The 575,185-nt window shown below is 45.5% G+C and overlaps 4 protein-coding genes across 5 annotated transcripts; 3 read left to right on the top strand and 1 right to left on the bottom strand.

Moving 5' to 3' along the window:
• The first annotated feature begins 295 nt into the window (after positions 1-295).
• Positions 296-103,563, top strand: IQCA1 (IQ motif containing with AAA domain 1). The gene is made up of 21 exons (XM_058809287.1): positions 296-346; positions 717-787; positions 1,836-2,160; positions 5,311-5,424; positions 7,753-7,935; positions 8,658-8,729; positions 20,711-20,883; positions 45,098-45,182; positions 51,266-51,385; positions 55,335-55,410; positions 62,716-62,822; positions 63,003-63,095; positions 70,758-70,819; positions 73,256-73,338; positions 75,691-75,798; positions 78,187-78,383; positions 87,860-87,946; positions 90,501-90,678; positions 93,541-93,779; positions 98,400-98,447; positions 103,468-103,563. Exons 1-21 carry the CDS (start codon positions 296-298, stop codon positions 103,561-103,563), a joined length of 2,568 nt encoding a protein of 855 aa, XP_058665270.1.
• A 9,006-nt stretch (positions 103,564-112,569) lies between these two features.
• ASB18 (ankyrin repeat and SOCS box containing 18) lies at positions 112,570-124,964 on the top strand. Its single transcript, XM_058809923.1, has 5 exons — positions 112,570-112,953; positions 114,416-114,683; positions 121,396-121,894; positions 123,181-123,294; positions 124,708-124,964. The coding sequence occupies exons 1-5, from the start codon at positions 112,644-112,646 to the stop codon at positions 124,891-124,893; spliced, it is 1,377 nt and encodes a 458-aa protein (XP_058665906.1). The 5' UTR covers positions 112,570-112,643; the 3' UTR covers positions 124,894-124,964.
• A 9,646-nt stretch (positions 124,965-134,610) lies between these two features.
• On the top strand, positions 134,611-136,371 carry GBX2 (gastrulation brain homeobox 2). Its single transcript, XM_058809849.1, has 2 exons — positions 134,611-135,109; positions 135,296-136,371. The coding sequence occupies exons 1-2, from the start codon at positions 134,611-134,613 to the stop codon at positions 135,817-135,819; spliced, it is 1,023 nt and encodes a 340-aa protein (XP_058665832.1). The 3' UTR covers positions 135,820-136,371.
• Positions 136,372-157,796: 21,425 nt separating this feature from the next.
• Positions 157,797-479,379, bottom strand: AGAP1 (ArfGAP with GTPase domain, ankyrin repeat and PH domain 1). Of its 2 annotated transcripts, XM_058809285.1 has the most exons (18): positions 479,120-479,379; positions 377,054-377,112; positions 372,816-372,903; positions 358,626-358,711; positions 354,959-355,100; positions 351,181-351,315; positions 332,384-332,511; positions 326,384-326,539; positions 321,154-321,246; positions 282,553-282,657; positions 270,889-271,057; positions 257,956-258,117; positions 239,698-239,859; positions 199,356-199,510; positions 197,190-197,280; positions 190,730-190,952; positions 159,331-159,586; positions 157,797-158,068 (listed from the first exon to the last, which is right to left on the bottom strand). In XM_058809285.1, the coding sequence occupies exons 1-18, from the start codon at positions 479,280-479,282 to the stop codon at positions 157,865-157,867; spliced, it is 2,577 nt and encodes an 858-aa protein (XP_058665268.1). In that variant the 5' UTR covers positions 479,283-479,379; the 3' UTR covers positions 157,797-157,864. The 2 variants fall into 2 exon arrangements, with proteins under 2 accessions (XP_058665268.1, XP_058665269.1); XM_058809286.1 differs by lacking the exon at positions 257,956-258,117.
• Between the last annotated feature and the right edge of the window lie 95,806 nt (positions 479,380-575,185).

The following is a 575,185-nucleotide window of genomic DNA, read 5'->3' on the forward strand; positions in this document are numbered from 1 at the left end:
GGCACTCAGGGCTGGAGTTTGTCCTGTCCCACCCCACACGTCCCTCTTGCAGCACAAGCCTTGGGTCACTCTGACCTCCAGGACTGGCAATGATAAGATCAGCTCACAGAGCTCCAGCATTTATTGTCATGCACAAACAATGCTAACATCTGTCCAGCTTTCTGGTCAGGATAAATAAACCAACACTCCCCCAATGCAAGGTCTGCTTTCAAAGCTCATCCAACAAAGGCATGGCTTTCTGCTGTTCTCATCCCTCTTTGAGAAGCTCTAGGAACAGCAACTTGGTTCAGCAAGGATGGGTCTAGACTGCACCATTGAAGCCTTCATTCCTGGGATTAAGGAGCAAGTCAGCTATCCCTGTTTCCATTGCCACTGTTTTCCCCCAATGAATGAATGGTTTTCTCCCAACACAACCATGGCTGAGCGCAGAAGGAATTTCCTTGCTCTGTTCCTAGAGAGGCATTTTCAAAGATGTAGGATTTTTTAACACTTTTCACTGCCAAGAGTCTCCATCTGGCAAAGGAGAACAGGACCTGAAAGTGTCTTCTCTGCCACAGGTGTTATTAACACCCTTGCATGGCAAACCTGCTGTTTGAGCCCTTCTCTGAATAAAAACCTCATGGCTCATTTCTTGCTCCTTTAGGCTTATCCCCCAGGACATTCTGATTTGCTTTTCCCATGAAAAGCCACTGACAGCCAGTCCATGCTCACCTCAGAACTCCACCTATTCCTACCAAAACTACCAAGTGAGCAGCATTACTGCTTCTGGATATGGAGATGGCCTGAGGTGACAGCTTCCATGCCACATAATCCCACGGCCACCAGACCAGACATTTAGCAATTCCTTGGACTGCAGCAGTTGCTACCACAGAAATAAATCAAATTATTTTCCTTACCTCACATTTGAATTAGGGCCCCCAGCTTCACTCCAGCATTTGCACCAACCCCACCCTTACCCTGCAGTTAATGCCAAGCAACCACTTCAGAAAGGCAGAACAGCTTTAGAAACACAAATTGGTCCAGATCCCAAAAGTGCAGAGCTTCAAATAGTCCTTCTCCCTTTTAATAGGGAGAAGGACTATTAAAATGCCTATTAAAAGGCATTGGAGGGAGACACCTTTTCAATTAAACCATCTTCTCAATTAGCACAGCTGAATAAAACTCCTGGCACTGTTGGGGGTTGTAACTTCAAGCATTTGAAGGATGCTTCAAGCCTTTTAGAATGAAGTTGGAAAGCTTTAAAGTATTAAGCTTGTTTTAATAAAACAAACCCAGAAACTTCTGCTAATGGTTTTCAAAATACTTTGTAGTTAAAAACTGTCACAGACATATTTTCTGAAAAATCCTTTGCTAGGATTTTTTCTCCTGAGGAGCTGAGAAGCCTCAGAGGAAAAGAAAAACAACAATTATCTGCTGCTGTGGAATGCAACAGGTGGATCTGTGGTTGGTCCATGTGAGTTGTTTCTACTTGATGACCAATCACAGTCCAGCTGTGTTGGGACTTTGGTCAGTCACAAGATTTTATTATCATTCCATTCCTTTCTTTTCTAGCCTTCTGATGAAATCCTTTCTAATATTCTTTTAGTATAGTTTTAATATAATATATATCATAAAATAATAAATCAGCCTTCTGAAACATGGAGTCAAGATTCTCTTCCTGAGATGAGAAACAGGGGGCCCCTGTGAACACCACCACAAAAAACCTCCTTATGAATGTAATGGCTGACACTTCCAGGCTCGCTCTGTGAGAAATCCACATCCTCAGAGCCCTGGCTCTGTGCGCTCACTCCTGCTTTCATACCCGGCTGACACGAAATTCTCCTCTTCCCAACCAGCACTTGCTGCCAGATATGGGCAGACACCCAGAAAGAGCTGGACGCCATGCTGCAGAGAGAGAGAGAGGAGTTCCAGGAGCCCCAGGAGGACCCTGAGGAGGTGATGAAGATGCTGGCCACGGCCTACGTGCAGTACCTGGCCATCCTGCGGAAGCTGGACGAGGCCCACGCCCCCCTGATCCACCAACAGAAGCGCGCGGCCGTGCGGCAGGCGCTGGACGGCGTCATGGGCCGCATCCTGGAGATCAAGGGGGAGATGGTGGCCCTGGAGAAGTGCGAGTGCCACTCCATGGCTGCCGTCCTCAAGGAGCTGCAGCGAGTGCCGGTAGGGCTGCTCCACAGGAAACATGGGTTCTGTCTGTCTGCCTTGTATTTGTAACCCTGGTTTATTCTGCTGCCTCTCTGGGGCCACCAGCAAACTTCCACATTTTTCACACCCCACATGGAGCTGGTTCATGAGAAAGATGGGTTCTCTTGGTAGGCCTTTTATTTGTAACCCTGCCTCCTGCCTCTCTGGGGCCACCAGCAAACTTCCAAGTTTTTCACACCCCACGGGGAGCTGCTTCACAGGAAAGATGGGTTCTCTTTGTAGGCCTTGTATTTGTAATCCTAGTTTAATTTGCTGCCTCTCTGGGGTCACCAGCAAACTTCCAAGTTTTCACACCCCACGCACCTGATCTTCCATGCAGAGGGCAGGGAAAGGGTGACACACAGTCTGAGGGTGATCACAAATGATTTCAGGGTTCTGGAACATTTAGTAAGGGATTCTGGGGCATGATCCTGATACTTCCAGTTGAAAGCAGAGATATGGAAAGAAGCAGATGGCTCCCCAGCTGGTGTCAGCACCATAATTTTGAGGGTTTTGACAGTGCAATGGCTTGTGCAGTGCCAGGAGTGCTGGCATCAGTTGGCACCCACCTTTCTCAGAAGGGATGGGAGTCTTTGCCTGGCAGCAGGAGGGTGGGCAGATGACCCTTTGTGGTCCCTTTTCAATTTGACCCACTCCATGGTTCCATATTACAGCATGAATTTGTATTCACAGAATCCCAGAATGGTTTGGGGTGGAAAGGACCTCAAAGCCCATCCAGTGCCACCCCTGCCATGGCAGGGACACCTTCCACTGTCCCAGGCTGCTCCAAGCCCCATCCAGCCTGGGACACTGCCAGAGATCCAGGGGCAGCCACAGCTTCTGTGAGCACCCTGTGCCAGGGCCTGCCCACTCTCACAGGGAGGAATTCCTTCCCAATATCCCATCTAACCCTTGTCTCTGTCAGTAATAACTTCACAGCTTTGCTGTTAAGTGTCAGGAGCTTGACTCTGCCAGATTTTAATGTGGGGTGAGATAGAAAATGGGCCACTGATAAGTAAAGTGGAGTCCACTGCAGCCTGCCCTTCGTGGCACGGTGAAATCAGCACCGTGAATATGACAATGAGGCCAAGCGTGGAAGCTGTGCTTTAAAAGCCGCAGGAAAAATGAGCTGGCAAAGAGGGTTACTTCTCTCGCAGACAGCTCCATCTATTGTCACATTCAGGTACCGCTGCTTTGCTAAAACCAGCTGAAATTCCTGCTTTTTGTGCTTTAAAATTCCTGCTTTTCATAGGATGGCAGCTCCGAGATAAATTGCCCAGTATCATTATAGCATCACTCTGAGATGTGCATCGTGTTTCTGTTTGCACATCTGCAAATTTAGGAGAGGATTTGCCAGGAATTTCCACCAGCCCTTTCCCTTCAGCATTAAGCACTGTTTTAAACTATTTTAAACACATCTCCAGGGAAAACAATCCTTCAAATCATATTTTCAAATCCTTAGCCCTGCTGTTTTCATGACTCAGCAGTAAATCCATCTGCAGCAAAAAGTTGGCAAGTCTGAGGAGTCATGCCTGACATCTCCTCCAAAACAAGCATAAATTCAAATTCCTGCACCACACCTTAATTTTAAGAGGGCATAACATACCTACCTACCACAAAAGAAATCAATCACTGAGGAGATTTCAGGTTTTTTCAAAGAAAATTTTTCCATGCTAGATAAGAATATAGATTTATGGGGTGTTCTTTTGAAAAAAATATTTAAACATTCTTGGTAACATAACAAAATTACTGGACAAATAACTCCTGTTTCTCAAGGATCTGCCCAGAAAGGATATCTGCTGTCATTCCTTTCCTTTTACTGTCAGTGCTAAAATCCTGCAGGAGTGAAGGCAGAGGACACAATATTTTATATTCTGTGTGATGATATTGCCTGGTTTGTACTGTGTCACTGCAAGGCCAAGCTTTCCTATTTCCCCAGTTCTGTAAATTGTGTTTTTGTGCAGTTGCCTTCCAGCATCCAGTCACTCCATTTCCTGGGGTAATTGTGAAGGTATTTGGATCCATAAATCCCATGTGGAGCTGGGAGTGGCTAAAAAGCCACACATTTGACTTGAGGTTAAACATCCCAAGCCTGACCTTTCAATGTTGGGCCCCAAAAAGAGATTATGAAGAGAAGCAGGCTCCCCACCCCTTCCAGCCCTGGCACTGGGGGTTTGAGCTCCTTTATCCAGTCAGTAAAAGTCACAATGCAGAATCACTTGGAATTAGAGAGGTGAGACATCAGAGATAATCCTACACTGATTCTGTTCCCTAAAAATCCTCTCATCGTCCAGGAGGGTGTCCAGACAAACCCTTGATTTCTTAAACCTCCAGATTTTAATCCACCCAGAGTGATTTGCACTCAGAGTACAGCATAGAATCATTTCCATCAACTGCCAAGGGTTGTTGGAAGGTGCAAACAGGGAGCTTAGCAAGACAAATATTTAGAAACTTTATCAGAGCAGACCTCTGCACTGATAAAATCATCAGGGATCGGCACAGCCCGACTTGGAGGCTTTCTTGTGGTGTCATGGTAGGGATGTCCCTCAGTGTGCAGCTGAGGGAGTGAGGAATGAAATTGGGGGAAATGCAAATCAGTTGCATCTTCCTAATTACAGAAATTTTTTAAGAAGTGTCTGAGATACCACAGTTACAGAGTCTGTCTACAGCTCAAAATATCTATAAAAAACTCTAGAATTATGCTTTGGTTCCTTATAATGGTAAAAAAAAATGGCAAGAGAGCAGATCTATTTTTCATGTTGATTAAACCAAGAAGTGGGATGATCACACAACCATAGGTATTCAGCTCGGTGGAAATCATGTTTAAATTTCTAGCAGCCCTGCCAAATATTTTAGCAATTTGATAATATAATTGAGCCATTATAAGAAGAAAGATTTCTGGGCTCACATGGTTCACAAACTGGGTTGATTTATTTGTTTTTGTTGAATTAGGTCTAAAGTAATTGAAAAATAACAGCAGCTGTTACAAAGGTCAAATTCCCCAGTACTCAAAAAAATACTCAACAACCTCTGTCCTTATTTTATGACTTTGTAGAGGTGTTCAATTAATCAGTAATGTGATTTAAATATGGTCCTAAAAAGCATCTTGTGACTTTCTTCCTCCAGGAAGACATAGAAATACCCATCCCAAAGTATTTCATTCAAGAAAACCTGGGAATCCTGCAGTACAGGGAGAAATACCTGCATGAGATTTTGCTGAATGCTGGTTTGATAGAACAGGTAAATGTACCCCATACCTACATATTGTGCTTGGTTTGTTTAGTTCACAGCCACATGTGTCTGAGCACGAGACACTGAGGTGAGAAGTGCTTTTACAGCAGTGAGGAAGTAAAAGTGTGTTTACAGATAAGGCACAAGCAGAAAGAAACCTTAGATTTCCCTGTCAAACAATATCCAGTCACATCTCAAGGCTGGGTAAGACTGGAATGATTCTACTCTGCTTTCTGTGTGTGAGAGTGTCAGAAAGAGCAGCACTTTGGCCAAGTCAGTGCTTTATTTGTCTAACTAACCCTCATCTTGTAATTAGTCCTACTGATGCCTTGAGAATGCTGACATAGAACAAAGACTAGACAGAGCTAAAGAATAAAGCAGGGATTTATTAGAAGGCCTCAGTGGATCCACCTTGGGCAGCACAAGAGCCCAGCCAGGGCTACACCCAAGATCAACCCAAAATGGCCACAAAAATGGACAACTGCTCGCAGGGTCTCTAAATTTTCTAAGTTCTGCTCCATTTGCATATTGGAGTTAATTCTCCCGTTACAGCTTTAGGTTATGAATCCCATCCTTCTTGTTTTTCTCTCTGCAGTCCACGTTGTTTATGCTCTTGGGCCTGAGATTTGGATCATTTGTGCTTGGTCCCCAGCTAAAGAAGGAATTGTTTTGTCTCCCTACTCTGTGAGGAGAGCTCACCATCCCCTAATATGAAACTCAGATTAAAGCAGTGTACGCACTAAAGCAGCACAGAATCTGAAAAATATAAAAGCTAAAACTTGAAGCATCACTACTGAAACCAAGCTGTCCTGGCCCAGGATTCCTCACTGGAGCAGGCAGAACTCAGAGTTCAGGTCAGCACAACTGCTGGCATTCACTTGTTTGTAACCTCTGAACAATGAGTGCAGTTTCCCCCGTGCAGCTACAGAGCTGCAGCTGCTGGGAGGAGCAGAAAACTGAGTTTTGGCAGAGCAAAAGTCATTACAAACAAATACATAAGCACTGCAGTGAGGACTGCTCTGAGTTTGATATACTTTTGACCTTTTGGGAGTGGCATGTTGACCCCTGAAGTAAACAACTGTGCCTACATGCCTGGATAACTTGGATTCATGGGTGTTGTAGCCATAAGAGACATTGCTGATGGCCCACTTAGTCACAGTGCTGCCCTGAATTCTCCAGCAGTAATTGTGCCTGTTGATCCCACAAAACAACAGAGGGAAAGTCTCCAGGGATGGAAGCAGCCCCAGGCAGACTGCAGAGACAGAGCACAGGCTTCCCTGCTGGGAAGAGGCTTTGCTGGGCAGCTGCAGAGCTCCCCTCTTTGAGTTCTCTGCTCTCCTGCTGTTGCTCTGGAGAGATCCTGTTTCAGCACAGTTTATCCTGGAGCCTTTTTGCTCCCCAGAGTTCTGTTCTTGCCCCTTTCCAGCGTGGCATCCATTAGGGATGAGGTTGTCTAGTGAGCAGCCAGCTCAGGCAGAGCACCAAGCTCTGGCAGGGTCCAGGCTGATGCAGGGAGCCAGGGGATTCAATAAACAGCAATAAAATCACCTCACCCAGTGCAAACCCAGTGTCCTGTGCTGCACTTCCAGCTCACTCACCACTGGGATTGCTGCAGGGCTGTCAGCACCTCTGCACCTCATCCTCTCAGGAAATCCTGGCTGCTGTGTAACCAACTGGAGCTCTCCATGTCCATGGCACTGCTGTTAGGAGCAGTCCAACATAAATCAAAACCAGCAGAGTTCATCTCAGGAGTCTGCTCTGCACATGGTTTATGGGATTCTTTTCAGGAAATCTAGTCTGTGTAATTGTGTCCTAGAAAGCCCTGCTGAAAGTAAGTGCTACACAATATAAATATAATAATTAAATATGAGCTGCCTCCAGCTGGGAGATGAACATCAAGAAACACTAATTCAGTTTTTCCATGGGGAGCATGAGGGGTCTCAGGAGTGAGAAGGGGGAGTCCCTTCTGTTTTGATCCATTTTTCCCCTCTGACTCAGAGCAGCCCCTCCTTCCATTTTCAGATAAAGAACTGTGATCCCAGCAGCACCTCCAGAAACCCTCCCTTCAGAAAAGGGAAGGAAAACATTCCCCAGCCTAAGAAACTCTCCTTTTGGAGGGACAAAGCCCCATGGTTGTGCCTTTCTGCTCAAATGGATCAAGTTCAGCAGGGCTGCATGAGCCACTGTGGCTTCCCAGCAGAGCAGGTTTTCCACCTCACACATCAACAGGAGTCTCTGCTCTTTGTTTGCTAAGATACCATTTTCTAACTGAGGCAGGCAATTTACAAAACATAACTTTGCTTTGCTGATTCCCTTTTTTTGGCTGTGCTGTTGAAGGAAGTTGTCACAGCCATGACACTCGAGGAGGCCATTCGAGTGATCCAGGTGGCAGAACGGGCTCGCCAGGGCCGCGCTCGAGCAGCCTTCATGAGGAGAATTTTCCTTGAAGAGAAAAGGCAAAGTAGAACACAGGAGCAACAGACTAAAAGTCTAGATGAAGCTGCCACTTGCATTCAAAAGGTGAGTTTCTTGTGTAGCAACAATTCTAGCAAAGCCAAATGACAGTGTTTTGGTCAGGAGAGCAGCTGTAGGCAGAAACACAGCTCACACGATGGAGAGCTTTCTGAAATGATCCTTTTTAGGGTGTCCAGCAAGGTGAAATATATCATTTAAAATTAAAAAAATGAGACAGGACCCCCAGATGTAAGATCAGTGGAACCAGTCCTGCACTGGCAATGCAGGATGACTTTGTAACTTACACGTTGTTTTTCCATTCTGATTTTTATGACCTCAGTTGCTCTTTCTGGCTTCCCCTTGGAATTCAGTGCATCTCTGAATCCATGCCTTTTTCTGTGATCTCCAGGGGAAGAGTTCATCCCATATCTGGAAAAAAGGACAGAGGGAGGTCAGTGCTAAATTCCACAAAGAGTTCTTGCACATGAATAATTCAGACAATTCAGCCTGATGAGAGCAGGAGCTCAGCCTAAATCTTATGTCTGAACTTCATGAAGCAGTGGCAGTTTTTAGAAGCCACCCAGAGCAGCATGAGGAGATAACAAACCTCAAAATTTGTTAAAAAAAAAAAAAAAAAAAGAATAGCAGATGGCAACCTGTTAAAAAGCAATAGTTTCAATGGTGTATTGTGCCTTTCCTTCCTCTATTTGTTTTTTCCTGTGTCTGCCCCAGAAAAGGAAGCTGTACCAAGGCCCATTTGTCTGATCAGAGTTTTGTTTACAACACAGGTCTGGCGTGGGCACAGGCAGCGCAAGGAAACAGAGAGGCTGAGAGAGGAGGAGATGATATTTCTGGGCATGGTAAGTGGGGGTGTGCCTCCAGAGCACAAAATGCCACACTCTGTTTGTTCTTCAGGCTTTTATCATTCAGCCCAAGAGGAGAAATTAATTTCTATGATTCCTCCTATTTTAAAAGGAGTCTCCAAGGAATACAGAGCTCAGCTGAAATGATAAATGGCACAGGAGTAGCACAATTTGTCTTCTGCTGAATGGGTTTGTGCTGTCCATACATTCTCCAATGTGTGTGGCAGATGTGGAAGCTGCCTGTGGAGAATTTGCCCTGGGTTCCAGGGAATTTGACCTAGGCATGATCAGCAAGGAAGTTTTGTTAATCAGCTTTTCAGTCCTGATTTCAAGAGTGGTGAGCTGCCTTATGTCTGGAGTAGAATTCATGAAGGTTGGAAAAGCCCTCTAAAACCATCAAGTCCAAGCATTAACCCAGCACTGCCAAGCCCACCCCTAACCATGTCCCCAAGTGCCACATCCACACATTTTTGAACATTTCCAGAGATGGTGATTCTACCACTTAACTGGGCAGCCTGTTGCAATGCTTGACAACCCTTAGAGTGGGCTAAAATAATTAATTTTTTCTAATATCCAATTAAACTAAAGAAGCAAAATCTTTTTCTCCCACCCCTTTGCAAGCCACTGCCTGTGTATGTCAAGAGCAGGGAAGAGAAACCTAAGAACTGGCATGTTAATCCATCAATATTTCTCTAAGTCCATATAAAAATAATCAAAATCTGCCTCACATCACACTGCAGAGGCACAGGGAAGTGAACAGCTGCCCATGGTGAGTTAAAATGCACAGGGGTGAAGGAGAAAAATCAGAGCATCCTTTGCACTAGGAATCTGTTCCTCCCACCCCCTTCCTTGCAACAAACACCCCAAAAATAAGATAAATTCTTTACTGTTGACCTTTTTTTGCCCCCCTCCAAGTTTTTGGAGGCATTAACAGGTGTCAAGCCTCACCCAAGTCCAGCTGCAGTAGCACTGTTGGAGTAACTCTTTTTTTGGTTTAGAGATGGGGTAACTGAGAGGTGTTTAAAAACTTTTTATTTTATTTTTAGTTTTATGTGAAGGATGAGATAATACAGATGTTATAATTTATGTTATTATTATTAGAAGCTAATTATTTCTTAATTATAATACATTATAAGTGTATCCTTCTGCTATCAAATTTTAAACATTTTCTACAAATCCATTTTTCACATAGCACAGTTGTACCAAGCTCTAGTAGCCCTTGTACCAAGTTAAGTTCTACTAAAGCAGCAGCACATCACAGAAACATCCAGCACTGCTCTGCATTTGTTAAGTTTATTTGTGCTTCCATGGTCTACAGTTCTTAAGTGATTAATTTATAAACTAATAACTTAATTTTGATTTAAAACATGCTTTCTGCTTTTCCCAGGCAGTTTGGGGGATTTTCTTGCCCAGCAATGGAGTTGCCCTTAGCTGCTTTAGAGGGTTCTGAAAACTGATTGTGCCTAGGGAATACATCTCACATCAGTTAAAAGTACCATTAATACCTTACCTTTAGGGAGGAAAATGTACATTTATCTAAGCTTTGCCATGTTAAATACAGGTAACACCTTAGGGATTACTCCTTTAGTATCTGCTGGTCTCCAACAGCTAAACAGAATCTTGGGTGCCAATTCTGCCTCTGTTTAAGACAAAATTCTCAAAGATTTTAACCAGTGCAGACCTAAATACTTGGGATGTACTGAAAATGAGTTGGAAAGGGCACCTTTTGCAGAACAAGGGATTGTTTCCTGTCAAATCCCACGATGTTTCTGTCGAGGAAGGAAATGTAAATCTGGCATCAGTTATCTGAGGATTCACAGCCAAGCCCTCATTTCATGGTGGCCAGTGTGGGAGGAACTGGAAACTAGGATGTGAACGGCCTGGTTTATGGGGAGCATAATGTAATCTATATCATCAGAGGGATGAGGGGAATTAAAACCAAACACATCGAGTGCATTCAGTTCCTGACCTCCTTTAAAAAGCAAGAGAATTGATGTTTGCTCCTCTGCACTCTGACTCATTGCTCTTTATCAAGTTTATAATCAAAGCATGTTGAGAGAAAAAAATGATAACTCTAAATAAAAATTTAAAAATCCTGTTCTTCTTTCCAGGGTTTTTATATTCCCTTTTCCTTTTCATGCTGCATTCCCTTCCCTGGTCTCCAAAGGAGGCAGACATTGGTTCCCACTGATAGATAGGCAGGGAGCTCCAAAGGTCAAGTCCCTTTGATGTATGATCACGTCAGCCCTCTAAAAAATGACCACAGATCTTCATGTGTAAATATGTTGAATTTGCTTTTCTAATGCTTCACGACTTAGATAAATTAGAAGACCCAACCATCCATTACTCCAAGTCCATCCCAAAGGAGACTCGACTTTTGTTGCAATAAATATAAATTCTCTTATAATTAGGGCTTTTTTAAAAAAATGTCTGTGTTACTTTCAGACAAAGACTGCTTTGCACAAAGAGCTGATCCATCTGAAGTTCTTTGTAAAAGATTTCTGGGAAAATTCAGTTGTGTTGGCCTAAAAAATAGGAAAATAAGTGTCAAACCCAAGAATTGTCCAGTATTCTGCTTTATTCATTGTTATTTTCTTTACTCTCTACTTGGTTCACAAAAAATTTACGTGTCTTTTCTGGAATTCGATTCTGTTTCATCTTTTGCTTGATGACAGAGAACAAGCCTATGGTAGAGAGATTTTTCTTGGCTCAAAAATAAAGCCTCATTATTATTATTATTAATTAAAGCCTAATTGCAGAAACAGCATGATCCCCTCAGCACCCGTTCTCCAAAGCCCCGATAAATCACACTTTGCAGTCCCAGTTTAATTTGCGAAGAGAAGCAAGCCTCCTAAGAGCACATATATCTTGATAACTGTATCCTGAGCTGCTTCCTGATCTTCCTCACATTCCTGCCACAGGGCTGTTTACTGCCAGCTCCAGCACGACCACCAGAACCACTGCTCCAGGCACAGGCTTGTGTTTAAACCACACTGATGTGGCAAGAAAACACATTGAGCTGTCTGAAAACACAGACGTGCTGTCTGGGCAAACCTGCCTTTCCTTGCTCTGCTTTACCCTCCCAGCTCAATTCAACACACCAGCTTTTTAAACTGCCCTGTTCTTCTGGCATTTATAGATTCCCTGTCACTAAAGCCCCCCCTTCAGAGGTTATGATTGTTGAATTTTGCTGCAGAGCTGTGTGACCTGGCTTTTGGCAAGTGCTGTGTCTCAGGCTAGTGCAGACTGCTCCTGCATCCCCCTCAGCACTCTCCTGCAGGAAGTTATACTTTTAATCTCACAGCACAGGCTACTGGAAAGAGGAAAGGCTGGGTTCAACCTAAAACATTAGGATAAACAGCTTGCCATCAGACTGATTTATGGGAGGGTAGGAGGATGTTGGGGACTGGAGGAACAGTTGGTTTAAAGCAATTAATTGGGAAGAACATGAAGCCAGCAAGTGCCCAGGTGGCCAAGGGCACTTTTGTGTACCTGCCCTGGGCTGGGCACTGGTCAGTCTGTTATTTTCTTTACTCTCTACTTGCTTCACAAAAAAAATGTATGTATCTTTTCTGGAATTTGATTTTATTTCATCTTTTACTTGATGACAGAGAACAAGGCTATGCTGTGTCCAGTTCTACCTTGTTCTTCTCAAAATGTTCTGGAAGTCAGGCCAAAAAATTCCAGTCAATGCTTTGGTAAATCCTCTGTTGTGTCTGGAGGAGTTAAAGTTTGCCACGTGCCTTATTTTGTCAGGCTGTTCCAATGTTGGCAAGTAAAAGTTGTTATTGGAGCTCCTGAGAATTTTGTTGTTTCTGCACACCCAGAGTAAATCACACTACCTTCCCTAAACCTGCTGAGCAGGAATTAGAGGAGTCCAGGAAAACAGGGTACAGAAGGACAAGTCTCTCTCTCCACCTGCAGTGCTCTGATACATTTGCCCCCAAGCTGCTTCTCCCTGGGCTGGGCTGAGTCAGAGCAGCCCCTCCTTCCATTTTCACCAGGAGAACTGCAATCCCAGCAGCACATCCAGAAACCCATCCCTTCAGAAAAGTAAACATTCCATAGCTTAAGGAATTCTCCTTTTAGTGGCACAAAGTCTCATGGTTCCTTCTGTCATTTTTCTCAAAGGGATACAGTGCAGCAGGATGCATGAGCCGTGTGGAGCCACTGTGGTTCCCACTGGAGCATCAGGTTTTCCTCACCACACCAGATCCAGCTTCTCCTAAAGGTCCTCATGGAAACACATCTCCCTGGATATCAGACTTCCAACACATTGCAGGACAAGCCAAACCCCAGTTTAGGGTCTCACGGCTGTGAATTTACTTTTACAGAGGTCTATCCTGAAATTCGAGCCCTTTCCAAAGAGTTGGAGGAGTAACACCTGCTGCTCTGTGATTCTCTGACATGGTATTTCCAACATCCTTCCTTCCTCCATATCCAAGGCCTGCCTGGATGGGACTTGGAGCACCCTGGGTTAGTGGAAAGTGTCCCTGCCCTGGCGCTTTAAGATCCCTTCCAACCCAAACCATTCCACGAGCCTTTTCACATGAAAGGATCTGTGTGGTGTTAAATAAAAAGCTTTTCTCTCCTTCGTACCTCTTTTAAACATACCCAAATTTAGGCATGTTGTCTTGGTTAACGCTTTATTTATATCTGAAAAAACAGGCTGCCAAACATTCCTCCTTCTCTGAATTCCTGATAAATATAATTCATTTCATCCAGTCAGAAAGGAAAAAAAAAAATCAACATTTCCCAGAATAGCTTTCTGTGTAAACATTATAGACTATGGCTAAATAAATATTACACAGGATTTAACAAAGTACAAACTCCATCAAGTGAAATTTAAAATATTTCATCAGCTCTTGAGAGTGGGCAGCTACAGCAGTGGTGCAGATCAGGCCTGGTTTTGCCAAGTTTAAGATTAAAATGAGTTTTGCTTTCCTGGGTGTCAGCACAAAGTCCTCTGTTATTTCACATCTCAGCAGTGATAACTAATCTGTCCTGTTTTCAATAGAAATGTTAAGCCTGCTTATTTTTGAAACAGAAAGACTCTGGGAAGCAAGAATTCTAAATAATTTGGCTTTCATTGGCTGCAGTCACACTAACAATGAAATCACTGCCTTTCAGAGCCCAAAACATGCTTGCCATGTTTAGTCAAGTTTAACAGCATGCCCAGGTATCATATCAGAAATAAACAAAACCCAAATTATGTAAACTCATCTGGCCCTGCATGTAAACCTTCAAATTTTCTTTATCTTCCTAAAAGGTGTTACATGTAAATATATTTCTAAATATGTATGATATGAATCTCTAAACCAGCCATTTTCAGTATTTTTTTAGCAAGGCCTCTTACTACAAATGATTTGTTTGAATGCATATGACAATAACTTTAATTGGCAAAGCCATTGGAGTGAGTCAGAGAGTAGGGAAGCTTTAATGAATGCAATATATTTTGCTTACTTGTTCCTTTTTTTTTGTGCCTAATTTAGGAATTCAGCCATATAATTGATGTGGCTATCACCATTTGTGTACTGTGGAACCTCTATTAATACAATTTTCATTTGGGGGGTTGAAACTGGATGGGCTTTAAGGTGCTTCCAACCCAAACCATTCTGTGATTTTATGATTCACAAGATAAGAGACCTCTTTAAAAATCTATTCTTCCCTCAGCCAGACAAATTATATTGAGGAAATAAAGCAAGGACATAGCTCAATCCTGCAGCAAACTTTTAAATGCAGTTTGGATCACAGTTCAAAATTCAGCAGAATCGTATCATAGCATCACAGAATGATTTGGGTTGGAAGAGGCCTTAAAGATGATCTCATTCCACCCCTTGCCATGGGCAGGGACACCTTCTGCCTGAAGAATAAGAGTTGTAAGTAAAGAACAAGACCCCAGCTTCTCTGACAGTAAATTATTTTAGTCTTCATGCCTGTGTAATCCAAATGGATAAAAAAAAGAATTTCACTTTCACTGGTTAAAATAAGTGACTATTACAACTACTTACTTTAAAAATATCTGGAAATTAAGCTTCTCCCCCAGAGAAGCAAACTGTAAATGTACTGAAAAAAATATTGCACAACTGGTCCATCTTTTGAAATCTTACGGTTGGGGGTGATGCTGGCTGTGGCAGAACATTTCCTGGAGCCCCATAAAGCCACAGAGCATGTGCTTCAGCTCTGCTTTTCCAGGCCTACGACAAGAAGCTGTCCTAAATTAAGTACCCAGCAATAAAAGCTGCAGTAAATCTACCTCTCAGGCATAATAGGGACGTTGGCCTTCCAACGTGGAGGGAAATGAAATGTATTTATTTCACTGCCACCGAGCCTCTTGCCCTCCTGATGGAACAATTGAGGAGCAGTTAGTTCCACAGCAGGGCCTCCTCCTCCTCTGTGAGGAAGAGCAGCCCCAGGATGCTCAGGCAGCCTGCACACCTCTGGGTGTTTCACAAAGAGCAGTACAGGCTCTGCTGGGGAGCTGGCTCAGCACCAAGGCAGGGCTTTCCAGCCAGGAAAGGGATCCCAGCAAGCAAAGCCCCGAGGTGGGCAGGGAACACAGGCCCAGTTCTGTGGAACCATAGAGTGCTTTGGTTGAGATGGGCCCTAAAGCCCATCCAGTGCCACCCCTGCCATGGCAGGGACACCTTCCACTGTCCCAGGCTGCTCCCAGCCCCATCCAGCCTGGCCTTGGGCACTGCCAGGGGCAGCCACAGCTGCTCTGGGCACCCTGTGCCAGGGCCTGCCCACCCTCCCAGGGAGGAATTCCTTCCCAATATCCCATCTAAACCCACTCTCTGTCAGTTGGAACCTATTCCCCCTAGTCCTGTCATTCCAGGCTCTCTCCAGTTCCTTGTAAGCCCTTCAGATACTGGAAGGGGCCCTGAGGTTTCCACACAACCTTCTCTTCTCCATGCTGAACATGCCCAGCTCCCTCACCCCGTCTCCAGATGGGAGGTTCTCCAGTCCCCTCATCACCCACATGGTCCTTCATCCCAATGACTCACCTGGCAGCTGTAGGAAATGTCTTCTCCCTTCTGCTGGTGCATCATCCCCTTCCCTAAAACCTGAATTCTTTTGGGGAATGAGTAAAGAACAGAACAGAAGAATCTTAGCAGCACACTCGTGACTGATGAGTTGAAATAAAATTCTCTTTTAGACAAATGTCCATTTTGCCTTATTAATTTAAACAAGGATTTTAAAGACAAAGCCCATCAAACATTAGATAAGCCTTTTAAGTTAATGGACCATGTAGTCCTATTTTCCCACAAACTCAGGAATCTTCATAATATGTCCTATTTTTACAGCAACATCAATTATTAATATGTACACTTTTGCTGACAGAGGACCACACTAAAAATGTGAGTTTCGTTATCCAGTTCTGGGTCATTAACTGTGAAAAGCTTGTAAATATAATGGTTTATTCACATGGGAAGCCTTCATTAAGATGCATTATTTTACAACTGATGTGGCAGCATTGCATTATCAAGTTCACTGTCTCCATCTAATATTTGTAATTTGTTTCTAAATGAGTTGCTGTTTGTAGGGCAAGTTAACAAATTTGAATTTCACATGGCCAGAGAAATTTCTTAAAGATGGGAAAATGCTTCTTCCCCCAAGGAAAAGCTATTTATTAGCATCTTCCTGGAGAATGCCTCCCTTTGATTCAGAAGCAGGAACATTAGAGGCGTGGAGAGAAGGGATGTTAGAGATAAATTGGCTTTTGTCTTCCTTCCATGCACATAAGAGGGCTGTGGAAGCACACTCAGATAACTTCAGAGCTCCTTGAGAGCCTTGTGGAAACATGGAGAGTTCTTCCATGATGCTGCATGGCACAGGTCACAGGCTGGCCAGCAGGGGTTCCAGCATTCCTTCTGGAGCTGTTGGAATTCATCCTCTCTCTTGGCACTCTCCAGCCATTTCACTTCCTATTCCCTCTTGCATCTTCAGATGGCCAAAGCTTTTTCAGACCTGTTTCCTTCTGAGCTCGGCTGGCTGGCAAGAGAACAGAACCTCCAGCAGGGCTGTTGGAGAGATTCTGTCTCCTTTTGAAGGCCCAGGAGCACCTGGAGATGAACACAAGGCACACAGGTTGTGCAGTTGGCTCCTCCTAACCCTGAGACAGCGTTAGGAATGTGTTTTATGCTGAAACCATAAAATCATGGAATGGTTTGGGTTGGAAGCACCTAAAAGCCCATCCAGTTCCAACCCCCCCAAATGAAAATGGTGTTATAGAGGTTCCATGGCAAACAAAACCCTGAAGCTGGTGAGGTTCATGCTTCTGTGATTATGTCAAGAACACTGTGGACAAAATAAAACAAGTTTACCAGAGCAGCTTTCTTCAAAGCTGGAAGGTATCACCTATGCTATTCATAGCTTATTTTCTTCTTTTAAAGTGTTTTAATAGTCTAAAACATTTTCTATCATCATTTACTTGACAGAAGAAATGTATTTTCTGTGGAAATTCCTGACAAATGGTAGAGAACTGACAGTTCCACCCTCTGCGCATCTTGTTGTATCTCTTTAGCAGCTCCCACTGCCCCAGTGTCTAGGTCATGTTGCTAAATTCCCTTCCACACTTAGTTTTGTCTAGTTCCTCTTCTTATTCCCTCCCTAATCAATTAATTCACTTCCTTGAGCATCCACACTCTTGGATCAGTTCTTACGTTTTTAACATAGTTCCGATTTCACTTGGCCCATGTACACATAAATTCTTCTGATGTCTCCTCATCATTGTTTTCCTCAAGTCCATTCATTTTTTGTTTACATGACTGCATTGATTTCAAAGTGACAGAACAGAGAGCCAAGCCAGCTGTATATGCACCTGTGCTGTTTTATTTAAAAACCAAGTGCCCATGGCATGATGTCCTCACTGCCAGCCAGTGCTTTCCTCCTGGTTCTCCTCTCCCAGAGCAGGAGCCAGCCTTGGGTTCCTGACCCCTCCTGCTCTTCCCCCATGGACAGGGCACTACTCTGTGTAAGTTCCTCATCAGCCAGCCCTGAGTCCTTCAGGCCTCATTTCTCACAGCCAGATGTGCTCCTTGTGTCCTGCTCCCATCACAGCTGGAGGGTGTTACTGCCAAAGAAGAAATCAGGAGGACTGGGGGAAAGAGAGAGTACAGCCTTATTAAATTCAGTTCTCTTTCATGCATTTCTTTGGGGAAATATTGAAGGTGAATGGCTGGGGTCTTGTTCTAGAAGTAATTCTCATTTCTTCTTTTTCTTCTAGTAAAATGGACTGTGAAAAACAAAAAATTAAAACTAAATACAACGGAGCTTCTCATAAGCTGTTCTGCAGGTTTATGTCTGTACTCCAGCCTTGGTGCTGAGTACAGCTGATAAACTCCTGTTAGCAGATGTATTGATAACTGAATGGTGCTCAGACAGGGAACTGGACAAATATTTACCCAGGGCTGAGCTGGGTTTTGCCAACCAGAACATTTCCCATGGCCTTGTTGTTGTCAGCATCTGAGCCAGCTGGTTCAGAGCTACCTGGGCTGTGTCCACAGCAGCTTCTTGACATCATATATGGGCTGTAGCAATTCTCTTTTTGAGATAAGAATTTCCTAGTGCTGATCTCACACTGGCACCTCCTGTTTGCCACTTCAAACAGCTCTTACCTTGTCTGGTTTTGGGGCTGCTGAATAAAGTCACAGTGGGACAAACTGGTCATGCAAGGCCCCCTCAAGGTGCAGTGGAGAGCAGCTCAGAGGAGCTGCAAAGCATCTGGGATGGCGGGGAGGAGCTCTGCTGCCTGTGCTGCTGCTTCTCCCCACCTTGCTCTGCTCCCACTGCCCTTGCTGTGGCACTGGCCCTCAGCTGGCTGATCCACCTTGTTATAGTGGGAAATTAGTAACTTGAGGAGGTGGGAGGAGAGGAAAAGACACAAGGGATTATTTTCCAGTTTTTAGGGAGCTGAAGTGGCTCACTGCAGGCTCAGGTGAGTGCCAGAGCCTGGGCAGAAGGGAGGGATCATGCACCCAGCAGCTGAGGTGGTGCAGGATCCCTCCCTTCCCTGCTCACCTGGTGACATTGCACCTTTCAGTGCGCAGGCTGTGCTGGAGAGGAGCCTGTCTCTGTCCATCAGCCTCCCTAAAGCTGCAGGCACCCTCATGCCCATCTGCTGGGAATTTCTCAGGAATCCCCTGAGGATTGCTGTAACAAACAGAGGAGTTGGTTTTGTATCTCAGTCTGGAAAACAGGCCCTGTGGGGGCTCCTCTGGTTTCCAAAGGAGCCCCTGAGAGAGCAGCATCACATCTGGGCTTTGTTCAACATCAGGAAGGCAGGCAATGGTGAAATACAAGTAAACACTGCCAATAGTAGCTGTGTTATACTCATAAATAGGTGCTGGTGAGGGAGAAGATTGGAAACACAACTTCCCTGAAAACCTGGAATGGAGCAGAGGCAACATCTCAGGGTAAAAGGCAGCATTTGGGGTCACATACTCAGGGAGGGAACATGTGCAGCCACCTTTCAGAAGCACACTGCTGTTCTTATTTCCTCCTGAATATTTTCTCCCTTGACCCATTCCTGGAGCACAGTGCAAGTCACACATCCCAGATGCAGTAAATTGCTTTTCTGAATGGGGCCTGTGTGCTTGCTTTGGACAGTGGGGGATCCCTCTGGGTGCTCAGAAACCAAAGTTGCTTGGCACTTATTAGTGATTTTTGGAACCTGGTGGAAGCACAGAAAACCAGGGAATAACAGATCTTAAATATGAGCTGGCCAAAGCTTTGACAGAGCTTTTTGTCTTCATGGGAGGCCTCAGGAACTGAGGAGCAGACCAGAAAATACACCAGAGCAAGAAGAATGCATTACTGAATCAGTTTGAGATGTGCCAGTTAAGGACAATTTCTGTATGCCCTGAAGTTGAAAGATCAGAGCAAAATTATATTGTTTTTTTTTTTTTCATGCAAACCAAGCTTTTGTTCACATATGCTGCCACCCATGTCAGTTACAAACTTTGAAAAGAAATAAAATTGTACTACAAAACCAGATTGTCATATTTTCTCCTCTTTTCCCTTCTTAAATTTGTCATATGCCATCAGACAATATGATTCATAATTCCCAAGTACATGAAAAAAACAATTTGTTCCAGAATTAAGAAAACCTAAAACCACAAAGCCAGTTCACAAGTTGATTTTTAAAATAGATTTTCCTCTACACTTACAAGGTAGCAATAGCTTGTAAAACACAGGGAACATCTTAATTTTATCAATGATTACAAGCTGAAAAATGCAAAGTTTCAGCCCACCCACACAGATGGGTTTTTTCATGCTTCTGTATTTGAATACCAGAAAGACTTTCATTTTTCTCCCTCACACTACATGTGTAAAATCAATCACAGAGCAGAAGTTATTGTAGGACTTGAAACTGGCTGAGAAGCCCTTCTTTCCAAGGTTATCAAATAATGGGAAACTTGGGGAGCTGTGATTTTTGTTATAGTGTTGGGGGGGGGGGATGTTTATTCCTTTTTTGTTGTTGTTGTTCCTCAAGGGAAGTTGATTTCCTAAAGGAGTCTGACCAGCTGCAACAAAATACCAGGAAACCACTGACCAAGCAGTGTGCATATAAAAATTTCAGTGCACAAATTAAAAACAATACTGGCTAATTAAAAAGCTCCAATGGGAAGTCCAGACATTTGAAAATTCAATTAAAAAATTCTCTGGCACCCTTCTGACATGGATAAAGCTGGCATTTGCAGAACAGCAGCTCTCTCACCTGTCGCATTGAGATCCAGGATCCCACGCTGCAAAGGTTGTTTTTGTACATTGCAATGTTGTTAATTAATGCTGAAATACCAACAATAGACCATTGTGTGCATCCAGGCACTTTTTATGAGCACAGGGTTGGTTTTTTTTCCTGGCTTCCTGCAAGTAAATTAAGGCTTAAGCTCAGATTCACTGTCAACCTGGCATTCCAGTAAATATTAAATTTCTTTTCATTCATACCTTTTATTTTCTCCTCTCCTTTTCAGAGCCTGCCTCCCGAGTTGGAGGTAATGATCAGCTTGCAGAAAACAAATGTCCTGGAAGGTGAATTCCAGGAAAGAGCAAACTACTCCTTCACACATGAGCTGAGGGCAGCAGAGGGGCCCCACATCAAGGAAACCTTCCAGGAGGAGATCACCCAGTGCTTCCTCGAGTGCAGGTGAGCAGAAACACTGACCCCTGAACCAGTCCATTTGCCCCCAAGTGTCCGGTTTTGAGTTCCTACAAACTGCAAAACCGATCTTTAAGGCAGTGCTGCCAGTCCCAGGTGAGGAGTTAGCTCTGCACCAGCTGCAAAGCCCAAATGCTGAGCTGGAGGATTCCTGACCAGGGAGACCAGAGCTCCTGCCAGGGCTCAGAGGTGCTCCTTCAGTCACTGGCTGTGGGTCAGAGCCACAAATATTCAAGTGGGACACCTTCACCTTGCACATTACCTTGGGCCCAGTCTTTGGAATTGCAAGCAGCACACTCTAAACCTCAGGAGCAGTGACTTTTCTCCCTGAGGTTTAAGAGATGAAACTCACTCTTCCATGAGGTGGAAGGACCATTATTCGCCTGATAGCAAATCACATCACGTCACTGGCACTGCCATCCTGCTGCTGGTATTAGCCATGAATCTGAAACACTTTAGTTCTTGAGGCCTGACCTTGGAGCCACTGCCCCAAATGGAACCTGACTCTGCTGATCTCAGGGAAACTTCACGTCTCAGTAGAGTTAAGCATGTACTTACACAGTTTTAAACCCTCTGCTGACACCTCTGCTTCTCTCAGGGAGTTTACTTCAGCCAAAGAACTTTTGAGACTGGCAATTCTGACACTGGGAACTCTTGCCCTAAGGAATATGGGCTGGTTTGATAATTTTATGGGATTTACCCCATCCAGAGGATCAGTGTGTGAAAGTAAATTGGGAAGCAGCTACCAAAACTTCCAGGATTTGGCAGCAAGGCTTCATTTGCTCTGCATAAAGCTGCTCTGCAAACTGTTTTTGTGTCTTGAGCTGCTCAAGGATGTTACAGGGCTCATATTTGTCTTGTGGACCAGTGTCATGCCCATTAATCATTGAGTGTTTGCTCGGGGTACTGGACTTGCCTTCAGCATGCAGTTTCCAGTGGGAAACAAATGCATTCTGATAAAATCCTGCCCTGTTTGTTCCTTGACTCCTTCAGTCAGGTTTGGGCAGCTGTGCTCCAGTGAAGTGCTTGTTAAAAAAGAAAGAATGATCAAAACCAGCACTCTCACAGGTCTGCCACAACCTATTTCTCTTCTTTCTTGCACTTTTGCCTCTTACAGACTCTCAAGACTGCAGTGTATTTTTACTCTCCTTTGGAAAGAGCCGCTGGTTTTACAAACCTCAGTTATTGCAAAGCACTTTCCCATTCCTTAAATCAGCCCTCTCCTAGGGCCTGCTCTGCACACTCCTTGAGCTGCCATTTCCTGCCATTCCCCACAGCTCCCAGCATGTTCTGAGCTACAGAAAGATCTTATTCCCTTTGCTTAATATTCCTCACCTAATAGTCATTCTCTACCATAGGTCAATTGTGTCCAATTAACTTGGCTGTGGAGCTGGGGGAGAACTCCCTGAAATACTGGAACCAATGGCAATGTTTCTGTAGCAGATTAGCAGGGAGCAGGCAATCTCCCAGAGAACCAGGCTGAGCCATAAACCTCTTTTAAGACATTATGAGACACTATTAAAAGTTAAATCTGGTCCACAGAGACCCTTAACAGCAGGGCCAACCAGCAGCCTAAGCCATCCAAAGGATCATTTGAGGGAGCTGCAGCCATGGTTCAGTGGAGGGAGGTGCAGAGGGGTGGCAGAGAGGGCACTTCATCAAAACTCCTGCTGCCTGATTCAGGGGCGCCCTCAGCCTCATGTTCCTGTCTAAGGTGGCATGTAAAGTGCTGAGCTTTCTTTTTGCAGCCCTTACAAGCAGGATGGGACTTGCTTGCTACATTTATATCTCAACTTCCGGTGAGACTCACGGCTAGAGGCACACCAGTAGCCCAGCATGTGAACATACCTGATTAAGCAAGCTCCAAGGATTCCTTTTTCTGGTCTGCCTAGTCAGGCTCAGTAGTCTTGAATCTCATCTAGATTTGAAAATTAACAAAGATTAAAGGAGATGCTGGAATTTAAGCACCACATTAACTGTTCTTGGATAGTTTTATGGATAATCCCCTGAGCAAGGGATTATACTAGATGGGACTAAGATACACCCACAGGGTGCTTAGAGATAAGCCTCCAGTCAGGCTTGCTCTGCTGCATTTGAGACAGAGTGAGAAAACAGCTCCCTTCCAACCTTGTACAATAACCCACCCATCTGAAACAATATCATATTTTAACCATTAACCATTTCCTATCAAAATGGTCTGATTAGGCTTAAAACTGCTTTTAGGCTCAAGATGTGCCGTTCTGTGCCTGCCTGAGAGCAGGGTCATTGCAGTGGGACAGTGGGACTGCAATCTGCAGGTGGCACAGGGACAGTGTCACACCGGTTGCAGTGAGTGATCAGAGAAGCCCAGCGTGGTTTGGGCTGGAAGGGACCTTAAAGCTCATCTCATTCCACCCCCTGCCATGGGCAGGGACAGTTTCCCCTAGGCCAGGCTGCTCCAAGCCCCATCATACTCCCTGCTACTCTCTCCTTGCAATTTAACTCTCTGTCATGACCCCTAAAAATCATTAGTGCATGGTTCAGCCAAGCCCAGACAGCTCTCATTGATAAAAGCTCTTGTGGTGATTTAGCAGATGAAATCCTGCCCCTGGTGAAGGCAGTGGGAGAGCTGCCATCAGCTGCAGCACAGGCTGGCCATGGCCCAGTGCTGGGGCTCATTTGACTCTGGCTGAGTGAGGCAGTGATTTACAGAGCTGAGAGGAACCAGAGCGAGCTGCTGAGCCCTGCTTCTCACAGCAGGCCTCTTCTTATTGTGACCACAATCACTTTCCCCTCAGACACATTTGTTGGCATCCAAAATAGGTTCAAAAAAAAAAAAAAAATCAGCTTATTTCTCCACAAGGGGAGTGTGTGTATCCTGCAGAGCCAGGCTTTCCTGCCAGAGAGCTGGGAGCTGTGTCCTGCTCAACAGAGGGCCGGGCCTGAAGTGTCAAGGTTTGCATTAATTATTACCTGCCAGGATATAGTTTGGCTCTCCCCTAAGCCAGTCTGACAGATCAACAGCTAATTGTAGCTTGTAAATTATTCTTCAACTAGGTTTTTTGACAGAGTTTACTATTTTTTATAGTCTATTAAATAAATAGATAAAGGGGAACAAAGATTCTTTTGAATAAATTTTGCTGTGTGGAGTAGAAAATAAAGCCAAACTTCCATATTTTATCTTTCACTCTGAAAGGACTGTGATAGAAAATACAATTAGCAGGCATTGTCTTTTAGCACAGTTACTCTTAGAGTACAAAAGGAATGAGCACATATTAAATTTCTCAACTTGTAAGAGCTGCTGTAAATATTTATCGCTTTCATTGCACAAGGGAGCAGCTTCAGTCATTTCAAGACCCAAAGCAGCTTCTTAGGAAGAGAGGTTATAATAAAAGCCAAGGAAAGCAAAACCCAAAGGAATGGACTAAATGAAATTGTTCCAGTTGCTTATATCAATCCTACTGCAGAGGAGATAAAATAATTTTGATATAACATTGCATTTTTCAGTCTTACCATCCATCCTTCAATTTACCTGGGTTGACTTCTGTGGAGCTGCTCTTTTTGGTTTGCAAATTATTCACATAAAGCCTTCCAGATTTCCATGTTGTTATGGTTTGGGCCTGGCAAAGCCAGAGCCCCCATGAGTACACCTTCTCCCCGGTGTCTGCTGTGAGATGTGACCAGGAATAAGCAAAGCAGGCTCCAAACTTAAACATAAAGAAAATTTTATTAACTAAGCTACACACAAACAATTACTAAACTACACACAAAAGAAAAGAGAAAAAAAAAAACCAAGGAAAATGAAAACCTCACAAAAACACTCTCCTCCTCCTCCCCCCTAAATTCCCAATACAATACATCCTCCAAATCACCAATTCTAGGTCCAACACCACCCTTTAGATTGCTCAGACTTTCAGCTCCTCAAGAGGAGAGGGAGTCCTTCCATGTGTCGTGGTGGCCTCTTCCGTCCTTGTTCCGGTGCTCTCACCACCGAACAGGGATCAGGGCTGCTTCCAGGGTTGTCTTTTTTTAAGGCTGCTTTGACCAGTTCCAGAAAAACACAGTATCTCACCTTCTCACCTTTGCGACATCTATCCCCCCCATATTTTATATACCCCCTGGGGCCGAGGGGTACCCACACTGAATCTTCTCTGGCACTGGGACATTTCTCCCCCTGGACTCAGTCTCTGTATCACACGGAAACATGGCTCTGTCCATGGCTACACAAAAGAGTCCAGCATAAAATGCCACTCCATCTTCTCCCTTCTTTCAACATCTCTCACTCTCTCTCTCTCTGGTTCAGACCCCCATCACTGGTTCATTTCCTTTGTCCTCCTCCACTCTTATCACACGTCTAGGAAGGGTTAATGTTCTGTAGGGTTTTCATTGTCCAAAAGGGGTTAAAAACTCCTCCAGGCGGCTGGACTCCTGGCTGCACCCCCCCCCCCCCCATCTCCTCAGCTGGGCTGCCTGCTGCCAGCACATATTTACTGAATTTCAAGGTAACGACACAGGCTGCACTCTCTCTCTCTTTCTCTATCTGTCTCCGGGGGGGGGGGGGGGGGGGGAAGGCTGTCCGATGTCTCTTAGGGCTCTTCCTCCACCCTTCCATCCTCCAAGGCCTCCTCACTCCCATGTCTGTCCAGGCCCGGGCCTACCGCATGGCTGCCCCTCCCCCGCCCAGCGGCAGCGGCTGGACGGGGGAGAGCTCCGACCTCGGTCCTTCGAAGTCCCAAGAGAGCCTCCCAGGGCCGAAGCTCTGCTTTTAACCCCTGGGTGTTCTCGGAGGTGTGTCCTAAAACCCACTGGCTACCCCAGGTGCCAATATCAAAATCCAAGCACCCATTGGTTTGACCAGAACATCCCAGAATTCCCACTTATTCCGGTCAAACCACCACACATGTGGCCTTGTCCAGCCACACTAGAAAAGAAAGATAGTTGTTTATAAATGCTGTGTGAAGAAGCATTGTACAGTTTACCTACAGACCTGCCCTTCTTTTATTTTTTTTTCCAACAGCAGGAGTACAAATGATCCAAAATTAGCAGTTGCTATGATTCTATAGATCTGAGTCTGGATGGTAATCACTTGAGTCCCACACATTCCATCCATTCAATTAATAACAAAGTTTCATATTAAGATACAGCAGAGCTGGGGTTTTAGCTTCAATTTCCTTTCCTGTTCCAAACCAAACCCATTTTTCTGTAATTTCACATTTAGGGTTTTGTGCTGAATATGCAAAGGCAGTCATCATCTTCTGAACTCTTTGCCCAGAGAATAAACCAGTTCCCAAAGAACGAGTCTTGTTAGAGTCATCCCTAAAATGAATTTCAAAAAGGGATGGGCAGAAAAGGGGAGAAGGATCCCTTTATTATCCAGAGAAATACAGCAGTATCTTTGTCTAAGACAAGTCTTTTCTGACAGAAATCAATACAAAGAATGAGAAATCAAGATGAGATTTTTATTACCAGACATGGCCTCCAGAATCACAGGGGAGAGCCTCATGCACGGGCTCTGCTGTGCTGTGCCTCATGCCCTCGAGCTGTAACAAATTACTCCATGAATTTCTGGCAGGATTTATCCACCACTGCTCAGAGCTCTGGGGAGCATTTCATCAGTGCCATCACTGACCTAATAACAGGGGATCTAAGTAATAGCAACTTTTATGGAGGCTGTGTGTTATTCCCACAGATTTGGGGATTGGTTTTCGGGAGGGAGGAGGCAGTGAGGGGTAAATGTGCTTCCATAATAGGTTTACACTTTACTGATTAGCTTTGAATGATCTTCTTGCTCTGCCTGCTGACTCGAGTACTGTCAGAAAAGGAATTGGCCAAGCTTCATGGTGAGTGAATGAGACTCCTCCTGAAGCAGGGGGGGTTCCTGTGCTTTATTTATTCATTTTGAACATTCCTGACAGCCAGCCCAGGCTTTGATGCAGAGGGAAGAGAAAGAAATAGGAAGTGATGGTGTTTTGTTTCCCTTTTTTCCTCAGCCTGTTTTGTAGAGCTGAGTTTACTGCCAATATTCCTGTTCCTGGGGCTCCCTGGGCAGCAGGGGCTGGGGAAGGGGGAGGCAGGAGGGAGGTGAATGGAGAGAGAGGTTTTTGCACTGAAACCCCACAGAACAGGGAAAGTGTTCATTTGTGTTGATGCCTTGTCAAGGCTGACCTAGAACAAAGACTAGACAGAGTTAAAGAATAAAAGTAGGGATTTAGTAGGAGGCCTCAGTGGATCCACCTTGGGCAGCACGAGAGCCCGGCCAGGGCTGCACCCAAGATGAACCAAAATGGTCACAAAATGGGATGACTGGTCACAGGGTCTGTCACTTTTATAATTTCTGCTCCGTTCTGCATATTGCAGTTTGTTGTCCCACTACAGCTTTAGGTTATCAAATCTCATCCTTCTTGTTTTTGTCTCTCCAGCCCACGTTGTTTGTGCTCTTGGTGCTGAGATTTGGATCATTTGTCCCTGGTCCCCAGCTGGAGCAGGAATTGTTTTGTCTCCCTGCTCTGTGCAGAGAGCTCAACATCCCATAATATGAAGCTCAGAAGTACACACTAAAGCAGCACAGAATGTGAAAAATAGAAAAGCTCAAACCTGAGGCATCAGTGTCAGGCACTGCCCATTTCCCACTCCATGCACTCTGCTTTTTTGGAGTCAGTGGTGAAGGTGCCAGGCCATCCCTCAGCAGGGAAGCCTGGCCAACAGGGCAGAGAGGGATGGCACCCCAGCAGTGCCAGCAGCAGCACCCCCTGCTCTGCTTCCAAGGTGTAACAATTCCTGCCTTTAGTCCAATACAAGACCAGGGAATCACGGCTCCAAACCCAGCCGGGCTCGCAGCGCTTTCCAGTCCCATCTGGCTCACCTCAGCCTGCCAGCACTGCTTTCCAACAGCCCAGGAGTGTGGATTGCAGCCTCCACACAGCATGGCTGCCACTCCTGGAACAGCTGATGGGAAATTGCTTCAAAACCAGGTTTGGTGGCACAGGCCTCTCCAGCAGACAGTTGTCCAAAAGCAAGTGCCGGGCTTAAGATCCTTGGAACACAACCAGAGACATGGAGCCCCTTGATCACAGGCCTCTTTCCATGCAATGCCCTGTGAGTCTGGAAGAACCATCCCCTTCTTCTCTGCCACTCCTGCAGGGCATTCCTGCTGGAGGAACTCCTGCAGGAACTCCTGCTGAAATTTGTATTTACATTAAAATACATACTATGTAAACCTTCTAAAAAATTCCTTATAAATCCATTTCCCACACTGCAGGGGCATTCCTGCTGTAGGAACCTACCCAAAAAAATGCCTCTTTGGTATTTGGCACTTGATATTCAGCACAGAGAGGAGTTGCTGCCCACAAGAGCTGTCTGTAGATGGCTGAAGAACCATTCTCTTTTCACCTAATGAAAACTCTCATTACCTGTTTTCCCTGTCATCATTGTCACATGCTCACAAACCACTTGCACATGGCATTCCACCCAGGAGCAGAAGTTACCAGCTAGGAGCAGCTGTGAGCTCATGGTAATAATCAGGATTTGGGTATAAATAAGTGGTTGTCTGCTAATTCCACCAGACAAGGATGAGGTGAACTAAATTAGAAAGAGATCTGTACCTGCGCCATGTTTTCTCCTGTCCTCACCTGGAGTTGAATACATATTCCCCTGCGCTCTTGTACTTTGTGCAGTTTACACAAACCAAATTCTTCTGGGAATAGCACAAAACAAGCAGATTCTCCTTCTGAATTCCTCTGCAGGGTTGTGTCTCTTAGCCAAATCTCCTGGTTTTCCTCAGGAGAGTGAAGATAAGCTCTGAATTATGGAAATGAAGCTCTGAAAGAGGATGGCGCAGCCTGGAGTGTCCTCTGCCCAAACACTTGGTCTTCCTGCAGAAGTAAAGAAACATTGTTAGAAGAGGCAATATCTGGGGGATAGGGTTTCTGTCAGTAGTTTCACCTCTGTTTTCTGACAGAGCTAGCAATCCCAGGTTTTGCCAAGGCAGCAATCCCTGTATCCCAACAATGAGTGCTGGTGCTCTCTGAGTGCCTCTGTCCCCTGCCAGGAGGCATTTCTGCAGGGACAGCTTCTACTCAGCATCCCTCTCCCTGAGCACAGCCCAGCCTGCTCCCAGGTGCTTTTGGGAGTTCAGTCTCCAGCAGGAACCCCCCAGCACAGGCTGCCCAGGACCCAGCACAAACATCCTGGCAGGCAGAGCCTGCTGAGCTCCTCGCTGCAAGCAGCCATGGCAGTGACTTAAAGACCATCTGTGGGAACTGAAATGCTGCCTCTGGGCTCCCGGCTCAGACAGCCTCCAAGACTGATTAATTAAGATAATTAGGAGCTGTAAACATTAATGGGTAATGTTCAAGCCTTTCCTAACACGTTCTTAAAAGCTTCCACTGTGTAGTTATCTGTTGACTAATTTTGGCAGGCATCTTTAGGGCTGGAGGGAGCAGGGGGATGGAATGCAAATGCACCACTGGCTCACGGGAGGAGTGAACCAAAGCAAATAACCCACTGGGTTCCTTTAATAGAAGGGAAATAAGTTATCAGAAACAAGAGAATTGTTTGTTTATGGCAGGGGAGAGTGGAGCCAACAGCTCTGCAACCTGTTTTCCCATAGATTGGAATCAGCTACCTAACCTGAAAGCCATTTAAAACAAAACAACAACAAAAACCCCTTCAGGCCTTTCTTGCTTATGGGATCATCTTTTTAGAAGCGTGAACCCCTCTAATTCCAAAGGAGGGACAGCTGTTATGAAGTCCACCTGCAGTTAATCCACTTTACTGGGTGTCCATGGATTTACAGGAGGCAGGGGACACCTCTGGAAGCTTCTGTGCAATGGCAGAAGTTGCCTCCTTCAGTGCAAGATCAGAATTTACGAGAGTGCTGACATTAATGGAGGCAGCTCCATGGCTTTGGGGGGCACCAGCAGGAAGCCCCTGGATTCATCTATTCCCCACACACAGATAAATCTTGGCTGCAGCTATCTGAAACAGCAAGGCCACTTGGACCCTGGTGTCACATCTCCAGAGAGGCATTGATAAGATCACCAATTCTGCTTTCTAAATCACCACAAACTCCGAGATAACCTTTTATTTCCAGTTTGACACCTGGATTTATGATTGCCACCTCTGTGCAGTGATTGAAAACACATGCAAAGGGCTCTTTGCAATCCTGGATTTTGCTCATTCAACTATCCAAATTTCTAAGGAACGAAAAGAAGATTCTTAAAGCAGCATAGGTGCAAACTGAGCTCCCCAAGGGGTTTTCAACATAACAAGTCATGCTCCTTATTTAATCACCAAGTGCACCAATGCTGCACATAAGCACATCTTCACCAGCTTTCCAAACACTGTGATTCCTTTCCAGAGAGACACTCAGCCATCTCAGATCACAAAGCCCTTAGGGACCTTCCCTGACTGATCTCTCCTTTTCCTGAGAGGTTTTGCATTCACTGGGAAGAGGGTCAGGTCCTGATGTTATTTAATTGTCCTCATTCCAAGCAGACTCCCATTGACTTCCACAGGGATTCAGAGAATAAGACATTGTTGGTTTTGAGCCTTTTTCAAGGCTGTTACAGCCAGGCAGAATCACAGTCTTGTTCTCCAAGCAGTTCACCAATGCAAAACCAGGGAAAAACACATTTCAGTGCCGTGGCACTTTGGGCTTTCTGCCTTTGCAGGAATGCTCAGAACTTCCAGCATTTGTGAGCTGATACCCAGCTCTCCATCAGGCAGGATTTGCACTGCACACCTCTTGCCACACTTGCACACAAATGATGCAGAAGCAACATGAAAAGCTCATTCAGATCTCAACAGCCCCACATCAGCAAAGTCACAAGCCCAGTTCTACAGAATCCTCAACCTGCTTGCTCTCAAATCCCTCTGCCCAAAAAGGCTTTACCTTTTCCCCACCCCATTCCTGCCCTAGTTTCTGTCTCTGTAGTTTTCAGCTGTAGACCAAAGGCAAGATTGTCCTCAGCCTGTGTGAATTTTTACAGGGATAGCAGAGACATTTCTGTTCCAAAAGGCACGAGGACCAAAGAAAAAGGTAAAACTCCTGTGAGCAAAAAGATGGGTCCAATTATAGACATTTTCATTTATTTAGCATAATTATTATGCCTTTAACTATATTGATCCATTCTCACAGACCTGCCTATCCTGAGCACTGCTCTGTAGAATAACTCCAGGCTTCCCAATTTTTGATTTGTAGCACTCTAGAAGCAAAACTGACCATTACAAAAAATTGAGGCTAGATTCCCTTTCCTGCTTTCTTCAAATGGCTGCAAGTGACCCACGGATACCCACAGTCCACTGACCTTGAGGCTAAGCCTCCTGCTTAGAATTAAAGCTCCTAAAAATATTCCCTCCTTTATACATCCAAAAGTCTGGAATCAGCTAAAGTAAATAGCATTAGTCTGAGCTGGCCCATTTGCACACAAGAAAAATAAAATCTGGTGACTAATTAGTTCATTTTCCTAAAGCACTTCATACTCATCTCCATAATACTTAGGAATTAAAAGTCTGAAAATGCAAAGTGTTCCCAACCTAATGCAGCAACCCCCCCAGTGAAATTCCCAAGGACACTTCCCAAACATTAGGTTTATTTGTTGTCATAGATACTCACCCAGACACAAACATCAGTGGCACCCAGGGACTCACACTTGCCAGCAGCTTGTTATAATAAAGCTCTACATGTCTGAAAGGCAGGATTGGGCTTTTTTAAAAATTTTTTTCCTGGAAAATCCTGCAGGCTGTGCCCATTCAGTGAGTGTGTTAAGCTGCTGTCCTCCTCTATTCCTTTCTCAAGCAGAGTCCTAACACAGCAGGCTGGGTTTCTGAAGGCAGGAACAGAGCAGTGGGGTGTTTCAAACTGCTAACTGGGGCCTGATGTTCACCTTGGAGCTGGCTTCTCTTTCAGGAATCCTGCTAGATACCTACTAGGCTTGGCCCAGGGGAACCTGCTCTGCCATCTGATCTGCTCTTGGTTTAACCAGCACAGCCTGGTCCTAATCAACGAGAAAGAAAGAAAGGAAGAAGGGAATGAATCCCAAGGGGAAGGGGAAGAGACCCAGCCCAGCTATTATTTCACTCTACTGTGACAGGGAGAGGTGTCTTCTCCAGCAAGTTAATACAGAGCAGGAGGAAGAAGCAATTTTTCCCACTTCCCCATTTCCAACAAGCAAAGATCTGCTGGCATATAGAAACAAGAAACAGGCAAAGAAAAAAGAGCCAAGAGTCCCACTGGTGCCTGGTAGAAGCACTGAAGAGCCAGTGGCTGGCAGAGGAGAGGTGTTTAATGGATATTCTGGGAAGAGAAAGACTGAGGGAAAAGCTCAGAACTAGGGAGAATAAAAATGAGCATGAAGCACAGAGCAGTGGCTCCCAAGCTGCAGCCCTTGCTCCACAGATGGATCTCTTTGGAGAAGCAAGCAGAGGAGCTGGAAAAGGCATTTTCAGCCTTGGCTCTGTAGAATGCAAAGAAGAAAGGAGGCAAGTGGGGTAAAAAAGAACCGTGGCATGGACTGACACAAGCAGAGCAAAGGGATAGCAGAAGCAGCCACGAGGAGCTGGAGAGGCAGAATCAGAAGAGAAGGGATGAAAGAGGCTTAAAACTGGGGGAAAAAAACCCTATGAGTTACCATTTTGATAAATAGGCACAGTTAGGACCAAAGGCTGACAGAAAATAGGAAGTGTTTCCAAGGCAAAGACAAAAGAGCAGTTCCCAAATGTCTGTGGCAGGTGAATATATTAAAAAAGACTTGATTGCCAAGAGAACAGATTTGACTTGGAGAAGATGAAGGAATCAAGTTATGGCTGGAAATGTGGCTGTGGATGACAGCCTGTTATTCTTTCCCCCAAGAGAAGAAGGATATGTTCAATTCTGAAATCCAGTTGTTTCCCTGTTTTCACTGGCAGGGGCTTTTTCCCACTTTTCACCCTGAGGACCATGGCAGGGCAATGTCTGCTGGAGCACGAGGCTGATTCAGGGCACTGTGGCTCCAGTGTGCCAACAGGATTATTTAACAGCCTGCTGACAAGTTCCTCAAGTGCTGAATTCCAAGTGAATTCCACACCCAGCAGAGAAAATTCCAGGCTTACTCTGCAAATCCAAGGAGCCGGAGCTGAGGGGGAAGGAGGACCCAGGCAGCAGGAGCAGGTTATCCCCTAAACCTCAACATCTCCATGGTGGAATAGCTGGAACAGGCTCTAGGTGACAGCAGAACACTGGCTGCAGTCCCAGGGCTGGGAAATATGGCAAGCACACTTGAGACAAAGCTTCTTCAAAAATTATTTGATAATTTCCCTCAAGAACTACCAGGCTGCTCCTTTGTTAGCTGGGCAGTGTGTGTTGGTGAGCACCTAGGGAAGCTCTTGCCAGGGGAAAATTCACATTAAAGCCACTCTGTCCAAATCGTGTACTCAGATTCAAGGCTGGAAAGGTTTGATGGCAGTATTTCTGTGGGCAGAGCAAGAACTTGCCTGAAACCTGAGTCACATCCATTCCTTCCAGAGCCAATGTGTTTCAGTTTTACTGGGAATTTCAGCGTGGGGGAGATTAGTCAGACTCCATCAGGCAGGTTGTTTTTATTATCCAGGTCAGAGTCCAGGGCTTTTAAGTCATGCTGCATTGCAGCTCTGTGCAGAGACAACAGAAATTCTAATTATTTATAGGCATTTACTCTAAAAACACCCAGCTATTATGGTTTGTGTGCTGTGTCAGACAGGCTTAGGATCATCCTAGGCTGAATAAAAGACATTTAATGGCATATAAGGGAGTTTAGGTGGTTCTTCTTAGGCTCTACTTGTACAAAATAACTATATCAACAGTAATAATAACTAAATCAGTAAGATCTTGTGCCAAATACAAATGTGTTTGAATTTCCCCATCCCTGGAAGAGTTCAAGGCCAGGCTGGACAGGGCTTGGAACAAGCTGGGACAGTGGAAGGTGTCCCTGGCCAGGGTATGGGATGAGATGGACTTTAAGGTCCCTCCAACCCAAAGTACCCCTTGATTCCCCCAATTGAGCAGAGGGTGTAGAAGCATAAAAAAAGCTGGTTCAGTATTTCCTGAGGCATTTATGGAATAGCAGGAAACTTGCTGGCCCTGAAATCTGTTCAAATACTCCCCTGTCTCTTCCCAGAGCCCCTTACTGCCTCAGTGATCCTTTGGTGGCTTGAAAAGGAAATTTACTCTCCTGCTTTGTGTTCCTCATCACACAGGGAAACCAGCTCTAAAACAACTCTTCCCAGATTTATTTTTTTTTTCTGGAAAGCCTCTCTAATCCAGCATCCAGTCCTGAAGCTGCTGGTTGAAAGCCTGGCTGTGAGCTAAAGCCAGTGTAGCTGCAGGACTCCTCCAAGCATCCCAAGGCAAAGCACAAATGTTCCAACATTCCAGAGCCAGAGCTGTGCCATGTGCTAAGGTGTACTTCCATCACAGGCTCAGCTCTGGCTCTGGAATTTTAGAATCCTCCCACCTCCATCCACTCCTGAAAAACCCCATCTGACACATGGCTTTGTCCCTGTCCCTGTCCCTTGTGCCAGGCTGGCAGTTTGGTGGAAGCGGCTGATTGCTGCCTCTCCCACGTGTGTGCCTGCATCCCCTTCTGCCCAAATCTCCCATCCTTTGCCCCAGGGAGCTCTGCTTTCCTGCAGTGAGGCCATCCCAGACAGCTGATGCTCTGCAGAGGCCTGGCAAGCGGCACAGTCACGTCTCCAGGCCTGGAAAACAACACCAAAGATTGAGCAAAGCTGCCCTGCAGGGCTCACCTCCCGACTGCACGTCCCACCCCACCTTGCCTGTTCCACCACTTTGGGGAAATTACCTGTGCTTGTGCTCTCTGCTGCTTCCCAGAGCGGGCTCCAGCTCCAAATTCCCAGAGAATATCCCTTTCATCCCTGGTTTTCCAACCTCTTTGCCACGTTGCCAGCAATTCTCAGCAGCACCGACCCCATCTACCAAAGAAATTGTTTAAAAGCACATTATTAAGCCATCATTTAAATTAACAATAATAAAAAAGCTGCACTTTGTGCTTATTTTTGATTAAATCTGAGTGTATCCCACTGAGTAATGTGCAGAAGGAATCAGTCATTTGGAGAGGCAAAAGGTATTCAACTCTATCAGTCTGCAATTCCAGCCAATTTTGAGAAACTATAGATCATGTACCAGAGCCACACCAAAGAGGTACAGGATTAGAACATCCCAATTTTTCCCTCTCAAAACTAAAAAGGTGATAGTTAAGGAACTTGGCACCTCCAGGCATTACAGTGTGTTTCTTGGACTGCAGAGATGACTGGGGTTTTGAGCTAAAACTCCTGATAAATGGCTGCTCTTAATACCATGCCTGGCTTAGAGCTGAGCTCATCTGGAATGTTTCTCCTGGTCTTTTCCCACACTTCTAAAATGCCAAAGTAGAGGTTCTAAATTATTTTTCTTTCTAGTGAGCTCTTTGGTTATCAGCATTGGCCAGGAGTGTAAACATCTCTAATTTTATAGATGGATTCTGCAACATTCTCCTGTTTTCCCTGGTTTTACACTCTGTGTACACCTGATGGGGATTTGTTGCAATAAGGCTGCAAAAGCCACTTGGGATGTACATGGAAAAATCAAGCACCGAGACTGCTTTCATCTGCATGAAATTGCCTCAGAATTATCATTAAATAGCTCATTTATGCTTTCACATAAACCACAGAGAACCAGATCTCTTGAGGTGGACAAGGAGCTGTCCCTGAGCCATGAGTGTTCCCTAAGGGACAAGAAGGTCAGTGGTGCATCAGGAAGAGAACTCCCAGCAGGTCAGGGTAGGATCCTGCCCCCTGCCCAGCCCTGGGAGGCACCTCTGGAGTGCTGTGTCCACTTCTGAGCTCCTCAGGACAAGAAGCTCCTGGAGGGGTCCAGCAGAGGCTGCAGAGGTGATGGAGGGATTGGAGCATCTCTGGGGAGGAAAGGAGGAGCTCAAGAGTAGCCACAGCAGAGAGGGGACCTCTGTAACGTGTATAAATATCCAAAGGGCGGATATTTATATGTCTGGATATCCCAGAGCATGGAGCAGGCTCTGCTCCTCCATGGGGCCCAGCAGTGGGACATGAGGAGCAGGCAGGTGCTGATGCCCAGGAGTTCCACCTGAGCAGGAGGCAGAAATCCTTCCCTGGGCAGTGACTGAGCAGTGAACAGAGCATCCAGGGAGGCTGTGGAGCCTCCCTCACTGGGCATATTCTGTGACAGTGGTCACAGGGGTTCTTGGATGAGGGAAGAGACGAGAATGTTGACTCCATGTTTCAGAAGGCTAGATTTATTATTTTATGATACATATATTACATTGTAACTATACTAAAGAATAGAAGGAAAGGTTTCATCTCAGAAGGCTAGCTAAGAATAGAAAGGAAAATAATGATAACAAAGGAGCTCTCTCAGAATCTGTCTGAGATAGCTCGGCCTTGATTGGCCATTAACTATAAACATCTAAGATGGCCCAATCAAAAATTCACCTGTTGCATTCCACAGCAGCCGATAACCATTGTTTACATTTTGTTTCTGAGGCCTCTCAGCTTCTCAGAAGGAAAAAATCCTAAGAAAGGATTTTCACAAAAAGATGTGTACGACAATATTCCAGAGCCATCCAGACACAATCCTCTGCCCTGTGCTCTGGGATGACCCTGCTGGAGCAGGGAGGCTGGACCAGACCTTCACTGTGGCCCCTTTTGGTATTCTGGGCAGTGAAAGAGAAAGCAGTGTCTGGTCATTCCTAAAAACCATTTTCAGCTTCTCCTTTCCCACTGACATTTTCCTGCTGCATCACAAGTGCTTCTCAAGGCAGTTCAGTCTTAGGTGCAAATAGTGATTCAAATTTTAAATGAAATTCCAGCCACTCTCCCAAGCAGTGATGCAGTGCCTGATGAACCTGGTCACACTCTGTCCTTTGGAAACTCCTGAGGTTAAACTCCTGTGTGAGTGGGACAGCCATGGCACAGTGGTTGGCATCATTTTAATCCTGAGAGGCAAAAAATGAGTTCTGCCAGCCTGGGCTGGATTTCTGCACTGATACCACAGCTATAAGGCAGAGATAGAAATACTGAAATGTATTGAAATACTGAAATTTGTCTGATGCCACCTCAGATCCATCCATTTTCATCACCTTGCAAAAATTACATCAATGAAAATCACATCATTTACCCACAAGCAGGGTCGTCTAATCATCATATCACTCCTACATGTCCTCCTTGTTGGAATGTTAGATATCTAGTGTTGGAAAAAAGGATGAAAGCACAGAGCTTCTGTGCTCCTCCCAGGCTCCCATTCCCAGTTTTCCAGGCAGATATAAAGGGTGTCCCTTTGCACAGCACACACAGGGAGGCTGGCACACCCCGGGAGCACTGCGTTATCCTCAGTTTTAAGTGATGGGCCATGGCAAAGCAGGGTGAAGCAGCCAGGTTAGAGCCTTCTTCCCCTCCTGTAGAGATGCATTTTGGTCCACCTTGACTTCTGAGAAGCAAAAACATTTGCTCAGATTTCTCATAAACAAATCCCATAAAACAAAATGCTCTCTTATACTCCATTTCACTCCAAATCCCAAAGAAACTTGTGATGTTGGAGGGCAAGTTATTTCTTTTGGCTGGCCTTGCTAGAAAAAAATGGCATGCTTTATTTTCCTCTTTACAGGATTCATATTGTGTTAATAAAGTACTCTTGATTCCCTCTGGCTGACTCTGCAGGAAAACTATTCTTACAAAGCTTCTAGTCTGGGTTAAAGTAATCTTGCTTAAAACTGCCCATAATTGTTTCAGTCTCTCAAGTTGAATGCTGAGCACTGGAAATTCTGCCAAATTTGAGCCAGGACTGGGTGTTCTGTGCTGGCAGGATAAGCTGACCAAAGGTAAGGAATTCAGTAAATGCAGTGGGAGTTGACCTGGTGTTTCTTTGAGCCAGCTTCTGTATTTCTGACCTTGCTCTGAAGAGACTGGAAAGACACAAGAAAATCAAACCAGATGAGAGTTTAATGGGAGCTATTCCATCAGCGAGGCCCCAGCCCTGGAGCAGCCCCTGGGGGCTGCTCTCCTGCTCAGCAAGGGCTGCTCACCCTGTTCCCCTGTTCACCAAGGGCTGCTCTCCTGTTCACCAAGGGCTGCTCTCCTGCTCAGCAAGGGCTGCTCACCCCATTCTCCTGTTCACCAAGGACTACTCTCCTGCTCAGCAAGGGCTGCTCACCCTGTTCCCCTGTTCACCAAGGGCTGCTCTCCTGCTCAGCAAGGGCTGCTCACCCCATTCTCCTGTTCACCAAGGACTACTCTCCTGCTCAGCAAGGGCTGCTCACCCTGTTCAGCAAGGGCTGCTCACCCTGCTTTCCTGCTCAGCAAGGGCTGATCTCATGTTCAGCAAGGGCTGCTCTCCTGCTCAGCAAGGGCTGCTCTCCTGCTCAGCAAGGGCTGCTCACCCTGCTCTCCTGCTCAGCAAGGGCTGCTCTCATGTTCAGCAGGGACTGCTCACCCTGCTCAGCAAAGGCTGCTCACCCTGCTCAGCAAGGGCTGCTCTCCTGCTCAGCAAGGGCTGCTCCTCCTGTTCAGCAAGGGCTGCTCACCCCACTCTTGCTCAGCAAGGGCTGCTCACCCTGCTCTTGCTCAGCAAGAACTCCTCACCCTGCTCACCCTGCTCTCCCACAAAGGCTGGAGACAGCCACCAGGAAGCTGACCTTGGAAAGGAGCCTGGGGACAGCCAGCCTGGGAAAGAGGGGGAGCAGCCCTTCATCCTTGGAGGAATGCGCCCTGGTAAACACAGGGTGATCAACAACTCCAAAAGAGTTTCCTTCTCCAAAGGAAACACACTTGAGGAACTTCAGAGCTAGAAAACCAGGCATGGGGTAGTGCTGGATGTCAGTTTTCCCTGCAGGGGCAGGCGTGGGACATGCAGGTGTCCTCAGATCCATCAGGAGATGCTTTCAATGTTATTCCACACCTTGCAGCTCTGCCCAAAGCTGTTCTGCACTGCAGCAGTCAAGCCAAAAACCCGAAATAACCTTCCAGGGATCTGCTTTCCAGCCCCTTTAATCTTCCCATTTCCATGCTTGGTGGGTACATTGAGTATTCTCTAGGTTAGTCTGAACCTTCAGCACAGCTTGGTTGGTATCAGCTCTTGCCAAGCAGTTCAGTTCTATCAGCCAGGGTGTGATTTCTCCCAATCCTCAGTTCATTCAAATGGGAGATCTGAGAAAACTTTGGGCAACAATTTTTGAGTGTGTGGAGGATCATGCAAAATCAGAGCACCAGAATGTTCCATCAGTGTCAATATTACACAGTTTTTCTTCAGATTGTAGCAGGTTTTCTTTTAACTTAAGCTAACATTGGAAGAATAAGTGGCTTTGGTTTTCCTTGGCATTATTCATGCCCAAGCTGCCTTTTATTCCCATTCAAAAACCTAGGAGCCATTTGCAGTGCTATCATCCATGTCTCCAATTATCTCAAGGAGAAAAACCTAATCCCATTTTAAACTAGCAATGATTTGTCAGAATTTTGAAGATAAAAAAAAAAATTAAAAATCCTTTTCCCTTGGGGTTTTACAGCAGGAATCAGGTTAACCAGGAGTCCTGGCAGAGAAATGCCCCAGCCCATCTGAAGGGGAACAGAGATTCCCATTTTTCCATTACATCAATTACTTATTGCTATCCCAAAAACACCAGAAGGATCCTTGGAAAGGTAATAACTTCATGACAAAGCAGAACAGACTCTTTTGCTGTAAGAACTCAAGCAGCTTATGAACAACTGCACTGGGTCAGCCAAAGGTCTACCTTTCCTGGCCAGTAACACCACGTGTAATAAAACTATCAGGGAGAATTACCACATTCCTCATTTAGCTCTGTCCCCTCCAACAACTGTTCCCAACTATTACTTGGCTTTGAAGTTCCCTTCTCCCATTTCAGATCTAAGGCAGGCACTGGGGACTCAAAAGACCATTCTAATTATGATAGTTACTATAATAAAGGATATCACCTTTCCCCACAAACCTTGCCTCCTGATTCCTCCATGGGAATGCTTTCCCTTGCACATTGTTGGCCTCACTACACTTGATCTTCAATTTTCAAAGCTGAATATTTATGCAGAACAATAAAGTTTCTGATCCTCCAATTACCCTGCACTGAAATGCTTCCATGCATAACAAGCACACGTACAAGCAAACACTGGGAGGATCAGGACCTGAGATAAAACATCAGTTGTAATGTTGTCTGTGTCCAAACTCATTAAAGATGATAAGAAGCCCGTGGAAATCAATCTCACTTTAGAAGTAATTCTGTATTTGCCATGGTTATTTTTTCTGGAAGTGATTTTCAAAGAGCTAAAGAGAGCACAAATACAAAAGGGGAAAAAAAAGCATCGCAGCAAAGACACCTAAAATAAACCAGCACTGCTATTTAAGCACTCTGAGAGAATCCATATCAGGTGGGATTACAGAAACAGGCAAGAACTACATAACTGAGGAGGGTTTTATTTTTTTAAGAGCTCCCCCCTCTTAGTTTGTGTCCCTTTTCTGCACAGAACACCCCTGTGTCCCTCCACTCGGAGCCTTCACCATCATTCATGCCTCCTCTTCTGCGCACAGCCCGCATATTTTCTTCCCTTGAGAAGAGTTAAACGCTCTTGTTCCTCCAAAGAACAATTTATTTTTCCTGACAAGGCCTTTTATGCAATTAGCTGGAGAAGCCATAGCCAAAAAGAAAGAATAACACATGTAAAACCACGCTAGAGAACAGAGTAGGTAGGAACTTGTTGAGTCTATTACCAGACAAAATGTTTAAATCAATGGTGTGCTCTCATAAATCAAAAGCCATATTTAGTCCTAACTACAACCATCCCTGAGCAATGTGGAATAGAGAGAAAACACTTTAGAAAAATTTGAAGCTCCTAAATGAGGAAGGGAGGAAGCAGCAGATGAGAGAAGCACAGTGCAGGGTCATCTCCCAGACAAAGAATTTATTGTACAGGTGAGGATGGAGGTGCCACAGCACTGAGGGCTGAGCAGAGCCTGCCAATCACCCCGACTCGTCCCAGCCTGGTGGTGATTTGGAGACATTACAGAACCATTTGAACCTAGTTAAAACTTGGACATTTATGTGGGGTTTGTGCTGTACAAATATTGAGCCCAGAAGAGCCAGAACTCTTTGCTACAGATCACAGACAAAAGGATTTGCACTGCAGACCATAAAAGATCATTCTTTTTCAATTACACTTGACAGGTCTGAGTTATTGTAAGAGGAATAGGTTTGGAGCAGTAACAGTGAACCAGAGAACATAATGTAATTTGAGAAACAGCACAAAAACCTCATCACATCCTTTTCCTTTTCAGCTGGGAGTGCAAGATCATATCTTTTCACCCCTCCATCCTTGTTCATCCCTTTACTCTGCCACTTGAGCTGCTTTGATTCAGATTTAGGGCCCCCATTAATCCCAATTAGATGGCTTTTCTGTAAAGCTGCTTTCCAACCCCTGCTCTGCTTCCGTTGACAGGATTTCACTGCTTTCCAGAAAAGTGATGGATTTCTCACATACCACAATTTCTAAAGGTCCCTTCTTCAACAGCATCTTCCTCAGCACAGAAACCTTGAGCAGTTGTGTTAAAGCAGTGGCTCTGACCCAAAGAAGGATCTTCTTGCCTGCTGTGAGCTCCAGCACTCCTCATTTTTATTTGCAGCAGTGCAAGCAGAGGCTGCTGCCCGGTGTCTGGGAGCAGAAAACGAGGAGCAGGTCACCCCCAGGAGCCATCCTCAGCTCCTGAGCCATCCTGCAGGCTTTGGGCTCCTGAGGGCCTCCCCAGGCTGCTGCTGGGGTTTGTCTCACAAGGAGGAGGTTTCCTCCTAGCCCTGTCCTTCCATCTCCCCTTCTTTACTCTGTTCAGCCACCGAGTCCTGTCCCACCATGGGATTTTATAAACTTCATTTGTTCCTTCAGGCAATTGTTTTTTACTGGAACTGCGTCCTCCCTAAGAAATCCAGGACAATTTGCTTCTGCTTTTGCTTGCAGTGCTTAGCACGTTGTCAGCACTCCCACTGAAGCAATCACACTGAAAATAAGAGTTGCTTCTTCCAGTTCTGGCATTTACACATTTTTATGAGATGCTGGAAAAGTACAGTTGGATATTTTTCCCCCTTGCAAATGCTGAGACAGTAATAAGTAACAGATTCACAGAGTTCTGACTCGGATCTAGGTGTCTCTGACATGTACCATGGCTTTCAAATATATTACACACTCTAATGCTCCTGTTATCAAGAGCTTAAGCTTTTTACATCCTCCTCTCCCCATCAGCAGTGGAACCAGGGAGGATTCTCATCACAAAGCTCCCCTGCACACTTCCCACAAAACAAAGCAGCCTGCTGGGGCTCCAGTTGGGAGCAACTTCTTGCATCATCTGGGATCATTTTCTTACCCTATTATTACCTCTAATCACCAATACTTCAGTGTTTCTAGGAAGTTTCAAAAGGGGAAGGCAGTTAAAAATTATTTGAACAAATAATATTGTGAAGCAAGCTCAGAATCCTTCCACAGTGTTTGGGAGCTCCTCCTAATTCAAGAGCTGTTCATGGGACACACCTGGTAGGACCCTCTTCAGCCCTAGATGAAGTGCAGCTTATCTGATGGCACAAAGATATAAGAATTTAAGATTATAGAGTGGTTTGGGTAAGAAGAGACTTTGAACACCATTTAGTCCCACCTTCCACTAAACCAGGTTGCTCCAAGCCCATCCAACCTGGCCTGGGACACTTCCAGAGTTGGGGGGCAGCCACAGCTTCTCTGGCTGCTCATTTTATCCTGGCGTTTCCAACTGCAAACCAAGGAATTTAGGTGCAGTTGAATCCAAATGAACATCCTAAGATAAATGCATGAGGCAACCCATTGCGATGGCTCTGAGTAGAACGCTGCCAGAAAGTAAAGGGGGAATGAAAATTGAGATTCATTATGTTTAAAGTGGACTTTTGACCAGGAAGATGAATGGCTGCATTTTTCTGGGCAGATTTACAGGCCAGATGAATCCCTGGTTTAACCTCTGAACTCAGTGGGTTTCATGAAGGGAGGAATTTGCCAATTGGGGGTCATGCATGTGAATTCCCAGGCATTACAAGATTGAAGTTGTGGTCATTTCAACCCAGAAGAGAAAGAGGAAAACCCACAAGAGGGTGGGTAGGGAAATAAAATTTAAGAGTGCTGCTTCCAGACCGTCAGACAGCAGTGGATACACTCAAGAAAAAAGCAGATGCCCTGGAAGAATTAGAACATCAAACTGTTTGGTACTGTCTGCTCTGAGGTCCCTGATGACCATGGAAAATCGCATCCTGCAGTGTCCTCAGCCAGAAAATCCCAGCTATCCCTGACTGCTCAGTAAATGCCTGACCCTCTTTCCATGGAAAGATGGACATTGTCTTCTCCTCACCTTGTTTTTTGACATAAGCTGAAGTTGCTACCAAAAAAAAGTGAGAGGAGCCACATCACCCCAAAGAACTGCACCCTCTCAGAGGAGGAGAATCACACAGAAAATAGAGATTATAAACTAGAAAACCCTTCCCAATTTCAGAATATGGTAGAATTTCTACAGCACTCAGATGTACTCAGCATACATCCCCAAAGGTAAATATCACAGAATGGTTTGGGTTGGAGGGAACCTTAAAAAGAATTTAATCCCATCCCCCCTCCATCTCTAAGAGCTGTAAATGATTTAAAAGTGAAAAAGGGAGTACAAATACCAAATGTAACATGAATAATTATTGGCAGCTGGCCCTGGTATCATGTTCAGTGGTCTCCCAGCTGATTCTTCACCCACAGTGCATTTGCCTTTCTTTCCTCCCAGCTGGCACTGAGGTAGCTACAACCTCAATTACAAATTTTGGGAAGTTTTTTACTGTTACCAGACTTGTAACAGCGTTTAAGGCTTCGCTTAATATAAAACTGAGCTATTTTCTGGCTGTCTGCAAAAAATGGAACACAAGCTAACATTAAATAATAGATCAGGCAGGGTTTTGAGGCCAAAATCCCATTCTTAATGGATTTTTAAAAAACACACTGACAAGCACAGCCCTTTGTTGATGCAGGCTGGTTTCTGGGAATGCAGTGACCAAGGATTTGCATCTGTTTGCATGTAGAACTTGTAACTGTGGAACAAGCCAGGGCTCCCAAGCACAGATGAATGTTTGTTGATTCTGCCCTAATTGGTGTTGCATTAATAGCAGCAAGAGATTCCAGCCCTACACGTGGTGCTACAGAAACAGAACAGATGCTCTGTTCCAATGATCTCAGCTTAAAACTGAGCCTGCAGCTTAACACCAGCCTAGCAAAGTCCCTTAAGGTACCAGTTGTTTAAAAAAAAAAAAAGAAAACATTTTTAGGAATAGTGTTGACCTTTCTGAGCTCTTTTCTTCTCCAGGGAAATTTAATTTCATTTAGAGGAAATATAACCATGCTGTTTGAAAGTATCACAAGGGGTTTTCTGCACTGTCAGAATTTTCTTTGGAACAGAAAAATCTTCCTGATATTACCAAACAAACAGAAAATCTTACAAATATATTCCACCAAGCAACAAAAGGGAAAGAAGTTAAAGGGTTTTATCAGTATAAACGGCCTTGGGGCTGAAGTTATTTTTTGTATCTTTTAATCCCTTTCTGAAAGGTCTGGGAGCTCCCTGTGTTACCCATGAAACCTTCCCACAGTCACAACTGCCCCTTCCCAGCTTCCATCACCACCAAGTCCACTGGAAATTTAGGAGTGGTAATCCTGACATTTAGAGATTAAATCCTGATTTAAGCAAAATAACTCTTGAAAAAAAAAGCCAAAATGGATGTTGAAAGCAGAGAGCTGGGCTATGAACATGAAATAGTGTAAAATAACATAACAACCATTCCCAGAATTATTTGGGTTGGAAGAGACCTTAAAGCTCATCCCATTCCCACCCTGCCATGGGCAGGGACACCTTCCTGTGTCCCAGGGTGCTCCCAGCCCTGTCCAACCCAGCTCTGGGCACTGCCAGGCACAAACACTTTCATCTCCATCTCTCAGCTAGGCAGGAATCTGCAGTTTTAGGAATTTCCCTGAGAATTTGCAGTTTTTGTTGGGCCATGGGATAAGAGACACGGATTGGTCTTAATGAATTTACAGGGCAGAAACCACTGCCATAAGAAGCTTCCCTGCTATCTAACATCTTTATCAACCAGGTGAAAAATGATGAACTCTAATTCCTCTTCCACTTTTGTTTCTCCCACAGGCATGTCACAGGCAGGTTTCCTGACTATCCCCTTGAGAAGGCAGGTGGTTCCAAGGCTATTATTGTTGAAAAACATCCAGAGGAGGTACTGTCCCTCTTTTAATGAAAAAAATCTCATGGGGTTGCAGAAGGATTTGCTACAAAACATGTCTGTTTATTTAAGTAGCAATTTTCCCTAACAGTGGCTCCTGTTCCCCAAGACCCTTATGGTTAAAAGCTTTTTGTTGCAAATGAAAGAATGAAGTTTTTTCCCAGGGTGTTTTCATCAGGTGCTAAAATCTGTTCCCGTTTGGGCTGTGCAGCCACTTAATCACCACTGAAGGTGCTCAGGTGATGGGAAAGAAGTAGAGAACAAGAGCAGAGGAGAGTTTCCAGTGCAGGCAGGGCTAAGCCTTGATTTACTGCCAAGGCTCATTAAGCAAATTGAGCATCCCAGCAAAGGAAGTATCTCAGTTTATCTTGTGTGTTGTAGGTTGTTTTTCCTGGTAAATCCCTCTCCTGATTTCTCTGGCTAATGGAAGTGGCTGATAATCTCTTCCTCTGATCACTGGGTGTCACACAGGGAAAGTGATTAAGCCCAGCTGAAGGCAGTGCTGAGCGCTTGGAGCCTTTCCCACCCATCCCGAGGAGCCAAGGGGGTCATGGCTCTGGTGGGGGAGAGCAGGAAGCAGGACTTGGCCCCTGAGTCAACCACTGTGCTGGGCTAGCAAAACTAAGAGGTCAAACCCCAAATTCTGTGGTCCTGAAAGCCCCATCCTTGAGATTGTTGTGTGATTTTTCTGCAACTGGTGCATGGTAAAAGAGGATTTTTGTAGAATCACAGAATGGTTTGGGTTGGAAGGGATGTAAAAATCCTCTCATTGCAGCCACCCTGACACTTTCCAATAGCCCCGGTTGCTCAGAGCCCCATCCAGGCTGGCCTTCAATGCTTCCAGGATGGAGAATTTTGGATCCAGTCCTCCCTGGGATCCCTGGGGCACACAGCAGTCTCTGTGTGGTTTGGGGGTGTAAGGACAGCACAGAGCACAGCACTAACCATCAGCCAGCTTTGCTAAAAACACAGCAAAACTGCTGCAAACAGCTCCCTGTGCCCCACTAAAACTGGGTTTGGGGCTTGCTCCTGCTTTAACCAAGTTCAGGGGATAAACCCTGCTGGGCTCTGCTCTGCTGAGTTTGTGAGGTTCCCAGGATGAGGTGAGAGATGAGAATCTGACTCCATGTTCTCAGAAGGCTGATATATATTATATTATATTATATTATATTATATTATATTATATTATATTATATTATATTATATTATATTATATTATATTATATTATATTATATTATATTATATTATATTATATTAATGCTATACTAAAACTGTACTAAAGAAAGAGAAAGGACACTGACAGAAAGCTTAACAAGAATGAATAATAAAAACTCATGTCTGATGCCTCAGTCTGACGCAGCTGGCTGTGATTGGTCATTAATTAATAACAATTCACATGGAACCAATCAAACATTCACCTGTTGGATAAACAATCTCCAGATCACATTCCAAAGCAGCAGACACAGGAGCAGCAATCAGATAATTCTTGTTTTCATTCCTCTCTGAGGCTTCTCAGCTTCCCAGGAGAGGAAATCCTGGTGAAGGGATTTTTCAGAAAATGTGACAGTGACATTTCTGTTCAGGCAGGCAGAGGGAAGGAGACCCTCAGTGAAGTTTTCAGCCTCCAAAGCAGAAACTCCTGCCAGAGTCCAGAAGGTTTCGTTGGGAGCCACCCAGCAAGTGGGGCTGAGTGCTGGGGAAGGGTTTGGGGGATGTGGTGCCAAACAGCTGCCAGCATCAAGGATTAACACAGCTGGGGAGGAAAACACAGCAAGGAATTATGCTGAGCAATACAGGATATGGAAGTAGATTCTGGATAAATGGGTTTAACCTCCCTGTCATGCTCCCTGCTTTCAATTCCCACCTTCAGCTGTTTTGTTGCCTTTCCTGAGCATCTGCTTTTTCTTTGCATGAAAAAATGGAAGCCAAAAGTCTGGAGAGGTTGTTTTACTCCTCATTTTCCCTGCACTCTGGAAAAAAAAAAAAACCTTCCTCTATTTTCCTAACAAATTTTCACTATCAATTATCTGATTTTCACCAATTTTGGGGCCTGTTTTTTTCTCCCTTTTTAGCCAGCAGAATGTGTGTCACAGCCTCAAGAGATCTCCCCAGTGCAGCTGGCCAGAGAAAGTTCAGTGCAATCATGATTTTACCTGAATGCCAGACAAGTAAAACATTTTTTCTTCCACTGAGTCAGCTGCATATTTAAAAAATCCCTGAGGCCACTGGGTTTGTTCCACACACTGGTCTGCTGGGCAACGTAGGGAAGGAAATCCTGGCCCCATGGAAGCTGATGGGAGTTTTGTCCTTGACTCCAGGGGGGACAGGAGTTCACCTCGTGTCTGTCTGAGCTCCTCTATGAGCAGGGGTGGGTTACTCCCAAGTCAAACTCCATGAAAAATCAAGACTGAGCTGTATTTAAAAAGGGAGCGTTTTATAAGGCTTCAGTAAAGACACTTTGGGGAAAATAAAATACAAATTAATCACTTCACGAACCATTGCTGCATTATTATACATTCTATATTTCTTGATCCTTTGACAACCCTGACCTTACTTGACTTTGTGATGTAGCTGGCCTTCTGCACAAACTGCTTCCATGACATTTTACAAATACCTTCCCAAAGACATCCCAATGCACAGCACTTGGTGCTTTAGTCAGAAAAAGAAGTGCTGTCCCTCGAAAAGAAGATTTTTCTCTACTTTACTTGCTCTTCAAGAGAAATTTAACATTCCAGGACATTGGTGTAATCTCCCTGCATCTGTTCCAGATTTCTGTCCCTAATGGTTTTTTATGTTTTGCTCCACAGATAATCATCAGTTGTGACAATTTTTAGCTTTGCCCTTATCCTGCTGCCAACCAAATTAGGGTCTTTCCCTGTAGCTCATTAAGTCTCATCACCATGAAAATAAGCCAAGAGAGTTGCCATTTCACAGGCACTTCCCCCTCTCCCAGCTCCTCATTTTCAATATTAAATGACATTAAAAAACAAAAAGAAAGATGTCAGAGAAAGACTAAAAGCCTTTAAATATTCTGAATATTTCTAGTTAACCATGCAGGAGGGAAGCTCTACTTGGCCTCTGTTAAATTACACTCACCTACAGACATCAACCTACCTACCCCAAAAAATCCCCACCAAAAGTCTTCCATAAAGAAGAAACATTTCCTAGATTCCAGCAAAACTTCTTTCAGTAGAGTTAATATTCCAAGAGAGGAATTTTCCCTCCAAGGAACACTGGGCTGTGTCCCTGTGCAGTGTTAGAGCCAGGCTCTGAGGCTGCTCTCACCTGCACAGCAGGAGATCCGGCATTCCCAAACTCACTCCAGCCCTGCTTTTCTTTTGTGCCCACAACTCTGAAAGGCAAGAAGTTCAAGTAAGGTTTTCTTTCAAGGAATAAGGGACGGTTTTATTCCTGAGGAAGAACTTTTACCTGAGCCAACACCAAAACTTCCTGAGTCTGAGGACAGCAGAACAAGTGAGTCCTGCTGGCAGCTGAAGTTTTCTTATTCTCGGCTCATATAAACCAGCATTAGACATTTTCATTCACAGGCTACACTCTGGTTTAGTGCCCAGTTCTTCCCCTGCCTCCAAAAAAAAAGGAGATTTGCACTGCAAGACTCTAGAAACTGATATAGGAATACAAAAGTCAATTCAACTTTCATGGAGCATCAGTTTTAAAGGAAAATGTCTTTTCAGCCACTGAAGAAAATGTTACTGGAGAAGAATCATCACTGGTACAACAGGAGTTCTAAGAAGGACTGGGAAAAAATACAAAGAGGCAAAAATTCATCTGCTCCTATTGAAACACAGTCTCTTCCTCAGTATTAAGTTTGCTAACCACTTTCTGCATCATTTGAAAACTAGACAATCTAGCAAAGAAAAGGGGAGTCTGAAACAACTTAAGAAAATATCTACTTCTCTTTCCACCATGAAGTTTTCTCCAGAGCAAAAAAAAAAACCCTACACTAAAATGTGGGTGACATGCCTACTAATCTCAAACTAACCTTTGCTTGCCATTCCCTTTCTTCCCTCCCATTTTGTCAGATTGTTCAGGCATCCTCTTGCTGTGGTATTTTCTGGGTCTCCAGGATGAAGGAGGAATTGAGAATCAGACTCCATGTTCTCAGAAGGCTGATTTATTATTATATTATATTATATTATATTATATTATATTATATTATATTATATTATATTATATTATATTATATTATATTATATTATATTATATTATATTATATTATATTATGCTATACTAAACTATACTAAAGAAAGGATACAGACAAGGTTTAACAAGAATGAATAAGAAAAACTTGTGACTGACTCAGAGTCTGACACAGCTGGACCATATTGGTCATTAAGTAAAAACAATTCACATGGAACCAATCAAACATTCACCTGTTGGATAAACAATCTCCAGACCACATTCCAAAGCAGCAAGCACAGGAGAAGCCACCAGATAATTATTGTTTTCATTTTCTCTGAGGCTTCTCAGCTTCCCAGGAGAAGAAATCCTGGTGAAGGGATTTTTCAGACAATATGACAGTGACACCTTGCAGCTGGAGGGGAAGTGGTTCTGGATAAAAGAGCAGAAGCCACTCAAGGTTGGACACAGCTTGCCCCAGCTCTGCAATGCTGGAGCTGCTTGGAGCAGAGCTGGAGGAGCTGCAGCAAGGCCAGGCAGAGGCACAAGGACACCTGAGCTGCCCAGTGCCATCTCAGCAGGTTCATGAGAACACAAACTCTGGCTCACCCCTTCCAGCATCACTGCTCTGTGCAGAAACATGAAAGCAGAGTGTGGATGCACTGAAATACTGCTGCAGAATGGCCCTGCTGCAAAGTGGGACCTTTTGTCAATCCCATGTGTTTGTGCAGGTATCCAGAGGTGCTGGGCATGGTTCTGCTTCCCCTCTGCAGGCAGAGCAGAGGTGACAGGGCTGGGTTCTGGCTGTGTAGGAGCACTGCAGTAAAGGATACACTCAGAGTAGCTGTGTTGGTTTTGGATCCAACAGGCCTGCTGGGACACTAGAAACCTATTCTGAACTCCAGTCAATCTGTTAATCTATCCCAGGGAATGAAATGCTTCGCTGCTTATCAGCACAAGATGTGACTGAGCAGTGCTCAGGGCTTGAATTACCATATTTAATTAAATGTAAGGTACTGAAATGCTCGGGGAGAGCCACTAATGGAACTGCCACTAATGGCTGCAAAGCACAGCCCTTGTCATTGTCCCCCTCCAGCATCCAGTGCTCAGTACATTAAAAGGTATACTTGAGAAAACAAATATTTTCACTGTTACAGGAAAAACATCCTACAGATGGAAATGTTTTATTTTGTACTCTTTCACAGTACTGCCAGTATTAGTGGTCCATTAGTAAACTTCAATGGGTGTTCTGATTTAGACTCGTTAGTAAATTATCTTAGAATTCCTCTCAGGGACAAGAAAGCTGCCTAGAAACAACAGAATGGTGGAAGCAGCAAATTTTTCCCTGCCTTTTTCAGATAATAAAGTATAATTGGCCAGGAACTAAAAATATGGGAATTGATGGAGCTGTACCCAGCTATCAGCTGCTTCTTGCTGGCAGGGATAAAGATGCTGAGCTATCCCTGTGTATCTGTCAGGGTTTGTCACAATATCTCCATCCAATCTCCTTCAGCCACTAGAACAATTTCAGTCTTTAGCCATATATTGACATTAGACACACCTCAGGGCAGCCTCTCAAAATCCATCCCTGTAAAAATCAATCTGCCTTACAAACACCGGGACAAATTCATCATCTGGGTCTGAGATAATTCATTATGAATTCATCATCTGGGTCTGTGTCCAGAGGGAACTTTGAGTTGTGTATCATTAGAATATTCTGCTTCTAGACAGCTTCAGGAGCTGGTCTTACTCCATAAGAGCCCCCATGATTTGGGACAGAGAAATCAGCCTTTCCCTAATGATAAATTGGGATATTCAGCACCTGTCCTGGAGTTGGGCAGCACAAAAAGGCTTCTCTGGGATGGTCTGGAATTCAGAGAGTGCAGCCTGTTGGATATTGTGTTTTCCCAATCCCATTCCTCCCTGCCTCTTTCAGATCATTGAGGAGCTGGCTGCCAAAAAGGCACAGGCAGAGGCACAGAAAAATGAAAAGGATAAGAAGAAAAAAGAAGCCAAGGAACCTGCCTCAGAGAAAAAGCCAGAAGTTGAAAAGCCGGTAAGGAATGAAAGCAGGTTGTGAAGCCTCAGGTGTGGGCAGGGACTGGAAAGTGACATTAAAGTGGTCACCAGAGCTCCAGGCTCAGGTTCAGGACACCAAGAACTGGCTGAGCTTGGTCTCTCTCAGCCTTCCCATGACCTCAGGGATTCTGGGGAACTTTTTACCTCTCATATTTTAGGAATGGCCACAACTGAGCTCAGTGAGAAGAGCTGAGGACGTGCAGACTGTCAGGGACATCAGTGAGAGCAAAAATCCACTTTGGGGCTTTGAGATCATTGCCAGGGCACAAAGTGGTAACCAAGCATTCCCTGGTCCTCTTTCCATAGAAAATCCAAGCTATCCCTGACTGCTCAGTAAATGCCTGACCCTCTTTCCATGGAAAGATGGGCATTGTGTTCTCCTCACCTCGTTTTTTGACATAAGCTGAAGTTGCTACCAAAAAAAGGTGAGAGGAGCCACATCACCCCAAAGAACTGCACCCTCTCAGAGGAGGAGAATCACACAGAAAATAGAGATTATAAACTAGAAAACCCTTCCCAATTTCAGAATATGGTAGAATTTCTACAGCACTCAGATGTACTCAGCATACATCCCGAAAGGTAAATATCACAGAATGGTTTGGGTTGGAGGGAACCTTAGAAAGAATTTAATGGTGCAGAGGAGTTCATCACTGCCACCCCTTGCAAAATTAGGAATTAAAAACCTCAGAGCTTGTGTGGATTTCAAACCAAGTTTTAAACCCCATCAGCCATGCATAAATAAAGCCATGCATTTTCCATGTCCTCAGGGTAGGAACTAGTTTTGTTTCAAATGTCAATAGACACCACTTAATGTACAATATACCCCCTGAAATGTTTGAGGTAAAGGGCTGCTTTCACAAAAGACACTTGCAGATTATTTCAGGAGCATCTTCACAGAGCAAACCACCTGTGGAACAGAGCAGTGACCAAAGGGCATCTTCAAAAGCAAGCTGTGCAACAAAAATGGTCAGCTTTTGCTGAAGCAGCGGCTTTTGTTTCTCATTTACCTCCACAGTATAAACAAAAGTTAAAAGAATATATATTTTTTTAATAAGGGTCATTAATCTCTCACTAAATATGTGGAGGAGAAGGGTGAGTTTTCTAGGGCAAAGCTTACTCTTCACTGCAAGTTTTACACAAATTAATTTGAAGGCCTAACCCTAGAACAAATATATTTCCAAAAAAATGCTTTTCTTGGACAACATCCATTAATCTGGCCAAAGCTCTCACAACATCTAGCCAGGAACCTAAATTACATGAATTTAGGAAGCATCAGTCAATTTAATTGGAAGGTAGATACCTGCATGTCAACTTGTAAATGAGCATCTTGAAAATACTATTTGGGGGTTTGGGGTGTTTTGGGTTTTTTTCTTTAAATAAAAATGTAAATGAAAATACAAAAATGTAAATGAAAATACACAGCAGACTGAAGGAAGAATTACATGAAAGTTTTTCAAGGTCTTTAAGCCTGATTGCTTAAGTTTGGTAACTAGGAAAGGTTGTGACTGCTCCTGTGCAAACCAAATTTTTAAGTTCTGGTCACACATGTCTTCAGTCAGTCCCTTGTTACTGTGACAAATTTGCTGGGTGACACTGTCTCAGCCCTGGTGAAACTCTTGAAACTGGATGGCACCTTACCCATCTGCTTAAAAACCTGACTTGCCCAGGATAAAATTGGATTCCTTCTTGGTTTTGCACATTTCTGAAGGTAAGAACCAACAACAGCAGAAATGTCTCGATCCCCCGGCAGCCTCTGCAAGGCTGTTTTGAATTGGGGTGAAATAACAGCGTGGAGCTCTGGGGTTTTATAACTTCATGTCATTTCCATCTCCTCAGCCATCACAACTCCTGTCAAGTAAAATTCTGAGCCATTATATCAGGTTCTCTATGGTTCATTGAGAAACAACAAAGGGAACATTCTCTCCAAGGTTATAGCACTGACAGGGGGAAAAAAAAAGAGTGTCTTAGACCAGTTGAGAAGTATTTGGAAAAGTTCTAACAGCAGGACTCTTATTAAAATAAGTGTAGGCTATAAGTCATAGGGATGCAGGCAGAAAAAAGCTCTGCTCCCAACTTCAGCTCTTAAAGAAAACAAAAGTTGGATCCCAGAAGGAAATTTAAGTATTTCTGAAAAGCCTGATAGCAATCTTTACAAAGAGTATTTGATATCAAAGGAACTTCACTTTTTCTTTTCTCTGCAAGGTGCTGATTTGATTTCCTTAAGGAAAAAAACAACCCATGCCTCCATCCCCCAAAAAATCCCTTTTTCCAAAAGCAGCAGCAGTCTGGACTGCCTCACCCAGCAACCTGCTGGAGCTTGTCCCACTGAATGGGAGCAAGGCTGTGCTGTGCATCCCTGAATTTCACCCAGAAATGTCAAATGGTGAGGCACATTCCCGTCCCTGGTGAAACCTCTGAGGGAAATCTCCAAAGGAAATGTGCACAGTGAAGCTAATTCAGTTTTCCCTGCTGTCCAGTGGAAATCACCTGGTGTGGAGCTAGCTTTGGAAAGCCTCAGAAATAGATTGAGGCTCTTATTTCCACATTTCTTAATTAATTCAGATTACATTGCCTAAATTCAAACTTATATTGCTGGTTCAAGGGGCCTTAACTCATGTAAAACAGAACAAGCATGGACTCAATCCACTGAAAATCAAAAACTATATGAACTGGCTTCAAAGGAAAAGTTCTTTTTATTATGTTGACTCTTAGGCTGTTAATTGAGGCAAGAGAAAACAGAGCAGCAACTGTCCCTAAGACACAAGAGAGTGGGTTTGATTAAAATCAATTAAATTGACACAATGATATCATTGACATCAGTGTCTAAAACCACTGAAGCAAATAACTAAAACAATTCATGGGCTTATTTATAACAATAAAATGTTGATGTGTCCTGTGGTATTGAGAGGCTAAAAATGACTAACCCATTTTTAGGCTGGTTTGGGGGGAATAGGTTTGTTGGGTTTTTTAATAGTTGACACATTTCCTCTCAGAACATTGTGGTTGAATCATTTTCTATAAAATACCATGGAAAAAATGGTAAAAGAAGGATTCTGCCCACTGCAATGATCCAAGGATGAACCACACCCTGTGAAACTGGGAATACATTGGAGTAACATTGAGCTCAAATCCTTGAACTTTTTGTTATCCTTTAAATAAAGTTCTAAAACAAAACAGTTCTTGATGTTCAGTCAAGAACCTCCCAAGTCTCTTTCAAATGCATCTATAGGGTAGAAGTGATAAATGTATTATTTTCCTGTCCTTCTGGGCCCATACTGGAATTACTGTAATGATACTTTAATTAAAAGCAGATATTTGATAACTCCCATAATGGGGCTGCAGCTGTACCTACAGGTAGCAGATATTTCCCTAATTACAGAGCTAATTTAGGGAGTGTTTAGTTTTAATCATCCCACGAGCTGCTGATATTTTATCTTGCTGATAACAAGTGGTTTGCAGGTTATTTAGCAAAATCCTGATCCTGTTTGGTATAAATCCACATACACCTGCTCCCAAACAGTGATCTAATCTCTCTTTATCAACTGCTACCTTACTCACATCTTGAGACTTATGACTGATACAAGGTGAAGAAACTTTGATAATTTTCTGGGAGGTTTTTCCCTCAGAAATACTGCTTCAATTAAATGAAACTGTTTCAGGAATGTGGCAAAGTAACAACAAAAATGGCATTTAAATGAAATTCCATTTCAATATTGCAAGTCGCCTACCTAAATTACATCTTCAAACAAGCTGGAGTTTAATTCTTGTTTAATTTGGTGACTTCAGCTGATAAAATGACTAGTGGAAAGTGTCCCTGCCTATGGCAGGGGGTGGAATGGGAACTTTCAGGCCTCTTCCAACCCATTCCATAATTGTGTGAAACAATGCTGTCAGCAATTCCTCTCTTCACTTTCCCCCCAATCTAGGTAGTGGATGAAGGCTGGAAAATGGCTCCAAGCAATTTCCTTTTGATGCTGGAGGAAGGAAGCTCTCAGTACCAAGGTCAGTAGCAAAAGATAACAATTCCAGCTGGAATGCTCTCCCAGATCAGCTTAATGGCAGTATCATTCCTATAAGGTCAAGTGGGCAGCTGCCCAAACTATGGAATGTTATAAAAATTAGGATGTTACATTAAAAATGGTGTTTAGGAAGGGAGGCTCTCAGGACCTCAATTCTTCCAAGGAATCTGTCAAAACCATTGAGCTAATCATGCAGGAAGGGACATTTCTGTGGGTGAAAGTGGACAAACTCGAAGCAAAGTGCTTCAAAAAGCAAAAAAAAAGGCATTTTAGGATTTTCTGAGAGCAACAAGGATGACATCAGAATAGCCAATAATTCAAAAGCAGCAGACTGTAGATGAATTTTTAGCATCAATGTTTTCATACTCCTGTAATTCTACCTGTCCTGTGTCCTCCAAGAGTGAGAACTCAGGGAAGAGTCCATGGATTCCTTCACAGCTGCTCATATTATTTTTTATTATATCTTTGAATAGAAGGAGCATTTTCCCAAGCAGAGGCATGAAACTCTGAATGTCCTTGCTTCATGCCAAGTGTGTGAAACTAAAACATAATTCAGACTGAGCTAGGGGTCTGCCTGGTTTTTCACCTGGAGAAAGCCCCAAAAAGCAGGGATTTTTTAATAAAAACCATGAAAGGGCATTTGGTTCTTTTCCAGATCTCTTCTATCCCCTCCTCTGCTTTTGATATTTCTGTTTATCTCTTCAGCACTTGTACTCAGTGCTCAGCCTGATCCACACATGAATTAGGAAGTCTTGCACTTGTCTAAAGTGGAAAATGAGGTTATTTTTATCTGAGGGTATTTCTGCAGATCCTGTTCTGATACAATGTGGAAAAATATCTTTTCTGCTCTCCACTCTTCAGAGCTAGTGCCTTGCTAAAATCCCTCATATGAAAAGTCTCCATTATTCCCTCCTGCTGACAAATTACTGGTGTCAAGTTTTCTGCCTGGTTTCAGCTGGCTGGAGAGAAAGAAGTGAACTTAAACTTACTAAATGTGCATCAGTAGTTTGGCCTGACCTCTGACTCGTAACAATTAGGATTTTCTTACACCTTATAAATCACAGAGCAGCTTTCTGGCTAAAAAAAAAAGGAGCTTTGCAACCCATCTGCTCTCAGCTAGCACGTCAGAACCCTGCTGAAGGCAGCAGGAGCTTTAAATAAGCATCAAATCCATCCAAACTCCTTTCCTGAGCTGGCCAAGCATGAAATGGCACCTGGAAGTCAAAGGCAGCCTTGGCAAGAGTGGGGCTTCCAGCCAGGCAGTGCCCAGGGCAGGGCAGGAGGGGTTTGCCTTGGAGGGAACATGCCTGGCTGTGAGCTCAGCTCAGCTGTGGCTACCAGAGTTGTCAGAACCCGGGACATCCCTCTGGCTGCCCTGCAGGATTCCAGACCCTGGCAGGGGGCTCAGAGACCTTGGCACAGAGTCACAAACACCTGTGCCTTTGATTTAGCCCATGGAAACAATGACCAACCTTGTGTGAGGAGTTACAAACCACAAGGGTTTGAGTAGAGTGATAGTGAATTTATCACAGGGTGAAAAAGTAGAATTTTGGGGATTTAGAATGGGAGTTCAAGAGGCAAGATGGAGGAATCTGGGCATGTCCTGTCCTTCTTCTCCTTCTTCTTGTCCTCCATCTTCTGCTGTGATGGTGACACTTTTCGATTGGTTTAGAGTAGAGGCAGACTGTCTAACATAGGTGATAGGTATTGGAATCTCTGCTGGTCAGAGTGACCCCAAGATGTGTCAGAAAGTCTCTTTTCCCAGCCTGGCTGTGGAAGGAGGAGTCAGGACTCTTCTGTTATCTTCTCAAGGTTGCTTATTTTTTCTTATCTATAAAATTCTTTCTCCTGGCCTGCTGAGGTCCATTCAGCAGGTCAGACTGACCACCCTCAGGGCAGTGTTATCTTTTTATAATAAAAACTATGTGTACATTATTTACCACAACTTACCAATACCTATCACCTATGTTAGACAGTGAGCTTCTACCTTAAAGCAATCCAAAAGTGCCAACATCACCCAGAAGATGGAGGCCAAGAAGAAGGAGGACAGGGCACGCCAAAATTCCTCCATCTTGGGACCCTGAGCCCTCATTCTAAAACCCCAAAAATCTATTTTTCACCCCATGAGAAACTATTATTCTACTGAATAATTGTAATTCCTCATATAAAGGTGGTAATTTGCTCCATGGGTCAAAATCAAAGGCACAGGTGTCCTGGGCTCTGTGCCAAGGTCTCTGAGCCCCCTGGCAGGGGCTGGAGCCATCCAGGACAGCCAGAGGGATGTCCTGGGTTCCAACAGATAGGTATTGGAAAATTATGGTAAATAAAATACACATGGTTCTTGGTATAAAAAGCTAACACCACCCCAAGGGTGGTCACTGTGCCACAATCTGACCTGTTGGACAGATCTCAGCAGGTCAGAGAAAGGAGTAGATAAGGAAAATTAAACAACCGTGAGAAGCAGAGCTGAGGAGCCTCAACTACTTCTTTGGTTGTGGGGCTGGGAAAAAAAAGAGACTTTGTAATACCTCAGGGGTCATTTCAACCACAGAAACCTGAGAGGAGTGAGGAATAAAAACACCACAGTGGGGACTTTGACAGCAGTGGAGACTCCCAAATTTCACAACTATTCTCTATGAGAAGCCAGGGGGTTAGAAGGGGATGGGGGATTTGTCACCAAGCTGTATCTGAACACCAGGACACCTGCTCTGAGCCCTGCACACACAGAACTTTGGGGGGTTATCCCCACGGTGTGAGTGCCTCTGTGGCTCCCATTCCCAAACACAGAACTTTGGGGGTTATCCCACAGTGTGAGTGCCTCTGTGATTCCCATTCCCAAACACAGAACTTTGGGGGGTTATCCCCACGGTGTGAGTGCCTCTGTGGCTCCCATTCCCAAACACAGAACTTTGGGGGGTTATCCCCACGGTGTGAGTGCCTCTGTGATTCCCATTCCCAAACACAGAACTTTGGGGGGTTATCCCCACGGTGTGAGTGCCTCTGTGGCTCCCATTTCCCAGTTACGCACCCCACACCTCCAGCCCATCCTGCTGGGGCTGCCAGCTGCTCCCCAGCTCTGAAGGCACATGAGAAGGAGCCCTTTTCTGCAGAGAGCACAAGCAGGAGCCCTCAGAGGGGAAAAGCTCTCTTGCAGGCTTCAAAGGATACCTGCAGCTCTGCCTTAGGCACAGGAGGAGTCTGTAGCTGTGCAGTTCAACTTCAGGTGCAGATATTTTTTCCTGGTGAACCAGGTCTATTTGACACCACACTTATTTTTAGTAATTAGCTGGTTTAGCCTTTTAGTAATTAGCTCGTTTGGGCTTTTCATTGCTGGGCACTCACACAATACTACCTGGGTGTTGTCCAAAATGATTTTATTTTTAATTTGACTATGGATCCTTTGAATCAAATTCTTTCATCAGAATCAAATCTACAAAAACATCCACCCAGAACACCACAGACTCTTGTATTTTTAATTTTTGGGCTGCTTTCCTCTCAGTAGCAGAATTATGCAGGAAAAAATAGGTCTGAGTTTGGACTTTCTACTGAGAACTTTTTTTCCCTAATCTTATACAGAAATAGGTCACTTGCTATCAGCATTGGCACAGAAGTTGAAATTTGTTAGTGCAGAAACCTTGAAGACATGATTGAAGCAACAGAGCCTGATTAAGAAATGTTTGTATCAGGACTAATTCAAAGCTCCTGTTTGTATCAGGAGTAATTCAAAGTGTGTCTAAAGTTCACCTAAATGACAGCTGACCAAACAACAAACATCTTTGTTTTGTCACAGCCCCCAACACTTAATTTGAAGAAAGTGTACCCATCCCATGAAATTAGTGCTTTATACCTAGCTTTCTTAAATATTTTTTTAAAATTTAGATCAGTTTTGACAAAAATCTAAACATTTCACTCTGTTTTTAACTCTTTTACCAAGCTAGAGCAGCTGCCTAAACATCACTGGAAGCCCTTTATCCTCCTAGGCTATACCTGGCCATTTTTCTAGTGGCTAAACTCCACTTGCCAAGCCCTAAAACATTTATTTTGAATGATGTGGTTGGAAACAGCCTCTTTGTGTGGCATCTCCTGTCACACTGGAATAGCCAGAGTTTACAGGGGGCAGATGTAAGGCTGAGCCTTTTCCTCCCTCTGTATTTTTGCAGTGTATTTTTGCAATGTGAGGCAACAATGTGCTATTTTCCCCATTTTACAGATTATATTTATGATTTGCTCTGTATCACAGAGGATATTTGAATTCAAATACTCCATGGTGTGCCCAAATATTCCTTGAAGGTGTGGTGATACTCTGTATTTTTAACCAGCCTTCAAAAGATTCAAATCCTTTTGCCAGGAGGTTCAAAGTGGCCATTTCAAGAGAAGCTTCATGATTCAAATAAATATTTTAGAATTGTTATTAACAGGCTGTTCTGTGAAATTCGGGGATATTGGAGTTCCCTACTGGCCTGCAGAGCTGGGATGCAGATTTAGGAGTGCTCTGGGCTGCCTTTGAGCCCTGAGCCAGCCCTGCATATAAAACAATCCCAAAATAAGCATACACTATTTTAGAAAAGGTGACATCAATTTCACTGCACACACACAGGCACAGAAATAGCTCCTGGAGCTGGCTGACCCTGCCTGTAACAAAATACCAGACTCTGCTGACCAGCCAGTGAAAACATAACATCCTTAGCCTCCTGACCCTCCTTTAAAATTAACTTTGAAACATTTTGTTGATCTATAAAAGAATAACAGAGCATCTAGCACCTATGAGTTATTGATCTCTCTACTAAAATTAAGCCCCTCTAACCCAGTGGTTAATATAACACTGAGATAACTCATTGCCAGGTAATCCCAGGGTCTGGGGGGACCCTCCCTGCTTTGCCTGCAGTGGGCATTAACCACTAATCAATCTACAAAATGACAATAAACAATTATGGGGGAAAAAAAAAAAAACAGAATAGAAAAACCTACAGATCCCACTATGAAAAATAAATCTCCAAAGCCTGGTACTCCTGTGAAAACATAGCACTGGCAACCTGCTGACCCAGTCAGGAAAGTGTTTAAAAATTCACATAACTCCTATGTAATGTCCCCTTTCCCCAAGGCTGGAATTCCAGGCTGGAGGAGCTACCTCATAACTTGGGCAAATCAGCTTTTCCTGCTGCAATATTACATGCCATCTGTCATGCCCTCTGATGACCCACAAGTAATTTAAAGAAATTAAATGTCTGTACTTTGGAGTTTCTTCCATTAACAAAATCTCCCGTCCTCCTCCATCCCCACCATTCTCAGTGCTGAAATTAAGATTACTCACCTGCAAGAATTAATCCCTCTATGAACTTTGTAAAACTCCAAATCCTCTGCCTGAACTGGGCCCTGAAAAATTTTTGGGGGGGATGGAAAGAGCAGCCGGTCTTGGATTAATTAAAACTTGGATGTTAAAACCCTTCTGAATTTGCACAGTGCCTTCAGCAGGCCAGGGCTGCAGGGGAGAATATCAAATATAATATCTGTACAAATAGAATATCTGTACAAATAGAATGTCTGTACAAATATAATATCTGTACAAAACTGATTCATACAGGAGCCAACATCTGAAAGTGGAAAACTGTCATTTCAAATCATCAGGAAATTGAATTAGCACACAGCTGCAGATTAGCTGTCATTTAGGAAGATACAATCAGGGCTTGAAAGGCAAGATATGAATTGTCTTCCTTCAAATTATCTCAAGGAGTGTAGGAAAAAAGGTGTTTGCATTAAAACCAGCACTTAGAGAACTCAGATATGCACTGAGCTCGTCAGACTTCATTTAGTTTTCTTTCTAAAGAGCAAATTGCAGTTTGCCTCAACAAAAATAACGAGCTGCACCTCAGGATCATTAGGTACTTTATCATAAACAGCTTTTTTTTCGTCCCCAGTTCCACAAATTCACTGTGAGTGGGTGTTAGGTCTCCTTGTTACTTCTCCTTTGCACAGCACTTTAAAACAGAGGGGCTGGATCAGGTGGGTCTTGTCTCTTTTGGGCTTAACTGCCTTTTAACTTCCGAATTGAGCTTAAAATCTCCTTAAAAAGTGAAGTTTCTGTGTGGCCTTGCATCCCTTGTGGTCAGCTGCAGGTTATTGCTCTGTCACCCTCACTGTCCCCTCCTCTCTCCCACCTCCAGGTGCTCAGTGCTGGTTTCATTCCCATTCCAGTGCCCCTATTCCCATATTTCAGCCTCCTGGGAATGACTACAAAGGGCAGCTCCACAGGTTGCAGCAGCTCTAGCTGAGCCATGGGGAGAAATATGTGGGTTGAATTAAAAAAAAGAGGGAAAATCAAAAAAAAAAGGGACATTTGTGTGTTGAATTAACCCCCTTCCTTTGGTCCCCAAGCCAAGTGACACTGGTGGAGAGCACATCCTTCAGGGCAGGAGCCACCTCTGTGCCTTCTTCATGGAAAAGATTGAAGCCTTGTGCTGTGAAATTAAATGAAATAAATAACTTTTAAAAAATAAAATAAAATAAAGTAACATAAAATAAAATAAAATAAAATAAAATAAAATAAAATAAAATAAAATAAAATAAAATAAAATAAAATAAAATCAGGCACGGGACAGGGTTCATGGAGATTGAGCACTCTCCAGGCTCTCAGCTTCACAGCCTCACTGTTCCAAAATCCTCCTGAATTCTGATCCCATTCTGCAAGCCAAGGCAAAAGCAGAAATCCCTTAACCTCAAGATTTGCAGATCCTAACACAACAGGGTGTTGTGGGGTTGTGAGGGTCCCCAGGACGAGGTGAGAGATGAGAATTTGACTCCAGGTTCTTAGAAGGCTGATATATTATGATATGATATATGATATTATTTATATCATATCATATCATAAGAAATGCTATACTAAAGAAAGAGAAAGGAGACATCAGAAGGGTGGACAAGAATGAATAATAAAAACCCCTGACGACTCAGAGAGTCTGACACAGCTGGACTGGGATTGGTCATTAATTAAAAGCAATTCATATATTTGGATAAACAATCTCCAGGCCACATTCCAGAAGAGCAAAACATGGAGAAGCTGAAGCTTCCCAGATTCTCAGGAGAAAAATCCTGACAAAGGGACTTTTCAGAAAATCTCATGGTGACAACAGGTCTCTGAACTTGGTGAGGGTCCCTAGAGCCTGCTGCTTTCCTGCAGCTCATCATTTAATAAAAGCTGCCTACAACCACCCTTTCTTTTGCCTCCAGAAACAGTTGGAGAAACCAATGCCTTCTGTAATTTCTCCCCCTTTTTTTTCTTTCTTTTGGCTAACAGTCTTTTGGGAGAACAGAGATAACAAAGCAGATTTTCTCCAGGATCATGACCCAGAGCTGATCAGAGCAGGGGAACGGGGAGAAGTGGAGGAGGAGATCAGAGTGCAGGTGAGCTTATAATAGCAAGAGGACACTGCTCACGTGCATTACCTGGGGAGATTTTTCTCCAGCTGCAAGAACTGGCCCTGGCACAGCCCTTCCCTCCCTGCAGAGTCCCTGCTGCCTGTTCTGTGCTTGTTCAGCTGAACAGAAAGCTGAGGAAGGTCCCTCTGTGTTTGTCTTGGGCAGGTCGATGAAGTGATGCAGGAGAAGCTGCTGAGAGTCAAAGAGGCTGTGGATGGAGAGACAGGTCCAGGTCAGGTCAAAGCTGTCAAAGAGAAGGTAAGAGCAGCAAGGTGGGGAATTGAGGGGCAGCCTCAATTCCATCAGTGCAAACCTCAGGGACAATCATCAAAATGCCCCCCCTAACATTTACTGAATCTCACGTCAGGAACATCTGAAAATCTCTTCACCTGTGGCTATTTCCAGGGCCTTCTCCATTAGCTTTTTCTCTTTAACTTGTATAAATATTTCTTAGGGCAAGTTGAGCTGTTCCAGAGATAAATCACTACAAGGTATTTCAGATTTTCACCTTCCTGAAATCCTTGGATACAGTCAAACAGCAAAATGGAAGCAATCCCTCTCTTTAGCCTGACCAGTTCAGATTTATAGTTTTCCAAGGAAAACAGGGATCTGGAGGCCAGTGAGTTTTCCAGCTGCTGGCTGTTTTCCTCCTGAATAAGACTGGTTATTATGTTTCAGAACCATACACCCAAAAAATTCCCTCTGAATGTTTTGATGTAACATTTCATTTGTCTGTAACACCACATAGATCACACACAGCCAGGTACTCATTATGTTACTACATCCTCTTGAAGGGTTTGGGAATTTGCAATTAAGCCAAGTTTATTTAGGCATAAAAAATAGGTTAAACCCTCCCCAAAACACAGCACATGTCATGTTCACATCTAGTTTTACAGCATTATCATATGAAGAATTCCACAGCTTGTGGTTCCTTAAAATTCCTTACCAAAGCATTTAAATGAGAGATCATGTCAGTGCAAAATCACTCAAAGCTTACAGCCCACCACTCAATCAGCAGATCCACTTAAAACCCTCAGGGCAAATAGCCAGCCCTAATCTCATGCTGTATTTCATTTCTGTAATACCTTTTAGCATGCAAATACTTGCTGTTGCTCTACTTCTACTCAAATTATCTTTAAAAATGCTCTTTCACCTGACAAAACTCGAGGGACTATCTAATAAGAAAAGACTGGGGCAGCTCTGAAAGCTGATCCCAACTGGATTCCTAAATCTGCTTCAAAAATAGGGGGGGGCTTAAGGCAGACAGACAAAATATTGCAACAATCTCCCCCAAGTTTTCATGGGCAGCCACATTTAGATCAGCTGGTCAGTGCCCTGCTGCAAAATGTCCCACTGGAATTACAGAGCTTTATCTTAGGGCTGGGTTGGGTTTGTTTTTTTCCCTTCAGTGTACTGTTGGAATAGCTTAGGGTGGAGGGAGATTATTTAACTTTTATCTTCCCAAGTTGTGCCAGTAGCCTGAGAGAACGAGGCAGGGAAAGAAGCACTAATTAGATAATAGAAATTCCTTAAAGATTTCATCTAAAATAACCCCACCCAAGCCAAAACAGTTCTATTTGAGGGATGAGGAACCAAAGGAAAGGTGCAGTTTAAGTCAAAACACATCTTGCCTGTGCAAAACCATTTAAAATGTCCATTCAGCTTTGGCAAAGGCTTTTTCCAATTAGTGTTTGCATAAATATCTCAGCCATAAACCAAACCAGTGCATACCTGTGCACACAGACTGCAGATCTGCTTCAGGATAACCTGCTCTAGATAATAAGAATAATATGAGCTGGAAAGTTTTGGAAATAGCTCATTAATTTATTATTCAACAAAAAAAAAATCTCAAGTTTTTCAAGCAACATTTGAAGTTCCGTATGTCTCCCCTCAGCTATGCAGCACAAAATAACAGGTTCAGGTTTTCATTGTAGCCAGGAGTGTGGCTGAGATCAGTGTGAAACATCCCCCTGCCAAAAAAACAAAGGGGATATTCTGCATTCTCAGGAGAATTCAACATTCTTTAGAGGAATCAGACCTTCTCCTGCACTCTGGCAGTGGGCAAGGGGCAATGAAAGGGGAATTTCTTCAGGAGAGCTTTTACAGGTGGAATTTTGTGTCTAGAGACCATTATCCCAAATTCCTGATGCCATATTTGGCCATTCCCTCTGTTTTAGGGAGGGATTTCTTCTGCTCTCTTTGTCAGGGAATAATCCCTACCAGAGCTTCTGTGCCTTCCCAAGCCTTAAGATGAGTAGTTCTCAACTCAGAAAATTTATGTCAAATCCATATTAAAACCAAAAAAGTCTGCCTGACCCACAAGAACCAATCTGAGTTTTAAAATCCCTTTTGTGGGGAATACAGCAAGGACATTTTGGAACTGCAATCTGAAGGGAAATTTCAGTGTTCCAGACATCTCAGGTCTTAGATTTAAGAAAAACAAGATATAACATCTTCAGGCCTATCCAGAACCACTCCTTTATTTCCATGAGCTCTTTATCACTGATTCCCAAACCTTCAAACACCACTTACTGCTAAAAGCTGACTCTTAGCCCTACCAAGAGCTGCTCTTAGAGCTCCTGAAGATAAGAGGAGTTTCTTTGCAGTGTCTTCCTTTACCAAAATACCCCATCCTCCTCCATCCCCACCATTCTCAGTGCTGAAATTAAGATTACTCACCTGCAAGAGCTATTCTCTCTATAAACTTTGTAAAACTACAAATCCTCCATTTGGCAGCTGTGTGGAAGAACAAACCTGGGTGAAAAAAATTGTTCTTCTCATGACAAGTGGGTCTCCAGAGCAGCAGACTGATGTGGAAATAGCAAAATTAATTAGATTGCAGCTAATAGTCAATAAAGCACAGTGCTGTTACTGGAGTCACAGATCCTGTGTGTGGTGGTGTTCACAGGGGTCCCAGGATGAGGGAAGTGATGAGAACCTTGACTCCATGTTTCAGAAGGATGATTTATTATTTTATGATATATATTACATTAAAACTATACTAAAAGAATATTAGAAAGGATTTCATCAGAAGGCTAGCAAAGAAAGGAATGGAATGATGATAAAATCTTGTGACTGACCAGAGTCCCAACACAGCTGGACTGTGACTGGTCATCAAGTAGAAACAACTCACATGGACCAATCAAAGATGCACCTGTTGCATTCCACAGCAGCAGATAATTGTTGTTTTTCTTTTCCTATGAGGCTTCTCAGGAGAAAAAATCCTGTCAGAAAAGATTTTTCATAAAGTATGTCTGTGAGACCTGTGCCTGTTTCCAAGCTGGAAGCTTCCCACCCCCAGGGATGGAGCAGAGTGCTCTGTTTGAGACACACTTTGCTTTCCTCTGATTCTTCCAGACAGCCCCTGGTCCCGTGACTGTCATTGGGAAGGGGATGGGGACACAAGAGGAACAGAGGAATTGGGTCAGCTCTGCTGTAAACTGCATTTTCAGTTTCAGGCCAGGCTGAGGAAGGGCTGGCAGGGAGATGTCCTGTGAGGGAGGAACATGGCAGGCACTGATCTGGAAGTTACATTTAAGAGCTTATCAGAGCTCTTTCTCCCAAGCCCATTGTGCTGCTTTTCCTGCTCTGCTCCCCCAAGGATTTATTGCTGATCCCCACTGCAGGTAAAGCAATGCATTGGAAATGAACACACCCACACAGACACAAAGGCATGGCCAGAATTCAGGGGAAAAAAAGAAAAAAAGACACAGAAAACCCAGGAAAAGGGGACATGAGAAGCTAAGTGTGGATAACTTGCTTCTGGGCTAGGCCTCAACACAGCTTTGGAGGTTCCTTTTTGGTGAAACTGGGTAGAAGCAAGAAAACCACAAGTGGCTGTGACAGAAATACTGACAAGAGGTATAAATATATCTGTAAATATAACTATATATATATATATATATATATATATATATATATATATATATATATATATATAAATATAAATAATTATAAAAGATAAATATTATCTTTTTATATATCAATATATTATAATTATTATAAAATTAAATCAATATATAACTATATACCATTATAATATAAATGTATATATGTGTGTAAATATAAATTTATATATGAATACATATTATATGGATATTATATATTTATAGGGATATAGATATAGATATAGATATAGATATAGATATAGATATAGATATAGATATAGATATAGATATAGATATAGATATAGATGGAGGCCAGGAGAGAAGCTGGGTGAGAACTGAAGAAAGGCTCGGTTTGAAGGCTCTGATTCCCAAGCCCTGCTGGATTTCCTGTAACTGCTGCACCCAGAGCCCTCAGCCAGCTGTAGGAGCTGTCACCTCTTTGGATCCTAAATCCAGCAGGGAAGGCAGAGCAGAGTCCCTCATTCAGCAAGTTAATGAATCAGTGGGAGCATCTTTGTCTGAGCATTTTGCAGTGTCAGAAGCTGCTTGTTTTATCTCAGCCCTGCCAGAACGGACTTCTCAACCCAGGCCCAGTGCAAAGCTTCACTTGCTCAACCTCCCATCTTAAACATCTCACATGATCCAAGGAATCCCCTAAAAAACTGCATCAGCTGCTGCTGTTTCCCTTAAGCCACAGGAGCACTTCCCTCCGGTCCCTGTTCCCCAAGGGAACCTACAAGAACGACAGAGAGGGACTTGTTACAACAAGGGACAAGTTTTACTCTGATATTTTCTGAAAAATCCTCTTTGCCCAGCATTTTCTCCTGGGAAGCTGAGAAGCCTCAGAGAGGAATCAATGAAACCCCAGTAATTATCTGATTGCTGCTCCTGTGTTTGCTGCTTTGGAATGTGGCTTGGATATTGTTTACCAACAGGTGAATGTTTGATTGGTTCCATGTGAATTGCTATTAATTAATGACCAATCACTGTCAGCTGTGTTGAGGCTCTGAGGAGTCAGACACCAGTTTTTATTATTTCATTCTTGTTAAGCTTTCTCTTTCTTTAGTACAGTTTTAGTATAGCATTCTTTAATATAATATCATAAAATAATAACTCAGCCTTCTGAGAACATGGAGCCAGATTCTCATCTCTCACCTCCTCCTGGGAACCTCACAAACACCACAGACAAGGAGGAATGGCTTCCAACTGAGAATGGGTTTAGATGGGATATTGGGAAGGAATTCCTCCCTGTGAGGGTGGGCAGGCCCTGCAGAGGTTACCCAGAACAGCTGTGGCTGCCCTGGATCCCTGGCAGTGCCCAAGGCCAGGCTGGATGAGGCTTGGAGCACCCTGGGATGATGGAAGGTGTCCCTGCCCATGGCAAGGGTGGAACTGGGTGATTTTCCAAACCAGCCATGCCATGATTCCTGTGGTGGCCATAACTGCAGCCAGGACTATGAGATCACAGCCAAAGGGTGTCACAGATCCTCCAGTTTCATCCATTCCCCTCAGGGACACATTTGGACAGCCTCTCCCTCCTGCTGCCACCCCAGCAGCAGCCAGGGCTCTGGAATTGGGTCTGAAATCAGGCTCTTGTCTGCTCCAGCCCCTGAGCTGCCCAAAACGTTTTGCTGGGTGGGAGAAGGCACCCCCTGGGCACAGGACAGAGCCCAGTGTCCCTGGCAGCTGGCACCTGGTGCAGCTCACTCTGTGGGGTCAGCAAAGCAGGCAATCACCCAGTCAGGGCATGGTGCACAGGAGCTCAGCTGGCACTTGAGGCAGAGCAGCCAGAGATTTCCATTCTAAATGAGCAGCGTGTTCACATCCATTAAACATTATCATTTCCTAAATAAAAGCAGTTCCCAGCAAGACATTTTGGAGACAAGCCATTGTCTACAATTCATATTTGCTCTTATCACATCTCAGCCTGTGCCAAATTCCCCACAAGTGCTGTTGTTAATTAGGAAAACACATTTTTCCTCCACACAGTTCATTTTTGTTTTGCTCTGGAGTTACTTTATTGGTGAAGCTGCCTTGAGGACAATACCAGTTGGCCAATAAATTCAACATATGCTTCGTGTCTTTACATAGGTTGAAACGAGCTTTTCTTCCCAGTCAGACACAAATATATGTAATTTCTGGCTTGTTGGAAGAGAAGTTAAAAAGACAAAACAGGAGGAACAGCAAAAATAAACCAGTGACAGCCTCAATATTTCCACAGTTGTTAAAACAGCATGGCGTGTGCTTTCTTCTTCCCATTCCTTTTCTTCAAAACAATATCCCCCTGGCACATTTGGACGAATATTTGCTGCCAAACTTATTTATGTAAAGAAACCCAAGGTTTAGTTCTCCAAATACAGAGTTGTTTGCTTTATCCTAACCCAAACCATCTCCTTTTCTCAGTAGCTGATCCATGTGGTGCTGGGCTTAAGCTGCATTTTCATCTGCATTATCTTTGTGGCATCACAAACAGGAACAGGTGATTGAACCACAGGTTCCTCACATTGTGTCTATCTTGAAAAACCTGAAATTGATGTATTCCTGAAGGCTGCTGATCCATTCTATGAAAAAGCCCAGCATTTTCCAGATAATTGGATAGGATTTTTTTCAAACTCAACAACACAGCCTCCAGAGCTCTGCAGAAGTATTCACTCTTATAAAAAAGGCAAAGTAAATTACTGTATTCCCAGGAAAGTGAACATAAACTTTTGGAAAGAATAAGCTGTCTTGTTCAACTAAGCATTTAAGCACGTGCTTAAATTTAAGCTGTTGGAGAAATCCCCTGGTGCCCCAAGGTTTCTGTGTAAACAGCTCCACTGGAGCAATGCTGAGGTGCTTTAAGGAGCTCAGACACCAGTGGTGGGCACTAACATGGATTAATGATGCCCTCTCCACACTACTAATTATCCCTAACCATATTTATGGCTCCTGAGCTGTAATTAATGGAGGGGCTTGACAAGCCTGAGTCACATCTTCCTTTTTTTATGTTTGCAAGGAGTTTTTTTTTTTTTAGGGTGTAAAGAAATGAGGCACACGAGTCAAAATCTTTCTGTGGTGAAACTGTGGTGAAAAGATGAAAAGAGCAGGTTGTGTTTTTCTGACCTCTTCCAGCTTCTTCCCTGAGGCATTAGGGAGGAGAAGGATGTCCAGTGGTTAGGAGGGTAGCCAGAGTCTCAGGAGCTTTTCCCCTCAGTATATATATACTTAATATATATACTTAAGTTTATATATATATATAGATAGATAGATAGATATAGATATATACTTTATATATATACATGCTTAATATATATACTTAAGTATATATAGATAGATAGATATAGATAGATAGATAGATATACTTAATATATATATTTAAGTATATATATTAAGTATATATATACTTAATATTTATAAGTAATCTATTTTAAGTAAATATATATTTACTTAAATATGTATTTACTTAAATATATATTAAGTAAATTTATATTTACTTAATATATATCTGTTTTTTAAAAAGGTGTAAACAGTCTCTGGAGCAGCTACTTGGACCCCACACCCTTTTCCTTCCTGCTTCCTTCTTGAGCAAGGGCCATGTCTCCCCTCAGCCACAGAAGTGGGTTCCAGAAAAATCATGGAATAAGAATCACACAACTGGAAAAGGTCTCTGAGAGATCATCAAGTCCAGCCCTTAACCTGCCCTGCCAAGGCCACCACTAAACCATGTCCCCAAGTGCCACATCCACACAGCTTTTAAATTCCTTCAGGGCTGGGGCTTCCGCCTCTGTCCTGGACAGCTGTGCCAATTAAAAAAAAAAAAAGTTTAATATCCAAGCAAAAGGAAGGAGAGAAGCTTCTTCCCTCGGAGCAAAATGACCCTGGGATGCTTTGCTATGTAGCAGTGGCACTGCTGGTTAAGGACATGGTTTTTCCCTTTGGGCTACATTCATACACTGAAACATTGGCTGTTCTGGCCCTCACTTGGCTTCAGTACATCCAAAAATATTTATCTGTTCTAAATTCACTAACTCCTGCTTGCTTGTGTGGTCCTCAGGTAAGCAAGGCAGCTGTGAAGAAAAAGGTATCTGAGCTGGAGAAAGATCTGACTCCTGGCAGGTGAGGAGAACCTCTCTGCATTACATCTCCAGTATCAGCCTTGGTTTTCCTCACCTTCACCACAAACACAGATTAAAATCCCCATTGTGCTGTCACACACCAGCAGGAGCAGTCCATGCCCTGCAGGCAGGTGAACTGCAGCTGGCAGAGCTCAGCACATGCAGCATTTCAGGAGGAGACGGGCCCTGGGTGCCTCTTCCCCCTCTCTGCAGGTGCAGAAGCACCTGGCTGCTTTGGTGGCTCTCAGATTTTCCATCCCAATAAGTGAGGCTGCAGACAGTCCCCAAATCCCCTCATGGCTGAGCTGTGGTGTCCATGCCATAAATCAGTCCCATGGATCAATCAGGCCAGACCTGGCCTCCTCTTGTGGACCCTTGCTCTTTGAAGCACTCTTATTTTATTTGGAGGATCTGAGAGGAGTTCTCCTTCTGCCCTGCCATTTTCAATGAGTGATGTGTTCCCTGAAAATCCAGCCATTTTTCACCTGTACACATCACCACAGGCAGCAGCTGATCCAGGAGCAGGGCTGGAGAACAGCACAGTGCCCAACACAATCAGTGAAATTCACCCCCAAAACCCATTTGTGCAAGAACAGCCAGACCTGGACTCCATTATTTGGGTGCTGGCCCCACACAACCAGCCAATGATCTCTTTACCTGCTTTAAAATATATTTTAAAAATTAAAAAACACCTCCAAGCAGATATTTAAAATCCATGTCTCATGGACTATAACAGAGCAGGACCTCTCCTACAGAACAGTGCCAAAATCTGGTATATTCCCTGCTTTTAAAACTGCTCTTGCACATACCTGCTTCTTTAGATATAAACTTACCACACAGCCAGCTGAAAACATGAGCTTTTTAGTAGCTGGCATTTTATCTGGCATTTTGGCTCCCTGCTTTGCTCTTCCCTGCTGAGCATTTCAGAAATAACCCAGAGAGGGGCTGAATAACAGATTCAAAATGTCCCTTTTGGTCCAGTGAAGGGGGCACAGGGGGCTCCAGCCAGCCCAGACTGGTCACATCCCCCTCCCCTAGAGGGGACATGCATCATTTACCTGGCACAGTAAAAATAATAAACCAGGAAAAGTAGAAGTCCTGTTCCCACCAGAGCTGCCAGGTTAGTCCCATTCCAACTTCTGCCTGGTTTATGATGCATTCCCAACATAAAACCACTGAGGATGAAAGCAAGAGTCAGAGCAGCAAAATCAAACTTGTTGAAGGTGCATTAAATTTTGGATTTGCTTATTGCTGCTCCTACATTAATTGTGCCACTAAGACTACATAAACATAAAACTCCTCAGCTGAAATGGAAAAAAAGGCTGCAGACCTCAAATTATACCTGGAGGTTTATTAGCCAGCTGAGAGGCACTATTAAATATATTTATTGTAGCCAGACCAGGACATCCCAATTAAGATAGGTGAGAAAGACAAAATAATTGAGGGGAAAGAATGTGAAAAGTGTGGAAAAACACTGAGAGATCTAAAAAGACTAAAATCAATATTGTTTATGCTGTCAATACTTTGAGAATTTCTGACAGGTTTATTCAGTTTTCATCATCCTGGAAGCAGTATTACTCCATAAAACCAAGGGCCAGAAATGTCCTTGAAATTAATACTTAGAATTCCAAAAGAAAGCATAGAGAGGATCCACATCAAGAGAAAATCACACACAATTTTAAGTGTTTTAACTCCTTCATTATTGGGATCTACTTCCAGCCACTAATGGAGATAGGGAGAAGCTTCTACTGGGGAACTCTTGCCCATTTGATCAATCCCAAACTGGTTTGGGTTGGAGGAGACCCCAAAGCCCGTCCAGTGCCACCCCTGCCATGAGCAGGGACACCTCCCACTGTCCCAGACTGCTCCAAGCCCTGTCCATCCTGGCCTTGGACACCACCAGGGATGGGGCAACACTTCCACTGGACATTTCTGCCCCAATCCCCCTCTGACCACAACCCTGCAGGTGGTGGATCTGAGCAAAGCATTCCCAATGTGCTCCCAGAGAGATGAGGCTGTCTGTTGCCAACACAGTAAATTCCAAGAAGAATTAATGAATTAGTACTAATTGGAGAGCTGGGTGAACAGGTATGGTAGTGTTAGGATTGCCATTATTGTGTAATTTAAAAATAATTTCCCAGTAATTGATATTAATGAATGAGTCCATTACACAAGTCATAACTGATCTGGCATCACCTGAAATGGGTAAATGGAGTCAGCAGGAGAGGGGGACCCAGCCTGGGAGGGAGGGAAAGACATTGCTCAGCACGAGACAGAAGCTGTGCTTATTGATTTCACACTGATGGCACTAATCATGCTCCTCTGAGCCACAGAGGGCATTTATAAAGCTGGGCAAACAAACAACACCCAGGCTGGCTCAGGTCTGAGAGCACTGAGCCTTTCCTGACCATTTCTGAGTGATGTCTCTTGCCTGCAGGAGCATTGATTCCCTGTACCAGCAGCTTGCAGAAGAAAGATTGCTCATCCAAGTCAAGAATGTGAATCTCTCTGACTACATGGGTAAAGTACCCCTTTCAGAGAAAATGTAGTGTTTGATCAGACCTCCAGCCATTCCACCTTCACTGACCCCTATTTTCAGTCAGGACTGAGTTCAGGTCACTGCACTTTGAATATCTAAGGCCAGGTATGCAAATCAAGGCTGCTCAGGAGCTTTCACTTCTGCTGCTGAATTCAGGCAGGACCTGTTTGCAGAGCTGGTGTTTGACTCCAGGCAGCAACAGCAGCAGCCTTGAAGGGTTGTGGATGTCACAGCCACTCTGAGCTGGAACCACAACACCCTTTAAGGAGCCCTTGCCAGGCAGTGGCAAGACAGTGCCAGTCTAACAGAGCAGGGGTCATAATCCATAATGCAGAATATTTCCCAGAGAGCAGCAAAAATTGTACCTCCAGCTTTTGTTGTCTTTTGTAAAGGCTCAGCCCTTTCCCTGCACCTCCCTGACTGCCCATGAACTTTGAGCAGTGCTTTGAGGCATATCTGGCCCTTCATGTGAGTAAGAAGTGTCTCTGCCTAGTTCTGCATTTCACACTCCTCTTGTCTGGTTTCTGTTAGCTGCAACTGCAGCCAGACCTGGTTATCTATGCTCTACAGAGAAAAAAAAAAAAAAGGGGTAAAAAACCCCAAACCCCACTTTTGCAGACTTTAGAGGTGTCTAACACCATGCCCACAAACATTTGGTGACACACAGTGAAATCACAGCATCTTAACAGCAAAAAAAACCCCAAGATTCAGCTATGTCAAAGGCCATGGTTTGAATTTGCTGCTATCCAGAAGCAGAAGTGCTACAGGCTGAGAGTACAAGGCCAAGGCAGAAAAGACAAATTCTCTCCTATCACCCCAAATGCCATGTTTATATAAACTCTCAGAAGCACCAGTTCAGCCTGCAGAGCCTCTGCCCACCCCTCTGAAGAGCTGTGAATTCTGTCAATTGAGTGTCCCATCCACTTCATGCTAATTAAAGACCACCAAGTAAAGGAAGATTTCCATTCTTCCTTTGTTCTCCCAACCTATCAAGGTCACTTTTGTCCAACAAACATTCCCCCACCACAAATGCTTTTAAAACAGCACACCTCCAACCATTTTTTGAAATCCAGAAAAAGTCTTTTGAAGGTTCCAAGGACACAGAGAAAGAAGCCTTCATCTGCTCAGCCTTCCACGGCTGGAGTCTAAGGAAGGTCACTTCCAGTTCCTGGGGAAAGGACAAAGAGTGGAACTGTGCTACCCAGCCAGTAAAGGCACTGAAATGTCCCCCCTCTATGACAAACTGACATCACTGAACTAATTTTCTTGGTGACCTTATCTAAATTAGTCAGAGAATATCCACTGTGATTTATGTGCAGTTGCAATTAAACCCTTTGATGCCTTCTAATTAAATCTGTGAAGATTAATTCCTATCCCGTTCTTTTGATTTCTCCTTAAATAAAAGATAAAACCTGAAATTAATTTTATTCTTCAGAGGGGAGGGGGCAGTTGCACCAGGCCTTGTCTGCCTTTTTCCCCCCAAATTATACCTCCACTTTTGCTCTTACCCACTGCTAATTTGCCTCTGCTCCAGAGGCCTCTTGCCCTCTGCCTTTTTATCTCCAGTAAAACATAATATATTATTATTTTTCAATAATAATCACCATAATCACATGTAATTTATGCTAAAAATAATCACTGACTGCATCACAACTGCTTTTCCTGCTTGTGGCCCATCCTCCTGTATCTTTGTTCTCCAACATTGCTTGGATATGGGCTTTGACAGGGCAAGCAATGTGATTATAGCTCTGCAACCAGAGCCAAGGCAAGATCCTTTCAGCTCGTGTCAGGGATTTTTAGTTTCCTTGGGTTGTTTTGTGGAGGTTTTTTTGAACAAAAGAGGGGAAAAAAGAAGAGGTGAACTGCAAAGCAGAGGGCCCCACCAAATGAGGTGACACAGCGAGGAGCTGAGATGGGACCCAGCCAGGGAAAAGCTTGTTAAAATAGCTTTTCCCCCTTTTTGAAATCCTTCTGAGAGCTCATGGTTCACTGGGATTCTAGCCCTGCAAAATCCCAAATCCAGGAATGCTTTGCCAGCAGCGTGATTTATGGCGCTGCTAATGATTCTTCTCCACAAAGTTCCTTTCAAAGGTTACTGCAAACCGTCTGCTCTCTGCTGAACAACTTCCACAGCCTGCTCAGCTCCAATTTCCCTCTGCACTTCACCTTTCTCAGGGCCGCATTCCACCAGAAGGTTGCCCAGCCTGAGTCCCTGAGCCTGGCACTGCTGAGTGTGTGCCCCAGCCCTGTGCTGTGGCAGCTCCCCATTCCCTGAGTGATGCTTTCTGCAACGACACTGGCACATTTGCTGAGCTCCTGCTTCCTCCTCACAGGCTACTACGACTGTCTGGGGACCCTGCTTCGTGAGACAGGGGCCCAGCCCATGCCCTCCATCCCAGAAGTCAGGCAGCTCGTGGCACTCTATGGAATATTGCCCTTGGGTAAGAGCACACCAGAGGGCAGAGCACTCTGAGCCTTTGCTCCCTGCCAGGAACTGCATTTTACTGCCTTTGACAAGGTTGATTAGTGGCAATCTGAAGCATTTTGCAGTCTAATTGTTTTTCAATGAAGCCTTCAGAGTGAGGGCTGGATCCCTTGAAGAGTGCATGCCCTCCCCAGCCCATCTCTGCCTGCATGGCAACAGTTTGTGAATGGCAGCACATCAAGGGAAACCACTTGGGAAAGATAATAGCTCAAACAAGCTCCGGTGATCAAAATTAATCAAGTTAAGGCAAGGGCTAAGGTTGCAATTTACCTTTTACAAGCTGGCTAATGTTACTGGTGCTGCACAGTGCAATCGTTGGAGGAATTAGCCTGGATACATTTTGTACATCACAGAAAACAGTTGTAAATGCCCTCGCAGTTTTAATGCCAGGCTTAGCCAATATCTAGCAAGGCTTTGCTGGGTCAGGTTGTTTGCTTTTAATGTAAAATCTATCCCATTTTTCACTTGGGAATGGCCTTGTGCCAAACTCCAGTGATTGCAAGAAGTGCCTGTCTCGGGGGGCCTTTATCAAAACCTCGTTTGAGCCCCTTTCCACTCCTGATTGGATTTTCCAGCTTCAATACTTCACTTGCCTCCTTTTCCATTCCTGAATGGAATCTCAGTGGATCTCAGGGAGATTTTAACTCCTCCAGGCTGTGTCAGTGTCTGCTCAACCCCCTGAGAGGGCAAAATCACCAACATCTGCCTGCCTCCCACCCTGGAACACAAAGCAAGCACAGAATTTCTGTTTTCCCTTCCTCCCAAAGTGCTCAGGTTATTCTCTCCTCAGCCTGGATGGGGCTCTTCCCACCTGGAGCAACGCCCTCAGCTGGTTTGGCGTAAGGCTGAAGGTCTGACTGCAGTCAGCTGAGATTGCTAAGCAGTTATCTCTGTCTGCACAATGTGTTTCACTTATCCCCAGACTCCTCCAAAGCTGTGTTTTGACACCATCTGATCTAGGGAAATCAAGCCCTGAGACACCCCTTAATCAGGAGAACCCATAAATTTTCTGCCATTTATACATTGGTAAAAATTCTAGGGAGAGGAGACCCTGGACTAGTTAAACAAACAAAAGGTACTTGCAAGAGCAGTTTGAAAAATGCCTTTGAGTAACAAAAGCCATTACATGAGCCAAAAAAAAAGGTTCAGGAATGGTTTCACCTATGGGGTGATCTGTTATGGATGACATTTCACTTAATTGGTCTCCAAACTAGTTCATCATGAGATAATTGTGTATCACAGAAGTGAAAGTTTTTCTCAAAATAGCCACCTGATGGCAAGGAAAGCCGCAGCTTAAATCGCATTAAGAAAATTACAAGCAGCTGAAAGGAGAAAGAATAGTAGAAGCTATACTTCATTTTTAACACAGAGGAGTCTGCTGCTCCCCTCCTAATAAATCTTTGTGCAATAGTAATGGATTGCTGTGGAATGACCAAAAATTAATAAAGCCTGGGTGGCTGACAACTTCCTACACCCTGCACCGTGCTGGAATAAGGGCATTTGTCTCTGTGCTCAGTTCCCTGCCATCTATTTGGGATGTTAAACCATTAGGACACAGATAACCACCCTGATTGGATTTGTTTTAAATAGCAGCCATCCCCATTAAGCCAGAGGGCTTCTCCAGGCTGAGGCAAAGGCTCCCTCTGCAGCCCATCAGTTTTGGGGCCAGTTTCACTCCCACAATCTGGTGGACACCAGGCTGAGAGACCTCCAGATGCTGTGGATGCTCCCAGAGATTTTCAAACACATTTAAACAGCACCACTGTTGACACAGCACATCTTTAGGCATCGAGGCAAAGGGGGCATGGACAAAACATTTGACATTTCCTGCCACTTGCACCTCTGGAGGTTCCCCTGTCCTCAGTTCATGTGGTGGCAGCTGCAGGGAAGACAAGTTCCATCCCCATCAACCACCTAAGCCTGTCTGTGCTTGTGTTTTCCCAAGGTGAGGCTTTCCCAGGTGATGGATCATATTTGTCACAGCCAGAGTGAATTTACCTGGAGCAGCCATGGAGACAGAGTGGGAATGCTGAGCAGGCACAGCAACCCTGGCATTCACATTTCCTCTACTCCCAAAATCATTCTTTTAGCTCACAGGTGAAGTTTTCCCACCAGGAGGTACAAACAAGGGTGGGTGAGTCTTGTTCCAAAAAGAAATGTTAAATCTGCTGGGCTCTCAGCTCAGGTTATACAGAATTGAACTCAAGAGCACTCATGCCATAGGAAGGAAACAATTAATTCATGTTATCAATTATTTATGGTGAATAAAAAAGGAGGAATCATTCCATTACCTTTATGGCAGATTTAAATGAAAGCAATAATAATGCCTTATGACTTTTTACAGGTTCCCAAACTGTCCATGAGAATGCTCCTCTGGTGAAATCCCTGCTGCTGGCAGGACCTGCTGGTGTTGGAAAGAAAATGTTGGTCCATGCCATCTGCACAGAAGCAGGAGCCAACCTCTTCAGCCTCACTCCTTCCAACACTGTGAATTATTCAGGCAAGGAAGGCCTCATCATGTTGCTTCACATGATTCTCAAGGTGGGCAATTCTCTACAAAGGTGGCCCAGTTCTTTTGTGGGACAAACAGGGAATGGTAGTTCCTCCATAACAAGCAACATACACAGCTTGGGCAAAGCTGCTTAGCCCAATTTGGAGTTCCTTCCCTGCCTTCAAGTGTTCAGGAGGAATTTCTTGGTGGAAAGGGCTGCCCAGGGAGTGGTGGGTCCAAGGAACAACTGGACGTGGCACTCAGTGCTCTAGACTAATTGAAAGGTGGTGATAAGTCAAAGGTTGGACTTGATTTTTGAGGTCTTTTCCAACCAAAATGGTTCTGTGATTCTGTGAAACCACTTGTTGACAGCCAGTGTGTGCAGCTCTGCAGAGGATTTAATGCCCCAGGAGAAATCACTGGGAGCAGCCATATTTTTCACATTAAGATTTATGGGAGCTTTGTGTTACCTTGAATATGAAAAGCAGCACAGATAAAGAAAATTCTGTTCTCTGTTTATGTGCACATCAGCCAGGAATGCTTGCCACGCAGCATTTAATCAAATGCTAGGCTGGGGGTGGTCAGAAATTTCCTCTCTGGGGCTGTTGCTGGACAAGAGCTCTCTCCCCTATATTGCTCTCTGTTTACCTATCAGCAAGGTCTTCAAAAGAAGGAATCCTGGTTCAGGATTATAGGAACAGAAATGTATGAGAAGTCTGGAAATGAAAGCAGGCATATGAACTGTGAAGAACACAGCCCAAACCTTCCTCCAAAAAAAAAAAATTAAAAAATACACTATCCTGGCAAGATTTCTTCCAGATTTTAAATGCTCAGTATTTCTGCTCTGCATGGGAGCTGGTAAACATTTCCAGACAAAAAAAAAAAAATTAGGAAAAAGCCAAAGGGAATATTTTTCCAGTGCCAGTGGTCTACTAAAATTGGCCTTGCTGGGGATTTATCAGCTGTATTTCATGGAATCCAGTGTTGGAGCAGGTTTTGTGACAGGTGAGCAAAGCCACCCCTGAGGAGGTGGTGCCAAGGGAGGAGTGGCAGTGCTGTGATCACACACCTGTGGTGCCGTGGCACTGGCACTGGGCCTGGCACTCCCTGGCACGATTCAGAGCCATGATCCTGAGCTAGCAGCCCCTCCTCTCTGCACATTTCACCTTTCTGCACTCCATGTCTGTGCCCTCACCCATGGCAGAGCTCAGCTCTGGCTGCAGGCCAGAGCACAAGGGCTTTGGGCACAGGGGAAATGAGGGAAGCCTTTGTACTCCTGGACAAGGTTCCAGCTGAAGATAGCAAGGGATTTTTTGGATACTTGCATATAAATACTATGAACAATAAGAGGAGCATGCATAAGATGTGTATTTATACACTTTAATAAGAATATACACACACGTCACGTATTCGTGTGTGCTGCAGGTACATTCAAACCCTTGCATTTTCCCACATTAATTAAAAATAACTGGAAACACTTCTCCAACTCCTTCCTCAAAACCATGGGGAGCAGTCCAAGCTTATTTCCCTCTACTTAAATTCTTGCAAAGGACAGTGACACTTTGGTGAGCCCCCATGAGTTCCTGGGATAGAGTCGCTCACAAGCCCATGGAATCAGAGCTCTCCAGGGCTGTTGTGTTTCCCCAGTTTGAGGCTTTCCCAGGTGATGGATCATATTTGTCACAGCCCAGGATAAATTTACCTGCAGCAGCCATGGAGACAGAGTGGGAATGTGTTGTTGGTTGTGGGTTATGTACAAATCACAAACAGGATGGGATTGCTAGGAGCGTGTCTTGAGTTGTTTTGTTTTTTAGCATCAGTTTTATTACATGGTTATGACAATGGGAAGATGCCATCAGTTTACATTTCAGGCAGCAGACTAAGAACTTAATGTTGCGACTTACTTTAAAAGTTGTTTGACTAATCACATAAAGTAAAAGCATATTGACAGTAGTTTTATGCAATCACAATAAGCACACCTCTTACAGCTTTCCCAAAACCCTCTAATTTTATAAATTCTCACAGGAATGTTGAGCAGGCACAGCAAAGGAAATACAGCATCCCTGGCACCCTTGCTTACCAAAAGGTGACTTATTCCAACTGCAGCACTGCTGCAAACCCTGCTGCTTGAACAGCACAGGGTTTCTCTTTCCTGGGTGTTCAATCCTTCCCTGTCAGGGTGCCCAGAGCAGCTGTGGCTGCCCCTGCATCCTTGGAAGTGCCCAAGGCCAGGTTGGATGGGGCTTGGAGCAGCCTGGGACAGTGGAAGGTGTCCCTGCCATGGCAGGGGTGGCACTGGATGGGATTTAAGGTCCCTTCCCACCCAAACCAGTCTGGCCTGTCCTAGCAGCATCCAAATCCACTGTGCTCTATTTGCATTCCCAGTTCCTGTGGTGGTCTCAGCTCTCCTTTCACCTGCTGTCCCCATGGCTGAGCATTTCAGCTCAGAGCCTGTAGGTTCTCAGAGCCAGGCTGGAAACAATCCTGCCCCCACAGAATTTCCACCTTTTTATTCCTGACAATGCCAAATGTGCCTCGTTCCCCCCTCTCTCTGCTCCAGTCCAGCAGCACTAACTCAGCCAAATACCTGCCTGTACCAGCAGGAATATAGCAAACACCTTAAAATAATTAATTATTCCCTGTTATTGGGCATTTATGAGACCACAACTGGACTGCCAAATCCAGCTGTTTGGGGCTAAAATAAAGTTGGAGTGAGAGGGAGTTTAGCTGCTGTTTTCAGGATTTTCATGGGATAACACAGAGAACAGAGTCAGACTTTGCCCAGAGTGCACAGAGATGGGACAAGAAGAAATGGGCACAGGTAGCGACAAGGAAAATTGTTTGTGTATTAAGGAGAAAGTTTTATGAGGAGCTAAAGGACAAGGAATCTCCTATATCCTGCAGGAATTTACTGCTACCCAAGCTGAAGGAAACAAGACACGTTCAAAACAAATTCCTTGACAAGAGAAAGCTGAGCACTGGTAACTGCCCTCCCCAAAAAGTTCATTTTCCACCATGGTACAAAAATCTGTTTATTTGGTTAATGTAAGACTACACTGGACAGTGGCACATGTGGCAGACAAACCATGGAAGTTGTTGGTAGCTTGCAGCTGATAATTTATATTTAATATTCTCAGCTCTCAGTCTTACCTGACCCATCACAGTACCCCCCATCTGAGGGCCCTGTGTGCAGAGATCACTGAAAATGCCCCAAATCTCCATAATCAGGCACTTCTGGGCAGCTTTTCTTTGGAAACAGCAACTGTTGTCATGGCAGCTTTGTACTCCAGCTTCCCAGAAGTGCCTTTATGGAGAGTTAGTCAAGCAAAATGCAGACCTGGCACTGCAAGCTGTGAGTGAAGGACAGGAAACATGACAGCTCTTTGCCTATTAAATTCTCATCCACACAACCAGGATTTAGTAAATAAGGATTTATGGTGCTCTGTGGGATAGGTGAAGTTACCTCACACTTTTGATTACCTGTCCTATGTGCAAACAAAAGAGTTTCTGTAATGAAAGGAAACTCTGGAGAGCATAAAATGACCATGAGGAAACTTTCCCTCCATGACTGAAGTGTTGGCTGCTGGTACTTGTTTGGTGGGAGACGCCCTAAACAAGTGAATAGGATTGGGGAAAAAATGAAAATTTAATTTGTTTCAGATGCAAAAGCAAAATTCTTTTTCCCCCCCTCCCTTTCTCAGGGAGGGGACTCACAGGAGACACAGCAGCCCTGATCCAAGAGAGGCTCGAGTGTGACTCCAGGCAGGCATTTTAATGTCATCCAGAGGAAATGACTTCTCATAGCAGAGCAGAAACACCAGCGTTTCAATCTGCCTGTTCAGAGATGGAAGGGAGGTGGATATTGAATAGGGAAACTATTGAAAGAGACTGCAAACACAAAGCTTGAGCAAATCCTGCCAGGGCAGCTCTGCTTCACAGCAAAAAGGGGAGGATCTGTGTCGAGCAGAGAAGCACTTCCCAGAAATTACCCCCCCCAAAAGAAAACTCACTCTTGAAGCATGAAGCAGAATATTCCACATTGTAATGTTATTTATTACAATAAAATATATTTATGTATTTTATTATAAAATGAATATTGAAATATCATATATAAAATAATACTGAAATATTATTTATTTCAATGTAATATGTAATGATTTCAATGTAATGAAATATTATTTATTTAATATTTCAATGTTAAATATTATTTATTTCTAATGTGGAATATAATAATATGTATAATATATAATATTTTATATTATAATAAATATATATTATGCATTACAATATAATATTATAATAATGTAATATTACCCAACAATTTAGTGAAATATTATTTACTTAATATTTAAATAGTAAATATTATTTATTTCTAATGTGGAATATTATAATAATATGTATAATATTATATATGTTATATAATATCTATAATAATAATTATATATTATACATTATAATAAAATACAATAATAATGTAATATTATGTAACAATTTAATGAAATATTACTAATTTAATATTTCAATATTAAATCTTATTTATTTCTAATGTGTAATAATAAAATAAAATAAAATAAAATAAAATACAATCACATTATATATCTTAATATAATAATATTATATTATAATATTATATATCTTAATATAATTATATATTATCGTATTATAGAATTATATTATATTATATTATATTATATTATATTATATTATATTATATTATATTATATTATATTATATGTATGATGTAATATTATATACAATAATAATTATACATTATACATTATAATATAATACAATAATAATATAATATTATGTAACAATTTAATTAAATATTATTAATTTAATATTTCAATATTAAAACTTCTTTATTTCTATGTAATATTTATGTAAAAACTTATAATTTCTATGTAACAATTTAATGAACTATTATTTATTTAATATTTCAATATTAAAACTTCTTTATTTCTATGTAATATTTATGTAAAAACTTATAATTTCTATGTAACAATTTAATGAACTATTATTTATTTAATATTTCAATATTAACTGAAATATTCCACCCTGGAATATTCCAATTAAGCCCCATTTCCCAGCCTGAGCTGCCAGCTTGTGCCAATTGGCTCTCCTATGTCCCCATAAAATCCTGGAAAGATGCAAGGAAGGGCAGGGAAGGAGGCATGGAAGCAAAATCAGACTCAGAAAGGAGCACGGGCAGAGGGGAGAATGCCCAACCCAGTGACACAACAGCGCAGGTAGTTCAGAGCTTTAGCTGCAGGCAATGAAATGCCAAGCAGGGGGTTGATCACTAGCAGAGGGAGCCATCCCCTCTGCGGGCACAGAGCACACACAGAGCTCATTGTGCCCCGAGCCACACCTGGGGAAACCTCCGCAGAGCAGCTCTGGCCAGGCTGAAAGGTTGGGGAGAGGTGGCCAGGAGGAAATGCCAGCAGGGGAGCTCTGTGTGTATGTGTCAGCTCGGTGTGAGCTGTGCGGGGCCACAGAGATTAATATTGTCCAGAAATATTTCAGCACCATCAGTGCTGGGGGATTCTTATCAGCCTCTTTGGGTCTGCTCTTTAGCCACTCAGAGCTGACTGTACAAGTGTTACACCCAAAAAAGGGATGTGATGCAGTTTATTTAGATTAAATGATACAACTCCAGCATTTAGAGGCAACAGAATTTTGAAGTCTGCCATTAATTTAATTTTTTCCCACTGATTTGTGTTCATTTGTTCATAAGCACTGCTGTATTGTCAGCCAGACCATTGTTCTGGCAGGTTGAGGAGCTTGTCCTGGTACACTGACAGAATTCTGTGTGTGTTTAGCATTTCCATGCCACAAGACTCTCCCACCACAGCTAAAATTTGGGAACAGTACAATGAGTGTTTCTTCCAGCATCCAAAACAATTCTGCTCTTGGTGCAGCTCAGCCTGCTGGAATTCTTAGATCCTTGAAGTGTTAAGTATCAAACAGTGCTCAAATATGCAATTATTTCTGTGAGAAAGCAGCTTGAACTTGTGTTACCCTAAGGTTAAAAATTAAATTTATCCTTTTCAAGTCATTTTCTGCCTCACAAACCAGAATGCAGTGGCATCATCTCTGTAGCACAGGAATATTTACCTGGTGATGCTCCGGCTGATCAGGTCTGATCACAGCTTTCAGTGCAGCATTTCTGGGGGTATAAACTACAGAGCACTAAGTTTTTCAGCAATAACTTGAGCTTCCAGAAAATCTTGGGCCTTCAGAAAAAAAATTCCATCAAATCCTTCAAGTTTGGAGGAGCCTTGTGCAATATGTCCTGGGCAAGAATCACATTCCTGCATTTTCAAGTGTAACAATTTAACTGTTAAACTCTGGCTCCCAGGTTTGAAAAGCTGAACCCAAGGCTTTCAAAAGTGCTGTTTGATCTTTGGTGACTCTTGACAGCAGGATGAGAGGGATTTTTATTTTTTTTTTCCCCATAATGATTTTCCCAAAGAGCAAATCTCACTCAGTGTGGTATTAGAAGGGTTAAGGGGCCATCTGCTGGCAGCTCCAACAAATTGTGGAATTGCAGCGAAGCTAATAAAATTTCAATTACAAATTAATTATGTACAGTGCATTTAATTATCCATGGATTCAAACTGTCCGTGGATAATTCAAATGGAGCATTTCACAGGGGGATATACAGGCAGCTACAGATCTGCCAACAATTTAAATTAGATGCCAGTGGATTCTGGGGGTCTCATCTGGATTCCCAAGAAGAAACAGCCAGGCTCAAACACACTGTGTTGAATTGGGTTATATGAGTGTCTATTAACACCTGACAAATCATGGAATGGTTTGGTTGGAAGGGATTTAAAGCTCATCCAGTGCCACTCTGCCATGGCAGGGATACCTCCCACTATCCCAGGGTGCTCCAAGTCCCAATGTCCAGCCTGGCCTGGGACACTTCCAGGGATCCTGGGGCAGCCACAGCTGCTCTGGGCAACAAACACATGCAGGCCATTTTCTCCATTTAGCTCTTTGCCTCAAAACAGAAAACACAGGGAATTCTCTCTTTAGGGGCCAAAACTGAGGTTATTCATTCTATTTCCACTTAGTGGAGAAACAAAGGGGGCAAAGAAGATGAAAGATGTGACCACACTGAGCATTATCCTGTAAGAGTTAAAAGGAAGGTATAATCTGGTTTCAGACCTCAGGGGGCTGCATTTCAGGGAGGATGCTCAGCACAGAAACCATCTCCAAGCCAAACAAGGAATACCTGCACCTCCCAGCCTGTGGTGACCCCACCAGAAGGACAAAGAGAGACACCAGCAGTGTCCAACATTTGCCAACAGCATTTGTAGCCTCTGTAACCTTTCCCCGCCCTTGTTTCCCACTGCAGCAGCTCCCCATGAATGTGATATCTTTTCAAATAAGTTGGTTTTATTTTTTTCCATCTTCACTATTAGCATTAAATGTTTGAGCTTCTGCCATCCACCAAAGGAAAAAGCTCAGGAAGGACATGGACCTGTTGAGTAAGCCCAGAGGAGGCCACCAATCTGACCAGAGGCATGGAGCACCTCTCCGACAAGGAAAGGCTGAGACAATTGGGATTGTCCAGCCTAGAAAAGAGAAGGCTTGGGGGTCACCTTAGTGCCCCTGTGAAGGCTGACCAAGAACAGAGGTCAGATAAAGAATAAAGCAGGGATTTATTAAAAGGATCTCCTCAATGGACACACCTTGGGCAGCACAAGAGCCCAGAGAGGGCTGCACCCAAGATGAACCAAAATGGTCACAAAAATGGATGACTGGTCATGGGATCTCTAACTTTTAAAAGTTCTGCTCCATTTATATCTTGGAGTTAATTGTCTAATTACAGCTTTAGGTTATCAAATCCCATCCTGCTTGTTTTTTTCTCTCCAGCCCACGGTGTTTGTGCTCTTGGGCTGATATTTGGATCATTTGTCCTTGGTGCCCAGCTAGAGCAGGAATTGTTTTGTCTCCCTGCTCTGTGCACAGAGCTCAGCATCCCCTAATATGAAGCTCAGACCCACACACTAGAGCAGCACAGAATGTGAAAAATATAAAAGCTCAAACCTGAGGCATCACTTCCAGTGCCTTAAAAGGCTACAAGAAAAAGGGAGAGAGGCTATTTACAAGGGCCTGCAGGGACAGGACAAGGGGGAATGGGTTTAAACTGACAGAGAGTGGGTTTAGATGGGATATTGGGAAGGAATTGTTCCTGTGAGGGTGGGCAGGCCCGGGTACAGGGTGCCCGGAGCCACTGTGGCTGCCCCTGGAAGTGTCCAAGGCCAGGCTGGATGGGGCTGGGAGCACCCTGGGACAGTGGCACAGGGGTGGAATGGGATGAGCTTTAAGATCTTTTCCAGCCCCAACCATTCCAGGATTCTACAGTCCAACTGGACTTGGAGGTATCACCTGACATATTCTAGAACTGACCAGCTGCCACCATCAAAGTGTCACACACTGAAGGTGGCACTGCTCCCACTTCACCCCACCAGCAGCACAGCAAACAAAGTGACCAGCCCTTGTTCCCCGTGCTCTCTCCCATCCCCAGCCCACCCCTCCTGCACTCCCACACTCACTCTTTGAAGCACAGCCACCAAAATGAGCTGCAGTGCTGTTCACAACTCAATTCCTCCTGCCTGGCTGCCAATCAGCCAGCAGCCTGTGATGTACACAGCCCCTGGGTTTTGTCAGCTGCCTTCCTGGAAGCAGCAGCTTCAACTAGGGGGAATTAAAGGAAAAAAAATAAAAAAAGCAAAAGGCAGGATAGAAAGAAGCTGTGCCTGTCTCTCTCTCTCTCGTTACCGCTGACTCCTCGAGCCGTCACTTTTTGTTGCTGAGCAAACTCTGAGAGCCACTGGAAAGTGATTAAAATTTGGCAGCAGAGTGTCTAAACCTCTGGAATGGCTCAGCCTCTGGCGTTTCTATAGCAATGGGGAAGAGTGCAGGATGTGGAAAAAGCCTGTAGCGTTGCTGCCATCCTGCTGTGAACCAGGGGTATCGAGCCTCCCACTTTGGAGCAGGAAAAACCAGTTTTGGGCAATGCCCCCCCCTCCCCCCCCACTCCTTCAAATTTAATTCTTGGGCTCACTGGAAATTAAATGTTTCAACCAGAAGATTGACAAACTGTTTTGCTTAATGAAGAGTGCCCTCCCTCTCATGCAGCAGCCGTGCCTTGCCTGTTTCACCATCCAGAAAAGCAGGGTGGGATCCTAAAGCTGCCCTTGGACCATGACTTTCCACTGAACACCAAATCCAGGCTTCCTCTTGCAGGAGCACAACTGAATGTGTGCTGAGAAATTAAAGATAAGCATAACAGACAAAATGATCCAGTCTGGGGTGGGCTCTTAATGCTCCATTCCTAACTAGAAAGAGTTGGATTTGCCAAGCACTGCTATCTGTGATTGCTCAACATTCCCAGGGATAAAAAATGAGCCAGGCTAATTGAGCTGCTGCAATCTGGATACAAAAGCCCAGTGACAGGCTCCCAGGTATGAAATTGCAGCTGCTTTAATCAACTCTTTGCCTTTTCTCCTAGGTGGGCAAGGAATTGCAGCCTTCAGTGGTGTGGATTGGAGACACAGAGAGAATATATTCCAAAGGGGCAACGAAGGGAGAAGATGAGGTGAATTCTTCTTTATTTCAGTGCAGATAATTTCTCCTGTTGCACTACAGCCCACACAAAGCACATACCACTATGGCCAGACCTGCCAAAGCTTGCTTGATAATAGCTTGTCTCACTAACTTTTTTTTTTTTTTTTTTAGCTTGTAAGAAAGTCTTGTGACTTCTTAAGAGCCCCCAAGAGGTCACATTTCTCTCTTCCACCTATCCTCGCTTTATTTAAAAATAGTCCAGTCACTGCTCATCAGTGCCCTGGAAAGTAAAAGGGAATAATGGAGAATTTCAAAATATGAGGCAAAAAGCTAAAAGTTGAGATGAGCTTAAATTGTTCAGCTCTATTAATTTGAGAAATTGGATGGAGCCAAAGTGAACAATAAAGTAACAAGGATAGATTTCCACTGCAAAAACAATGAGCCTGTGTTAAATAGTTACAATTACAGATTATTTTCTTTGGGTTCTCAGGAGTCCTAATGCCACTGCTTCCATTCCTTCCTCTCCTGTGGGGCTTCCCCATTGGAAAGAAAATTAAAATTCTGCCCCATATTCGCAGCAACCACACCACCCCAGTTCCTGTTGCCTGCAGAATATTTTGCTATTAGAGCTTTATGTGAAAAATTGAACCTTTTTTTCTTAGGGTGTCTGTGGGGTGGTCACAAGAATGTATTTTGGAAAGGCAGCACAAGGCAACCCAAACTTGGCTGGGGCTGTTCCTTCTGCCAGGGCTGGGTGAGGTGGTGGCTGTGCAGGGATCCTTAGGGGTGATGCCTCAGGTTTGAGCTTTTATATTTTTCACATTCTGTGCTGCTCTAGTGTGTGGGTCTGAGCTGCGTATTAGGGGATGCTGAGCTCTGTGCACAGAGCAGGGAGACAAAACAATTCCTGCTCCAGCTGGGCACCAAGGACAAATGATCCAAATATCAGCCCAAGAGCACAAACAATGTGGGCTAGAGAGAGAAAAACAAGAAGGATGAGATTTGATAACCTAAAGCTGTAGTGGGACAATTAACTCCAATATGCAAATGGAGCAGAACTTTTAAAAGTTAGAGAGCCCATGACCAGTCATCCCATTTTGTGACCATTTTGGTTCATCTTGGGTGTAGCCCTCTCTGGGCTCTTGTGCTGCCCAAGGTGTGTCAATTGAGGAGATCCTTTTAATAAATCCCTGCTTTATTCTGTAACTCTCTCCAGCCTCTGTTCTAGGGCAGCCTCTCAAGGCATCAGAGGGACCCTTAGTGGTCCCCACAGTGGGAGGGAAGCTTTCTCTTGGGCTCAAACCCTGACAGAAAATGCAGATGGGGACTAAAATTAAGATTAGGGGCCCAAAATGGCCTGGATTACTCATGATCCTTGCTTGCTTTGCCATCTGTGTAGAAAACTTTCTTGTCCTGCCCACTTCAGAGTCCAGGTCTCTGGCCCTGGTACCCATCCCAAGACCTTCCCCCTTGGTGGGAGTCTGTTGGCTCCAGGCTTGGGATCCCACACATCCCAAATTGTTCACAGCACACCCAACACTTAGAGGAGAGAGCATGGACCTGAGAGGACAGGCAGAGTGCTGGAATTTTGGAGAATGGTTTGGGTTGAAAGGGGCCTTAAAGCTCACCTGGTTCCACCTCCTGCAGGGCAGGGACATCTTCCACTAGAGCAGGCCCATCCTAAAAGATGAGCTAAGCTCAGCCTTCAGAGGCCAAAGCAAGCATCAGTCACTGTGCTCAGCCCAGGGTGACAGAAATGCACAGCATGACCATGAGAAGAAAAGGAATGGCCCACCAAATGTATTGTGTTAAGACAAGCTTATTTAGGAGAAAAAAAGTGCTACTCTACCCCAAAACTTGTGGGAAAGCTTATGGATTAATACTAATGACACCACAACAATCTGGTGAGGCTTCTCCAGCCAATATTCACTTGAACATTATCAAATATAAATAATATTTGATATAAAAGGTTCTCCAATAAAAGGTTGTGCTCAATACTCATTTGCTCTGTAAGCAGCAGTTAAAAATGTGTTACAAAGTCAAGCAGTAAATTATTGCAAAGAAATGAACCCTGAGCTCCCAGAACCTTTGTTCTCAGAGCCTCAGCAAAGTTTAAAAGCACAGCAAAAAAAAGGGGAGTGCATTTTTCACACTTAGAAGTCAGAAAATCATAACCTCCAAGAGCTGGGAGGATTCCAAACCAGGTTACAATTTTCTACCTGTCGAGGTTCATCAGGTGTGCAGGTCCCTGCAATATTTCTCCTTGAGCTGGAAATAAGGATTTCCTTCTTTAAATTAATTGTTTCCTGCCTGCCTTTGAATAACCAGACCATAAATTCAGTAGTGAAAGGCACTGGCACAAACCAAAACAAAAACAGAAGCAGAAATCAAGTGTTTATCTGAATTTGAGGAGGCAGAATCTTCCTACTTGTGTTGATATCTCACCAGCTCACACCAAATACAACCAGAGCACTGAAAAAACCCCAAAATCCTGTTGCAGGCAGCAGGTCCAGCTCCAGCTCATTAGCTCTGAGCTGTCATCATCCTTAACAACTCTTTCCTTCTCCTGTTCCCACGTGCTGCAGGTGAACTTCAAGCGCCTGGCCAGGCTGCTGCCCCAGTTCCTGAGGACTCTGAAACCCAAGGACAGGGTTCTGCTCGTGGGAACCACCAGGAGACCCTTTGATGCCAATGTGGGACCTTTCTGCAAAGTCTACCAGAAAATCATTCTCATCTCAAAGCCTGACTACCTGACAAGATTTGGCAAGTATTTCAGTCATCCTCGGGGTTAACCCCAGTGCTTCAAATCCCTGCTTGTTGCCTGGTCATCCTCAGAACTGCCCTTCAGCTCAAGTCATGCCCCTGGTGTGTCTCAAGTGCTGGAAATGTAGGTTAAATCAATACAGGTTCCTCCAAAGGCCAAATAATAAAAGTGGAAGCTGGGAGAATAATTTAAAATACTCTTCACCACCAATTCACATTTTTCCATGAGTTCTCAGCACACATTTTATATTTTAATTTTTTTTAACACATTGCTTCTGAATTTCTGGTTCCAGTTTGCAGTTCTGAATTTCCAGTCTCCATACTCCAAACAACACAGCTTCTCAGCCTCTCCAAAACCAAAGCACGTCAGGAGGACTAAATTTTCTCTCTCACAAATTCCACTTTTTGTACTTACAGATCACGAGATAATTGTACAGGCATCCATGATTTTGCATGTTTGGTCTATCAAATGTTTACAGTGATAAACAAGCCCTCCCAAATTCTGTCAAAATCATTGAATATTCCATGTACTGAGACTCAAAGCTTTCAAGGAAAACAGGTTTTTTTTCTAATAAAACAAACCTCCAATGTTCTGAGGTTTTAAGCACCCTGAAATCTGCAATAAACAGCAATAAAAGAAAACCCCTTTGGGTCAGGGACCTTGGCACACAGGCACTCTCTGCTCTGTCCAGTGCCACCTTGTTACAAAACTCTGACAAACACATTGTGCAGTCCAGTTCCATCCTGCATCCCTCAGGGGCAGCTCAGGCACCCAGGTGTTGCACATCTGGGTGAGCCCGGGACAGAGTTTGGCTGCCTAGCACATTGCAAACCTCTCCCAGGTTGCATCATTTTCCTGCTGTGGATGGGAAATGGTCACCAAGCAAGGGAACAAGTGTTTCATGTTAGGTGACAGCTCCGAGGAATTGCTGAAAGATAAGGAGACATGAGCAAAACCCAGAGAAAGGAGGTGACAGCAGCTGAATTGAGCTGTGCTCACTTCTGGGGGTTGAACTGCCACATTCTGGGACTGTCACCACTAACCTGGAGTCCAAAAAAATGGCCAGCTCAAGGGATTTCAACTGCACACTTCAGAATGCCCAAAAAAGCTAACTTGTGGCATTTTAAAGCAGAATAAATGTGTGGCTTTAATTCTTTGATGTTGCCCTTTTTCAGACAGTGCCTGGCTTGTTCTTCAGCCCCAAGCTTCCCTGAAGTTCTATGGAAATAGGATCTTCAGCTCCCAGTGCTGTCAGTTTTCAGTGCCTGACACCCCCTTTGAGAAGGAAAGAAACTTGTTTTGACAGAAAAATAATGACATAACAAATACTTGTAACACACAGTGCACAGCTACCTGTGTGCTGCAGCCCTCCCTCTGGTTACAGAGCAGAGGATTCCAATCTGTGCTCAGTGGGAGCAGTAAATATACAATGGAAATCATTAAACTGGAAGATTCACAATCCCATACTGATTTCTTGCCATTAATCACCCAGCAAGGCAGTGCCTTGTGTTACACACCTGCACCAGGAGCTGCAGCACACAATATCTGCCTGTGTGCATCAATTCCTCTTTTATGAATTAGTGATTCAGCCAATATTTATTGAGCACAAGCACGAGGCAAGTGGGAGACCACAAATTGCTGGAGTGAGAAATGCAGAGCAGAGCTGTCAATAGTTATGGGCTCCAGTCCATGGAATTGATGTCCAGGGGAGAACAAGGCAGCTTTTCCAGCAGCACCAACCTCCACCCAACATCTTCATGCTACATCTGAGCATTCAGGCACAGCAGAACTCAAAATGTCTCATTCAAGGAACTTTTTAACCTCTTATCCATAATCCTCCTAATCTTTTCCAAATATTTCTATGTAATGCTTTAAAGCAAAGCCTGAGGAGACCACATCAAAGTTCTCCTAAATTTCTCTGAAATAGAGCTTTACTCAACATAAAACAAAGCAAAAAATTGGTATTATTCCTATTCTTTGGGAACAAAATCTCAGCCACTTCACAACCCCAAAGAAATCAATCAGGTCACAGAAGTTCACAGCTAAAAGATACAACCAAGTTCACCTTTCAAGTAACCAGCAAAACCCCAATCACAGAAAATTTGCACCTTTAAACATGTGCCTGATAGCTGGAAGCCTTTGGGACATGGAGCCCCTCAGCTCAGCAGGAATAAGCTGTGATGAGGGTCAGAGAAATAAAAACAGGCTGGTGGTAAAGGTATTAAACTCTGCACATCCAAATGGGAGCACTGGCCAGGTTCTGTGGACACACACAAGTGGTTCTTTCCCTTCTTACACACATACCCAGCCCACTCTGTGTGCCCTCAAGGACTTGTTGAGAAACACTGACTGGTGGCTAAAATTTATCAGTAAGCATTTAAAAGCACAAATGCTGCAAATCTGAAGAGAAAAGAGAGCACACCAAAAAAAAAAATTGAATTTTGGCTTTCCTGATCAATAGTCCTTATTTTTTTGTTCCAGTATCAAAATAAATAATAATAAAATGTTATTATATTTGAACTGGAAATAAGGATTTATTCTGGAAATAAGGATTTCCTCTTTAAATTAATTGTTTCCTGCCTGCCTTTGAATAACTAGACCATAAATTCAGTAGTGAAAGGCACTGGCACAAACCAAAAATTCTCAGTAAGGGTTTAAAAGCACACATGCCTAAAAGCCCTATGCTGCAAATCTGAAGAGAAAAGAGAGCACACAAAAAAAATTTTGAATTTTGCCTTTCCTGATTGATAGTCCTTATTTTCTTGTTCCAGTAATAAAATAAATAATAATAAAATATCTTTCTCCTGCTTTCATTGATTTTCTGTCTTTGCATTGTCTCTTTTGCATATCCTGATGCTCAGCCCTATGGAAGCACTACATTCTGCAGGGTGGTGGGACCCTCACCAAGCTGCTGAACCTCAACTGCCTGGCCCACATGTCAGATGGCTATACCCAGGGCCACATTGTGGAGGTGGTGCACACTGTGCTGACTGAGCTGAGGCTGCTGCAGATGGCCAGGAAGCCCCTGAGGACTGTTGAATTTGTCACTTCCCTGGCCAGACACGACCCAGTGTACAATGAGGAGGAAGCAGCGTTCCAGGTGAATTCTCTGTTTCACGTCTTTTGTCATTTGTCTTGGTTTGGAAAGACAGGAGTCTGCTAAGGAAGGCAGGAGGCTCCCCTGAAATGGAGAATGTAAACCCTCCCCAACCCCTCTGAATTGCTGTAAATTTTTAATTAAGGGGCTCTCAGGCAAAAATATGGGAGCAGGAAATAACAGTTCTTTAATAGGGAAGAAAATAAAAGGATAAAATAAACAATGCAGTACACTAGAACAACACTGACAGAGTCAGAACCCAGCCTGACACCCTGTGGGTCAGGGTGTTGGTGGCAGTCCCATTGGAAATGTGGCTGCAGCCCTCCTGCAGTGTCAGGGGTGGTTCTGTTGGAGCAGGGATCCTGTAGAGAAGGATGTATTGTTCCTCTGAAGATCCAGGGGAAGGAGAGGCAGCTGCTGTTCCTCTGGGAATCCAGTGGAGAAGCCGTGCTGGTGTTCCAGAATCTCCAGATTATATCTGGGTAGCAATGCTTGGCTCCTCCCTATGGGCTCACATCTCCCAGTGGGATGCTGTAGTTCTTATCAGCCATGCAGTGACATTCAATAGCTGTTATCAGCAGGTGTCTCCCCAGAGGGAGGAGTGGGTGTGGAAGAGATAAGGAAAAGTGCCCACTTGACAAAAGACAACTGCCATGCAGATGGTAGCAGAATACATCGTGCCTTGCAGTCTGGGACACATCCCCTGCTATGTCCAGCCACACTTGGTGCAGGGACCTGCTCACTGTGCTGGTGGGTTGGCACCTCACCATTTGAGAGGTGATTTAGAGCTCAACAGCACCAAAACCCATCTCCCCCAAGCTGGATGTGCCAAACCAGTCCTTATTTTGGCAGCACAGCTGGCGGAGTGCTTTGGTGAACCTGCTGCTGTTCATGTTGAGCAGAATTTTGTCCACATGCATGGATAAAACACACAGGGGCCATCAATTCCATGCATTTGTCCTTTTCCTTCCAGAGCTGAGGTGTTCAGCAGGCATGGATACATCACCTTGAGAAAGCAAAACACCTGGCCATTCAATATCCATTCTAAGCCCTTCTCTTAAATAATTTCAAAAATAATTTCTTTAGAAGTTTTCCTTCCAGGCTTTAAAATAAATGAGTTTCTGCCTCAAGCTCCATCCCTCAGGGCTATAAAATCCTGAGGGCAGAACTGAGAGAGTTTGAGGTGTATTTTTTTCACTGGCACAGGGTGCTCAGAAAAGCTGTTGCTGCTCCCTGGAAGTGTCCCAGAGCAGGCTGGATGGGGCTTGGAGCAGCCTGGGATAGTGGGAGGTGTCCCTGCCATGGCAGGGGGTGGGATGGGATGAGCTTTAAGGTCCCTCCCAGCCCAAAGCAGTCTGGGATTCTGTGATTCCACACATGCCTCAAGTACCCATGGATCACCTTCCAGCCTGATAAATGCTACAAGGTCCTTGGGCACTGGGCAGAGCCCTGCTGTCTCCCAGTGAGGTGAGACCTCTGGACTGCTCCAGGAGATCCCAAAAGAGCTTTCTCCATCCCATGGCCCCATAATTCCTACTGCTTATAGGAATTATTTGGAATAATTCCTGTAATCTAATTTCAGCCAGGAACCTTTCCTGGCTGGGAGGTTTCCTTGTTGTCCTGCTCCCCCCAGCAGCTCCCACCACAACCAGGATGCTGATTCCCACAGTGTTCTCCAAGGCTTCTCCCACTGCTGACCTAATGACAGTGCACATTTCTCCCAGCCCTGCTGAGTACTTCCCAATTTCCATTTAGAGCCATTTGGCTCACTCAACACATGCAGAATTTGTGATATTTGGCAAATTACCCTTTTTTTTTTCCTCATGCTTGCTCACTAAACCAATATCTCTCCTCAGGGAAAGGCTAATGGTTCAGTGTTACAGCAAAGAGGAAAAAAAATACTCCATCATTCCCAGCTCCAAGTAGTAATCCATTTGTACCCTGAAACATGAGAGCAAGTATTTAGTGTGAGTTTAACTTGAAAATATTATCCCAGTCACTATAAAATGTTCCTGTTTTGTACAGCACAAAGTGCCCAGGCAGCCCTTCATTTGGAACACAGCTCAAATGATCCTGTCCTCAGCATCCCATGGCAATCATCTCCTTGCTTTAATTACAGCCCTTAAGAAAGTATTTCCTTTTATCTGGTGGAATTTTGTTTCCCTTTTAAATGTCATGGAGCCTTGCTGCAGCACCTGTGATATGGCACAGGGGAGCAGGATTGTCAAAATAGCCCTGTGCATTAATTAACTCCAGTAATCCCCATCTCTCCTCACACAGAAACCTCTTTTCCCAAGCTTCCAATCACTGCCATTTCTGGACCTTTCCCTTTGCTTTGCTGTGTCCCCTGTGGAAGTGGGGCAGCTAAAACTCTGTGTTCCAAGTGAAGATTAGCCCTGTGATGAATCTTGGGTTTTTCTTCCCTGAAAGCATGAATCTCCCAGTCTGACATTTATATTCTGCCAGTGTTCCAAAATGGATATAAATAATGCAAAATTTGGTGACAATGTGATTTCTGCCTTCCATTTACTCAAATTTCTGCCCCAATTACCCATTCCCATTTTTTGAAATTATAAATTAGTGCGCCAGGGTGGTTGATATAAATCCTTACACAGAAAACATTTCTGGAGAGGCAAAGCCAGCTTACCACACCAATTCTGCCTGGTAGTGACTGGACCAAAATCATGGAACGGTTTGGGTTGGAAGGGACCTTAAATCCCACCTTGTTCCACCCCATTCCATGGGCAGGGACACCTTCCACTATCCCAGGTTGCTCCAAACCCCATCCAGCCTGGCCTTGAGCATTTCCAGGGATGTGGCAGCCACAGAAATACCTAAAAGAACCCATTCCAAAGCCTGTGGACATCATTCCTCCAAAAGCCAAATATTTTAACACTGATCAGTCACTGCTGCCAGTAACTTCCATCCCCAGTGCAGCTGCTGGTGATAAATGGACTTTAATTTTAGCTGTGTCTGAGGAGCTGATTTCATGGAACAGCTCCACCAGCTAAATAGACAAAAAGTTACTGTTGTGCACTGAAATATTTGTGCAAAGAATTGGGAAGAGAACAAAAAGAGACATCCAGGGTCTCTTGGCTTCTGCTGCCAAATGCCTCAAGTCCTTTGCCAGTGACCCAGAGCTGGCAGGGAGATGCTCAAACAGCCCTTTCCACCCCACCAAGCTCCCAGAAAGCTCTTGGCAAGGCTTTCCCACCCTCTCCACCTCCCACAGAAGGTCTGGAGGGTGTTACAGCCAGGAGACAAAACTGAGGGGCAAATAAAATCTCTGTGGCATCGTGGAGTCTCATCCAGGGCCAGAGACATCACTGGGCTCTCCCAGCTTCCCTCAGCTTTTGCCAGGGAGCCCAAATTCACAATCCCCACCTCATCCCTCTCATGGGAAGGACCAGAAACAGCAACACAGCCCAGCTCTGTGCTTCTCCCAAAACCTGGAATAGTTTGGCCTGGGACTGAGGCAGCAAAATTCAACTTCACTGAGAGCCAAAAGTTTAACTTCACTGGGGTTCCTGCCCACCACCATCCACGCCCTGCCCAGATGGGGGCACCCAGGAGGCTGGAGGATGTTCTTATCAGGGTTTTGAAGGTGAGGAGCTCAGCTAATTCAGATCATTAAAGCAGAACTGCAGTGGATGTTTGAGCCCACCTTGAGAAGGTGGCACCAAGAAGGACCATCTGGGGTCAGGAGAGGGACATGTTGAGTTTTCCTTCCCTATTCCCTTCCAGTACCTCTTCTCCCAGCTTCTCTTCCTGTAACACACACTGGAGAAGGCAAATTCTTCAGGGATGCCTGAAGAGGCTCAAGCTGGGAGCAGGGTTTGGGGCAAAGCAGATGGAAAAGGCAGATTTTGCAGGATGCCACACTGGGAGGGAGCTTGGAGATGACCTGGGCAGAGATGTGAGATTAAATAGCAGCCCATGGTCAGGAAGGAATTTTATCAATGCTTGGCACAATCTGAATCTCTGGTTTAGGCAGGACTTTGTTGAGTGAGGTTCCTGTAGGGAAGAAGGAGTAAGGAAGGAGTAAGGAAGGAGTAATTCCCACCCAGGGCTGCCTTCAAAGCCTCCCCTTATCCTTCATTCCCCATCACTCTGACACAGCCTAGAGCTGCCTCCCTGACACCAGGAGCTGGGCAAGTGTGCAGAGCAGCTCCAGCGGAATCATTTACAAGTCACAGGCCTGTGAGCAGGCATCTGAAAGCAATAAACAGGTTCTTAATGCTGGGGGTTTGTTTGGCTTCCTGAGCTCCCTCATGGAAATCAAAGCTGTCTGCATCGATTTGCAGAGGCACGAGGAGGGGATGATTTGTCTGTTGCCAAGTCTGGAGCAGAGGGAGCTCTGACAAGAGCTATATTCTCTGGAAATGGGGGTTGATCATGGAATTTAACATTTCCATAACTATAGCAACACAAATGGCCCAGCTAAGTATTGCTGTTAATGAGACTCAGCTCAATCAATTGCTGCACTTCTTGGGATAATCATGTTCTCAAGAGATCTGAGGCTTTCATTTTGGCTTCTCCACCAGCCAGCCTGGATTTTAAGAGGTTTGGGGATTTTTTTTTTTTTTTAATTTTATTTTATTAAATGCTTTTTTCGTTCTCCAGGCCTGGTATGGCAAGACCCCGCTGGGGAAAGCGTGGCTCGCAGAACATGCAACAGATGAAGAAGGAAAAGGAAAAAGAAAGAAAAGGAAAGGGAAAGGAAAAGGAAAAGGGAAAGGGAAAGGGAAAGGAAAAGGGAAAAAGTAACTTCCTCAAGGATTTTTCACCTGGCCATACCAGTCACAACTCTATTTCTCTGTGAAGGCATGACAAATTAATGTTATAGGTATTCCAGGGAAGAGAATTCCTCTCTGAATGGATTTTTTAAAGTTAAAAAAGGGGAAGAAAATCAGATGAGATGTAACATGTAGCTCTCAGAGGATAAAGAGTTAATGACCACTGACTTGCTCAAGCATTATTTATTCTAAGAGATTTTAGGGGGCAGAAGGGTTCATTACTCAGGCCTGTAACATGCCATCAACTTTTAGGCCATACTCATTTATTTCAGCAAGTAACTCTCCTTAAAAATTGATGTCACTTTAATGTCTTTCATTACTTTAATATCCTATATGCTTTATAAAACTAACTGTTTTATATATCTGTGGGTCTAAAGCATTACAGTCCTCAATAAAACCATTACAGCTCTAAAGACTGCTTTTTAATTGGGATGGATTAGGAGGCACTTGGTGCAATCCACCACAAGCTGGATATTTACACAGCTGCAGGAGGAACAGCACTTGCACCTTTGGAGGCCTTAGCACAGACAAATTCATATCTGTGGGTATCAGCAGAAAAAAGCCAAGCAGCTAGCTGGTAATTTGGGTGGATGGCCACCAAAATCTGGTTTTAATCTATTTTGCCATAGAAAGTAATGCCTGATTAGCTTGTTTGCATAAAAAGCAACATGTTTGTTGTTTAATGCACCTTGTTTACTTAAAAATCAGCAGTTTTGAGGGCAAAGGATTTATAAGGACACTCTAAAGCTTTGGGACACCCCATAGGATGCTGATGGAGGCAGCAGCACCTTCATGACAGGCACAGGAGGGCCTGGGAGGATCCCTGGGTGTAACAGACTGCACAGAAAAGGATTCAAGCAGTTGTGTCACTGTGAACTGGATGGGTCTGGTTGATAAAGGGAATTGTCTCCCTTTAGGCTACCCCAGCACACAGGATGGAGCCACTCCAGTTTGGGATTTCTCTGCTCCTTCCTAGCTGTATTTCACAGTCTGGTTCAGGGCTCCCCATGGTTTCACCCTTCCAACCTCGAGGCTGCACCTCCAGCCCCACCAAGGAAATCCAAGCATCAACAGAGGGAATTCTTGTTCCATCTCCCCTGTGGCACCCCTCAGGGCATTCCTGATGGACACCAGCCCTTCCCCCAGCAGAAATCCAGCTGCTGGAACATCCACAAGAGGGATATAATGTGGGATAACCCACACTAGGAGCTGCCAGCCCCTGGCTTCAATCCATGGCAGCATGCAGCTGCAAACATCAGCCTCCCATCCCTTCTTCTTTGTGGGTGCCCAAACTCAGCAGCACACCCCAGATTGATCAAATAGGGCACTTCTAACTTCATCCTTGGGCAGAAAAGCTCCAAAGAGCTGACAGGCTTGGTGTTTAAAACCCCCTCATCTCTGCTCTCATGCACAGGGAAACTAATTTGGGTAATTCTGCCCTCAATCTTGCCGACAGCAGAGCCCTCCTCTGCACACCAGGGCTGACAGCAGGGCTGGGGTGATGGAAGGAGCACATTTCAGGAGGATGTAAGCAAGCCCATTAACTCATATTTCAGCAGCCTCACTGCAATCTCAATAGCAGAGCAAGAGCAGCTGACTGGCAGCATCCATCTCCGGGGCACAGCGAGGGTGCTGAGCTTCCACACACCTCCAGGTTTGGCCAGATAGGCACCAGTTCATGGGGAAAAAACAACAAAAAATAAAATTAACCAAACCAAACCAAATAAAAACCAACCAACCAAACTAAAAATGAAAAAATAAAAAAACCACAAACCAAAACAAACAAAAAAACCCAAACAAAAAACACAACAAAAAACACCCCCAAAAATCCCTAAAAAAACCCCACAAAACCCCTCAACCCACCCCAAAAAACTACCCCCAAAAAACAAAAAAAACCCCAAAACAAACCCAAAACCCACCAAAAATCTCCGCCAACCCCCCCAAAAATTCCCAAGAAACAAAAAACCCAAGAAACAGAAAACCCAAGAAAACCCCCAAAACCCACCAAAAGACTCCCCCACCCCCCCAAAAAAACCCCCACCGCCCCCAGAAACTCTCCCAAAAACCAAAAAAAAACCCAAAACAAACCCAAAACCCACCAAAAAGCTCCCCCAACCCCCCCAAAAACCCCAAGAAACAAAAAAAAAACCCAAGAAAACCCCAAAACCCACCAAAAGACTCCCCCAAAAAAACCCCAAAACCTCCCCAAAAAACTGCCTCCAAAAGGCTCCCAAAAAACCAAAAAAAACAAAAGCCAAAAATCCTCCCCCAAAAATCCCCCCAAACCCCCGCAAAAAAAAACCCAAAAAAACCAAAAAAAAACCCAAAACAAAAGACAAACAAACAAACAACAAAAAAAAAAAACTCCCCCCACCCCCTTAAAAAAACCCACCAAAACACAAAAAAAACCCAAATAAAACCAAGAAATAAAAAAAGGGAATGTCTCCTTTAGGTGTAGCTTGCACTGGTGGCTGCTTGCATTTCTTTCTCTCTGAGAGGATCCAGAAGCCCCAGCTGGTTCAACAAACAGCTCCAGGGGTGCAGGAGGTGACAAAGGGATGGGGAAGTGTCCCAGGCCAGGTTGGTGTCCCTGCCCATGGCACAGCGTGGAACTGGATGAGATTTAGCGTCCCCTCAACCCAAACCATCCCATAAAGCAGAAAAGCTCTGCCCTCCTCTGTCACATTTTCTGGAAAATTCCTTCACCAGGATTCTTCTCCTGGGAATCTGAGAAGCCTCAGAGAAAAAGGAAAACAATATTATCTCATTTGCTTCTCCTGTGTTTTGCTGCTTTGGAATGTGGTTGGAGATTGTTTATTTAACAGGTGAATGTTTGATTGGTTCCATGTGAATTGTTTTGACTCAATGACCAATCACAGCCAGCTGTGTCAGACTCTGGCGAGTCACAGGTTTTTTATTATCATCTTGTTAAGCCTTCTGTAAATATCCTTTCTCCATTCTTTAGTATAGTTTAGTATAGCAATATATTAAATAAAATAAAGAAAATAATAAATAATAATTTATAAAATTATTAATATATATTATATATTAATAATAAAATATTAATGTAATAAGATATGTAATTTTATTTATAAAATAAGAAATAAAGTAATAAATAAAATAAAGAAAATTTTAAAATAAATAAAATAAATAATATGAAAATTTTAAAGTAATAAAATAAAACAAAATAATGAAATAAAAATAAAATTAAAATAGAATAATAAAATGAAAATAAAATACCAAAATGTAAATAATAAAATATGAATAATTAAATAAAAATAATAAAATAAATTTTATTGTATTTTATTATATAAAATTAATTTAATATCATATCCTTCTAAGAGCATAGAGTCAGATTCATTCCTCCCTGCCACGAGAATCCCCAGAAAACACCACAAAAGGGGAGCTCTGGGGGACAGCAAAGAGGGGGCCAGGCTGCTGGTGTGGAGGTGGCAGCAATCCAGCAGCAGCAAAGCTGAGAGGAGAAGCTGTCATGCTCATTTATATATGGAAGTGATCTAGAGAATGATCAGCTAAATTATTTAAATGTCCCATTACTATTAAATTACTGGGCATTCATTGTAAGAACAGTCATAATACAGTAACTAATTTGGTATTAATGTGAATGTCAGCGTTTCATTGCAGTTATTTTGTACTTCATCATCAGATAATTTACCAATAAATTAATTGCCTTAATTGCTTCCTGCAAACTCGGGAGAACTACATATGACATGACTTTTAGAAAAGTCTTCATGCTCATTCCCCCACCCTCTAATTTTAACCACACCAAGCAGGAACCCCTCTTTGGAACACCCAGGAATTTCCTGCCCTGTGGATTTTAATGTGCTTTAAATGCAGCCCCCAAGGCCATGCCTGGAGTAGGACACAGGGAATGGCTCCCACTGCCAGAGGGCAGGGCTAGGTGGGATATTGGGGAGGAATTGTTCCCTGGGAGAGTGGGGAGACCCTGGAATGGAATTCCCAAAGAAGCTGTGGCTGCCCCATCCCTGGAAGTGTCCAAGGCCAGGATGGGGCTTGGAACACCCTGGGACAGTGGAAGGTGTCCTTGCCCATGGGAAGGGCTGGAAGTAGAAGAACATGAGCTGCTCTGCCTCCTCTCCTCACCTGTGCCAGCCCAGAGATGGGATCATTGGGATTGCCCCTGCCTGCCTGACAGCTCCAGCCCTGGGCTTTTGCTACTAGAATATTTTCTGAACAATCCCTTAGCCAAGATTTTCCTCCTGAGAAGCTGAGAAGCCTCAGAAAAGAAACATAAACAACAATTATCTGATCGCTTGGAATGTAGTCTAGAAGTTACTTACCATAAGTTACTTACCAACAGGTGCCTCTTTGATTGGTTTCATGTGAATTGTTTTTACTTAATGATCAATCACAGTCCAGCTGTGTCAGACTCTCTGATCAGTCACAGGTTTTTGTTATTCATTCCTTTCCAGCCTTCTGAGGTCTCCTTTCTCTTTCTTTAGTATATAATTTATTTAATATAATATCATAATATAATAAATCAACCTCCTGAGAATATGGAGTCAAATTCTCATCTCTCACCTCATCCTGGGGACCCTCACAACACCGCAACAGGGATTCACCAGCAGCACTGAAACTCTGTTCTAACAGAACTGCCACCCTCCTTCCCCAAGGAGCTCACAAAAAGTTTTCTGCTGTTTTCTTCCCCAGGAGATGAGGGGGAAAGGCTGCACTGGGAGCACAGTGGGGAAGGACAGCTCCTTCCCCTGTTTCTGGCTGTAAATGTTTGAAATGAGTGCTCGGGGCTCTTCTGCAGAGTGCAGCAGGCTCAGAGCTCCGGCACCACCAGGGATGGATCAAAGGGACTGCAAAGCACTAAATCTTCATTGATGCTGATTTCCCTGTTTCTGCAGCACGCCAGGCTGGCAGCTCCAGGTGGGAACAAGCAGGGAACACATCCCAGCCTGCCTGAGCCCAGGCTCACAGCACCCGTGGCAGCCCGGGATTGAACCTGCCATCAGAATTAAAAAACAAGCCGAGGTTTCTCAGCAAAACCCCCCAAATCCGGTAACACAAAGTGAAGCTGACTGTTCTATTAACTCCCATCCTGCATCAGCAATTTTCTAAAGTGTGGAAACATTATAATTGACTTTTCTGCTAGTAGCAAAATGTAATTTTTCCTTAATACTCCCCAAGTCAGTAACGCATTTCAAAAGCCTCCGATGCCACTACCACAACAGGACTTACAAATTAGCACATTTTTAGCTTTTCATTAAACACAATGCCCCAAAAAAAAAAAAAAAAAAAAAAAAAAAAAAGAAAGAAAGGGAAAAGTCTTCTGGTATTAGGGTTTCTCTCCTCATTATTGAAAGTACTGTGACTTTGGAACTTCTGGCAGCAAATTATAATGCACTCAGCCTGGGGCCATTGTAAATCAGGGCTTCAAAAAAGGTGTCATGTAGTCGGGCCCTCTTCAAGCACTGAAAATATCAGAGTCTATTTGAAAACACCTTCTGTAGTCTCTCACTAGCCTTGCAAATCAGCACAGCACTGGGTAGAGCTGCCTTTTTTTTTTTTTAATTTTTTTTTTTTGCCTCATGGCATCAAGCCATTTCTATTCCGACCAGAAAAAGAGGATTATTTCGTGCTGGGATTTCAAATTAAAAAAAAAAAAAAAAACCTTACACCTAAGATAACAAGCTGCACAAAATCCCCAAATGGTTTGGGGCTCTTGTTGGGGTTTGGACAGCGCCTGTGGGGCTGTCACAGCCCTGGGCTGAAATCCCTTTTTTGGTATAGTAGGGAAAGCCCCAGGGGATGTGCCAGCATGGAGAGACCCCCATCCCACCCCAAATTCCCCCAGAGCAGGTGCCACCCTGGGGCAGGGCACTGCCAGGCTCTGCACACACCTGCCCAACAGCCTTAAAGCCAAAGGAGGGAAATGCCAACCCCAAATCCTTCCCAGCTTCCCCCAGTCCTCTGGAAAATTACTTATCCCACCCCTAACCTCCTCTGAGCATCCCCAAACAAACACACTCAGCTTCCTAAGGCTGGAATCTGCTCTCCTGACAAGTGTGAAGCATCAAGCTGCTCCAATTAGCAAGAAAATCATCATTAATGACACAGCTAAAGCAAAGGGGGAAAGAAGCCCAAAATAAAGCTGCTCCCTTCCAGGATGGTGTGGGGTTTTCTGAGACCCCTGTGGAAGGGAGGAATGATGAATCTGACTCCATGTTCTGAGAAGGCTGATTTATTATTTTATGATATTATATTAAAGAATGTTATACTAAAACTATACTAATGAATACAGAAAGGATACAGACAGAAGGCTAAAAAAAAAAAAGATAATAATGAAAACACGTGGCTGCTTCCAGAGTCTTGACAGAGCTGGCTGTGATTGGTCATTAAATTAAAATAATTCACATGGAACCAATCAAACAATCACCTGTTGGATAAACAATCTCCAACCACATTCCAAAGCAGCAAAACACAGGAGAAGCACATTGGATAATTCTTGTTTTCATTTTTTCTCTGAGGCTTCTCAGCTTCCCAGGAGAAGGATCCTGGGCAAAGAGGATTTTTCCAGAAAATGTGACAGTGACAGGAGGGCAGCTCCAAACCAGCATTTCCTAACAGCCTTTTCCAGTTTCCTTGCTTTAGGATGACCCTAAATCAGTTTTCCCAACCAAGAAAAGGCAACCAGGAGTGATGGAAACATGGGAAGGGGGGAAGGCACCCACAGCAGCACAAAACAAGGAACGGAGCAAGGAGAGCCTGGAGAAGACAGCCAGGTTCAGAAACATGGAAAAACGCACTCAAGGAACTCCCCTTGTCCTGGAAGAGCCACAGCTTCTGCATGGATAGAGCTGGGCTGTGTTAGCAGGAAGCAAAAGGATTTTCAGTGTTGCTTTGGCCACCAGAAACCAACAAAACCCAGGGAATTCTGGCTCCAAGGCTGTTGTCCTCTCCCTCAGGGTGGTGGGAAGGTCACTGGTGTGGGCACACCTGGCCCCAAAGCTGTCCCATCCTCTCACAGGACCCTAAAGCAGGTCCTGCCCTGAGCCACCACTCCATTTTATGGAATGGCTCAGTGGGATCACGAGCAAACGGGAAGCCCAAATCACCTGCTGCCCCCACAGGACAGACATTCCCACATTCCCACCCTAGGCACAGCACTGTCTGTGGGATTCTGGGGAGCAAGGAGAAGCCACCGTGCCTGACCACCCACGGAGGGGGATGCTGGCTTTCTGAGTCAAGATAACTGAAGTTCAAACTCCAGGAATCAAAATCAAAAAACCCAAAACCAAACAAACAAAAAAAAAAAAACAAAAAAACCCCAAAAAACAAACTCAAAAACCCACCAAAAAAACCGACACAAAAAAAACCAAAAAGGAAACAACAACAACAACGAAAAAAAAAAAACCACAAAAAAAATCGACACAAAAAACCCAAAAAAGAAAACAAAAACCCCACAAAAAATCGACACAAAAAACCCCAAAACAAGCAAACAAAACAAAAAAAAATACTAAATTAAAAAAAAAAGAAAACCAGAGGGAAAAGAGAATGGGGTGAAATGACGAAAAAATCCACCAAGAAATTCTGTTTGGATATCAGCTGGTAGGACTGGCCTGGGCGTGGAGGGCTCTAAGCCCCAGTGAAGGTTTGAGGAGAGGTCAAGGCCTGGGTACAGCCCTGGGCTCTCTTTGGCAATAATTGGAGCAGTGAAAGGGTTGGGGGATCAGCAGGAGATGGGAGTGGTGCCAACGAGCCATTGGCACCTCTCAGCACAAAGTTTGGGAAGTGACACCCGTAATTACCCTAATTACTCCCATCTCCACCCCAAATGCCGCCACTCCTTCCCAAAAAGCTTCTCAGGGAGGGATGGGTGCTGTGCACGGAGAAACAGGGTATGGGTTGGACTCGATGGTCTTGGAGGGCTCTTCCAGCCTCATTATTCTGGGATTCTGGGATTCTGTGCAATGCTAACAGGCATCAGGCCTGCCTGGAATCTGGGGGTTTGGTGGGCTTGGAATGGAAGCCCCACATCACCTCCTCTCCCTGGGGGTGGTTTGGGACACACACACGTGGCCCCAAAACCTCCCCACCCTCACTGGGTCATTTCTGACCCTAAAGCAGGCCCTGCCCATTTTTCCGCTGTTCCATTTGATGTTTCCAACCCCATCCCTGCTCCCTCCAATCCCCCAGCCCTGGGATGTCACTGCCCTGCTGGTGACACCACATTGCAGCCATCAGGGACACCCCAAAGCCCTGTCCCCCCATACCCACAGTGGGGTCAGCTCAGGGGTGGCACTGGGGACAATGTGCTGTGACACATGAGCCCAGGACCAGCTGCTCTGCACAGCACAACCAAACCCGTAATTTGCAGCCCTTGCCCCACAGGTGATGGGAACGAATGGGGGCAGAACCAGGTGCTTCCCTCCTGTAGCCCCAAGGAGAGGTGGGAGCCCTGATGAACCTGGCCAAGGCCCCACTAATTAACCCTGACAGGCCCAGCTCTGGTGGTGTGTCCAGTGGGAAGGGATAAATCAATCCCCCAGAAATGGGCGTGGGATGGATGGCTGGGTTTGTTCTCCTGCACCCCAGAGGGCAAGCAATTATCTCAGGAGCTTTCTGTTGAGGTTGTGCTTGGGAAACACATCCCCCAGCCCATAAATAACCCCCACAGCTGCCTGGCACTTCCAGGTGTCAAACTCTAATTGTGCTCAGGGGTGACATGCAGCCGAGGGAAGGGCTTGTTGGAGCTCGTGGTGGCCTTGCACCTCCCACAGCCATGGCAGTGCTGGAATTCCCTTGGGTTTTGTGTTGCTGAAATGGGATAAAAGAGGTACTAAAGAGTCTCTTTTTCTCCCAGCTCCATGCTCGAAGAAGTCAGGATTCCTCAGCTCTGCTTCTCAAGGTTGTTTATTTTCTCTTATCGATAAAATTCTTTCTCTGACCTGCTGAGGTCTGTCCAGCAGGTTGGGTTGTGGCACAGTGACCATTCTCAGGATGTTGTTAGCTTGTTATACTAAAAACTACGTGTACTTTATTCACAATAATTTTCCAAAACCTATCACCTATGTTAGACAATGTGTCTCTACTCTAAACCAATCGAAAAGTGTCACCATCCCAGTAGAAGATGGAGAACAAGAAGAAGGAGAAAAAGAAGAAGGACAGGACATGCCCAGATCCCTCCATCTTGCCTCTTGAACCCCCATTATAAAACCCCAAAATTCTACATTTTCACCCTGTGACAAATTCACTATCACTCTACTCAAACTCTTGTGGCTTGTAACTCCTCACACAAAGTTGGTAGCTTTTTCTATGGGCTAAATCAAAGGCACAGGTGTTTGTGACTCTGTGCCAAGGTCTCTGAGCCCCCTGCCAGGGTCTGGAGTCCTGCAGGGCAGCCAGAGGGATGTCCTGGGTTCTGACAGAATTCCAGCTGGGAATGGGGTGAACCTGCTTCAGATTCCACGAGCTGGGGGGAAAGAGCTGGGCTCTGAGTCCTGCAGTGCCCCGTGCTGTGTCCTCACCCTGTCACCCTTCCCAAAACCCTTTTTGGTGGCAGTCCGTGAGGGGTGAGGGTGCCACACAAATCACAGATTCGGTGTCTCCCATCCCAGGAGGAAATCCCACATTTTGGACCCCACAAGGAGCCCCTAGTCCTGAGCCTGGGTGGGGGACACGTGATGAGGGTCAGCCCAGCTGGTTTTCCAGGCTGGCACCCAGAGTGACATTCCATGAGCACATAACTCAGGGGGTAAATAACTGGGAGGGCTCCACCTTGCAGAGAGGATGTGCCCCAGGACTGAATTCCCAGGGGATAATTAACAGCTCTTCAGCAGGGAGGTGGGGACAAATTGCATTTTTACTTAAGCTAAGAGCAATTTTTTTTTATTATTATTCCTGTAATTGATGGGGAAAAGGAGAAAAAAAAAAGAAAAAGGAAAATTGTGCAGTTATAATTGGAAAGAGTTTGGAGAGGGGTTTATTGAATTATTTACACCTGACAAAGATGAGCCACTATAAACCAACTGTAGCACGAAACCTTTCCACGTTATATAGAGCTGTTAAAGGGAAATGCTTAAATATCATCTCATTTCCAATAAAAACTCCACAAAATCAATGCAGCCTTGGGACAAGTTTATATTTCACTGGGCAGCAGCTCCTAAAGAGGAGCAGCAGCATCTGCAGAAGTGTTTAGGGGGGGGTTAAAGGCATGTCCCCTCCCCAGGCACAGGCACAGGGACAGGGACATGTGTGTTGGCACAGCCACATAGCTGGGCAGTGCTGTCACATGGAGAGCTGCAAATATAAACGTGGGGACGTGCTGGGCACGGGGTGGCCCTTGGCAAGGTGGCACCATTGGCGCTCACCCCTCGCTGTGCCCGGGCAGGGATGGGGACACAGGGGGCATGAGGGAGCAGCAGCCAGCAGAGCCCCCCTCCCATGGCCCCAAGGTAGGTGTGGGGCACTGGGGGCATTGCCAGGGGGTGCTGGGGGGACCCTGCCATCACAGGGACCCCGTTTGAGCTGTTTGGGGGGGCTGGGAGGGGATGCAAGGTTTAAATCAGCCCCTGTGCAATGCAGGAGGCAGCGCTGCAGGCCCCTGCGCCACGCTGGAAACTTCCCTGCAATAATAATGATAATAATGATAACAATGATAACAATGATAATGATAACAATGCCATGCCTGCTGCCAGGGGCCAGCTGTAAATCGGGGTGGTGGTGCCAGGAGCTCTGCACATCTGGGTGTTTTTTACCACAGCCTCAGCAGGGCCGAGGTGTCCCCAGAGTGAGGGCTGAGCTAGGTGACAGCAGCACACCTGGGACAGGCTCTCTGCAACCCCTCCTGCTGCAGGAATGAGTTTTGCCAGGAATGGGGAGCTGGAGCAGGCAGTGGAAGCTGTTATTAATGGGGAAGGGAAATGCAGCATGTTTTGTTCAGGGAGAAGGGGCTGGAGATCCATGAGGGGGAGGCTGCAGGGGCTCATTTCACTCTGGTGTGTTTGTAGGGGCATCCCTGCTTGTGGAAAATCACTTGTTTTGTTTTTTTTTAATTTTTAAAAGTTTATTTGTAATAGAATGGTTATAAAAATAGCAATATAATTAGAGTAATAAAAAATTGGGACAATTTGGATTAGGACAATACGAGACAATAAGAAGAAAGAGTTAAGGATGGTCTGGGTACCTTTTCTGGGCAAAATAAGCCCGAAAAAGGACCCACATTAACAGAGGATTAACCCTTAAAAAGCAACAGCCTGTTGCACATTCATACACCTCATACATGGTGCATAAATTCCATTCAAACACAGGATTCTGTCTGGTCAGTGTAAGCTTCTTCCTCTGAATCCTGACAGCATCTTCAGGGCTGAGTGAGGTGGGAAGAAGTTCATTTCTTCTGATAATGAAGCAATAAATTCTCTTCCTCTGAAAGATTCAGGTGTCCTGTGGCTGCTATCTCGCTGCAAGTCCTTTCTTTAAAAAAAGTATCCTACATAGCACAATTTCTATTTTAACATTATGCTATAACCCAAAACTATATTTAACACACTACTTAAGAGAATTAATACAGCATCACTTTCTGACACAACACATGTAATTTTCATTTGAATATTTGCCAAAAGCCAACAATAAAATACACATTTTTCACACTGCTGAAGTTAGGACACAGCAGGATGATCCCAGGCTTGATTTTGGCAGGGTCAGGCACTCAGGGATCACAGAGCTGTGCTGGCAGGGATGTGCCCCAGGCACACAGCAGCGACACAGGGGAGGCTGTGGGGTTTCCTCCAGCACCCAAACTCGCTGCCTGAAGGCAGCAAGGGCTCTACAAGCTGTTGGAACCCCCTTGTTTCCCTTCCACACCCCACCAGGGTGTTCTGCCCCTGCTCTGGGCAGCCCCAGGCTGTGCCCAGCTCTCCTGGCCCCTCTCTGCAGTGAGTCCCACCTTGTGCAGCCACATTTCCCCCAAACCCACAGCAGCATCCCCACAGCGCTCTCCACATCTCACAGCTCTCAGCTGGGCTGGCAGGAGCCCAGAGCCAGGGTCTGTGTGCCAAGGGTCCCTTTTCTCTCCTCTCCCGCTGTCCCAGGGTATTTTTAACCCTGGCACGGGCCTCCAGTGTTTATATGCAAATAGATGCAGATTGAGAGGGGTCACGGGGAATTAGAGCCCACAGTGTCTGCCCTGCCTGCTAAATTTACCCAGGGAGGCAATCCCTGCCCAGGGAAGGTGATCCCTGCCCTGGCTGTGAGGCAGGATTGTCACCACAGAAATATGTGACAGGGTCACCAGAGAGAGGAGAGGGACAGGAGCCAGGGCAGCTCTGGGAATGCCAGCCGAGGGTGAATGATCCCTGGCTGTGCCTCTCCCTGCATCTCCAAACCCTCTGCTGAGCCCAGGGATGCCCAGGGGGTTTTTCATGCCAGGGCAGTGCTGGAGGAGGTGGCTCAGTCCACACCAGAGGGGGAATGGGCACTGAAAGGCCGAGTGCAGCAAAACAGCAACCAGTGGGGAAAGCAGAGGGGAAAATGAGTGCTTTGGAGGCTCCAAACCAACACAGAGGATAGGCATAGGTGGATAAGCCAGGTGTCCCCAACCAGCCTTGAGACCAAGGGGAAAAGAAGGAGAAAATAGGAAAAACCACATAGGATGGTCTCAAATTATCTCCCAGCGCCGCTCCCATGAACGGGGGCCTTAAGGAGGGTTCTTCAGCAGGAACCCCATCCCTCATGTGTGATGGTGTTTGCAGGGGTCCCAGGATGAGGGGAGAGATGAGAATCTTGACTCCATGTTTCAGAAGGCTGATTTATTATTTTATGATATATATTATATGAAAACTGTACTAAAAGAATAGAATAAAGGATTTCATCAGAAAGCTAGAAAAGAAAGGAATGGAATGATAATAAAATCTTGTGACTGACCAGACAGTCCAGACAGCTGGGCTGTGACTGGCCATTAATTAGAAACAACCACATGAGACCAATCACAGATGCACCTGTTGCATTCCACAGCAGCAGATAATCAATGTTTACATTTTGTTCCTGAGGCCTCTCAGCTTCTCAAGAGAAAAGATCCTAGCAAAAGAAATTTTCATAAAACATGTCTGTGACACTCATGGACACCCCAGGGAGATTTTGTGGCTCCAGGACCTGAGCTGGGTGTCACTACAGCCATGCTGGGGACACACACACACACACAGGGGACCCTCAGGTGGCTCTGGCAGCACGAGGGGTGCTGGCTCAGGGATGCTCAGGATCCCCAGGAAGGTACCAAAATGTTCTCCCAGCCTCAGGTTGGCTCCACACAGAGGGAGTTCCAGCTGTGGTGTAACATCCCAAAATGTGCTCTGAGCAGGTTTATCCCCACAGAGCTGGGTGGCAGGGCTGGGAAGGGCAGGCTTTGTCACCCAGAGCCTCCCAGTCACGAGATGCCAGTCTCTATTCTTGTCCCCAGCACCGGATCTCTCCGGTGACCTTGGGCAAAGGGGAAGTGGGAGCAGGGAATGCTCTGCTGGCATCCAGGGCAGCTTTCTGTCTCCTATACAAGGCACTGTCTGGGAGTGCCAAAGCCCCAGGAGCATTTGTACCTTGCTGCAAGGGCCATCCCAGCGTTCCAGGCTGGGCCAGCAACACGTAGCCCAGATTTTTCCACACTGCAACCACAGGACTGGAATCTCCTATGAGCACCTTCATGAAAAAAAGGAATGTAGAGGGGGGAAAATAAAATCCTCCCACCAGAGCTCAGAGGACACAAATAAGGTTATTGGGTGAGAAGACACAAATAAGGTTATTGGGGATGGACAGACAGCATGACTAAATTTTTTAATTTTTTATTTTTATTTTTATTTTTTAGTTTCCTAAACATTAGGCACCATTTTCCTCCCAGCCTAAACACTTCTGTCTCAAGTTGGACCCTCCAAAAAATCCAGCAATTCAATCCAAGAGGTGCTGCTGCAGCATGGCCCAATGACCACCTGACCCTCATTGTAGCCCGTGTCCATCATGCTCCAGCCCCTCTGGAGTTATAAATACTCCACAACAGAGCCTGGACTGGATTATAATTAGACAATGAGCCAAGAGGATGGAACCAATGGGCTATAAAAGCCTGGCCATCCCCCCAGGCAGGACCTGCACACCAGGAAGCACTGGCATGAGCCAGGCACCAGGAGCTGGGACAGGGAAGCTGAGGATTTCCTCCAAGTTGGACTTGGAGCATCCCTTGGGACCTCGTGCTCCCATCGCCAGGTTCTACACAGCCCTGGTCACAGGAGACCTGAGGAGCCTGCAGCTCCTGACTGAGAGGTACCACCAAGATGTCAACCTGGTCTTTGAGATCAGTAAGAACCAGCTGGAGTGGCAGGTGAAAAGCCAGGCCTCCTATGGACTCTCAGGTACTTTTCCTTTGAAGGAAATGAAAATGAAACCAGTGGGTATTTACTAACCCTGACCAGGAGAGGTGCCTTAGGTGTGCCCAAGGTTTCTGGTTAGCCCACAGTTCTGGTCATTAATATTCATCACTTTTAATATTTTATTCTCTTCTGCTCCTACTAACCCAGTGGAAGTGTAAAATCTGTGCATCCACATGATTTCTTCAGGCTGGGGTTAGGCATTCTGTGTTTTGGGAATGCTCTCAGGAGGGCTCACAGCCCAAATTCCTGATGGTCCTATCAGGAAGGATAAGATGCCCTGAGATGAGGCTCCCCATGGCCCCAGGTGTTCAGGAGATGATCCAGGAGGTCCTGGAGATGCTGGGAAACCCAGTTCCTCTCTGTGGCTATCCCAAAGCCAGCACATCCCAAATCCAGCCCTCCATTACCCTCCCACCTGCTTGGGAGCCTTCACTCCCAGCAAAGTCAGCTTTTCCTTTCCTGGGGAATTCCTTTTATGTCCTGCCATCCACTTGGACATGGGGCTGGGTGCCCTGCTGGCCAGCAGGGTGTTGGTTTGCCCACCTGATTCCATCTGGAATGACACTCCTGGATGAGCACACACTGAGGGGGTTTTGTTTCCCCTCCTGCCAACTGCAGTCAGAGCCACCAAGCGCAACCAGCCCCTAAAGCTGCCAGAGAGAAATGGGAAAAGAGGAGTCAGGAGCTGCCTCAGACACCAGGCTGCTGGGCAGGAGAGGGAATGAAGGGGCAGGACTGGACCAGGTACAATCAGAGCCCTATTTATTGTATTTGCTGGGAAATACCCTAATGAAGGCAGGAATGATGAATCTGACTCCATGTTCTCGGAAGGCTAATTTATTACTTTATAATATATATTATATTAAAGAATGCTATATTATACTAAAGAATACAGAAGGGATACTTACTGAAGGCTAAAGAGATAACAATGAAAACTCCTGACTCTCTCCAGAGTCTGACACAGCTTGGCCCTGATTGGCCAAAGAGCCAAAACAACTCACAGCAGAACCCAATGGAACAATCACCTGTGGGTGAACAATCTCCAAACACATTCCACATGAGCACAGCACAGGAGAAGCAAATGAGAGAAGAATTGTTTTCCTTTTCTCTGTGGCTTCTCAGCTTCCCAGGAGAAAAATCCTGGGCAAAGGGATTTTCAGAGAATGTGCATGCCACACCCTTTCAAGGGTGTGACACCCCATTCAGAGGAGTGAATGCCACACTCATTCAGGAGTGTGAATGCCACACCCATCCAGAGATGTGAATGCCACACCCATCCAGAGATGTGAGTGCCACACCCATTCAGAGGGTGTGAGTGCCACACCCATCCAGAGATGTGAGTCCCACAACCATTCAGAGATGTGAGTGCCACACCCATTCAGAGGGTGTGAGTGCCACGCCCATCCAGGGCTGTGAGTCCCACAGCCATTCCCGTGTCCCGCAGGGCTGTGGGCTCTGGAGGAGCGCCTGGAGCTGAGCTCCCCTCTGTGCCTGGCCGCTCGCCATGGCCACCCCGACTGCCTGCGGCACCTGCTGCGCCGCGGGGCCGACCCCAACCTGGCCCCGGGGGGAGAGGCTCCCCTGCACCAGGCCTGCCTGGGGGCGCACAGCGACTGCGTGGAGCTGCTGCTGGAGTACAGGGCCCAGCCCAACCTGCTCAGCGAGCGCGGCACGGCCCCGCTGCACCTCTGCACTTCGCAGGACTCCCTGCGGTAAGCACGACACCCACCCGCTGCTGGGGCTGGCATGGGGCTGGGACAATGGGAGGTGTCCCTGCCCTGGAATGAGGTGGGATGGGTTTGGCTTTGAGGTCCCTTCTGTTGTAGTTGAGATGGAGACAGATGGAGATGCTCTGTACTAAAGCAGGTAGCCCCGATGATGAGGAGGAATGATGCATCTGACTCCATCGATATCAGAAGGCTAATTAATTACTTTATTATCAGAAGGCTAATTAATTACTTTATTACACTATATTATTCTGTACTATATTATTCTATACTATATTTCATTGCATCCAAACTGAATCTGCACAAGCACCCAACTCAACTGCCCAGAATCTCGTGACTGCCAGCCAGCAGTCCCAACACACACACATAGATTCAATTGGCCAATGAATCCAAACACACCAGAATCCAATCACCAATTTCCTTCAGGTAAACAATCTTCCACAAGGCATTACACTTGTGAACAACAGGAGGAGCAGCAAATAAGAATTGTTTTTTTCTTTCTCTGAGGTTCAGAGAATGTGAATCCCAGTGATATGCTTGGGAAATTGGGCCTTGCTTTTCTCTGTGAAGAGAAATGGGGCCACAACACTCCATTTCCAGATGGCTTCAAACTGGTTTTATTCTAGCAGGCGTGCTTTTTATACATTCTTACAAAGCTCAGAAGTTCACACTTTACTCATTGGTTAGAAGAGACAAAGTGATTATTTACTGTATTTGTAGGGAATTCCCAGATGAAGGAAGGAATGATGGATCTGACTTCATGTTCTCGGAAGGCTAATTTATTACTTTATCATACTATATTATATTAAAGAATACTATACTAAACTCTACTAAAGAATACAGAAAGGATACTTACAGAATGCTAAAAGATAATGATGAAAGCTTGTGACTCTTTCCAGAGTCCCAACACAGCTTGGCCCTGATTGGCCAAAGAACCAAAACAACTCACAGCAGAGCCCAATGGAACAATCACCTGTGGGTGAACAATCCCCAAACACATTGCACATGAGCACAGCACAGGAGAAGCAAATGAGAGAAGAATTGTTTTCCTTTTCTCTGTGGCTCCTCAGCTTCCCAGGAGAAAAATCCTGAGCAAAGGAATTTTTTCAGAGACTGTGAATGCCACAATTATTGGAATAGGCAGTTGCAGGTTTATCTTAGTTATTGTCTTATTTATTGTCTTATTTATTCTCCTATTTATCCTTCTTTCTTGCTTGGTTTCTATGCCAGTGACCTTGGTAGGAAATTCTTTCAGGGGTAAACATGGATCCTCTTATCAAACATGGATCCTCTTATCAAACATGGATCTTCTCAAGCTTCTTCTTGGCTCACAGAAGTTGCTGTAAAACCTCTTCCGCCCAAATCTTCCAACCCAAACCGCTCTGGCATTCCGTGTTAACCTTGCTGTGCATCCCCTGTGCACACAGCCCAGGAGCTCTGCCTGTTGGAGGCAAAAAAGATGAACCAAAAAAGGTGCCATGATCCATGGCAAGGCTTCCCACACACTCCCACATCTCCCCACTGCCACAGCAGAGACAAAAAGGGCATTTTGGTGCCAGGCACATTGCACGGCCCAAGTCTTCTTCCTATGGACAGCCCAGCCTCAGCCTTTCCTTCCTCCTCTTTCCTGACTATTTCCCCTAAAATCAGTGTGTCCTGCAGCCCAGATCCAGCACGCTTCCCCAGGAGATGCTCAGGATGGGTTTATGGGTTGTGGAGCAGTGCTCCCACCCCCTCACCCCACACAAGCCATATAGGGATCCCCCTTGGTTCACAGGCAGGGCTGAGCTCCTCCAGGTGCACCCACATCCCACCCTGCATCTGCATCACACAGATGAGCATAAAAATTGCCTGGAAAAATATGGAAAAGCACAGAAAAATATGTTTCTGTAGGACTTTAGGTGCCTGGATAGCTAGACACATGGAACCAGGATATTTTGCTTTTTTCTTTTTTTTTCTTTTTTTTCTTTTTTTTTTTTTTTAATAAAGAGTTTAGCCACTTGATATTATCCTGATGAAACTGCTCAGGGCCACAGTGAATTCCATCACCTGTCAGCTTCCCTGGAAAGCCAGCCTGTCTTCCATCCTCTGCCCTCCAGGCAGGCAAGAGTACCTGGAAGCAGGTGGTGAAAGCAAGGTTCCAGCATATCATGGGCAGGGAGAAAGTTCTGGAGAAGGAAAGCAGCCAGAGAGGGAAAGGTTTGATCCCTGCTCATCAATAAGAGCCTCTGCAGGATGTCCAAAAATCAGCTATTAATCAACTCCTGGTTCAGCCAAAAACATCCGGGGATGAATCCAACACATCCTTGGTGCCGTGAGGGATGGAAGGAGCGGGATGGGAGAGGGAGAATGCTGCAGGCAGCTCTGGCTTTAATTCCTTCACCTGAGCGCCCTTTCCACCTCCAACCTCATCCTAAAACCCCAGTGCTTCCCTGATTTTGGGCTTCTCTCCCTAAAGAGATGGGGCCACCAAACCACCCCAGGGCGTGCAGAGGATCTCCTGGACCACAGAGGTCTTTGCTTCCAAGCTTGGAAAAAAAAATAACTATTTTATATAGATGCATTAAAAAATGGATCTGCTCTCACTGATTTGCATGTTCCATTCCCTTGGAAGGCAGAGGGGGATGGCAGCACAGCCACCAAGGGGATCAGACAGCCCCGAGGTGGCAACAGCTGAGTTGTAAGGCCTGGAATATTGGGGCTTTATAATGGAAATGCTGCGAGCCTCTTAACTGCGGCGCCCGGCGCTACGGGGGCTTCTACAATAACTGAGCCAACTCCCTTGAAAGATCAAAAATTAATAGACATTTCAGACAGGGTTTGAGGTTTCGACCACTGCTTTTTCAATAGCAAAGACTTTGCTAAAGTTAGAGACTGAGGAGGTCAAGCTTCGGGTAACACAAACATTTCCTCTTTGATTAGGGGGAGACTACTTTACCTCACCTCCTTTTTTTTAATTTTATTATTTTTTTCGTCGAGTAGTAGATTTTAGGTCATCCTTAATTTTTTACTGACAACAAAGAGCAGGTCATTGACCTACATAGAGAGCTATTTTATTTTTCTCCCTCTCGATAACAATGGCCAGAACACCTATGTGCCAGGTTCCTCTGTATTCCCATATACTCGGCAATTCACCATGGGGGCAGGACTTAAAACCTTTGAGCCTCTCAGTGACTGGGATAAAAAAAAATTATCTGGGCTTCCTTCCAGCCATTTGAGCTTCAGAATCCATGAGATTTCAACAAAAAGGATATCAGAGCTTTAATCTAGGAGCTTTTTGAAGAGATGGAAAAAAAAAAGTTCCAGTAAAGTTCAGTCTTACCTTCTTCACTTTAGGAGCTGTTCATGCCAACGTCGGCCTATTTAGTAGAGTTCCTCTCCTTGACCTCTTTTTTACAGCCGAGATAATTAACATGGTGGGGTAAGATGAGTCTCTAAATTCACTGCACTCTCTCCCTGGCGCTCTCCCTTTTCCCTCTTAAAGCTGGGGATGATTAAAGGAGCCTGCCTTTATTGGCACCCCGAAAAAAAAAATAAAATAAAAATAATTGAGGGGGAGAGGAAGAGCCTCGGCAGCGGGGAGGGGAGGGGACAGCGGGCGTGGGCCTGGTAGGGATGCAGGACACGGCTCCTGCCTCCCATCACGGCAGGGAGAGATGCTGAACATCTGCAGAGCCCTCCTCCAGAGCTCCCTGGATGTCCCAGGCTCCCCTCGAGGCCAGGGAGAGCCTGCCTGGAGAGGAATTTCCCTTCTCCAGCCTCGCACAGGAGGAAAGAGCTCGGCAAGGAAGGAGCTCTGGGAAGCCAGGGGATGGGACAAGAAGGTGTCACCCCCACTTCCAGCTGAGCAATTCCCTTCTCCGAGCCTTCCCCCCACCCTGGGAGCTGCAGTCAGAGCTCTCCAGCTCCTCCAAGCCCCCAGAGGTGAGGGGTGGGGGATGGAGGGTGGGATGAGTCCATGCAGGAGCTCAGGGGCTCCGTGCGAGGAGCACCAGGATGGGGAGCAACACCAGGGATGGGGGAATGGGAGGAAGGAGCAGGAAACAGGAGCTGAGCAGGAAGGCAGGAGCCTGCAAAGGCCAAGGCAAGGCTCCCAAACTCCAGGAGATGGGGACTGACCCAGAGGAGCATGCTCCAAACACTTTCCAGCTGTTCCAGCATCATCCTGGGCAGCTGTGGGAATGCCTGGGGCTGTGGGAATGAGCAGCACTGCAAGGGAATAAAAGCCAGCATTTAGCATCATCTAGTGCTAAACCTCATCCTCTGCTCTGTTCAGCCTTGCTAAATACAGCACTCGGAGCGTTTGGAGCCATCGTTTTGGGAACCTGGGCAAGAGCAGCTCCTGGCTGGGTCCTGACAGAGAAATGAAGAGCCCAGAAGCAGCCACAGGGCTGGCCTTGCCCTCTGAGACGTGACAAAATGAGGGCTTTCACAGATAAACCTCGGGGATGGGAGGGAAAATCAAACAGGAGGCTTTTCCTTAAGGAATCTGGAACCTGAGTGGGTTTTTGGGACTTTGGGAATTTCCCTGCAGCCTCCGCTGCCCCAAGCTCCTGCTCCTCCTGCTGGCTGTTCTTCACATCCCATTTCTAACAAATCCCACTTCCCCAGCCTGGTGGCTTTCATACCAGCCAGTGGGAGCCATAAGGAGGGCAATGGGCACATCCTGCCCTGACTCTGTGATGGGTGAAGAGATTAAAAAATCAATCCCAAATCATTTTCTCCCATTCCATTTGATCCAGGAGCTCAGAGCAGGGAGCACCAGCACCACTCACCCCAAATTTAATTTACCTTTAGAAGTGACTTGTCCAGCAAGGGGATGTCACCCATCACCTGCAAATTACTTGGAAGTGAGTTTAAATTAGTCAAAATTAGGCACCAGGCTGGATGGAAAACAAACTTACCTATTTTGCCACGGAATTTGTGCTGAGATAATCAGAAAGCTGAACTCAGTGTGCTCTTTCAGTATCCCCAGAAAATTGTAGAGGAGTCCTTGAAAAAGCAACAAGCCATTGCTGGGCCTTATTTAATGGGATTTTAGTCCAATCTGGTGGCAACAACCAGGCTGAGAATGAAAATACAGGAAGCCAGAAATGCTGGGGAAGTGTTGGAGCTCATGAATTCATCAATAGAGATTTTAGAGTTTAACCAGAGCATCTACCCAGAACCTGCTGATGCCCAGATATCCAAACAGGAGGAAAATGATCCTCCCAGGCTCCCACCTTTTCCATTCAGTGGAAGAGATCACTCCTTGCTCATAACTCCCAAGAGAATAATCATAATCATGGCCTCAAATTCCCTGCTGACAAGGATAGCCAAGACCAATAAAAGAGACCAAGAGTCTGAGTGATCCCTTCAACAGCAGTCAGCAAGCCCCAAAAAGCCTCAGGGAGACAAACCACTCCTGAAGAAAGGGATTCAGCATCCTAGTGCAAAAAATGAAATTGGTAAGTGGGGGCCTGAGGATTTTGGCAATGGTACAACCCCACCTAAATCCACTCTCAGGCAACCACAGCCCAAGTAGAGCATTTGTGGTGGAGCCTCTGGTGAGGGCTGGCACCCCTGGGAGGTGCAGGAAAAGATCCTGAAGGGATTTTTCCTGGTATCTCAGGCTTGAGGTGCACAGGAAAAGCAGCTCAGGGAGGTGTTTGTAGATTCTGCACTGCCAAGGACAGTGAAAATCCCCCCAGCAAACCCTTGTGGAGGTGATGAGGCAGGTCCACAAAAAGTCAAGTATATTGTTATTAGTATTAGCATTATTAGCATTATCTCATTATTTTATTATTGATATTTTCCCCACACTCATTAGCATTCCCCTGGGCCAGGAAAAACAAGCAATATCCTGGTGCTGTGCTTCCTCCCTGAGGTTCCTCTTCTTCCCCATTCCTGCTGCTGTAAGGATCAGGCTGGGACTTCTCTCTCTCTCTCATGCTGCTTCTGTGTCAGCCCTGATCCTCCCCCAGGGCTCCAGTGGCACCTGAGCTGACAGAAAAGATGAAAATTAGAGAGGCAGGAGGGGGTTAAAGGTTGGTGCTCCTCCCTTGGACTCCATGATCCTTGTGGGTCCCTCCCAGCTCGGGATATTCTGTGATCGTGTGAAAACACAATCCTCTGGAGCAGGAGCACAACTCAGGTGTGGGGTTCCTCCAAAGGGGAGGGAAAACACATTTTTATATCCAAGCAAGTGAGGCTAGGGTGGTCAAGGTGTTCAGAAATGGTCAGGGATGGTCAAGGATGGTCCAGGACACTCAGGATGGTCAGGGATGATCAAGGTGGTGAGGGATGGCCAAGAACGGTTGAGGATGGTCAGGGTGGCCAAGGAGAGTTGAAGGCAGTCAAGGATGATTGAGAATGGTCAAGGTATTCAAGGATGGTCAAGGCATTCAAGGATGGTCAAGGCATAGGACAGTCCAGGATGGTCAAGGATGGTCAAGATGGCTAAGGACAGTCCAGGATCGTCAAGGAGGGTCAAGGTATTCAAGGACAGTCCAGGATGGTCAAGGATGACCATCCATGCATGACCCTGGTCAAGGGGCAGAGGGAGATACTGCCGAAACCACCACTGCCCTCACTGTGGAGTGCATCAGGGCACAGTGCCACCCTCCCAAAAATCCCAGCTCCAGCATGACTTCCCCCCTCACCCCACACCACCATCCCTCATGTCTCACCCCACACCACCCCAAACCCCTTCCCACAGGTGTGCCAAGCTCCTGCTGCTGCACGGGGCGGCCGTGGAGCTGCCGAGCGAGGTGGGAGGTGACACTGCCCTGCACGTGGCCGCCAGGCACCGTCTCTGCCACCACGCCCGCCTCTACCTGCGGCGCTGCGCCCACGTCGACGCCCGCAACGCGCGCCAGGAGACGGCGCTGGACGTGCTCTGCGGGCAGGCCCCGGCCCAGGACGACCATTCCCTGCAGCTTTTCCAGCTGCTGCTCAACCACGGCGCCGACGTGGAGGCGCGGGACGAGAGCTGGAGGCGGCCCCTGCACCGGGCCTGCGGGGTGGCCAACGCCGAGCTGGTGCGGCTGCTGCTGCGGCGCGGCGCCGACGCCAACGCCATCGACTACGACGGCGTGTCCCCGCTGGGCTGGGCCCTGCAGGCCGCGGCCTCCCGCCCCGAGCTGCGGCCACACCGCACCGTGCAGCTGCTGCTCAACCACGGATCCCAGAGGATTTGGCCATCGGCCTTCAGCAAGGTACAGGCCTCAAAATGACTCCCAGAAAATTTGGCCCCATGTCTTCAGAAAGGTACTGGCCCCAAAATGGCTCCCAGAGGATTTGACCCTTGGCCTTCAGAAAGGTACCAGCCCCAAAATGGCGCCCAGAAAATTTGGCTCCAGGTCTTCATCAAAGTACCGGCCCCAAAATGGCACCCAGAAAGCGCCTGGCACCTGGGGGGTTGAGGTTGGGTGTGGTTGTTAATTGTTGTGGTGTTGTTGAGGGTCCCCAGGACGAGGTGATAGAGGAGAATTGACTCCAAGTTCTCAGAAGGCTGATATATTATTATATATCATATCATATCATATCAATCACATCATATTATTATATGAAAATTATATACTCAAACTACACTAAAGAGAGAGGAGACATCAGAAAGCTAAAACAGGAATGATAATAAAAAAACCCATGACTGACCAGAGTCCCGACACAGCTGGACTGGGATTGGTCATTAAGTTAAAGCAATTCACGTGCTGGGTAAACAATTCACCAAATCACATTTGCTCCATGGAGCAAATCCATGGAGCACAGGAGTATCCATGTCTGTCAGGGTCACTGCTTGCTGTGGTGAATGGATGGCTCCATTTTTAGTCCTGGTTTTCCCAGGAATAAAATGTGCTTTTGGCTGGAAATTTATATAGGTTAATTTTTTTTTTAATTGTGCTTTAAGTATTGCAGTCCAGAGGAGCAAAACATGGAGTAACTGAAGCTTCCCAGCTTCCCAGGAGAAGAAATCCTGGCAAAGTGATTTTTCATAAAATGACAGGGACAGTTGGGAGATTTGGGACATCTGAAGGTGGCAGGGTGGGAGAATTTGGGAGAGCTTCCCAGTCTGGGCAGGGGCTGGGGAGTGATGGAAGTGAAGGCCCAGAAGAAGGGCCGGATGGAGCCAGTGTGGCTCAGAGGGGTTTTTCCCTGCCTAGGGAATATCAGAGACAGGCTTGGCACATCAGCTGCCTCGTGGCTCTGCGTTCCATTGGTTTTACACCAAACCATAAAGAAAATATTATCCTGCCATGTCAGGCACAAGCCAAAAATGTAAATAAGGAGCAAGGGCTGCATACAGAGGAAAAAATGCCTCAGCAGGGTGGGACTTCCCACTGCTCCAAAAGGCACCAGGAGAAACCCCACGCCTGCCCCATCCCAACACAGGGCTGTCCCAGCCTGGAGCGGGCTGGGGTGGGACAAACCCCAGCTGCAGCAGGTGGGTGTTGTCCCCTCTGGCCTGCCTCTCTGTCTGAGCCCTCCCACCATCCCTGGACAGGTGCTGAGATCCTGTGCAGCTGTGCCAGAGGTCATCGAGGTGCTCTTCAACTCCTACTCCCAAATCCCGGTGTCCCAGGAGTGGAGAGAGGCCGTGCCACAGGAGGTGTTCCAGGTGAGGCAGCCCTGCTGCTTTGAGACCCTAGGAGGGGATTTTCCCCACAGAATTAGGGTTTGTTTTCCCCACAGAATTAGGGTTTGTTTTCTCCACAGAATTAGGGTTTATTTTCCCCCAGACTTGGTTTCCCCCCCCCACCCAAACTTCACTGGGACAGAGGAGAAACAAAAGGAATTTTCCCTAGAGCAGCACCACACACCTGATTCCTCCAGGCTTGCATCCCTCCACCTCCACCATGCTCAGACCCCACATCCCTGCCCCAGACTGCCATAAAATCCACTCTCAGCCTCTGGAAGTGAGCCTGGAGCCAGAGCACTTCCCAGCAGGAGCCCACATCTCTCCTTTTGGTTGGAAAAGCTCCTCCTTGGATGTGCAACAGGTACAGGCAGCCCACTCTGGGGTGTTTTGGGATGACTCCTGGCCCCACAGGCTGTAAGGAATGGCTGGAATGCTAACAAAGTCTTCACCATGCTCTGAGGAATGGGACAAAGGATTTTATCCCCCCAGATTAAGGAACGGCTGAGGCTGCACAGCCCAATCCTCCTTTGTTTCCCAGTTCCCTCAGGGGCAGGCTCTCTTCTCCATCAGCTTTCTGTGGGATGCTGCTGCACCCTCCCCGAGACTGGCTTCCCCCAAGGTGCTCCCACAGGAGAACTGATGTCCACAAGGTCCCAATTGCACAGGAGAATTCCAGTCCAAAAGGCCCAATTCCATGGGAGAATTGCAGTCCACAAAGTCCCAGTTCCACAGGAGAATTGCAGTCCACAGGGTCCCAATTCCACAGAGTTCCAGTCCACAAGGTCCCAGTTCCACAGGATAATTGCAGTCCACAAGGTCCCAGTTCCACAGGAGAATTCCAGTCCACAAGGCCCCAATTCCACAGGAGAATTGCAGTCCAAAAGGCCCAATTCCACAGGAGAACTGCAGTCCACAAGGTCCCAGTTCCACAGGAGAATTGCAGTGCACAGGGTCCCAGTTCCACAGGAGAATTCCAGTCCACAAGGTCCCAGTTCCACAAGAAAATTCCAGTCCACAAAGTTCCAATTCCACAGGAGAACTGCAGTCCACAAGGTCCCAGTTCCACAGGAGAATTGCAGTGCACAGGGTCCCAGTTCCACAGGAGAATTCCAGTCCACAAGGTCCCAGTTCCACAAGAAAATTCCAGTCCACAAAGTTCCAATTCCACAGGAGAACTGCAGTCCACAAGGTCCCAGTTCCACAGGAGAATTCCAGAACGCCTCATCCACCCTTTCCCTGTGTCAGTTCCCCACACCCACAGCCACACCTGAGCTCCTTCCCTCCAACCCTTATCCCTGAACACCTCCAGCTTCCCTGGCAGCCAGGAGAGGTGTGACCCCAGGTGGCAGAGCTCCTGTGGGTGGCACTGTCCCCGTTGTCCCCTCTCTGCAGCAGCACCAGGCGTTCTACGAGTCGCTGCTGGGGCTGGCGGGCACGGCGCGGAGCCTGCAGCACCTGTGCCGCGCCACCATCCGGGCACACCTTGGGGACAAGTGCCACTGCCTCGTCCCCCTGCTGCCCCTGCCCAGGGCCCTGCAGGAATTCCTGCTGCTGGAGCCCCAGGGAGTGGTGCTGTGAGGGGGCACACCCAGGAGCACATCCATGGAGCTCAGGAGCATCCGTGTCTGTCAGCGTCACCGTGGTGGGTGGATGGCTCCATTTGTAATCCTGGTTTTCCCAGGAATAAAATGTGCTTTTGGCTGGAAATTTGTATAAGTTGATTTTTTTCCCCCTTCTAATTGTGCTTTAAGGAGATTACAAAGAGTGATAATATGATTAGTGGCTGGTAGGAATAATGCTGATTGTAGAGGATCCCTGCAAAGCAGCGGGGGCTGCTCAGGTGTGGGAAGGGAGGCACAGGGCAGGGGACACAAAATCAGCCCAGGGGACCCAAACCAGCCCAGGGGACCCAAATCAGCTCAGGAGATAGAAATCAGCCCAGAGGACCCAAACCAGCCCGTGGGACCCAAAACAGGGGACACAAATCAGCTTAGGGGGACCCAAACCAGCCCAGAGGACCCAAAACAGGGGACCCAAACCAGCCCAGAGGACCCAAAACAACTCAGGGGACCCAAATCAGCCCAGGGGACTCAAATCAACTCAGGGGACTCAAACTAACCCAGGGGACTCAAACCAGCTCAGGGGACCCAAACCAATCCTGGGGAATCCAAATCAGCTCAGGGGACCCAAACCAGCTCACGGGACCCAAATCAGCCCAGGGGACCCAAACCAGCCCAGGTGAGCATCAAATCCCCTGGGATAAATCTCCCCTGGGAGTGGCACAAGCAGAGGGGCTGTGTAGAAGCCCCTCAGCAGGATGCAAAGTGTAGCAGCATTAATAAAGACCCTAAATTTGATTTAAATTCGATTTTTTAAAAAATGTAGGAGCCACCTAGAATGTTGTGGCTGCTTCATGCACAGGGTGACACAGTGTATGTCCCAGCCCCTCCCATACCCCTTGTGCCTGTCACTGTCCCCAGGCTGGCACAGGAGGGGGCTGGAAAACCCAAAATTGTGCAGTTTGGGCTTTCATTTCCCACAGTCACCTGGCCAAAGGGAGCAGGAGGAGCCAGGATTTACCCTCACGCTCCCCAGGTTAATTCCTGCACACGTGCATCCCTTGGGAGAACAGCTGTCCTCCTGCCACAGTGCTCCCCAAAATTCTTCCAGTCCTCAATTAAACCTGAGTTTCGTTTGGTTAAAAAAAAAAAAAACCCACACAAAATTATATGTATTGTATTTTTAATATATGAATATACATAGTAGATATAATTGTGTGTGTATAAATTCATATATATACATATATACACATACATACACATATATACATATATACACACATATACACATATAAATAAAAATATATATTAGATATAATTGTGTGTATATATTCACATATGTATACATACACATACATGTATATATTTGTAAATAATTATAGAGATAAATATATAAATTTATATTTTTCTATAGTTATATATTTATAAATATAGATATAATTTTATATAGAAATGGATATTTTTATATAAAATTTTCAGTATTTATCTATATATATTGTCTATTTTTTATTATATATATATATGCTTTATATAAAATAAATTGTATATATATTATATATAAAAAAATTATATATATTTATATAATATGTTAAAAATATATATTATAAATTAATTTATATTTTCTATTATTATTAATTATATTTTTATATAAAATTCTGTATATCATATTCTATATAGAATTTTTATTTATTTAAATATATAAATAATGTATAAAAATTATTGTAATATAATTTTTATAATTTTATGTGACTTTATATATAAATGTATATTTTATATAAAAATTTATATGTATTTATATATTAAAATTGCATGTGTTTTATATATAATTATTTATATTCTATATGCAATATTTATATATAAATTTTAATTTTTTAATATTTTTTTTTTTTAATGGATAATTCATTTTTTCTGTCTGGCTGGACTTTGCATCCCTGGCTCCCAGAGCTGCTGCCCTTGGAGCATGGAAATGAGGAGGAGAAGGAATTAAACAATTTTTCCCCTCTCCCATCTCCCACCTGCTGCTTCCACAGCGTCCCTGTCCCTCCACGGACAGCCCGAGCGCTGCCAGCCCTGCCCCGCGCGGTGTCCCCAACATTTTGTGTCTCCCGGGGTGTCCCCATCCCAAAGCGCCGTGCCTGTGGGACTCCGGGCTTTGTTTGGGTGGGAATTGTCGGGGATTCAGGCAAATCCCATCCCGGCTGAGCCGTGACCCTCATCTGAACCAAGCCAAGCTCAATGTCGCTGCTCTTTGTCACCTTTTACCTCCGTGTGAGATGAGGGGGACGCAGAGAGCGCCGCCGGGACACCCAAAAACCCAAAACCCCAAATGCACAGGGGTGGGACGGGGAATGCACCTCAGAGGGGACACGAGGGGACAGAGGGAGACAAGGGGGGACAGGAGGGGGACAGGAGGGGATGGGGAGGGACAGGAAGGGACACGAGGGGACAGGAGGGGACGGGAAGGACAGGGGGTGACAGGAGGGAACAGGAAGGGACAAGGCGTGACAGGGAGGACAGGAGGGGACAAGAGGGGACAGGAGGGGACGGGGAAGACAGGAGGGAACAGGGAGGGACAGGGGGGACAGGAGGGTATACGGGAAGACAGGAGGGCACAGGGGGGGACGGGGGGGAACAGGGGAGGACAGGAGGGGACAAGAGAGGACAGGAGGGGACAGGAGGAGACGGGGGTGACAGGAAGGCAGGAAGGGACAAGAGAGGACAGGAGGGGACAGGAGGAGACGGGGGTGACAGGAAGGGACAAGAGAGGACAGGAGGGGACAGGAGGAGACGGGGGTGACAGGAAGGGACAAGAGAGGACAGGAGGGGACAGGAGGAGACGGGGGTGACAGGAAGGGACAAGAGAGGACAGGAGGGGACACCAGTGGGGGGCGCATTGCTCCCCGCGGCCGGCAGGGGGCGCGCTTTGCTCGGCCGTCGGGGGCAGCCGCGACCCCCCCAAAAAGAGCCGAAAAATGAGATTTAGAGGCCAAAAAAAACTCTAAAAAACGGACTCCGAGCCCTCGGGGCTGGCGGGGGAGGTTCTGCCCTCGGTTCGAGCCCTTCTGCCCGCGGCGGGGGCAGCGCGGCGGCCGGAGGGTGCTCCGGGCGGGATGGTGCTGGTGCTGGGGATGATGGTGATGATGCTCCGGGTGGGATGATGATGATGATGATGATGATGATGACGATGATAAGGCTGATGATGATGATGATGCTCCGAGTGGGATGATGCTCCCAGCTGGGGCTGATAAGTTTGGCGGGCTTTGTATATATATATATATATACTCTAAATTATATATACCCCAAATACAGATTTTTTTAGATTTTTTTTTTCTTCCTGGCAGCGCCTTGTTTTGATGCAGATGTTCTCGGTTTTTCAGGTTTTTTGGAGGTTTTTATTATTGCTGTTATTATTATTATATTTTTGGCTATTATTATTTTTATTTTCCAGCAGCTAAAGACGGGAGGTCACATTAACTTCTAATACGGAGACACATAAAAATGCGATTATGCCTGCTAAACAGAACACAGTAGGCTGCTAGTTAAGACAATGAGATTTCCAGGAAGTGATGCATAAATTCTTCAAAAAATGACACATTTTTCACGTTTCATTCCAATTAAATTACTGAGGCAGCTAACACAGCGCTGCACACGCCACACATTTGGGGGAAATGAAGGCTTTCTGTGTTTTTTCTCTTCTTTTTTTTTTTCTTCTCTTTTTTTTTTTTTTTTCCTTTTTAAGTAGATCTGGATGTGCGTGTTTTATGAAAGATGTTTAATATTAAGCTGCTATTAAGGCAAAAAATGTCAGAGACCTTCGTCTCTCCTCGAGGATTTTTTTATTTTATTTTTTTTTTCCCCTCTGTGTGTGTGTGTGTGTGTGTGTGTGTGGTTGGGCTGCTCCTGCTCGTTTTCCCACCCTGCGGTATTAAAGCACCGATGGTCCAGCTGCAAAACAATTTCCAAATAATGGGAATTCCCCGCCCTGCTGCACACACCTCTCTGATTGTGAGGAGCTGGGGAGGATTAAGGAGCGATGCGCGCCCTCCCACTGGAAAATACAAATAAAATCACATAAAAATAATAAAAATAATTTGGGGAAAAAGAAGGTTTTGCCGTCCCGTCGGGTGTTTTGTCCCCTCTGGAGCAGGATGGAGCCCCCCCCGGGATGCAGGGGGTGGTGATCCCGGTGGGAAGCCGAGTTTGCCTCTCACCATCCGAGCAGGGGCTCGTCAGGGCGATAATCAAACCCCGAAGTGGCCCCGGTAATGAAACAGCGTTTGATTTCCTTTATTTATTTATTTATTTATTCAATTTTTTTTTTTTTTTTAAAGCTCGGGCTGCGCCGGGCGATCCGCAAAGCGCGGATACGAATCAGAAATGAGATTTCTTTTTTTTTTTTTTTTTTTTTTTGAAGTCCTAATGAACCTGATTGCAGGAACATTTATAATCCCCCATGGCTTTAAATGAAATCAGATATAATCAGGAGCTATGGGGAAAGGGAGTGTTTACAGGCAGAGATTGGGAAGTGCTGCTGTATTAGCAAAGATGCTGCTCCTTCTATTGATGTCTAAAATGATGGATAATGTGAGAATGGCAAATATACTATTTGTCTAATGGCTCTGCAATTAAATTCCCCTGTAAATGACCCATGCCTCATTTCATCCTAATCTATGGAATTTTGATTGAATTCGTCAGCTCTAATTGAAAAATACTGCACTTTAATGTCTGCACTGCAGTTTCAGGACCGCGCTGGTTTTAATGAGACGGTGCCCCTCTGACCCGGGAATATTTTAGACTTTTAGTCGGGATTTTTTTTTTTAATATATTTTTTTTTTCTTTTTAACCCGGCCGATTTCTCAACTGGATTCCACGAAAAGCCGGGATCGAGAGGGTGCGTGGGGTTCGCCAGCACTGAACTCTCCGTGGCGATGTGTTTGGCTAAGATCCCCTGTAAGGCTCTTAAAATACTCGGACTCCGCTTGTTTAAACATGTATCCATTTAAAATAATTTTTTTAAGAGCCTATTTGCCATTATCCGAACGAATTTCGGGGTGAGAGCCGGGATTATAGAAGTCAAATTTCTATTTTTTTTTTTTTATTATTATTTTTAACCTGCACCGTGGTATTTTTTACCCTTTTAGCCTCTTTTTTCCCCTCACCCGAAAATCCCGAGCACCTTCAAGTTTGTTAAAAAGGGAGGAGGGAGGAGGGGAAGGGGGGAAAAAAATTTAAAAATAAAACCAGAAAAAGATAAGAAGCGTGGAGTGGAAGTGGGGGAACTCGCGGGAGGGGCTGGAAGGAGTTCAGAGGGGAACACGCGAGGGAGTTAATGGGATTAGGCGGGGAATGAGGCGTTTGGGGATTGTTTTGGGGTTTGGGGGACTGTTTTGGGGATTGTTTTGCCTTTTTTCCCTTTCCCCAGTGCAGGGCAGGGGGGAGCAAGGAGGGGGTTCCACGCGTGATCCCTCCGTGCACGGCCAGGGGCAAATCCTGAAATCCCTGAAATCCTTGAAATCCCTGAAATCCCTGAAATTCTGCCCTCCCACCCTCTGCCTGGCAGCTCCCAAAACTCTCCCAAAATTCCGGAATAACCCCGGGAACTGCCTCCATTCCCTACAGGAGGAGGAGTGCGAGCCGCGGCCGCATCCCTGATTTTGGCTCGCACCTGCATCACTGATAAGAACTCGCTGATTTGGGGGGGTAATTCTGCTAATTCTGCTCAGGATCTCCTCTCTTGCTCACCTCCCTTTCCTAGGGGGAAAAAAAATATAAAAAAAGACTTTAAAAGCACCGCAGGGTGATGCGGTTTGGGTGATTTTGGTGACGTTTCCCACGCAATTAAAATTTCCCCGGCAAACGCAAGAATGAGCTGGAGAGAGGCTCTGGGAGCCCGGGTTTCGCTTTGGAGAAGATCAGCAGCTGGAAATGGGAGCTGGGGGTGCCAGGGCAGGGTGGGCAGCGATCCCTTGGCACGGCAGGCTGGGGATGTGCCCGGCTGGGGATGCTGTGCCAGGCTGGGGATGCTGTGCCCGCATTGGGGATGCTGTGCCAGGCTGGGGATGCCGGGTTGGGGATGCTGTGCCAGGCTGGGGATGCTGTGCCCGCATTGGGGATGCTGTGCCAGGCTGGGGATGCTGTGCCAGGTTGGGGATGCTGTGCCCGGGTTAGGGATGCTGTGCCAGGTTGGGGATGCTGTGCCCGGGTTGGGGATGCTGTGCCCGGGCTGGGGATGCTGTGCCAGGTTGGGGATGCTGTGCCTGCATTGAGGATGCTGTGCCAGGCTGGGGATGCTGTGCCGGGCTGGGGATGCTGTGCCAGGCTGGGGATGCTGTGCCCGCATTGGGGATGCTGTGCCAGGCTGGGGATGCTGTGCCGGGCTGGGGATGCTGTGCCAGGCTGGGGATGCTGTGCCGGGCTGGGGATGCTGTGCCAGGCTGGGGATGCTGTGCCGGGCTGGGGATGCTGTGCCCGCATTGGGGATGCTGTGCCAGGCTGGGGATGCTGTGCCAGGCTGGGGATGCTGTGCCGGGTTGGGGATGCTGTGCCAGGCTGGGGATGCTGTGCCCGGGTTAGGGATGCTGTGCCAGGTTGGGGATGCTGTGCCAGGCTGGGGATGCTGTGCCGGGTTGGGGATGCTGTGCCAGGCTGGGGATGCTGTGCCCGCATTGGGGATGCTGTGCCCTGGGCATTCCCACCTGGAGCGGCTCCAGCCCATCCCAGCGCTCTCTTCTCTCCAAACTGCGTCGCCTCCTGCAAGGAATTGGGATTAAAACCCCAGGATGGGTCACACCCACCCCACAAACTCCCAACATCGCTGCTGCTCCTCCCCTGCGAGGATTTTTGGGGACAAACCCTGCCCGAAGCCTCCTGCTCCTGCTCCATCCCGGGTACCGCATTTCCAGCTGGAGCTGGGGCTGCTCCCTCCCCACGGCCCAGCCTGGGGGAAAAGCGCTCCCCCAACCCATCCCGGCCCTCTGGAGCGCTCATTCCCACCAAATCTTTGGGGTTCGCCCCCTTTTTTTGCCTTTTTTTCTCCTCGCTCCTGCTCCTCTCCCTGCCACAATCGCGCCCCGCTTGCTCCTGCCACAATCAGGGATCGCCGAGTTTGGTTGGGTTTTTTTGGGTTTTTTTTTTCCTTCGGGAGAAAAAGAAAATCAGCTAATTATGTGCCGAACAAAAAGCCCATTCTTGCCCGAAATAATGCTGCCGTCCTGCAAAGGCACTTGTTTGTGGGCAAATTTTGAAGGGGGCTGACAATAAAAACAGCTGCAGGAGCTGCCTGTTGGTACACATTGCCATTCCTAATTATCCCTGCCCTTCCCGCAATCCTGAAAAAAAAAAAGGGATTTTTTTTTCTTTTCTTTTTGCCCCTCTCGGCTCGCTTGGCTTTGCTCCCCGCGAGAATTCCCAGCTTTTTGGGGGTTTTTTTAGCCTGGTGGAAAGGGAGGGAGGAAGGAGAGGGATGAGATGCCGGGCGGAGCGCGGGGAAAAGGGGAAAAAAAATGGGAGAGGAAGAATCCACGAAGCATCCACGGGGAAAACGGGCAATCTCCCGAGCTGCTGCACATATGGTGGCCTCCGCAAGACGGAGCCAGGACATATGGAAATGAGCTGGGAAATCCAACTTTTCCCACTCCCTTCAAGTCGGAGCTGGGCCCCAAAAGTGTTTGTGCACGCACATCACACAAAACCTCCCTGCCCATCCCCAGCCCAGCTGCTCCCCGGGCCGGGGAAAATCCTTCCCGCAAAATCCCCAAAATCCTGATGGGGCCAGCAACCGGGGGGCAGCACCCCAAAAACTGCAGGGTGGGGAGGCAGATGCAGCAAAAAACGCGCCGAGACCTTCAAGAAATAACCTGCCCCCCTGCTTTAATTGCAAAGAACGTTTTCAGATGGTGGCTGGGGGATAAACTGACCCAGATATCCGGGCAGGGGCCGGGGGCGATCCCACCCCCCACACACAGCGGGATTTGGGATGGGAACCTGCGGGAAGGGGATTTGGGATATTGGGGGCTGGGAGGGAGCAGCAGGGCATTCCCCAGCGGGATCTCCCGCAGATCCCGGGGTTTGGGGAGCCTTCCCAAGCGGGATTTCCTGCAGATCCCGGGGTTTGGGGAGCCTTCCCAAGCGGGATTTCCTGCAGATCCCGGGCTTTTGGGGAGCCTTCTCAAGCGGGATTTCCCGCAGATCCCGGGGTTTTGGGGAGCAGTCCCAAGAGGGATTTCCCGCAGATCCCGGGGTTTTGGGGATCCTCCCTCCTGCCACAGCCGCTTTGAGGCGGGGTCTGCCCGCAGAGCCCCCCAAAGCCAAGCGCAGGGGCACGGCCAGCGCCATTGTCCCATTGGGAAATCTTAAACTTGCCAAAGGCAGGTGGGATCCCACCCACCCCCAGGCAAATCCCCTCCTTTCTCTTTTTTTTTTTTTTTTTTTTTTTTTTTTCCCTCTCCTTCTTTTATTCTTTTTTTTTTCCCCCTGCATTTAATTTTATTTTCCAAACCACTTGATCTTTGCTTGGGAACCTCCATTAATTGCCTGGGTTTGCCTCTTCGCCTGGTCCCTTTATCATTATTTATGGCCTTTGAAATTGTGTAAAGTTCCCTTGACGTTCAATTTACAAGTTTGGGGGCTTTTTTTTTTTTCTCTTTTTCCCCCTTTTTTTTTCCCTTTTTTTTTTTTTTTTTTTTGTTCCAGCTTTTGTCCTCGCCAAAGACGTCGTGTTGGAAAAGGCTTTGAGCCGGCCAACATGAGAAGCTCGCCGGAGAAAAAGGGAGCAGCCCCTCCATCGCTTTTAATTCCGCCGTGTTGCTGAATGGCTCTTTTACATAATTGCAGAAGCAATTTCAAAGCCAAGCCAGGGGCTGACTTTACCCAGAACCACATGGAGCCTATTTGGGGGCTTTTCAAAAAAAAAAAAAAAAAAAAAAAAAAAGGGAGAGGGAAAAAAAAAGAAAAAGAAAGGGGAAAAAAAAGAAGGGAAAAAAGAGGGGGTGAGCGTGAATTTAAAAAACAAAAAAAAAAAAGGGAAAAAAGGGGGAAAAGGGGAAAAAAGGGGAAAAAAGGGGAAAAAAGGAGAAAAAAGGAAAAAAGTGGGAAAAAGGAAAAAAAAGGAAAAAGGAAAAAAAGGGAAAAAGGGGGAAAAAGGAGAAAAAAAGGGAAAAAATGAAAAAAAAAAAAGGAAGAAAAAGAGGAAAAAAGAGGGGAAAAGGAAAGAAAAAGAGAGAAGGAAAATGTTTAGGGAAAGGGCTGTTCCGGGGTTCGGGAGGCAGCGCGGGGCTGTCCCGGTGTCCCGGCCGGAGCCGCGCAGGTTCCGCGGGCGGTCCCGCGTGGGCCGCGCCGTCCGGGGCGCCGCGAATGGGGCGTGCCCTCGGGGGCGTGGCCTCTCCTCCAAGCCCCGCCCCTTCCCCCTCTCCACCAATGGGCGGCGGCGGCGGCGGCCACGTGGGGCGGGCCGGGTTCCCAGGCGGCCAAAATGTGAATGGGCGCGGGGCAGCGCGGGCGGGCAGAGCGGCGGCGGCGGCTCCGCGGGGGCGCAGCGCGGGCGGGGCGGCCCCGAGGTGCGGGAGCTGTCGGGCCGCGGCCCCGCTCCGCCCCGGCTCGGCCCAGCGGCCAGCACGCCGCCGCCGCCGCCGCCGAGCAGCGGCAGCAGCCTCGGGACGAGCGGGAGGAAGAGGAGGAGGAGGAGGAGGAGGAAGGTGCCGGCTCTCCCGCTCGCTGCCGCCGCCGCCGCTGCTCCGGCATGAGCGCGGCTTTCCAGCCCTCGCTGATGATGATGCAGCGCCCGCTGGGAAGCAGCACGGCCTTCAGCATCGACTCTCTGATCGGCAGCCCCCCGCCGCCCGCCCCCGGGCACTTCGTGTACACCGGCTACCCCATGTTCATGCCCTACCGGCCCGTGGTGCTGCCGCCGCCGCCGCCGCCGCCGCCCGCGCTGCCGCCCGCGCTGCCGCCCGCGCACCCGCAGCACCACCCGCTGCCCAGCCTGCCCTCCGGCTTCTGCTCCAGCCTGGCGCAGGGCATGGCGCTCACCTCCACGCTCATGGCCACGCTGCCCGGCACCTTCCCCGCGTCCCCGCAGCACCAGGAGGCCGCCAGGAAGTTCGCGCCGCCGCCGGGCAACTTCGAGAAAGCCGAGGGCATCCCCCCGGACGGCGGAGGCGACGACGGAAAAGCTTTCCTGGGCAAGGACGGAGCGCTGCTGCCCTTCCCCGCCGCCGACGCCGTGCAGGCTTCCCTCGGTGAGTGACGGAGCGGGGATGATGGGGGGCAGCGGGCGGCAGCGAGGGCTGAGCTCTCGGTAACGTCGGAGCGAGCGGAAGGTAGGGGGAAAAAAATGAGGGAAAATAAAAACTAAAAAAGGGGGTGGTCAGAGCGTGGTTTTTGGGGCGCTGGGACGCTAACGCGAGGCCTCTGCTCCCTTGCAGCCGGGGCTCTCCGCGGCCAGGGCAAGGAGGACGCCAAGGCGGAGGAGGAGGCGAAAGGCAAGGAGGAAAGTTTCTCCATGGACAGCGATCTCGATTACAGCTCGGACGACAACATCGCCGGGCAGGCGGCTCACAAGGAGGAGGACTCGGGCGCGGCGCTGGAGGAGAGCCCGCAGAGCGCGCCCGGCTCCGGCAGCACCACGGCCACGGGCAAGAACCGGCGGCGGCGAACAGCCTTCACCAGCGAGCAGCTGCTGGAGCTGGAGAAGGAGTTCCACTGCAAAAAGTACCTGTCCCTCACCGAGCGGTCCCAGATCGCGCACGCCCTCAAACTCAGCGAGGTGCAGGTGAAAATCTGGTTCCAGAACAGGCGGGCCAAGTGGAAACGGGTCAAGGCGGGCAACGCCAACTCCAAGACGGGGGAGCCCTCGCGGAACCCCAAGATCGTGGTGCCCATCCCGGTGCACGTCAGCAGGTTCGCCATCAGAAGTCAGCACCAGCAGCTGGAGCAAGCCCGACCCTGATCGCTCTCCATCCATCCCTCCCTCCCTCCCGCGCTCCGTTTTCCACGGGAAAACTTCCCAAACCCGGGGTTTGAAGGCGACCCGCCCGCGTAAAAACAAAAACGAGAGAAGCAGGAAAAAAAACCACCAAACCCACAAAACCCAACAACAACAAAAACGCACCGCAAAAAACAGCACGAAAAAATAAGAACCCCGCGTTGTGAGCGCCCGGCGAGTCCCCAGCGCGGGCGAACTTTAAAGCGAAACTTTGCGCTCGCCGCGAGGGGAAGAGGCTCGGGAAGTGTTTGGGAAATGTCGGAGCGGGGATATCCCGGCGGGAAGAGGCGCACAGAGCCCTCCCTGCCCCAGAACAGAGATATTTATTATTGCCAGGCCGCCCTGGAGCCCGCGGCCGGAGCGTCCCCAGCGAGCCCCGCAGCGCCTTTTGGCACCTTTGGGGTTTTCTTTCTTATTCGGGGCGAAAGGTAAAAAACATAAACAAAAACAAACCGACAAAAAGACGAGAGAACAAACAGACAGACAAAAAAAAAAGCCGAAAGAAAACTCAGAGTTTCATTTCATGCCTTTTTTATTGTTTGGTTTTATTGCCGATGGCTGAGTGGCAGGCACTGGGGAATGAGTTTTTAAAATCTTTTCTTTTTTCTTCTTTTTTCTTTTTTTTTTTTTTGCCTGGCTTTCTGTCGATTTGGTTTGCCTATTCTACCAAGCCATGTTTGAAGGGGAGGGAGGGTGGGAAAATGGCAAAAAAAAAAAAAAAAAAAAAAGAAAAAAGAGAGAAAAAAAAAAAAAAGCAGCACGATCTTCACTATGGTGTTTAATTTATTTCAATGTAGCTTATTTCCTTATAAGTTATGAAATTTAAAAGCAAACTAAGTCTTGTGAATAAAAACCGACAAAGAAACAGAAAAAGACTTTAAAAGGAAAAAAAAAAAGGCCAAAAACGCCCTCCAGCCCCCGGCTGCTCTGTCCAGGATCTGGTGCTGAGCTGATTTTCCTTTCCCCTCCTGCGCTGCTGGAGCGGAGCGATGCTGCTCTCGCCTCTATTTTCGATTTTCTGCTTTTGTGGTTGTTCTTCATATTTTCCCAGCCGCACTTATTGCCGGGGAGGGGGGAGCCGGGTGGAAAACTTTCTCTTTTTTTTTTGTTTTTTTCTTTTCCTATTCCCTTTATTTTGAGGGTTGTGAAAGCTCCAAAAAAAAAAAAAACCCAAAAATCTGTTTGGCAGTGCCTGCTCGGGGCTGGGGGCAGAGCAGCCCCGCACCCTCCCGGCTCTGACCCTGCCCGCGTTTTGGGGGTGCCGCCTCTCCCTCCCACCCCCAGCCGGGGTCTGGGGCTCCCTTTGCTCCCCCAGCCCCGTTTTTGGGGATTTTTTGGGGGGTGCAGCCGCTGCCCCAAACCCCGCGCCCGTTTTCGTTGCGGCGGGGCTGGGAGGGCTCGGGGCCGAAGGGTCCCGCGTCCCCCCTTCCCTTCCCTTCCCGCTGCCTTTTCCCTTTTCATCCCCTTTTTGTTTTTCCCCTTCCCCATTATCCCGGCTCCATCCGTGCCGGTGCCGCCGTGACATCGGCGGCGGCGATTTGGGATTAAAAATGAAATTTTCCCCAGGAAAACGGAGCGCCGAGGGGGGGGGGGGGGGTTTGGTGGGGGGGTGAGGTTTATTAAAATGAAATAATTAAATCGGGGGATGGGGGGGTTCGTTCTGTCCCGGGACAGGCTCCCAGGCTCGGGCGCTTCATCACTAATTTATTATAATGATTATAATTAATGCTGTTATATGATGTTGTTTGGGTCCGAGGGGGTTCGGCCGTGGCTCCGGGGGTGCACGGGGGTGAATGGATCCGTTTCCATCCCCACCAGGTGCTCCCCAAAAAAGCCAAACCCCGGCCAGCATCGCCCCACGGGCAGCCGCGGACACGCGGGGAAACGCGCGCAGTTCCAGCCTGCTTTAAAAAGCTGCAAAACGCTCTAAAAAGCTTTTCTAAAAAGCGGAATATTCATTATAATGACGATCATATTTTCGGGGGTTCGCCGGGAGCCGCGGGAAAACACGCGTGGGACGAACCCCCCGCAACACCCCCGGCTCTGCTGCTGCTGCTGCTGAAAACAAAAATGATCATCTCTGGAATTGCTGGGATTGATCCCGGCCGGATCTCGGGGCTGCCCGGGCAGCGCGGAGCCTGCAGAACTCCGGGCTGTGCCCCCAAACCGGGGGGTGCACCCCAAACCGGGGTGTGTGTCCCAAACCAGGGGATGCATCCACAAAACCGGGGTGTGCTCCCAAAAGCGGGGGCTGCACCCCAAACTAGAGAATGCACCCCAAACTAACATGCACCCCAAACCAGGGGATGCATCCACAAACCGAGGGATGCACCTCAGAGCGGGCTGTGCACCCCAAACCAGGCTGTGCCCCTAAAACTGGGGGATGCGCCTCCAAACCGGGGGATTCACCCCAAATCGGGCTGTACCCCCTTAAACCGGGGTATCACCCCAAAACCAGACTGTGCTCCCTAACCGGGCTGTGCTCCCCAAAACTGGGGGATGCCCCCCAAACCGGGCTGTGCTTCCCAAACCAGGGGATGCGCTCCAAAACGGGCTTGACCCATCAAACCGGGTTACGACCCCAAACCGGGCTGTGCTCCCCAAACCAAGCTGTGCCCCTAAACAGGGCCGTGCCCCTAAACCGGGCCGTGCCCCCCAAATTAAGCCGTGCCCCCCAAACCGGGCCGTGCCCCTCCCGGGCTGCCAGTGCGGGGTTTTGGGGAGGAGCGGCCGCCGCTCAGCCCCGTTCCCCCGGGGATCCCCCCGGTGCCAGCCCCGGTCTCTGGGAGTCTCCGGGTCCCCCCAAGCCGGAGCGGGGCCGGAGGGGAAGCCCCGGGCCGGGGGCCGGAGGAGAAGGAGATAAACAAGCGAGGGGGTTGATAGCTGTCATCATCACCATCATCATGGCTTTCATTTGGCTGCCTAATGAGTCAGATCACAGGCAGAGAGAAAAATTGTCAATCGCCCGGGCTCTAATGAATTTTTTTGCAAATTGTAATCAAGCCAGGCCGTCTCAGCTCGCTGATTAATGAGACCCAGGAGGCCCGGCCAGCACCTCAGCTTTTTATTCCATCCCGTCCTCCCCGCACTAAATTAACAGCAACTTGTCTGAGCTTCAAATTAACTCCCAATGATTAATTCTGATGGGGGGGTCTGAAGAATAGCTCGTCCTAATAGGCGCTGGCCTCTGATGCTGTTTGAAATTAATACACTTCCCCTTTGGCTGCCGGCTTTAATCCAAGGCTGGGCTTTGACATCACTATATTTGTTGTTACAATAAATTCCTCTTACATCTGCAGATCAAATAATCGCGGGGCTCGGGGAGAAGCGGCGGCAAACCCGAGCTCGGAGGGGACGGGGAGCTCTCTCCTCTCTCTGCTGCAAACCCGGCTTTGCGTTTGGCCACAAATGGGGATTTTTTTAAGGCAGCGGGGCTGGGACGGCGCTGGGATGTTAAATGAGACATCATCGCCTTTAAATCCCCCCCGCTCACCGCGCTGCCCGCAGCCCCCGCGCCCAGCGCGGCTCGGTTCTGTGTGTCCCGCGTTGATTGCTCGCATTGTCCCAGCCCGGTCCGGCTCTTCCTGCCTCGTCCCTGCCCCGGGAATGTGCCAGGACGCGGCCGGGGGTGCGCGGAGGGACGGGGGGCTGCGCTCCCTTGGGAATGCCCCGCCGAGGGACCGAGCGTGCCCCGGTGCCCCCGGCACTGCCCCCACGCCGAGGTGTCCCGGGGGCCGTGTCCCCTCTGTCCCGCGCGGAACCGCGTCCCGGTGCCGCAAAGCGCCGCCAGAGCAGCGCCGCACGCACGGGGACAACCTGTGAGAATCGCAGAGCGCCCCGCACAAATGGACCGCTCATCCCAAAGCCTTGGGCAGCGCGGAGATCCCGCCGGGCCCGTGTCCCCCCTGTGTCCCCCGTGTGTCCCCTCGGGGGTGCCGGGTCCCTTCCATCCCCTGCTCGCCCGCCCCTCGCTTGCTCTTTTCTTCCTCCCGCTACGCCCGGCCCATAGAGAGCCTTAATCTGTTTATTTCGAGCCACTTCATCCTCCCGGCCGCTTTTGTGCCTCTGGCTTTGTGGCAGCACCGCGGAGGCTTGAAAAGCGCCTTCCCCTATAGTCTGAGGTCTCCTCGGCTGCCGGCGCGACAATGGCTGAAACAGGATTACACTGACCTGATCCCATTAAACTCGCCCGTGGATCGGGGCCGCCCTCGCTCCCTCCCTCCGGCCCCAACTTCGCTCGCACAACTTTCCCCGGGCCGGAGGGGGAAGGCAAAGGCGGCCCCTCCGAGCAGCCCCGATGATGGAGCAAGGATGGAGGGATGCAGGGATGGAGGCTGCTCCTGTTTTCTCGGCTTGTTGCTCTTTTGTTTTTATTTTATTTTTTTTTTTTTTCCCCTGAACCACGTGGACTTTAAACCTCAGCTTCATCTCCCAGGGCTCATAACCAAAAGGCGGCGTTTCCTCGGTTGCCGGTTCTGGCAGGAGATCGAGTTCAACCCGTACAGGGCGATTTTAGCAATAACCAAAATCTACAGAATTCCGTGCAATTCCTACAGATTTAGACCCTGAAACAGGTTTAGACCCGCGAGGGGGGTGTGGGGCACCGCGTTCCGCCTTTTCCAGCGTGGGGAAAACCCTGGGGATGCTCATCCCGCATCCCTGGGGGCATCCCCGGAGCATCGCCGGGCACGGAGCGAGTCCCGGCTGCTCCCAGGATGCTCCGAACGGGAATTCATCCCCCGGGGCAATAATCACCGAGCAGGGGGATCGGGCGGTGGAACCGGGGGTGTTCGAAGCTGAGCTGCGCTGAGTCAGAGCCCTAAAACCACGCTGGAAATGGGAATTTCAGCCCCGAGTGGCAGAGGGCCCACGGCCGGCTTTTAGTGCTCACATCCTATTAATGTACCCAGCAAAAGACAACCCGGAGATTCCCGGCTATCATTTTCATCATAACACTCTCCTGTGTGGTGCCACCTGCCTGGGGCTCCCAAGCTTCTCTAAAAGAACCCAAAAATGGCCTCCCCAAAAGGGCCTTTGGCAGTGATTTGTTTGTTTTTTTTATTTTTTATTTTTTTTTTATTTTAAGTTAGCACGTCTTGATGCTACCTGAAGTGATAAAAATTGCAACTTCTTGAGTATAAACATAATTTTTATAAACAGAATTTTTTTTACTGTTTTCCTCCCCGTTTTCATCCTCTTCAGGATTTTTTGTTTTGCTGCAAATGCATCCATACTTGGGAATGTTGTGGGAAAAAGGTGAGTTTGGCCCCAAAAGCGCTTTAAGAAGAATCTGCATCCCTTGCTGGCATTCCCAGAAGAGCCAGAAGAAGCCATGGGAATAGGTTATAGAAACCACCCGCGCAGAGTTCCCCAGTGGGAGCAGCTTTCTGTCCCATCCCCTCTGAATCAGGCTCATGGCCATTTTTAAAACACACATCTGTATTTTTTCCCAGCCAGATGTTGGGCTCCTAAGCCCACAGCTGCCGTTTCTGCCCCCTCCCCAATTATTTTCAGATTTCCCCATTTCCAAAGAGGCAATAAGTCCCCGCCAGAGGAGGGTAATGGGAAGGCTCTCTCCGAGAGAAATTGTTAATTTGGGATTTATAAAGGACTTTCCTTAATGAATAATAGTTGAGATCGATCTGTCTTCCTGCCTGGTGCTGCAGAGTAACATTTGTAAAGTGAGGTGATCCCAATTACTCCCTCTAATGACCCTCTCCAGGAGAGATTCCAGAGCTGCAGCCACGAACCCCCTGCTCCCCTGGTGCCAGGAGCAAACCCTGATTATCCCAGGGGTCTCAGGATTTACCCAGCTCCCAGTCCCCTCATTTCCCTGCATCCATCCAGCTCCCAGTCCCTCATCTCCCTGGATTTATCCAGCTCCCAATCCTTCACCTCCGTGGATTTATTCAGCTCCCAGTGCCCAAATTTTCTGGATTTATCCAGCTCCCAATCCCCACCTCCCTGGATCCATCCAGCTCCCAGTCCCTCATCTCCCTGGATTTATCCAGCTCCCAGTCCCCTCATTCCCCTGGATTTATCCAGCTCCCAATCCCCACCTCCCTAGATTTATCCAGCTCCAATCCCTCATCTCCTTGGATCCATTCATCTCCCAATCCCCATCTCCCTGGATCCATCCATCTCCTAATCCCTCATCTCCCTGGATTTATCCAGCTCCCAATCCCCCATTTTCCCTGGATTTATCCATCTCACAATCCCCAATTTCCCTGGATCCATCCAGCTCCCAGTCCCTCATCTCCCTGGATTTATCCAGCTCCCAATCCTTCACCTCCGTGGATTTATTCAGCTCCCAGTGCCCAAATTTTCTGGATTTATCCAGCTCCCAATCCCTCTTCTCCCTGGATTTATCCAGCTCCCAATCCCCCATTTCTCTGGATTTATCCAGCTCCCAGTCCCCTCATCTCCCTAGATTTATCCAGCTCCCAATTTCCCATTTCCCTGGATCCATCTAGCTCCCAATCTCTATTTCCCTGGATTTATCCAGCTCCCAATCCTTCACGTCCCTGGATCCATCCACCTCCCAGTCCCCATTTCCCTGGATTCATTCAACTCCCAGTGCCCATTTCCCTGGAATTATCCAGCTCCCAATCCCCTCATCTCCCTGGATTTATCCAGCTCCCAATCCCCCATTTTTCCTGGATTTATCCACCTCCCAGTCCCCTCATTCCCCTGGATTTATCCAGCTCCCAATCCCTCACTCCCCTGGATCCATCCACCTCCCAATCCCCATTTCCCTGGGCTTATCCAGCCCCACCTCCCTGCCTGCCGTGGCTCAGCTCCAGGATGTGCTGCAGGATCCTGCAGGAATGTTTGGGTGGGGAGACCCCTCCAAGCTCATCCCATTCCCAACTCCCACCAGCCCAGGAGGCTCCAGGTGTCCTGGCCTGGGACCCTTCCAGGGATGAGCTTGGCGTCCCAGAGGGGAGGGAAGGATGGGGAGCCCCCCTGGCATTGTCACCCCTTGTCCCCAAGGTGCCAGGCCCTGACCCCCACCCCCCTCCTGCCTTGGCAGAGAGGGGGGAAATGACTCAGTTATTACTAATTAACTCGATTATTACTAATTACTGCCCAAAATGTCCTCACAGGAGAAAACACCAGCGCTGAAGGGCCCTGGGACCAACGGGAGGGGAATGGGAATGGATCCAGCAGCTCGAGCCTGGCAGGCTCCAGTGAGCAGCAAGGCCTTTTCTCCTTCTTTTTTTTTTTTTTTTTTTTTTTTTTTTTTTTTTTTTTTTTTTTTTTTTTTTTTTTTTTTTTGCTTAAAATATGGATCTGTAACAGATCCAACAAGGTATTGGGGGGGGGGGGGGGGGTGTCTCTCCATCTTCTCCAGGGCTTCAGCTGGAGACTGGCTGCCTTCAGGGCATTGATGGGTGGATTCTTGCCCTTGCAGGTGCCTTCTCCAGCTGTTTTCCTCTCTTTCCATCCTTCCTCTCTTCCCTTTGCTTCCTCTCCGCAGCAGGGAAGGAAGGTGTGGAAATCCCATTCCCTTCCCTCCTTCTCTTGCTGTCATCCCACATCTCAGTCCCACATCTGGAGGGCCAGTAGCCAAGGATGGGAGCTTTTTCCCATCTCTGCTTCCCTGCTCCCCAACACCTGGGACAGAGGTTCTGTCTGGATTCCGTCTGCCCCACCAGCAGTGCTCCCCTTCCTCCTTTGCCTCCACCCCAGGAACATCAGCCCAGAGATGTCCCAGCGCCCATGGAACACCGATGCCACTTTCCCAGTCATTCCAGTGGAAAAGGAAAATCCAGGAAAAAAATTACCTCTTAAAAAAAAAAAAAAAAAAAAGCAAAATAAATTTCTCTTTCCTCACCTGGAACAAAAGCTCGGCGATGCCAGCGTGAACTGGCCGGGCCGATTAAAGTGGCAGCCACCAGCCAATAAATAAATTGGAAGCATCTCCAGAGCTGATTAGCTCGCTAATTAAGCTCAGTTACGGGGAAATCTGCGGTCAATCAGCCCGGCCATTACCAGCTGGATCCGCAGAGCGGGAGATGGGGATGGTGCCGCTCCTCTCTCTGCTGGGGAGAGCAGGAGGAGGAGGAGGAGGAGGGTGGGGAGGAAGGTGCTGCCCAATCCGCTTTCCCCGGCCGCAGTCCGAGAGGCTCATCCATCCCGGGTGGGGGAATCCTTAAAATCAGAGCGTTTTGGGAAACCTACAAAAGGCAGGCCTCAGAGACAGCAGAAGTCTGATTAGAGTTAAGCAGTAGCCATAAGATTCGTCAGCAGAAAGTTTTTATAAGAAGTAGAAAAGTAAGGACAAATAGAACAATGGTCTGTGTATTAATGCTTGGCTAGAATACCTCCCTAAGCTACAGAAAAGTTTATCTACCAAGATATTAGGAGGTTCTAAGCTTAATAATGGAGCCCTGTGGATTGTATTTTAATGCTTACAAGCAGGTATTGTATTCTAAATAAGCAATATTGTTTCACTGAAGGTATGTGTGCTTACAGTGGTTGGATAGAACTACTGTCAATGTGCTTTTGCTTTGTGTGATTGGTCAAAAACTTTTAAATTGTAACTTGAAGTTCTCTGTCTGCTGCCGGGGCTGTGAGCTGCTGGCATCTTCCCATTGCCATAACCATGTAATGAGACTGATGCTGGAAGATGAAGAGCTCGAGACGCATTCCCCAGCAGTCCCATCCCGTTGGTGATTTGTGCAGAGACCCCAGGCAGTGATACTGGGGGTGCCCCACAGCTCCCCAAACTGCAGGGTGCCCCCAAAGAGAAGGGTAACACCAGGGCTGGGGTGTGTAGTGGATTTTCTGGCTGGGACAAGTCTGTTCCCCATGGGAATTTGCAGTTCTGTCCCCTCCCTTGGCTCCTGGCTCTTGCCCGGCAGCAGCTGGGGACCCTCAGGGGATGCTGAGGGACATCTCCACCCCCTCTGGGGGCTTAATTTCCCTCCATCTCGGGGGTCTCTGTGGTCAGAGTGACCCCGAGATGTGTCAGTCTCTTTTCCCAGCCTGGCAACCGAAGAAGCAGTCAGGACTCTTCTGTTCTGCTTTTCAAGGTTGTTTATTTGCTGTTATCTGTAACATTTGTTATCTATAACATTCTTTTCCTGACCTGCTGAGATCCATCCAGCAGGTCAGTCCATGGCACACTGCCCACCCTTGGGGCGGTGTTCTGTTTTTATTCTAAAAGCAACTACGTGTACAATATTTACAGTTACTTTCCAATACCTATCATCTACGTTAGACAGTGAGCTTCTACTCTAAACCAATCTAAAAGTGCCAACATCACAGCAGAAGATGGAGGCCAAGAAGAATAAGGAGGACAAGGCACACCCAAATTCCCCCATCTTGGCCTCTGAACCCCCATTCTAAAACCCCAAAATTCTATTTTTCCACCCTGTGACAAGCTAACTATCATTCTACCTAAACTTTCATGGCTTGTAATTCCTCATATAAAGGTGGTAATTTGCTCCATGGGTCAAAATCAAAGGCACAGGTGTCCTGGGCTCTGTGCCAAGGTCTCTGAGCCCCTGGCAGGGGCTGGAGCCATCCAGGACAATCAGAGGGATGTCCTGGGTTCATTTCCCTCCAAGGCATCTCCAGCCTGCTCGGGCTGCCCCAAAGCTGAGCTGGAATTTCCAGTCCGGGATCCATCCAGAGCTGGCAGCACTGCAGGGTGAGGTGTTCTGGTGTGATAGATGAGGAATGCCACGACTGACTCTCACCATTAATGGACAAATACCATGCAAGCAGGTTAAGAAAAGTTTTATAGATTTATAGGTATGTTGTACCCCCTCGTGTGGTTATCAAGGGACAGCTGGGGTTGGGACTGGCTTGTCACTGTGGAACACCTGAGCTCCAATCAGGATTTGGGGGAGAGATTTCCACCACTGGACAGCAAAGAAGGGGCTGATGGACAGAACTTTGGGAGGGGTTGAAGGGTTAAAAAGGGTAAAACCTCCATTGTGAGGGGGCTGAGCACATGGTGGGAAAACCTTTTGCTCCCTGCACCGTAACCTTTTTTCTTTATTCAGTCTTCTGTTGTATTTTTGATAAGGTTTAGCAGACCTTCCTGAACCATGAGGAGTGAGCAGCTATTTCTCGCATTCCACATTTGGGAAGCCCTTTTGTCCCTCCTGCTGCCAGTGGGCACCAGGCAGGGAGCTCTTCTCTCCTCCTCCTCCTTCCCCTGGCCCTGGCATCTCGAGGCTGCTGCAGATCCCAGCCTTTCCCTCCTGAGATCCACATTCCCGGCCTTGGATTCACACTCATCCTCCATCGGTCATTTGCTCTGCACCAAATCAGCAATAAATGAGGATTTTTTACTGCAGATTCTCTTCAGCTGAGCAAGGAGCCCTCGGTGGGAGCAGCACCAATTCCTGACAGGCTGGAGCCAGCTCCAGGGATTTTTGTGCATTCCCTGGAAGCCCAAGGTCAATCCCTGAGCAGCAGCAAAACTCCCGTGGAACGGCAGTGTGAAAAATGTGTATTTTATGATTGGCTTTTGGCAAATATTCAAATGAATATTATTTGTGTTGTGTTAGAAAGTGATGCTGTACTGATTTTCTTAAGTAGTGTGTTAAATATAGTTTTAGGTTACAACAAAATGTTAAAATAGAAACGATGCTGTGTAGGATACTTATTTTTTTCTAAAGAGAGGACTCTCACCAAGATAGCAGCCACAGGACACCCAAATCTTTCAGAGGAAGAGAATTTATTGCTCCATTATCAGAAGAAATGAACTTCTTCCCACCTTGCTCAGCCCTGAAGATGCTGTCAGGATTCAGAGGAAGAAGCTGACACTGCCCAGACAGAATCCTGTGTTTGAATGGAATTTATGCACCATGTATGAGGTGTATGAATATGCAACAGGCTGTTGCTTTTAAGGGTTAATCCTCTGTTAATGTGTGTCCTTTTTCAGGCTTATTTTGCCCAGAAAAGGTACCCAGACCATCCATAAGTCTTTGTTTTTATTGTCTCATATTGTCCTAATCCAAATTGTCCAAATTATTATTACTCTAATTATATTGCTATTTTTATAACCATTTTATTACTATTAAACTTTTAAAATTTTAAAAACAAGTGATTGGCGTTTTTCACAGCATCACCGCTCCAGAGCTCCTCATCCTCCCCCTGAACCCAGGGAATCTCCAAACAATCCCATCTGGAGCCGGGAGATCGGTGCGGGCAGGGCACAAATAAATAAGTGCAATAATAAACAAGTGCTAATTGCTGGCGCTGGGCTTCAAATGGTTACTGCCCGCGCATTTATTGGGCAATTAAAGGCTTTACTGGGCATTCGGAGAGATCAATGACTGCTTTTCCCTCTGCACTTGGAGTATTCCACCAGGAATGGCCACGTTTCCCTCCTGGTCACCCCTGCAGGCTGTGCTCTCCTTTAGGGCTGGATTTGGGCCAAACCTGAAAGGTTTTTCCCAGCCTAAAAGGTTCTGCAAAGTCACCTGGGTGGGAATTGTGAGGTTTCATGTGGAAAAAACAAAATTTCTTCCTGAGATCCATCCCAGAAACAGAGGGGAAAGGGATGAGCTCAAAACCAGGCCTCAGAAGAGCTCCAATTTCAGCTGGGCTTCTCCTCCCAGCCAGGGTAACATCAAATTCCAGTGGGAGGTGGCAACCAGAGGAGCTTCCAGGTCCCTTCCAAGCCAAGCCAACCCATCCCATGGCTGGGATGTGGATGCTGTGGGTGCTCAGAGCTTTCCAGGGGTTCTGACATCAGCCAAACTAATGGGAGAGATGAAACCCGCTGAGGACTGAGAAACTGATGGAAGAGATGAAACCCAGTGAGGATTGAGAAACTGATGGAAGATAAATCCACTGAGGATTGAGAAACTGATGGAAGAAAAGTCCACTAAGGTTACTAACTCACTGGAAACTGGTGACTCGGAAGTCCCTGCATTTTCAAGTCCCAGGCTGGAAATCCACAGGGAAACCCCCAAAAAATCAGATTTCAGACACCTCCAGCTCTGGCTTTTGGCCTCTGGTGGAGAAATAAAGACCTGGCTCTTTAAGGTCACTCCTAGCTGAACTCCACGGAGCATAAAATGTTTTTGTTTAAAAACCAGAAGGATCTGGGTCTCTTCTGGAAAACAAAGCTGGTGGTTAAGACACTCAGCCCCATCCCACCAGCTCTGAGCTTCCTGTGCTCAACCCCTCACCAGAAATCAGGAATTCTGAGCAGGCTCAAGGAGAAGCCAAGCAGGAGGTGATGGAGAGGGAAGCAGGAGGTGATGGGTTTCCACCAGGCCAGACTGGGAACTCACTGGAAGAGTCCATGCAGGAAAAAATGTCCTCATCCCATCGCTCCTCTCACCAGAAATCAGGAACCCACTGATTTTACAATACACACCCAAACCAGTTTGGATTTTTATTGAAAAACCAAATAAAAGCCAGCAGAAGTGCCCAGAGAATGTCCTGGATGTGGTGCCTGCAGAGTGAGAATCTTCTGGGCCATGGAGGAGCTTCCCTGAGCTGGTGCCACCAGGGTGAATCCTTTGGAGGCGAGGGTGGAAATGCACAGCAAGGCCCTGATGGGAAAGCATCAGTCTGGGCTCTTTAGGAATTACTTTTTCTCGTAAAAAAAAAAAAAAAGCAAAAAAAGGGGATGCTTCCCCCACTCCCATTATGGGAATCAAGAGTTTTCCTTCCCAACCTCCTCCTGCCCCCCGTTGCTTTGCTGTAGGATTATTTTCTTTTTTCCCCAGGCATCAGTGAATGCCACCAGCTGGGAGCGTTCCAGGGGTACACAGGGGTGGGCTGGGGGTAAGGTGAGGAAGGTGGGCATGAAAGGCATCCTTAAATGTGCTCCAGCATCTCTGAGCACCTGGATCTTGCAGGAGAAGCCAGATCTTAGGAGGGTTGTGAGGGAGAGAGAGCAGCCAGCTGTGCCCATCACGAAATCAAAACCCACATCCCTTCAGGAGAGCAAAGGAGGGGAGGGACGGATGGCTCCGAAAAAGAGGAGCTCTACTACAGCTTTACACCCAGGGGGAAGCCAAACAGAGTTCTGCCAGGCTGAGAGTTCACATTTCAAATCCAGGAGGGGAGAGCACAAAGCAGCACCTCCTGCCTGGGTGCTGGGGGTTCAGCAGGGTGGGGAAACCTCGCAGGAACAAAGGGGAGCAGCTGCTGCCTGGCAAACCAGCCATGTGAGCCCAAAAAAGGGGGAAAAGGAACATCCATGAGCAGCCCTGCAGCTTCTCATCCCTCACAGTGCTGCTGGAGCCTCCCTGGAGCACTTGGAGAGGAAGAGCAGGGAAGGAAACAGCAAAGTTCCCCAAATCCTAGTGGGACAGGAGAGCTGGGAGGCTGAATGGGCAATGACAGATTTAGGTCAGGGCACAGCAGGCTGAGAGGATAAATCCCAAACCCCAATCCCAGGCTGTGGCAGCCCCACTCAGACCATGAGGACACAATTTCACCTCTCCAGCCCTGGCCAGGTTTTCTCTGGAGCAGGATCTGCACTGGTGCCCTCTGGGGCATCTTGTCCCTCCTGGGTGGCTTTGAGGTCACCAGGACTGCAAGGTTGGGAAAATCCAACCCCAATCTGCTGCTTCTCCCTCTTTTTGAGGGAAATCCCCCACTTTTCCTCATCTCTGAGCACCCCTGATTTCTCTGTGAGACCAGCACAGACTGGGCAAACCACAGCACTGGTTCTGTCTCTGTAGTGCCCTTGTAGATCCTAAATGTCTCATTTCATTCTTCACTCCAGGGTGGTTTAAATCATCCTTAAATCATCATTTCCCCCCTTTCCATGCACTTCTATGGAATCTGGCCTGCTGCTCTCCAAGGACCACACAGCTCTCCTAATTTTATTTAATTTTTTTCCTGCAGGGAGCCTTCCAGTGGGTTACCAGTCTGCCCTGGTGGAAACTTCATCACCTCCTGCTTCCAACTCTCCATCAGCTCCTGCTTCCAACTCTCCATCACCTCCTGCTTCCCTCTCCATCACCTCCTGCTTCCAACTCTCCATCACCTCCTGCTTCCCTCTCCATCAGCTCCTGCTTGGCTTCTCCCTGAGCCTGCTCAGATTCCTGATTTCTCCCGGGGCTGTACTCAGGACAAGACCTCTAAAGCTGTAAATAAATGTCAATTACCTGCCCATTGCTCAGGGATTTGAGCTGGTTCAGAGAAGCCTGGTGGAGAGCCACCATTTCCCTCCAAAGCAGGGATTAGGCCGTGCCACATGCTGACCTCAGAGATGTTTCATTATTCTTACTTTAAATGATCATTTGGAGCAATTTAGCAGATACAGATGTAACCAATCCCAGCCTAATTCCTTGGATCCCCTCCAGAGAGCCTTAAAGCCAAGGTGCAACACTTACAGCTCCCTTCCTGGGGGAGAAGAGCTGTTTTTAATGGAAGCTCCCATATTTTTGGCTGGCAGATCTGTCACTCACTCCACGTGCACTCTTAGATACACACCCATGATGGCCTGGCTGACTTATTGCTTTTTAATTTATCAATTTGCACCATTATTGGCTCCTCTGCCATCCCAGCTCCTGGACAATCCCTCATCTTTATGTCTGGCAAAGAGTGACAGGAGCTGGAAAAGGAATCAGTGGAACCACGAAGACTCAGGCAAAGAACAAGCTGCAACCAACAAGTTTTCTTGTCTTTATTAGAAAGAGACCTATACAATATAGCAGCCTCTCTCTGCAGTACTTTACAGCTTTTTTGTTCCTTTTTTTTTAATTTTTATTTTTATTTTTAATTATTCAGAATACTGTACAGCTGACACAAAAAATCTCGACGTGTAGAGAGAGAGAAAGAGAGAGAGGAAGGGGGAACATAATACAAACTGGCATACTTAATCAAACCCAAATAATAGGAAACAACAAGCAAAGTGAAATGTTTGTCAATTGGTTTAATTACAGTACAAACAATATAAATAAAGCATCATCGAGTCATTGTAAAACAAACTTGCTGGATGAGGTAATATAAAAACAACAACAAAAGACCTTTTTTTTTTGCCTTTTTTTCTTTTTTTTTTTTTTTTAGAATTTCCACACTGTCTCATCATCATTTATACATTATTATTTACAGAAACAGAAAACAAACAAAAATAAACCGAAACCCCAACAACCCAAACCTTGCTATGAAGCCTGCCATGTGCTGGGTACCTCCTGCCTCTGCCCCAGGCAGGTGTTCCCTGCTCACCTGGGCTCCCTCCCTGCTCAGCTGGACAGACAAACACCACAAAGCAGAAGGACCTGGAGGATTTGGGGGCTGAACACAAAATCTGCTGCTCAGGGCTGGGCCAAGCTTTTGGGAGTTGCTCAACTCCTGCTGAAGCCCAGGGGTTTTAAGGCAGCAGGAGCTGCAGATCCGAGCTCTTGGCTGTTCCAAGAGTCAGGAACATCACCAAAGGAGTCCCTGGTGTTTTGGGGGACACTCCTGCCCCAAACCCCCCTCAGCCTGTGCACCCACATGCAGCCACTAGTGAAAGGGGCTCCTGACAGTGACACAGCAAGAGGGACACCTGGGACTGGCAGAGGATGGGCACATCCTCTTCTCCTCAGCAGATTCCATGGAGAATCCAGCTGAGCCCCTGCTTACCTCAGGAAAAAGCACTGGAGGGGGTTTTCAACAGCACTTCCAAGGAATTGAGGGAGTGGGAAAGGCAAGATCCTCCCATTGCTTCCAAGATCCTCTAATTTTTCCCCACAGCTCCTTCCTGCCCTCTCCCTGTGGAAGGACAAGAAAGCACAGCCAGGGCAGAGGTGGCGGCGGCAAGGCTGGCTCAGCTCCTGCCAGCCTGCAGCACCCCAGGTTTGTGACACCCCCACTGCAAAATTCTGGAGCCAGTCATGGCCAAGGACAGCTGAAGGGAGGGATGAGGAGCTGGAGACAGCTCTTAGAACATCTCCCTTGGAAACATCTCCCCAACAGCCCCACAAGGCAGCAGGACCCCAAGGGCTGCTCAATCCCTGACAGCTCACTGGTCCCACAGCCAGGTTCAGCCAGAAAGATGGGTCTCAAGCAGATTGGTATTTAAAAGAGCCTCTGAAATGCCAGACTCTGTCCCTTCTACCTTCAGGATATCCTTCCCTGGAGCTTCCCACCCCTAGGGCTGGTCAGAGGGATTTCCCCTCTCCAGTGAGGGAGGGTGTCTCCCCTCCAGCCCTGCAGGCCAAGCTCAAGGCTTTCTCAAGCTGAGGAAGGAATGCCTGAAGGAATTGGATTTTTGGAAAACCCCTGAGGCTGCAGCAAGCCTGGAGCTCATCTCCCTGCACCTCCCCATCCCTCCAGCCAGTGTCTGGTCTGACTCCAGCTGGGATAAACTCCCATCCAGAGGCTGGCTCCAGCTCCTGGTGGTGATTAGGGCATTCCCACAGTCCCTGACAGCACTGTGGCACCAGCACACACACACACAGCAAGTGCAAAATGACCTCCAGGTGACACCTGAGGGCTCAGGACACCCTGGCTGCACCTCACCCACCGGTTCAACTCAGCTCAACCCCTACATTTGGGATGCAGATGCCAAACCCCCACATTCAGCACCAAAACCCTTCTTGGGCCCTGCAGGAGGAGTCTGGGCTTTGGGGCACAGAGGAGACGTGGACAAGCTCTCTCTGTGAGGGGTTTTCCTCCTCGTGCCCTGCAATTCCTGAACACCAGCGAAGTGTTTTCAGCTACTTCAGGAGTACAAAAACCCCACATGGATCAGTTCTGGAAAGAGGGGAGGAGCAGGGAGCATTCAGTGCCAGCAAGCAAGGTGCCACCGTCCCCAAGGCATGCCATGAGACCTCTGAGGTGCCCCCCACCCACCCCCCTCACATCCTGTACACAACACACAGATGGAACAATGAGTAGCTCTGAAGCACTGCAAAACAGCCAGGCCCTAGCACTGGAAGCGAAAATAAACCACATCCAGAAAATCCATGGCTGATGGGAAGCTGAGGCTCTGCCTGCCCACAGAACCCAATGTGCCACAGGGGATTGGGCTGCAGGCAGGCACAGGGAGATGAAGAGGTTAAAACTGCTGAAATGCACAAAGACAGCTTTATTTTATCCACCCACAAGCAAAATCCTCCCCCCTGAATATGGTAGGAAACGATGGGAGTTCATTCACCCACATCTTGCTGTCACCCTGAAATGAAACATGGGGCCAGAAACATGCTTGGCAATTTGGGGCTGAAGATGGCCCTAAAAAAACCCCAGACTGACCTTTTACTTTTCAGAAATCATGCAATTCCCCTCTCTAAACGTGAACTATTCACAGCTCCTGACAATCCTGGCCAAAAGCCCTCAAACCTCCCTTTAAAATGTGGGACAGACTCAGTCAAGTCAAGGTAAACTGTCCCAATATTTACTGTAAAAACTGGCCCATGCTAAACAACAAAGCAAAACCTACAAATATCCTAAACCAACAAATCCACCCATCTACAGCTCTGGATGTTTTGCTCTACGACCTCTATTATTATTTTCCAATAAAACCATTCAAACCAACCTTCCTTTTTTTTTGGTAGCTTAGAACTCAAAACTCACTGCAGAACCTCTTGATTTGGGGTAGTTCAGTGTTTCTTTTTTGCCTTGATAAGAACTTTACTCCGGAGCAGTTTTGGGTTTTTTTCCCTCTTGTGCAGCAAACACAAGAAGATCCAAACCTGGCTTTTCTGTGCAGTAAATGTTACCCACAAACCATCCAGAATGGAAGGTGTGGAACTGAGGGTCCACAGGCAGAGATCCCACCTAAGGACAGGATTGCTGCAGCAGCCCCCAGAGGGGGAAGGAAGATGCCTGACAGTGAGATGAGGAGGGGGAAGTTGTCTCCTCTCCAGCCAAGCTGCCCCAAAGTTTGGTCCCCAACGCTGCCCTCGAGTCCCCCCTCTGACAAGAACCACGTAACCAAACATGAAATGACCATTTCACCAACAACAAACCCCACAAACCATCCCTGTTAAGGTGCAAAGGCGGCTCCCCGAGACGTTTGGGAAGGGCCCCTTGGGGACCCCCTTGTGAAATCTGTGCTTGTCTCCACTACCACTACTCTGAACTAGAAACTACAAATTACTTCATTTCTCCTGATCTCCGTACAAATATAAAAGCTGAAGCTATTCCAACCCCATAGACTCTAATTTTTCTACATTACAGTGCCGGAGATCGCTTCCACACCCGGACCTGCGCTCCCACCTCCGCTCCTCTCCCCACATGACTCTGCCTTCTCTGGCCCAGGCAAATCTCCAAGTGCAGCTAAAGCTTCTTCTTGCACTAACACACATAATTTAAGGGAAGGGGGACAAGACAGTGAATTAAACAATGTTTACACAGTTATTTTACACTGCACCCAAATGCTTCAAAGTCCTCTCCACCTTCCAGGAGCTCACCCGGCTTTCCCAGCAGCACCAAGGTTCTCCAAGCTTTCCTTTCTTTTCCCTGCTCCTTTTTTCAACCACCAAAATTGGAAATCTGGCAATGGGAGCCCTTGGCCAAATCTCTGCATTCAGGGCAGAATTTTCCCATGGTTGGGTCTTTTTCCTTCACGAAGAGCAAGGAGAAAGAAGGGAACTGTCCTGGCAATATCCAGGCTCAGCTGTGACACATCCAACTGAATTCCACAGCAATTAGCCAAAGGGAGGAGGAAATATGGAAACACCAGTGGCTGAGCTGCTCCTAGTGTTTTAGTCATGGATAAAGTGCAGAGGAAGGGGGATTTGAAGGTATCTGGGATGAAGGGAAGGGTTTGGGGGTGCAATGCCAACCACTGCCACAGCCTCCAGAGAAAACAGCTCTGGCTGCTGGGTGTCTGCTGGGATTTCTCATGGACTGGGTCACAGCTAGGGCTTGTTTTGTTCCCAACATGCTCCAAGGGTGTGAGGGTTCCAAACAAGCAACAAGAGTGGCTAAACACGAGCCAAGGAGTGGCAAAGGGGTGGAGAATGGAGTGAAAGCATCAGGAACCACGATTCCTGTGGGATCTCCAAGTGCCAGGGGGCCTTGCCTGATTCTGCACCTGGATGGCTCCAGGAGCAGCCTCTGCAAAGTGCAAACACATCCCCTGACGAGCCTGGGAGCTCTCCAAGCCAAGCCCCACCAGGATCCAGCAGGTCCCTTCCAGCTCAGGATATTCTGGGATCTCCTGACCTTCCAAGGGAGCTCTGCCAGCTGCAGGGCTGGGAATTCTCCCCACAGACCCCCAGTCCACACTGCTTCAACACAGTTATGCCAACACTTAGGGGAAAACCACATTTAGGTTAAAAGCAACCACGCTACCACTTAATTAAAGCAGCACTTCGCTTGCCCGGATGCATAATTTTTCCTGTAATAGACTGGAATTTCCTCTCCTAAAAATATTCTGTGTTTTTTCAAGGGTTGGCCTCAGAAGATTTTTAGGAAAGGACCCTGAAATTTGTCCTCCTGCAATCTGCCTGGTTGCCCTTGTTTCTCAAACATCACCCTCAGCCTTGTCAGAGGAAGGTGGCCAAAGAGAGCATTAAACAATGTACAGAAAATCATCTCAATTAAGGAAAAAACCCCAGTTCTGAAAAGGAATGTGCACTTTGAACCCTGGGTTTGAAACACTGGACTTGGTTTTTGGGATACAAATGCCCTGGATGCTCCTGGGGGGAGCTCTAGCACCTCTGGGATTGCCATTCCCGAATCCCTGCTGTGGCAAAGCTCCTGAGCACCAGCACACAGAGGGGGTTTCACAGCATCCCACATCAGCTGGGCTGTCCCCTCCCTGAGGGACCACCTCCAAGTACCAAATGTCAGGAATGGTGGAGAAATGGCAGTTCAGACAGACACCTTTTCTGAATTAAAAAGAAAAAAAAAAAAATTCAAATATTTAGAAGTATCCCAGGGGGAAGGGAATCAGCTGTGTCTGGTGCAGTCAGCCTTGGCTGGCTGGAGAAAGATTCCCTCCCCCAGATACTCAAAGGTCTAGAATACAACAAAGTACAAAAGGACAACACCACCAAAGAGGAGAAGCTGGTCAATATCCCTGTGCTTCCACCTCAAGGCTCGTTTTTCAGCCACAATTTTGCCTCAAATCCATAATTTTTCATTTTTTTTTTGGTTTTCCTTAACATAACCACGCGGCATTTCCTCCTTTGCATTTTTCCCACATTCAGTTTATTCAGCAACTGCTCCTCCCATTTGTGTGCTGAGTGAAACCAGAGCCCCAAGGCAGAGCACCACCAAAGGCTTGGGAAATACACAGGAGCAGGTAGATCTGCAAATTGCTCTGCTGTGTGCACCTCCCTGCCTTCACATAATTGCTCCTTTGCCATCCAATTCAGTTGAGTTTTCAACTTTCCCCATGATAAACCATGCCCCCATCCCCACATTGCCATAAGCCACTTCTAAAGAAAAAAGAAAAACAACAAAAAAAAAAAATCACTTTTCTTCCTGCCAAAACCTCTGCTTCCCCACGCCAGAATGCTGCTAGTGGGAGGCAGGAGAAGCTGGGATGCAAGACCAAAATGGCCCAATCAGGTGTTAAAAGTTGGAATTGAAAGGAACTGTCCAGGGCACTTGCACAAGCCATTTTTCTCGCCGAAAGCAGCCCTGCCCGCCGTGCTGAAGGCTATCAATTCTGAACTTAATCAAATCTGATCTTCCCCCAGCCAGAATGGGCCTTTTTGTCTTGGCTTGTGAAAGCTTCCTGACTTCTGGAGTAAAATATATTTACAGTGCTGAGGAACAGCCTCTTTTCTCCTTCCTAAATGCTTTTTTTTTCTCTTCCCTGATCTCCTTCTGATATGTTGTTCCTCACAGGCTTTGGAAAGAAGAGTTCACTGCTGGGAATATTATCAATGTACAATAATGATCTGTAACCCACAGATCCTAACTAGTTGCACATTATTTAGTTCACATCCATTACAGTTTATAAATTAACAGAGACGTAATTTTCTGTACAAAAAAAAAATCAATGTATATTTACGGTCCTTTTTTTTATTCAAATAGATTTTAAATACATAGAATCTAGAGACACAATACAAAAATCTGTATAAGTTAGGCAATGCATCACAGGAGTGACCAAAAAACTCAACACAATTTACCTTGGCAAAATGACAGAACCTATTTCTGCTGGCTGAAAACATAAAAAAAAAAAAAAAAAAAAAAAAAAAAAAAAAAAAAAAAAAATTAGCCTTTAATGCATTTATTAATTTCACCAAACGCACTTGAAATGTTGTTTTCCACAGCAGTATTCATTATTCCTTTTTGTGTTTCAGGCTTACCCTTATTTATTTTTTCCATTTTGTTTTTACACCAAGGAGACTGCAGTCAAATAACACTCAGCAACTCATTTCCTCTCTTTGGACTGAAAAATTAAACAGATACTAAATTATGACAGTGAATTTAGAAAGGAGGGCTCCAAGGGCTCGAAAGAACATGTCTGAGATAATATGATGCTTCTAAGAATATTGCAATCACATCCAAGCAATCACCGAAGCGTGCCATGTAACTACCTCCTCAGCTAATATGCTTTTTTCTCCGTGATGACTAATCATGTTCTATTAAACAGCAGTAATGCTGGAAGAACTCAACTATACAAGTGTAATGAAGCCAGTATTCTCCCCGGACAGATTAGCTACAACTGATTTGACACATACCATCATAGGAGCTTCAAACCTGACAAACTCTGTGCTTGCTTCTGATTTATGCCGTCAAGCTCTTCGGGAGAAGAGAATGGAAATCCATGCGCCGCAGAGGTGAAATGTTCTGATGTGCTTCACTGTCACTTAGGGAAAGTCACCGTCTCTCCTGCCTTCTTTCCTTCTTTCTTTCCTTCCTTCCACTCCGGCTCGCCTCTCCCCGCGGTGCCGGTGCCACCCGGCACGGCCCCCAAACCCAGGGCCTGCCCGGCATGGCCCCCAAACCCAGGGCCTGCCCGCAGCCCCCGCGCTCCTCCCGGGCCCCCCGCGCTCCGCTGGCACTCGGGATGGACGCAGGGAAAAGGGAGGAGGAGGAGGAGAGGCAGCGGACTCACAGAGCGGAGCTGCGATGGCGATGGAGGAATGTGAGGCTGCGGCCGCCGCCGGGCTCAGCCAAGGCGTTCCCCTCAGATGATGGTGGGCATCCTCCCGCCGCTGTTGTTGCGGTTGTTGTTCTTCCTGGACAGGTTTGGGGTGGCCATGAGGGCGAAGCGCTCGTCGGGGCAGCCGTACTGCAGCAGCACGTCGATGCACTCCTGGCTGGAGGCCTGGCGGGCGTAGGCCAGCGCCGTGTTCCCGTGGGCGTCGCGCGCCATCACGTCCACGCCGTACTGCGGGGTGACAAGAGGGGGGAATCACAAACCACAAATGGCACCTGAGCTGTTGGGAGCTGGGGTGTGACAATTTGGGGAGGGGGTTTGGTATTGGAGGCGAGGGAGGGTGAGGGAGCAGCCTGGCAACAAGAGCACGGCAGCGCTGAGCCATGTATGGAAAAAATGTTTCTGAGGGAAGGACAAAATCGTGTGGGACAAAATCTGCCCTAGCAGACTCCAAGCTAAGAGAATCTCTCCTTCCTCCTTTCCCATGCTCTCCCTTGCTTTCCAACAAGCAGCAGAGAGGCAGAAATGTGCTTTTCTACCACCCTCTGAAAGCATGCAGTGAGGAACACCCACCCTGAGGCCATGGCGCCCTGAAGCCCTCCAGGAGCAGCTCTGGCCCATCCTGCTGAGGGACACAGCCCAGCCCTGGCAGGAGTCCTTGCCCAGATGAGGAGCTTCAGCAGCTCGATCCTGAGGCCATGGGGCCCTGAAGCCCTCCAGGAGCAGCCCTGGCCCATTCTCCTGAGGGAGGGCAACGAGTCCCTACCCATGTGAAAAATGCATATTTTGTGATTGGCTTTTCACAAGTATTAAAATGACTATTATATGTCTTGTGTTAGAAAGTGATGCTGTATTAATTCTCTTAAGTAGTGTGTTAAATATAGTTTTAGGTTATAAAAGATGTTAAAATAGAAACAATGCTATGTAGGATACTTTTTTTAAAGAAAGGACTCGCAGCAAGATAGCAGCCACAGGACATCTGAATCTTTCAGAGAAAGAGAATTTATTGCTCCATTATCAGAAGAAATGAACTTCTTCCCACCTTGCTCAGCCCTGAAGATGCTGACAAGATTCAGAGGAAGAAGCTGACACTGACCAGACAGAATCCTGTATTTGAATGGAATTTATGCACCATGTATGAAGTGTATGAATATGCAACAGGCTGTTGTTTTTAAGGGTTAATCCTCTGGTAATGTGGATCCTTTTTCGGGTTTGTGCTTGTACCCGGACATCCATAACTCTTTGGTTCTATTGTCTCGTATTGTCCTAATTCAAATTGTCCAAATTATCATTGCTCTAACTGCATTACTATTTTCACAACCATTTTATTACTATTAAACTTCTAAAATTTTAAAAAAACAAGTGATTGGCGTTTTTCATACCCATATGAGGAGCTGCGGCAGAACCACCCTGAGGCCATGGTACCATGAACCCCCCAAGGAGCAGCCCTGGCCCATTCTCCCGAGGGCCCCAGCCCTGGCAGGAGCCCTTACCCAGATGAGGAGCTGCAGCAGCACCACGTTGCCCTTGCGGCAGGCCAGGTGCAGGGCCGTGCGCCCGTCGCCGTCGCCGCAGGTCTCGTTGACCTCGTCGCGCGTGCCGTGGGCCAGCAGCAGGATCACCGTCCTCAAGTCCTCCTCGGCCGTGGCCCTCAGGAGGTGCTGGCCCAGAGAGAGCTCCAGGCACTGCAGAGGGGCGAGGAAGAGCTTCTGCTCGTACTTGGCGCGTATCCAGAGCTCTTTTTCTTCCCTAGGGGAGCCAGAGGGGACTGGTCACTCTCAGCTGGTGTCGTAGCCCACGGTCCTCAAGCAACAAGGAGGTTGTTTGCCCTTTCAAATTCATGTCAAGAAAGCCCTCACAGGAACAGTTCAGCCAAACCTTAGGAGCAGTTCACCCAAATCTCGTATTTTTAGCAGTATTTGTGTTGTCCACTTTGCTGTTCCAGTGCTCAGGATCTTCCCTTATGGATGCTGTGCCAGCATCCATGGGGTTGGAAGATCATAACAGCCAGGAGGTTTTAAAAAGCCCTGGGCCAGCAAGAGGTCGAGGCAAGAGTCCTCACTGTGGTCACAAAGACACAACAAGGTTCCAATTCAAGGCTGGAAAACACACTGCAAAAAAAATGCACCCAATTTCTGTAACCCAGACCAGAAGTAACCAAATGGGGGCTTTGTCCCCCTCCAAACTGAGTAATGCTCCCAAAGGCATAAGGATGATTCCTCTTGTTTTGCCAAAATTCAAACCAGTGCTTTGAAGCACCTTTTCCTCCTGATGTATCAAAGAACCATCAGAAGCTTTCTGGTGCTATCAGGTTACAGCAGAACAAGGACTACAAACAAGGCCCTCCACTCGCCCCCTTTCAAAAATTACCATACAATTACATGATCTGAGAGCAACAGCCCCAGACAAAAAAAGTCCCATTTAGAGGTCCCTCAGGTAATCTGCTCAGCCTGTGAAAACCACAAACATCACCTGAGCCAGGCAACTGGGTCCTGGTGACAGATTCTCTCCTCTGGAGTACAAAAGGCCAAGCTCTGTTTACGCCTTTCAGCCGTGTTTACACTGCTCCCAGTAATCTAGTGTCAGGTTAGCCCTAATCTGTTTTTAAATACTTATGTAAACATCTCCTTCCACCAGCAAATCTGGATTAGTTTTGCATCATTTCCTGGGACATGTGGAGTGACCTTGCTGTGACCTGCCTGGATGCTTCCAGGCACAGCTTCCCAAAGCAGGCACAGATTCCCTGCCCTGGCCACAGTTTGCCCCACAAACAGGGCCAGGCCTTTTCTTCAGAGCAAAAGTGCAAACAGAAAATTAGCACAGAGAGTGCTTCTTTTACCTCAAGCCTCTGAATGGCTCCTGCAAACTAAAAGACACACACAAAAAAAAAAAAGCCCCTCCACAACCCATTTGGGCAGTTGCAAATTAACCTTTGATGGCAGGATCTGATAAATGGAGTATGGCTGCAGGTATTCCAGATGGAGAGGAGGAAGAAAAGGAGTTCTGTTATCAGAATCTTTAATTCATGGTTTTTCTAATTACATTTTTTAAGGTAAAAAGCCAAACTAGAACCAGTGCCACGAAAGGGATAAACTAACACATAATTATCTACAATAAAATGGGCATTCTTGCAACAGCTTTGCTCCCAATACCCAGTTAGAATATCTTCAAGGATGTTAGCAAAGATCTCAGATGATTTTTAAACTCACACAGAGTTATTGAGACTATACACTCCGTGTTTAAAATGTGCCAGACTGGAAAATGAGGTGATTCAACCTGTGCTGTTCACCCCCAGTAACACACACCAGGGCTCTGGGAATTTTTTTTTTTTCCTATGTCCATACACCCTAAAGGCAAAATACTCCTCAGATATCTAAGTAATATATTTTTTCAGCTTAGTGAAGGGTCTGCAAATGAAACTCCCTCTCCCCCAGACCATCTTTGGAGTGAGAGAAACTTTTGACTCCTATCAGAGCACTGGTGGCTCAAGAAAAAGTCCCTTCCTATTGAGAAAAAAAGCTGTTTGACACAAATCTCCCACTTCCAATCACCATTCAGCCTAAGCTGTAACAGTGAGGCTAAACAGAGAATAACTTAGTTCAGGCAGAGGCTCTCCAAGCTTCAGGCTGGCAGGTTCACAAATCTATCAGCACCAATTTCACATTTGCTCTGCACATTTGCACAACCCTGGTGCTCCTGGAAGGATGCAAGAAAGAGAGACAGGGATGCCCCAGTCCAGCTCAGCTTTGTCCTACTGCCTCAAAAGGCTGGGGAAAGAAGAGGAACCTCTTTAGAAGCCAATGGCACAGGACGGGGAATGTGCTGCCACCTGCCTCAGCGCTGGGCACCAAATGAATTCACTCAGTAAGGTCCAGTTCCACCTCTGGAGCCACATCAAGGGTTGTGGTGGAATTATAAATCAAAATAAAGGTGTTTCAGAGGCCCCAGACGTTTGGGGCAGCACATCACTGACATCAGTATGGCGTGAGATTCAGGTCTTTTTCAGCAGTACAAACTGGGCTCAAGAAAGATTTGGATGTTAGGGATGAAAACAAAACCTTATCAGAGGTGGGAGGAAAAGCACACTGGACTACACCTCATGGACAGCCACAACACACAGGGACTGCTCTCCAATGAGCATGTCCACAGACATCCTGCCTCCATCTCTGACACAAACCCTTTCATTTGGATGGGAAGTCCTGGGGACTTTCCTGCTCCACCGCTCGCATTCATCTCAGAAACCCTGACAACAAGACACAAATACTGCAATTGTTGCTCTGATGCCCCAATTTCACTTCTGGGATCCACAGCTTGTCTTGGTTGAGGTTTCATTTCCCCCAAGGAAGGCCAGTCCAAGAGCAGAGTTGTCAGCAGTAGATCACTTAACCTCATTGCAGTTCCCTGGAGGACCACTGCTCACATCCCCTGTTAGTTAATGAGCTAAAAAATGAATTATTGGAGCGGTCAGCAATAAGCAGGAAGAGGAGGCACAGTGTTTCATTTCAGCCAGCACTGACATACCTTTAAATAAATCAACTGAAGAAGAGCACGAGGAAGTGTGAGGGAGAGCAACTCATCAGGAGAAAGACACTGAACCAGTCCCTAAAATAAAGGCTAGTAAATATTGCCCTCTCTTCCTCCCTTCATTGCAAGCCCGGCAATTCTAAAGGACCCTCTCCATACCAGGCACTTTCAGCTGTAGTTGTCAAAGCCAAACCAAGACTCTTTCAGTGAACTTTCAGCAGTGGAGTCCTTGTCTCAGGAGCAAATCAAAGCTGCTGTGCTGTAGAAACAACATCTTCATGTGCTCTGATGGTCCCAATGACACCAAACACTGGGGGAGGTCTGAGCTGCCTCTTCCTCATATGCAGCAAAACGAATATATTATGAACTCCTAGATAAACTTAGAGAAATGAGCAACAGAGCCCTAAGATCAGATGTTCTTTGAGCCTTTTCTTTCTAAAAAACCGTCTTCAAACCCTGATCTGTATCTGCTGGTGCAGACTCCAAACCTCACTGAGCTTGCCCCTCACACAAGGGACACATACAGCAGAAAATCACTGCAAAACACCCCACAGAAGCAGGAATGAGTCACCAATGTTGTCCAGCAAGTGCCACCAAGCTCTCTGCTCCTGGAGGAGCCTCCATCACTCGTGAACCCCAAGAACACACAGTGGTGTGAATTACAAAACCCCTGCTGCAGCAGCAGCACTGTACACAGGTAAAAGGTTATTAGAAACAGATGAAAATTTCAGTTCTCCGTTTATTTTGATCTAATTAGGTGCTTGCTTCTCAAGATAATGTCCAATTATTTAAATTACTCTGCCAGCCACATCACATCATTATTATGTGGAAACATAAATACTGGGCACTGGAAGGGGGGAGGGTAAGCAGGGAGCATCAGAGAAGAGGAAAAGCAGATTTGCTTCCAGCACAGCCTCACTCCAGGAGCTGCCCTGTGTTCCCCAGCTGTGGGCTTGCACTGGAGATGCTCCTTGAGGAGCCCACATCCCACACAGCCCAGCCCCATCATGTGCTGCACTGGGTTTTCCACCCTACCAATGCCATCAGAAGCCTCATCCTGCTGGTACCCACCCTCCATCCTGACTCCTCCTCGCTCCCATTCACCTCTGCCTTCACCTCCACTTGTCCCTCACAGATTTTTGGTGGAGTCACACCAGCAGGCAAACAAGAAGAGAATGTGCAGGGTGGGAAAAGAAGTGGTGCTCATGCAGCGACCCAGAACTGCCTGAGTGGGCAACAGCTCGTGGCTGGAGAGCCTGGGAACTTGCCATTGGAATTCCAATCTCCAGAGCAAGAGCAGCCTTGCTCTTCCCAAAGCATGACTAAAAGGATGACTAAAATGTCATGTCGTTATCCAGAGTTACTCACCACTTGTTAAAAAGCTGGAACAAATTCTGAAGGTTGAATTAGAAAGACAGTGGACGGCAGGTATTTACCATGGCCCAGCATTGATTTCCCACCACCAGAAATGAGAGCAGGCTCCTTACAGGCGCTTTGAAGTGAAGTTTTATCCTCCACACCTCTGACAACACTGAAAAGCTCCTGGTTTTTTTTCATCCTTTCTTCTCTCCTGCTACAGGAACTAATTCTGTAAGGGAGGAGGCCTCTCAGTGGTGTCTCCACGGTGGCTGTGCAGGTGCTGTGCCCGTGTGTTGCCATTTCTGGTTGCTCACTGAAGTACAACCCTTTAACGCCGTGGTAACCTGGCCAGCTCAGCAAGAGCTCTGCCAAATTTCCTCTCCTGTTGGCCAGCTGACAAGGTTAATGTGTCTCTTCCAAGAAAATGAAGTAAATCTAAGCCACTGCACCTCCCAAACTCCTGGAAGAGCCCCAGGATGTGTCATTAGCTTCGTGGTCCAGCACACAAGGAGCACATATCACCTAATGACCAGCTGCATGTGCGGGGCTTCCCCATTAAACATGATTCCAAAAAATGGCACTGCTTTGGACAGGACTGGCGATGCAGGCTTGGGATGGGTAAAAAGAAAACACTGAGGGTGGGGGCAGGATTGCAATGTTGGAGAAAGGTTAAATGCAATTAAAATGATGCTTTTAATTGCAACAGCAAAAGCGGGGAGGAGAAGAAGAGAGGGCGAGAAGAAAGGGGCTAGCAGCAAGGAATTTCCAAAGTGCCTTCCTGCCCCGAGCAAAGCAGGAACTGGGAGGAGAGGCATGGAAGAGGGGCTGGGAACAATGTGCTGAGAAAACACAGGGGCTTCCTCTCTCTCTGCAGGAGAAGACCCCTCTGCTGCATTGCAAAGGCAGCGCTGGGCAGCTGAGCGGCTCCGCGCCCCGCATGCCTCCCCGCCCCGCCGCGTTGCTAAGGGGGAAGGCACGAGCCCACCGGGAATATCCAGGTCCCTGGCAAACAAGAGGGCTCCAGACAGCAAACAAAGACCGATGGGTATTTATCCCTTAATTACTGAGAGCTTTGAAGAAACGAGCCCACTGTAAATCCCGCCCGCTCGGGAACGGAGCGCGATTTATGCGCGCCAGGGCAAAGAGGAAATAAATATCTCTCTGGCTCCTGATCAATATTATGAGTGTTTTGCCAACCTACAGGGTGTTTTATGAACTGTAAGGATAGAAAGGGATCATTAATAATTAAATAAAGTCTATCTATTAAGCTTATTACTTCTCACAAGTTAAACATCCCTGACGGATGAAGGGCAGCCCCATAGGAAAGCTGTGGATCAGCCAGCCCGTGTCTTGCCTTGGACTCTGGTCCAAGTGAGCAGTGTGGTAATCCAGCCTGGAAATGATTTAGTTACTGTCTGATGGGCAACTTATCTGCCTAAGGACTGTGTTCAACCCACTCTTCAGATTTCGGTCCAGGAGACAGACAATTCAGTGCTGCAAAGTCATGCCAGACTCAGGTTACTTCTACTCTCAGTCCTTTTCAACCTAACCAAATGGCACAAATCCCTGGAAGAGTTCAAGGCCAGGATCTGAGCACCCTGGGATGCTGGAAGCTGTCCCTGCCCATGGCAGGAGGTTGGAAGGAGATGATCTTGGTCCTTTCCAACCCTCACCATTCCAGGATTGTATGAAATGAGGGCGGTTTCCCACCAGCAGCACCTCGCACTGTCAGGGACTCATTTCCTGCAGCCCCCAGCTCTGGACCTTCTCCACCATTAACTCTCCTATTCAATTTTTCAGTTTTCCTTTCACAGCTGTGTGTTTCAGGGAAAAAAAAAAAAAAAGCCCTGTCCCCTGTGTGTGAGGGACAGAGATCACTCATTTGTGCAGAACTCAACGTGCTTCTCAAATTAATCACGGCTTGCCTGCCACTTACCAGGATCATCATTACTGGGATTTGGAGGAGTTCCTCCACCTTTTTCCCCTCTCTCCTGACAGCATTCCCCTACACAGGGCTCCAAACCAGCACTTGTGGGTTACCCCTCCATGGAGTAAGCAGCAGCACTCCTTGAAGCATTAATACACCCACAGGATTTATCACTGCCCAGCATTAACGACCAGCCTGGCCAAGATATCAAGGTTTACTGGCTTCAGGCCTTTCAGATAAATACTCTTCAATTGTGGGCTCTGATTTATCACAGAAAATTGCAGCCAACTTCTGTTTTCATTGCAAGACACTCCATCTAATAATTTTTAAGGTTTACTCGATAAAATATATCACACCTGAGGTTTACTTCGTGTAAAGTTAAGGAAAAACTGTGACATACAACAGCAGGGGATACTGTGGGTACTAAGATAAGGCTTATTAAGTTGAGAATAAAGATCTTAAGGGTGACAACTCTAAGCCCAGCAAGTTGTTTAAATCTTTTCTCAATAAAAATCCAGGCTTTTCCTTTGTTCTGTACCATTATGTGAAATGAAAACAGTCCCTAGAGATTTAATAAAAACCTTGAAGAAGCCACAAGTTGTCCTTTTCCTCTAACCCCAAAAGCCCCAGAATTTTTTGAAACAGCGTTGCCAGTGACATTTCAGAGGGAAAACCCTAACAATGGTAAACTCCAAGGATTTAGAGCTCACCAGAGTCCTGAGACCACAAAGACTATTAGAAGTCTGGAACACCTCTGCTATGAGGAGAGGCTGAGAGGATTGGGAATGTTTCCATTTACTGGGTAGTGAACCTCAACACTTGGGCACACCACAAATATTACCTTAAAAAAGCCAAAAGCTGCAACAGTTGCACAGAAATGCTAAAACCAAGGAGTATATTTGCTTCTTGCCTGTTTTCAGTAATAAATAAATATATATATATGCAGGGAATAGTAATTGGAAACACGTACCTAATGCATTTCATTACTCGTGTGTAACCACACTTAACCTGATGTCTTAAGTGTATAAATCAAACTGCATTGTGCCAGTACCTAAACACAGACTGGAAATTTCAATTTGCCATTTGATATACAGTCACTCAGGTCAGAAGATTCCATTAATCTCCAATTTGTTAGCACTAATTTTCTCCTACAGCAAGGCCTTGCTCAATGCAGCACTGTTTTAAGTGGAGCTCAGGAAACCATTACTTACTAAAAAAAAAAAAAAAAAAAAAGAAAAAAGAAAAAGGAAATTACCTTCTCTTTTGTATTTTTGGGGTGCCCTGATGTTGGAAGGAAATGATGAATTGATGAATCTGACTCCATGTTGTTAGAAGGCTAATTTATTATTTTATTATCTATATTATATTAAAGATTGCTGTAATAAAACTATACTAAAGAATACAGAAAGGATACAGACAGAAGGCTAAAAGATAATAATGAAAAACCCATTACTCCCTCCTCAGAGTCCAACACAGCTTGGCCATAATTGGCCAATAAGTAAAAACAACTCACAGCAGAAACCAATGAAACAACTACCTGTTGGTAAACCATGTCCAAAGCAGCAAAACACAGGAGAAGCAAATCAGATAATTCTTGTTTTCATTAATTCTTGTTTTCATTTTTCTCTGAGGCTTCTGAGCTTTCCAGAAGAAGAATCCTGGGCATAGAGATTTTTCCAGAAATTATGACGGTGACACTTCTCCAAGGCGGCGGATGGGGAATGACACACAAATACTGCAAGGCACAAATCTCAATAGTGTGTGCCAGGAGGGAGATGGAGCGAGGTGGCTGTGTGAGTGTCCCCATGGCTGAGCAGTGTGGCATGCAGCAGGGCTGTGCTCCTGCCATCACACAGCATTAGGGATACCACAACAGTGCCTGATGTGAGCGGCTCCGGAACGCAGCCCGCAGCAAACACGGCGAGGAAGAGAAATGGAGCTCCTCCTCTGCTCGGCCTGCTGGGAAGTGGAGGAGCAGCAGAACTGAGAGTGCCTTATAAATAATGAGGGAAGGGGGAAAAGAACACTTGGAGGGGTTGACTGACTTGCAGAGCAGAAAGATATGGGAATCCATAAAATCAGAGGGTTTTGGGAAAGCTATAAAAGGCAGGCCTCAGAGACAGCCAAAGTGTGATTAGAGTTAAGCAATAGCCATGAGATTCGTCAGCAGAAAAATTATGTAAAAAGTAGAAAAATAAGGACAAAAAGTAGAAATGTAAGAAAAATAGAACAACAGTCTGTGTACTAATGCTTGGCTAGAATACCTCCCTAAGCTACAGAAAAACTTTTATCTACCAAGATATTAGGAAGTTCTAAGCTTAATAATGAAGACCTGTGCATTGTATTTTAATTCTTACAAGCAGGTATTGTATTCAAAATAAGCAATATTGTTTGACTGAAGGTACCTGTGCTTACAGTGGTTGGATAGAACTACTGTCAATATGCTTTTGCTTTGTGTGATTGGTCAAAAACTTTTAAAAGAAAGTTGTAACATGCAGTTCTCTGTCTGCTGGTGGGGCTGTGAGCTGCTGGCATCTTCCCATTGGCATAACCATGTAGTGAGACTGATGCTGGAAGATAAACAGCTCAAGACGCGTTCCCCAGCAGTCCCGTCCTGCTGGTGATTTGTGCAGAGAGCCCGGCCGGCAATAGAAAGAGGTCTCAAATTAAAGTTTGCTTGAGGCTTTCATCATAGAATCAATAAGGTGGGAAAAGACCTCGAGGATCATTGAGTCCAACTGATCCAAAATGGTAAAAACATGTTGAGGGCTCTAGGAGAACCCAATCTTTACCAGAGGATCAAAAACTGATCTAATTGCAATGCCCCACGAAGACCTTCAGAAATGTTTCTTGATCCTTTGTTAACAGGAGCTCCTACAGTTTGGTTTGCAAGGAGAAACAAAAGTCCTTTCACAGGGCTTTAATGGCATCTTAATTTCAGCAGAAGCAGTAAGATGATGCTCTTTGGAGTATTTGGGGAAGAAGAACACCCTCCAACCATTACACTGAATTTATGTAAGACATAAAAGAGAAAATACAAGTAATAAACATTGTATTTGAGCACAGACTCTGAAGAAAAACACATTTGGAGCAGCAAGCAAATAAAACCAACTGCTTGCTCTGCACAAGTCAGCAGTGGGAGGCAGGCAAGCTTGGAGGGAAAGGTCCAGGGGCTGGGAAGCAGCTGGACAATCCCTGTGGGCAGCATTTCTGGGATACACATTCCAGAGATGCTGCAGGGACCTCTCCACTGTCCAACTCTTCCCAAGTGACTTGGAGCTCTCCCTCCTGCTCCCCTCACCTTCTGATGTCTCCCCATTTGCGCATCCCAAGTCCCACAGAATCCTGAAGTTTGTAAAAGACCTCCAAGATCAAGTACAGCCTTCAACCAAACACCATGGTACCCAAGGCACTTATTTCTATGTCTGCTCATTCCTTGGACACTGCCAGGGATGGTGCCTCCTCCACCTCCCTGGGCAGCCCTTCCAGTGCTTAACCACTCTGTCCGTGAAGAAATTTCCCTAACATCCAACCTGAACCATCTCACTGATGCCAAGGACTCTACAGAAATTGTTGGTGTCATCAGATCCTTCCATCAGTCTCCTTTATTAATGGCTGTTTTTATTTAGGAAAATGATGCCTTTTTTGGCAAGGCAGAGATCCCAAAGTATTCCCACTGTTCAGCAAGTGATGGGACTTCCCTCCACCTCTGTTTTAGTGGGTTGCAGGTGTTTGATGCCCTTCTCTAACCATAAATCATAATTAGCTAAAAAAAAAGACTGTTGGTAGACCTGCTCATGTTTCTGGAAAAGCCAAGTGGGCAAAGAATTTCCTTGGAATGAAAAGGGATGAAGCCTTGAGAATCCTCAGCAGTTAACACCCAGAGAAATCCATGAGGTTCCTCTGACTAAAAAACTGAAATCCCAATGATTTCTTTTTGTTTGTTTGTGTATTTCCAACAATGGGCTGTGCAACACAGGGGTCACCCAAATGTGTCCCAGAAAGATGAGACTAGAGATGGATGTGGCTTTCAGAAGACATGGAACTGCTCAGGTCCTGCTCACGCTTTTCCAATGCACCTCTGCCTATTAATCACTTGCAAAGCTTTGGGCTTTCATGATTTACAAGCCATAAGGTGGATGTTTGACAGTGGGAAACCCACAGAAATCCTGACAGCAAAGAAAATCCGCACCGGGGACACCTGCCAAAAGTAACAGCAAGTTCCACTTGGAGAGCAACTCAGAGAGAGCTGTGCAGGGTTCTAAAGGCTGAATTAAAGCCAGAATTGAGGAATTAAAGCCTCTTGCCCAAGTATTCCTTGTGCCTAAGTGCTCTCTCTCTCCCAGCTACCTCACTGCAAATCCCTCTTCAGGCCACATTTGGAAATTATTTAAAAAAAAGATAAAATATCCCTAATCTGTTACCAATTAGAAGAAACATGTGAATATTATTTTCTAATTTGTGACTCAATCTTAAAAGTGAACTCACTGAAATAATTACACTGGCTCCTGAATATTCCTATTGTGCTCCTGAAAAAAAAAATAAATCCAAAAACGAACAGTGGGCATATCCTCTATTGCCCCAGATGCCCTGGGGCTGAATGTATCAATAAGAACCATCAAAGCCCTGGACATGGACTGCTAAAAACCTGTAATTTCTGCTCCCAGCCCAGGGGCTGCCAAACAGACTCATTTCCTCCTTATGGTCTTTGTGCACCTTGGGCTTGTGGCGCGTCGGGACGAGCCAAGGAGGCCCAAGCTGAGTGGCCAACACAAGGTGTCCAAGCTGTCCACTGCACAAGTGACCCCTTCCAGCTGCAGGAGCTCTGAGCCAGGATTTATGGGAGAACAGCAATGGAGATTTCTTTGTAAAACCCAGACACAGCACGACTTGAGTGAGTAACTCCTGAAAATTGGTAATTTCCTGGTGGTTAGCAGGAGAAGGCCCACCAATGGGGAAGCAGAGGCTGCTAATAAATTTATAGTGCGTTATATGCCAATTAGACCCCCTCAGCCCTTCAAGAGGCAGCACCACCAATCAGGTTATCATTCCACAAATGTACTCTTTAGGGCTGAGCTCATCACAAATCAATCCTGCATTTCAAGTGCAATTTTCATTAGCGTTACCCGGGACCGCACTGGTGAAACAATGCAGGCAGGTATTCTCCTTCTCCCCTCAGAGCACCCTTCCCTGATGCCTTGTGCTCAGCTATTTTGCTCCTCCTGGTGCACAGCCACGTCTCAACTTCAAATGGTAAATAATCACTTTGAAGAGCACATTAATCCTGCGCCACAGCAGATTTATTACACGCGTCACACGCGGGAGTTTCGCCGTCACTCGCAAGCCAGCCGTGAACCCCGTGCTTAAATTACACCCTTGTACCTGACCATGCACCATGCAAGGCTCTGTCAATACCAGCAATCAGCAGCTCCCTCAGCTTCCCACCCTGTGACATCCACAAGTGTCATTTGGGAATTCAGAGAGAGGAAAAATACACCAATAAATACTCTGTAAGGTTTAGCATCTGCTTTAAACCTCTGGCCACAGCTTGAATCACAGCTTCTCCTCTGTGCAAGCAACACTGCACTTTGGATGCTCTTCTTTGCTTCATTTTTGCTGAACAAAGCCAGAAACAGCCTTTAGTTTTAGCTTTGTAACCTATGGCAGCACGGAAGTGCCTCCTGCTCAGGAACACAGGGCAGCCTGAGTCGCCAGGAATGCATTTTCCTTTTATTTTGCTTCTCAAGCTGGGTACAGACCTTGAAGAAGCACATGCAGGAACCTATCAGAGAATATCCTGAGTTGGAAGGGACCCACAAGGACCATCAAGTCACCCCAGCAATCCCACCCTGTGCATCCCTGAGTGTGATATCCAAATGTTCCTTGAGCTCCTGCAGGCTTGGGGCTGTGACCAACCCAACCTGACCCAAGCCTAGGTGGGGTTACAGATGTAACATCCATGTTGGGTGGACTTTTAGAACAAGGATCTCCTAATGCAAGAACTCCCAAAGCAACCTTCACAAAATTTACTTCCTAAACCTCCCCTGCCCCCAGTCATTCTAAATTTTTATGGAGTCTCTCCACAAAAAAAACCTCAACCTAGGAAGAGCAGTGCCTGATGCCCCAAGCCTTGGGCTGTCACCTGCATCTTATTTCTACTTAACCTCTTAAATAACATTGGAATTCACTTTGTCCCCTGATGGGCTCTGTAATGAGAACCTCCTGTCAATCAGGGCTCCATTAGCCGGGACAGACTCCCACTTCCTGAAACAATTTATTGCATTCCCAGCAGCGAACGGGCCTGGCTCCTTTTGAGCCCTTTGGGTTGTTTTGGGGAGCTATTCATCGGGAGCGGGTGTCCCTTGCGTCCCTGCTGAGCGGGGCATTGTTCCCCCCATTGTGGCTCCTGGAAACGGCTTCCTGAGCTGACCCACCTCTCCTTGTCCTGCCCAGGCCCAGGGTTTGCCAAAAACTTCCTTGGGCTGCTCAGTTCAGTGGCCCAACACAAAACCCACCAGCTGTTTCCAGCCACTGGGGCAGGGGGAGAAGCCAATCCTGCTGTTAACCCCTTCCCAACAAAAGCCCGGGGACCTGGAGCCTGTAGCTCCCTCTTCCTTAAAGAGCAGGATCTGCTCGCATTTAGCATGAAACTAAAGGCAATTTTGTTTTCCTCTTCCTCTCTCTTGGTTACAAACTCAAATTGCAGCTCAAAGGAAAAAAAATCTTACTAATAGAGGCTAAAACCACTTTGGCTGGAACATTATCTTGAGAGGAGAATTTCCATTTCCCTAAGTGTGTGCAGTCCTTACGAGGTTCATTTGCAATGAGTCTATCTGTTTTGATGAGATAATAAAATGCATTTTATTTAAAAATATCTCCATTTCCACAACCCCCCCCAAAGGAATTTAAATGGTCAGTTAATCTTTCTGCCTCAGAGTAGAAGCAGAGTAAATAAAAGAGGGCTCAAGATTATATAAACCAAGATTTTTTTCCTATTCTAACACTGGTCTCAAAGACTAAAATACAGATGTACCTGGGCATTGGCTGTGTGCCTTTTTAGTATAAATCAGTTTAACTTTTAGCCTGGGAAAGGGAAAAAAAATGGAAACAAGATGATAGTTATCTCCAGCCTTCTGTGATTCTCGAGTCAATAGTAAATGGGGGGGACTCGTTAGTGCCATAGTGATCCAATCAGGATGAAATTATGCAGTCATGTAAGAAATAATATCTATTAGGCTAATTTAATCAACGAATACTTTACAGATGAATTAGAATGCAGAATCCAATTATTTCAAACATTTGGACTGTCAGCCGCTGTGTTTTTGAAGCGGTGCAGGGGGGGAAAGGGAAGGCTTGAGAATCCTTTCAAGGCCAGGCTGGCTGGGCTGTGTTTGTGGCAGGAGGGCTGAAAACAGCAGAGGAGCTGACAACCACAATCAGCACCTTCCCTGGCTCCTGGGGCACCTTCCTCTGAGATACTGGCAGGGACAGCTCCATCTGCTCTTTGCACTGGGTCTCCAGTCTTGGTGATTCCCCTGGCCAGCCACCCTTTAGAAGGAAGGTTCACCCTCTAATTCAAGGGTGTTTTCTTACTGGGAAGGGAAGATGTGCCCCTGGTTGGTGCACAACACCCTGGTGCTGCCCATGGATTACACATGGCATTTATTCCCTGGGAAAACCAAGGTGCTGCTTTGTGGCACCATGCAGAGAAATGGGACAGACATAACTACTGCCAGAAGGGGAAACTGGTTTAAAACACCACTTGACTCAAAAAGGGGTCATATTTTTAAATAAAATGCATTTTTCAATCTCATCAAAACAGACAGACTCATTGCAAATGAACCTCGTGAGGACTTGATCTGCTCTTTGCACTGGCTCACAGTGACTATCTCCAGTCCTGGTGATTCCCCTGGCCAGCCACCCTTTAAAAGAAAGGTTAACACTTTAATTCAAGGGTGTTTTGTTACTGGGAAGGGAAGATGTGCCCCTGGTTGGGGCCCAGCTCCATGGATGCCACGTGGCATTTATTCCCTGTGAAAGCCAAGGTGCTGCTTTGTGGCACCGTGCAAAGAGAAATGGGACAGACACATCTACTGCCAGAAGGGGAAACTGGTTTAAAACACCACTTGACTCAAAAAGGAGGGGACAAAACTGGGGGCTGTGAATACACAAACCATGATCCAGCCTGCTGGTGCTCTGTCAAACCACGACAGGACCATGAAGCTTGCCATAAAACCATCACTGCTCCACCAAGGAGCCTCAGGGATTGGCTGCTTGCTCTAGAATAAAGGCACACCCTACCCTCTCTGTAGAGAATTTCCCCCCCCCCAATCCACTGGAACTGCTGTTTCATAAAGAAACAAGAGCAGCCACCCTCTGCATTTTGAGTATCAGAATGGCTTGGGCTGGAAGGGACCCTCAAGACCATCTCATTCCAACCCCTCTGCCATGGGCAGGGACACCTCCCACCATCCCAGGCTGCTCAGAGCCTGTGGAACAGCTCACACACACAGAGATGGTCTGATGGTCCCATTTACCATCAGAGCAGGTATTTCAAGAGCTGCAGATGGCAAAGGTGCATGTTTTAGTATCAAGCCTACAGCACAAAGTGACATTTTCTCCCCTTCTCTCATTATTAATAGAAGTTGCTTGTACAGAGAAAAACAAGGCTACAAGAAAGCGATGGATACTTTAACCGTGTGGAATATGTTTTACAAAGAACTGAAAGAACTTCACTGAAAAAACCCATTTCATTCTCTGGGCTCCAGCATTTCTTTTGACTATTTGAGAGATATCATGAGGAGCAGAGCAACCCTGGTGCCTGCTGCAGAGTGTGGATGCACCATTGCTCCGTGAGCTCTGTGTGCCATTCCCAACGTACCTGGGGTCCAAACATTTTTCTGCCCTGTCATCTGGAGCAGTAAATGGACTCTCTTGCTTATTTAAACATTTAATGCTCTTCTGATGCCCAAATTATGCCTGTTTCCCATGATGGATTAGCACAGGATACAGCAGTGACAATTTTCTGCAATCTGTGGAATATCAAATTTTGATTACTTTAGGAAGAAAAAGTAAAGTTATAAGCAAACTGATTGATAAGGAGCAGAGGAATACTTCATGTGGTGGCTCGTTGGGAGCCTTGATGAATGCCTGGCAGGACTGTGATGAGTCCCCACAGAAGACATGCAATAACTCTGAGGAGATTTAAGGTATTTATTGCTCAAATAAAACAAAACCAAGTGACACGAGTAGGTGAAGCAGCACCGGGTGATTACAATCTGCTGATCAAGACCAAGTGCAATTCCAATTTTTTTTGCAGAGCTAAAAAACCAAACTAATTCTCCAGCTTGCCTACAGAACACTGATGGTTATTTTGGGAATTTTGGATGCTGGCTTTCTTCAGTGAGCAATGGGGTTGTTCCAGTGCCAGGTCTTTGTGGAGGATTATCATCCAGTTAATGCTGGCAGCTGTTCTACTTCTGTGTGTCAAATTATTTAGCAGTATCTTCTTAAGATAAAGTGATAATAGATATATTTTTATCTATCTATCTATCTATCTATCTATCTATCTATCTATCTATCTATCTATCTATCTATCTATCTATCTATCCATCCATCCATCCATCCATCCATCCATCCATCCATCCATCCCATAAAGCTGCAATACATATGAAATATATAAGGTGTGACTTGGTGATCATGGAGGTTCTTCCCAACCTTAACAATTCTATGATTTTCTGTCTCTACATGCACACACATTCCCTGGGCCCCATTCCCTTTCCAGCTGTGAGACTGAGGAGTTCCCAAAGGAACGTCCCTAACACAGTGCTCCTCAGCAAGGTGTAGAGAGAGCTCCTCTGAAGGAAGAACTGCTCTCTCCTCAATCACAAATCTCTCTTCCAGGGCTTCCCCAGCAATGTTATTGTCAACAATTCCCCAGTGCTGGCAGAGGCAGATGTGACCCTTTCACTCTGGAACTCTGCCGAGCTGTGTCTCTGTGAGAATCCCTAAAGCTCTCCCTGAGTGTGAAGGGGCTTTGTACTAAAAGCATCTTCCCCAAAACAGTTCAGACTGAGGGAACCTTCTGAGAGAGACAAGGGAGGGAAAAACCCACCAGAGGAGAGCAGGATGCATTTGAATGGAGGGTTGGACCAGCAGCACCTTCTCCTTCAGAGAGGGGAGCTCACCTGAGCCCACAGGGCTGTTCTGCTATTTGAAAAGGCACTTGCAGTTAAGCACTGAAGAGAACAGATTTTTTTATTTTCAGTTTGCTATTTCTGGGCGGGGTTGATGGATGTTTTGGACAGAAGAGGCTGAAAGGAGGCTTTGTAAACCAGCATGATTAAAACAGTTGTCTTGAGCTGAGTTTGTCTATTGTGAAAAGAAGTGGGGGAGACTCCAGCCAATCCGTCAGCAATGCACTGCTGGCAGACACAGGCACTGATCAGACACGACAGCTTTGCAACAAGTCTGAAACCCAAGTGCAGTAAAACCTCCCAGCCTGCCTGTATCTGTGTTTGCTACAAGCATCCTGAAGATTTTCAGCTTTTCCAACTCCAGGAGCCAGCATGGGAACACCAGTGGCTTTGGTGGCACTCCAAGGAGGACAAGGAAGATCCTGGTGGTAAAACAAAGGGTGCTGAAAGCTCCCAGTGTGAAACATGGTGGATTTGGAGGATTGTTGGATGTGTTATTTAGGAACCTGGCAGTGCTGGGTCAAGGGCTGCACTCCATGATCTTGGAGGGCTTTCCCAACTTTAGCCATTCCATGAATCCATGATATTTTAGATGCAAAGCACAACCCAAAGGCAGGGTGTGTATTCCCAGCTATCCAAACAGAACAAACACCAAAGATCTGCTGCCTTTCCTGAAAAATGCTTGGACTTTGCAGAGCTATCCCATATCCCAAATCACTTGCCCTCTGTTGATCATGCTTAGGATGAGACTCCTAAGCTGTATCAACCCATTTTGTTTCCTGTAAAATATTCTTCTATCCTGAAGGAAAAGGAATTAATGATTATTCTGAGATCTAAACAATGTGACAGACTTTGTTGGGTATTTTGCACAGCTTTTATAATGGGGAAAAAAATATTGCTATTGCTGATGTGACCTGGCAATTAAAATATCTTCCATCTGACAAACACCAGCAGTCAGAAGGAGCTCTGTAGAATTCCTGAGCATTTGTTTTTTAGCTCCTGGATGAGACCAGAATGAGAACTGCTGGGTGAGCCCCTAAATTACATCTTGGTGGGCATCTGATCCCAGTCCCTGCAATGCTGATGTTTGCTTATACTCTGTCTTTTGGGAGCGGCTTCTGAGGGATCCAACAAGCTGGCAGCCCCCTCCAATCCTGCCTGGATGCCTGGAAAAAAAGCTGCAGCTCCCTCAGAGCTGAAGTGGGCAGCAGCCCCTTCACAGGAACTGGTCTGTGAGCTACCACCACATGTCTAATTAATGACCCTGCCGGTCGCAGCTGGAAGAGCTGAGCTGGGGGTGATTAATTAAATTAGCTGGCAGAGGAAATTACAGTGGAAAAGCCAAAGTTTGATTGCTCCATAATTAACCACAGTGCAAATAATATCTGCATCTATAACTTCCAGCCATGAGATCAGAAGCCAATTGAATTTGGCACTGATTGAAGCTGTAAATATCCTGTGGTGAAAAATGATGGGTTTGTTCTGAAGGGAAAACTTACAGAAATGGACATCCAGCAATGCAGGAGGGGAGCAGGGCACAGGGAGGAAAGAGCCCTGGAATGAGATCCTGAGCTCAGCTGATTTCTGCAGTGCTGAGAGGACTCAAGGTGAAACAGGAGGAAATATTTTAAAATGGGAATGCTGTGAGATTCCTTAGCAGAGCTTTGGTGAATGCAGAAAGCAAAAAAGGCACTGAGATCATCCCATCCCCTGCCCTGCCCCACAGCCTGTGGTGGGAATCACTGCTTTCCTTGGGAAAAGACTGCACAGCTGAAAAAATACCCAGTCCAAACCAAAATACCTCCTCCCTGCTCCTGCACCCTCCATCCCCCACTCCTGCTCTTAGGAGCACTTTGTTGAACTACAAGATCCCATTTTTCCAGGGAGATCACCTCCAAATGCCTGCCAACCCCTCCATCCCCCTCTAAATCATTAACATTTCATTAACTCCCTTAAGCATCTCCTGCTACTCACTGAATTCTTATCATTCTTATAATATATTCTTATCATTCTTCTCCAAAATTCTCTATTTTGCCAAGTTATGTACCCACCTCAATGCTGCATCGTGTTGGACTGCTGGGAGTCTCATTCCTGTTCCACTGCAGCTGAGTTCTGGCTTAAAGAAAGCTCACATTTTTAAACTGTGGCCTGAAATGCAACCCCTCAAATCCCAAAATGAACCAAGATTTATTTCCATGCTTCTCAAACTGCTGTCCAATGTACTCTTGCACAAAAACTACATGATCCAGGAAATATTGAATTTTCATTTTTTTAAAGCAGTGAAACCAATTTTCCTGAGTGTTAAGTGCACTATATTCACATACAAAATAGTATTTCATATTTTGTGTATTTTATTTATATTTTTTCATTAGATATAAAAATATTATATTATATTTATATTTCTACATTATCTTGAATTTATCAAGGATATTATCCATATGCTTGATAAATCCTTGATAAATATGAAATATATGCCCGACCATATGATATTTACCTGATGATTATGTTTCTCCAAAGGGAATCCCCTTTGTGTGGACCAGAGTCTTCTCCTGAAACAAATTTGTGCCTTCTCCTGCCCCAGACCTGAACACTCCTGTGGGTATTGGCACCTACTTGGCCATCAAACCCTCCTCACCAGGGCACACCAGTACAAAAAAATTTATAATTCCACAAAAAAAACAACAGCCCAGTATTTAATTGTGAACACACAAGTCCTGCTCTGCTTTGCCATTTCTTTCTGAAAATGCGGGGAATCACCAAACCAGCTCATTTTTATGTAATTCATCACTCCTGGCTGACAACACAATTTTTGGGGTGCCCTGAGAGCCTTCCCTGTAAGCTGGGCTGGTTCCTGCATGTCCCATTATTGGTGTGGCTGTAAAAAATGCAAACCAAACCTCTGCCCCCAGGATGCCAAATGCACTTTGCCCTCACAAAACACCACATTTGATGGTGGAGGCTATTTTCCTTCTACTTCTGAGGCATCCCATTCTCCCCTGCCTCTCGTTCCACATCTTAACACACACACATTGGTGTCAAATGAGCTGTGTGACTCCACAAAAATGCAAATGTGGCAACAAAGACCAGCTAAAAATCAGCTTTGGACATGTATGAAGGCCAGGAGTCCCAAAACTCCGTCAGAAAAGCCATCCTCATATCTCATTTTACTTGGAGCATTCCCACCATGCATCCTGCACATCCCTAAGCCTTGTCTGCTCCTCACACCTCCCAAACACCCCTTGTAAAACACACCATGACTTAAAAAAAAACCCATTTAAAATGTTAGTGACTGATTTTTAACAAAAAAACCTCTGCATTTCAAAGGGTCCTGCAGCTGCTGAGTTTATCCAACCTCCAAAGGAATTTTGTGTGATGGTGTCCACAGCTGGAAGCAGAGCTGGGAGCACCAACACCAACTCAAACTGGAGTTCCACCACTCAAAATTGCAATTGCAGCAGCATTTCAAATAATATTTACTTTAAACACTATTTTAAATAATAATATAATTTTAAAGAATAATTTAACTTTGACCACAAGTCCAAACAAGTAATGCTGATTATTTTCTGTGGTTGATTCTTTATTTTTCACCTTTTTGCCTGAATGCAACAGGTGAACCCAAGCAAACTCAGGAATCCATTTAGGACTGGTGTGAGCTGTGAGAGGACAAGTGGCCTAAGCAGATCTGGTCTGGAAAGGCTCAGCCAGGAGCACACACACGTCACCAGCAAAGGATTAAAGCTGCAAATTTTGGCTTCTTGAGATGAACAAATGAAAAAGTCAACTTCTGAATATCATCTTTTCATAAGAGAGCCTTCAGTTTCAGCACACAGTGACACAATCCTGCTCTTTCCACTTGCAGAGGAGCCTCAGAAGCACTCCTGGGCTTGTGATTTAATTCAGCTTCCCAAGCCTGGCTGCTGCTGCACAGACCAGTGAAAATAAAATCAAAACATCCATTTGGAAATTGTGACCCGGATGAAACCAGACAAATGTAAATCTTTCGGAGGAAAAGCCAAGTTAGCAGGAAGATTTCTAGGCCATGACATAATCATCTGTGCAGCATGAAGGCTTTTTGAAGCTGGGCCCATGCACACCTTTGAGATGCACCAATTACCAGGACACGGCTTCTCCTCCCTCGCTCCCCAAATTCTCACACAAAAACTGCCTCAGCCACAGGACTTTGCTCTGTCTGCACAATCTGCTTAATAGGCACAGGCAGGGATTTCATCTCCCTCTAATTCCTCACCTGTGCTCCCCTCAGCACTTTCATTACTCCAGAGCTGCTCTGGTTTCTTCTGGTCACTCATTTCTGCTGGGGCTTTGCTGCTGCCCCCCACTCCAGCACCCACACATGGAAAAATGCAGCTGGAAGAGCACGATCCCAGATGAACAGAGAATATTTGAGAGCTGTGGGGAACCTGCATTTGGGCTGCTGTGTATATCAAGTTTCAGTCCAGTCAAAAGCCAGCACCATCTTTTCACTGCTGCCCTTTTCATTTAGTTATCTTACTGAAGTCTTATCTCCCCAGTCCCTTGCCATAGGCTACCAGCTTCCTGCAGAGCCAGAAACAAAGCTCAGTCTTAAACAAAGGGGGGAAAAAAGGGAAAAAAGCACAAAAGAAAGTTGGTCACAGTTACTGTTAGGGAGCCCTGCGGGTTCTGTAGGCAGGACCAAAGCGAGGGGATGCTGCTGCCTCTGTACCTCGTGTCACCGGCCAGCAAAGCCACCAGGAGCACACACAGGCACTGCCTGCCTTCAAAGCATCCCACCACTGCCTTCAGCCACGCTCTGCTGGCCCAGGAGCTGGAAGAGATCCATCCAAATGGCTGGAAGAGGCAGAAAGCACAGGGGGAACACAGCCACCATCACCGGTGACAGCCGCCGAGAGTTCGTGTCACAGCCCCCCTGTGCCATCCCACCCATGGAAAACAGGATCCTGGGGAGCACCTCCCACCCTCCCTCTCCTCAGATTTACCCACAACCAGCTCATGTATCTCTTTAGCAGCAGAAAACACAGAAAGAGCAGAAGGAATTTACACAGCAAAGCTTCCCCAGCACAAACCAGGACTGAACTGGCTTCAGCTCAGAAAGGAATTTGAATTCTGTTTGGTTCAACTGTGCACAGAGGCAGATGGGAGCTCAGGGCAGGAGGAATGAAAGGAACAGGTTAAGCCTCAACCACACAGAAAAGCTGCAAATAAAAAGAAAATATTTTGCATAAGATTTCTTTCTAACAGAATGGGTATTTTCCAATCTCCTGCGTGTTTCCCTAAATACTTGACTCACAGCACATCCCAAAAAACTCACAGGTGAGCCTTTGCATCTGACCTGGGCACCCCATAATAGCTGATGCTTGGCATTGGGCATTTTTTAAATCAATGGCTCTATTATTATTACTACATGTTTTTTATTAACATGTTTTAAAACTTAATGGCTCTATTATTATATGTTTTTATTAACATGTTTTTTAACTCAATGGCTTTGCTATTATTACTTGTTTTTTATTAACGTGTTTTTAAATTATTACATGTTTTTTATTATTAAATGTTTTACTATTATTACAAGTTTCAGCCTTACAAACAGCTGAATTTCCAGAACAAACAAGTGTCCAGTGATTTTCCTTTAAGAAGTAACTGATGAAAAAAAACCTTTGCCCAATGCTTCAGACAGCAAACTTCATTTTCCAGTTGCTTTTAGCTTGCCATATTTAAGATGAAACTCCCCATATGTGTTCCTCAGGTACTGTGGAGTAGCAGATATGTGCATCCACACATGTGCTGTGCAATTTAATTCCAGTGTCAATGATGCCAAGGAATTTTCTGAGGAAAAACTAACCCACAGTGGTTTCCATCTGATTCCTTTTCAGTGACCTTGGCCATAGCCTGATCTAAGCCATGTTTCCCCTCAAGTTATAAATGCACCATCCATTTTTCCCCATCCGAAATTAAAATTTTGTTCTAATTAGCCTCTTTCATTCCTCTATTGTAGTTCCACACTGGCCTGAGCCGTTTCTAATAAACACAGTGATGTGGTTTTCTCTCTGTTAGTGAGCTCTGAGTTGATCTTTTCAAGTGGCTTTTTGGCCAAGCTGATGTCAAGTCCACTGAAAACACATTGGTCTTCAAACCTCTCTAGTCTGGTAGGTGTTTGGGAGAGAACTAACACAAAAAGAGAAATAATCAGTCTGAATCTAAACAGAAAATTAATCTCAAAGCCAAGATCCTACACAGTTTTGAGACCTTCAGGACAGGCACTCACCCACCCACCAGATGGGTTCTTATTCCAGCAAACAAAAAACCAAACCAAAAACCAAAGCAAAAACTATTTTCTATTGCTGATTATATCAACTTACAGACACTCTTTTCCCCAGAAAATCCCCCTTGTTTGAGTCCTGAACTCAAATCCTAGATTTCTCCAAGTTTAACAGCTCATTAGCTTCTTTTTTCTGGGGAATTCCAGCTTAACTTGGTATTTTTAAGCACGGCAGGCAAATCCACAAAGAATGAGAATCCAAATTTGTCAAGGATTTCACCAGAACAAAGGAACCTGGAGCTGAGTGTTGCTCCAAGCCCTGTCCAGGCTGGTCTTGGACACTCCCAGGGACTCAGTGAAGTGGTACTGGTGCTATTTAGACTGAAAAGAAGAACAGCACTGTGGCTCTTTCACAAATGCTTTCCTAACCTGCAGAAGGAGACGGCAGCACTTCTTTTTCGGGTTTCTCTTTCCCCACCACCACCAAGGAGGAAAATAACAATGGTAATAATTATTGCAAACCAGGCTCCTGTTTACCCAGAGGCTGAGCTTTTATCAGAGGCAGCCTTGCACACAGGAAAGGTGCAGCTGAGCCAGGGAGCATTTCATCTAAAGCACTCATTAACTTGGACAAGCAGGGTCGAGGGTGTTGTGGTTGTTTTGTTTTGATTTTTAATCATCCAGGCATCTCCCAGGCTGCCGTACAGGCATCGGTGTTGCACCGGATCAGCTCCTGGGTGACAAGGGCTGCCAAGCAGCTGCAAGGACAATAAAACACAGTATTACTACTACTGCTACCACCTTTCATCTTTGGAGTATTGTATCTGAACTTCCAAGGCCTCCAAAGGGCTGAAGTCTGAGCAGCAGCCACCCAAGCTGATGTTCACTCACCTCACTCAGCTCTTCCTGTCAGAGGCATTTCCTGCAAGCTACTGCTGAGTGACAATTTCATTTTTTTTGCTTCAATTTCATTGCAAACCAGCCCAATGTGGAAGCACACGAAGGGCTCACTCCTCCAGCTGTATCCCAGAGTTTCCTGGCAGCACTGAATCAGTCTCTTTATTTATGTCTGCGTTTGAGGACGCGATGCCGCCGCAACCAATAATTTATCCATTTTCCTCATTATCCCCGTGAAATATCTGCTGTCCAAAACACAGCTAATAGAACTGCAGCTCGCTGAGTGCTGCTCAGTGGAGTTCAGCCACCAGGAGTGAGTTTTCACTGATCCCCAGGTCCAAGCTGGAAACCTTAAGCCAAACCTTAAGGCAAACTTTAAGCCCAAGCTGCAGTCCCGGAGCAGCTGTTGGGCCGGCAGCAGCCCAGCTGTCTAAACTTTATTGGCAGCAAATGTCATCCTTGCACACAGGAGCTGCCTGCCTGGCAGAGCCAAAGGCACATCTTGGGCTATCACATCCCATCACGTTCCCCTCCAGACGAGATGTGAAAACCGGAATGGGAAACGTCAACAGAGTCCGGAGCGGGGCACGGCCGCTGACAAGCACAGCACGCCGTGACAGAGATGGGCTTGGAGTTGCAATTAGTGGCACTGTCATTTTCGGGCCCTCCTGCCAATTAATTAAGCCTGTCAAATGGAAAAACAGCGGCATTCACATGATAATTTATATCGGGAGAGACTGGCCCGGCTTTGCCGCTGCCGCCGCCAACAAAATCCCCTCCGAGCGCTTCAGGAAAAAAAAAAAAAAAAAAAAAAAAAAAAAAAATATATATATAAAGAAGTGGAAAGGAGAGGGGGGGGGGATAGAAAGAAAGAAAGTTAAACTGTCCTTGTTATAATTGTTAACTCTGATCGCTCAAGTAGAAGACGGGCTGATTAAAACTCCAAACGAGCCCCCAGCTCGCTTAAATCTCCGAGTCCGGAATGATAGAATCAGAGGAGTTTATTCATACCATTAAGCCCCAGAGAACTTAATTGAAAGAAGAGCATAGCCTGGACCTTGACAAGCGGGAGGTCACAGTAATTGCTGCCGGACATATTTAACATTAAGATAATCAGGCCATTAATTACCCTTTGGATCATTAAATCAGCCAGTTGCAAAATGAAATTTCTGCCTCTATTACTCACTTGAGAGACCACAGGGGTGGCTTTTAATTTATCAGTGAGCTTGAGATACAAAGGACCAGGCTTGGGGAGGAAGGAAAAGGGGGAGAAAGGAGGGGGTTTGCTTCAGCAGAGGCAGGAATATCAATCCGCCATGCTTGGTGATCGTGGCAAATTAACTAGGTAAGATAACCTCAGCTTCTAAAGGCAGAAGCTGGGGGTATGTAAATAGATGAGGGCAGACAGGGAGATCAGAGCCTGCACACCACTTAGCAGGATAATAAAGGAAATCATCCTTGATTATCAGTGCTAATTTGGACACTGCCGGTAGCTTGTTATGCGTGTTCTGAGTAGCATTTAATTAATTCAATTGCTTGTTAATGAGGGAAGTGACATGTGGGGAGCAGATGCCACCCAACTGCAGATGGGTTCTGGTCAGCCCTTCACAATAAAATCTTTTTTTTTCCTTTCCTTCTTCTTTCTTTTTTTTTTTTTTTTTTTTTTTTTTTTTTTTTTTAATTTATTTTAAAAAATCCCCTTCCCCCAGCCCTGGAACTGGAAAGGTGTCAGGCGTGGAGGAGCACTGAAAAGGCACAAAACACTGACCTCATCAGGCCAAGATCTGCCACGGAGCCAGAGCTGATAATCAGGGCTGGAGAGGTACCTGTGCTCCCCCAGAGGCCCCGTCCATTCCCTGTGCCAGGAATCAGGAGCAGCAGCAGCACAAACTGCTGGCCAAAAGGAGCAGAGGCTGAGCAGGACGGGAACACAGCAGCCCTACAAGAGCCAGGATGCACAGAGGGATCTGAGGTGCTCCATTTCCCTGGGTTCACTCTTCATCTGTGATGAAGGATTCATTATTTTTACCAAGAAAAGGACGAATATTTGCATGGAAGGCATGGGTTTTTATTTTCCATTTGGTATTTTTCATCCAAGTCACTCCCAGTGACCAGCTCAGCATCGCGGCCGCTCTCCTGGCAGCAGCACAAGCCAGGCTTTGGCGCAGCTCTGTAAAACTCAGCTCAGTGCAGTGCAGCTGCAGAATGCTGTCCCTGACACCATTAGAGTGAGTTCATTATGAGCAAGGATCAAAGTGGATCTTCCCTGGGAAGGTGAGAGTCCATTCCCAGCTCTGCCAGCTCCCAGCTCAGCCAGTGCTGGATTTTCCTGTAGCCCTTGGTACCCAGGATAAACAGAGAGTGCTGGGCAAACAGAGCTGAGCACAACTGCTGCTCCAAGCCCCAGTTACAGAGCTTAAAACTGTGCCTGGACTTTTGCAATCCATTCATCCCTCAGTTCAAAACCAGAGTTTTAGCAGAGTTGGACATTCCACCTGCTTGTGAATACTCTCAGGGAGATGCTGGAATGGCAGAGCCCTGTCAGTGTGCAGCCAATGCAGATATCTGGCATTGTCTGAGCAGCAGAACAACATCCCAGTGTGGCTGGGATGGTGCCTGGATATGAGCCTGCTTTCCCCCAGCTTGCCTGGCAAGCTCCAGCTGGTGGAGGTGGCACATCCATCCCAACAGACCCAGGGAGACAGAGATGGAGCTCAACTGCTGCTTGTGCTCCAAGCCCCAGTTACAGAGCTTAAAACTGTGCCTGGACTTTTGCAATCCATTCATCCCTCAGTTCAAAACCAGAGTTTTAGCAGAGTTGCACATTCCACTTGCTTGTGAATACTCTCAAGGAGATGCTGGGATGGTGGAGCCCTGTCAGTGTGCAGCCAGTGCAGCAGAACAACATCCCAGTGTGGCTGGGATGGTGCCTGGACATGAGCCTGCCTTCCCCCAGCTTGCCGGGCAAGCTCCAGCTGGTGGAGGTGGCACATCCATCCCAACACTCCCAGAGAGATGGAGCTCAGGGAAGGAGGGTGAGGGAGCACATAAACAACCATCGCCTGGAGGGGCAGAGGGATGGGGGCAGCTTGTCTCCTCTGGAAAAGGCCAACACCACCTTGAGAAGTCAAATGAGTCTGCAAACCAGAAGCAACACGAGCACGAGGACAAAGCAAAACAAGTGAGCTGTGTCCAGAAAAAGCCAAATATCTGGTAGGGGATGGACACCCCAGTGCAACAGGCAAAGAATTCCCTATTGGGAAGTTGGCTTCCCCACATCTCAACATTCCTCCACAGAGCTGCTGAGCCCCACAGGGCTCCTCCAGCGCTGCAGCACTCCAAAGCAGCCCTGTGAGAGTGTGCTCAAACAGTATCAATAGCAATTAGAGGGAAAATCCTGATCCCATCCCCAGCCCCAGTTAATTGTTGCAACATTGATTTACTCTAATTTGACTTCTCACTCCAAATTAAAGCCGCATTACCCAAGGAGGGACTGCAGGCAGGCTCCCCCTGCTCGCCCCCTCCCCTCTGAGACAATAAATTTCATATTGAATACACTTGGAAAAAAACCTGGCAGTTGTTGCAGGATCCATACCCAAAGATCTTTTTTCCTTTTTTTTTCCCTCTTTTTCTTTTTTTTCTTGCTGGGAGTAATTAAAAGATGCTTTTCTTGACTAATGATGCCCCTGTTTAGGAATGGGAAGTCGATACTCCTTCAGCAGCAGTCAGCTCCAATTTGTCACAGGCCTCCCCAAGTTGGAGCTGTGTTCTGGGGCTGCTGGTAATTGCTGGAACCAATTACTGACCTAATCAGGGACCCACAGACACCACAGCTCGGGCCAGCTGCTCCCTGCTCCCTCTCACACTCCAGTGTTTGGCTTTTCCACCATTTCCCCAACTTTCTGTGCTCAGCAGAGCTCGTGTTTGTTCCTCCTTCCTCCCAAAACCCCAGGAACGCCCTGAGCCCTGCCTCAGCCACTTCCTTGGGATCCCAGCACACCTGTGCCCCCAAAGCCTTCAGGTCAGTGCCAGAGGCCATCCTGGGTGCTGCTTTTCACTGACAGGGGCACTGAACACCCTGGACATCTGCCTGAAGAATCACAGGATGGTCTGGGTTGGAATGGGCCCTAAATCCCATCTCATCCCACCCCTGTCATGGGACACCTTCCTCTAGACCAGGCTGCTTGCCTCTCCAGCTGGATATGAGCTGGAAAATGTCAATATCAGAGGATACAGCTGGGCAATATTCCTGCTCAGTACAGGAGGGATAATGCCTTTTGCTGAAGGCTTTGATTTTACACGCCCTCCCATCTCAGAACCCTTCTGGCTTTCAAAGGAAGTGTCCAGGTTGATCTTTTCCCATGATTTGCTTGGATGAAGAATATGAAGTGCATTTGAGAGGGCCAGAAAAGGACAGCAGCATTTCACATGGTTTAATCACAGAATCTCCTGAGCTGGAAGGGACCCACAGGGATCATGGATCCAACCCCTGGCCCTGCACAGACACCCCAACAATCCCACCCTGGGCATTCCTGGGAGAGTTGTCCAAACCCTCCTGGAGCTCTGGCATTCCCTGGGCAGCGCCCAGCACCCTCTGGGGGAAGAACCTTCCCCTAAAATCCAACCTAAACATCCCCTAACACAGCTCCTGCCATTCCCTGGGTTCTGTCCCTGTCACATTGCAGCTGTCCCTTATGAGGGAGGCGCAGGCCATGATAAGCTCTTGAATTTGGTATCTTATTTGTGAGTGTGCAAAATGACTGAAGGGAAGCTGTAGTCACAGATCTGCCTTCAGAAATACTGGTGACATTTTCCTGGTTAGGATTCCTTCATTATGCCATGACCTGGAGCAGCCATGTGGCAATTCCTCCTGTCAAAAACCATCTCCAGGAATCCCTCCATCCTTTCCTCCACTCCACAGAAACACACAGGATGCCACTGCCAGCACACAGTGATCAGTGCCAGTCTCTCCCAGGCTGAAGGGACTCCTTTGAAAGCCACATCAGGACTTTCAGGTTCCTTTTAGTCCAGCCTGTGAACACTCCTTGAGCCTCCCAGCTCAAGAATTCAGTATTTGTGGAGCAGCTCATTACTTCTTTATTTTTTGGTGTCCCTAGAAATCTGCGGGTTTCCATTGATGGCTTTATACACAACATGAACAGGTGAACCCCACCTGATCCTCTCTGAAAGTGTCTGTTGAGGGCCCATCACAGAATCAGAATCCCAGAATGGTTTGGGCTGGAAGGGACCTTCAGGACCATCCAGTGCCACCCCTGCCATGGCAGGGACACCTTCCACTGTCCCAGGGTGTTCCAACCTGTCCTTGGGCACTGCCAGGGACAGCTGCTCTGGGCACCCTGTGCCAGGGCCTGCCCACCCTCTCAGGGAACAATTCCCAATTCCCAGTGTCCCATCCAGCCCTGCCCTCTGGCAGTGGGAGCCATTCCCTGTGTCCTGTCCCTCCATGCCTTGTCCCCACTCCCTCTCCAACTCTCCTGGAGGTGCCTCTTCCCCCTTCAGTCCCTTCACAACAACAAAAGGAAGATTTATTTAACCCTCCTTTCAGGGCCATTTCACCTGCTTCCCATAGAATTCCTCATGCAAAACTCCAAGCAGCAGTGGGAACATGGGGAGCAGAGCCTCTGCCTGAAGAACTTGAATTTATTTTCTCACCACAGCTTGGAGAAAGGATTGTGATGCTGGCAGAGCCCAAAGAGAAGCACAAAAGCAGGCACACACTTGGAAAAAGCAGAACTCTCTTGTATTTATGTAAAAAATTGCATTTCAGTCCCTGCTGCAAAGAGCAGAGGAATGGGAGCAGCAAAGCAAGACTTCAATTGCTTTGTGGGAGAATTTCCACATCATCCTAATTCTGCTTTTTCTAGCACCTCTTCTATCACAGAAGCATGAACCTGGACACAGAGCTAGAAAATCCTATCTATAAAATGAATCTTTTTGTCCAAAAATGTTGCAGTGCAGTGATATCAGTGGCAATCAGAATCAGCTGAATATAACCATGAAGATGCACAGAAACAAAGTGGGAGAATTAAAATAAGCCCTGTGTATGAAATACTAAGAGAAAAATAGTTGATTTTCTAGAAGTAAAATTCAATCCTGAGCGAATTATTAATTGAAATGGATGGTGCTCTTTTCATCACAGTCACATGGATTTTAGATTTTTCCTGATGATTATTATATGACTACTGAAATAAAGTGATTTTTCTTTTTTTTTAATAGCATTTCAATTGAGTGCAAGCATTTTCCTTTCAGCTGTTTAGAACCGCTCACTCAGCAGTAAGGAGCAACATATCTTTGTGAGGTGCAAGAATATAAAATCTCTGTACTGAAGTGATAGCAACGACTCAAAGTTCATTTCAATCTACCTGATGAAATCATTGTGCCCAATAATACACAGGTAAAGAGCAGCCACCCCATTTCTGCCTGAACAAAACCTCTCTTTGGGGCTCCCTGAGCACTTTTAGATGCACAGCCATTCATCTAAGCAGCCTGATTAATGCAGTGGCTTCATTCTCGAAGATGAACCAAAGGTGGCACCACAAATTCATTTTTCAGGGCTAACGAAATAATGCAAGAAGGAAGAGTTGACTTTTCTACACTCAACAGCACAAACCCAGCCCTCTGCTGCAGGAGCTGGCCCAGGCACAGTGATCCTTCCACCTGGTCCAAAACTGGAATAAGTATTCTCAAAACATCTGTCTTTGACACTGATCGGATTAATTCAGCAGAAAACCCCCCAGTTTTAGGTAGGACAGCACCTCACAGGAAGATTTTCACTGTGTGGAGCTATGAGGGGCAGGTGAAGAGCTGTTCTCAAAGGAGACACCCCCCAGCAGCTCATGGTTTCACATAAATCACACACAAAGAAAGTCAACAGGTCCATGGCTGTCACCATCATATTTTCTGGAAAAATCCCTTCCCCAGGATTTCCCAGTCCTGGGAAGCTGAGAAGCCTCAGAGAAAATGAAAACAATATTTCTCATTTGCTTCTCTTGTGTTTGCTGCTTTGGAATGTGGTTTGGAGATTGTTTATCCAACAGGTGAATTGTTTTAACTTAATGACCAATCCCCGTCAGGCTGTGTCAGGACTCTAGAGAGTCACAGGTTTTTCATTATTTTGTTAAGCCTTCTGCCTGCATCCTTTAGTACAGTTTTAGTATAGCATTCTTTAATATAATATAATATAATAAAATAATAAATCAGCCTTCTAAGAACATGGAGTCAAATTCATCTTTCCTTCCTGCCATGGGAGACCCTGAAAAATACCACACATGGCCAGCAGGACTTGGAACACCCCTGAGCAGGACCAAGGACCTGACAGCCCTGACACTCTGAAGGGAGATTGTTAATGACACACTGACAGGCCAAAAGGCAGGAACTTGGTGGCCAACTGAGACAAAGGAGCCCATGACAGGACAATTTGGATGGAGGAAGAAGCAGGTGGGAGGTTCCCATCTCCCACTGAACACAAAACTGCAGAGCTGCTGAGCAAACCTTCACAAGAGCGAGAAATCAACGAGGTCACTCAACTTTTGCCACCTCCCGCTTTGGCACACGTTCACCCTGGGCACATAGGGAGGTTACAAACAATGTGAGGTTATAAACAAGGAGAGGTTATACACAATGTGAGGTTATAAACCATGACTTTCCCACAAGGGAGAACTCCGAAGTGGCGGCGGCATTGCGCGCCGGGTGAGGTGCGGCGAGCACGAACCCACCTGGTGGAGTCTGGGGAAGGCTTCACGTGGCCTTGGCTGTTCTCCTCCCACACACTGTTGGCCAGCTCGTTGCCAATGGCTGACATGACCTTGATGAGCTCGATGGGCCAGTCGTCCAAGTCCAGGGAGCGCACGCGGGACAGGTGCGTGCCGAGGTTGCGGTGGATACCTGAGCATTCGATGCAGATGAGGGCCCCCAGGTTGAGGCTGGCCCAGTCGGGGTCTGCAGGGCAAGGACACAGCAGTTAGGGCAAGGGAACACCCCACAGGACTTCCCAGCTGTGGTTGTGCATGAAGGTTTTGGTTCTGGAGGTGTTTTGTCCTAAAGAGCAGCTGGGAGGCCATCCAGGGTCAGTGGGGATGCCAACCCTTCAAGGGGTACAGAAAAATGAAATGTGGTGTCTCAAAGGATGCATCACTCCACCTCCAGCCAAAAAACCCCAATGAATTAGAGGGGAAAGGAGAAACAGAGGCAATATAACCATGGGGGTGGGTAAAAGGAGAAAAAACCAGAGCCTAGAAACAATTATCTCCTGCTAACTCCATCAAGCTATGTGTGGCTCTTCCATCTGACTCTTCTTACATCTCCAGCACCAGGGAGATAATAAACACCAAGGTGGAAATGTCCCAATTGGAATGTGCCTGGTCCCAGGGCATAAGCCAGAAGGATTGCACCCACCCAAAACAACCCCACACAGGGTGACACTGGGACAAACCTGGCACAGGATGGGAAATCCCATTTCCCAACATGGTTCAAAGCTCTTTTGCCACTGTCCTCTGTGATTCAAATCTAGATGTGTATGGATTGCCTCCTCTCCAATAAACATTCATCCTAACAAGTGCAACTGAAGACACATGAAAGGAATTCTGGTTGGTTTTTCCTAACCCCCTGCTGTCAGATCTCTTTTTCGTGCCTCACTCTGTGCATCCCAAAGAACAACCCCAAATGCCATGCAGGAAAAGGGGGATAAATTAAGAGGGCAGGCAATTCTGGTTCCTATCTAAGCAATATTTGGACCTGACAGAAAATGAATTTCCAGTGTTTCCTTCTGCTGTGAAAAATTCATCCAAAGACTTGTCTCCACTTGGTGTAACCCACAACTGAAAAGCTATTTCTGGCAGACAAAATATGTGGAAACAAAACATTTTCTGGTTCTTTCCCATGTCATGTTTGGACAAAAAATAGGAAAGGAAAGCTCATAATTTTAATTGTGAAGTCCCACATTTCACTGAAGGAATTGACTGACATTTTTCAACAAGTCCATTGATATGTAAAAATGCAACCAAGAAGAAAAATTCCCCATCTTATTCCACTTGAGCAGAAAAGCACATCTTTTGTTTCAAAGTTCCTGTCCATAGCAAGTCCTACGTTATACATAATTTAATATCCACATTATAAATATACAACATTTCAGATCTCCAAAAAATCAGGTGAGACAAAACTCCTGCCATGCTTCCCAAGCTTTTGGTACAACAACCACAACAAACTCTTTCAATTCCATAATTCTTCATATACCCCCACTGTTGTTTTGCCAGTGAGGGAACCAGTGGTGTACCAGAAACACACTAAAAACCCCTCAAAATCTCAATTTGTTGGTATAAATTTGAAGACAGCAAGTAATAATTTGAAATTTGCAAACTGTGACTCGGATGAGACCCCTGACCTGCAAAGGCCAGGGTTATCCTCACAAAAATCCAAAGTGCAATGAGCTCCAAGAGGCATGAACTCGGAATGAAGCAGGAGAATGGAATACCAACTCACATTATTCCAATTATTCTGACAGAACTGGAGTTAAGGACCTGACCTCCCTCCCAAACACCTCTCTACTTGATGCACGTGTAGAGCATCTCGTACTGAAAAAATTCTTTAAACACAGAATGGTTTGGGTTGGAAGAGCCTCTCAGTTGCCAGCACTGCTGGGATTGAAGGAGTCCCCCAAAAAAACAACAACTAGGAGGTTCCATGAAATTCTAGCAAGATATTATTTTCAATTTCAACAATCTGACAACACAGAGCTGGGTGGGAAAGTGGCAAACAAGGCAAGGCAAGGGCTGAGCTCATTACAGAAATAAAAATTGTTATCACCAATGCACACCACAAGTTACAGCTTTCCACCTGTAACTATTCAAGGTTGGTTTTTTTTTTTTTTACTTAAAAGATGATACAAACCCAGCTCCCTTTTCCTGCTGGTGGTGAGAGTAACTCTGAATTGGAGGATGTTGACAAACATGGGGCAGGTGTGGCCATCAAGGTTTGACAGCAAAAAGAAGAAAAAGCCCACTCAGTGCAGTTAGAGGTGCTTTACTTAGAATTGGTCAAACAAAATATGAGCTTTTTAGCTCCACTGAATACAACCAGATTACAATTTTCAGCTGTTCATAGCCTCAAAAACGCTCAGCTCACTCCTTCCCTGAAAATTCTTCCCCACTCTCACTCTCACCTCAATCAGCTTCACCATTTGGAGGTGAACACTCTCTTAGGAGAATAACCCCTCACCACTCCTTCATCCCTTTGGATTCTGATGAAAGGCTGAACCTTCCTGAGGTCAGCAGCTGTGAGATATCCCTGGGCTGAGCAGCAGGAATTGCTGGAAGGAGGAGCAGAAGGGCCAGGGAAAGAAGAAGCAGGGGTGAAGGCATCTCCAGTTGCTGCTGAAGGGGGAGAAAAGTTTGCAACTCTCCTATTCTTTTTTTTTTTCCTATTCTTTATGAAAAACCAAATTTTGTGATGGGAAGGACAAGATTGTCCAAATTATTATTATCTCAGTGTTTGGCTTTCAAATACAAAATACAGCAGAGTATGTGATCAGACTCCTGGAATGGAAAACTCATGATGAGAATCCATGTTTTTAAACCCTCCCTGTTGTTTTCTACAACAGCAAAGACCTGATGTTCCATGTTCTCCAGGTATCTTGGAAGAGGTGACTGCTATTTATCCTCTGCTGAGCCCAAATCCAGAATTCAGCAGGGTTTGCCTGAACTACTGGATCACCCTGGGTGGCTTTTCCAGAGTCAGTACCAGGACTCTGCTGCTTTGGGAAAAGGCAGCACCAGCTTCCTTTTGAAACATTAAATCAGATCCTGGGCACAAACTTCAGCTCCTAAAGAGTATTTTGCCTCTTTTCTTGCTCTGATATAGGAATGTTGGCAGGAGAATATGGAATAACTTTAGCTGGAGGCTGCCAAAGGGCCGGGATGCTGGTGGCACACAGCTGCTGGATCAGCATCCAACAAGGCAGAATTCCCTGGTGAAACAAAGTGCTCAAAAGGCAAAGAGCTCCAGAAAGAGGGAGAATGAGACTTCTGAAGTGGAAGATTGATGGCTCCTGAATAGAGCTGAGGGATGGCAACATCTCACACTCCTGTTTTCCCATACATCTGGCTCTGTGGAGATGCAAACAACGTGAGGCTTCCACGGAGTGCTGGGGTTTGTGATGTTAAATGCTCTGGCCTGCCCAGGCCAGGCAGCAAGGGAGGCAAGGGAATAAAGCAAAGCCCTGCAGAACTGAGGTTCACCTCCTCTCTGTGTGTGTTTACACTTTAAGATCCACAGCTTTGGAAATATCTCACATTTTTCCGAAGGAACGACAGCGGCCTTAAAATCAGGAAGGTCAAACAGCAAGAGGAGTCAAAGAGAGCATAAATCACCAGTGAGAATACAAACAGGTCCAGCTGACATTCCAAAATCATCCCCCATAAAAGCCACATGACAGAGTGTTGCCAGAATGGGCTGTCCCACTCTGCCCTCTCCCAGCAACGAGCTCCTGGCACATCCCTGCTGCTGGCACCAGGCACCGGGGCCAGCTTGACCCATGAGCAATCTGGCTGAGAACCAGATTGGCTGGGGGGAAAAAAAACCCAAAAAGGGTAAAAAAATATGCTGTTTTCTTGTACAAGTGTTTTCTTGATGAAGCATCCATCCTGGCTGCATAAATCCTGGGATATGTGCATGTCTGGGGAGAGAAACACCAGCCTTGGGGACAGTCTGGGTATGGCTGAGGTGGATCAGAAGGATGTTGTGGAAATTGTCTGCACTGAAGGGATTGCATCTTATGGATATATAATATAACATCCCATAAATAAATAAATAAATAAATACAAATAAAATAAAATATGTTTGTATATTTTATAAATAAGTATCTAGTTAGCAAGGCTAGCAGTGTGGAGTCTGGGTAGAGCTGAGGTGGATCAGAAGGATGTTGTAGAAGTTGTCTGCACTGAAGGGATTGTATCTTATAGATACATAATATAACCTCCCATAAATAGATATAAAAATATAATTGTACATTTTATAAATAAATATCTAGTTAGCAAGGCTAGAAGTGTGGAGCCTGGGTAGGGCTGAGGTGGATCAGAACAATGGTGTGGGTGTGAAAGTTGTCTGCACTGAAGGGATTGCATCTTACAGATACATAATATAGCCTCCCATAAATATATATATATATATATAATATGTTTGTATATTTTATATGTAAATATGCAGTTAGCAAGGCTAGGAGTGTGGAGTGTGGGTAGGGCTGAGGTGGATCAGAAGGATGTTGGGTGTGAAAGCTGTCTGCACTGAAGGGATTGCATCTTATGGATATATAACCTCCCATTAAAAAAATATATATATTTATGTATTTTATAAATAAATATCTAGTTATCAAGGCTAGGAAAATGCCACCCCCAGTAGAGCAGGACCCAGCACCACTCCCCCCATGGGCTGCTCAGAGGCAGCAGTGAGTACTTTAAATGAGCTAAATATCCATGAATGAGCTAAATATCCATGCAGGTCACTCCCAGACCCCCTCCTCACCCACAGCACACACCCTTCCTGCCTTCCTCCTGAGCTGCATCAGAGCTCTGGGGGAAATCTCAATGGCTGCCAGGTCACTATGAAAGCACACCAATAAATAAGACTTGCTTTGGGCTCCAGGTGCTAAAACACCACCCAAACCAAGCTTTTCCCTGGTTTAGCTCGTGCTGGATCACTTAGAGTGAAATCAGGGACCAAATTATTGGTGCAAAAGCACCTGCACTTGTGTACAAATGTTCTTTTTACACTGGGGGGTCAGAGTGGCTGAGACCAGGAGTCAGAATCCCGAGCAGCCAATCTTTAAAAATAAAAATCACACCTGAAGAAAAGTAAGCGAATATTTTTCCATTTTAAGCATGTGTCAAAAATGCAAGGAAAGTTCTGACTTCCAAATATCAAAGAAATAAAAATGCACAAGTTCTCAGTCCTTTAGCTCCTACAACTAATTGCTTTAGAGCAGGAGAACTTCCTTTCTGTGGCTTTGTTGCAAACCCCTGGAACTAAAGAGCACCAGAATAATGGCCTCAGTCAGGGTTAGTGAGGTGAAGCACAGCTCAAAGTATTCCTGAGAACACTCTTCTGAACACTAAGCATATGTTTCAAAAAAAAAAAAAAAAAAAGGGGGAAAGAAACACAAAGGGGAAGAAAGAAAAAAAATCCAAAATCAGTTTTCTAGTATCCAGATATAATGAGCAATGACTTTGGTTTCTTCTGACAAGCAAGCCTGAAAAACCAAACCAAAAAAGCAGCAATCAAGCTCTACCTCTTTGAAAATATTACCATGGCACGTGTGCTCTCACCACACAAAAGAGGGGGGAAATGGAAGGGACTGGTGTCAAACAGCAAACTTTCTGCCTTTTCTTTGAAGCAAGTACAGAAATGCTGACATTCAACGTGAAACAACGAGGGGGAAAAATCAGGATGCACTTGACGTGGCAGATATTGAGCATAAATTAAGTTCAAACAAGTCTGGTTAAGCAAATCCTTCAGGAAGCAGAGATGGGCAAACAAGGGAGGGGATGCCACAGCAGGGAGCTGTGGAAACCCAGGGCACTGGGAATATTTCTCTGTGTGCTCTGACCCCCAGGGGAGCACTGACTTTGACCCTCATTCATGAAGAAAGTTTCCAAAGATAGGAAGATAGACTAGATAGACTATTATCCACAAAAAATGTGAAACAGATTGTAGAGAGCAGTGTAGGTGTGTCACTTGGTGAGAAATTGAGGTTTTGGGATTTTTAGTGTGTAGTGGATGGAAGCAAGATGGAGGGCACAGGGTGTCATCCTGGGTTTCGTCTTCATGCTTCTTCTTCCTTCTTCTCCATGGGTTTGGGCGGCATTTTAGGATCAGTTATTGGGTTAAAAGGGAAAATCTAAGTGTAAATTCCTAATTGGATAGTTTAGCTTCAAAAGACCTTGTAACAAGAGACTGTTGGCCATTTTGTGCCTTCTGATGAAAAGCTGCTGAACTCATGGTTATGAGTTTTACTGATAAGAAATAATAAACACTTGAGTCCAAACAGGAATTACTGTCTCGAGTGCCTTCAGTCCAGACCCAGAGAAACAGAGAGCTGGTATCCCCCCCGGGAGGCAGGGCTGGGTGTTGCCAGGGCCTGGTGGCCAAGGGGAAGGGGTCAGAGGTGCAGTCAGGTGCTGTACTCACTCTGTGCCTCGCAGTCCACGCAGTGGGAGTTGCCTCTGATGTTCCTGATGGACTGCAGGGCCATGGCCTCGTTCTGGCTGGTCAGGCGCGACTGCGGGGAGCCAGAGACACCAGTGAGCAGCAGGAACCCAAAATAACCCCCATGACACCACTGTCAGCTGAACGAGCAGCCAACCCCACAGCCCAGACCAAGGTCAAATTAATACAGTCAAGGAACCTCAAGTTTTGATTTGCCCCTCAAGGAACAGTGCTCCTTTGGCACCTCCCAGACTTTTGGGGTCTCCAGCCTGGATTCTAACAGAGGGAAATGGAGCTTGGGAATGAACCCTGCTCTTCCCAAGAGCAGCAGCCACACTGTAGGCTTGCTTCTTGAGATAAATGAGACAAGAATATTATTTTACAAGATCAATTTCTTTTATTGATGTGCGTGCTTGTGCTAATGAAGACTAAGGGATGCTCTGCAGAAGAGGCTGGAACTTTTTATCATCCAAAGGTCAGATTTCAGCCAGTGGCTCCCCTTTAAATGCTCCCCATGATGACCTGCCCATGACCTCTGCTGGGGGAGACTCTCCTGATGTACAGGCAGATTGGCTCTAGCCAACTGGCTTAGGCTGGAAATGCAAGATGTGCCTGGGGGTGTGAATTCTATTCTGTATCTGTTAGAGCTGGGGCAGTTCTCTTCTCTTCATTGGGCAGTTTTCTTTGTCTCTCCCACAAACCAGTCCTCCCTCGGGGAAATATCTTGTGTTCGTGGGCCATTGAGTGTCACTGCATGACTGATAGAATTACATCCTCCCACTGGGAGAAGCTGTGCCCACGGGGAGGAGCCAAGCATTCCTTCCTGGATATAATCTGACAGTTGGAACACCACAGCACCTTTCCCACTGGATTCCCAGAGGAAGACCAGACCAATCTACACCACCACTGGATCTTGAGAGGAAAACTCCACCCTTCTACAGGATCACTGCTTCAGCAGAACCACACCTGTCTCTGCAGGAGGGCTGCAGCCACCCTTTAATGGGACTGCTACCAGCACCCTGACACACAGGGAGTCGGGCCATATTCTCACTCTGTCACGGTTGTTTTGTATTACTGCTTTGGTTTGGGTTTTTTTTTTCCTTCCCTAATAAAGAACTGTTATCCCTGCTCACATATCTTTGCCTGAGAGCCCCTTAATTTCAAACCTATAACAGTTTGGAGGCAGGGGGTTCACATTTTCCATTTCAGGGGAGGTTCTGCCTTCCTTAGCAGACACCTGGCTTTCCAAACCAAGACACCAAGTAGGACTTGTGGATGTCCACCTGGAGACACAACTGCCATGAGACACCTGCTAAACCTGTCCACCCAACTGCTCTTTGCTGTTCCAGCCAGTTCTTCTGACATGCTTTGGGAACGCAGTGAGAAAAACCTCTCTGAGCCATTGCCCAGCCACTCTCTATCCTTTTGTATTCATCTTTTTAGGTAGGTGACAATGTACAAACTTCCCCTTCTGTGCTCTTAATAACACATTCATTTCAGAGTGTGTGAACCCATGCTAAGCAAGAAACATGTAAGCTGTGATTTTCCTCCATCTCAGGAATATATGTCGGAAAAAACCCATTTTTAAACACAAAATGGGAAGTAAATTGTGTTATGATGATGGTAATTACTGGTGTTTGATCCAGTCTGTCACACCAGGGCAATGAAGGCAGGCATTCATTTAAAAATGAGTCTCCCATGCAGTATAAAATCATGAAAGACAACTGTTAGGAGGGTAACATTAAAGGATCTACAGTTCTGGACTGAAATGATCAACAATCATTGGCCATTTCTGTCCCTCAATCACCACTCAGCACCTTGCTCTCTCCTCTGAAGTGTTTACAGACAATTGCCCTCAAGACACACAAGTTCTCCCAAAATGAGCGTTGGCTGAAGACTTCTCAGATTTTAAACATTTGTTTTGACAGGAAAGGTGAGCAGATTCCTTCTGTCACCAGAGGAAAGCACTCCAAGGGGGAAAGCTGCTCCTCCCAGGCCACACTGTTCCCTCAGAGAGCTCTGACCATGCTCAGCTGTGGGGGGAGCACACACAGCTCGAGGGGTAAGGGCTTAAAATCCAGAATTTGCTGTCATCCTAATGCTCCCCTGACCCATGGCTTATTGCCAACACTGCTCTGTGCCCCATACCTTGTTCTTGCTGCTCTCACAGGACTGTAAACTGGCCAGGATCTGGCTCTCTATGGCTTGGACCCACGCGTCCCTCTCTTCGTAGGTGGTTGCTTCAAAGTGCCAAGTCTGGCCCGTGAGAGAGACAATGATAAACTCAAAGTTCTCTTCTTGCTCTGGAAAAAAAAAAAAAGAAAAAAAAGAAAAAAAAAAAAAAAAAAAAAAAAAAAAAAATGCAATAGGAAGAAAAGATTAAGTTAAGGACAGTGAAAAGAATCTTGGCTGATAAGAACTTGTGTTACTCAATGGTTTTAAGCTGAAGGAGGGTAGATTTGGATGAGATACTGGGGAGAAATTCTCCCCTGTGAGGGTGGGCAGGCCCTGGCACAGGGTGCCCAGAGCAGCTGTGGCTGCCCCTGGATCCCTGGCAGTGGCCAAGGCCAGCTTAGACGGGGTTTGGATCAACCTGGGACAGTGGAAGGTGTCCCTGCCCATAGCAGGGGTGGCACTGGATAATTTTGAAGGTCCCTTCCAATCCAAACCGTTCTGGGATTGTGCAAATCCTGTAAGTGCAGGTCTGGACCCTGCCCTGCACAGTGCACCAGGAAACAACCAGGATCCACTCTTTTCTGTCCAAATGCTGTGCAGGTAAAGCAGTGGTTTAGGTAAATACTCAGTGCCTGTGTTTGTGAGCTTGGAATCGAGTCTGTGCCTTAATCAAACATAAAGTGGCCAACAAGCATCATTCAGATTTAAACCTGAGGTGCTAAAAGCTGCATAATGTAAAAATCAAAGGGTACCACAAAATAAAAGATGAATGGACCACAAAGAGCTGACAATACAGAAAATGTAACAATTTACCCTCCTCTTTCAAGCAGTTTTTACAAGCACAGATATATTAAAGCAGATGTGGACATTTTCTCCTCTACAGCATAAATACTGGGATAATAATAATAATTACTGGGCTATAATACAGGATTAAAATCAGTTCAACCTATTCAACATCCACATCTGACATGGGAGATGAGAAAATGATCTGAGAAGCCAGGAGAGAGGGTCAGTGAAATATCCTTAGGGCTGCTGGAGGAGGAGGACAAGTATTCAGGCCAGAGGAGCAGCACATGGAAATACCAGCAGCACTGAAATAAATGGACACACACTCCACCTACACATGGGACACCAATGCCAAATTAAAAAAAAATCAAGGAATCTGAAACAGAGTAAAGTGCAATTGGGGCAGGCTGGCACGAAGCATGAAAGGAAAAGAATAATAGAGCACAAAATTCTGGTGAACATCAGCCCTAACGAGCTTCAGAAAGAACATTTTGTCTGATAATGACTGATTATATATTCAGTGCCATGGCACTACTGTGTTCCCTCATCATCCATAAACATGCAAAGATCAGGGACAGCAGATTTGAGGACAGCACTGCTGGCAGCTGTGTTCCCAAACTGGGGACAAGGGCTTTTCTTGGATAAGCTCCATGTCATGCTGTAAGGATGCCTCAAAGGCAGCAGGAGGTGACTTGTCACCTCCAGGTGGGGATAACACAGAGCTGAATGTCATCTGCAGGTGCAGGGGAGGTACCTGAGGGTCCAGTTAATTTACTGAAAAACGGTGCATGGGGTAAGTGGGAAAAGAAATCATGGAATGTCCAGAGTTGGAAGGGATCCAGAAGGATCAGACCCCCAACAATCTCACCCTGTCCATCCCTGGGAGTGTTTTCCAAACACTCCTGGAGCTCTGGCAGCCTTGGGGCTGTGCCCATTCCCTGGGGAGCCTGGGCAGTGCCAGCACCCTCTGGGGAAAGAACCTTTTCCTAAAATCCAACCTAAACCCCCCTGGCACAGCTCCATGTCATTCACCTGGCTCAAAGATGAATGATGCCCAGCTACAAGTGTTCCACTTTAGCAACACACTGTTCCAGACAAACAGGTAGAGACATTACCCAAAATGCCATGAATTAATCATGGCCAAAGCCTCGTTTATCAAGCAGAGCTTTCAGGGTTTCCTGAGGAAGATCCAAGAGGAACTACTCCACAAAAAATGAAGTCACATTCAGCCCTGTGCACAACACAGGAGGAGAACACAAGACTTAAGGTCTCTGCAGCACCACTGACTCCTCTGATCTCCTCTTTAATGATGCTGATCACACACATGGAGCTGGTTTGCCCAGGAGAAGTAAGCCCAGGTGAGCTGCTGCACCTTTTCAGGTGGGGCTGGAAGGACATTTTGAGATCCAGAGAAGAAAACAGAGCTGGGAAGGGTCTGGAGCCCCAGGAGGGGCTGAGGGAGCTGGGAAGGGGCTCAGCCTGGAGCAAAGGAGGCTCAGGGGGCCCTTGTGGCTCTGCACAGCTCCTGCCAGGAGGGGACAGCCAGGGTGGACAGGGACAGGAGCAGAGGGAACGGCCTCAGGCTGGGCCAGGGCAGGCTCAGGGTGGGCACAGTAGGAATTTCTGCATGGAAAGGGGGGTCAGGGATTGGAACTGACCAGGGAGGTTTGGAGTCTTTAAAAAATTTGTAAATGTGACACTTGGGGACATGGATTAGTGGTGAACATGGCAGTGCTGGATTAACTGCTGCACTTGATGATCTTGTAGGTCTTTTCTAACCTTAATAATTCGATGATTCTATATCCACTGAAGCTTCAGAATTACTCCCCAAAAAGCTGTGCTGGTTGAAGGCATCCTCCTTAATTTTTTCTGCTTAATCACACCAGTATTTTATTTCCCCACCCCCAAGCTCAACTGTGAAACAAAGCAGCAGAGCCTGCTCTACATCAGCCCCAGGGCAATTCCTTTAGAAGACAAGGAACAAACCTGTTCCTGTATGTCCTCAAGCACAGCACACAGGAACAGGAAAATCCAGGCAGGAGGATGAAGTTGTTCACTTTTTACTCTTCAGCCAAATTATAGCTTGTGCTATTTAAATCCCTGTGAGCCCAATCACAAAATTTTATTAAACAGTTTTCCATGTTTAACAGTTATTCATGGAAAGGTCCACTATAATAGTATTTTAGCACCATCAACCTGTCGAAATCAACCTGCCCAATTACTCCAAACTACATTAATAACACCGGATATTACACTAATTGTGTCCAGTTTCTATGCAGACGAGGTCCCACGGGGCTAATTTTGCATCCTCAGGGGCAAGCAACTCAGCCATCAGCCTGATTTCACCAGGAATCCCTCCTCATTACACAAGTCCAGGCTGTCAAACTTTTTTTTTTTTTTTAAACAAAAAAAGGTTAATGGGCCAATCAGTCATCAATTATTTCCTGGAAGGGCAGCAGAGGAAGGGTTAAAGTGTGAAGAACCAGCTGCCACTGACTTCCATTTGGAAGTTATTATCAACAGGAGATGTCTAAAATGCTGTTGTTGTTTGTTTTGCCTTTTTTTTTTTTTTGAAGAGAGAAAGGTGGCTGGGATGGGAAATGAGCCAAAACTGTGAGATTGTGATGATATGGAGGGAAAAGCACAAGGGAGTTTTTCTTTTAGTGGAAGCCCACATGGAATCAGTGAATTTTAGGGTGCCCAGATGTGGCTGCTCCATCCTTGGAAATGTTCCAGGCCAGGCTGGACAGGGCTTGGAGCAGCCTGGGATGGTGGGAGGTGTCCCTGCTCATGGCAGGGGTGGAATGGGATGGGCTTTAAGGTCCCTTCCAAATCAAATCATTCTGGCGTTCCAGGGACACTTCTCACCATCATCTTTTCACACCCAAGTTCACAATTTATTTTCCTCTGCCAAAAAACCAGACACTGCCACAGCCCACCCACTTCTGGAGAACAGAGAGATACAATTTCTCAGCAGCAATGGATTGTGGAAGGAAAAACAAATGTGCAGGGCATGGCCCCCCTGCCTTCCCCATGCCATGTGTTTGTGATGTGGGACTGGGATCAGGCTGAGAAACCCACACTGAAAATTACCACAGGATACAATTAGTCCATAACTTGTTCCAGAGAGCTCCATTTTTAGTCTGTGAAATGCAGGGAAAACACATGTCCAGGAGCACTCACACCTCCTGGTGTCTCAGGAGTGGCTCTGAATAATGTGCACAAATCACTTGGTCTCCATTCCCACTCCCCTCCTATTTTACTCTCACTACTAAGAACTGCATAAATAACACCTTGCACCAGTGAGGGCACAATTCCAAGTCCCAAAATCCTACAAGATCAGGCTGGGAGGGACCTCAAGGATCACCTGGTCCAACCTTTCAGCAAGGCAAGGGCTCCTTTCTGCTGTGCAGGAATCACACGCATCCTGAAAGCTGCCCTTAGAATAAACACATACAAAGGTATATCTAAGAGGCATTTATGAGTATTTTGCCAGAATAAGACTGGATTTTCTGGCTTCCAGGCCCACCAGGCTGTGCATTTGTATCTCTGCCCAGCACAGCTGTCTGACAGCAGAGCATGCTGGTGCTGCTGCTAATTAACAGCAGCTCATCATGCACATCTGGAGGGTGGTGCCACTCACACAGGAAACACTTCCCAGCAAGAAGAAGTCAAGTGCAGCACCAGAAGCCCTCGAGGGGGTGTTTCAAATGCTCCTGAAGCACCTTCAAGAGCTGAGGTTGCAGCCTGAATCCCAGCCAAGCCTGCCTCGAGTAACACCCAGACCTATTTCAGCTCCTTTTTCATCTCTCCTGAAAATCTCTTCTGCTCAAGCACCACAACCCTTCATCCTTTCAAAAGGAGGAGAGGGAAGAGCTGCTGGGGTGCCCTGGGAAGCAACATGAGTTGTTTACAAGCACAGTTTGTTGACAACAATTGTGTTATTTATGTCCCACGTGTGTTGGGTCAGTCACCTTTGCCACTCAGTGAGAATCACCCCCCTCACTTGGCAGATAAGTATGTTTATTAGCAGCCTCAATTAAGGAAATATTTGTGCCATGTCCCACTGGGCATGGCTATGCTAATACTTCTCTCCTCTTTCCAAACCCAGTGTCTAAATCTAATTAGTTTTGAAAATCAACCCCATCAGGACAAGGCAGCTCTGCTGTCGCTTGCCCACAGCTCTTGGTAAAGGTTGTGTTCCACTGGAAGAGTTTTATTCTGGTTTATAGCACATTTCTCTGAGTGGTGGGGAAAGGCTGAAGGCACTGAAGCCCTCTGCCTCTTGGGCTCGATGTTTTATTTGGGTGCCAGGACAACCCAAGTTGAAAAGTTTTTAAAAATTCAGCTTAGACAGAAAAACTAAAAAAAAAAAACAAAAATCCAGTTTAGATGTAACTTCCTGCATGGCAGCAACAGCATGACTTTAAAACCAAAGGTAGCCTGGGACTGCCAAGTATGAGTACCCAAACAAAAAAGTTTTCCCTCAGTGCCCAGCAAATCCAACCAAAATCATGCAACAGTAAGGAGGGGGAAAATCAGGATTTAATATCTTTATCCATGCAGAGTACAGGTTTTTAGTTCCTTGAAGATAATCCTTCCTGCTGTGCTGCAAAATCATAGAACAACAGAATGGTTTGAGCTGGAAGGGACCATAAAGCTCATCCAGCTCCACCCTCTGTCATGGGACACATTCCACTATCCCAGGATGCTTCAAGCCCTGTCCAACCTGGCCTGAAATCTGTTGGTACAGGAGAAATTATTCTGTATTTTAATGATACTACAGAAATTATTCTGTATTTTAATAATAATAATAATGCACTCATGATAACAGGTGCAAGGTACCCTTAAAACCAGAGTGGGATTTGTTTGAATTAGAACTCACTGCTATTTATATACTATATAAATATTATATACTCACTGCTATTTATATAATACACTATTATATACTGTATACTATTATATACTATTATATATTCACTGCTATTTATATACTATATAAATATTATATACTCACTGCTATTTATACTCACTGCTATTTATATAATATACTATTATATAGTGTATACTAGTATATAATGCTATACACTCACTGCTATTTATATAGTATCATATATGTATACTAGTATATAATACTATATACTCACTGCTATTTATATACTGTATAAATATTATATACTCACTGCTATTTATATAATATGCTATTACATACTGTATACTAATATATAATATTATATACTCACTGCTATTTATATAATATGCTATTATATACTGTATACTAGTATATATTATATACTGACTGCTATTTACATACTATATAATTATTATACACTCACTGCTATTTATATAATATACTATTATATGCTGTATACTAGAATATGATATTATATACTCACTGCTATTTATACTCACTGCTATTTATAAAATATACTATTACATACTGTGTCCTAGTATATAATACATACTCACTGCTATTTATATACTATATAAATATTATACTCACTGCTATTTATATAATATGCTATTATATACTGTATACTAGTATATAATATTATATACTCACTGCTACTTATATAATATACTATTACATACTTTATACTAGTATTTAATACTATATACTCACTGCTATTTATATAATACTGACTATTTTTCCCCCTAAAGAAGCAAAGGATTGCCTCAAGCCTGGCTGCCCGCAACAGAGGGAGCATGTGGGACTCTCTCATTTGGCTTCCTATGGAAAAGCACTCAAAATCTGACAGCTAAACAGTTCAGGCAAACTCTAACATGAATGAAAGTAAGACTTCTTGTAATGAGAGAGATCTGATGGAAGAGGTAACTCTGCAGTTTTGGGGCAAGGCAGGGGTTGGGCTGTGCTCCAGGGAACAGGGACAGGAGGGGAGGGAATGGCCAAGGCTGGGCCAGGGCAGGCTCAGGGTGGACAGCAGCAGGAATTTCTGCATGGAAAGGGTGCTCAGGGATTGGAGTGCAGTGCCCATCCCTGGAGGTGTCCAAGGAACACCTGGAGGTGGCCCTCAGTGCTCTGGGCTGGGGACAAGGTGGGCATCAGGCCCAGCTGGGCTCGATGGGGAGGGCTTTTCCAGCCTCGGTGATTCTGTAACACCCTCAGAAGGCTGAGTCCTTCAGCTGGGATCCCACACCTGGGGAAAATCCCACCCTAACCTTATTTTTGCTGTGAAACAGCCAGGAGAGAGCAGCCCCTCTGATGGGGAAGCCCAAGCACAGAGTCCCCCCATGCAGGAGATTATTGAGGCCTTAGGATTTCAGCTTTTCTATTTTTCCTGTATTTGTAATCCTGCAACTCTTTAGTGTATAACTCTGAACTCCATATAAAGTGTTCTCTATTGCTTTCCCATTTTGGTCAGACACAATTCCTCTCCAGGCCTGGGAATCAAGGACATCCTGAGAGATGGAAACAAAAGTGAGCTGGGAAAACAAACTTGGGGTAAATGATTTCATTACTTGCAGCTGTAGTTGAGAGATTAACCCCCAATATGCAAATGGCCCAAACTTATAAAAGTATGAAAACCTTTGTCCATTTTTTGGGTGTATCTCCTGAAGGCCCTTTAAGAAATAAAACTGGGTTTTATTCCCTTAATTCTGTCTGGCCTTTAGGTAGCACAAAAATCACCATCAGCTACCCAGAGCAGCACCTGGGCTGCAGCTTCCCCCAGCTCCAGCTGAGCTCTGCCCACCTGGCAGGGCACCTAAAAACACCAGCAGGGAGCTAAAAATGATTGGAGAGCTTTCCAAACCAAGGCTGAAGCTGAGGGAATTTTTTTTTTTGGTGTGTGGATAGGTGTGAGTGGAACCGAGCAAGCGTGTGCCAAGGAGAAAAGCAGATTTGTTATTCTGGACTGTCATTTCCCATCATCGTTCTCTTTTTTGAAGGCATAATTATCCAAACATGTGGTTTTTAATACTTACAATGCTCATTAACTCCACATTTGCATGTCTCACCATTCCAGCTCTCACACAGTACCAGCTCACAGCTAAGAACATTGAACCTCCAGCTTTTGGGGGGGGATAAAACATCCAAAAAATGATACATTTGCCCAATTTTAGAATTTCATTTTGATGCTGTGTCTCAAAACTTGCTCGGCCATGGCCAGCAGAACTGTGTTTCCATACCAAGGTGCCTTCATTATTTAGTTTGATCAGTAAGATAAAATATCCTCAAATTAGACAGGCCCTACAAAACCTTGATCTGTAAAACACAAGGGAATTCCAGATATTTGTTCCTCTGCTGCAGTTTGAGAACAGGTAAATAAAAACTCACAAGCTTCTCAAGCACTAAACCTGTAGCAACAAACACACCTGATCAGAGGAAAAATAGGGCTGGGAGGTATAAACAGCAAATAGAAAATTGAAAATTATTAAAGTGTCTTTGTGGAAAAAAGACAACCCCAAGACTTATGAATATCTGACAGCCACTCTCTGTCTTTTCATATTTATTTGAAAAGACAATGAAAGGATCAAACCAGCCCATTTAGCAGCTCTGAAAGGCAATAATTTTACACTTGGGCTGAGAAATAAAATAAAATTATAGTTAAAAAAAAAAGCTGCCTTAACAAGCTGGAATAAAACCCCACTTTTGTTTCCTGTGCACACTTTGGCAGGGAGAGCCAGGCCCCCAGAAGCAGCCTGGGCTGTAATTGTGCAAAAAGAGGCTGGTGATATAAATCACCAAAGGTTAATGATCAGGATGTGAACAGAGGGACTTGTTTACAGAAATAGCATGCAATTTAAAATTTACAAGAGATTTAATGCCACCGCTTGGCAATCACTAAAATCAACAGCCCAGAAAACAGTGACATTAAGAAAAATATTACAGTTCTAATCATTCCAAAATAAGTCAATTAGTGTTAGGGCATGAGCTGGCGATTACTTGACCCATTTGGTTCGCACTTAAGTGAAGAGAAAAAAAAAATCCCCCTCCCTTATAGCGAGATTACTGAGTTGTGACCTATTTTGCATTCCCTGTTCCTTCCACCATCCCTCTTCCATGCTGCTGGAGATGTTGCTGGTGGGGTTTTTTCCTCCCCCTCCCCTCCTCCTTTCTTGGTTTGTGAGTCGTTCTAACCTTTGACATTTGTAATAATAATAATATATATATATATATATATATATATATATATATATATATATATTAAAAAAAAAAAGGAAGTTTGTAATCGTGTTGTTTGAAGGCGGAGAGGGGAGGGGGGGAAATAAATACATAAAATTCCTTGTGCTATTATACAGAAGGCATGACTGGTGCCTTGGGTGGGGGAAAAAAACCAGCAATGTAAGTCAATTTGTGAACTTTGGCACTGGGTGACCTTTAGAAATACAACAATATCCAGAATTTACAAGCAAGAGTAGCACATGCAAATGACCCGGCACTGTCTCGCCTCTGGATTAGAGCTGCAAAGAGCATTATGGAGAAGGCTTGCACAAAACAAATTAAGATTGTTACTTAAATGTCATGGCACACTATTGTATTTGGCTACAGATCATTACACCTGATACTAACACTTTTAAAAACTGTAATAACTTGGGAAATATTACATTGAGTGCCCACATGGAGAAAGGGAAAATATATATATATGTATCTCTCAAAAAAAAAAAAAATAAAAGGAGAAAATGGGTTCCTGAAGTAATTTAAACATCACCACTCCACGACTAGAGGGAAAGGTCAAAATTTAAGTAAGCTGAAAGGAACATGAATGGCAAAACAAAAGGCACGAAGAGAAAGATGAAGAAAAGACCAAGTGGAATGACTCTGCAAACACGGGGTGGAAACAAACACGCATGCTTGGGGCAAATCTCATCTCCAGGGGCACAGGGAGAGGGGCAGGGAGGGTGAAATTCTGCAGAGGTGGGTTAAAAAAAGGGGGGGAGAGAGGAGGTGTTTGGCTGGGACAGGTGGGGTTGTTACCTTCGGTGTTGGTGCTGCTGCTGCTGTAAATATTTCGCAGGCTACCAACACGGTTTAGTTTCCAAGCTTTGCGTTTGGCTGCGTCCAGAGAGCAGGAGGGGAAGAGAGAAAAAAAAAATAATAAAAAAGAGAATAAAAATAAAGAAAAAAAGAAGGGGAAGGAAGAAAAAAATTTTTTTTGTTTTTTTTTTTCAATGAAAAAGGGGAGAAAAGAAACATCAAAAAGCATGTGAAGTAAAATCCAAGCACGAGCCTGTTCACACGTGAAGAGCTACACACAGAAAATGCACACAAGGACCACTCAGCCCCTGCAATCTATGGCCAGTGTGGAAAACCTCATATTCAGAGTGATTCTTCTTTCACTCACCACAACATGACACGATTTGAAAAGATTAAATGGATCTGCTATTGGAATAGACAAAAACAGACCAGTAGAAGTCAAAAAGAAAAAGAAAAAAAAGGCAAAACAAAGAAAAAGGCAGGAAGTATTTGTGCAGAAGATACAGGACTGGACAAAACAGCTACTGTAAAATGTGATTTACTTCATGACAAAACAGAGCCAGACAAGAGCTCCTTTTCCTCCAAAAGCCTGTGGGGATCACTTGGTGCCTGGAGTTCACCCTTAGACCTCCTTTTTACATCACCACCTTTGGAAACAGAGGTGATGATGTAATGACCTTAAACCCTCATCCCAGCAAATGTCCTTTGTAGCACTGAGCTCAGAGGAAGCAGAACCATAAAATAAATCCCAGAATGGTTTGGGTTGGAAGGGACCTCAAAGCCCATCCTGTTCCACCCCCTGCCATGGGCAGGAATACTTTCCACTATCCTAGGCTGCTCCAAAAATCCTCCCCCACTGCAAAATCAAAGTGTTTATTTGGAAAGGAGGGGAAAAAATGCCTATTTTTTACATAGAATAGCAGCACCCTTGTTTTATTAGAATTGACCCAAACTTTGAGATCCTCTGAGCTGCTGCTTCTCAATGAGTAGAAAATCTGCCTCAAAAGCACCCTGCTCCCAGGCTCATTAGGGGACAGCACATTGTCACCCTCTTTAGAATCTTGAAGTTAGGCAGGGTTTCCTCACCCAGGAACCAGATGAAACATCTGAGAACACCAGGACACCTGAGAGCCACTGGAAGAACAGGAAAGTGCTGGAATTGCCTTGTCTGGAAGTGTGTAAATGGCATTTGGATGTGGGACAGGGTTTAGCAGTGATGAGCTGGTGGTTGGACTCAAGAAGTCTCCTAAGGGACCTCAGACCCTTCTCCCTCCCACCACAGATGTCCCTCACCCTTTAGGATGTCATCCACACCCCACAACACAGCCAGTTCCAGGATACAATAATTTAAAAAATTTTCCTTTAATATTTATGGGGGAATTTCTGTAGTGCCCCAGGGAGCTCAGACCAAACAGCTGCTGACAGGGAGAAGGAACAGGACACAAAGTCATCCCAGGCTTTAACAGAAAGCTCCATTTTCAGCTGAAGAATTAAAGCTGGAAGAGCACTGCCTGAACCCCCTTAATGTTAAGCCAGGTATGATTTGAATAAATCTGCAGGTTTCAATGCTCCATGCTGAAGAGGAGGACACATTCTCAGTGACATCACCAAATCTAAAAGTGCTTCCATTGGGTGCATCCTTCAAGCTGGAAAAAACCCTTTCATTTAAAGACCTGTTTAAGACGTCTCTGCAATAGAGAGGCACAATTGCCCTGCAGAAAACTTGTTTTTCCTCTGAAACATTTACATATAAATAGGCAAAATCGAGGTTTGGCACCCCTCTGAAAGGGAAGATGGTCTCCAGTGCACAGAGACCCTTTCCCAGAGCCTTTCCCATTTTTCACACTTTAATGGCACGTTTTGTGTGCAGGAGTGATCCTGCAGTCTGCTTTTCTATTAACCTATTGATGAAATAATCCATTTTAATGTGTTAAGTGTCAGCCTTTCCCTTCCCTTTCAACAAATGGACTTTTCCCACCGAGATGCTGAGGTGCTGACACATCCACATGCATCCTTTGGCATCCACTGGGCTCCTGCCTGCTTCCTCCAGGTGCCTTTAAGGATTCAGTGATGCTTTGGACACTGCCAAGCAAAGGCTCTGCAGGGTGATTGATGTGCCAGGAGAGCAGAGCCATCCCAGCCTGCCTGCCTCTGGAATGACACACTGCTGTTAGCCACAGCCAGGCTGCAACAGGCCCTGCAGCTCATTAGCTGCCTGCTTTGTCTTTCAATCATCTCCCAGGATATTCAGTTTGTCTGCTCTGCCTTCACTTCCTGGGCCCCAAAGGAAAGCCAACAAAAGCTCTGCTGCCAGCTCCAGAGATATCTATATCATCTATATCTATATCTATATCTATATCTGCATCTATCCCTGTATCTATAGAATCTATATTTTATCTCTATCTATCTATCTATCTATCTATCTATCTATCTATCTATCTATCTATCTATCTCTATATGTCTATGTCTATATCTATATCTATCTATATCAGTATCTCTACTCTATATTTATATCTGCATCTATCTCTCTATCTATGTAATCTATATTTTATCTACATCTACATATCTATCTATCTATATCTAATCTATATCTATACCTATCTCTATATCTATATCATCCATATAATATATATATATACAATATATATACATATCTATGTCTATTAGCCAAATCTAGTTTGATATAATATATATGATTGAGGCTGAAGTTGGAAACCAGTATATTTTATATATATGTATATAAAAATATTATATCTATATCTATCTATATCTATGTATCCCTATATCTATATAATCCATATTATATACATCTATATATCTATCTAGATATATATCTATATATCTATCTATTATCCAAATAATTTTCTATATAATACATAGAGAATATGTATTTTCTATATATATGATATAGAATACAGATTTGGATATATTTCATATATATGATTGAAATATATATATTTCATATATATATTATTGGGATTGGGGTTGGAAACCAGTATATTTTATATATAAATATATCTAAAAATATTATATCTATAGAAACCATATTACATATAGCTATATATCTATATAGGTATATATCTATATATCTATCTATTATCCAAATAATTTTTATATCATATATACAGAAAATATATATTTTCTATATATATGATATAGAATATAGATTTGGATATATTTCACATATATATATGATTTAAATATATATATTTAATATATATATGATTTGGGCTAGAAACCAATATATGATATATCTATCTCATATATCTACAGCTATAACTATATCCCTATATCTGTATAATCCATACAATCTATATATATACACATCTATGTGTATTATGCAAATAGATTTCCTATATAATATATATATATAATTGGGCTTAGGGTTGGAAACCATTATATTTTATATATAAATATATCTAAAAATATTATATCTATCTATCTATCTATCTATCTATCTATCTATCTATCTATCTATCTATCCCTATATCTATATAAACCATACTATATACAGCTATCTATCTCTATAGATATATATCTATATATCTATTATCCAAATAATTTCCTATATTATATATATACAGAAAAGATATATTTTCTATATATATGATATACAATATAGATTTGGATATATTTCATATGTATTATTGAAATATATATTTCATAAATATATATGTGACTGAAATATATATATATTTCATATATATATGATTTGGGTTGGAAACCAATATATGATATATCTATCCCTCTATCTCATATCTATCTGTCTATCTATCTATCTATCTATCTATCTATCTATCTATCTATATCTATCTATCTATCTATCTAATATGTATATATATATATATATGCTTAATCAAAGAAACTCCAACTGGTTATCAATAAAATGCTGTAAGAAATACTTCATTATCTAACAGAAAAACTCAAATTAAAAATGTAAAAAAAAATCTTTAAGGCAGATTGATTTTTGAAGTAATTTCTGGAAGTGTGTTCCTCCAAAAATCCCACCAAGAAGTGTTTCTAACTAAAGATTCCAGGAAAAAAAACCAACCAGGCAAACCTTCTCAAACCTCAAACATCTGGAATGAAGTTAACAATCTCCCAGCATTTAATCTGACTTTTCCTGAGTGAGAAACAGCACTGGCCCTGGATATTGAGGATGCAGGGGAGCTGTGCCTGCCCCATGCAGACCAAGCCCAACACCTGAAGCCACACCTGCATGGGCACGGAGCCACTCCCAAACGTGCCCCATTTGCCCCCACCCTGAACCCTGCAGGCACGGTGCCTGCAGCACTGCCCTGGGCACCTTTCAGAGCAGGAGCTGTCCTTGTCCCTGAGCAGGGGGGGTGGCAGCAGCTGCAGGACACCCAGCAGGATGGGGGGACACAGATCAGCCCTTGGCTGGTGCTTGAGTGCTCCCTGGGAGCTGAACTACCCCCATGGGTGTAGAAAAGCTTTTACACCTGCACATCGGGGTGAGAAGAGCTATGTTGGAACAGGAAGGAGGAAACCAAGGTCCAGGACAGCTTTTTGTAAAGATATGGAGGAACTGGGAATCAATTAAACTTAATCACTCCCAATTACCACGTCTCTGTATTTCCTCAGGACATAACTTTACAGCTGTGAGCAGCCAGAATTTCTGTGTTTGTCTTCTGTAATGGGGCTGCTGTTTATCCTCTGCTGATGCACCTGATTGTCCTGCCCAGTTTTGATTACTCAGGTTTGCACTAAATGTGTTACTGCCACCACCATCACCTGCCATTGTTCCCAAAAGCAGGAGAGGTTTGTGGCAAGGGTTTAAACCCAGGTGTGATCTGAGGACACATCTGCTTGTTACCTGGGAAGTTCTCTAAGAATGCTCATGATGCTACAGCCAACAAAACCTGCGTTAACCCTTTCCAACCTGCTCCAATATCACTGCCTGGGATCTCTGTACAAACCACAAATGGGATGGGACTGCTAGGAATGTGCCTTGAGCTGTTTATCTTCCAGCATCAGTCTCATCACATGGTTATGCCAATGGGAAGATGCCAGCAGCTCACGGCCCACCAGCAGACAAAGAACTGCATGTTACAATTTACTTTAAAAGTTTTTGACCAATCACACAAGCAAAAGCATATTGACAGTAGTTCTATCCAACCACTGTAAGCACAGGTTCCTTCAGTCAAACAATATTGCTTATTTTGAATACAATACCTGCTTGTAAGCATTAAAATACAATGCACAGAGCTCCATTATTAAGCTTAGAACTTCCTAATATCTTGGTAGATAAACTTTTCTGTAGCTTAGGGAGGTATTCTAGCCAAGCATTAGTACACAGATCATTGTTCTCTTTGTCCTTACTTTTCTAATTTTTACATAATTTTTCTGCTGCCAAATTTAAGGCTACTGCTTAACTCTAATCACACTTCTACTGTCTCTGAGGCCTGCCTTCTGTAGGTTTCCTAAAACCCTCTGATTTTAAGGATTCCCACAATTCCCCCTTCCCACCACCATCACCTGCCATTGTTCCCAAAAGCAGGAGGGGTTTGTAGGAAGGGGTTTAAATTTAAACCCAGGTGTGATCTGAGGACACATCTGGGAAGTTCTCTAAGGTTGCTCAGGATACTACAGTCAACAAAACCCTGCATTAACCCTTTCCAACCTGCTCCAATTCAGCTCTTTTCCCATTTTGATAAGCAGAAACACACTTTTACTCCTGGCAGAGTGTTCACATGCACAGGTACCAGTGCTGCAGCCAGGCATTCCAGATGTGCTAATGTCACCTCTGGTGCGGCTGTGACAGATCAGACAAACAGTCCCCAGCCAGCTGATGCAAAGCTGCCGTGGCTGCTGTGTCCGAGCCTGGGCAGCCATGGTGGAGGAGGAATTCCATGGACTACATCCCTGGAGTGTGCTGAGCAGGGCTGATTAAATGAGGCACGCCACAGCCCTCAGCATCAATTATCAGAAATAATAGGATCTCTGCACCCAGGCTGGGGGAAGGGGGCTGCAGTGTCAGCTGCTTCCCACAGCATCCTCCCAGTGCCCAGTGCCAGGAATAAAACCAGCCAGGCACCCCAGCACTGCAATTCCACACTGGGGAATGGCAATGGGGGAAATCCTCCTCCCACAGCACAGGGCAGCTGCTCCAGGTAACACCTGCCCAGCAAAATGGAGTTCTGAGAGGAGGATGGAGGCAAAGCTGAATATTTCGGGATGAACTTCATCCCTCCCCTGCTCTTCCTGGAGTTTTCCTGCCCCACACATGGTTCCATCAGGGCAGGCTGGGGAGTCTCCTCTCTTCTGGGGAGCAGCTTGTCCAAGCAGACCCCCCTGTGTGACCAGAGCACTGAAATGATCTCACTGAGAGGCAGCTCAGGACATTCTCGGATCATCCCAATTTGCAAATCTGCAAATTCTCAGATGCAAATTTGCATGCAAATCTGTCTCTGTGACTGTGAAGGGGCTCGACATTGTCTTATCCTATGTGAAAGCAGAATGACAAAAATTCCTCAAAAAAGGGTTAAAAAACCACCAAAACAAACCCCAGACCTATCTAATCTAGATGTGTACATAAATATGAATGTCTAAGTAAAATGAATTGGATATATTGCCCTTCAAGATCTGTCCAACACTACATTTTAAAATGAAAAAAGGCCACAAAGTGCATGGATGTTATAGAAAACACAGACTCATGAAATGCTTTGGGTTGGATGGGACCTTGAAGACCCCTAAAGATCTGGTTCCAACCCCTATTTTAAAATATTATTATAAATATAATTATAAATATTTTTATAAATATTATAATAAATGTTATTATAAATATCATCATAAATATTATTATAAGTATAATTTTAAATATTATTATATTAGGTAAATATTTTTATACTTATAAAATTCCCTATTTTTCTATTTATTCAATCAGATTTCCACAATGAACAATCTCTAAACACCTGAAGGTGACTCTGAAGTTTCCCATCGTTTCTGTTTGGAGCAGGAGGGATTATCAGGATGCACATCCCAAAAGACAAAAAAAAAAGGGGAGACAGAAGATATTTTCATTTGGCAACAGTTCTTACTATGCCCAGGCTCCAGAACACCCAGAAAAAATAATCTGGTGTGAAGTAAATTAATAAAAGTGCTGAGTTACAGAAATTTCCCCAAATACAACTCAAACTGTGTGGTACAAAAAACCCAACTCTTTCCTCTGCCACTGAAATCCTTCCCCAAGCTCTATTTCAAACCCACCAAACACTCTAAAAGCAATACTTCAAATCACATGAATAGTTAATTACGTTTGCCTTCTCCTCAGCTTTGAACATTTCAAATGAAGGGAGAAAAAAATGAAAACACATTCATACTTCTGCTGGTGACAGGGGGAAAAGTTACTTTAATTAAACATTTCTAAAAAATGTTTTTTTTCCCCTCCTCTTGCAATATTTCTCCACCCAAACTTCTGCAGTAGGTAAAGGAGCCACTAAATGATTTCAGTGCCTTTCCAATGCACTATAAACATACAGGGTTCCAATTCACAAAAAGGAAATGGTAATTGGAAACATTTTTCTCAGTTTTTCATTATCTGAAGCAGAAAATTATGGCTCTTTTCTACACACACACACACACACACACACACAAAAAAATCCTTTTCAACCACCTCGAAAAATTGTCTTTTAATAAAAGCTTTAAATTATACTATCATATTTCAAAGGCAATGAACAGTTAAAGCAGCTAATCAAAGGTATAATTATTTAATGACTCTGACTGCTGCTATGTGGCAGGGCTGAGATGGCTTGGCTGTGATCAGCAGAGCCCCAGCTCCAGCTCTGGAGCATTCCAGCCTCCCATTCCCAGGGGAAGCTCCTCCAGGTTGGGGTGACTTCACCAGGCCAGCTGAGCTATTATGGAATTAAGGGAATTTCACTGCTTTTTTGTACACATCTGGACTTTAAAACCAAACCAACCCACAAAACGAGCATAAGAGGTTTTCCTGCAGAGGAAACGACAATATTTCCCTGACAAAATGGGATTTGTCAAGATCATAACTGATTTTTTTTCCTTTCACTTTTAATGCTGCATGACAGTTTTCTGTAAAGCCCAGCTGCCCCACTCTAGTAATTCAAATGTAAAACACCTCCTCCTCAAAATGTGCTTATTGAAAACCTGTCTTACATGCATTTTAATCTTTTTATTGAGAGGAATCTGTATTAATTTAAATATATAAAATAATTTAAATATATAAAAAAATTTACTCCAGGTGAGTGAAGCTGTGAGCAAGCAGAGCTTCTGACTCCATTCCATTGCTTTTCTCATGTATTTTACAACTGGAAATATGACTGGAGTAACATGCAATCATCAGGCATTAATTAACACAGCTATCCAGGAGTGTACAGTGCACCTTGGCTTATTTTTAATTTCCAACAGAGCAGTTTGTACCATTACATCTGAGCCTCCATCCTAAATATTAACTTCTCTTATACTTTTTTTTGTTGTACTAAATTACTACTTTTTTTTTTTTTTTGCTACTCAGCTAGATTTCACAGAATCACAAGGGTTGGAAAAGACTTCCAAGATTATCAAGTCTTGACCAAATGTCACAAATCCCAACAGCAAAGTGCCACAAATATTCATTTTTTGAGCACTTCCAGGGATGGTGACTCCCACCGCTACACTGTAAGACATTGGACCCTCTGGAATCTCAAGGATATTCACATTTCTCCCCAATTGCCTTGATCCTGGGGTCAGTGTCATGCTTGTCACCAGGATCATGGGAGCTCAGGTGACACCAGCACTGGGGTGGCACTGGAAACCAGACACGGTGGGGGAGCTGCCCCTGCCAGCTCTGCACCTTGGGGCACTCCGGGATCAAAGGGGACACCCAGGGACACCACAGATGGCAGCAGTGGCACCTGTGACAGCAAACCCTGCTGGATGGGACACCAAAACCCGCTGGATTTGTGGGGAATGTTCCAACAAGGCAGGAATGATGGATTTGATTTTATGTTTTTAGAAGGTTAACTTACGATTTTATTTTATGATATATTATATTATATTATACTATATTATAGAATATTATATCAAAGAATACAGAAAGGATATTTATTTAATGTTAAAAAGTTAATCATGAAAACTCGCGACTCTTCTTAGAGTCTTGGCACGGTTTGGTTTTGATTGGTTAAAGAGTTAAAACAAGTCACATTAGAATTTAATGAAATAATTACTTGTGGGTAAACCATTTTAAAATACATTTTTCATTAATAAAACAGGGGAGAAGTAAATGAGATAAGAATTTTTGTTTTTGAGGCTTTTTAGCTTTTCGGGAGAAAAATTTTGGGCGAAGGAATTTTTTCAGAGAATGTGAATGCTACAAAAACCACCTGGGTTTGGAGAGCCCTCCTGGCATGGAATGGCTCTGGCTGGAAGGGTCACCCAGCCCAAGAACAGTTCTGGAACACAACATGCACCTTCACTAAAGCCCTCTCAATGCACTTGAAGGAGATGAAGAAAAAAGGCTGAAGAGGAAGCAGAATTTGGGGGGAGAATCCAGGGAACTCCTGCCAAGGTGTCTTACAGAAAGCAAGCCAAGACTGAGCACCAATATTTATGGAATTCTTCCAGCTCTCATTTCCTGGAGATTCTTTTGTAGATCCAAGTGATGAAGAATTTGATTTTCCCAATGCCCAGGTTAGGCATCAGTGTCACTTTGTTATTCCAGCTCTGACTTACCCTGAAATGTGAACTACTGAACAGAAATCAGAATTATTGTTACCACCTCCCATTTTGCTCACCTTTAATCCACATCATCCACCCCACTGCAGAAGGAAATTTCACACAAGGTAAATATTGGATTTGCAGGGAATGCCCTGACAAAGGCAGGAAGGCTAATTTATTAGTTTATAATACTATATTATATTAAAGAATACTATACTAACTATACCAAAGAATAGAGAAAAGATACTTACCGAATGCTAATAATAATAATAAAAAAATAAATATAAATAATAATATATAATAATAAATAATAAAAAGATAATAATGAAAGCTTGTGACTCTCTCCAGAGTCTGACACAGCTTGGCCCTGATTGGCCAAAGAGCCAAAACAACTCACAGCAGAACCCAATGGAACAATCACCTGTGGGTGAACAATCCCCAAACACATTCCACGTGAGCACAGCACAGGAGAAGCAAATGAGAGAAGAATTGTTTTCCTTTTCTCTGAGGCTTCGAGCTTCCCAGGAGAAAAATCCTGAGCAAAGGGATTTTTCAGAGAATGTGAATGCCACAGGTAAATAAAAACTGAGGCACAAACCACACACAAACCCCAAATTAGTGTATATCTAACATAAAAATGAGTTCTTTGTGACTTTGCACACTTGTGAAAATGAGCAGGAGCCAACCTGCCAGAGCTGGGTGTTAATTGTTCAGCATGTCATCCTTGTTAATTGTTCAGCACCACCCTGCTTGTGGTGTAACATGTCCTGTGAGAGTGGGGAGATTCCTCACTGGAAAAATCTTGCTTGGAGAGATTCCCTGTGCTCACTTCCCCCACAAAGTGCTCAGCCACCTGTGATGACTATTTCTCTATAAACCTGAAGGATCATGCAAAGACAGGGGAATGATTTAGGCTGGAAAAGACCTTGTGACCATCTCCCTTTGTGCCTGAGCTTCCACATCACCCTGCAGTGACAGAGCAGGAGACTCCCAGTCCCTTGCCTTGGCTGAACTGGAGACCACAGACCTGCAGATGTTGGGTCCTTCAGTCTGAGGAGGACAAGCTGAGCATGGAGGGTTCACTGGAACTCTGAGTTTGGCAGAAGCTCCTACCCGGGAGTGCACCCACAGCACCCACAGGCTTGGCAGGGAATTGGACAGGATATGGGGGAATGCTTAAAACAGAGGGAAATTGGGATATTGGGAAGGAATTCCTCCCTGTGAGGGTGGGCAGGCCCTGGCACAGGGTGCCCAGAGCAGCTGTGGCTGCCCCTGGATCCCTGGCAGTGCCCAAGGCCAGGCTGGGGCTGGGAGCAGCCTGGGACAATGGGAGGTGTCCCTGCCATGGCAGGGGTGGCACTGGATGGGCTTTAAACTCCCTTCCAAACCCAACCATTTTAGGCTAAATCTATTCATTTGCATTTTAGAACTCCTCAGAGGCTGCACAGTTAAACAGCCACCTCAAATGGGACAAAGCAGCGTGGAATTCTCACAAGGACTTTACAAACTTCCAGCTGATCTCCCCAAGCAATTCTTACTGCACAAGTTGCCATCTCTTTGGGGAAGAGTCTTAACCCAGCTCTCTTCCTAGGGAGAAATTCAGTACTGAGACACCCCATGGGAACAGAAAAAATCTTTCCAAGGGCAGAGAAAACATTTTGTCTCCTCTCCACAGCCTGCATTTCCAAGGGCTTCCCCCACAGGAATTGCTACCATCTATGGCTGCCTTGGGTGGGCTCCTCAGATTTGGTGTTAATTTGCACAATACCAATGAAAAATGTAAAAATCATTAGGTGGAAGATGTTTGTGGTTTGCTACTCCCCAGCATCTGCCCACAACTTTGCACAAATCCATCCAGCTCAGTGCTGTGCTGCTCTTACACGAAGGTTGTCATCCCTGTAATTTGACTTTTTTCCCAAAAGCTGTGGTTGCTGGAAATCCCTGGGGAGCTGCTGTGGTCAGCTCTGGAATGAAGCTGAGAAAAGGAGGATGGGATTTGCTATTTGGATGTTTTGAACATTAGGCAGGGCCCACACAAACACCACAAGGGACCAAACCCTGAATTAAGAGATTTGTGCCAGAGTTGTGCTGTCTTTCACCTTTCCAGCAGAACCCTGAGTAGCAACTCAGATAAATATTAAAGAGAAATATGAAATCCTGAATTTACATCAGCTGCTGGTGTCCCAGGCTCCCTCCCAAGCCACAGCCCTGAGCTGTTCACCACTGACTGGCTCAACCACAGCGCCTGTTACTGATCACTTATTGAATAATGGAAGTGACACAACTGATAAAAGCTTTCAATCCTGGAAAAAAATGATTTATAGGATTTCACTCCACTGGCACTGTTATTTGTGTGACAAATGGTTGGACAGACACCAGTTAATCTCCACACAGCTCCAGCTCAGATGGAGCAGCCAAATGATCAGGCCCTGCTGACAACAGAGGCACGCTGTGGGGAGGGGCTGAATGCTGGCACTGCACCCGGGCTGAGCCCCAGACCAATGCACCCAGAGGGTTTGATTTTATTTTTGGGGGTGGTGGGGCAGGCAGAGCATGGCAGGGATGAGGAGTATCCCATAAAAGCAGGAAGGTGCAGCTGGGGAGAGCAGCCCCTGCTCCTGCAGCACAGAGATGAAACTATCAACACCAGGGAGGCATCAGAGGTCTCAGGAGACTCCAAATCCTCCAGGGATTCTTCCTGATGGCCAGAGCTGAGCTGCAGCATCACCCACAGCTGTCAAGGCTGCAATATTGCAGTGTAATATCAGTGAGAGCTGCAAACCCCACCTTGCTGTCAAGGCTGTTATGTTGCAGTGCAACATCACTGCAAATCCCACCTATCCTCAGCTGGGAGAGAGGGATGGGGCTGCTTTTGAGGCAGAATAGCCCAGGATTTCTCCCCCTTGAGGAATGAATGGAGTTTAAAATTTACAAGCAGCACATCACCAGCAGCTCTATCTCACTGGTGGCATCAGCAGCATCCTGCTCCCTGTAGAAGTCAGGCCTATTTTATCATCCACTCCTTCAAAAAGCAGCAAACCCCTCAGAGTGCTGAGCTGCCACGAGTCTGCATTATTCTCTTGAGTTGCTTTTCAGCTTGGCACCCCAAATCTGCCATTTCTCTCATTCAAAAAAATCATTTCCATGTCTATAAAAATCATTTCCGTGTCTATAAAAATCACGGGCAGGGACACCTTCCACTATCCCAAGGTGCTCCAGCCTGGCCTTGGGCACTTCCAGGGATCCAGGGGCAGCCCCAGCTGCTCTGGGCACCCTGTGCCAGGGTCTCAGCACCCTCCCAGGGAAGATTTATTCCCAATATCCCACCTAAACCTGGGTAGAGAACAGAAAGCCTCAGCAAACGAATCTCTGGGTTGGCCACAGAAAGACAAGAACATCAAGAGAGAGGGATAAGAGGACCTGATAAAGGAGAAGCAGCAAGAATTTTCTTCAGAAGGTCTAAAAGACCTCTGGAGTGGTAAAAACCCCCCCAGGCTGCACTCCTAGTAGCAGGAGAAATGCAGATGGAGTGTGAAGATGACTGATTCCATGGGAAACAAGGAGAAAATCCCCCTTCACAGCTGCTTCTTGTGATCTCAGGTCTAACTCGGTGTGTTTGCTCTTGAAAGACACTTGTGATAATGTGGCATTGAAAATTGCCCAGCTCCTTATCCCCTGACAATCTCCTGGGAGAGACCTGAACAACTCTGTTACTGTGCTGAAACTTAATTTAATGGAAATTAAGTTTCTAAGCAGATCCCACACCAGCCTTCCCAGGATTTCACACTGGATCAGTGTGAGGTTAAATAACACACAGGTTCTTCAGGATCCCTTCCCTCTTTCCAAATTTCCAACTCCAGTAATATCCTTTTTGGATTTTTCCAGTCCTCTGCAACATTCTCACAGCTATGAGATCCCTTCAAAATTGTATGACCTTTCCACATGGAGAAATGGCACAAAAACCCCTCACAAAACACCAGTACAAAATGACTGCCAAAACACTGTGCAATCAAATATAATAAAGGTTGATACAGATTATTTCCTTCACTGGGCATAGCTGGACTTGCTTGGTGGGCAAGAACAAATGGGTTTGGTAAAGAAAGTGAGCATGAAAAGTCAGGTAAAACAAAGTGCAATCAAAAGAGAATTTTCATGAGAAAATCAGAATTCTCAGCCAGACACTGCACCCTGGGTTCCCTCAGAGTGGCAGAACTTTGTCCCCAGGTGAGCTGTAATGACACTGAGAGGATAAAAACCCCTTAAAAATGCTGTGCCAAATACAGGCAGCTTTTCCTGCTTGGGATGGGAATAAGCTGGATGTGCTGAAAAACTGTGAGTGATCAATTGATGCTCTGCAGTTCCTGTGCGTGGCAAAGAGGAGATCCTCTCCTCATTGATTGGTGCAGCTCAGGGAAGCAAATTCACCCAAAAATGGAGGGGAAACCATGAACCCTGTCCCCAAAGATGTACAGCAGGGACAGAAACAGGCACTTGGGGGGAATTTCTTCCACCTCATCTCCCACCATTCCCACAGCTCCCATTTCAGCCTTGCCCATCCCTTGCAGAAGTGGCTGGACTGCTGACTAAAACTACCAGCATGGAGGTGTCTGGCAGTACCTTTTATTGCAGATTAAAATCTCCATCATGCCTTTCCACAAAGTTCTTTAGGAGGAAAACAAAAAAAAAAAAGGAGATGATAAAAAAAATAAAATATATATTCATGTTGAATTTGCCCATCAAACTGGAGTTGATGTGTTAGGACAGACCCACAAAAAATGAGCACCCAGGAGGTGACAATTCCTACATGTGTGAGTGTGGCACTGCCTTGAAATGACAAAACCCTTTGTGTTTCACAGGGTCTCCAGGACCTACTTCTCCCTGGAAGGATAAGTGGAATGAACCAGAATCCTCTGAATGTTCCTTGGATATTCAACATCCTCCTCAAGCAGGAGCAAAGCCCAGCACAATTCTCAGAGAGATCCAACGTGCTGCCTCCTTTGCTGCTCACAAAACCATCCTGGATTTTATTCTGGCTCTGGGGGACAGTTTATGTCAATCTTTTCTTCTTTTCTTTTTTCTCCCCACAAGTGTTGCAGGTTAAACTTTGTGCCTAACAACACTGACAGAGTCCCTTCACATTCTTTACATGAGCTATTGAGTAGCATTATGACAAATTATGGGGCCTGATGATATGGAAAAGGAACATCTCCTCCACCCACAGGCTGTGGAGGAAATCAAAAGACTGAAAGAAATATTCCTGGCCAAAAAAAAAGCCAACAAAAAAACCTCAGAACCATGTGGGGAAGCAGCAAGGTTCATTATGGGCAGATTACTCATGACTCAGGAGTTCATTATTAGTGGATTATTTACAAGTATTTCCAATGGGCTGTCAGCTGTTCCCCTGGGAATGGCTTTTCAATAATATCCACAACTTAGAGAAAGAATGATGGGCTGTATTGATATTTTTATTACTAAAGGCAGCAGGTAATCATCAATATGTTTTAAGAGAAAAGCAAAGACCTATTTCCAACCTCCTCCACAGTTATTTTTACATGTCATAACAGCTCTGGGCATATCCTGTACTCTTTAGTTAGCAATAAATGACAGGGCTGCACTTAAAACCTTGTGTACATGGAATTCTGTGGAAGCAGATCCTGATGTTCTGTGACTCTGGGATTCTATGAAGACCTGCTCTGTTAGTCCTCCCTTAAAAAATAAAATAAAATAAAATAAAATAAAATAAAATAAAATAAAATAAAATAAAATAAAATAAAATAAAATAAAATAAAATAAAATAAAATAAACATAATATAAAATAAAATAATGTCTAAGATCACACCATAAATTGAAGCCCAGATCTCCTCTTCCACAGAGGGAAACCTCCCCATCATTCCAGTACATCCCATTCCTCCCCAGGTTACCAAAGCTCAGCTCCTCACTTCACATCTGGGATCCAAAGTTTAACCATAAGCAGTGGTGACCAAATTATTGACTTTGCCTGGACAAACCAGTGTCTAAGTGTACACAGAGAGACTGAGAAATAAAGATTACAGCTGACAGATCACTAAAAATTAATCAATTCTCACATTCTCCTTATAATCACTATGGATCCTCACACCAGAGTCTTCAGGTAATCTGGTGAGCATTAACTTACATTTTACCTAATTATTAAAAGCACTAAGCACATATTAATCTATGATTTATTACAATTAGGTTTGTTCTAATTTAATTAAACACTCAGGCCTCCTAAGTATTCTATGAAGCTCAGGTATGTTGCCTGGCAAGTGGGGTCTTGCTGAAAATAATTTTTCAGGAATCCTCATTTCAGGGATCTCCAAATGGGAACTATTACCCCAGATGAGAGCTCAGTTTCAGGATGAAAATGTACCTTTAGTCACTGGTTAAGTGCTGCCAGACTTCCTTCCCCACCTCCACCTTTCCAGGCTCAGATTGCTGGGTCAGTCCAGTGTGATAAACACCAGGTCTCACCATAAAATGGTGTTTATTTACAATAAAAAAAAAAAGAAGCGAGCAGTTATTTCTGACTGCCCACTCAGAGCCACGCACTGAATGGTGGCCAGCCAACCAAGAAGTGATTATGTGTGTGACAATGCTGATGTGAGCCCAAAGTAGTAATATTGCTTCCAATTTTAAGGTTAAGCAAACCATGAACTGCCCTTTTATGTATAAATATGTTGGTTCAAGCTGGAAGTTGTCTGGAAAGGAGCTGGATCCCTTGGGTGTTTTGTTTTTTGAAAAGCCCCTGCGTTTATGATCATCACAAACCAGCCAGCATCACCAACAACTTTCAAATGAGGATTTAAATACTAAAATATCCTTCTTTAAAAACCATTTTCCCCTTGAAAAGCTTGCAGGACCCCTGCACACCGTGCATGCAGGCACTGGAGTCCCAAAGGGAGGAGCAGAAGGAAGAGGGAGCCAAAAGAGTCTTGGAGCTGCCAATTCCTTGTCAAGGGAAGCAGGGGCAGAACCTCTCCAGCCTGGCTGGGTCACCCACCCCCAGGGAGGGCAGGACGTGGATTCAGGACATGAGGATCTCTTTTTGCCTTCCTTTGGAAGAGAAGCTGCTCTGAGTCTGTGTTTGCTGAGCTGTGTGTGCTCATCCCTGTGCCAGCAGCCAGGCTTTGCCCCTCACCCTGAGAGAGGGGAGCTTTGGCTCTGGAGCAGCTTTGGTGCCCAAGTCATAACAAACCTGAGGGGCAGCTCTGCATTTTCCATCTTGGTCTCCATCAGGGAGGTGAAACCCTTGGAAAAGTCAACTTTTCAAGGGGAGGAGTTGTCCTTGGTTGGTTCTGTTGGCTCTGTTGCAGTGGGAGCTCTGTTTGAGCTGCTGCCTGTGGGAATCTGTCTTGGAGCTGCCAATTCCTTGTCAAAGGAAGCAGGGACAGCACCATTCCAGCCTGGCTGGGTCATCCATCCCCAGGGAAGGCAGGACATGGATTGGGAGACATGGGGAAAGAACCAAAGCCATGGCAGTGGCTGGAGGGCCCAGGGGATGAACCTCTCATGGGATGAACCTGCTTGGGGACAACCCAAACCATCCTTTCTGTAAAAATCCCACAGGTGTTTCCCACATCCCATACCCAACATCCCACTCCCATGGGAGATCTGCCATGATTCACAGAGCTGTGATGTCCCTGCCATGTCCCTGCCATGTCCTTGTGTGTCCCTGCCATGTCCCTATTGAGCAGGGTGTGTCACCACAGAATCTCTTCCCTGATTGCCTCAGGTGAGCAAAACCACAGATTCCCACAGGCAGCAGCTCAAACAGAGCCCACAGTGCAACAGAGCCAACAGAGCCAATGAGGGAGAATTCCTCCCCTTGAAAAGTTGACTTTTCCAAGGGTTTCACCTCCCTGATGGAGACCAAGATGGAAAATGCAGAGCTGCCCCTCATGTTTGTTATGATTTGGGCACCAAAGATGCCCCAGAGCCAAAGCTCCCCTCTCTCAGGGTGGGCAAAGCCTGGCTGCTGGCACAGGGATGAGCACACACAGCTCAGCAAATACCTCAAAATAGGCACAAATCTCCCCAAACCAGGATCTGGAATTTCAGACAACAGCTGAACCCAAATTCATTGGAACAAAACCCAACAGCTCTGTTTCAAAGAGAAAAAACCCACCAACATGACTTTTTTTTTGCTGTGATTTCTGGTCTGGCCCTTATGTGGGAGGTGAGAACTGATTTAAAGAAGACAAAGATTTTAAAAAAGAAATTAAAGTTGCTTTTTTAGGGGTGGGGCTGGTCAATTTGAGCTTAGTTTTAGGGAAAAAACCAAACCAAATAAACAATCCAAATAAAAGGGAAGCAGTAGAAGAGGGGCAGTACCATGAGAGGGGCAGAAACACCTTCAGGAAAGGCTGGGAATTTACAGAACTGCAAGAATTCCAGGCAGGTGGAGAAAAATTGTATTGATTAATGGCAATAACAATTTGGGGTGATACCAGAGCAGAGTTTTAACTGCATTTTTCCATCCCAAACATAAGCTCTTCATTTGATGCATGGATAATACAGCATTGTACTATAAAGTAAAAAGCTTTAAAGCTCATCTCTGAGCCACACATGCATCCAAGAATTAGGAATTGCAGGATATTCATAGGTGAGAAAGCACAGTGGTGCCACTGAGCAAGGAGCATCACTGACAATCAATTCCCTGCTCTGGCACCTGGAGTTCGGCTTTAATGATTTTACTTTTATTGGAATGAAGGAAGATGTGACATTTTCATAGGGGAGAAATAAACAGCAGCCTAATCAGCCTCTGAGACATGAGGAGCTAAATGAAGGAGCTGGCCCCTCTGCCTGTTTTAAAGGCCAGGGATTTATCCTCATTATTGGGATAAAATTGGGATAAAACCAGCTCGGGAGCGTCGGCTTCGCACCTCGCGACGTCTGCTGGCACGGGTGCCAAACCAGAGCCACGTTCTGGCAGCCTGCAGGCTAAACTGCATGAATCCCTAAAAGCTGAATGCTGATCTGCTGTCATTTAACATGTGCTCAACATGTGTGCTCAGCAGCAACTGGGAATGAAATATCTTAAATATTATCAAACGCTACATCATTAAATATAAATTAGATGGAAACAGGGGAAAGCTAAAAATTGACTAGGAGTTCAGCTCCTCTAAATGGCTAATACGGCCATTTTTCACCTGAAGCCCTCTCCAATCCAGTTTTGCCATTAAGCACAAACCCAAAGAAAGGTAATCAATTCCAACTAAAAAGCACTTCTCCCGCAATGACTGCACTTCAAACCCCTGGCTGGCTGCCAGCCTCCCCCTCGCCAGCCCCAGACAACAGCCATCAGTGTTTCTGACTTTCACAGGAGCACGAGGGGCCATGCATAATTGACTGGAAGATGGGCTAAAACTGTGCCCAATCAGTGTGTGATCAGAGCCTGTGGAATATTCAGCGCCACTTGATTACACGGCGGCGCGGCCTCGGCGCTCTCCTCATGAAATCTCTTCAAGGTCCAGAGTACTGTAATAAGATCATTACTGTCAAGCGCTACCAATCGCAGCCAATGAGTCTTGGGATGGGAAGTCATACTTCACAAGCTCCTCTGGTCTTCTTTTTTTTTTTCTTTTTTTTTTCTCTCTCCCCCTCTCTCCCTCTCTTTTTTTATTTTTTTTTTTTTTGTATTTTACTGCGTGTTGAGGCAGCAAGGCGACGAGGTGACAGATAATGATCACATCACTGTGTGGCAACTAGAAAGGCACTTTTAAGAAAGAGCACAGAGAAATCAGCTTAAGAGAAACTCAAACAATTTTTTTTTAAGGGCTTTTTCTTTTCCCCCCTCAAAAATTAAATAGAATTAAACTGTGCAGTATTCTCCTTTCATGAATTGTGATTTAATGTCATTGAATTTAATCATTTGATAGATTTTCATATTATCCCAAAGCCTATTACCTCACAGACAAATGGCCAATTTTCTCCAGCTCATGCTCACAAAAGAAACCTTTATTAATTTTTTTTTTCTTTTTTAGAGTCAGGGGGAGAACTGGTGGAAAATGTCAATGATGAGGCCTGTTCAAGTTTCCCTTTTTACCTAGTGCTTCCTGGAGTTACACACCACATATGATGCATAACATCTGTCACAAGTAACTGGTCTGTAAAGAGAAAGGTGGAGGGACAGAAAACAGGAGATTAAAGCACAGGGTATAAAATAAACATAACAGCCAGCTCAGCACTGAAACCTCACACAGGGAATGTACATCTACAGCGAGGGCTTCAGCTGATGTAAGGCTTAAAACTTGACAAAACAACGTGGGTTTGAAATGACTGACAGGCCAGGGGCTGGAAATGAAGAGCTCAGCACTACTGCAGCAGGGATGACATCAGTACCACAAAGGATGGGAACTGGAACGGCTCCAGTCGTGCCTTTGAGCTGGAGAAGGCTCCAGGGCTGGGACAATTGCTGAAGGGGAAGGGAAAGTCCACCCTGCCCACATCTCCAGCAACTCCCACCATCAGCACCTCCATCACCTCCTCCGGGCCTGGCAGCTCCCATCATCTCCAGCACATTAAATCCCATTGCACAGCATTTCCTACTTGCTGTTCCTATGGAGAGCCCCATCCTCATGGATCTGTGCCCTTTCAAACACATTCCACTGGCACACTGCTCCTCAAACCCACCCTTTGCATGAAAAGTCTCCATTTCCACAGAATCCCAGAATGGTTTGGGTTGGAAGTGACCCCAAACCAATCTTGTCCCACCCCTGCCATGGCAGGGACACCTTTCACCATCCCAGGGTGCTCCAAGCCCTGTCCAACACTTCCAGGGATACAGGGGCAGCCACAGCTGCTCTGGGCACCCTTCTCCCCTCAGAGGGGAGAATTCCTTCCCAACATCTGACCTGAACTTACTCTTTCAGTCTCCAAGCCAATATATGCATATTCAGCCATATATTTAGTACAATTGTTCATATTTATCACCACTCTCCTCAGTTTTGGACGTGTTTTTTAAAACATGTCACAAACACTTTGACAAAGAATCAAAACAATAAGGAGCACAAATATTTCTTGATCTACAGGTAAATATTTCTTGATCTACAGGTTGCTATAAAATCCATAATTGACTAAAATGTAGGGGTTTGCAACTAAAAAACTGTTATTGTTCTGTGTGTACCTCTTGATTATGAGTTCTTAGCAGCCAAGAGCTGATATGTTTAATAAGCCTTGGGTAGATCAGACATGACACAGTCCCCCTTGAATTTCAGGACTGAGCTATCCATGGCAATCCTCCATGGCAATCCTCCACAAGCAGGGCTTCTGAAGGGAATTATTTAAGACTTGCACCTTTTAAAGAAAGCTGTTTCCCACTGGTGGGACAGTCCCAACAAGCTGATGAGCCCAAGTGCACAGGCATCCTTCACAAACTAGATTTTCCTTCTACATCACAATACCCTGTTTATTGAAATTGTGACAATTTGCCTTGAGAGATGAACAGGAGGACAAAGTTACACTGAGCACCAGATTTTAGCCTTTTCACTGGCTGTAGCTTTATCATACATAATCGTCTAATTTTATGATATTTTAATTTAGGTATATAGGCTCATAACAAAATGAAATTGCCCTACACTCCAGAAAAACTGGAAGGCACTTTTAGAATAGACATTTTTATTTAAGGAACAGAACTACCAACCTCTCTAGCACAATTAACATTTTACAAACACTCATTGCTACCTCTGCAAACATCACCTTGTGGACATCAGAAACCATTTTCATAACCAAAATCTCTGTGTCAAGCTGGCAGCACCTTGCTGAGGACACTAATTACCCAAAGCCAGTGAAATGCTAAGGTGTCACTTGTTTTTGTTCAGTTACCAAGCTGCTCAAAACTTCCTCCTTCCCCAAAAAATCAGGCCAAATCCCAGCGTGGCACTGGATACCCAGCGGGCCCTTCCGCTGTCGCAGTGCTCAAAACGGGACTAATTTTTAGGGAAACTTTGAAAATAAAATAAAGTAAAATAAAATAAAAATAACTTTTCTCTCTCTCTCTCCAGATGTGCCAGTGTGTACAACCAGCACCAATTCATCCCAGGCCTCAGCCTCTCCAGAATCCCTTTTCCTGCTGACCACCACTGTGACACTTTTCCTTTCAACCAGGTGGGCGGAACCGGCCGCCTCCACCGACCCCGGCTTCTGAAGGGAAGCAGGAATCTTTCAACTTGTTTAGCCTGCAATGAACTGGGTTAAAACAATAGATGAGCTTCACCTCCCTTGTCTTTCACTCCTCAGCATCAACATAAGTGCCTTGCAGCAGCAGCAGCCCTTTCATGTCAGGGAGGCTGTGGCAGCCGAGGCTCGAGGATTCCCAAGCACTGACCTTTCTGCCTTGGTTGAAAGCCAGGCTCTGAAGATTGGGGCTGGATTTTTTAATTTCTGCCCTCCTGCCTCCTCCTGCACAGGACTGAGCTTCCTTTGGATGAAGTACCAGCTGATGGGTAGAATTAGAGCCCAGGAGTGTTTTGACAAGGAGAGGTGATAAACTCACAGATGCCCAAACGAGCATCTGGCATTACAGATATGGGCACACACTGCTGGGGTTTCTTCTTGAAGTTCTCTTGCAGGCAGGAAAAATGCAGCTAGGCATTTTGCTCAGTTTTAATGCCAACTAAACCCTAAGACTTGTTTTGTTTTGGGAGGTTTTTAAAGAAATTGTTTCCTAAAAAGCAGCTAGAGCAGAGAATAGTTGGGCAGGGAGGCTTACAACTCTTTGGAGAAAATCTACAAAATAAGGATGCAAATACTTAACTAAACACACTCCTAAAATCTCATTGAAAGCAAACTCATTAAAGCCCACGTTTAGAAAGTGGGGTTTTTTTGTGTCCAGTATGAAATTCAGCAAAATGTCATTTGCTGCAGTTCCTGACATGTTTCATGTACAGGAAGACCACACAAATGACACAACAACCAACAAACTGTACACAAAGAGAATTCAGCAGTAACGCTAAATGCTAAACCTATTTAACCCTAAAATACAAACCTATTTAAATCCCCCAACCTTCCTAGGAATCTGCTCATCCTGCCAACCCCTCCAGTTCCAAATAAATGCTTCTTCTCTTCATTCAGCATTGCAGACAAAATGCCACTTTTGTATCCCTCTCTCCTTAAGCCCTGAATATTTTTTAAAACTATGAACATTTACTTCCTGAAACTTCAGGCACCTAAAGAGGCCAGAAATAGAAGCAAAACCTGCTGTCACTAAACCCTTTATCAGAAGGGGCACAGAAACACTGCACTAAAGGATGGGAACATACTCCTCTTCTGTGTGATTTGGGATTTTAAATTTTACATTTATGTATTTATTTTTTAGAGGGGAAAAGCTTAAGATACCACTTATCATTTTAAGGAGGGCATAACTGAGTAAAAAAAAATATAGGGTATTATTAAGGAATTACTGTTTTCCCCTCGTGATTCATGCCCAGACTTTGTGTTGCTGCTGTACCCCAATCACACAGCAGGCTGTAATTATTGATAGCTGATATATAGGGACCAACTAAAATAATTAGGATGGCAATATCACCAGGAATAATTTTTGTGGCATTCCTTCATGGGCAACACCTGTTTGCTGTACATTTAATTGCCCTCCAATGGACTGCAAACTCTTTCCTTGAAGAAGTTTTGGTGGCAGCTCAGTTCTGGGCATCACTTCAAGCAACACAATCCATCCAAGGACCTCCACATCCAATGGATTGGATTCCAAAGGTTACAAACTCTTTAATAGGTGAGTGGCTTTGCCCTTGCTCCAGCTGCAGGTCAAGATATTACATTTCAGAGAAAAGGCAGTGACAACGCTGTGGCTCTTTGTGCTGGAAAGGTTTGTGAACATGCTGTCCTCTGACAATGTCAGAAGGTTTCTTCCAGACCATAAAAAGCAAAAAAAAAAAAAAAAAAAAAAAAAAAAAAAAAAAAAAAAAAAAAAAAAAAAAGTAAAAATACCCTCCTTCATCCTGGTGCTTAATTCAGTGCATGATAAGTAAGTATTAGCATTAAAAATGTCAAGTTCATCTGTCAAAGGAGGAATTTGCTCTCCCACTTTTGCTTCTTGAGTTGTTTCCACTAAACTTCCAAAAACCCCAGATGACATTTTCTTTTAACATGCTTAGAGAGATAGAATTTTTTAGTTCAGTTGTGGCCACCACACTTCCTAAAGGAAATGTTTGTTACAATTGTGTGGAGGACAGCACAATGTGGTACCAAGAACATTTAAATCACCTCAGGGTATGATGCCAGCAGGTAAATCACCAGGAAAGCTTAGGGTGGGAGGCTGCAGGGGAAATGCCCACAGCTTTTCCATGCATTTCTGTGACCCCTGTATTGCTTCTGGTTTTTTCACTTACAACAAGAAAAATTTCAGGTGTTATACAGAGAACTTCTGTGTTATACAGAGCATTTCTCTAATTCCCCTTGTCATTCTGGTTGTGGGGTGGCTGAAAGGGACACAGGGAGACACCAGCTGAAAGCACTGATGGTTTTGCTCATTGCTAAAAGAACAAATGAGAGGTGCCACTAAACCTTTGCCACAGAAAACAAATGAATATATTTTAATTTCCTGCTTAACCAGGGCTCATTTTCAACACACGGTGACACAAAATGTTTTAAAAAACAAGGGTTTTTTAAATAGCTTCACCAGTTTACCCCAGGAAAATAAAAAAAATAGGGTTTTTCAGTAAAGTGGGGTTCATCCTTCAGCTAAAAGCCAGAAAGTGTAAACCTGGAGTTGGGTCTGGACTGCACAGAGCAGCAAAGCACCAGGAAAAGCAATTACTGCACAAGGGCCAGAGAACAAATACCTTTGTGCTAACAAAACAGTTCTGAGAAGAAACATAAAAGGTCCTTCTTTGTCCTTCAAAACCTCTTTAGAACCAAATGATGAAGAGGAACATGGCTTTCAGAGAGTTTGGAAAGTCTCCCTGCAGTTGGAGCTCACCCTTGCTGCTCCCCAGGCGCCGTTTCCCAGCTCCAGCTGCGTGTGCAGAGCAGAGCTGGGGGGTTTGCCCCAGGATGCTGAGGCAGGAGATGGTGAATTCTCTTCCCTGGGAGGGTGGGCAGGCCCTGGCACAGGTGCCCAGAGCAGCTGTGGCTGCCCCTGGATCCCTGGCAGTGCCCAAGGCCAGGCTGGACGGGGCTTGGAGCAGCGGAAGGTGTCCCTGCCCATGTCCCATCCCAGGGGTGGCACTGGATGGGCTTTGAGGTCCCTTCCACCCCAGCCCAGTCCATGATCCTTTGGTTTTCCCAAGGGAAGGAGTGGATGTACCCATCCCACTGGGATGTGGTGGTGCTGGCGCTACAGCCCACACTGGCTGGATCTCCTGTTAATGAAAAACTTAAATGTACATTTGATAAGGAGGTTAACACTGGGATGGTCCCAGTGCTGAAAGGCAGCCTGGGGCCTTCCTAAAATCCCAGAGATGGATGGAGGGGAGGCAGGCTCAAGCAGGCACAGCCATCAAGCTTTTGAACCAACAAGAGTAAGAAAAATAAACACTGGGAAAGATCTTTCTGTGAAGAGCATTTCCAAGAAAGCTTTTTAATTTTTCTGCTTGTTTTCCAGCTGAAAAGCCTTCCTATTATCCCTGGCTGTTCCAGGAAGTGCAGCAGCACAAGGGGACCCAAACAGATGTGGCTCTGAGCAGCCATTCCTCTTTGAAACACAGCTCTGTCTAATCCTGCTCTGAGCAACTTCAGGCAGCATGGTGGGGAAAAAACTGCTGCTTGCTGGCACCTTGCCTAATGTAAGCATTCCTGCTGCTACCCTCAAAAACACCAAGGGATTTTTTGTCAGTGACAAGTTCAGCCCAGAGAACTGAAAAACTTCTCCCTGGGAAAAAAAAATTTCACAAGAATCTGATTTTCTGAGATAGGAATGGAATTTTAATTCTCCTCCAAGCGTAGCGCAGGTGCTGCAGCATTTGTGTTGCTGTGAGCATTGTCTCAGAAAAGCTGCAGGAAGATAAACCAAGTGAGATGAAAGAACCCATCCCAGAAAGAGAGGGCTGTGCATGTGCAGATAGTGTGGAGAGAGAAGAATCAGCATGACCTTTATGGAAGGGCATAAAAGGGATGAGCATCAGGCCTTGGAATTGGTGAACCAGCCTGAGCTCAGTGTCCATCATCGTGATATCTGAATACTTGGGCAGAGGTCAATGATCAAAGCAGGCACGTTCAAGGAGGGGAAAAAAGCCCTGCAAAGTGCAGCAAAAATGCTCCAGTTTGCTGAAGACCAGATTTAAACCTCATTGAACACCTCAGCTTTGGTGCAGATGAAAATGAAGGAACTCAGAATTCCTGTTTGAAAGCTGACACTTGAAACGTGCCTGGAGCCAAAGGAAGGCAACATAAAATCTAGAATTACCCACACCATTTAACTCTGATCCATTGTACCTGCCTGGGAACAGCGACTGCAAGAGGATCCTCCTCCTCCTCCTCTGCACAAGGAGCCCAGGATTTCCAGGAGGAAGGAAGGAAAGAAGATCATGGTTCTCCCACAATTACCACCACAGGCTTCTGGAGCCAATTTGCAGCATCTCAAACACTTTGATCAAAGTGTTGGAATCTCCCAGAACACCTTTGATGGCCTAGTTTGGATTTGTGGTCTTCAAAAGTGCAGTAATCCTCTGAGGGTGCAAATCTATGTTATGGTGGGGGAAGAAAAATCCCCAAGGGAATATTTTAGGTTACTGGACAGATTTGTAGCCAAGCACTGGAGAACAAGGAAACAACTGGAAATGAAAACTGCTTTGAAGTGCAAGATGTGGAAACCATAGAATCATGGGATATCCAGAGTTGCAAAGCACCCACAAGGATCACTGATCCAACTGCTGGCCCTGCACAGACACCCCAACAATCTCACCCTGGGAGTGGTACCCAAACCTCCTGGAGCTCTGGCAGCCTTGGGGCTGTGCCCAGTCCCTGCACCCTCTGGGGGAAGAACCCTTCCCCGAGATCCAGCCTAAACTCCTCTGACATTCAACTGCTTGGAGAAAGCACCCAGAAGAGCCTGAACCTGGCTGGACTCCAGGATCCTTGAGGCCCTTTCTAACCTCGACCATTCGCTGGCTCTGCCTTGCACCAACACAACTCCCAGAAAACCCAAAGGCTGCCAGGATTTGGGCAGAGCAGCCCCCCCAGCCTTTCTGAGTCTTGCTAGGACGTCCTTAGTGGCAATCTCCAGCCACTATCACTCTTAGTGAGATGCCCTTCTCCTAAAAGGACAGGAGCTGGAGCACGCCTCATTGCTTCTCCTTCAGCTCGCGCTGACGGACGAGGCTGTCTGTCCTCGCTGTCAGCCATCCCCTCCCAGCCCCGCCAAGGATTCCAGGATTCAAGGACCAGCCAGATTAGCTGTGTGCTGAAGGATGCCCAGAGCCCTGGCATGCCCAGAGAGAACTCCTCACTCTGCTCTTGTGGCCAAAGTGCTGCTTTTCAGCAGCAGGGCTGTGAAAGAGATGGTGTGAAATGAAAGAATTTAACAGCCACTGAGGCCCTCTTGTGTGGCATCCACATCCTCTGGAAAATCCCTTCACCCAGGATTTTTCTTCTGGGAGCTGAGAAGCCTCAGGGAAAAGGAAAACAATTCTTCTCTCATTTGCTTCTCCTGTGCTGTGCTCATGTGCAATGTGTTTGGGGATTGTTCACCCACAGGTGATTGTTCCATTGGGTTCTGCTGTGAGTTGTTTTGGCTCTTTGGCCAGTCAGGGCCAAGCTGTGTCAGACTCTGGAGAGAGTCAGAAGTTTTCATTATTATCTTTTAGCATTCAGTATCCTTTCTGTATTCTTAAGTATAGTATAGCATTCTTTAATATAATATAGTATTATAAAGTAATAAATGAGCCTTCTGAGAACATGGAGTCAGATTTATCATTCCTGCCTGGGGCCAGTCCCTTATGGGACCCCTTCCTGGATGTGCCAGTCCCTTAAATACCTGATTGCATTTTGTAACACACTTGCATGTTCAGCTCCACAGGAAGGTGGTGTGGTGGCTGTAACTGTAGAGTTTGCAATGTGCTCTTGACTTTAGTCTCATTTTTGAGTTGTTTTGGCTCTTTGGCCAATCAGGGCCAAGCTGCGTCGGACTCTGGAAAGAGCCAGGAGTTTTCATTACTATCTTTTTAGCATTCAGTATCCTTTCTGTATTCTTTAGTATAGTATAGTATTCTTTAATATAATATAGTCTAATAAAGTAATAATTAGACTTCTAATAAGATGGAGTCATCATTCCTGCCCTCGTTGGTGGACCTGCATTTTATGATACTCCTGAGACAAACTTGGCAAGTCCCAAACAGAACAGAACACTCTTCTCTCCACACAGAAGAGTGAACCTTCTGCCTCAGAAGACATGTGAGAAGAGGCAGGTGACAGGAAGCTGATGGGCTCATGCAGAGGCACAAACACTGTAAAAGGAGGGGTTGGATTGTTGGAGAGCGTCCAGAGGACAGGATGGAGCTGGGAAGGGGCTCAGCCTGGAGCAAAGGAGGCTCAGGGGGCCCTTGTGGCTCTGCACAGCTCCTGACAGGAGGGGACAGCCGGGGTGGACAGGGACAGGAGCAGAGGGAATGGCCTGAGGCTGGGCCAGGGCAGGCTCAGGGTGGAAACTGGGGAATATTTCTTCACAGAAAGGGCTGTCCAGCCCTGGCACAGCTGCCCAGGGCAGCAGGGGAGTCCCCATCCCAGGAGGGATTTAGAAGATGTGAGGATGTGGCACCTGGGGACAGGGATGAGTGGTGGCCGTAGCAGTGCTGGGGAATGGGTGGACTGGAGGATCTCAGAGAGCTTTTTCACCCTAAATGATTCCACCCTTTGAGCTCCCTGGGTGTTACTGAACTGCTGCTTGCCAGCAACCTCCTGCCTTTCTGGAAGCACGCTGATCCCATTTCCATGAGAGGGGACAGTTTTGTTCAGCTATTGCAAGAGGATTTCAGGTAACACAGCGTGGTGCTGGAAGTAGAGGAGGAGAGGAAGAGGAGACAGAGGAGGATGAAGGATGGACTCTGCAATCAGAACAGGGACATCAGGGACAAGAGAGCCATGTGCAAACTGCTCCCTCTGGGTCTGTGCCTGCAGCCCAGGACCACACAGGCTCCAGTGCCTTGTGAAAACAATCTCCCCAGGAGAAAGAAAACATACACCTATTAACTGCTCAGAAAGAGATTTTTCAAAGGCTCTCGATATCCAGCTGGTCTTGATTCATTTTGACTTCAACAAAATATTCTTGGGCCAATGGTGAAAGCTCTGAAAAATCCCCTCTGTAATTTGCCATTGAGGTTTGAAAATAAGTGGTGTAAAAGGGTTTCTTTAAAAGAAAAATAAAAAGAAAAGGACAAATTAAAAATGAAAGGTTGAACTAAAATTTGGCTTCGGGCCATAAACTAGGGGGAAACTAACAGCAAAGATAGTTAAATGACTGGAAAGAGAACACAACAGGAGCTGTTATGAAAAAAAGCTGATGGCTTTTTAAAAAAGGATTTGTATAGATAGCTGGGGAAATAAATTCCGGATGTGATAGAAGTGCAATTGAGAAATTAAATAAATGGAAAATAAGGATGACTAAGTAGTAGTTAACATGCCCCTTCTCAGTTGTATACTATTATCACATCTATTTTTAATGTCTCTTCAGCTGTCTGCAATTGTCATCCTTTCTTCAGAACTTGTTCCAACATTCTTTGATACTGAATTAGCTGTTTTTTACTCTCCCATGCTTACAACCACATCTTTTTCTTACTCAACACTCCCCTTTTCCCACAATGTTATTCCATTGTCTCCCTTTTTCATCTCTCCTTATGTGTTGACTCCCCAGTTTCTGAGCCCTCCAACCACCCTTGTTCATCTTTCTTTTTCTGGAGCTCTTTTTGGTTGAATCCTAGCATGTTTCTTTTCTTCTTTTCTAAAGCTGCAAGCATGTTTTATATCATACCTGGCTCCTGTACACATTGTTACCCCTTCAGAAGGGCATTGAACAGCTACAGCAGTGTGGAAATAGTAAGCTAAACTAAGGGAGAAAAAGAAGTTCTTTTTGGCTTTTGCTTTCTGGCTCATAAAAAAAAGAACCCAAACATTTAAACTCTCCCCTTTTCCCTTTTATCCTCAAATAACACAAGCTTTTCCACAAGCAGCTGAATATTCAAACAATGAGAGGCATCAGAAGTGTTGGCGATTCTAGAGCTCAGGATGTGCCTGAGGAGATGTGATAACACAAGATTTAATAATACTGAAAAAAACACACAAGTTCTGACGTGATCCATGGGCTGGGGAGTGAACCTGAATTTTTCCTCCTTGTGAACCTTCCAAGTGTGCCTCTTCCTTACCTCAACACCTAATGATGCTCCATATTAACTTGGGGAGTCTGATTTATTTTAAAAAAAGGGTTCTAAACACATTGCAGACAGCTGAATTCACCAGTGTGATGCCTCAGCTGCTTCAGCTCCATCCTCACAAGCTCACACTTTAATTTCTCACAATTCCCTTTCCCCCATGCATTCAGAGCCGAGGCTGGTGTTTGTCACCTTGGTTTTTAAAGATTTGCTAAGTCTTCTCATGTTTACATTTCTCCTCCATAAAAGAATACAAAACAATAAGTTATTTACACCTTCTGTAAATAACTCATTGTTTTGCATTCTTTTATGGAGGAGGAGAAAATTGATGGACTGTTGGTTTGTCCAGTGTCATTGGAGAGGTGGCACTGTCACCCTCCAATCCACTGTCACTTTTGGAAATCGATAAATCTTGGGGTCAGAAATAAAAAAAATTCCCTTTTCACTTTGGAAGAGCTGTATGTGTGTGTGGTGCTATTTCGTGCCCTCCAGTGACAGGTGCTGAGCTAACACCACTCCTTGGAATGGCCCAGTTTCCAGGATTCAGCCTGGGATTGGGATGGGGACCTACCCTCAGCCGTGCCCGAGATGCCGTCAGCTTTGAAGTTGCTTGTGCTTTTCTTCCGGCGGTGCTTCTTTCTGTTGGCGTGGGGGGAAGGAGGGGGGTCCAGCTTGGGGCTGGTGGTGCTGGAGATGCTGGGGCTGGAGCACACTGAATCTCCCAGGCCCGTGTCTGCAGCAGAAAAGACCAAAATGCTGTGAGATTGGAAGGAGGTGATGGTTACAATCCAAGCTTACAACCCCTGGCTGTGGGCAGATACGTTCTTGAGCTGCTTCAGGAGAGTCTCCAAACAATGTCCATTGTTTTTTCCAACAAACTGATTCAAGTCCTCTTAGATTAACAGGACTGAGCAGCAATTTTAGGGGCAGGCCAGCTGGAATGCACAAAAACAATGGGAAAGCACTTTATTGCTTCCAATTCTTCCAAAGACCCTCCCTAGCCTCAAATTAATTTGTGTAACACTTGGACATTTTAATGCATAAACAGAGATATCCCTGGATCCTCTGGATGTTCTGTGCTGTCATTAATATCAGACAGACGCCCACTGAAAAGCTGGTGATGGCAGTAAAGGTGGAAAATAAGGTAAGTAATGTGCACCTGGTAAAGGTAATAACTGTGTGATAAATTCCTACCTGCTCCACACTTCCTACCTGCTCCCAAGGAAAATAAATAATCCCACCTTACTCTGTTCACTTTCCTGCTTTATTAACTCCAACAATTTTAAGAACTTGGGTCCTTCCACATAGTAAATATTCAAGTAACCTTAATCCAGGATTTCCCCCCAAGGTTGGTAATGTGATTTTTGTTTAATTACTGGCTTGGTTTGGATTTTAATTATAAAATTCCACATAAAACCTACACTTAAAGGAAAGTGCTTGCTATTATGGAAAGTGAAGCCATTTCCAGAACCTTGCTTAAATACCATATTGCACCTTAGTGCAGTATCAGGACTGCATTTATGTGCCATATCCTTAAAATCTCCCAGACATATTCAGCAAATACATTCCCATGATTGCCTTTTGGGGTTAAATACTTGGTGATTGGTTTCAGAACAGCAGACACAGGGAAAAAGAATAAAAATCCTTATTATAAAGCTTAAGTGTAATAACAGGAGTGCATTTAACTTAATATGTCAGAAAAATATCAAGCCAAAGATTATTAAAAAAATAGCTGTTGATTCTTTTTGCATAGTTAAATTCCCACAGAACTGCCTCTTTGACAAAAGCCAACTTATTTTGCTTTCTTTTTCCTCCTAATAAAGTTTATTTACTAATTACCCCCTAAGCACAGTTGTGCTCTAAGTTATTAGTGGGGGATAAATTATGTAGCTAATTGCCTGGCAAGAGAGACCAAACCAAACATTAATCTTTATATTACGGATTTCTGTTCTTTTCCCTACATCCACTAGCTTGAAACCAGTTCCTGAGAATTTAACCCCAAAAGGGACTCATGGGGATGTATTTACCCTGTATCAGTGTAGGAGATTTTAAGGATTTGACCCACAACTGGTGCAAGTGGCAGAGTTTGCTGTCTCTCCAGGAAAGGAGGGAGGTGAAAGTCAGGTGAAAATCCTGGTGGGAATTCTCTCAGCCAAGGGGACAGAGATCCCTTTGGATCCATGGCACAGGAGAAGGTGCAGAAGAGGGTGCCAGAAACACAAAGGCATGAGCACAGATGCACTGGGGTTTCTGCCAGCCCCAAGCAGTGACCTCCAGCTTGACTCTGGAGGTTTTCAATGCTGAGACTTCAAAAGAAGGAGAAAAACTCCCAGGCTGTCCAGAGAAACTGTGGCTGCCCCATCCCTGGGAGTGCCCAAAGCCCAGCTGGAAGGGGCTTGGAACAACCTGGGCTAGTGGATGGTGTCCTTCTCTGAAGTGTTACAACCAGGTGATGCTTAATGTTCTTTCCAACCCAAACCTTTCTGGGATTATATGATTCAAAATGCTTCACTTGCCCCCCACCCCATTCCCAGCTTTCACTTTGAAACAATCAAACCCCTCCGAGTTCATCCCCTCCTGCACCCGCACGCACCTGGTGGAAAAACCCCCACAATCCTGAGGCAGCAGCACAGAATACACCCTGTTAAAACCCATCAGGTTGCATCCACACACTGGTGGCAGCTCTGTCTAATTTCCAGGCCGTAAATCCCCCCAACAAAACCTGCTGGAGAGCTCTGAAAAATGAGGGACGTACGGGGCTGACGCCCGGCGTCGCGGAGCTGAAGAATTAACCTCCCGTGGTAAATCCTCGTCATCCCCAGCCCCTTCCAGGTAATCACCTGCTGTCCTTGGGTCAAACTGCTCTCAAGTGGGAGCCTGGAGCTCTCCCTCCCCCTCAAGCAGCAAGGGAGGTTGGTCCCTCATGAAGGGAGCCGAGTTGGTCGTGCTCCGGATCCCCGGATTCTGAGCCCACCCTTTGAGGATGGGAGTTATTTAACATTGCCCTGCTTTAAAATATGAGCAATCAAAAGGCACCGGGCTTCCACGCTGTGCTCTCCCATTTCCCACTCCTTCTCGTGCCTGACAAGGTATTCTTCAAATTGAAAAGAGGGCTCCTGAAAGCTCGGGCTTGGGGAAACTGTAAATGAGTTCAGGCTTCAGCCCGCTGAATGCAATTTCATCCTCCTGACTGAATACAAATAATGCATTTTATTTGGTATCAATTACCACGCCTGAGAACAGACGACCACTGCCAGCACTATTAAATATATATTTAAAAATAAAAAAAAAGAGGGGGGGGAAAAAAAAGGCAAGGATAAAGGCATGGCAAATTAAAAAAGCAAGCGCCTCATTACTCCCCATCTCAAGCAGCTTTGACAGAGGCACTGGAAGCCATAAGCTGCGTTCCACTGGGCTGGGATGGGCTGTTTTGCAGCCATCCCGCACGCTCAATGTCAGCCATTAGTTCTTCCCAATCGGGCATCAATGTTCAACACACACCCGAAAAAATATATAATACTGGTAATAATAATAACAATCTGCAGCTTCTCTGAGCTTCAATACTTGAAGTATGAGTCAAAGCAGCAGTTTCACTTTTCACTCGGGAAGCTGACAAGCATGACTAGAGGGGGAATAAAATAACATTCAGTTCGCATAAATATCAAGCGGGCTGCTTGAGACTGATGGGCCAGGAATGTATTCTTAGCCATCATTCTGGCAGACAGGCCCAAGGACACTCATAACTTATTTTACAATCATTTAGTTTCAGCTCAAGTGGAAAACGTGACAACTTATCTCTGCTGACAAGATGCCATATCGAACCTTACAATTAACTCTCCCCCGATTATCTGCCCAGCCCATCATTAGCTCTGTGCCTCTTGATGGACTGCAGGGGCACAGTTTCCCTTGATGATGGTCATCATTTGCAGGGTGCACAGCTCCATGACACCACAGCGAGGACAAAACTCTCCCCTTGCCACGGAGCTGGGCTTGTCCTGGCCGGCACAGCCTTGTTTTTTGTGACTGCTTTGAAGTGATGAGCAGCAAAGCGCTGCTGGAAAATGCCTTCTCCCCCCAAACGGAGCATCCTCGTGTTTCAGCCCATGTCTGCTGCTGCTGCAACCTCCAGGAGGGAGCCAGAGATGCCCACGCTGTGTCCCAGCTGCCAGGAGCCTTCCTCGTGCCCTCCATCCTCCCCAGTGCCAGGATTAACTCCTTCAGCTGGAAGGGAGAGCTGACACAGCCACATCATGGAACTGTTTGGCTTGGAAGGGACCTTAAAACTTCAACTCTTGCCATGGGACACTTTCCCCTGTCCCCGGCTGCTCCAAGCCCTGCCCAGCCTGGCATTGGACATTTCCAGGTTCATAAGTATGTGCAGTATCTCACTCCATGCCCAAAAGCAACAAGTGACCCTTGGTGACCAAACATCCCTTGAGTTATGCACAGATGGGACATAAAAACCCCACCCCTCTGCTCTTCACATGGGGATTTTTCTCTACAGGTGCAGGACACGTGGATTAAGACAGAGACTGCTCTGCTTGGGCAAGTCCAGCCCTCATTTGTGAGAATTTACCAAACAAAACAAAAAAGCCAATGCAGCTTTTACTCCACAAGGCAAGCTCCATGTCTGCCTCTCTCCAAGATCCATTTTGCAATTATGGTCATGAGAGAAATTCCTTTTAAGTATGACAAACTGTGGTAGAAGAAAGGAGGGGTGGAACACAAGAAACACTTTGTCTACAACTACAACCCAGAGTCAAGAGACAGAACATTATATGAAAACCAATCCTCAGAAGAGTCTCAAGAGCTGTGCTGTTGCACTGGGCTTTATTTGCTGTTTGAAACAATTTCATATCCTCTCCCAGTGTTACAAATATTTTGTAAAAGGTAACAATTCCCACTTCCTATCTTTTCTATTATTTTGCTCTTTGGGAGCTGCATGTGCTCGACAAATGGATCTCAAGAACAACTCCATTTGTGCCCCCTAAGGACTTTGTGATTGTCCTCCTGGATTTGAAAAGGGTGGAAAATTAACAGAATCGTCATTGAATCACAGGACTGGAAGTGACCCAACAGACCATCTTATCCCACCCCTGTCATGGGCAGGGACACCTTCCACTGTCCCAGGGTGCTCCAAGCTCTGTCCAGCCTGGCCTTGGGCACTGCCAGGGATCCAGGGGCAGCCACAGCTGCTCTGGGCACCCTGTGCCAGGGCCTGCCCACCCTCACAGGGAACAATTCCTAATCCCCAATATCCCATCCATCTCTGCCTCTGGCACTGGGAGCCATTCCCTGTGTCCTGTCCCTCCATCCCCTGTCCCCAGTCCCTCTCCAGCTCTCCTGGAGCCCCTTTAGGTCCTGGCAAGGGGCTCTGAGCTCTCCCTGGAGCCTTCTCTTCTCCAGATGAACACTCCCAATTCTGAGCTGTCTGAAACTCAATCCAAAGGCAGACTGTGCCTCCTGGTGCCCCTAGAACAGAAAAACAACTTCCTTGCATCCCGAATTCCCAAGTTCCCTCACCAAACCCGTCCGAGATACGACTCCTTCAGCACCTGCAGCAGAGGTGCAGGAGATGCCAGCACAGGAACCAAGGAGGCCAAGGAAATGAGGGCCAATCAGCCAGGATGAGCACCCCAGGCCAGGGTAAAGGGGCTGGGGGTGGGAAAAGCAGGAGAAGAGGCAAGGTGTGAGGGACGGGAACAGCACAGCACAAAGGCTGGGACACAAAAGTCCCAGAGCGGAGCTTCGGCGTTGGCCCACGGCTGCTATTCTCTGTGTCACACACACAACCCTCTCTCCTGTGTAACCATCTGCAGAGGAACCAAGCATATTCTGACCCCTTCTATCCCCGTGCCTTTTGATTTATTTCATATTTTTGTCAAATCACCTATTTACAAAAACTTGAAACAAACTCAACAGGTGACGCTATTCTCCGCAGACCAAAGTCGAGCTTGATCTGGTTTACATTTTTCTTGCATCTTCTTGTTAAAATTTTCCAACAGGCTTTCAAAGTGAAATTAGACTTTTTTGTCAAGCCCAGCTCCCCAACACGGCCTTATTCTCAAGTGGCTGGAGATTGATTAATTTGGGTTTTTGATTTGCCCAAGTAACAAGAAGTCAGACGTTACAAAAGCGGGAGCGGTGAATGGGATCAATTAAAGAGCAGAAGCAGCAACACAATTAATAGCACCGGGTTCAGGAGCAGAGAGAAAGGGCTGATGACGAAAACAACAGCAACAGCTCTGCCTGCAGCAGGAATCTTTGCTGAGACCCAAGGAAGGCTGAATCCAAAGAGGGTGTTTCAGAACTTTCACTGTGCCATTAGCGCTGAAATGAAATAAGGCAAAGATGTCGGTAGCTGGTGGACTGAATAATAAAAAAATAGCTGGACACTTTCATCTTCCACACATGTGTTTTAAATAAAGGTGAGAAAAGCAATCCTTTTATTTAAACAGAGACTATAACTATCTGTAGTTTGTATTTCAGACCCATTTCCCTGAGCTGAGATTTTTCTGGCTGTGAAATCCTCTGCTCTCCAGCTTCCCTTTACAGCTATTACCATAAATGTTCTATCAAGTTCTTTATCTTCCTCCTCTGCCTCAGACCGAAATGAAGGGATGCAGCAATCTCACAGTGCAGATGTACAGGACTGACACTGAAATCCTGTCAGAACTGTTGTAATAAACACTTGGGAGTGGGGGAGAAGGGGTGGGCATGAGACTGCAGCCTCCAGGATGAAAAAGAAAAGGCAAATATTTGTCAGGTACAGAGAGCTCACACCTTTGGAGGAATTAGGTGCATCTGGTCATTGCTGAGCTGAGCCCAGCTCAGGCACTCAAGCTATGGAGGGCTTAAATTAACCTGCTGCACTGAAGGAAATTAAAGGAGGCTCTGGATGGACATCAAGGAGCCTTGGGAGCCTTCCCTTTCCATGGCATCTCCCATTTTTGCAGCCTTGTGCCCAGAGCCTGCAAATCTCAAAGCTGTCCTGTCATCCTCAGGAAGCCCCACTGAACCACTCCTTTCCTCTAAGAGCAACTTCAATTGAACAAGGAAAACAAAAGTTCCTTCTAGGCAGCAGGAGAGGGCTCTGCCTGCTTTTGGAGGCTCTGGCTCTTGCACCTCCAGACCCCAAGGCATGAGCAACCCTTCTGCTCTGTGACAAGGGAGGGACATAATCCACAGCCTTGGGAGGGACAATCAGCCTCAGGATGCTCAGGCACAGACATTGGAAAGCTTCAGTGATTTTGGAAAGACCCTCATTACCATCTCCCTTATCTAAAGGGAAGACACATCACCTCCAGCTCATTCCCTAGCAATGCACAATGTTGGGCCATCATAAAGGAAGCACGAGAGCAGAAAATGCAACAATAGAGCTTAAAAAAACCCCACAAAAGTACATTTTCCCTCCTAAGGAGCAACACATTAGAGTGCTGACAAAACAGCATCCTGCTCCCTGGAACTTGAAGGATGGCTAGGAAGAAAAGAAGCTCCCTTTCAAAGGCAGCTCCTCGTTTCCAGGAGGAATTCACCAGCTCCCACAAGGAGAGCACACAGCTGTTCCTACACAATTCTCTCCTGTGCTGCCAGGATGGTGACAAGCAAAGCAAAGACTGTGTTTTAGAGGACCTGCAACCTGAGAACGTGAACTGGGGATGAGATCCTCATCTTCCTCCACACATCTTGCCTGCAGCAGGTTTGGGTCAGGGGCAGGGATGATACAAACTGCTCCTGAGCGAGCAGGGATTGTTAATTTATCTCATCCCCCATTACACAGACACATCCCTGCTCTGGATGCCCTGTGGAAAGATCAAGCCTGACAAGTTGTTGAACACATAAGGACAACAAAGCAGGAAAGAGAAGCCAGTCTGGGATGCTGCAGGATGCCACCACACCCTAGGCAAAGTAACTTGGTGGCTCCTGCTGAACAGACCTGCAGCTGAGATGTACAGGGAGCATCCCTAATTCTTGTGGCAGGAGGTTTTCACTGGGCAGCACCAGCCCTGTGAGCCCTGCATGGTGTCACCCTGAATTGCTGCCAAGGCTGTGGGTGTCACTGCTTCCCCCGGCCATCAGCTGGGATGTGGAACAGAGAGGGAAAACAGCACAGAGGACAGAAGTTCTGGGGATTCACTGCAGGTACCTTGCTCATTTCAGGGAATTTGCTCCCTCCCCATGAGGGAGAAAGGAGATGGGTGGTCCTTTTGAAGACACACCTCAGGGCAGAAGCTCCTGGTTCAATTCCAGGTCATGTCTTGGTCTGTCTGGGCCAGTCTGGATGGGGCTTGGAGCAGCCTGGTCCAAGTGGGAAGTTGTTCAGGAGGGTCTTTAGGGCCCTAACAACCCAAACCATTTTGTTTTGTGATTCAATTATTCACATTTCTGTGATTCTATTATTCATGCTGTAACTGGTTTCTATCTCCCCTTTCTGAAGCCAGGTAGATGATCAGGCACCTCAGGAACAGCTGCCAACTGCAGCACTCTGGATGTGGCAAATCCACCAGGACCATCCCCAGGAATGGTGATGGGGAACAAAAAGACTCTTGGAGCACACTAAAATAACACATTTTAGGTGAACAAGCTCCATCATGGTCAGACACATACAAATTCTATTTTAGATCAAAATGAGATGCATTTAAATTCACCTTAATTACACAGAGGGGGGCAGAGCTCCACCCTGATCTAACCATCAGCGCTGTCTTCTTGTTGCATAAAAAAAATCCTCATTTAACAACATTTTGCTTTGAAATAGAGCCTGCAGGTCAGCAGGCACTTGGAAAATAATGAATCCATGGCTTACTGAATCACTTCCTACTAAAATATTTACCTTGTGTTTCAAGATAGGCAAAGTAAGACAGAGAGGAAGAACTGACTCTCTTCAAAGGATGCTCAGAGCCAGAAAGATGTCTCGTCTCTACTCCTGTACTTTAACCTTCCGTCTGTATAACCTGTGGATAACTTCAAGCTTCAAACCCACTCTGTGGTAATTGAGAAGAGGTTAGGAAACTCTCCACTGTCAGTCCACGAGACTTCAGTGACAAGCCCTAATATCAGTGTTTTGGAAGGGAAAAAAAAAATCAAGGGACTTTCACTATTAACATTTTCCAATTAAAGCTGAATAATTGCTGTATAGCAAATTGGCTGTTAATTGCATCATGCTAGGCAGGAAAAAGCTAAGACTTTCCTGGTAATGTATGCCATGAGCAGCACTGTCAGAAAGGAAGAGACATAATGGCAGCAATACCAAACCTGCTCTTAATCAAAGGCAAAATCAAACATTTTCCTATCGCAGACACCCAGAGCTGAAAAGCAAAGCTCTTAAAACACAAAGCTCTGTCTTTCAGAGGTGTCAGGTGGCCTAACTACCACCCACAAACTTTTTTTTTTTAATTTCCAATTTTAATCAAGGCAATTTTCTACCTCTGGGACAAACAAGTGGGGGTCCTTCCTCAGAGAAGCCCCCGGTGCACTGGATACTGCTCACAGCCCAGCTGCATGAAGGGATGAGATCAACTGTGACAAATGAAGGGCCAGGGCACTTGAAAGGGAGGGGAAGCTCTCCCACCTGCAGGAAGGGAAGCTCTGAGCTCCAGCTGGCCCCCAACAATCCCCAGGTTGTGGCCAGGGCCCTGCACAGAGGCTTCTTTCACTCCCCGAGCCGCAAGCGCTCTGAGGTGGCTTTGAAGTGTTGGGTTCCATGGGTAAGGAATACACAACATCCCTAAAAAACCCAAGCTTTGAAGTGTTGGGTTCCATGGGTCAGGAATACACAACATCCCTCAAAACCCACTGCTCTGATGCGGGCTGGGCAGAAACCCAGCCTGGCAGCAGCCACGCTTGAGGAGGCAACTGCTCTGCTCTTAATTGGAACAGAAACTTCATTAAGGCCCAACAAGGGATAAAAGCACTGAGTGTGTTTCTTGCACACTCTTCCTCCAGACCTCACAAAACAAAGCACTGCACTCCTGGCTGCACACTGAACAAGAATGTAACATTAAACATTAAACAAGGATGGGACTCTTAGAAGCATCTGCTGGAACTTGTGAAATGTGGATGTGCAAAGAAGAAATCCTGAGATCAGGAATTGCTCCCATGGGACATGAACATTTTGTTTCTCAGCTTCGTGTTTAAACCTTTACAGCACTTAAAATAAATTTAGAATTTACATTATTAAATAAACTGAGCTTATTTACACTAAGATAAAAAGATTAAGGGAAAATAAAAGCTTGCTGATTTGGGAAGCTTATTTATCTCCCTCCTAAAGTCTTCCTTATAAAGTCCTTAAATACAGAATTCAGTGGGCTTATGAAATTTGTTAAGGCACACTACTTGAATCAAAGAGTTTATAAAATGTCACATTCTGCTCTTGCAGTATTATGTCTTTCCTCTGTGTTTACTTCAGAGTGTGTCTCTCGATTTATAATGTTCTCTGCAAACGTGATTTTATTTTCCAAGTCCACAACCTCCTGCAGGATATTGTGTGAATCCAGCTCATGTATTTAATTCCCTGCAATTACTGCAAACATTTCAGATTAAAGCAGCCTTAAACTGCAAACATGCAAAATAAAAACCTTTAAAACTTACACTCTTCTAAATACAAATGAGATTACAGGACAGCCTCCCTGATGAAGAATTCCCTTGTCCAGAGCTGTGATCATCTCCAATATTATACCTTAAATTAAAATGTTTTTATGTAATGATCCAAAACATTGGTTCTAATACAAAACCAGAGACGAGAATGCATTTTGCAGACTTTAAGGGCTGTGTCTGTCAAATGTCTGAGCTACACAGATCCATGGTGGGTATCCAGCTGCCTTCCTGGAGAAGCCCTGACTTTGGGAAGTGTTTCTTGGACAGGAGCTTGAAGAGCTGATGAAGACAACATTCACTCTCCTCACTATTCCGTCAGGTTAAAGCCTAACCTCCAGGAATAAAAGTAAAGTGCTCTGGCTTGAGGGCTTTTCCCTCTTTTTTTCTCCTGAGTGGGGATAACAGAGAAGGTGTGACAACAGGCAGAAAAAGCACTGATTTACTGAACATTGCCAGATAATCAAACCAGATTAATCAACATCAGTAACCAGGAACAAATCACCTTTTCCCCCTGTTATAAAGAACATGCTACTTGCATTTTTACCTCAGTGTAAATCCAAAGTCTGTATTTAAACACCCATGAGTAAATGCTGGGAAAACCCAGAGCTTTATAGTTCAGTCAAGAAGTTAATTTAGTCCCATGAACAATTTACTGACAGACATTTGGCACTCCAGGCTGTGAGCAACATTAATATCAGCATCAGGTTGCCAATGCCAAATTACCTGAGGATGCAAAGTCATGTGTCTTGGAATCAAGAGCAGGATGTAATTGCTGAATGCAACAATTCTTTGTGTTTTAATCAGGGGTAGAGCAGAAAGAAGATCTTCAACAAGAAAAGCAGATGGAGAATTGCAAAAAGGATTTAAGCAGCAGCACTGGATAAACAGAGGAGCAGCTGAAACTCAGTCAAGCTGTGCAGAATTCCCAAAGTCCTCCCTAAACCAACATCATGGCAGAGTTCAAACCTCAGAGGGCTCTTGGTGCCACCAGAGACACAAAGTGAAGAGCTGCTTTCACACCTTTCATTCTTTGATGTCACCTCCATGCTGGACACCAGGCCCAGATGGCACCAGCTCACCTCCAGTTTGGTGTCACCGAGCTGCCACCATGGCCTGGGTGGGCAGGAGAGAGGCACAGCCCCACAGCATGATGTAGGCTGGAAAAGCCCTCTGAGAGAGGCACAGCCCCACAGCATGATTATGGTGGAAAAGCCCTCTGAGAGAGGCACAGCCCCACAGCATGATTATGGTGGAAAAGCCCTCTGAGAGAGGCACAGCCCCACAGCATGTTTAGGGTGGAAAAGCCCTCTGAGACCCTTGGGTCCAGCCCCTGACCCAGCACAGGTTCCTAAGTGCCACAGAGTTTTCAACATTTCCAGGGATGGTGGCCCCAAGGCTCCCACTGAGCTGAGATTCCCCATGGCTGCAGAACAGGAGGGGTGAGCACTGGGTGCTGCTGCTTCCAGAGGATAACACATTCCCAAAAACCCCAGGCAGGCAGCACCAGCTGGGTTAATGCTCCAAACTCCTTTCCAGAGCATTTATTTATCAGCACTGCCCTCCAGGCATTGCCTTACTTTGGGGAACCACAGGTTGCAAAACCCCATCGTCCCCTGGCTGAATTAAAACCAGTTTGAAACCTCAAGTCCTGCAGGATCAGCAATACAAAAAATTACCAGTTTCCTCTGCTACACAGAGTTTTTTCATATTTCTGGCTGACTGGGCTATTTCAGGTGAGAGCTTGTCAAGAATGCCAGGTAAATTTAAATACTGGAAGTTTCTCAGCACACAACCTCATGCTGAAAGGGGATGGCTTTGCAGAGATTGTTAGAAAATAGTGCTTTATAAGCCAAGTTTCCTCAAGGTATGCTGAGACAACAAAGGAAATAATAAGGTGCTACTAGCAGAGTTTGCCCTGCTCAACTGCAATAGTTTCCCTCTGGAAATATTTTGCCAAAAGCAATTTGTGGATCACAAAAAGGTATGAAAAGGAGAAGAATGTTCCCTTTCCTGTCTTGTGTAAAATAATGTAAACTATGTGTACATATTATGCATGGTGAATTTTATTATATTAAGTAGTAAGAACTACAGAAAATCCCAGAGTAGCTCTAAAGCAGCTAGAAAAAAAAAAAAAAAAGGAGAAAATAAATCTGTATTTGCTTTTCAGTCACAATTTCCATATTTTAAAAGGAGGAAAAAGCTCTTCTGACCCAAACCATCTGCATACACCGACCAAAACCAATTCCAAAATTCTACAAATCTATTTGAAATTGTATAATTGATCCTGGTCAAGGGCTTGCCTATGGAATTCCAAGAGCTCTAAATGGTATTTTCTGATGTCAGGTTGAACCATTTCCTCTCCCAAGGCAGAGCAGAAGGCTCCATCATTTAATCATTCCCAGCACTTAGGATCAGACAAGGAAGGCAAGTTGCAAGGTCTGCATTAATATCAACACTCCAGCAACCTCTCACACCCCATGGCACAGTGAGAACTCAATTTTACATTAATAAACCCTAAGACCAAACTGTGAGGAACTCAGAAGACACCAGGTATTACAACTGCCATAAATTACAGCCCAGCTCAAATGGCCCGTACAAGCAATTGTACAGTGATAAAGCCTAAGTGGATGATATTTAAACAGATATTTGATTTACTGCAGAATTTTACATCATGCTGGAATTCAAATGACAATTTACAAGTGCAGGGAGCAGAAATCCCTGTCCCATGCAGAGTGCTGTTTGCAGGGCTCTGTCAGGAGAGCTGGATGCTGAATCCTTGCCTCTGATGGTCTCAGGGCACGGAAGCCAAATGATAAAGCAGGATACTGAAAAAGAGAATGAACCAAGCTGCTGCTTCATCCCCAGGTGGGAAATGACATCCTTGGTCTTCTCAGAGTGATGGCTCATAAATCTCACTTCTGCAAGGCACCACAAAACCTCTGCTGGCAAATGGAGGGTCTGTCTGTCTGTCTGGTTCCTCAGAGATGCACAAACTGTGAAGACTGGAGAGCAGACAGACCCAGCTCTTCAGGGACATCAGCACCACTAAAATCAAGGAATTAGAAAAGCCTTCCAAGACCACAGAGTCCAACCTGTCACTGTCCCCAGCCCAGAGCTCTGAGTGCCACATCCAGGAGATCCTTGGACACCTCCAGGGATGGGGATCCAAATCTCCCTGGGCAGTTCCAATCCCTGAGCACCCTTTCCATGGGGAAATTCCTGCTGATGTTCAACCTGAGCCTCCCTTGGTTCAGCCTGAAGCTGCTCCCTCTCCTCCTGTCCCTGTTCCCTGGGCAGTTCCCTCCTGGCAGGAAGATTTCCTCACTGGCACAGGGTGCCCAGGGAAAGGGTGGAACACTTCCATCATCCTGGAAGTGTTCAAAGAATGTTTGAATTTGGCACTTAGGGACAGGGATTAGTGGTGGGCTTGGCAGTGCTGGGTTAAGGGTTGGACTTGATGATATTTGAGGGTTTTTCCAAGTAAAAATCACTATTTTCCAAGTTGTGATTTTATGCAAATAACAGCTGGATTTACAGAGGAGGAATTGTGGGATGAACAATCCAGAGCAGAACTTTAACACCCAAATGGGTCAAAAATATCTCCCCTGAGACAAGAAACCCTCCTGTGCCCCAGCAATGAGCAACTGCAGATAATTCTGGGTGATAAAAGAAAAAAAAAAAAAAACCAACAAAACGTCAAGGAGGAGATTTATCAGAGGAAAAAACATCGCAGGATTCCAGTGGGATCCAGGAAAACCTCTGGGCCAATAGCTGGAGCAGCAGTAATTGTTCCAAATCTATCAATAAAGCTGAGCTGCTCCTTCATTGACTGCAAACACCAATTTCTTTCATGGGGGATTATAAGTTGATGTTCATGGTCTCCCTACCACCATTAGGGTGATAAACAGTTGAAACTACATCAGGATCTGACACACAGATCAATTCTGGCTCCATAAAGAATCTACACAAGAGGTTCCTGGACAGGGATTTACTGCCCCCAGTTTTTATTCTCTCTTGCTGCTAAAATTACTTCTGTCAAGCACTTACAAGAGCACGGAGGAGAAGGGGGAAGGAAAAAAAAATAAAAAAAGAGGAAAAAAGGCAAAAAGAATTAATTTTTCATGTGCTGCTGGAACAGCCTTTTGAAATTTGGGGAGTTTTTAAGGCAAATATGTTCCTGCATTGGAAATGATGCTGAACAGCAGGTGGGAGTGAGCTAAATAGTGAGCCAGCAGCACGAGCTGCTCACTATCCAGCACGCAGCAATTTGAAACACCAAACTAAGCTGTCGAGATTTTCTCCCAGGGCAGGCACAGGCTTCATGTTACCAGCACCAAATTATATTAGACATTTAATTTTAAACCTCAGGTACTTAAATGTAAAACCTTACAACAGTAATAGTCATAAAGCAGTGGGGCATTCCATTTCAGAGAATGGATTTTTCTATTTTTCCCCTTTAATTTAACCAGCACCTCCTGTTTTGTGGCTCTGCCCACTACAAAGTAATTTATCTAATTAGGAGATGTTCACAGCTGCTTGAAAGACAGAAGCCCCAGGAAACCAAAGGTCTGGTTTGGAAGACTTTGAAAAGTTCTCGGGAGCCACACAAAGTATTAATTTAATGTGAAAAAAAGGTGCAGAGAAAAATTGAATCCCAATATGTTATTTTGTCTACAATAAAACCACGTGACAATAAGCAGGCATATTCTCCAGTACATTGGCATTTGAATTCCAAAAGATGCTTAGCTTCTTGCCATACCTGCTGCTTTCACAGTATTAGCTTTTTATGACTAAAATTCAAAAATCTTTTAATGGAGAAAAAAACCCCAGAAATTAAAAAGGGTTTTTCATGCGTCAACTTGCCAACATAAAGGCCACATCTCTGAGCTTACCCAAAGATGATACACTCAGAGCAATCAATTATTCTTGAGGTTTTGTAGGAGTTTTAGTGCAATGCTTCTGAGTCTGCTGCCTAAAACTCGTTTTTAATCCAGTTTTCCCTCCATATTTATAAAAAAACAACCCCTCAAAAAATACTTTAAATATTAGAACCTCTGCAAGAAATTATTTGAGGTAGGCTTCTTCACAAGCACCCAGCAGTCACCTGCAATTTCAAAATAAGTATTTCATAGGTAATTCTGGCTGTCATCTCTTCTGAGCCAGAAGTAATCCCACACGATTGTCAAGTCAGAAAGAAGGTACTGCACATATGGAAGAGTGCAGGGCTGGGGTAGGAGAACAGGTTCCCTTCACCAGGAATTGCAAACCAGCTCAGGATCAGCAGCAGGAGCAAAAGGCAAGTCCAGCAACCCCAGCATTCTGAAGTCAAGGGGATGGGAAAGGCAGGAATTCAGGGGATATTTCTCATTTTTAAGATTCTATTTCCACTCCAGGGTAGGAGTTCACTGAATTTTGGAGGTTTTTCTCCCCTGCAGCCTCACTTGGGACATGTGGCACAGGGATGGCACCTGCTCACCTGCGTGCAGGTGTGTCAGGGTGCACAGCACTGCAGCCTACAGCCCCTGCTTTCCCCCTACAGCCAGCACCCAACATTCCTCATCTTGCCTTAGAAAAGCCACAGGATAAAAGGCACAAAAAGCCCAAACTTTGGTCTAACCTTCCAGAAGGGAGGTGGAGCTGGGGTGGATTAAAATGAGCAAGCAGTTCAGGAAAAGGAGGCAGAAAATGTATGATTTAAAGATGGAAACCAGCTCAGCATCCATGCAGGACAATGCTGCCTCCCCTAAAAGCTTCACCAGGAGTGGGTGAGCTGAGGGGACACAGAGCAGAACAGGGCTGGAGCATTTGTTTCCCTGTGCTGCTTCACAACACCCCTGCCTTCCTGCAAGGCTCGCTCAGAAAACTCTGAGGCAACATCTGGAGCATTTTAATGCAAATTCTCCTGAAGGTGCTGCCCCCATGTTTGCAGCTCCAGGAAAAGGTCTGTGCTGTGCTAAGTGTGAATTTGATAGTTAATGTCACTCTGAAACACGGTGGTCATGGTTTTAAACCCTCTGCTCTCCTAAGGTGGCACTAAAAACCTGCCCAGAGATGCTCTCAGGGCTATACTCAGGTTCAGACCTTTCACAGACACAGAGATATATGTGGGACATGTGAAATAGCTCCCATATTCCCCTAACTGCTCCCATTTTAGGGGCAGCCATCAGAAACTGTATTCCTCCCCTTTCTCCTGACCTGTTCACCCTGGTCTGGTAGCAAACATCACATCTACCCTTTAAAAACAATTATTGCTACAACCTAATAATTCCAAAACACCACCAGGAATAGTGCCTGCTCCTTTTAATGCTGTTCAATGCTCCACAGAGGAAACACTAGGAGTGTGGAGCAGGAGCACAGCAGAGAAAGGACACACTGAGGAGAGGATCTGGAGGGTCATTTACTGCTAATATCCATCACACAGGGCAAGGAATCTGAGTTTCAAGCAAACAACACACATTAATTATGTGGCTGCTCCATCCCTGGCAGGGTCCAGGGCCAGGCTGGATGGGGCTTGGAGCAGCCTGGGATGGTGGAAGGTGTCCCTGCCCATGGCAGGAGAAGATGGGCTTGAAGGTCCCTTCCAACCCAGACCATTCTGGGATCCTATGATTATGTACCTGAAATTAAAATTAAGCAGTATTGCAACTACATTATTGCACCTTAATGTTGAAAAAAGTACAGCAGAATTCTCTCAGGCTGCTCCAAGTCCCATCCAGCCTGGCCTTGAACACTCCCAGGGCAGCCACAGCTTCTCTGGGCAACCTCTGCAGGGCCTCACCATCCTCTCAGGGAAGGATTTCTGCCTAATATCCAAGCTAAACCTCCTCTCTTTCAGTTCAAAGCCATTCCCCCTTGCCCTGTCACACTAAAAAGTCAGTGTTTAAAGTTAATCCTTTTCCTTTTTTCTAATTCCAGTTTTTCCCTCTGCAAGTTTCCAATTTTTCCCTTAGCACCCAACGCCACAACAGGGCGGGCACCATTTCACTTCCCTTTTTTTTTCCCCTTTTGAAAACAAACAAGAGCACCAAAGCACCGCCACAAAGCTGCAGGTTCCTTACCACTGCTAGTGCCACCATCCTCTCAGGAGAGGATTTCTCCCTAATATCCAAGCTAAACCTCCTCTCTTTCACTTTAAAGACACTCCTCCTTTCCCTGTCACACAAAAAAGTCAATGTTTAAGTTAATCCATTCCCTTTTTTCTAATTCAAATTTTTCTCTCTGCAAGTTCAGCACCCAACACCACAATGGGGTAGGTGCCATTTCATTTCCTTTTTTTTTCCCTTTTGGAAAAAACCAAGAGCACCAAAGTCCCCCTTCATCCCCCCAAAGCTCCAGGTTCCTTACCACTGCTAGTGCCACCATCCTCTCAGGGAAGGATTGCTCCCTAATATCCAAGCTAAACCTCCTCTCTTTCACTTTAAAGCCATTCCCCCTTGCTCTGTCACACAAAAAAAGTCAAAGTTAATCCATTCCCCTTCTTTCTAATTCCAATTGTTCCCTCTGCCAGTTCAGCACCCAACACCACAACGCGCTGGGCACCATTTCATTCCCTTTTTTTTCCCTTCTGACCAAAACCAAGAGCACCAGAATCCCCCTTCACCCCGAGGCATGTGGGATCCCTAAAGCTGCAGGTTCCTTACCACTGTTAGTGCCACCATCCTCTCAGGGAAGGATTGCTCCCTAATATCCAAGCTAAACCTCCTCTCTTTCACTTTAAAGCCATTCCCCCTTGCCCTGTCACACAAAAAAAAGTCAAAGTTAATCCATTCCCATTCTTTCTAATTCCAATTGTTCCCTCTGCAAGTTCAGCACCCAACACCACAATGGTGTGGGCACCATTTTGTTTCCTTTTTTTTCCCTTTTGAAAAAAACCAAGAGCACCAGAGTCCCCCTTCACCCCAAGGCACGTGAACCCCACAAAGCTGCAGGTTCCTTACCACTGCTAACACCACCATCCTCTCAGGGAAGGATTTCTCCCTAATATCGAAGCTAAACCTCCTCTCTTTCCGTTTAAATCCATTCCCCCTTGCTCAGTCACATAAAAAATTCAAAGTTAATCCATTCCCTTTTTCTAATTCCAATTTTCCCCTCAGACTCTGCCAGTTCAGCACCCAACAACACAACACGGGGGGCGCCATTTTGTTTCCCTTTCTTTTCCCTTTTGGAAAAAACCAAGAGCACCAGAGTCCCCCTTCACCCCAAGGCACGTGAACCCCCAGAGCTGCAGGTTTCTTACCACTGCTAATGCCAGAGTTGGCAATGACTGTGGCCTCACTCCACTGATCTGCACTGGAGACCGAGTAGGAGCGCTGGTGCAAACCGTCCGGGCGGCTGTTGAAGGACACCAGACTGATCCCACTGGCCATCTGAGACACAGATGTGCTAGTAGTCACGTTCCCTAGGCACAAAGGGAAAACAAATCGTGTCAATAGAGAGCACAGGAGGGATTTTGTGTCAGGATGGATGGGGGGTGCTTAATGAGCAGAAAGAAGGGGTAACTTCACCCACACAATGACCCTCCCTGAAGCGCCGGAGCTGACGGTCCTGAGACCAGCTCCAACCCAGCTAAGAAGATCAAAAAAGCCAAGTTTTTCATGGTATCACCTCATTCTGTTCATTCACCTTCTGGGAAACATGGCCTTCCACCACTCTGCTACCAGGCACACTCTCTGGAGCTTCTCTGCTTGTTAGACTGGGCACAGAAAATCAATTTTATTGTATTTGCTGGGAATGCCCCAATGAAGGCAGGAATGATGAATCTGACTCCATATTCTCAGAAGGCTCATTTATTACTTTATAATACTATATCATATTAAAGAATGCTATACTGTACTAAAGAATACAGAAAGGATACAGAATGCTAAAAGATAATAATGAAAGCATGTGACTCTCTCCAGAGTCTGACACAGCTTGGCCCTGATTGGCCAAAGAGCCAAAACAACTCACAGCAGAACCCAATGGAACAATCACCTGTGGGTGAACAATCCCCAAACACATTCCACATGAGCACAGCACAGGAGAAGCAAATGAGATAAGAATTGTTTTCCTTTTCTCTGAGGCTCCTCAGATTCCCAGGAGAAAAATCCTGGGCAAAGGGATTTTTTCGGAGAATGTGAATGCTGCATCAGTTTATTCCTAAAAGCCACTGTTTATACAACTGAGCCAACTCCAAGAATTTAAAACAATCCAGCTCTAAATAATACCTGACACAGGCATGGCCCCCAAGAACACACTGATGGGGAGCAAAGGACTGCCAGCAGTGAGAGACCAAGAGGGAAAAAAAAAAATTCTTGGACATTTAATCTTAAAACAACATTGTGACACAAAGCAGAACTCTGGACTGACTGCAAGTATCATTCCTGGGGATGGTCCCTGGAATGTGACACAAAAGGGGACACACAAAGAACAGCCTTTACCCAGCAAACACTTCTGTATTTTCACAATCACTGAGGCCTAGGACATTAAAATGCTGGGAGCTGTGTTCAAGGGGGAGTGACAGGGACAGGTTTCTCACCATAAAACAGGACAAGTGGGATCTGCTTGAATACATTTTAGAGCAGAAACAATTAAAACATTTCCAGAAACTCAGGTTTCTGATAGTCTTACTCACAACTTGCTATGGGCCAAAACCTGCACCACGGTTTGGGTTCTGAGCACATTTTACTCCATCCCTAGCCACAGGCCTTGCACATCATAAAGCCACAAAGAATTTACAGTTTCATTCCTTGTGACAGGCTCTCTAAAGGTGCCCCACAGGTCCTCTCTGGATTGAAGAACACTCTTAAAAACCACATGCAAAGGGAAGGGAACAGACGCAGTGTTATAACGCACCCTCACACTTTGCATTTCCATTGCACCTTCTACTGATGAGTTCAGAAAAATTAATGAATTAATTTTCAATGCTCCTGTGAGGTTGTTAATTATCTGCTATCATTTCCCCCATTTTTCAGAGGTTAAATGACCCAGGGCCACAAAGGAAGATTGTGGCAGACTTGAAAATAAAACCCAGATCTCCTGACTCCCAGTTCTATCATTATGTCTTTTCCCAGAGCAGCCTTTGGGAAGACAGCAGAGCTTAGTGAACTACTTTGTGTTTATTAGAGTTGGCATAATTGTCCCTTTCTCTCCTCCCCTTTCCCAAGACAAAATCTCCTCTTTAGTCCTTAGCACAGATCCATCACAGTATCTGTGTCTTCAATGTACTTATTCAGCCCTCCAGAACTTCTGCCTGGCAATCCCTGCTTTGAAATGAAATATAGACAGGAAAACTCATTTGTTTCATTATGCAAAGTCTAAGGTGGGTTTTGGAACCTTGTTGGGACCTCCCAAGGCATGAGACTACGGAACAGAGGACTAAACTGCAATTCAGTATTTTAAAACCACAACAGGAAATGAAAACATGAGCTGACCAAAGCTGCATTTTGGCTGCCTTAAAAGAAATCTCTCCTTCCAAATCAGCTTCTGTGATGCTCGCTGTGAAATCCCCTTTTCCTCTGCATTTCACAATCCAGAAAAATGATGAATATTAATAAATTGTTTTGATGATCCACCAAATTAAAGGGAATGGCTGATGTGAGTGAGTGACAAGAGTTTGAGAGTGGGTTCTACCAGCTCAAGATTTAGGCCAGCACAGACACAACACAAGCAGTGATATTTTTGTGCTGACATCTCCTACCTAGCCCACAAGCTTCTGAACACAAGGGTCCCATCACCTTGTGACCATGATGCAAAACCAACACCTTGAGAAGAGACCACCAAGGTTTCTGTGCCATCATGTCAGCACCAAAAGCTCTCCTCTCCCCTCAATGCCACCTGAGGCAGCTCCAGCCCCACACTGAGACATGAACCTGTTCAGAAGTGACTTGTTCTGGGAAACAAAGCAGAATTTTTCTTCCACTGCACCTCTCTCAAAGGTTGCTAGCACAAAACAAGTGTATTTGTGTGACACTTGAGTGAACTCTGATGAACCCAGCCCAGCTCCCCCTTTCCTACTGCCACAGCCTGGTATCCTTTATCCTGCAACTTTTATGATAATATTTATTCAGGATTAAATCCCACTTTGCCCAGGTGCTGCAAGGTGTGTATTTTCGTGGCATATCAGATCACCAAGCCAGCATCCCTGAGTAGACATCAGAAGTGCCAGGCTACAGAAAATAGTGTGCCTTTCCTTTCCTGTTCCCCTCCTTGATATGCTCAGCTCTAGCACAAATTTGTTACTTAGAAGCTCATTTAAAAATCATTTTTTCCCAATCCAGCTCTGATTTTCCCACTTCTCAGTCCCTCTGCATGAACCCCACACCAGGCACTAAAGCTGCCACCCCAAAACAAGGACTGCTGCTCTGGCCAGAGCTTCTCCAACAGAGTCCCACAGCTCTTCCCGTCTACCATGGGCAAACCCCAAACCAGACCTGGCAAAACTCCTTTAATTTTCCTCCGGGACAAATCCTTGACAGAATTAAGACCAGTTCAGCCTTTCAGCAGACAAGCAGGAGACAGTGAAGAAGAGGAGGCCAGCAGCATCAGTGGAAATGCTGCAGATGTCCCTGCCCAGGGCAGGGCGTTGGATCAGATGAGGTTTAAGGGTCCTTCCAGCCCAGACCATTCTGTGGTTCCCTGATCCATGACCAGCAAAGCCTGTGTGTTGGGTCAGCCTTTACATCCTGCACCCCTTGTCCCCCCAGCCAAGGACAGACTCCCATCTCCACACCGACCCCAGGCTCCTGCTCTGCTACCTGGCCCAGGCTGGAGCTGTGAAAGAGTTGCCTCTTCAAATGCATCCTGCATGCATCAGCTGGTTGCTTAAGTTGATTAGCAGGGGGCAGTTAAATTACTATGCTAATCCATGTATTCTCAGCACTGTTTCCTTGATATGGATATGTGTATATGCTTACTGGGAAGCCTTGATTAGTTCAAGCTTCAATGTGTCAAAGGCTCCAGATTCTTTCCAAAGAATAATTTTAGCTGTACTCACATCCCTAAAGTGTGGGAGCTGATTTGAAAAGGTACTTACCTCTACCATATGCTATTTTTCTTTAAACAATTTGCATTTCAAAGGGAATATGGCATTTATATTTGAATGAATATCAGTATGTTGCCAGAACTTGTCTCAAATGAGCAAAAAAAAGATGCTGGTCTCCTATTGAACAAAAATGTTTTCATCTACCAAAGGAGCATCAAAGAAAGAGTTCCTCTTTCTAGCTCTAGACAGCTTTATTAAAACTATCTTTTCTGATGTTATAAAACACCCCGTTACGGCCGCGCTTACAAAACGTTCAAACAATTAAGCCCCACAAAACCCATCCAAATTAAGATTCAAGGTAATTTCCAGGTTTGGCCACTGCTCAGCAGAGCAGCCCCTAAGAAAAGCGAGCGTGCTCACACGAAATCCCATTTAAATGCCCATTTATTCAGTGTAAAACGCTGCAAAGAGCACGAGGAATGAAGGCAAGGAGAGTGGAGAAGCTGAGGGAAACACACACGGGGGCACAAGGAGAACAAGAGCAGAAATGCAAGACTTAGAAATGAAATTAAAATAACCAGGATCCACCCAATCAGGGGGCTTGACAAGATGTGAACAGTGTGAGTCTAACAGGTAAAAGCCAAAAGGTCTATTGTAAAAATGGGATTAAAATATGCAATTAAGGTTAATATAAATGCTGGGTTACATATGTGGAGTGACTTGTCCAACAAAAAATAAAGCACTCGTGGTTTTGGTCTTGTTTGCTCCTGTAATGGAACAGTATGAGGGACAGCATGTCTGCAATCCCACATTTGATGGTTTTTAAGTTAATAATCCTGTGAATCATCACAGGTTAGTGGAACACACACATCAGTTGAAGCCTTCACCAACTACACCACCCACTAATCCCAAATGCAGAAGGAATACAATTCACAAGCAGACCCTGAGAAGTGAGACACAAGTGACACAAACGATGCTCGGCACAAATTATTTCCATTCCCTGCTGCAGACACATTTCCTCCAAACAAATCAGCTACCAGAAGTTACATTCACAAGTGCAACCAATACACTCCTGGATTGATGAGATGAGCAGCCAGAGCAGGAGTTGTGAAGCAGAACTGTATTTTTCCATGAGGCAGCAGCGTGTGAGACTCGCAGGGGGCTGCACAGAAAGACTGAATCACATAAACTGCAGCCCTACTGCTCTGCTTTCACCATGTTTCATTTGTGCCAAGCTCCTCGAGCTCATGACGAGTTTCTCTTCCAGAAAAAAAAGAGAAAGAGAAGGAAATAAACCTCTTAAGGCCAGAGGGCTGCGCTCACCAGCTGTTAGAACTAATGAAAAATACATTAGAGTTGTGGGTCAGGAAATCCTGACTCTTGATATCAGAGGGTTAATTGTTTCAAATCATGTCGGGTCAATTTGTGTTGTAGGAATTCTGCCTATTCTTGAAATGCCCTCTAATTCAGCACCAGGCACTGTCAAGTAGGTTAGATTGGCTGTGGATGCCCCTTCCAAACCCACACTGCTCCCTGGAGTCTCTTCAGGGTGGAAAGGGAGAAGCCCCACTGCTGGCTGCAGAAAGATGGGAAGCATTCCCTTCCCACCCTCAGCTCTGCAGCACGCCCAGAATGAACTCCCAGAGGTGTGCAGAAACCTTTGCTGAGAAGTGTCTGACCATCCCAGCATTCCCTTCCCACCCTCAGCCCTGCAGCACGCCCAGAATGAACTCCCAGAGGTAAAGCAGAAACCTTTCCAGTGAGCAAACCTTTCCTGGGAAGTGTCTGACCATCCCAGTTGTGCTTCCTGCCTCTCCCTCACCTACCAGGAATATTTGGGGATGCTCTCCTGGGTTCCATTAGTTTGCTGCCTCAGCACCCACCTTTTCCAGGTGCATCCTGTGCCCACTCTGGAGATTGTGTGCTGCACTGAAATCTGAGCAAACACCTCCTTGCCTCTCCCACTGAGGAGAGCCCCATGCTGGGAAGGGAGGCCCAGGTGTCCCAGAATACAGCCCAGGTGTCTGGCTGTGTTCTCAGGAGACTGTGGGACCTGAAGAGCTCTAAATTTCAGAGCCAGGTTCTTCAGGGGAATTCCCTCAAGTACTGCCATGGATTCTGTTCCATCCCGACGGAAGTGTGCAAGCAGCACAAGGTCCCTGCCCTGCTTCATTAGGCACCTGAAATTACCTGAGGCTCCTCACACATGAAATAAGAAGGAGTGAGGGGCAGAGTTGGACAAAGATGATCCTTCAGGTCCCTTCCAACCCAAACCACTGTGACTCTGTGACAAATCTTTCCAAACCATGCTGGTTCCAGCACTGCAACTCTCCCCCAACACGCTGACGATCACTTTCAGCACTGCAGCAGCAAACTTGCTCGTGAGTTTAACTTAGTTTTAAGACTTCTTTCTTCCAGAAGCATTTATTTACTCAACAAAATTCCTAAGGACAAGCAGCTATTCCTAGAGGAAGCCCTTCCATGTCCATCCCTGCCGGACTGGGCTCGATCAGCAGCACACAGACCGAGTGGGGTCAGTACTAATGAACAAACAAGGCAGTGCCAAGAAATATCCTGGCAGTGAAGGACGTGGTGCTGGGAGTATAACGAGGAAAGCTATTATTCTCAGAGCATGCCAAAGCAACACAGCAAGTGTGGAGGAAAATGAAGTCATCAGAGGAGACATCTCTTCTAAAAGAAAGTTAAACCCAAGATCTTCACCGCGGGCTTCTGCTTGAGATCCCCCACTCTTTATTCTGCTGGGATCAAAGCCTGCTTTCCTTCCCTGGCAGGCAGATTATTATTATTTTTCTGTAGTTTTAACAAATAACAGTAATAAATAAGATATGCTTGACATCCTGGTTGAGGCTACCTGCTTGTTCAGGGACGGCAGCTTTAAGACCCAGAAGTGAGTGCTTTGCTGGCAAAACCTGCTTTTTGTTGCTCTTATTTGGCTGTGAATCCTGACAGGAACCATGGATTTAACTTTGTGAAAAATAACAGCAGAGATCCAAACCATTCTGAGGCAGGTACAGCAGAGCATGTGCAGGCCCTGAGGCGAAGGATGTAAAATGCTCCCCAGTCCCTTCGACTGTCTGTGGAAATGATCAATAATGGGACTGGAGAGGGGGTGGCAGGTCCTACCTGTGGGCTGGATCTAACTTTGGGAGCTTCCCACGGGCTCCAGCCCTCCCCAAGCCCTGCCAGAGCCTCCTGGGCTGGGCTGGGCTGGGCTGGGGAGGGACCACTGCTGGCATTCACCGCCTCTCCGGGAAACAGAACAAAGAAACTTTATTTTCGCAAAAGAGACAATAGATACCAACGCGAGATGACTTTTTCCCTTTTTTTTTCTTTTTTTTTTTTTCTCCCCCCTCTTTTTAATAGCTCTTGCCACTGTAACAGCAGCTAAGTGAATGCATGTCTGCAGTGTGAGCAGTTTTGATAAACAGCCTCTGCGGGCCACACAACGGGGATAATGTATCCTTAAGTACTGCCAATGAGCTGCCATTCTGCACAGCCAATTACTTCTGTGCGTCTGTCACTCAAAGGAAAAATGACTGAGCCCATTAGATCAAACCTTTGTCACTGTTCCTAATGCACTCTTAGGCCTCATTAATCTGAGGGAGCAGCAACACAGCCGCCGGTGCCTCATTGCCTCCCCCACAACAGGCCCACGTGAATCTTCTCATCTCTCCCCCAAGTGCACCACGTTAATCAAGCTCTCCTTATTACCCCGGTCCCTGTCACGCCGGAGAGCGCTCTCTCTCTTAAATGCTCTCATTATGGTCCATCTTTAGAGCCGGCTGAGTGGAAAAAAAAAAAAATTAAAAAAAAAAAATAGAGGGAAAAAAAAAAAGAAAAAAACAAACCCGAGCCAGAGAGAAAGAGAAGAGGAAAAAGCAAGTCCGATCACATTAATATTCATTACAATAATTAGTATTCTAGGTCACTGAATATTCATGCTATTAGTTGGGTTTTTTATGGGTTTGCTGGATGTCCTGATTGCTGGAGTGTGGAGGAAAACAGCATGGTTGGGACTTTAGATGTCAACGGCAGTTCAATACTCCAAACACATTTGTGAATTTATTTTTTTTTCCTCCCCCGTTTGGTAAATCAGCTTCAACCCTCCCGATGGCTTTAATACCTTAAAATCACTGGGGGAAAAGCACAGACATCCACCTTTTTTTACTCATCACTTGCCAAGGTCTGAACACCCAACCAGCTCGTGCTGCTCCCTGTGACCCTCAGGACACCGGGATGGCATCGGGTGCACAGGGCAGATTTGGGATTTTGTACGGTCACAGAGCCATGAAAATCATCCAGAGGGAAACAGGCACTGCCTGCAGGCTCCAGTCACCTGCCTGAAGCTCTGTGACACATCCCCACCCTTCATCCACCGCAGCAGCATCAGGGGTTTGCCCACTCCAGAAAGGATCCTCACACAGCTCATTTTTCCCTTTTTTTCTCCCTAAAGAGAAAAATCTCAGCAAACTCGTCTTTCTCAATATTTAACTAATACAGTTATTTTAACAAATATTTATTTCATTATTGTGCCCTGCTCCTTTTCTCTCATTATCGAGGGATATAGCATACTAACTAAATGAAAGTTTGTATTTCTCTAAATCTGGAAAGGGCAAATCCCAGCCCAGAGGAAGCAGAGAAAATGACCTTGAGGGATCCCCCTCTAGTGGGATGAAAGGGAAATCTCGGATGCACTTGAAATTGGGCTTTTTTTCCTCAGAAACGAGCAAACTGCCAACTTCTCCTTCCCGTTGCTGCAACTGTATATCACTGAGCCAACAGCAGAGTCACCCAGATGGAAAATTGACTGGGGTGATGGATGACAAAAGTAAGTCCCAAACTTGCATTTGTGATCTGTGGCAAGTGCATAAAACTGGAGCTGGAGTGTGGAAAGTGTTCTGCACCCAACTGCAGAGTTAGTGACAGACAACTCCCAACAATCACTCCAGGCCACCTCAGCCACCTCCAAGCAGGGAATTCAGAATTTAGGGCTCAGTCCAGCATTTATTTGCAAAGGCACCCACAAGGCTTTGGGAAAACTGCCCATGCTTCTGAGCTCTTGGCTTGATAAATATTTTTACTCATCACCAGCCTGATTGTAACATCTGAATCCTCACAGTGACCCCCCCAGTTGAAAAAGATTATTACATGATCTGCAAAAAGCACCAAGGATTTGATAGATGATCACAATTAATGACAGACAGGAAGCTCACAGTGGTGAGAAGGTGGAGCTGCCATTCCTGCAGCATCTGAAATGTCACAAGCAGTTAGCAGATAACAACCTTCAGCACACTTAACGATGGCCCTGGCACTAACACATTTTTGGATACTTCACATACTGTACACTCACCATTTTAAGAAAATTTAATAGCACCAAATTTTTTTAAATGAAGTGTTAATCAGGAAACAATTTATCTCTACACCATAAGCTATTTTTAGTCGTGAACTTTCTACATCAGTGGCTCTTGCTACAGCTCAGGCTTTGGGTTGTTTGGAGAGGAGAAGAAATAAATGACTCCTGGGAGAGATTTCAGGAATAAGTTCACCTTCAGGTCAAGCAGCTCAAATCCAACCCAATTCAGGAGTGATGAAACCTGGACCCACTCCTGGCTCCCAAGCCAGGCTGAGCCAGCTCCTATGGGCAGAGAGACTGGCCAGTGGGATGGACAGGACAGGACTCTGGCCCTGCTCCCAGCTCTTAGAGAAGGCTGGAACTGAGCAAGTCCAAGAATTACCCTTTTCTGAAGGACTTCCAACTGAGCTGCATCCACAGAATGATGCTCAGTGCCATGTAAATTCAATTTAAATTTCAGTTACTTCACCACTGTTTGTCAGCTTGGAGTGAAAATACCACAGAAGTGACATAATTTTGGATTGAAGGCAGTAAACATCCATTTTCCCCAGCTCACAGTTTCCTACCAAGTTAGCTTACAAGTGTGAGCACCTTCCCTGAAGCCACAGTTAACAACCTGTTATTTAAAGTCTATACAACATAAATAACAACCCTGCATCTCTCTGTGTTTTCTGGGAGAAGCTGCCACACAGAATCCCAGCTCTTACACAATAAACCCCAAAGAACCCAAGAAGGGACCAGTTTTCAAATCAAAGTAAACCTTTTTCCAGGCAAGGTGCTTGGCTTTGCAACAGCAGCAGCCCAACCTTCTACTCCTTTCCCTGCTTTCTGACAGCACAGAAAATATTCCTTTTTCCTGCTGCTGTTTCACTTCCAGTTTGTTCACTGTCCCGCCATGACTCTGACAATGGACTGTGACTTGATGTTAAGGGAAAATTGTTTTTTTTTGGTTTTTCCCAAGCTCTTGTGCCAGTGGAAACCCAGCAGGGAAGAGTAATCCAGACTTTTTAAAACTCATATATTTTCATAAAGGTGGGGAATTTTCTCCTTTTTTTTTTTTTACATCTCTGAAATGGAAACTCTCAAGGACTGGAACTGAGTTTGTCCTTCCCAAATTCCCAGTATTGCCCTGATCAGCCTCATTCCCCCTATTCTGCTCACAGCACTGTTATGGGAAGCACCTTGGGAAAGACCCAAGGTGGGAGGAAATTCAAGGTGTCTGATGCATCACTGAGGTTCAAAAAGGCTTCAGAGAAGGAAGGGGATGAGGAGGAGGAAGAGCTTGAGCTGCTCTGCTGCCTCACAGACCATGGTGGGAGCAGAAGAGTGGTTGGATCACAATAAATCACACTCAGAGAAAACTATTTGCTTAAATATGAACTTAAAATATCAGTTACAGGCAATCAAATGGGCATTTTATCCATAGATTTCTTGGCAAAGTTGGCATGGAAATCCATCCTTAAGGGGCATCTTCCAAGCAGGGCCTAAGTGTCAAAGGAAGGCACCAACCAAGCCAAGCAGTATTTAACATTTGGGGATGAGGTAATGTGAAGCAGAGAAAACAAAGTGAATTTACAGGCCTAAAAATCAAAATAGAAAGTGCTGATTTTTCCTGTTTGGTCCAAGCCTCCTCCACATGGCAGAGCTGTGTACAAAACCCTCCCAGTGTAACCAGTAAGTGACAAGCTCAGCCCTGTGATCCATTTTAAGGCACCGCAAAGGCTCAAGACACCACTTTTCCACCAATACCAAGTGAGGGGAAGCTCTGAGGCAGCAGCACAGCCTGCAAGGGATGATTCCCAGGTGTTTTGACGTGGGGAGATATGTTTTGAGTGTGGGAGATAACTGCAGATATTCCAGGGCTCCTCCTGCCCCTCCAGAACTCAGCCCCAAGAACCTCATCAGAGTTCAGATGAAGAATGCAGGCACAGCTTGGGACAGTGCCCTTCTTTTCTTTATTTTCTTTCTTTTTAGTAATTCTTAACTGATTAATCCTTTTTATGTTTGCTTTTAAGCCAGTAACAAGCAGCAGCTGCTGCCCAGACATCAACAACAGCAAAGTCTTTCAGTACTTCTAAGCAGGAGGATGAGGAAGCCAAGAGGCAGGAGAGAAGCTCCAACTATTCCCACAGTGTTATTTGAAATTCACTACCTGAATTTCCCATAATTTGGAATTTCTGGCATAACTGACTTGTGTGATCAAACCTCAGGCTGGCCAGGACACACACACACACACAGTGAGAGCTGCCTGCTGCAAACTCTCAGGGAAAGTTTCCCTCTGACCTGGCAAACCAAGTAGATGCCAAAACATGTAAATTCCATGCTATAAACCTTAAATTCTTACATATCTCTAAATATGTTTCCAGAAACTTGCTTTTCTGAAGCTATCAAGCTATTTTTGACTGTGTTCAAAAATGTGTTAAAAGCTGAAACCTATTTAAATGTCTCCCCTGCAGTTTACTGACTCAGCCCAGCACTTTGCTTCCCTAAATTAGGAAGTATAATGAAAACCTAAGCACTCTCCACACCTGGTCATCTAAATTATACAGAAAACTGGAAAAAAACAACCCCAACCATAAATAATTTTCTCCTATGAGCTCTGTCAGGTCAAATCCTGAACAAGGGTTTGATGAAATCATGGCTTCAGACACCTCAGGGCCCAGCCTGGGATCTCCAGGAGTTTCTGCTCAGTGGCACCACTTTAAAAACCCATCTCAAACAGCACCATTCAGAGTTGGAAGGGGAAAAACACTTCTCAGTTTTCTCCTAATAAAGGGAAATGTCTCAAAAGAGCAGGGAACTCCACCTTGGCTTGAAGGACTGAGGTTTGGAATTAGATGATATTTAAGGTCCCTTCCAACCCAAACCAGCCTGATCCTATGAAGCATGAGACAGATAATTATCATTATTATTATCCAAGAGAAGACACCTGAATACCCAGGAATGCCAGGGCTGCTCATCCCAGTGGGTTTTGCACAGGGACAGGAGTGTGGGATGGTTTTGCTGGCACATGCAGGAGGTGTCTGCATTACCCATAAATGCAGAAGGCACTTGGCACTTTATGGATGTCATCCCAAACATGCTGACAGAAGTTCCACTAGCCCATTATGAGTTTTGTACAAGCTGTGCATTTTACAGGATAAATTGTCTCCAATGTTTTCCCTTAATGTAATTTTTTAAAATCCACTTAGCTGTATGGACAAGTACTTCAGCAAACAATAAACATCTTTGTTTAGAGCTCAGAAGGAGCTATAAACCACTTCCACCAATAAATTAAAAAGCTTTCCACCGAAGAATCTTGCTGTTAGAAGAATGCATAATACTGAACCTTCCAAAAGTGGAAAGAAGGGCTGTGGGTCTCACCAGGAAGCCATAAAAAGTTTTTTCAGATCATACAGCATTTGCTTTTCCTAAGTATTAGCTAAGAGATCATAGATTCCTCCCATATGTTAATGACTGGGAAATTATGTAGGGCTTTGGCAAGTACAGGGTAACAAATACACAAAAACAGACACTGAAGGCTACCCAGAAACTCAGAATCTCCTGTGGGGGACAGATCAGCAGTCAGGGCTCAAAAACCTCCACATCAGTGGGTTTGTAAATCCCAGAATGGTTTGGGTTGGGAGGCATCCTACAGTTCAACTAATTCCACCCCCTACCACGGGCAGGGAGACCTTCCACACCACCAGGCTGCTCTGAACACCACCAGCCTGGCCTGGAACCTCTCCAATGATGGAGAGATATCCATCCCTGTCCCAGCTGCTCATGGTAGTTCCCTACAGACACTGGAAATGCAGATTTTCTGCCATTTTCCTGCATGCCAGGTGCTCCCTTACCTGAATTTGGCGAGATGTGTAAACTGCTCATGTCTTTGGAGAGGCCGTTGGTTTTGGGGCTGGAGATGGGGGCACAGGCTGAGGTGGCTCGGGGTGGCCTCTTGCCAGGGACCTTCACAGTGGTTCTCAGCAAGTCAATCTCTTTGCCATGGACATTCTGCATGTAATCCTGCACAGAGAGGAGAAAACCCCAAACACAGCATCAGACAGGGAGTTCTGGACAATTAACACAATTAACAAACCTGGTTTCACAAGGCTCTGGCCTTAGACTCTCTGCCCATACCCACCATATGGTTTTCCCCTTGCTTCCATGTTCCTGATAATCCCTTCCACACTTCTCACAATTAACCCCATAAGTCTGGAGCTTTCTCACAGATCCTCTAACTTCCAGCTGGGTAAGAGGTGATTCACAACACAGCCACATGTGGGAATTCACTAGCTAAAGATCCCAAACATGAGGAGAAGACCAAGTGTACCTCCCGAGCACATTCACTTGTGTCTCCTCTCTGCCAGTGTTTTATGCCCTCATCTCCCTCTCCCTCAAATTTGGCTGGAATGGGTCAGCAGGCACCAAAGTTACCAAAGAGCACCAGCAGGGAAGGTTTCAGCAATTCCAACATTGTTTCCTTACAGTATGACCCTTTCTGCACCTACACAAAACATCATCAAAGGGGAAAAAAATCATGCAAATTACATCTGATTAGAGCAAACACTGGGAGCCAGAAGTGGAAAAGGATTTTGCTAATTCTTGCTTGCAAAGCCACAAAGGGGAAATAAACAGAAAAGCAAATGGACATGGGTGTTTTTATCAGAGGGCAAATTGATCCTGGGATACACCAGCACAGCTATTTCCAGGAGAGATGGTGAATGTTAAAGGCAGCACACAAGACACCAGAGCTCTCATCTCCTGGTACACAGGGCTGTGGTTACTCACATTCCAGAAAAAAAATAATTGAAACTGGGACAACTATAGGGACATGGAAAGCAAGAAAAGAGACACCCTCTTAAAGAGGACATGCAAGAGGGGCAGCACAGGAGAGTAAAACCGGGGGTGAAAAGGGGCAAGGGCACTGCACAAAAAGATACCTGGGCTGCCGAGAGAAGCTGGGGCTGCCCCTGGATCCCTGGAAGTGTCCAAGGCCAGGTTGGATGGGGCTTAAGATAGTGGAAGGTGTCCCTGGCAGGGATGGAATGGGATGAGCTTTTGAGGTCCCTTTCAACCCAAACCACTCCAGGCCTCTGGGATTAAGGACCCCGAGAGAAAAACAGCGATTTGAGGTGGCTGGGAGAAGATCTGGGTTCCCACTTTACAAGAGATTTCCTGAATTCACCCAAAATCTGTATCACTGCTGCCACAATCCAGAGAGATGATTGCTCCCTCATCAAGATTCTTTCACCTTTGGCAGTTTTTACAGCACAAATTATTTATTCTGCTCAAAACCCATCGAAAACCTGGACCAGCAATAATTTCTTCATAGTTAACAGAAATCAGTGATAAAACCCTTGAACTAAGCCATCACAGCAGCTTATTTTTCCCAAGCTGAGAATTACTAGCAGGAAAAGGTGATGTCTGAACAATTAGAGGGGAGAGGACACAGTGCTCTGCTGCCAAGAGAAAAACAAAGGCAATCCACTCAGAAAAATTCCTTTACTAGGTGTTGGGAGAACAAACACCTTCCATCCATAAATCATGAACTCAGCAGAACTTTCTTGTTCGGGTGTCACTTCTTCACAAATTAAAACACAATAAGCAGAAGATAATTGAGCATTCGTTGCTTGTGGGCTGTAAAGTGAGGTTTAATCAGGGAGTGACTAAACCTCGGCACGTGCCCTTTCCCAACAGTTTTATTTAGCCTACAACCAACTTCAGCTGGAGAAGGGGGTTTTGGATGCAGTTCAGATGAAGGCTGGGTGTGATTTCCCGACTTGAGATGTGGCAAGGTGTTGTTAAAGGCCTTTTGGCTGGGTGCAAAGCAGGCTGAGGTGAGCCACAAAACCACTTGAGGACGCAAACACAAAACCAATGAGTTGCCGCCGTGGGAGCGAAGCGCCCGAACCACAACAGATGCTGGGTAGGTATTAATGTCAGCTTAAATATTTATGGGGATATATCAAATGTAAATAATAAAGGCCCTTTCATCGTGGGCAGGGTGCAGGGCGATAATCTGCAGGTCTCCCCGAGGAGGGGAGGGCAAGGAGAGCGTTCCCAGCCCCCTCAGATCCTCGGCTCGCTCGGGGAATGAAAGTTCAAACCACAAAATGACGCCGGGGCTTCAGAGGAGCAATGGAGGGTTTGATCAGATTAGAACAGATGAGGGTCTTGCTGTCATCTGGAATATGCTGTGTTAAAGAGAAGACAGCAAGCTGGATTTTGATATGCAAATGGTACAGGGATAACTCCCCAAGATGTTAGTTGTAGAAAATGCTGATCCGAGAAAAAAGGGGGAAAAAACCCTTTAACAAGGCACGAGGGTAATTCAAAGCCAAGTACTTTTAAACAGCACTTAACAAGTCCCTGGAGCCCACTCAACAGTGGGCCACCCCAGACGTGCCATCTTCTGCCCCTCAACAGCTTGAAAAAGTAGTAATTGCGAATCCATTTGCATTTTTCTTCTCAACTTGTCCGCGTTCATCATTCGGCAAGGCAGGGGGAAAAAAAAATAATAAAGAAATAGAAATTAAAGGCAGCAGCAAAGCAGAGGGACCCCTCCCCAAACACGTGGCGCAGAGGAGACGCGGGCGCCCCGATCCCGCACACCCCGCGCTCGCACCTCCGCCGCCGCTTGTTTTTTACATTTCGCTCCTAATTATGTTGCATCTATTGCCATACACTTAATTAGCTGCATTAATGTGATTTCTTTTCACATAGTCAAGCAATTAAGAGCTATGATTGAGTTTCATTCAATTAGCCTCAACAAACATGCTAATTGATGTCCCAGATGCAAATGAGGTGCAGTGAGAGAAACCTGCTAGCAATTGAGAGTTGTGGCAGGGGGGACCCGGGGCTCGCAGCTCGCTGGCAGCAGCAGCACGGCTTAACACGGCTCCCCCTGCTCCTCCCAGGGCAGGGGGGACACCAGCCATGTCCCAGAGAGATCCCTACAGGATTGAATGCGGGAATCACAGGATTGAATGCAATGGGCGCCGTTCCATTGAATCCAACGGGCGCTGTCTGTGGTTCCGGTGGCCGGTGGAACGTTCTGCTATCCCAGGATCCGAGGGCTACCCAAGGTCTCCATCCAGAGCTGTGAGACACCGGGCAGGCCATGGCCTGCAGTCAGCACTAACTGGCAGCTCCATCTTAGTCAGAGCAGGGCGATGCTGCCTCGGCATCCATCAATCCATAATCCCCAAATCGCGCTCCCCGCGTCGATTCCCATCCCTTCTCCTCCTCCCCGGGTTACCGCTCCGCTACGGCGCCACCGAGGTGTTAATGTGACTACTCAAGGCCATTGACCATTATCTACAGGACTAAATAAACTGTTAAAATATCAGGGGGAAATCAAAAAAGCTGCATTGACTGAAGATGACGCCAAACATTACTTGACAGCCCCACAAAATGAATTGCCTTGAGTAAGAAAGGAACGATGCGCCAGGACCCAGAATAATGTAAAGTAAAATTACTTTAGTCCTGCTCCTCATACAGCAGCTCTCTGTTTGCAACAGCAGAAATTAATTTAACCAATTAACTGAGCAGGAGCCTTTCAGACATGCAAATTGAGCAAATGGGTATGATCATGTTTTCTAAACAAGCCTACCCAAAAAGTGACACCCCCGTTTTGGGGGGGTCTCTTTGGATTTTGAATGCCAGCAGTTGTTGAATTTACAGCTGCACATCACAGTGATTTCAGAGACACTCCACCAAGGGCCACAAGCTGAACCCAGGCTATGTGTGGCTCCAGCTTGATGCCTATGTCCAACCTGGCCCTGAGCACTTCCAGGGATGGGGCAGCCACAGCTCCTATGGGCAAGAGCCTCCCCACCCTCACAGGGAAGAACTCCTTCCCAATATCCTTCAGCTTAAAGCCATTCCCCCTTGTCCTTGTGCTCTAGAGCCATGCTTAAGTTAAAGACATGGCTCAGATTATCAAAAACATGGATATAAAAAACGTTACAGAGTTTGAGGGTTTTCAAATAATACAAGAGTGGTGGATAGGGAGAAAGCCCTTCACTGGGGTTACAGTTTTACCCTGGGCAAAGGGGTTTCCAAGCTCACATTGAAATCACTCACCTCGGGATAAGCCATGTGTCACAACACTAAAATGCAAAATAATATCTGCTCCTTCCTCGAGGTCTCCCTGTGTTTCTTCCATCTGTCCCACTGCCACCCTTTTCCAGGGCACCACATATGAAATGAGAGACTCTCCAAGAGCAGTGACTTTCCAAGGCTATAATGGTATACAGGTATGAATATCACACTTTTTTTGTCCTTTTCAGCTATTCTGAGCTCTCAAAAGCCTGTTTTTTCATCACTAGGAACAGGTCCAGACTAAAAATCCTCCCCAGATCTCTGCCTGGTTTCCACTGAGAGATGATGAGCTTCTAACCTATCTCTGGTAGTGTCCAAGGCCAGGTTGGATGGGGCTGTGAACAACCTGGGATAGTGGAAGACATGGCAGGGAGGTGGAATGAGATGAGCTTCAAGGTCCCTTCCAAGCCAAACCATTCCCTAAAAAACACCTTCATTTTGTGGCAGTTTTCCCCCACTGTTCAATCAGATGTAACACTCCTAAGGCTCCACTTACTGAGGTTGAAGTAGTGTTTCCTGATCTGAGGCGTAATAAAAATTATTATGGAAAAGGAAGTTTATGGTTGCACCTCTGGATGACATTTCAAAGACTGTGTGCAGCGTATTTTTTGAAAGACAATTCCAATTTTGTGAGCTGACCTACTGGAGGCACAAAACCTATTGTTCACCCTCAGCAACAACCAAATCCTCTTCCCCCCAAACCAAGAGCAGCCCGGGAAATTGGATGGAGCCCTGACTTTTGTGCCTCTCCGTGGCAGTCAGACATTTTTATTGCAAAACGCCGTCTGGAAAAGATGCAAAACAAAATTGCTAAACTGCAAAAAGAAGAAAAGGGGGGGGGGGAGAAGGAGAAAAAAACAAAAGGCCCCCTTCCCTTTGCTTATTGAGTTCAAAGGCATAACATGCAGCACCCTGCAGCAAATGGGAAGCTACACTAATTTTAAAGCCATAAAACGCTATAAAGTGCCCTGCGGGGCAGGACTACACTGGAGCTAGTTGCACCTAAATAAGCCATGGTTCATTTACTTCGCAGCTTAGCCTAATGTAATCATCAGCAGATTCCTAGCCTAGAGTTGTAACAGGCGCGGAGCCGCGGCCGCCGAGGCGACACTCCCAGCCATGGAGGGGCCGCCGCCACATCGCCGTTGATTAGAAAATTTTTCAGTTTTGACAAGCCCTTAATGAACATAAATCGCTCCTTGATTGGTTTCCGTGTGGGGCCACGGGCACACCTAAGAAGGAACGGCAACAAAAAAAACCCCACAAGTCTCCCCAAGTCCTGAGCCTCGCTGCTTTTCCCAGGAAGGGCCTGAGCTGTGGATGGAGCATCGGTATATGAGCCACAGTGGAATAAATTCATCAAATGGTCCTGGGGAATTAGCTGTCCCCCCCCCCCCTGCATATAAACACGGCCATAATGTCATTCAGCTTCATAATACACAGTTAATCTTAAGGAGAGCCATGAAATGTTATTTTCTGAGGAGAAGAGAGGAATGGGAATGCGTTCTGGAAAACACTGATCGCCCCAAAGCGCTGTCCTGACAAAAGGAAGGGCATCATGAATCTGTTTGCTTCACGTTGGGAATCAAGAACATTAAATTTCAGTAACAAAAAGCACTGGCTATATCTATAGCGAGGTGTTAATCAGCTCCATCAGCGTTGCAGGAGCAGGGGAGGAAGGCAGGGCAAGACTTGGAACACAACAGCAACAAAATGTTGGTCCTTCTGTAAATGGATCCCTTATTTGCATAACATTTTAAGAAAACTTTTCCCCTTGCACTTCACTTCTCATTCAGCCTTTGTAATGAGAGCTGCTGTAAAAGACAAACCAGAGTTTTACCATCCTGAGTAATTTATGAAGCATTTATACCCACAGCAGTTAGCTCGGCTGGACAGGAAGCTCTAATTTTATAAACCCCCCTGATTAATTATTAGCTTGGCTTTTGCCTTTTAAATTGCAACTTATTCTGACCCTCAGAATTTCCCTTGGCTTTCAGAAGGAGCAAACAGACACTGGAATATGTGTTTGCTGCAGCTCTGCCAAAGCACAATTGTGTTTGCCACACTACTGAGTGTCGACTCCCTCAGGGGCAGAGAGGCCTGGACAGATCCTCGTGGGTCACTTCCCACCCAGGATATTCTGTGCTACTGTGATCTTCAGTTTTATATTTTTCTCCCAAATTAATCTTGACTCCATTACATCTTTCAGATTAAGACAATAAAGAAGTTTTCCAAGAAGCTCGAAAGTGACTGAGTAATCTGTACAGCTATAGCACTTTATAAAAATCAGGAATTACTGTACTCATATTTAACTGTTCCTATCATTAATTTTCTTCTATCCTAACCAATGTTTTAGGCATGCTAGTGGATGCAGTAGTAACTACAATAAAGCTTCAGATTTATCTTCATCAATACTCAAGCTGCAGGATGTGTTTTGATCACTGCTCTCTCAGGAGGGAGAGCCACATCACACGTGAAAAGTACCACAGAATCCCAGAGTTGTTTGGGTTGGAGCAGACCTTAAAGCTCATCCTGTTCCACCCCCTGCCAAGGACAGGGACCTTCCACTATCCCAGGTTGCTCCAAAGCCTCTCCAGCCCAGCCTTGAGCACTTCCAGGGTCCTTTTGTCAGTCTAAAGACTGATTTGAGGATTAGCTGTTTTTAGGAAATGCCACTTGAAAGGCCCCTCAGAGCCAGCCAATATCCAGCTTTACGTTCCTTCAGAGCAAAAACAAGGGGGAAATAAATGGACATACATGATGGTATTTTAGAAATATGTGAGCATGAATATTTTTATTAAAGCAACACAAATAACACACTTCAGAGCTATTGAACTGCCTGAGGCAACAACCTGGAAATAAGGCTGAGCTGCAACGATGGCTGTGGGGGATATTCCTAATGGGAAGGGGAGCATGGGTCCTTGGCTGCAGCAGCACCAGGGGCTGACTGGCCACACAGGACAGCACACTGCTCTCAAGGATGAGGGGAGATGGGATCCTGCATTTGCAAGCAGCCTTTTTGTTTCTAAATAGTTCAGGAAAATCACAAGAGCTGGTAGCAAAAATTTCAACTGCAGCTCTGAGAGAAATGCTGGGACCAGAGAAAAGTGCATGGAGCTACAACACTTCCAGATACCAACACAGAGGACATCCTCTAAATCCTCCTGCTTCTCACCATCTGCTTTTTCTGGAGAAAATGGCCAAGCAGAGAAAGCTCAAACAACACTTCAAGCCTTAAGGAATTTTAACATATTTGTAGGGTCTTCCCAGAGAATGTGTCCATATAATATATTGCTGAAGCTCTCGTGCCAAGTTTAGCCTAGTGTTGGATCTGACTCTCTCTCAGGCTGAAATATTGCCTTTAAAAAAAAAAACAACAATATATTTGAGGATAGAACAACACTGCTAACATTCACATGCCAGCACTGTATTTAAGGGAGAATTTGGAACTGTGGCTCCCGTCGGATGAATTGAGCAAACCAGGTGAATCCACACCTCCCTTATGGAGATAAAGCCAGATTTCCCCCCTCAATCACATTTACAATCCCCAGGTCATCACACCAGACCAGTGAAGATGAAGGTTACAGGCTGCAGCCAGCAAACACCAACCTTGCTATGCACATGGGGTTTGTGTACCCGCTGTGTTCTAGGTGGGCATCACTAGGGGAATGGGCATTCCTTCTCATGTATTTAAGAAGCTCTTCTTCTCCCATAAGGTGCCCCAGCACTGAAATCAAATCTAGACCAAATTAAACATAAAAGGGGAAAACTGCCCTTACCAAAAACTAGCTGTTTTCAGCCTTTTTTCCCTTTTTCCTTCTTTTCACAACAGAGCGATGGTGAAGACATGAGAGCAGAGAAGGGACATCCACAGCTAAAGCTGTGTCACGTGCTGACCCGTGGCACGCTGGCAGCCCTGTGGCAGGCAGCCAGTGGTGAAACATCATCAGCTATTCATCAGGAGAAGGCTCAGATAAAGCAGGGCTGCCCAGCAGGTATCCTGGTGAATGCATTCCGGGAGCATCCCGCCATTAAAAAGCCAGGAGATGCCTCGGCGAATTCCCCCGGGGCCCTTTGGGGAGGCTGACATGGAATTTGCCGGCCAGAATTTTAGTGATCCACTCCACAGCTCTGCTCCAGAAGCCCAAGATGAATAGGGAGCTCTGGTGAACTTTGAAGCCTGAGGGTCAAAGTTCTCTCTCATTATCCCCAACCATTTTCTATCAGCGCAGCTCCTTGGCATCCCAAGGGACGGGAAGGTTTGAGGCTCTTGAAAAAACCTGACACGACCAAGTCAGGAAACAGTAGGGTGCTTATGTACACATATTTTTCTTCCCCCGTTTCCCTCTCCCCCCACTTTCTTGAAAAGAAACGAGAGGGATTTTGCTATTGTGTCAAACATCAACCTGGTGGCACCGGGAGTCGCTCGTGAGGCTGGCACAATGCCGTGCTCGTTTCAGCACGCTGCCCTGCCAAACAGCCTGACCCTCCCAGGGACACCTCCTCTGCAAAAAAGGGCCTCATTTGATTTTTCCCTCCCCACCCCAAAACCTTTCATTGTGCAGGCAATGCTTTCAAGGAGGATGTCGGGGCTGGATTCTGCAGTACCTGTTTTCTGTGTTTAAACCACTGCTTCGTGCCTGAGCTGCTACCGAATGCATCTGGCAGAGACAACTGATGCACCTGTGGCCAAACCTTGAGCAATATTTAACACAGTGCTCACTGTCAGCCACTAAACATTGTCATTGGCCCTTCAAACACCAGGTGTTAGGCTCTGACTCAAACCACAGGCTGGACAGACCAAATGATCCCCTAGATTTCCTTTCTCTGCCACCACTAGAGGCCAGCCCACCTTTCACTGCAATTAAAAATTCACTCCAGAATTAAAAGAGCAACATTTTGATGAACTCAAATGATATACACATTTGAAACAACCCAAATCTGATTAGAGCTAGGCTTTGCACAAGTTTGGGAAACTGACTTTAGACAGCAAACAAAAGCTCTTTTCTTCACTGCTGCTTAATGGGAAACGTGGTAGGAATAAGGTCTGATTTTTCAAAACAATGTAAGAAATTATCCCAGACAGCAATGCAAGCACAGCATTAAAAATTCATCGCTTTCTTGTGAAAAAAAAAAAAAAAGGAACAAAAAATTACTGACAAACAAAAACCAGCAAAACCAAAACAGAAACACAGTATCAGAGCTCTGGTTGGGGGAAGACCCTCTCACCTGACAATTCCCAAACTGTGACATTCCTGCTAACAAAGTTTAGTACAAAGTGTACTGGGCGTGTGACTGACTGAAAAGATTTGTGGTTCCCTCACAAACCCTTCTGATCCACACAAGGAGGGAAAGGCAACACCGAGCCCAGCACCTTCTTCTTGGGGTGGGGGGGCACGGTGGAGGACAGAGGGAAACAATTACAGGCTGGTAATTACTTCTTCTTTAAATGGATTCCCTCTAATCTCCGATGGATTTACCTCTAATCTCAAAGTAATTACGTGTAACCTCAGTGGATTCTCACTCTGGGGGCGCCGCCGCTGCTCCGGGGGAGCCTGCACGGGAGAAGTTTCTCCATTGTCTGCCAGAGCAATGGAAAACTCACACGTGCACAGCCCTGGCAGGAACAATAGAGCCTTTTCCAGCAGCCAGGAAGGGGCCAGGGCACACAGAACAGCTTCATCCTCGTTTGGTGACCAGCATAATCTGAGGCACACTCAGGTGTGCTCCATGGGGCATGCAGAATCCCTGCTTCCCTTCTGGGAGCAATGCCAACACACAAATCTGGATGTTTCAGGGCTACTTCACAGCAGAATTAGTCACGTTTGGGCACTAAAATTGGGCAGAAAGACATGAACTCCATCACACAAAGGAGCAGTGAAAACCCTGCTCCAGAACACCAGGGCTGAGGGACAAGGTTTCTGATGGGAAGCAGCAATGCCTGGAAGCTACTTGTCATCTCATTTACCACATAATGTGTAAGAGAAATGGACATCACATCAGAAACCACAGCAAAGCATCATCATGGCAGGACCTGAGACCATAAAACCTTGTGTCAAGGCAGGGGAAAAGTGCTAATATTCCACAGACAGGGGCAAGCACAGCATCAGCGTGGCCAGGCATGGATGTGGCACTTGGGGAGGGGGTTTAGTGCTGGGCTGGATGACCTTAGAGTGCTTTCCAACCTTAATGATTCTAGGGCTCCATGCTCCTCAGACACCACCCAGCTAAAGCAGAAGTTTCCTGCCAGTTCCAGGTGCAGGTTTGTAAACCCCAAAATTAATAGAAAATGCATCAAAGCCTTGATTTTCACTCCTTAATGAAAACGTGACCAGGAGCTCAAGATGCCACCAATAGGTTTAGAAACAACTGACCCTAAAAACATTACAAGTGGCAACCCTCTGATTTGCATGTGTGGGATGATGATAAAATACAAGATCAGATATTATATAAAACCACACATACATGTATATCTTTATATATATTTATATACTTGTATTTATTTTTATATATTTATATATATAGGTAGGTATTTCTAATCTATATATCAAATATCCATATATCTCACATCTTTATCTATCATCTATCTATCTATCTATCTATCTATCTATCTATCTATTTATCTATCATCTGTCTATCTATCTATTATCTATCTATCTATCTATCTATCTATCTATCTATCAATCATCTATCTATCCATCCATCCATCCATCCATCCATCCATCCATCCATCCATCCATCATCCATCTATCTGTCTATCTATCTATCTATCTATCTATCTATCTATCTATCTATCTGTCTGTCTCTATTTTTATATATGTATAATGCATATTCTACCTTGGTGAGGGTCACACCATGATTTCTGGGGTGGGCTAGTCGTGAGTGGGATCTCTGTGCTCCTTCCACCCCATACTAGGAGTTGTGCCACACACTCTGAGGGACAGACAGCATCCTTGGGACAGGGATAGATGCCTCGACATGGAAAAGTTGTATGGAACAGTTTTTAATGGCTATGCCACTTCCAAAAAGCTGCTCAGAATTACTCCTGAATAAACTATAAGCCCTGCACACTGACAAAGACCTCTCCTCACTCTTTACTACCTCTAGGAAACTTTTCCTTGTGAAACCAGTTGTTTTTTAACCCTGGGATCAACAACAAGCCCATAAAAGAAAATAAAACAGAAAATAAAGCAGGAAATGAAGGCTTTAAACAGTTCCAGCAGGCTCTTGGGATGCAGGGAAGCCCCAGTCCCAGAGGAGTCAGAGGAACTGGAGCGCGCTCAGACCTCAGGTGATGATTCCCTGGGAGGGAGGGCAATGAGGAGAGAGGAGGAAGCTCCTTGAGCACAGAGGTGCCACCAAGGCCTGGCTGAGCCTGCTGCCAGGGCTGGGGCTCCCAGGGCAGGGGTACTCACGTGCAGGCTGGGGTGGTAGGTCAGCACGCCGTTGTCACACAGTGTCACGTACTTCTTCTTCCACTCCTTGTTCAGGGACTTGCCACTCCGCTTCAGCAGCATCCCCTGGTGGGGCACAGAGAGGGAAAAGGTGAAATGGCAGCACAAACCACACACAAGTGCCTAAGACACAGAGAGAGGAGGAACTGCCTTTCCAGATGAGCATTTTCAGACAGGCTTTCCCCTGCCCCTCCCACAATGCACATTCCCTCCACTGGCTTTGTTCAGTGGGTAGAAAAACCCTCTTTTTCCTTGAATCCCATGCCTCAGGAAAGCACATTTTGGTGTGACCCACATGGATTCCTAGCTGATGAAGACACCATGCTCTGCATTTCCTAACCCTCTAAAATAAATTATGAACCCAGGCTGAGGGAGGACTGTGCTGTGTGGCCTCTCCCTCCAGCATCTCCTGAGGATTCCGTGCCCACAGAAGAGCACACAGCTGTGTTCTCATTCCCTCTGCACAAGGGTGACACCACCATGGAAACTCCTCACTCCAGCAAAAGAAACCTCAATCCCAGGCAAGAGTAACAAAACAGAGCAAACACAAAGTGTTTCAAGTAAATCCTGGATAATTTAATGACAAAAGTGTGACTGGAGAAGAAAGGAGGTGGGCAAAGTGAATCTCCTTTCCACAATATTCAATCAAGGATGAATGACAACAGTCACAGAATCCCAGAATGGTTTGGGTTGGAAGGGACATTAAAATCCAGTTTCAACCCCCAGCATGGGCAGTGACACCTTCCACTGGACCAGGTGGCTCCAAGCCCTGTCCAACCTGTCCTGGAATGCTGCCAGGGATGGGGCAGCCACAACTTCTCATCCACAGCAAAGATTAAAAGTCATCATTGTGCTCCAACAGACAAACAGACAGGAACTGCTACTGTACATTGACCTGTTCTCAGCTGCAAAACCAAAATTCACTTTGAAAAATAAAACATCACGTGCTGTGGAACACTCCAGGTAGTAAATGAAGGATGCACTTCCTTGGGAAATTTTAATTTTCAACCCAAGCCAGAAGGCAGTTCCTAATGGATCCAGGCAGTGTTGTGGTTGTGCAAAGCCTTACTGAGCCAGTGGAGATCCCAAGCTCAGTACCCACCACAGGGACACAGAGACTGGTGTCACAGAGACTGGTGTCACAGATCAAGCTCTGAGCAAAGCAGACACATATCCATTTCAATAAATCCCAACCAGGAGTCCACCCAACACAAACTTCAGCTCCCTAATCCCTATAAAACAAGTTTTTCCCTTCTCACTGTACAAGGCAATTAAAACACAGGGAAAACAGAACACAGAAGGATGCCCTACCAAGCACGGCGCTTCCAACTCCCATGGAGTCGTTAACAGTAGCTTAAGCCTTGAAAACGAGTTCCACTGTTTGTTTCCCCATTAAACTTGCAGCTTTATGAAGTGATCCCTCTGCAGACCCTGTCCCAAAGCCAGGAGGGGACACAGGTCAGCTCCACTCAAGCAGAAGCCCTGCTCCTGGCCACAGAGCTGGAGCGGAACTTCAGAGGAGAGCACTCCATGGTGGGACCATGAAGAAAAGCTCTGCTGGACACTGAACAGCACAGTGATCCAAACTCCCAACTTTCTGCCTGCCTCTGGGTCACATGTCTGTATGTTTTTTTTTTTTTTTTTTGTTCTGCTCCTTGCTAGAACTCAAAACTTTTTCAAGGAGAACGGGGCTTCTGAAACGCCTCCTCACAAAAGCTCCTGCTCATCCCAATTACTGCCAGCCGGCGCCTGGAGACGTTGTTTTCTTCTATTAAAAAATGAAAGCTTATTTCTGCCTTTGACTCTCCTGTTTGTCTATAGGAGGTGATCTGTCTCTTCACCTTTCCCATCTTTCATACCTCACCTGCAGCACAGCACTGGTGTTTAGGGGGACCCAATTCTAGTTAGTGCTGTGCCGTGGGGATCAAAAATTACTGTTTCTCTTCACTGGTTTGTTCTTCAGACCTTCTAATGGGGAAAAGCACTAAGGATCACAATGGGGATTTTTTTTCCTTTTGCCTTCTTTTTTCAAGCTTTGAAGCCAGTAAAATGTACATATTTCATAACCTTTTAATTGCCCCTTTGCTATACAGAAAACATGTTATTACTTACATAATTTTCAATTTGTGTCAATTATAGTCTCAATAAAGAGTAAAAAATCTATGACCATCATGATTTTTACTACTTAAAGTTTTGCTGCTAAGTAGGAATTATGACATTCTAGTTTTGGATCTAAATGAAGAAAATTACTCAAAATGAGGTTTTACTATGTTTTAAAATAGAACTCTGTGCTTTGATGTAAAAAAAAACAAACAAAAACCAACCCACCCAGCTCAGAACTGAACAGAGATGATGGACCTATTTGTGCCTAGCTAACAAACCAGACTTCCCAATCCATTTTCTTCAGGCATTCCTTTGGCAAACAGAATCATTTTCACATTATGTGATAATTAAAAGTATCTTGAAGTACCTGGAGAGCAAACTGCTGTGAATACAAGGAGCTAACTTAAAGTGCTATAAAGCAAAGCAGCCCATATAAACCACAGATTTTATCCCCAAGGCCACCACTTTGTGGTAATTTTATAGAATGGTCTGGAGAAATGGTCTTAGAATCAGAGTTTAGATCAGTTATAAATGCACTTGAACGTTAGCTACACATTAAAAAATGGCCCGCATGACAGGAAATGTTATTTAAAAGAAAAAAAAAAAAATAAAGCTCCTTGCTTCAGTCACATTGTGGCTATATTTGAATCACATCAGATCCTGTGCTGAGGAAATGAGATCCAGGGGTTCCTGCTGACCCCTGGTACCTCCAAGGCAATTCAGAGGCAGCTTGGGCACGTCCCCAGCCACTGCCAAATAGGTCTCCATGTACACACAGCACCCTGGAAAAATCCCATTGAGTCCCCAAGCTAGGCAGTAAGAGCCTACATGAATCTTCTACTCCAAATACCAATTTTTTTTGGACTAAATAATCCCTGCCTCAAACAATTATTAATTGGATGATGCTATTTTGCCTAATTTCTAGGAAATCTTTAATTTCTCACAGCCCTCCATGGGCAGTTGGGTGCAGCTCCAGAGCCTCCAGACTCAACACTAAGGATTTAACACCTCTGATTTCCACACAAACCCAGAAGAACTTCACACCTCCAATAGCTTTTTAATTTATTTTTTTTTACCACCTTCCCTCCAAAACTGCAATTCTGTGTTGAAGGGAGGAATGGTGAGTCCTCCAGCTTGTGGTTTGAAGGAGCTGGAGGAAAAAGGCTCCAAGTGGAGTGCGTGGAGCTCAGTCCCTGGGTTTTGCTGGAGGATCCAGGGAGCGAACGGAGCTGGCTCTCCATTAGTAATGTGTGTGCTACATCTACTCCCAGGAGGTCATTGCAAGCCAAAAGCAATGTTAAGTGTACAAGCTTTAAATAACTTACAAAGTTAATGTAATGAATGCAAGTGTGATCTGAAATCCATCACTCAGTGGCTTGCTGTAGCCTCAAGCTGTGATAAAACACCACTCATAAATTTATATTAAAACTCTGTTCGATAGCAATTATTTACCAACAAAGATTTATTGATTGCATTTGCTGTTAGGGACTGGGGCCCTAACTGAGTCAATCAGCTTAGGCTGCTGAGCTCCAGGGCACCTGGGGAAGTTACAGACTGCCAGCAGGCTCTGCAATCCCAACATTACCGTGGGAGCAGCAGCAGCTAATGAAAAGCCGCCAGCCCCGGATTGACTGGAGCCAAGGTGGAAAGAAAACAACACACCCAGCACTGGTGAAGGCACCAGGGCTTGTGGAGCACCCAGCTCACCTGAATATACAGCAACCAGCAAAATCTGCCTGCTCTGGGTGCCCTCTGTGAGCTCCAAACCTTGCCTGATTAAATAACGACTCAGTGGTGAAGCAATCATCAATTTGTTCTACTGAAATATTTTAGGTTTTAAATAGCAAATTATCAGCATTTCAGAAAGTGACACCTTGAAGATGTTGGCAGGTGAGAAGCCTTAAAAATGGTTTTTGAAGTCAGCAGAGCCAAGATTGACCTTCTGGAAAAGGAAATATGGTACCTACAAGGCAGGGGTTGGAACCAGATGAGCTGCAAGATCCCAACCAACCCAAACCATTCCATGATCCCACTCTGGTTTCTGTTTCCTTTCAGACATTTACCCCACTGCCATGGTTGAGGTGCAAACTTCTGCCAGCCTTTTGTTTCTTCCCCTCCCTAATTTTTAGCTGATCCCATATTGTTTCCCTGATGCTATTCTGACAGAATGAAACAGGTAACCTCACACTTCATCATTAACAACAGAAATTCCTGATTTTCCACTCAGGTCTGTAGCTCCCATAGCCATGATTAGCAGCTAGCACTGCTAGGAATTTTCTACAGCTCCTGTGCATCCTGCTCAGAAAAGAAAAACTCTCAGCCATGAAAAACCTCCTCCTTCAAATACCTCTGAAGGCAACCACTCAGTCAGGATCACAAACTAATTGTTACATACAAATTCTGGCCAATAAAACACCCACTCCTGTGAATCTATTAATGTGGGGAACAAATGCTGGTGAAACCCCAGGATTCAGTGACCAGCCAGCTCTGCACAGTCTGTCCAACAGCACTGGGGGCACCTGATAATAAACAAGGGATTCATTTTTTTTGCCTCCTGAAGATTTAGTTGTAACAGGTTTCTGGTGGTAAAGTCCATTCTTCAGCAGCTCAAACTGTTTCACCCCCAAACAATACCTGCATGCCAAATGAAGCTTTTGGTAATGACTGAATCATTGATCCACAGAGAGTCAGAGAATCCCAGAATGGTTTGGGCTGGAAGAGACTTGAAATTTCATCTCATGCTGTCCCTTATCATGGACAGGGTCACCTTCCACTAGACCAGGTCGTTCTGTCTTTAAACCTAAAATCCTCTAGGGAACAAACTGTTGAAGATTCCCAGTGTATGTGGAATCCTTCCATAAAAATGTAACTTGTTTTCTCAGTTTCTTAAACTGAGATATTTTTTCCCCCAGGAATTTAAGGGAATGCTGCTTGGTCTTTTGGTCAATGAGACATGAAGCTGGTTTAAGTTTTTATACTTGGAAACCTGTAGCAACCTCCTGATACTTAAAGGGAGCTTATAAAAAAGAGGGAGAGGGACTCTGGATAAGGGCTGGGAGTGCCTGGACAAGGGGAATGGATTCACACTGCCAGAGGGAAATTGGGATAAATGGGATATTGGGAAGGAATTGTTCCTGTGAGGGTGGGCAGGCCCTGGAATGGAATTCCCAGAGCAGCTGTGGCTGCCCCTGGATCCCTGGCAGTGCCCAAGGCCAGGCTGGATGGGGCTTGGAGCAGCCTGGGACAGTGGAAGGTGTCCCTGCCATGGTAGGGGTGGGATGGGGTGAGCTATGAGGTCCCTTCCACCCCAAACCATTTTGGGATTCTATGGCCTCTTACAGTAGCAGAGCACAACTGGGGACCAACTGAACCACAAAAAAAAAAAAAGGTTACAAGAGCATGGAGTGGCTCTGAAGAGTTCTGAAAACAGGAGAGCTCAAACATTCTCCACCTTCAGTATCTAACAATAACATTGCCAAAAACCCTTCCAAAACCTTGTATGGTCTTAGTACCGTTGTGCACTAGGAAAACCCCTCCCACCTCCCTTCAAAACTGGCACAGCAGCAGCAGCAGAGTTTTGCTACAAAGCTGCTCCCACACTGCAGAAACTATTCAAATTTATGTTCTGCGCCTTTAGGAGAAAATGAAATCAGAACATTGCACCCAATTCTCTTGTAACATTCCCTAAACACCAGGCAGTGAGTGCACAGCAGGTAATTACTCCATGAATGGTTACCTAATGCTGGGGCTCATCAGCCACGATTTCCATTTGAAGACAAAGAACAGAGAGGATCTATCACCTGACTTGGGGAGCAGAAGATAATGGCTTTGCTTAAACTTGAAGGACAATCAACCTGCAACTCGTTATTTTCCAAGCTCTCTGCACACAAGCTACGAAAGAAAATTAGAAAGATGTACTGAAAAAAACCCCAGTGCTGATTAAGCAACTCTTACAGTTCATCACAGCACCAAGGAAGACTGCCACCAAAGGACAGCCCCCAAATTCCTGCAAGGAACAGCAGCTAAGGACAAACTCAACGGGAAGAACAAACTTAGCTGCATCTCACTGTTACTGCATCTTTATTTTTAATCCCACAATGGTTGGAAGGGAGCTGAAAGACCATTTCAGCCCACCCCCTGCCATGGGCAGGGATACCCTCCATGATCCCAGGCTGCTCCAAGCACCATCCAACCTGGCTGCTCCAGTATTTCACCCTCTGCATCTTGCCAACACAGGTGATGCACGAGTTCCTCCAACTCTTCTCGAGTTCTCCCTCAGCTGCAGCTCTGGGACTCTTTCCTTAGCCCTGCTTTATGACTATTTCTAAAATGAGACTAAAGTCAAGAGCACATTGCAAACTCTAGAGTTACAGCCACCACACATCTTTCCTGTGGAGCTGAACATGCAAGTGTGTTACAAAATGCAATCAGGTATTTAAGGGACTGGCACATCCATTGCATTTGCTGGGAATGCCCCAGGCAGGAATGATGCATCTGACTCCATGTTCTCAGAAGGCTCATTTATTACCTTATCATACTATATTATATTAAAGAATACTAAACTGTACTAAAGAATACAGAAAGGACATTGAATGCTAAAAATTAAAATAATAATAATGAAAGCTCATGACTCCTTCCAGAGTCTGACACAGCTTGGCCCTGATTGGCCAAAGAGCCAAAACAACTCACAGCAGAACCCAATGGAACACTCACCTGTGGGTGAACAATCCCCAAACACATTCCATGTGAGCACAACACAGGAGAAGCAAATGAGATCAGAATTGTTTTCCTTTTCTCTGAGGCTCATCAGCTTCCCAGGAGAAAAACCCTGGGTCAAGGAATTTTATCAGAGGATGTGAATGCTACACACATCTTTCACTCTAACCCAAGTTTACCTCTCTGAACAGGACACAGCACAAGAAAATCACATTATTTTCCTGCCTTGCAGTAGTTTATGCCTCTGTTGCCTTCCAAGACTTATTCTGCTTACTCTGGACTGCTAAAAAAATAGGACAAAAAGGAATCCCAGCCCTTAATAAACTCCAGTAGTTGGTTTATTAACCCCTTGGCACTGGCAGCTGTGGTTTCCCTGACACCAGTGAAATGCACTTGGATGCAAATCATTACCTTGGGCAAAGGAAAGCAGCATTGGGGAGAGAGCAAACAGCACTGTGGGAAAGGCTCTGGCAATGGCTGAAGGGGCAGGCATGAAAAGGGAGCCCCAAAACACTGACTTCTCTCAAGAAACAAACAGCCTTGGGTGGGTGGAGGGAAACAAGGACTCCTCGTGCAGGCATGACCACTCCTAGGCAGAGGATCTGCTCTTCCTCCCAGGAGCACTCCCCAAAATTCTCTTTATCATGGTTTATATAAAGTAGGGATTCAGCTGGGGGAGCAGAAAAGGGAGAAAAGCCATGAAAAGCTTAAAACCCAATTTTAACTTTCTCTCCTGACACTATAGTGTTTCCATAGAAACATCAGGAAGACCACTTAAGAGCAGCTTTTTTTTTTTTTGCCTTTTTTTTTTTTTTTGTAGCCATGTTTGGCACCATACCCCTCCCCTGGCCAACCTATTATTTCACAAATGGATGCGTTCTGTGCAGGCTCCGATGGAAAAGGGGGGCAAAGAGAAAAAGAAGCCAGGATCTTTAAGCAGTTCCCTTGTGGTCCCCTCCCTTTTTTGTTGGTAATATTTCTGTCGTTCTGCCGGGGCTGTATGGTACAAAGGGTTACACTTTAATTGAGCTGTCAGCATCTCCAACAATCCTATAAAACTGCGATTATGCACGGCGGGGTTAGTGACACACTTGTTATTGTGGATGCCCTATTTGCTAAAGCCGGGCTCCCCCCCACACAGGTCACCTCACCCAGGCGACCTTCCTGTCATTAGCCTCGTCTATTCCTACCTCACCGCTGTGAAAATCACACAAGGAAAGGCTTCAAAGCCCTTGCCAGGACTGAATTCGACCAGGAGCTAATCACCCACAAATCCAGCTCAAATGGCAATAATTGGCTAAACTGCTCACCTCTCCAGAGCTCAGCAGTAATTTGGGATAATAAAGAAAAGAATTATTCAGCTAACTGCCCTGAAATGTATGCTTTGTGACCGACACACTTCACATTTTAATAATGATGGACACAAAATCCAATTTAATACAGCATCGGCTGAATAACAAACCCAAGAATGCTGGCAGGAAAAAAAAAATAAGTGTGTGTGTGTTCCTTTTTTTCCTTAAACTGTGTTCCACGTTATTGTACAGAAAGGATTCACACTTCATGTCAGGAAATTTTGGGACGAAAAAGGCCTTCGACAACCAACCTCAGAAACTCTGCTCCATAATGGGATTTTGAAATTTAATTTAATTTTTTTTGAACCCAAAGGAGCGTCCTCCTTGAAAAATAAATTTTGCTGAACAGTTAGTTATACCTCTGGTCCTCAAACTTTTGTAGGGGTAGGAGAATAAATATCCTTTAAAAAAAAAAAAACTGTATTAGAAGGCCACCTTCTTCATAGTTCTAATTAACAATATTTCCTGATTGCTGAATTTTTCTACTTTTTGCTCCATTTTTCTACTTTTGTTCCATTTTTCTGCTTTTACACCTCGTCCTGTGGTCAAGGACCATCAGCATCAATGACCCCACCAAAGAAGGGTCTGCCAGGACACACTGCACTGGTTCAGCACTGCAGAGCTCACAGAATCCCAGAATGGTTTGGGTTGGAAGGGACCTGAAACCTCATCCTGTGCCTGCCATGGGCAGTGACACCTCGCACCAGAGCAGGGTGGGTGAGCAGGGCCCGTCAGGATGCTCCAGCACTCTTCCATGCACACACCCAGCTCCCTTTCCTCCAATCTCTCCCAAGACCAAGAGAAAAAAAGGAAAACAGATGAAACAGGCATTCCTGGTGGTGTTCCTGGGATGTCCAGCTCAGCCAGAGGAGTGAAGGTGGTGATGTCCTTCAGAGATGCACTCAGTGTGTGCTCGGCACTGTCCTCTCATCTTTAGAGCAGGAAACAAATCAGGAATGTAGCGAGGAAAAATGCTTTCCCTACTGGTTCCTGTTTCCTGGAGTTCATGAAATCATGTTTCACATTCTCAGAAAAAGTTGCAAAAAATGTAAATTCCATCTACAACATGAGGGAAATACCTAAAGAAATGCAGAACTTGCCAAGACACACAGGACAAGTGCATAAGAGAGCTCCAAGCACATCTCTCTGCTGCTTGCTGAGTGTGTGAGCAGTCATGGAGCTAAAGAGCTCAGAAAAATGATGATTTACCTACTGCTGCAGCAGAGACACAGTTTTTTAAAGAACCCTTTTCACAACATACACAACTGCCTGCTCTTTCTTCTTATGAATCAGTCTGTACTTTATCACCTGAGAACAAAATCATTTTGGCTCCAGCTGGGAATACATAAAAATGTGCAAATAATTCACTCAAAAACCTTCTGGTCTTGGCCAAGGACCATGACTTGAGTCCCACTGGGAGAAGATCTCTGACAGGGTGTAAAATTTGGCTCAAAATCCACCCCCACACGACCTCAGGTGGTTGGGGTGTCTGAGCAGGGTCAGGATTTGGGCTGAATGATCCTCATGGACCCTTCCAGCTCAGAATATTCTGGGATTTGGTGCCTCTTTTACACCAAGGCATCTCCACATCTCCAACAGCTCCCTGAGCCCAGGGTAAACCTATCCAAGGCCATTTCCCAGGATTTAAGGGTACAACCTAAAGGCAGCTTTCAAGTACAGGTTTTTCACCCCATGTTCTTAAATTGTGACAGCAAAAAGGCAAAGTTACTGCTGTGAGAAGCAGAACTCAGTTGTTACAGAAATTAGAGTTAATAAAACATGAGACATTGCCAGTGCCAGTCAACTGCAAAAACTTTTCTGAGACATTATAAATCAATACTCTTGACAAGGTTATTATTAGTAATAACCTGAGACACCCCAAAATTTGTTTTTTGTTATTTAATATTCCTCTTCTGAGAAGAAAAGGTTTTGTCCTGGCCTGCCTTGCTTTACACACAGCACTCACTCCTCCTCTCCCCGACTTCCCCAGCTCAGCATTAATCAGGGCAATTTCAAAATAAAGGATTCTGCATATGGTGTCAGCAAGTTAAAAATTGTAATATTGTTTTAATGTTAAAATCACTCCAGATACAATACTTCCTGTGTAGTGTATTTCATGGCTCATTTGCTTCAACAGATATTAAGCTTCAGTCAACAATTAACTACTGACACCTTTATTTATTTATTTTTTTAAACCGAGACGATTTAGCAGAAGAGCTAAAAGCACAGCTTGGATTTATTAGATGGATGCTAATTTGATGTCACCAGTTTATTTCATTTCTATCAAGTATCCATTCTTGTGAATGATAGGGTCACTCAGCCCACATTTCAGATGAACTGAAACCCAGATTTGAGCACATCCTTCAGCCCAAGAATTGCTGCAGAAGGGCACCACTCTAAAAGACCATTTGAACTGTTAATTGTTTATCACTTAGCACACGGGATCATTCCCAAACACAGCCAATGTTTAAATGGGGTTTTGGACTCAGCACTTGTGGTTTTCTGCAAGGACCCCACTGGCACTGCCTTAGCCTGGCTCCACCTGCAGTTTCATGGTGCTGCCCCTGGGACAGAAGCCAAACCAGCCCATTCCTGAATCATAAGGCATTTCCATGGTGACAGCAGCAAAATCAAGCTGTCATCAGAAGACTTCACCTCTCTCTGTCCAATCCCCATCAGAGGGATGCAGAATCCTGGAATGCTTTGGCTTGGAAGGGTCCTTAAACACTATGTACTTCCAACCCCTGCAAGCGATGTGAACCCAAGCCATATTTGCACTTCATGAGGCATTTCCATCTCTCAGAAGCCTTGGGACATGATTTTGGATCACTGGCTTGTACCCAAATGATGTCAGGAACACAATGTGACACCAGCCAGGGAGGTCTGGCCCCAAGTCCAGAGCAGTACAATTAACAGGATGTTGTAAACATATGGTAAAGATCTTTGTAAACAACTAAACCCTCCTGGAAATCTCTACTCCTAGAGAAAACTGAGCTATAGTTCAGTGGCCAAGTGTGATGCACCACAAAGAGTGACAGACCACATTCCCCTCTGAGCATTCCTGGAAGGACACCTGGGAGATGTTTCTGGAAGAAATGTTTCCCTGATTTCCCCACATTTCTCCCTGCAAAGCCTTGAATTTCTTCACGTGTGATCTGTAAGGCAGAACACAGGTTGCCCTGGGAATTTAATGCACTGGTCACTCAGCTTTTAATGTTTTGGAATACTCAGCAGGGACAGCAGGTATGGCAAAGGCCATAAGGTTTATTAAGCCTTATTCACTTATTAAGACTTATTATGTGCTATCTGTTTATTAAGACTTATTCATCTATTTATTAAGACTATTTGTTTATTAAGATTTATTCCTCTGTTTATTAAGGCTTATTAAAAGGAGTCAGAGAAACCCAGAATGGGATTAAAGCTCACCCTGTGCCACCCCTGCCATGGCAGGGACACCTTTCACTGTCCCAGGCTGCTCCAAGCCCTGTCCAGCCTGGCCTTGGGCACTGCCAGGGATCCAGGGGCAGCCAGAGGTTCCCTGGGCACCCTGTGCCATTCTCTGTGCCACCCTGCCCACCCTCACAGGGAACAATTCCTAATTCCCAATATCCCCCCATTCCTGCCCTTCTTCAGCTTAAGGAGTCAATCCATAAGTTGTTAAAGCAGAAAAACTCAAAGATGCTTCCACAAACAAAGATATTTGTTCCTTCCCCAAATCATGTAAAGATGCACACTTTATTTACCTTTAAAGAGTGGTCTCACACACATGTTGATCCCCCAGTTTGAACCTCATTAATATTTCAGAGGGAGAGACAACAGGAGCAGGAGCTGCTCCAGAGGCTACGATTGTTTTACGACAGAGTATCCCAGATCCAAGTGGCTTGCAGGCAACACAGACAAACACCCCCTTCACAAAAGGTAATTTATAAAGCTCATTTATGGATTTCTCTCTGCTGTTATTTAGCTGTGGACTAGGCAAGCTGTAAAGTGTTGGAGACAATCTCCCTCAAAAGAAAACAACCCAATATAATCCATTATTTATTAAGTGATCAGCCATGGACCAGACAACACACTAATTTTTAACCACCTTTCCCAACTTCCTATAGATAAAGAACATGTTTGTAAAGACAAAAAAAAATTAAATAAATAGATATATATAAATAAAAATGCAAGGTACCCAGAGTGCAGCTAATGGGATTTGACGCTGGCTTTAATTTTAATGAAGAAAGTTGCCAGTAGCAACAAAACTGTCAGCAGCAGCCAAGCACCATTAATAAAGACCCAGACAACATTAGTGGCACGGCAACAGTACAAAAGGTTCCCCCCGGTTCATGCTGTGCTAAATTGGCTGCCCAATTTTTCTTAAGTGTCCATACTATTTAGAAGACAATTTATTAATTTTTGTCATCCATTGTCACTTGACAGGCCATCATTTTGCATCCCGAATTTGAGATGAAAACTAATTGAAAAGACTGGCAGTATTTATGAGGGGTATTATTTGTCAATTATGGCTGCTGATGATCCCAGGTCCTACCAACTTTAACACCCCGTGCCTGGGTGGTGTCAGCCGGACCTTTTTTGATTTTTTCTGGTCATTTCCATGTTAGTTCTAGGAAAGTGACAAAAAGCAATGATAAAATCAATTCAGCAAACTCGTTAAGAAACAGGGGCCCATCAATCCCTGCTCTGAAATCACTGGAGTGGGGGAAAAAAAAGCACTGGTGTGGCCTGGGGAACCACAGCTTTCCAAGATACCTTCCAGGGAAAAATCCCCATCTCTTTGTTCCCCACAAGCAGGACACATTTTCAAATACTCCAAATAATTCAAATACTCCAAATATACTTTCAAATACTTTCAAATAATTGAAATTAATTTACCCAGAAAGGGAAGGTTTTACTCTCTTCTCACTGCTCTTAACTGCTTCTCTGCAAGTCTGAACGCCTGAACTGCCCTGAAATTCCTAAATGCAGGGAGTCACAGAAACACAGAATATTCTGAGCTGGAAGGGACCCACAAGGATCAGAGTCCAGTTTTTCATTCCAGCTTTATTTTACTGATAACTCTTGCCCAGCCTTTCAGAAAGGTTCTCCTGCTTCCCACCTTCACAGACTTCAAACAATGATACAAAACATCCCGGTGTTAAAACAGCAAAGAAAATGAGGTTGCACCACCCATCTCAAGCCTTGTCTGCCTCCACCACCCATGGTGGAGCCCAGGGTGAAGCAGCTGTGCCCTGTAGGCCATGGTGGGGCTGAGATCCACCTGAATCCCACAGAAAACCCCACACCAGAGCAGGGAAAGGCCTAAAGGAACCTCTGGCCCCATGAGAAGCTCCTGCTGGAGCAGGGTCCTGGCAGGAACCATGGAGAGAGAAGACCACACTGGTCAGTGTTCCTACAGCACTGAGCCCATGGATAAAGGGACCCACACTGGAGAGATCCTACAGGACTGAGCCCATGGATAAAGGGACCCACACTGGAGAGATCCTACAGGACTGAGCCCATGGATAAAGGGACCCACACTGGAGAGATCCTACAGCACTGAGCCATGGATAAAGGGACACACACTGGAGAGATCCTACAGGACTGAGCCCATGGATAAAGGGACCCACACTGGTCAGTGTTCCTACAGCACTGAGCCCATGGATAAAGGGACCCACACTGGAGAGATCCTACAGCACTGAGCCATGGATAAAGGGACCCACACTGGTCAGTGTTCCTACAGCACTGAGCCCATGGATAAAGGGACCCACACTGGAGAGATCCTACAGCACTGAGCCCATGGATAAAGGGACCCACACTGGAGAGATCCTACAGGACTGAGCCATGGATAAAGGGACCCACACTGGAGCAGGTCCTACAGCACTGAGCCCATGGATAAAGGGACCCACACTGGAGAGATCCTACAGGACTGAGCCCATGGATAAAGGGACCAGATGGTGAAGGATCTCTCCTTATCCCAATCTATGGGCCTGTTTCCTAAGTTTTAAAAGCCTACAATATTTATCTCTTTCCTCCTTAGTTCTCTATTTAGCATCAGTAAATCTTAGTATTGATTTAAATATGGATATTCTTTAACTTGTCCAGTAACATACTCCACTTCTTCTGAAGATCTGAACACTTGAAGATCACAGCTAAAACCTGATTTAAACATTCCTTTCAGTACAAAGCACATAATTTCCTTTACCAAAAGCAATTAGAAAGCCTGAAGCTTTCATCTACTATACCAAGTTTTCTCTAATACTTATAGCAAAATGGGCATTAAGGAAAAAAAAGGTGCATTTTCAAAAGAAAAATTTGAAACTAGAACTGCATTAACATATATTTATTAGTCTATATTTAAATGATAGCTTTTATATCTCTATTTGCAATATACTGTTGATTAAATAAAAAATCCAGTGACAATTAAACAAGAAGAATTTTCTTCTATGAGAAAACCAAACATGTAAACACCAGACCAACCCAGCTGAATCCATCCCATTAATCCACACATGTTTTACAGAAGACACTGCCAGTTTTGCTTTAAAAAAAATAATTCAGGGATAGAATTGCCTCATCTCTTACATTTCAGAGGCAAATCCAAAGCAAAAGCTTTTTCCCTCCACTGTTTCCTAGAACAAAAATAATGTGCATTTAGTTAGCCTTCTGCATGAGGTAACACCATCCAAGGCTGATGCTCACTTGCAATATAAATCCTCAACCTGGAAAACATTTTGGCACAGTTCTTACATCAGCGATGATAATTATGTTCTTGCCTTCCACTGTGTTCATGCCTGGCTTCTCTCACTCACAGAACACACAACTGAGTGTCTCTCTGGGGCATGAGAAGGCTCTTGGCTCCCTCTGGATCACCTCCAGTGGCAAGATGCAAGCCCAAAACTCTGAGGAGCTCCATGTCCCCTTGGACATTTCACAGCCCCTTCAGATATTTGCTCCAATATTGGAACCTGGTGGAAATAACACTTTTCTGCATCTCTCATTGGAATTTCTCCTGTCCCAAAGATGTCACAGACTCCCTTCCTCCACCCTTCCTATCAATTAGCAGGGAGGTACACAAGAATTTGCCTTCCTGTGCTGGGATGAGGTGCACATCCTGCACAACTGAGGGGCTGCACCAACCACAACCATCACAGCACAGCAGCTGCAGGGCTCTGTGACCCACCTGGACAACCTAGAAGTTATTGCAAACTGGAACAGTTTCATTCTGCCATCAGCAATGTCTTTCATGCAGTTACACTGGGCCATCTTAACTCATATGTTACTAACTCAACTTCCAGGAAGATCCTAGAACGAGGTAGGTGTGCACACAGAAGCTTGAATCCCTAAAGAATTGTAGCCAAACTAAAAATGTATATTGCTGCTGAAATGCCAAAGAAAGAGGAAAAATTTACCAGTTTTATTAAAGAGAGAACAGAAGAATAATGCTTTATGTACTTTCAAAAAGAATCAAGCCTTTCTGGCATTGAGAAGCCTGAGTTAGTGCTGACACTGAGATTAAGGAGAACCAGAGCTCATTTGAAGCTGGAGTCGATGCCATAAGACACAGGAGTCTCCATCTGCAATTCAAACACTCCAGATGAAGGCAAAACACACAGACTTGCTGCGGAACCTTGTTCTCCTGCAGCAGCCAAACCTGTCTGCAAACCCAGCCCAGTGCCACGAGCCTACTGTGAACACAGCTAGGAAGCTCCTGTCCCCAGTGCATCCAGAGAAGGACACAGCTTTGATGGAGGATAAATCTGACATCCCAGTCCCCTTCTGATGGGGTCTCTGGTATTGAGATGACCCCAAGGTGTTAGAAAGTCTCTTTTGCCAGGCCTGAGACCAAAGAAGAAGTTGTCAGGATTCCTTGCCTCTCATTCTCAAGGTTGTTTATTTTCTGTTATCTATAAAATTCTTTCTCTGACCTGCTGAGATCTGTCCAGCAGGTCGTGTTGAGGCACACTGACCACTCTCAGGGTGGTGTTAGCTTTTTATACTAAAAACTACCTGTACTTGATTTACAATAATTTTCCAAAACCTATCACCTATGTTAGACAATGTGTCTCTACTCTAAACCAATCAGTGTCACCATTCCAGCAGAAGATGGAGGCCAAGAAGAAGAAAGACTGGACACGCCCAGATTCCTCCATCTTGCCTCCTGAACCCCCATTCTAAAAACACCAACATTTTACATTTTCACCCTGTGACAAATTCACTGTCATTCTACTCAAACCCTTGTGGTTTGTAACACCTCACACAAAGTTGGTCATTGTTTCCATGGGCTAAAATCGAAGGCACAGGTGTTTGTGACTCTGTGCCAAGGTCTCTGAGCCCCCTGCCAGGGTCTGGAGTCCTCCAGGGCAGCCAGAGGGATGTCCTGGGTTCTGACACCCTTCATCCACCTCAACAGGCAGGAACTCAACACCTCTTACAACCCTGATGCTTTTAAGATACGTGGCTAAAGTTTCTCCCCTACTGCAAGCAAACCAGCTCAGCCCACAACATAAAGGTGATAAGGCCACCAAAAGAAAACAGAGCAAAACCTAATTTATCTTCCCGGTATTGTCAAGGTGAATTAGACAGCAGAAGAAATTAAGGGTCCTTTGTCAGCATCCCAACTTTGTGGAGAAATGCCCCATTCCTCTGGCTAAATGCACCTCCGTAACCTCTTTGTTGGGAAGTGTCAGCGGCGGATCAGCGCCGGGCAGGGTGACGGGCGCACAGAAGCTATCGGGGCTCCGATCTGGAGCTCACCTCCACGTTAACTCCTACTGCTAATTCATCATCCCACCACGACAGCCAGGCTGATTGGGGTGCTGGCAGGACAATACGGGCCCAGGCTGACCACCAAAGCCCAGCCCAGGGGAGGAGGGGCTGACGGGCACGCCGTGGAGAAGGCCTGAGATAAGTGCTGGCTGTCAGCCCAAGGACAAAGAAGGGCAGGCCCTGGGGAGAGAAAGGAGATAAAAAAAACCCTCGACAACTGCTTTATCTGATGAGGGTTATGGCTAATTAATTATAAACTCAATTACCTAACCCTTACTTCAGCAGTCTCTATTCATTAAGAGATAAAACCTGACTGACTGCTAACTTTCCCTTGCACGCCCGCACGCACAGCACGCTGCATTCGGGTTTGCACGCTTTGCCCCACGATTCCTAAAAAAAACTCTGCAAAAGCCTTGTCCCTGTCAACTTTGTGCTGGCAGGATGGAAGATTCCTCCTTTCTTTCCTTCCCCCTGCCACCCAAGGCACCCTGTGTGGCGCCACGGGAGGGCCAGGCCTCCGTGCTGTGCATTGGCATTTAAAAGCAAAGCCCGGGCATTAAACAATGGGCATTAGGGACATCAAAGCCCCCTTTTCTCACCAACTCCCTGCTGCCTCCCCGGGCTTCTGATCTGCTCCACATTTCCAACTGAGCTTTTAATTTTGGGTGCTGGAAGCTTGGTGGAGCAGCTCAGCGGCATCAGCTGAACGTGATTCTTCCAAAGTTTGAAGGTAGCCAGGAAAATGAGAACCATGAACTCTAAAACCCCTGAGCCAAGCTGAGGCTGGCTAATAACACGAGCAGAATTTTGCATGTAAGGTAACAAAGATGTCTGTTTCATCAGTGCTCAGATTCCAGCCGCGCTCCTGCCGTGCCTGGCCTCTCCTCCAGCTCGAGTTCTTGCCCCCATGCCTGGTGCTTGACACGGGCTCAAACATCCCTGTGGAATCAATGCTGCCCATTAAAGGAAGGCTCCTCTTAATCTCTTTCCAAAGCTGCAGACCTGGCTCGCTCCCACCTTTTGAATCCACGGATATTCTCAAATCCACGTTTTTCTTTGGCTGCCCTTTGCTCTGGCTTTCCCATTTCTACAGGATAATGTTCTTTACTCACATGTTTTAAAGAGAGAGGTCTCATCTATGTGTGTGTGTGTATATCCATAATTATCCATGTTTATATGGAACAACAAGGTGATGACACTCACGTTATGCCTCACATCAGAACTTTTTAAAGAATAATTTCTTCTACTCTACAGAACAAGGGATCCCAGCTCTGGGTCCGTTTCTCATACTTAGTCCATTTTCAAATCCCTGTAAAGTGTATTAATGACCGAAGATTTTGGTTCATTCATGGTGTATGGCCTTTTAGGTAATTTTCCATAATTTATATGCACCAAATGGAATAAGACAACACAGTCAAATAATCAGGCTGGGCAACATTGTTGGGGAAGATGAAACAAGCTACCGTGCAACCCCCAGCTACTCCTACACAACATACATTATTTAAGCCCTTCACTACAAAGATATTATTATTATTATTATTATTATTGTTGTTGTTGCTGTTGTTGTTGTTGTTGTTGTTGTTGTTGTTACCAATGTTTTGGCCTGGATGGTGATTATTATTATTATTGTTATTTGGTCTTAGTATATGGTCTTGGTTATTACCTTATTAAACAGGATTTATTTTGCTAACACTCATGGTTTTGGACTTGAATGATGGGGTCCAATGGTTCACTTCACTCCTGTGATGCTTAGGTGTGGCGGTGCTTTTCTGAAATCTGTTCCAGCATTTGGTTCCCTTTCTCCTTTATCCTGCTGGCACCCCAGGCCTTCCTTACATCCCACCTTGCTCAGCTCCATCTTTCAAGACTTCCCAAAGAAGATAAAAATATGTTGCTATGCAAACTTTACAGAGAGACTTTTTCACTCTGTAATTTAACAACTTTTGTCTCATGATTTTAAAGTGTATCACAAGGACAAATTCAGCTATAATTAAAGGCTGTCCACTTTGATGGAGCCTTTCAAAATCTGAAAATAAAAATTCTTAAACACCATAACCCTATGGAACAGCCAACTCATCTTTATTTATCTTCTAGGTAACATGACAAATAATAATATCACCTACCATGAGCTATTCTGAATATCAACTCCATACCTTGCCTCACCATAACCAATTCCAAATCCAATTCATATTCACTTCCTTGCTCACCTTTTGCATTAAGTTGGAAGGCTTATACCATGCTTTTATGGTTGAGTTCCTCCCACTGAAATTCCTCATAGATCCCTGTGATCTTTTGAACTTCTTCTGAACTTCCTTGGCACACACACCACACTGCAAAATCACCCACATCTGAATCACCCTGTGTTGCCTCTACCCCCTCTGACCAACAGTTCTGAAGATATTCCAAAATCACAGAATGGTTTGGGTTCAAAGGAACCTTAAAGATCATCTCCTTCCAACTCCCCTGCTCCATTAACAAAGTTTTTAGACCAATCCTATTCCCTGCAGCTCTCACTTAATCCTTCACCCAATAAATGCAATTACAGGTGATTAGAATACCTTGAATAAAAATAAAGTTTTCTGTTTGCATTCTGAAATATTAAGAAGAAGGTCTGCACTGGCTTTATTTGCAGTTCTTTATCTGAGGTTGCCAAGGTAGCTGACACCTCTGGTCAAATCCCAAACTGAAGCTGCTGGGAAAGGCAGATTCACCCATTCCCTTCCCCTTGTTTCCCATAACTGTAACAATCCCATGAAATCCCTACAGCAAAGGAATGAGGGTGCACCAAGCCACAAATCAGAAGGTCTCATTTGCTTCCAAGCTCCTTTCCACCTCCCTTCTCCCTCTTTTCTGGGGCTGTAACTCTGCCCTGTTTTGACACGAGCACAAGTCCAGCTGTGCTCTGACCTCCCTCTTCAGCAATGTGTATGGAGGAATTCACTGCTCCCTCTTTATCCAGCTTTGCTGCAAATAATGACCATTTTGAGTCTCTTCCCCTACACATATTCACTTTTATGTACTCCTATAACTTTTTATCTAAAGGAAGATGATTGTACTTTCAACAAATTACAGCTTAAAAGAAAGAAACAGAAACATTAAAAAAACCCAATGCCGTTTTCCATCAACAATTCCACACAGCTTCTTCACTTAAAAATATAAACTAGGCTTGAAACAACCCCACACTCTGCAGAAACTGTCCTCTCAACTGCCTTCCCATCACACCAAGAGGATTAGGGAAAAAAAGGAAGACTTGTCCCATTCATCAATAGAGGAGTTATTCATCCGAAGTTTATTATCTCAGGTAATTTGATCAATACACTTCACCTTTATAGTCCCGTTGTCCTTGTGAGCAAAGCATTTTGCCTTTTATAGTGAGCTGGTTATTATGAAGGCTATTCACAGGGAAATTCTCTGCAGTTAAAAGTTTTTCCAATTAACTACATTGAACACCACTGAAGCCATAAAGCGGTGCTGCCATTTCCCAGCGTTGTTGTCGGAGTGTGGCGGTGCTCGGGAGGCAGGCACAGCACATTTGGCACAGACATCCACCAACACTTTGGGATGGCAGGCAAGGAGAGCCTGCCAGCTAACACAGAAACACTTTTGCAGTGCAGACTCAGGAGTGTGCACCACAGAAAAAAATCAAAAATAAAAAGTGGCTCAGTAGGAAGCCTTGAGAAATCACATAGAGGCGCCTGAGCCCTTGGAATGCTCCTCAGATCAATCCTTCTCCTTCCAGGCAGTGTCAGAACCAACTCCTGGAATCGTCTGGATTAGAAAGGACCCCAAAGTTCATCTGGTTCCACCCTCCTGCCATGGGCAGGGACACCTCCCACCAGATCAGGCTGCTCCAAGCCCCATCCAGCCCAGCCTTCCTGCATTCCCTGAGTTTTCTCACCCAGAACTTCCAGGGCATCACAGCGTGTGAGGACAAATTCCCTGATGTCCTCTGGGTTAGGTTCTCAAAACCCCTCATCCCACACATGAGCTGCCTCCTCCTCTCTTCCTAACCCTCACAAAGGACAGAAGCAAAACACCAAATTCTCAGGGATCAGCTGTTCTAAGGAGAGAAACCTCTAAAAACTCGCTCGAAAATAAAAAATTATTATTCCTTGTGAGAGATCCTCAGAACAAACTAGTTCATTAAAGTCGTATCAGCACTTGTAATTGGCCCTTGTTGGCCAATAGAAGGAGACATTTGCAACTTTTCCCAGGAAATTATATTCTAAATCCTTCATAAGGTGGACCTTGTCCTTTTCTGAGGAAACTTGATAGCAGTCTTTAGTATTCACTGGCATAATTAGGACTGCAGTTAATTTCATTAAATTCTCTTGCTGCTAAATGAAGCAGATTATGAGACATCTTTTATTGCAAGGCATGAAATTACAGCCTGTCAGCTGCCAATGGTAGAGTAAAACTAATGAATTACAGGGTAAATAACACCAGAATTAACCAGCCAATTTAACATAGCAGAGAACAAAGTCATTTTTACTTGGAGTCACCACTGCTGGGATCCCTTTCAGCTGAAAGGGAACCAACCTCAAATCTAAATAACCACACAAGCCATGTTTCTTGGGCAGCAATGTTAAAAACCAACACTGCCAAGAAGTTGGGAGAAAATTGGTGAGATAGTTACAGAAAGGCATCACTAAAATATTTAAATTGTGCTATGTCCAAGTAGTTTGTGCTGATGTATTATCCTTTATCCAGGCCAGGAAAAAGGGCAGGGGAGCATTAATTTGTTGCCATTACAACTGGTTTAATGGGGCCAGCTCTTCCCAGGCAGCACGAGACACAATCCCCATTAATGAGGCACAGACACACTGAGGGGAGATAATTAAAGGAAACGGAAAGCAGGTGCCACCAGCCACTTCCATCTCCTCCTCCTGTCCTTCCAAACCTCTGGCACAGGGCTCAGGAGGTGCCTTGTCCCTGCACAGAGCCCAGGCCACCCTCCCTGCCTGAGGGAAGGATGGATGCCCCTCTGAGATCCAACCAGGAGCTCCCACAATCCAGAACTCTTCCCAACACACTCCTCAAGCCTGTCAGGCTGTTGGACACACAAAATTTTTGGGGCTGAGGAGAGAGATTTGCTCTGTGTAGGTTGCTGTCTCACCCCCACACCACCTACTTTTAAAATTGCCTTAAATTATTCTTATTTTAGAATTTTATTTAGGAACAAACCTCTTCTCTGCACTTACATGGAAATCTTGTTGTGTGGAAACAGAGGCTGAGGAGAAGAATGGCAAAGTGTTCATCCCCACTCCAACAAAGGGAGATACCTGAGTGCCTGGACAGCAGCAAGACTCCCACAACCCTGGCTATAAAAACCCAATAAACCCAAGAGAAATGGAAACAAAGCTTTCATCTCAAATTAATGCTCTCACTTTTCTGATGTAACCCAAGGATTGTTTTACCTACAGCATGTTTCTCCATCTCCAGGGAACACAGTCAAGGTACATCAGGGGTCAGCAAGAGAGAGAAAGCCCCTATTATTAAAAGGGCTGATCATTTTCTGATTTTAGCAAACATTTCAGATCTGTCATCACTCCTACACCAACAAAAAGGGTTAAAAATGGTGCTTCTGCTTGCATTCCCAACAGGCTTCTGAAAGACACCACCTCAAGTCACCTTTGCAGCCCTTCAGAGCTTTAAGTTCAACATCAGCCAAGTTTGATGGAAGGGCAGGAACACCAAGGGGGTGTTCTGGCAGGTTTTGTGAAGTTTCATATGTGCCCGCAAGACTGAAAATCCCCGTTTTAAACAGACTGCAGCTGGAATATTGTGCTGGAGGATGGAGCAGGAGCCCACCTGCACTTGGTACCAGCATAGCACACATTGTTTCTATCCCACAGGTGAGGCAGGGTAAAAAAACTCATGCAATTTATCTTTCTAGTGGAAAGTGTTCCAGGGGGTGGAATGAGGTGAGCTTTAAGGTCCCTTCCAGCCCAGTCCATTCTGTGATTCTCTGTTTGACTTCTGTTTTTAACAGAAAAACCTGACCTTCAAAAAAATAAAATTTACATTTAAAACTCCAAATGTAAATCAGCAAACCCTACCTAGAACAACTAAAAGCGAACAAAAGAAGAACCACAGAGCAGAATCTGTGAACACCTTGCACTGGAGGGGCTGCTCCAAGCCTCAGCCATCCTCCACCTCCATGCTGAAGCTTCATCTCCATCCTTGTGTCCATGCTGGGGTGGGAAAAGGTGAGAGCAGGAGCCCAGGGGAGCCAAGCAGGCACTGAACACTGCAGAGTGGTACAACAGCAAAATTCCTGTGCCACCATTGCTGATGCCACGCCAGAGCTCTGGGACAGGACACCAGCACCATTCAGAGAGGCGGGGGGAGAAATTACCTATGCAAAAAAGCATTTTTGGCCACAGAGCAAACCTTCAAGCAAACCTGATTTTAGAAGTTCCAGTGCATGCCATGAGCTCAGGAATGGGGTTTCCCTGACAACCAGGTTCTCCACACACACACACTTGTGTTCCACAGGAGAGATTTACTCCAGGCACACACACATGTGTTCCACAGCAAAGATTTACTCCAGGCACACACACATGTGTTCCACAGCAAAGATTTACTCCAGGCACACACACATGTGTTCCACAGCAAAGATTTACTCCACGCACACACACGTGTGTTCCACAGGAAAGATTTACTCCAGGCACACACACATGTGTTCCACAGGAGAGATTTACTCCAGGCACACACACGTGTGTTCCACAGGAGAGATTTACTCCAGGCACACACACGTGTGTTCCACAGCAAAGATTTACTCCAGGCACACACACATGTGTTCCACAGGAGAGATTTACTCCAGGCACACACACGTGTTCCACAGGAGAGATTTACTCCAGGCACACACACATGTGTTCCACAGGAGAGATTTACTCCAGGCACACACACATGTGTTCCACAGGAGAGATTTACTCGAGGCACACACACACATGTGTTCCACAGGAGAGATTTACTCCAGGCACACACACACATGTGTTCCACAGGAAAGATTTACTCCAGGCACACACACGTGTGTTCCACAGCAAAGATTTACTCCAGGCACACACACGTGTGTTCCACAGCAAAGATTTACTCCAGGCACACACACATGTGTTCCACAGCAAAGATTTACTCCAGGCACACACACATGTGTTCCACAGGAGAGATTTACTCCAGGCACACACACATGTGTTCCACAGCAAAGATTTACTCCAGGCACACACACATGTGTTCCACAGGAGGGATTTACTCCAGGCACACACACATGTGTTCCACAGGAGAGATTTACTCCAGGCACACACACATGTGTTCCACAGCAAAGATTTGCTGCTCCCTGGAGCTTCTGTCCAGCACACCCAGCTCACCCGACCCCTTCTCCAAGTGTGTCTGAGAACTGATCCTGCCCTGCAGCCATCCCCAGCCTGTGCAGGTCCTTCCACACTCCAGGCAGAGATGCTGCCTCTCCTAATTTCCCCTTCCTTTACTCTCTGTGGTTTCAAACTCCCACCATATTTCAGGCAAACTCTTTAAGAGCTCCAGAACTACTCTGGACCACCACTGAAGCCTTGCCTCCAGCAGAGGGAAGCTCAGCAGTCTGACAGCATGAATGCATCAGCTCCAGGGGTATTCCTGAGCTCTACAGACCCAGAGCTCCAGGAGTGATCAGCTGGAACCAGCTCCAGGCACCAGGAAGGAGCTCCAGAGGCACCCAGGAATCAATCATGGTGCTTCCTGCTTGGAGACACCAGCACCTCTGGGGACTGCAGGGCCACTTTCTCAGAGACCCTCAAGATTCCTGATGTTACTGAGAGCATCACCTGGTTTTTATTCTCTCTCCCCATCTCCTCCAGAGTCTTTGGTCAATATTTTCCCTTCTCCCTCTCACCTGTTTAGTACAGATTTTGCTTCTCACAGCAGCACAAGTTTCCATCTGAGCTCTGTCCCTCCAGTTCTGTTTTTCAATCCCACTGTCATTTACCCCTCTTCTCTCACCTCCAAAGCCCCTTGTGCTTGTCTGCCTTCAGCTGCTGCAGAAAATAGGGATCTTGGAATCCCTGTGCTGCACAAACAGGTAGGAATCTTGCTTCAGAACACCACATCAACATTAAACAGTGTCACTTAATTGGAGCTAAGTGTGACTTAATCTGGATCAGGAATTACTCAGAGCAATCACTGTGCTGCAAGATTAAAGGACCAACAGCAGTGATTGTGCACCTGTTATTTCTCAGCTACAAACGCAGCATTGCCATGAATTCCCAACTCACAGCAGCATTTGCTGTGCAAAGGCCAAATTCAGAAAATGATCCCAAGTAGTTTTTTGCCTTGCACCACCTTCAGCAAACACAAAATGTCAATGCTCAGAATGCTGGGCACATTCAGCACTGGGGGGATGCACATCTCTCCTGCCACAGCAGGAAGGGGCTGTGCAGCTCACCTGCCTGGCACAGCACAGGAAATCTCAACATCTGTATCTTCAGGAGATGTGGCTCACACAAAAAGTCAATATACACACAGAATTCCAGATCTGCAGACTCAGACTTGAATATTTGTTTAACTTGAAACACACCAACCACACATATCTCTGCATTTACTCAGTTTGCATCCTGAAGAAGAGTTTTCACCCAGTTTGCTCAAAGCTCAGCTTTTAGTCAATGATTTCCAGTGCATCTCTCCCTCCAGATAAAATTGTTTTGGTTTTAATTTGGCCATGAAACAGCCTGTATAATTTTGATTCCTACAGTGATGGTACCTGCCACCTTAAACAATCCCTGCTCTTCAGTTCTCCTCCATTCCAATGTATTGCTCACTTCAGACAGCACAATTTCTAAACAATTTAACCACTTTGGTAATTTTAGTTGATTTTTCTTTTTCAATACCTCCCGCACTTGAGGATTTCTTAATTTCCCTCCCCCCCAAATACTCACAGAGAAGAGAGCATGAGATGTTAATCTACTCCTTGATTTGTAGCAGCTCTGCACTTCTCTACCCAACCATTTAAATGCTGTCATTCATAATAGGGTGATATACTGTACTATAAACCCTTTTGCAAATGGTAGGTCTTGGTATTTTTCTTTTGTGACAAAGACTCATATTAGTTATAAAGGGGAAGAAATGGACTCAGAGCTCAGATCTACCTACATCATCTCACTGCTCAACAGCCTCTCCCTTTCTTTAAAAGAAAATCCACACCCTCTTCCTTAAAGAAAACCGAAATCACTAAGATTTTATTTTTCCTGGTAGAGAGAACATTCCGTGGTGTGACAGCCCCCGGAGTTCAGCAGCTTCCTCCTGGAGCATTAATCCTGAAACCACACAATCCCAGGCTGGACTGGGTTAAAAGGGACCCTAAAGTCCCACCCCTGCATGGGCAGGGACACCTTCCACTGTCCCAGGCTGCTCCAAGCCCTGTCCAATGTGGCCTTGGGTAATTCCAGGGATCCAGGGGCAGCCACAGCGTGTTTGAGGCTCATGTCAGGTCCTGGCCTTGATTCCAGGGACAGGAACCTGGAGAAGTGTCTTGGTGAGGTACCCCAAGCACACCAAAGCAAAAGCTGCATACAGGTCCTTCCCCATCCAACCCACAGGTCTGACACCATCTCAACCTACAGCTCCTTCTCCACCCAACCTACACATCCAACACTGCCCCAAACTGCAGCTCCCTCTCCATCCAACTTTCCAAATTCGGGTTAAAGCAGCAGAAGTTGGAGTAGGTTTTAGTCCAGGTTCCATTTCAGTTTGTTCTCCCACACTGCCCTTGTTTTCCTGGTTCTTTTAAACAAAATACACTTTTCAAGCAGACACATGGCCCTGTCCCCAGAGCTGGGCCAAGTTTAGTCCCCTTGTAGCCAGCCCAGACCACACTCTGGCTTTAGGGCTTGTTTACACCCCCACAGACCAGATCCAGCCCACATGGCAGCTTTCAGCCAAACACATTTGGTTAAACTCTCAATTAAGATGTAGTGAGGCTATAAAACAAAATATTTTACATCTGCTATGTTTGCTTCATGCACTTAGTTGGAAATTCTATCAAAAATCCAATTGAGTTTTCCTGGCAGGTTTTAGTCTGTGTAAAATCACTCTGTCTGTTCCTCACTGGAATAGCTTCTGTCAGGAAAACTAAACCCCAAAGTGTGTGTTTGCATTACTTTTGCCTTCTCCCTAACAGCAGTAACAAAGTTCATTTCAAGCTTTACAGCTTTAGGAAGTCTGTGAGTGAAATATACCCAGGTCATCTGATCATGACACTCATTCCCAATTTATCACCATGCAAAGGATCCTTTACAATAAACAAAACACTAAATTATAAGATTTTTTTTCTCCCTGTTTTAACTCATGCAAAATAATATGAGATTTTATTTGTAAGAATTGCACTTTCATTATAGAATCCTTGAGAGGTTTGTGTTGGAAGGGACCTAAAGGACCATACAAATTCCATCCCCTGCCATGGGCAGGGACACCTTCCACTATCCCAGGTTGCTCCAAGCCCCCTCCAGCCTGGCCTGGAACATTCCCAGGGATCCAGGGGCAGCCACAGCTTCTCTGGGCAATCTGTGCCAATCATTCTCTTTAAATTCAAAATATTGAAGTACCAACATCTGGCCTGGCTGCCGAGACTGTTCTAAAGATGTGCTGATAATTACAGTAGTAACAAGATTTTTTTTTTAAGCAGGTTTAGAGAAAACAGTATTTAAATCAAAGTGCAAGGACTTCCACACATATTTCAAATATCCAAACCAGTTATAGTCAGAGTACCCATGTTTCAAACACTCCCTGTTCCCCCCAAGCAATATTCCTTTTTCATGCCATTTATTGGTTTCAATTTGCCATTCTTCACTATGCTCTGGGAAAATATTTCCTCACACATTACACACACTGAAGTGCCAACGTTTTAAAATAAAAAAACAAACATAAACCCACAACATAAAACAGGAAACTAGGGATGCTGGGCCAACACCCCCAATCCAGATTCACACACAATTACCACACAATCAAATGGGAGCAAAAGAATCATGAAAATACTCAGAATGCCCAAAGTTTGCTTTGTTAAAAAAATTAGGCTAAAGGGCTTTAACTGCGTGCTGTTCAGTTTACTCTTTTGATTGCTTTACCACTATGTAAATCAATTTGTTAATGTTCCTTACAAAATGCATGAGCCAGTTATACTGACAAACACACAAAGCTCATTCGTAATTAGCAGTTAATTAGTACGAAGGAACAGATGCTGTTAGAGTTTCAGCAGGCGAACAGGTTCTGTAAACAATGCTTATAAATCTAAATGAATTTATTAACCACAATGCAACTGTCAACGTTCTGCTGGCAACCACACAGATATGGTGGAATCCCCAAAACATCTTTACAACATATTAATAATCATTGTGTCAAGCCCAGTCTATTGGGCAGCCTCACTTGCTGTCATAAGCTTCCTACTTAATCTTCTGGTGTCACTCCTCAGGACTAATTCCTCATGCCCTGGGAGGAAGAAGAGCTGCAGCCACCAAAGCCAGCCCAGATGTGCATGGATTCTCCTCAGAACAAAGGTGTTTTCCCACTGCCTGCCATCGTGCTGGATGGCACCTGGCGCAGGCCACGGGCACCCTGCTCCTTCGGGGTTTGGCTCCAGGTGATCCCTAAAGGTCCCTTCCAACCCAACCCATTCTGATTCCTGATCTCATCCACTGAAAATAAGAAAAGGCTTCCCTTCTTCCTGCTCTCCTGGCTCATTTGGGGATGTCCCCCCATGCCAGGGCTGGGCTGCTGCTGACACAAGGGATTGCAGGGATAAGTGGGAGATCAGGGAAAGGTTCTTCCCCCAGAGGGTGCTGGGCACTGCCAGGCTCCCCAGAGCTCCAGGAGCATTTGGAAGCACTGCCAGGGAAGCCCAAGACGGGATTGTTGGGGTGTCTGTGCACAGCCAGGGCTTGGATCCATGACCCCTTCCAGCTCTGGATATTCTGATTCTGTGGTTATAAACTCATGCACTCAGCCACGGACTGATGCCATTGTTTTGTGGGGTTTCTTTGATTGCCTGGGGAGATGAAGGGTGGCTCAAATAAAGAGATTGCATCTTGTAAAGCAGTTTCTACATGCAGCTGCTGAAGCATCACCTCCAGTCACAGGCTTTTGGCCAGGGGCCAGCTCAGACCCTCAGGGCAACAGTGAAGATCCCTCAGTGCCCTCACTGCTGTCACTCTGCATGTCACACTGACATGCCACCCTGATATATTACACCATTTCAGCACTGGAAAATTCCAATAAATTTTTTAAAGTCATATTACAGCTTTTTTTATTGATGTTCTCTTTTACACCTCCATTGCTTTTGCTCATTCCCTCCTCCTCCCCATCAAAGCACTCTGACACCTCTTCCCCATGTTCTGGCCCATGGACACTCCTGGATTTGCATGAGAACATCCCAAATGTATCAAATCCTCCATAGTCTCACCAGAGAGACTGCTTGGCTTGCCTCCTGTAGGCTCCAGCCCTACTGCATTGGCAGTGGATCCAAAATCCTGGAATCTGGGGGAGTCTGTTCTCTGCTGGAAAGCAGCACCAGCCACAAGAGGAAGATCTTCATAGTACAGCCTCAGAAAAATACAAATACTTTCTCCCTTCTCTTATGAACACTGGAAAACAGATTCTGACTGATTTATGCTAAAGAGCAGCACCTGTTCCTTCTGTACAATAGGGATCTTCCCCCCCTTTTTAAAAAAAAAAATTATATTTTAGGTAAGAGAAGCTCTTTCCCTACTATTTCTGCATAGGCTGATGATCCCCTGGCACTCTCCTCCTGCCTGCTTCCATTCTCCTTCCAAGCCTCTCCAAGGATGCTCAACCTGATCAACACTTATTCCAAACAAAAGCTGGAATGTCTCCTCTTGAATCTTAAGGATGAACAAGAGCTACAATCACCCCTGATGTGCCAGCTAGGAAATCATCAGCTGCTACTCAAACCCACAGGTTTGTCCCTGGCTCTTTCACAAAACATCAAGAGCATTGCATTTGGACAGGATTTGAAGTAAATCATTAATTAAATAAGGAGGATGGAGTTGAACACTCCTTATTGGCAGCCATAAGCAATTATGACCCCTTATGGCATTAACATATAAAAATTTAGGAAATACATTCATAAAACATGAAATTTCCCTCTGTTTTTGAAGTTGGTGGTCTGGCTACTTTCCATCATTGCCCACTGCTCCTCTTTCCTTACTTTGAGGCTGGGTCACACAAATAAATGGAATATTGTGTTTGAAATCGTGTGCCCCCTGCCCAAATCAACACTAATAAAAATTTAAATACACACGTGGCTCCAGGTCACTGCCATGGGAAGTAAAAAAACATGACAAAGTTAATATTCTCTGAGAAGTTCATTGATAATATTTCATTTATGGACCCTTAAATGCACCTGTGGAACAGCTGTAGAGGGCTCACCTTGCTCTAACAATGGCTGGGACTATCATTGTATGACAGTCCTGGGTATTTTAAGCATTTAGAGATAAAATAACAACATTTTATCAGATGTGAAACAGAAAACTCATGTTTTAGGTACCCTGAAAAATTAGGAGACTAATTAAAAGAAACATATTAGAAATTCAATCTTGATAAGCCAAAGGACCAAACAACTCCAGCTCCTTCCTGGAACCGTCAGACATGGCAGGAGGGGAAACCAGAGAACCCCAGAAAGCAGGAGGGAGCAGATGGGAGGATCCAGCAGGACAAACGGATGCATGAGGAAAAAGAGGAATTCTCTCAATCAGAGAGGCTGAGCTCATGCCCAGCTGTGCCAAGGGGCAGAAGGGGCCATGCCCTTGGACTGAAACCACATCCTTGGGCAAGGGAAGGGTTTAACACCAGGAGCTCCCAGCACCACATGTCCGAGACAGATTTTCACTGCTATTTTATTGCAAATTCTAAGGACTACAGCTCTTCTTGGGATGGTATCTGCAACTCATCAAGTGGAAAAACCCACAAACCTGGCTTTCACAGTCAAATTAAACATTATTCCAGGCAGGTACATGGAGCTGAAGTCATTCTTCTGATGTAAGGGCACATTTGATCTAATTGGAAAAAATATTTCAAGTGCACTGGGAATAGTCACTGTTAACTGAATGCAACAACGAAAAAGGAAAAAAGAGCATGCAGACCCCAGGGAATTACCAAATCAATTAACAACTAATTCAGGAACTAATTTCTGTATTGCCTCTTAGCACAAAACTGTATCTTTAATTTCTCCTGCAATAAGCATCACCATGATAGTCCTAACACACTCTGACGCTTTAAATGAGTTTACAAGTATCTCTTTTTGATTGGCTATATAACATTATTTCTTCACAGTTCAATGCAGCCATAGCCAAGTGCTCTGAAATATTTAATTATACTGGTAGCAACCAGTTAACAATTTACAGAACCACGGTGAGTACAAAACATTTTATAACTGGTAATCAGCTAATTAAAAAAAAAAAAAAAGCCAGCAAAATGTGTATGTTCTGATTATAAACAATTGCAGAGGAATTACACAGAAGATTTCAGCACTAAGAGTATTTGGCTCAAAACCATACCCTGGTGTTTGTACAAGCTGATCTGGAGACTGATTACTGTGATTAGACAGACGTGTGACAGAGGAAATTACACCTCACGCTGCAGATAAATAAATCAAACCATGTCATCTGCCAGTTCCTTGTAAATCACATCAGCTCTGACTTTGGCAGAGCTGCTCCCTGGAGACTCCCAACCCTGGCTTGCTAACAGCAGCCCACAAACCTACCTGAGCACCAGGAAGGAAACACACAAACAGGAGGAGTTTTGGAGAAGGCTCCTTCCTGAGCTGAGGGGATGAAGTTGGAGAGAGACTTTTCACAAGGAGTGCCAGGACAAGGGCAGTGGGTTCACATTGGCAGAGGACAGGGATGGATGGGACATTGGGAATTGGGAATTGTTCCCTGGCAGGGTGGGCAGGCCCTGGCACTGCCCAGAGCAGCTGTGGCTGCCCCTGGATCCCTGGCAGTGCCCAAGGCCGGACTGGGCAGGGCTGGGAGCAGCCTGGGACAGTGGGAGGTGTCCCTGCCATGGGGTGGGACTGGATGGACTGTAAGCCCTCCCAGACAAACCATTCTGGGATTCTGTGTTTGGAGCAGAAGCAGCAGCACAGGGGGCTGGGTGTGTCTGTGTGCAGTGGAACAGGGGGTTCAGTGCACAAACACACAGCTGTACGGAATGGAAGCAAATCTGGGCTCTGTGTCCCTCCACAAGTTTGCTGCCATCCTCCTCCTGAAATGCTTTTGGCCCTTACCTGCATGAGCCACTTTTATTTCAAAGCACAACCTGATGGTGAACTCAGAGAGAAGAGAGAAGCCATCAGATAAGCCCAGGCACCGGTGGCTGTAGCATCATCTGTCTGTCCTGCTCCTCTAGATGGCTTTTTTCACCCTGTCAAGTCAGATGAATTAAGCAGGAAGAGCTGCTAAGATCACTGCTTGTTTGTTCTCTCTTCTGGTGGGCTCCAAGTAAACATTTGCAGCCAGGAAAGAGCAAAGAGCATTTGCTGCTTGTGAGGACAGCCAGTCTTGGATGTGACACTTGCCTGGAGCACTGGGGTGCTCTTGTGGGAGTGAGGATGACTAAGGACATCACTCTGACTGAGCAGATGTGGCAGATGATCCCTTTTCAGAAGCCATTTCCCAGACACTGCCATGCCTGCTGAAATGCTCCCACAGCTGGACAGACAGCTGTGGCTATTTTAAGGGAAAACAGGCTCCAGGTAGCATGATCTCTCTGCTACAAGTGAAGGAGCAACATAACAAGTGTTGTGTGCTATTCCATGCAAGGTATGTGTAACTGGTGCTTACACATCCCAGCCAGGGCTAAAAATGAACAGAAATGAGGCTGGGAAGTTACCTACTCAACAATGAGGTTAGGAAATCAGCAGTGAGGCAGAAGAAGTAGCAGATGTGGCAGATGATCCCTTTTCAGAAGCCATTTCCCAGACACTGCCATTCCTGCTGAAATGCTCCCACAGCTGGACAGACAGCTGTGGGTATTTTAAGGGAAAACAGGTTTCAGGTAGGATGATCTCTGTGCTACAAGTGAAGGAACAACATAACAAGAGTGTTGTGTGCTATTCCATGCTAGATTTGTATAACTGATGTTTAAACATCCCAGCTAGGGCTAAAAATGAACAGAAATGAGGTTAGGGAGCAACCTACTCAACAATGAGGTTAGGAAATCAGTGGTGAGGAGAGGAAGTAGAAAATCACTACTAAAAAAGAGGCAACACTGACCTACACCTGCAAGGAGCTGAGCAGAAGTGACAGGTTTTTTATGCCAGGTTTGACATTTGATGACAGCATCTTCAAAGTTACCTTTGCTGAGTTTAATGATTTTTAAAATGAAATTAAAATGGACATTGGGAAGTGGGAGTTTTCTTTATGCCCATCTTAAGGAAAAACTGTAACTTGTACATCAAGGAACCAAACTCTTCTTCATGAACAGCAAATCAGCGGTGCCACCCCTGTGCCTTGACATAAAAAATATTTGCCATTTTTAGGTCAGAGTAAAGGAAAAAAAAAAAGACAAAATACCTAATTTCATTAAGATTACTTTAATGTACTTAAATATGCCAAGCTGGCAGGCAAAGAAGGTCATTTGAAATATCACCTAAAAGTAAAGCCTGAATAAGATATTCCACTTTCTCCATTAATCCAGCCATTTGCAAACTGAGGGAAGGGAATGGATTCTGAAGTTCACCTTTGCAAGTCATGGATGGCAAATTTTTCACTGTGTCATCAATACAGCACTAACCATTAGAACATTTATTTCTAGTCCAGGCTTCCAGTTTGTCATCCCTAAATGATGCAGCAATTTGGGGGCACGAGAGGGGCAGCACCTCCCAGGGTAAGCCAAGGGGGAGGCAATGTGGCAAACACTGATTTTGGACAGTTTTTGGTAAAAACAACAGCCAAGGTTACATGGCTGGAGTATGTAGTGATGTGAGCATCTGTGATTAAGTGCAAAGGGCAAAGAGAAGAAGGGCTGGGAGCAGAAAGTCAAGGCCAGCTCTTATGTATTTATTTACACTCCAGTCTGGGGGGGGATGGGGGCAGGACAGAGGAAAAAAAAAAAAATTAAAAAAAAGAAAAAAAAAAAAAAGAAAAAAAAAAAAGAAAAAAAAAAAAGAAAGAGCACACAGCTGCCATCCCAAAAACAGACCTCCCATCTGCCACCCACGATTTGCATGTCACCTTCTCCAGGCTCATTTGTACTTCATTAACTGCCATTGACTTAACAAGATTTATGCAAATGACACCATAGGAGCTTGCTAACTCCCACTGCAATCAAGTGATTATGTATGTACAATTCTCCACAGCAATGAAAAATTAATACATGACAAGCCCCCTTACCGCTGAGCTGAGCTTCTTGCTTTTATTTTTCTTGTTGTGTGCATTTTTTTTTAAATTTGAATATGCCCTACTGATAAAGATTTCCCAAACCCACAAAAACCAAAGTAATTTTCCCAAAACACCATAAAACCTCCCATTCCAGAAAGTCAATTCCCCAAAAGTGGGCAGCCCAATGTGTGCTTCAAAATATTCTTCAAAATATTCACTCAGGCTATCAGGAACAAAATTTCTTTTCTAGAATAAATGAGTTTGGAGGGAGGATTCTCCAACCTTAGCAAGCCACTCACTTTAAGAGCATTATTAGCAATGCTACAGAAAACAGCTTAAATATTCTTAGTTTAAGCATCTCTTTCTCAGAAGTACAGAACTTCCTGGGGATTTTAACTTGAAGCCAATATTGCTCTGATTTCTCTGATTGCTCCTTTTCTGACTCTGATTTGCACAATATTTTTAAATAGCACACAAGTGAAATTTTGTATAATTTTTTAGAATTTCTGATATTCCCAGTTCTCAGAATCTGCTAAAAGTCCAGGATTTAAGACATGCTGATGTGGCTGTGCATGCACAAGGTACTGGTACCTCCCCAGGAAACCTGCCTTCCCAAAATTTCACTCACTTTAAGAGTATTTTGGCAAGAACAAGCAGCCACCCTTTAAAAACAAACCTGCTTTTCATTGCCTACATTTTGGGTTTCTGCTGGGAGCAAGGAAGGGCCATCAGGACAGTTTTATATGGCTTAGCCCAATAAAACCAAATTTAGCACTGCAGTGAAAAACCAGCTTTACCACGTAGAAAGGACACAGAGAATAAGAACATTAACTCTTTTTGACCAGGCTGCTCTGAGTTAAGGACAAAATCCTGAAGGAATGAGGTGTTTCCTTGGAAGGAAGCAGGCTAATCACAACTTTACCTCCTTCATGGAACCCTGGAATGGTCTGGGTTGGAATGGCCCTTCCAGCCCATCTCATTCCAACACCCTGCCATGGGCAGGGACACCTTGTCCTAGACCAGGCTGCTCCATCCAAACTCTCCCAAACTCTCAGGGATTTCCCTTAAACCCACAGGGATTCAGGCACCAAGGACAGGAATGCAGGAGCAGGTTGCAACCCCTGCCTTCTTTTGACCCAAACCCACTGGCAGCTGTGCAGGTCCATTCCTGGGGCTCAGAATGATCAGCATCCCTTTCACTGGGACAGATTCCACTTGTTCCTCAAAACCAGAACACTTCCAGCCTCCAAGGAACTTGTTTTGGGTGGAGGTTTTATCATTTGTTTGTGGGGTGTGGTTTGGTTTGGTTTTGTTGTTTGCTTGTTTTTTTTGGTAAAGCTTTTGTTGCTGTTGTTGTTATTGTTGAGTTTTGTTCTCCCACAGCAATCCTGGGAATGCTGCAGCCTGAAAGCAGATTTCTGCTTCTATCCCAAGTATCCCAAGCAACAAGAGACAGGACAAGAAGAAACAGCCTCAAGTTGCACTAGGGAAGGTTCAGGTTGGCTGTTGGGAAAAATTTCTTCAGAGAAAGGGTGGTCAGGCATTGGCACAGCTGCCCAGGGCAGTGGATTTAAAATCCATGAGGATGTGGTGCTTGGGGACATGGGTTAGTGGTGGCCTTGGCAGTGCTTGTTTCAACACTGGACTTGGTGATCTTATAGGGCTTTACCAAACTTTATAGCTCTGTGACTCTATTTGCCACAGAAAACATCAGGATGTTTCTCATCTTAAGGAGAACAGCAGCATGAAGATTTTTAGGTTGAGAAGTTCCCTTCCACATCTGCCTTATTCCCAGTTAAGGCATGAAATAAAAGGCACCAACTTTCCCAGCAGGAATTTCTGCTGTCACTGTCATATTTTCTGAAAAATCCCTTTTTCAGAGAGGATTTTCTCTCCTGGGAAGCTGAGAAGCCTCAGAGAGGAATGAAAACAAGAATTATCTGATTGCTGCTCCTGTGTTTGCTGCTTGGGAATGTGGCTTGGACATTGTTTATCCAACAGGTGAATGTTTGATTGGTTCCATGTGAATTGTTATTAATTAATGACCAATCACAGCCAGCTGTGTCAGACTCTGAGGAGTCAGTCACCAGGTTTTATTATTTCATTCTTTTTAAGCCTCCTGATGTATCCTTTCTCTTTCTTTAGTATAGTTTTAGTATAGCATTCTTTAATATAATATCATAAAATAATAAATCAGCCTTCTGAGAACATGGAGTCAGATTCTCATCTCTCACCTCCTCCTGGGGACCTCACAAACTCCACAAGCTCCCAGGACCTGGCCCCTGTCGAGACCCCAGGAATGTGGGGCTGCATCAGCAACTGAACCTGGAGCCACCCCTATTGACCAGGCCTCCAAAATCTCTGCTCCTGACACCTGAGAGTGATGTGACATCCCACTGGGAGCAGCCATCCTGCAGCACTGCAAAAACCTCCCAACTCCCACCCCAAAGCCCAAAGAACGGGATGGACCTGCTGAGGTGCACATCAAGGGTTTGTGGGTAATGGCCAGTACATGACAAAATGAAATTACCATAATTGAGATTACTAACAAGGAGGACACATTCCCAAAATATTGGTCATATTTGGTACACAGGCAGGGCTACAAGGAGAGCTTTGCCATACAGAAATTCCAGATATTGTAAGGGATATTTCTTTACAACACGCTGTGGCACAATCACACTCACAATATTTCCCTTACAATGCTCTTCCTATGAGTGTATTTTTAATTAAATTCATTCCATACAACAGCATTTTAGGAAAGAATAGTAGGTATGCCTGGAATAAATACTGGCACATCTATTCCTCAGTTTTACATTCTCAGCTGCCCTTTTGTTTAATTAGCATTACCCAAAAGGACTGCAGCCGGTCTAACCCATCCTGTACCATACAAAAGCTGTAGGAAAATAAAATTGCAGCTTGTTTTAAATGCCTGGAATCTCCTCCCCTGAATGCAGAGCCAAATACTGAACTCCTCTGCTTTCAAACTGCTCTTCTGGATTGCAGAGTGCTTGATTAAAATTTGCCTACTAGAGATTCACACACCACAGCATTTTTGCTGCCTGATGGTCCCAAAAGGTCTTTCAGAGTGACTTCAGGAAGAAGAATCACAGCTAATAGTTGAGGGTACAAAATCAACTCCTTCTCACATCCAGAAACAGAGGAAAACCACAAAACACCCCAAAATATGCAAACCCAGCTCCACACAGGACATCCAGGGCTGCCTGGCAGATAAGCACAGGCTTAGGGAAGATCAGGAGAGGCAAGGGAACCTCTGGAGAGCAGGAAAGGCACCAAAACAACTGGAAAGAAAATAAGTGGAAAAGAAAGGGAGCTCATCTCTAGCAAGGCAACTCTAACACGTGAGTAAACACCTGGAAACACTGACAGAGAAACTGCGTGAGAAGCATTCCATGGGAATGTGGAGATCTCAACCACACGGACCCAGTGCCATTTCATTTGAGCAAGTGAATCATCTCATTCCCCAAACACTTCCCATCCAAGGCTGGCACTGCTTTTGCCTTTCAAAGGAGTGTTCCCAGCTACAATTTAGCATCAAGCTTCCAGGCTAATGAAAGTGCATCTAGGCTAGTAAAAACAGACCAAAACAAATCCTCGGCTTCAAGTCCTGTTGTGTAATGAGAAAGTTTAATTAAGGCCACACATTACAGCTGTAAACGTTCTCTTATATAATAAGGTCTAAATGAAACTGAACCTAATCAAAGTTACAATTCCTTCATTAGCAAATTACAAACAAGAGCACGCAGCTGACACACCGGCCATGATTATCACAACTAATTGCCTCGTTGTTAGGGAGCAGCCTGAAACTGTGTTCAGATGTCCGTCTGTGGTAGCAAATTAGGGCCACATCAGGCTATTCCTGCCATCACAAGGGGCTCTTGTCGAGCGATCTGATTTACCCTGCGCCTGGCAGCACTCGGCCCAATCAAAGCCCCCTCTACAAAGGCAGCTTTGAAGCCAGCACAGCCTAGAAACCCGCTCCATATGCAGGCCGGCAGACTGCACTTCATTAGGCCTGTTGTCACATTTTCCCTCTTCTTATTCTAATGATCCTATTTTAATACACATAGGAACCTCTCCTAATTGATGTCAAGTGAGTGACTTCCACATTCATCAGCGGCGCACATCAAACGCCGCTCCGCGGCCGCTCGGCCTGCCCGGACCCGAGGTGTGTGTCTTGTCTCCCAACTATGGAAAGCAGGCAAGAGAAAAAAAAAAATAAAATACAACTATTTCAGCATTACCTGTTTAATTGGGATTGCACGGCCGCTTCCAATGCTGTCTGTTCTGCTCTCCAGGACCTTCTTCTCTTTGTCTGGGTCACTCCCTTTCCGAGACTGTGGAGCGAAAAGAAAAGTTTGTGCTCCATTAAATGCACACAGAGGATGCTTTTATTTGCCTTTTTTTTTTCTTTCGGGGCAATTAAAAAATACTTTGGCAGGTAAATATAGGCTCAAAATTGAATCTACACAAGTACACAACCATCCTGACAATGAATAAATTTCCCATCCACCACCCATAAATTTCAACCATCCACTAGTTTGAAATGCATTTGGGTTTAAAGACTTTCAGCTTCGCTGCCTGAAGACCCACAAAATCAGAGGACACGTTTCTGAAGTTTCCAACAGCAGCTCCAAAGGGGAATGAATGTGCCATCTCCTCATTAAAAACATTTAAAATAGCCAGGCATAGATTTAATTCACACCTGTGTGGCTCTTAGAAATGTCAGCAACTATTTAGAAATATGATTTTTTAATGCTGGATTGGACCATATGGACTTCAACTTATTTTTTTTTTCTGCTTTGGGACAGTTAGAAAGTTGCAACTGTGAGAAAAGCCAATGACTGGAAAAAGTTATCTGAACACAGTGTGGAAAAATTAGCATGAGGAGAATTTTACCAGTGTCTAAAACCTGAGTTGCTTTATCCTGGCTTCCTCCAAGGCTGGAAGGAGTGAGGTCACAGCACTCCCTTCATGATTTTCTCAAGTTCTATGGGAATGTGAAGAAGTTATTCAGATCGCAGCCCGTTATTGCGACAGAACGCACGGGCGCAGCGGTGATTTTGACGGATTTATTTTATTACAAAAAGAAGACCTGAGAGTCATCCTCCTTAATAACTGCGCTGACAAGTGACAACTTCACTCCATTACTTTCCAATGGGAACATTACTCACACAATATGGGAAATGGGAAAACAGTTCCGCGTGCTTTTCAAACCGCGGCCGCGCCAGAGCCCGCTCCGGCGGGAAGAGACGCCGAAACCAGGAGAGAAGCGGGAGCGTGGATCGCTCATGCCCCTTTCCCCCGTGCCACAAAGGGGTGGGAGGAAGAATAAAACCCAGGAGCAGCTGCCCGGGGGGGTGAGGGGAGGGAGGAGAGCGAGTACGAGCAGCACATTCGCGCAGCGGGGATGCCGCGCTGCCGGGAACGGGCTGCGATGGCCAGTTACTATGGCTGGGGGCAATGGAATGGCGTGCCGGGGAACTAAACAAAGAACAAATGAAAGCAAGCAAAACAAGTGGGAGGGGTGAAATCCAGCGTGCAGGATAACTATTGTTCCTCGTCCTTCAAGACAGATTTCTGCCTCTCAAAGTGCCACTTCCCAAGAATACGAGGCAAAACAAAGCTTCAATGGCGCAAGGCGCCCGTAAGTGACATTGTAAAGAAACTCAGTGAAGGTGCCCAAATCCTTGGGAGGGAAGTTGTCAACTTGAATGTTTCTTTTTTATCTGACTTTTTTTTTAGAGAAAGAAAAAAGTTTTTAGCCTCTGAAATGCAGGCTGCATATCTACACACTGTTTTTCATTTCTGGTTTTAAATCATCACCATTCCCTGAAAGTTACTGCAGCTGGAAATCACAGGCTGCACATGGAAGGGAAAAGCCTACGTGCAAAACAGTGGTAAATGCCAAAAGTACAGAAATGTAGGGATTTCTGCTGGGCAGATTCCCTTCCAGCTGCAGATTCCCTCCAGTCACAGAATCCCTAATGTTTCCAGGGGAGAATCTTCGCACGCTCCGCTATTTATAAAGATAAATTGTGCAGTGAAACAGAAATCTGATCTTTTATGCTTTTGTACCTACGACACACACAATATGTCTTATATCCTAGCAGAAAAAAATCCACTCCAAACCATGCTGGAGCAACACTTCCCAGGACCTTTTCTGATGGCACGTCTACACAATAAATGGTTCTATTGAAAACTTGGTGCCAGCAAACCAAAAAAGGTCTGGAAAAATTAAAGCACCTGCACAAATATCATTGGGGTGATTTCCCCTGCAAGTCACTCACAGATTAATGCACATAACACTTGGCCCAAGATGTCACATCTGAGTTTGGGCACAACCAGACCCAGATTGGCAGTGCTGAGCACCCCAAAAATAAAATACTCATCTCTAACAGTACATACTGAGACATGGAGCTCATTTTAAGTCTGAAAAACTCCCTTGGAATTCTGTAAATATGTAAAACAGGTAACACTGAATGTGGGAAAGGTGATGCACCTTTCTATGCCAGAAATTCCCTCACCCGGTGTGGGATCAGACATAGTCAGAATCAGCTCAGTGAACCTCATAAATGCATTTCAAATCCTCACCTGCCCTATACAGGATTATTTGGTGGTCCCTGTTATGACAGTGTCCAAACAAAGGACATAAACTCTTCTAATATTTCATCTATCTTATCACTTAAGGGGAAAATCAGCTGCTGCTGCAACAACAGCTTTACAACAAACATTAATACTCAAATGTAAAAAGATGAGATGCTGCATTTAATGCACTGAACATGTTTAAAAATTGTCATCCCTATTCCAACTCAAAAACTGTAATTAAGAGGAATCAAATATTTTCTACTTAGCCCAGTCCTCTTCCAACAACAGAAGATCTAAAGATCACTGAACAGATTACCTGTGCTAGATAACAAGGGGTAATTTGCAATTATTAAACAGAAATAGATCTGATTCTGTAAGAGATAAAGGCATAAGTGACTGGGAAGGGAAGCACAGCAAGAAACCTAGAGCTAAACAGTAAAATACTTTAATTACACACTCTGTTCATAACCAGCAGTTTCTGTGTAGTTGTCTATTTATTCAATTAAATAATTCCAGGTTGTAACTTGGCACAGAAGCTGGGTTACAGCAGAGTGGGTGTTAAGTACTTCACCACACAGATTACAGGGCAACTCATTAAACAGCCTCACTACACCCACCTTAAAAGACACAACTAAATCTGCAAAGGCAAATTATTATTATTTTTCCCAGTTATCAGACACTAAGACAACTATCAACACCCTCTCATGTCAGTAAATATGGCTCTCACTAATTATCACAAACCAGAGCTTCAGTCTGTTTACAGCTGACTTAACATTCTTCTCCAACCTTTCCTGTGATTGTAGATGGGTCTGTTTTTCTCTCCTCCCTTTCTCAAATTTACAGCTGCTCCAAACGGAAGCATTCCCAGTTTCCCAGATGCCAAGAGCACCTGCAGAGCCCTGGCAGCCCCTCACACATCCTCCAGCCCAGCCATGGATGGACGGTGATGTTTGCAGGGATGCAGCAGCAATCCAGCTCTGCTTCCCGAGCTCTGATGCTGCTGGTTTCTGGGCTGACACTGACATCTAGTGGGGCTGGGAAATCTGCAGTTCTCCCACCCAGCTCCAGGTTGTTCCCAAGGGAAGGAATCTGCACAGCTGTTATCAAATACCAGCATCAAAGCTGGGACTCTTCTTCCCAGGCCACTCATCTGCACCCAAACACAAATGCGTGATTTCCCCTCCCTTCACAGGACTGGGAGATGTGGGTTTAAATCAAAATACCTCTGTTGGGAGGGACACAGGATCCCTGGGGCTATGTGCTGTCACTCAGAGCTCCAAAATGGTCACAAAACGTTCCACTTGCTGAAGGTGGAGAGCTCAGATTTCCCTCAGTCTGAGGAAATGGTTTTTACAGGTTTGTATGTGGGAAGTGAGCATGATACCACCTTTGGAATAAAATATATAAATTCTCCATGTTGACAGGAAAGTTGTGGGTTCCTAAACACAGCTAACATGTAGCTACAGCCCCCAAGGGAGTTACACGAGAGCCCAGAGCCATTCTGAGTTTGCTGTGACATGTGTGACCTGAAAAAAACTGCTTACAAACCACAGTTACACCTGCAACAGATCCCAGAGCTTTCAGCAAGAGGCTTAAACCAAGGAAACTTCACTCAGGGCTTCACTACCATCTCCCAAACTACTTCTGCATAACAAAGAACTGTCAGATTGCACCAGGCAACTTTTTATTTGATTTTTTTTTTTTTTATTTTGGGTTTTTTGGCCTCTCAGTGAAGCAAAAAACAGGAGGTTTGGAAAGAAAAAAAAGTTACTTTAATCTCCATCTTTTTTAGCCCTGGAGAAGAAAAGAGTAAACTGATTGTATGTAGTAATAAAAGCAGAACAGGGTAGTTATGGAATAGTTTGGTTTGGGAAGGAACTTAAAGCCCATCCAGTGTCACCCCTGCCATGGGCAGGGACATCTTCCACTATCCCAGCCTGCTCCAAGCTCCATCCAGCCTGGCCTTGGGCACTGCCAGGGATCCAGGGGCAGCCACAGCTGCTCTGGGCAATGCCAGGGCCTGCCCACCCTCCCAGGGAACAATTCCTAATTCCCAATATCCCATCCAGCCCTGCTCTCTGGCAGTGGGAGCCATTCCCTGTGCCCTGTCCCTCCATGCCTTGTCCCCAGTCCCTCTGCAGCTCTCCTGGAGCCCCTTTAGGCACTAAAAAGGGCTCTAAGGTCTCCCTGGAGCCTTCTCTTCTCCAGAGCAACCTCCAGCCTCTCGGCCTGTCTGCCTAGGAAAAGCACTCCTGTTTAAGTCTCAAACAGAACCACCCAACAACAATTCCAGGATGTTCTTGTTTTTGAGCCCACAGCTCTGTTGTAGCACTCCTGTGCCACCAGAGCAGCCCAGCAGCAGAGGGGTGAGGCTCAGTGTCCCCAGGGCAGCACTGACTGAGGCTCAGTGTCCCCAGGGCAGCACTGACTGAGGCTCAGTGTCCCCAGGGCGGCAGGGACTGAGGCTCAGGCTGTCCCCAGGGCGGCAGGGACTGAGGCTCAGGCTGTCCCCAGGGCAGAGGCCCCTGTCTGAGGCTGAGGCTGTCCTCAGGGCACAGTCCCCTGGCTCAGGCTGCCCCAGAGCAGCAGGTCCCTGTCTGAGGCTCAGTGTCCCCAGGGCACTGGCCCCTGGCTCAGGCTGTCCCCAGGGCAGAGGCCCCTGTCTGAGGCTCAGGCTGTCCCCAGGGCACTGGCCCCTGGCTCAGGCTGCCCCAGGGCAGCAGGGTCCCTGTTGAAGGCTCAGGCTGTCCCCAGGGCAGCAGGGTCCCTGTTTAAGGCTCAGGCTGTCCCCAGGGCACTGGCCCCTGGCTCAGGCTGTCCCCAGGGCAGCAGGGTCCCTGTTTAAGGCTCAGGCTGTCCCCAGGGCAGTGTCCCTGGCTGACTCACCGTGAAGAGGTTGGAGCGGCGCTTGGACTGTTTGCGCACAGGAGTTGGAGTGTTGGCAGTGGGAGGAACATCGATCCGCAGCTCCTTCTGGCTGGTGCTTGGAGTTGATGGGACAGAGGAGGAATAATCACTTAAACTCCCTCCTCCATTACTGGTCTGCAAGGATTAAAGGGAGTTTTAAACAGTGTCAGGCTGCTTTCAAGCAATGACAATCCACAGCTGTATCTTATTTGCTCCTGATTTACTCCAGATTGATGCAGAAGTGCAGCCAGGGCTCAGGGGCTCAGCAGGGCTGCCCTACTGCCACTTTTCCACACATTTCTATTCCAAGCCTTTGAACATCTCCCCCACCATTATTTTTTGAATACTCAGATAGCTCTGATTATACAGCAGGCACATTTTCATTCTACACAGTATAACCTTAACTGGGCAGCAACAGTTTCATTTGTTTTCTAGTGTACGAGTAAGCAAACATTGGGAACAACCTTCCAAATCTGGATTTCTACTAAACTAAATTGTAAATACCCAGTGCCATGGAGTTAAACCTACTCTGGAGACACCAGATTATTGAGAGCTGATCAAGAAAATGAAAATAATTCAGGGTTGTAAAATGGCTACCAAGGGGTTGGATAAATCCCGCCATATTCCAAGCATCACAGACTTTCCCACAAGGACAATTGAGTCCAAATCCTGGCCCCGCACAGGATTTGCTGAAGCCACTGGTGCAAAAATACAAAACTTGTGAGTAAGAGATTCCAATTTATCTGAAGCAGCCAAAACTGATGTTACATCCTAGTCCTGAAAGAAATAAAGCTTTGAGCCTATAAAACAATATATGAACTGATGTAACAAATTCCTGAAAGGAGGAAGGTGAGGAAACCAGACAGAATGGAAAGGATCAAAAGGTGATTAAGTATTATTTTTTTTTCTTTAAAAGGACTTATTAGACATGACATAAACAAGTACTAAAAACACCACTGAGGGAGGAGATGCTCTGTGTGCTGATGGGGGACTGGGGCAGGACAACAGAGAACATTCTGCCTGCTGGGGATGGAGCAGCAGTGGATGAAGTGGCTGGGCAGTAACTCACAGGTAATTCTGGAGGGAAAAGAAATGTCTGGGATTCAGAAAGAAGGGGGAAAGGCCATCTTTAAAGCAGTCAAGATTCCTGGAGGAAGTGAGCAAAGGTGGTAAGAGGGTATTTCCAGAATTCCTGAGGAGAAAGATGCCTCATGGAACTTCCCCCATGCTCCTTGGGGATGGGGACCTCAAGCTGTAAGCAGTCACAGGATGATGGAAAAGCAGGAGACAACCCCTTACACCCCAGCTGAAATCCTGCATGCTCCAAGCTCTCTTCTGGTCCTTGCAGCTTTCCCAGAGCAGGGAGCAGAGGGGAAGGCACTGCAAGGGCAGGGCAGAGACATTTCCTACAACACTCTCAAGTGCTAGAGGAAGCAGCAGCAGAACTGGGAGATGTGTACAAAACAAAGGAGATGAAATTACATAACTGGAATGATCATTTTTGGTGCCCTAATGGAGACCAGTAACACTGGACAGATGAGCAGGACAAGCTGGCAAGAAGTGGCCTCAATTACCCCACATTTGCTTTTCCTGTCTCTGTAGCAGCTTCCCAAACCACTGGATATGGTGGAGATGAGAAGGGTGGCAAGGAAATCCAATTTTTTAAAATTGAAATGAACAGATTTATACCCTAACAGCCTACTTTCCAGGTGGAGACCATGAAGGATTCCCTAAAATTTTACCTTTTAAATCCTTCATCATTTTATAGCGTCATTTTACACTTTTTGCAGCTGTCTCCAGGATTTCTAAGTGATTTATAAGTAACTCCTAAAGGAAAACACAAATCTGTTGGATATTCTGTTCCCCTAAGAAACAGAGAGAGTTTCTATAAAAGAACTCCTGCAGGCAATGTTTCTCTTCTCACACACCAAGCCCAGTGGATTTCCAACTTTGTAAATAAAACTCTGAAGTGATTTCAAAATAAGCCACTGGCTGGGACAATGAAAAACAAAACCAGAGAGAATGGCTGCAAAAACCATAGAATGGTTTGGGTTGAAAGGGACCCCAAGGATCATCTAATTCCAACTCCTTGCCATGGGCAGGGACACCTTACACTGTCCCAGGGTGCTCCAAGCACTGTCCAGCCTGGCCTTGGGCATTTCCAGGAATCCTGGGGTAACCACAGCTGCTCTGGCGCCCTGTGCCAGGGCCTGCCCACCCTCACAGGGAGCTATCTACAATGCTTGTTCTAGATAAATATCAGGTTACTTAGAAACAACCCTGTAAATTCAAAAGGATTGTGAAATATGTGGCATTAAATACATTATCATTCCTTGTTTAGTTTTAGTTTTGACATCCCAGAAAATTTCTAAAAGGCTTAACAATAATCAGGTCTCACACAGAATGAAATAATGGATGACCAAACTGACTGCACTCTGCTTTTAGTAATTTAATTCACGTTTCTGGACAATCATGTTGTAGTAAAAACTGTCTGGAGGCATTGTGTAAACATGGATAATGCATCATACAGATTTACAACAGGTAGTAAGGAGAGAGCTTGTGTGGCAGCCACACCTGAGCTGCAGCTTTGTAGTGGCTGGTAAGCTCCACACCTTCCCAGGAATAATGGAAATCTCCTTGGAGAGTGGCACTGCTGACCAGGACACACAACTCCTGGCACTGCAGTCCCCACGGATGGGCACTGAGGGGCTGGAGAATGGCCAGGGCAGGGAATGGAGGGGCTGAGGGAGCTGGGCAGGGGCTCAGCCTGGAGCAGAGGAGGCTCAGGGGGCCCTGTGGCTCTGCACAGCTCCTGCCAGGGGCCTGCAGCCTCCCACACCAACAACAGCTGTTGTGCCAGAGGCTTTTCCAGCTGTTTTTCCAACAGTGCAATCCCCAGCCCAGCTGCAGGTAACCCCTGAGCAGGTTATGCAGCCCCACACTGAGGCACTGAGCACCAAAGGAGGGGCTGAGCAGCCTCAGGTGTTTGGGAACCAGATCATCTCCACTTCCAGGGGCTGGGCAGAGGAAACAGCCCTTTGGAACTGTTTTATTGGCACTATTCTGCTAAGTTAATGGCTTAAAATTGCCTTCCTGATAGGTCAGGTGTAAAGGACAAGCAACTCCTCTAGCACCAGGATGAATGTAGGGAAAAGGAATGGTTCTGTGGGGTTTTGTGAAGTAAAAGGGAACTCAATTCTTCTTTGAAATTAGGCTTAACATGGTATACAAGCATATCATGCCTAGGAAGATTGTCAAGGCACAGGGCAATGTGGGAATGAAAAGTGGGATAGACATACAGAGCAGAGAGATACGGAAGTGACTGGTCTGTACTTGTAAAAAGTAAAGACCTATTCCAAGATGCCCTGTGGCCAACAAGAGGCCTCCAATCCACTGCACAACATTTCTTTCCCTCTGAACAGCTCAGTCTACCTCTTGAAGTGTTCCAAAAAGCCAGACAGTGGGCTGTGACTGGAATTATTAACTCAGGAATACCTGAATGTAAGCGATGTTGCACCATCCCTCTTGTTGACAGAGCACACAACAGCTCTGTCCATCATGCTCATGAGTGATAATCTTGGGATTTGAAAATAAAATTCTTTCCATGCATTCTGTGCTGCCCTGAAAGTCAACAGAGGTACCTGAGATACTTAAAAAGGTTTTCAAGGAAAACCTTCCCCTTGACTGACATACGTGCTAAAAACTAAGTCAGAAGGAGAATTAAGCAGCACCTACTACAAAGAAAAGTGGATTTTGCCTTTGGAAGAGGAAGCATGTTAGTGTGTGGGACAGGCCTCTGGAAACACATAACTACAGCTACTCCTGAGAGCATTTTCTGGAAGGGCTCTTACTGAGGCAGGCACCACCTCAGACTCCTGGGCATGCAGATGGATAAGCACCCACACACACAGACAAGTCTGTCAGAATCCCAGGGTGGTTTGGATTGGAAGGGACCTCAAGGCTGATCCCATTCCAACGCCTTCCACCAGACCAGATTGCTGCAAGCCTGTCCAACGTGGCAGACTGAAACCACAGGAGCCCTGGATGGGGCTGAGCCTTACAATTCCCCCCAAGGTATGCTAAGGACTACTCTGGTTAAGGTGACACTCAATACCTCTTTTTTCCCTCTCTAAAGCCTAAGCTTTTGACTGCAGAGTCATCTGGAGAGTTTGCAGGAGTTCAATCCCCGGGATGATCCAACCAGAGATGGAACAGAATCTGACTCTAGCTGAAGTGCTGTGTGCAGGCAGTGCCTCTGAAGGCCTCTGCTCCTGTGGAGAATGCAAGTGGCAGGGCACTGCACCGCTAACGGGGCTGATTCAGGGAGGAAATCTTCAGAGGAACATCATTACGCCAAGAGAGATGTTCCAAAGGGCAAGACACCAGCCAGTCTTCCAGCCAAGATCAGAGATGGCAAATCTTGCCCCAGATCATCTTAAACTTGGAATTGCAGTTGCAAAGTTCTTTCAAGTCTGGGATAAGGATTCGGCTTCCTTCCCTTAAACAAGGTCATACTGCCTTTAAGTGTAGCACAAAGGAGATAAGACATGAAACAGATTGCTGGCCTCTACTTTTAGGCATGACATCAGTCTCAGAAGAGAGACATCTTTGACTGGTGATGCAATTGCCCCTTCAGGTAATTATGACTCCTGCCAAAGGCAGTAAAGAACATTATTTCACTTTTATTGGAACGGAATCTAGGGAGCCTTATCACAAAAGCTACCTTGCCTTGATTTTCCCAAACAGCTCTTATCACTGGCAAGAAGTTTGCTGCATAGGTGATGGCACTGCTCTAGAATTTGGTGTTTGCTGTTGACCTTCACACTAGACTTGGGTAGGAAACCAGTGAGCCCCCAGATATTTGATGTCCTTCATCAAAAAAAGCTTCATTAACAAAAAATGCCCCCAGAGAGGGTCAGATCCAAGGGCCTGTGGTCAGAGACAGACCAGGTGAGGGAACCTGGAAAGGGGAGAAGCTCTCCCATGGGAGAACTTGTCCTTCACCAGGAGGTGCCAGGGCTCTTCTAAGGAGCAACACACCTCACTCAGCACCTGCTTTAGAAAGGGGGGCCTGAACTCCAGCATTCTCTTTGGGCTCATCAGCAAAAGCCACAGCCACAGCCTGAGGTTGTACCAGGACTCAGTAAATCACAGCAAAGAACTCTGAAGGTTAAACTGGCACCTGCATCTTTAGGGTGATAACCCAGCGGGACAAGTTACTCCCTTCTGCCAAAAAGCAGGCACTGTGTGGGATAAAGGTCCACAGCCAAAACAAATCCTCACATGGCTGGCTCAGGATTGCAAAATAACCTGTGCATTATTGAGTTTAGACTGAAAACCACACCAGAATGGCTGTGGGTACCTGACATCATTCAGTTTATACCCATCTCAGCTGGGGACAAGCCCAGAGATGATCAGTTGACACTAGAAAACAAAGCCACTGAGGAAGGGCATTGTCAGGGAAACACAGGGGAGCATGCAACACACGTGGGTAAAAGTTGGTGTTAACCATATGTTAATGTTTAGAAAAAGTTGGTATTAACCTCATGTTTCTCAAAATACCATTGAGTGTAAAATTCCAGCACTCTAACCATGGGGATACACCAGCTCAGCACAGCTGAGTGAGAGTAACCACCAAAAACACAGCAAGGGGATGCTGAACCACAGCACAGCAAATCCTACAACTGTAATGATTGGCCTGCAGGCTGCTGGGTATCAATGAGAATGATCAAAGCAGGCTTATCAATCCAAGCAGGCTTTAAAGCTAAATTATTCTGCTTTGCTACTTTGTTTCTTGAACTCAAGCCAATCTTAAAAAAAAAAATTCAAATATCACTTCAAACCACAGAGCACTGGCAGCATGAATAAAATGGCAACTACCTCTTGAGCAGCAAGGAGAGCACTTGAAATGGCAGGAAACACACCAGAGATGAAAAGCAGCTTATCAGCCCCTTTCCCAAGCACTGATTTTGTCTGTACCTGGCTGATATGCACGGCAGAAACCTGGGCAGAACACACGGAGGAGTGGCTCGGAGAGTTGGGCAGAGACTTGCAGGGTCCGATGGAGAGCTGCTGCTTCTTCTTGGTGGAAACGATCTTCTGGGCCACTGAGGGGAGACACAACAGCCAGGCAGGTCAGGCAGGGCACACGGGGGGCAAACACACAGTGAGCAGCACACACAAACCGGGGGGCACCACCAAAGCCTGCCCCAAAAGCTCAGTGTGGTACAGGGAAGGGGAAGGGTGCTGGTTTTCCACGGTGCTCCACGGGAAACTCCAGCTGGGAAAAGTGACTCTTCCTCATTCCTGGTGGAATGAGACTTCTGGAAAATGTGCCTCCAGAAGTCTCATTCCACCACGTGAGCACCACAGGACTCAGGGAAAAATAACAAAAAGCAACACCAGGAATTCTGTACCAAGTCCCCTCCGTGTTTGTGACCCCACACTAACAAAGCTCATCACTCTCAGATGAGAGAGACTCATCTGAGGCTTGTGTTTTCCATAAAAGCTCATGGTAGCAAACATTTCCCATTCTTCCTTGGGATATTCTCCTGGCAGACAGGAGGTACCTGCTCTCTGCTGCCAAGGAATAAGATGGATTTCTCTTTTTTTTATCAGCCATTGCACCAGGGCAATCCACTGTGGAGCCCAAACCAAAGATAACTGCAGTATTAGAACTGCAATATTAGAACTGATAAAGGGTTCATGACAGTGAATAAATACCTAGATTGGTGGCACCACACATCCCAGTGAAATTCTTTATGGAAAGAAGCTGTATCATTAGTTCTAATTTAGCTTTTATTCTTTCACAGCAGCAGCACAGCTGGGAAAATGCCTTTTTTTTTCTTTTTTTTTTCTTTTTTTGCAATTTATTAAGACATTCTCTTCAGCATGGGAGAAAAAGCAGCATTTATCAAACAGATACAGGGATCAGAGCCATTAACATCTCTATACACAGCCTGGCAGACCCATAATAAAAAAGATCAAACAGAACTGATGTAGAATGCAGCCACTTCCAAACCTCTCCTACAACCTTTCAATTTAAACAACTCAAACCATTTCAGAAATTCATCCCATCACACAGTGGAACTTGAGCTCATGCTGCTAATTCAGCTAAAGCCTTTGGAAAGAGCTCTTTTTATGTCATAAATACATAAAAATAAAATGTATTGCTACCTTTTGAGTCACAAATTAAAAACTAATCAAAATTTCAGTCTTTGGAAACAGGTAGTTGTGTAGTGGCTAATCAAAAATGCCACTAACTAAATTCAGCTTCATTGCATGCAGTTTTCTCCATGAAGGGAAGCACTTCAGAAAACTTGTGCCAAGGAATCTGCAGTCACTTGCAGCACCTCCACCAAAGCCAGTGACATTCACTGGCATCTCCTCAAAAAGTTCCCCAGGAAATCCTTGGAATTAAGCCAACAGAACCCAGTCTGTCTTGTTCAGCAAACACAAAAGGACAATTATGTAAATTCCAAGATTATTTTCCCTCACTACATTACAGCACAGGCAGGGACAGTGTAAGCATAGTTTCTTTTCAAATGAATGCAATTTTAATAACAAACTGGTCTGTGGCTTATGTTTTTCATGTAAATGAATGATGGCATAACCATGATTTAGTGAGAATACATTGGATAAAGAATGGCTCATATATATGAAGAAGCAGCTTCATTAGTTACATCCCACCTCCAATAGGCCTCTTATCATCCTGAAAGGATGATATCAATTAATTTATCTTCCCCTAGCATATTGATCATAACCTTCATCAGCTAATCATGTTTAAATTAAAGGGGAATATCGTAGCACTCTGTCATTTCAGACCCATTGGGTTATTGATCTGGGGCCTGGGAAGCTATATATTAAAATATTTTAAACCACATTAGCGAGTGAAGAGAGCAAACCAAAGGTCAGATTTTAACATATGCACATGGATTTGTCTTCATCCTATGTGGTACAGACCTAAATTAAGACCCAAACTGAACAAAAACCACACATGGATGAAAACTACCTCATGTGCAAAAGCTCCTGCTCTCACATGGCACGGATAATTAGCCAAGGAGAATATTTACCTCCCCTGCAGTGTGGGTACAGGGGTGCTGGCAGCATTGGCACACACAGCACAGTCTGGGCAAGAAGGGGGAGGAGCAGGGGAAGAAACCCAGGGCAGTCTGAACTCAGTGACTGAACACAAGCAAAGCACCAGGCTGCTCCCAGCCCTGTCCAGCCTGGCCTTGGGCACTGCCAGGGATCCAGGGGCAGCCACAGCTGCTCTGGGCACCCTGTGCCACGGCCTGCCCACCCTCACAGGGAACAATTCCCAATTCCCAATCTCCCATCCATCCCTGCCCTCTGGCACTGGGAGCCATTCCCTGTGTCCTGTCCCTCCATGCCTTGTCCCCAGTCCCTCTCCAGCTCTCCTGGAGCCCCTTCAGGGACTCTGAGCTCTCCCTGGACCCTTCTCCTCCCCAGGTGAGCACCCCCAGCCTGGCTCCAACCCTGGAGCATCCCCATGGCCTCCTCTGGACTCACTCCAGCAACTCCACATCATTATGCTCAAACTGGACACAGGTGAGGTCAAAATAAACCGTTATTCACCCCAAATTTCTCAGCTCCTCACTCTGTCAGAACAATGATGTTCTATAAAGTGAATAAAAAATTCAAGAAAGCAGAAATATTGTTGTCCCAAGCTGCTTCTGAACACAATATTTGAATTTTATACTCTCTAAAAATATTTCTAAAACAGATGAATACCAACTTAATCTATGGCAGATATCAAAAATAATCCAGAGATTGAGAAGCATTTCAACTCTTTTTAAAAATCAGTTGAATTGTTTGTACTTTTACATACTCTATTTATCAGTTTGGGACAGATTTTATTTTAATATATCAGAAGAATGAAAAGCTAAACAAAATTCATGTGCAAAGTCAAGAACTCTTCTGCAAACAAACAGGGATATGCGATGGATACTTAGAGTTGTAAACAAAGAGAAACTGATATTTAGCAAATATTTGGCCTTGGAGGGAGACTGACGCTTATTTTTCATACATTTAAATTTAATTCCACGAGCCAGAATGACTGGGAGTTGTATGCTGCTTGAAGGCATTGATAATTAAAAGCATGTGAAATTCCCACTCTGAGCTGGGAGGGAAAGCTCCTGGCTTGAATGCCTCTCCTTCCATGCCTGACCTAGCTCACCACAACAAAATTAACCTTCCCACCCCTGCCACTTCCATCCCAAACGCTGCTTTTTGTTAGGGAAAAACCCACTCATTCCTCAGCATCTCCTGCTCCCTGCCTGCCCACGAGGCTTTCAGGGAGCCCTGAGCAGGACAGCCGGGAGCTGCACATGGAACGATGGCCGGGCCCAGAGAGTGGTGGTGAATGGTGTCACATCCAGCTGGCGACCAGTCACCAGTGGTGTCCCTCAGGGGTCTGTGTTGGGGCCAGTTTTGTTCAACATTTTTATTGATGATATGGATGAGGGCTTAGAGTCTTTTATTAGTAAATTCGCTGATGACACTAAATTGGGAAAGAGTGTAGATCTGCTTGAGGGGTGTAGGGCTCTCCAGAGAGATTTGGAAAGGTTAGATGCATGGGCAGAATCAAACGGGATGAAGTTCAATAAGTCCAAGTGTCGAGTACTGCACTTCGGCCACAATAACCCCCTGTACCGATATAAGCTGGGGACGGAATGGCTGGATAGTGCCCAGGTGGAAAGGGACCTGGGGGTGCTGGTTGACAGTCGATTGAATATGAGCCAGCAGTGTGCCCAGGTAGCCAAGAGGGCCAATGCCATCCTGGCCAGTATCAGAAATGGAGTGGCCAGCAGGAACAGAGAGGTCATTCTTCCCCTGTACTCGGCACTGGTGAGGCCTCACTTGGAGTATTGTATCCAGTTCTGGGCCCCTCACTTTAGGAGGGACATCGAGTTACTTGAGCGTGTCCAGAGGAGGGCAACGAGACTAATAAGGGGCTTGGAACACAAGCCATACGAAGAGCGACTGAGGGAGCTGGGGTTGTTCAGCCTGGAGAAAAGGAGACTCAGGGGCAACCTCATCGCTCTCTACAACTTCCTGAAGGGTGGCTGTGGTGAGCTGGGGGTCGGTCTCTTTCTCCGGGCGATAACAGATAGAACAAGAGGACACAGTCTCAAGCTGCGTCAAGCGAGATGTAAGTTAGAATTAAGAAGCAAATATTTCACAGTAAGAGTGGTCAGATACTGGAATCATTTACCCAGTGAGGTGGTGGAGTCATCATCCCTTGAAGAATTCAAAAAAAGACTGGATGTGGCACTTGCTGCCATGATCTAGTGAACAGTTAGAGCATCGACTGGACTTGATGATCTTATAGGTCTCTTCCAGTCTTGAACTTCTGTGATTCTGTGATTCTGTGATCTCCACAAAATTACATTTTCCAAAGGAAACAGTGAGCACAACTCATTTTCCCAAGCAAAGCCCTCCCACTCTGAGGAGCACAGGACTGAATTCCCTGGGGATGAGGAGCACAGGACTGAATTCCCTGAGGGATGAGGAGCAGAGGACTGAATTCCCTGAGGGATGAGGAGCACAGGACTGAATTCCCTGGGGATGAGGAGCAGAGGACTGAATTCCCTGAGGGATGAGGAGCAGAGGACTGAATTCCCTTGGGATGAGGAACACAGGATTGAATTCCATGGGGATGAGGAGCAGAGGACTGAATTCCCTGGGCATGAGGAGCAGAGGACTGAATTCCCTTGGGATGAGGAGCACAGGACTGAATTCCCTGAGGGATGAGGAGCAGAGGACTGAATTCCCTGAGGGATGAGGAGCAGAGGACTGAATTCCCTTGGGCTGAGGAACACAGGATTGAATTCCCTGGGCATGAGGAGCAGAGGACTGAATTCCCTTGGGATGAGGAGCACAGGACTGAATTCCCTGGGGGATGAGGAGCACAGGACTGAATTCCCTGGGGGATGAGGAGAAAGGACTGAATTCCCTGGGGGATGAGGAGAAGAGGACTGAATTCCCTGGGGATGAGGAGAAGAGGACTGAATTCCCTTGGGGAGGATGAGGGTGGTGCCTCCATAAGGAACTGGCTCCTCCCTAGTGCTCTGTTCGGGAGCTCATCCCCCTTAGGAAGGCTGGTGCCAGAGGAGCTGCCCTGACAGAGCTGTCTGCCCTGGTTCCAAGAGCTGCTCACACACCAGCTCCTACTCCACCTTGATGCCTTGTGAAGGCTGAGCTAGAACAGAGGCCAGACAGAGTTACAGAATAAAGTAGGGATTGATTAAAAGGATATTCTCAATGGACACACCTTGGGCAGCACACAGCCCGGCCAGGGCTGCACCCAAGATGAACCAAAATGGCCACAAAATGGACAACTGGTCACAGGATCTCTCACTTTGATCAGTTCTGCTCCATTTGCATATTGGAGTTAATTGTCCAATTACAGCTTTAGGTTATCAAATCTCATCCTTCTTGTTTTTCTCTCTCCAGCCCACAGTGTTTGTGCTCTTGGGCCTGAGATTTGGATCATTTGTCCTTGGTCCCCAGCTGGAGCAGGAATTGTTTTGTCTCCCTGCTCTGTGCACAGAGCTCAGCATCCCCTAATGGAAGCTCAGACTAAAGCAGCACAGAATCTGAAAAATAGAAAAGCTCAAACCTGAGGCATCAACCTCATCAGCACAGCTCCATCCAAGGACAAGGATGAGAAAGGCAGAGACTTCAGAGGAAAATACTCCCTAGGAGGAGTTCAAGGCACAAGGTGAGAGTCTGCTCCAGTCCCACATCTCATAAAACTGAGAACTCTGCAGCACCCCAGAGATGAGTGGAGGGAAACCTCATCCAGGCTGAGACCTGATCTCTCCCTGCTCCTAAGGTGGATCCTGGAAAACACCCAGAGGTACCAGCAGTCTGATCACTTTTCATTCCCAAAAGACAGGGAATACAGCTCTTCCTGTGCTCTTTTTTATACATTTAAATTGCTCAACTAAGAAAAGCTTGGAGTATTAAAAGGGCAGACTCCAGGCATACAAGACCCGTAACATCTGGTGCCATTTCTCTTCTTAGTGATCACAGTCCAGGGTGCTGCATATTTTAGGAGATGCAAACACTCAGTTCTCCAATTACCACTAATTTAAATCAAAACTGGTTTCTCATCAAAACCTGTGTAACGCCATCCATCTCCTCTGCACGTCCAAGAAGGAGTAAACAGCAGGTTCAGCTAAAACCTGCCACTTGTGAAAAAGACGGGAATGCAGGAAATTTTCCTTCACTGATGGGCAGACAGAAAATGGCCTTCAGTTGAAGGTGGAATGCTGACAGCTGAGTGAAAAACATCAGCAGGGATAACCCTTGTTTAAATAAATACCTGTTTTAATTACTTGGGGAAAAAATAACATTGCAAAATTGGGATTTTTGTGTGAGCAAAATTTTTTGTGTGTGCTTATACCTTAAAAAACACAAGTGAAAGACGTTAGGATATACAGCAGCTTACATTTTTACAGCAGCTGCCTTTTAGCTTAATATTCCATGTTTACAGGATAAGTAAGGGTTCAATAAAAGCAAATTTATTCCACAATTACATACTGCAGGAGAGGCAGTAATAACTACCAGAGCAAGCCTTAACCACAAATGCTTCCAAATGGGAAACATTCATGTAAGTAGCCACTATTAAGGCCATTGTGCCTGTTATTTAAAATTCAATCAATTTTCTAGGCTAAACAACCTTTAGATTCTTCTGTTTAGCAGGAGAGCTTGGCATACCACATGTCAGGTGTAATGGAGAAATGAGTGCTGGACAATTCTAAAGCTGGGGTTTGGAAATGGCAATTTATCCAGCTAATTCCTGGCCAGGTGCAGCAAAGTTATTTTGCCCTGAAGAAGTGGTGCCACTGTGAAGTCACACCAGAGCTCCTGCTCTGCACTGAGCACAAACCCCTCCATGCTCTGACAGCCTGTGCTGGGACTTGCTGGGAGAAAACTCAATGACCAAAAGTGAAAAGTCCAATTGACCAAAAAGACATAAATCTGTAGTGCAAGGCACCAAAAGCATTAGGAAGTTTTACAGGACAAAGTGCTTGGTTAACAAATCTTTGCTTCTTAAACCTTGTCTTACAAGATATGAAAATACAGCTGTAAATCAGGCTCTGTATTAAATATCTTTCATCAATGCCAACACATATTTTTTTCCTCCACAGGTAACTCTAATTAACACTGCACATCACTTATTCCCAACTTCCATGCAAATCACTGCCTTCCAAGCCTAGGTAAGCAAATATGCCAATAAATCCACTGGAAACAACCTGGCATCTGAAGCAATTTAAAAATAACCTGTGTTTTCTTCACTGCTTCAGCTGTGCTACAAGTAGAAGCAAACAACTTGAGGACTTAAGGGGAACATTGTGCCAGACACACAGGTGAAGTCTCCTGCAAATGGATTTACCTGGAGCTCTGCTGACCTTTCCATGAGGGCAGAATAAAGTCATAAATCCTGTTGTATCCCACATAGAGTTATGATTTTAAATGCAAAGATTAAAAAAAAAAGTTGAAACAAGAAAAAAAGTCAAACTGAAAAGACTCAAAGAGAATGCTGTAAAATTGATGTGTTTTGTAAAATGTCCATAAAGGAAGCAACTGAGTTGTTAATTACTCTTTAAGAACAATATTCTTAAGGATAACATTAAATGTAATAATTACATTGTATGAAATAATAATTTAATGTATTTAATTCTATGTCAAAACACAGAATTGCTTTTAAATCATATCAAACCATAGGCTTAAGTAACAGAAAATTATATGATCTTCAGGATGTTGCCACCTTAGTGAGTCATTTCCTACTCCCATTTTGAGGCAGCTTCATGAAAAGCCCACCTTGGGGCACACACCACCAAATGACTGCTCTCATAGAGAACATTTCTGCTCTCTGAAGAGTCCTGCACACCCAACTAACAGAGCACAGAGAAGGACACAGTGACAGAAAGCTGCTGTTCTGGCAGTGCATCTCAGATGCAACCAACCCTCTAGAAAGAAATAAACTAATCACATTGACTGAATCACATACAACTTAACTCATGCCTCATCCAGATGGTTCTATTAACTCAACTTAAAGAAAAAGCTCACCAAAAAACCAGAAAAATCAATGGTTTTCTTTTTGAAACTGCCAAAATGACACAAAATTGTAACCCAGCAAATCAAAGTCTGAAGTCAGAGGTGTAACCACACCATGAGATCACACAGCTACATCCAGACAGGGCACAGCTGGTTCCAAAGCAAGGGCCATGATTGCTGGAGTATCTAAGAAAAAAGTTATAATCACCTAATACTTTGAACAAATATCACTTTTTTCACATTAAATATTCAGAAATACTATTCCTCAAGATGTCAGCATTCTCTTCAGAACAGAGGAACCAGGTTTATGACAGAAACACCAAAAAAAGGTGCACAAACACATCACTGCTTCTGAAGCACAGCTTATCCAGGCTGTTCACCAAACTCAAGCTAGAGAATGTTCTTGTCCTTTAAAGAAAAACCTCCCTCAAAACAGACCACCAAGCACCTAAATAAGATTAAATAAACCACCTCAGCCCATGAGCTCGCTGCCCACTGAGCTATCACAATCCACCTCTCAGGCACACAGAGGCCTGCTGGAAAAAGTGTTAAGCGGTGTTACCAACACCACAGTGCAGGTGGAATAAACCCTGCTCCCAAAACACCCTCCAGAAATCCAGCAGCACATAGGAAGGCATCTCCTCCACCACTACAAGCTAAAAATCCTCTGGGTATGTGGGTTTATGCACATCCAGCTGTCACAAAAGCAGTTCCCTGCCAGAGCAGAAGCATCATGGAGCATTTCACATAAATCTCCCAAAACACGTAAGCCCCCCCTTTGCACTTTAATCATTTGCTAACAGTTACAATAAGATTGTATTAAAAATTTAAACTGCCCTACTTAATGCAATTTACCTTCAAAGGTCCATTTCCAGAGAATGAAGTCGAATGATATAAATGTCGAACACTTGATCAGATTTATGGCGCCCAAGAATATTTCTCTTGATACAGATCTGACGAGTGAAGGCTAATGGCTTTAGTTTTATTACTTTTTAAGCACTTAATGGGAAAATTTAGACATTTTCACAAGACTGAGCTCCACAAGAATGGTGCATTTAGAGGATGACAGCAGAGGAGAGAGCTGTGTGCTCTGGTTAAACAGTGAGAGATTAACGCCGAGTATTTATCCTGATCATCTGTCACACAACAGTTAGGCCTGAGTGCCTCTGTTAGGGCACAGCAGCACAAAGTGCTGACTCCACAGCCAGTTCCAGGTGGAACTGGGGCCAAACTCCCAGGGAAAGACAACTGAAGGCACAGTGGGATTGTAAAAGCTGAGTGATAGTGCCAGGGCGCAGATCAGCCAGTGCCTGCAGGTGAGTAGCAACCAGCCCTTCCACTCTTCAGGGAACCCCACCTTTTCACCCCCGCCATGTTCTCCAGAAATGCTACAAAGCAATAGTTTCACTACTCCAAAAAAAATTTTTTCCCCCTATTTAATTTTTTTTTAACTGAAAGACAGCTGGGAGTCCTCAGATTTCAATTAATGTCGAGGTACTTGGCCAGTCAATCACCGAGTGCTATAAATTCCCCTCTATTTCTCATTAGTTACACTATTGCACAGCTTAAATCTAAACACACCTTTCTGGGAGACTGTAAATTACCAGCCTAAGACACAAGTGAGCGCATCAGGCACCAGGAGGGGCATAAATGATGGCAGTGAGGCCATTGTGTGTGCGCTCCACTCGGGCTGATTTACTCCTCACAGGGCTTGTTTCACACCCAAGGAGCAGCAGCACAAGTGCCACCGGCAGCACTCCATCTCCTGCAGTTTGCATAGCTGACTTGAGACCAGTAATGACCTGTCTTTATTAACATTAACAAGTTTTATGCCCCAAATCCAATTTTCTATGGGAAAAAATATTTCCTCAGCATCTGCCAATAACGTTCTTTCATTAAGTGCAGATAGAGCTCCAAGAAAAACAAACCTCTGCCTTAAATTAAAATTAGTTCTGTGGCTCTGATATGCCACCTTCAGCCTTTTCAAAGTTGAGACAGTGCAGAAGTTACCAGACATCAAAGGATCTTGTGCTGAAACTAAAAGGAACAAACATTCACACATTTATTAACAAAACTAGTCAATTTTAGTCATGTACCAGCTTTATAATAATTTGTGAACTAAAGACCATAAGTCAGCACTCCACAGAGGCTGCTGAGGGAATGCACTTGTCACAGAGGACAAATATGTTCCAAAAAATGTCTTCTATCAGAGATAGAATGTATTAAAAATTTAATTTGAAGTTTTGAAAGTTGCAGGGAATACCGAAGTGAAGTCACATGTGGGAACTGTCAGGGATCACAGGAATCACAGGACCCTTTAGGCTGGAAAAGCTCTCTCAAATCCAGTCCAAGCACTACCCCAGCACTGCCGAGGCCACCACTAACCACATCTCCAAGTGCCACATCAAGAAGTATAAGAGTCCCCCGGTTTTCCTAACCCTTTAATAAAACATGTTGAGCCCCTGTGTTCACATTTAATATTTGGGATCGTTTTCATAACTGAGGCAGCACATGCAGTCCCATCCATCTGCCAGCTAATTTTCCTCCCTGATTTGAGCTTGCTTCCTCACCAAAACACAGCATGCACTGCTGAAACAAGTCCACATAGATCCCAGACTGGTACCTCTGCAAAGACCAAGTTAAAGAAGTACCCAAAATCTACAGAAGCTGTTCAAAAACAGCTCAGTGCTGCAGATTCATCTCTTGAGTTATACAAAATGACGTTGTGCTGGATTTTGTCTTTTCCACAAAACACTGACCAGATCCTGCAGCAGGATTTTGCATTGCACAAAATGATTTTGTGCTGGATTTTGTCTTTTCCACAAAGTATTGACCAGATCCTGCAGCAAGATTTTGCATTGTACAAAATGATTTTGAGCTGGATTTTGTTTTTTCCACAAAATACTGACCAGATCCTGCAGCAGGCACGACCTGACCTTGCTGTGTCTGGCTCGCACAGAACTCCAGTAAAGAGAAAAGGAAGAGTGAAGAGTAAAAGAGAAGGAAAAGCAAAAAGGGAAGAGTTTGATGCAGAGAACAAGTCTCAGTGTTTAAGACTGGCCAACAACAGAAACTGAAATGAGAGGAGGAGCCTACAGATAAAGTTGTACAGATATTTGACCAAAACCACACAATGGTTTTCTTCTACAGGAAGAGGAAGAAGCCCCAGCTTTGGTGGGCAACATTTGCCTTGTGCAGCACCACCTCATCAGACCTAACCCTCCATTTCCAAGTTCATCATACACAATTAAAGATTCTCTATAGAGAAGGAGGAAGGAAAAACGCATCTCCTAAGCTCGGCTGGAGGTTTGCTGGTGCAGGAATTCCGAGGGGAATGCCAGCACTGTGTGCCCTGCCCCACACTGCACCCCCCGCATCCAGGGAGGCTTTTGGAGCTGAATCCACGCCGCTAATCCGGGCTGAGCAAACAGCTCGATGGGATTTGCATATGCATGGGGATTAGCTGAAAGGCAGCGATTTGCAATGCGCTGCTTCGGAAGTGGCTTCTGAGGAAGCAGCTATGCTAATAATCAACTTTGATGTTAGAAATGTGTTTGTTGCACAACAGAGGAGGCTACAAAAGGATTATGTTTATTACACCAGTTTTAAACGTTTGATAGCTCAGACAAAAGCATCTCTTCATTATAAGGGGGCAAAGTGGGATTCTCTTTAATAAATGCTGCTAAACACATCGAGAACAGAATGAAGTTACAGAAAGGGCATTCTGCCTTCCCTTTCTGTCTTCACACAACACATCTCGTGGGTTAGCTCTTCATCTTCCATTCATCAATATTAAGCCAGCAAAGCTTTTTTTATTTTTCCTTTTTTTTTTTGCAAGCAAATTTAAACAGAAATCCACAAAGGACACTTAAAACCAACAGCCAAGGGAAGACATATTGAGGATAACTAAAAAAAAAAAATTGAAAAATCAAGCTTTAGCTATTTCATGCTGCCCTCTGTATGTCAAGGCCTGCTGGAGAAGCTGTAGAAAACAAAGTGGCAGATGAGGTGTATGGGTTTTAAGATTTGTCAATATGTCAGATTAAATGATCAAACCACAATCACAGAAGTGTAACAAAGAGCACAGGAGCAGGAAGAGAGGCAGAGATATGCTGGGCAAAGCAGAGCATCCCCCAAAATGCAGCAAACGAGGCACAGTTTACACAGAACACTCAGAAATAAAGCAGGCATGAGGATGATAAAGGTTCTGGCTGTGATAAAGCAAATACAAACTGGCACTTTGAGGGGGTCATGCTCTGCTGAAGCCCCTCCTGGCCCTCACTAACCTTGTGGTCACTCCCTCTGCAGCAGCCAAAGCATCCTCACTCTAAGCATACCTCTACTCACAGGTATCACCAAGCAGAATTTCATTTTGTCTGTTTTTAAAGCCTCCCCTCTGGACACAGCCCGTGCCTGAGCCCTGCCAGCAGCTCTGCTGTGCTGTCAGTTTGCTGTTCAGCTCCCTTGGCTCCAAAAGAATGGCAGAAATTGTCACTGCTGCTTTCAGCTCCACCAGGAACTGCAGCATGACAACATTTATTTATGGCTTATTTCTGTTCTGCCTTTCCTGGTGTCTTTACTGAGAAAAGCAGAGGTTTGAAAAATAAGGAATTTTCAAACTTCCTCCTTCTTCCAGAATTTTTTGCTTCTGTTTCTAGGAAACAATTCCTACTTGCTTGCCAGACACTCCACAAATGTGTTTATAACACTTTATCTGCCAAGCACAACACACATGAGTCTGTCAAACACACTGATTCTGCCTCTTCTCTCATGTAAAATTAAAAAAAAAAACCCGCAATTTACCCCCAAACAACCACCTTGTTTCCTGCCCCAGGATTTCAATTAAGAGTTTACATTCTAGAATATGACTTTACTGGACTAATTCTGAATCTTCACTACTGAAAACCTGAATTCTTTTGCATTTTGAGGAGATGTTGATCAACATTCTTGCTGCCATTTAATGAAGAATTCATCAATGTTGAACTAGGTCTTGCATTTATTGTGCTCTCCAAAAAATTTAACAGCTGTTACTTATTGCAGAGAATCAGCAGCTCTGCTCTAGGTTTTGAGTAACCTGCCTTACTGCATACACTTCAAATTAAGACTTAAAGGAAGTGCCATGAAATAACCACTATAAAATTAAAAGTCACATAAAAAGTTCTGCAAGACATTATGGTTTTCTACGAGTCACCTACTGAATGACACATCAGAGCTAAAATCAAAACCTCTCTGGAACTTTTACTGGCATTAAATCATTCTATTCCTCGATGCTCATTGTAGCACTTTTAAAATTCCATACCCTGGAGTACAGCTCCTCATCCCATTATTTTATTCCAAGCTTGAAAAAATGGATGCAGACGAGTCACTGGAAAACCTCTTTTCGTTCCTTCACACATTTGTGGATCCAGGTGCAGTGTTGAAAAACCTGATAGAGCAGTACCAGTCTCAATGTCCTCAAAGCCTGCAAAGTTGCTGCACTTTTCACCCAAAAATTGGCAAAAAGATGAAGTCTGTGCCCACCAAACAGCATGGCAGCAACACTGGACAGCACCAAGCACGAGGGGAACTGCACAGAGACCTATTAAGTTCTCAGGGACAACAGAAAAAGATTTTTGAATGGTAATGTGTAAAATGTGAAATTTGGTAATCAGTCAGAAAATAGAAATCCAAGGACATGGATCCATTTTCCAGCCCAATCCTACTGATGCCAACTGCTCCCCAGGATGAAGGCTTCCTCACACCTGTCTCACCAGGCAATGCTCAATTCACACAGCTCATTTCAAGCCTGTGTTATATAAATTTCAGATATTGGTTAATATCTGGATATTGGTTAATATCCTGCTAGTTCACACTGGGCCTTGCTACAACAACATGCAGTCTGATTTATGGCACCAGAGCTTGTCATCTCCTGAATGGGGCTGAGGGATTATCTGGAAACCAGAAAAAAATATCTGTTCAAACAAAAACAGCCATCAAAATAACCCAAAGAACGGTGGAGTGAAATTCTGGTTTCCAAATTAAATCTTCTTGTTGTTCAATGGCCCATAAGAGTTACAGGTCGAGTGAAATTCTTGTTTCCAAACTAAATCTTCTCATTTATTAATGGCCCATAAGAGTTACAGGCAGGCAGGAAGGATAAAGTTAAGTGTAAGGGCAAAGCATGAGCAAGGGTAAAGCTGCAGCAAGTTCAGAATAAAACACAAACAGAAACACCTCAAAGACGAAGGTGACCAGATTTTTACGGTTTTTTTTTGTTTTTTTTTTTTTTCCCAGCCGATTTTGGAACGTTTGAATGTCCCCGAAGGGCTCCGCGGCGCCGCCGCCATCACGGGCCCCTCATGGGTCCCTCACGCCGCGGCTCCGGCGCCCCCTGGCGGCCGCTCCCGCCGCGCTCCGTTATTCCCGAGGATTAATAAAATCAAAACGTTAATTTTACGTTCAAACAAACGCCTCAAAACGAACTTAAAACTGAAAGGACTTAAAATGAACGGGGGGGTTTAAAATGAACGCGGCTTGAGCGTTTGTTGTTCCAGGCTAAACTATGATGTTGAGGAAAAGAAATTGACTCCCTCACGTCACTTTCTCATTAGAAAAACGTGAAACAAACAAACCAGGAAGATACAAATATCTAACCAGCCAAAACATCGATTTCCCAGCGGTTGTGAAGCATGGAAGAGTCAGCAGGTTGATCCAGGCCATGTGTGACCATCCTGAAGCTCATCACTGCAGGTGCCACATTCCTGGAGGCCTCAGCCAAACCTCCAAGGAAATCCAAGGAAACCCAAGGAAACCCAAGGCAATCCACAGAATTCCAAGGAAACCCAAGGCAATCCAAGGAAATCCAAGGCAATCCCGAGCTGAAGGAACCACAGCTCATCCTGCCCTGCACTGGGTCCCCACCAGCCCAGCTCCCCAAGCAGAGAATCCCTCAGGCCACCTCCAGTGCCAAAGTGCAGATTGATCTTCCCAAACCAGCTGTCAGGATGGGTCCCATTTACTTCCTTTTTATTTACTTCCCATTAGGCTGATGAACATTTCCTAATGAAAACACATCTATAAAAGCTGACTTGATAATGCTGATGGCAAGTGACAGCCCTTCCCCTCGATGCCAGCAGGATTAATTTGTCATCTCCCATTCCTTAACAGAGAAATGGTGCTTTGAAGTTCTCCTTTTAAGACACCTTTGTTCAACACCACACTAAATACTATTTGGATCTGGAAATAAAATATCCTGGTAGATTTTTTTGCACAGAGTGGACACGTTCCTTAATAAAAGACTAGTTAATTTGCAAATAATCATCCAAAAATACTGGCAGCACCAGATCAAAGTGCAAATTGTGAGGCAGCAGTGGCCTCTGCCACCACATACCTGCAACTCCTGCCTCAATACTCACAGGTTTATTGTTATTTTGGGCAATATTAGATCAAAATCTGGGTGTTACAGCCAACTAGATGAGGTAAAACCCCCTTGGTTGAACTGCTGAGCTACAGAGACTCAACTCTGAACCCAAGTTAGACTCAAACCCTTTTGTTTCAAACCCTGTGATAGTAAAATTTTATCCTCTAAATATTTGAACATTTGCTCCTTTGCGGTGTCAGAGACTCGCATGGCCCACAGCTAAATGGGTCAGGGAAAATCCAAACATAAAGCAGGGCAAGATGTGTGGTTCTGAATACACCATGAACAGAAATAAAAGCAATTCTCATGCATTAATGGTACATCAAGCTAATTCAAGAAGCCATTAAAAAGGCATCCTGGGGCAGTACACAGTCATTACAATACTGTGCTGACAAGAAGTATTAAAATAATCATTTTCAATGTCATTGATAGAATCCGTTCTGATAAGCAGGGGGGAAAAAAATCTCTAATTCTTAATTGGGAATATGAAGCAAAATGGATCTTATTAGCTTTTATCTAATTCTTAAAATGCAATTTTGTTCAACTATTTAATACACCAAAAATAAGAAAGGATTTATTATCCTCCAACGTTGGATATATTACTAAACTAAATCCTTGAAACACGGAACTCCTCTTTTTTACTTCAGCCTGAAATTCAGGTTTTACTTCCCAACAGTATGAGAGATTAAACCTCAGTGGGACATAGCTAAAGGTTAAAAAACAGCCTCTAAAACAGCAGAATGTGAAGGAGGACTTTGGCTTTCACTTTACTCAGCTTTCCTCTCACAAAATATGAACCAATGGACTTGATGATCTTAAGGGCCTTTTCCAACCCAAGTGATTCTATGATTCCATCTCTGTTACAATCAATAGTGAGCTTATCAGCTGTAATGAAGCGTTGGAAATGAGGTATTTGGATTTAACTCGAGAATAAAGTAGCATTTTCATAATAACAATAATCATTCAAGTTAAATTATTTTCCCACTCAGCTGTGGAGAAAACGGGAAATGAGTTATCACAGAAGAATCGTAACAGATGACCACTAAGTTCAGTAGCTGCTTGCAGGGGACAAATTAGAAATTTAATTTCTAAAATGTGTGCAATGAAGGAGTAAAAGGCTCTTCAATGCCATTTCCAATTTCTTCCTCCAAAAGGTATGTCTACATCACAGCAAGGCACAACACAGAAACCAGAAAAGAGATTTTAAAATAGGCTTGCAAACAAAGCAGCCCAAACCAGGAACTGGTGTCCACACCCACCAGGTGTGTGTGGAAGAAAAGTCTGCAGGCTGGAACATCCTCAGATGAATTTTATTTCTCTTTTTATCAGAGAATCCCAAAATGGTTTGGATGGGAAGGGACCCTAAAGCTTATTTTGTTCCAACCCCTCCCAGGGCAGGGACACCTTCCATTATCCCACTAATGTGAACCACAAAAAAACCATTACAGCTATGCTGAACCTGAACACCCCAGAGCAGCACAAACCAAGAGACATTTAATCAAGTGCTCCCTACTAACAGCTTGCACTGCTCATTCATACCCCCCCATTTAATGGGGTTAAGAAGTTGCTTTGTTTCCTGCTGAAACAAACAGCAAAAATTATCAGGAATTGGATTAGGTCCCAGACGTGTCTGGCAAGTGTAACCCATTCATACAGAAGCATTTCTAATCCTATTAGCTGGCAAATATTAAAGACTTGGTTGGCTGCCACCAGGGCAAAACAACTCCCTGATATTTCTTAAAACACATGAGCCCTGTCAATTCTTTCTTACCACCAAAGAGAGACAAATGAGCCCCCTGAAAGCTTACAAGTTTATCACACCAGCTTTGTGCCAAGAGCCTTCTCTCTCCAAATCTCTGAGAAAAGGGAAAAAAAACCCAAGGAGGAGGCTGCAGACAGAGCCACAAACACCAGGACTTGGAATATATAATTAACAATCTAACTATAGCCAGCACTCCAAAATAAATGTGCTAAACAAAACCCCCTAATGGCTCTTTGAAACTCCTAATCAATATAGAAAATCTAGGCAGTCAAAACAGTAATTTTTGCAACTGGTTCAACAGAAAACAGGGAGCAATGCAAGAAGATGCAGCTTGAAATGCTCTTCTCTGAAATCTGATCAACAGCATGGGTAAAAAAGAGGTGCAGGTCAGTATTTTCCACATAAAATGTACAAATGTTTTAACTCTTTTTGTCCCACGCAAAAATTACCACTTTTTTTTTTTCCCCTCGAATGTAAACATTAGAATATATCTCCTTTTTATTCCACATAAAAATTGGTATTTTTGCCTTTTTTTTTTTTTATTTGAAGTATCTTTTCACGCCCTATTGCTGCTGTGACACTGCCTCATGTAAGCACAGGCAGAGCAGGACTTTGCAATGGGAAGCTGGCAACAAAAACCCCCAGAACCAGGGGCTCTGAGAAGCATTAAAATTTAATTAATTAAGGAGGTTTTTAGACAGAGAAAGCTGCTGTGATGAGGGGCTGACACATTCAGCTACGAGAGGAGCATGGCGAGAAGAGAAGCCAGCCAAGCCCCAGGACACTTGATTGCAATTCCACTAGAGGGGGCACAGATCCCATCTCATACAACTCAAGGACCACGGAATTATAGAACATCCTGATCTCACAGGGACCCACAAGGATCAAAAGCCCTACACAGGACTCTCAGAGAGTCCCAGAATGGTTTGGGTTGAAAAGGAGCTTAAAGCTCACCCTCTGCTGGGGTATGACACCCTCCACTGTCCCAGGCTGCTCCAAGCCCCATCCAGCCCGGCCTTGGGCACTGCCAGGGATCCAGGGGCAGCCCCAGCTGCTCTGGGCACCCTGTGCCAGGGCCTGCCCACCCTCACAGGAACAATTCCTTCCCAACTAGCTCTCCATTTTTAACACCCCATGAACATTACAGTGCTCAAACGTCGCATTTTCAGCTACTCTGCACAAACAGCCCCTCAGCCTCTCCACGAGCACTAAAACCAAAGCAGAGAAAACTTTGCTACCATAAAGCAAGCACCAAAGAAAACTGAAAATTAAATAAGGACTAAAAATAGCTTAAGATGCTTGAGACTAAAGGTGCTGGTGGGGAACACATCATGCACATGTGATGTGTTAAGGAGTCATCTTAGAAAGCTGAGGAGCTCTCTTAGAAAACACAACAAAAATGCCCAAAAATCAGGGTTTTCTTTAACTGAGCAGGCAAATCTCGGAGCTATCCCAAAGGGTCACTACTCAGAGAGGACAGCTCGAGGGTGGGGTGGTGTGCTGGGTGCCCGAGGGCAGCGGTACCGTCATGGAAGACTCTCTCCACGTTGAGCCCGTAGGTGGCGCAGGTCTCGTAGTAAGTGCATCTCTTGAGGTCGTTGGACAGCTTCCTGGCCCTGGCATCGTCGATGACACGGGGGTTGGTGGAGCTGATGGCATCTGCAGAGCCACAGGGGGAAAACACCCATTAATGGTCACTTGGAAACACCAGCTTGGGGCTCACAGAGTCTCAGGAGGGGTGGGGAAGGTGGGAGAAAGCACGGAGATCACCGAGTGTAACAGCAACCCACGGTCACCACTGACCCGTGCCCTCCAGTGCCACATCCACGTGGTTTTAGAGCGCTTCCAGGGATGGTTCCAATGCTTTACAACCCCTTCCATGAGGAAATTTTCCCTAATATCCAACCTGAACCTCCCCTAGTGCAAATTCAGGCCAGCTTTTCTCATATTGACTGATACCAAGCAGTGAATTTAAATACAAACCATGAAACAGGGTGTACATCACTCTGATTTACAATTCCTTATTAAAATTACCAGTACACTGATTCTAAAAGCCAGGGGGAAACCCTCCAAGGCTTTTTGCTTTCCTTAAATACATATATTGAGCTCAGACATTGCAAAAAAAAAAAAAAATACACAATCACATGAAAGAGCATGAACTCTGATGTAAAATATATTTAGGGAAACAAGTGGGTGATTAGTACAAACATGTCAAATGGTTTTTACATCTCTGTAAGTATTAGTGACTTATAGAGTGTGAAATATTGAACATGATGTATTTTAAAGAAATACATCTTAATTGTAAATTACTTTCTCAAACTGCTGTAAAGGCACCCAGAGATGTTGTGGGAACATACTGCAAAGCTGATAAAAACTGTATTTTTCTAAACTATCATACTTGGTAATTCTCTCCAAGAGCTTCTTCTCAGGAAAGCTGAAATTTTAGTTTCTAGAGCTTATCCAGAGGAGCTGAAAAAACCTTACAGCAGAATAGACGAAGGAGAAGCTTCTTCCTTGCCACTCCATCATAGTGATGAACTCTGTATACAAAGGTGATATTATCTGAAGTGATAATCTTATTAACAGACCTTGAAAAGGAATTTTTTTTTTTCCCCAGGAGTATTGTGCTACTCTTCTGCCCCATGCCTGGAAGTGTTCCAGGCCAGGCTGGGAACAACCTGGCATAGTGGGTGGGAGGTGTCCCTGCCCATGGCAGGGGATGGCACTGCATGGTTCCTTTCAGCCCAAACCATTCTGGGATTCTACAACAGGCAATAATTTCAGCATTCACAGCTGCCCAGAAAGCCTTCCTTAAAATCTGTAACCACCCACAGCAGCAACACAGATTTGTTCTTTGGGAAAGAAGCATTAAAAAAACCCCTAAACATGGACTCAGTGCCTCTTGCAACGCTGTGTGTGAGGCTCTGCCCCGGGCACATCGGGACCAGACCTCAGCTGCTGCTGTCATTACCTCCTCATCAGAGCCAATTAACAAAAATAGAGCAGCAATTAGGAAAGGCAGGAGCCCGTCATTTCTCAGCAGAGGGCGCTGGTAGCATGTGCCCAGAAAGGAACCGGAGGGTTCAGCTCCAGAACACTACAGCTCCCCTGAGTCTGGCTCCAAGGGGGCTCAGCCTGGGGCACTGAGCTGCCCTTGGAAGCCAGGGGAGAACGTCTGCAAGTGTTCATGCTGTGGGAAAGATTTCATTGCACATCTCATTCCAGGAATACCTGACACGACCAACGAGTCCAGGTTGGACAGGCCTTGGAGCAGCCAGGGCTAGTAGAAGATGCCCATGCCCATGGCACGGGGTTGGAATTAAATGAGCTTTAAGGTGCTCTCCATCCCGAACCATTCTGGGATTCTATGATATGAAAGGTTTATTTGAAACATGTATTTTAACAAGTGTATTTATGTATTTCAATCTTTTATTCCACTGTAAAACACAGACCAAAAGCTGCGGTTTTTCCTGATGCTTATTCCTAGAGTTAGCATTATTTTCACCTTTTTTAAAAATCCCCTTTGCATCAATGCTGCAACAGAAAATGAACTTTTCCTTTTCTGGAAGTAACAGGAAGGAGATGGAAAACCATACCCCAAACCATATCCCAGAAGGGGGTCAGAAGGGCACAAAGAAATAAAAATGTTGGAGAAATGTTTCCCCTTCACCTTTTCAACTCCAGCTTCAAGCCCAAACTGTGGCCCTTCAAAGTAGCTCCTTTCTGCTTTTTGGTGGGGTTTCTGCTGTCTTAAGACTTTTTCTGTTCCTACTTCCCCTTTTCCTTCTTATCATCTGTTTCCTCCCTCCAGCTGGGCTGTGATTCCTCCTTCCCTGCTGCCCACACATCCCCTCTGTGCTGTCACCCCTGGCAGGAGGCAGGGGAAGGCCAAATGCTCCCTCATCACGTGGCTGAAAAACACCAAAAAGCTTCAACACCCCCAAAACCACTGGGACACAGTGACAGGGAGAATGCCCAAAATTGAACCAAGAACAATTCACAACACCTCTAACACACAACAGCAACCTGGTGGGGCTCAGCCTGGAGAAAAGGAGGCTGAGGAAGGACCTTCAGGCTCTGCACAGCTCCTGGCAGGAGGGTGCAGCCAGGTGGGCTCTGTACCCAAGGGACGGGACAAGGAGAAATGGCCTCAAATTGTGCCCAAAGGGTTGGACAACCCAGAGCAGTGCTGGAGTCACCATCCCTGGAAGGACGTAAAAGTTGTGTGGAGGGACATGGTTGAATGCTGGCCTTGGCAGTACTGAGGGAACAGCTGAATTTGGTGATTTAAAAGTTTTTTCCTCAACCTTTATTATTCCATGGTCAGGAACAGAACAGCCTCAGCTGCACCAATGCAGCAAACCAATCACAGGATGGGAAACTGGTGAAATGTTACTGGGCTATGCTGGCACAAGGAGGCAGAGAATACTCAAAAAACCACTCAAATGCCAAAGAAACTGAAACATTTTGGGTACCTTTCCCCTCCGTATTTCCCTTCAGGACAGCTGCTATTTCAGAAGGAAAAACTGGGGGGACAGGTGGGCTCAGGTGGCAAAAAGCTGCATTTTTACTTGATTTACAGAGGTCTCCCAGGGTCACAGCCTGAGGCCAGGCTTCACCTCTGCCTCCTACCCTGCTGCTGGAGGTTTCCCACCTCTCACTCACCCTTTTGCCTCTCAGCAATGCCAGGGTGTTGAACCCTCCCAGACTGCCAAGCTCATGGAAAACTGGTCTGGCTGCAGAACCTCCCCACACAACTGATTTACCTGCCCAAATTCAGCGAGGGCATCTCCCTGCTGGGCAAGAAAACCACCACCACCAGCACACGTTGAAAATATTATTTAAAATTGCCTTGCAAGCCATAGAATCCTGGAATGGTCTGAGTTGGAAAGGACTTTAAAGCTCATTGTGTTCCACCCCCTGCCATGGGCAGGGACACCTTCCACTGTCCCAGGTTGCTCCAAGCCCCATCCAACCTGGCCTTGGGCACTTCAGGGATCCAAGGGCAGCCACAGCTGCTCTGGGCAACCTCTGCAGGGCCTCCCCACCCTCAGAGTGAAGAATTTCTTGTGCATATCTGACCTAAACATCCCCTCTTTCTTCTCTGCTGAGGTCCCACACTCTCCCTCTCCAAGCGGGCTGCCAGGACATTTTCCCCTCACCTCAAACACTGTCCTTGCAATGCCACAGCCCTGTAGCAAGGGGGAAAGGACAGGACATGGCTTTGCCATCCTAAAAGAGTCAATATGGTCTGAAAGGGCCAGCTGAGAGCATTCCAGCTGGGAGTGAGGGCTGCACTTACCCTGGGTGCCCACCAGCACCATGGGGATCTCGCTGGTGTTGCGGTAGTTGGCCATGCGGCTGTAGTAGTGGTAAACGGTCTGGAAGCTGACCTCATCCTCCAGGCTGAACACAAAGATGACAGCATCCACCCACATGGCAAACTGCAGGGGAAAAATGGGAAAGGCCAACTGTGAGAAGAGCAGAGAGGAGGGGGAAGGAAGGAAAACCAAGAGAGAAACGTTCTTACCTTCCTGCAAGGGAAATACACACCAGAAAAACTCACACACAAAAAGGCCTCAACAGGGTCAGGATCAGCTGCTAAAATGATGAATGTCATCACCCTGCACACCATGAGGATCTGGGATACACAAGGCATTTCCCCACATGAGCAGCCCTGCTTCAGTGGGCTGTGTAACCAGTTACTGTGAGTGCACACTGGGTTTGATGCCCAGCAAACACAGCAGGCTGAGGCTGCTGGCTCTGTGCATTTGAAAGGAGCAGCACTCATCTGCAGAGCTGGCTGAGCCCCCACGCTGCCATCTGCCTGCATGCCAGGACAGGCATGGCTAGGAACTCTCACATCCCAACCCCATTAACCTGAGCCTTGCAATTCTCCACCATACAGACACTGTCAGCTGAGGCAGCAGCACCAAGGGCCTCCTTGTGCTTTCAGTGAAGAGCAAACTGCTCTCCTGGCATCAGGAACCTGCTGAGAGACATGCAGGTGCTCCTCAGTTACCATGCAAGTGAGAAGCTCTTAGCTCTCAAGTGAATGAAGACATTTAACTCAACAGTGAACATGAACAGGACACCAGGAAAAACTCCAGCTTACCTCACTGCCTTTATTTTCCCCTAAGTGACTCCATTCCTACCCAAATTCAGAGCAATGGAAACAAGCTACAGCCAGGGGATTTTCATGCTTTGTTATATTACTGCTACAACGTGCCAGGGGACACACTGAACACAGAGGTTCACTGGGGAAAGGCTCTGCATATTCATGATGATTGTATTGAAACCAAACACTGCCTGTCCTGTTATGGTGTAAAAATAGACCAAAAAATTGTTTTGAGGTTTTCAAGACAGTCAGGAGGACAAACTTCCAGAGGGGATGGACAGGGCTGGTTAACACACAGCAGAGTCACTGCCAGAATAAGGTCAACCACCACACTGTTCAACTGTTCAAACCAGAAGATGAAACCACAGGAACTGGAGGCAGCATCATTATTTGGGAGATGTGGGCTTGGGTCTCATTATAAAATGCTTTTTGTTGACTGGACTCAGCAGCATTATGCCAAGGACTCTTCCCAACAACTGGGAATGTCCTTAAGGCATCCATTGGGAAGCCAACAGTCTCTCTAAACCCTCTGAATGCTTGAGCAGTGTGTACAGCAGCCTTCTAATAAAGATTATTTCAAAACACTCCACAGATTTACACTGTGCAGTTCGTGCAGACACAAAACATTTCCAGGAAGTCCTTATTTCACTTTTCATATTGAAATGCAGCTTAATCTTTGTGGAGATCAGACCTGTGCTACAAAGAAACCAAAGGAATTTTGGGGAACACAAGGTCTGGAAACCCTGGATGTCTCATCCAGAGTACTGTGCAGGAAATGGCTTGAAACAAGGATAAATCAGCTGCTGGTAAAGAAATCCACTCTCAGACTTATTACTGTGAGTGAGCAGAGCTGTTAGTTCAAGGCAAGCCCAAAACCATACTGTAAAAGAAGTTTGAAATTTAAAACTTGACATGCAACAGCTCATTGTAGGTCAGTCACCAGGTTAATTTGGTTTTACAATAGGAAATTGAATTATTTTCATCTTTGAAACATTTTATCTTAGGCAAAGAAAGGAGAGATCATAGACCCACAAATAGAGACTTTAGGGAAGTTTGTTTTTCCTCCCTCCCTGCCAAAAAGAAGGGGACAGTAACCTGGGGAATACCCATGACCCAGAGCCAGAACTCCACGTCAGCTCCTTAATTACTGCAGGTGGAATTCAATCCCAGTTATTCATGAACACACAAGCAAACTTTTCATTGCAGGAATTAATGAACAGATTAAACATTTTTAATAGACATGTAACTTGAAATGACACCCAAAAACTCCAACGGGAATTTACAGGAAAGCCTCATGCTGAAAGGTGAGACAGCACTGACACCTCAGACCTCTTCAGCAAATCACGAGGATGGAGAACAAATCTCAGCCACCACAGAATCCCAGAGTGGTCTGGGTTGGAGGGACCTTAAAGCTCATCTCATACCAGCCCAGTGGCTGTTGTCCACACCTTCCACTGGACAACAGCAGCCAAAGCCCCAAATTCACCTGGCACATCCCAGGAGCACACCCTGTGCTGTTCATCAGCCTGCAGCCAGCTCCTGTGAGCTCTGCAAAGCCAGGCACAAACCATCTCAGATTGCTGCATGCACCTTTGCACCTGCACTATTCACATTTTAGATGAGTGAATGTTCTCTAAGCATCAGAGGCTGGAAAGCAGGGGCTGCTCCAGCCAAATCCCTGCCAGCCCCAGACAGAGCTGTCCTTGTTGCTCCTGCTGCCAGATGTGCCAGTGCTTTATTCTGCCCTGTGACTTCCTTCCTTCCTTCCAGGATGTCTCTCTGAGCCTCCATTTCCTCCTCGTCTTTTCTCTTCCCCTTTGTGCTGGCACCTTCCCCCACGCTCTCACCCTCCTGGAGCTGTGCTGCTGCATTCAGACCCGAGCTGCTGCTGCTGCTGCTGCTGGCACTGCTCCCCCTCAGCTGTTTGGCAGCTCCTGGTGCTCCATTATTGCTTGTTTGGAAGCTGATCCCTCTTGGAAGAGCTGGGCAAAGCCAGGCAGCAGCAGCCAGCACTCAGGAAATCCTGCCAGAGCCCAGGTGAGGAGAGGTGGAGGAGGAGGATGCCCAAGACAAGGATGCTGCTGCAGACAGCACAGATGTTAAATCTGAGGTGATTTAAGCAGCACATGAGCAAAGTCTTACTCAAAACAGAGTAAGGGTCAAGCACTCAAACCCCCAAGTGTCTTCTCCACAGCCAGTGCCCTGGGCAGGCTAGGAGAGATGGGGGTGTTCAACCTGGAGAAGAGAAGGATCCAGGGAGACCTCAGGGCTCCTTCCAGAGGGCTGGAGAGGGACTTGGGACAAGGGCTTGGAGCAGGGCAGGACATAGGGAATGGCTTCCCACTGCCACAGGGCAGGGTTAAATGGGATGGTGGGAAGGAATTCCTCCCTGTGAGGGTGGGCAGGCCCTGGCACAGGGTGCCCAGATCCCTGGCAGTGCCCAAGGCCAGGCTGGATGGGGCTTGGAGCAGCCTGGGACAGTGGAAGGTGTCCCTGCCATGGCAGGGTGAAATGAGATGAGCTTTAAGGGCCTGCCATCCAAACCATCCTGTGCTTCTGTGAAATCCTGATGTGTCACCAGGGGAAGCACAATGCTTGGGAATTCAGTGTAAATGACCTGGATATCCTGACTTGCACAGGCTCAGTCAGAATCCCAAATACTCACTACACACACTCATCCATCCATCGTAGCTGAAATCCCAACCATTTGCTGGACAAAATCTTTTCCACCTGAGGGTGATGCTGGAATTCTCCTGGCAGGAAGATGAGAAGGAGCCAGGGCAGAACAAAGCAGAGCCAGTTCTTTGAAAGGAAGTTCTGAAAAACAAGGGAAGGGAGGCTTGGGGCTCACCTGTGCCTCTGGAGGGCCTCCTTCATCTCTGATCAGCAGCAGGTAGCTCTGGCCATCAACCACTATCTCCTTCTTGAATCTCCCACCTGCCACACAAAGCAGCTGGTTACACACAGCAGAGGGACAGAACACACAACAGAAAAAGGCTTCACTTGTGGAAACAAAAGCTCTTTGCAAATTCACCAGCAACTGGAGTGTTACTGAGGTTTATATGCACATACATGGGAATTACTTCAAGTTAAGGCCTGTACTTGCCTTATATACATATATATATATATATATATATATATATATATATATATATAGATAGTGGGGAAAAGCCAGGAATTGCATTACATCCCACGTTAGGTGTCCTTGGGTTGATACATACAGTTAAAACCCTGTATGTGTCACCTTTGTTTTTAATAATTGTCAGAAGTGTCTGTAAGAAAGGCAGTGCACACAAACATGGTGTCTCCTCCCCAAAAGCAGTTTCCTGTGGCACCCAGCATTTCCCCAAGGGAAGCCCAGTTCTCAGAGCACACAAGAGTGGGATGTTATGGGATGAGAGCTCCACACTCACACACCACAGTTAGGGGAAGGTACCACACACATGTTAGACAAAAAGCTACGATGGTGCTGCCTCTGGAGAGATGTGCTAAACCAGCAGAGCAGCCTGTGCTGCTGGCTTGGGAGGAATCCCACACCTGCTCTGGACATCTGGACAAAGAGAGGGCAGCCATAGCCTCCAACCACATCCTGCTCCTGCATTTCCAGGGAGTGCACATCAGGAGGTGCCTGGCACCACCAAGGAGGCTCCCAGCCCAGCACTGCTCTGTCACCCCCACTCTGGCTCACAGGGACTCAGCCACCACCCAGGGCAGGGCTGGGATTGCTGCTTTTGGGGCTAAAAGCGTGTTTTGGGCACTCTGCTGCCTCTCTCAGAAATGCCAAATCCCATTTAGGGCTTCTGGTGTGGCAGAGCCTAAGCCAGGATTAGCAAGCTTGGCCTAAGCTTGGGGAGGCATTTAGGCTCCTCTCCTGGAGCAAACCCACTCTTATCTCCCCACCTAAGCCCCAAAGCCCCCAAGGCCTCCAGCTCAGCATCACCCACCCTCGCAGCTGAGCTCACCATGCCGAGATAAAACACATCCCTTACACACCCCAAACTTCTCTCTTTGTCCTATTTGTAAAAACCGGAATTAGTTCTGATTTTAGCCCGTTTTCCCAGCTCCAAAATGTGTCATTCCACAAAAACCAATGGTAGAGAGCCAACAGCTCTGCCTTGCTCTCCAAACAAGCTCCCCTAGCAAGTAAGTCAGTAAGTCAGCACTCTCAGACTAATACTGATCCTCAAAACACAACAATCTGCACAAAAATTGCTGCCTTAGGGGAACCCAATGCTGGCTTAGACCCACCATTCCCCCCAGCCCAACCACAACAGCAGCCTTCAAACCAAGATTACTCCACAGCAACATTCAAGCATGTTTAAACACATTTTGTGTTTAATAAAAGATGTAAGAATTAGAGGTTTTTGTGGGTTTGTGCTGGGGTTTTTTGTTAAATCTTTTCTTTATAAACTTATCCTATTAGCAGTATTAAGCATGCAGCAACGAAGACTATCACATTTCTGGTTGTTTAATGACACAGAAGGAGCAGAAGAGCCACGAATGGATTTTCATTATCTCACTCACAAAGTGGATTTCAATCCTGCCCTCACAGATCAAGTGGCAGATAGATATCTATCATTACTGAACCTGAAAAGAACAATCCCAAACAAGTGTAGAACTTGTAAAGGAAACAGCCTCAGCTCTCAGGAACTGGATTTCTATTAATCAGGCCATTATTTCTGTACGCTGTCGATTAAACAAGCTTCCCAATGAAGTGTTAACTAAGATGAATTACTTAATATAGAGCCCTCCAGAGAGGGGCTTTAAAGCTGCAAGTAACAATGGAAATACACTGTATGCCTGATCAGAGAGGGAAAGTTCTGCCTAATTGCCATTTCCTATTTCCTTTTTTTTTTAAACACTGCAAGTTCCCCCAGCTAATTACAAAATACCACACACCGAATGCGTTTGGGAGCCAACTCATTATTCCCATGGTCAACAGGATGCCTTGCCAGCCTCACTGTACCTTCAAACACTCCTCAGAGGCACAAAGAAGGTACAGACAGGGTGGATTTAAAAGCTTAAGCAGAGAATTGAAAAATAAAAAAAAAATACTTGAGTGTACAGCTCACAAACGTGAGCCCTACGAGATTTACTCTTCATGATTTGACTGTTGTGAGCAGCTTGGAAAAGGGCATTGAATTTAATAAATGCAGTGCAAGTTAGCCACAGCTCTTCTCCTGTGTGAATCCACACTAAATGATCACCTTGGGGACCTGCTCCTTGCCTTCCCCAAAACCACTGGGCGTGGAGCTCAGTGCAATTATTGTTATTTCCAGGATTAAATTCAGATCCTGACGTGCTGTCCCACTTCACCGAGGGCTGTCACCCTGCTGCAGCCAACAGCCACAGTCAGCTCAAATCTGCTCAAGTGCCTTCTTCACCCTTGAAAGCAGGATGTGCTCATTAGCTGGAACAGGCACATCCTCACAATCCTTGATTTCTGTTTGGATGGAAGTATTTCATGACAAACAGTTTGAATTTAACACCCCTCCAACCAAACTGTTTCAAAGAATGCCCTGCATTTCCAAGCTGCACTAAATATTTCAAAACAAATCCAAAGGCTCAGAAATGGAACAGCAAACTCACGCTCATCCCTCGAGTAAGAATTATTTTATGCAAATCTCAGCTCACAGCAGGACTCATCCCTAATAACTTGTGCTTCTCCACCATTAAGGAGCCCTTATCATGAGCACAGCACAAAATTAGGTGCTGCCCAGGACAGAGATTAAGAAAACCGACCTCAATATCACGAATTTACACAAACAAAAGCATAAACAGTGAAGAATGGAAAGAGCAAGGCTGTACCCTGCAGGTATCTGTGGTTGTAGGATTAAGGCAAACAATGAACTGCTTCTCCTTTGATTTGATGAGCCTTGATGAGACCCAGGAGCACTTTGGGCAAGGGCAGCAATTTTGGGGTGCTTCAGCTTGGACAGCACCACGTTCTTTTTTTGTTCTGTTTTTAATATATCCAGGGGTTTGTAAAGCACCACAGGCAAAGAGGAATTACAGAGATCAGCCAGTTCAAATACTGGACTACAGCAACCCATGAGGAAGCCAAACACTCTCCCAGGGCTACAAAATACCCCCTTATTTTCCTAAATATCTGCCTGTGTGACAGAGCCAGGAATTGCTGTCTAAACCAACAGCACTGAGAACAAAGAAATGACCTTCATAACACAGAGAACGAGCTCAAAACCCACAGCACCACTCCCAGGGGAGGTGGCTGCCTTTGCTCTGGTCCCATCAGGATTATGACACATGCAGCTTTTTAATGAGGGAGCTGCTCAGCTCCCAGATGTACCTGCCAGGGGAGGGGATGACTGGTGGCCAAAGGATGGGGCACCACAGGCACTTCAAGGCACTTATTCCCAGCTTTCCAGGGCTAGAACAGTAGCCATTCCCACAGGCTCATTGTCAGATGAGCACAGGATTTTTGCAGGTGACAAATCTCCTCCCTGTGCCCAAACTCATGAGGCAGCCCCCAAACCACCCTGGCTCTCCCAGGTGCACCTGGCCACACTGCTGCTGTAAAATGCCCCACGTGAATACACAGCTTTGAGCAACACAAAGCTAAATAAATGCTGTGCATCAGCAATTTACAGCCCTGGCTGAAGCCCCAGCACAAACTTGAATAGAGGGGGATCAAGCACAGCTTCCTGATCTCATTGTCATGCACGACCCTCCGCAAGGTGAGCGCCCGGCATCGGCGGCGGCGCAGAAATGAACCAGCGAAAATCAGAATTCAATTTAAACACTGCACACACACTGGCAATCAGAGGTGCTCTCTGTAACAAAAGCTGGGTATGACATGGGGAATTCTGGGCATGGAGGCTTTAATCCAGGCTCTGACAGCCTGGCCACCCCCTCCTCTCACCGAGAGCCGTTCCAGCGCGTAATTGCTCAGCGGAGCAGCCGCTGATTTTGCTGCTGCATCCCCAGGCCCCACTGTGCTCACCAGGCTCTTTATTCAAGCAAATTGCCACGGGGATGAAGTTATTTAGTCATGTGAGAAGGATAAATTCGGGGGGCTGGCCACACGACAGGCACAGGCAGCAGCTGAACGTCTGCTGTGGCAGGGCAAGACAGAAGGGAGGGCTGAGGCAGCTCTGAAGGACTCAGGCAGCTCCTGGATTTCATATTCCCAGTGACATGTGCATTTTGACAACAGCAGCCAGTTGTCTCACACATGCACGTTCTCTCCTTTTTTCCCCCCCCATCAGTGCCAAGAACCTGGCTCCTCTTCAGGGAAACACGTTCAGAAATCCTCTGTTCAAACAGATGGCCACAGAGTGGTCTTCTGGTTAGCTACTCACGTTTTTTTTTATTGAAATAAACTAATTTAAAAATGTTTTTCACAGCATTGCCTTAAAAGGAAAAAGAAATTTAAAAAAAGGAAAAGGTTCTTCCCCCAGAGGGTGTTGGGTCACTGCCCAGGCTCCCCAGGGAATGGGCACAGCCCCAATCCTGCCAAAGCTCCAGGAGGGTTTGGACAACGCTCTCAGGGATGCACAGGGTGGGATTGTTGGGGTGTCTGTGTTGGATCAATGATCCTTCCAGCCCAGGATATTCCATGATTCTATGATTTTGGGCATTTCCTGAATACAACCACTGTGCTAAACAACAATTTAGAAACTGTGAGCAGATGAGCTGGGTCAAGGATCAAAGACCAAGGAACCATCGCTGCCACACGAGACTGAAGCTGCAAAAAGAGCCCTGGACCCCCTTTCCAAACACTACCTGGGTAAAACAAACCCCAAAAGCCAACAAAAGCAGCCTAGACTGAGCTCTTCAACCCCCACCATCTGCTTTACTCAACAGGTTTAGGATATAGTCCAGGAAATCCATGGAGAGGCCCTGGAACTATCAAACCATACCCAATTACGGCAAGGTACCCCCACAGGGACCATCTATAAATGCAATATTACATCTTATCATCTGATCTTTACCTAAAACTGCCAATACAGATGCTAATACATCATCTTGCAACTCCATGGAAAGAGGGCTCAATGCTGGAATTTTAGGGGCAGCTGCAATGACATTTGACAACTGAATTCTGAGAGGCACTCACTGATGTATTTGCAGTGCCTCTCCAGAAGGGCAGAGGCAATGGGCTTCCAAAACCTGTGATTTGAATGGAGATCAATGGAATTTTAGAGTTTTAATGGGGTTTTTTTGGGTTTTGTTTAGAAAAAAAAGCTTACCCTTCAAAAATATATAAAAATTACCTCAAGCTGCATAGAACCTCCAGGGTTGGATAGGACAATGGGAAAAACCTGTGAGGGTGGGCATGCCCTGGCACAGGGTGCCCAGAGCAGCTGTGGCTGCCCCTGGATCCCTGGCAGTGCCCAAGGCCAGGCTGGACAGGGCTTGGGGCACTCTGGGATAGTGGAAGGTGGAATGGAATGAGCTTGGAGAGACCTGGGACAGTGGAAGGTGTCCCTGCTCATGGCAGGGGTGGAATGGAATGAGCTGAAAGGTCCCTCCCAAGGCAAACCACGCTGGGATTCCATGATAAACAGGCTGAGCTAGATCCAGTGTTTTATCTCATGCAGCAGGAGAGGAAGTTGATTGATTAACCACCAAGATAAATGGGAACTAAGCAGAGCCGGCCTCTGAGCAATTAAGATTCCCTCATTACCCAGGGACAGGGCTCACTCAGGAGCAGTCCATGTTCCACTTTCACTGCAAAGCTCCTGACAGCCAGTGCAGGCTGGGCTAAGCCAATTAGAGAGGGCCAGCCTTAAAAAAATCACTGTAATGTGAGTGCAGCCAGAGAGGTAAGGCACACTCTGTCCCCATCAAATGACTCATCTGAAAGGAGCAGCACGATAGTAATCCAAGTTTCTGCAGCAGTTTCAACCCTCTTGCACCCACTTTATTAATAACCTAGAAGATGGAAGTAACAGGCTATTTAGTTTCTAGATAATGAAGCAGGAGGGACTGCAATTATGGGAGAAAATTGGATTGTACTTCAACATGACCGTAACGAGCTCGAGAAATAGAGAGGAAAAATAAAAGCAGCATCACAGGGACAAAAGTGGGGACAAAGCAGCTGTGGAAAGATGGGGCAGGATGGCAAAAACCTTTGGCACAGGAGAGAAAAGCAGCTGGGAATTCCTGCAGAGTGCAGAGAAGGGGACAGCCTGTCCCTAGTCTGTGTCACCACGCCAGCCTCAGCCTGTGCTGATCAGGACAGGGCATCCATGGCAGATAAGGACCAAAATCTGCCTGCAAAACACCCAGGCAGAAAAATAAACATGTGCACCCTGGTTATTTAGGGGAGCAGACTAGGAAGGGAGAAGAGGTGTGAGTTCTTAGTAAGAAATAAACTGCTGATCCCATTTTAGGGCAAGGGAAATATTTTTCCCATCTTTCCAGTTATTAATTGTTACGGTCCCAGGTAAACAGGCAAGAACATCAAGTGGGAGCAGACATACAAAGCACCAAATCCCAATTCCAGGGATAACCCTTGGGTTCAGACACCCCTGAGTCCAAGATGAAGCAGGAACCCATCTTCATCAGACACCACTGCAAGAACTGTGGCACTGAGCAAGGGAAAAGCTGAACATGTTGTGTGTTCTCCTGGATCAGAAGCATTTCTGACAGATTAAAGGGCAGGAAAAACAACCCCCAGGAACCTGTGGGGAAGCCCCTCCTCTGGAACCCCCCCAGAGCCCTCACATCCACCCACCCTCCCCAATATCAGGGATATTGGCAGCCACAAGCTGACAAGGACCCACAATTCAATCACTGCTCCCATTTCTACCAACAGCTCATTTTTCATCTTTTTTTTTTTTTTTTTAATTTCCTTCTCTTGGTTTATTTTACTGACAGCAGGTGCAGAGAGTTGCTTACACCTCACACCCACTAATTGTATATACACAAGTCTAATTTTAAAAGCTTATTTTTATCAAAGCAGTCAGAGACAAAAAAAAACAGCAAGTCATCTCCTTCAGGCAGGATGTGATCCCACTTTAGCACACTCCCACCTTTTCCACCACCAGTCTTTTCCAGTTTTAAACACAGCCCAAAACACCACTTTCCAAACAGAGTTCCTCACAAAGGCCGCCCCATGATTTAAAATATCATCCTTTATTTTTGCTGCAGCTCCTTCTAAGTTGGCTTCCCAGGCATTTCATCTTCCAGGCAAACCCATCCCAGCTTTCACCCTAACACAAAATTCAACTGCTCAAAATTTCTGCTTGACCTCACAAGCTTCCAACATAATTGCTAAATCTCAATGTGCACTAACAAACCCTAAACAGCTCACCAAGACAGCCCAAAATGTAAGCACTGATGCACACATCTCAGATCTTTCCAAACACCCCTCTGCTTTTCATACCCACACAGGTCCCCCAATACCTGTCCATTCATTGCAGCTTTACATCACAAATAGCAACTGAAGTTAAAAATGGACTTAGCAGAGATTACACCATAATCAGAATTTTACCCTTCCTAAAATGGCAACAAAGCCCTGGTGACAGCAAATTGAGGGGTCTGTGAGAATTCAAAATGCTGTGAATATATCTTTTTGATACAACTTCCCATAACAACAACAGATTCAGTGAAGGGGGGGGGGGGGGAAGCTCACAATAAGAAATCAAATACAAGCTGAACAAGGAACATGCTCAAAGAAAAATATTAAAACCTGGCTTTGAGATCAAGAGTGAAACAGTGGGCTGTGATTTTGTAATACATCCAAAAGGAGTATTTGAGAAATGTTTGAGAAATAAAAGCACAGGGAGGTCCAGCAGGAGCCACTCTCAACTGGCTGCAAAAGCAGCAGCGAGCAGGGAGCAGTGGAGACCCAAAGCCATGGAAAGCCAGAGGAGGTGGGGCTGGAAAAGCCCTCTCACATCACCAGTGTGACCCCACCAGCACTGCCAGGGCCACCTCTAACCCCTGTCCCCAGTGCCACATCCACATGGTAATTTTTAACATTTCCAGTGATTCCCCCACTGCCCTGAAGAGCCTGTCCCAATGCCTGACAACCCTTCTGGTGAAAAACTTTTCCTTCATACCCAACCTAAACCTCCCTGGGCACAACTCGAGGCCATTTCCTCTTGCAGCATCACCCACTATTGGGAAAAGTCACTTGTACTCCTGTGAAGAGCCTAAATTTGTCAGAGAAGTTCTATAAATCTGCTTTACAGCTTGTCCCAGAGACACAACCCTCAGAGCAGCACACCAATGCTGCAGACATTATTTCCCAAAAACCCCTGGCCATTCAAGGTGTTAAAGAGAACACCTCGAGGACCCTCAGGGAACACAAGCTAAAAGGGAAGCTTTTCTGGCAATCTGCTTCCTCAGCACCTCCTAAAGAGCAAATACTTGAGTTTTTTCCTTTAATTAACAGAGCCCCTCATTTGTGAGACACTTGAAGCAGTCCCCAAGCTGACAGCTGGAACAGAGAGGTTTTCAAAGGGATTTTTTTCCCTCTAACCCACACAGGCAGTCCCAGGAGGGTGAGGAGAGGGAAGGACTCCAGAGGGGAGAGGGCAGAATGCATAAACACCCCCTTTTTATGCTGAGCCTGAAAGGCTCCAAAAGCCCAAGAGAACCCTCTGCAGCAGTGCTTTAAAGGGATCAAAAAAAGAGACAAGTGTTGGTTTATAGCTGGGTGTCAGCGTGAAATGCCAAATAAAAATAATCACTCAGTGCTATTACAGCAAAAAGGCAGACAAAGAACTGGAAAGAGGTAATTTTGAAACACATGTCCCAAGTCATCACTGGCTTCTGAACACGAGACAGAGCCTGCCTGTGGGTTTTCAGGCCCAAAGAAACCTTAATCTACCCCAAAGTGCTGAGGGGGCTCCCGAAAACTGCACCGAGGATTTGAAACCAGCACAGAAAATTTCAGCTGCCTCGGGTTTTGCAGTGCAAGAACCACAAAATGGTTTAAGGTTTATGTGGCTTTTTAAAACTCATGTTGGGATTCTTGCAAAGCGTCCCTGTGTAAATTCTTACATGTGTGATGGGGATTTTCTGGCATTCCAGAAAATGCTGAAGGAAAAGGCATGAGTGATTGCAGGGAGACCACCAAGTACATCCTCACAGGACACATTTCTCTGCTCTTCATTTCCACTGCAGCCAGCTGCTCACTGAGAACAGAGCTCACAGATTAGTCTGGGACACATCCTCCCTTTATTCATCAAAGATCAAATTGGGGTGTTCAGTAAATATGGCCTTCCTACGTATCTGAGAAATATGAACTGGATAAAAATAGCAATGGCTTCTGTGAAGAGAGTGGGAGCCTCAGGAACCTGATTGCTCACAGCAGGCAGAACTGCCTGAACCATGTGGAGAAGGGGACAGGAGCCCCAGGGCTGCAGAGGGGACAAACTGCCCAGTTCTGCTGCAGCTCCCATGTTCTGTTCAGCCCAAAACACAAACCCTGACCCCAGCCTGAGGATAAATCTCCCAGCACAACCCCAGCAAGCAAAGACAGATCCCAGAGGGGTTTGGGCTGGAAGGGCCTTTAAAGCCCATCCCATTCCACCACCCTAGAGTGCCCAAGCCTGGCCTTGAACACATCCAGCCATGGGGCAGGGTTTTATCCCTTTTGTTATCCCTTTGGGTTTTTTCCCCAGGTGAAGCGGGTCCACGCTCGTGGATGCAGGCCAGGCTCAGACCTGAATGAAAGCACCTGGCAGGCCAGCCCAGTTCATAGATTATGGCTGAACTTTCTGCATCCACATTGTGTAAGGGTCTGTGGCCAGCAGAAAAATCTCTTAAGAGGATGTGAACAACAGCAGCTGAAATTTTAAAGCACTCTTCCTCAATCCTCCTTGCATAATTACCCATTGCTGAGGAAGCAGCAGACAGGAATAGTTACTCGAGATAAACTGAAAAACACGGACATGCATCCCTCAAGATGGAATTTCTACACAGAATCAGAATCCTTGAGCTTGTAAAAGGCTTGAAGATCATCAATGCATGCTTTTGTTACAGGCTGGCAACTTATTTTCATGACATGCTTCAAAGGGAAGGCTGAGGGTGACACTCCATTTAATACTTTAATATTAGACATGATCATTGCTGCCACTCAAGTGACACACTGCTCACTGTGGCACTGAAAAAGTTATGTGGTGAAGGCTGAAACAGCATAAAAATATTTTTAGGTCAAATTTGGAAAGAGAGTAAATGAACACAGCTTTCTGAAAAACACATTAAAGGCTTTATTCTGTATCTTTTACTGAGGGAAATTTGATTTCTAGTGTAAGTTCCTTCACAAAGAGAGATGAAACCTCCCCTGACTGCAACAGCTACTTGGGATGGTGGATGGCTTTTATGCTTTTTAAAACACTAAAAATAATTACTCCACATGAAATGAATATATAACTCTTAAATATATCCCAGAGTACATGAGAAAAAAAAAACCTCCTTTTTTGTCATCCCAGCCCAGGCCACAGTTTGTCTTTTTTTTTTTTTTTGTTTTATTAGACTCACTGGAAAACAAAGCACTGAAATAATCATGACATGATTTTAAATATTCACAGACATGCCAGAGATGTGGAAAAGCCTTTAAGTCATGTTTCACACCTCTGTGGCTTTTTGGAAACAAAAACCCAAACAAGTAATAGAACCCTCCTGCCACTCACTACTCCTGTAAACTCCAATTCACCTTGGTCTGCAAAGAATTCAGTCTCAAATTCCACCACGCAATTCAGTCTCAAAATACAGCACACATCTCATTTGGCTCCTACAGGCAGAATTCAATTCTAGATGGGAGAAACAAAGCCACAACACTTCCCACAGCTCACTTGTTGTTTCAGCAGGTAAAGCAGTTTTTATTCCAATTGCTCAGAAGGTCCTTAGAAGATCACAAATCCCTAGGATTCCTTATCTCCCATCATTTCTGTGAAAAACACATTTCCTCTCTGGTGAAAATTTAAAAAGGATAATAGGAGATAAGGATCATAGAGTAAAGGTTATTACAGCTAAGAGCACACTGTTATCTTTGGGGATACTCTTTAAATACTTTTTCTTTTGTATCAGCTTGTTGTATATTCAGAGACTCCTTTGCATAGTAAACTTTTCTTTAAACCAGTTCACATGTCCTAAGTAAATCTTCTTTTTGGGTCTTTTTTTAGAGTATGGGTATCCTTTGGTTATGGTTTTAGTCTTAAAAAATATCTTTAGTCTTGTTCTTATCACCTCCAGTTTTTGGGCTTTGGTCTACACTGCCATCAGACATTGAGTGTTGATAGTTGGCATATTTGTAGTAGGTATCTTCTTTATATGTTTATTAGATGTTATCTAAGTAGGTATTCATACTTGTATCAGCTATTCCACTACTATGGCTAAGCTTAATTAACAACAGAAATAAAAACTAGATCTTCGTAACAAAGTTACTGTAACATCACACATACAGAATGCATTTTAACATTTGCAAAAAGCCAGTATTAAAATATGTATCTATAACAATTTCTTTCTTGTATCATCACAGAAAAGTCCCAGAGTACTGAAATTCCCCCCTGACAGCAGGGTAACACATTGCTGCTTTTCTTACATCTGATTTAAAACGTGTCACTCAGCAGCACAGCTGAGTGTGTGTTAAATATGCAAAGGAAAACTCTCAAGGCCCTTTTTCTTCCTTCTAAAAACTTATTCTTTGAGAAAACAAAGGTTTGCAAGTTGCAAACACAAGAGGGACTGAAAAGTTCTGAGCAGAAATCAAAACTGGGGCAGGCAGTGAGAGAGAAGTGCAGGGTGAGGTGCAGGTTCCTCCTCCTGGTGGGGAGGTGGTGATGGGCACAGAGAAATCTCTCACTGGGAGAGCTGAAGGAAACCTGAAACCACCTTTACACGGCTCAAATTCATTTCCTGGGATGCTGGAGCCCTCAAGGCCTGCAGGAGATGTGGATGCAGGGCAGGTTTCCTGGTAATTGCAGCCATTTAGAGGCAGAGGAGAGCAGAAATAGCAGCCCCTGGCCCTAATCACCACTTGCACATGAAGCAAATATCCATCACCTCACCCATTAGGCACTGATTTTATGATGCCTGTTAAATTTAGCTGTTAGGAAGCCATTCCAAGCCAGTAAACTCGGGTTTTCCTTAACTGATCAAGCAGCTGACACCTTCACATCCGACATGCATCCTCTTCTTTATCCAATTTAACAGCCTGACACATTTATAGTCCCTCAGGAAAGGAGAGAGGGGAGGATCCACAAGGGTCTCCAGCACGAAGGATTTTCTAGGGACTTGTTTGAAGGACCTAAAAGTGCTCAGGACCAGGTTGGAGGGGGCTTGGAGCACCCTGGGATAGTGGAAAGTGTCCCTGCCCATGGCAGGGGTGGAACAGAGTGAGCTTCAAAGGCCATTCCAACCCAAACCTCTCTGTGCTCCTGTGATTCTCTGACAGAGAAGTAAAACACAAATCCCCCCTGCAGATGTTTACTGAGGGTAATTTATGTGGGTTGAATTTCCTTTCATGCTGACTTGATTGGAAACCTTGACCTGATCCCTCACAAGGCAAATCAGAGCTCTTAATTATTCCAGTTTTCCTCCTGTTAATGAAATGCAACAGTGTCATTAGTGAGGCTTGTCAGGCACACTTATGTGCACAGAAATGATTTGACACAGCTTTTGTCATCTACTCCTTGCAGGAAAAACAGTCCCAACGTCACTGCAGCACTGTAAATAAAAATCCTTCAAGACAAAGGGGACAGATGGCAACACTCCCAAGGAATATCACCTAAAATATTCATCCTTCAGGAGGAGAGGAGGGCTAGCCCTGTCAACAGTCAGGAGATTTGAATCTTCCAAGGGAAAAAAAAACCCAAAAACATAACCAAATATCCTCTGTTCATGAAGTGGAGGAAGAGATCTGTCAAGACAGTGATTTTTGCTGAAGATTTGCTGCACTCAGTGCCTCTGCAGCCTCTGTCAGCATTTCTCACTATCAGCATCCACAAGAGGATCCACACACACTTCTGTGCACAGCCTCAATTGCTACCATCAATTATTATTGTCAGCCCTAGCTACAAACCAGCAAAAGCATTCAGGGCAAACTTACACACTGCAGGAGCTCAGTGTCAGTGCAGCTCCACAGGAAAATTCCTTGTCCATCCCTCCCTTCCCCTCTCCTCCCATTTTAACTACAATCCCAGGCTGTTAAAATGTCAACTACCAAGCTGAACCAGCTTCCTGTGGTAAGAGTTAATTAGAAACAAATGTTATCAGAGATGCATGAAACTACAAACTACTGCTGAAGAGACAACTACAGCAAGAGACAACAACAGTGAGTTGAAATCAAAAGGGAACAACTCAAAATGATACACAAAACAAGGGGGAAAACGCTCTAGTACAGAAACCACCATCTGGCCCTTCCAAACCAGAGCTGCCATGAAGACAATGTATAGTTACCTGCATCCATATCTGCAAAGAAGGGAACAGCCAGTAAGGGAAAGAAGGAACCAGAAATTCAGTGTCTCAGAGTTGGATTTAAAAGTTCATAAGGAGAACAGATAAAGAAAAATAATCAAAAAAGTATTTACTGTAAGATAAACCTCGATAAGGTACTGTGACAATTTTTTATTTCAAGCTATAAACTGGGATTAATGTTAAACACTACAGCGTACAAATTAATTTTCTATGCCATAAAAACATTTTTAAAAAACCACAAATATTTATTAAATTAAACAATAAGTAAGTTACACATTTTTAGGTGAAGATTTTTATTCTCCTAACAGGAAACCCACCACTACAGACAGTAACTGTGGCTTTCAACAGCCCAAGTGAAAGCAGCAGCACTACTGAGAGCAGCCAACTCCTCTCCATCAGGACTAATTCCCACATGGACACTCACTGGGGACCAAAGTATTTAAAGGATGCAAAGCAAAGTATTTAAAGGATGGAAAATCCACAATTTTATTGTGCATACTTAGCCCGCTCTGGAGAATGTTAAAGCAAAAATCCCCATGCATTTTGAATAGCACATGGGATTTTTTTTTAATCATTTCTGCATGATCAAAAATGAGCAAGGATGTGGATTGTGGGGGGAAAGCAGGCTGGGAGCTGTGGATGCACGTACCTTCAGGTGACTCCTCCTGGACATAGGTGCCGGTCAGGTAGCGGTGCACCAGCGCCGACTTCCCGCTCGCCAGGTTCCCCACGATCCCCTGCGTGCAACACGGAAAGAAAGCAACAAAGAACTCAGCTGCAAGCCATCCCTGCAAAAAGTTGTGTCTTCTGGCAAAATCTTCACGTGGAATAACACCTCAAGCAACAGACACAGAGCAAAATGTGCCCAGAGATAAATAAACTTTGATTGTGTTTAGTGTGAGGAAGCCGGTTGCAGTTATTACAGCATTTAGGTAGAAGTTGAGGAGGGTAAGTTTAGGGTTGTAGATAATAATGATTGCTATTCAGCCTAGGTGGGAGATGGAAGAAAAAGCTAGGATTTTTCAATTTGTGTTTGGTTGATTCATCCTCCTAGGGCTGCTGAGAAGATAGCCAGGATGGTTAGGAGTGTAGGGTTTAATGAGGGTGAGGTTATGAACAGCAGTGGTTTGGGTGGGAGGACCTGAGAGATCACCTTGTTCCACCACCCCAGGGTGCTCCAAACCCTGCCCAGCCTGGCCTTGGACACTGCAGGGATGGGCCACCCTGTGCCAGGGCCTCCCCACCCTCCCAGGGAATTATTTCAGCCCAACCCCAGAGAGTTTTCTTCCTGGAGGTGCTCAAAGCCCAATGGCTTGAGGAGATTTGGGGTTCGTGCCTTTAAAGGGGAGCACGGAGCTGAGGACACCCTGCTCCCTTTTTGGGGGAGGGAGGTGATGGAAGCTTCTCTCGCCCTCTGAAACAAGCCCAGCCTGCTCTGCTCTCTGCTGTTTACTTGACCCTCACCAGAGGTTCAGAACAGAAGGTCCCTGGAGAGAAGATGAACTCTGCTGATCTGCCTGGATTGCCAAAGGGCCCGAGGCAGCAGCCACGAGCTGCACATTCCCCACCTACCCCAACTTCTCACCCCATCCCATCTTCTCAGCCCCAGCTGGCAGGACAGCACCCCCCTGATCAAAGCTGGCTTGGTGGGACCCAGCCAGGTGTGCTGGCACCCCGAATTCCCCCAGCCTGGGGCTGCTCCCACAGCGTGGGCAGCAGGGGGCGGAGGGAGGGATGCTGGGATGAGTCACAGGGAGAAAATGACATCTCCAGCACGCGTCCCTCACCCCCAGGACATGCAGCAACCTCTCCCATTAATGCCTTTTCCCTCCATTACATGCCCATGGGCTGCAGTGCATCTGTCTACTCCCCCTCACACCACAGACCCACTGAGAGCTGAGGGTGAGCAAACAGCTTGGCCCTGGCACCTCCTCTCGTCCCCAAAGTGACACCAGCTCCCCTTCCACACAAAGCTTCCCAAGGAGAAGCTCCTTCCTTTTTTCTTTTTTTTGCCTACAACAATGTACAAAGTCCCCACCAGTCAGGATTCACCACTGAAAAACAGTTATTTTAGTGTGTGAAAGCTGAACTGTGTTTTTCATGGTCTACACATGTGGCCAAGACAACAATTTTCCAGTAAAACCTTCACTTAAAGTGATTAGCCTTGTGTGGATGGAAATTAATTTCATTTTCTAGTACACCCGTGCCAAAACTGTAACTGGCAGGGTGAACAGAACAGCATCAACCTGGGGGTCCACTCAGAGGCAACATCCCATGGCTGGGATGTCTTGTTCTGTCCAGAGACCCTCAAAATTTAAAAGACATCAAAAGATTCAAGAGCACAATTTTATATAATAATTGTTTTTAATATCCCAAAGGTCATACCAGGTCATACCATTTGACAGCACTTCAGGTTCTGTGACACATTGCTACAAAGTAGGAGCAATAAATTCCACACTGGGAAAAAAAATCTGACTTCTGATACAGTTTCTCTGTTTGTCAGCATTAATATTTGCTTTAAGGCTGATCCCCCACAGCATGACAAAAATGCCAGCCTGTTTTCACAGCAGTCATATTCCTCTCTCCCTGCTTTACACACAAACAATCCCAGTCATCTCCATTTATTTATGGATATGTCTGAAATGCACCAAGTTATGACAAGCATGTTAGGGAACAAAAATACCACCCTAACCCAGCTCAGGGAGGAGAAAATTCAGCTCCAACTCACTGCTCTTTTCAGTTGTGACTTGTGCAACACTGAATCATTTATTTCCATGTGCCAGACATGCTGTAAAACAAACCCCAGCCACTTTGCCCAAACCTCCTAAAGCCTGGTGGGGAAAATCAGAAACTGTACTGATGGCACTTGGCATTTTAAAGCTGTCCAGGAGAGGAGCCTGACTGCACTTGGCAGATCTTTCTGCAAGAAATTTGGTGATTTTATTCAACAATCTCTCATGTTTATCCTGCCTAACACATCCTCATTTAATATTTGAACAAACAGAACCCAGGAACACCAAAGGCAGAGGTCTCACCAAGCTCTTGGCCACAATAAAAGCATCAAAACCCATAAGTAAAACCCAAGTGCTGGATCAGCAGGAACCAGTTACAGAATCCCAGACTGGTTTGGGCTGGAAGGGACCTCCAAGCCCATCCCATCCCTCCCCCTGCCATGGGCAGGGACACCTCCCACTATCCCAGGCTGCTCCAAGCCCCTCCAAGGTGGCCTTGAATGTCCTTCTGAGCACTGGAAGGAAACCAAGCTAAAGAAAGGAGGCAAAGACTGCTGTTCTTTCCTCAGAAGCACACTGAGAAATAGCTCCTTCCTTTATTGCAGCCCTGGGGGCTCTCTCTGCTCTCCCAGAGCCAGTTTCTGTTCCCTTTAAAAAAAAAAAAAAAGGGTACAACACAGCCACTCTAGAAATAAGTCAAAGATAAATAACAACAATAATCCAATTAAGGACCTCCCAGCCTGTACAGGAGGACAACCTCTCCCTTTACCATGGCCCTGGTGTTCCTCAGCCCCTGGAGCACCCAGGATGAGGCCGAAGCGAGGGAATGGCAGGGGGCACTCACAGCCCCAAGCCTTCCCCAAGGGCAGATGTGCAGGAAAGGCAGAGCAGATTTCAGCTGGGCTTCCTGATTTACCCTTCCTCTTGGAGCACAAGCTCACAGGCACAGCTGCTGCTGCTGGCTGCCATCACTTGCAGGGCTATAATCAAATTATTATTTTTGTAACAGCAGCAGTTGTGCTTTTCCCCTTGGGCAGCTCCCGTGGCACGCTGACCACTGCAAATCCATTCTCTGCAGCAGCCACACAGCTGAAATCTGGAATTTCCCAGCCCTGCTCAGATAGGTCAGGGGCAGGACACCCAAGGGAACTCTCACATGGTGCAGCCAGGCTGGCACAAGAGGAAAATGTACCCTGAGACCATCAGCTGGTGCTCAGCAATGGTTTGTGCCCTGAATCCCAGCATGGAGTGCCTGCAGCTCTGCTCTCACCTGCAATTCCCAGTTTCCTTGGGGGTGCTGTGAATTAGCAGGGCTCAGAGGAGGGGAAGGGATGGGCAAGGAAACCCAGGAGAAGCCAGCTACTCCCAATCCTGAATTCCTAGTTTTTCACTGTATTTTGGGCCTTCCAAATGACACCATCTCTTTAACAAAACCTGGAGACCCTTCCTGAATTAGGGAATCACATCCACTGACTGCCAGGTTTTTCCTGCACTCACCTTTCAAAGCAGCCACACAACTGCAGTTGTGAGGATGCTGCTGCCATTAAAATGCCTTTAATAAAAGTGCATTTACCCTGCTAAGTGTGGCCTTGCAGATTCTCTCACCTCCACAAAACACTACTGTCAACTCAGATTTTGGGAAAAGCTTTAAATTCTTTAAAGAGAGGGAGAACAGACATTTGCTCCTTGAAATCATGGAAATTTATAATGGGGAGATGAAATGAGCTTTACATGTCAGCTGCTAACTTCCACTGCCCTCCTAAGACTTCCCTGCTGAGAGGATCCCCCCTGAAAGCGGGTTCATGGAGCAGAACAAATTCCAGCAGTAATAAAACACTGAGAGATCTCTCAAGTATGAATAAAATGAATATTGAATATAAAGAGAGACTCAGCCCTGGAAGTGTTCAGGGTCAGGCTAGAGGGGGCTTGGAGCAGCCTGGGACAGTGGGAGGTGTCCCTGGAATGGGACAAGCTTTGAGGTCCCTCCCAATCCCAAGCCTTCTGAGTCTATAATAGATATTTACAGGAAAAATCCTTTACTTATTAAACTGATTTTTACATTTTGCCCCAGCAGCAGCTGGAGTGAAGCCTGGGAGGTCCCCAGCACTGTGTGACATTCCCAGCATGTCTCAGGCAGGAGCAAACACAAACTCACCACTTTCAGCTCGGGCACAGAGCGGCTCAGGGTCCATTCCTGGCTGTTCACAAAGGCATCTGTGGAAGAGGAGAACATTCCCAACATCAGGATAATGACATTTCATGCTCTGCTGCACACAATTTCATTCCACAGCTTCAGGAATGTGAGACCAAAGGTCTGATTCCTGAGATGGTGACAGTCCAATGTGACAAAAACCAGGGAAATTGTATAAAAATCCCAAAAATTCCCATTCTGCATGGATCTGCTGCCAGCAGCAGGTGCTCCCACATCATCCCAGAGCTCAAACTCACTCCAGTTAGAGCAAAGGCTCTCAGTGTGTACATTGTCACAGACATCATTTATGGAAAATCATTCCCTTAGGATTTTTCCTTCTGAGAATCTGAGGGGCCTCAGGAACAAAATGTAAACATTGATTATCTGCTGCTGTGGAATGCAACAGGTGCATCTGGGATTGGCCTCATGTGCTTGTTTCTAATTAATGGCCAGTCACAGTCAGCTGGCTTGGAGAGTCCAAGACAGCTGCCTTTGTTACCATTCCTTCTTAGCTTAACTAGCCTTCTGAGATGAAACCTTTTCTTCTATTCTTTTAGTACAGTTTTAATGTAATATATCTAATAAAATAATAAATGAAGCCTTCTGAAACATGGAGTCAGATCCTCGTCTCTTCCCTCATCCAAGAACCCCTGTGAACACCAGCACAGTATCTGGTCAAACCATTTCCCATGCACAGGAAAAGCCCTGCGTTTGTCACAGTCATGTCCCCACTGCAGCTGCAGTCACTTCTCCCCCCAGGTAAATCAGGAAATCTGCTGGCTCTGAAACCTGTTATTTCCTGCTGCACATCACATTTCATGTCAGCAGCTGCAGCAGCCACAGTCAGTGGGAACAGCCCTGCTCAGGCAGGGGAAAATCTCTTTTTATTCCTCAAACACACCATTTTTTCAGGAGTATGATCTAGGCAGAAATAAACCACAGAGCCATTTACTACAAAATTAATTAAAAACTACTTGTGGCAGGGGTTGATTCCTTGAAGAAAGGCAGGTTTATCACAGAAATTGAGCTCTTTGGGCTACACCTGGCTCCTGCCTCACTGACAATTCCACACCAAAGAACAGAAATAAGGCTCCATTTTTCTGTATTTAAAAACATTTATCATTTAGTTCCTTCCATAAAGGCCTGGTCAGCTGTAAGCAAACAGAGAGTGATGTTTGTGCTACAAACCCTGTGTGGGTGCTGATTTAACCCCTGCACAACCTGTGCTGCACAGGAAGCTCCTGCAGAGCGGGTCAGCTCCAAGCCCACAGAAATGGAGCAGCACTGAGGTTCCTGGTGCTCCAATCAGCCCCTGAGCCCACAGGAGACGAGAGCTGCAAGGTTAAAACCACCCTGGGTTTAAACAACCCTCTCAGGGTCCTGCCAGCCACTGCTTCCCCTCCAATGCACCCATCAGCAGCAGGACCAGGCTGTTCCATTTGATTCTTTCCATCTGGAGAGTAAAGAAATTGGAGGCAATTTCCTACTCCACACATGACCCTCACTGACTCTAGAAACCATCCAAGCTCTCCCAGCACCCACCTAAAAACAATCACAAAGCAAACTTGTGTTTTCCACTCTTTCTCCATTAAATATATTGCTTTTGCCTCAACAGCCCAAAAAGATCTCTTAGGCAGGAATGAGGAATCCTCCTCCAGTTTTACCTAACACACCCCATTATATTCCAGCTGTGAATAAACCCTGTATGAGAACACAGGGAGAATAATCAGTATTTTGGTGCAGGTATGAGCTGCCTCCCACACACTCAGGGGCAGGGGAAGGAAAAGCAAAGCCCAGAGTAAAATTGGGTTTAACCTTTGGCATTGCAGGTGCAAGAGAAGACCCTGTGCTCATGCAGCTCCTGTTCCATGGCCTCAACTCCCACTGGATCAAAAATGGGAATGGGAAAGGGAAAATGGAAGGAAAGGAAAAGGAAAGGGGAAAGGGGAAAGGGGAAAGGGGAAAGGGGAAAGGGGAAAGGGGAAAGGGGAAAGGGGAAAGGGGAAAGGGAAAGGAAAAGGAAAAGGAAAAGGAAAAGGAAAAGGAAAAGGAAAAGGAAAAGGAAAAGGAAAAGGAAAAGGAAAAGGAAAAGCTTTCTGTAGCACACCCAGAACTTGAGATGGGGACAGAAGCAGCAGCAGTTTCCATTTGGGAAATGGGAATGATTGAGGCACTCCATTCCACAGCTGGTCTGGGATGTTCTCCTGCCTTCCTGGGGGAGGAATGTTTGCCCAGACAGGGAGCAATGGGATGGGAGCTTTAGAGTGGGTACTGGGGGAAAAATATCATTGCCCTAACAGGAAACCATCAGCTCCCATGGTTTGCTGTGGGTTTGGGAAGGAGCAGCCAGGGCTGAAGGGGATGAGGAGGTTCCAGCTCAGCTCCAGACTCTCAGGAGTCAAGGAAAACCATCAGCCTCTTATCCCTGACTTGTGGAGGTTTAGGTGTGTGAAACAAACTGGGACAGCTCCCCATCAAATGTCAACAAGCTTCCATGCAAGAGAACCACTGGATTTTATCACCATGGAAGATTAAAGAATGGTGAGTGAGCAAATCACTGCTGCTGACTTGGAGATCTGCAAAAGTGAAACCTGCCAAGCCAAAGGGGAGCTGCGCAAGGGGAACGAGAGCATCACAAATCCTGTCACTTTTCTCTATAATAAAAACCTTTTAAAATATTGTTTTGGAACACCTGTGCTTTCCAAAAGGACAAACCAGGGAGGCAATGAAAGCTGAAATCCCTAAAAGCACAGAGGCCAAAAGACAAAGCACAAGGTGGGCAGCTGCAGAGAGGAAGGATGACCCAGCCCAAGGTCTTGAATTTATTCCTCCTACTTGGTTCTTCCTTCATCAAAATGCACCAAAATCCCACACCAGGACCTTCCAAAACTCTATCAGATCTCAAGGACCCTCAATGTGGGCAGTATGTGCATTTTAGTCCCAATTACCAATATAAGAAATAAAATAAAATTCACTTGACAAGGCGCTAGAGTTCTTGACAAAGCCACCTTCCCCTTTTTTACTAAAGCCTTTAGTTCCTGCCCCCACACAGGTTTTGAGCATCCAAAATACTTGAGAATGGTTGAAATTCCATTTTATTGCCAAAATATGCCTGTTAAAGAAACAAATAAAACCAACTAAACAAAAAAAGCCCAAAAAAACCCAAACAAATTATAAAACCCAAACACCTTGACCTCAACCCAACTAATTTTAACTAAAATCTCCCACTTCTGTTATCCCCAATTTGCAGTTAATTTACATAAGGTCTCCCAGTGCCCTTTAAAAAAATAAAACCAACTTGTTTCTGTTAGGAGATCCATGAGATTGCTCTACACTGGCATGTTTAGAAGGAATTACCACAGCCAAACACAGAATGTGGCATAAAACAGCACCTGGTCTATTCTGCAGTGTGAGGTTTGTGTGCCACCATTGGGATGGACATGGAAGCAGCCTCTGCCCAATTCTTTGTAGGAATATCTCAGGAAAAACTGATTTATTCCTAGAAGTCAAGGTGAAAAGGTCAAACACTCACAGATATAACATGACAAAGGTTTGGGGATTATTTTCCTAAATAAAACTAAGTTATAGCTACAACATGAACCACTGCATCCATCAAACTGGAGCAAGCAGAGCCCACAAAAACCCTCTGAAGCTGAAGCTGCCACCCCCCACCAGCACAAGTTGATTAAACTCATTGGAAGAGATTTGCATAATAAACAGAACCACATGGATGAAGCTGATGAGCTGGGGTCTTGTCTGCATTACTGCCCAGCCCTGGAATTCCAGTGAACTCAACCTCCACACATGCAAGAAATGGCTTTTGTCAATAATTAATCACACTTGCATCTGCTGCTCCTTTCATTTCTGCACCACTGATCAAAAGCTTCAAATATTCATGGTGTCACTTGTGTCTTCTTAAAATGTGCACCAAGACCATTGAAGCTGCATTTCCTTCACAAAGTTGACTTTGCCACAACAGAAGTCTTCTTTTTTTTTTTTTCCTCAATTCTTCTGGTTTGATTTCAACCCCTAAAGCAAAGCACAAACTCCCAAGAGGATCCTCACCTATTTTAAAACCTCAGTTTAGTGACTCAGCCCCACCCAGAGGAACCTTCTTAATTCCAGTACTGAGATGTTGGTTCCACCACATGAATCCCAGACCCCCATGAGGGGTTTGAGGTTTGGATTTGGTGTTTTGGGGTCCCTATGTGGGGTTTTGGGTCAGTTTAGGGGTTTGGGTTTGCTGTTTTGGGGTCACTTTGGGGGTTTTAGGGTCACTGTGTAATTTGGGGTTGGAAGCAACCTTAAAGCCCATCCATTGCACCATGGGCAGGGACACCTCCAATATCCCAGGAGCCCTGTCCAACCTGGCCCTGGACACTCCCAGGGATGGGGCAGCACCTCCTGGGGGGGAATCCTGGGGTTTGGTGGCCATCTGGCCCAGGTCCATGCACCCCATGGCACAGGAGAGCAGCTGACCCCAAGACCTGACTGTTCCAGTATTCCATATTTAAATTCCATATTGCTTAGAATTTCCCCACAGAAAAATCTACTTCTTCAAATGCAGGAATGACCACTAAAATCCAAATAAATATCAGCAAAACAATGCAAATGAGAGAACATGGGGTCAAGGCCAATCCCAGCACCCATGGGTCAGCAGAGGGGAGGGAAGGCATGAAAACCAGAAATGTTTCCCAGCAGTGACCCCAGCAAGGGCCTGGCTGTCCCGAGTCTGGTTCATCCCATCCCTGAGTTTTCACACTGGAAACCTCCTCCTAAATTAATTCCATTTACTCTCATGGAATCATGGCAGTGAAGTGAATTAATCAGCAGCAGCAAGGCAGCTGAGGGGAGCTGTGAGGAAAAGGTTCTAAAAGCTGGGGCCAGTCAGATTTACAGCACCCTCTCCACCCTCTGGGACCATCCCTGAGGATAATCCCCAGCAGCCAGAACAGTTTGGCTGTTGTTTACTATTTTTTTTTTTTTTTTTAGTAGAGCCTGGGCAGCCCCAACATTAACCAGCCCTGGGCAGTGCCAGCACATCCTGCCCATCACCAGCCTTGTTCCACTGACCTTGTTCTGCCCCCTTTTTTCACCCAAATCTCTCACCCTTGACAAGCAAGAAGCTGAGAGGCTCAGAGCTTTCTCTTCCTCTGATCCAGATGGAGACCCAGTGGCAAAAGGAGTGGTGAGGGCTTTCCTCACCACTGGGCAGATACCTCTGCAGGATGAAAGGATTTAAATCTTTCATTATTCTTGGAAAGTTTCTCAGCAAAATCTTCCCTCAGGCAATCCCAACGTTACTTTGCTGTCCCTCTAAATGAGGAAAAGCTGTAAATAAATAAAATATGGAAAAGCCAAGGGGTTTCTCTGGAAACTCTCAGCTAAAGATGCTTTTTGCTAAGAACAAGAGCCCTCAAAAACAGGGGGATGAATTTAAAGCACCAACAGCCACATCATGTGCTGCTCTCCCCCTTCAATAATTCCTGCATTACAAGCAATATTTAGAGTTTCTTCTGCTTTGAAATCAAAACCTGAGAGTGAACTGGTACAGAAAATATTCCTACAAGCTGCCACTTGCCCACAAGGATGCAGAGCAGGCCACACATGGCTCTCTTGGAGCTGTATCAAAGCAGCACTTTCAGGATGTATTTCCCAAAGCTCCTGTGCTGATTTTCTGAGCAAAGAGGGAAATGTGCAGCTTTTGGGTTGAGACCTGTGATCCTCCTAAAACATTCATTTTTCACATTATCACACATTAATCTCACAGCACATCCTCTCCAAGCCAGCCCCCAGCACTTTGGGTCAAAGCATTGAGTCAGTTCCAGCAGAAAACAGCACAAAACCATCCTGACATGTTGATTTCTAAGCTTTGCATAAAATATTATTTGGAAGATCGTGTCATGTTTCAAAAGGTTCTTTTTCTGTGTTTTATGGGGCTCTGAGCACCCTTTATGGGTGGGAGGTGCTCCTGCTCATGGCAGGGCGTGGAACTGGTTGGGCTTTAAGGTCCCTTCCAACACAAATCACCCTGGAATTCTATGAATTTTTATATCTGTTGTGTTTGGGTTTTTCAAATCAGTTTTTTATATGAGTCCTCTCTGCTTATTCACTCTGTTGCATTACACCAAACAATAACCACAAAGCAGGAACAAATAAAACCCTTAGAAAACCCACCAGGATGATTTAAGGTTTTACTTCCTCCCTGCTCAGTGTGACAGAATCATGGATTCTATGGAATTACTGCTGCAAGCACCCAGCTCCAAGCAGTCCCTTTTTTTCCTTCCTGAGCTGCAGATGTGTAATTTATAATTCTCAGGCGGTTTGGGCAGAGAGCAGCATTGCAGCTCCTCCTGTGGCAGCACAATCTCTATTTACACGTCACCAACAGCAGCAATGCCCACATGCAGAGCAAACCACCAAAGTGCCCCAGAGAATTCAATCCCAGCCCTAAAACCAGAGGGATTTCAGGAGCTGGCAGCTCAGGGCTCCTCCCATCCCTGTCAGGATGGATAAAACCCCTCCAGCCCCAGCAGAAATGTTGGATATTGGGCAGATTTATCTCTGGCCATGCCCAATTCCTAATTCCAACCAGGAGAACGAGGCTGAGCTCTGAGCAGCTCCGGCACCAGGAATCGCAGCCCGTGCCCATCAGAGCCTCCCTTATCTGTGACATCTGAAAAGCCTCTCCCAGTAACTGAGAAGTGTATTAAAGAGATATTTAGGTCAAAGCTGTAATCTCTCCCCAGCAGCATCTGGCAGCTGCAGCAGCAGCACTGTTATCCTTTGTGCTGCCATGGAAACAAAAGGAGGACCAGGGATGCACAGAGCTGCACAAGCTCCCCCCCCAGCTCAGCCTTTCCCAAAATGTGCTTTGGGTTTGGGGGCTGGGGAACACTTGGCTCTCTGCACCGTGTTTGGGGTTTGGCTTCAATTTTCTAATTGTTCCAATCAAAAGGTTTTTGCTGCTGTGAATATTCCCCCTCTCTCACTCCTCACAGCTTTCAGCTGGGGGCAGAGGTGTCACCTCCTTAAGGATAACCCCTTGTAGGATGCTTCCTACAAAAGAAATGATGAATAATGGACCCAAGTATATTCCCAAACCCAATCTCATGCACAAACTTTTACATCCAACACCACCAAATTGTTTGTTTTGCCCTTAAATACAAAGCAGCTCCAAGCCTGACTGCTCATCCTAAGCCTCCCCACCCCACAAAACAAATCCCAAAACCAAACAGAGCAAATATTTTGGCTGCAGGCTTTTTACAAGGAAAAATAAATTACATACTAAACAAGGACAACTTCCCATTGCCTGTATTTTCCCAGAGGGTTGGGCTCTGGAGCTGGCACACACACTGAGTGTAAGAGAAATTAAAACCCCCCAGATGAAAGCAGAGTTTTCTGCTGTGGGAGCAGCACAGAGCAGGGGATGCTGCGGGTGAGGAGTGTCAGGAACATCATTCCAACCAAATGCACATTTCCCAGCACATCCCTCACAGAAATGGCACTGGAAGCTGGGCCAGCCCCTTTTCCAGCAGGCAATGACAACCCCACCAAGAGGCTGAAAGGAACATAAAGAGCAGACAAAGAGAAAATGAAAGCAGCCCTGTGGCACAACTGCTCCCTGCTCCAATAAAACTGGGAAGGGAAATGATGGAAATGATCATCTCTGCAGTGCAATGCAGGAACATCTCTTATTTCAGGCAATAAACAAGATTTCCTAAAGGCCAAATCCCCACAGAAATTCAGCTAAACACAAAACTACAGCAGTAGTGGAAAGCAGGAAGAAAAGGAAGGCACTGGAGAGGAGAGGGAATGGTTGGTAAATGCTTCATTTTGTTGTGTCTGCCCGAAATCAGGGCAGGGTGAGAGGTGAGATCAGTTTTCTCCCATCTCCTGCCCCAGGGGAAGGGCAGTGCCAGCACAGGAAAGAGGATTCACAGGGACTCAGTGAAAATCCAGAGATAAAGTTTTCACTTTGAGACAGGCAGGAGGGAAAATCCACAACTAAATCCATGTCTCAGCAAGGATGTCCAAAGCACCCAAAATGAGAGAGACCCTTCAAAATCCACAGCCTGGGCTGCCTCTCCTGACTACACACACAAACCAGGAATCTGCCTTTCCTATTCCAATCTGAATGTTAATGAGGAACCTCCCTGAGAAGCATCAAAGATGAAAAGGGACAGCTTCTGCAGTTGGCACAAGAAAAATCGACATGAAAGGAGAAATTAAAAGAGATGAAGTGGGGGGAAAAGAGCATTTTGAAAGAATATAGGAACAGATTTATCTGGCAAGAAGAAAGTCACAATAGAGATTAAAAAAAAAAAGCAAAAGAGAGGGCAGGCTGCAAAGACTTTTAGCTTTTCAGCTAGGTAAGAATGGCTGCAACTCAAAAAACAAGGAAATAAAAAAGGCAAGGGGAACTTGGTGACTATTTGATAGAGAAGAAAATGGAATCATGGAATGTCCTGAGCTGGAAGGGACCCACAAGGACCATCCAGTCCAAGCCCTGGCCCTGCACAGAATCCCAACAATCCCACCCAGAGAGCATTGTCCAAACCCTCCTGGAGCTCTTGGGGCTGTGCCCATTCCCTGGGGAGCCTGGGCAGTGCCAGCACCCTCTAGGGGAAGAGCCTTTTGCTAAAATCCAGCCTAAACATCCCCTGGCACAGCTCCAGAAGCAATAGTGAGTAAAACCCAGCACACAGTAAGGCAGCCTGGCCAGGATTCCCACCCCTGGCATTCCCAGAGGAGTTTGTTCTGGGGTAGCACCTGAGCATCACCAACATTTAAGCAGCAGAACATGAAGCAGATGGCAGTGAATGAGCAAAACCACAGCAACCTTGGGGGAAGAAGGTCTAGGAGGAAGGGGAGAATGGGAATATCAAGGCAGGCTTAATGGCACACAAGTACAAACACCTGAGAGTGTTTAACACCAAATCCCAAACTAAAAATTGGCAGGGGCCTGGAGTGCCAGGACTAGGGGGAATGGCTTCAAACAAAAGGAGGGCAGGGATAAATGGGATATTGGGCAGGAATTGTTCCCTGTGAGGGTGGGCAGGCCCTGGCACAGGTGCCCAGAGCAGCTGTGGCTGCCCCTGGATCCCTGCAAGTGTCCCAGGCCAGGCTGGATGGGGCTTGGAGCAGCCTGGGACAGTGGAAGGTGTCCCTGCCATGGCAGGGGTGGGATGGGGTGATCTCTGAGCTCCCTTCCAGCCCAGTCCAGGCTGGGATTGTGTGAACAAGCAGCTCAGCCTCTCTCCATAGCCACAGCCCCTGAAGTGTTTCACTCACAGCTGCACATCTCTGCTGAGGACACTGCCAAGGTCTGCAGGCACTCACAGCTCCATTGTCTTTGGGATTAGAACAAAAGGGAAAACTACTGGGCTGGGCTTTAATCTGCCTCTTCCCAGTTTCACGATGTGCTTCTTAATCCTCAAGTAAGCAGGGATGAACAAGAGTGATTCCATCTTTAGCTCCCCCTCCTCTCTCATGCAGATCCCCCCTGGCTGCCCCCTCCTCAGGGGGGTGGCTCTTGCCTGGAGCAAGTTCACCTCCTCCTTCTCATCCCCACACTGACCCAACTCCACCTCCTCCTTCTCATCCCACACTGACCCAACTCCACCTCCTCCTTCTCATCCCCACACTGACCCAACTCCACCTCCTCCTTCTCATCCCCACACTGACCCAACTCCACCTCCTCCTTCTCATCCCCACACTGACCCAACTCCACCTCCCTTTTTCTCTCCCCACACTGCCCCACAGCAAGGTCAAACCACCAAAACACCCAGCACCAACCAGCACCAGGTTCTTCTGTAGCTCTGCACAGCCAGCTCCTGCTTTGTGCTTTCATCACAACCTTAACCTGAAAAGGCTGCAGCAGATTTCTCCAGGATTTGCTGCTGGGTCTTTTCAACATGAAAAAAAAAATCAATTATTTATTCCTAGACATGATTTCCTACTTTTAAAAACTTCTATGCACAAGAGGACCCTGCCTCTTACCTGCTGGTAGCTCAGCTCAAGGCTTCAACAAGAGCCGTCAAAATGAACAATTTCCTTTGTCCCCCCTACAGAACCCAAGTAAATGTGAGCTGGGATTTCCCCACAAAAGCCAAGGCTGCCCTAGCCCAGTGCCTCATTTATCCACCCCCTACAGACCCCACTCTCAGTCCCAGCTCAGTGGTTGCACTCTGAGCGTGACCAATGCACACAGAGGCAAACTCTGCCCTTGGCACAGCCAGGATAGAGTCAATGTGCTTTAGTGGGTGTGATCCCACACCCAGCTGAACCTACAGAAAGCCCTATAATCCAACTGAACCTACACAAACTCCTAAAACCCAGCTGAAACTACAGAAACTCCTACAACAACTCCTACAGCCCAGCTGAACCCACAACAACTCCTATAACCCAGGTGAACCTGCAGAAACTCCTACAGGCCCAATGAACCTCCAAAAACTCCTACAACCCAAACCCAGCTGAACCTACAGCAACTCCTACAACCCAGGTTAAACCTACACCAACTCCTATAACCAGGTGAACCCACAAAAACTCCTACAGCCCAGCTTGAACCTACAACTCCTACAACCCAAACCCAGCAAGAACTCCTACAAAAACCCCTGTAACTCAGCTGAACCTACACAAACTCCTACAACCCAAACCCAGCTGAACTTACACAAACCCCTACAACCCAACTGAACCTACAACAACTCCTACAGCCCAACTCAACCTCCAAAAAACTCCTATAACCCAACTGAACCTACAAAAACTCCTACAACGACCTCCTACAACCCAGCTGAACCTACAACAACTCTTATAACCCAGGTGAACGCACAAAACTCCTACAACTCCTACAACCAGCTGAACCTACACAAACTCCTGCAACCCAACTGAACCTGCACAACCTGCTACGGCACAGCTGAACCCACAAAAACCCCTACAACTCCTACAGCCCAGCTGAACCTACAACAAACCCTACAACCCAGCTGAGCCTACAGAAACCCCTACAACAACTCCTATAACCCAGCTGAGCCTCCAAAAACCTCCCACAACCCAAACCCAGCTGAGCCTACACAAACTCCTGCAACTCAACTGAACCTACAACAACTTCTACAACCCAGCTGAACCCACACAAACCCCTACAACTCCTACAACCAGCTGAACCTACAGAAACTCCTTCAACCCAAACCCAGCTGAGCCTACAGCAACCCCTACAGCTCAGCTGAACCCACAACAACCCCTACAACCCAAACCCAGCTGAACCCACACAACTCCCTACAACCCAGGTGAACCCACAAAAACCCCCTACAACAACTCCTACAACCAGCTGAACCTGCACAACCTCCTACAACCCAGCTGAACCCACAAAACCTCCTACAACTCCTATAACCCAGCTGAACCTCCAAAAACCTCCCACAACCCAAACCCAGCTGAGTCTACACAAACTCCTGCAACTCAACTGAACCTACAACAGCCCTTATAACCCATGTAAACCTCCAAAAACTCCTACAAGCCAGCTGAACCCGCACCCTTCCCACCCCAAAATGCTCCTCCTCTCTGCAGAACCAGCAGAGGAGTGATGTTGCTGCCATGGAGGATTCTCATCCTCCTGCTGCCCTGGGCCACCTGCTGCAGTGGCAGCACCCAAACCCTGCAGATTGGCACAATCCAGCCCCACATCAGCCCAATTCCCCTGCCTGCCCACCCAAACCTGTGCTCTGACATCATCTGACCTTTGCCAGTGCCTTTAGCTGGGGCTCCAGGAGGTTTGTGCAGAAACACATCTAGAAAAACATTTCCCCTCTTCACCAGGGAAATGATGCCTTGTTTATGCAACACATTTCTGCAAACATTTTTTAGAGCTGCAGTCATGTCTCCCAGATTGCTATGCTGGTTGTCAAAACAGAGCTTCTTTTTCCCTGACTGCACCATATGTAATCCTAAATCCACTTTCCCTAACTTGATATTACCCATGCAAGGTTTGGAGCTGATTAGTGGAAAACACACAAACAAGACACTGTTCTCCAGAGAACAGCCCAGCAGGGATAATCTGACTGGGTTTGGATTTATTAGCCTGATGCACATCTCACTTTGTTTAAACAAAGCTTTTGTCAAATGTCACCAAAAAAAATAAAATAAGAGAGTTAATGCAATCCAAGGCATGGTCTCAAAGGGAATTAATGCTGATCTGGAAGCAGAACAAAAGCCTTGGTTACAGCAACAGGGAAACAGTGCAGAGGGGCCCATTCTCCTTCACTTCACAGAGATCCACTGCGAAAAAAAAGGCTGATTTCCTAAGAAGTGGGGTGGGGAACATGCTCTGTGTGCCTGAGAGCGTCTCCCTGAGCTGATGGGGAGAGGAAAAGGCCCCGTGAGGGTTCCCAGCACAGGCAGTGCCCTGCGTGCTCTCCCTGCCCTGGCAGCACCCTCACCTCAGCTGCACAGCTGGTTTTTATTTTATCTTCCTGCAACAAGGCTGATAATACCCACTCACTCAATTTCATTTCCCTTTCACCAGGACATGAAACCAGCACTAAAAACCTGGCACTCAGCACAGCTGAGCCAGAGCTGCATCCTGCAGCCAGCACAAAGCCAAGCAAGCAGGGAAGGGCTCAGGTCAGCCAGCACCTTGTGCCTGAAAAATGCTCAAAACCAGTTAATAACAATCAGAAAAAGATAATCTGTGACTAAAAGCTCCATTAGGAAAGAGTTTCCTTCCACAGCTGCCTGTTTAAAAAGCACCTGCTACCACCACCAGGCCCTGTGGAAAGCACAGGACCCATGCAAGCCCCAGGTATTTATTTTGGAAACCCAAACCACTGCTCACACGAACTTTAGCCCCAGAGGCTGCAACACAAAGGCTCTCTCAGCTCTCCTGCAGATAAAGCTGCAGCTTTGGAGAAACCAGGAGGAAGGAAAAGGCACCAGGATGCCAAGGTCCATCCCCTCCCATTCCTGGGGCTCCTCCTCCACACAGCACCTGGGGAATTACTGCAGTGCCTGAGATCTAAACCAACACAGAACCACTGCAAACATCCATTTGTTAATCCTGCTCCATTTGAGGCTTATAAAGCTGAATATTTACTTTGCTGGAACTGGTAATATGACATATTTACAAAAAAAAAAAAAATACTCATGCAGGAATCAGACTGTTGTGGGTCTCTGCAAAAATCCTGCCCTCTGGCAATGCTCTTATTTGTGTTTCCTGGGTGAACCAAAAAACCCAAGTGTGTTTTCCAAGCTCCAGCAGGCTCCCAGCACCTCAGGCACATACTTTAAACTCAAAGCCCTGCACTAGAAATGATCTCTTTAAAGGAGCCCATGCAGAGCTCAGCAATCAGAAACCAATTTTGTTCACCTAAGAGACCAAACCCCTCTGTCCCTAAAGTCCTGGCCCTGGTGCTTTTCACATTTGCTATTTTACAACATGCAAATGAGGCCTGTTAAAGGGTAATTTGGGGAAAATGAGCTATTTTTGCACAAGCTGCATCTTGACCTGAAATGTGCTCTGGCAAACCACACTGTAAACTGAGCCCTTGCTAAACCTCTGCACCCAAACACTCGAAATTCTCCCTTCAAATTCTGTTCCCTACTAATCCTATAACCTCCTATTTCCTTTATATGAGCTGAGAAAGGAGAGCTGGGGGCCAGCTTATATTCTTTGTCACCTCTGTGCCACTTCTTCAGGTAAACTCCACCCCATCAGCCACTGAAATTCAGTATAAAAAATTCTTTTCATGTTTAGGGGAAAAAAAAGGTGCCAAAAACCCACCTAGAGATCTAAAATGTAGTTCAAAGCCAACAAGAAGGGTGTCAGCCTCTACTCCAGCAACACCACCAGCACTCACTGTTCAGAAAATAATTAACACAATCAAGTGCAGCCTTAAATCCTTAATAAAGAGCAGCCACTTGGGAGCAGGACAGGGGGGAAAGAGTCTCCAAATCTCCAAAAGATGCCCCCAAAAGCAGCACAGAAGGTGTGACACTGAATGCAGAACCCAGAGTTCCCAGAGCCAGGGAGCTCTGTCCTTGGGCTCTCGCACACACAAAATGTGCTCAGCACACCAAGGCAGCTTCTGGGCACATCACAACCACCTCTGGCTGCTCCTCCCCCTGGAAGGGATTTGTTTTTTCCCAGGCACAGGCAGGGGGAGGATGAGGATGAGGAGAGCAGTGCAGGCTGCTGCCAGCACAGCTACAGCATTCTGGGTTTGTTTTAAGCTGCAGCACATCAGAGTTCACATCCCAGAATGAAAACAAGGCAAACCCCAAAATAAATTTCACTCTCTTACTAATTAAAGGGATTCTTTCCTCCAGGAAGGCCAACACAAACCACTGCTGTGGGGTTAAGGATGTATTTTTAGCACTCAGTCCCATCCAGCATTTTTATGGAGGCTGTGCAGGGAAACCAGAGCCTGACTGCCCCTGCAGCATCATCAAAAGCTCTGTCTAGGAAGGGGTTTTTTCCCCCTTATATTTATTTGAAATGCCACAAGACATTTGCATAAGCTAAATCCCAACAATACTGGAATTTCCTCTCCAGCATCCCCATTTCCATTCCCTGTCATGGATCCAGTGAGTTTTGACAGGCACCAGAGAATGGTTTGGTTTGGAGGGGACCCAAACCCATCTCATTTCACCCCTGCCATTTTCACCGCCACCTTCCACTGGACCAGGATGCTCCAAGCCTCATCCAACCTGGCCTGGAACACTCCCAGGGATGAGGCAATTTCAGCAGATATTTAATAATTCTGGCACATTTTTAATGGCCCTTGCTGCCCTTTCCATTGAATTCACAGCAGTGATGAGGGCTTACCATACTGCAGCTCACACAGCCAACAAATAATGTTATTTATAAGATAGAAGCCTGAACTTACCAGTGACAGGCATGGGTTTGAAAGCAAAGGAAAAACAGGCATTTCCAAATTTACTGGCTACATCTAAAGGTAGAAAACTGAGCCTCTCCATTCCCACTTCCAACAAAGGAAGGAAAAACACCTGATGTGACTTTAAAGGTGTTTTCAGACAGCTGAACTCCCCAGAGTCAGACATTTATCTTTCAAAATAAATAGACATGTCACCACAATCCTTACTGTTAAAAAAAAAAGGGAAATATGCTGAATTTCAAAAAGGCACTATTGGAAATGACAGCACAAGAAAAGGCACAACATATGAAAATCTCACTCTCCCAGTGCAAGTTCACTGCTTTTCTAACAAGCCAACAAGTTTCCACTTGTAACTTGGTCCCAAATGATGGCTGTAAGGTTGTTCCAAGCACATTCCAGATTTTTTTCTCTTGACTGCTCAGGACCTGTAACCCCAGGATTACAAAAGTGGCACCAAGCTGTACCTGATGGAAGCAGAGCTGGGAAAGTGAGGTGTCCCCTGCTCTGAGTGTTCTGTTTGGGGAAGTCCAAAGCTGGTTTAACACAGAAATCTGAACAATTAATTCAGATTTGCTAGATGTGCTTATTATCCATAGTTGCAAGAAAATAAGGGGACAAACCTTTATATATGGTGGTAAAGCAACCCCAGCAGTGAAATCTCCTCATTCCACAAAACTCTGGGGTTTTTCCATGTTCATAGATAAAGAATCTTATCCTAAACACCAACAAGAAAACCCAAATCATTTCATAGCAGTGGTTTGGGTGACCCCAACACTGAAATCCAAGTCTCCAGCCCACTTTAACAGAAGGCAAAGGCAATGGCAGCTGTACCAGCTGGCCCCAACTAAACCCCTCACCTTTATCAGCTCTGGAAGCATTTCTGGGTGGGCTGAGGAGCTGAGCACCACCCACCATTCACTCATGTCCCTGCTGACTCACACCAACATTAATCAGCCTTTAAAGGTGGTGCTCTACCCCTTCTGCAAATTGCAGCCAGCTCAGGGGGATGAGGAGAGCACAGTGAGGGAGCTGACACCACACACCTGAATGTGCACCAGAATATTCTCCATTCAATAAAAGCAGAATATTCCCCATTCAATACAATATCCCCATTCAATAAAAGCAGGGTGAACAGTTCTAGCAGCTCCTGCTCATTTATGTAAAAACACACTTCCAGTTATTAAAAACCACAGAATAATTTGGCTTGGAAAGGGCCTTAAAGGATCCTCTGCTGCCATGGGCAGGGACAGCTCCCAGCAGAGCTGCTCTGAGCTCCACTCACCCTGTGCACTTCAAGGAAAGGCACAGAACAGATTTCAGATAATCCCTCCTGCCCAACTCATTCTCCCCTTATCCACACCATAAAATGAATATCTCAGGACAATTTGCTCCCTTTATCTGCCTCTGTGCCAGCCTCCACAGCAAGAGCAGAATATTTACAGATCATTTCAGGACTGGCCATTTCCCAGTTTATCAGGGAGCCTAAAGGAGTGGGAGCATCACATCCTGCTGCCCTTCCCTCTGGCAGGACCCACAGGAGGCTCACAAAAAGCTCACAGCAGCTTTAAGCAGCATCACCTTACCAGGCTGCATGACAAAATTAAAGTCTGCATGCAAACCAACTGTTTTTATAGCAGGAAAGAACTGTTTTGGTAAAAAAGCTGCACAGCAGACAATGCAAACTGAAAATATTACCTTGCATGGGCTCAAGCTGCCCTGTCCAATGAAACCTTTGCATCCCTGCTTCCAGAGGTGCCTCCAGGCTCCTTAATCCTGCCTCCCTTGGAGGAAATGCTGCCCAGGTGCTTCTGGTGAGGGGATTTTCTTTTAAAAAATCACTGTGATGCCCAGCATCGCAGCTGAGCATCATCAGCATGCCCTGCTCTATCCCAAACACAGGGACACACATCAGGAAGTGTCTGCATCCCTGTTAAAACACAGGAAATTCAGGGTGGAGGAGATCTCCAAGATGATCTAGTCCAAGAAGCAAAGCCAGGTGTGTGCTTACAATCAGACATGTTTGTCATCTGTAAAGCTCTAAAGCAATTATCATGGTGAATTATACAAAAAAAAAGAGAAATCTCAAACTAAATTGCTTTAGGCACTGTAATACACAAGAAGAATGAACAGAATGATCCAGGGAAGCATTAGATAACTTTTTCCTCATTAAAAAGGCAGGCAGGCAGGCACTCAGAGGGCTCCCAGAGAGTCCTGCATGAAGAAATCTCTGCCCAGACCAGTCTCCAAAAGAAGGAAAAGCTGAGATAAATGCACTAAAAAACCCAGCATGGATTTCTGGCTGAAAATTGTTCCTGTGAATGAAACCCTTGCTCAGGGTTGCACCTGGCAGCCAGAACTGCAAACCCCTGGCTGCTCTCATCACCCCTGCACCCTAAAATAGCCATGAGCTGCCTGTTCCCAAGGCTTTGCTCAAAGGCTGTGCCTCAATCCCTCCCCAGAATGCACAAACTGCCTCCCTCATTGCCACTTCCAACAAAGGATGGAGCATTTGCACCTGGAGGGAAAAATCCTCACGTGATTTTAGAGGTGTTTGCAGACAGCTGAACTCCCCAGAGTCAGGCATTTATCTCTGGAATTAAATAGAGATGTCATCACAATCCTTATTGTTTAAAAAAAAAAAAGGGAAATATGCTGAATTTCAAAAATTGGAAATCACAGCACGAGCAATGGAAAGCTGACATTCCCCAGCTGATATTTGGGGAGTGAAATGTCCATGAGGAATGATGAGATTTTCTGCAGAAACCAAAGAATAAGCAATATAAATTTCCAGTGCTTTGAGACTCTTTTTGCCAGCCTGTACTCAGTGTCTCCCCCAGCACAGACACACAGTGAGCATTAAGCATTTTGGAGCTATAATGAAGCATTCGGCAATCAGCCCCTCAGAAAGTCACTGATTTACCCCAAACCATGCCATCCACCTTAACCACACCATTTATCACTCCAGTGAATAAATCTCACCCCCCAGACCAAAACTGCTGTGGAGGGAGAGCCCTGGAGCTGGGAGCAGCTCCTTCATCAAGAGAACAAACCCCCAGCTTGAGCTGGGGAGCCCCAAAGCACACAAATCCCCTGGCTGCCCCCCACAGCACCAGCAACAAAGGAGAAATGTGATGCCCTCCTTCCCAGGCTGCTCCACACAGGATGTTTCCTCCCAGGAATTCCCAAATTATTTCCAGAAGTGGTTTATAACATGCCCAGGCACCCATGCAGCACAAGAGTCTACTGAAAACTTGACCTTTGGGGTTTTTGCATTGATCCCCCAGCCCTTGTTGGTATTTTCCAAGAAAAACCTACACTGAAATCTCACTTTAATATAAACAGTCACAGAGTTTCCAGCTCAAAAATCTGCTGTAGGAATTAAAGGCCACACTCCTTCCTGAAAACTCAGGTGACCAGAACCTCAAAGAGCCAAGACCACAAAAGCTGTGCTGTAATCCAAGCTGCACTTACACAAACTGGCTCCCACTCCATGTACCAATTAGTGTCCTGGAAATGCTCCTCAAAAATGCTGCCAAAATCTGTGACAGAATCAGTAAAAATGCCCTTAAAACCCCCAACAAAACAAAACAAACAAACAAAAAAACCACCCAAACCAAACCAAAAACAGCAAAAAAACCAAATAAACACCCCCCACACACACAAAATCCCAAAACAAAACAAAAACAAAACAAAACAAAACAAAATCAACCTAAAAGCCTCACAACCACTTTGAGGCCCAAGGTTTTAAGCACAAGTCATCCACTGGAAAAAAACATGACACTGAAATGAAGGAAAAAACCCAAGTGAGAATGCTGCAAAGCTGCTCATTTCAACACCCAGCTCATTTTATTGGTTCTGCCATCACTTTTTCCTAGGTTTGGCCTGCTGAGTGCATATTCCACTAAACAAACATGAAGAAATAAAGGTGGTAAAATTAACTTGAAGTGATTTCATGAGTTGGAGTTGAACACAAGTGCCTTTATTACTCAAAAATTCCCAGCCTAGAGAGCAAGGACACAGCCTGACTCCAAACTCCTATCACACAGCTCACCAGCTCAGCCACAGCCATGAAATTATTAAATAATGTGCTTGAAATAAAGGCATTGCAAGCAAACTCTGCTGGACATGGATTTATACATTATATTTTAAAAATATGTATATATATATATATATATATATATATACACATATATATATATTTTAAAAATGTGTGTGTATATATATATGTGTGTATTATATCTATGTATTTATATATGTAAATAAATCATATGTAATCTCCCCAAAATGCTATGCCATTGAAAAAAGGGAATTAAGGAAAAAAATAAATTCCTCTGGCTGAAAAGGGTGCAAGAGCTGACAAGATAAGCTGAACTCCAGTGGTGTGAGCCCAAATTTAGCCTTGGTTTATCTGGGAAGCCTTTGTGGAGGTTCCATGGGGCTCCTTGGGCTCTCATCCAGCACCCACTGTTGTTGGTCAAGTACTTATGAAAGGTCATCATCTGAATGACTGAAAAAATGCACAGAAATCCATTTTTATTCATCTTAGCAGAGGGAAACAACCAGTTTTATGTTTTTGCTGTGCTTTTTGTTCAGTTTTACTGCAGAAAACCCTTCCTTCCTCCTCCCTGAGGAGCTGTTGGGGACAGGGACAGCAGATGTAAACAGCAAAGGGCAGCAGTGTTTGTGATGACTGCAGTGACACATTCCTGGGATTATTCTGCAGGAAAGGAACTCAGCTTGGATCCAGAAAGAAATCAGCTTTTCACTGGGAGCATGAACCACACACAACCCTGCTGCAGCAGTGGAATGCACAGGAGGAGTGGGAGCAGGAATTCTCCATCCCAAATCTGCAGAGCTCCAGGCAGCTGGGCTGGGGAACTCAGCTCCAAGCACTGGGTGGGCAGGGGCTGGGCAAGGAGGCTGCAAAAGCCAACAGGGACACCTCAGAAGCCACCAGAAGCCACCAGCAGTGGCTGTTTGGGGACAGGGACTGAGCTGGCAGCCAGCTGCACCTGCAGGAAAGCTGTGTGAGGTCCTGTGCTTGTGGGAACAGGGTCAGACACATTTTATAAATCATTGCTGCACCATAACTGTGATGTTTTCTGGGTCCCCAGGACGAAGGAGGAATTGTGAACTCCATGTTCTTAGAAGGCTGATTTATTATTTTATGGCATTCTATTCTATTCTATTCTATGCTATTCTATTCTATGCCATTCTATGCTATTCTGAATAGTATACTAAAGGTATTATACTATAGTATAAAAATAGTATACTAAAACCATACTAAAGAATAGAGAAAGGTTACATCAGAAGGCTTAACAAGATACTAACTAAAAACTCGTGTCTGACTCCTCAGAGTATGACACAGCTGGCTGTGATTGGTCATTAATTAATAACAATTCACATGGAATCAATCAAACATTCACCTGTTGGATAAACAATGTCCAAGCCACATTCCAAAGCAGCAAACACAGGAGAAGCAATCAGATAATTATTGTTTTCATTCTTCTCTGAGGCTTCTCAGCTTCCCAGGAGAAGAAATCTTGGTGAAGGGATTTTTCAGGAAATATGACAGTGACACATAACCAGCTCCATCAGCCACTAAAGGCTGTCAAGTCCCCAACACCAAACTGGTTTTCCATCCAAACTGGTTTTCCACACAAAAACTACCTGTCTCCATACTTCACCCCCACTATTTATGGGCAACATCTCACTGACACAGCTGTATTTTTCAGCCTTAAAAATACAGAGCAGGCACACTCAGATCACACTCCATGTCTTCTTTATTTGGGGATGGAAGGGGATTTGTTATCAGCCAATTCCTGGCATACTTTGCAAGGGTAGAGGTTAGGGCAGGCTGTGACAGGAACATTCCCTGAGTGTAAAGAAGAGGAGCTGCACCTCAGCCCCTCTGCCTGGTGACTGCAGCACCCCCACCAGGCATGGCCTGGGCTCCTCCTGCCACAGGAACCCCCAGGAGGGACTCCAAGAACAATTCCCTCAGTGGGCTCATTTCTCTTCCAAGCCAGCATTCCCAGGGGGAAGCCCACAAGGTGCCCAGACACGCATTCAGGACCTGCAGGGATTTCACACAGAAGTTCCAATGGTACAGTGTGAAATTAAACATCTGGGACTGCCATCCATAACCCACAAGGAAAGCAGAGCTTCCGTTTTCATGGCAAAAGACACCTAATAATCAACAGCATCATTTAACAGTTACCTAGAACAAAACTGTGATTAACACAGCAAATAAATCCCACTTTGCTCTGGAGTCCTTTATTTCAAATGCAGCTTTCTGTTGCAGAAAAAGCAACCCCAGGAAAGCCCTGCTTCCCAGATACTTCCTTGCAGAGCCGCACACTGAGGCATTTTCTGGGGTTTCTCATGGCAGGAAGGAATTAATCTGACTCCATGTTCTTGGAATGCTAATTTATTATTTTATGATGCTATACTGTATCAAAGAATGCTATACTAAACTATATATATATATAGTTTATATATACTATATATATACGATACTAAAGATACAGACTGGATGCAAACAGAAGGCTAAAAAGATAATAATGAAAAACTCATGACTGCTTCCAGAGTCAAACACAGCTGGACATTGGTCATTAAGTTAAAACAATTCCCGTGACACCAATCAAACATTCACCTGTTGGATAAACAATCTCCAGAGCACATTCCAAAGCAGCAAACACAGGAGAAGCAAATGAGATAGTGTTGTTTTCATTTCTCTCCAAGGTATCTCAGCTTCCCAGGAGAAGAAATCCTGGCAAAGGGATTTTTCAGAAAATATGAAGGTGACACCACAGGTCATTCAAAAGGGACACAAAGGTCCCTCAAAATCAAGCCCTGCTATTTCACCACCCAAATCCGGGTTCCAAAGGGATCAGATGAGAACAAAAGCCACCCAGCAGGAAGGTTCCCTGTTTGAAACAAAGGACAATACAAATCCTGTTGCTGCTCTGGCTGAGATTGAGGTGGGAACAAGAGCTGAGTGGTGCTGACAGCACCTGCAGGAGGAGCTGGCTCAGAATGCTGCAGTGCAGGAGCCTCTGTGAAGCTCCAGGAGCACAGAATGCCCGGGCACAGCCTCTGCCCTGCACTGCAATCCCCATCCTTCAAGGGAGGATGATTTGTTCCTGCCACACCGGGAAGGGCACCTGGGGTGGGAACTGCTCTCACACAGCCTGGGACGGCTCCTGCAAAGGTCTGCTCTGGTTTTCAGCTCCACCACTCAAGTGTGACCTGGCACTGAGGCAGGGCAAGGACACACTGCACATCCACCTGAGGACAGAAATAGCACATCTGCCCGGGACTGTGACATCTTAATCAGAGCTAAACTCAATGAACCATCTGCCAAACGGGAAAACAGAGTTCTGCAGCCTTCATAGAAAATAGCAGCCATCGTGCTTCTGCTTCACAGCCACAACTGAACTGAAAAACTTTCACATTCCATGACTAAACATGTATATGAAAATATAGATTCAAGAAATATAAATATAAATTTATACCCTATAATGTATAATTTATTTATATTTTATTTATTATTGGAAATGTATATATAATATATAATATATAATATATAATATATAATATATATTATTATATGTAATATATAATTATATATCATTATACAATATATAATTATACAATATATATCCTATAGTACATATAATTATATATTATATTATCTATTAGATAATATATATTTTACAATAAAATATATTATATACTATATAATATATAATTTAAATATATAAACATTATATATCATATTTATAATATATAAATATATGATATGTTTATATTTTGAAATATAAATATATATTTATATTATATATAAATAGAAATAATTTGTATTGCATAAATATGAAAATAAATGTATATAAATGTATAATATATAATTGTATAAATATAAAATTCTTATATATTATGTAATATATTTCTATATATTTAATATAATCATTTTTACATATTTATTTTTCTAGTTATATATAAACAATACAGATTCTGTATATTTATTATCAGTTCTTTTAATTCTTGATCTTTTAATATATAAAATATATGCACATAAACCAAACACTAAAAAAAACTTCAAAATACCTGAAGGCTTTAAAGCTTTGTATATGAAAATAGATAATTTTTATTTATACAGTTTATATCCATATATATGTTTATTTGTTCTAACTTGAGCATCCCTCAGAGTGCTTTTCAGAACCAGCTCTCCCACGGTAGCAGCCGTGTTTCCCGGAGGAAGAGGGCATTAGAGCACAAACACGCTGATCTGCCGGCAGCGCTGTGTGAGCAGCCCCTGGCCAGGGAGATTCTCCTCCCTGCCCTGGGTTAAACACAGGGCCGGTTCCAAGGGCCGCAGCTCAGGGCACAGCACTGACTCAGGCCAGGACACCCCGGGTCTTGGTTCCAAGGGCCGCAGCTCAGGGCACAGCACTGACTCAGACCAGGACACCCCGGGTCTTGGTTCCAAGGGCCGCAGCTCAGGGCACAGCACTGACTCGGGCCAGGACACCCCGGGTCTTGGTTCCAAGGGCCGCAGCTCAGGGCACAGCACTGACTCAGACCAGGACACCCCGGGTCTCAGTTCCAAGGGCCGCAGCTCAGGGCACAGCACTGACTCAGGCCAGGACACCCCGGGCCTCGGTTCCAAGGGCCGCAGCTCAGGGCACAGCACTGACTCGGGCCAGGACACCCCGGGTCTTGGTTCCAAGGGCCGCAGCTCAGGGCACAGCACTGACTCGGGCCGGGACACCCCGGGTCTTGGTTCCAAGGGCCGCAGCTCAGGGCACAGCACTGACTCGGGCCAGGACACCCCCGGGCCTCGCAGTAAAACCCGGCCGTCACCTCAGCAATGCCCAAACCCCACCAGAGAGCAAAGCAAGGGCGGGATTTCGCTTCTCACTCCCCACCCTTTGTGTTCACCAGAGCAAGAGATAAGAGGGGGCAAAAGTGAAGGATTCCCACGAGTTTTCAAGGCAGCCAAAGGGACTCCCGGCATTTCCATGCCTCTGGTGCACACACACAGAAATCACCAAGCTGTTTGCACATCTTTATGCACAGCCAAACACACATCTCTCTTATCTGATCCCAACCTGCTCTTTTCAGAGCCTGTAATTCTCAAACAACCTCACCCTGAGTCACCTGGGAAGCTCTGCAGCAGATCCCTACACTGAAAACAAAGGAATTTTTTTCTCTGAGAACTTCAGTTCCCCTCTTTGAAGGCCCCATCCCCACCTCACCCAGAAGGTGAAGTTCAGCTCCTCATTCACAGCAACCTTCTAATCTCAAACACCATCATCTGCCCTGAGCAGCGACTTTGCAGCCAACTCAGAAATAGCCAGGAATTCTGAAGAATTAAGACATGCTAAGATATTTCTGACATATTAGAATCAGATACAAAAATAACATGTTTTGGCCAGAACTGCTCACATTCAAAGGCATTTCACCAGCACCCAGGTGACCCCACAGAGACAGTGCCCTGCAAAGGGGAGCTGATAGAGGCCCCTCACTCCCAGGGACTTCTCAACACTGCTTTTAAAACATCTTTTTTTCAGAAAGAGCCCTTTAGTGCTGCCCTCTTCTTCCTCTGACCCTTGGGAAACAACCCTGCTATGCACAAATCTACATGGAATTAAAAACATCTCTGGTTAACTCTTTAACAGCACAACGCTGCCCAACACCATGCTGGAAATCTGAGGAGATTTCTGGCCACCAGCACAAAACCAGCGATAACACCTTCTCCTGAGGGCAGAAATTAGCCTCTTTTTATTAAAACAAACCCTTCATTAACAATTAAGGATGTAAGAAGGCTCTGGGGAAAACTCTCTGTGGACTATGGGTACCTAAAGGGGCTTTACACATGGGCAGATAGTGATAGGACATGGGGGAACTGTGTTAAAGTCAAATATTTAGATGAGATATTGGGAATAAATTCTTTATTCAGAGGATGCTGAGGCCCTGGCACGGTGCCCAGAGCAGCTGTGGCTACCCCTGGATCCCTGGAAGTGTCCCAGGCCAGGTTGGGCAGGGCTTGGAGCAGCCTGGGACAGGCTGGGGTGGCAGTGGATGGGCTCTTCATGGGGAGGGGACAAGAGGACACACACAGTGACAGGGTAGCAGTGACAGCCAGGGAGGATCTGCCATCCTAGGAGCAAGAAGAGCAACAATCTGCACCAGGGATGAGGCAAAACAGGTGAATTTCAATTCAACTCAGGGTAGAGAGACAAAATTTTCATTTCTCTCCAAAGCCTGAGCACAATCCCCTGAAAGCTGTGAAGAGCAACACATGGTCAATTTTAACAGCTTCAGTAATTAAACTGGAGAAAAGTTAAACCTTGTCTCCTCCATGAGCACAAAATCAGATTTTTCCCTGCGGGACACAGAGGTCAAGGCACAAAAGCTGTTGCCTTGCCAACACAAATATTTCTGTATCTGTGAGCAGAGGAGCTTCTGAATTAGGATGTTGCATAAAGACCAGTTGGGTCAACATCCCAGTTTCCCAGGCATTTAACCCCAGACAGGAACACCACAGGAGCCCTGGAAGAGCAGGAGATGTCTCAGGCACTCCTGTCATTGTGAAACTCACCCCAAAGAAAGCTTTGGGGTTTGGGAGCCTTGGCTTTGGGAGCAGGGAGAGCTCAGCTCTGCAGGAATGCCCAGAAGAGCATTCTAACTATCATGATTAGATAGATAGATAGATAGATAGATAGATAGATAGATAGATAGATAATAACTGGCAGGGTTAAGGGCCACTACTGATTTCTCAGGGCTCAGCCTAAGCAAAGCAGTGCCACTTAGCAGAGAGACAAACAGGAACTCATTAAGGTGAAATATTGTGCTTTTAACACCCAAATAACACCCAGAAGCAGCAGAGAAACTAAGGAGGGAAGTAGCTCCATAAATGCCTCACACATCCCTGCAAATCAAATCAATCCAGCTGCACTGAGTGGTTGAGCACCCACTTTTGCAAGAGTTTTCCCTTATGTTTAATACATTGGCACTGCTGACAGGCAGCTGTTTGCATGGGAATAAGAGGGAAAAAAAATCTTTCATCAGTGGTGCAGAAGCCTGTTCTCAAACCCCACACATGTATATGTATTTGTATACACACACCAAGTCCTAAAGCAGCATTTTCAGGAATCCAGGTCCTCTGTCAGAGGAGCCAGACAAGCTGACTGACAAACACATGCAAACAAAGAGGGATTATAAATCACTTGGAAGCAGCAGGAGCTGGCAGCACTCAGCACAGTGTTTGAGCTCCCCTTCATATCTAAGTAGCAAAACAGCAGCATCTAATCCTTCCAAGTGGGAAAGATCTGCTGGGAGGCTTCATTCACAAAATGGGAGCTGGGAAGAACAAGAACCCTCTACTAACACTGGGATTTTCCCAAGAAACTTTGAATTTATTTCTTATTAAGTACCTTCAAGACTGCAGTGAACTTCCCCAAGCTCAGCAGTTGAGACACATCATCAATTCATTTAAAAATCCAAGTTGCTTGATAGAAGCAGAAGTGACACTGCTGAATCTTTAATTCAACAGCTCTATCTATAGGCTAGTGGAAATAAAGGTACAAATAAGGGGTGTCAGGCAATACAGAGGGAACATTTCTGAAAGCAAGGAGACAAACTTGGAGCACCACCCACGTGGAACATTCACAGCCAGCAAACCCAGACCTGCCTGCCTCGTAAATAATCCCAGGGCTGGCCTGGCATTACAGCCAGATCCTGCTGCTCCTCACAAAGCCCCTGCTGTAACATCTCAGTGCATGGGGAGATTACTCTGGGTTATCATCTCAGACGAGTGACCTTTACAGCTTCACCTGGGCAGCCTCAGCAGAACCAACCCACGAGCACGAGGTTAAATGATGACTGAGGTGAGCCCACTCCACAGCCACCCCTCCAAGTGAGACCCTCCTGACCAAGTGACCCTGATGGCAAACACCAGCCCCTGCCTGCTCCAAAGCCCTTCCAGCTGCTCCAAAGCCAACAGCTGCACTGCAGGTCTCTCTGCCTGGCTTCCCTTCTTGTTCCCATAGGAAACCTCAACAAATAACGAGGCCAACCATTAATGCTGCCTGTGATGATCAAAAAGAGCTTGCAGAAAGCTGCAGCGTGCTGTTTGCTTATTCTCTCGCTGGCATTCCCCTCCTGCTTTGCTTTGGAGCAACATTTGGTACTATTTTGTCAATAAAGCACAAGTATTTGTCACACACTGTCATTATGTAGCAGCCTGAACCATCCAAACTCATCCAACACCCCTTTTTCAACTCCCATCAAGATAATAGCTTTATGCTGGATGCTTTTCATGAGCAAAATAGATGATAGGGTTCAATATAGTGACATTTCTTTCTCCTCACACATGAAAAAAGCCATTCTGTGGTTTTTGGCAGAAAGGGCCTCTCACTGTGTGTTTACTGCAGTTGCCATGGGGAAATCCCAACACCACTTATCAAAAGTAACACCAGCACATTAACAGTCTGCATTAATGATTTCTTGTTACATCCCAGGCAGCCCAAAGTGCAAAGGAATATCCAGGCATTTAAAACATTTGCTCTCCGCTTTCCAAACACCAACTCCTGAGGTTATGGCCATGCCAAAGAAAACCCCACACCTGCCATGGTTTTACACTCATTCTAGTGACTGCAGAGTTGAACTTGGGCAATCAGTGCTCGACTACTGCTGGTCCTCAGCTCTGTGGGATCAAAATTAGCTCTGCCCTGCAGCAAAGAGCCAAACTGCTCCTTCAAATGCACCCAAGTGGTTCTTCAGGGGTGATCTAGGAATCTAAGACCTGGATGCAGCCCTGCTGATGATCTTACACTGCTTTGAAATTGTATTTTGTGACATGGGAGCGATGGCAGGTCCTGGCTGCTTCACTAGAGGAAGGGTTCAGCATCTGGCACCAGGGATTTCATTTTGCAGGGCAAAATGACCATTTCATCCAGCACAGAACTGCAGCCAGCTCATGCAGCAACTATGAGCAACTAAAACCCTCCCTCTGCTCTGAGGAAAAAGCTCATCTGCCACCTCACATACAGACCCCACCTCTGAAAAACCCGAAACTGTAAAGTCACCAGGAGGAGCAGAGAGTTCCAGAGGAGCCCCATGATCCTCAGAATCACAGAGTCCTCTAGGTTGGAAAAGCCCTCCAGGGCCATTGAGCTGAACCTGTGACTGATGCCCACATTGTCCTCAGCCCAGAGCTCTGAGTGCCACATCCAGGCATTCCTTGGACACCTCCTGGGATGGGCACTCCAAACCTCCCTGGGCAGCCCCTTCTAATGCTGTCCCCTCAGGGTCCCTCTGGCTGTGAGTGCCCAGAACTGGCCCCAGCCCTGGGGACAGTCCCTGCCCTGGGGGTGTCACACCACAGCCCTGGCACAGCCTGGGGGTCTCCTGCCCACCTGGTCCCATTTTCAGCTCCAGGTCCTTTCCTTAAGGAACCTTTCCAGCCACCCTTCCCTGAGCCTGGGGTGCTGCAGGGACAGGACCTGGCACTTGGCTTCTCCTCACACTGAGCAACCTCAGGCTCAGGGCAAGGAACTAGGAGGAAAGGAGAAGGAATTTTGTGTTCTGAATGTTGCTTTTCCTTGTGCAAGCTGTGCTTTGGTCATCTGCATGAGACCACACATGGTTACCTGGAGTGGTAAACAAGGAACAGGCAGATCTCTGGCAAAACAACAGAGCACTAATTCAATTTACAGGGCTCAGTTTGGGAGGGAATGGAGATGAATGCCTGCACAACACTTTGCAGAAATATTCAGTGATCTGCCCCAACAAAGTTACCCATCACTGCCATAAGGCATTTAACTGCCAACTTTATAGCAGAGGCATTAAAATTCTACATTTCTTTTCCATTTTAAGGGAAAAACAAAGACCATGGCTGCTAGCAGCTGGCACATCCTTCAATATTGTGCACACATTAATCCATCTCATTCTCTAATTCAGCCAGTGACCTTAATACCAGTTCAGTTCCTAATCACCCGCCTCTATCAGCGCAGCTGGCATTCATTTTGCTTGACACAAGACCTACCCAATAAGTAACAAAATAAAAAAAGTCTTAGACAATGCTTGAAAATGCTTGACCCCAACTACAATCCATTTATCTGCTGGGTTTTAGTTTCATAACAACCTCCAGACAACACTCACAAGAACTGAAACAGCTGAAAGAGTGCTAGGGGGCTTTTACTTCATGAAATCAGGGACTCTCCAGTGCTGAAAAAGATGATGCTGATGGCAGCACAGCCCCACAAAGCTGCAGCTCCATGCCAGGGAGGCGCAGAGCACCAGTCCCAGTGCATTTGCACCCCCCTGCTGAAATCCCATGAGCTCCAGGTCTGTGCCCAGCCATCCATGCCCAGCATGGGGATGCCAGCAGCACAGCAGAGCAGGGGCCAGGGCAGCAAGGAGATGACACAGAACTAACAGGAATTATCTCAAGTGGAGCTTTGCAAGGAAAAGGCTGGAGGCCTCCAGCAGAGATCACTCAGCAGCTTCCCCCTGCTTCCCACGACTCTAAGCTGCAGAGAATTTGAGATAAGAGCTTAAAACTAACTCCTCTAAAACCTCGGGGGGAATACCCTCACAAGAGCATTTATTATATTATAATGATACTCTTTTTGATAGTCCACAATTTTGATACTCAAATCTGCTTAGTGTATCCCAAAGAGAGGTTATTCAAACAAACTTATCTCAGACCAAAAGCAGCAAGTGAGAACCACTGAAAAAGGAACTGTTTTAACACCACCCTCAGCCTCAGAGCCATCCTCCTCCTCTTCCTCCAGAGCAGAGAGGGTTCCTCTCACCAGGAAAGAATAATGAGAACTTCAAGGAGAAAAAAGTTTAGATGAGGAATGATATTCCCCTTAAGGACTTCTTCTAAATGGTTTAAGGCAAAAATAACTCCTCTGGCTTGAAGTTTATGGGAGTTTCTCTTTCTGCCTCTGGGGATAGTGATCATGCACATAGAAAATTTTTCTTCTTCAAATAAATGGATCCCCTCCTTCCCCTTGCAAGTTTTGGGAATTGTTACTTGCATAGGATTTGAGGCCAACAATATCAGAGCAAATGGGGTTTGCAGGTAGGAAAGGAAAAGGCTTTTGAATAACTACTGAGACTGTTGACTGATCCCAGCCAAAAATCAACCTTTACTGACTCCACAGCTAAGTCACACTCAGTAGCATCAAAAACATGTAGATTTAAAAATTCTTGACTCTTCTGCTTAAAAACTTGTCCAAAACTATGTTACACCAGACTGTGGTACGTAAAGTAAGGTATTTCTTTTCAGGAAATATCATCCAAGCAGACATTGCAGTACCCAGGTGAATATTTGAAGCTAAAAAATGCCAACAAGCAACATTTCTTTAAACTTCTACTTTCTCTTAAAACCCTGGGCAGGCTTTTTGTTGCAAGTAAAAAAAAACCAAATAACTCATGCACAGCAGCAAACACAGAGAATACCAAGGCCACAAGGGAAACAAGTGTAAAATCATAAAATCACAGCCTGGTTTGGGTTGGGCAGGACCTTAAACCCCATCCCACCCCCTGCCATGGCAGGGACAACTTCCACTGTCCCAGCTGCTCCAATTCCATCCAGCCTGGCGTTGGGCACTGCCAGGGATCCAGGGGCAGCCACAGCTTCCCTGGGCACCCTGTGCCAGGGCCTGCCCACCCTCAGAGCCAAGAATTTCTTCAAGTTTCTGGGAATAAAACCTACACTGAAATTAAGGTTTGGTCCACCATCTGTGCACAGGACTGTCAGGAGCACACCAACTCCACATCAACTAAAAGAGGCAAAAAAACCAAGTTCTGGCCAACTAGCAGCTTGTTCCAACCTTAGAATATTAAATTATATTTGGCATGCTAATTGTAATAACTAATTAAATCTATTTCTTAACATACAGTAGGAGAAATTAAAGACAAATTAGTTCAAGTTCAGCTTTCTAACAGTCACCAATGAGCAACAGCTGGAGCTGTGCACAAGCTGCAGTTTTGTGGAAAAAGGGAAGGAAATCGAGCACACCAGGCCTGCTAACCCATAACACAAGGCTGCCACACTGCTGCTACTGCAGCCACACCACTGGGACTCGTTCTGGGCAGAAGGAATCCTTGGCCCAGACAGATTAGGTGGTGGCACGCACAGAAGAACCTCTCTGGAACATCTCAGTGCTGTTTACCAAGAGTTATTGATTAACTGAGGTCTCCTCCCAGGCTGGCAGGACTGTGCTCCCAGAACACAAGGAGAGCATGAGCTGGGGTGTGCTGGCACAGCGCAGGCACCAAGAGCCCCATGAAGTAATTCCCTGCTGTGGTTACCTTGACCTTTAACCAAGGGCAGGCCACAATTTCCGTCAGGGTTATTCCAAGCCCACATGAATGCCTCCACATCAATAAAACCTTACAGTCCTCAGCTACCAGGTCTAAATATTTGGCTCTGCTCCTGGTGCCTCAGACTCTGGGCACACTCCACTCACAGCAGGAGCTCTGGATAGGGAAAGAGCTGACAGCAAGTTATTGCTTTCCCCAATAAACCACACTCCACACCATCCTCTGCTGTACCTGGGCCTTTAGGAAACCTTAATCTAATTTGGAATTGTATTTCTCAGAAAAGCAGCAACTCAGAGATCATTTGCCACCTGATAAGCACTTGGTGTTCAAAGGGGACTGTAATTGCTGGTTAAATGTTTCATCACAGATACTTATTAAGGATCTGAGAGCACAGCTGGAGGAAAGCACTGGCTCACAATGAAGCTCCACAACCAGCATTTCTGGTTTGGCCCGTCCCAGGCAGCGATACCGGGATGCTTGCAGCTCCTCACAGAAAGCAGCTCGTCAGCTCTTCCCTGCCACCCCACAGCCAGGCACCTCCATCCCACAGCAAGGATCTTCTTCAAGTTTTTCTTGTATCTGAGGGATTCACAAACCCCCAGAACTCCCTATCTGATTTCCACCTAGACTAGAAATGCTCTGGCTAATTTGTACACAGCTATATAAAAGAACTCAAATGATATAATAATTCAAAGAGTAGCTATATAAAATTACTCAAATAATACAATAATTCAAAGAGTGTGGCTTCTGAGTCTGTCCTGTGTTTTTCAAAAATACCTAACTCAGTTCAAGCTCTTTTACTACAATGAATGTCTAGGATTTATAAGACATTTGCACCAGTATTCACTCACTTCTCCAGCAGTGCCCATTGCTAACCAACACAATTCATCCTTCAGATTACAGAAGCCTTTCCAAAAGGAGAAAGTCCCAGCCTGTGCAGCACTGGGCCACCCAGTGACCTATATAGAGCAGCACTCCAGACCAGCTTCTATTCCATAATTAAACAAGCCACACTTGCCTCACTCATCCATCCTAGAACGCACAGCCAATCACCCCAGAGAGGGATTTTTGGTTCAGGAGGACACACAGCCTGACCTGCACTCTGCACAGCTGCACTACCATGTGCTTCAAAGCACACTGCATCCATAGAATTAGGGATGGTGTGGACTGGAAGAGACCTTAAACATCATCTCATTCCATATCCCTTGCCATGGCAGGGACACCTTCCAATAGCCCAGGTGGCTCCAAGCTCCATCCAACCTGGCTTTGGAGACTTCCAGGGATCCAGGGGCAGCCACAGCTGCTCTGTGTGTGCCTCCCCACCTTGATGTACCCCAGCGCAGCATTTCCCTCCCCTCGCACCCAGCAGCCCCCTGACCCCACCGTCCATCCCCCAGCACCGACGCCGAGCACCCAGAGGCGACGAGGACGGGCACCTTTCTGGGGGGACCCATTGATGCTCTCGGAGCTGGACTGCATCTCCACGGCGGCTCTCCTGAGGCTGCTGAAATAAGCCCTGGACCTGGAGAAGCTGCTGCGGGGGGAGCGCCCGTGGGGGCTGCCGAAGAGGGCGGCGGGCCCGTCCCTGCGGGCGAAGATGCCGCTGAAGAAGCGCAGCAGGCGGTGCTCGCTGCCGCTGGCGGGGCCCTCCCGGCCGAGGCGCTCCGAGAGCCGCTGCAGGTCGCTGTTATCCAGGGTCCGGTTCTTGCTCTTGCTGCGCTCCCAGCGCTCCAGCCGGGACAGCGGCTCGGCCTGGCTCAGCACCTCGCCCACGTCCAGCGTGTTGCGCTTCTCGGGGGGCTCTGCGGGCAGCGCGGCGGGCGGCGAGGGCGGCGGCGGCGGCCCGGGCAGGCAGCCGGAGCTGCTGTGCCGCCGCACCCGGGCCGGCTCCGCAACGCCGCCGCTCCAGTGCCTGAAGCTGAAGCTGCGGCGCAGCAGCCCCGAGTGCCGCCGCGGGCTGTGGCCCCGCTCCGCCGGGCCCGGCTCCTCCCCGGGCTCCCCGGCCTCGTTCCCCTCCTGCTGCCCGGGCGGGGATGCGGCGGCGGCTGCTGCTCCGGGCCCGGCGCTGCCCCGCGGCGCCCCCGCTCTCCGGGGCACCTTGAGGCGGCCCAGCTCCAGCTGCCCCGTGCTCAGCGTCCGGAAGGTGCGCAAGCCGCAGGGGCTGGGCACCCTGTCCCGCTCCTCGCCTTCCTCCTCGCCCTCCTCCTCCTCCAGCAGCAGCAGCCCGGCCCTGGTGAGGCTGGAGGAGCCCGGCGGGCGGCTCCGCCCGCGCCGGGGCAGCTCGGGGCCGGCGCGGCCGCTCTCGGGCCCCAGCAGCTCCTTCTTCACCATGGTCACGGAGATGCGGTACACCGTCTTCCTCTGCGGGGTGCCCCGCTGCATCCTCTCGGGGGAGGAGGCGGCGGCCGGCGGCTCGCTGCTGTCCAGGAGGTACATGATGGCTCTGCCCTTCAGGCGGGCATCGGCGCCGAGACGGACGGACGGATGAATGGATGGACGAATGAATGGATGGACGGATGGAGAATAGCTGGAAACGCAGAGCCACAATCCACTGCAACCCGGTTTAAAAAAATAATGAAATAAATAAATAGTAATTAAAAAAAAAAAGCTCCGGTGTCACACCCCGCTCTGCGGCGGGGTCAGGCTGGGCTCCGGCCGCGCTCCCCGCCGGCGGCCGGCGTCCACGGCAGCGGCATCCCGGAGAGGCGCCGAGGCACGGCTCACATCCACGGCACGGCTCACATCCACGGCACGGCTCACATCCTCCTCCCGCGGAGCCCCGCTCCGCTCCTCACGGCACGGCAGCCGCTTCCCAGCTCATTGTTTACAGCGCGGCCGCACGGCCGCGGACCCGGCCGGGTTTCTCCCTGCTCTCTGGGCCGGCTAAATCCGATTAGCATCCGCGGCGGGTCCGGCGGGCGCGGGAAGGGCCGGCGGGAGCGGAGCCGGCGGTGCCGGAGCCCGGCGCACGCCACGGGGCGGGCAGCGCGCAGCGGAGCGGCGGGGCCCGAGCGCGGCACCGGCAGCCGCCAAGAGCCGGCATGGATTCCCGCCCGCCCGGAGCGGCGGCACAGAGCGCCAGCGTTCCCTCAGCCGGATCCTCTCGGGAAAGGGACGGGCATCACACCTCCCTGCCAGCAGCACAGAATTGTCCTCTGTAGGTCGGCCAGTGCAAGCCCCTGGCCAGGCCAGGTTACCTAGAACACGCGTGTGTTCTCACAGGAGCACGGCCAGGTGAGGGTAGAACGCCTCCAGAGAGGGAGACTCCTCAGCCTCCCCGAGCAGCCTGTTCCCACCCTCAATATACTGAAGTTATTCCTCGCATTGATGTGAGCAGCCTGTTGCCATCCTCAATATACTGAAGTTCTCTCCTGTGTTGATGTGAGCAGCCTGTTTCCATCCTTAATACACTGAAGTTCTCTCCTGTGTTGATGTGAAACTTCTCGTGGTTTGTGGCCACTGCTCCTCATCCTGGCACTGGACACCACTGAGAAGTCTGCCATCACCTGCCTTTTGGGATAATTATACGTGGTAATGGGACCCAGGATTTATCCAGGCCCATGAAAAGGCAAGCTGTGTGCTGCTCACCAGCTTGGACCACACTGTGAGCTCAAATCTCAGCTCATTCTACATCCGAGGCAACACTTCCTCCTCAAAAAGACCCAGAACCGATTTGTTTTTTTATCTGTGACCCTCCTTAATAAATGTTTGCTCACAGCAACCCTCTGCACGATTACCAAGCCCATTACTAGAGTGGTTAGTCATGCAAGAACCCTTCCCGAGCAGCGGTTTCATCAGAACCTGGCTCTGGTGCACAGCTGGAGCAGGGCGTGGTGCACACACCCCCTTTCACACCCACTTGCCAGCGCCTTTGCAGGGATGCTGAGGTCACTAACAACCAGTAAATGCCTGCTCTCAGTCAAACCAGGCTGGGAGAAAAAAAAAAAAGTTACACAACCATAGAAAAAATGTGTTTAGGTTTCATGCTAACATCCCATAAAAAGTCAGGCTTGAAAAATCACCTGCAGCTGCCTTGCACCTCCCTCCCACGTCTACAATCAAAACGTCCCTCACCAATGCCAGTGAGGGTCAAAAACAATAAAAAAGCAGGTGTAAAAAGGTAGGAAAGCACTGCCACTTCCACCACTAAACCCCAAGAGCCACCTCTACAGGTCTGAAATCCCCAGGGATGGGGGCAGCTGTGAGGGCCTGACCTCCCTTGGAGTGAGGAACAGACCTGGAGGCACATCTGGGGAGGGCACAGCCCCAGCAGCAGGAGGCTGGACTCTGACACAGGAATCAGGGATGCTCTGCTGCCAGCCTCTGCACACACCCATTTATCAGGGACACTGATCCCACACACTGCTGCTCTGTTAGCACAGAGAATTCCTGATTTAGCTCCTTTCTCCAGGTACCAGTGTTGTCTTTAACGCTGACTAATTAACACTGATTATTCCTCTTAGCTCTGTTCACCATGGAATAGTTCAGCACCTGCATCATCAGCAGATATGGATTCAAGACCAGGGGCTTGGAGCAGCCTCTCTAGTGGAAGGTGTCCCTGCCCTGGCAGAGAGCTGGAACAAGGTGATATTTAATGTCCCTGGGATTCTAAGAGGTTTCCCTTGACCAGCCTGAAAACAAATTTCCAGTCCCTTCTAAATGTTGTTTATTGCCATAGAATGATGGCACAATTCTCCAACACCCAAAATGCCATTTCCAACGGAAAAAAAAAAAAAAAAAAAAAAACAACAAAGGGAAGTGTCACAGACATTTTTTATGAAAAATCCTTTCCTTAGGATTTTTCCTCCTGAGAAGCTGGGAGGCCTCAGGAACAAAATGTAAACATTGATTATCAGCTGCTGTGAGATGCAACAGGTGCATCTGTGATTGGCCCATGTTGGTTGTTTCTAATTAATGGTCAATCACAGCTCAGCTGGCTCAGACAGAGAGCTGAGCCACAAACCTTTGTTATCATTCCTTCCTATTCTATTCTTAGCTAGCCTTCTGATGAAATCCTTGCTTCTATTCCTTTAGTATAGTTTTAATGTAATATATATCATAAAATAATAAATCAAGCTCTCTGAAACACAGAGTCAGATCTTCATCTCTTCCCTCATCCAAGAACCCCTGTGAACACCATCACAGGGAAGAGACGGGGGAAGAAAAGACCTATTACAAAATATGATCCTGAGAGTGAAAAATTAGTTATGTTTTCCTCAAGATCCAGATCTGTAATCCACCAGCGCTGGAGCGTGTGGGGCAGATCCCGGCTCCGGATCCAGGCCGCGCTTTGCAGCGCGCCGCGCGGGAGCGCAGCCTCCTCACCCGGAGCGGGATCAACCATTTTTCATCCTCCCGGCGTGACAGACCCCTCCAGAGGAACCACTTTAAGCGCACACAAATAGCCGGCACATTCCTGCAGCCCTCTCCGGAGCATCCCACACCGCCCTGCTCCCCGCATCCCGCTCCGCTCGCACCGGGGCGGGAACGCCGGCATCCATCATCCCTGGGGATGCTGCTGCTGCAGCTCTTCCTACGGGCACTAAGTGGTACTCCAAGGTTGCTCTGCTGCTACTCATCACAACTTACCTTCTTGTAAGGCTTCCTGTAAACAGGACGAGCTCTTTTGCAGCCGCTGGTGCAAAGCCCACCATCACCTGGTGGTCCTGCCATCCATCCCCCTTCACCGCGGCCAGACACACTACAGGAATCTGCTTTAACAGCGGGGTAGCTCAGAGCAGGGAGCTAATTCACGGGGCAAGGGATGGCATGTTGAATATTCCGGACGGGCTCCAAGCTCTACAGAGCTGGGGGGTGCTGTACGGAGCCGGGGGATGCTGTACAGAGCAGGGGGATGCTGCCCCAGCCGGGGGATGGATGCTGTCCCGAGTGCAGCATGCCGAGCCCGGCCCCCGCCGCTCCTGCCGGCCCGCAATCAGCACAGATCCGCTCCCAGACCGGGAGAAGTCCCTCGGGCCCGGGACAGGAGCAGCCAGAGGCTCAGCAGCCAAGGCAAACAAGGCCTTGGGCTCGCAGCCTGCGCCGTGTGTCCTGAAGGGCCCTCGGCAGCCGCTCCCGCTCACCTTCCATCATTGCAGGGCCGCCCGGGCGCAGAGCAGGATGCACAGGCTCCACGAACACCGGGCTCTGCAGGCTGGCAGCCTCTCCGGGGGCTGGGGCACGGGGGGTTACACCCTCCGTTCGTCCCACAGCGTACCAGCACTGCAAACTGCTCCATGACCCTTTGCCAAGATCACAGAACCCAGAGGATTGTGCTTGACAATGTCCTACTGTCCCTCCAGTGTGGCCATACTGGAAAGTAGAACCATGGAAACCCTGCATCCCATCCAGCCAGGAAAAGGCACCTCTGCCATTTCCCACACAGGATAAGCTCTCTACCAGAATTTGGAATTTCACAGTTCTCAGCAATGAGAATTTCTTTTCAATCAGTGAAACACAGGTGTCTCAAACACATCTTCAGAAAGCCTCAAGCAAAGCTGGTGCACTCAGAGGGAGCTCTCTGAACACTCCATCCACTGATGCCCACCCCAAGGATGTTCTGGAGCTGAGTTTCACATCCCCAGCACTCACTGCCTGCTCTCCATCAACCACTGCAGCGATGACCCTGCTGGCAGGAGGAGCATTGCTGCTCTCCAGCAGCTGCACAGCAAGGTCACTGTGAGCAGCAAACACTGCTGCTACTGACTTTGTAAAGCCAACACTTCTTGTGTCCCTCCAAGTGATGCAAAATAGGCCCTGCATCTTCTCTTTTCCCAAGAACTCTTTGCAAAAATATTTATAATCATCATTCTTTGATTCCTTGTTCTTATTTCCTTACAGGTGTTTCACATTCTGCCAACAGATCTAACACAATCTGCCAATTTACAAATGTAAAAGCCCAGACATTGAGAAAGAGCAGTTGGACTTGCTGATCTTAAAGATCTTTTCCAACCTGAACAATCCTGGGATTCTGTGAAACGCCTCCTATACACCAGCAGCATCTCAGAATAAACATTTCCATGCTGAGACACACTGGACAGGTTTGTCAAAACCTTTCAGGGATACAAGTCCTGTGAAGCTGCTTGTTTGTATGCCCATGTTTTGGATTTTATTGGACACTTCATTGCCTTCATTTTCTTGTCTTTTTTTTTTGGTAAGAAAAGCAGCCCTAAATGTTACCATTCTTGCAGACTGCAGCTTCAACTATAGTGTCACAGACCTATTTTATGCAAAATCCTTTCCTTAGGATTTTTCCTCCTGAGAAGCTGAGAGCCCTCAGGAACAAAATGTAAACATTGATTATCTGCTGCTGTGGAATGCAACAGGTGCATCTGTGATTGGTCTCATGTGGTTGTTTCTAATTAATGGCCAATCACAGTCAGCTGTCTGGACTGTCTCAGTCACAAGCCTTTGTTATTCATTATTTTTCTATTCTTAGCTAGCTTTCTGATGAAATCCTTGCTTCTATTCTTTTAATATAGTTTTAATATAATATATATAATAAAATAATAAATCAGCCTTCTGAAACAGGGAGTCAACATTCTCATCTCTTCCCTCACCCTATGACCCCTGCAAACACCCTCACACTACAGAACACTCCAAGTAGTGGCTCCTTTGACAAAGGGATTGTGGAAGGCAAAATTGGGTCACCTGAGCAGCTCTGAGGAGCAATTTGGCCAGGATTCCCCGTTTGTCTCCCGGAGAGGCCGCGCTGCAGCCGCTGTTTGTCAGCACGGATCAGTGCCCAAGCAGCACACAGGAGAGGGCATCTGGGCCAGAGCAACATTGTGCTGCAGGGGAGCAGCAGCACAGAGCCCAGGCTGGGGGCTCTGCGTTAGGGCACCGAGCTGTGCTCTCCTGTCACTCTGCACTTGTCCATTAAACGCGCCGGAGGTCACTGCGGGCAATTCTCTGCTCACGTGAAGGACACAGACATCTCACAACAAAGCACACAACGGGGGCTGCCGGCACGAAGGCAGCACTTGGCACCAGTAATGATCCCACTGCCAGCACAGGGAAAGCACATTCCTGTCCTAAAAACACTGGGTGCTGAGCAGGAAAGGGAATAGGGGCCATGGGTACTGAGTCTGTGAGGTCCCCACGACAAGGTGAGGAATCTGACTCCAGAAGGCTAATATAATATAATATAATATAATATAATATAATATAATATAATATAATATAATATTATAATATAATATAATATAATATAATATAAATTATATATCTAGAATATAATCATATTAATATCTAATTTATAATATAATTATTATATTATATTATATTATATTATATTATATTATATTATATTATATCATATCACATTACATTATGTCATATCACATTACATTATATTATATTAGATTGCATTATATCATATCATATCATTTATGCTATACTAAAACTCTACTAAAGAATACAGAAAGGACACATACCGAAGGCTTCGCAAGAATGAATAATAAAAACTGGCGACTGACTCCTCAGAGTCTGACACAGCTGGCTGTGATTGGTCATTAATTAATAACAATTCACATGGAACCAATCAAACATTCACCTGTTGGTAAACAATGTCCAGATCACATTCCAAAGCAGCAAACACAGGAGCAGCAATCAGATAATTCTTGTTTTCATTCCTCTCTGAGGCTTCTCAGCTTCCCAGGAGGAAATCCTGGCAAAGGGATTTTTCAGGAAATGTGACAGTGACACATGGGATGCACAGTAAAAACGCACCTCAATAGTTTGTCCCACTAGGAGAGAGGTAAAATGTTTGGCATTGCTTCTCCAGGAAGACCATGCCTTATTGCCAGGGACATTCCACCACATGGGATAATAAAAGTCACAATAATTTTCATTTTCATGTCTCAGCATGGATGATGGTGCTTCCTTTCACATCAATTATGTACTTCATAGTCTAAAAAACTCTTGCTTCATAAGACTACATTATTTTATAAAAACAATAATGAAATACCTTTGACTCATATTAATTCATTAAAGATGAGGGTAGGCATCACTCATCTTTATGTGAAATGGAAAAAGATGAAGCTAAGTCAGTTATGATTTGTTTAAAACCATGACATATGCTAGCATTATTATTTCTTTAAAATTATCTTCAAGCAAATTCCAAATTCCATTAAATTTCTGATGTCCAGGCATAGCAGGTTTGATCCCTGCAATTTACTTTAAAGAGCAGAATAAACCCCCCCTTTTTTAAAGGGAAAGAGCACAAAACCTCTTGAATTCTTCTGCATGACTGAAATCATCCTTTTGATTTCTGCCCCCAAGCTGATGGAGCTGTTAAAATTAATATATTGTGCCCATCCATCAGCTTAAAAACAAAACAACACACCTGACTGCAGCTGGATTTTCACTGAATAAACCAGGGTGCTCCTAACTTATCTTCTCACTGAACAAAGAGGCATCCAAAGAATTAATGTGAGATTCACTTGCCCATTTTAAATAAAGGTTTTTCTACATCACATCATCTGACAGAGGAGTTGTATCCTTCTGTTGTATTTAACTGAAGCAGCAAAAATAAAACAGGAAAACTGAAAGAGATCATAGAAACTCCCTATTAATACTTCAAACTAAGACACTAAAGCTTGTTGTCCTGAGAGCTACACTGTTGAATTATAGACACAAAACTTGATTTGTACTTCTATAAACTTGGTTTATCATTCTGCCGAGAGAAGAGAAACTTACAGTGTAAGAAAGTTAAAGGCAAAAGTTTAAGAGCAGAGAGCATGTAGAAAAGAGAAAGTAAAAAAGTGCAAAAGAAAAGACAAAGGGACAAAAAAAGAAAAGAGCGCGAAGAAAAGCGCGAAAGCGAGCAAAGAGAGATAAGAGAGCGCAAAAACAAACTAAAGTTCTTGTTACAATACAATAAATCATCTTCAATATTCAAATTCTCATTAACCAATCTACTACAACATACATATCATATAACATTTCTATACAACTTATAGAAATATTTGAATATTGTTAAATATTCAAATTCTCATTAACTAATCTACTACAACATACATATCCTATAACATTTCTATACAACTTATAAGAATCACTACATTACCATACTATATTTACATTTAAACCCTAAATCTTATTCTTTGAACCCCATTTACTAAGCTGCAAAGCCTACTCTAACTCTTAAACCTACCTACTTACAAAAAGAATTGTTTCCTCCAAAAGAGATTACATTCACCTAGTCACATCGTTATTTTTCAGCAACTAAAATATCTCAAAAGTTGCTTTCATTTCAATCTCACTTAAAGTTTCCATATTCTCAAAATCTTTCGCCAAGCAATCATATTTATAAAGCTTTCTTGTTTCATGCTCCCTAACACCCAGGGCCTTGGGGATGGAGCAGCCAATGCTAAACCCATTCCCACAGGGCATCCCAAGACTCTGCTTCCACTCCAATCCCAGCTGCCAGCACAGATCTGCCTTTATTCACAGGGGTGACCACAGAAATGAGAATTCTGTGACTTTAATTTGCTTCTAAGCAGCTGCCAGTGCCAGCCAGGAGCTCTGCTTGCTGCTCCTTTCATCTCCTGAGCCAGCCAGCCAGCCAGCCAGCCAGCCAGCCAGACAGCAGCAGGGCACCTCAGCCATCCCAGGGATGCTGGGGAAAGCATCACCTGATCCAGCAGCTCCAAGGGCTGCTCCTGTCACCTGCCTGCCCTCCCAGCTGCTGGCAGGCACAGATTCCAGGAATGAACTGCAAGAAAACTCATCTTCCTGCACAGCCAGCCTTCCCTGAGGGGGCTGCCAACAGCCCAGGTTTGTGCACACCACTGCTTTGGGAGCTCACCTTAAATACAGGTATTTATTTACAGATAATGCACTCATGTAAGGCCATGTTTGCTCCACAAGAAACACTGCAAATCTCAAATCTCTTACCTCATTTTGGATCTCATGTCCTTTTTTTTTTTAGAAGCAAAATCCTTTTTAACTCAGGCTATCATACACTTCCTTCAATCCCCTCTCTGGCACAGTAAAATATTGTGACAGGCAGCATCAGCTGTAACCCAGGACTGCACCTTTTGCTCATTACTTGTGGTGTTCCAGTACCTCTCACAAGCAGGAGGATTTCCAGGCGCCTTACAGCTACTCATTTTATTAGGCAGGTTGTTTTTCACCTCAAATCACCCAGACACTCCAACTGCACTGCAGCAAGGCAAAAAGAACTCAAGAAAGCACTTTTGGCTAAACTTTCAGCTCCCAACTATTGGAAGCAGGTGAATTTGTCACTAGCAAGGATCCAGGTGAGCACTCAGGCACAGGATGATCTGACAAACCTGGGCACGCTCTGAAGGGCCATAAAGACAGAGGGTTGTGTGTTTATGGAAAAGGAATATTCCAGAAGCACAGGCTTGGATCCATCAGTGGTGGTGTGAGGTTTTCAGAACAAGGTGAGAGATGAGAATTGGACTTTATGGTTTTAGAAGGCTGATTTATTGTTCTATTCTATTCTATTCTATTCCATGAAATTCTATGAAATTCTATTCTATGAAATGATATACTAAAATTATACTAAAGAAAGAGAAAGGATACATCAGAAGGCTACAAAAGAATGAATAAAAACTCATTACTGACTCAGTCCAGCACCGCTGGCTGTGATTGGCTATTAATTAAAAACAATTAATATGTTTGGATAAACAACCCCCAGACTACATTCTAGAGGAGTAGAACATGGAGAAGCTGAGGCTTCTCATCTTCCCAGGAGAAGAAATCCTGGCAAAGGGATTTTTTAGGAAATATTATGGTGAGATCCATCAGTGTAAGGAGGGGGGAGGATGTGCTGTGACACTGCTCCTGCCACAGTGCCACTCTTTGGGAGCCTGGTTAAACTGCTGCCACTACTCAGCACTGCCCTGCAAAGCCAAGGTCACAGCACACAGCACAGACTGACTCTGGGTTTTTTAAGCACAGGCAAGAAAATAAAGCAAGGAGCAGGAATGGAATGGGAAGGGTGGTCTGGGCTCATCTACAAGGAGATGGCAGAAAGATTCTCAGCTATGATGTTCCATTCTGGATACAGACATTCCACAGGCTCAACCTGGACCTACCTCAGGGAACAGAGGCTTGGGGTGCAGTCTCAACTTCACAATCCCTTTTACAGCCTCAGAAATGGATTGTGGCTTCCCCACAGGCTTCAGGGAGACCTCAGGGCACACAAAGGGGGCTTACAACAAGGCTGCAGGGCAACACTTCACAAGGGCTGGTAGGACAGGACAAGGGGGATGGCTTTAAACAAAAGGAGGGCAGGGACGGATGGGATATTGGGAAGGAATTGTTCCTGTGAGGGTGGGCATACCCTGGCACAGGGTGCCCAGAGCAGCTGTGGCTGCCCCTGGATCCCTGACAGTGTCCCAGGCCAGGTTAGATGAGGCTGGGAGCAATCTGGGACAGAGGGATGTGTGCATTCCACGGCCTCTGAGGTCCCTTCCAAGCCAAACCACTCTGTGGTTGTACACCACCACTGCTCTGTCTCTGCAGGGTATTTTGTGGGTACACAGCTTTGTGTGGGTTACACAACCATGGCTTTGTGGCTGAGGACAGAGAGATGGGAGCTGCTGCCAGCCCTGACCCTCAGGTGCTGCCCTCAGTGAAGCCACCCCAGTGTTATGCAAGCCCTGCATTGAGTCTGCCCGATGCCTTTCTGCCACTGAACACACCATGACATCTGTAAAAGCTTCCAACAATCACCCAAACTCTTTAAAAAGCTTCTCCCTTTATAAACACAGTACAGCAGCAAAGAAAATGTGATGTGAAATCAGCTTGAGTGGCTGTGTTTTCAAGCCAGCCTCGAGCTGAGAAGCCAAAAAGGTTCTAAAAAACACAAAGAGAGTGGGTCTGGGTAAGGCACTTTTGTGCAAAGCGTGCACTGACCCAAGGGGCACTGCAGGACACAGACAGGCTGCTAAAATGAACCATGCAAAGCAGCAAAGCCAAACAGGTTCAACTCCTGCACAGCTTCCTTGAGTCTGTCCCAGCCCAGCAGCCTCCCCTGCACACCTCCTTGGGAATGGAGGCACCACTGGGCAAGGGGAAGGGAAGGGCAGGCTCCTTTAGAGCAGGAATTATCCTTAGGAGGATGATTTCTGGTCTAAATGGAGTGAGGGCTGTAGGTGCTGGGGTGCACAAGCCAACTCAGGAGGTGCAGTGTGAGAGAGCAGCCAGGGAGCTGCTCTGCAGGGGCTGGGCTGTTCCCTCCAGCTCTGCAGCAATGTTCAACGGTGGCAGGAGGCAGAGATCCAAACACCAGCCTGGATCAGCTGGGAAATGCCATTTAACACCAGCACTGCAGTGCTCCCAACAGATCTGGAATTGTAACATCAGACTGGGTTGGGAGGGAACTCAGAGCTCATCCCATTCACTCCCTGCCATTCCAGGGACACTTCCCACTGTCCCAGGCTGCTCCAAGCTCCATCCAGCCTGGCCTTGGCACTGCCAGGGATCCAGGGGCAGCCACAGCTGCTCTGGGCACCCTGTGTCCCACCCTCCCAGGGAGTAATTCCTTCTGTTTGCCAAATTTCTGTATGTTCAGCCTGTCTCTAATCAACAGACAAAGACACCACTTGAACAAAAGATTAAAATCTGAAGAACAGCATTTTCCAAGGAGGAAATACATCTCTTAGCAGTAACTTCTAATACACAGATTTGCCTCAATGCACTACAAGAGCACACAAATTCTCCCTTCACCACCTCACATCCCACTCTGTACATCCCATTCCTGCTCAGCAGCATTTCAATGGACAATCTGCCTGTTATGTGCAGCCCCAGCAGTAGTTCTAATGCAGAAAACCCATCCTTTAGCACTTCAGAAGATCTGCCTGAAACAGAAGCACTCATTAAGGCAGAGACCAGCAGGAAACACAGCTCTATATGAATTTTGATTAGTCTGGCTCTGAAAGGAGAAGCTAATTCCTGAAGCCAGCCCTTTCACCATGCACAGGGCTATAAAATGTGCCATTTCCTCCTGCCCCTGTTATTCCAATGGTTTCCATGCCATTTCTTTAACAGAACAAAAAAAAAAAAATTAACATAATTTTCTAACATGCCAAAAAAAAAAAATTTTAAAAAAGGGTGGGGGGTGGGGAGGGGGCTGGAAAATTCACTTCCTTGCTTTTGCTGTTTTAGCTCCAAAGCTAAGCAAGCCCAGCTGCTCAGGAAATACCATTGGAATGAACACATTATTGAACATGGAAGAATCAATCGAGATTGCTGTCAAAAATTTCACATGCTGTAAGCAGGCCAGCAATCAAAGGCCCTTACGAAATACTTCTCAGGCATGTTGGACAACTTCATCTTTCAAACCTCAGGCACATGATCAAAATTACTTCCAAAAAAAAGGAGAGAAAAAAATAGAAATCACAGAAAAAATAACTGAATTAGAGGAATTTCACCAGGAAGCCAGGAGCTATTATTTGTTATTAACACCTGACATAACATGATGTCCTCTAGGTACTGTATTTATTCCAGATCAAATGAAGAGGGAGGGGAAAAGAAGTTGTAGCTCAAGATTCCTTCTTTATAAAGCGCAAAGCCTACTCATTTGGTGACTGGTTTCGTCCTGGATTCCTTTCACTGACGCATTTGCTGACAACACACAAAGAACACTCACTCTTTAAAGGACAACCTCAGCCTGTTCTGCTGTGAATATTTGAACTCCACAGAGGTTTCTCTCCATCAGCTGACACTGGTGGACACTTTGGCCATGCCAGAGTTGCTCAGGGCTCTCCTACAGCCACAAGGAGGAAATTTCAGGGCTTGCAGCACTCTGGGATAGTGGAAGGTGTCCCTGCCCATGGCAGGGGGTGGAACTGGGTGAGCTCTGAAGTCCCATCCAACTCAAACCATTCTGGGGTTTTATACCACGTTTCACATGTCCTGGTGCAACAGATTGGTTTGTTTATGGGTTTTTTCCTGCATTTCCATAATGCTGTGCCACTCTGAAGTAAGTATCTGCAGCAAGTCTGCTCTTCCTTGCATCAACAGATGGAATGTAGCTGCCTGTTCAGCTCCTTTTCCAAGCAAATCACTTGGATTATTCCTTATTTCCCTTAAAGAACCTTTTGGTGGCCTTCATCATGTGACAGTGCAGAACTTGCAGCACACAGGAGGACACTGGGAACTGAGGCTGTTCTTGCAAACTCTGTATTCCTCCATCACTAAGCTGAAATAACCAATTTTTGCTGGGTTTTTCTAATTTTTTCTCTTAACTATGTTGACCACAATGCATTATCATCTCATGGAATTTAGCTCTGGGATATCCCATTCGACAGTATCTGAAGCTCTTTGTTTCTTTAGTGTCTGCTGTCATGTGCTTTTAGCTACTGAAATGTTCCCAGAAAAGGGGGCACTTCATTCAAAAACTCTCCACAGGAAATAGAAAATGAAAAATAATGAAAAATGAACAACCAACCCTCAGGGTACAGTGTACATAAAACAGAAAAACACCCTCAAGCACCTCCTCTTTTCCCTCCTCACCCCCACATCCCCAAGATACAAAGAAGCTACAACCTCCATCATTCTGTGACTCCACCATGAACAGACAAACGCATTAATAAACCACTATTATCCATTTCTGGCACCTCAAAACACTGCCCCCAGTGTGTATTTGAATCCTGGCTCAAATCAATTGTTGCACGAGGATGATGCTCTGCATTTATACCCCAGACAGGGAGGTTGAGTATATTGCTTATAAAAGCAAATAATTACAGAAAACTTAAGCCCCCTGCTGCTCCTAATTCGAACTGTTCTTTCAGCTCCAAGCCACAGCAATTGCTAATGGCCTGGATTACTTAGCAGAAATTAAGTTTTGTCTCAGAATCTCTCAAATTAAGTTTTGTCTTAGAATCTCTCAAATTAAGTTTTGTCTTAGAATCTCTCAAATTAATGACCTCAGTGTGGAATAAGCTTTGTGAACAAGAGTCCTGAGGATCCTGGCAACCACAAGAAAATAAAGAGAACACAGGTTTTGAAGCTGAAGACTAAAATTAAGATTATTTCTAACACGTGAAAGCTGAGCAGATAGTGTATTTGCCTTCCTGAGTAGAGAGAATGCGCTATGTCAAAAATTCATTCAAGAATTCAAGTCCTGTCCACCTTGAACAACAATGAATGTCTTTATTTTCTCTTCCCTTCTTATCAGGAATGGATTTTCAAGTATGCTCCTTCAGCTTTTATTATGGCTTTTATGTCCAAGTCAAATAGTTTGCTCTTGGCACAAGTGAAACTAAATCCTGACAGTTATTGACTGTAAAAGGAAATTCTTAATTGGATGAATTACACCCTCTAACAACAATTTTGTAGAAATGTTAAATCACACACAATTGCTGGCACCATGATTCCCATTTTTTATTATACAACTCAAGTTCCCAGAATTATACCTTACTGCAGTGAAAGAAGTCTATTAATTGAGTAAATTCACATGAAGATTTCTTTTATTCATATGAAGATTTAGGCACTTTTAAGGTGTTTGGTACTTCAATTAACTTGCAACATTATGAATTGTACAATCAGAACACTCTTGAATAATGTTTAATTGGGACCCAAATGTCACAACAAAGGTTATCAGAGGTGTATTTAAAAGCATGTTTTACCTGGGAAAAGCTCATCTTGATTCAAGCTGTGAAGTGATTTGAAATTCAGTGAACTGGGGGAATTATTATTAAAGTAGAACACACAGATCTTCTGAAGAAACACTGAATCCCAGAACACAGAGCTGGCTGAGCAATTAACATAAATCATTCTGACCTGTCCCCTTCCCTTGTTCACTGAAATTGGGATGCTCACAGCAGAAGGAAGATTCTCAGGAGAGAAAGGCTGAGATTTGTTGTTCCACCCAATGAGCACCTCAAGGAGAAAAGTGCCAGGTGAAGAGTTCCAAGTGTAGCTGGGATTTTTCACAAGTTAAAACAATCCAGGTTTCATGCAGCTATAAGAAACCTAACTGAATGATGTCCTTCTGTTCAAGAGGAAGGAGTGAGGCCACAGATGGCTGCCAACTGCACCTTGGCAAGAAGCACTTGAGTGCAAAATTCTTTACCCACCTTACATTGTCTCTGCCTTTCTTCACCAGGCAAGAAAGTGAACTAAACCTGTCTTTGCAATTCAAATCATTATGTGATCACAAGAGGGTGAGACCCCAAGAGGAACTGACTGATCTAAAATTTGGATTTTACCTCCAGGTTGCTGACTGCAGTTCCTCTGAGTGGAGACCGTCACCGTCGCATTTTCTGAAAAATCCCTTTGCCAGGATTCCTCTCCTGGGAAGCTGAGAAGCCTCAGAGAAGAATGAAAACAATATTATCTCATTTGCTTTTCCTGTGTTTGCTGCTTTGGAATGTGGTTGGAGATTGTTTATCCAACAGGTGAATGTTTGATTGGTTCCATGTGAATTGTTTTTACCTAATGACCAATCCCAGCCAGCTGTGTCAGACTCTGGAGAGCCACGAGTTTTTCATTAGTATCTTGTTAAGCCTTCTGTCTGTATCCTTTCTCTATCCTTTAGTATAGTTTTAGTTCAGTATTCTTTAGTATAATATAGATCATAAAATAATAAATTAGCCATCTGAGAACATGGAGTCAGATTTGGAGTCAGATTCATCATTTCTTTCCTGCCATGGTGGACCCTGAAAATACCACAGGAGACCACCCAAAGCTCTGAAGGGCCCCAAAGGACACAAAACCAGTGAGGGAATCACCAGGATTCACCAAAGCACAGGGCAGTGCAAAGCCTGGCCTCAGAAATCACACAGTGACACATCTCTGGCCCTTCAGCCAGCCAGCATGAGGGAATTTTGGGAAAACAGGCTGCAGCTTCTGCACTGAATTTTACCCAATTTGGCAGGTCACAGTTGCAAACAGCCTGAGCACATTTGGAAGGCCCAGCTTTGGGTTAGATGTGCTGGGTCAGGTGCTCTGGGTTAGCTGTGCTGGGTTAGAGCCACGGGCGGAGCACTGCTGTCACCCTGTCCCTGTCACCCTTCTCCAGGCAGAGGTGGCTCTTCCTGGGGCTCCTGGGAACCTGGGGCAGACAAGGCTGGACAACCAGCAGCAATCTTGGTGTGTTTGCCTCCAGCTGCTGTCCCCAGAGATCAGGATCACATTCAAAGCAGTCAGGAAACACAGCCAGACAGGTACCTTGGCAATCCTTTAGTGCCAAGCCCACAGCTCATCTCCCTCCTGGGCCTGGAGCTGGTGTGGGACTCCAGGACTCCTGGACAACTCATCAATATGACTGAGCAGAAGCCATTTATTGTTCACCTTACACACATATTTATTTATAGGTTCTACCAACTGCTAAGTACTCACTTCTTGGTTGGTGCCTTTGTCTTGTTCACCCCTTTTCTGCCTGCATTTCTCAGAGCGTGTGATTGGTTACACTCCAGCTGTTTCAGTCCTCTTATTTACTTCTTGCTGTCTTGGTATTCAGTTTCTCAGCCTCTTCCTCCTTAATTTAGCACAATTTGTGTTTCAGAAGTCTGGATGAGTCCTGAGGCTTTGCTAACACACTTAGAATCAGGCTGGCTGGTGCACACTATGGCCTAATCCTGCAAATACATTGCAACAACCTCATATAGGTTTTACTCCTCTCCAGCCTCAGTTTTCATGGATATCTTTGCTTATGCACAGGAGGGAAAGCAACAGCACAGCAACAGCACTACCTGAAACAGGCTTGCAAAACCCCAGAGCTGGGTGTTTTACATGCTCCTATCACCTGCAGCTGGGGGGAGAGCAGAGGAGAGCTAGAGAATGGGGAATACTTCCAGAAAGTTTTGTCAAACATGAGGAATGCAGGGGTTTTTGGTTTGTTTTTGGGTTTTTTTTCAGGTCACACACCAGACAGGTTTTACACAGGTTTTGGCCTGACCTTGCCTTGTGCAGGAGGTGAAAGTAGATGACCTCCTGTGGTCTCCCCAACCTGAATTTTTCTGCAGAGGTAAAGGTTTTAAAACTGCTCAAATATGATTTTGCTATATTAAGTTTCATATCAAATGAAAACAAATTAAAAATGGAGTATTTCTCTAAGGAAAGCAAACTCATATCCATGCCTTTCACAACATTCTGTGTGGTATAACAAAATGAGAGAATAAAGCAACTGGGGGGATTTTCCCCCTCATAACAAGCACACACAAATGATGAAGGTTCAAGCTTAAGAAAACAAAAAAACCCTAATCATAACATATTCATGTTACATGAAAAAAAATCTCATTAAATCCATAAAATATGGCAACAGTGCCTCCTGACACAAGTAATCACATATTAATAACCTTAAATCATATTTTAGACTGGAATATCACTTACAGAAGAGAAGAACCATAACCAAAACAACATTCTTTAAAGACACTGAACCGTCTTCTTTAAATATTTTTAAAGCAAAACCAAACAAGTGCAGGGTAGCAGAGGGAAAGGGGCTTTACCCCAACAGCAGCAGAGGCCACCCCAGGATGTGCTCCCCTGGGAAAGGCTCCTGGGCTCAGCTCCCAGCACCTCCCAGGGAGAGAGGGAGAACTCATGTCCTCACCTATGGACAAAGCCCTGAGTGCTTTGGTGGAGGAAATACCCAAAAACTTCCCCATTTCCAGTCACTCAAGGCACTGCTCTCTCTCCACTTCCACCCAGAAAACCCCAAAAGTGGTTTGGGTTTTTTTCCCCAGCAGCTCTGAAGCAAGGGCAGCAAAGCCTGGGTTGGATTTAACATGGAGCACAGGTATCCATCCCTTCATGCCTCAAAGCAGCCTCCCTCTTCTAATCCCTCCTTTTTATTTGCCTATAAAAAAGCCTAATTACTCAGCTGCACCATTTTCTGCAAAAACAGCTGAACACTCCCACAAGATATACTGGCTTGTTTAAACACCAGGTAATAGCAGCATTAAAAGATTCATCCTTCCATAAAAAGCAGGTTCAGTCCCATCACACAAAATGAAATTCCAAGACATAATTCATCCATTAGCAAAATGAGTTACCTTAATGTATAGATCACCAAAACTCCCACTGCAGGGACTGCCAAGTTTTTCTCTCTGCATAAGTTCCATGACAGCTTTCTTTAAATAGCTGAAGTTTCAAGTGCTTTCCAAGTAAAACACAAACTGTGAATTACAGTTCAATCATACCCATACAATAAAAATCATCTTTATGCAACCACCAGCACTTTCAGGTCATTCCCCCTGTACACCATTGTTCTGTGAGGATGCCACAAGACATTTTCATTTAAAAAACCCAGATAAGGTGAGGATTTTCCAGCACTTAGTCCAATCAGAGCAAGATTCAAACAACTTCTGGGAGAAACTCAGAGTTACTCCTAAAAACTGAACTTTCTGTTTAACACAAAGAGTTTGCTCTTCACCCAGGCCTTAGTGAGCCACTGACAGAGCAAAAGGTGCTGCTCACAACTGGCATTTTCACAAACTGGATATGCTGATTCATGTCAATGAAAAACTTAACTTATGAGGGGTTTCATGCAGGTGCTGAAAAACACCTCATGAAGGGTTCATTACTCACTTCAAGAGCTCTTGTCTTTTCCAAGACATACAGTTAGGGCTCCAAATGTTATTGAAAATGTATATTCCTACTTTACAGCAAATTAGAACCCTGCTCTTTTACTGCTTCAAGTATTTATATCCACAATGGAAAGAATAATAAAAAAACTCACACAGTTTCGCATGCATTCATTACTTAACTGTTCAGCAAATCTAACGCTAAAGGTTAATCCTGAGACAGGGAGCAGATGTTCAGTGAGAAGGAAATTTTTCTCAAGAGGAGATACCCAGGAAGTCTGTCTCTCCAAGCTGCTCCAGCCCACAGAGTTTCCCACCACATGAATCCAACTGGGAAAAGCTGTGACTCAGCCTCCAATTAACCATGTACAGAGCAGACACCAGCACAGAGCCTGGAAAGCACACGGAGCACTCAGAGTTCAGAAGCAGTTAGGTGAGCATCACACCAAGCACACACAGCTCCTGTCAACATCATGATCTTATTACAAGCTTCAGAAGGAACTGTTAATTCTCTAAAATCTGAGCCATGGGGTTGTTTTAAATGAATAACAGAGCGCTGCTCTGGATTCTCACCAGCAGAACATTTCACAGGTCAGTTTAACACCAGTGGATAAGCTGGCTGAGTCTTCTCCTCTCCAGGATGGGCAGTCCCAGCTCTCAGCCTCTCCTCACGCCATCACCTTTCAGTCCCTCACCAGATTTGCTCCAGTAAATCCATGTCTTGCTTTTACAAAGCAGCCCACAATGAACAGCAGGAGTCCAGAGGAAGGATCAGCTCCCTCTCTGTCCTTCAGCCTTCCTTCAGGAAAGGAATCCTATCACAGTCTGGTTTGGGTGGGGAGGGACATCAAAGACCATCCCATTCCACCTCTTTCCACTGTCCCAGGTTGCTCCAAGCCCTGTCCAACCTGGCCTTGGGTACTGCCATGGATCCAGGGGCAGTCACAGCTGCTCTGGGCACCTGTGCCAGGGCGTGCCCACCTTCACAGGGAGGAATTCCTTCTCAATATCCCACCCAACCAAACAATTTTGTTGGCAGCAACAAAATTGTGCCTTTCACTTCTTAAAGCCACGGGAATCATTAGGAACAGGGAACCCAGGGCTGATGCCAGGCTAAGGACAGGCTTAGCATGGGCTGCCACACACACTCCTTGTAGCCAGGAGAATTTTAGTTCCTGCTGAATATAAACTCTTGTACTTGGCACATCTTGTTTCCCTCAGCGTGAGCAATAAACCTAAAATCCCACTGTCCTGGACTGCCAAGCAAACTGTGTTCAGTTTGCCATCTGTATGGCAGCTGTCTTCTGTTCAGTGGGCAGTTTGCCTTATCTCTTCCACACCCACTCCTCCCTCAGGGAGACACCTGCTGATAACAGCTATTGAATGTCACTGCATGGCTGATAAGAACTACAGCATCCCACTGGGAGATGTGAGCCCAGAGGGAGGAGCCAAGCATTGCTACCCAGATATAATCTGGAGATTCTGGAACACCAGCACGGCTTCTCCACTGGATTCCCAGAGGAAGACCAGACCAATCTACACCACCACTGGATCTTGAGAGGAAAACTCCACCCTTCTACAGGATCACTGCTTCAGCAGAACCACACCTGTCTCTGCAGGAGGGCTGCAGTCACCCTTTAATGGGACTGCTACCAGCACCCTGACACACAGGGAGTCAGGCCATATTCTCACTCTGTCACTGTTGTTTTGTATTACTGCATTGTTTATTTTATCTTTTTTTCCCCTTCCTATTAAAGAACTGTTATTCCCTGCTCCCATATTTTTGCCTGAGAGCCCCTTAATTTAAAATTTATACCAATTCAGAGGGAGGGGGTTCACATTTTCCATTTCAGGGGAGGCTCCTGCCATCCTTAGCAGACACCTGGCTTTCCAAACCAAAACCCCCACTCAGGTAAGCCCAGAGGAGAAAGCCATTATCACAGCACACACTGCATTATCCCAAACAGCACCCAGCCCCCCTGGCTGGAGCTCAGCATTCCCCAGTTGCCAAAATGCAATGTATATCCATGTATATCCATGTGCATCCCTGGGTCTGGCCTGGCAAGCAGCCAGCTGCAGATGCTCAGAGATTTTCACTTACTTGCAACAGTGCAAGGCCGTGTTTCAAAATGAGGATAAAACATCTATCCCCAGAAAGAAGAGGATTAGATATTCATTTAGGGGTTTTCATATTAAATCCAGATCCTGCTAACGATGGGATGCCCTCTAAACCAATCCCAAATCCCCCTGTGGCCCCAGCATGTCCTAAGATATCTTTAAGCTGTTCTGCAAACCAGCAGGACAGAAAAGCCCCTCCCCAAGCCACTGGGAGTGAAGAGGGCAAAACACAAACAGCACAAAGGGAAGTTTATGGCTAATTACACAATCTGTGCTCACCTCCTGCCCTTCCACTAGCCAAGATCCCATTGCAAAGTTCCTTTAAAACAGAAATTACTTGCAGAATAATTTAAAACAGAAAAAAAGGCATTAAGAAGCCTGAAAATATCATTTTTATTGGCTAAAAAATCAACCCAGGGTCACTACACTACTCTCATGATAGCTTTATTTGACCAAATCTTCATAAGATTTTTCTGCTCACACATTGCATCTTGGGGACAAGCACAAGCCTTGCACAGGCTTTGAACACAAATTATTAACACTACCAATGGCATTATGGTCATCAGGAGAAATGGACCCAAAAGGTTCAGCTGCATTTTGGGTTTTTTCTGGACTGTTTTTGGGCAGAGGATGGCAGCTCCAAGTTGTATAAATCTACCAGAGCAGGACATGTGTTGGCTCAAACATTTCAACAAGCACCTAATAAATAAGATATAGAGAAGCTGTATTATCATATTAAGGAATGATGATTTTACTCACCTGACAAGTATTTTTCAAGACCCTCCTGAGTAGCTTAAGGTTGCTAATAATACAATTATTGATTAAGACAGGAAAATATATCAACCAAGCCACAACTTGGAGTGTAAATCTTATGCCTTGACCTTTCTGAAATGCTCCAGCCATAACAAAATAAAACTGACAAATATTTCATTTGGAAAAGCACACCAACATATTTTAGGTGTCACCTGAAAATCCACAGCCCTTTCCAAACCTTATATGAGATAATTATTTGATCATTAAGACTGGAAAAGACCTCCAAGACTGAGTCCAACCATTAACCCAGCACCAGAGCAGATTTGCATATCTATAAATATTGCAGGTTCTATAAGCACAGCAACATCAAAGTACCATGGGATGTGCTCACCTACCAGCAGATCCACTGCAGGAAATACTTCCACTATTTGATCCAGACTGAAAAGCCTTTAGTAAGGATCTGCTTCAACCTAAGCATCAATTTCCTTCAAATTGGAAGGCAAAAATGCCTCTATTTGATGTTTTCCAACATAGGCATCAGGAGTTTCACAGCAGCAAGGACTGGGAGCAGTTGATCTGGGAGGTACAACCACTGCTGCCTGCTTTCCCAGGCAATCTCTGGGACAAAATATGGCTATTTAGTGGCCATTAACCAAACCATATTTTGGCCATTTAACCAAAATATGGTTAAAGCTGTGAAAGCCCATTTCCCAGCTGGCTCACCAACTGCCTCATCCAGGCAATTCCCACACCTGTATTTCCCTCTAATATTCACTTCAGCCATCTCTCCTCAGGCTGTCACAGCCACCTGACCCTCATTGCTTTTGCAATATTAGATGATTTTACCCAGCATCCTGAGGACTGTGTTCAAATGCATGCACTCAGTTACTCAGTTCCAGTCTTACATGATTTCTTTAAAACCAGGCAAGAAAAGCTATTTATATTTTATTTTTTTTTACCATCAGCCCTTCAAGGCAGGTTTCAGCAGTAGGAGAACACTGCAGGTAATTGAGATTCTCCTTCAGCTCCCTCACTGCTCCAGCCAACATGAGGGACAGGGAAGATGGCACTGATGTGCCTGCTGGAATACAAAAGAGTGTGTGACCTTCCCACCCAAAGCTGCTTTACAAGTCTGTTTTGTGATTGTCCCACCCTTCAGGTGGATCTATCAGCTACTTTAAATTACTTTCTCAGCTCCTTGCCCATCAGTCAAACAGAAACCAATTCCTCACTTCCTCATCTGCTTCCCAGTCCAGGAGCATTCATTTCATTTTCAGGTATTTTAAGAATTTGCTGCTAAATTCACTATTTTTTTTCTGTCCTTCCCCCCAGCTCTTTAGACACCTCCTCTGCTACACTGAATGCAGGGAACATTTAAAGGTTCCCTTCCTTAAAACTAAATTAATTCAACTATCTTAGAGAAGTTTATTGGAATGGCTTCCCATTTTCTTGACAATACCCTGACAGAAGAGAAAAGGTCACCTAAAACAACAATCAGGTCTTTTCCAAGGCCTACACAGCTGCTTTCCCAACTTTTTCAGAGTAATTTCAGAGGATGAAAACAAACTGCAGGAAAAATACCTTTTTCAATCATCAAAAAGTTCAAATGGAAAAAAAACCAACCCAAACCAAAAATAACATTGTGTAGGGTTTTTTTATTCAGTCCAGTAGCCTATAAAAAGCTTCTTTTCCAGTCACAAGGGACAAAAGTGACATTTCCATTGTCTACAGACAAGCCAATTGAATTTGATGTCTGTTGATAAACACTGAACAGACATAAACAGCTTGCAGAAGCCATGCACTTGCTAGAAGGCAAATCTGAGGGTCTGACAGCCAAAATAAAGATTGACAATGCCCATGGCCACACAGAGAAGGCAAGATCAGGTGCTGAACAATGACAAAGAGCCCAGATATTCCCACAGCAGTAAGGGAACCACTCCTTAGGTCTGGTTATGTGACATTCACATCCTCTGATAAAATCCCTTCACCCAGGATTGTTCTCCTGGGAAGCTGAGGAGCCTCAGCAAACAGGAAAACAATTCTTCTCTCATTTGCTTCTCCTGTGCTGTGCTCATGTGCAATGTGTTTGGGGATTGTTCACCCACAGGTGAGTGTTCCATTGGGCTCTGCTGTGAGTTGTTTTGGCTCTTTGGCCAGTCAGGGCCAAGCTGTGTGGGGACTCTGGAAAGAGTCACAAGCTTTCATCATTATCTTTTAGCATTCAGTAATTATCCTTGCTGTATTCTTTAGTATAGTATAGTATTCTTTAATATAATATACTATTATAAAGTAATAAATGAGCCTTCTGAGAACATGGAGTCAGATTCATCATTCCTTCCTGCCATGAGGGTCCCCACAAATACAATACCGGTCACATTCCAGGATCTGAGATGTTCTGCCCAGCAAAGATCAAAGTGTTAAAATTACATGACAAAACACAAACCAGATCAATTCCAAGGGCAGGTTTGAGCCACCAGGCTACAGCACCCACAAAAACTGGAGAAATGGATTTTCACCCTGCTGACTGGAGAAAATGCCAGCGCAGTGAGGAAGGAGAGGAGGAAGCCACTGGAGGAATTGCAAAGCAGAGCAACACAAATTGTGCCTCAGCCACTGAATCACAAACAAGGAGGAGCTGCCAGGGAAGCCAGGGCTCAGCCAGCCCCCAGGGGATGGGATGGGAGGGAAGGAAGCACAACAGGCCTGATAAGATCAGCCTCCTGCCCCCATGAGCTGAAGCCACTCCAGCTTTCAGCCTAATAAAGAACATCTTTAAAACCAGGACTGAACATCTACGGAGAGAGGTTCAGCCCAGAGGCCAGCCTACAAAACCAGCCTCAACCTCCACTCCTGAAAGGAGAGAAAATTCACGCTCTTGTTCTCCCACCCAGGGGGACAAGGTGAGATTTGGATTCAGTTTTTGGAAGCAGTCTGAGTGAACAGACCCACTTCAAACCCATGGAAAGTACAGGAACGCAGAATTTCAGAAATCAAAATCATCACTGTAATCCAGGGAGCTTCCCTGTCGGGAAGGATTGGATTCCATCCTCCTGGGACAAGGATGTGACTCCTCCATCAGAGAGCTGCTCCTGTCCCACTCTGGGGCAGTGGGAATGTCACAGGGCTGTGCAGAACAGAACACGATGGTCCCAGGAATCCAAAGAGATGGCAGGGATGGCTGCAGCAAACCCAGAACAGGGAGCTTCCCTCTCCTTAAGACATCCACAGCTCTTCCAAGACATTTGAACAAAGGCATCATTCCCACTGCCTTTGCTTGGAAGTAGATGTTTTCTAATGCCCAGCAGTTTGGGAAACCATTCTAACCACAGCCAAGGCACAGACCTGCTGCTGATTTAGCTGGTTTGATAACAAAGCCAGGTCTCCTCTCTTGTCTTCTGCTTTCAGGTGATGGTTTGAGGTTTAATCCAACATTCTGCAGCAATCTTAAAGTTAAAACAATTATCCCTTTGAGACTTGTTTAGGATAACTTCACCATTTCAGTCATGTACCTCAGTCCCCTGAGGGCTACTGAACATTTTCCATTTCCTGACTGTATAATTAAACCTTTAGTATGCCATGAATTTCTGCCTCAACCCCTCTGCTTTACATTTGTCAACACGCTGCAGTCTGTCCTCATTCCATTCCTTACATTGGTTTAACCTGGTAAATGACATTCTTAGCAAAAAATGTTGTTCTTCTTAAAATACAAGCTTCTCCAACTCAACAAATATCCACATTGTCAGACAAAAATGTTGTGGAAGAGAAGGTGACTCCGCCAGGATTTTGTTATGCCCTTAAATCCACTGGGAAGAATGCATCTAAATTCAAATTAAAACATGACATAGAGCAAAATGTGAAATTTTGCTGACATGAACTCAGGAAGAAGTGATAAACAAGGAAGAACTATCAGAGGGGGAGAAGAGAAGAGCTAGACATAAAAGGGAATCACACATTACCCAAAACTGTGTTTTATGACAACTCAGCATAGGTAAGTCATAAATCTGCTTCATGAAATCTGGTGTTGGCAAAATTGAAATCAAATAAGCAAAGAACAGAAACTCACTATTCCTAAAGAGAACTGGGAGTGACCTAAAACATCAGTTAAAAAAAGCTTAATAAAAGAAGATTTTGCTCATAATTATTCCCTGTACTCCAGAAAGTATTCACACAGCTGTTATGCCACCTATTGCTTCTGTATTCTAGTTGCATAATATCCCAAATTATGCTTCTCTTCACATTTATATGGCATTAAACCTGCAAGAAGATTGCCTTTCCATGGAAGGGATCTGGGAATCCACAGAACCCAGGAAAGAGCTAAAAGGCAAATGCTTCTAAGAACTAGGTCACTCCTGCTGCTTCCAAATTATTTACAATCCCCCAACAAGGCTGCATTAACTTCAGGGACACTACGGGCAGAGCCAGCACGTGCACTCAGAGAGGGGAAAGCAAACACTGCACTTCAGCACTCACTGCCAAACCATAGATAACTCTCAATAATAGACCCTGACTCCAAAAAGCCACTTGTCTTGCACTGACACAACAGCAGTTCATGTAACATTTAGGCACAGCTTTAGTTCAATGAGGTACAGCTGTCCAAAGCGTGTGACACAAACATCCACGTGCGCTCCAGGAGAATTTGGCCTCCTGGTTTGCAAAGTGTACATTGACCCCATTAGAAAAGGTTCTATTTGATGCTTTTCGCTGTTTTCTAGGCAAGAAAAAGCCAATTACTCCCAAACCTCTGCTTTGCAGGGGCCCCAGACATTCTGCCAGCCCCTCATTGGCTTCAGCTGATACGCACTAACTCTTCTGGGATACCAACAGCATTTGAAGGATCCAGCCTTCCCACACTGCTCTCAATTTTCTGCCAGCACTGTGGCAGATCAGTGTTTCCAGCCAGCCATCCTCCACTGGAGAGCTAGACCCCCATAAATTATAGAAGGCAGCCCGTCAAAGCTTAACTCTGTAACTGCAACAACTCCGCAGTGCGACACGGCTCCCCTTGGAGCCCCTCTGCCCCTCCAGCCCCACAGCACTGCACACTTGGAGCAGAGACTCCTTAAAAGCCAACAAACTGAGGTCAACTCACAAAAGAAATGTGACTTCCTAATATTTCATTCTGCTGGCAAAACAAGATGCCTCTGCAGCTGTAATTGTCCTTGGAGCTCAGCCATCTACGTGCTTTCACTTTCCAGATAAAAATGACCCTCATCTTTCCAGGATACAGGAGCAGCAACAGGGAAAAAACATGTCAGCAGCACCATTTATCCTACATAGGATGCATGTGTGGGCTTACCTAGGATGACCTTCCTCAGGCCTCTCAGCTCAGCACCAGATGGGATTTAAATACACATACCCCCATCCTAATGCTGCTAAAGCATTTCCCGCTGTGGAAAACGCAGGAATTAGTACCTGCTACAGAACAAAGGAATTGTGGTCCAGACCAATTCCTTCCTGAAATGATTTGAAATGGTCACAGAGAAAACAACAGATGATAGAGTTGCTCCATGAAAAACAGTGAAAACCAAAATCCCTCCTTTATTCAAACAGCAATAAAAAAAGTGGAATTAAAACTGCACAGGTAGCACCAACACATTTTTTATTTAAAATGTAATATATATATATTCTCCCCACAGGCATGCAAGGGGTCTGAACACAAAGGAACTTTCCCTGGCATGGTCCAAGCAGTTGGCTATCACCAGCTGCAAACCAAGCAGACTTTGGGGACCCTACAGAACTGCAGTCCTACCTGCTCAGTGGAATAAAAATCACCACAACCTTGCAAAGGTCAAAAGCTTTCTCTCAGAGCCAAGATCTCCCAGCCTGCTTGCTACAGCTCTTACAACTTGACACAATAAATAAGTCAGAAGTACCTTGTGGTCTGGAAGGTCAGTGAGGCCAGCTGCAGGTACCTCACAAATAGAACAGGAGACCTGAACCACCACAGAACTATTTTTCCTTTTCAATTACCACAGTGTATGACCTTATCAAAAGGAAGGAGCCTCTCAAGGGAGATAAACATAAACTGATAAACCAGACCTGGAAATCCTTTTACTACAGAGGCAGAGAAGCAGATTCATGTTCAGGCTGCAGGCAGGCCAGGGAGGGCATTGTCCCTCCCTGCAGAAGGATCTGAAGCTGCTGGAGAGCATCCAAAGGAGGGACACAGAGATGCCAAGGGCCCAGAGGGGAAGCTGAATGAGGAACAGCTGGGCTAAACTGGCTGGTTCTCCTGGAGGAGGTGGGGGTCAGAGCCCACTGGGGGCTGCAGCTTCCCCGTGAGGACAGCTCCCATCTCTGCAGCCAGGGAACAGCTGGAACTCTGCCAAGGAAGGGTTGGGGGGATGAAAGGAAAAGGTTCCTCTCCCACAGGGTGGCTGGGCACTGAACAGGCTCCCCAGGAAATGTCACAGCCCCAGGCTCACAGCAGCCCAGGGTCAGTGCTGGGGGATGCTTGGACTCAATCTGAGAGGTCTTTCCCAGCCTTAATGATTCCATTACTCTACACTGCTGCAGCACATGAACCAGGTAACCATGCAGAGCTGGGAGATTGTTCCAAAAGCAGAGGGGAACACAACACAACAGGAATCTAGTAGGTGCCACCCTGATTTTTTTTTTAAGTTTTTCTAAGCCTTCTAATGCTTACATTCTTATAACAAATTTTCTCACACACTTTCTGTAAATAACTCATTGTTTTGCATTCTTTTATGGAGGAGGAGAAATCTGATGGACTGTTTGTTTATCCAGTGTCATTGGAGAGGTGGCACTGTCACCCTCCAATCCACTGTCACTTTTGGAAATCAATAAATGTTGGAGTCAGAAATTAAATATTCTCTTTTTTACCTTAAGAGAGCTGTGTGTCTGTGTCGTGTTATTTCGTGTCCTACAGTAACAAGTAGGAATCTTCTAGCATACTCATCACACATGCCTGGTATCTTCCATTTTCATTTGCTTCTGAAGTGCTGTTACCCCTCACTGCCTTTCCAAACCACAGCTGACCACAATGGTGATGAATTTGGTCTCAGTCAATCTGAATGGCCAAAAGTCAAGTGTCTTGTGCTGTATTTTAACTCACACTGGCAAAACTCAAGGCAGCTCTTATCTCAGTCTTGACATGATTTTGCTGAGGTCCTCCCAGCCCTGCTTTCAGGTTGTGTGTATATTCCACAGGGTGCCTGCTCTGTAAGCACAGCTGTATGTGAAATTTAAATACCACTTCCAAATCCCTGGAACGCTTTTCTAGCCCCAGCTAAAATACCCATGTATTCAATTAGCGCTTCTCTCCTAGGAGTAACATTTATTTTCATCATTAACCGAGCACGTGTCCATCCATTTTTAAAGCTCTGCTTCCTCCAAGGGAGAGAACAGTAGCTGAAAGGGCTTTTATTTTCTTGTGGTGAAGGCATGCTAAAATAGACATAAAACGCCTGCCATAGCGCAGAGCCAGGTGTCCAATTTTTCCTCTTAATGGCTGGAGGCAAAGAGCAAAAATAGCTCTGACCCACTTCTGCAGGAGCCCATCTGACCATTCTGTGTTAAGCGCACTCGAAGGCAGACCATGCTCCTGCTCTGTTAATTTATTCTCTGCAGAAAACAGCCGAACCAAAGGGATTTTCAACTCGCTTCACTTGCCATACACACTCACCAGAGTTCACCCCGGTGAAAAAATTACATTTCTTTAAAATATTATTATTTTCAGACAAGTACCATAGCATAGTCTTACTGGGAGGAAGTGGAATTTAAAAAAAAAAATCAGGAGTTTTTCAAGCAAGAAGCTTAGATAAAATCCTCACTGCATCAGCAGTGCCTGTATGATTCCCACCAGGCTTACTGTGCTGCAAAAGCAACACTTACAGTGAATAATCATCAGCATACACACAGAATACTGATAAAGGCTTTGGAGAATACAGAAGCTCATCAGGATAACAGAATTATGAGAATAAAGGCCAGTTATTTATATATATTGAGCTATCCCTTCACATCCTGCTTTGTCTTTATTCTTTAGGCAACCCATCTTCTAGCTGATTTTTTACCATTATAAGGGCAACACCAGACACCTGCCTACAAGCAGAGTTGCTCATGAACTATTTCCAGACTCAGAAAGCGCAATGCCCTTTTATTGCAGAGGTGATTTGGACATATCAAGCATATTTTCAATTTTTCTCCTTCAAGTTCCAGACACTGAGAAGAGTGCTCTCAAATAGAATGGTTGGGTTGGAAGGGACCTTAAAGCACATCCAGTGCCACCCTCTGCCACGGGCAGGGACACTCTGTACTACCCCAGGTTGCTCCAAGCTCCATCCAACCTGGCCTTGGACACTCTCAGGGATGCAGGGGCAGCCCCAGCTGCTCTGGGCATCTGTAACAAATCCATTCTTGTCCTCTCTCTCTTAGAAGCCTTAAGAGCCTCACCCTTTCTCTGAGGTCAAACACCAGAGCTGCTTTCCCCAGGCTGACCTCAGCTGACTTGAAGCCCCAGCAGCCACAGACACCTGATCTACAACAATGCCCAAATCACCCTCCTTGGGTCCAGCTCTTCCTCTGTGGAACAGCATGGTCTTGAAGGTCCCTCCAGCCCAAAGCAGCCCATGAATCTGTGATTTCATTACATATGGACAAACACCACTGTGCTGGAAGTGCCCTGCCACGAGTTAGACAGCCCAGAGCAAGGGAAAGGACACCACCACCACCAAGAGTCACAGCAAGCACTGTAACAGCCTGCACCCAAGGGCTGTGGGGAACTGCACTTCCACACACACTCCAGCTCTGCTCCTGACAGGGATGGCATTAAACAAAAGGCTGGCAGACATCAGCAGAGGAGAAGCACAAGGCATCTCAGCAGATCCATTTTCCCTTTCTGTTATGGAGGGAGCACACCCAAGTGTACAAAGCAGATGATAATTATTTTAAAGTTACAAAACCCCCACCTCATCCTTGCCCAGTTATGAGGTGTGGATTTTAAACCTTCTGGAAGGGAAGAACCAAGAACTCCTGTTCAATATCCTCAGCAGATCCCTGCACAGAAGACTGACAAGCCAAGTGCCATGAGCAGATGGTTCAAGGTTTAGCAGAACCACTATCATATGCTAATTTGCTATTAATTACAGAAGCTGTCATGATTACTGCAGCACTGTGCACTGAGGAGGGCTGCCAGAAAGCACAGCCGTTAAGGAAGGTTTCTGATTAATAAAGTTTCTGATAATAAAAATACAGCATTTCTAGTGACCAAAGGGTGAAGAACATACAGTCACTGTGTTTGCCACTACACACACAAAATCTGACATTCCATGTGCAAGGCATCAGCACCAGTGCTAAACCAAACTCTTACTGGTTTAGGGTGGAATCCCAGACTGGTCTGGGTTGGAAGAGACATTAAAGATCATTTCATTCCCTCTCCCATTGTCATGGGGGGACATTTACTGCCTCCTGCTCCCAAATAATTGTGTTTTCTATCAGCCACCTTTACCCAAGTTTTGAACTGCTGACTTGAAAGCTCAAGAGCATCACCAGATTTTGAGCAAATGCTGTCACTCATCACTTTTCTCACACATAATTGGTAAGAAAAATGTCAGCAGGTGAAAATAAAAACTTACCTCACAATTTCTTGCCTCAGCATCCCATCAGTTGTGGGACAGAACATGAATGACTTTGTCCTGCTGAAGTTTGCCTAAAGGGAGGGACAAAGCTACCCAAATCTCCATGTTCCCAAAAAGTTTAATGTGTATGTAAATAGATGTTTTTTATTTCCATCAATGTTTTTGTGACCCTCAAAGTATAGAAATACCAACACCTCTCTGCCTATCAATTTTCCACCCTTTCAAAGACAATTTCCATATGGATTTTGTACAGAGCAGGTAGTCAATAACAGTATAATAGAGATTTATATCCCTACCTCTGTCAATTCCTAGAGGTTTGCACTCAGGGGTGGTAGTCATTTGTCCTTCCAAGGCTTATCACTCAGAGCTGCTCAAAGCCCAGGCAGACAGGGAAAAGAGATATCAAGAAAGGATAGGAACAACCAAAAAACTTCAGGAATTTCCTTCCCCTCAACACACAAATCCTATTAGCAACTAAGTAGTTGTCAGAGTGAATGACTAACAGCAAATATTTCATATATCATCTGGAAAGAGCCAAGCCCCTGAGATCTCATTATCAGAACCAAGTGCCCCAGCTGACATGAATTATTTACTGCAAACCAGTGGTTTTGATTATGCATATGCATTATATGCTGAAGGTACATCTGTGCCCCAGTTTTAAAGCACCACTTGGAGACAAAGGCAGAAAGAGCTAAAATCCAACATTGATTCCGCAGAACAAGGTGATGCTCTTGGCTGGTAAGTTTACCCATCACAAGTGATAGTACACAGATGTTTGCAGTACAACCCAAAGGTAAATTATAGCAGCCTGGAGAATACAGGCATTTTTCTTCCTTCTCTTTTTGACACCCTGACAGAAAAGGAAATTCTTGGTCTTAATCACCTGTACCCAAAGCACCAGGTGATCCATTTCAGTTATCTGAGTGACAGCACACAGGGAGACACAGACACATCAGAACACACTCCTTCCCATTTCCCTCATCTGTTTCAGACCTGTTTCTATCCTCTACAGTGCAATTTCAGAAGGAAATCTATTACTCATCCAGAAACCAACAGCTTGTGGATTGCAGCATCCAAACTCTGACCATAGGGTTCCCCCCATTTCTTCTCCTTCTTTGACCCCCAGAGAGCAGCCCTAAGAGCTGCTCTGACCACAGCTTCATCAAAATAGAGAGATGCCTCACTTGTTTCTTTTCTAGGACCACAACACATTCATTTCCTACTTCCATTCCATTAACATCCAACCCTACAGGTGTTTTCACACTGATGCCTCTGACAGCCATGAAGGTGCCTGCAGAGCAGGTAGAGTGGTAGCTTCCATTTAGTGTTAAATGTAGTCTTACCTTTATGCAGAACCATTATTTGCATGCAACAGAATTTAGAATATTTGCAACACTAGTCTGAAAAACAGCCCAAGCATGTATGAATACAGCAGGCTTTTCTGATGGAAAACAGACAGCAATTATCACCTCAATATTGGGGGGCTCATTCCCAGCACTTCATTAGGCTGATTTAAGACAGCTTTCACATCTATAACATAAACCCCTTGCTCCTATACAGGGAACTCTTCTTCCTTGTGCTCCAAGTCTTTATTCCCCTTGTTTAATCAACCAGACCCTGACCTGAGGGCAGAAACCACAGGTGTAATGTACACAAAAAGCAGCTCAGCTCCCAACACCTCTTTTAAAGCACAACTCATCCCTGAGCACTTAGATACATTCAGTGCATGCGTTTACATTTGTTCCCACTGCTCTTTACAGCAACTACCTGGACTTTTTCTTAGAGAGAAGAGTAAAGGGGGTTGGTCTTGCTGTGGTTTAACCCTGGTCAAGGAGGAACATCTGTTTACAGCACCTCTCCCTTATCAGCTTGGACATACTGACAAGCAGAACAAAGCCTGGAGCAATTACCAAGCCAACAAGGCACAGAAACGTCCTCAGGGGATCTGTAAGCATCCTACACTGTTAATTTTAACCACCAAAGCAGACATCTCAAAGGGGAGCTTTTAAAAGCAGAGGGATTTGATGTCCACAACCCTTCTAGAGAGCTACTCACAGGCTGAGAGTATCAGCCAGAGAGAAACAGGATACAGGCAGGGAATAACACCCCAGTTACCTCCTGCCTGTGCTGAGGGCAGGAACAGAGTTAGCACCTGAAAGCAAAGCCACATCACCTCCCAGTGCTCAGGGTTAAGATTAATTTTCTGCTAAACCACCCAAATCTACATTCACATTCCAAAGAAATACAAAGAATGTGAGTTTGCAAACATAAGTGAAATAACATTTTCTATCTGGTCAGAATAAACCAAGGTCTCTGCCCTGCTACCAAATACATCTAAACCTGGTAGTGCACTTGAGACCAATGCCAGTGACCCAAATCCTTCCTCCTTTTGCCTTCTGTCTTCCAAATCTTCTCATTCCCACCAGTGGCATCCTCCAGCCCCTCCCCAAGCCACCAGCCTTCCTCTAACAGCACAGTGCCAAAGAGCTTTCCCTCCAGAGCCTCCTATCACATCCTGTCTCTCCACAGTGGCCAGCTGTGCTCCCAGGCTTCCCCCCAGCTGGAGGCAGAAAGGAGCCTGCACAGGCAGGGAACAATCCCCACACACAGCAGCCTCTGGGAGCCCCGGATCTGGAGGCTTCCCTGGCACAACTGTTCCCATGCAAGGCACTGCCCATCGCTCTCCTGGCTCTGCAGGCGGGAGAAGGGAACTATTGAGCCCAGCTCCTGCATCTGTACAGAGCTGCATCTTCCCAGCTCACTGCTGCCTTGTCTGAATCACAGAGGGGGGGTTGAAAATGCAGGCAACCATTTCAATGAGCTCCTCAGCATTATTTAGCAGCGCTGAGAAATACAGTTTGCTACCAAGCTTAGCCCCAGATTAATGGCCAACACGCCCCACATTCCTAATTTATCACTGCAAATTTACAACTAGATTCAATAAGTACTATAAACACACAAGTGTAATAGATCAGTTACTGGTGCTAGAATATTTTAACCTGGAGCAAGTACAAAATATCAAAGCTGAGGTTATTTTGATTATAGATTTCAGCTGTGGGTTTTGATGTAAAGAGGAAAGTTAGGCACTAATTCACCCCTTGAACTGAATGGCAGGAGCTCAGAAACAGGAACAGTCACCAAAGGTGCCCCAAAATGTCAGGTTTTAGAGCAGCAGCCCAGAGTTACCTGAAATTCCAGGTCTCCCTTTGCCACAGCCAGGGGCTAGCTTTTTCCTAGCAGCAGCAAACCCACCACCCTACACATAAGACCTGAACTGAGAAAGCACAGGAAAAGCTGCCCTAATCAAAGCAATGATAACTTGCAGTCAGAATTTCCATGCCATGCCTTACACACTAACACTGAATCAGGAGATTTAGGAAACTTCCATGGATTGAGCTCTACTCCTGAGTGCACAGGCTGATACAACACCAGAAGGGGAAAGACTTGGCACTGTGTTTTGTGAATTGGTTTAGTTGTGTGATTTCACAGAAGGACAGAATATCCTGAGTGGGAAGGGACCCCTAGGGATCATCAGTCCAACTGCTGGCCCTGCATGGACACCCCAACAATGCCACTCCCAATTTCAGAGTTGTCCCAAGCCTGCTGGAGCTCAGGCCCCCTTGGGACCGTGAACACTCCCTGGGGAGCCTGGCCAGTGCCCACCACCCTTCAGCCTTGCACTATTCAGCTGCCTCAGTGCCAGCTCACAAGCCTTTAAACAGGGAAGATTCCTGAGACATCCACAATCAGAATTCCACATACCCAATCCTTAATCCCTTCTTTAACACATTCATTCTTTCTCTGCTCTCTGGACATTTAAATATTCCTTTCACCCTTAACCCAGCCTGGGAGACATTCTCATTCTCAACTCCCAGTACATTTATTTGCTCTAGAAATCTTTGTACAGCATCCCCATACACCCACAGCACCCTGACACACACAAGTACATCCTAAAGTCTGAATTCCCTCTTTTGGGAAGGTTACTCACACAAACTACTCCAGGTGCTATTTCCATATCAGCAAGCACTCCTTCCAGGGCATTGTTTTCCATATAGTCCTGCACAAACAAGCTTCTAGAAAGCTCACAGTTATTCTCACTGATGTAAAGGAGGAAAAGAACAATACAGACCCATAAATTGCTTATATTAAGTTCATTTATTCCATGGACAGTGCATAATTGTCATAAAACAGTTCACCATGAGTGGTGACTTTCCACAAAGCTGACAGCCAATTTATGGAGAGTTCTACTTTTGCATACGAGGGAAAAAGAGTTAGTGCCAACACCTATAAAATTTGTGACAGTGCTAAGAAAAATTACATCTCCTTAGGCACTTTTCCTTTAAAAAAAGAACTCAGTCATACATATCTCACTAAGCAAAAACATGCTGGGAATGTTCAAACTGCTCTCATGCTGCCTGAAATCTCTCAGCTCTGGGTTTCTGTTTTGGTTTTGTTTAACCTTGGCCTGTGAACTCTCAGTGTCAGCAACACCTCCCTTAACTCTTCCCATGGAAAGAGATTTCAAAGTTGAAGCACAGGGATCTGAACTCTCTCTCCAAAGCGAGAGCTGAGCATGAAGCACAAGTCCCACAACAGTTATTTATTTTATACCATTACTCTGGACACCTCTGGGCAATTTTCTAATTAAAGTGAGTAGCTGAGAGGTTCAGAGGCTTCAGTTTCATCCTGTGAAGAAGCAAGACAAGGTGAGAGTGGAATAATCTCTCAACCCAAAGGCAGCAGTGCAGCACATGGAAGTTACTGTGCACCAAGTTCTGTCCTCTGAAGGCTCTCTAAAAATGATGCAACTTAAAATTCTTCACTTAGAGGACTGACTGCAAGTATTTCTTTAGATATAGAGCAGGTGGGAATGGCAACATACAAGCAACTTATAGGGGCATCCTCACAACTGAGTTTAAAAACTGTCCTACTACTCCTTAGGCAAAGGCAGCACTATGCTACTGCAACTACTACAATCTGTGAGGTTAAATACATGTAACTATCAAAAAGGGGATTGACTTGTAGGTTCTGAGGTTACCAGGAGGATTTTACACTGTAAACAAGTCTCTGGTCTTGTCCCACAAGATAAATCCCCACAGAACTCGGACACTCACCCTCAGAGCCTGCACTCGGCTAAACCAGCTTCCTTCCTTCAGCTAATTTTAAACAACAGGGTGGAATGTTATAAACCAAAAGGCAAACTAGAAAACTGCTGGGAGAGAATCAATTCTCATTGTGACTCATACTGTTAGAAGAGCCCCAAAACACTCTTACAGAAAGAATACTAATTACTTGCATAAACCATGCAGAAAATAGAGAAAAAACAGGAAACTCCCCCTGATGCAGGAACACTTGTACAGCAGCATTTTGAGTCCCAGTCCTGTTTTAAACTGGCTTGCTTAATTTCTTCTGCAAGTCCTACAAAAGGCAAAAACAAACTACAGGTTCTCCTTTTCCCTACCCATCACTTGGCTTTCATCCCATCTTCAAAGGAGTAGAGACTCCAGTTTGACTTCTGTATCTCATTACCTCCATCTACTGGCAAGAGCTGCTCTGGGTTTATAAACCCCCTCCAGACTCAGCTCACACTTAAATATTAAAAAAAAAAAAAAAAAAACTCATTTCAGAAATACTGATAATTAATCAGTGAGAAGGAAGAACACAAACAATTCAATTCCAAACCACCTGAAGGTACAGGCCAACTTGTAGACCTCACACCACTTTTTTTTCCTGTTGTCTAGAATTTATTCCTCCCTACCAGTGTATGAAATTTATCTTTGGGTTGAAAATCAAGAACAGGAGCCACAGCCCAAGAGCCCATCTGAAATATTAATGTGATTTCCCATTAAATTTCACAGCCTTTACTGGTAACACATTAGACATAAAATCAGAAAATCCTGGAGCGCTTTGGGTTGGAAGGGACCTCCAAGCCCAACTCATTCCACCCTGCCATGGCAGGGACACCTTCCACTATGCCAGGGTGCTCCAAGCCCTGTCCAGCCTGGCCTTGGGCACTGCCAGGGGTGGGGCAGAAGAGTAACAGAAGCAAGAACAGCTCCTGTTTAAAACAATTCCTGGACTAGCACAAACATCCCAAGGCAATCCCACTCCCAGCCTCTGCTCCTGCACAAAGCCATAGCTCATCTGCAAACCCGTTCTTCAAAACAAGGTAGCAACTAAATAAACAACACACTACAATTCAGGCACATCAAAACATACTTTTGACACTAATGAAGGCTGGTGGTCTCTACAATCTTGCTTCCCCTGCATTAACCCTTATTAAGGGATCCCATTAATCCCTTATTAATGGGATCCTCAAATGTGCCTGGAAATTTTCCTTACATTCAGCTGTTCTCTGTAAAGTACTAGATTATTTTAAGACATCAAAACTATCTGTTCTAAAGCAAAATAAAATGCATGCATTCCTTTTTCCCAGACCTTTTTATGTTATTTATTGTACTGCTCCTCATCCCCAACTCTCACAGTTGTCAGCAGCCAGAAGAGGGCAACATTTGAAATATTATGTAAAACCACAACCAATTCCATCAGCTGCAGAGCACTGGGACATGCTTAGTCTTACCAAAAACCACCAGGTTGTCCCAAAGCTCCTCACTTATCACTGTTACATGATACTAAATTTCCATTTCCTCTTTCTACAGATCCAAGATCTCCACTGAGTGATTTGATCAGATTTTTGTAAGCAGTGAATTACTTTCCCATCAGCACTGCAGTATCATGATGCTTCAGCCCAAGCAAAACTGCTCTGCAGACACACTACTGTTAATTTGTATTATTTTATGCAGTCAATTTCAAAATGAGACCTTTTCTGAAGCATTTCTGACTCTATTTACCACCCCATGTTCCTAAAATACACTCAGTGTGCACAGGTCCTTACTTAACTTTCACAATAAAGTCAAAGTGATGATTCACTTAAGGGAAATGCAAAACCTTTTCATCTCATGATAAATAACACAGACTCAGTTATTCTTTGAAATTCAGTGAGCAAAACATGCTCTGATCCATCCAAGACAGTGCTGCTCACTGATCCACAAGCAGAGGCACAAAATTCTCTAAGAGACTGCTGCTATGGTGATGCCTCTTCAAGAGTGAGCAACATCCACAAAAACACCGTGCAGAAACATGGCAAAAAAACTCCTTTGGGTTTTAAATAGTAAATTTCAATTTGGGGAGTGACAGAGAAATGTTACCATGGAAAAACAGTTTCAAAAAAGAATCTGAATGCCCTCAATCAAAGTTAAATCTGGGATTCACCTGAGAGGTTTGTTTTTCCTTACAAGGATGCCAACAGGCTGCATTATTTTAACCTTTAAAAAGTGTATTGCTCCTAAATATGATTTTTAGCTGTTCCTCAATGCCTGGCATAGCTTACACCTGAGAATGAACCTGTGTTTGTGAGTTTGTTCATATTGTGCTTGATCAAACCTGCTCTGACTTTACCTGCTCCAGGTTGGTGCTGGCTGAGAGGAACCCCACAAGGAACCAGCACCTGAAGGCATCCAGCACTAATCCCTGCCTGAAAACAGAATATTCCCAAGTGGGATTGATTTGGGGGTAAGGATGAAGATGCTTGGCATTCTGTATCAGAATCCTTCAAGATTTCAGCCCAGTTTCCATGAGAACTAACTACTAACTGTTTAAGTCAGGCTGATGTAATTTAAATTCCCCACGGTTTTACAGACGTGTTGAGTTTTAAAATACAATAAAATATTTTCAAGTTATGACATAAAGAAATTGAAAAACAATCACATTTCACTTCATAAGTAAGCTTCACACATGGGGAAAAAAGTCAAAATTTTGTAACAGTAAAGTAAGCAAAAAAAGGAGTAAAAATTAGTCACAGAAGCAGGGGAAAGGCCACAGTGATTTACTAATACTGGTTTAAATATCCAGTCCCAGGCTGATCTTTCCCAGTGATCTAGGAGGAAAAGGAACCCGAAGTGCCCTTTTGTACTACTCCTGAATACCAAGAGTTTGAGACAAGAAATGTCACATTTTTTTCCAGCAGGTCCAGATAAACTGGCCCTTAAGGCTGACTAATTAGGCAGCTGTTTAAGGGAATGAAAAAAAGATCATGAACCAAAAAGCTCCTGAGCCAAGATCAAACAGTTTTGTGTGTGCATGATCCCCCTCAGATGCTTTCCCAGAACTGCACTTCCTCTGCAGAAGCTGCTTTAAGCAAAATATTCACACAGACTTCAAATTTAGAAGGTGGGACAAGTGTTTGTTAATCAAAAAGCTTTTAATTTATCTTATTGTGAAAAAATTAAATATGTAATTAGTTCTGCAGTCTCGTATTTCATGACAACAGAGCACACACCATCCTCATCCTTCTTCAAGTTTCTCCTGCACTCATCCCTGTCAATAATCAAATAACCAGATCTGGAAATACTGAGAGTATTATACTGAGTCAGACATCAATACTGATAGAGGCTTTTTATTAAGTTGAAAGTCATTTGTATTCTTACTCCTCTGCCAGGACTGTATACTGGTTTTCATTTATCCATCTACTCAAGTGTGCAACATTGCCATTTTCTCAAAAAAGCACTCTTTTAACATGATCATAACTCAGATTGTTTCTTCCCATACACACAACACATATTTATACATTTCCCTTCTGCATATTATACATCCTGTTCCAGCTAGAGAAAACTGACTGTATTTAAAATAAAATACTGTATTTCCCATCAAACCAAGACCTGCAAGGCCTAGAGCCAGTATTAAAAGTTTAAAGGATTCCAAACCCCTGGATACTCATCAGCAAATGAGAACACCAGGTTCTGCAAGATTTCAGCCTCACCTGCCAGTAATCTTTGGACTGTCACTGGTCTGACATCACAGCAAACTCTCACCTCAACATCCTTCTGCTTCCAAAAGTCACCTAATTACTGGTGTTTGAGTTCCTCATGTACCAACCAAATCTGCTTTTATTTATATGCCAGTTATGAATGTTAATTTCTTTGCTATATCCCAATTTATAGATGGTCATAGCTGAGGATCCTGGAAAGGAAAAACTCCACAAAATAACTGAAAATTAACCCAGAATAAGCCCAAGTGTTCCCTTTTTTAACAGGTTATGAGATGAGGTGCTGATGGAGGCAGTGGTAAATACTGCTTAGGCAAAGCTACTCCAAGGAACACAATGCTTCCTCATGGAAGAGAGGATTCAGGATGGGGAGCAATATTTCACCTTCAGAGGTCATGAGAACATCTGCATCTCCTCTGCACAAGTACAGCCACTGACCCTGAATGATCTGCCCACAGTATTTATTATTTATCTTGCTGCTCTGTTCTCCAACAGACACATAAATATAGTCACATAAATATTGTCTGGTTAAAAAAAAGCATCCATCAATCCAACAATTACTTTCCAATATTTTAAGATTATGAAAATTGCTAATCACAGTAAAACAATCTTCTTCTGTCCTTAGTGCAATGTTTCATCTCTATTCACAAAACAGTGAGAATTTTAATTTTAATTTTTTTTTAGAGATTAGGCACACTTATTAAAAGCACCTTGATGAACTGGGAGGTTCTTTGTCTGGTTGCAGAGCCCCTCCTCTTTCTTTAGCTCACTGCCCAGTTCCCAGCACCTGAGCACTTTCAATTAATCCCTGAAGTCCTTGCAAAACTGAAATGCTCCATTTATTCTGCATAGCCTGGCCCTTCAGAAACTTATCCAAATTTCTCTTTTCCAGAGTCAGGATGCTTTCAGCAGCTTGACAATATTACTTTGGTACAGAAGACTTCATAAGAACTTCAAATTCATTTGTAACTGCCACTCACAGAATCTCAGACTGCTTTGGGTTGGAAGGGACCTTCAAGCTCATCCAGTTTCACCTCTTTCCACCCTCCCAGGCTGCTCCAAGCCCCATCCAATCTGGCCTGGAACACTCCAGGGCAGCCACAATTCAAGACCTCATGTTAAGTCTGCTTCTCTTAAATCCTGGCTTGGAAAGGACTTATCACTTATACATGAAAGGACAAAATTTTAAAAACCCACTTTAAAACTCTCTTATTTCCTTTCCTAGCACCTAAACTTCTGAAAGTTAAGAGAATTCCCTGCTATCCATTTTTCAAACCATGTGGTTGAACTTGGTCACCACCAGGATGTCCAGGATGCAGGATCCAAGCAGGCCCTGATGCTGCCAAGAGCTCAATTGACAAGAGGCTGATGAGCATCAGGCAAATCCTCCAGAGCCTCATTTCTCATTTTTAATAAAAGCTGACACTGGATCATATTAGCTGCAGTTCCAAACACAGTAAATACCACCAGCATGTATTTATATTTACAAAGAGCCTAATTTTTTTGTGTGTTATTAACATTATACAATTAGCATGTTCTTTTGACAGGCACCAAGCTCAGATGAGTTCATATTGGGCAGAAGTTAATTAGTGCTTCATTCCAAAAGCAGAAAATGGAACAGTTTGGGGATGGGATTTATGTAGCACTATTTTTTGCTGCTGTTGTTGCTACTGTATTGGGGGTTTTTAAGGTTTCCATATTTTTGTCTCCCCAAAGAGACTGCTGGAAGCAAAGTCATGGATCCTGTGTATTATCAGCTCCCTCAGCAGGCAAGGAGCCCTGCTCGTTATCACCACCTTTACTTGTACCTGTTGCTCCTGGGATAACAACAGCGTGCCTGAGGCTTACAATACCTCTGAACTCCCCAAAAAAGGCATTTCTTAATGTGGATACTCCCTAAAGGAAAAAACCTGAATATCCTTAAAAGCACAGGCATCAATTTTTGTGTTCTACCTATGAAGCTTATTCATCATTAATGCCAAACTTTCTGTCACATCACATTTTCATTATTATCCCCTAATTAAACATTCAAATCCATCTGCAGACATGGACTGAGTCTTCACTGCTGCCACTATGTTTAAGATGCTCTCCATAGGAAATGTTTCTGAAAAGAAGCTCAAATGAATGGCACTGCAGGATTGTCTCTGCATGGGGCACTCAGGTTCTGTCTGCTTGCCAAGGTGTGACTGGCCACAGGCTGAACTGGGTGATCCTGGAGCCCTTTTCCAACCTTAATGATTCCATGCTCAGGAACAGTGAAACCACAGCACACTCTGAGCTCTGCCAGCCAAAAGTTTCATTTTGCTATTTTCTAACTACCTGAAGACAAAATATAAGGATAATAAAGTAACTGTGAGTTGCTTACAGCACACAGGTAACATAGGCACGTGAACTCTTCAGTGCAAATACTGAAACTTTACTATAAACTATTATTTAATGATTTGTATTTAACCTGCTAAACCCTCCCAAACTCCCACTCCCCCTAAAAAATTGCATTTCCCAGATTGTGATGTATTCCATGTGCTCATTTGGGGTCTACCAGGGGAAGACCCTGCTACCATTACAGCTGTGCCATAGATCCATACACTCAGATTTCAAGGATTTCTTTTGGAATGGGTGCCTTAAGCCTGGGGAAAAGAAAAGGAGAGGAGGAGACCTCAGAGCCCCTCCCAGAGCCTAAAGGGGCACCAGGAGAGCTGGAGAGGGACTGGGGACAGGGGATGGAGGGACAGGACACAGGGAATGGCTCCCAGAGGGCAGGGCTGGATGGGATATTGGGAATTGGGAATTGCTCCCTGGCAGGGTGGGCAGGCCCTGGCACTGCCCAGAGCAGCTGTGGCTGCCCCTGGATCCCTGGCAGTGCCCAAGGCCAGGCTGGATGGGCTTGGAGCACCCTGGGACAGTGGGAGGTGTCCCTGCCCATGGCTGGGGTGGCACTGGATGATGTTCAAAGGCTCCTTCCCATCCCAAACCAGTGAAGGATTCTGCCATGATTCCATAAATGCCTTTACCTGAACCACTCCAGTAACACTCAAGTGACATTTCCAAACCTTGTCCTGATGAGAAACAACCATTTTTAATCTCCTCCATAACAGACTATGGTCAAGCACTGGGAAGCTGACTTCATCAGCTACAGAATTCAGGCTAGCAAGATTCTGGGCAGTCTAAAATTGTGACTGTCACAGTCATGTGAAATACCAAAACTTCACATTCCCCACAACTAAAACTTGATTCCATCTTGGGCTATAGTATACACAAGATACCTCTAGAAGGGTTTGAAGAAAAGTAAACAGCTTTGAGAAGTGGGAGTTTTACTATGTAAACTTCTTATTTTTCTCACTCAGACAAAAAAAAAAAAAAAAAAAAAAAAAAAAAAAAAAAAAAAAAACCTATGAATAAGCAGTTCTTTTCAAACATTTCAGAAATAGTCTATCTTTTCCTTTAACCAACCATTATCACAAAAAATGCTCTCAGGGGGCTTCTCTGGAAGTTTTCAATGTGAGGAGGAGAAATCAAATGTCAGAGAGGTTTCCTTTGCCAGAGAGTAAGGAAAGCCAAGGGAAGCACATCACCCAGGAGGATTCCAGGCCCCACAGACTGACAGGAGTTCGGGTTTCCAAGACTTTCTCAGACAAAGCATCACGTTTTGAAGCCTGTTACATTCAGCATTCATTCTGCTGCATCCACTTGCCTGCATTCTCTCCATACAGAGTCCTGCTGAGCTGCTGCTCAGGTTTGTGCTAAACCCCCACAATATCTTCTTGGCAGTAAGAATCCCAACAGCAGCAGGCAGTGAAGCTCTGCCTGACCCAAGCACTCATTCCAGACCAGCTGAAGCAGCATCCTGGGCAAGTCATTCAGTTTCAGGTCCCTAAAAATTACCTATTGCTGGAGAGCTCACAAACACGAGAAGAAAGCACCAAGTAAGCCCGCAGCAGGAGATTTGGTGTCTCAACAGGAAGATAAGGAACCCATCTGACTCATCTCCATCATGCTCTCACTGAAGCAGCCTCACAGAAATAGAGCAGGTCATGAATTTTCTGTAAGGAGAATTGTAGAAGCCCATCAAATATTAAAAAGCACTGCAGATGTCTGCAGTCCTTTCTAAAAGCTTTTCTCAGATGAGCAAAGAGGACACATTAATTAATTCAATTAACTGTTTCCAAACATTCCCCTTGTACAGATCATTACCTTTCTTCAGATGTTTTTATTACAAAATTAGTCTGTTCCTCCAGGGTTTTCACTGCAGAGCTTCTCTCTAACTGTAACACTGTTTGTTTGTCCAGGCTTTCAGAAGAATTCACAGAACCTTACTGCCTCCTGCACAACCTAAAGCAATAGTTCCATCTCCCTGATTTTCAGAAAGCCTCTGCTATCAGCCACATCTCCAGGTTACCACTTGCACAAGCAAAAACCTTAAGTACAAATACGAAATTACCTTCAATGCAAAAACAGCCTCTTGAAAATGATCAGGAATGCATATGAATCACTTCAGCTTATTGAATTACTGCGTCTACCCCACAATCCACTTAATGGGGTTTCTTAAATTAAATTTCTCTCCATTTCCCTCTGTCACATGACACAAGCTGAATATCTACAGAGAGTACTGAATTTTCATCAGATCCAGCAGCAAGATACCTGCCTGAGTAATTCTGGCAAGATCAACTTGTGTTCCAAGCAATCTTTCATTAGTGCATTCCTTAAAAATCAGTCTGTTTCTAAATAGGAAACCTGCTCAAAGACATTATTGCAGAACAGAAACTGGACTGAAAGCTGAAAAACATCATACCTATATTGGAAATGCCATCTTCCTCCAGTTCCTTTGCAGCAAATAACATCCTTTCCAAAGCAGCAGTTGCAGAATCAGCCTGTGCACCGCTTAGATGCCCCTATGCTGGTGGAAGCACATCTCCAAGGCTTCAGTCAGGGAAGGACAGAGCTCTCTGAGTGCCACCTTCAGCCACCCAGAGCTCCCCAGCTCCTTTTGCATCATCCAGGCAATCATTTCCTGCTCTTACATAAGAGCAGAGCTCCCAGGTGCCCCCGTTTGCAGCACGGGGCTGGCACTGCAGGCAGAGGCTGCGGCTGTCCCGTGCCAGGCCCAGCTCCCCATGCACTGACCTCAGAGGCAGCAAATCAGCACTTTGGGATCTCTGCTCCTCAGGGCTTCCAAAAATAGAACAGCAGCTGCTATCAGAGCCTGGGTGCTGATACCCAGCACCACTGACTACATCTAAGACCTCCCATTTCCTTAATGCCACAGCCAGACAGATTTATGCTGCACTCTGTATCTGACAGTGAAAGGCTGCCCGATATCCATGTGGTTCTCAGCCTGATAACCTGGGTAAAAAAAATCCAAACCAACCTTTTTTTAGCATAACTTTGCATGCCAGCTGTGCTTACTTCAGGCTTTAGATGCTACCAAGTGGAGACCCTGCTCAGATTTTCCCAGCACAAGTTGCAAAGGACCATTCTCAATGCACAGACCTGGCATTGACAATTGGCACTGACACTCTTGGATCCAACATGAATTTACGATTAATTGAATCAGCTTTCAATTTCAATCTAATTAATCAGATTAGCACCTCAGCTGTGAACACATACACTTCAGAACCTTATTCTTGGACTGTGACCTCCTGTTATCTCCCACTATCATAGAAATTTAATCTGTCAAACAATCCAGTACAAAGTCCATGCAATTACATCCGCTTAAGTACAAATCCACGCTTGGCCGTGAGCCCTCAGCAGATACATCTTGTTCATATGTCAGTCAAGTTTCGTTCAAGTAATTACAGCCTCTTTCTTACTGGAAACAGCCACTGCTATCTGCAAAGCCTCAGATTTCCAAAGCACTGAAGGGCAGGCCAGGATTGGGACTGCCAGTTTTACAAACAGCAGATTGGAGGAGGGACATGAAGTTAGGATGGCTGAGGCTGCTATGGATCAGCCAGTCCACCCCAACTGCAGCAGGGACACTCCATTAACACTCACCACTGCCTGTAAAATGCACATCAAGCTGAATCTTAGCATGATTCAAAAGCTTCTCCACTTGTATCTTCCTTGACAGAGAGAACTCGATCACTGCACCTTCCACCTTTCTGGTTGTAACCAATGCACACCTCAGATGGTTTAAAACAGAACAGAGAGGATCAGAAACACAAACTGCAACACGTTGGAGAGGCACAATACAACCTGAAGCAGAAACCACATTCTGTTATTCCTTACAAAAATCCCTTGTGCAGGTCCCTTCTTTTATTCCTTTCTCCCTCTATTCTCAGAATGGTGCTCATGCAGATTTCAGCTCAAAGAAAGTGTATGCATTGTACCTTAACTAGTTTCATAATAGGCAGCAAGGAAGCAAAACTGGACCTCAGTTATTTACAAAAGCACATAGGCTATAAGATACCTAGCTGTTTAAGTCAGAAAAATTAATAAAGGGATCCCACAGAACTTTGCCTTCTGTCTATTCACTCCTCAGATTACAAATGCCCCACAGATTCTTTTCAATGTAACCAACTTTATTCAATGGAACTCTGATTGTAATCTCCTTTAACAGTATTTTTTAAAAATATACAAGCCAACAAATACTCTCATTACCCTCCATCCTTTGTACAAGACACACATAATAGCTTTATATTTCTTAGATCAAATTAGATGAAACTTAATACACCAACAGAGGAAAGCTAGTTCAATCAGTTCTTCAGTCTTGTTCCTCTATTCAGTTTCTACTTATCCAGGTGTTATTGGGTCAAGTCTGGTTTTTTAGTTTCTGTAGAATAAGAGCCATGTAAAGAGGTTTATTGTCTCAAGAGTTGCTACTTATTTCTAACAGAAAACGTGTTCAAAATGCTGTCTTTTCACTTTGCTCTTCAATTACCACCATTTGGTTAATTTTGAACATTTAGCAAGTGTTAGATCATGAGAGTGTTGCTTCATGTCTTTAAAGCAGTCATGATCAACCACAGAAGACTTTATTCAGTTTTACAACGATAGATAATTATCAGGGCTAAACACTCCATGCACTTTTTCAGTTATATCTGTTACTTCAGTAAACCTTCCCAGGTAGGAGCTAGTGATTTCCTCCAGCATTATTTATGAGTTATCAGTTAAGGAAGCTGATTCCTCCTCGCTGGAATTATTTTATAGCTGATCCTCAGAACATTACAGCATCAGCCAAGCCAACGGCATTAACTCCTCAGCATTCTTTACAAGGCTTTCCCACTATTATCAACTGATAAATGTAATTCAGCCATCACACAGCACTGTTTATTCACTGCTTTGGCTGTTTGCTGCCCTTTGTTGATGCAGCAGAGGCTTGGTTTCATCTGCAGGGAAACACCTGCAGGGCTAATCCTGGAGCAACAACTTCAGCTCCTGCACATGCCCCCATGCTCACAGCAAAGTTGGCTTTTCTGTTTTCCATACACGAGACATGACAAACAATTTATCATGGAATGGTTTGGGCTGGAAGGGACATTAAAGTCCACCTTGTTCCAGAGATACCTTCCACTGTCCCAGGCTGCTCCAAGCCTCATCCAGCCTGGCCTGGACACTTCCAGGGATCCAGGGGCAGCCACAGCTGCTCTGGGCATCTGTGCCAGGGCCTGCCCACCCTCACAGGGAACAATTCTGGACCAGAAATTTCAAGTCTTAAGTTTTCTTGCTCCTGCACATCAGCTGTGCTCCTGCTGCTCAACACAGAGCTGCAGAGAACAGGCAGCTGCCCTTGGCTGCTTCAGCCCAGAGGTCAGGCAGAACTAAACCACGGGCTGGTTTGGAGCTCTGCTTTCCAAGTGCATTTGCAGCCACCACATCCAACAGCACTTCCCACAGATGCCTTGGATGTGAGGCAAACCACAGAATGCTCACTCATGAACTGAGCAGCTTATCCTCAAAATACTGCAGGCTTTCAGAGTGACCTAAACCAACTACATGGGCAAAAATGAGCCCCTAGCAGCCGCGAGTCTTGGGCAAATGGTCAGCACAATCCATTCTGTGTATTTATCTTTTTGTTACAAAGCTCCAATCTAACCTTTTAAAAGCTTCTGATATCCTCCTTAACAGGGGTGGCAGACAGATATTTCTTTGTGTGTTATTCCAAAATGGTATGAATTTGCTTTACATTTTACATACTTTTTAGGTTCGTATCTATACGTACTATAGATCCTTTTGTCACCATCCTGGCTTACACTTCACATCAATATTTCAACAGTTTTCATCCTCAGCCATTGTTATGCTAAAACCTAGGTGTTAGCAGAGCTCTATTTTTGAAGTTGTCTGCCAGAGCATGTCTCACTCAAAGCAGCCTGTCAAAGAAATTCACCCCCAGCATGAACAAAGAGAGATGGAAAAAGTAGTTGATGTCATTTTATTTTTTTCAATATGAGAACAAGTCAGTGAGACAGATCTAGATTATTATGAAACATAGTAAATTAAGCTATTTGCCAGGCCTACTGAAATTCAAAATTCAGGAATCTGCCAGGAAAATGATTTTGAAATTAATTTTATTTAATTAATCCACATTACATTTGGCACAGCCATACTCCATGATCCTTACCTCATCCTTATAGGGAATTCCCCTGTAACAGAGTTCATTTATGGAGAAGACATGGCATTCATTTCATGGCATCTTTATTTTGGAATGACAAATTTGCCAATTAAAATTTTAAAAAAATGAAAGGGACAAGAATTCAAGGAAAGTCTGAATTCAATCAGGTCGTTTGATTTAAGTAAGTTGAGGCTGAACTGAAGTCACCCCTCACTGGAATCTACTCTAAAGAGCAGCAATTCCTGGTAGTTTAAGATGTTTTCTGCATTTCCTCCTCAGCCATCAACCAACTGAGGCTAATCATCACCTTTTCCATTAGCACAGGGCTGGAGAACGCTCTGGGAACATCTGCCTTCAATAATTCATCTCTCACACTAATAAACTCCTGAGCCAGTGGCTGCAGATGCTCCTCACTCTCCCCTTCCATACAAGGCCTAATTACTGCTCAGAGTGTGTTCATTAGCCTGGACAGGCACCCACCTCCCTTTGCAGCTCCCTGCTTATCATCTGCCCTCCCATGCAAACAAACACTCCTAAAACCTGGGACCTCCCAAAGATCTCGTGGAGAACCACAGCCCCTCTCCATCATGAGCTGGTGGCACAAAGGAGGCATCTCACAAGGACCCTCATTAGAAGGTTCTTCCAAGAACTGGGGGCAATCACCAAGGCAGTGGCCCTCAGTTATTTAATATTTACACTCCTTTTTCCTTCCTGCCTGGGGTTCTCCTCCCTGTTCCATCACATGGGCAGCAAGCTGGGGTCCCTTCACTTGTTTCCATTTCAGCCACTGCCTGAATTTCAGATCAAAAATCCAACAGCTGATCTGTAAACCAATAAGCTAAGTTATTTTTCAAGCACGTCTTTAACATCACCAAGTCAATATTGCTAATGAAGCAAAAGGTAAAACATTCTTATAGCTGAGTCTTAAAGCAAGCAAAGAAATCAAGTTTGTACTGACCTTTTAACATGCACATGTACTCTTTTTTCAGTTATAAGCATAAGTTGAGAACACTAATTCAGAGCTGAGTATCAGCCCCTTGGCTTGGTTCTTATACTGTATTTACCACTATTTAAAAAGAAGCATCTGAGATCCTTCCATAGCAATTTCACTGCTCCTAGGCAAAGGTTTAATAATTATTAGCCTGATTCTGTCATTTCTGAAAAAAAATCCAAACAAACAAATAAACCCAGCCAAGTCCCAATTCATTACAGTAGTACCAGACTCCCCTAGTATTGTGACTTTTTTCACTTCAGTTGCTCAAAGTCAATATAAATTCTTTTCACTGCACAGTTACTAGGCCAAAGTCAAAATGCTTTTTTCCCAGTTCAGCCACATCAGGCTGATCTTCATCTCTTTCCCAGAACTCTAATTAAGTCCTTCTCATAACTGCTCAGAGAATGCAATAAGATCCAATTTCTTTGCAATATTTATTATTGCAGTTATCATCTTGCAACAGCTACAGCCAAGTGAGCATCTGACCAAGTCCTAAAAAGTACCATTGTTTGGCTTAAAACCTTCTCCAAGTGCTGAGTCCCAATCGATGGGAGACATGACTCAAGAGTGAAGGAATTCTGCAGATCCACAAAAGTGAAACAAAAATTAGCTGTGAGTAGCAGCCAGCAGCCAAGGCAAATCGATTGCTGCCCTGATCAGCACACAGATCACAGCTCTGCTTTCTGCACAAACTGAAGGTGTCCAACTCAGTTATGGTCTGAAACGACACAGACTGGGGCCCTCTGCAGTGTTACAGCTCAGCCAGAAAAGAAACAGCTCTCACTGTTCACTGCTCTGCCCTGTCCATCTGGCTGTGCCCACAAACAAACCAAACCAGCCACACTTCCAGTGCCAAATGAAACATTCCCACCAGAAAACACTTCCTGTTGACAAACAAGGCATCAGCCCTTCTCACTTGCTGTGTATTTCTAGGAAATAAAGCAGCATTCTGCAGATTTGTTTGTAAAGATAATCACTGTGAGCGATTACAGGATCAAGCTCTTGATCAGATTTAAGTGTTCAATACACACTGTCTGTCTATTTACAAACACCTGGTGATAATCCCCTGTTGTCCTAGACAGAGAGAAATAAAAAACAGTTCTGAATAGTGAGTGTTTCTTTCTAGATAACCTGAGGAAAAACTGACCTTGAATTATACAGCAAATAATTAAAATTACCAAAGGCCCTGAGGAGCAGCACCCAGCCCTCTGCTCACCCAGACCACCTTTAAACCAGGACAAACACTGGCACCTCAGCTCCTGCCATCAGGAAAAGGATGTCATTTCCAAAGCTTTTATTCCCCTCAGTCTAGGACACCAACAGGGGATTATCACCAGGTGTTGGCAAACACTCCCCCACAAAGCTGTGAGGTTCTGCAACTGCAGTAACACAGGCCATGGTTGTTTTCAGCCAGCTTTCACACTAACACTGCCAGAGCCCAAGCAGGAATTATTCAAAATTATTTTCAGACATAAACCAGTAGCAACCTGCTATATAATTCTTCACTCTGGTTCATGACAAATGAAAGTTCTAATTCTCTTAGGCAAACAGTGAATTATTGCAAACTGAAATAAGTGGTTCACTTCAGGAAAAATGCACTTGTTAGATTAATTCCTGCTAGGTTTTCATCTGGATGCAACACAGGGGTCACTTCCAACGTGCTGACCCTTGTCCCACAGGGCCAGGACTTGCATTTAATCCACATTCTGGCACAGCTACAGTGCCTGAAGCCTGCACAGCCTGGGCAATTGCCTGAAACTGCACAGAAACCCCAGGGCAAGTCAGCTGAGAACTCCTAAGCTTCAGCCACGCTGGAATTCAACACAAAACTGCTGCATAGCACCATGGCTTCTTACACATCTTGCAGGGAGTGAAAAGTCCCTTTATTTTCAGTGTTATTGAGTATGTAGCTACTAGTGGCATTTCAAGAACACAGGAGCTAAAATTAGCAGCAGCTGCATTTTAAAAAGGCCAAGGCTCCTAGCAGTAAGCCAGAATGTGTTTTCATTAAACCTCACCTAGAAATGAAGATCCAAGTCATCTGGAAGATGCTGGAGTTTAATGGGGATCAGCATTCATTACTGAATGATGAGATGTCTCACAATACTGATCAGTAAAGATTCACACTTGAGTGACAAAGCCACCTCTGCAGTGAGAGCTCCCTGCCACTGCCAAAGCACTGGATCTGGTGTTTTACTCACACCTCCAAGCCATTCTTCCATCTCCAGGAAAAAAATATAAAGTGGAAAATACATATTAACAACTTAAAATCTGTTTTTAAACAACAAAAAAAAAAAAAAGTTACACAGCTTAACTAATAGCTATCTAGCAGAAATTCAGTAACATTATATAACAGATTTGTCTCAGATGTCTCTCATTCCCCAAAGGACACAAACTTTGTAAGAGAAAACTTCCTCCTGTTTGCATACTCTGAATATTCAAGAGTAACACATTAGAAATCAGATTGCCTTGGATTTGGCAACACTGTTCAAAATTTGCAGCTCTTCCCTCATTGCAACATTTTTCTGCAAGTTTAGATTTTAGAATTTGAGAGTATCAATATGAGAATCACAGGTTTTAGGAAAGGTTTTAGAACAAGTAGAGGGAAAGAAATTGCACAGAAACGCAGTACAGTATTTGTAGCAGACATATTACAGTTAGTGAGACCACTTATCTCCACCCAGCACTTCTACAATTAAAAAAAACCAATCTCAACACATGATCTGAACCCTGACTATTTAGAAAATAATGTAAATGAAACTTCCCACACTCCTAGCTTTACTGTGAGTACAACGGCAAAGGAAATTCATTGATTTACCCTGAAATCCTGTGAACTGTGCATTCTGCTCACAACCACTTGATGCTTCAAGTTCCTAACCCCTGGTATCATATCTTCAACAGAAAAGGTGAAAATTGTACGGGTGATTGTTCAGCAATGCAGAGAACCTTTCACTAAAGCTTTGGAAGCTGTGATGCAAATTTAACCTGTACTAAAAAGCTGAAAACACGAACCCTGTGTTTTTCACTGCAATACAAGATGGCATTTCTGAAAAGCTGATGATGTATGTTCTGAGCAGGGTTACTACTCTGACTGGGCTCTATCTGCACTCATCCATTATCAGACTACTCAAACACCTCAGTATCAGGTTAGCCAGGGAAAAGGAAGCATTAGGACAACATGAGAAGGCTGCTCTAGGCTGGCCTATTAGCTTATTTTTTCATTCAATTAAATTTCCTGATAAATGTTTCCATGGAAAGCTTATATTGGCAGAATTCTCATCTCCACAGCACTCCGTGGTTTCCCAGAGCCACTGACAGAGGAATCAGCTACAGAGCCTCTGATATTGTAGGAGGGAAGAGGGACTGAGTGAGTCAAACCTACTTGGGACTCAAGCACTCATGAACTTGGGGATAAATAATAATTTTCTACAAAATTCCAGCTACCTAATGCAAAACTTAATTGTCTATTATGGCCAACAGTTGCTCTTCTAAGTGCTGCAATTATCTCACCATTAAGGGATTACCACAGTCACGCATTCATTACAAAATTACTTAGATTACACCATCCAAAGTAGCCAACACCGAGCAGCATTAGCATTACATGACTTCAGGAACATGCTCTTGATTTCACTCAAACCTAGGATACAGATTTTCCAAGTTAGAGAAATGCTTTGTTCTCCACTACAGGGGGTGTTGAGATGGTAACAAACTGTAACTTTCAGCCACAAGTCTGGCAGACAACCCGAGCATCCTCCAAAAAGCTCTCCACAGTCAAGGTTAATCAAACGTTTGGAATGAAGACCAGATTTCCTTTCCTCAACGTGGTTTGGGTTGGAAGGACCTTCCCTCCCAGAGAAACAGGTTTGCTAGGGCCTGGGAGTTATTTTACACTGAGGTGTTCAGCAGCAAGAGCTTGTGTGCAGCATCCTCCCCTGCTCTGCTCCTTGAGGAAAAGCACATTGAGGTGTAAGACAGCAATTCAGCAAACACAGCCCAGAGCCCTCCACCAGCAAATTAAATTAAATATCACAGGCTCACCCACTCTTCAGCTACGCTCTCAGAGGGCCGTGAGGATCTGCATCTGTTTTTAGCAAGTTTATATTCTGCTGCTCAACTTTACCACAAGTCTTGCACATTTCTAGTATTGTTTCCAGCTAAATCCAACCTGGGAATGAAGCAGCACATCACCTCATTTTCAATTCAAGCTGAATGGAGGTTGTAGTAATTCTAAGGCACAAAGGAGCAGAGTAATATAATTCTCAGGTTACAGACTATGCTTACCTGACTAGCTTAAAGAGGCTTTACTCTGTGGGGGTTTAAAAAGAATTAAAATAAAAGCTTAATTTCCCCGCCCCCCCAAATCACTCTCAGCATCTTTATTTATTATTAATCAGGTCTCATCTGCTCAATACATCATTTCCATAAGATTAGCAATCAGCCACATGTTATAAGGAGACAACAAATTCTGGGTCCTTTTCTCAACATAAAGCTTCCACCTCCCCAAGAGTAAACAAAGAGCAGAAGCTCAAACAGTTTGTTGCCTTTATGCAAGTCAGCCCCTGGATGAAAAACATGTTCCAGAGAACAGACCTGATTTTCAATCTCAGTTATTTCCATCTTGTACCACAATTTGTCATTAGCCCTTATCTATGCCTTCTTAGGAATATCCCCCATCACCTCCCACTTGAATGCAACATAAACACAAGTAATTTGATTTACTGCTCTTTTAAAGAAATTAACACACTGGGTTTTATTTTAAACAGGTAAAAGTTAACTCCAAATTCATACATTTGCTGACAAGTGGATGTAGGATCCAAATTAAACAAGGGCCAAGCAGTTAAAAATATTTGCTTTTACATCAGCTGCTCATTATCACATAGCACACATAAATGTCTAAATATAGAAACTGGTCTGAAAGTTGGCAATCACAGGGACCAGAAGCAGAACTGGATCCAGCAAATCCCTTCACAACATTCAAGCACACCAAAGTGATAATCCAGACGCCTTCAAAATTCTCTCAAGTTATGTCATTTTAGTTCCTATCTCAAAGTCTCCCAGAACAGCTGTTTGTCCTTGACTATTACAAGAATTTGGCTTCTTTTTGCTTTCAAAAGCCAACAGCCTGCAAGCACTCAAGAAGTTTGGGAGAGTAAAAGCCATGTACACTGAAGCTGCTGCATTCCAGCCACCACCTATGCTCAATGGCCTGTTTGTCCTGCTTGGAGGCAAACTGAGCAAAAAATGCTCCTTGCAAGTGAGGAAACCACTCACTATCCCATAGCTCAATCATATACGGCTACCTTGACCATTAAAATCCACTTTTACAGCTCCACAGGAATTACTCACAAGCTATTACAGCTAGAAAACAGATCTCACACTCTCTCCCCATGATGGTTACATCCCTCAGCAGCACCAGAGCTTCCACCTGTCCACATTCCCAAGGACATCAAACCTGAGTTCTCCATACACAGCTCCCAGCCTGTCCAAGCCCACTGCTCTTCCCTCAGGTGTTTTGGGGTGCAGACAGACACATCTGCATGTACATTTTTAGCAATTGATTCAAGCTCCAGGGCCAGCAGCAACCACACTGGGCTTTCAGTTCCCCCTGCTCCATGTGGAATTGCTCCTGCAGTAGCTTGGCCACAGCACCCAAAACACAAAACCCACCGTGGATGCCAAGAGATGAGCCACTGTCACTGCTACAGAGGCCACATTTTCAAGATGCTTACTGTACTATCTCCTGAGACTCCGCTTCTACATTCTGCTTTAAAAGCTGGACTAAAATTAATCTTGTCTAATTCTTTGCTTTTTTATTATTTGAGTGTGTATAGGATGGTAATACAACAACAATTTGGCAATACACAATCTAGAGGACAATTCATAATCAGCATTATAACTGCTGCTTTTCTAGACCTTTATGTAATTTCAATCAGGTATCTCCAAGTTCAAGCCCACTTGTTCTTGATTTTAGTTTTTAACTCCTGAATGTGTAAGAAGTGCCTGTTACACCCACAGGTAACAATTTTCCTCAATCCAGAGGTGATCCTGGAGATCCATCACACAACCCAGGGACCTAAGAGTAAAAGCAACAGAAACCAACCCAAACAAAGAGTCACAGGGTAGGAGAGGGATGTTCTAGTGTTCTCCAGACACTATTCCCAGTAAAACCTGTACCTTAATCCCTGTCCAGGGAACACATTACCCTGAGGACAATAAGTGTCCAGTCTCTGCTGACAGACCTAGCTAGGAACAGCCTTTTTATTGATGGCATCAAGTTCACAGAGACACACGCTGAAATAAGACACAGATCGTACTCAGGAAGAACACAGATTTACACAACTGTATTCATCCCTGTTTGTAGCAGATGGTTATTTTGGATTTTTTTTTACTTATATCCTCAATGATCTTGTTTGAAAAAGATCTAATCCCATCTGTAATTGCAATTTATCCATATTTCGTTTCCTTAATGTGGCATCACTCAGCAGCTTTTATCAAATACCATCACTTACCTAGCAGGCAATATTTCCACCTGCTGAGTAGAAACAGTGTGAGAGCTACACAAAAGCAGCTGCAGAATGTCAGGCAGGGAGGAGGAATGTCTCCACGTTGCATGGTAACACAGGTCCCTCTGACAGCACCTTTCACTGGGGTTCAGGAAAACCAGACAACTTCTAAAGCACTCCAGTGCTGCTTTCCTCCAAGATGATGGTGCTTGTATTCGAGCTTCTAGCAGGTAGCCGGTTCAGCCTGAGCACACCACCTTATTTACATAATAATTTTAAAAAATTATCATCCAAAACACCAGCAGTAGTTACCTGCATCCTTACAAATTCTGACAAAATTCATTTCCCAATTTATCAACCAGGATTTGAAAAAGCTATTGGCCTACTTAGCAAATCAAGGGATATAAATGTGAGCTTTAATTTTAATAACATGTCATTACCTAACAACAAGTAATCCCTAAAGGGACATATTTGCACTTTTTAGGTCACTGAGGTATTTTGCCTCTTGCTGTTGACAGCCTATATTCAAATCACAGCCAAACACCTGTATTTAAATGCTTTTTGCTTCCAAATGGACTAATTTCTTTCAGCTGTCTGTAATCTCATTGCAGTGCTTGCTGTAAGAGCAAGCCAGTCAGGCTCAAATTAGAAAATTTGATATGATTAAAGTGTCTAAATCACCTTGAAATATGAAGTTTGAGATAGATTAATGTTCGTTTTGTCAAACACCCACTTTAATCCAATATGTTACAGAAGCACAGCAATCCTCCCCATTCACACAGAGCAGCCAGTACAATTCTCAATCTGAAGAATCAGCTCCTCCCTGAAACAGCTCTTGCCTTATTTAAGAAAAGGTAAAAGTCTCTCTTCAGACTACTGCATTCCATAATCTAACATCAGGATTTTCCCTATCGGCCTGGAAATACAGAATCTCTCTGGTTTACAATAAACTTCATTGGTTTGCACAGTAAAATAGTCAAAGCACATATCCTCTACCAGCATCACAGCCAAAATACCTTCATTATCCCAACAGTGCATGAATATCTGCATTTTATCTTCCTTATGTTTTCCCACTGCAGTTTTTGCTGCACTGACATCACCAGCACCAACTCAAGGGCACACGGTGTTTTCCATTACATAAAGCTGCACAGACAGACATACTCTGCCTTCACCATACAGATAACACACAAAAACTATTACCATATAGATGATGGCAATTTTCCAGCTTAAAGGGGAGGGGAAGCATGTTCTGGAATATTTTTTCAGCTGTTGTTTAAATCCCACAAAGAACAACAACGAGACTACATGAAAGCCACTGAATTTCTCATTTAGCATTACAGTGACTAAAATGGACCAGCACCTGAATTCGGCATTTAAAGCAAAACAAGGGCCCCCAATTGTTTACAGTCGTCTGCAGACCAGTTTTAAAACACATGTAATGCTCCATCCTAAAAGCTTTTGTCACATAATTTGGAGAGGATTAGCAAGTGAGCAATTAGTACCCGCAGTTCACATCAACTACCACGCCAATTAGCATCATAAATCAAACTCTGACTGAATCCTATTATGCGGGGAGCACGATGTTCCAGTAAGCAAAGTATTCCCAGGGAGGTGATGTCTTCCTGGAAGGCACCTAGGGCTCCTGCTCAGCTCCCATGCTGCTTGTCGCAGCTCTCAGGCCGCTATCGAGGCCGGTCTGCTGTCGGTACTGATCACCTGGCACCCAATGCCGACACACAGCCTGCTCCAGCTCGGGGGTCACGCCCGGGCACTCAGCCCAGCTCATCTCCAAATAAGCCAACAGCCACATCCTTCCGTCCATGAACTCGTGCACTGTTGTACATCCAGATGCTCTTAAATGCCACAACCTCACAGCGGTGAAGCTTAATTAATGCAGGTTAAAATGAGACTCTTATTTTGCATGAGAAAAACAATGAAAGGGGACTGAATGGATGGGTTGCCTCAGGGTATAGGAATCGCTTTCCCCAGCTTGTTTCTGCTCCTCCCTGCTTTCATTTACTCAGCTGCAAGGGTGGAACTACAGATTGCCGTGCAAGCAGCAGAACTGCCATGGAAAAATGATAAACCGCTCCAGCAAGGTCCCACCTGCACTCAGGCTGCAGCTATAGATTCTGCTGTACTCAGAACATACCAGCACAATTGTCAATTCTCACAGTCCCATCATCCATGTCACCACCCTGGGCAGGGGCTCAGAAGCTGGCCCAGGGACTCCCTGAGATCCTTCAACCCCAAGCCTGAACAGCAATCCAAAACTAATTTTAGGCAGGAAAACTATTACTCGGCTTTATTCACAGTGGAAAGAAAATAATCCTATTAATTCTTTAGCATGTATTGAAAATATGAACAAAGCTTTACTACAAAAGCACTTTAAACTCTGCTACATCATTGATTTTATGTTCATGACAGTAATGGTACATTATTTTCCTTCATTGTCATTATTTATTAGATTTGATAGCTGACAATTGTACCCTTGGCAGCACCACCAATAACACCTTCTGGCCAGAAACAGAGATAGTGCAATTCATGACAGAGTGATTTTTATTATCAGAATCCTCACAATCAAATACTCACATCTCTTAAGACTTTCCAAGCTATCATTCTAGTTTTAGTGCTCAACAGCGATCCAAATCAGAGATTTACAGCCCATCTTTCTCAGTCTCCACACCTGCTCCACAGCCTGCCTCCCAGAGCAGCAGATATTAAGCTGTATGTCACTCCAGTGATAGTAAGTGCCTATCTCTGCCTTTTGATTATTTCTTAACAGGCCAAATTTGTCATGTCACATCACCTCACCTGAATATAAACACCTACCAGGCCTCTCCAGGAGCTGTGCTATGGCTGTAACAGTTTACTATGACCTAATATTAATTAATGTTTTCTCTTTCCACGTCAGGAACAACTCAGTCACTGAAGCCTAACTCAGACCATTACATAAAATTTACAAAAGAAAAGACATCAGTATTCTAACCTAAGAATCCAATGGCAGCTCCATTATTCCTTACTATTCCAGCACTACTACATGGATGAAATGAGTTTCCAAGAGATCCTTTGCACCCTGCAGTCAGATCACCTCTTTGAAAGCAGCACAGGTAATTTCTTAGGCCAAGTCTATGACAAGAAGTGCCATTGGTTCCTGCCATAAATTGGCTTTATGGATTTCTTGGCTGCATTCGTGTGCTACAGCTGCCACAGGAAGGCTGAGGGATGACCTGATTTTTGCCTTGGAGACATGAAAATTACTATAAACGTTCAAGCCACCTCAAGGAATTTCACTGAATGAGTAATTCTGGCTGTAACAGTATAGAAAGCAGGTGGGAAAAGGGCCATTCCATCAATTTGCACTTGCTAACCTAGTTCAAAGCAGCAGATTTAAACTGCAAAGCCACAATCATTTTTCTGCTTTGAGAACCCCCCTGGATCCTTTCCACAATGCATTTACATAGCTCTAAAACTACCCTCCCTAAGTTTCCAGGCAAGCCTACTTTAGATTGTTTCCTGGACCTGGACATGTATTTCAGCTTCGTGTTTATCAATCCATCCACAGCCTTAGACACTTCAATCACCTCCTCACCTCCCTAGTTATGGAGCATTTCCCTGAGTTTGGCTGCTGTATCTTTGAGGAAATTCACTGCTGGATGAAAAACAGCAGCTGTCCAAACACTGTCTGACTTGCACAGCAAGGTCACCCTCCAGAACCACAGGATCTCTCTCCTGAGCTGGAGTAATCCTGATCCACAAGGATCATTGATCCAGCCCTTGGCCCTGCACAGACACCCAACAATCCCACCCTGGGCATCCCTGGGAGCATTGTCCAAACCCTCCTTGGGCTCTGGCAGCCTTGAGGCTGTGCCCATTTCCTGCCAGCACCCTCTGGGGGAGAACCTTTTCCTAAAATCCAACCTCAACATCCCCAACGCAGCTTCAAGCTGTTAGAGATGCTCTAACAAAGGGTTCCACAGATACTGGGGAGAATTTCGGGGGAAAAAAGAAAAATAGGAGAAGTAACATCTCTTCAACACTAAAGCTTTAAAGTCCAAGGTGATTCTAACCAGGCAGAAAGCTCCTCATTTGTCCACTGGCCATCTCCAAATTCACGTGCCAGACACCCGAGCTGGGATGTTGCCCGAGTGATGCAGACAGCTCCTGGCACACGAGGGGTTAACTCAGACACAGCAGCACTTGCCAGGTTAAATAGGATCCATTTAAGTGATTGCTGTCTGGGCATTCCAGTGCCATGCTTTTAGCATATTTCCTCTGGAGAGCACAGTTGCTGCGATACCAAAAAGCCAGGCGTCCTGGCTGCTGTCCTGAGCATGAGAAGCTCAAACAAAGATAAGGATCTCTCACACTCGAACCTGCTGCATCTGTGTAACCCAGCCCTGATGCCACAAACCCTGCCACAGAGACTGCCTGGCTGTGTCGCTCCTCCCTCTGGTTATGGCACTGGAGAAGGCAGCTGGAAATTATAGAGACAGTGGTAGAATTAATAAGGAATTTACTGAAAGGAACAACATCTGTGGTTTTAGTTTAATAGAAAATGTAAGCACTACCAAGTCGAGGTTTGGAGTTAAGTCATGCTGAGCATTGATTTGGTCTAAGCTATAAAGAGTTCCTCAATCCCTTTAAAACAATGAAAAAAAATTGAAAATGTAAGCTTCTCACAGACAAACACAAAGCAATCCACACAAAGCTATAGATTCAATTCCAGTGCTCCCCAGAGTCCCTTTGCTTGCCTGTACCTTTCTTTGGGATAAAAGGGGAAATTACCAAACAAAGTCACTGCCTCACCATTGGGTTTACATTCATTATCCAACTATGTAAACTAGTAAAGCTACAAAGGAAACACTGAAATTACATCTTTCACACCGATCAACCCTGTGGTTTCAGCTCTGGGTTCCTGAAGTGGTTAACTGAAGCTCATTTAAGCAGTAAGAAAGAAAAGTGAAAGAACAAGTCATTCTCTGGTTTAGAAATGCACCACTATCTTAACACCCTGTCATCTGTACCACTATGCAGGCTCCAAATAGATTAGTCAGGATCCTGAAATTGCATTAATGAGGCTGAATGTGCACATACTGATTAAGTAACACATCTGCTTCTACCCACTTAAGAAAAAAAATTATTAAATACTTCCAGAGGGCTTTGGAATTGCCAGCTGCCCACAATGGACTCACCAGCACCACTAAGAAAACCTGAATCCTCACCATTTCCACCTTGGAACTAAAATTTAAAACAAACTTTCTAAGAAATCAAAGATGCCTGGTAGCCAAAATACATCTAAGCAAGACATGACCTTATTTCTAACATGGATCACCAGATTTATGCTGCATTTATAACCTTAGCACAATTACAAGAGAAGCACAAACTAACTGCAAACAACTTCAGATCAAAACCTACTTAGGAAGCAGTTGAAAAGTCTCTCCTTACAAACACTAGGTTCAAATCACCCTCCTTTTCAGCCTCCATTGGTACAGAAATCACAAAAGTCAAACATCAAAAATCAGCAGCATCCCAACTTGTCCACATCTGGCACCATCTTTGCTCAGTTTCATGGTGTGAGGACAGACAGGCACACAAAAGAGAAGCTGAGCCACAGTTCTCCCTCAGTACAGGTGACTCAAAGTACAAACAGTGCTTGAAGGCAGTCAAGGACAAAAACTAATATAACAGAAGACAAATCTCTTACCCCCACAGACATCAGCATTATCAAAACTATTGAATACACCACTTGCTGTCTCAGAACAGAAAACTTTATCCAGTGTAGATTACTAAGCAATCACTTTGGATTTGTTCCACAACTGATAGAAAGCCGTGTGTATGAAGGTCACACAGAAAACCCCTCACATAAAAACTGACAATTGCAGAAAGGGATGTTTGAAATGCACTGTCAGCAAAGGGTCACACAGTTGAGATGCAACTGAGTTCTGAGATTTTTCTGGAGCTTATATTACCTTTTCTTCTAAGATTTGCTAAAAATATCAACACTACCACTCACCTTGCTCATTGGAAAGGACAAAACCAATCCCAGTGGTGACACAGTGAGAACAGAGTATTCCTGAAGTCTGGGGAGTTGTTCAACTGCCTGGAACTAATCCAAGCCTCTCTCATTAGCCAAAAAGAGTGTGGGATTTTTTAATTTCACTTATAACTGTAAGGCTGCAGTATGTTTGCAAGTGCATCCCTTAAATATTAGCAATGAATGACGTAACTGAGGTGGGGATACGAGGTTTCACAGCATGATCAAAGATACAAACCCATTCCTTCAGGTGGCAAAGTTAAAGCTAAGCCCATGGCTGCTCCAAGTGCTGGGAAAGAAGCACTTCTCCTAATTGGAAGCCAAGTCCTGTGAAGACACTTAGCCTGAGCACCGCTGTCACCTCCTGAAACCACAACTGCCCTTTGTTAGTGCTCAGTACAATGGAGAACACAGACACAGCAACCCAGCTCCCAAAGTGTTCCCTTCTCCCAAGAGCTGAGCAAAAGCAAATGCAATGTGCTGTCTGCTGCGCTGCCGAGCGCCCCTCTTAGGGAGCAGGACTCATTCGCCAATTTCAACAGAAATAAAAACAGTGGTGTGTATACACAGCAGCGCGAACCCTTGTATCAGCATCACTGCCTGCTGCTTTCCGCTAATCCCCCAAAGCAAACGGCGGAGAAGGCCCGGCACACTCCCTGAAACTCCAAAGCCTCGCTGCACGTTTGCTCCACCAACATCAGCTGATGCACAGCAGGTCTCCTTCTGTGCCCCGGGGAAAGGAGTTCTCCTCACAGTCAATGGTGCAAGGCTTTCCTCTTGATCTGCAAGCCTCCTGCGCTTGCTCAGAAGCAGCTGATATTTAACCATGCAGCTTTTGCAGAGAACAGCAGTGAAGCATATAATTTAAAGCCAGAATAAGACATTCCAGGAACTTCAGACACAATTATCAAACCTAGTTTTTAGTTTGCCCTGCAAGTACAGTTAATATCACACACTTGAATCTTCTCATTTACCTACACGCTCGAGTCTGACATCTTCAGCGTTAAAAAGAAATAGCTTTCATTTGCATATGAGCCACACAAACAGCAAAACGTGCTGCATCTCACCAACTGCTTCACACTGGAGGTCTACAGACAACAAGAGCAGATCACAGAATGGTTTGGTTTGGAAAGGACCTTTAAGATCATCCAGTTCCACCCCCTGCCATGGGCAGGGACTATCTCACTGCGCCAGTTGCTCCAAGCCCTGTCCAGTCCGGCCTTGGGCACTGCCAGGGATCCGGGGCAGCCACAGCTGCTCTGGGCACCTGTGCCAGGGCCTGCCCAGCCTCAGTGTGTTACCTCTGAGGCAGGTTAACAGCTCAGGGCACGATCAGCAGAAAAGGGCATTAAGAGACTCGTTCCCAGCACGCTGCCCTGGCTGTGACAGGAAACCATCCTCACCCAAGTCCGTGCTCACTGTGTTCGTGCAAGCTCAGAATCCACCTGGATACACTCACCAGCTCTGTGGGCAGATTCCCCACCCTGGATTTAATCCCCCAGCAAACCAACACAACCAGCACACTGCCATGCTCAGCTGTGCTCAGCCAGCAATCTGAAACAAGATGGCTCTTGGGAGAATCAGACTGAGCTGTGCAATTACACAGTTTGAGCCACAGTTCCAACATGCAAACATAACAAAAGCACAAAGAGGCCAGTTGCTACTTTGGTTTCTGGATGCAATTGTTTCATGTGATATCTAGGGGTTTCTTCAGCTTTGGCCGGTGATGCCTGAAGAGCTGAACTACGCCACCATTCCTCTGATGTATTGAAATAATGTAACAAGCACCCAGAGACTGCCACAATGGTCTGGGCTGGAAGGGACCTTAAAGCCCATCCCATCCCACCCCTGCCATGGCAGGGACACCTGCCACTGTCCCAGGCTGCTCCAAGCCCTGTCCAAGCCGGCCTGGAACAGCTGTATTTCCCTAGAGAGAACAATGCTTTGGCAGCACATGCATTGTGCAGTAACTTGTCTCAGCCTTCAGTAGCAGCACAAGTGCTCAGACACAACTGCTGCCTCAACTCAGACCCAGTACAACTCCTGCTGTAACACTGCTCTCAACAGACTCGGTGCCAGCATCCAAGGGCTGCAAAGCTGGAGCTACAACAATCAGATGCCTCCAAGGCTCAGGTACTTCAGGAGTTTTAGCTGCACCCTGAATTACTTTCTTTTCAGCAAACAGTACTTTTTAAAGTGACCAGAAGGAAAAAAATAAAGCAAGGTTTGTACCTTCTCCCATTTTCTCCCACCCACACACTTGCCAGTGTATCTTTGCACTGCCTTGAGCAAGTTATTTCCAATGTACAATCTCATTTCTCCTAAGACTTCAAGTACTACTTCACAATCACTTAATAATCATCATTTCAAAATTAAAATTTACACTTACAACATGCTTTTAAAAAATTTACTTTTAACAGAAAAACTACAATAAAGATCACAAAATGCTCTGGAACACAGCAATTCATACCTACATGATGGCTGGTATGGTATTCTTACCAATTAAAGCAATAATTTCCCCCTAAATAAATAAATAAAAGCTATTTGAGATGCTCAACACCTGCTGCATCAGCATGTTAGTACTAATATATTAATATTTTATAGAGTATTAATAATGTGTACATCATCTTGGCTAAAGTGTTTTAAAGTCTTTTTATGAAGCATTAAAAATTAGATTTTTCACCATCTTTCCTTGGTTTTCCATCTTGCTAAAGTTTACAAAAATATAGTGTAGTCTGAGCCTGGATGGTGAGAAACTGGAACTGACACATTCAGCTATCACCACACCTTGGAACCTCAGGATATTTGCAGTACCCCAAAGACCACTGAAGGCAATCCATATTTTCTCTCCCTGTTTCTAAGCACACATCATCCTTGGTACAAGGAATGTTTAATGTTGACCAAGCAGTGGTGCAGTGAACTACAGAACATGGGAAGGCAGATTTGACTATGGTAAAGCCTGTGTAACAGACTAATAATATTAATTACACTGTCATTAAACTAATAGAACAGTCTAATTTACTCTAAAACTGATTGGCTGCTTAACATTTATAGAACTTTATACAAAAAATACAGAATAAATGCTGTTCCACTGTTGGCTCTGCAACTGTGAGACATGCAAGAACCTGAGAGCAGCCTACTTCTATTTCAGCACCTTTATCCACTGAGGAAAAACTAATGAACATTATCACCCAGAACTGTTTTATCCAGTATCACATGTAACTTAGAATAACACAAGGCAAGAAATCTCTGTGCAAAAAAAGTAAGGACAAATCAATTCAGGACCCAGGTGAGCACTTACTCCCTTCATATTAGACAGCACTCTTGCACTTGAATATAAACAACTGCTGCTGAAGGGAGAATTTGAATTTCAGGTTATTTCAACAGTCTTTGGTCCAGCAAGCACGCCCAGACACCCCTATGGGCTCCTAATGTAAAAAGGAAGAGGGTTCACACTGCCAATAAAACCTGAAGTTTTATTGAGTGGCACTGGAAAGACAGTGCCACTCTACATAGGAAAGAAAACTCCAGGAATCAGTAATAGGAACTTCACTGAAAGTCCCAAATTGCTTAAAATTCCAAGCATGTTCTTCTCCAGAGCTGTCATCCCTCTCTTGAGCAGGAGAGCATTAAATGAGCAGTTCAAGGAGCACATGTAGGCTGGAGCTGGTGTTTAAAGCAGCCTGCACTTAACAAGACTACTCTCTTCTCTTTACAGGGTACAGCTCTCCTTGCAGTGGAAGGAGCTCTTCCAGGAAGTCACTCGGTATTTTCTCACAGCAGCCACATGCCAACCACACCACAAGTCCTGTCAGTGAACCTCAAGCACCCTGAGGTTAAAAGATTTTGTGATTTGGGGAGTTATCAGCACAACACTAAGCTCTTTGCAGCAAAATTGGAAGGCAACCACCACAAGCCAAATGTCTGTTGCTCCTACATGCAACACATGGCACTGCCACACGGATTTACAGGCTGCTATCAGTGAGAAAGAGTTAGCTACAGGAGGTTTACAAAAAAATACAGCCTGGTGGAGCTGTAATCCAAAGGGGCGAGGAGTTGTTGTTTACCTCTAACTCTGTAACTATTCCATGTTGAAATATTTAAGAGCTAGCTGAAGAGCCCTCAGAAGACATACAATACACTCATTTTCTAGATAAATCGTTCCCAGCTATCAGAGCTGCTGCTCTCATGACTCAGTGTCCAATAAAAGTTAGACAGCAAATTATCTGTGAAGGTTTTACTCATCCTCTCAGCTCTTGAAACATGTTTTTAGACTGCTATTTTGGTTTTCAAGTCTTTGTGATTGACAAACGAGCTGAGGCACAGTTAGGTAACAGAAATCATTAATACATGAAAAGACTATCACGTGCTAAGGAGATAACTACATCCAGCGCTCCACATCCTCCTCCCACTTCCACACCAGCCTGGCACCTCACTGGAGCCCGAGCATCTTATTCACAAACACATTTATACCTCAGAAACATGTATTAATTACCACTGGAAAAACACTCTGCTGCAGGCATCATCCATCCCAGGGAAATGCAAACAGCAGCAGCACGGAGAAGGGGACAGTGCCTGCCACCAGGGGTACTAATAAGCTTTAAACTCCTCAGGAGAGGAAAGAAAAGGCAAAGCACCCTCAGGAGGGGACAGCCCCACACCATAACCTCAGTAGTGACTGGTAAAGCAGAGAATGTGCACAAACCTCCAGCACACACTTGGTGTGAGTTGGGGAGTGCTCTGCAGTAAGTGACAGGCACTGCCAGCCTCCCCACACAGCACACCAACCCCAAAATGTTAGCTGCAAGAACCAGCATCTGTCTGCTCGAGCTCCTCTGCTCCAGAGGCACACAAATAAATCTTTCAGGCAACAACCTCAATAGCAGCTTTTCCATCGGGACTTTTGGATTACATATCACTCAAAGAGCAGCTAGGCCACCAACACAAGTGGGTTTTAGGCAGCTCTGTCTCAGCTGCTGTACATCACACTCTGCTACCTTGAATCCCTTCCAAAACAGCGACAGGATACTCCAGTTGGAAAAGCACACGATGTGAAGCTCAGCAAGTTATCGAGCAAAATAAGCCATAAATTTCTCCACAAAATACACATTCCTAGCCAATACCGTTTGCTCTTTTTAACTCCAGCGACAGTAAAGAAAAAATATCTGCAGACTTCCCTACGCTGGTGATTTCTTTCCTTTATTTTGTGCATCCTAAGCAGTTCAAGCCTCTGTAGTGCTCCTGCGGGGATAGACGCACATAAATCTAAGCTTAGAGGGCTGTTATCTCCATCTTGCCTCCCGACCTGTTTTCACACTACGGCACAGACCGACACCGCTCTGTAAGCCAGCTGCACGTCTTGTTTACCCGCTTCACACCACCAAACCACAGCTCCACACTGTCTCCATCACATGCTGCAGGGAGCGCCGGAGAAAATTTCATTTTCCCGAACCCTTCTGCCGGCAAAGCGAGCATCACCCTTCCCACTGCACCCCAGCCCGAAGGAACACGCTGCTCTCCCACACAGCAGCAGTGCACGAGTAGCAGAACAACTTCTAAACCCCACAAATCCCAACAGAGGGAACAGCCGGGGCACGCAGCGCCGAGGAAATGATGGGGACCAAGCGGGAACACCTCCGGCTCCCTGAAAACGAGGGGTGGAGGAAGGAAGGGCAGGCAGCCCGGAGAGGAGAGGCGGCTGCTCCCCACGACCCGCGGGCTGGGGGGCACGGGGGGTGCAGTGCAAGGGGCTGGGGGAGATGGAGGGAAGTGGGGAGCAGCACCATGGGCTTGGGAGATGAGGGGGAGCAGGGCCATGGAGGAGGCGGAGCGGCGGGGACAGGGCTATACACGAGGTGGCAATGGTGGGGGGGAAGAAGGGGAGCGCGGAGGGAAGGGTAAGAAACAGAGCCGTGGGCTGGGGGAGGATGGATAAACAGAGCCGTGGTCTTGGGGAGGGCTGAGAGGGGATGGATAAACAGAGCCGTGGTCTTGGAGAAGGGACGGGGGGGGGTGGATAAACAGAGCCATGCGCTGGGGGAGGCTTGAGACGGAGAACAGGACTGGCAGACGTTTGGTGCGGGGGAGCAGAGCAGCGGGCTGGGGGAGGCTTTCGGGGCGCAGGGCCATGGCCAGGGGAGGCTTTGGGGAGCACAGCACCATGGCCTGGGGAGGCTTTGGGGAGCACAGCACCATGGGCTGGGGAGGCATTGGGGGAGCACAGCACCATGGGCTGGGGAGGCTTTGGGGAGCACAGCACCATGGCCTGGGGAGGATTTGGGGGAGCACAGCACCATGGCCTGGGGAGGCTTTGGGGAGCACAGCACCATGGGCTGGGGAGGCTTTGGGGGAGCACAGCACCATGGCCTGGGGAGGCTTTGGGGAGCACAGCACCATGGGCTGGGGAGGCTTTGGGGAGCACAGCACCATGGCCTGGGGAGGCTTTGGGGAGCACAGCACCATGGCCTGGGGAGGCTTTGGGGGAGCACAGCACCATGGGCTGGGGAGGCTTTGGGGAGCACAGCACCATGGCCTGGGGAGGCTTTGGGGGAGCAAGCCATTGGCTGGGGAGGCTTTGGGGAGCACAGTACCATGGGCTGGGGAGGCTTTGGGGAGCACAGCACCATGGGCTGGGGAGGATTTAGGGGAGCACAGCACCATGGGCTGGGGAGGCTTTGGGGAGCACAGCACCATGGGCTGGGGAGGATTTAGGGGAGCACAGCACCATGGGCTGGGGAGGCTTTGGGGAGCACAGCACCATGGGCTGGGGAGGATTTGGGGGAGCACAGCACCATGGGCTGGGGAGGATTTGGGGGAGCACAGCACCATGGGCTGGGGAGGTTTTGAGGGATGCAGGGCCAGGGGTTGGGGGAGGTTTTGGGGCACCCCTCGCCGCTCGCTGCTCTCCCGGCCGTGCCGTCTCACCTTCGATGGCGATGACATGCTCGCGGATCTGGTTCTGCAGCACGGGCTCCTCCACCCGCTCCAGCAGCTCGTAGATGGAGTAGATGTTGGGGTGCACCGACTCGAAGCGCTGGATCTCAGCCCGGATGGCTGCCGAGTTCGCCAGCTGCTGCTGGTAGTTCATGGCGCGGCCGCTCCGCTCCGGCCCCTTCGCGCCGAGACCCCCGGGCGGCGGCGGGGGCGAGCCCGTGCCGCCGCCGCCGCCTCACTCACCGGACACCCCCCCGCGCCCCGTGCCGGGCCGGCAGCAGCGCCTTGGCCTCGCAGCGCGCTGTCACTTCACGACGGCGGCGGCGGGGCGGGGCAGGGCCGCCCCCGGCCCCATGGAGGGAGGGAGGAAAGACCCGCTCCCGGTCGCGGTCCTGCTCCGCCGGTCGCGGTCCCGCCGCCTCCTCAGCCCCTCACGGCTCCCGGTCCTGCCGCCGCCCCCGGCGCGCGCGCCCCCCCCCCAGCCAATGGCCGGGCCCCCCCCGGCAGGCGCGCGCCCCCGCGGCAGCCAATGGTCGGGGCCCCGCCGCGGCCTCGCGCCCTCCCGCGCGCTCGCCCCGCGTCCTTCCCCGCTTAGCCCCGCTTCACGCTGGCGCAGGCCACGCCTCCTCCCGGCGACGTCACCGCGCAGGCCCCGCACTGCCCCACCCTCGGGCACGCTGGGAAATGTAGTCCGGGAGGGAGGCGCTGAGGGAGGGTCGGGCTGGTACCGCTCCCGTCCTCTCAGGGACGCCGGACCCGGCCCGGTCCCGCCCTCAGGAACGGCCGACAGCGCTCACCCCGCAGGAAGGTATGGGGCCCCTCACCGTGAGTCCGGCCCCCGCAGCCGCTGGAGCCCTGAAAGTGATGAAAGTAGGAGTTAGTGCCCAGTCCGCCATTCACGCCGGGAATGGCAGCCCCAGCCCTGGAGGGGCTCCAGGCCAGGTTGGACACTGGGGCTTGGAGCAGCCTGGGATAGTGGAAGCTGTCCCTGGAACGGCAGGGATGGAATGGGATGATCCTTAAGGTTCCTTCCAGCTGAAACTGCCCTATAATTCTATGGCTTGTCACAAATATTTGTCTCGTGGAGTAATGAAGCACTGTTGGCATGACACAAACAGGGTTATTTGCAATATTGCCAGCTGTGCTCTGTCAGCCCCTGACCTCAATTAATCCATTTTTGGGATCGATACTCTATGGATCTAAGCTCCAAAGCTGTGAAACGTGGAGCAAACTTTGCTGTAGGAAACAGCATAAGGACAACTTGGTATAGGATAGCCCCAGGAAAACTGTATCCATCCATTCTAGTGACATATACCACAGGAAGGAAAAGAGTTATTTCGATAACTTCCCCCCCAAAATATCTTTATTTGGGCATAGAGCTCTGGCCTGGGGTGGAATGAGGTGAGCTTTATGTCCCTTCCAAGCCAAACTGCTCCTGATGTGATGGTTTGCACCAAAAAAGAAAGAACTATAGAGGTGCCAAATCAAGCTGTGATATGGGATTGAGTCTTTGGATGCTGCTGGGACTGGAGCTTCCTCAGCAGTGGTCGATGTCTGCTGCAGGAGTTGTCTTCTGCTCATCTGAACAGTTCAGGGGCATTCTGCCATAGATGCCTGTGTCTTCTTTCCTCCTCCTTCTCAGCAGAATTTGGTATCATTTTTATCACCTTTCTTGTTTTTATTTTCTAATCCTAGGAGGAAATTCTTGAGTGGATAAAGAAATAAATTTAAAACTTAGGAAGAATATAGCCCCCTTTCCACTGGTGAGTGCCACTCAGGGCATTAATGATGCTGATGAAAACTTGTGCAACATAAGAGGATTTTTGCTTTCATTTGCCTTAAACTGTTTGAATAAGCTAAATGTATGTAGAAATCTGGATGAAAGCTGCAATTCTCCCCTTTTCCTCCCTCTAGCCTGATCTGGAGCAGAGGCACTACCTCACATTGTGTCTCAGAAAATGCCAAAACAAGCAGCAGAGCCAAGAGTCAGGCAACAGCCTCTACTGTATGTGGGGCTGATTGTTTCCACTGCTGCCATATGCTTTGTGTTCTTCCAGCTCTAAAATTCATGGAAAACAACTCCCAGAGTAGTCTCAGCTGTAAATGAATGCAGCTACTGCACACAAATAACTGAAGCATTAAAACCCTGTGTTAATAGAAAGCCTTTTTGTGATATTTTCATCTCTAGTCCTCCCATGAAGCCTTGGCTACCCTGATTTTTTTACTACATAATAGCTTTTGTGTAAGCTTTGTAAAATCACAGCAAAATATAAGCTACTATTGCAGCTTACATAGATTTCTTGTGGAAGAAGGCTTTAACAATAAATATTTTGCTTTTGCTTGCAGCTGAGGTTGGCCTGAAATGCTGCTGGTGGTGCACAGGGAGATGCTGGATGCCTCTCTTTGCTCTCAGAGGTCTGGCTTCCAAAGTGTTCCACCAACCTTTAGTGTGAGCTGGCAGAGAGTGACTGGGGCAGCTCTGCTGAGAGCAGTGAGGAATTCAGGTTTGTTTTTCTTTGCTCTAGCGTGGGCACTTCACAGCTTTTTGGGGTCTGGCTTTGTGGAAGGCAAGGTGAGCGTGCTCCTCTGGGGAGGTGATGAAGCTCAGCCAGTCTCACAGGTATGGAGGGGCTGCAAGTGCAGCAGGCAGAGTGCTCCCAGTGTGGGTCACCCTGCTGGCACTGGCTTTCCTTGCTGAGGGTGAAAGCTTGCCGGGGTGAGGCTTCCCACCGCTCTCCCACGCAGCTGGTTGTGTGCTGGAACAAAGTTCCATCTGTGCTGGCTTCCTCCTCCTCCTCCTCCCCATCTGGCACATCCACTCAGTGCCCTGCCTACAGAGAGCCAGCCTGGATGGGTTCCTTCTGCTCCTGGTGCCTCATTCCTGGAGGTACCAGGAGCTGGAAAGCAGCACTGAATCACTGCCCCAAACACTTCCACCTCCCATCACATGGCAGGGCTTATCCTCTTCCTGCTGTGCCCACCAAACCAAACCCTACAGAGAGTGGGGGAAAGAATTTTGGGAGTCACAATTGATGCACTTGGACTCAAGGCACGGGGACAATGACATTTTGCTTTCTAACTGAGCCTGACATGTGCACCTTAATGGAAACATCACAAAAGTTCCACAGAGATGTTGCAGCCAGGGTTCATGAGCCATTAAGGTGATGTTTCAGCACAGATCTTGGAAATTGAGAACTCCGGTGGAATTTCATTTCAACCCTGCCCGCACCTTCCCCTAATGCTTTGTTGGGATGTGGAGGAGCTTTCCTGGCTGCTGAAATGGGAATTAGGCAGCACTAGCTTGCAGTTACTAATCCAGTAGCTGAAATGTTGATTGGAGGGGAAAAAAAAATGTCTGAAAGGTGTTCAAGCATCCTATCCTGATCTGTGCCTGAATTTAACATAAATTAAACATCACAGACAGCTTGGCACAGGGACTGCATTGTGGGCCTAACAGGAAAGGGATTAACTGAAAAAGCTGAGAGCATAAGGACTCCTGCACCATCCAGGGGATGTTATAAGAGAAATCTCAGCTGATGGTTGTCAGCAGCATTTCACATGCCTGGGACTCTTTCTGTGTCTGCTTGTCACTGACATCTTTTCATAAAAATCTTTTCTTTAAGATTTTTCTCCCTTCTGAGAAGCTGTGGCCTCAGCAACAAAACGTGAAACAGTGGTTATCTGCTGCTGTGGAATGCAGCAGGTGCATCTGTGATTGGTCTCCTGTGGATGTTTGGATTTACTGACCACTCACAGCAGAGCTGGGTCTCGCTCTCTGCTGAGACACAGAACTTTGTTATTCATTCTTTGCTATTCTTAGCTTAGCTAGCCTTCTGAGAACTTTTCTCTCTATTTCTTTTAATATAGTCATAATGTAATATATATCATAAAATAATAAATCAAGCCTTCTGAACATGAAGTCAACATTCTCATCTCTCTCTTCATCTTGCAACCCTTGTGACCACTGTAACATCTGCTGACAATCTTAAAGCCTGGCTGTTTCTGGGATGGCTGTTGGTGTGAGCAGTGTTTTGTTTAATAGGCAGGGAGTGCCTGGAAAAACACAGCAGACAGAGTGTTAGAGATGCATCTTTGTGCCTATACTACTGATATTGCTGTGGAGATTGAAGTCAAACCCATATGAAAAACAGATATGGAAACGTCAAGTTTTCCTGAATGATCTTCACTGTAATTTTCAGTGAATATAAAAATTTAAATAGGTTAAGCTTCCTCTCCTAACAAATTGGGATGAAATTCTGTTATTTTACTGGGTAAATATTTGGGTCAGTCAGTTACTATTAGAGAGTGATTAGATTGCTCAAGAGGCTTTGAAACAAATGTAACTAATGAATTAACCTCATTCAGGGAGTGTGAAATCTGTTCCAGGAGAAATGCCAACTAGTTCAAACAATCCTAATTATGGAGCAGCAACAACAAGCGGCTGTGGGAGCTGTAGCTCATTCCCCAGTGCTCCTGTCAGACCTGGGGAAATGCTGCTCTCTACCCAACCTGCCTGGAAAAAGGTGCCATGGCAAAAGCAACCTGCATTTCTGGAGGTGGGAGCACAGATCCAATCCCTGCTGCAAGGTCAAATTATCCTGCTGAAGGGGTCTGCTAATCAGAAGTGAGCCACACACCAGCTGCAGAACAGGGAACTAGCAATAACTCTGTGTGTTCACCATATGGGGAAGGAATCTGAGAGTCACTTCTCAATTCTAGCCCCAGGGACTTGGATTTCCACTAACCTGGAACTTTCTGAAATGTTAGAATGAACCGTCTTTTAAACTGCCTGGGTTTTGGCTCCTTGTTGATCAAAGTTTCACTGTAAAACCATTTACAGCATTTGCAGATTTGCACAACTACTATCTTCATGAAACCAAAGCCATTGCTCAGATCTGGAGTTGTGCTGTGGCTTTGATCAGGCTGCTGATGGTCTGTGCTCCAGCTTTAAGTTGTTTTCAGTGAAAATAAATGACTTCTTCACACAAGGCAGGTTTTCAGTGCTAAGTTCTACCCAAGCTATCCAAAGCTCAGACAGCTTCATTGCAGCAAAGACTCAACTCACATACAACAAAAAAAAATTGTTCAATTGGTACCCCTGAGTCAGGGCTCAGCTAACATCCTGAATTTTATAGCAGAGCAAATCCAGTGACAGCTTCATATGCCAGCTCCAAGATACTCAGCACTTTATTGAGCTCTTATCATGGCTAAATATGATTACACTGAAAGTGTCTCTAAGCTTGTTGCTGTTGTCACTTCCTTGACAGAGAATCAATATTTGATTCGCCACATAATTCCATGTTAAGCTCAGGTCTCACTTCAGCTGTGGCGTGCTGACAGGGCTTGAAAAGTTGTGGAATATTGTAGGCTCAGTTGTTACCTTGGAACTTTCAGACACAGGCTATTAATTTAATGCAGAAAAACCATGGGAGAGGTCACTCTGGATTAGTTCAAGCTCATCTTTTAGAACAATTGCCTTAATATTTAATAATATGTTCTATGCATAAAGCTGTGACATCCAATGGTAAGGAATTAAGAAACAGGATAAAAATTGATACTGTAAAGTCAAAACAAGTAGGTCTGGCAAAAGCCTTGCTGGTGGAGGTCCCACATGACTTATTTTAAGAGCATGACATTGGCCAACTGGCTAACCCAGCACTGCCTGAAATGCAGGTTTTTGGTGACAGATTGCACAGTTTAAATAGCAACTTGAAATCATTCCTCTGGTAAGAAAACAAAACCTTTTCTTAGGTGTTAAGAGGAGTGTGAGCTGTTACTGATCAGTGAAGGAATGCAAAAGAGCATGAAAACAAAGCTGAGGATGGTAGTCAGGGCTGGTCATGGTGCTTCCCTACATTTCAGGTGAGAAATCCAGTTCTTTTTGCCTTTGAGACTTGTGCAGGTGAGTGCAGACATCACAAAACCAGCCAGCAGTAGCTGTAGCTTCTTAGAATCCAAGGATCATTTCAGTTGGAAAAGACCTCCAAGATCAAGTCCAGCCTTTGGCTGTCACAAGCCCAGAGCTCTGAGTGCCACATCCAGACATTCCTTGAACACCTCCAGTGATGGGGACTCCACCTGGGCAGCCCCTTCAATCCCGGAGCACCCTTTCCATTCAGAAATTCCTGCTGCTGTCCACCCTGAGCCTGCCCTGGCCCAGCCTGAGGCCGTTCCCTCTGCTCCTGTCCCTGTCCACCCTGGCTGTCCCCTCCTGTCAGGAGGTGTGCAGAGCCACAAGGGCCCCCTGAGCCTCCTTTGCTCCAGGCTGAGTCCCTTCCCAGCTCCCTCAGCCCCTCCTGGGGCTCCATTCCCTGCCCTGGCCATTCTCCAGTGTCCCCTCAGGGTCCCTCTGGCTGTGAGTGCCCAGAACTGGCCCCAGCCCTGGAGGGGCCTCAGCAGGGCCAGCCCTGGGGACAATCCCTGCCCTGGGGGTGTCACACCACGGCTGGCACAGCCTGGGGGCCATGACCTCGTGGCCAGCCCTGGGGACAATCCCTGCCCTGGGCCTGCTGGCCATGGAGAAGAGAGTAACAGGCACTGTGCTACAGCTGTGCAACAGGCAGCCTGCCCAGGAAGGAGAGTGCTGTCACCAGCACCACGTTCTGTGGGAAGATGTGGATGTGTAGAATTGTTCACTTCACTGCCTCTCAGAATGGTTATGGGCTCCCTGCAGCAGCACTTGGAGTACAGCCCTGCTGCTTGTTACACACAGGGCCGAGTTTTCTACTCACTGTGTTTATTTGGGTGTGTGTTTGACATCAGCATCACCTGAGTTTGCCTTTCCTTGGAACTTGTAACTTCCAAATCAGTGAGATTTGGCTGCTGTGGGAAGGCCAGCCTTTCAGCTTTCCCATGGAAGGAGTTCCCCCAGGGATGGCTGCAGCCCTGGCAGCCCCCCACCCCAGTGGGCAGTATTCCTGAGCACTGTGGGGTCAGAAGGGGGTCTCCAAAGGGCTGCCATCTAGGACACTGTCACCATAGAAACTGGGGGGATTTGCTGTCACTGTGTCAGCTCTTTGAGCTGCTTAACCGCTCGCTCATAGCAACTCACACACAGCTCAGGGAGAAACTCACACACAGCTCAGGGAGCAAATCACACACAGCTCAGGGAGCAACTCACACACAGCTCAGGGAGAAACTCACACTCACACAGCTCAGGGAACAGCTCACATTCACACAGTTCAGGGAGAAACTCACACACAGCTCAGGGAACAACTCATACACAGCTCAGGGAGAAACTCACACTCACACAGCTCACGGAACAACTCACAGCTCAGGGAACAGCTCACACTCACACAGCTCAGGGAGAAACTCTCACACAGCTCAGGGAACAACTCACACACAGCTCAGGGAACGGCTCACACACAGCTCAGGGAGCAGCTCACACACGGCTCAGGGAGGTGGCACAGACAGGGCTGCACTGCAGATCCCAGCAAGAATTCCCTGGAAAGGCTCTCCTGCTCATGCCTTGTGTGCATCACCTTGTATGCCCCCTTCCTGCAGCTGCAGCTTCCTCATAAAAATGTAATAAAACCCCATGGGCTCTTTGTCTAGAGACAAGGAAGGGCTCCTGGCACGTTTCCACCATCCCATTTTGCTTATGGTTTGACCAGGTTTGTCTGACCTAGTTCTGTTCATAAACTGGGCTTAATGGTGGAGCCCTGGAAACGTTCCCAGCTGCTAAAGCCTGGCTATTCCCTCTGCAGTAATTAATTGCAGTTCAAAAGCCCTGCACCAGCTATGTATCATAACATTAACATAAAAAAAAAACATGTTCTCTGGGAGTCTAAGCTTTGAACAATCTTCTTATGGTGCCCAGACTTATATTCCATAGCACAGGAGCACCATGGGACCCTGCTCATCAATTGCTTCCTTCTAAGTACAGACTGAACTGGAAAATCTCTTTCCTGTGTACCCATTGCAGACCTGTTATCACAGCACAAAATGAAGCTTGGAATTGTTTTTATTAAGCTGGGTGTGATTTTTCATTCCAGTCTAACTTTCCATCCACTTGCAAAAAAAAAAATAAAAGAATTTGAGAACAAGTATAATGAGTTGAAACTCGATGCCCAATAATAACTTTAACACCACGAGGCTCCTGGAGAGTGTTCAGCAATTATTAGAGACAAGGAGAATTTTTAGCTCTAACTGCCTGACAAAGAGATAACTTTTGGTTGAGCTAAGGGTACCTAAATAACACATCTTCAGCAGAGAGAGCAGGAGACTGCTGTAAAACCTATTGATGCTTTATTAAAAAAAAAAAAAAAAAAAAAAAAAAAAAAAAAAAAAAAAAGAGGTTTGAGCAAGTATTCATGTGCTTAGCTCCTGACTGTGTGAATTGTAGAAGAACTTTTGGCACTGCAGTTCCTGTGATGGTTCCTTGGGGATTTCCTGGCCCTGAACTGTGTCAGCTGCACTTGCTTCCAGCTCGCTGAGAAATGTGGAGCTAAGGCCAGGAGCTGGCCAGAGCTCAGCCTGGGTACCTGCCCTGGCCACGGGGAAGGCTTTTCTGAAATGCTGCCCTCTGGGAAGGAGAGGCTGCTCCTGCCCAAGGTGCTCAGCCTGAGCTGTACATCTGATACCACTGCAGACCAATTCAACCCACAGAATTTCCTGCAAAGGCCAGAAATCCTTTGTGTAAAGAGCTCTTCTTCACAAGGATGCAAGTGACTGGAAGTTAGAGTGAATCCTCCCCTGCATAATTTATATCCCCCTCTTCAGTGCTCACCACATCATTTCTCTTTACATGCAGTTCTAGCCCCTCAGCAGCATTCTTGAGGCTCATTAGCACATGTGCTGCCACTGAAGCAAGCTGAAGGATGAGATTTTAAAGCCTTCTGTTACCAAAGATTAATACAGATTTTTTTTTTCCCCCAAAATAATCAGCTGCAGACCAGTGCCAGGACTCAGATGTATTTTGTCTGATGGAAAAACATTTCCTCTGCTTTGTAGAGGCTGCTTACATCCCTTCTGCTGCCCTTGAGGTATTTGTTCCAGCTTTCCTGACACCTGGAGCGGGACAAGCCGGTCCCTTGGCCCCCATCTGAAGGTGGACAGTGTTAAAAAGAAAGGTCAGCCGTGCTTCAGTAGCTTTCAAAGGAGGCCTTGGGTATTTCAAGCACAACACTTCATTTAAAGTCAAAAGACTGAGTTGCAACACTCTTCAAAGGAAGAGCAGTTCTCACTTTTAGGACAGCTCCAGTGTCCCTGAAAGCGTTCCCGAGGCAGCAGCAGCGGAAGCACCTCGGATCTGCAGTGAGGAATGCTTTGCTTTCAAAGCCTGCAAAGCTGAAACGCCTCAAAGCTTAGCCTCAGCTTTGTCTACAGTTTCAGTTTGTGTCACTACTTTGAAATGCAAGATAAAATGTAGGCTTAGGTCTCCTTGAACTCAAGCGACTTGAGGAAAGTGCAGGCAGGATGGAGCTGCATTCTGCAGGCAGGGAAGTGGCATGGAGGCATGTCCCTGCCCTTTGGCCTCAGTTCAATACAGAATGCAAGAGCCTGCTATTGACCCAGGTCTCAAGGGTCAAAACCCAGGGGAGTTTGGCACTCATTTTCCCAAGAGTAGCTGGATGGAGTAAGATGAAAGTATGGCATGGATTCTTACTTGCTCCTGTTCAATCACCCAAGCTGTCACAAGTTTTGCCCCCTTATCCTTGGGCCCTCATCTGAATTTTGATGACCTGTGTGGGGAGTGTTTAAAGCTACCACTGCAGACTCCTCACTGCTCCAGACAAGGCTGAAGAGTCTTGGTTGCACCAGAAACGTTTAAAGTCAAATCAACCATCATAAAATTTAATAAAGCCACTGGAAAAAATTCTGCTGCAGTTTCCAGTAGCAGCACTGCAGGTGTACTGTCTTGAGAACTATAAAGGCTTATTTGTGTTTTATCTCCTCACTACTTGACTTTAAAAAGGTGTAGCAGACTTTTAAATGTTCCCTAGAGAATCCTGGGAGCCCTGTAGTGTTAAGATATATGGAACCTGGGGTAGAGTGCTCTGAAAGCTGAGATAAACTACTGCAGCAGTGGTTCTGTGTCTGAGCCTGGAAAACAGGATAGAAATGTCATTCCTTGTGCAGCTGACAAGCACATGTGCACATCTGCTGGGGCTGTGCATGCCAAACAGACCTGGAACTGCTGTTGCCTTGCAGAACACGAAATCTGGGTGGTGAATAGTTACCTAACATGAAATACTTGGCGGAAGCCTCAAAAGCTAATTTCATTTTTATGCTTTGTTCTTTAAGGGAAGCAGGTTTAATTGGAAGCTAATACTTTTGTTAGAAGTATACTCTAGAGGATATAAATGTTACTGGTTTTTAGGAATGGTATAAGTCCTGTGGGTGCAGGCTGTGGTCAGTTGGAATTAACAGAGTTAAGATCTCAGACAAAAGGGCTCCAGGATGCCAGTTCTCAATGCCAAGCTAAATTGCACGTATCAAGTGCTTTCCTTCATGGCTCTCACATCCAAATAAACTTGTGAGTTCAGTTAAGAAGGTATTCCAAGGATGTACCAGTCCTGCCTCTAAACTTGGTTATCTGATGCCATTCTCAATAGCTTACATGGATGGAAAAAACTGATTTCTTGGCCCCAGACCCCACCTTTGGGGGACAGGAGTCAAAGTTCCACCTGGGCTGGGTGCACCTAAGGATCAGTGGCCTCAGGAGGTTACAGTTGCATTGAGTTCTGCATTCTGGGAGTAAACTGGCTGCTCCAAGCAGAGAGAGGGATCCAGTCTTTTCTCTAGGATAGTGGTTGGAGTCACTTGAATGTTCCAGTTCTCATGGCAGCCTGTTCTTTTTTAGGTTCTTCTGAAGCACAAGGCATCATGTGGCAACTCTGCATCTTAAATTTTGTGAAAACGATGCCAAGAGGAAGTGAGCCTCTAAGTGAAAATGGGGAAACCACTGGGAAGCACTGAGTAAGTGAAGTAACTCCACACCCAAAACAGCATTACAGCATTGCAGAGAAATACAGGGAAGTGAGGAGTCACTTCCCAGAAAAATTTCCCTCTGAAACAGAGAGTATTAGAGTGACTTGGAGCTTTCCTTATTGCAGCAACCCAAACTAACATGTAGTAAAGTTGTTGGTTCCTCTAAACAGTCCACCTAGAGACCTTTCAAAGGGATTTCAGATATTTCTGGGAAGTGTTCAGAGCAAAAAAGACATGAAAGCTGTTCCACAGATTGGTCAGTTTGGGGCTTGTAAGGACAAACCATGGCACACACGAGCTTGCAGCATTCCAGTGGTTATGATCCTCCACTGCCCAGCTCAGGGATCACCTGGCACACGAATGCCCTGGGAAAGGAGTCTGGCCTGTTGTGGCCACTGGCACAGAGCACTAGGCAAACATTTGCTGTTGGAAGAGGAGTTGCCTTCTTCTCTTGGGCAGCTGGGTAACACCAGGGCTCCTCCTGTGTAAAAAGGGCAAACAAATTTGAGATGTCTGTCAGGACAGAAGTGCATCTGTCTTGTTGCTGAACTGTGCTGAACCTGCTAAAAGTGCTCTGAGCTTCCCTCAGCTGTGTAACAGTGACAGAAACAGGGCATTGCTGCAAAAAAAAATCATCCCAGCAATGGCCAAAGTGTGCTCTGCAAGGAATTTAACACAAAAAATGTGACAGAGAGGTACAAGGAGGGGAATAATTCACTATGCACATGGTTGAACAGAACTTTTTGCCCCAAAGAGCTTAATTCTCCAAGAAGAGGTCATTTGGCATTTGAGGTTAACAGAGTTATTGTGAGAGCTTGTGACTGATGCTGGCATAAAGCAATGGTCCACTTTTAGTCCTGTTTCTATCCATGATGCAATAAGATGTAACAGAATGATGAGTTTGTCACAGATCTCAGGCTTTATTAATCATCTGAACAATTGCTATAACTTGGCATCATGGACATGATGGAAGAGCAGCTTTTGTGTCCTGCCAGCCTCTTTCCATCATTCTAACCTGCTGTTTGAAGTAAGGAGACTGGAATTCTCAGTGGATATGAGCAGTCCCAGTGTCTGTCTTCAGGCTGCCTTCTGAAGAGTCCTGGGGGTGATATTCACAATTTCTCTGCTCAGAATAAACCATAAAAATGTGTTAAAAGTTGACTGGATCAGTTCTAACCAAGCTAATGATGAACTCTTACAAGCAAATCGTTTTCTCTGTGAATTAGACTTTAAACTTCAATTCTCTCAGCTGAAAGGAAGAAAACATCCCAGTATTTCGTGAGCTCTTGCTCTGGGACAAATAGTTTCTCATCTCATGCAAACTGCTTGCAGGTTGTACAATATCCTTGCAAGGATAAAAATGGGAAATAAAATAACTGGGGAAGTATTTGAGAGTTTCACATTCTTAGGTGTTTTTTTACCGGTAGATTTACTTGCAAGGAAGTCTGTTGGGAGGACACAATTTCAAGCCTGAAAGCAATCAATCTGGAGGCTGCTGAAACTTTGCCAGAGAAAGTTTTCTGTAAACACACCTAAACTTAGTCAGTGAAAGTTCTTGTTGGTTTTAACCAGGTGTCACATTTCATCTGCTTAGCCCTGGCAGCCTCACTGCTGCAGCCCGGTTGCACATTTTCTGCAAAGTGACTGGAGAATCCCCTTTTTTTTTTTTTTTTTTTTTTTGTTAGAAATGAAAAGGTACAGTTGGTTCATGTGGGCACAAGGCTGAGGAAATATGAGCCTACACTATTCATGATCAATCTGTCAGTGTGGTCCCCTCTTGTGTTTACCTGCTCTGAATTTTCATGTCTAATGAGCTCCCTTCAGACCATTTAGCACTCTGAAGTGAGCTGTTGGGTAATTCTGTGGAAACATGAGTTCTGTGATGACCAAACACAAAAAGGGAGTTGAACAGAATATCATGCTATTTTTCATTAGTCAATAGTCCATGTGCATTTGAATATTGCACATCTGTCTAATGGCAGGAATGGGAAGAGCTCAGAAGGAAAAGCAAAGCTGAAGACCTGCTTCTATTTTTGTTGTTGTTTCGAGCAGAGATTTCTTAGGTAAGTTACTAAATACCAAAAACTGTACCTAAGCTGAAGCTGCTTGTGCCTGGGGAGTCATGGTGTGAGCCTTTCCATGTCCTTAGCTAGACAACTTCCTTTGGCCACACCAATCTGGGCTGTCAAACTGAACTCACCTTTTCTGGTTGGTGCTGCAGTGAAATCCTGCTGAGCACTTCTGAGGGGCTGTAGCACAATGACAGCTTCTCAGTCACAGTGGTGAGCTGGGTGCTGATTAACTTGGGCTGGTCAAGGGAACAGACAGCCATGCCAGTTTAAACCTTCCCAACACGCAGCTTGCCATCTCACTAATTAGGAGGATGTATTAATTTGCTGGAAACAGAACTCTAACCGCATCCAGAGAGAAAAGCATGCACTGTATAAAAAGTGTACACTTAGACTCCAGCACTCTGCTAAACTAATTCTGTCTGATGAAGCATACAGTGACATTTGACTGACCTTGTCAGCTGGAGGGGTGAATGGATAAAAGAAATGAGCTTTCAGTCTCTGGCTGAACATATTTAATATGCTGGGTAGGAGGTCAGTATGACTCATCCTTTCCGTTTGCTGCATGGCCTGGGATTTGCAGAGAAAAATCTGTGCTTCTGTCAGATCCTTCCAGAGATGTTAATGCTTTGTGGTGCTTGAATCCTCCACAGGTGCCCTTTCCAAACTGATACCAGGTTCTGTAGTGCCACTATTGGAGCCAGGATTCCCCCATGCCGCAAGGCCAGGAGCTGGCTGCATTCCTTAATGTGCCGTGGGCCACTGCAGCTTCAGAGGGCACCAGCCTGGATCCTGCCCTCCAGATCATGGAGCTGCTTCTGGAAGCTTCTCCCCTAGCTTGCTCCTGATCTAAGTAACACTGCCCTGAGGATGGAAGATGCCATGTGGCTTTTGTGCTGAACCAGACCCCACATGTCATTTACTGAGACTGGCTTGAAGAAGGCAGCAGGCTCAGCACGGGTCTGGTGCTGCCCAGGTCACAGCAAACTCTGAGAAGAGGCAGCACTTAGCTCTTCCTGCCTCACTGAGAGGTGCCTCAGCTTCATAACCTGCTTCTAAAAACAGGGCCCTGAGGAAATGGTGCACTGTACATGAAGATCTCCACAGGAGTTTAATTAGGTGCTGTCCTTTGAGAAATGCACTTTTTTTTTTTTTTTTCCTCAAGACTTTTAGAGCTGGGCCTCTGGTTCCTAATTATCTTGTTCTTTTGACTGGGACAGCTAAATAATTATGATCCAGGCTGGGAGAATGAATGTTGATGTTCTTACAGGCAATCAGCCACCCATTGCTCTGACAAAAAGTGTGATAATGTAATAACCAAGCCCTGCAAGAGAGAAATGGGAATATAAAATGTAGAACATTTGCTCAAGTTTGCCTGGGAATTAATGGAGTCAGCTCTACCTTGGAAGAGGATCTAAGTCCTCCATGTCCCAGCTGAAGCTGTAAGTGATTTCTAAATGAGCATGACATCAAGTGAGCAGAAACCTAATCAGTAATTGATAGATACAGTTGCAGGTCCCCGTCACCGCTCTGTCTCGGATCCCCAGCCTGGATTGAGCCTCTGAGCTCTCAGTGCAGCCTCTCAGCAGCCTGAGCTGCACTCCAGTGCTGTCAGAGGCCTCATTACGCTCACAGCTATGAAAGCTGAACCCCCAAAGTGAGAAAGAGGGCAGCAATAAAGTACAACTTAGCCAGCACCTCGGCCATTATCAGCTTGCACAGAACTGCTAAATGCAAAAGGAGGTGACACAGGATTTGCCGTATGCAAAGGGATAATCTTTGCTTTTTTTTTCTTTTTCTCCCAGCTGTCTAGACAGCTAGACAAATGCCAGGTTAATTTCTCAAGACCCTGACTGCAAGATATTTTAACATTTCATCCTTTATCTTGAGTGCAATCTGCCCAGATTGTCTGGTAGTTATTGATCGTATCACTAACAGACTTGGAGGCTTTCCAATCCCTTGAAAAAAGTAAAAAGTGCTCCTGACCACGATGATAGTGAGTTTGGTGTGCTTCTAAGCTGATGAACGAAACATAAAGGTGGCTGAAGTTGTGAAAATAGTATTGGAGCAATGAAACCCTTGAGCAGATTAATGTGAGTGCCAGCTGTAAGCCCAGATCCTTGTACTGATAGACAAGCTCTTGGACTCGGAAGCAAAACAGAAGGAGAGTTCAGGAAAATGGTAAGATTCAGCTTTACCCAGTGCTCACCCTACAATGGAAATGAGAGTCTGGAGAAATGGGAATACCCTCATAGCTGTGCAGCTCTCTGTCTCACCCTTCTCCCCCCCAGTTCTGCTGTCAATGTCAATCTCCACCAATCTGGTGCATGAAGAAGTGTTTTCTAGGTGTGAGAGCAAACACCAGACTTCCCCAATATGTTTCTCTGTGCCGTGTGTCTGTTGCAGTCTTGCTCAGGGCTTCTGCTTCTGACAGACTGCACCAAGCCCTGACTGCAGTGGTAGTGTTTGAAACTCAAAAGGTGGCTGCTGGAGAAAGCCTTTCCAGGACAGAAACCCAGAGTAATTCACACGGTTCTGCTTGAAAAGGGTTGTGTTTGGATTGAGCACCAGCATTTGGCACAATATGATGGAGCAGGAGGCAGCAGCACTGCAGACATATGATGGATAACAAGCTTGTGGCTCAGAGCAGTTGCTCACATCAGACCTATGGAAATTCATAGTGTGTGATTTAACACTTGCTATGAAGCAGAGTCTCAAAAAGCTGTTCGCAAAGAGGCAAGGAAAGCTGATAATGGCCTGTAATGATGGCTCTCACAGAGAACTTGCTGCCCAGCCCTTCATAAGGAGCCATCTGCCACACTGAGGGAGCACAATGGAGATGCATCCTGATCCCTAATGTGGGGCATGGCCTGCAGGGCAGTGATGGAAACCTGGCTGTGACATTCCTTTGATGTAGCCGGGATTGTGACCCCCACTGAGTCCACAAAGCAAAACTTAAATGTTCTTTTCCAGGGGTTTGTTGTGCCCAGCATTGGAGTGCCACAGCTGGAAGTGCTGCATGGCCTCTGCAGATGCAGGAAAGGTCATGGAATCATCAGAGAATGCTTTGGCTGGGAAGGGACCTCAAAGATCACCTTGTTCCAACCCCCTGCCATGGACAGGGATGCTCCCATGTGTCCCAGACTATTCTGTGCCTGTGCCCTTTGCAGAATTCATGAGGAAAACCTAGGCATGCTGCACTCCTGCATCTTAAACTCTGGATTTCTGACTGGTACCAGAAGATTGTTCCCTTGCACGGATCATGGATGTAAGGATGCAGTAAAGCACAAACTTTGACACATTTAGTAGCAGAAATGGCAGGCTCAGACAAACACCACCCAGGTTTGGTACAACAGAGAGCACCAGGTTTGTTAAGGCATCAGGTTGGAATACAGGATGGGATACTGGGAGCAGGAAATAATTAGCTGATGGGCTTTCATGCTATGCTTGAAATTTGTTTTCACTGTTCAAGCAAAACCACTCCACTGTCCCTACACAAGAAGAAACCGTTTTCCTTCAGCCTCTGACCCTGTTCCTTGCTTCCATTCCCTTTCAAGTTTGGATTTTACCTTGAGTTTCAAGTGCTGTTTTGTTCCCTAGAAGAGCTGATGTGTAGTGCAGCTGTGCTTTTCAGCAGGAGACACTTTTTTGGTTGGGGGGGACCCCAGAAATTAATTTCCAAATAATCAACACATAGGGAACATCCCAAGCAGAAATCTGCCCTGGCTTCAACAAGAGCCAGGAATGAATTCCTTAAAGTGAGGGAATGTTTGTTCTTGAGAGTCAGGAAACAGCATTATCTTCTGTAAGGATACTGGAGAGGTGTGAGCAGGGAGTCTGATCTGCTGGATGGGAATGCTGTGGTGGTGGTCAGTGTAGCCTAAACCTGGCTGCCAGGCCTGTCCTAACCAGAACTGGTTTATTTCCCTTATTAAGACAGATTAGAAAGTAAAACTACTCATATGTTCAAACACTCTGAACTGTCTGAGAAATGATCCTGTTTCAAGAGCACATCTGTTATCCCCATTGATGAGCCTGTGTTTCCAACTGCAGTTTGCCTTCTTATTCTGGATGTTGGCAATACCCACTTCTCCCAGACTTTGTTGGGGATGGGCTGCCAGCTCCAGGCTAGCTGTGCACCACAACAGCCTTTCTTAGAAGCCAGTTATGTACTCACAACCTCACTCAGACACTCCGGAACACAGTAAGAAGACCCCTTTTGAATGAAATGGACTGAGGAATTGAAGCACAAAATTGTGTCTTTTTGATCCATTCTCCCCTGAAATGCTGAGTGCTGTCTTTTTAATTGTCTGGGAATCAGCGACTCCTCTGTGAATGGGATGGTCACAGCTGACAGCCCTGCCTGTGAAATCTCTTCCCTGCTCTTCAGATACTTCTAAGTCATTTCCCACAGCCATATGGCTGTCATGAGGATTTAACCTCTATTCTCAGAGGGGCTTTCACTTCCACGAGCAGCAGAGAAGCTGCCCTGTGCTTTCCCAGCAAATACAACAGCACGGATTTGTAACAGCACCAGAAAAGATGCAAGCTCCTTTCTGAGAAATCCAGCCACTAAAAGGATACAACATGAGGAAGAAGAAAGCTGAAATGAGCCTCTGGCACAAGCAGGGAGATTCTTGTCTGTGACAAATGATGGGAACTACCCAAAAATTTTGGTAATGAAGGTCCAAATGTAGGAAGTGAAGTACACCATAATTTCCTGCGTCCAGTGCTGGTTGGTTTCTTATGGCTGTATCTAATTTTCAAAAGGCTGTGCCATAACATTGCTCTGGGCTCTGTAGCCATCCTGTCAAAGGTTGAGGCAGAGATAAGTCACTTAATATTTTTATCTCATCAGGCATATGTTTGTTATGAGACTCTCACACTGGAAGAGCCCTTCTTCCAAATCTGCATTATCCCACCTTGACTGATGAGTTTAGGGCTGACGTGGGGAATTGCCTTTATGCCAAAGCTCAATGAATTTCATAATTTTACTCAGCCCATATTTTAATTTAGTCTTTCACACCAACTCCCCTTAATATTCATCTTTCTGTGCAGGTTTTGGGGTCAGGCTCAGACTGTCAGTGTTATGTGCTGTGTGTACATGAAAGGAATATTTTCACAGTGCTAGCTGTGGTGGCAGCAGGAGGTTTCTAAGAATACATCTCATAGTAGGTGTGTTGTACCTTCTGTGTCTTCTCTGAACTCTGTAAATATGGGACTGAACTGTTACCAGCAGCTACTCCCCCCCAAGCTAGTATTACTTAGGGAAAAGCAACACTAATTTGTTTCTATATAATAAGGTTTACTCACTGCTTGATGTCATTGGCTTCACAAACTTCTGAGCATGCTAAATTCAGACACCTAAAGCACAATATTATAAATGTGTTGTTGGAATTTGAATGAAAGAATAAGCAAATCAGCCTGGAAAAGGAATTCTCTCAGAGGCACAAGGCATTTTGTGCTGATTCCATTAAGGATTTTATGAGTTTAGCTATGGCTAAGCATAATGCTTTTACAGGGAGCAGCAGTGTGATGGATGATGATTTTTAGAAGTGAAATAGCAGTGCTGCTCTTCAGCTGTGCTTAGAGCTGCTTACCAGCTCTTCTCCTGAGGCTTAATTAAAAGGAAAATACTGTCCATCTCCATATGGAAATGCTGGCATTCTGGAAACATCCGCTCACTTTGATCTCAGTGATTGGTGCTTAAAAAGCAGATGGACCCAGGTGCCATATTTTTGTGTAATATGGCTGATTATCATAAATACTGCTGCTTTCTGACATCTCCTGAGTGCAAGCCTTTCAGCCCTGGGAAGCTGCAGGAGGTGCAGCCTTGGTTGCAAAGACAACATCCCCAAAACAAGTTGTTCAGTGTCATCCATCATCACAAAGAAATTCCTCTGCCCACTCCTTCCTGCTGCCTTCTGGATGGGAGATGATCCTGGGAGCCTGTGGGAGGCTGCTGTCAGCTCCTCATGGCAAGGCTGAGGTTTCCCCCTCCCCTGTGCCCCTGCTGCAGTGCAACCATAAACACACACCGTGGCACCAAGAAAAATTCACAACTGGGGCCCAGCTGGAAATTTCCCTCCAAAGTGAGGATGCTGCTGGCTTTGCAAAGTGTGTCTTAGGAGGAGGTTGTGGGATTTGCCATCCCTCTTCCCTTCATCCTCAGCACCGTCAGTCATGGGAGTGGTGCCAGGATGCAGCATGCTATCCACACACAGATCTTTCTTGGAAAGAGTAAAGCTTGGGACTTACAGAATCCTGGAATGCTTTGGGTTGGGAGAGACTTAAATCCCATCTCATTCCACCCCCTGCCATGAGCACCTTCCACTAGCCCAGGTTGCTCCAAAGCCTGTCAAACATGGCCTTGGACACTTCCAGGAATGGGGAAGCCACAGCTTCTCTGGGAAACCTTCAGGAAGGCCCAAGTGGGAGTTGGGAAAGTCCAGAAATTATGTGTGTTAAAATTAAGGGGCCAACAAGCAGGAGAAGTAAGTGAGGGAGAAAATATGATTTAGTAGAGAGTAAAGCATCCAGAGCAGAACATGTGAGGGCTGGGGAAGTGAGGGAGGCAGCTTGGTGCAAGAGGGAGTGACTTCAGCTGGCGTGGGGCTGGGGGGCACAGGCAGGATGCTTCTCTCCTCCCTGCCGTCCTGCTGCGGCTGTGCAGACTGCAAACTGTCAATGCCAGCACCTGACAACAGCATCTGTCTGTTCCATGACTTTCACATAACCAAGGAGTTTGAACCCTCTGTGGCCTTAGAGTGATGAAGGTAAATAAGCTGATAAAGCTAAGGCAGATGGGATGGAATTGCAATGAAATAAGAAAAAGAGGCTTTAACTTTTAACTTTCACCGAAATGTATTTGAAGGACAAGATTAGCTTCAGTACAAGTGTGGTATCTCCTTAGTGAGTAAAGCTTTCACTTGACTGCAGGAAAGCCACAATTTTTCATATCCCTTCTATAGTGGCTGTAAAATGTATAGCTGGCACATATGTGTTAGTGATGCATCAAGGCCAGCTCAGCAGCAAATTAATGACTATTTCTGTTGCTGAAAAGGCTGCTCATTTTTATAAGATGCCTGTTGTTGCATTCTGCTAATCAGTATAAACAACTTGTTTTCTAATTTTCTGCTATTTGGGATGATTATGCTTCTGAAAGTTCAGTCTTAGCTTCATATTTCAATTTCAAGCCCATGGAGCTGGACCAGGTTTGCCTTGGAAGCAGAACTACTATTTTTCAATGCTGAGCATTCACTAAAGACTTCCCCTGTATTCCTGACTGTGATATTTAGAGTGTAAAAGAACAATCATATCTGCTCACATCTTTTCAGCTGCATCTCTTGTAGCTGCTAAATTGAATCTTGTGGTAGCTTAAGTGCTTGATTTATCCTAGCCAGCCCTTGAGATTTCTAATAAAGTTGCACAATGCCAGGCTGCTGTAGAGAGCCTGGTATCTGCAGTTCCAGGACAGCATCATTTTCCTGTAGGAAAGGTGGCTGGGGTGACGTCTGAAATGTGACCTGAGGGAACACTGCTGGCTGAAAAGGAGCAGCTGAGTTTTGGTTATTCTGGGAGGCTGAGCATATGGTGCAGCACAAGGCCAAACAAGTCTCAGTCTGTGCTTTGCCAACCTGTCTCTTAGTGTTCCCTGCAGTCTTCTCTCCCACCTTGGCAGGAAGAGATTTTGCATTCCTCTTTCCCAGCTCATTAAATACAGTGTTCAGGCATTGCTTTTCCCCATGAAATGGGCTTTGTCAAACATGCTCAGAAGCTGTGGCCATGGGGGCAGCCTAATGCCTGCATTAAATGGGTGCATGCCTTTCATTTCACTGCACTTTGTTGAACCTATTACTATATTTTTAATATGATGATCAACTGTGCTGTCCAAATCATCTTCACCAGTGGCAGCTCTGCTCCACTGGTCCCTCTCTGTCACATGGCTGTTGGAGCTCAAAGATGAAGGGAGCATTTGTCCTAGACTGAAAAGAAGTTGCTCTTAAAAAGCAAGGACAACTGATTTGAGCCAAGACCCTTCTCCAGAAAGCCTTTGCTAAAGAAACCTTTATGTTTCCTTGGCATTGGCTGTGGCTGGAACGTTGGGTCAGGCTGACAAGGAATTTATTCTGTTGCAATTCTGTGAGACTGAAGCATGACACAAGGGTATTAGACAGATCCTGTGAAGTCAAGAACATGGGAAAATCTAAGAAAAGAGGAAATACAGGGATGTAGCAGTGGATTCACAATTCATTTGATAAGATTTTCAGGCACTGGGTTAATACCATGTGGTGGAGAGTTGATACTTCCAGCAGCGAGCTCAACCACTGAACTGTGTTTATGGGGATTATGCTGATGCTGGGTATTTTGCACAAGGCAGAATCTCAGTTCTCCAGGCAAACATACATTCAGGGATGATTTTTTTTCCACAACTGCAATGTTTTTAATCCCCAGTGCAAATGGCCTGCTCGGTTTTCTGATAGTTCAAACATACTGGTTTTGGTTTGGGGACAGCGTGTCCTTTTCATTACAGCACCATGCCTGTTGCATTAGCACAGGAAGCTGAGGATTGCAAGTGGTTTCTCAGCAGCAGAGACACTGTCAGCTCAGCTCATGAAGAATGTATCTAGCTGAAGGCAACACAAAATTGTGCAGCTTCTTTCAGATTGTTGTGCTGATGATTGATTAAAAACCAGGAAGAAAACAAGAGCAGATCAAGCCAGAGGGGGCTGACAGTACCAGCATCACTGGTTCCACTCTAATTATATAAATTTAGGTATCAGGAGTGACTAATGCAAGGGATTTGGGCAAGAGCTTGCCATGACTTTCATGGTTCATCCTTCTAACTGGGATGTAATGCAGTGTGTCTGAGACTAGCAACATCCTATTAGCAATGCATACAAGACATTAATTATTCAAGCTTGTTACGGTGAGCCTTAAATTGGTTGCAGCCCAGCATTGTAGAAAAGAACTTTATCATTCCCTGGTGGAAAGTAGATGTTTTAATAAATATCTGCAGACTGTGTACAAATGTACTCCACTGATGATGCCTCACTCACCTTGTGCTGCTTACTCATGTTCTGCTTTTGTCCTTGATAAGAGCAGCAGGGCATGGTCCTGTTAAATAACACCTCCATCCTGAGCTAGAGATGATGGGATCCTCCTGCCAGAAAAAATAAAGGAATCCAACCTCCCTCAGCAGGCTGTTGCCTTCTGAAGCTGAGATCAAACATTAGAGACATGGGATCAGAGAATGGTTTGGGTTGGAAGGGACCTTAAAGCCCATCCAATTCCAACCCCCTGCCATGGGCAGGGACTCTTTCCACTAGACCAGGCTGCTCCCAGCCTCATCCAACCTGGCCTGGAAATTTTCATTCTTTCAAATTATTTTCTTGCGTTTCAGCCGCATAGTTTTGGACTCGATAGGAATGAAAATATATCTAACCAAAAAGCTTTGTTCATTTTCCTTCTTATCTGCCTCAGCAGGGCAGTCTGATTAGTTTTCTGTAGTGGTTATGCTTCTTTGTCACTTAAAAATATCCCTCATTGCAAAGTTTCCCTCCCTCTCACACTCTATAAGCCATTTGGGCACTTCTGTCCTGCAGAATGTTCCAGTCTGTGAACCCCTCAGATTGTGCATGAGCAGCCTCAGTCACCAGCCCAATGAAATGTGGCAGTCTGACTTGTCAGAGAAATGAGCCATAATCCCCCTTAGCAGCTCTGCTCTGCACCAAAAGTACTTTAGCTTCAGTGAGGTTAAACCTGAAATGGGTTTGGTCCCTCTTAAAATCAGAGATGGCTTTTAAACAGACCTAAATGAGTCCATTTGCAGAGCTGAGAAATGGTCTCTTGGTTTCTCCTCCTTCTGACCCAGAGTGGTAAATTGAAAAGCCATGAAAAACAGGTTTTGTAGCCATAGCTGATACTTTGGGGGTTGTGATAATGCCCCAAGCACTGGGGTAGCAATTCCAGCAGCTGACTCTAGAGAGGAATTCTGAGTTTGCATTGGGTTCTGCTGGAGACAGACTGCTGTTAGCTTGGAGCTACACTGTCTACAATAGCACTAATTAGCATTCAAGGCAAAAAATCATTACTTCTAAAACACAGCTTTTATTCTCTGATACTTCTGGTACCAGCTATCATGTAATGTGAACCTCGAGAGAAATGCTTTGTAAGTAAGAATTGCACTTTAGCTTGTCAGACAGACTTGCACCACTGAACTCACTGAACACATTTAGAGTCAAAAATATCTTGTTTCTCTGACTCCTGTAGCAAGTATTTGGTATAATTTGCCAGTATATACAGGGCATTAAAAGACTCCAGCCTGAAATCTTCTGGCATTATTACATAAGTCAAGTCTGAATTAACCAGAGCTCATATGATCTCCTTCCTGGGGAGAAAAAGAGGTGCCTGACTAAAATTCCCTAGAAATTTCCATAGTTAGGGCCATTGGGATGGCCCGCTGGTGAAATCAAGAGAGCTACAGTTCCACAGGACATGGGCCAGCTGGAGATTATGGAGAGCATCAGGACAGGAAAAAGAAACAAGTTCTTCCTGAAGAGAGCAATGGAAGCCTCAAAGAGGTTCCTGAGAGAGGCTGTGACATTTCCATCCTTGGAGTGTGAAATTTCCATCCTTGGAGATGCTCTGAATTCAAAGCAGATGAAGTCCTGAACAATCTGATCAAACATTGAAGTTAGCCTGGTCTTGGGCAAGGAGTGAGGGCCCTTGGCCCTCCAAAGGTCCCTCCTGGCCTACAGTAACCTGTGATTGTCCCATTCCAAACCTCCTGTGGCAGGTGGGGCTTCCTGAACCACATCCACAGGGCTGCATTCAGTAGCCTTAATTCCCTTCTATGAATTTGTCCATGGGGTTTTTTTTTTTTGGAACATCAAGACTTCTGCCTCCCATCACTTTGGAGCAAAATGTTCTGCAGCCTGTGTGCGCTGCCAGCTGCCACCTTCAGCTTTCCTGGAAGCTGCTTGTTCCTGGGGTGCCTTCTGCCTCCCCTGTGTGAAACAAAATCAATGTCACATGTAGATGTTCCCTGTTTTTCCTACTCCATGGGAAAAACAGATAATGGTTTCCCTAGATCTGTCTGACTGTAAAGTTGTGTGACAAAGGTTGTGTCATGGGCCAAAGTGTATTCCTTGGATCAGTGCCCAGGAAGCCAAGCCTGGCACATCCCAGCCTTTATTTGCATGAAGTTTAATACGAGGAATTGTTGTTTAGGCAAGAGACATGGGAATATTCATCCAGTAGCCATAAAAACTCCAAGATAATATTCTGATTCATCCCCTGTGTGGGTGAAAGGAGGAAATCAAAACACAAAAGGATGGCCTGTGCTGGCTTTGTTTTCCTGGTGCAGACAGAGCCGGAGCTGGGCATCGCATTAGCAGACCTGTTCATAAAATATTCCATAACAACCAGAGCAGCTCATGCTTAATGGAAAAACATTAAATGTTCCATTGGGAAACAATTGCCCTTTATACAAGATGCATTTCTTCTCTCTCCCTTTTGTTCAGGGAATCTGACTGGGAACAAAAAAAAGCTTGTCCCTTCAGACACCCTCTGTTCGTGCTGCTCCCTCCCTAAATCAGGGTCCTAATCCCTTGTTTGGACCACATAATCAGCTACACAAATATCAGTCCAGATAGCACAGACAGATTACAGCTCCCAGCAGGACCAGGGAGGATGGGTCAGGCTTTAAATACCTCTGCCTGCATGCAACTGTTTTTCCTAAGGATAAAGCAAGAGGAATATAAACAGGAATTCTTTAGGCAGATGGCCTTTAGTAACCTCTGCATGAGGCATCAGCAGCTTGTAAATAATGAGTGGTCCAGTGAGCCAGCCCTGACTGGAAGGGCTTTCCAGGCCTGGATTGGGAAGCCTTGTGCGTGGCTGAGGGGGAAGATGTTATTGGAGGGAAAAAAGGGATAAGAAAGGCTGATAATTAACAGTAAAGAGTGAAAGCCACTCTAGAAGATAAATTTGTTTTCAGTTTTAAACCACAGTTGAGAGCTGATTCCTGCAGCTATTTAGTGCAGTCATGGTTAACTTGGGAAGATAGGGAATACTTCCAGGAGCCATAAACCATAAGTTGCTTCATTCTCCCATTTGGTGAGACACAGAGATATCCTGCCCTTGGTAGGGGCCATGCCTCTCTTTCCTTCTCTTTCCTTGGGGAAGCAATATTGCTAAACTTGTAAAGAAAAAGGGAATTTTGACCTGTTGAGATTTAAGTGCTGGATGTAACAAGTGCCTGTTTCTAATCCATATCCATATATAGGTCCTTGAGAGGGCCCACAAATCCAGCCTGTTTCCTGACAAATTTCTCCATATATCTGCTTTGCTTGGCTGAGCTCAAAATTGAAAGGTTGAAGTGCTTGCCTGATACATATTTTCAATTATTGTCATTTTCCAAACCAAGTAAGGGATGCTCCAGCTGTACAAATTGGCATCACTATTTCTGGGATGCATCAATATGAGTAACAGCTCCAGAGAGATCTTTAAAGATTCCTCTTGGGAAAAGGACTGGGACATCTCAAAACTGGCTCACCTTGATTACTATCTGTTCATGTGGCAGTCCAGCTGGCTGCTGTCCATGGATATTTATATATATATATAACCTATATATTTATAGGATCTGGGGACAATGATTATCCCTTTAATATTGGGGCTGAGATTTTATGTGCAGAGCTGGGAACAGCAGCACACCATTTCAGGTCCTCAAATTGGGTAGGAAACCTGGAGCTGAGCAATCACTGCCCTCTTGGAATAGGTTTAAGATTAAATGGGCCAGATTAGATGGGATATTGGGAAGGAATTCTTCCCTGTGAGGGTGGGCAGGCCCTGGCACAGGGTGCCCAGAGCAGCTGTGGATGCCCCTGGATCCCTGGAAGTGCCCAAGGCCAGGCTGGATGGGGTTTGGAGCACCCTGGGATGGTGAAAGGTGTCCCTGCCCATGGACAAGATGGGATTTAAGGTCCCTCCCAACCCAAACCAGTCTGTGACTAGGACTCTGTGGTTGTTACTGGGGGAAAATTAAAGTTATAAATCATGCAGAGTTAGACATCCACTTTTGCAAAGTGTTTCCACAATTAGTTGAAAAATTGTAGTGGGTAGTTATGCCTATTTTCCCATAAAATCTAATAATAATTTTAAAAGCCACATTTGACTGCATTAAACCTGAGGCTCTGTGAGCTGTAATTCTAAATTAGCCTTTACCTTTAGCCTGGCACAGTAAAACCTGGGCACTTGGGGAAGAGATTGTGAGAAATGGATTGGGAAATTTGTCTGAAAAAAACCCTTTCTTCACCTTTTACCAACACACATGTAAACTGTGCAGGTTGCATGCCCAGTGTGGGGGTAAGGCTTGGTTATGATTCAGCTCAATGGAATGTAAATGAAGGCTCCTATAATGAAATGAGTGGGAACATTTTGGACTTCCATTAACTTCACACTGTAAGAAAGAGATAATTCAAAGAGCTGCTTCTCACTTCTGAGAGATAGTTTTCAAAAACCTGATTAGAGACTCATAGAATTGGGGCTTTTGTTGAAACTAAACCTTCAGTGAGAAATGTCTGTAACATCCTCTTCTCCTCGGTGCCGAGCAGGATTTAAGAAGTGAAATCTTGAACATCTGAAAGGCACAGACAAATTGAATTTAGCACAGAGAGGTTGCCAATAGCTGCAGTGAGGCACTGGCTGTGAGCTGAAGGCTATTGAAACTGGGAGTAATTTTTAGTGAAACCAGTATTCAAGTAATGACACTTTAATAACTGCAGCCAAGGGCCAAAAGGAATGGAGAATAAAAGAGGGTTGGTGGAAGTTAAGTACAAGTCAGCTGGGCTAACTCTCTCCCCTTGGAGTTCTGAACCACTTGAGCAGGAATTGAGCCAGGAGATTTACCCACAGCCAACAGCGGTCAAATTTTAGGGGAAAACCCTACCTTTAGAAGCTGAAACAATCAACTCTTTTCCATCCCCAATGGCTTTTGAACTGCAGTTTGTGTGCTGAGCAGGTAGAATAATGCAAACAAAACAGTACCTCATGTGAGGAGTGATTGTGCAGTCCAAATCAGATTACAGCACCTCCAAACTAACAGAGTTTACTTTAGACACATTTGCTGAAAGGATCACCAGAAAACATCAGGATAATCATGTGTGTTGTACCACCAATTGGCTGCTGGTGAGGGGAGGATACAAAAGAAATATCAGTATAATTGTAGTTGGCACATGAGGCTGAGGCAATTTTGTAGAACCTGTCCAAATTAGTGTTGAAAATTAGCTGTTCCAACAGCAGATTGTTTTCACAGATCTTTTTTTTTTTTGTTTCCAGGAAGAGGAAAAGCTGGTTGAATTCAAAGATGATGGGGCTGGAGGAGAAGCTGTGGCCATTTGCAGCAACACATCTGCCAAGGTACCTGCCCTGTGCCCCAGTGCTGCAAGCCTGGGCAGTGGCATGGGAGTGGAAACAGTACCAGGAGTTTGAAATTAAATTAAAATTGGAAATTAAATGAGTAGATAGTCCTCTGCAGAGCAAAGTGAGGGTACAGGGTAAGTGCTGCCTGGTGAGTTCACTGTTGTGCTCACATACACAGGGACAGGCAAACATGGGCATCACTCAACACCTACAATCCTAAAATAACTTGCCTGTATGAAAGGAAAAGGTCTCACAGGGAACAGAGGCCTGGTAGGCCCTGTGTCTGAGCTCACTGCAGGCATGAGCCATTAGATAAGGCTGAAGAATCCTCTCTTCACTTTATGAAAGCGTGCAAAAATAATTATGCTCTTTCCTTGGTGAGTAATAGCTCAACAAAGCAGCAGCTTGGAGCGTGCTGCTCGCTCTCCTCGCTGTGATTTCCCTTCCTGCAGCAGTCCAGGATGCTCCTGCTTGTCAGCCTTGGGACTGGCTGATGCATTTACGTTTAGAGATCCTGTTACAGCACAGTGTCCTGTTTAATTGGAGTGAAGATGCCTGAAAATCAACCTGATATCTGGGAGCTTGGCCTTATCTTTAGGTGCCAGCATGCTGCCTGATCAAACTGAAGTGATCAAGTTAAAATTCTGGAGCCTTTCTGGGCTAAAATTTAGAAGCTACAAATGGACCTGGCTGGAAAAAAACCCAGCTGAGTAGGAAGAGAGTCTGGGACAAGACAGAGTCGAGGTTGTTTCCCTGAGCTGAGAAAATGGCCAAGCCACAGCTGCTGGTCTTGTCTGGAGCAGACAGCTGTAGAAAACATTTTGCTGTGCAACAAAAGGGCAAATACTAGGATGCCATGAGACTCATGTAGAGTTTGGCTTGCATAGCTGAACTCCTGCCCTCCTTTTGTGCCAGAATTATTCTTAGGGGCTGAAGCAAGAGCAGGATTTGGAGCAACCTGGTCAAGTGGAAGGTAGGGGGGATTAGGGCTTTAAGGGCCCTTCCCAAACCATTCTGGAATTCTGTGATTCTATGGATGTGCTCTGCTGTCAGGCATCCATAAAGCTCCTGATTTAATAGTTCAGTGATAAAGAATTCATTAATATTGTACCACAATCCCTGTGTGGAGGCTGTTGCCAAACACCTACATGGCAACAGGAGCAGCAGGGCTGGGTCTCAGTGCCAGCCTTCAGTAAGTGAATTAAAGAGAAAAGCAAGAACAAAAAATCCTGCTCTGTGACTTTAAACAGTGGTCAGACAGCCTGGTGAAAAGATACTGGCCTGCTCTGCTTTTAGCTTGCAACATAAGAAAATAAACCTTGGGCTCCTGTGGGTCGTGTCTATATAATGAAATTAAAAGGATTTAAGCTAAACTCTTGCTCAAGGGAGCATCACTGCATGGCTGCAAGAGAACATCTGCACCTGAGAGACTATTTGGATGCAAATAATGCTGCAATTCACAAGTGCCTTTTCAGAAGCCCATGGTTGATGTGCAGCCCTGACTGGGGCTGGGCAACCACACGGAAACAAAAACCTCTCCGTGGAGGCTCTGCCGCTCCAGTGACCCCAGGCAGTCAGTGTTGATGCTCCTCATCAGAGCAGTGCTGGGAAATGCAGCTGGGCAGGCAGTAAGTACTGAAATTGAGTACAAATCCACAATTCTCATCACCTCAGAACCCATGGAATACAAGCACAGGCCCTAAAATGTATATTTTTCCCTTCATAGATTAGCAAAATGTTAAAACTTACGAAGAGCATTGTTGCGGTGTTGGGTCCCCAGAACGAGGTGAGAGATGGGAATCTGACTCCAAGTTCTTAGAAGGCTGATTTATTATTCTATTCTATTCTATTCTATTCTATTCTATTCTAAAGAAAACAATATATTGAAACTATACTAAACTATAGAGAAAGAATACAGACAGAAGGCTAGAAAAGAATGAATAATAAAACCCCGTGACAGACTCAGAGAGTCCGACACAGCTGGCTGTGATTGGCCATTAATTAATGTCAATTCACATGCTGAGTAAACAATTCTCCAAATCATATTCCAAAGCAGCAAAACATGGAGAAGCTGAAGCTTCCCAGCTTCCCAGGAGAGAAATTTTGGCAAAGGGATTTTTTAGAAAATATCATGGCGACAGACTATGAAACTCTAGACTTGCTCATGACATAGCATCTGTTCCTTGTCATATTTTTCTTTTTTATCTTCTTTCTTTGGCACTGGAATAAGGTCTTAATATTCAGAAGTGTCCCAATGTTTTCTTCCTGTGGGTTTGTGAGAGTGGCCGGATCTGGGGGTTAAACAATGGCAGCTTTTGAAAGGAGAATGGGTCGGGAGCACCAGTGTCATGATGCACAGCCGGAAAAGAATGTTTGCAACTAAAAGGATCTGTTAATGAATTCTGAGTATTTATAGCTCTGTGAGCTTTCCTGCAGAGTTCATCTCCATGGGAAGTTATTAGCTCAAAAGTGAGCTTAGTCACAAGCCGCTTATGGGGAATATTTCTATTTATAATATTCTCATTTCAGTGACTGGTGCTTTCACGACATGGTTATTTACTCATTGAGGTGTCCAGTGCTGCTCAGGTCAAAATTTATCACTGCACATACCACTGCCTTAATGGGGAGAGAGCTCTGCAGCCATGACAGGCACAGAAACACCTGCCCTGTGAGGCTGGGATGGCCAAGGAGAAAGGGAGGGGTTGAAACCCTATTGCTCACCCAGCAACCCCTTTTAGACTGAGCAGCAAACCACAGCAAAGGGAGCAGAATATGGGGAATGCATTGGAGCTGATGCTGTACACACTGTTTTACCATCCATTCCCTACTCTATCTGGTTTCAGAAGCCAATCTGCCTTCAGCAGCACAGGGTGAACAGGGGGTACATATGTCAGCACAGGAGAACAGCTTGGAGCATGAACTGATATTAAGGCCACTCATGCATGAGGTAATTTGTTTTATAATAGCAGCAGAAAGGCTGCTTATGCATCAGTGAGATGCAGCAGCCTGGGAGCCATGGGGGAATTAAAGTAGCACTGTGCACTGGAAATGCTAATAAATACGAACTTATGCCCAGATGGATTTTATTTGGTTTATGGCCATGCAGAGCCTCCCTGCTTCCTGCCACTGCCCGGGGCTGGGAGATGAATCTCTGGGCTGCTGCAGCAAGGATCTCTGTGCACAAAGTCGTGTGTGAAGAATCCTCTGGAGTTCCTTCCCACAGTCAGAGCTCGCGCTGTGGACGTGGCTGCCTTGCTGCTGCTGGAACGCTCCCACGCAGCCACCAGTGGCAGCTGCAGCTCATATGGTGGGAGGGTTCCTGCTGCTCTGGGGCTGCTAATGCCCTGCAGGGAATGGCAAAGGGGCAGAGAGCAGGCACAGGGAGAAAGGAGGAAAAGGAAGGATCGAGCCTGGGCAGGGCTTGTGAATGAGCAAAACTTGGCTCTTTCATCTGAATTCTGGGTTTAGCACCCTGCTTGTATGTGTCTATGTATGTCTGTGCCTGCTGAAGGCTGGTTTTAGGTTTATTTGTGGGGTTTGACTCCGAGAAAGGCCTCAAAATCAAGCACTGGCTTGTGGTATTTTTGGGGGTCCCCGGACTGAGGAGGAAGGAAATGATGAATCTGACTCCATGTTCTTAGAAGGCTATTCTATTCTATTCTATTCTATTCTATTCTATTCTATTCTATTCTATTCTATTCTATCATATCATATCATATCATATCATATCATATCATATCATGCTATACTAAAACTACACTAAAGAATAGAGAAAGGATACTTACGGAAGGCTTAACAAGATACTAACAAAAAACTCATGACTCTCCAGAGTCTCAACACAGCTGGACAGTGATTGATCATTAAATAAAAACAATTTACCTGTTGGATAAAAATATCTCCAACCACATTCCAAAGCAGCAAAACAGGGAGAAGCAAATGAGATAATATTGTTTTCATTTTTTTCCTGAGGCTTCTCAGCTTCCCAGGAGAAGAAATCTTGGCAAAGGGATTTTTCAGAAAATATGACAGTGACACTGGCTCTGTGACATGCTGCCCTTCTTGAGCAACTTTCAGTGCCAGTATAGGAAAACAACATTGAGCTTTCATTTTGAGTAATATTAATTGTTGTTTTCTTGATTAGTAGAAGTTACTTGATCTTTTTACAAGGTGCAACATCACCATTTGTTACATGATGGTCACTGGAGGTCATGCCAAGAGGGTTTCAAACAAGATTGGCTTTAAATGTACCCATTTAAAGTCACCCTGAGGTGCAAAACTTCTGCCTGAAGGTGAAGAAACACAATGGACTTACAAGGTTTAAGATGTCCTTGCATCATTCATGATTGTCAAAACATGGGTGATTTACTGTGTGTCCTTTTCCCCCTCATACGGGGAGCTGTAAATGCTGACTCAGCTCACACAGTTTATCACTCAGTGCTTGGGCTGCCTTAGCAGTTGCAGAATCACTGACAATTCCAATACCAGGCTCCCACCAAACCTAGCTCCCAGCAGCCTCTCTCTGCTGTGGTTAAAGCCATTAGTTGAGTTCCTTTACCAAAAACTCTCTAATGTTACTCATTTATTGTCGCTGGGGGTTACTAATGGTTGCTGAGGGCCCTTGAGGGGGTATTTTGCCTTTATTAAAAATGCTAAACAGCATTTTAGCAACCTTTTGGGAAGCTGAGGCTGGCTTGACTTCTTGGTTGATGAGGCAGCACCATGATTCATGAAACCACAGCAGTTCAGCTAAACCCTGCCCTGCAGTGCCTGAATTTTGTGCCAGCAAACCTCTCAAAATGTGGCTCAGGAACCTGAGATATCTCCATTTGCAATGGGATTCACTGGAATGTTGACCAAAGTCTGAAACCCCAGAATTCTGGGCTGTAAAGCATCCATTTTTTAATCCATTTTTATCAGATTTATTTTGGGTTTGATGCAGACTGAAGACTGTGTGCCCCCTTCAGTGTGAGTGAGCATGAACAGACCATCAGTCTGATGGTACGGAGGGGGGAGCTGGAGCTGCAGATGACTTTCCAGCTGAAAGGGCAGCTGGAAGCACAGCCCGCCACCAGCAGCCCTTGCCACAGGCAGGCCCTGCAGTCATTCCTGCCCTGATGGCTCCCTGGCTCCAGACAGAACATGCTCTGATGGTCAGCCTGAGAAATAAAGCCCCAAAACTTCATTTGTCTACTTAATATCACTCCCAATGGCTCTTCTTTCCCTCAAGACTGAAGGAAACTTGCTGCCAGGTGTTCCCAAACATCTCCAGCTCCTAAATGCAGGGAGATGTCTGTCAGCCCCAGAAAAAGCATGTTGTGCCAACCCTGATAATGAAAAGCTCCAAACAAAACAAAGCAGTGAAAGAATTTTTGATGCTGCTATAAATCACTTTGAAATGAAGCATGTCAATGCCTTATGTGGAAAACCAAACTGATGCAAACAGCACTCAGGAGCTGGCAGCATTTCATGGTTTTTTACACTCATCCCACACAGAACTGGCTTTATTTCTTTTGCACAGGCAGGTTTTCACCCATCATCCTTGCTGGTATCTCATGTTGACATCAGCAGGAGCCTTCATCAAATACATTTGTCTTTATACTGATACTTTTTATAGAATTGGGCTGCTTGCCACTCAAGGAAATTGTAGTTTCAGAGGAGTTCAAGTGGTTCCTCAGTATAATTCATTCCCAGAGAAGATTAAGAAAAGCTTAACTCTGGCAGCATGACTATTTGCCTGGAAGAAGCAGGGAGTATTTCTTACTCAATCTGACAGAAGAAAACCAAGACTCGTTGGGGTTTTAATGAAAAACAGAGTGTGACTAAATATAAATCCACACTTTAGCTGTCTTCTGCAGGGGAGAAACATCTCAGGGTAACCTCCAGAGTTACCACAATTTGCCCTGAGAAATTCAAGCTTTGGGTGGATGTAAAGCACTTTCTGAGAGCTGTCCTGTCAGAGCTCCCAGCGTGCTGCACAACTTCGTGCAAAGCAGGAGGAGTTGTGCAAAGCGGGAGGAGTCAGGGCACAAATGTCAAGTGCTCCTCTCTTGCCTGCTGCTGCCTGTCAGCAGAGGAATATCCACATGGCTGAAGGGCAACTGCTTGGTTATCAGTCAATCTGAGGGAGCAGGCTTGCTCTGACAGCTGAGGGTTGGTAACCAGTACCCAGCAGGGATGAAAACTCTGCTGAGAAAAGCCTGGCAGCTTGGGTAATTTGTTGGCTTTGTATGGCACTGAGTAATGTTTGATAGAACAGACAATGCTGTGCCTCTGGAAGTCCCAGAATCACAGAATGGTTTGGAATGGAAGGGACCTTAAAGCTCATCTCCTAAACCCCAGCATGGGCAGGGACACCTTCCACCAGTCCAGGCTGCTCCAAGCCCTGCTTAACATGGAAAACTCCCAGGGATCCAGGGGCAGCCACAGCTTCTCTGGGCACCCTGTGCCAGGGCCTGCCCACCCTGCCAGGGGGGAATTCCTTCCCAACATCCCATCTAACCCTGCCCTCTGTCACTGTGAAGCAATTTCCCCTTGTCCTGGTGCTCCAGGCCCTCATAACTAATCCCTCTCTATCTTGCTTGGAGCTCCCTCAGGCACTGGAAGGCCACAGTTAAGTCATCCTGAAGCTTCTCCAACAGAACAGTCCAGAAGAAGCTTCTCCATCCTGAACAGTCCCAGCTCTCCCAACCTTTCTCACAGCAGCTCTGCTCCATCTTTCTGCTCATCTTTGTGCTCTCCTCTGCCTGGCTCCAGCAGCTCCACATCCTCCCTGTGCTGGGAGCTCAGGGCTTGGGGCAGCCCTGCAGGGGGGTTTTACCTGAGTGGGGCACAGAGGCACAATCTGCCCCTCCCCTGCTGCCCATGCTGCTTTTGATGCTTCTTTTTGGTTCTTCTCCATGATTCCACATTTGTGTGTGCTTTTGCTCCTTTTTCTGCTTGGAACTGGAAGTTCAGTCAGATGCTTGTCCCTTTTTTCCCTGCAGAAGCTGTTTGGCTTTCAAATGCTATGGAAGAAGGCGGTGTGTGCAACACTGCCTGAAGCCTGCCCCAATATTCTGAGGGAGAGAAGTAATTGTTTGCTTAGCTGGGCCCTCCAGGAGCCAAAGTAGCACTTCAGGTGATAAGGGCAGCCTTAAAATTGGCTCTTAACTATTTGTAGGCTGTAAGAAAACAGCATGGAAAGAATATTTTCTGCTGGAAGGGGAGTCAGGGTTCCAATCTAAGCATGCACAGAAGTTACAGTGAATAAATATGAATAAAAACTGATTAATGGGTGCCAATAAAACCAGTCACTCACTAAAGTCTCCTTGTTTGATTCTAGCTAAATCATCAGAGTCAAGAGCCTTCCTCTGCCTCTGTGGCAGAGGTTGCTGGCTGAAGCCAGTGGGAGTTTTGCAGCACTTTTTCTGGAACATGTGAGCTGGTGTAATAAGTTTACCCTACTTGGACTTAGCAGAGTAAACCTTTAGTGCCCCTGTGTAATCCTGGCTGTGCAGCTTTGCCCTGTCTGGCTGAGCTGGTCCTTGGAAAAATGGGAAGCTTGGAACTAGATGTAATGCAAACCCCTTTTCCCAGCTCTGAACAGGACTTGCCATGTGTTCATGGCTAAGGATTAGCACTCACTCCACTCTCAACTCAACATTTCAACTTTTAGTTGCAGATTTGCAGTCTGAGGGAAGGCCACTGTGGAAAACTTCATTCTCCAAAGGGAAAGCTGACATGCAAATGTCACTTTGGTGAATAAAGTAAGAGTGTTAAGTAAGTGTTTCTCAATTATCAGTGATAAGCTTTGAAGTGCAAAGCTGAATGACTAAGGCTTCTGTGCTCAAAAGTCTCCAAGTGATCTGCAGCTGGAAAATCTAACAAGAATCAGTTTTCCAACATGACAGAACCATACTCCGTTCTGCTTATATGATGATTCATGACCACCACCTCTCTGTGTGGGCTTGTCCGTGCTCTTTCCCTGATCTTCCACAGCAGCTTTTATTTCTTTTCTCTGCAGAGTCTTCTTTTCGCACTGGTGTGTGTATATCACTGGTGGACAGTGCTTAAACATCTGCACTTGGGGGCTGAGACCCAGCTCCCAGTGCCCTGGCACAGCACAGAGCCAAATCTGGGCCTGACCTAGGAGTGAAGTCAGTCCTTTGGCTCTGGGAATCAGTTCAGTGTTGGACCAGGCTTTATTCAAGCCTTGATTGCTTCACTGTTCAAAAAAAAAAAAATCAGAAAAAAAGTGCACTAAAATGGGCTAAACTGTAGCTCCGAACAGTTGAGCTATTTAGCTGGAGCTCTTAGTACACTACAAACTTCAAAATAGCTTTCATAACTTATGTTTTGTCCCTTCCCTCCACAGAGATGAAACGCACTGATTTACATTTACTCTTTTTTTTTTTTTTCATTAAGAGAAAAGAATCAAGCACTTTGTAGGCTGTGCAGGAAAAAGACTAAGCTATTTACTTTTTTTTTTTTTTTTTTTTTTTTTTTTGCTCCTAAATACTATGAGTTAATGAATATTTAAATGGGATCAATTCTGCATTAGCTTGGGGATAATTTGCATAATCTCCAGCGTTCTCACCAGCGCAAGTGACACTGATGCCATGCAGGACAAAGCTGTGCCAAAGGCTGGGACATGGCGTGCAGAGTGACTGCCTGTGTCTGGCCAGCTTCCAGCCTCCCAGGCATTGCTGGCACCAGCCAGGAGGACAGGAAGCTTGGAGAAAAGGAGCCCAGGGGGGACCTTCTGGCTCTGCACAGCTCCTGACAGGAGGGGACAGCCGGGGGTGGTTGGGCTGTGCTCCAGGGAACAGGGACAGGAGGAGAGGGAACGGCCTCAGGCTGGGCATCAGGAGAAATTTCTTCACAGAGAGGGTGCTCAGGCCGTGGCAGGGGCTGCCCAGGGCAGTGTGGAGTGCCCATCCCTGGAGGTGTCCAGGGGAGCCTGGATGTGGCACTCAGAGCTCTCTGGTCTGGGTGACAGGGAGGGGATCAGTCACAGGTTGGACTCGGTGATCTTGGAGGTCTTTTCCAACCTAAATGATTCTGTGATTCCATAAAGTATGAGAAAAGAAAAATGTTTGTCCCAAGCTTGAAGTACTTTCAGCTGGTGGCCTGGGAAGAGGGGAAAAGGCTTTTATTGTCAGCTCAGATTGCATAAAATACCTGTAAAAACAGACAGGGGGTAAAGCTGCCCAGAGCAGCTGTGGCTGTCTGGTGCCTGGAAGTGCCCAAGGCCAGGTTGGACAGGGCTTGGAGCAGCCTGGGCTAGTGGAAGGTGTCCCTGCCATGGCAGGGGTGGGATGAGATGAACTTTGAGGTCCTTCCCACCCCAAACCATCCTGTGATTCTCCAGTGGCCTATCAGACCATCGTGTTCTGCACTGCAGGGAGTGCGCTCACAGCACTGCTGCTGCTGCTGCATCACACGAGGGGTTTGCTACAGCCCAGCCTCTCTGCATGGGCTTCAGAGAAGCTGCTGAGCCATGAACAATTCAGGTTAGGGTGACCCTACTGATCCAGTTCCTAGTCCCAGTGTTCAGCTGTTTTTATCTCCTTACCCAGCTGTGCACAATATGTGGCTTTCCAGGCGTGCTTGTGTAACCTGCTCTGCTGATGCACTTTAGCAGTCAAGTGTGTGAAGAGCCTGAGTCTGCACAGCCCTCACTCCTGGCACAAATAACAGCCCAGCAGCTGCCCAGCTGCTTGACCTGCCTGGCAGTGAGAAGGAAAAAGAAAGAAAATGCACAAGACCTGGCAAAAGCTGAAGCCTGCTTTCCAATTCTTCATAGCCCCTGCAGGAGGATGAGGGTGAAGAAGAACAGCATTTCCCTGTGTACCTTTTGTTACTCACACTTCAAAGTGCAAGGAATGGTGAAATACACCATTCTGTACATCCTGGGAATGTGTCTAAGGGACTGCCTTTGTGGATTTGCAGTGAAAATGCTTCTAAGGACTAAAATCCCACAGTACTGTATGCAGAGAGTTTTGCCAAGAACAAAACAGGGAACAGCAGGATAAATGTGTTGTCCTTGCTCTCAGCACAGGCAAGCCACAATCTCAAACATGGACCAGGAATGGGAGGTGCAAGGGTGAAGCCACTAAAAGAGTGGAATGGATAGTAAATGAAGGGAAGAAACCAAAATGAGAATAAGCCAAGTGCTCAGGCTGGACTGCAAACCTATCAGTAGATTTTTGCTTCTGTCTCTTCAGCAAGGACTTGAACTGGAAGGAATTAGTGACTGAAAACAGCTGGAAAGGGCATACTGGGATTTTGGTGTCTGGGAAGAGGGAGGAAACAAAAAGCAATTGCTAGCAGTGAGGTGGGATAACTTGCACAGCAGTGAGCAGATCAGTTCTAAAGGGCAGCCTTTCCTGTTTGAATAGTAATTGCTTATTTTCACCTCATATCAGCTATTTATTGCTAAACAGAGCTTTGTTTCAGTGAGGAGGGACTGGAACATGTCCCCTCACTGCTTGCCCATATAAATGCACATAAATAAGCCGCTTGACTGGCAAAAGTATCTAGAAAAACCAGTTCAGGCTTCCATGGAAAAGACAGTGGTGGTCTGGAAGGCAGCAGAGAGCTGAGGGGCAGCTGGAGGAGCAGTGCAGGCAGTCTCATCTGTATGAGGATGGGGACAGGGCCCCCAGCAGCAGAGACAGCTTTCCTGGAACACGGACTTCTGTGCTCCTTTTTAAATTGTTAAATGCAAATTTGTGCGCTTCACTGCCAAGAGACATGAGTTTTGTGAGCAGGAGGACAGGACTATCAAGCAGCTTGAGAGACAGAGGTTAAAAGGCAGGTCAGACCAGGTCATGGGTAAAATCTGAAGACAAACCGAGATTCACTGGAGGAGAGTTGGAGAAGGAAGGATGACCAACAGGAAATGAAGCTCCAACAATAAACCTTATCCTGAAAAATGCCAGATTGTTTTGCATTCCAGGAGGAATATCTGCCTTGGTTCTCAGGGTAGGATGCTGCTTGGTGGGATAGTAAAGAAAACAAGTAGTTCTCTGGGGAAAACGTGACGTGCCAGACATCCAGACACTGGGTGAAGTGCTGAAGGAGAAGAGGGAGAGAGATGCTTGTCATTCCCAGCACTCCCCTGAGCCCAGGGTTGACTTCCTCCAGCTCTCAATGCAGCAGGCTTTGCACCCCATGGTTTCCTTGGACAGATATTGCTGAAGCCAGGCTCTTTTGGAGAATGACACTTGTGTGTTAGCTTGTGTGTAATAGTTACAGCTCGCTGAATTTGAACAGGCCCATCAGCTGGAGTGCAAAGCCCTTCAAATCACACATTCCCCTGCAAAAATTTGGTTTAGAAATGGCCTTGTTGCTTCTTTTCCTGCAGAAAAACACAACATTCAGCAGTAATGGTTTGTAGCACAGCAGTTTGGGTTTTGGATGCTGCATGTCTCAGTGCTGGATACATTCACTAAGTAGTAAAGCAGAAAATATCTTAATCACAGCAATGGTGTCCAGCCATTGGTGCTCTTTCCATTTTCAGGATCAGGTTTTGATAATTTAGTGGTGGATTAAGTGGACATGTAAAGTTGTTTCAGTCAAGTTAATAATAATTAGGAGCAGTAGTATGTACTTACACCTCTGGTGGGAGATCTAACTTGGAGTTCTTTTGAAACAATGGGAGAAATGGACATGGAGGAAAAAAAGGGAGATGGAACAACGCTCCATTGCCCATTTGTTTGTTGTTGTCAGCAGCAGAACTTGAGGAAATATAAACTCTTAGGTGGACAAATGATTTAATTCTCCAGGCTTGAGGAGGAAAACTCTTTGATTTGTTTTGCCAGCTATATATCTAATATCCAGATATTAGAACTATAAACCATCATGTGACAGTACTCTTGCAGAAATTTGAGTAATTTCTTTGTTTGTCACTCTTCCCTGGTGACTTTATAGGCCTTGCAGCTGCATAGGACCACTGGGAACATTAAGTCATGGTTTCCAGCCTTTGACACGAACTAAAATGTATGCAAAGGCTTTTGGGACTGAGTCTTCGGGGATATCATGCCAGGACATGCCAAAGAAGCTCTAGGAAGATGGAAACACTTGTGGGTTTATTAAGAAATCTAAGGAATGTGGAGTATTTCACTTCAATAAATGTCAGTCTCTAGCTTCCGGCTCACTACTGCTGAGACAATTTCCTCTTACTTGAGGAGAGCTCTGGAAGGATAAAAACCAAAGCTCGAGAATGTTGGCTATCAGCCTCTGCCATGAAATGGAGGCAAATCACATATCGACCTTTTTTTCTTTCCAGTAATTCCACCCTCTTTGAGTTACTGTCTCAGGGGCAGAAATTCTGGTTAGCAGTACAAAATAAAGGTGCCTTTCTGTGACGGTGTTCACAGGGGTCTCAGGTTGAGGGAAGAGACGAGGATCTGACTCCATGTTTCAGAAGGCTTGATTTATTATTTTATGATATATATTACATTAAAACGATAGTAAAAGAATAGAAGAAAGGATTTCCTCAGAAGGCTAGCTAAGAATAGAATAGGAAAGAATGATAACAAAGGTTTGTGGCTTGGACTCTCTGTCCGAGCCAGCTGACTGTGATTGGCCATTAATTACAAACATCCAACATGGGCCAATCACAGATGCACCTGTTGCATTCCACAGCAGCAGATAATCAATGTTTACATCTTGTTCCTGAGGCCTCTCAGCTTCTCAGGAGGGAAAATCCTAAGGAAAGGATTTTCCATGAAAGATGTCTGCGACACCTTTCAGCACCCAAAGTTCACCCTGGATAACAAGGCAGCACATACTGCTACAGGGAATTCACTGCACAGCTGAGCAGCAAAGGAGACAGAGGAGAGCCAAAATCTGCACCTGTGGTTCATCAGCACCTCCAGCAGAATTGTTGGGGTCACTTTAGGATTTTTGTGTTCAGTTCTGGTCTCCACAGTTCAGGAAAGACAAGGAGCTGCTGGAGAGGGTTCAGCAGAGGCCACAATGACGATGAGGGGTCTTGAGCACCTCTCTGATGAGGAGAAACTGCATGAGCTGGGCAGCCTGTTTAGCCTGGAGAAGGGAAGACTGAGCGTGGATCTCATCAGTCCATACAAATCTCTCCAAGGTGGGTGCCAAGAGGGATCTCATCAATCCATGCAAATCTCTCCAAGGTGGGTGCCAAGAGGGATCTCATCAATCCATACAAATCTCTCCAAGGTGGGTGCTAAGAGGGATCTCATCAATCCATACAAATCTCTCCAAGGTGGGTACCAAGAGAGATCTCATCAATCCATACAAATCTCTCCAAGGTGGGTGCCAAGAGGGCAGTGCTGGACTATTTTCAGCGGCAGGACAAGGAACAATGGCCATAAACTAAACCACAAGAGGTTCCACCTCAACATGAGGAAGAACCTCTGTTCATTGAGGGTGGCAGAGCCCTGGAACAGCTGCCCAGGGAGGCTGTGGAGTCTCCCTTTCTGGAGGCATCCCAAACCCACCCGGAATGCATTCCGGTGTCACCAGCTCTAGGTGACCCAGGGGGTTGGACTGGATGATTTCCAGAGGAATCCTGTGGTTCTGTGAAAATGGTTGGAGGAGAGGCAAAGGGTGTAGATGGAAGGAGGAGAGAGAGAGATGGAAGTCACTGAAGTATCTGATAAGCTGCATTCCTTCCCACAATGAGAATTGTGTCCTGAAATAGCTGTGTCAACGCAACAGATATTTCCCCAGGTCAGGGTGTCCTTTCCCAGCTCCCCACTGCAAAGTTGTCTGTATTTATCATCCATGGCCACAACTAAAGGATAGAGTCATAGAATACCCTGAGTTTGAAGGGATCATCAACCTCCTGAGTCTGCTGTGGCCTCTCTGGCAGAGCCAGGTACCTCCAGCATGCCCACCTGGCTGCTGACTGGGACTCACCAGTAGCCACCACACGTGGAAGCAGCTTCCCAACAGGCATTTTGGGGTTTTGGCCTTCCCTGCAATCAAGTGGAATTTGCAGCTCTGTGGCCAAACACTACCCAGACAGTGAAGGACATTTTAATACCAAATCCACGAACAAATCAATTTACTGCAGTAAAGCTACTTAGGGGGCCCATCTGGTAACTGCTAATTTACAGACTGGGCCATCTGCCACTATCACAAGCTGAGAAGACTGGAAAAGTTACCCAACATAGCCAACAGTTTGGCTTTGTTTTCTTTCCCCCCCCCCCCCCCCACCTCCTCAATGCTGTGTTTTGTTTCGCTGCTAACTGACAGCAACACAGTGGTTTCTGTTCTGAAATCCAGATTTTTCAAACCTTGGATAATCTCGTGCTGCTGCTGTGACTCAGCAGTTGTCCCTGGGCATGTCTATGCAGCATTGAAGCTGCTGACAGCAGGATGGTTTGGGAAGCTGGGTTTCTACCCAGTGCCTGCATATTTTAGGTTGGTGGGACAGGATGTGTGGAAATTTTATTTTAAATGTATGTTTTTGAAGCTCTCGTCCTCTAGAGTTGCAGAATGCCTCCAGGTCCATGGAAGCAAATTGATCATAGAATCATGGAGTGGTTTGGGCTGGAAGGGACCTTAAAGATCATGCAGTTCCAACCTATGACACGGAGAGCAAATCCTCTAAGAGCTGCAGGTTTGTTCTGTGCTTGAGCTGGTTTGGACCATGTGTGGGGAACTTGAAATTCTTCACACTTTACCCTGCTCGAGCAAGACAATGGTTGGTTTTGTTCAAGGTCTGTGTGACTGGGACACAATATTTTGTTTGAAGGTGATGTGGGGAAGCTGAGCTAAGTGGCTGGAGCTGTGTCAGGGCAGGTTTAGGCAGGATGATAGGAAAAGTTCTTTCCCCAGATGATGTTCTGGCCTGATGGTCAGGCAGTGGTCGTGGTCCCAAGCATGTCAGAGCCCAAGGAGCATTTGGACAATGCTCTCAGGGATGCCCAGGGTGGGATTGTGGGGTGTCCTGTGCAGGGCCAGGGGTTGGATTCAATGATCCTTGTGGGTCCCCTCCAGCTCAGGCTGTTCTGTGATTCTGTGACTCAGTGATGAATACTACAGCAGAAAGTTCCAACTGGGCAAAGCCTTGGACAGAATACAGCTTTCCTTTGAGAATTCTGCTCTTCAGAAAGGGTTGGGATTTAATCCATGCTTTTTCCTCTGCTAACTGGATAATGTTTTAGGCACCTGAGCAGTGGAAGTGGTGGCATATAGGATTTACATATTCTTCAACAGATGGGGGAAACCAAATGAGCACAACAGGCCCAACACTGATCTTCTGAAGGTTTGACCCTGAGAACTCCTTTGGGCTTCCCTGAATTAAGATGGCAGATCATCCTAAAATGGGGGGAAAATCAGCAGCAGCAAAGATTTTTGTTCCCAAGGCAGAAACCCAAAGCCCTTCCTTAATTAATGAGGCTAGTGGGTGTTCTGCCCACTGCGACACAGAAGTTTGGAGCTGGAGTTTCTTTTCCATCTGAGCATGCTTTTCCTCACTTATTGTGATTGAATGTGTTATCCTTGGGGGACACATTAATTGAATTCTCTAGCAGCCTCTGCTTTAAGAACAAGGAGGGCCCAGAGGACAGATTACCAATAGGGATTCTGTGGCTGAGGTGATTAAAAATTATTTGGCTGTGGAAGAGAGAATGTTGTTGTTCTCCATTGTGTTTCTCAGCAAGGAGATAACACTGGGACTGACAACAGGGGGACAGGTCATACATGTTTAATTTGATCAGCTATAAAAAGAAACTTGCAGTAGGGCTGCTCATTGGGAATCTAATAAATAAAAGTTAATATCATAGCTCACTGTAATCCCAAGGATAGCTCTTCATGAGCTCCTCTTGGAATCCAAGCTATCAAAAACTTACGATGGGAGGCTGTTGTCAAGAGCAGGGTATGTCTGAAAGGCAGAATTCTCTATTCATATGATGGAATTTGGCTACTGAGCACTGATCAGTTTTGTGCTCAAAAAGCTAAAACATGGACAAATCATAGAAAAACAGAATATGCTGAGCTGGAAGGGACCCACAGGGATCATGGAGCTCAGCCCCTGGCCCTGCACAGACAGCCAACAACCCCACCCTGTGCATCCCTGGGACCATTGTTCAGATGTTCCTTGGGCTCTGGCAGCCTGGGGGCTGTGCCCATCCCCTGGGGAGCCTGGGCAGTGCCAGCACCCTCTGGGGAAAGAACCTTTCTCTAAAACCCAACCTAAACATCCCCTGACACAGCTCCAGCCATTCCCTCAGGCCCTGGACTGCTGCCAGGCTGTTCTACAGCTGTGGAGCAGAGGCTCAAACAAAGCAACCCACCCAAAGCTGCCCTAGGTCCCCTTGCTGTGGTTGTGGTGGCTGCTGTGTTTATCAATGTCGCCTTATCTCCTGCCGGAGCCACGGTGCTGTGATGGCTCTTGGTGCTGCTGGAGAGCTCCCGCAGGTGCAGCTGTCTGGGTGAAGGCAGCTGGGAGGGCACATCTCTGCCCCAGCTGTGCTCATCCCTCACAAGGCTATAAACGAGGCTGAAATGCAGTGTGGGGCTGTAATTTGGGCAGGGATAAGAAGAAAAGGAGGGAAGCTGTTAATCCTCAGCCTAGATCTGCTTTCCCAGAGTCTTGCCTTGCCTCCTGGATGGGCTTTGTGTGCCTGCTGCCCTGGGATGCTGCTGGAGGCCCCTTGGCCCTGTGCCAGGCTCCCTGTGATTGTCTGTGCTGCGGGCTTTTGTCAGGAGCCACTGACCCTGCCAGGAGATGCTTTGATGTTCCTGATCCTGCCTTAAATGTGCAGGCAGGAAGGCAGGTACACATCCTGCTCTAAGCCTGACTGCTGTAAGATCACAAAATGCCTTGTAGGGGTTTTAGGCTGTTTTATTGAAATCTGTGGTTTGTTTTTGCCTGCTTTCCTCAGGAATGCACTCCTGGGAGAGGCATTGCATCTCCTGCAGCGTTGGAACCTGAGGAAATTGGCCACCAGGAGCTGTGATTTCCTTCTCCTGTGATCCTCCAGCTGTTCCACCTCTCTGTGTGCTGTGAGTATGGCATTGCTGAAATGATGAAACACCTGATGCAAGCAACTTTCAGCCATTTAATCAGTGCACTGAGGGAAAGAGTTGGATATAGGTGCCATGGTGGACTTCCTGTTTCTGAAAGTAAGTTAAATAATTATCCATTGCTTTGCAACTTAGAAATAATGGTGAGAGCCTCATTTGTGTGAATTCTGATTGAATTCTGCAGTGACAATGGACCGACATGATCTCATTATGTTTCTTGCTCTGGAGGATACTTCACACACAAACAAGGTTTCTTTGTCTCCTGAATAAGTTAATCACTAACTAATATTTGTGGTTATTCCTTTCCTTATTGGAAGGCTCTTTGCTCAGTAAAATTCAGGTGTGTCCTTAAACTGCCTTTCAACTGTAACTTCAAAGCTTTGTTTCCTTGTTTGTGGCAGCAGCAAAGTCTTGCCAGTGTGAAGTATCCTGAAACATCTTGAGCAGAGATATCCACAAGTACAGCTTGAGCTTCAGAACTGCAGGGAGATGTGCACAGTGGGCAGGTGGAGAAAAGATCCCTGCAGGAGGTGGACTGTGCCTTTAAAAACTGCCTAAGAAAACAAGTCATTTCCTCATGCTGAGCCTAGGCCTCTCTGTTTGTTTTTTGAGAATTATTGCTGCCTGGGTGTTATGGCTTGTAAAATAATCACATGGGAACTCAGGGGACTGGCAGTGCAATCATCCAACAAGTTCCAATAACAAGCTGTCTTTGCCTTGGCCATCGGTGTTTCACTTTGCTGGTCCCTTTGATGCAGGGAAGAGCCAAGTGCCAGCTGGCAGTGCTTGACTTTGGGGCACCTGGAATGTCCCATCAGCACTTGCCTCAGGAGCCAGGCTTAGGTTTGCCTAGCCAAGAATTCCATGATCGTGCTGAAGCCAAAAACTTGGTTGGATTTGGGTTTCTGTGGCATTTTGGGTTTGAGGCAGGAATGTAGAGTGGGGCTGTGGTATTGTCCTGCTCTTCCTGCATCCTGTGGTGGAGCTGGGCTCAGTGGGACAGCCAAGCTGAGAAGCTGTCAGTGTTTGTCAGATAATCTTTTCAGAAGTAAATCTCTTATGGCATGGCTTTTCCAGACCTCTAGATAGATCCATCTCTTGGAAGTGCCAAGCTTCTGTTTTTCAGGGGCTGTGAGCACTCAGCTCTTAACTGCAGGTTTGTTTAGAGGTTAGGGAGCATTTCCCCCAAGCTTAGTAAAGAAAAAGCCATACATAGCAAAATTACTTATTTTAGGGTTGGTGTAAATCTTGACATGAAATGGTTTAACCTAATCAAGCAATGCAATGTTTTAATAAAGCTGCCAAGAAAGAAGTAAGGGCTGTGGTTGTGCTCATTATTGCACAGAATAAATCTTTCAAGCTCTGCACAGAAATGGGCAGAAGAGAAGACAAGCTGACTCTATTTCTAGAATCAGCAGCACATCAAGCCTTTAGGAGTGGCTGCTGCTCACAGTGTGAGGAAAGGTGTCCCTTCCAGCCTTCTCCAGCAAGCTGACATTGTCCTGTCCCTAAGAGGACTGTTGGAGCTCTGAAGTATTTGAGAGGGAGTCTGTGACTCGAGGTTTAACTTGGTCCTTGCTGGATAACCCATCCTTCTTGGGGCATTCCCTTGGCACTTCACCTGTTCTGCTGTTGCCCAGAAAGTTGGGGGTTCCCCATCCCTTTAAAGTGTTCAGGATTGGTCAGGGCTTGGAGCAAACTGCTCTAGTGGAAGGTGTCCCTGCCCATGGCAGGGGGTGCAATGAGATGGAGCTTTAAGGTCCTTTCCAACCCAGCCCAGGCTGGGATTCTGTGATTTGCTGCAATAGAACTCCCCTTGCTTTCCCTCTTGCCAGGGTTTCCTGCAGAAGCTCTCCATAAAGCCAAGCCTGTGGCTGGGGCTGCTCCAAAGCCCTTCATCATCCTCTGCCTGGAAAGGGATGTGTTTTTATTCCATCACATCTTCAAGGGCTTTGAGCTGGGCTTGTGGGCTCTTGACAGGTTGTCTCGGTTTGGAAAGACAGGAGTCTGCTAAGGAAGGCAGGAGCCTCCCCTGAAATGGAGAATGCAAACCCTCCCCATCCCTCCCAATTGCTATCAATTTTAAATTAAGGGCCTCTCAGGCAAAATTATGGGAGCAGGAAATAAAAGTTCTTTAATAGGGAAAGAAAAAAATGAAGGATAAAATAAACAATGCAGTACACTAGAACAACAGTGACAGAGTCAGAACCCAGCCTGACACCCTGTGGGTCAGGCTGTTGGTGGCAGTCCCATTGGAAATGTGGCTGCAGCCCTCCTGCAGTGTCAGGGGTGGTTCTGTTGGAGCAGGGGGATCTGTAGAGAAGGATGTATGCTTCCTCTGAAGATCCAGTGGAAGGAGAGGCAGCTGCTGTTCCTCTGGGGAATCCCGTGGAGAAAGCCGTGCTGGTGTCCCAAACACCTCTGGATTATATCTGGGTAGCAATGCTTGGCTCCTCCCTCTGGGCTCACATCTCCCAATGGGATGTTCTAGTTCTTATCAGCCATGCAGTGACATTCAATAGTCTGTTATCAGCAATGTCCTCTCCTGAGGGAGGTGTGAATGTGGTCACTCAGAGAGAGAGATAAAGCAAACTGCCCACCTGACAAAGGTAATCTGCCATACAGATGGGAATGGAAAACATCTTGCATTGCAGTCTTCAACACAGGTGAACTGAAGCTTGTGAAGAGATGAGAAGCACAAGTACTTCTGTGCAGGTTCCTCTGCTCCACATGATGGCCACAGAATCCCAGAATTCTGAAGGCTGGAAAAGACCTTTCAGCTCCTCAAGTCCAGCCATCAACCCAGCACTGTGTTCACCACTAACCCATGTCCTCAAGTGCCACATCCACATGGCTTTTGAGCACTTCCAGGGATGGTTACTCCATCCCTGTCCTGGGCAGCTTGTTCCAATGCTTTACAGACCTCAGTGTTATCTCCTGGGTGCAATGAATAATTTGGATTGATGGTGTTTATGTAAGAGTTGTGAAGAGGAGTTGTCTTTGTTGGCAGTTCGGTGCTGTCAGGCTTTGGCTGAGTCACACACTAGGAAAGGAGGCATCTGGCAGCAGCAAACCCCACTTTTGTTCTGTTCCTCACAATTAAGCTTTTGTTTACCTTGAGATTTCCTGAGGTATTATTAGTCCAATTTTTGTTCTTAAACCTTTCCTAGGGGAAAAGTGGATTTAAAGTGTGATTTAAAACCAAATTGGTTTTATTTCTTCTTTCAACTGTGAGTCAGTCGAGTGCACTTTGTGACTGCATACAAAGGCCTTCATTTCAACTCTGACTAAAAGGGGATATTTTTGTACTGTCTCTGTTCAGCTTTATAAAAGGAGCTCAGTGAGCTCAAGGTGTGCAGTGACTTGTGTCAGAATGCAGCTGTGGTCAAAGCTGCTGGTCAGGACATCTAAGATAAGACTCATGAAATAAAACCAGAGCCCCTGGAAGTGTCAGATCCTGCACCAAGGAAGCTGCAGTTAAGTCAGGTGTTGAGCTTACTTGCTGTGGCATCTGGCACAGATCCATCACTGCTGTGCTGCAGAGCTGAGCCAGCCACAGGCAGCTTTTGGAAACAAACAGGGGTGAAAAAGGATTTGTCCTGCAGATGCATAAAATCTTCACTCTTCAAAAAGAGTGTGGAAGTGGCCAGCATCTTTTCTGGACATTTAATCAAGTTTTTTATTCATTGAGCCAGAGTGCAACATCATGTCTGTTGCCCACACAGACACTTGTCCAAAGCTGATCCAGATGCTGCTCAAGGCAAGCTGACTTATCCATCTCTTTGGGGAGAGATGTAGCTGAGCTCTGAGAAATGCACATCAAAAGCTGCAGATAATCAACATTCCCCTCCAGTGAGGAGAAGGTAACCCCCATGTTATTGGCATTTCCATAAGTCCCAGAAAGGGCTTGGGTGAGGGTTTGGGTGAAGCTTGCCAGCTGTTCCCTGGTCAGGGAATGAAGGAGGCTGCAGCACTGTTTCCTGCATGAGCTGGATTCCAGCCCTAGTCCTGCTTCAGAGCCATGGCTGGAACTGGTGGGGCAGTGTCACTGTGTGGGTTTTTGTGGTGTTTGTGAGGGTCCCCAGGATGAGGTGAGAGATGAGAATTTGACTCCATGTTCTCAGAAGGCTGATTTATTATTTTATGATGTTATATTATATTAAAAGAATGCTATATTAAAGCTATACTAAAGAAAAAGGACACATCAGAAGGCTAGAAAATAAAAGAATAATAAAAACTCGTGACTCCTCAGAGCCTCAACACAGCTTGACCATGATTGGTCATTAAATTAAAACAATTCACATGGAACCAATCAAACATTCGCCTGTTGGTAAACAATGTCCAAGCCACATTCCCAAGCAGCAAACACAGGAGCAGCAATCAGATAATTATTGTTTTCATTCCTCTCTGAGGCATCTCAGCTTCCCAGGAGAAAATCCTGGGCAAAGAGGATTTTTCAGAAAACATAATGGTGACAGGTTTTAGCTAATCTCTCAGATATTCTCACCTTGAGCTTGTGTTGTTTGGGCTGGAAGGGATCACCCAGCCCAAACCTGCTGCTGCAGTGGGGTCTCTGAGAGCAGCCTGTCCAGCTGGGATCTGAATATCCCCACAGCTGAAGATTCCACAGCCTCTCTGCTGCTCCAGTGTGTGACCAGCCTCAACAAGGTCAAAAAGGGTTTTCTTTTGCTCAGATGGAATTTCATGTGTGTGTTTGTGCCTCATTCCTTCCCCTCATGTCATTGATATGATCATCCCTGAGCCTTTTCTCCAGGCTGAGCAGCCCCTGCTCTCTCAGACTGTCCCCACACAAAAGATGCTCCAGTCCCTTCATCCTCTTTTGGTCCTTTGCTGGATTTTCCCCTGTAAATCCATATCTTGTACAGAGGGAGCCCACATTTAACAGCACTCCTCCAGGTGTAGCTTCCTTAGTACCTTAGTATTGGGTGGAGAGGCAGGATCACCTCCCTCCCTATCCTTCAGTCTCTTCTGAAAAGGAATAAAATTGTGCCTTTAATTTGCAAGCAGGGTAATTATTAGGAATAACAAAACAAAAACAAACTAACAAACAAAAAAACCCCACCAAACCCAGTTGTGTAGAAGTTTGATTTCCAATGCTGCTGGGATATGGTTTAAGAATATTTTCATGCACAGACTTCTTGAATTAGAAAAGTACAAGAAAAAAAGAGAGGGAGAAAATGGAAACTACGGAGTATAGATTTTGTGAGTGGTATGCATTGTAGTGATGGGTTGTAGGGGGGCAAAATGCATTTGGTTTATGAGGAAATAATGAGGGAAAGGGCAGCAGGGGAAAAGGAATGCTGCAGGAATAAATGGCCACGAGGAATTGCAGACTCAGACACTGGAAAGGGTGAGAATTTGTTCTGGCTAAATGAATGGGTGGAAAGTACTATTGTCCAAAAGTGTAAACTTAAATATTGCTATTTTTAGACTTGTTATTCCTGTTTAGTGTGGGTTTTTTTTTTTTTTTGGTTTTTTTTTTTTTTTCCTCAGTTGGTTATTTTGGCTCTAGTGACCTGGAGGTGTGATTTTGTAGATGCCTCAGATATGGCAGTAAAACTTTCTTTGCAGAGCAGAATCTGGTGTTTGGTGTGATTTTCTGTGCCACTCATCCCATCCCACAACAGCTTTCCTACCAGCACCTTTCAGGCTTTGCTCTGGGCAAGTTTTACACATGCAAAAAGACTACCAAGATCAGTGGAACATTTATTTTTTATGCAGAGAATGGCAGTTTTGTTTGTCAAGGCTCTTGGTTCCCGCTTCCTTTTCCAGCTCTCCACAGCACTGATGTAAATTTGCCCTCCTCGAGGCCTTAATTTCTATTTAGCTGCTATCATGGAAGCAACAGAGCTCTTCCCTGCGAGAGTGGGCAGGCCCTGGATCCCTGGGGGTTTTCCAGGTTAAACAGGGCTTGGAGCAACCTGGAACGGTGGAAGGTGTTCCTGTCCATGGAATGAGATGAGCAACCTGGAACAGTGGAAGGTGTTCCTGTCCATGGGATGAGATGAGCAACCTGGAACAGTGGAAGGTGTTCCTGCCCATGGGATGAGATGAGCAACCTGGAACAATGGAAGGTGTTCCTGCCCATGGGATGAGATGAGCAACCTGGAACAATGGAAGGTGTTCCTGCCCATGGAATGAGATGAGCTCCGAGGTCCCTTCCAGCCCAACCCATTCTGTGAGTCCAAATATTCACTCCAGCAAGTGTTCACTGGCTGTCACACCTAAGCCGTGTGTTTACAGATCCTGATTGTGTTTCAGCCGGAGAGCTTTAACAGCCCCCCATCTCAAACCCTGCCTTTTGAAAGCAGTGTTATATTTAGCTGTTTTTTTTATTACCCTCAACTCCAGCAGTTGAAATTGGACCTCGGGGCTTCAAAGCAGCTGCTTGGTTAAGGAAGCGTCGCTGAATAAAAGCTCCCTGCTCCGCTCCCCTCCCCCTGCCCTGCCGCACTCCCAGCTGTGCGAGCCCGGCAGCAAGGAAGGGAAGCTGGCCTTGAAGTGAATCTAAAGAGGAAAGAGAGTGGGAAGAGGAGAGGAGGAGCCAGCCGGGGAAAGGCAATAGCAGCCCGCAGCGTGGGAAGATGAGAAAGCAGCAGCAAAGGCACCGATGGCTGAGCTCCGCCGAGCAAGGCTGAATGGAGGGGAGGACCCAGCAGTTTAAAGAGTGAGCACACACTCGCTGGAAAGGCAGGGATTAGCCTCCTGCTTCCACCTGGAGCGTGGAAAACGCCAACCACTCGGTTTTAAAAAATTTGTAAAGTTTAATAGTAATAAATGGTTATAAAAATAGTAATATAATTAGATATATTATATATAAATATAAAAAGTATATATATATTTATATATATTACATATATAATTAGATATATTTTATATATATATAGGTATATATATCTATATACATCTATATACCTATATATCTATAATATATAGGTATTATAGATAGATAGATAGATATAGATATATAGATACAGCTTTACAGATATATATAATATATATTCATAAATATATAGATATAATAGTAATATAATAATAGATATATTATCTATATATATAGATATATAATAGAAATATAATAATAAAAATGTGGACAATTTGGATTAGGACAATACGAGACAATAAGAACAAAGAGTTGCTGACAGTCCAGGGACCTTTTCTGGGCAAAATAAGCCCAAAAAAGGACCCACGTTAACAGAGGATTAACCCTTAAAAGCAACAGCCTGTTGCATATTCATACACCTCATACATGGTGCATAAATTCCATTCAAACACAGGATTCTGTCTGGGCAGTGCCAGCTTTTTCCTCTGAATCCTGACAGCATCTTCAGGGCTGAGCGAGGTGGGAAGAAGTTAATTTCTTCTGATAATGGGACAATAAATTCTCTTTGTCTGAAAGATTCAGGTGTCCTGTGGCTGCTGTCTCAGTGAGAGTACCTCATTCCTCTCTTTAAAAAAGTATCCTACACAGCATAATTTCTATTTTAACATCATTATAACCTAAAACTATATTTAACACACTACTTAAGAAAATTAATACAACATAACTTTCTAACACAACACATATAATATTCATTTTAATATTTGCGAAAAGCCAATCATAAAATAGGCATTTTTCATATGAAGTAACAATCCAAGGGAAAAGGTGAGGGGTACAAGGAGGAAGTGAGTGAAATCAGTGCCAAATTCTGCTTCATACACAAGACTTTAATAAACAAGAGGTTGTGATAGCTGAAGGCCACTTGGAAATGTCTTTGGTGCCATGCAGGAAGCAAAAAATACTAAACAGTGCTGTGAGAATCCTGCAGGCATGATGCTCTTATTTCATTGTATTCTTACTTTGGTTGTGTAACTGTAATCTAAGCTCTCCCTGGCAATACATGTTTTAATCCTTAGTGCAGCTCAAGTGTTACTGTATTTCATGGCATGAAAGTGAGTGTCAAATACAAATTATTTTTTTAAATTTACCTATTTTTTTTCCTAAGGGATTAGCAGAAACCTGGAGACAATAGGATGGTATTTACTTTCTATAGCACTCCTGCCTTCAAAAGAGGATAGAGTGGCTTTTAGCCAAGTCTAACATGTTCAAGTTGAACCCCACATATTTTAGGCAGCTTTTGGTAAATAAATCAGTTTTTAAATGTACTGAGTAAAAGTACCAGGTTCAGGTCTCTTTGATCTACTAAAAATGACTGGACTGCAACTTTGAAGGCTTGGAGGGAGTTGAAAGTATGTACAAAAGGGAACAAAACGGGGGTAAAACTTTGTTTATATCTCTCAGGGTAGTGCAGTACCTACTCTGCAGTCCCACTTTGTCGGAGCACTGCAGGTGCAATTATCCCTGCAGTTGCTAATGGCCCTCACCTCTCAGTGAGGGAGTGTTCCTTGCTCCCTCTGAACCAGAGGGAGGTGGAGCACACAAGTGGCCGGCTCAGCTTTTCCACGGTGCTTGAAGCAGACCCTCAGTGTGGGGCCCTGTGCCTCAGCCAGCATCTCACCACAGAGACATCTCTTTTACCTGAGATTTATGGGGCTCAGTGGTTGAGCAAACAGGGTGGCCACTGGCACAGGGCTGCAGTGCAGCCCCTCCAGCGCAGCTGTATCTCCCCTTGGTTACCAAACCCACAGCTATTTAGGTAGTCCTGGGTTACAGCAGGGCTTTGCTGACCCTTTCTTTCCTTTGGCAGTGGTAACAGACCAGTGACTCACTAGAAAAGACACAAAAATTTCTTCCAAAGATTCTCAGAATTTAATATGACTCTGGGCTTCATTCTGCCAGCCACTAAAATGCTAAATCTTTCTTGTGGACTCCCTTTGGGTAGTGGAAGGCCACCATTAGGTTACCCAAAGCCTTTTCTTTTCCAGGCTGAACTATCCCAATTCTCCCAGCCTTTCCCCATAGCAGAGGTGCTCCACACCTCTGATTGTCTCTGGACTCACTCCAGCAATTCCAGATCTTCTGCTGTTGTTCCCCAGGGCTGGGGCAGCTCTGCAGTGGGGTCTCACCTGGGCAGAGGGGCAGAATTTCCCCTCCCCTGCCCCCCACACTGGGGGTTCAGGGCTGGGGCAGGTCCAGCTCTCACCCACCAGCACCCCCAGGTCCTTCTCCCAGGGCTGCTCCATCCCAGCCTGGATTAATTCTGATTCTGGGGCTTGCGTGGACCCAAGTGTATGGGAATAAATCACACAGGCCTCCATCTGCTTCATGGTGGAAAAAGCCCATTCTTTATTCACATAACTCACATTTTTACACAGTTTTACAGACCTCGTGTGTGACTCCAATTGGTCAGCAGCTTTCTTGCCAATTACTGTATTTAGTAACAAGTTGTTATTCTGTATAGATTGGTCACTCAAACCAATCAAACCCAAACTGGTGTGTACAGGCAGGAAAAGCTGTTTGTGAGAGATTGTTTTCATGTTTCTATCTAAGGATGTAAAAGCAGTTCATACAGGTTGTTTTTCACCCAGGAATAGATTGCTATGCTAATGAACTGCTCACACCAGGATTGCTTCCACGAGGGAACTTGCAAAGGGCTAGCTTGACAAGGCCAGCCATTGGTTTTAGGAGAGCAGCCTTGATTTTATGAGGCCTTTCTTTATAATTTTTCTCCCTCACCACAACACAAGTCTTGTTAAACCTCGTGGGACTCCCATGGCCCCAGTGCTGGAGCTTGCCCAGGTCCCTGCGGATGGCCCCGTCCTCCAGGTGTGTCCCTGCCCCTCACCTCGGTGAGCTCTGCAGGCTCCAAGGGAGCTGACAATCTGCATGTTTTGTCTGCAGGTTTACACCTCCCCCTTTGGGATCAGCAGCTCTGTCCTCAGAGGAGCTTGCTGTTTATCCTGATTCCTCCGTGGGCTCAATGAACCCATACACCCCACTCCCTTCTTGCCTGTGAGTAGCAGATCCACTCTGGAGGAGCAGCTTTCACCGAGCTGCAGCTCAAGGCTTCGTTTCCATATGGCTGCCTCACAAGAGAGCAGCTTTCCTTGGGCTTTCTCTGGTGGCAGAGTGCCAGGCTCCCCCACCTTCCTGCTGGGGCTCTGGTGCCTTGCTGAATGATAGGATAAATCCACTTTTTTCCCCCTCCTTCCCAGCTTTCCCTCTGTTGAGGGCTTCATGCAATTCCTTCTCTCTGAAAGACACATTAGAAACCATGAAATGCATAAGAGTATCAAAGTGTGACGTGAAAGAATAATCTACATAATCAGATTTTGGGCTTTATCTGAGGTTTTTGTACAGAAAAGGCCATGTATGACATGTTCAGTGCTGAAATCTGGACTGTGACCTCCTCTCTTCATCCCTTTTTCTGTTTTTTTAGCTGCAAAAAATGTCTCATTTTGGCCTAACTGGCATGGAAAAAAACGATGGGAGGCCAGAGGAGAATTTGAAGTGACTCTTCAAGTTGTAAAGGCCCAAAATAAATGAGGTGGATTTTTTTAAAGTATCCATGCTAGCAAAGGGGTGTCAGATGAAAAATAGGGAATAATTCAGCTTGTCTGCTCTGCTGAGGTTTCAGGAGACAGTGGACCAGGTGAGTGTGGATGTGGATGTTATCCATTATCAGGCTTGGCTGATTTTAAAGAAGGGTTTTGCTGGATGGGGCTGTGCTGTAGCTGGACTCAGGCTGTGGGTACAACACCTCCAAAACATTTTCTCTTGGCAGTGGTCCTGGTACTGCTGGCCTGGGCAGGGAAGTGCTGCCTGTCCTGCAGGGATCAGTAGCAATCAGGTACATTTTGTGCTGGCTGATTTCAAATTTGATGCAACCCAGGCTGGACTCACACTGACTCACCCTCGAGATCTCAGAGCAGACGGTGAGAAGGTAAAAAGGCGATTCTGAGCAAGACAGGGGTTGGCAGCCTTTGAGATTAATTTCTTTGAACAAACAACAGCATGAATGAGCACAAAATTCAGGATGCCATAATGTTCTGTGCCATCTGTGACCTATTAGATGATGATCATGATGGGAACAACTTGTGTTTAGTAACTCCCTGCCTCAGACAGCCTGGGAAGGGGAAATCCAGAGTCATCCATCTGTGCTTTGCTGGAGCTGCTCTTGGGGAGGATCCTGCAAGTTGCATCCTTTGAGGGAGCAAGGAATGAATATACAATGATTTCTCTAGCTGAACTTGTTTGTGAAGTGCTGCCTTTTCCCAGGAAAGCACATACAAAAATAGCAGCCAGCCCTCTCTAGCCACGGAGCGTATGTCTGTAGGCTCAGCTTTGAAATGCACCAGTTGCTGCAGCTCCTCCAAAGAGGCTGAAATGCTTCTGTAATGGAAATGACCTGAGCTCTGGGGTTCATTGCGGCATTCCCCCACCTCTAGGCTGCTGCTGGGAGTCAGAGGCATTTAAATGAGTTGTGTCAAATGAAGTCCTTAAATTCTTCAGTGCCTCTGATGCCAGTGTGGGAGAGCTCAGCTGTGCTTCCCGGGCTGCTCCAGTGTCCCCAGCAGCAGATCCTCCCAGCCTGGGCTGTATAGACCCTTCTGTGAGCACTGCACATTCTTTCCTAGCCTTCCCCTCTCATCTGCCTTATTCCTCAAGCCCTTTTACCTGGCAGAGCTTCACCAAAATGCATAGACATGAAGCTGCTCCTCACCTCTGCAAGGTCTTGCCTCAGCTAAAAGAACTGCATTTATTGTTCAACTGAGCTGAATGTTTCCTTCTGTAACACAGAATGACTCCTGCTTTTGGCTGAAGTCTGTGTTAGGCCATTAGAGAAATTAGGCAGCTGCCCAAAAGTCTGCCAAGGGGCAAAACCTACTTGCCATTAAAGCTTTTAACAAATGAGATTGGTAGGTAAGTCCGTGACCACCTGGGCTCTTGTGCAGCAGGATTCCTGTGGACATCAAAACCCTGAACAAGTCTCATGTTTTAGATGTGACCTAATTGAAAATACAGCCAGTAATGTAATTATCATCAGGAAACAGCTCACCTTCTGTTGCTTAATTATATTTTCCTTGTCTATTTAGTCTGTTTCAAAGAAGCTGCCTTGGAAGGCACACAGGGTTTCCCTTTAATTACTGCTGTATGGTAATTGTCATGTAATTATGCTGTTATGAATATCATGTGCATGTATTATTGAGGGGCAATGATTTATGGCATGTAAGCATTTTTTTAAAGTGCTATAAATGTTCTCCACACAGCCCTTTAATGACAGGAGTCTCTCACAGCCATGCAGTGTTTTAAATTCCCTGTGTTTAAGGTCTCCTGTAATAATGCTACTCATCATCCAGTCAACACTATGGGAATTACAGCACTTGCATGTGGTGAGGTATTTGATGGTCCTCATCATGCTTGCAAAATTTGCTAGTGCAGAAATAAATTGGGCATCATGAGAGGACAAGGGGGAATAGCTTTAAGCTGAAAGAGTTGATTTAGATCTGATTTTGGGAAAACTTCATCCCTGTGAGGGTGGGCAGGCCCTGGCACAGGGTGCCCAGAGCAGCTGTGGTTGCCCCTGGATCCCTGGCAGTGTCCAAGGCCAGGCTGGATGGGGCTTGGAGCACCCTGGGACAGTAGAAGGTGTCCCTGCCCATGGCATTGGTGGCACTGGATGGGCTTGAAGGTTCTTTCCACCCCAAACCATTCCATGATTCTTTGTATTAACTACTGCCATCAACAGGTCACAGCCCCAAAGATGTGACAGAAAAGGTTTTGAATGCCTGACTCCAGAAGACTCCATGGGGGGGTTGTGGCACTGGAAGCCTGAGCACAGAGCTGATGTGGTGAAGTCACTGATGGCTGAGTGTGCTGAGCACTGCAGCACCCACTTGCAGGTGGAAATTTGGGAGCACAGTGATTAGTGTATCATTAACCTTCAATTACAATTTAAATGTGCTTGTGGTGGGGTTTTTTTTGCTCCAAGATGTTTCTTCATAATGTACTCTGTGAGTCCCCTGCGGCAATGTGCATTGTGGCAGAATTTCTGATTTATCACAGGATTTGCCTTTCTTTTTAAGGCTTTTTCAGAAGTTTTGGGCTATGCTGAAGGGACAACAAAAACTGTGGCTATGTTTAATTGTTGGTCCCTGAAACAGCAGTGAAACCCTTGCTGCCCTGGTGGTAGCAGAGGAAATCAGTCCCAGAGATTCCTGGCTGGTGAAATAAACTGCCAGGAGGAGAAGCACCCACTTGGCAAGACCTTGTACAGTGAGTGCTTTATGATGGGTGATTGTAAGATATCAGGGAAAGGCTTTCTGAGCACACTGTAGTTCCTGGAACTAACATTTTCATCCTGGATTTGTTGCACATATTGTATAAATGAAAGCTGTATCAGGAAAAATAAATCTTCAGTTTTGTGCCAATGCACAAATGCTACTCCTGTATTATATTCCCAAATTTAGCAAACCCAAAGTGACTGGACACAACTCAAGTGCATCTGCCTGTTTGCAATAGAAGCAAGCAGGAATCAGTGAAGTATGACTAAACTGTGCTGGCAAACACATTTTTATCCTGAATTAAATTTGTCTGTGGGCTCTGGCTCACTGCTGTGCACTAAGGGTGAAACTGGCTGTGAAGAGGACAAAGAGCTCATCAGGAGCACACAGAATTGCCCTGACACGCTGCACTGTGGCTCTGCTGAGCCTGGCTTGGCTGCACACCTGCAAGAGCATGCTTGGTAAGTTTGTGGTCCCAGCTCAGGCAGCAGGCAGAGGATGCCATGCAAGTCCCATGCTCAGTGTCCTGGTGTGTCAGTGGTCACAAGGGTTGCAGGATGAAGAGAGAGGTGAGAATGTTGACCTCATGTTCAGAAGGCTTGATTTATTATTTCATGATATATGTATTACATTATGACTATATTAAAAAGAAACAGAAGGAAAGTTCTCAGAAGGCTAACTAAGCTAAGAATAGAAAAGGAATGAATAACAAAGGTCTGTGTCCCAGCAGAAAGCAAGAACAGTTCTGCCATGAGTGGTCAGTAAATCCAAACATCCACCTGAGACCAATTACGGATCCACCTGTTGCATTCCACAGCAGCAGATAACCATTGTTTACCCTTTGTTGGTGAGGCCACAGCTTCTGAAAAGGGAGAAAAATTCCAAGAAAGGATTTTTCACAAAAGATGTCTGTGACATCCTGGTGGCTGCACAGAGCCATGTTTGGAGCAGGGGAGATGATAACCAGGGTCACTCTTGTCCTGCTTCTTACTGCCACAGACACATTTTATGGAAAATCCTTTCCTTAGGATCTTTTCTCCTGAGAAGCTGAGAGGCCTCAGGAACAAAATGTAAACATTGATTGTCTGCTGCTGTGGAATGTAACAGGTGCATCTGTGATTGGTCTCATGTTGGTTTGTTTGTAATTAATGGCCAATCACAGTCAGCTGTCTGGACTATCTTGGTCAGTTCACAAGCCTTTGTTATCATTCTTTTTCTATTCTTAGCTAGCCTTCTGATGAAATCCTTACTTCTATTGTTTTAGTATAGTTTTAATATAATATATATCATAAAATAATAAATCAAGCTTTCTGAAACATGGAGTCAGATCCTCATCTCTACCCTCATCCTGGGACCCCTGTGAACACCACCAAATCTGGTGACCCGAGTGAAGAAAAAGTCCACACCTTACCCTTGCCAGGCTGGTTACTCATTGTTTTGCATCTTCCCCTCCACCCTGGAAATGACAGCAGTACTCAAGTAATTTTATCCCTTTATTACTTTTTTTTTCTTCAAGATTTGTGTGTTTCCAGGCCTGGGGGGTTCTGCCCCACCACACACAGGCACAGCAGCTCTGCTGTCATTGGCACAGCACAGCCCCATGGGTTTGCTAACCCAGCATCTCTGGTACCAGCCTTGCAGGAGACATGAGCTGAGCTTTAGAGGATGCTGAGCTGCCAGAACAGCCAAGGACTTCCCCCAAGGTTGGGGGAGCAGCTGCTTTTTCATATTGAGCCAAACTCTTCTCTTGTGCAATGTGCTGCCCTCTGAGGATGAGCAGGTTAATCCCTTACAGATGTAGGAGCTCTGCCCTCTTCCCTGCTAAGCCAATGTACCAGCCAGCTTTCTCCAAGCTGATCACCAAGCAAAATATCTGACTGCTGAAATCTGATCCGCCGGAGCTTCCTTTTCATCTGGCAGGGATGAACCTCTGCAGCAGGGCAGGTGAAAAAATCTTGTGGGTTCAGATAAGGGCAAGGAGATCCTCCACCAATCAGTCATGGGCAAACCAGACTCGGCTTGGGGAAGTTTAATTTATTGCTAATTAGAAATACAGCAGCATAGTAACAAACTGGAACTAAATTTTTTCCCTCACTTCCCATTCAGAAACTATGAGGAAAAGGTTTCTTGCCTGTCTGTTTTCTCCTTATTAACAACCAGGACACATGAGCCTCTTCCCCAACACCTGAAAATAAACCAATAATCTCCAATTTTTCGCTCCTCTTCTAGTCCTGTTGCTAAACTGGAAATGTGAAGTGTGAAATGCTGCTAAGAGGGCTCATTTACACTCTCCGGGGTTGTGTTGGCAACAATTAATTACAGCCCTTGCCAGAAGTGACTTTGAAGCGGCATTTTTCAGGTGAAGAGCACTTCGAGCCGGCTGGAGCCCCTCGCACCTGGAGTTCTATGTCCTTTAATCTGGGAAAGGATCATCTCTTCCCTATTCATCTCTTTGTGGACTGGATGTTCTGCCAGTGGTGGGATGGTCAGAGGCTCTCCTGACTGCTTTTTGTGCCAGTTTGTGTCAGTTTGTGTAGGAGTGGCAAGAACCAGCATCTGTTTAACAGGAGAGGATCCATTCAGCTGCAGTGTCCAGACTCTGAGGGGTGTGTCACAGACATCTTTTATGAAAAATCCTTTCTTTAGCATTTTTCCTCCTGAGAAGCTGAGAGCCCTCAGGAACAAAATGAAAACAATGATTATCTGCTGCTGTGGAATGCAACAGGTGCATCTGTGACTGGTCTCATGTGGATGTTTGTAATTAATGGCCAATCACAGTCAGCTGGCTCGGACTCTCTGAGACAGAATCTTTGTTATCATTCCTTCTTATTCTGTTCTTAGCTTAGCTAGCCTTCTGATGAAACCTTTTCTTCTATTCTTTTAGTATAGTTTTAATGTAATATATATAATAAAATAATACATCAAGCCTTCTGAAACATGGAGTCAGATGCTCGTCTCTTCCCTCATCCAAAAACCCCTGTGAGCACCGTCACAGGGGTGGGCTCAAGCTGATGGAAAAAGGGATATTCCACCCAGGGATGAAGCTGGTGGCAAGAGAGGGTTGATAGCTTTTCCCAAACAATCGTTTGTCTGTTCTCTCCTGACACCACCAAAGGCCTCATTTCAGCAGCAGCCCTCCCAGAGGACATTTGCTGTAGTAAGTGCTGTGCTGTGCCCAGCAGTGCCTTCAGGGGGGCTTGGGAATGCTGGAGGGACTGCAGGGCCCTGGCTGCTGTGATCAGCTGTCCTTGAGCAAGGCTCCAGCCTGCAGGGCTCCTTGCTGGCACTCAGCATCTCCTCTTTCCAGTGCCAGCTCCATCTTCTGCCCTGGGAAGAAAAATACAGAGGAGACCAGCAAGCCAGGAACAGCTGCTGGCTTTGCAGTCCTGCTCATTTAGATCCTGCTGTTTGATTCCACCTCCTGCCTCCAGTGCAAGGATCAAGCTTTCCCAAATTCTCTTACACAGGTTATTAGAATAAACCTTCCACTTACTCTGTAAATAATATTGGTATAAACCCACAACAATAGAACTTTCTTTTTACCTGTGCTCCTCTAAATGGCATGCTGCAGTAGTTTATATCAGTGCAATGGTGAGCAGCTGCAGGATTGCACCTTTCTGACCTTGGGAAATCATTCCTGGCTGCCTTCCACACGGGAGTGATGCAGCTGGATCTGCCTTGATCACTTGCTTAGTATCTAAAAGTTCCTGCAGTGTTCTTTCAGGTGATGGTTTAATTTAAACCTCCATCCTGCTCCCAAATATCAAAATATGCCAAATAGGTCACATGCAGCTGAAGCAAAAGATTTTTATGAGCTTTCAATGGGAATTGAGGATGAACACCTTTGGAACAGTTGGGATTTATATTCCTTCCCCCTCACCTTCCTCCAGTCATTTGCAATTCATGTGGCACCCGGGTGATGAGTCTGCAAGTGTTACTCAGAAATCATTGAAACATTAAAAAAGAGCTTGAGTATCTGTTTTGCCCCAAAACTGTTTCTGTTTTATGAGCTCAGAACACAAGCTGCTGATGGAGTGAATTTGAAAACTAGGTCTTGCTCCATTCCCAGGGCTTTGCTCCCTGGAGGTGAGTTTTTTTTGAAGCAGGAGTTATGTGTATTTGACACTAAAACAGAGTAGTTTTGTTATTTGTTTCCTCTTGCCCTTGAAAATAATTAGTTAAAACCTTTTGGGGAAACATTAGCGGTATAATTTAACTAAGCAGGGATTTTTCCAGGCTGGCAGGAAACAAAAGGGGAAGGTGTTCCTCCTGGAACTAAATGGTTTGTGAGGTCTCTTCCAATCCAAACCATTCTGTGATTCTGTGATCCTATGGAGAAGTCTGGTGATAACTGTGTCAATGAGATGCCTGTGGAAGAATAGTAATCTGAAGCAGTTTAAAATTTGAGGTTAATGCAGCTCAATTAGAATTATGGAAATTTTTTTTCTTTAACTGAGAAGGAAGGGATTTATTTTGAGCTCATCTTTCCCACAAAAAGCATTACCCTTAAGCTATATATCTAGACAAGAGCTTTAGAAAAATAAGGAATAGACAGAATTTATGAGCTGATGTACAGGATTTGTCAGCAAAAGTAGCTGCACTTTATTCACGTAGTCCAGTAACTGCATGCTGTGCATACAGAATCCCAGAATGGTTTGGGTTGGAAAGGAGCTCAAAGCCCATCCAGTGCCACCAATGCCATGGGCAGGGACACCTTCCACTGTCCCAGGGTGCTCCAAGCCCCGTCCAGCCTGGCCTTGGGCACTGCCAGGGATCCAGGGGCAGCCACAGCTGCTCTGGGCAATGCCAGGGCCTGCCCACCCTGCCAGGGAACAATTCCTAATTCCCAATTCCCAATATCCCATCCATCCCTGCCCTCTGGCAGTGGGAGCCATTCCCTGTGTCCTGTCCCTCCATCCCCTGTCCCCAGTCCCTCTCCAGCTCTCCTGGAGCCCCTTCGGGCCCTTCAAGGGGCTCTGAGCTCTCCCCAGAACTTTCCATCCTCCACTCCTCTCTGCCTGTGGAGCTGTACCAGGTTGGGGATTTGGGGAGAGCCCTCCTGGAGCAGATCCACCTCGGGGGTGAGGTTCCTTTGGCTCTGGGCAGGTGACACCACTGGTGACAAGTGTCCCTCACTGCCAGGAGCAGATGAATCCAGCAAGAGAAGCTGCCCCATTGCACTGCACCCCAGCCAAATGCCAGATCTTAGGGTTTTTGTTTAAATACCAAATAAGTTTCTGTGGCTGACAGTGTGCTAACAGGGATGACCCCAAACTGGCTCAAACAGGGGGATGTGAGCACTTTATTTAAATATAACTTGCAAGTATTGACCAAACCACATACAGTCTGCCCAGCAGTCTCATTAATTGTAGTCATTAAGTGGATTTTAAATCAGAATCATCAGATCAACAAAAAAAGGATGAGGCTCTCACTTTTCAACAGCACAAACAGTATTAAACTCTATCAGCTCTCCCTGTTGGGATGTAATTATCTGATCTTGTGCTTTTTCTTTTTTTTATTTTTATTTTTATTTTTTAAATCCATATGTGTCGTTTCATTGAACTTGCACCCACTATTTTGTGAACCCTACCCAACCCACTACTAAATGCAGAGACTGACTTCCAACTGGCTTAGGGGGATTTGGACAGCACTGGCACAGCTCAGATTTGAAGTTCAGAACTAAAATACTTTAAGCCCTGTGTCAGATGTATTTCGAGTAGGGCTCAGTACTGTATCACTTAACCTCTTCACTCAGGCAGGCATAAATCCTCTTTTTTGACTTTTATGGGCCCAAACTCTCATAAATAATGGTGACCAGAGTGGACATTTGTTCTGTATGCACTAATGGGTGATAAAGGAGGTAGGGAGAGTAAGCTCTGAGTAGTGCTGTGCCCAAACCAGAGAGAAGAGACTTTTAACCTGCTCTTAGACATGAAAGCCTTTCTCTGGCATACACTGGACTCAATCCCCTGGCCTGCAGATGAGGAGGAGAGTGTTCAGTGGGACTTGGATGTGTGGCTAAAGGAAAACGAAAAGGTAGAAAGAGAAAGGGAAAAAGGGGAACCCAAGCCCTGTTTGGCACTGCCTGGCCCTCTTGTGCTCAGCAGTGATCATTCCCAATGGACTTTGTGCTTCAGCATCTCTGGATCTCTTGCAGCCTCTGTTTAATTCAGTTCCTAGGGTTTAAGCTGGATCCCTTTTCTGTAAATAGGAATGAACTGTCAGTCTTAGTCTGTCACAGACATCTTTTCATTAAAAATCTTTCCTTAAGATTTTTTCTTCCTGAGAAGCTGAGAGGCCTCAGGAACAAAATGTAATCATTGATTATCTGCTGCTGTGGAATGCAACAGGTGCATCTGAGATTGGTCTCATATGCTTGTTTGTAATTAATGGCCAATCACAGCAGAACTGACTCGGAAAGAGAGTCTGAGGTAGCTGCCTTTGTTATCATTCTTTCCTTTTCTATTCTTAGTCTAGCCTTCTGAGATGAAACCTTTTTCTTCTATTATTTTTAGTGTAGTTTTAATATAATGTATATCATAAAATAATAAATCAAGCCTTCTGAACATGGAGTCAGATCCTCATCTCTTCCTTCACCTGAAAACCCCTGTGAACACCGTGACATTAGTCTCTTGTCCTGTAGAAAAATTAATTGAGTTTAACTCCTCACTTCTGCCAGAGCACACGGCTATAACACCTCTACCAAAATTTCTGTGTGCTTTGGCACTTTCTAGTAGGGTGCCTAAGTGTGCCTAAGCACAAATAACTGGTTTTGGTGGAGTAACTCGAGTCAGTGGCCTTCTGGAGGAGCTGGGGCACTGCTCTGCTGTGCTGTCCTCCTTCAGGTTTGGTTTTCATTGGCTGTGACAATGACAAAATGACAGTTTCCCTCCAGCTCAGGCTCTGCCTCTTGCTCCTGCAGGTAAGCTGCTTTTTGAGCTCACAGCTGAAGTGCTGGGGAGCTCCCTGCCCTGCGTTTGAGGAGGATTCCCATCTCTTATCAGGTGTAAAAGCTTAGTATTAGCGCAGTTAGTGCTGTGGTGGAAGGAATTTGAAATGGTTTTGCTCTTCAGCTCTCGGGGAGCTGTGAGGAGGGAGCCCCAGCTGGGTAAGCAGTTTGGGCAGTGGTGTGCATCTGGTGGCACATCCATGGGCATGGCCTCCAAAAGGCTGAGAATAAAACAAAGGAAGAGGAAGAAACCCAGAGGGCTGCTCATACAGATTTGTTGTGGCTTTCATTTGGGGTTCCTGGGATGTCACCTTGATTTTTTAAGTTTTTCTAAGCCTTCTGATGTTGACATTCTTGTAACAAACTTTCTCACACGCTTTCTGTAAATAACTCCTTGTTTTGCATTCTTTTATGGAGGAGGAGAAATTTGATGGACTGTTGGCTTGTCCAGTGTCAATTGAGAGGTGGCACTGTCACCCTCCAATCCACTGTCACTTTTGGGAATCTATAAATGTTGGAATCAGAAATTTAAAAGTCCCCTTTACCTTAAAAAGAGCAGCGTGTCCACATGGTGTTATTTTGTGTCCTATAGTAACTGGGATAGGAAAGAAAAATGGAATTGGATTTCCGAGGAAGGCAGAGGGCAAGGGAAACAAAGGAGGCCTGGGAGGATCTGCTCTGGTGTTACAGGGGGACACTGGAGGCAGGGCAGGTGGAGACATAAAAGGGCTGGTTCTCCTTCAGGGCTAAACAGCCCTGACTCAGGATTTGGTACTTGGAAGGGAAGACTCCTTCTAGGTGGGTGTTATGTTGTGGATCAGAAAACTCAGGCTGATCTCAGAGGAGAAGAAAACATCTTTGTCAAGGGAAAGACTTGCTAGAGTGGCTTCTGGCAATGCTTCTGAACTCAAGCAGTGAACACCTTGGCACAGGTGATGACTTGCTGCTCCTCAAGGCATGGAGTGGATAATCTTGGGGCTCTTTTTCAGCCCCAGTGATTCAATGATTCTGTGACAGCATTTACCAAAAGCCTTGAAAAGACTGGCTGAAACAGCAGGGACTCGGGGAAGGAAAACAAACAATGGCAACTGTGAGGCAAACAAGGGAAGCACAAGCACAGACTGATCCAGACAAGGAATTCAAGCTGGCTCTGGGATGGGATGGGATGGTGTGTGAGCAAACAACTGCCCAGAATGTGCTGGGCTCTGTTACAGCCTGAGAGAGGGAGACAGCTCTTCTTTCCAGAATGAGACCCTGTTTGGCTGGGAATGTCCTCTGCCCCCCAGCTTTGGTGGGGCAGATGGCATTGGAAGCTTGATGCTCACAAACACTCCATAGTCATGGGCCCTTTCCATGAGCTGTCAGGCAGTGGGAAGTGAGCACAAAGTCAATTAGCAGAAAATGAAAGGGCACATCTGTTGTACCTGGAGGGGCTTGGATTTCTGAGCTGCTGTGTCCTGCTCTGGCGAGGAAGCTCTCTGGATGGATGAACAGTACAGGTTTTAAATTTTAAAATCTCATTTCTACAGATGCACAAAGGCACCAGATCTGGGCCTGAAAGCATCATCTACTTTGCAAGCTTGGAATGTAAACGAGAGGTTTAAACTTCCAGTGTTTTCAAAGGAGGTGGGCAGATAGTGACAGCACCAGGGGCAATGGTTTTAAAGTGACAGGGGGCAGAGTTAGAGCAGATGTTAGGTGTGGGGGTACCAGTTGTGGGTTTCTCTGGGTCTGGATTGAAGGCACTTGAGACAGTAATTTATGTTCAGGCTTGTGTTTATTATTTCTTATCAGTAAAACAGCCTCACAACCATGAGTTTGGCATTAGAAGGCTCAAAATGGCTAACTATGTGTTGTTACGAGGTCTTTTAAGACTGAATTATCCAATTAAGAACTGACACCTGGATTATTTTCCCTTTTAACCCAATAACTGATCCCACAGAGCTGCAATGGGGCGCTTTCTGCCCAATTACAAAATGCCACCCAAACCCATGGAGAAGCATGAGGAAGAAACCCAGGATGACACCCTGTGCCCTTCATCTTGCTTCCATCCACTACACACTAAAAATCCCAAAACCTCAATTTCTCACCAGGTCACACACCTACACTGCTCTCTATAATCTATTTCACACTTTTGTGGGCTCCAGTCTATCTTGAACTCTGGGAAGCTTTCTCCATGAGTGAGGGTCAAAGTCAGTGCTCCCCTGGGGGTCAGGGCACCCCAGGGCAGACAGAGAAATATCAAATATTCCCAGTGCCTTCGGTTTCCACAGTTAGGAAGGAATTGTTCCCTGTGAGGATGGATGGGATATTGAGGAGAAATTCTCCCCTGTGAGGGTGGGCAGGCCCGGACACAGGGCCCAGAGCAGCTGTGGCTGCCCCTGGATCCCTGGCAGTGCCCAAGGCCAGGCTGGACGGGGCTTGGAGCAACCTGGGACAGTGGGAGGTGTCCCTGCCATCGCAGGGGGCAGAAAAAGATGAGCTTTAAAATCCCATCCAATTTAAAGCAGTCTGGGATTCTACAGGCACAAGACCATGGGACGCAGATCTGGGATGCTGAGCTGGGATGGAGCATGGCTGGAACGCTCAGGCTGCTCCCTAGCTGCGGTGCCAGCTTCCCTTGAGCCGTGAACCTCCCTTTATCCCCAGCCCTCACCCAGCAGGCTGCAGAGCGCGGGGATAACCCTCGTTCCCTCCCTCTGCAGGCTGCCGAGCGTGCTGACAGCCCCGTCTGAGCTGCTTTGTGGCTGGGCTAGGTTAAACCCGGGCGCTCATGCCCCGCAGCTCTGCCCGGGATTTGTTTGCAAATGCAGACACTCAATGGCGAAACAAGGCATGCCAGCCCTTGCCAGCCGGGGGGAGCCGCCAGAGCTGTGCCCTCAGCGCTGTGAAACCCTAACTGAGGGCTGGGGAGCGCTTGGCTGATGGAGACGGTGAGCTTGGCAGGGGAGGAAGGGGTTGCGTTCCCTGCCACGTCAAAGATTGTGACCTAATTGTGAAAAATGTGTATTTTATGACTGGCTTTTGGCAAATATTAAAATAAATATTATGTATGTTATGTTAGAAGGTTATGTTGTATTCATTTTCTTAAGTAGTGTGTGTTAAATATAGTTTTAGGTTATAACACAGGGTTAAATTAGAAACTATGCCATGTAAGATCCCTTTTTTAAAGAAACGACTCGCACTGAGATAGCCACAGGACACCTGAATCTTTCAGACAAAGAGAATTTATTGTTCCATTATCAGAAGAAATGAACTTCTTCCCACCTCACTTAGCCTGAAGATGCTGTCAGGATTCAGAGGAAGAAGCTGACACTGCCCAGACAGAATCCTGTGTTTGAATGGAATTTATGCATCATGTATGAGGGGTATGAATATGCAACAGGCTGTTGCTTTTAAGGGTTAATCCTCTGTTAACTTGGGTCCTTTTTTGGGCTTATGTTGCCCAGAAAAGGTACCTGGACCATCCAAAACTTATTGTATTTATTGTCTCATATTGTCCTAATCCAAATTGTCCAAACTATTATTACTCTAATTATATTGCTATTTTTATAACAATTTTATTATCATTAAACTTTTAAAATTTGAAAAAACAAGTGATTGGCATTTTCCCCATTGCTCTCCTTGGTGTCAGGTTCTGCTGCAGGGACACAGAGCAGTCCTGGAGATCCCGATGTCTCTTCTGCAGCTTGGAAAGGAAATTAATAATGTTTGTTTCCTGCATTTCCGGGCTGTGTTGCTGCTGCAGTGTCCCAGCACCATCCCAGAAATGTGTGAGGTGACTGAGAAATATCTGCCACATGCTGTTTGTCTTCTCATCCTCTCCCCAGGAATGAATGCTGAGCAGTGACCTTGCTTCAAATGTGCACAGCCTTGGTATGATATTATTTCAGATCTTTGAATCCCAGGGAACCAGGTATTGTTGTTTTCATAGTTTGTTTTTGTTTTTGTTTTTTTACCTGTATCCCTCTTACTCCTCTGGGGCCTACTGGACCTTCGGGGCCCTGAAACATAAGTGAAAAAAATGATATATTTCTGTATATTTAGATTTTGTCAAAACCACTTTTAGGTAACTTTTTACTAAGGTGTCTTATTTAGATATCTTTACATTAAAGTCAAAACTAAATTTTAGAGAAGCTTATCAGCCACAAAGTATTAAATAAATAATTTTAAATTGACTGATAATCAAATTGCAGCGTAATGATGAACATTATCAAGGATCAGTAGTGCAGGATTAAACTCTATTTGAAGTATTTAAAGCAATTATGCACTAAATCTTTGAGATTGGAATTAGAAATCTTGTTTTCATTTTTATGTCTCATTCCCTTCAAGCCTTCTGCATCTGTTAAAGTAGAGTTTGTCCATTGTTTTAAACAGGCTCAGCCTAGGGCCATAAGAAGAATCACATGAAAATGTAGAAGGAGCTCAGAAAGTTCGTAAAAATGGTGCCCTTGCTCACTACATAATTCCAAACTGTCAGATGTCAATTTACCTCAGCCTTATGTTAAAGGCAAGAGCGACACAGAAATGGATATTCACCCAAAGCTGCTGAGGAGCAGGGGTGAGCACATTGAAAAGTGATGCTGTTTGAAGCAGCACAGGTTTGTGGCCACTGGTATCAGCATTTAATTTGGCTTAGGATTGGTCTACAGTGCAGAGGAGTATTCAATGTGTAATTAAAGAGCTCTTATGATAAGACTGGGGGTGAAGGAGTCCCCTTGAAGTGGGCTCTGCTTCTCTGCAGTGCTTGAAAGCCCTTCCTTTGTTGCCTGCTGCCAAAGTTTGAGAAGCTTCGTGCGGAACCTGTTGGGGGCATTCCCATGCCAGGATGGGGAAGACAGGGAGGGAAAATCCCTGCTAGGCTGGCAGCTGATCCCAGCCACGAGGAGCACTGCTCCAGGGATTTAGCTGGCTTGCTGCACCAGAGGGCTGGAGGTGGAGAGACACTGAGAGTCCAAGAGGTTCATGCAGAGGGGCTGGAGACACTCCTGGGACACTCCTTTGTCCTGACTCAGGCCAGGATTGTCTTGGTGTGGTATTTTCAGGGTCCCCCAGATGAAGGGAGGAAGGATGAATCTGACTCCATGTTCTCAGAAGGCTAATTCATTATTCTATTCTATTCTATTCTATTCTATTCTATTCTATTCTATTCTATTCTATTCTATTCTATTCTATTCTATTCTATTCTATTCTACTAAAGAATACAGAAAGGATACAGACAGAAGGCTAAAAGATAATAATGAAAACTCCTGACTCTCTCCTCAGAGTCCAACACAGCTGGCATGTCCGACACATTCACATGAAACCAATGAAACAATCAGCTGAACCTCTGTTTTGGATAAACAATCTCCAAACACATTCCACATGAGCACAACACAGGAGAAGCAAATGAGATAATATTGTTCTCCTTTTTCTCTGAGGCTTCTCAGCTTCCCAGGAGAGAAATCTTGGGCAAAGAGGATTTTTCCAGAAAAATATGACAGTGACCATCCTGGTTGGAGTGGAGATGCTGCTCTGCGGGTGGAGGTCCCAGGTGGGGCTGCTCAGGGCACTAAATGCTCATTCTTCTCTGGTTTCTGACCTGCCACAGGTGAGGAAGGGATTGTTGGTCCCTGCTGCTGTTCAGTTCAGTGCTGGATCCCTGGAAGTGTCCCAGGCCAGGCTGAACACGGCTTGGAGCACCCTGGGACAGTGGAAGGTGTCCCTGCCATGACAGGGGGTAGAATGGGATGAGTTTTAAAGTCCCTTCCAACCCAAACCATTCTGGGACTCTCTGATGTTGTGCTTAGCACTAGGAACTAATGGAAAATAGGAGGAAGGGGGGGATGTGCAGGTAAAACTTATTTTCATAGGGACGTTGTGGTGGTGTTTGCAGCGTCCTCAGGATGAGGGAAGAGCTGAGAATCTTGACTCCATGTTTCAGAAGGCTGATTTAGTATTTTATGATATTATACTAAAAGAAAATGATATATTAAAACTATACCAAAGAAAGAGACAAGGAAAGGAAAGGAAAGGAAAGGAAAGGAAAGGAAAGGAAAGGAAAGGAAAGGAAAGGAAAGGAAAGGAAAGGAAAGGAAAGGAAGGAAAGGAAAAGGAAAGGAAAGGAAAGGAAAGGAAAGGAAAGGAAAGGAAAGGAAAGGAAAGGAAAGGAAAGGAAAGGAAAGGAAAGGAAAGGAAAGGAAAGGAAAGGAAAGGAAAGGAAAGGAAAGGAAAGGAAAGGAAAGGAAAGGAAAGGAAAGGAAAGGAAAGGAAAGGCGATTGACTAGAGTCTCAATACAGCTGGAGTTGTGATCGGTCATTAATTAAAAACAACTACATGACACCAATCAAAGATGCATCTGCCACATTCTACAGCAGCAGATAATTATTGTTTACATTTTGTTTCTGAGGCTTCTCAGCTTCTCAAGAGAAAAATCCTAGCAAAAGAATTTTTCAGAAAATATGTCTGTGACAGGACATTAAACCTTGCATCATAAAAATCCACACATTTCCATATTGCTTCTTTGGCACCTGAGAAAAATAGAGGCAGAATTACCTGCTGCACATCCCTCCAGCTGTGCTAATAAACATCTCCCCGAGCCTGACCTCGGGTGCAAGCCACATTCTTCTGTGAGAATGTTTGCTGTAAACAATGTACTTGTTATCAGAGAAGTTAAAAAGAGCCTTGTTGGATACTGAAGGGAAGGAGCACTTGCCAAAAGATAAACACCCAGCCGTGCCTGCTTCCCATTCCTAGGCTGAGGGAAAATCACTGCCGCACCAAACATCAGCTGCACTGACAGGAACGTGGGAATTACTTGAGATGTAGGGGCTGTGTGTGGTTCTTCCTCTGGCTTTTTTAAGGCTTGGTTGGTATGCTGTCCACAGCAGCCCAGGGCATCTTGCAGAATTCCAAATCCTTAGTTAAATGCAGCTGCACTCTGTGAGAACTTCTTTCTCTGGCAGTTAAAAAAAAAAAAAAAAAAAAAAAAAAAAAAAGGGGAGGGATGGGAGAAGGGAGAAGAGATGGTCCAAAAAAAAAAAAAAAAAGCAAAGATAGAAAGGATTCTGATAAAAGGGAATGGCTTATTAAAGGGATTCAGGAGGAGGGAGAGTAAGAAGAGATTGTCTCATGGGAGATTTTGTATGAAGTACTTGGGGGAGAGAACTGCCCCTGGGCTGGGAGGTTGAATCTGTTGGGTTTTTTCTTTAATTTGGGAAACCAGGATTTGCTACAGTGCCTGGATCAGTATTAGACACTGGACAGTAGCAGAGAGACCTGTGTGGGGCAGAAAATGACAGGACATCTGTCTGTAGCTCACTCTGTAGGAAATGGCACATCTCTGCATCTCAGTCTCAAAACTGAAGGCTGGACCACATTCATGGTCTCATACCATGGAGCATACACTTCCCCTTTCAGTGCAGAGGAATCACCTGGTGTCTGTTGGTTTTTACTTTTCAGATTTTTTGGTGGATAATTTCATCATTTCAGGTTTTTGCTCAAGATTCCTCCACCAGCAGCATGTGTGGGGTTCTGCCTCCTGCTTGCTAATGTCTGCTTAAATATTTTTCACTTGCATGAAAAGGCAGCCTAGCAAATTAGAAGCATTTCGTAGGCATTATGCTGCTGTTAATTATGTAGGAGCCCAGACACTATTCACAACAGTAATAGGAAAACTACCAAAGCAAATGCAGCAGCCTGAAATGCCAAATTAAGGTCTCAGCTCTTGAATGCAGCTCAGTTTGCAAGTGGCTGCTGTACACAGTCAGTGTGGGGGTCCCTGCTTCCCTGAGTGGTTCCCAAGCTCTGTGCAGTGCAGGACAGGGTGAGAGCTGTGCTTGCAGGTGGGTTCAAACCTGAGCTGGGAGCCAGGGGAGCCCCCAGGGTCTGCACTGAGGTTTGGTAGAACACTCTGTTCTCCCCCGGGGGAAGGAGAACTGCTCCTGCTGCTCCAGGCCTGCACAGAGCTGGGTGACACTGCTGGCAGCGTGGCTCTGGTGGTGGCAATTGTCCAGCTCATTGTCACAGACACATTTTATGAAAAATCCTTTCCTTGGGATTTTTCCTCCTGAGAAGCTGAGAGCCCTCAGGAACAAAACGTAAACATTGATTATCTGCTGCTGTGGAATGCAACAGGTGCATCTGTGATTTGGCTCATGTGGTTGTTTGTAATTAATGGCCAATCACAGCCCAGCTGGCTCAGACTGTCTTGGTCAGTCACTTTGTTATTAATTATTTTTCTATTCTTAGCTAGACTTCAGATGAAACCCTTTCTTCTATTCTTTTAGTATAGTTTTAATGTAATATATATCATAAAATAATAAATCAGCCTTCTGGAACATGGAATCAACATTCTCATCTCTTCCCTCAGCCTGGGACCCCTGTGAACACCACCACATCTCATGGCTTCAACCCGTTCCATGTTCCTGGGGCAGCTCCTGGTCAGCCCAGCAGCTTTTAATTCTAGGTGAGGTCTCAGTGAGTGCTCGCTGTTTTCTGTCAAGGCTGGTTATGTAAGGGAGCCACTTTTACAGTTCTCACTGCACACAGTCATGGCACTGGTCAGTTTTATTTTCTTTGCTGTTGCAGGCTCTGTTTTCATTTCATGGCTGAGGTCCATGGCAAGAGAATTGCCTGGGCAGACAGCCCTGGGATAAATTCATCTTCATTACAGGAGGTGGGAATTCTTAACATGAGAGCTCTGCAGTGATATTTACACCAGATTTAGATTTATATTAGGAACAAATTATTGACAGTGAGGGTGGGAGGGACCTGGCACAGGTTGCCCAGAGAAGCTGTGACTACCCCATCCCTGGAAGAGTTCAAGAATGTTTGCTGTGGCTAGATTGACACAAAACTCTGGTGCCTTGTTGTCAGTGATTGAGGAATTGCTTTCCTTGTTTGCCTCATGGTAGTTTTCCTGCTGGCAGCCTGGATTAGGGGTGGGAAATTGAGCCAGCAGTGCCAGGAACTTGTTTGAGTCCAGGTGCTTTGGGTAACCTTGCCAGTGCCAAAGTCAAATGCAAATTCAGCAGGTCCTGGCTGAGTTTTGTCATTCTTCTTCTGGACACCCCCAGACAGGATCAGTCATCCAACATCTGACTAGACAGGCATTCCAAGAGCAAACTTCTGTCTGTATTAAGTCTGCTTTGACCTTTTTCTTTTTATCCTGTAGCTTCTGAGCATGAAAAGCATGCGCTCTGATAATATTGTCCTTAGGTACCCTGTTATAGTGTGATACCTTTGTGGATAACTATATATTCATCTTTGCAGCAGTAATACAAGAAAGATGCACTTGGATGGGGGGGGAAACACCCCTCTACTTTCAATTTTGATCGGACTTACTGGATCTTTTCCAGTAAAGATTCTGCAGGAGCTAGGAAAATATTCCTACTCTTCTTTTAGGACTGAAATTGCCACAGGACAGAAATTACTGTCATTAATATTGTATGCATATTTTGCCAGAGGATGGCAGTGTGGAAGGGTTTGGATTGCTCTGGGAATGCCTTTGTATCAGCTGGGGAAGGAAAATGCCATCTGCTTTCACAGGCCAGTCAGCTCATGCACCCAGACAGCTCCACCTGCAGCCAGATCAGAAAAATAAGGTTAAGGGCTGGTGGGTTAAATGGGTTTAAGTTTAAAGATTGCCAAACCAGTGACCTGCCCCAACAGTGCTGTCTTTAAGGGGAGAATAATCCATTGAAGAAATCAGTTATTTGTTAAAATACAAAGTTTGTGTGGGAAGGGAGAGTTAAATGTATGTAAACCAGAACTGGGACTAGAGCACTTAATTTAAGTAATGCTATTCCTAAAAACTTCAGCTAGCAATCTGTGGGCCTCTTGAGCTAATTCATAAGAAAGTAATAATGCTAAGTATGTGGGGTTTTCCCTATTTGTGTGTTCCATCACCTTGTGTTAGTGCAGCCTTTAGAACATTTGTCAAAATATTCATTTCCTGCTTCTCCTTTCAGCTTGCAGAGGTGGCATATATCTAGGCAAGAGACTAAAATAAGTGCTCAACCTCCTTATTACCAAACCAGTAGGTTTATTCTGTCTGCAAGGTATTGATCCAGTGCTTACACACAATTCCATGTGCAGTTCAGACAAATCCAGTTCCCAAGGTGTTGAGTTTGTGAGGTCCCCAGGACAAGGTGAAGAGATGAGAATCTGACTCCATGTTCTCAGAAGGCTGATAGGATATATATGATATGATATGATATGATATGATATGATATGATATCATATCATATCATATAATATCATATCATATCATATCATATCATATTATATTTATTGAAAGAGTATATATATATATATTATATATATTGAAAGTATATATACATCACAAGGCTTAACAAGAATGAAATAATAAAAACCCATGACTGACTCCTCGGAGTCTGACACAGCTGGCTGTGATTGGTCATTTAATTAATAACAATTCACATGAAACCAATCAAACATTGACCAGTTGCTAAACAATGTCCAGCCACATTCCAAAGCAGTAAAACAGGGAGAAGCAGATGAGATATTGTTTTTTCTCTGAGACTTCTCATCTTCTCAGGAGAAGAAATCCTGGCAAAGGGATTTTTCAGAAAATATGACAGTGACACCAAGGAGCTGTCCTGCAGCCTGATGTTGGAGCTCCAGATGTTGGCCCATCCCCTGTCCCTTGCTCTTACATGGTCCCAGGGGGAATTTGGATGCACAGGGTGTTCCCAGAGCTGGGTTTGTGTCCAGCTGCCCCAGTTCTGTTGGCTTTGGGACAGCAAATAGCAAGTGACCCTTTGGACCATGCGCCAAGGTGTTTGCAGGGTGGTGACACATGCACAGGAGAGTCTGGGTGCTGGGCAGTGGACAGGTGAACATCTCAGTGAACATCTCAGCAGGAAGCTGCTGCCCTCACCTGTGCCTCTGGGAGCTGGCAGGGGTGTGTGTGTGAGAAATGGGGCCAAATCCTGCATCCAGCTGAATCCCAGTGAGAGGAACCTTGTGGCTCTCCAAAGAGCCAGGAGTATCAGGAAAAGGAGGCAGGGGGAGACCAAAAGCTGCTAGAGAGACTGTACAATAAAATTAAAGCTTGAGGGGCTCAGAATTGCTTAACAGGGGCTTCCTAGTACTGACAGCCAGGTGAAACCTCTTTGCTGTCCTTTGGAAGCCTCACTGCCTTGAAGGCTGTCTCCAGTGGTGCTGTGCCTGTGAACTGTCTGTGAAACTTGTGAGCACTTGAGGCTGGTCAGTACAGCTGCCAGTGTCCCCTGCAACCCATCCACTGGGACAGCAACAAAATACCTCCAACACAACCAGAACCACAGCCAGGGCTGGGCTTTGCCATTGGAAACCTCCTCAGGGCCCTGGGGATGCAGCAGCAGAGCTGGGTGCTGCTGGAAGGGTCTGTGGAAACCCAAGTGAGGGGATGGAGCAGGATCCATGCAGGGCTCCAGACATGAGCAGCAGGGACTGGGGCTGCAGGCAAGGCTGCAGGTGGGTCCAGGGGTCACCTACCTGCCTGCCAGCTCAGGAACTTCCAGATCAGGACTGGGTGCCAGGCATGGAGCTGAACAGGACCCTATGGACAGTGACACCTTAGGTTTTCCTGTTCTGTTTCAGTGTGCACTTTTAGCTGTATATTAAGTGTCACTGGGATCTTTCCACAGGATGGTGAAGACAAAACAATCCTACTCTAGCTGGAGACTCAAGGACAAGCTCTTCAAACTTCAGGCCCAAAGCATAAACAACATGAGAAGAGGAGAACGGGCAAACAGGCTAGGAGGATGAAACTTCATCATTTGAAGCTGTTAATTGGCTCCTATATGCAAATGGACTAAAACTTATAAAAATTAGAGATCTCTTGACCAAGCCCTCTTTGCTTCCATCTTGGAGCCATCTGGGCAGAGCCATGGTACTGCCAGGGTGTGGCCTTTGAATACACTTCAATAAATCTCCACTTTATTGCTCTTAACCCCATCCAGACTCTGTTCCAGCTCCTCAAAACATCAGCAGGACTGCAGGCAGAGGCTGCTCAGGGCAGTGAGGGGCTGTTGGTGCATCAGGGTGCTGGTTCTTGTGGCTCTGCACTCAGGCAGCCTCCTGCCTCCAGCTCCATCTTCATCTCCTATCACCATGTGCTGATACTGTTGGGACATTTGCTGTTCCTCACTGTGGCAGACAACTTCTATAAAAAATCCTTTCCTTAGGATTTTTTCCTCCTGAGAAGCTGAGAGGCCTCAGGAACAAAATGTAAACAATGATTATCTGCTGCTGTGGAATGCAACAAGTGGATCTGGGATTGGCCCGTGTTGGATGTTTCTAATTAATGGCCAGTCACAGCCCAGCTGGCTCAGACAGAGAGTCCAAGACAGAGCCTTTGTTATCATTCCTTCTTATTCTATTCTTAGCTTTGTTAGCTTTCTGATGAAATCCTTTCTTCTATTCTTTTAGTATAGTTTTAATGTAATATATATCACAAAATAATAAATCAGCCTTCTGAAACATGGAGTCAGATCCTTGTCTCCTCCCTCACCCAAGAACCCCTGTGAACACCGTCACACCTCACCCTTGTGAGAATGGGGAATGTTTCACAGGTAAACATTGAACAGGCCATTGATCCCTGTTTCTGACTTTCCACAGTCAAGCAGTACTCCCAGCCCCACTTGGAAAAGCCAGGACAAATTCAACAGCAGGTTTTTGTGGCTTACACAGGTCAGCACCCCAATTTAATGAAGCAGGAGGTGGGTCTGAGCTTAGCTGTGTTCTGACAGTCTTGAGGGCAAAGCTCCTGAGCTGAAACTGCTGTTGTTTATTTGCAATGGCTGAAGAGAAGTGCTGCAGAAATAAATCCAGGTTTACCAAGGGAATTGTACAGTGTAATTTGGCATCTGTCAGCTGAATCCTGGGCCAAAGTCACTTCCTTGGCTTCCTTCTCACCTAATCCTTAGCTGGTCACTTCTTATCATTGGATTAAGCAGCTAGAATGCACAAAGTAGAGCTGGGACCAAATTCCAGCCTGACAGTGGATCACAGAAGCCTCTTCTCTCACACACTGGCCATTCCCTGTGCATCTTCTGCTGAGTTTGTTGTGCTGGGACTTGTGACACTTTCCATGTGATGCACTGCACAGCTCCTGCAGAGGAGACACCTCAGGCTTCTCAGAACTCAGCTGGGCTTTGTACTCATGAATAAAATATCTCCTTCCTTGGTTTGCTTAGAGGTTTTGTGTGCTGAGGCATGAGTGGTGACAGGAAATCAGGAAACTGTTCTGTAAATAAAAATAGGGTTTATTTATGTGGCTGTCAAATGTTTGGTGTCCACACTGGGCTGAAATGATCCACCCCTTGTAGCAGAAAATCTCTGTTGCACACAGGGCTGTGCCAGCTGTGGGATGAAATCCTGTTGCCTTATAAAAGTCAAGTTTCAGGGGTTGAGTTTTCTTCTGTCTCTGGAGTTCTTTTCTGTCCTTTCTTGCCTCTGTTCTCCTCCTGGAAAACACACAGAAGCCCCTGGGATATTATAGCCAGGCAGGGGTGAGAAGATTCTTGCATGGCTGGGATATTGCCACTCCCCACTAAGGAAAACACCTTCACTGCAGGCAGAATTAATTGTGTTTAATTGTGGGGCAGCTTTCCATGGTGCAGTTACTCAGTGGTGAGGAAGGAGCACCAGTGTCTACCTCAACTTCACTAAAGCCTTTGGTGCTGTGTCCCACACCATCCTGACAGAGGGGCTGGCAAAGGGCAGCTCAAGGAAGTTGTCGCAGACATCTTTTCATGAAAAATCCTTTCCTTAGGATTTTTTCCTCCTGAGAAGCTGAGAGCCCTCAGGAACAAAATGTAAACATTGATTATCTGCTGCTGTGGAATGCAACAGGTGGATCTGTGATTGGTCTCATGTGGTTGTTTATAATTAATGGCCAATCACAGCCCAGCTGGCTCAGACTCTCTGTCCAAGACACAAACTTTTGTTATAATTCCTTCTGATTCTATTCTTAGCTTAGCCAGCCTTCTGATGAAACCTTTTCTTCTATTCTTTTAGTATAGTTTTAATATAATATATATCACAAAATAATAAATCAAGCCTTCTGAAACATGGAGTCAACATTCTCATCTCTTCCCTCACCCTAAGACCCCTGGGAACACGGTCACAGGAGGTGGCCAGTGGGGCAAACTGAAACCTGGACAAAGGACCAGAGGGTGCTGAACAGGGGCACAAAGCACAGGAGATGCTGCTAAGTTACCCAGGGGATTGATTATATTGATTGTCATTAATTGCCAGCCTGATGGGACACAGCACATTCTCCGTTTTCACTGATACTTTACAGTTCTTGCTCTGATGTTTATTTTAATGCTGAAATAAACATCAACAAAAATTGTTCCCATGGGGTAATAGCTTCATTAAATGCTTCATTATAATGCAAATAATTCCCTGCTAGAATTGCATTATATTTAAAAGTTAGAGAACTAAAGCATAGAAACAACCTGAATATGGGATTAACATCTAATATTATACCATCAAAATTGCTGTTAAATTAATATATCAATCCAGCAAGAGTCTTTTGTTGTATTTACACATTTGAGAAAGCTTTCACTGGGTTGAATAATACATTAAGAGTTTAAAGCAGCTCAAATGAAAATAAATCCAAATTACAATTAGTTTACAGTGCTCCCCTCTGGATTCTCCCCTTACTTGTGGGACATCTAGTGGCAGAAAGGAGACTGGATCTTGGCAGACAAAATTATATTTAAAAATGTGATGCTTGCTTTTAAAAAGGACACTAAAACGTTTTTCTTTGCTATAGTTGGAGGCTGAAAGAATTGTGTGGATTTTTAGTATTGATATTTAAAAGCAGGTTTGGCTTTTAGTCACAAAAGCAGTTTGTGTGGGAGCAGCAGGGACAAACTGCAACTTGCTTTCCTTAATGCTGCTCCATTGGGAAATAGCTTCCAGAAAAGTTTTCCCTGATCAAGACTGATCCCTGTTCCAGCTCACCTCTCTCTGTTCCAGCTTCCCTGAGTCTCATTTATGACACCCCAGCTGCTCCTTCCAGAATCTGTTTATACGTTTTATTTCCCCTTGATATTTTCTTGCTGGCATATTCCACTGTTGTACTGTACTGTAGAGCTGTGGGGGTCTCCAGCAGACAGAGCAGAACTCTGAATTTGGAAATACAGCTGAGTTGTGAGGTGGGGGCAGGAAAAAAGAAGTGCTGTGCTCAAATCTTGCTACACCTGCAGGATATTCAATGTAGTCTGCTATAAATATTTTGGAAGAAGGAGCTCAGGCTTTTCATGGGTATGGCCTGGGATGGAACAGCTCCCTTTTCCCTTTTGTGCTCCTCCTTCCAGGCCAGGGAGAGGTGCAGCACAGGCCAAATAATGGATGCAAGAGGAGCCTTCTAAAAGGCAGCAGCCCTGGGCTCAGGGTGGCTGTGAGCTTTCACAGCAAGAGGTTTCCTGGGTGTTGTTGTGCTGTCCCACTCCACTGGCTCTGCAAGAACAATTGTGCAAACTGTGGAATGTTCTTCCTTTTTCTCTTTTGTTTTTTCCCCTGAACTTTCCTCTCTTCTTGGCAAAGCCCACGCAAACATTCTTTCTTGATGGAGCTGGAAGAACTAATGAGAACTTCTGTAACAGCCTTGGGTATTTCACGGCAGCATCAGATCAGCTAGAATATGTACCTGCCTTTAAATCTCTTGCTTTAATGGTGTGGGGTTTATCACCTTTCTAGTACTTGGCCTGTTTGAGGGCTTTTTCTGTTTTTTTCCCATTATGATCTGTAGCCTTAAGGGAACAGAATCCACTCAGAAAGCAAATTGATACTCCTCTGACCCTCAGTTTTGGGAGTTTGTGCAGCAGGGCCCTAATGGAAGGATTAGCTGAAATTTCTGAGCTCTCTCAGTACATTTCTGTACTTGAGAGTCTGAAGAAGGTCATGGCTCTGCCCTTGCAATCAGCCAGGTAACACCTGGGCTCTGAGATGCTGGGTGACATCTTCAGAGAGGCTGGGACACCTGGGAACCCAGGAATGCTCTCTTGTGACAAACCCCACAAGCTTCACCCTTGTTCCATGTCCCCCTCAGCAGAATGGGGAACTAAATAAAGACCCCAAATATTTTATTTTTCTGGGCTGAGCATGGTGCGACATGGTGTGGGCTATCCCTTTGGTCAGCTGTGCTTGTTCTGAGGTGATCCAAGGTCCACTATTGATGCAAGGTGCCCTCAATGTGAGAGGAACATGCTCTGACTCCATGATTCAAAGGCTGAACAAATGCTTTAAGCTATACTATATTACATTTTATTACTACTATGATACTAAATATCATAGCAGTATCATACTATGATACTACTGTGATATTTAGTAGTACCATAGTAGTATGATACTACCAAATATCATAGTAGTTATGATATACTAAAACCATATACTAAATACTAAAACTATACTAAACTATACTCTAAATACTAAAACTATACTAAACTATACTAAAGAAATGCTAAATGCTAAAACTATATTAAATACTAAATACTAATACTAAAACTATACTAAAGAAAAACCCATGACCCTTTCCAGACAGTCAGGACACAGCTTTGAGCCAACTGGTCAATCAGTCCAAACAACCATCAGCAGAGTCCAAGTAACAAATTCACTTTCAGTAAACAATCTCTGCAACACATTCCACATGTGCCAAAGAACAGGAGCAGCAAGTAGAGATAGAATTGTTTTCCTTCTTCTTTCTCTGAGCTTTCTCACTGCCTTCTCCAGGAAAAATCCTGGGAGAGAGAATTATGTCTCTCTCTGTTCAGAGAATGTGAATGCCACAGCCCACCACTAGCACTGGTTGCTGAAGCAAGGAACAAGGTGGGAGGCTCTGGAGCTGTGCCCATGAGAGAAGCCATCTCCACTGATATTCAAGGCTATTTCCCACCCAAAAGAAGCTGGAGCAGCAGTCGAGTCTCTTCTTGTGCCTCTCTTCCAGTTCTCTAAGAGGGGACTTGGAAAAAGCAATGGCAGGGCATGAGCAGAGGTTGTCTGAGGTGGAACAGAGGGACCAGCACCTGGAAAAAAGATGTGCCTGCAGGCAGCAGGGTTGCATGGAGCTTCCTTCCCATGGGCCAGGAAGGCTTCAGGAGTGAAGTCCAGTGGCTTTAAAGGCTTCCATCTAGGCCTCCTACACTACAAGACACTTTGGAGACGCTCAGAATGCTGAATCTGTTATCAGATCTGTTATCTGACTCAGAATGTGGAATCTGTTATCACTGGGAATGCTGGGCTTGGAGAGGTGATACCCTCCACTGCAGACCAGGAGAGAGACTTCCCTGCAAACTCTCTATTCCCATTTTCCCTGCCTCCCTCATTGGTCAGGTAGCACTTGCAGATCACACTTTGATAACATCTAATTTTTCTCATTTCAAATCTCTCTGAATGTTTAGGATTAATCCATTTTTTAAACCAAAGAATAATGTAGGCAGCCCCACATGGATCTCTAACTTAATTCTTCCACATCCAAAGGTATGGCCCCTGCCCTGACCCAGGTTCAGCCACATTGTCACAGGTTTTACACAGCTGAGCATTCCTGGGCTCCAGTCTTTACTGCTGTGTCCCTCTGAGCAATCCTCCTGTTGTCCAATGTCCTGATAGCCAGGAGCACCTGTAAATCTGCAAGTTCAGCTTTAAAACCATCCAACCTGTGGTTGTGAAGCCTCATTTGAAAACGAGCTCCTTAAATGTCTGTGTGTGTGTTTGGGGGAAAGTGTATGAGTGGCATAAACACTGGGTTTTGAGAGAAATCTTGGAATTACAGCAGTTTGTTCTGTACCTGGAATCCAGGGTGAATCAGGTAAGCTGTTGTTGCACAGCTCTGGCAACTGGTGGAGACAAAAGGAAAAGCTGAGAGAATTGGGATTGTTCAGCCTGGAGAAGAGAAGGCTCCAGGGTAACATAACTGACCCTTCCAGGGCCTGAAGGGAACCCACAGGAAAGATGGAGAGAGACTTTTTACAAGGGGTTGGAGTGACAGGACACAGGGAATGGCTTCCCACTGCCACAGGGATGGGATGGATGGGATATTGGAAAGAAATTCTTCCCTGTGAGGGTGGGCAAGCCCTGGCACAGGGTGCCCAGAGAGGCTGTGGCTGCCTCTGGATCCCTGGAAGTGTCCAAGGTCAGGTTAATGGGGTTTGGAGCACCCTGGGACAGTGGAAGATGTCCTTGACCATAGCAAAAGGGATTGGGGTGAGATGAGCTTTAAGGTCCATTCCAACCCAAACCATTCTGGGATTTTGTGATCTGCTCTGAGGCTGATGCATGCACCAGCCTGCTGAGCTCCAGGGCTCTCTGGGACAGAGAACAGCAGGATTTACTGCAAGAGCAGTTGTTTATTTATTTATTTTGCTTGGGACTCTAGGGCTGTTGGGAGTCTGGTCACTCTTACAGGACTGATCATGGGACAAGCCCACGAGCAGCCTTTGGGCTCAGGGAGGGTCAGGTCTGGTCTTTCTGGCCCTAGGAATCCAAACTGCTATGAAGGGAACTGCCTGCCTCTCCTTTTCTGTTGGGATGTTTCTTTTCACAGAATCACTTAGGTTGGAAAAGACCTCTGAGATGGAGCCCATTTCCTGCATTCCTGCCGACTGAGCCTCATGCACAGGTACACTTGCTCCTGGTTTTCCTCTGTCATTCCTGAAGTTGTGACAACTGGACCCATGAGAAATGGAATTTCCAGCTCTGGCGGTGGGAAAGGCAGTAAGGTGAGGAACAGAATGTTCAGATGTTCAGCTCACTGCTGGGAAGGGAGCAGAGTGGCACAGCACAGCGTGGATTTGGGTAACAAAAAAAGGTCACCAGAGTTCCTGCTGTGCCGAAAATTTGCTTTAGAGGTGGACTTGATTTGCAGATACGGCGTTCAACTCACCTACTGTGTGATGGAAAATTACTGCCCTCACATTCTCCCTTTGTCCTGCTGTAATCCTAAATACTCGCAGAGATGTTTATCCATGCTGTTAATGTGTAGTAATGGGATTGCTATTTTAAAAATCGATACAAATCTCACACTAAAAAAGAAAGGCTTAAAGATTAGTCTGTCAAGAGCTGTCTTAATAGATCTGTCTGACATTTGAGACACTTCCCCCAAAAGTATTCTTGCAGTTTCAAATTACTTCTTAAATGTTGCTGCCTGCAGATTCCAGGCCAGCTAATACAAGTTGTCAGAGTGAAAACCTTTCTCTGCAGCTTCAGAGAAGCTGGAAATCATAAATGTTTTCATTCTTTTTTTTTTCATTTGATCAAGAATGTGTTCCCTCCTAAATCAGGGAGCAGTGGTTTCAAAGACATTCTTTACTTTTGTGGTTTCAGCCATCTGGGAGGCTGGAGAAGCTGGAGAGGTGGGGATGATGGGGAGGCTCAGAATGGATCTTTGTAATACTGCCACTTGCAGTGTGTGAAAAGCTGAATGGTGCTGACTCGATTAAGACTCCTTTTTGAGATGCAAAAAATTGCTAGCAGATGGTATATGCAATTATAGTCTAGGTAATTGAAGCTGGCTTTAATATCCTTTTCATATTTTAACAGTATTCCATACCCTTCTAATTTCCTTCCACAGCTCTGGCTGGAATGTCTCTGGTCCTCCTCTGTCAGTGTACTCACTTCTGACTTCTTCTGACTCTTAAAGGCCTGTTAATTAGCAATAATTGCAGTTATTCATCAAGTTCAGGGCCATGTCTTTGTGGGGTGTGTGTCCTGGTGAGAGCCCGAGACCAAAAAACATTCCCAGTTCCAATAACTCGCAGACTTTGCAAACCTTTGGAGAGTTACTGCTGCTGTTGCCCTCTACAAGACTTTGGTTCAGGGGCATGTTTGACTTCTCTGCATCTCAACATCTGCTGCACCTTTCACTCTCCAACGGGGATGAACAAGGAACTGGCACAATTACCCCACTCCCTGTGGAGCCCACAGCATCAGGGGCAAGCAGGGGGATGAATGGAGCACATGGAGAGGTGGCAGGAATGCAGCTTGGTGATTCTTCACTCCTTTGGAGGCTCTTTCTGAGCCTGGGCAGGACTTCCTGCACTAGATCAGGATGTTTTGTCCTTAATTCAGCATTTTGCAGAGTGGCTATAAAGCTCTGCTCGCTGTAGGGTCTGTCTGCAATGGCTGTCAGATCTAGGCTTTCCCAAATAACCTATAATCCCAATTATTTTCTTTAAAGTCTTCACAGCACACAGCTCCACCCATAAACTAAAGATTCCATGATCTTTTTGGGGTCCTCAAACTCTAATCAACATAGAACTGGATGTGCAAAATTTGTGTAGTGATGGAGAGAAAATCCCAAACCTGGGGTGTTTGGTGCTAAGTGCAGTGAAGCAGTAAAGAATAAAAAAATCTGGCTTCAGATGTCTGCAGGGAAGCAAGGGTAAACCTTGGAAAATTTGGCCATCTTTGAAAGATTTGCAATTGTAAAGAAAGGCCCAATGTGTTACCATTACTCTGATTCAGAAATAGTTGTCTGATATTAGTCTAGAACTGCTAAATGTCTCTCCTCTCCCAGGTAACAAGTGGCAGGACCAGAGAAAATGCCCTCAGGTTGCCCCAGGGAAGGTTCATGTTGGATATTGGGAAAGATTTCTTCCTGAGAGGGTGGTCAGGCATTGGAACAGGCTGCCCAGGGAAGTGGTGGAGTCACCATCCCCAGAAGTGCTCCAAGCAATGCAGTCTTGGTGCTAAAGACACCATTTGGTGCTGGGTTAATGGTTGGACTTGATGTTCTTAGAGGGCTTTTTGAAACCTCAGTAAACACCTGTTTAAAATCTCTCCCTGCCATAAAAAGCCCAGGCAGCTTCAGCCTTGCCTTATCTACATTTTAAAGCATTTTTGAGTTCACAAACCTGCTGTAGGGTTTGACATCCTGGAAGGTAACTTGAAATCTTATTTCTCTCTGGGCAAAGTCTGCCCACAGGCAGACCAAGGCCGAGCCTAAAGGCCTTAACCCTTGGTATTGCAAATAGGGTGGTTAAACCTGGCAAAATTTTGTTCATGTTTTGTAGGGTTTATTTATAGCGTGTTCCTCTCCACCACTATTCCAAGGCTCCCCATTCTCCCCCAGTAGCTGGTTTTTAGGGACACCTATCATTCCTGCCTGATGCTGATCTTGCTGGAAGTGGTGCCTGAGGTGTCTGAGCAGCCCATCCACCAGCAGGACAGGCAGGGTCTGTTCCTTGTCTGTGTCTCCATGGTGGCTTTGTCAGGTCTGTGACTACATTTCTTTGTGGTTTCTCCCTTTTCCCCTCAGAATTCTCAACTGACAGAGTCTCCAGTCAGATAACCTTGCTGAAGTAAATATTCTCACACTCATCAGTTGATGTGACCACTGTGGGGATGAAGATATTTGCATTTTTTCAACCCCCATCTTGGCCACATTTTCCACCTGATACTTTTTCCCACTGCTTTTTTCAGGCTGTGCTTCCAGCTGGGACTAAGGCTGGTGTCAGCACAGAGCCCAGTGAGCTGTTCCAGCCTCACTGGCAGCCAGGACAGCTACAGCACAGAATAAATAAAGTACACTTGCTGGCCTTAACTTCTGCTCCTGGGATTTTGAGTGGTGTCTACCCTTGTGAACAAAATATTTTGGGCAAAGAGTGAGTGAATGCTTTGCATTGCTCTTGTGCTAAGAATAGTGGAAAAAAGGCAAGCAGAGGATCAAAATATGAGATTTTCAGTGGGCAAAGTCCAAGCCTTACAGAAATGGATATTCTGGAAGCAGGACTAAAGGGTTCTAGAGACATTGATGAGTCAGTGGTACCTGTCCAGGCAGGGAGAGTGAGACAGGTGTTTGTGCTGCCCTTTGTGCAGCTGGCTGTGACTCCAGGGAGACTTGGGCTGGGTGACAGTGATGCTCTGTGTCCTCCAGTGCTGCATGTGAAATCTGGGGGGTCTCTCAGAAGCAGAAACTCTCCAGAAGTTGAACTCCAGACAAGTCATGCACTTCTTTTGGTGCCTGACCTTGGGCTTGTGCTGTTCTTACCCTCAAAGTCAATCAAAGCCTCCCCAGACACCAAGCTCCTTGTGGGCTTGGGAAAGCAATGAAATATATGAGTGAGTGGATCAAATTCATGGTTTACTCTAAATCACTTATCTTTCATTTGAATGCTGTGTGATGGACATAAAATCAAGTTGATAAACTGCCCTTTATAAAGAATGCTCCACTCGGTGTTTTTAAGCACACAGGCTTGACAGCAGCAGCTGATTAATTATTAATTAAAATAATGGTCAGGGAAAGAAATACAACGTTGCCAATCTATAATTACTTGGAAGCTTCTTCATACATTTTCCATGAGAGTCTTTTCCTTGTAAGACTCTGAAAAAGTATATTTAGTGTTTGTTTGCTTTCAGCTATGGTTTTCAGCGGATATTGACTGAAACAGCATCTTAATCAGTCTGACCTCAGCCTCCAGGGGATTTTTTTCCATTGACTCTATCTCTTCCTCCTTGCCTCTCACTGTGTGCTGAAATTCTTGTCAGAGCTGCTAACTCTGTTACCTTTAGTGCCTCCTTTTTAAAGACTCTTTAGCTCAAAACTTTTCCTACACATTTCCATCTTGGGGTGGAGGGGGGACAGCCAGTTCTTCCCGACTGTGACCCGAGCTAAATTTCTTGGAAGCAGTTTCCTCCCATCCTCCTACTTTCCTCAAACTGATTTTCCAGCAGCAGCTGTGCTGAGGACAAATTATTAAGTAATGCAAAGCATTTTAGAGCCTTAAGGAGTGGGGTCTTCTGTCTATCCATTCAAAATGGATAATTCAGCTGGGGTTTCCTACTTCAAGCCTGCAGTGTGGCTGTTTTATTTTTTGCCTGCAAATTTGGCAAGGGCTCTTGTGTTATTTTCATCTCTGAATGCTCAGACACTTTGTTTTTCATTGCTTCCTATTTCAGCAAGTTCAACTGAATCCAGCTTTTTCATTTCAAAACTCAAAGGTGTCCTTGGCCTCCCATTCCCTTGTTGTTTTTTGTTCAGAGTGATCTGGGGTGAATGTCACAGCTCACTTGATTTCCAGCCACATTTTCCAGCTGAACATTTCTCCTGGCACTGTCTTTATATTATCTCCATGGGATCGGTGATTCACTATTTCTGTCCCTATTTCTTCTGTGGCAGTAGGAAAACAGAAACCAACAGGACTTTACAGGTTATCTCTCAGCCTGGTCAGGGATTGGGAACAGGCAGCATATTACTGAAAGCTGAAGGGTTTTTCCATAGTTTAGCTAGAGATTTGTTAATGGCTGACTGCATGTTTTTGGTCCCCTCCCAGGTGAATAAAATATCCTGGAATCTTCCTGGTTGGAAAGTACCTTAAATATCATCTAGTTCCAGCCCAAGGAGAGCTTGAGATGGAAATGTGCTGTGGGATCTTCATTGTGTCTGCAACTTCCTCATGTGGGAATGTGGAGAGAAAATGGATCCAGGAGTGTCTGAGGTGTGCAGGAATGTGGCACTGGGCACAAGCTGGAACAAAGGATTAAGTAGGAGAGCAACCTGGGATAGTGAAATGTTGGAACCCTGGATGCTGAGAATTTTAGGCTTTCTGTGTGTTGAAAGACACAGATCCTAAAGAGAACACTGCATTTGACCTGAGGCCATGGAGAGGACTTCCAAAATAGAATGATAGAACTGGGATTGTAGGTGTGTAGTTTGAATGGAAATGTGTAATATCACAGCATGGAAAACTTAGAGTTTAAGGGTTTATAATATACTAATATAGATAAAGATAAGATGGAGATTTTAGGGTGGAGTCTGGTCCTTCTTTTTCACCTTCTTCTTCTCCTTCACCTTCTTCTCCATGGGTTTGGGTGATTTTGTGTAATTGGATAAAAAAGTCCCCATTGCGGGGCACAGGTGGTTGGTTATTGGGTTAAAAGTGAAAATAATTTAGGTGTCATTTCTTAATTGGACAGTTTTTCCTTAAAATACCTTGTAGAGATAGATACAGGACCATTTTGTAGCTTGGCAGTGAAATGCTGTAGAACTCACAACTTGTAAGACTGTAACATTGGTAAGAATTAACAAACATCTGAGTCCAAACACAAAACAGCGTCTCGAGCACTTTCAATACTGACCCTGAGCCAGGCAGGAAAAGAAGAAAGAAACACAATAGTGAAAGGTCCCTGCTCAGGGCAGGGGCTTGAAATGAGGTTGACTTTAAGGTCCCTTCCAACCTAAACCATTTTGGGCTTTTCTTGTCATAGGAAAAAACATGCACCTGAGGATGTTCAAGTATTGTATTTGCTGGGAATGTCTCAACAAAGGCAGGAATGATGAATCTTACTCCATGTTCTCAGAAGGCTAATTATTACTTTATTAATTATATTATATGAAAGAATACTATACCATACTAAAGAATACAGAAAGGATACTTACAGAATGCTAAAAAGATAATAATGAAAACTCCTGACTCAGTCCAGAGTCTGACACAGCTTGGCCCTGCTTGGCCAAAGAGCCAAAACAACTCACAGCAGAACCCAATGGAACACTCACCTGTGGGTGAACAATCCCCAAACACATTGCACATGAGCACAGCACAGGAGAAGCAAATGAGAGAAGAATTGTTTTCCTTTTCTCTGAAGCTTCTCAGCTTCCCAGGAGAACAATCCTGGGTGAAGAGAGTTTTCCAGAGAATATGAATGCCACATTCAAGCACTAGAAAAGACTCTGGAGAGACTGTGGGATTTCTGTTCCTTGAGCTCTTGAGTCATGTGTAGTTTATTGTGACTTATTTGGACCTCTAGAGGTACCTTCCCACTTACTCTGAAAACTCTGATTTCTGCGGCTTAAAGGCATTTTACTCAAGGTATCTTTGGATATCTGATTAAGTGATGTTTTTTGGGGTGGGATAATCTACTGCCTGCTGCTGACACACACCATTATCCACACAGTGGTGTGAGATTGGAATGGATGTGCAAGGTTTGCATGTTACTCCCAGAGAATGGAGACTGAAATAGTCCCAAGCATATGTTAATTTTCACTGAATATCAGATGAATTTGACAGCGTGTTTTAGTCATATGGCTCTGTGGAAACAGATGTACTTCTTCACTGGAGGAGTTTCTGCAGATTAAATGAATATTTGAGAGCTTTTTCTTTGGTGTTACCACTTGTCTTTGTACGGTATGGCTTTGATTTCTGTATATGATCTCAGTGCATGCAAAATAGGCACAAGAAATTATGCATAAACTCTTAGAAAGATTATACAGTTTGGTTGAATTCTGAACTTTACAACAATGAGCAACAGCACTTATTACTAAGGATAATACTCTGAATCTTGCAACAATATTATCATGAGCCTTGAAAAATTAATCAACTCGGTATTTTCCTTAAATATTCTAGCCATATTCAAGTATACTTGATTATTGAAATGTGTCCTTCCTTTACAAGAACGTGGTTTTCATGAAGTTTTGATGCAAATGTGAGAAGAATTTAATTTATTTATTGCTTTTAATTTGAAGGTTTTTTAAGTTCTGAAAGTTTTTGTTGCTGAGACTTTCCTATGATTGTCATCAATAGGAATATTCTGGATTAATGCACATTTTTATTTTGATCCTGGCTAAATTCTAAGAAATCCATGGGGCTGTAGCTAAGATGTGAACTCACACTGGTGGAAGTGAGTCTCCAGTTGACTGCTGTGTTGATTAGAGCCTCCTTATTGCTTTTTCTTTGGGTTTGGGGTGCTTTTTTAGCTCATCTCAAGCATTCATCTCCTCTCCTCACCTCTCCTAATTTTTAAAGCTTGATGAAGACTTTCTCAGAACATTTCCATCAAATAAAGTGCATAAAAGCCCGAGGTGCACAATTTCTAGTCACTCAACACTGATAAGCTGAAAATTACATAATTCTTTCTGGTGGATTTATTTTTTTTTTCTTATTTTTAGGGCTTTTACAGAAAGAATCTGCCAGTGTTCTGTTCCTACCTATTAATATTTCACACCAAAATGCACTTTCAGAGCTTTCTGGGCTGACATGCACATCGGAATGATTTCATTGTTCTTCAAATGCAAAGCACTCTCACACTGAAAGGAAATACAAGTGTCTGCATTTAGGGATGTAAATTGTGAAAAAGGGTTTTAAATGCTTGTGGACAGCAGGATGGATGATGAGGGAGGGCAGGACCACAGCTCTCTGCTTTGTTGTATCCCCATTTTCAGCGTTCCACAGCATTAGGTCTTTGCAGGGTCACATTTAAATTTTCCAGGAGACTTTTGTCTTTCAGCTAGACTAGTTTGACACTCAGACTAGTCAGAAGTGCTTCTGATAGATTTAAATTCCATTAAAAATCCCCTTTTGAACAGTTCCAGCATCACTAATTGCCAAAATATTGCCATTTTGCACCAGCTTGTGTTCTCTTTTCTCTTTGGTGTGTCCTTTAGTGTGTCATTTCAGGCTTGATGGAATGTTCTGCTACATCCTTAGGTAAGTGGCTAAAAATTGCTTTCAGTAATTAATATTACATTAAAAATCCCTGTGAATTGAGCAGCCAGATGGAAATATGCCATTCCACAGTATCTGCCATTCAAAATGAGCAAGAGTCACTGGAGCTGGGATCTTCTGTGACATTTGGTTTGTGCCCAGCAGTGCACCTGCCTTCCCAAATGCAGAAGAAAGGATGAACCAGAAAGTGTTGCTTGCACACAGAACTTGAGCAGCTGTCACCACAGAAAAGTGCTCTTTAGGCTTTTCCAGGATTTTTAAAGACCCAAACCTCAAAGAAGTTGTGATGTCTGTGCTTGTTGTAGTTGAGACAATACAAAACAACACACGCCATTTTCAGAAAGCTTCAAACCCCTCTTTTATCTTAGTAGGCATCCTTTTTATGCATTCTTATAAAGCTCATAAGTTTATACTTTACTCATTGGTTAGAAGAGACAAAGTAGTCATTGGAATAGGCAGTTGCAGGTTTCTCTTATTTATTCTCTTATTTATCCTTCTTTCTTTCTTGGTTTCTATGTCAGTGACCTTGGTAGGAAATTCTTTCAGGGGTAAACATGGATCCCCTTCTCAAACATGGATCTCCTTATCAAACATGGATCCTCTTTTCAAACATGGATCCTCTTCTCAAGCTTCTCCCTGGCTCACAGAAGTCGCTGTAAAACCTCTTCCACATGTGCTTTTGTTGCCAGATTTGTGTGTAACAGGAGTTATCCCACCTCTGCTGTGGGTAGGACTCCAGTCTGGTTTGAGGAGTTTCATTGACCTTTCTTGCACTGAAGATTTTCTGTGGCTCCTCATTTTACTGTGCCTCCATATAACCCAAAATAAGGACAAGAAATTGCCTGTATTAATATGGCAGCTAATTCCCTGGCAGATAATTATGGCAGATAATTCTCTGCATTTCTCCTCAGGTTTGTTGTGCTCATGCTCGTTATGTTTCAGATGCTTCTGAGGATGAGGAGTGCTCAAATGTTGTCTTACAGTTCCCATTTAGGCTATGAATCCAAAATCCCAACATGAAGGGAGTAAGGAGCCACACACCAGCTCATATCCCAGTTCAAGGTGGGCTTCTGCAGCTTGGATAAAAAGGGGAGAAGTGGATTTTTGTGCAAGCAATAAAGGGGTGCAGAAGGCAGGTCATGCACAGCAAATGAAATTCTGTGTGCAGCTGCATCAGTGCCAGTTTCTTGCTCAGAAACAGGAACAGTGTTAACAGCTTGCAGCCAGAGCAAGAGAAATCCAGAGGGATTTTGGGGATAGAAATGTTCTTTGTGAATCTCCATGTAAAGCTTTGTTTGAGCTGCTGTAATTAGTAAGTGCCCTGGCTGTTCTACGACAGTGTTTGACATTTTGTTCTCTCTGGCAGTCCATGGGGAGAGCTGAGATGAGGGAATGGTCGTGATTAGCACTCCACAGAGTAAGTATTAGGGGTTTTTTGCCTTTTTGATCCATCATACTTTTAACCATTGGATTCTGTGGAGCCTAAGCTTTGAAATCCCACACACAAACCTCCAGTCAGACACTGCCTTGCAGCAGTGGGATAATAATCACAGAATCCCACAATGGTGTGGGTTGGAAGGGACCTCAAAGCCCATCTTCTTCCCCCCTCTGCCATGGGCATGGCCACCTTCCACTATCCCAGGTTGTTACAAGGTGTGCCCAAAGCTTAGCCAAAACCCCCTTGCTCCTAAAAAGGCATTTCATGTGCAGTAATGGTGATCTCAGTGCTGTCAGCCAATGATAGAGTGATAGGACAAGGGGAAGTGGTTTTAAAATGAGAGAAGAGAGATTTAGATGAGGTGATAGCAAGAAATTGTTCCCTGTGAGGGTGGGCAGGCCCTGGCACAGGGTGCCCAGAGCAGCTGTGGCTGCCCCTGGATCCCTGGCAGTGCCCAAGGCCAGGCTGGATGGGGCTTGGAGCAACCTGGGACAGTGGGAGGTGTCCCTGCCCATGGCTGGGATGGGATGGGATGGGCTCTTAGGTCCCTTTCAACCCAAACCATTCTGAGATTCTCTGATGTCACTTGATTTCACAGGTACATTGTCAATTCTGCTCTCACCCACAAAAAGCCCCTCTCAAGCTTTCACAGGTTCTGGGAGAGAAAGTGATTTCCTGCCAGCCACAGAATTAAATCCCATTGTAGCTATTTTTGTGCACAGTGGGGGCTGCAGGGCTCAAATCCCCGTAGCTCTTCAGGCACCATTTTCCTTAAAGCTGCTCTCTGGCTTTATACTTCATTTTACACAATCAGAAGGCTCATTCAGATGCAGAAGAAGTTTTTTCTTCCCAGTATCTTCACTGCTCTCAATACAATGGAAAATATTTTTGTATCTATGTGAATTCCCACTTCTTAGTAATACAAGTGCTTGCTGCATTTTGATTCCTGCATAGAGGACAAGGACTCTGATCCTGAGGATGTAAAGCTTTTGCCTGTTCACCAGAAAGACACAGAGCTCTTTGGCCAGGATCCATAACAACACCTTTTCTTTTGGTTGTTCACAAATAGCTCTGTCTGATCCAAACCCAGAGTCACATAACTTCTGTAAATTGGGAGAGACAGGAGTGCTATGCAGTTTGGCAAATTCTCACTGAAATCTCTGCTGGAGTCAGCCCTGATTTTGCTGGAATACAGTAAATATTAACATTTTCCTGTAGATTTGGAATAGCTGTATGTGTATTCTCAAAGCAAGAGTGCAGGAATGCTGGAAAGTGTGAATTATTGCCCATGGAGGTGCTCTTGTCTTTGGGAAATATTGATTACTCTAAAAACTTTCAGGGAGCATTTTTTACTTATGTTTGGGTTACCGAATTTCTTACTTGAGAAAAGTAAAGTGGCCCCAAAAAACTGTCTCTTTTCCAGGTTGGTTCTACCTAAGAGGACCAGGCAGAAGTGTTTGCTCCTCAACTGTGCATTAACATTTTTAAAGGAATATCTGAGCTCTCCATTTATGTACAGAGTAGTTATTTTTCTTGAGAGTAGCCAGCCAGGCAGGTTTCACAGGGCAGTGATTAAGGGACTCTCTGCAGGTATGAACCACAGATTTGTGTTCAGTACTTCAGGGATGTTGCTGCATGACCATGGTGCTGCTGTCCATGAAAACTCTGCTTTAGGGAAACAAGATGCCAGAAAATGAACAGGAGCTATTTAGCTCCTCCTCAGGTTTACCTTCAAGTCCTTGAAATCTGTTTTCTTTATGTTCTTTAGAAGCAGTGGATCACGGGATGTGTTCTGTCTTTCTCCACGCACATGTTTTAAGGAGCTGTTAGATGCTGTCGTGTGGGGTGAAGGCCCTAAGGGATAGTTCATGAAAATGCAGATGTGCACATGCCAAGGTAATGTGAGATTTAAGACAAATAAACCTACCTTCCATCACAGAAGGAAAGATGACTCTGAAACTTAAAATCCTGAAGTGATTTAAGTTTGAAGGGACTCTCAAAACTCAAATTTTCCACCCCATTCTATGGGCAGAGACCCTTCCACTAGACCAGGTTGCTCCAAGCCCCATCCAGCCTGGCCTAAACTGGTCCAAACTGGGTGATAGAAAGGCAGTAGAAGGTTCTCCAGCAGCAAATGGGGCAGCACTGCTTCCTGCAAGGAAGGCGGCCTGGGAGCAATCCATCTCTCCATGGAGCCACTGAATATCACAGCTATAGAAATTGCTTTTACATGAGTGAAAAGCTTTAAGTCAAAGGCAGGAGAAGACCAGATTACTCCATGCCAAGTGTCAAACAAAAAATTAAGGAACTGAGTCTGATTTTTATTGAGTAAAAACACTACTAAAATCCTCTATTGCACTCAACAGTGCTTCAACAACCTTGTAGTAAATTAGATTAATAGGTGTTGATTTTACAGCTGCTTCATTATCATCTGCTACATTAAAATCTAATTATTTATTCCCACAAGCGTTTCCTTCTACTCCTGGCTTTTTACTGGTGCAAAGGAGCTGCGGTGCTATCTGTTCCTGCAGCCCCTGGGCAGCAGCAGGTGGGACAGCAAACATCTCTGTCACAAATTACCTGAGCAGCCATCCCTGCTCCCTACTGCAATTAAGCCTTCATTAGGAGCTGGTGAATAACTCTGCTGCTCCTGGCCACTGATCCCTCCCTCCCTTAAAAGGCAGGCATGACACAGATAAAGGTGGGGCTTTGCCCGCCCGAGTATTTCAGAGCATCCTCTCGGAGTCATGATTGCAGAAGGAGTCCTGGGGCACGTTCTGGACACTGTGGTAAGTCTGTGCTGCTGGTTAAGCGTGGGTTTTTCTCTCCTTAAGTGAATATACTTTGGATTTGCTGAAGTTGTGTGAGAGGGTGCAGCTGAAGTTCGACGCGTCCTCTGCTCTAACCTGGAGAGGTTTCATGTAAAGCCAATTTTGGGAATTGTTAATGCAAATAGTAGATTCGGGTATCTAGGAGCTTCCTGAGAATGGAACTGGTCTTGCTTTTTTAAATTACAGGCAAGTTTCTAAAAGCCTCTTAATTTCTCTCTTTAGAACTAGATATTTTTTGTCTTTTTTTTCTCTTTTTTAACATCACCTCAGGCTGAAGATTTCCTTGGATATGCTCCTTGAATCACCGTGGAAGTTACAGTCTTACACTTTAGAGGATTATTTTGGAGTTTATTCAATGCTTATTATTCTCAATATATGTTGTTTTAAGAAAGTTACACTTCAATGCTTTGAGTATCTTATATATTTAATTTAATGGGTTGGAAATGTGTTAGCAAAAGAATAGTTTGCCTGTTCCGTGGACTGCAGCTGTGTCGCATATTTAAAAATATGTATAATTGCTGTGTTACTCCAACACTCACAGAGTTAATGAGCGTTGCTCACTGGTATCAGCTAAACACTGTGCTATCAATGAGGCTTTTCAGAATTTAAAATTAAATACCAGGTTTTCAGGGGGGCTCTTTGCACTCTCGCTAACTTTCTTCAGTTTCTTTGTTCGTTCTTATAAATTATTTACGAAAGCAGCAAGGCAAACTTGAAATCCTGTAGTGTTTGGAATTAATAATTTAATGCTCTTGTTCCCTTTTAATCTCCTCACTGTGCAGTTATGTCCATAGT

The sequence above is a fragment of the Ammospiza caudacuta genome, chromosome 8, assembly GCF_027887145.1.
Source record: "Ammospiza caudacuta isolate bAmmCau1 chromosome 8, bAmmCau1.pri, whole genome shotgun sequence".
Lineage (NCBI taxonomy): Eukaryota > Metazoa > Chordata > Aves > Passeriformes > Passerellidae > Ammospiza > Ammospiza caudacuta.

Bases quoted from the DNA above. Each gene is read 5' to 3' on its own strand.
- IQCA1 (XM_058809287.1), top strand. From the start codon at position 296: ATGGGTCTAGACTGCACCATTGAAGCCTTCATTCCTGGGATTAAGGAG. The intron at 5,425-7,752 runs GTAAATGTACCC...GTGCTGTTGAAG, and splicing joins ATGCTGGTTTGATAGAACAG to GAAGTTGTCACAGCCATGAC. The intron at 78,384-87,859 runs GTGGGCAATTCT...CTTTTCTCCTAG, and splicing joins TGCTTCACATGATTCTCAAG to GTGGGCAAGGAATTGCAGCC.
- ASB18 (XM_058809923.1), top strand. From the start codon at position 112,644: ATGGAACCAATGGGCTATAAAAGCCTGGCCATCCCCCCAGGCAGGACC. The intron at 121,895-123,180 runs GTACAGGCCTCA...ATCCCTGGACAG, and splicing joins GGCCATCGGCCTTCAGCAAG to GTGCTGAGATCCTGTGCAGC. The intron at 123,295-124,707 runs GTGAGGCAGCCC...CCCTCTCTGCAG, and splicing joins TGCCACAGGAGGTGTTCCAG to CAGCACCAGGCGTTCTACGA.
- GBX2 (XM_058809849.1), top strand. From the start codon at position 134,611: ATGAGCGCGGCTTTCCAGCCCTCGCTGATGATGATGCAGCGCCCGCTG. The intron at 135,110-135,295 runs GTGAGTGACGGA...GCTCCCTTGCAG, and splicing joins CGCCGTGCAGGCTTCCCTCG to CCGGGGCTCTCCGCGGCCAG.
- AGAP1 (XM_058809285.1), bottom strand. From the start codon at position 479,282: ATGAACTACCAGCAGCAGCTGGCGAACTCGGCAGCCATCCGGGCTGAG. The intron at 372,904-377,053 runs GTGAGTTTGTGT...TGTTGCACGCAG, and splicing joins CTGTGCCCGAGCTGAAAGTG to GGGATCGTGGGGAACCTGGC. The intron at 197,281-199,355 runs GTATGGGGCACA...GGCTCCCCGCAG, and splicing joins GTGAGAGCAGCAAGAACAAG to TCGCGCCTGACCAGCCAGAA.